Source organism: Narcine bancroftii, chromosome 7, assembly GCF_036971445.1.
Source record: "Narcine bancroftii isolate sNarBan1 chromosome 7, sNarBan1.hap1, whole genome shotgun sequence".
Lineage (NCBI taxonomy): Eukaryota > Metazoa > Chordata > Chondrichthyes > Torpediniformes > Narcinidae > Narcine > Narcine bancroftii.
In genome coordinates this window covers 86,990,333-87,567,048 of record NC_091475.1, presented here as the reverse complement: position 1 = coordinate 87,567,048, position 576,716 = coordinate 86,990,333, and the positions used below count along the sequence as shown (strand labels likewise).

Below are 576,716 nucleotides of genomic sequence, written 5' to 3'. Positions count from 1 at the left end.
TCCACCCTGCACACAGCATCTTTCAGCTGTTGCCATCGGGGAAGAGATACAGGAGGATCAGAGACAACACCACCAGGCTGAGGAATGGCTTCTTCCCATGGAGAGCGAGAATGTTGAACAACCAAAGAAACTGCTCACACTGACGACCTGAGACTCTAATTTGTACAAAACAATGCACGCTTTTAATAGCTACAGTACTTTTCATGCATATGTATTATTTGACCATATGTGTTTTATGTGTGGCTGTGTGTCTGCACGTTTTTGCAGCAAGGACCAAAGAAAGCAGTTTCATCAGGTTGTACTTGTTCAATCAATTGACAATAAAATTGACTTGGCTTGTTGGGTCAACATGAACCTTGCAATAATGTAGCTCAACAAATAACTTTTGCTTGAGGCATTTTTTAAAATTTATTGCACATTTAGAGGATATAAAATGCAAAAGGCGGCAGCTGGCTCCACCATTTAGTTCTCCCATTTTCTGACCAATTGACAAGAGGGCTGCCTTCTCTTTCCATGTTCCTGTATTGATTAGGAATTAAGCCATTTCTCCAAGCCTGTAATGCTGCAATTCCATCATTATTGATACATTTTGTTCATCTTCTCCCTGTGCTGTTAATTACTTTTTGCACAATTTCTGTCTCATTAGATCCCTTGCTTTCTATTTCCAATCCATCCCTCACACTGTTCAAGACAAATTGTTCCACTCTGCTGCAAGTTGGCAGAATACTTACCTGGAAATTTCATCTGGCCAAAGAAACCACATATATCTACCTTGGATCAGTCTTTAATCTGCAGTTGACCCTATCCTATCTCATCCAAACTCTACATCCTTCCTTCTCTAATCTTTATTTCCACCTTCTCTCTTTTCCCACCTCTCCCTTTCTCTGATTTTCTAATTTTGACTACCACTCTCCTTCTCTCTGACACGTCCCTCCCCTCTCCCTCTGTCTCCCACACTAGGCCCTTTCATGCCAATTCTCCGCCTGGAGGCCGGTTATAAGTGCGGAGGGAAAACATGAAGCTTACCTTTCATGGAGCAGCCCTAAAAGGCAGCTCTTGCATCACATTAATGTTAAGCGGCGTCTCATAGTACCCTCCAGAACCGATGGAGGTTGAGTGACTGGTGCCGTAGAGCCACCCATCATAAATATGAAGCAAAGCAATGGCAGTCTTCCCCATATGGGGGGATTATGGGTGGGGAAGACAACCATTGCTCTGTCAATTTTTGAGCTGCTGGCACTGATGAGCAGCCCCAAAAGCTGGAGTGACCGGCAGGGGTGTCACACCCTGCACCGACTGCCCCCTGATGCCCCCCCCACCCTACCGACTGCACCTGTCCTGATGGCCCCCACCTGCCACACCTGTCCTGAGGGCGCCTTGGAGGGAGAGGGGTGATTGGGTGGGAGAGAGAGGGGAAATGGGTTGCAGGGTGACGGCATCATCCCAATGTCATCAGCCCTCCCCTAGCCAGCCGCTCGCAGCAGCAGAGTACAGCATTCTGCAGCTGACTGGGATTGCATTTAGCGCCTTGGAACCAGCCAGGGCCCATTCATGGAGGCAAGTCTCCCGACGCAAGGGCAGAAAATCTCTGACTTTACACTCACTTTTTGACTGCATGCAAGGGCCCACCACCTCCCCACCCCCTCCCCCACCCCCACAAGCCACATTGACATATGTATAAACAAATATGCCACTTTTCTGAAGTACTCTTCTTATTTTAGGTCTTTATTTAAGATGGTTAGCCTCAGGCTGCATGGTTAGTCTGGCGTGGTCAGTGCCATGCTCTTACAGAGCCACCGACCAGTGTTCTAAACGGAGGATATCTGTAACCTGTTTATATGTATTCCCCATGCCTGCATGGGTTTCCTCTGGGTACTCCGATTACCTCCCACCAATCAAAACATATGGGAGTTTGTAGATAAATTGGGATTTTTGGGCAGTGTAGGCTTGTGGGCCAAAAGGGCCTGTTACTGTGCTATATAATACAACATTGTCTTTAAATCAGAAGAAAGAGAACAAAAGAGAGCTAAGCAAAATAAAGTGTTATTTAATTAGCAGCACAGTTCCTTCTCCCACCACAGTTCATACCTATCCCCTTCCAGGAGAAATAGTCAACAGAATAGTGAATGTCAGCATATGTATTGAAGTAGTGGAGTCATGGTGTTACTACCTGAAGCAATGAATTCATATATCCTGCCCGAGATTTGAGCTCAACATTGCAAGCATAAATCTGTTGGATGGCTCACCTACATCAAACCAACCCTGGTCTGGACAGAAATTTACTAGAACATTAAGGTATCAGGAACAACACAAAAGACGATCTGGTTAGCATAGTGGTTAGTGCAATGCTGTTACGGCGCCAATGAGCAGGTTTTGAATCTGGCGCTAACTGTAAAGAGTTTGTACGTTCTCCCAGCATCTGCATGAGTTTCTTCTGGGGGCTCTGGTTTCCTGCCACCCTTCACGATGTACCGGGTTGTAGGTCAATTAGGTGCAATTGGGCAGTGCAGGCTCAAGGGCCAAAAGGCCCCGTTTCTGTACTGTATGTCTAAAGTAAACATTTAAAAATACTAAAACAAAAAATACATATTTTAAACACTGCAAAACAATTTGGAGACATAATTCAATACTGAATCATTCACCTCCTGATTCTCCAAAGCCTTTCCACCACCTTTAACTCAGGTATAATAGAATATTCTCTATGCGCCTGGATGGGTGTGGCTCATAGACACTATCTATGCCAGGGCTGCTTGCTTGATGGGCGCTCCATCCACCAACCTGAACATCCACTGGCTCCATCTCTGGCACAGTAGTCACCATCTGCAAAATGCACTGCAGTTACTACCTGAAGCCAGACCAACAGAGTCTCCCTAAAACGCAACTGCTCTCACTTAAATGGGAAGGACAAGGGCACCACATTCGGTGGAACACCCACAACTCCAGAGACTCCATTCCCATCAAATCACTGATTATCCTCACAAAAAATACATATCACCCTTCTTCATCACTGAAATACCATGCATAGTAGGACCAGGGGCCTACCTTCACCAGAAGCACTACGGACCCCTTGAAGATAGCCATCTTGTCGAGGACAATTAAGAACTGGCAACCATTTCCATTCAATGAATATTTTTTTTTAAATCTATACGAATAAAAATAAATGATCCCTTGATATTATTTTGAATAAAGCACTGCTTTGAATATTGAACAATACTGATCCTTGTACTGATAGGATTATAAACTAGTCATCATCTCCAGATTATTTGTGGCATTTTGCTGTGCTCAACTCGTGCACTCCTTTATTGACATCAGTGGCTATATTTCTGAAACCCTCCATTGGATGCAAGGTACTTTGGATCGCCCAAGGTCCAAAAAAAGCCCAGAGAAAATACAAGTGTCTTTTCTTTACAAAGTATGATTAGAACTATTATCATTACAAACGTATTCATTTTGCCATGCAGTGTCAAGTTAAATGCACAAATTCGACATCAATAGAACAGGAGGAATCAACCCCAGGTCTTTGGAGCTGCGAAGCAAGAGCACCACCATCTGCACCACTGTGCCATACAGGCAATTCATTTGAAATAATTGGAATGCTGAGGTCTCAGCACTCCTACATTGGCCATTAACTGAGGGTGACAGAGTACAGTGTGCAAAGCTCCACTATGCAATCGAGTGATCGTGAGCAGCAAGGACTTGATAATGTGCATCAGCTATTAGTAAAACCCCTGGTATCTGAAATTCAAGCAACTGGCAGCCTCAAGCCATCAGAAAAAGAAAACAAATTAAGAAAAAGAGTAAAATAGATAAAAATACGCAAGTTTAAAATTGTAAATGTCTGAAGTAGCACATAAACCTTTGTACAAGGGTTAAAATGCCTTAAAATAATTTGTGTACTTGCACTTACAGTCTGTGGCAGCCCACAGCTCGTTTTGCATTCCTTAGAGTGTTTACTCTGGTTGCAGTCTGTGATACCAAAGACTCTGTCTGTGGTTTTGAGATAAGACAGAGTTTTGAAATGTTCTGAGAAGATGGCGGGTCTCAAAATAGACCTGAAACTTTATTGAACATTTCAAGTAATGTAATAAGTAACTTGTAAGCATCACGTTAATTGTACATCAAAGTTGATAAGAAATAAACCTTGGGAAAACTCTATTCAACTTGTCATGGATCTTTTTCAATGAATTAGTCTCAAACAAGGACTCTCCAGCTGTCTATACAGGAAGATAGACACTACACGTAGTCAATAAAGTGGGTTGTTAATGACTCAATAGAACACTGATCTTCAAACAAGACTCATAGGTTAAAGAAAATCTGGACTATTGACACGTTAGTCAATAGAAGGACAAATAGAAAGTTGGACACTGAATTTGGAAGAAGACTGGATCGATTGGGCTCTGATCAGAGCAGTTCATTGCTGTTTGAAGCCTGCTATGAACTAATAAAATCAAATTAGTACTAACAAAGGAACAGCAATGGCAAATTCACCAGCCAATGACAAATTCAAAATGAGAATTTTTATTAAATTGTTAATAACATAATATTTCTTACTTAACTCTAACTTAATTCCCACTATGTACAAATGTAGATATGTTTGTGTGTTAAAATTTGAAGCATTATAGTTTGAGCTCGAGTCTGAAAAGTCCATTTTAAACTTCAGTTTTTAAATCACTGTTCAGAAATAATAATTAAGCACTTTTAAACATCCTGTCTTCCAATTTCTTTTCACACAAGTCTTTGAGGAGTTGTCATTCAGAGATTTTTTCAGACAAATGTTTTCACAAGTTTTCCCACATCTTGTTAGGATTACTGATCTGCGATCTTCATAATTTCCTTCTTAATCAAGACCGAAATGGTCTTAATTATTTTAAATCCACTTATTAGTATCTCCAGTGATAAAGATAATACAGCATTTCCCTCTCTCCAGAGATGACTGTTTCAACCCTGTTCCTTTCACTGGATGGTCAATCTCTTCAGTATCCAAAATGTCTCTCTGCCTTCAGTTGTATGTTTCTCTGAAATCATGGGACATGACATCATCATTGTTTCTGTTTAATTTCTTCAAAATGCAGATCATGGCAGATTACCTTTTTCCTTTGTTTCAAATGATCACTACACATCCATAAAAAAAAAACATCTAACCTCATCTCTGTCCAAAAGGTTTAAATGGTTATGACCCTGGAAAATCTGAACATGTTACTCAAGGAAGAAGTTGCTTAATTAAACAGCTGCCTGAAAAATGCTATGTATGCACATCCATATCTTGGAATCAATTAAGACCCATTTCAGTTCCATATGGTCTTGTTCTTTCAGACTTGGCTACTCCAAAATGATTCTCTCTCTCAGTGCAATGGTGTGTCTGTAAATGTGATGTGACCTGTGTGTGAATGTGTCCACCCATAACTAACTTTACAAAGACATGTATCTGTGAAATATAGTTTAACATCAAACTAAAGATTAATCATAGCACATTTGTCACAAGCAGTAAGCCCTCTGTGTTTATTACAGATTGGAAAATGGTTTGGGGCATTGGAGCCACTTGTCCGATTAAGATTGTTTTGGAGAAATTGTTGTGCATGTTTAAAATGTGAGTGTGATGAATGATACAATGAAAAAACAGCAGATGCAGCTGCTAAGGAAGTAGGTGTTGAAAACATGAAAGTAACAGAGTTTATAGTAGAATTACAAAGGCAGAAATTTGACACAAATTGACACTTCAAGAAAGACCGAGGGAGAATATAGATCAGTGGTTCTCAACTTTTTTCTTTCCACTCATATGCCACTTTAAATAATCCCTATACCATTGGTACTCTGTGATTAGTAAGGGATTGCTTAAGGTGGTATGTGGGTGGGAAGGGAAGGTTGAGAACCACTGCTCTTGACCCAATTGTTACTGAAATGAGAAAAATTGTCATTGGCCCATTTCCTTCAGAGTTATGAAACTGTGCACATAATGAATCAATTCAGTACGATTAAAACAGTGGTTTTCAAACTTTTTCTTTCTATCCACATACCACCATAAGCAATCCCATACTAATCACAGAGCATGAAAAGCATTGGGATCACTTTAAGTGGTATGTGAGTGGAAAGAAAAAGATTGAGAACCACTGATATTGATAAAGAAAACAGTTCTGAGGGATACACATATCCCAAAATTACTGCAAAAATAATTAATAGAATTTGACACTGAATTCTCAATAATGACAGCAGCTATGCCACAAGATGGTGGTGTTGAGGATGAACAATCTAAAATGGGGACATGCTCAGAAATTAAAGCATCATCTGACGTACAGGACCTAATAAGATCTCATGGTAGTGTGTCAAATATTTCCAGCAGGAGGAGCTCTAAAGCAGGTTCCAGAGTTTCCAGTGGTGAATCTATACATTTTAAAGATTCAAGCAACAGCTCTTAAAGCAAAAAAATGAAATGTTGTAATTTGAATTGAACATAGAAGATAAGGTGGAGCAAATAGGATGGACATGGGTGCAGCGACGAGGAGGCGGCGTGGTGATGACAAAAGGATGAGCAGCTAAAAATGGAGGAAGTAGAGCTAAAAATAATTAAAGAAGCAACTAGAACTGGATGAAGAATTGATGCTAGTATACAAAGATGGAAAAGGAGATTACAGCTTTGGAAAAGGACCTTCAACGAGTGGGCTCTGAGGATAAACAGATGCTTAATTAATAAAAAGCTCAAGTATAATACAATCTTCTTCTTTGGCTTAGCTTCGCGGACGAAGATTTATGGAGGGGGTAAAATGTCCACGTCAGCTGCAGGCTCGTTTGTGGCTGACAAGTCCGATGTGGGACAGGCAGACATGGTTGCAGCGGTTGCAGGGGAAAATTGGTTGGTTGGGGTTGGGTGTTGGGTTTTTCCTCCTTTGTCTTTTGTCAGTGAGGTGGGCTCTGCGGTCTTCTTCAAAGGAGGTTGCTGCCTGCCGAACTGTGAGGCACCAAGATGCACGGTTTGAGGCGGTATCAGCCCATTGGCGGTAGTCAATGTGGCAGGCACCAAGAGATTTCTTTAGGCAGTCCTTGTACCTTTTCTTTGGTGCACCTCTGTCACGGTGGCCAGTGGAGAGCTCGCCATATAACACGATCTTGGGAAGGCGGTGGTCCTCCATTCTGGAGACGTGACCCACCCAGCACAGCTGGATCTTCAGCAGCGTGGACTCGATGCTGTCGACCTCTGCCATCTCGAGTACTTCGACGTTAGGGATGAAAGCGCTCCAATGAATGTTGAGGATGGAGCGGAGACAACGCTGGTGGAAGCGTTCTAGGAGCCGTAGGTGATGTCGGTAGAGGACCCATGATTCGGAGCCCAACATATAAAATGATAACAATCTAAACAGAAATACTAAGAGCTAGGGAATAGAACCCACAAGGCTGAAAGCAGAACAAGCCTCAAGAACAGTGGTTCTCAACCTTTTTCTTTCCACTCACATTCCACTTTAAGTATTCTCTATGCCATGGGTGCTCTGCAAAAATCCCTTAAGGGATTGCTTAAGGTGGTAAGTGGATGGAAAGAAAAGTCACTGTTATAATTGCACCTAATTGACTCATGAGGTGTACAGTTTCATAACTCCAAAGGAAATGGGTCAATGACAATTCTTCTCATCCAAAATATTTCAGTAACTATTGGGTCTAGAGTAGTGATTCTCAACCTTCCCTTCCCACCCAAATAACTGCAAACTTTTGATACTACCTGTGCAGGTCAAGGTCAAAAAAGAAAATGCAGTAGTACGTACTTATGCCTTTCTTGACCCATTATTTTGCACTGTCAAGCTAATGAATAAGCTCAATCTTCAAGGAAAAATTATGAAGATTCTATTGAAAATGATAGGTCAAGTTAAACACTTTAAAACCAACATGGCTTATGGCCTAGAGATTGCTGCATTGAATAGTCACTATTTTTGTTAACTTTCAAGTGTATATACTCAGGAGAATACACCTGTGCAAAAGGAAAACATCCCACATCAAAATCGAACCATGGACATATTTGAAAAATATACATTTACATAATATCAACTCAAGGCTTGGCTTGCAAATTGGTTCAGATGTACCAAAGGCTCTGGAACTATTTGATTGATAAGGAGTGAGAGTGATGGACCTTGCTCTGTCAAAACTATGCTTGGTTGGATGTATCATGTACCGTTAGGAGAAAAAAAGTTCAAAATGAATCCGCTATAACTGTCAACAAGGTATCAATTGAGAAGCTTGATGGATTATGAAAACAACAGTTCAAGATTGACTTTACTGAATGCATCAGGGATGAGCAAAAACCTTCAAAGGAAGAACAGCAGTTCTTGGAATTGGTATCTAAATCTGGCAAACAGGTCAATAATCACTATTGCATTGAATTACCTTTGAAAAGAAAGGAAATTTGTATGCCTGACAATAGAAGTGTTATTGAGCAATGTACATTGCATTTGAAGAGAAAATCCAAAGAAAATAGTTCCTTTCATTCAAACTGTACTAAATGTGTGTCTAATATGATATCCAAAAGTTATACATAGAAATTACCAGATAATATTTTGGAACATAAGTGAGGGCCAAAAAAAATGCTATTTACCACACCATGGGGTTTTGCATGCACAGAAGGAAAAATTTTGTGTTGCGTTTGATTGTGGAGCAACCGTTCAAGGAGTTTCACTAAATTCTCAACTATTACAGGGTCCTGATAGGAGTCTGAAGTAGATTTCGTAAAGAACTTTTCGTCATCACTGCTGACATTGGAGCAATCATCCACCAGGTGCAAGTAGCAAACAAAAAGCATTCCTTTAGTGGCCTGATGGAGATTACTGTCAGAACATGATAGAATACAGAATGACAGGGCATCTATCTGGAGCAACGTCATCACTAAGTTGTGCAAATTTTGCTCTTAGGAAGTGTGCTGAGGACGAAATGGAACTATATAGTCCTCAGGCTATAAGCACCATCAAGAATAACTTATTTTTGGATGACTGTCCCATTTCTTTAGCTACAATTAAAGGAGAAATAGCTCTTTATCAAGATTTAAAGGCCATCTGTTTCAAAAGAGGTTTTCTACTTACCAAATGGACAAGGAATAGTCACCATACCTGAAAGAGAGAGGGCAAAATAAATGAAGGATATGGTTTAGACAACATTCTTGATGAAAGTGTTTTAGGATTACAATGGGGTGTCAGAGTGATGTTTGAAGGATTGACCTCTCACAAGAAGGGGATTCTGTCAGCAGTTAGTTCTATACATGATGTCTCGGAGTATTGGCACCAGTTGTCCTCATTGCCAAGAAGATCTGAAAAGATGGATGTAAAAAGTTTAATTGGTCATGATAAAATTCCATTACCCATTATCTAAAAATGAACATGTTGGATGCATGATTTTTGGAAACTCAAAGACTTTAAGATCAACAGATGCTTCAAAGTTCAGAACAGTAACATTTGCTTAATATCATCATTTTGCTGGTGCCAATATCATCATTTTGCAGGTAACACTATGGATATGTAATATGGCTCCATCAAAACCAGTAACCATCCCACAAATAGAGTTAACAGCTTCTACTATGGTGGAAAGGGTGGACACAACGTTGAAGAAAGAGTTACAAATTGCAAAAATCATGGAAATAGGAGAAGTAAACAAGGGCGGAATTTAAGACGAGGAGCAGAACAGCTTTTGACAGGTTAAACGTATCAATTACTCCATTAACTAACGAATTAAATTAACAAAGGAGTGGTTATTAACGCAAAAGAAGTGTATAAAAAAAGGTTGTTGAATATCAGTGAGTGCGCCTTCTCTGAAGGACACCTGCTCTTGCAAGAATAAAAGGTTGTATCACTTCACCTACTGACACTGAGAAATAATTCAACCAGTGTTTCTCACACAAATGAAACTAAAAGATACCAAATTTTGGACTGAGAACACCTCTGTGCTCAAGTACATCAACAATAAATCCTCAAGGTTTTGAACTTTTCTATCTTTTATATTGGTTTTTATAGGAAATACAATACAATGAAGAAAAAGGGAACAAAACTGAAAATATAGTATCACAAGATTTTGAATTCTGTGGCTAACTGAATCGTAGAAATCAATACGGCCACATGTCCAATACAGTGAAAATAATATTAACGCAGTTAACTATCCTCCCAATTTGGCTTCCCAAGGTTTGAAAATCTTTTCTGAAGAATGAAATATAGGTGTCAGGGCCTCCATATTTTATGCAGCCTCAAAATGAGAGGCCTCAAAATCCTGACAAATTAAACAAAATTTTACCAGAAGACCATGAAATCAGGATCAAAAGTAAAACTGGCTTTCTAAACAGATCCAATTTCAAAATTCTGACTTTTATAAGAAGCAGAAATATTTAATAATTGACTTTCACTTTCTTTTGGATGTATTATTATATTTGACTTTCTTTGTAGCAGTAATTATTATTTTTTAGATATAATAATTAGGGAGTGATATTGTAAGAGTTAAAATGACTTAAAATCATTTGTGTACTTGCACTGCCAGTCTGTGGCAGCCCTCGGTTTGTTTTGCATTCCTTTGAGTGTTTTCTGTGGTGAAGCCTGTGAGACCAAGGTCTCTCTGTGGTTTTGAGACAGAACAATTCAAAACTGACTGTCTTGAGTTCTAAGAAGATGGAGGCTCTCGAAATAGATCTGAAACTTTATTGACCATTTCAAGTAATGTGTCAAATAACATATTAAGTATCTATTAAGCATCACGTAAATCATACATCAAAGTAGACAAGTAATCAACCTTGGGAAACTCTATTCGACTTGCCATGGATCTTTCAGTAAAAAAGTCATAAACTAGGAATTTCCAGGATCTCCAGGTGACTCTGCAGAAAGATAGTCATTACACTTTGGTAAAAATGGGAACAAACATTCAACTAGTGGAGTGCCTTGCCTATGCTTTTCTCATAGCAGCTGGTTGATTAAAGTTGTGTGAAACAGCAATGGTGTAGCCCAGGATGAAGACCTGGCTGATGCCCTCATTGTTGGGGTGACTCGCTTATCCCTGCTTAGAAGAGTACCCCAGTCTGAGGCTTAATCTGTAAACTTGGAGGAGGGGCATTAATTATCTATAATGTTATTGTTCATCTTTCAGCTGGCTCCTTGGAGGAGTAGAAACCTGACGATTCAGAGATAGTAAAAACATTTTCAAAGAACGTGACTGAAAATAAAGTAAGATTCTTTAAAGTTTATATATTCATGCAGGTGAAGTTTGTTCTGTGTATTTTTGTTCTTTTAAACTGTTTACTCTTAATGCAGGTTGTAGAGCGCATCAAAAGAATTAAAGGCTTGTTGATCCAAACCAAGGCTTTTATTAACTATAAGACTAGAACACATCACATGTAGGTCGACCAGTCCAGAATGACCTGGTCTGGCTCGGACCAACCCTTTAAGACGTGCCAGTAGGCGTGGCTACACTCTCAGCCAATCACAATCATCCTACACTACAATCTATATACACATTGGTGATAGACTCTGTACTATCACACAGGTATATTAGTTAGACATTGTAAAAGCAAGTTTGAAGCAACTGTAAAAGATGCTAATCCAGCATCTATCAATCAAAATAGGTGCTGGACACCAAGAGTTTTACTGTAAATGCAAAATCCTGATAAGGTGCTCCTCTCAGTTTAAGATCCAAAAAGAAAGTTGTGCTGTGCAATTTTACCACTGGTAATGGAAGAGAAAGACCAGTTATGGCCAAAGATCTCGTCATCTGTACAGTGCACAGCTTTGTAACAGATGTTCCTGGAACTTAGAGTCATTCGGAATTCAGAGATTGTACCCCATGGATAATTATATTGCATTCTGAAACTATGAATTAAAAGGGATTGATTTGGACAAACCAATTAGTAATTTTGCAGTCCAGAGAATAATTTAAATGCTCTATAGTCACATGTGGTATGAAGTCACAGATGTGATGTTGTATCCATCATAAGATGGCCAGTTGCTGCCCTTGGTTTCAGGTGGAGTCCGATGCAAGCTTTTGGCCAAGTAGCAGAATGCAATAACCCAGCAGACTCATAGCTTGACAAAACGTGGCCAGAGTGTTGAACTCTCTCAGTGAAAATATCAAATTTAACAATGTGGAGGAGAAGAGAGCAGATGGATGTGATCTGCCTCCAACAACGAGCTTAAATATTTCACAAGGCTATTGGTTCTTTCATGGACTGAATCCAACACAGAAAAGGACTGAGCTTGCCATCTGGACACTTGTGCTGTTGAGACCTGGTGACATTTTTTTGCAAGCACTTTACCATGGAGTGTGACATTTTTGTCTGTTATGTATTATTCATCAGCTTCTTTTTTGCTGAATATGACACAAAGATTCAGCTCAGGCTTCATCCCTCATTTCTTTGAAATGTGTGACATGTGAGAAGTGCAATGAGGATGGAAAATTTCATCTACTTGGCTTATTCTACAGAGCAAATACATAATCCTAATACAAGGTCTTGATCAGAAAGGCCAATTAAACCTCTGCAGATGCTGTCTGACCTGCTGAGTTCCTCCTATAATGTGTTTTTACTCTAGATTCCAGCATTGACAGTCTCATGAAATGCTAATACCTAATGCTGAATTATATTAGACACAGGTCAATCTACTTGGCAGAGAAATTCCACTCTGGTACCTTGTGCTAAATTATCATATGATTATTCTGGTTATATTTGGATCTGAATGTGGGGGGGGGGGGGGGTGAGAGTGGGGGGAAATACATACATTTAGGAGCTTTTGAATTTGTTTGTTCTGGTCCAATGACCGGAAACAAATTTATATTCCTATTTTTATCTCATGGAAGTTAATTCAATAAAACAAAGAGAACAATACTTACTTTCTTCAGTGATGTTTTCTTGATCCATTCAATCACATGAGATGATGATGGAGAACCACAAATGTTGGCCACTTGCTGAACAGTCTGTCCTGCATAGTGCCCAAAGGCAAAAACTCAAGCTAAACTTGGGGGAAGATGTGATTCTCACCCTCAGCTGCAGTTCTCCCAGCAGTTGATCACTGACTTGCAGGAGAACAGCCCTGACCCTCTTCACAGCTTGTCCCAATTAAATACAAAACAACTTGGAATGGAATTGCTATTTAATTCCACAGATAATATACAGGAAGTATCTACGTCTTCATAAGGAATCTAAGACGTGAGCTGAGAAACTGCATTTCATCATCGATTGAGATGTAAAATGCATTTTATTTTGCCATTCAAATTGGCCTCAACAAACAATGTGAAATTAGCATATAGTTTCAGAGTACACACCTTTGAATGCAGCTTCTAACAATTTTTGTTTGCATACTAATCAGAGAATGGCATCACCCTTTAAACAGATCCTCCAATGGCATCCAAACACACAGCATAAGTAAGATACACGAGGGAAACATTTCAAGGTGGGGTGGGGGTGGTCTCAGATTTAGTGAAAGAGACACAGTATACTCAACGGTGAGTTAAATGGAGGAAGGCCAAAGGACCCAGCAGGGCCAATGGAAAAAAAACCTGGTAGGTGGTTCATTTCACATCTTCCCAGAGCACGTCATGGAGAGCAGACTACCACTGACATCTGTGGTAGTGGGCCCTTTCAGTAATTGGATCAAGGATTCTCTGTTGTGATCAGTACAAGAGGTTCCCTGAAGAAGGGTGTGATATTCAGTACTGTCAAGGCCCTCTTTGCTGATTCCAGACGTACAGTGGTAATAATAGGGTTTGCATTTTTGAAAGGCTTGATGATTTTTTTTCCCAGATGAGGCACTATGGTTTTACAGATTGATTCTGAAAGTTGACCATCTGGAAGTTTTTTTTTAATTTTATTTATGTCGTTCAAAAAACAATTAGTAGATAACATATACAACAATTAACCCTAAACATGAACGTTATTTTTTATATATAGAGAAAAAAAAGAAAAGAACCCCCCCCACCCTTCAGCCAACTCTCCTGAGGAGAGACATAAAAAAAAGAAAAAAAAACATATTTAAAAAAATTAACCATACATATTAAGATCTAATCAATTTAAATTGAAATGTAAATATTCTGAATATAACAACCACTTATTAATAAAAAACTATAATTATCACACAAAACATATGTAATTTTTTCCATTATTAAACAATCTTTCATCTCATTATGCTATCTATTAATATCTATCATATTTGTATCTTTCCACGTACTAGCAATACATTTTTTTGCTACAGATAAAGCTAAATATACAAAAGCAAGTTGAAACTTATCTAAGCCCTAACTTTTCAAAGGTTGTAAACTACCCAATAAAAACACTGTCGGATCTAAAGGTATTTTAATCATATACAGGTATTCTAAAAACAATTGAATTTTCTTCCAAAAAGATTGTATATGTATACATGACCAAACAGGATGAAAAAAGGTTCCAACAAATTTACCACATGTAAAACACAAATCTGATTCATGAAAACCATACTTTTTTAAAATTTTTCAGGTGTTAAGTATAATTGATGTAAAAAATTGTAGTTAATCATTGCATAACATGCATTTAATCTAGTTACACTATCATAACAAATATCTAACCAATCATCCTCGGAAAAAATAAAACCAATGTTCACTTCCCATTTACGTTCAGACCTATCCCAACCCTTTTTATCCATACTATCCTGCAATATTTGATACATAGATGAAATATAACCCTTCTCTGGTACCTTCATAAGAAAAATCTCAAATTTAGTCATTTTAGGTAAAATCATATCTCTACCATCCTGCCTTTTCCTCCATTGATTGTAATTCAAAAGATAATTATTTTATGTATCAAAATTGCTACACCTTTAGCCCTGGAATTAAATGAAGAAGAATATACATGCCCAACCCAGTCCCTCTTTAATTTTATACTTTCCTTCAGATTCAAATGTGTTTCTTGTAAAAAAGCAACATCAATTTTCATTTTCTTAATATATGCCAAGACTCGCTTACGCTTGATCGGACTGTTTAAACCTCGAACATTAAAAGTAGCAAACCTCAACTTTGACATATCTACTACTAAATACCAATACTAAATACCAATACTAAATACCAATAATATCTTTATATGAAAACTCAAATCAACGTATATAGGCCCTCCAGTAGGAGAAAAAAAAATCACAAATTAAAAGCTAATTAAAATGAAAATTAAAAAAAAATTAAAAACTCTCCCCCCCAAAAAAAACTACCAAAAGGTAGTAATCCCTAAACAAAAATTGGGTGTGGGTCACCCACAAGTGGCTGATGACTAGTAAAGAACTTAGAGCAAATCTCTTCATCCCCAGCCAAACAATGAATAATATCAAAATATCATAATAACAAAAAAAAGTAGAATAAGAATAAGAAAATTCTTCTATTCATCCAAGAGATTCCAATCTCGAAGATCTCATTTCAGAAAAAGTTGGACTCTTTCCATTCCCATTTTTCCCATTTCTGCCATTTATTCCATTTCCAAAACAAGCAGATTTTTCTTTAGGAGACAATGGTGGACTACGTCTTTGTCCTCTTATATCTGGCAATGAATCAGCAAAAAATCATTGCTTCATGATCATTTTCAAAAAAACTGAAATTGATGATCTCCATAAAACACCTTCAACACTGCCAGGTAGCAAAAAGTAGACTTATAACCTTTATGCCACAAAGCTTCTTTAACTGGGTTAAATTGACGTTGGCGTTGAATTACCTCTTGACTCAAGTCAGGATAAAAAACTCTACTATTCTAAATCAATAACGGAGTTTGTCATTGTCTCGCATTTTGCATTGCGAGTCGAAGTATTGCTTCTCTGTCCACGTAATTCAAACATCAAATTATTATCAATCTTGGTGGTTGACCAGGTAAAGGTGTTCTTCTTAAAGCTCTATGAGCTCTTTCCAATACCAAGCCTCCAGAAAAAAATTCTTGCCCTAATACTTGTGGGATCCAGTCTTTAAAAAAAATGAAGAGGATCTAGTCCTTCTATACCTTCTGGCAAACCAACGGTTTTCACATTATTCCTTCTACTTTGATTCTCCAAGTAGTCTATTTTCCTCTCTAACTCCTTCTCACATTCTCCCAATTCTATAACTGATTTTTCAACCTTCAACACTTTTTCAGTGTTAGAAACCACTTGCTATTTACATTCCAAAAAAGCAGACTGAATTTTTAAAAAATCTTCATGAGATGCTTCCACACGTGCTTTAACTGTATTCAATTCTGAACTTATACTAGCATTCATTTGAGTCATCTCATTCATTAAAGGTTGAATGACAGCATTTATCTGCATGCATTGTAACTCAGAAAAGCTCAGCCCTGCTTTCTCTGACGTAGTGGTAGAACTAGGTAACTGCAGCTCATGCTGCAACTCAACGAAAGGCATTTTAAAAGTTTTACTGCGGATCTGGACTCCCAGCGACGGCACCCCGACTTCCTCAGGGGGTCACCGCTGGTCTCCCCCCGGAGCTCATTGTTTTGTCACAAAATTATGGAGGAAATCGATATCTTCAGGTTGAAATGCTTCCTGATGCATTTCAAACAATGGAGTCGTCTTCCTGCGTGCTCCCTCCATTAAAATCGAAAGGCTTCCACTTCTTGCGAATGCGCACCTTCCTCCAGAGAACGGGTAATTCCAGCACCATCCTTCACTTGGTGAGTAGTAGACATTTTTTTTTCAGCTCCCACAGGCAGTCTTTGTGGTATAGACACTGAAGAAGTTAAACCTGAAGCTGTAACAAGTCGTTTAGGCCCCAAATATTCAGCACTTCGAAAATGTAACTTCTTCTGCACCTGAGGTTTAATCTTTTTACTAGTAATGGCCATAATAGTTTCTCAATACTTTAAACTAAAATTTAAAAAGTTTATACTTGAAAACAAAGGGTTAAAAAACGGGTACTTAAAAGTCTGGCCATAGAGGTCGAGATTACACGTCTAGACTCTACGCCATCTTGCCACACTTCCAACCATCTGGAAGTTGCTTGTAATATGTGCAGTCAATGCATCCCCTGGCCTCTCTCCCTGGTCACATTCCTCAGCTTCAGGCTCTGAATCTCCCTGCTCTCTTGTGTTAAGACAGCTGAATTGTATAATGGACACCAAACCATAATGAAGTCGCTGCCCCTGCTGCATATTTACTGTGGGACTCTCCCAGACCGATACAGGCACTGAAATCCCACCTAGAGAAGACGAGTAACCACATTTCATTGAGCCAGTCCTTAACTGGTCACCTTGATTTAGGAAGGATGTGGAAGCTATGGACAAGGTGCAGAGAAGGTTTACCAGGAAGTTGCCTGGATTAGAAAATAAGTCTTATGATGCAAAGGTTGGCAGAGCTCAGGCTTTTCTCTTTGGAGTGAAGAAGAATGAGATGTGACTTAAGAGAGGTCTACATGAAAGGCAATAGATAGGGTGGACAGCCAGCACTTTTTTTCCACCAAAGGTGGAAGTAAAAATAAACACCAGATGAAATCTGTACAAAGTGAAGGGAGGAAGGTATAAGAGAGAGACATCAGTGGAAAGGTTTTTTTTAAAGTTGAGGGTGCCTAGTACATCGCCAGGGGTGGTGGTGGAGGCTGGAACAATAGATTTATTTAAGAGACTCTTAGACAGGCACATCGATGTAAGAAATATAAAGGTTTATGAGGTAGGGAGTGTTTAATTTTATTTAGGCATATATACGTTGGCACAACATTGTGGGCTGAAGACATGTACTGTGATGTTCTAAGTTATCCATTTACCATTAACTAGTAGTTGACTAGTGGTGTTACAATTAGAAACTAAGGCAGAATTAATCACTGAGGTTGGCAATCAACTCTTGCAGTGTCACAATGCTGAATAGATGGAGGAAAGATTTAGGGAGATATCGGGGTATTTTTTTTCACACCATGAGTTGTGGGTGCCTGGAATGCCTTTCTAGGGGTGATGGTGGAGACTGAAATATTAGGGGCATGAAAGAATCTCTTAGACAGCCACATGGATGAAAGAAAAATAGAGGGTTACAAGGAAGGAAGGAATTTTTTCAATGGTAGGAATATACAAGTCAGCACAACATTGAGGGCCTAAAGGCCTGTACTGTGCTGTAGTGTTCTATATTTGATGTTAACCATTACTCACCTGCTTCAGTACACGAACAGGAAAGGTAGCACTATTTTGTCTGTAAAAGGTTCAAGATAATAACGTCCCAGCTGTAGGATCATAGGAATTTGAATCATGAAAATGGGAATCAAAGCAATTTGTCCAACTCTCCACAGCACTACAATTGCTGTCTGCTGGCTTCTTATTCTACAATTAGTATTCTCTTCCCCCTTTCCCCTACCCCACCCCGCTCCCCACCCCAGTACCACAACAACACAAAGCAAGGTAATTAATATTTGAGATTATTTGTCTGGGCTTTGTTTCAATAACTATCAAGACAATAAGGTTTGCTTCATGCCAAATCTCTGAGCTGTGAAGACACCCAAGACTTTGAGATTTCTCCTCACAACACTCCCCAGACTCCAGTTACTCAGAGAAAACAATAATTTCTTGGAATGTTCACTGTAGCAGTTTATAATAACACCAACTTTTAATTTGCATCTTGCAGATTGATCTTTCCAGATTCAAGATTCCTTTATTGTCATTTAATAATAACATAATATTTCCTTTTGCCTGAACTAAGGCAGTCATTATTATTGTTTGGCATCCTTTACCATAATAGAAAGAGAAGCAAAAGAGAGTTCCCTCAGAGTCACTGAGTGCCCATAGATTCATCTCCAGTGCTTCTACACCCTCTGCAGCCACATAGACTCCTGTTGATCCATTGGCAATCTGAGATCCAAACCACTGATTCGATCAGGAAGCCTTCAGTTCTCAAGACTATTTAAGAGACATTCTTGCCCTTAGCACTCTCTCGAATCCCAGTTCCAATACCTTGTACTCATGAGGCAGTCTCCACTCCAGTCGCCCACAGCCTGTGTGGGTCCATCAGCCACTGAACCACTCGCTGGTTCACTGGCATAGGGTCACCTCTGATGATTCTCCTTCTCAACGGTGGGGGGGGGGGGGGGTTCTTCTCTCCATTACCGATGCCCTTACATTAGTCTGCTGCTCCCTTGGTGTCTGAAACCCCTCATAGCTGCAGCCAAGCACAAGCACCGCCTCCATGGCCACAGAACCCATGGTTTGGGGATTTTAATTAAAACCGCTGTTGGATCTTATTACTGGCCACTTAAAGCCTGTACAGAGCAGGCTTGTGACCAGGTGAATGGATACTGCAGAGCAGCACTGTTCTCAGTTCCTACTCAATGTGAAAATCAACACAGCCAAAGAAATCCTGACAGCTTTCACTGAGGTAGTGTGAGGCAGGTTCTCAGAATTGCTATAACACTAAAATAAGGAAGAACTAATGTTCTTTCCAGAGGCCACATTTTGGCAAGTCGGGTACTGTCAGAGCCTAAAAAGAGAGGCACCAGAGATCAGGATAGCTAGAAGGTGGTCACAGGAGGGTGAAGAATGGTTACAGGGCTTCCTCCAATCAACAGATTGGGCAGTTTTCAAGGACTCAACTAAGAACCTAAACAATTACACCAGGGCTGTCACAGACTTTATCAAAATAGCTGTGGATGAGTGTGTCCCCACCAAATCATTCAGGGTTTTCCCCAACCAGAAGCCCTGGATGAACAATGAAATCCGGAACCTGCTGAGAGCCAGATCACAGGCAGTTAAGTCCAAAGATCCAGATCAATTCAAAAGGAATAGATACAACTCCAGGATCAACTGGAGATTCTAGGTGAAAATGGAAACAACAAGGTAAACTTGACAATTGTGACAGGGGATAAATAACATTAGCTGCTACAAAACCAAATCCGATAAAGTAGCAGATGACAAAGCTTCACTCATGGAGGAACTCAATGCCTTCTATGCCTGATTGATGACCATAACAGAGAAGAACAACCCCTACACATGCCCACATCCCTTGATCCCATCCTGCCCTTATTGGAGGATGACATGCGTGCTGCCTTTAGGAGAGTGAATCAGAGGAAAGAATTCGGCTCAGACGGAATATTGGCCCAGTATTAAAAATCTGTGCTGACCAACTTACCAATGTATTCATGGATATCTTCGATATTTCACTCCTGCAGGATGTGGTACCCACCTGTTTCAAACAGGCGTCAAGAAGAGGGCAGCAACCTGCCTTAATGACTGTCAGCCATTAGGACTTACATCAACAGTGATGAAGTGTTTGAAAGGCTGGCATTGAAGAATATCAGCTCCAGTCTGAGCAGCGACATGGGCTACATTCCAGTTCATCAATTGTAGCAACAGGTTTATAGCAGATGCCATCTCACTGGCTCTACACAAAGCCCTGGAACACCTGGACAGCAAAGATGTATTCATCAGTATGCTCTTTATCATCTACAATTTAGCATTGAACACCATCAACACCTTAAAACTGATCAGCAAACTCCAAGACATGGGACTCTACATTGAATCATGGATTTTTTCACCTCCAGACCACAATTGGTAAGGATTGATAAGAACATCCCCTCCATAATTTCCGTCAGTATCGGAGCACCTCAGGGCTCCATCCTTAGTCCTTCTCTTCTCACTTTAAACTTACAACTGTGTGGCTTGGTATGACAAGAACACCACCAACAAATTTGTCGATGATACCACGGTAGTGGGTTGTATTAAGAAAGGTGATGATTCAGCATACAGGAGGGAGATTGAAAACCTGGCTGAATGATGCACTAACAACAACCTTGCACTCAATGTTACCAAAACTAAGGAGCCGATTGTTGATTTCAGGAAGGAAAAGCCAGAGGTATACAATTCAGTGATCATTGGGGGAATCAGAGGTGGAGACCTTGAGCAAAACTCTTGGGAATCACCACGTCAGAGGATATTTCCTGACCCCAACACACTAATGGTATCATGAAGAAAGCAGGTCAGTGACACCACTACCTCGGGAGTTTGGTATGACAGCAGAACTTTGGCAAATTTCGACAGATGATTGATGGAAATTGTGCTGACTGGCTACATCACGGTCTGGCATGGAGACACCAATACCCCTGAATGTAAAGCCCTCCAAAGGATAATGGACAGAGCCCAGGACATCACAGGCAAAATCCTCTCCACTATCAAGAGCATCTACAGAGAACACTGCCAAGGGATCCACATCACCCAGCACAAGCCCTGTTCTTGCTGCTACCATCAGGAAAGAGGTACAGGTGCCAGAAGACTTGCACCACCAGGTTCAGGAATAGCTGCTACCCCTCCACCATCAGATTCCTCAATGACAAACTCAATCAAGGACTCATTTAAGGACTCTTACTTGTGCACTTTATTGAATTTTTATTCTCTCTGTATTGTACAGTTTGCTTACATTTGTTATCTGTTTACAGTTCTTTATTTGTTTACATGTACCATTTTTTTTGTTGCACTACCAATGTGCCAATTCTGCCTTGCCTGCAGGGTTGTATGTAATGTCATGTATGTACTCTAATAAAAAATCTGGAATCTAACAGAGTACAGAAAGTTTAAGAGTTGAAAATTTGGGGGGTAGGGTGCATCAGGGGCAAAAAGAGAGAAGAGAATTAGGAGTGGATGGGGGAGTTGCAGGATGCAGCATTAGAGATGGTTAGTGGTTGGGAGGTGCAGCAGATGGGGAGTTTACAGAGAGAACATGGTGGTGCAATGATTGGGAAGTGTCCATGAGCTATGGAGAGTGTGGATGATGGACAGAATGTCCATGTGGAGGTTGTTGGGGGGGGGGGGGGAAAGAAATGCATATAATACAATACAAAGCAGGAAGAGCATATTGGGGTTGGTGATGTAGGAAATGGAAAATGCAGAGGGTTTGCCATGTACATGGGGTGAGGAGAGTTCAGGAGCTGAGCAAGTAGGGAGTAGAAGGGTGCAGGTGATACTATGCAGGACCTAGTAAGAGTGCAGGGTACAGTCTTACTGGATTGTTTGTGTGTTGTGGAAAGCAGAATTTGGAGGTTCATGGGCAATGGTTCTGCTGTTTAAGCCAATGGATCTTTGACAATTATTGATGTCAACTTCTCATCATGTCGAGATGTCAAGCCAATCTTTCCAGTGCCACTTCTGGCAGTATGATTTAATGTACAGACAGGCCTTTCTCACTATTTACATTTCCAGTTTTGACCTTGACCTCACATGTGTGACCTTTGATGTTTCAGGACATTGGTCTCTCTGTTGTCCAAATGTTCAACTGAAACCTGCAATCTAAAAAGTTGCATTCTGGTTAAGTGGCTGCATGAACAGCAAGAGTTCTGGCCATTGATCTACATGGACTAGAGATATCAATTCATATTACTAAATTTGAAAAAAGGTGAACTCCTGTAATGGTAATCATGAAATTACAAGATTGCTGTAAAATGGTAATAGGTATACACATGTCCTTAGGGGAAAGAAATCTGCTTCCAAGTCTGGCCTGGCCAATCTGTGACTCCTGTTCAACCCATGCGGTTGGCTGCTGATCATCTCCTCAGTTCAAAGCAAATCAGAGATGGCTAATACAAGCAATCTAGCTGGTTATGCTCGCATGAAAATGGTCACCAGCCAATTCCCAGGTGCTAAATATTAGGCTTCATGAGCGCAAATTGTAGACATTCAGATTCCCTTAAAGCAGAGGTACACTTTTGTTGTAAGTAACCAATATGAACAAGATGGCTGCTGACTGGAACACAAAGCCAATAAATCCTCAATTTTGTTTCTTTTGGCCAGCTTTCCTTCCTTCAGGGACATAGATAAGTACATGAGAGAGCAGGGAAAAAGAGAGATTATGTTTAATGTTAATGGAGGAAGGTTGCTATGTGTCTCAAGTATATTGTGCTCATTGGCCTGCAGGGCTATTTAATTATTTCAGGCTCTAGTTCAAGCCCTATAACATATCAAGTGAAGCAAAAAATACAATGATTATGATTTTTTTTCTCAAAGTTGTCTGTTTCGTTTGTAATCCATCAGAAATGTGAATGAAGCAGATTGTATCACCCACTCTGCTGTGCCTGCATCACATAAAAGCAGCTGTTAAAGGCCAGCAAGTCCATTTGGAGAATTGTTGATCTCATTAAAGGTTAAAAGTTTCTATCTTACTTTGGTTTGAAGTAATATCTTGCAAGTACATCACATGCGAATAAATGACTTGTTTGCTCGATTTCTTAGTCAGGAAAGTTTTACCTTCTGGGATATTGAATTGATGTACTTCCACCAGGAAATGGTTTGTGTCCGCATGACTCTCTAAGTTACTGAATGATGGAAAACAGTGTGGACAAGTGTATTATCAACAAGATAAAATACCAGCTATTCTTTGACTTTCAAAACTGGCAATTTCATCAATTAGAATAATCCATTATGGGTTTTTGTCTATTCAAACACAAAGAGGGAGATGGTATCTGTGAACAGAAAACATTTTTACAGATTGAGGACATAAATGAATTAATTGAATTTAATTGTTTGTTGTCACATGTCCTGAGGGAAAGTGAAAAAGTTTGATTTGCATGTATCAATGTAAGACAATCTCTACATGGTAGAGTAAGAATAAAACATCTTAGTACTGATGGAGTAGTGACCGGTAAGAAAATACCAGCCCTCTCCAGAAAAGTTTTTAAAAAAGCAAAGCCACAAACAGAGAAACCATAACAAATTAAAAATAAAGGTGTGGAGAAAATAGCAGCAAAGAAAGAAAAACCAAAAACAACGAGAAGAAAAGAAAGAAAGATGTTGGAAGAGAAAGGTGAAGGCCTTACCTGTACGAGGAGGCCCTCCGTGGAGAGAGAAGCCCGCTCCCTGAGGTCAGTGGAAACCCCAAATGCAGAACTACAAAGATGGTTCACGGAGCCAAACAGAAATGCGCAACCGCGCATGCGCGAGGATTCGCACATGCGAGTTGCACACAACAAAAACAACACCGACGGGAGGGGGGATCCAGCTGAGGAGTAGATCTCCACAGCTTGAACAGACAAGAATAACCCGACAGCAAGACTCCCAACAGGAAAACGTAGAAAATAACAGGAACAAGAAGGAAGAGAGTTAAAAAAAGGAAATCAGAGAAACAACAGATGACCAACCCAGAGGAAGAAAACCAACACCAAGACACCTTTAATAAAAATAATAAAAAACAAAAATACCCAACAAAATAAAATAAACAACCCAACAAGAAAATCAGAAGGGACAGAGGTAAAGGACACAGATCCTGGAGTGGAGACAGAAGAAGAGGAGGGAGAACATCAAACTCTACACAGAGAAATGGAAGGTGAAGGGAAGGGACAGTACATGGATTTTAAAAAAAAATCAAGAATATATGGGAACGTTAAAAGAATAGCTGACACAAGAATTCAGTGAAATAAAAAGAATAAAAGGTACAGAAGAAAAGCGAATAGATTAGAGATGGTCATGACAGAAATAGGAAAAAGAGTAGACAAGGTGGAAGAACGAGAAACAGCCATAGAAATGGAGGTAGATGACTTAAAAAAGGAATTAGAAGAATCTGATAAAAAAGTTAAAGAAACACAGGAGCTGTTAGCTCAGAAGATAGATATAATGGAAAACTATAATAGGAGAAACAATATAAAGATAGTGGGCCTTAAAGAAGATGAAGAAGGCAAAAATATGAAAGAATTTATAAAAGAATGGATCCCCAGGGTCGTAGGAATGCCAGAATTACAGGAAGAAATGGAAATAGAAAGGGCACACAGAACATTAGCCCCTAAACCACAGCCAAAATAAAAACCAAGATCCATTCTAGTAAAATTCCTAAGATATACAACAAGAGAAAATATATTGGAGAAGGCAATGAAAAAAATAAGAGAAGACAAAAAAATCACTGGAATACAAAGGTCAAAATAAAATTTTATACCCAGACATAAGTTTTGAACTCCCGAAGAAGAGGAAGGAAAAAAGGTTATAAATTTATGTTAAAAAAATCCAGCGGTGCTTAAAATAGTTATCCCGGGGCAGTAAAACAAACTGTTCTTGGATCCGGAAAAAGCACGAGAATTTGCAGAACACCTTTAAAACAGCCAAAGAGATGAAAAGATGTAACAAGAATAAAAATTACAACAAACTATATATAAAGAAGAAGAAAGTATAAGTAAGAACTAAGAAGGGAAAGAAAGGGAAGAAAGGAAGTAAGGAGGGAACTAAGAGAGTGAACTTTGTTATATATAAAGATTAAAATCTTTTCTGGGGGGGCTGGGTGGGGAAGAATAATAGTCACTGTGAAATCAGTTGATGCTTGCGAGTGGGTTCGCAAATCCAAATGGAGAAGGGAGATGTGGTTGCCCGACAGGAGACAAAGGGCAATTCAAAGAAGGGAGGGACTATTGGGGTTAAAGGAATTTTAGATATGGGAATAGTGGAAATATTTTATGTTTTATGTGTTCAAAAAAAGAAAACAGAAATGGATAAGAAGGGAAGGTGGTGATGAGGAAACAGAAAGGAAAGGCCAACAAAGTATGAAATGGCCATGGTGAACTATATGACTATAAATATTAATGGAATACATAACCAAATCAAAAGGAAGAAGTTGTTAAATTTACTGAAGAAAGAAAACATTGATATAGCATTCGTGCAAGAAACACATCTAACTGAAGTGGAACACAAGAAATTAAAGAGAGATTGGATACAGCATGTAACAGCAGCATCATATAATTCAAAAGCCAGAGGAGTTGCTATATTAATCAATAAAAATGTACCAATCAAAATAGAAGAGGAAATAATAGATTCAGCAGGGAGGTATGTAATGATAAAATGTCAGATATATTCAGAATTTTGGAATTTACTCAATGTATACGCATCAAATGAAGAAGATCAAAAATTTATGCAAGATATATTTTTGAAGATCAAAGATATGCAGGGGAATATACTAATAGGAGGGGATTTTAACCTTAATTTAGACTCAAAGATGGATAAAATTAGAAAAAAGACTAACAGAAAGAACAAAATAACCAAATTTTAATTAAATCGATGCAGGAAATGCAAATTTTGGATATATGGAGGAAACAACACTCAAAGGAAAAGGAATATTCATATTATTCGGGTAGACATAAAACATACTCAAGGATAGACCTATTCCTGTTATCAGCTCACATTCAAGGAAGAGTTAGGAAAATGGAATATAAAGCTAGATTGTTATCGGATCACTCACCCCTGCTATTGGCAATAGTGCTGGAGGTCATCCCACCGAGAATGTATAGATGGAGATTAAATTCCAAGCTACTTAAAAGACAAGATTTTAGAGAATTCATTGAGCGATAAATTAAAATGTACTTTGAAATAAATACGGAATCAGTGAAAGATAAGTGTATACTATGGGACGCAATGAAAGCATTCATCAGAGGGCAGATAATAAGTTATGTAACTAAGATGAAGAAAGACTACAATTGGGAAATAGAACAGTTGGAAATGGAAATAACAAATACAGAAAAAGAATTAGCAATAAAGGAAGATACAACTAAAAGAAGAGAATTGGCAGACAAAAACATTAAATATGGAACACTACAAGCATATAAGGTGGAGAAGAACATAATGAAGACAAAACAGAAGTATGATGAGCTAAGAGAAAAAAACGCACAAAATACTAGCGTGGCAGCTTAAGGCAGAACAAACTAAAAGAACGGTATGAACATCAAGGAAAAAGGACAAACATATTACATATAACCCAATGGAGTTCAGGGAAAACGTCAGGGAATTCTACGAGCAACTATATCAAACTGAAAATGAAGGGAAAGAAGACAAAATAGATGAATTTCTAACTAAAATTGAACTACTGAAATTGGAAACAGAGGAGCAAAATAAATTAATAAAACCATTTGAACTAGAATAAATACAGGAGATATTAGAAAAAAAAACACCAAACAATAAAAAACCTGGAGAGGATGGACTCCTAATAGAATTCTATAAAACATTTAAAGACTTATTAATTCCTCCTCTCCTGGAAGTAACGAACCAGACTGAAAAAACACAAAACATACCAGATTCATGCAAAACAGCAATAATCACAGTAATACCAAAGACAGGGAAAGATCCACTAACACCAGCATCGTATAGACCAATATCTCTACTTAATACAGGTTATAAGGTAATAGTTAAACTATTAGCAAACAGATTGGCCAACTGTGTACCAAAAATAGTAAAACTAGATCAAACTGGATTTATTAAAAAAAGATGAACAATGGACAATATCTGTAAGTTCATTAACATAATCCATGCAGTACAAGGAAACAAAACTCCAACAGTGGCAGTTGCTTTAGACGCAGAGAAAGCCTTTGACAGAGTAGAATGGAATTATTTATTCAAAGTTCTACACAAAAATTCAACCTACCAGAGAAATATATTAATTGGATTAAAGCATTATATAAGGGATCATTGGTGGAAGTGACAGTAAATGGATATATATATCAAACCAATTTAAATTAAGCAGATCAACAAGACAAGGATGTCCACTATCTCCCTTACTGTTCGTGTTAGCTATAGAACGACTAGCAGAACTGATAAGAACAGAAAATAAAATAAGAGGGATAAAAATAAAAGAGAAGGAATATAAAATCAGTCTATTTACAGATGATGTCATAATATACTTAACAGAACCAGAAATATCAATAAAAGAATTACATAAGAAATTGAAGGAATATGGAGAAGTATCGGCGTACAAGATCAACACAAATAAAAGTGAAGCAATGCCAATGAATAATGTGGATTTCACAAAGTTTAAGAAAGAATCACCATTTAGATAGCAAACACAAGCAATACGATACCTAGGTATACAACTAGATAATAATCTCGGCCATCTATACAAACTATATTATCAGCCATTAATGAAAAAATTACAAGATGACTTAGAGCACTGGAAAGACTTGCCACTAATACTGATAGGAAGGATAAACTGTATTAAAATGAACATCTTCCCAAGGATACAATACCTATTTCAATCATTACCAATTCACCTAACAGAGAAATTCTTCAAGGAGCTAAAGAAAATAATAAGGAAATTCTTATGGAAAGGGGTAAACCGAGGATAGCACTAGATAAATTAACAGAATGGTACAAACAAGGAGGGCTTACAACTACCAAACTTTAAGAATTATTATAGAGCAGCACAATTAAGATAGCCATCAGATTTTTATCAAACAAGGGAAAAACCAGATTAGACCAGATTAGAACTAGATAAAATAGGGGAGAAGATAGCTGAACATATACTATATAAATGGAATGAAAAGTTGGTGCAACATATTGCACCATCTGCTCAACATTTGGAAGAAGATTCATGTAGAAAGGAATAAAATAAATTATCAACTACCAAAGTTAATATTGACACAAAATCAACTAATCCCTTTCACAATAAATAACCTTTCCTTTAGAGAATGAGAGAGAAAAGGGATCAAAAGAATAGAAAATTGTTTTTCAGGAAATAAATTATTATCTTTTGAACAAATGAAGGACAAATATAACATAACTCACCATACAATGTTTGCATACCACCAACTAAAAACCTACTTGAAGGACAAATTGGGAAACAGTCTGAGGTTACCAGAAGGAAGCAATTTTGAATATGTGATTACAGACACAATGATAATTTAAAAAATTATAACAAACATCTATATCAAACTGCAAGAAAATGAGAACAAGGAAACAAACTGTAAACCTAAACAAAAATGGGAACAAGATCTAAACATAAATATAAAGAATGAAACATGGGAAAAACTATGCTCCGGAACTATGAGAAATACAATAAACACGATATAATATAATTGGTTACACAGGCTATACATGACACCCCAAAAGTTAAATAAACAGGACCCAACAGTATCAGACAGATGTTTTTTGCTGTAAGAAGGAAATGGGAACAACAATACATGCAATTTGGGCATATGAGAAAGTGAAAAAAATTTTGGGAAGATCTAAAGCAGGTATTAAAAAAACCACAAAAAGCAACATACCAAAAAACCCAGAGATCTTTCTTCCAGGTAATATAAGAAATAAAGAACTTGGACTCGATTTTGATGGAGCACAAAAAAGATTTATGATGATAGCCTTAGGTGTAGCAAAAAAATGTATTATGTCAACCTGGAAATTAGAAGACAACCTGAGAATACAGCAATGGTACACCAAAATAAATAAATGTATTCCATTGGAAAAGAATAACATATAATTTAAGAAATAACATCACAACATTCGAACAAATATGGGAACCATATGAAACACAATAGAGAAATCCTACCATGGACCTCTACCACCTAAAATGACAGAAGGAGATGACAATGAAATGAACTGACCCAGTATGTAAAAATAGAAGACACAAATTTCTTGTTTTTTTTTTATTACGTGACGACATTGTTTAACGGGTTTAATGTATCATATAGATTGAAATTTGAATAAATGGGGAGGGGGGTGAGGGAGGGAGGGAAGGGAGGGGGGAAAAGGGGAAAAATGACTGAAAATATTCAAGAAAAAAATGTCTGTATGTATTTTCATCTGTATGGTATTGGTGCCTGCCATATTGACCACCGCCAGTGGTCTGATATTGCCTCCAACCATGCATCTTGGCGCCTCACAGTTCGGCGGGCTGCAACCTCCTTTGAAGAAGACCGCAGAGCCCACCTCACTGACAAAAGACAAAGGAAGAAAAACCCAACACCCAACCCCAACCAACTAATTTTCTCTTGCAACCGCTGCAATCGTGCCTGCCTGTCCCACATCGGACTTGTCAGTCATCAACGAGCCTGCAACAGACGTGGACATACCCCTCCATAAATCTTCGTCCACGAAGCCAAGCCAAAGAAAGATGGCTCAGAGTGTGAAAAATAAAAAAAATTAAAAAAAGTATAAAACATCTTGTAAGTGCAGGGCATAGTGTCACAATTAAAAATTGCAGGTTATAGTGTTAAAGGGAAAAAATACAGTTAAAAAAGGCATCAACTTTTATAAATGTAAATACCTTTAAAGAATCCAAAGCGACAGGAAAGGAGCTGGAAAGGGGCCAAAAGGTGACAGGATATTGATCAATAGGTGGGAGATTCTAGACTCTTCTGCCAAATTCAGCACAATCCCACCATGGGCCCCATCTTTCAATCTGACCCCTTTCTGCTTTTCACAGTGTTCAAAACTGCCTGGGGGACTCTTACCTGCCCACCCACCCTTTGGCCCCTTTATCCACTTCTCACTGTAATCACAGTTAGTGCAAAACCTTCCCCTACATCTCCTCCCACACCTCAATCTGAAGCCACAAACTGATCTTGCAGATCATGCAGATCTTCATAGACACATCATCCGACCTAATCTACTGTGTTCAGTGTTCTTGGAGAATGAGAATAAACATTTATTAGGGGACTCCTTTCCAAATTCCTACATTCAGAGGGTCTCAACTTAAGTTTCTTGTAGACAACCATTTCAATTCCCTTCGCCATTCCAACATTGATATATCTGTTCTCAGCCTCATCCATGGATAGAATGAGGCAACATATACACTTCAGGAACAACACATAGTAATCTAAGATAGCCTTAAGCCAAAGGATGAACATCAATGTGATAGCACAGATTCTATCACCAATGTGTACATGTACAGATTGTAGTGTAGGATGACTGTGATTGGCTGAGAGTGTAGCCACACCTACTGGCAGGTCTTAAAGGATTGCTCCTAGCCAGACCAGGTCATTCTGAACTGGTCGACCCAGTTGTGATATGCTCCAGTCTTTTAGTTAATAAAAGCCTTGGTTTGGATCAACAAGTCTTTGGTTCTTTTGATGCGCTCTACAATCAATTTTTCTAATGTCAGGTAACCCCACAACCCTTCCTCCCCTCAAACTGAATGCACTGCTTTCATCTCTTCTTTATCTACTGCCATTTTTCTTTCTCTCCAATTTCACCGACCCTCTTCCTGTCTCCACTCTTTGCCCAATGCCCTATCACCTATGGCTCCTCCCCAGCTCTTGCCCCTCAACCCAAATATATTCACAGATATCATCATCTCACTCTGGCAGGGTATGGTACCCACTTGTTTCAAACTGCCATCAAATGTACTGGTGCCCAGGAAGGATGTGGTACCTACCTAAATGATTATTGACCAGTGGCACTCATATCAACAGTTATGAAGGGTTTTAAAATGCTGAGATTGAAGCACATCAACTCCTGTCTGAACAGCGACATGAATTTGTTCCAATTCAGCCTACCATAGGAATAGATCTATGGCAGATGCCATCTCACTGATTCTACACAAAGCCCTGGAACACCTGGACAGCAAACATGCATACATCAGGATGACAGTTTGCCATTCAGTGCTATCATCACCTCAGAATTGATCAGCAAACTTCAAGACCTGGAACTCAACATCCCACTGCGTAATTGTATCTGGATTTTTTCACCTCCAGACCACAATCAGTGGGGATTGGTAAAAACATCTCCACAATCTCCATCAATACCGAAGCAGCACAGGGCTGCATTCTTAGCCCACTACTCTTTTGCTTTACACCTGTGACTTTGTGGCTCGGTATGACAGCAAAATCTTCTACAATTTTCTGACAATAATATGGTAGTGGGTTGTATAAAAAGGAGTGATGAGTCAACATACAGGAGGGTGATTGAAAACTTGGATGAATTGTACAACAACCACCACCTCACATTCAATGTCACCAAAATCAAGAAGCTGATTGCAGACTTCAGGAAGGCAACCCCAGAGGTGTACTATCCAGTGATAATTGCGAGATCAGAGGTGGGGAGACTGCACAAATTTCTTGGGAGTCACTATATCAGAGGATCTTTCCTGAACCCAACACACTAATGGCATAATAAAGAAAACACGTCAATGCCTCTACTTCCTCAGGAGTTTACAGAGGTTTGGTGTGACATCAAAAACCATGGCAAATTCGTACATATGTGCGATGGACCGGCTGATCGGGTGCATCATGTTCTGGTTTGGAAACGCTAATACTTCTGAGCATAACACCCTGCAAAAACTTGTTGATGCAGCCCAGGCATCTCTCCTCACCATCTCATAACATCTACAGGGAATGCTGCCGTTGGAGAGCAGCAGTAATTATCAAGGATCCACATCACCCAGCATTCGATCTGTTGTCACTGCTACCATCAGGGAAGAGGTCTAGGTGCCACAAAACTCACATCACCAGGTTCAGGAACACCTGCTACCCCTCGACTATCAGACACCTCAACAACAGACTCAATTAGGGACTCATTTAAGGACACTTACTTTTAGAACCATAAAACATTACAGCACAGAATCAGTCCCTTTGGCTCTTATTGTCTGTGCCAAACCATTTTTCACCCTAGACCCTCTGACATTCACACAGTCCATAGCCTTCCATATCTCTCGCATCCATGTTAATGTCCAAATTCTTCTTAAATGTTAAAATTGAATGTGAATTCACCACTTCAGCTGGCAGTTTGTTCCACAATCCTACTACTCTCTATGTGAAGAAGTTCCCATGTTTACCCTAAACTTTTCCCCTTTCTCCCTTAACCAGTGTCTTCTGGTTTGTATCTCATGTATCCTCAGTGAAAAAAATTCTATCCACATTTACTCTGTCAATAACCCTCAATTTTAAATAACTATCAAATCTCACCTCATTCTTCTATGCTCTATGGCAGTGGGTCTCAATCTTTTTCTTTCCACTCACATACCACTTTAAGTAATCCCAATGCCTTGGGTGCTCTGTGATTAGTAAGGGATTGCTTAAGGTGGTATGTGGGTGGAAAGAAAAGGTTTCAAAACCACTGTTTTAATCATCCCTAATTGACTTGTTATGTGCATGGTTTCATAATGCCAAAGTAAATGACAGTTTTTCTCAAGCAAAATATTTCAGTAACAATTGAGTAATTCTCAACCTTCCCACCCACATACCACCTTAAGCAATCCCTTACTAATCACGGACCACCTTTCTTTTTCTTCTTTGGCTTGGCTTCGCGGACGAAGATTTATGGAGGGGGTAAAAAGTCCACGTCAGCTGCAGGCTCGTTTGTGGCTGACCAGTCCGATGCGGGACAGGCAGACACGATTGCAGCGGTTGCAAGGGAAAATTGGTTGGTTGGGGTTGGGTGTTGGGTTTTTCCTCCTTTGCCTTTTGTCAGTGAGGTGGGCTCTGCGGTCTTCTTCAAAGGAGGCTGCTGCCCGCCAAACTGTGAGGCGCCAAGATGCACGGTTTGAGGCGTTATCAGCCCACTGGCGGTGGTCAATGTGGCAGGCACCAAGAGATTTCTTTAGGCAGTCCTTGTACCTTTTCTTTGGTGCACCTCTGTCACGGTGGCCAGTGGAGAGCTCGCCATATAATACGATCTTGGGAAGGCGATGGTCCTCCATTCTGGAGACGTGACCCATCCAGCGCAGCTGGATCTTCAGCAGCGTGGACTCGATGCTGTCGACCTCTGCCATCTCGAGTACCTCGACGTTAGGGGTGTGAGCGCTCCAATGGATGTTGAGGATGGAGCGGAGACAACGCTGGTGGAAGCGTTCTAGGAGCCGTAGGTGGTGCCGGTAGAGGACCCATGATTCGGAGCCGAACAGGAGTGTGGGTATGACAACGGCTCTGTATACGCTTATCTTTGTGAGGTTTTTCAGTTGGTTGTTTTTCCAGACTCTTTTGTGTAGTCTTCCAAAGGCGCTATTTGCCTTGGCGAGTCTGTTGTCTATCTCATTGTCGATCCTTGCATCTGATGAAATGGTGCAGCCGAGATAGGTAAACTGGTTGACTGAGGTCCTCCATCAGCCAGCTCCCCACCATGACTACCAGCCCCCCCACATCTCCATCGGGCACACAAAACTCAAAACGGTCAACCAGTTTACTCACGGACCACCTATGGCATAAGGATTATTTAAAGTGGAAAGAATAAGGTTGACAACCTCTGCTCTAGGGAATAAAGTCCTAACCCGCTTAACCTTTCTCAAACTCAGTTCCTGAAGTCTGGAAAACATTCTACTAAATCTTCTCTGCTCTCTTTCTATCTTATTGAGAGAAAGTAGTTAGGTGACCAAAACTTCACACAATACACCAAAATTGGCCTCATCAATGTCTTATAAAACTTTAACATAAAACTTCAGTACTCAATATTTTAATTTATGAAGGCCAATATCCCTGAAGTTTTATTTCCAACTCTATTCACCTGTCACACCACTTTCAGGAAATTATTTATCTATATTCCCAGATCCTTCTATTCTTCTGCACTTCTCAGTGCCCTACCACTTACTATGTATGTCCTTTCTTGGTTTGTCCTTACAAAATACAATACCTCACACTTGCTACATTAAATTCCATCTGCTATTTTTCAGCCAATTTTTACAGCAAGTCCAGATCCCTCCTCAAGCTTTGAAAACCTACTTCTCTGTCAATAATGCCTCTAATCTTAATGCATCTGCAAACTTCCTGATCCAATTTACCACATTATCATTCAGATCATTGATATAGAGATGGCAAATAACAATGGTCCCAGCACTGATCCCCAAGGCACACCACTAGTCACAGGCCTCCAGTTTGAAACATAATCATCCACCATTACCCTTTGGTGTCTCCTGTCTAGCCTTTGTCAAATCCAGTTCACTATTTCACCATGAATATCTAGTGTTTGAACCTTCCTGAATAACCTCCCATCTGGGACCTTTTCAAAAGCTTTACTAACACTCACAGCCTTTCCTTTGTCAACTTCCCTGGTAACCTCCTCAAAAAACTCTAAGATTGTTTAAACATGAGTTTGTTCTCTTTGTTAAAGAACAGATTACTTTATTTTTGTCTGAAAATGCTAATTCAGTAAAAAGTCATTTTGTGTTATGGGATGTGTTAAAAGCTTATTTAAGAGGACAGATTATTAGCTATGCCACTTAAGTTAAGAAGCAGTATATGGCAGAAAGTTTAGAATTAGAAAAACAAATTGGTGAATTGGAGAAGGAATTTCAGAAGGAAGTGACAGAAGATTTTTTTAAAAGTGGCTTTGACGAAATTGAAATTGCGTTATAATACATTGCAGACTCATCAATTTGAATGTTTAATTAATTGATCTAAGCAGCATTATTATGAGTTGGGTGAAAGGGCACACAAGGTATTTGCATGACAGTTAAGATGGAACAAGTTTCATGGATTGTTAATGCTGTAAACCTCAGGAAATTAATGACCAGTTTTATTCATTTTATAAAAAAAATATATATTTCTGAGGAGGAAACAGGATAGTGGTTCTATTGATTCTTATGTATCTAAGTTAATGTCACCAGCATTAGAAGAGGAGGATGTTATGGATCTGGAAGCTCCATTTACAGAATTAGAGATTAAGGTGGCTATGACAGGTTTTCGGTGGAATTTTATAAAACTTTTTATCAAGATTTATCTTCAGTGTTTGAGTGATTGAACAGCATGAGTTACCAGAATCTTACTCTAGTGCTTTAATTACTGTAATCCCAAAAAAAGAGAGACCCATTGAAAGTGTCTTCGTATAGACCCATTTCTTTATTGAAAGTTGATTATAAAATTATAGCAAAAGTGTTAGCAAATTGATTTGACAAGTATTTACCTAAATTGATACATGTTGATCAAACAGGTTTTATTAAAAATAGAAATGCTTTAGATAATATTCTTTAATTGATTAGTCTGGTCTATGCATATCGACAGCAGCCCAACCATCCCATGGTGGTTGCACTTGATGCAGAAAAAGCCTTTGATAGGGTTGAATGGGATTTTTTATTTAAAGTATTTGAGAAATTTAAATTTGGCCTTTTTATTGGTTGGGTTAAAGCTTTGTATATAAACCCAACTGCTAGGGTGGTGACAAATGGTCAAGTTTCATCATCATTTAAATTGACGCATTCAACTCGACAAGGTTGTCCATTGTCACCAGCTCTGTTTGCATTGGCTATTGCACCATTAGCTCAAACAATAAGGTAGAATGAACAGATAAGAGAGATGAGAGTTATGGATGAAAAGTATAAGATTAATTTATTTGCAGATGATGTTTTGATATATTTAACAAACCCAGAACAATCATTGCCACATTTATGGGAATGTTTATTACAATATGGAACATTATCTGGATATAAAGTTAACTGGGACAAGAGTGAAATTTTGCCAGATGGAAAAGGAGATTATTCAGAGTATAAAAATATTATAAAACTGAAATGGTGTGATAAAATTAAATATTTAGGAATAATTGTAAATACTGAGTATCAATCTTTTAACAAGTTAAATTATGTTCCTTTATTAAAAAAGATTAAAGCAGATTTAATTAAGTGGAAAAATCTTCTGTTAACTTTAATTGGTCGAGTTAACTGTATTAAGATGAATATATTTCCTCGTATTCAACATTTATTTTAATCAATACCGTGTTCTCTTTCAAAGAGTTTCTTTCAGGATTTAAATAAAGTTATGAGAGAATTTTTATGGAAAGGTAAATTACCGCAGGTAGCATTATATAAACTTACTTGGAAGTATGCATTAGGTGGGCTTCAATTACCTCATTTTCAAAATTATTATGAAGCAGCTCAGTTGAAATTTATTAGTAGACTGATGAATTTGGACCATCCCCCAAGTTGGGCTAAAGTTGAGATGGCCTGTATTTCAGAAGTCGAGGTGTATCAATTTATATTTTGATGGAATGTAAACTTGTTGAGGGAATACAATATGCTGATATTTAAACATCCATTAAAACTATGGACTAAAAAAAGTAAGATTTTAGGATCAATAGGTAAATTGTCAATTGTAACTCCACTATATAATAATCAGCTTATTTTTTTTTCAATGTTTAATAGCCATTTAAAGAGTTGGAATTCTATGGGTATAAAAGCATTACTGGATTGTTTTGTAGAAGAACAGTTTCTTTCTTTTAATCAATTGAAAGAGCATTTTAACATTGCTGAAAATTCTTTATTTGTTTATTATCAACCGAGCTTTGGTGAAAAATATGTATGGTAGAGAGAAGATTTTACCGGTATTGACGGAATTCGAGTCTTTGATTTCATCTATACTAAAAAGGGGTTATATTTCTGTTATGTACCAAGTATTACAAGACAATATGGATAAGCTGGAATGGGAGAAGTCTAAGCTTAAATGGGAAAATTATTTAGCTTTTGTTTTTCCTGAAGATTATTGGGCAGATACGTGTCATGATAGTGTTACTAAATTGAGGAATGTACGGTATGGAATGGTTAATTAGAATTTTTTTTATTTTTTTACATCAGTTGTATTCAACCCCAGAGAAAATGAAAAAAATATGCCTTTAGTAATTTGGATTCTTGTTTTAGATGTGGTGTATGTACTGGAACTTTTTTTTTACATGCTGCTTGGTCTTGTGTGCATGTACAACCATTCTGGGATGAAATTAAGTTAATTTTGGAAACATTATATAATTTTAAGTTATCATTAGATCCATCTATTTTTTTTTTAAATGGGTTATATGATTCCTTTAAAGGGATTAGGGTTGGATAAATTTCAAATTGCATTTATATATTTAGCATTATCTGTAGCTCGAAAATGTGTAGCAAGTACAAGGAAAGATAACAGTGATTAATATAATGCAATGGCATAATGAATTGAAAGCTTGCATTGTTATGGAAAAAATTACATATAATCTGCATGATAATTTTTTTGTTAATAAGTGGTTACCATATTTGGAATATATGCATTTAGATACATTTTGATGAAAGACCCCAACAATGAAGACGCTGTTTACATCCGGTACCGCACGGATGGCAGTCTCTTCAATCTGAGGCGCCTGCAAGCTCACACCAAGACACAAGAGCAACTTGTCCGTGAACTACTCTTTGCAGATGATGCCGCTTTAGTTGCCCATTCAGAGCCAGCTCTTCAGCGCTTGACGTCCTGCTTTGCGGAAACTGCCAAAATGTTTGGCCTGGAAGTCAGCCTGAAGAAAACTGAGGTCCTCCATCAGCCAGCTCCCCACCATGACTACCAGCCCCCCCCACATCTCCATCGGGCACACAAAACTCAAAACGGTCAACCAGTTTACCTATCTCGGCTGCACCATTTCATCAGATGCAAGGATCGACAATGAGATAGACAACAGACTCGCCAAGGCAAATAGCGCCTTTGGAAGATTACACAAAAGAGTCTGGAAAAACAACCAACTGAAAAACCTCACAAAGATAAGCGTATACAGAGCCGTTGTCATACCCACACTCCTGTTCGGCTCCGAATCATGGGTCCTCTACCGGCACCACCTACGGCTCCTAGAACTCTTCCACCAGCGTTGTCTCCGCTCCATCCTCAACATCCATTGGAGTGCTTTCATCCCTAACGTCGAAGTACTCGAGATGGCAGAGGTCAACAGCATCGAGTCCACGCTGCTGAAGATCCAGCTGCGCTGGATGGGTCACGTCTCCAGAATGGAGGACCATCGCCTTCCCAAGATCGTGTTATATGGCGAGCTCTCCACTGGCCACCGTGACAGAGGTGCACCAAAGAAAAGGTACAAGGACTACCTAAAGAAATCTCTTGGTGCCTGCCACATTGACCACCACCAGTGGGCTGACAACGCCTCAAACCGTGCATCTTGGCGCCTCACAGTTTGGCGGGCAGCAACCTCCTTTGAAGAAGACCGCAGAGCACACCTCACTGACAAAAGACAAAGGAGGAAAAACCCAACACCCAACCCCAACCAACCAATTTTCCCCTGCAACCGCTGCAACCGTGTCTGCCTGTCCCGCATCGGACTTGTCAGCCACAAACGAGCCTGCAGCTGACGTGGACTTTTACCCCCTCCATAAATCTTCGTCCGCGAAGCCAAGCCAAAGAGAAGAGTTTTTGTTTAAATATTTTTGGCTCTCCTTAAGAGAGCTGGCTGAGCGAAGTATTGTTGAGAGAAGTACTCCAAAATACTTCTGTCAGTGAGCAGCCCACAGCTATTGCTGCTTTGAATGAAATTGGTGGGCGGGATGGGGATTTGATTTAATTTTTTGTTTTTTTTAATTTTTTTCTCTTTTTGTTTTTTTAATATATCTATTCATGTAAAATTGTCTTTATGGAATGTATTCTGTATTACTACTAATGATTTTTCAAATAAATAATGTTTAGTTAAAAAAATTGGTTAAACATTGCACAAAGCCATGTTGACTATCCCTAATCTGTTCATAGCTATCCAAATAATTGTATATCTGATCTCTTATAACCCCTTTTAACAACTTCTACTGATGTTAGGCTCACTGGTTTATTTTTTGAACTTTTTTAAGAAACAATGGACTCCAATGAAGTCCATTGTTAATTGCTATTCTCCATTCCTCCAGCTCTACACCTGAGGCTAAGGACATTTTAAATATTTCTGCCAAAGCCCTTCAATTTATACACTAGCCTCCCTCAAAGTCCAAGGGAATATCTTGTCAGCCCTGGGGATCTTTGACCTTTATTGATTTTTTTTTCCCTTTCTGTAAAGGACAGTTTGTTTACATTTCATTATTTGTTTTCCTGAGTTCTCTTTTTGTTTTCCTGTGGGCGAGGCAGAAATACCATCTCAGAATAGTATGTGATGTCATGTATGTACTCTAACAATAAATTTGAACTTCGATAAGTTACGCCACCTTTTTACTTTAGTGGGGCCTGAAACATTGAGTATTTTTGCCCACAGGAACACCCTGGCCCATTGAGTTTCTCAAGTAGTTAATTCCAGCCACAATTTGTCTGTGCATCTATTTACCCACCTTGTGCATTTTATTGCCTGTTTTGATGTATTTCAATTAGTTTATTATGATAATTTTTCTAAGTATCTGTTCAGCTGTAGCATGACGTTCAGTGCATTTGTACAATGTACAATTTGTATGACAATAAACTCATTGCTCTACTATGTATCATTTGTCCATGTTGTAACTCGTTGTGTGTTGCACATGTTTTGCAGTGAGGACCAGAAAATGCTGTTTTGTCAGGCAATTGGATGTAAATGAACTTTCACTTAACGGTCAGTTGTGTTTCTAATACTTGACAACACCTAGATATCTTGTAGGATTGAATTTCATTGTAAAATAATATCTGTTCAACATTGTAATCAAGAGTTAATTTCCAACCTCAATGATTAATTCTGCCTTAGTTTCTAATAGTAACACCACTATTCAACTATTACTTAATGGTAAATGGATACCATGGAACATTACAGCATATTTCTTTAATCCAGGTGACTATCTAAGAGTCTGTTAAAGGTCTCTCTTGTACCAACTTCCACCGCCAGCCATGGCAATGCATTCCAGGCACCTACAACTCTCTGTGTAAATGACTTACCATTGATGTCCCCCTTATACCTTCCTCCCCTCTCTTTATACAGGTAGACTCTGGTGTTTGCTACTCCCACCCTGGGAAAAAGATGCTGGCTCTCTACCTTATCTATGCTTCTCATAATCTTGTAGATTCTATTGTCACCTCTCATCCTCCCCAGTTCCAAAGAGAAAAGCCCTTACTCTCCTAACCTTGCTTCATAAGTCATAATTTCCAATCCAGGCAATGTCTTGGTAAATCTCCTTTCCACAGCTTCCACATTATCCCTGTAATGATGTGACCAGAACTGAACACAATATTCAAGTGTGGTGTCACCAGAGATTTATCAAGGTGCAACATAATTTCATGACCCCTGAACTCAATTCTCTGACTAATGAAGTCCAGCAAACCATAGGCCTTTTTTTAACTATCCTATCAACTTGCATGGCAACCTTGAGAGCTCTATGGATTTGGTTCCCAAGATCCCTCTGTTCTTCCACATGATTAAGTAGTCTACCATTAACCACATACTCTGCCTTAATGTTTGACCTTCTAAAAGGTACCAACTCACACTTATCCAGATTGAACTCCAACTGCCACTCTTCCACCCAACTCTTTATCCAGTTCATATCCTGTTATAACCTATGATGACCTTCAACACCATATACAATTCCTCCAACTTTTGTATAATTTGAAAACTTACCAACTCTACCCCTCTACACATTTGTCCAGGTCACTTATAAAAATTACAAAGTGGAGGGGTCCCAGAACAGATCCCTGGCAGAATATTTTCTGCTACCATAATCTCAGCTCCCTACAGACAAGTCAGTTCTGAATCCACTCAGCCAAGGTTCCATGCTGTATAACTTTCTGAATTAGTCTCTCATGGGGAAGATCTCACTGCCTCAGTAGAGTAGCCAAAATCCTGTAAGACCTTTACCACTCTGGTCACCATCAGTTGGACCTGCTGCCCTCTGGTAGACATTTTAGGTCCATTAAATCACAGACAAACAGAGTTAAAGTTAAAAAATGTTTTTTTTTAACCCTAGAGCTATACATGAACTGAATACTGCCAACCATTGAATATTATATTGTTTTGTGTTGTTGACTTTATTAGTTTGATGTATGTGAGCACCGTCAGGTTGTCTACTCAATTTCATTGTACTTGTGCCATGACAATAAATGTTATCTCATTTTACTCAAATCTACAAACCCCTTATCTAACACCCTACCATTGTCAATTTTTTTTTGTTACCTCCTTAAAAAACTCAATTAGGCTCATGAGGCACAACCTTCCCTTAACCAACACATGCTGGTCATCATGAGAAGACTGTACTCCCTAAATACACATAAATCGTGTCTTTTAGAACCTACTCTCACTGGACAACAATTGTTTTCCAAAAGGTTCACTTCCTGAAAGACAATTGGGGATTATGATAGGCAACTTCAAGTTGAACACAACGATAATTCAGTTTTGCTGTGTCACAAAGTTGGAGAAACATTAAATTCACTTTTCTTGAAATTAGCATGTTTAATCTCATAATGATGCTGACACATTGCATTAGTTCAATGGACTTAAAAATGTTTTGCAACTGATTTTCATTTGAATTCAGCATCTAACCCCTCTCGGGTCAGTGTCCAACAATAGCCGGCTGGCATTGATGGATTCCAGTTGCCCTGATACCGGTTTTCCATGGTCACCATGTCCTGGAGAAACCTTTCACCATGTCCGTCATTGACTGCACAATGTTCAGCAGGGAAGAAGTCCAAGTGCAAATGCAAAAAATGAATTTTCAATGACATTTTTACTTCATGGTTTTGTATGCTTGAAGTAGATTTAAAATAGGACAGGAAATCACAAAAATAGGTTATAAAACACCCACAAAGGTATTCATAAAATGAAATATCTGATGTCCAGTGTAGTTTGCCAACACAGATAAACCTGATAAAGTTCAGCCTTGACCACCACAGATGAATCTAATAAAGTTTTGAAGCTCTCAGGAGTTCTGCCTTCACCCCTGTTCAATCAGCAGCTTGCTCTCAGCCACTGCGGATTCAGAGGACTGGCCATGCTAACCTTCTATGCTCTACATGTAGTCTGCTTTCCAATGAAAAGGCTTCAGTGGCAACCAGACCTCAGGGTGGTGTACCACCAAGACTCCACTGCCAGAAAACCTCAACAGAAGGTGAAATCTCTGTACCTATCAAGTCAGGACATTAGATTAATATATGTAAATATAAACTGAAATGTGATAGCAATGTGTACAAATAACTAAGTATAAAATTATAAACAATTAAAATAATTAAGAAAATAATAGTACAAATTTTATGGTACCGACTGAGTCCAAGTGTGATTTGTTAAGATTCTGCCCATAATTTCAAAGTACCTTTAATCATTTGACTGATTATTTTCAACTTATTAGAAAATTTGTCTCAAAATATTGGATGGACGCACTTCTCATTATATTCAATAACCTTTGATGAGTGATCCTTTATAATCCTGATAATACCCACTGATACCAAAAGTGGAGACCCTGCACAAATCACTGTGTTAAATGAAATATAGTCACGCCATATTGCCTTTCAGCACTGTGTGCTTGAAAATTATTGCTTCACAGATTGCACTGTTCAAAAAGGTTTGTCCAATGGATGAATTAATAATGATGCCATTTCCTACAGCAGATGCACACAGTTCAATATAATTCCTCACAAAACACTTGTAGTGTGGAAAATATTAGATCACATTGTGTTGGGACTCATGACTGCAGGGCACTCTCAACCCTGCTGTGGTGCTGCTGAACAATATAAAAGGACCCTCCCAAGTCAGATGACTTGATAACGACAGGACTCTGAACCATCTTTTCTCCACTTCGCCTCTCAAACCTCTCCGAACAAGAACAAGGATAGAATTCACCCTGGTCTTCACCTTCTGGCTGTTGCATTTCATCTGATCATACTGCACATTTTCCGCCATCTCTAACAAATTTCCATGGGCAGAGTCATTATTTCTCCTTCAGCACTGAAGGTAATACAATGGCACATCCCGCAGAGCAACTGCCTTCCAGCATCAGCGACCATGTTCAATTCCGATCTCAGGTGCCACCTAACTGGAGTCTGCACATTCTCTCTGTGACTTTTTCAGTTTTCTCCCAAGTCCCAAATACAGGTGGGATGGCAGGTTAATTACCCACTGTTATTTTCCCCACGGGTTAAGATGAATGATAGAACCCGGGATTGGGGGGGAGGGGGGGGAGCGGATGTTGATAGAAATATAGGATTTGTGTAGACTTGGTGCAATTGGGCTGATAGTCAGTGGACTCAATGAGCTGTGGTGCTTATTTCCATATTGTATGACTCCTTGACTCTATAAATGCCATTTAGAGGGGGACAGTTAAATAAAAAAGTGGGAAAGGAATCAAGAACATGATAACAGAGTGAAATGAGGCAGGATGTTGCTCAGAATAGATGGCCTGAATGTCCTGTTACTGTGCAGTTACTTCTGTGTCTTCTTTTTCTTTTCTTTGGCTTGGCTTCACAGACAAAGATTTATGGAGGGGTAATGTCCACGTCAGCTGCAGGCTCGTTTGTGGCTGACAAGTTCGATGCGGGACAGGCAGACACGGTTGCAGTGATTGCAAGGAAAAATTGGTTGGTTGGGGTTGGTGTTGGGTTTTTCCTCCTTTGTCTTTTGTCAGTGAGGTGGGCTCTGTGGTCTTCTTCGAAGGAGGTTGCTGCCCACCGAGCTGTGAGCCGCCAAGATGCACGGTTTGAGGCGATATCAGCCCACTGGCGGTGGTCAATGTGGCAGGCACCAAGAGATTTCTTTAGGCAGTCCTTGTACCTCTTCTTTAGTGCACCTCTGTCACGGTGGCCAGTGGAGAGCTCGCCATATAACATGATCTTGGGAAGGCGATGGTCCTCCATTCTGGAGACGCGACCTACCCAGCGCAGTTGGATCTTCAGCAGCGTGGATTCGATGCTGTCAGCCTTTGCCATCTCGAGTACTTCGATGTTAGGGATAAAGTTGCTCCAATGTCTCCACCGGGCACACAAAACTCAAAACGGTCAACCAGTTTACCTATCTCGACTGCACCATTTCATTGGATGCAAGGATTGACAACGAGATAGACAACAGACTTGCCAAGGCAAATAGTGCCTTTGGAAGACTACACAAAAGAGTCTGGAAAAACAACCAACTGAAAAACCTCACAAAGATTAGCATATACAGAGCCGTTGTCATACCCACACTCCTGTTCAGCTCCGAATCATGGGTCCTCTACCGGCATCACCTATGGCTTCTAGAACGCTTTCACCAGTGTTGCCTCCGCTCCATCCTCAACATTCATTGGAGCAACTTCATCCCTAACATCGAAGTATAATGGTGTCCTGCAAGTAAGAAATTAATTTTGGATGACCAGCAAAAATTGCTCGATGTGATCGATTATAAAATGCAGCAATTTTGCTGTTAGACAACAGAAAAGATTGAATACAAGCTGTGGTAAAGGTATTTGGTGTCCTAATAGTGATTTTTTTTTGTTGTTATTGTTGTTGCTTTATTCAGCCACAAGATGACAGCAATGGTTCTGTGTTGGCTGCCTCCGACCAGCGAGAGAGGCACATGGACCTGAGGCAAGGTTGTGCAGCAGTAAGTTCGCTGTGCAGAAACAATGCTTCACCTACTATGTACCAACAGAATTCAATTTTCAATAAACTATCTAAAGCAGAAGTTAGGAAGTCAAAACTTTCTAATCACTTTACCAATTTTCATTATTCCTCATCACATTTCACTGAATCACTAAAATTATCATTAAAATTCAATTTATTCAGACTAGATCTCATAACTGGACATGGGGCTATTTCTTTGTCATTTATAATCAGACACTGGGAAGAATGAGATTCTTCTCATCACTCGGAATGAAATATTCCCTTTCTGAATTTCCTGCAGGATGAGGTTTTCGGAACATTACCATTTGCTGTTGAGCAACACTTCAACTTGGGTTCTCCACTTGAAAAGCTGTCAGAGACCTGAATTAACAGACATTTATGGCTCAGAGGGCCATTTGACCCATTGATTACAAGCAGAAAATTCCCCTCCCCAGCCTAACCTCCCTCCCGATCTGTCAATCAATAATTATTAATTCAAGTGCTCAGTAAGGCTTTTGTAAATGCAAATAAAGCCTTAAACTTCAATGAGCAGCAGTTGGTGAATTACATTATCTTCTGAGTGAAAATCATTTCTCCAGTTACTGTAATTATTTAATCTATTTCCTGAAATGTACACCTATTTTACTTCTCAATATTCACAATTCCATTTGGAGAAACAGACTTTTTTCCATCTATTCTGTAATTTTTGGCATTTCAATGAGATCCTCCTGTTTTCTCTGTTCTAAAGAAAGCACAACAACCCAATCAAATTTTAAACCTAATTATCAAATTATTTATTGTCTTGCAAAGAAATATATATTATAAATGGACCCTATACACTCTCACGTTGTTACACACACACACACACCCTATTTACAAATTCTTTCCCACTCAGTCTTACCATGCACACTCACAGAAGATCAAAGACTTACATATTCTTATCCTTTCATCCATTCCCACTCAAGCATTCTCATACAATCCATTTAAATAAATCTTCCAAAATGTAGAAGAATTTCAGTTTTCTTCAATGTAAATAATTTATTCTCAATCTTCAAGAAATCCAGAATATCTCATGGGTACTTTTTGACCTTGCCTTGGAGAAAATGTTGAAAATTCAGCTATTTTTAAGGATATCATCTGATGCATCCAAGGCTACTTGTTAAATACTCCTACACATTATTCTAATTCAAATAAATCAAAGTTAAACCTTTTAGCAATGCCTCATAAATAAAGCATTACTTATGCAATCTGATCAATTAATTTCTATTAAGATTCCAGTTAAAATCTCATCAGCGTATCAGTTCATTTTATCTCTTCAACTCTCTTTATCTCTGCAGCATTCTTTAAATTTGCTGTTAATTAAAAAAAACAGCAAGTTCCAAAGCTATTATTGATAAACAGTCCCACAAAGTAATTTAGAATTCTACACTCTAGGTGAACAATTTGAGCCATTAGGATCACAAATTGAAAATTTATATATCAAACCTAATATGATTTTGCAATCACTTACATTGTAAATTAGACTGAAGATTATCCCTCATGGCAATATTTATGGTCATAGTGAGAGTAGAACAACAGAGCAGGAGTCCAGAAAACAAAAATGTTTCAGATAAATTTTTTAAAAAATCAAAAAAATTGCAGTACATAAAATCAGTGGTTTTCAACCTTTTCTGCCCTAGGCCCCCCTTTAATGTTTCCAAAAAAAATGTACGCCCCACCATTAGCAGAAAAAAAGTGATATATCAAAAGAAGTTTTAATTAAATAATTTACTGTGTGTATTTCAATACAATTAAGGTTGGGAATTCACTGGAACACACATTTCATATTCAACTACTACTTCAATATGTCAACCATCTCAAACACACATTCAACAATTGTCACTACAGTGCCAATGCTGGCTGCAGATTTTTTTTTTATTCGAAGGACTAATTTTGTTAGTTTCAACCTTAAAACTCCATGTTTTGTCATTTCCAGTCATTTCTCTTAGCTTGTAGCAAATACTAAACAAGACGATGGAAAAGATATCAATATTTCCCTTGCTAAAGTAGTTGAGTTTCGCTATTTCTTTTCGATCTCGCTAGACAGCCATATCATGGTTCCTCTCAATTTGAACAGAGTTTTCACAGATTCATCATAGGGAAACTCAGATAACTCCTCTTGGTATTGCTCTGGAACTTCAGATAAATCCACCAGCAAAGGCTGAGTAGGGAGCAACATTTTCAAATGGTCAACAAGGATGTTTGTAGCAGCACTAGACTTATTCAACCAATAGAATTGACTGAAAATTCTTGCAGAAATATTCCTTTGGCATAATTTAACAATTGTCATGAATACAAATGTCTTTGCTTTTGCATCATATTTGCCACTTGGAGTTGCTTGTTAATGTACTTAGTTTCTCAAAAATGTCTGTCAAGTAATTCACATAAGCTTTGCCATCCGTAGTTAACAAGAGCTACATTTCAGGTTTGTTCTTCAAAAACTCACTGAGGAGATCAAACAATTTTGAAGCAGTTTCCTTTTGACAACCACCTTATTTCAGTGTGAGCAATAATTCCACATGTTCTGCATTTTTATCGGCACAAAACTGCTTAAACAGACATTCATATTTGGCATTACCTTTGATGGCATTGATCAGTTGATCACAGAATGCAGTATCTTGTGTAGAACAGGGGGAACTTTCACCAATTGCAAAATTATATCAGGATAGAAAAAGTAGCTCCATGTAACTCCAGTGCACCTTGCTCCTTGTGCTGCTCGTACTAGTATTTTCTCTTTATCTTGATAACAATACATTTTATCAATATAGATCTTGGTTTATGATCTGGTGTTGGTTGAGGTCTCAAAGTTCTATGAGCCCTTTCAATTTCAATAATATTTCCAAATTTATCTGGTCGCAAGACCTCCAGAATCCATCTTCGAAAAATGTTATCAGATCATTACCTTCTTCACCTTCTTTAAGGCCAATGATTTTAATATTATTTCTTCAACAGAAGTTTCCTACCAAGTCTACGTTTCCCTAAAGTTGCTTCTTTTCGATAGCCCATGTGTCTGTCACATCTCCCATTTTTATCATTCTATCCTGTACCTCCTCCATACTAGTCTCCATATTTTTAACTCTTTCATCCACACTATCCAATTTATTTTGCATTTTATGTACAATAGCAAAGTATTTCTTCATCTGTTTATTTGAATTGTTCATGTCTGCTCTCATCTCTCTCACCTCTTCTAATAGTTCAGCATTTGTACAATCTTTTTCCTCTAGCATTTAAAGTTTCCTACCTTTATCTTTCGAAACTTTTACTTGCTTTATTTCTTCATCTTCTTGATCTTCATCGCTGGCCTGTGATTCAGATAAATAAACAACTTCTTGTTCTGAAAGTTGAAATGTTGGAGCCAGCAAAAAACACTTTTGACTCCAGTGACATCTTGGAATTCTTCTGATCTGTGCATGCGTGTTCTTCCTGCACATGCGCATTTCACCGGCATCTTCTTCGATGCCATCACCCCAGAGAAGCAGCTGTTATGGGACTGTGGAGCATCTAACAGCCCCCGTAGCGGCCCGACTCGCCTGGAGAGGAGCTCTTACCCCAACTCACGGATCCATCGAAATGGCGGGCCTTGCTTTTTTCTCTTGTCGATGTTCTTAATGCTTTCCTGATGGGCCAACTGTGGTGATGCAACCACAACACTGGCCATGCTCACACCAGCCTACTGCAGGGGGCACCACTGTACCTGCAGGTAGGCAGAGCCCACCTGGCCAGCTGTCAATCACCGGCCTGTACATAGACTCGAGCCGGCCCCTCCCAGATCAGTCAGACACATGGAGCCGGCAGAGGACACTCGGGCACACATGGAGCCATCAAGATATGACAACTGGTACAGAGTATAAGTTGATTAAAACCTGTAGAGCAGTCTTTTCTCATGTTTTGTGTATTCTTGCTGCACCACAGCGCATACACCAGCGACGTTCTTTCCTTTCTTAGGCAGCATTCTTTGATCATTTTAAAGTAGTTCTTGAGCAGATTTTTTTTTTAAACAGTTTTGATTTACTTTGCTTATTTAGGATTTTTTTAAACTAATTCACAGAGAGTAAGATTTCCACTTCCTGATGTCCTGAATAACAATTAATTAAGACAAATATCTTCCTCAAGACTAATCATAAAATATGTGAGGTACTGTATATGCAAACATTTTGTGTGCAAAGAATCTTCCACCTTTTAATAGGTTTAGTTTCTGTTAGTCACAGAATGATATGGTACGCTAACCAGGCTTACAATTCACCAACAAACTTTCATGCACCCATTGATGCTAAACGTACAGGACTCTTATTATATTCTCTTCACACTCATATTAACTTCTGTCAGTCTACCCACACAATAGGAGTAATATACAGTGGCCAATTACAGTCCTCAAGCTGCCATTTCTCAGGATGTGGGAGGCAACTGGAGCACGCAACGGAAATCTATACAGTCACGGAGACATGCAAACTCCAAACGGGCCACATCTGAGATCAAGATTAAATCCAAGCTACAGTCGCCTTAAGGCAGAGCTCTACTCATTGTGCCACTGTGATATTCAGCTGCACTAATGTGCAACAGCTCTATTCCCTCTACTCTTCTCTCATACAGCTCCCCATTCATCTGCTATACATCTCAACTGGGATCTGGTCATTTTTGATCATTGGGAATAACTGACAGATTTTTTTTGCTCTCTGGGCATGTTTACAGTAGTGTCCACTGCAGAACACTCTAATAGATGAATGAAAACCAAATGTTATAGTTAAGAGTATTCATAGCAATATTACTTTCCAAATACTCAGTAAGCTATTAAGCTGCAAACATTGGTCACGACATGGTTAAAATTCTCAGGGCCTCAATCTCAATTGATATGTTGCACTTTCCTCTTAGACTGCAATTTATGGCTGGAATACACTGTGCAGCTGGGCACATTGATCACCTCACTGTCTGCTGGCTGGCAGCTTCTATTAAAATACCTGTCTGATTAATACCTGCCAACTCTGCTTGAGTTTCAGGGTCTTCTATTCAATACAGCCTTCCTTTGGCAGTACTTCCTTTGGCTTTCAGTTTTTACACTATTAAATTTCTGTCTTGTTATTTTTTTCCAACATTATATTTTTCAGCACCAGCTTTAATATTCACACCTGATTGTCAGCCTTGTTTTATATTTTTAGCATTTTCAGTTGGTCTCTTAAACAGGCAATGATCATTGCCAACAGTCAAAATGCAGTAATTGCTTCTTGTAACCTTACTGTAACAGTCTGGTTTTTAAGACGTACAGGCACCATTATTTAATGAAGCCACATTAGTGATGTTGATATTTGGAAGAGAATGTAATAAAATAATCCTACATTTATGTAGAGAAAGGCATGCATCAATTATACACCCTGTATATCTCATAAATTAATTGGGTTTTTTAAATGAATTTTAAAACATGAGGCTAAACTGTCGATGGGAGCTGAGGAATTTGAATTCAAATAATTAAATGAATCTGATTTTTTTTCTTCAGGAGAACTAGTATAAGTACACATGAAGCTGTAAAAAAAAAGTCAACTGACCCACTGATGTCCTTCTGGAAAGGAAAAGTGCTGACACAATTTATTAACTGTTCATTTATATTAACCCCATTTTATTCTTCCCACTTTGCTCTCAGCTCCCTCCCCCCTCCCAGATTTTACCACCATATTAACAGCCTACAAATTTATCTCCAAATCTGCACATCTTCAGAATGTGGAAGGAAACCTGAGTACCCAGGGGAAAACCATGTGGTCACTGGGGGACCACAGAACCTGCATCTCAGAAACTACGTGGAGCAGCTATGTGGGTGACACACTGTTCCACATGAATTAAAGCATAAAATGTCCACAGGGCTTCTTCCTCTGTCTATCTTAGGCTTCCCAGTGAAACAGCAATGGGAGCCACTGCCTCACAGCTCCCACACACTAGGTTCAATTCAGACCTGGAGCACTGTATATATAAAATTTACACCTCCTCCCATTGGCCATGTGCCCAGTTTCATCCCACATCCGAATAATTGTTGTTTGAGCAATTATTTGGATATTATAAACTATCCATTGTGTAGGAGGGTGGCAGGAGAAATGGGGGAGTTGGCGTACATGAGAGTGAATCGTTAACTGAAAAAAATGAGGAGGTGATTTTCTCTGTGATCCAGCACAAAATTGATGGGCCAAATGGCTTCCTTTTGTGTCATAAGAAAATGCAAGAAATCTCTTACATTTTAATATCACGAACCCAAGATTGGAAGTTGCAGCTTCAGGGCATGAGGCAAAATTGTCCTGACATATATCATACATTCTGATACAAATACGAGCATTTTAAAATTGAAACTGAAGTCAGTACTGGAAATCCATGCGAACACTCCAGAATATTGAAGCCCAGGACCTATTACTGGATTCAGTGTCAAATCTGCTTCCTTCCTGCGTTGGATTCTGTGTGTCTAACAGTCAAACCCTGTTTTGTTGGAAGTCCACAACAGTTACTGGGGAGTTAGATGATGGGCCAGTTCAGACAAGATCTAAGATCCCATTAATTTCAATGGGCAGTTTGCAGCAACAATTTAGGATGTAGAAGTTCTTTAAAAAAAAATGTTCTTTTAGTTTAATGTTTTTAATTATTTGTAAAAATAAGTTTGTGGCTGAGGGAGAAAGATCTTTTGATGTAACTAAGTATGATTCAAAGGTATGATAGTTTCCTGTGGACAACTTTTTAAGTTCCAAGAAGATACTACCAGTGTGAAATTTGATGGCTGTCAGCTAATAATCATGGGTTAGTCCATAATATATTATTAAGCGCAATCTGTAAACAGAATTTTTCTTTGTTCAATACTTTTATCAAGATCAGAAACATCACTGAAATGTGACCACTCACTGAGGCCACAGATTGTTCAAGCAATCACTTAGTTTAATAATTGTGTAACACCCTAGAAGTGAAAAGTTATTGTAGGCCAAAGTCTAAGAAGGTGGTTGATTGTTTTACTTATTAACACATATTCAAAAAGTTATTAAATCTGAATTTGTGAAACATCCCATGTCAATGTAGTGGAATCAAAAGTGTTTAAATTACACAAACCTAGATTAATATTTGTAGTAAATTACAAGTTAAAGCATCACAAAGTCAGTAATTAAAGAATAAAGCCATTTTGAAGATAGAAGAATGACAGAAAATGGATAGAAAGGTATAACATTTACCGTACATTGTCATAAGTATTTGCACACTATAATTTAATATTCCTATAAACATTATCATTTATCCCTTTCTTTACAAATCATAGTCACAAATAATAGCAGAAAAACATACCCTTTGGTCCAGAGTCTGTGTTGTCCATTAAGCACCCATATATACTGATCCTTACATTCATCCCATTTTGTATTCTCTTCGCATTCTCGTCAATTTCCCCCGGAATCTCACACTCACCTCGGGAGGCATGATTAGTGTCATGTTCAGTGCAATGCTTTTACAGAATCAATGCTATCTGTAAGGAGTTTACATGATCTCCCCATAACCAGTGGCTGCTCTGACTTTTTCCACACCCTCCAAAAAAATGTACAGTGTTTGTAGGATAATTGGTATATTTGGACAGCATGGTCTCAAAAGACAGAAAGGCCTGTACCAACTCTAAATTAAAAATAAGATCATCAACTCACTAGGAGTAATCTTCAGTGGCCATTTAACTAATCAACTCACAGATCTTGGGGATGAGGAGAAAATAGGAACACCAGGAGGAAATCCTCACAGTCACACAAAGAATGTGCAAACACCACAGAGTCAGCACAGGAAATCAAATTGATCTACAAATCTTGTTTTTTTTTTAATGAGGCACAGGCTCAACCAGTTGCATCGATATGCCTTCCAATTTCAGATTTTTTGTCAGAGTACATACTGGCATCACATACAATCCTGAGATTCTTTTTTTCCTGTGGGTGAGTCAGAATTACCACTTATTGGTACTGCAAAAAAAATGTACACACCATATACATGTAAACAAATAAAGAACTGTAAACAGATAAAAAATGTAAACAAGCTGACTGTGCAATACAAAGAGAAAACAAAAAATAAAGTGCACAAGTAAGAGTCCTTAAACGAGTCCCTGATTGGGTTTGTCATTGAGGAGTCTGATGGTGGAGGGGGGGCAGCTGCTCTGAACCTGGTGGTGCGAGTCTTGTGGCACCGATACCTCTTTCCTGAAGGTAGGAGCGAGAGCAGAGTGTGTGCTGGATGGTGTGGATCCTTGTTAATTGCTGCTGTTCTCTGAAAGCAGTGTTTACAAACGTGGGGAAGGTTTTGCCTGTGGTGTCCTAGGCTGTGTCCATTACCTTTTGCAGGGATTTATGCTCAGGGGTATACCAGACCGTGATGCAGCCCGTCAGCACACTTTACACCACATATCTGTACAAACATAGAAATTTTGAATGTACACACACATAAAAATAAATAAATATTGTTTCATTTAGAAGAGTCTCAAAGGGTTTGTATGAGTTGTTCATTCTGTCGTTCAGCAGTCTCACTGCCTGTGGGAAGAAGCTGTTTCTCTGGTACCCCTGCCTCTCTTTCCAGTTGTGGGGAGGAAGGGGTCCTCAATGATTTTCAGTGCCCTCTTCAAAACAACGATCCCAGTAGATCACTTGGGGCAAGTGATCCTCCCTGTCGCTCTTATGAACCTGTGGGTTAACCTTCAGTGCAATGTTCCATGGCAACACTACCACACTGTGACACAGCTAGTCAGGTCAGTCTCGATAGAGCTCCTGTAGAAAGTTGACAAGATTGTGGCTAGTAATCTTGCCCACCTCTGTCTTCTGAGGAAGTGCCTTCCTGATGATGTTTCCAGGATAGGTCACTTGTTAAGTAAACTCCAAGGAACTTTGTGCTCTCCACTATGGAGTTATTAGCATGCAATGGAGTGGTGGGGGGCAGGGGTCATTCTTCATCATCCTGAAGTCCACATTCATCTCTTTTGAATTGTCCACATTGAGACTATGGTTGATATTCGCACATGATTTTCCACCTTTTCTCAGTAGTGTGACTTATCGTTGCTGATGAGGCCAACCACTGTTGTTTCATCAACAAACTTGGTGACACTATTGGAGTTGGATCTGGCATGTAGTCATGGGTTAGTACTGTTAACAGGACTGGTCTGAGCACACAGACCTGAGGTGTTCCAGTATTCAGAGTAATGCTGCCAACCCGGATAGACTGTGGTCTTTCCATCAGGAAGTTCAGAATCCAGTGACAAAGAGGAATATTGAGTCCCACAGAGGACAGCTTCTCCACCAGCCCTGGAGAATGATCTTATTAAATGCTGAGCTGAAGTTGATGAACAGCAGCCTGGTGTAAGAAGGGTCGTTCTCCAGGAGGGTCAGGATAGAGTAAAATGACAAGGCTGTAGCATCATTAGTGGAAGGGTGTAATCTATACTTGAATTGAAATAGGTCCAGTGTCTCTGGGAGGTGTGCTTTGATGTGTTACATCACCAGATGTTCAAAGCATTTTCTAATGGTGAAGGTCAGTGCCACAGGGTTGTTGAGGCTTATCACTGTCACCCTATTTGGTACCAGGATGATGGTGGCTGTCTTGAAACCCACGGGGTCAATGGGCTGTTGCAATGATCTGTGTTGAAGATGTTCGGAAGGTCCTCATCATTTGGTTTGTACAGTCCTTCCGTACTGAACTACTTACGTTGACTAGACCCACTGTCTTGTGTGGTTTCACCTTGGATAGGGTTGTCCTCACCTCAGCTGTGGCTATTTCATCAGTGAAATATGGAGCTTGCTTTGGCTTCAGCCTGTCATTCTCATTGGACTGTGCTTAGAAGATATTCACTCTCTCGGGGAGGGGGGGACACCTTAATCCCTTACCACATGTGTCTCGTCACCGGTATCACACAGCTGTCTATGGAGCTTGGTGCATAGCCATGCTTTGTCTTCTTAATTGCATGAGAGAGTTCAGCCCTGTCTGTGTGCTCAGACCACTCCTGTTAACAGTACTAACCCATGACTACATGCCAGATCCAACTCCAATAGTGTCACAAAGTTTGTCGAGGAAACAACAGTGGTTGGCCTCATCAGTAATGATAAGTCGCACTACTGAGAAGAGGTGGAAAATCATGTGCGAATACCAACCATAGTCTCAATGTGGACAAGTCAAAGGAGATGAATGTGGACCAGGATGATGAGGAATGACCCCTGCCCCCCACCACTCCATTGCATGCTAATAACTCCATAGTGGAGAGCACAAAGTTCCTTGGATTTTACTTAACAAGTGCCTTAAGTGTCAGCTCTGAGAAGTGCCTGGACCTCTGCATCCATCCATGGGTTCTAGTTACCCCCAGTTGTGAAGCATTTGATCTTGCTAACATCCTCATTGCATTTGCTTATGTAGCCAGTGTACAAGACCGTTGCATCTGGCTGCCTCCCTGAACCAACTCCAGTCTGTTGTCTTAAAGCAGTCCTGTAGAATTGCTGTGCCCCCATCCCACCCCGGTCATATCCTGATCTCTTTGAGAACAGTCTCCATTTTTTTTCCAGCAGTCTGTATGCCTGAGTTAGCAAGACAGGCATGTGATCCAAGTATCAAAAGTTGGAACGAGGGCCAGCCTTGTACGCATCAAGGAATTTTGTGTACACTCGATCTAGGGAGTTCGCTCCTTTTGGGGAGAAGGTGACATGGTGTTGAAACTGTTGAAAGATTGTTTTCAGGTTGGGGCGCCAGCTGTAAATATGACACCATCATGGTAAAATGTTTGGACTCTGCAGATGACACTGTAAAGCTCTTTCATACCTTCATCCTTATTAACCAAAGATGCAACACAAAATGCGGCAAATAGCATGGCCGAGAATTCCCAGGGCAGGTAGAAGGGTCTATATTTCACCGTCAGGCACTCTATATCTGCTGAGCAGAAGGTATTTACAACAAAGACATTTATGCACCAATTTCACTGATGTAAATGCACAGATCCCCTCCTCGAGTCTTGCAAGAAGCATTAGTGACTCTGACTACCCTGAAGGAAAGAAGGCCATCAAGCTGGATCACTGAGTCTGGAATGGAGGCCATTTAGCTCATTGGGTTCATTCAGGCTCCATGGGGAGCAATACCATTATCCCCATTCATTGCCACATATACACATTCAACTTCCTTTCAATTCATTCATCACCAACATGTGCTAACAAATAATTTACAACAGACAAATAACCAACCAACATGCTACTTCATTTGGACATGGAAGGGAATCTGAACATCTTGTCATAGGGACGATACACACACAGACAGCACCAGAGGTCAAGATTGAATCTGCGTCACTGGACATAAAGGTTGACAGCTTTGCTAACTGCTGCACCATTGTGCCACCCAATTCCTGATGATATGAAGATTTGTATGCTATGGCTATCCAAGCGTTGACTGAAGTATATTTGAAATGCAATGAGATTTTCTGCTTCCACCACCCTTATCATGTAAAGAATCCAGCCTCTCAGACTGAAAAATCTTTCAACATCCCCTGTCTAATATATCTACTGAACATCATGACTTCTATCTCTCTTCCAACAAAATGAGTTTGCACAAAAATGCATGCATATTGATCAGCAAAGATAAAGATACCTAACCAATGTTTCAGGCCAGAGCCCTTCATCAAGATATGATAAACATCCCCTGTCTAATATATCTACTGAACATCATGACTTCTATCTCTCTTCCAACAAAATGAGTTTGCACAAAAATGCATGCATATTGATCAGCAAAGATAAAGATACCTAAGCAATGTTTCAGGACAGAGCCCTTAATCAGGATAAAAATGCAGGCAGGTGTATAATAAAATGGTGGTGGAAGGGGCAGGGGGAGGGCACAATAACAGGCGTGAGGTCATAGGATTATATGAGTGGGAGGGCACAAGAGTGAAAAATCAGCTGAGAAGTGATAAGAGGAGTAGATAGCTTTCTGAATGGGGATGGGAGGGTGGAGAGGTGGAGGAAAGGAAACAGAGAGATGGGGAAGAGAAGGGAGTGGCCCAACAGAACCCAGAGAAGTTGATGTGCCCAGATGGAATATTAGGTGTTGCTTAGGTTTGGCAGTGCATGAGGCCATGGACAAACATCATTGTGTGGCAATGGGTTGTAAAATTGAAATGGTTAGTCATTGGGAGGTCACCATTATTGCAGGAGAGTCTGTGTCCAAACATTTCAATGTCGAGGAGCTGAGAATGGGAGCATCAGATGCAGTAGATGACCCCTGCATATTTTGGGCCCCAAATAGTGGTGAGGGAGGAGATGTGGGTATAAATGGAGTCATAGATGTAGGTACTGAGGGGGTGGCTAAAGGGGAGGGAGTGGTCACTGTAGAAAATGGAGAGGGGAAAGAGGTGTCTGATGTTGCAATCCCATTGAAGCTGATGTAAATGATGAAGAATTGGATGCAGAGACTAGTGGAGTGGAAGGTGAAGACAAAGCATCCTGTCCTTGCGTCTTGGGGAGGATGGAGCCAGGGCAGATGTGTGTGAAGCAAAGGAAATGCAGGTAAGGGCTGAGTTGATGGCAGTAAAGTGAAATACTTTTTTTTGACATCTCAGATGTTCTGGAATGGAAGACCTCAATGTGGGGTCAGATGAATCAGAGACTGAGGAATTGTGAGAAAGGAATAGAAAATTTACAGGGAAATGGGTATCAAGAGGTGTAGTCAATGTAACAGTGGGAATTGGTGGGTCTGTATAAAATATCTACAGAAACTTTGTCTCCAGAGATGGAAACAGAAAGATGGAGAAAGGGAAGAGTGTTGCCAGAGATGGATCAAGAAATTTGATGTTAGGGTGAAATACACAAAAGGACTGAGGACACTTTGTTTGTTCCTTTTGTGCCACAATCTTTTTTTTTTGTCATATGGCACCGAAGCATGAAAACACTTTGCCAACCGTTTAACGGCAAGCAAAAGAAAGCATTTCATTGTATCTTGGTGCATATGACAATCCTAATAAATAATTTTAATATCAATCTGCCACACTCCCTGAGCTGTTACTTGTCTGCTGCTACTGCAGTTCTGTCAAAAATCTCCTTGATCATTGAGTCCATTTGTTATCACATAAAAACAGACAGGTTAGCAAATTTACATTTATTGTCATGTTCATTGTACAGTGAGGTGGTTTGTTTTGTGTGCTAGCCAGCAAGCATATCCACAAGTACAGTGGAATTTTAAAAAACAGTATAGAGAGCCGAGTGATAGTGAGTGATCAGTTTGAATGCAGCAAGGGTAACGTGATTTTATTTTGCTGCATTTTGGCAGTCAAACCAGGGCAAAAATTAAATGGTGAATTGTAGGATCCTGGAAAGCATTGCACAACAAAGAGTCCAAGAAGTATAGGTGCATAGTTCTTTGAAAGTGGCAACTCAAATGCACAAGGCGGTGAAGATGTTTGTTCACTTGCCTTCATTGGGTGGGGTATTCATTATAAAAGTTGGGAACTCATGATTCAATTGTATCTGATGTCGGTGAGACCTTAATAAAGAGTATTATGTGCAGTTCTGGTCACCCAGCTGTTGGAAGGACTTAAATAAATTGGATGGAGTTCACAGGAGAATCACAAGAATATTGACAGAACTGGAGGGTTGATTTAAAGAGTTAATTTTGGATTGGCTAGTTCTTTATTGCTTTGTGAGAAGGAGGCCAAGGGTAATTTTATAGTGGTTTACAAAATCAGGAGGCGATTGAATAAAGTGAATGTTCAGTCTTTTTTTTCCCCAGGGTAGGTTATTCTTGAACAGGAGGGAAATGAGGGAAAACATTCAGGAGGGATCATGAGGAAACAATTTTACTCACAGGGTTGTCTGCATCTGGAATGAGCTGCCAGTGGAGACTGTAGAAGTGGGTACAAATTTAAAATTCATTGGACAGATTTATGGATAAGGGGCTTTAATGGATAAGGACCAAGATCAGGCAAACAGGACTGGCACAAAATACCATATTGTTCAGCATCAACTAGTTGGGCTGAAGAACCCATTCTATGTTGTATGGCTCCATGACTTGCCTTCCAGTGCAGGAAAGAAATAATGATCAGAGCACTTGCTCTGGAATGGATTTGGTAAGATACAGGGATAAAGCCAAACTTTTTTATTATTGTTAAAAAAAAAATCAATATGATAATGGCCTATATACTATTTGATTGGTCATTACCAACAGAGCAAAGCACATTGTACTTATCCTTGGACTTTAAGGTGAAGATGGTCCTGTGGCAACCCACTTAGCAGCAAGTGAATTGGCTCCCAAAGTGGAAAACGCAGGGAAGATTGACTTGCATCCAATACAGGTTTTTGTCTGAGCTGATGACATCAATGATGAGGTTTTTGTACCGAGCACCATTCCAGCATCCATACGAGGGTCCCTTCGAGGCACTAAGATGTAATGGTTCCATCTACATTTTGGACATTGGAGGTAAAGAGGAAGCTTTTGCAATTGACCACCTCAAACCTGCTCATCTGGATCTGGACGAACCAGTCCTGGTTCAGGCATCTTGGCGGAAAGAAAGGTTGCCCTGACAAAAATATAGAGACTTTGGGGGTCCGCAGCGGGATTGCCAGTTCTGGGGGAGGGGGGGGTCATGTGGCAACCCACTTACCAGCAAGCGAACTAGTTCCCAAAATGGCAGACCTGCTGTGTAAAAAGTGGGAAATCGACCTGCATCCAACACAGGTTTTTATCTGAGCTGATGACATCACTTCCTGGCCAGTGACGTACATAACCCCAGCTTGCAAGCCTGGAGGTGTCAGTCTTGCAATAGAGTCCACAGCATGGACATCGACTTCCCCACATATACATCAACTTGAGAATATGTACAGCAGCGTCAGTATCAGTCCAACCAACGGGAATCAAAGGGAAATTCCCTACAATTTTTTCTAAATGTTCACTAAATTATTGTAATTTAAAATTAGATGTTAGACATTTCATCCACTTTTAGAATGAATGGATAATTGCATATGATATTGGTACATCCTGATATTATGAATATAATTTTATTGATCCAGCTCTAATACATGAGCAAAGGAAATAGGAGCAAGAGTTGATGACTCAGTCTCCTGCTTTTGTTCCATCATTCTTTTATTGTGACATCTCTTTCCTCCACTAATCCAATATCCTACTATTATTGTCCAAAACAAAACAATCAATTTTCTTCTAACTATGCTCAGCAACTGAGCCTCCACAGGTCTCTTGGGTAGAGTATAAAATATATGGCCTCTTAATCCTATTGTGACATTCATAATTACTGTTGCTGGATCTGTATTTTTCTTCCCTGTTCAATCTCCATCTCCCCTGAAATTCCTGAAATAGATCCTTCTCAGACGCTGAGTATACAACATTATACAGAAATGGTGTTGTATATAATATAATGCATGTCCAAAGGTGTGGTTTGTTACAACAATGTTTTTCATTCTTCAATTCACAATTGTTTTCTTCACAAGGTTTGATGTTACTATCTTTAATCATTAAATATGCATGACCACAGTATCTCTTTTGTTTCAAGCATTAACCAGACAATTACTCCCTGATACAGTAATCAAGAATTGTGTGCTGAACTTTGGCTGGAATTGCCGAACCTACGGATGTTAATGAACATCAGCTACTTATCATACAGAGACTGATTTCTAGTCCGTACACACAATACAAAAGCTGTCGAAACAATTATTCTGAACATGTCAAACACATTGATCCAGATATTTTGCTCACTCCAGTAATTAAATCCTGCTGATGAGTGTAGTATTTGTGTAGTCCTTGGAGCAAAGTGCAGGAGATTTGATTGGGATACATTACATCACCTACAACCCACCAGCCTCCTCATCCAACAGATCATCCTCTGCCATTTCCACCATCTACTACATGATCCTACCATCAGACACACTTTCCTTCCCTCCCCTCGACACCTTCTACAAGGACCATTCCCCCTGTAACTCCCTCATCTACTCCTCCCTCCCCAGCAAACACCACTTTAGCATCTACCCTTGTGACTACAGGAGATGCTCCACTTGCGCCCACACCTCCTCCCTCACCACCATCCAGGGCCTCAAACAGTCCTTCCAAGTGCAGCAATACTTTACATGAATCTGGATGAGTTATCTACTGCATCCATATTCCAGTTATGGTCTCCTCTACATCGGAGGGACTGGGTACAGACTGGGAGATCAATTAATTGAGCATGTCAGCTTCACCTTCCGCAATAACAGGGATCTCCCAATGGTTACCACTTTCAATTGCCCGCTCCATTCCCTTGCTAGCATGTCTGTCCACGGTCTCATGCACCGTCAGACTGAGATCATCTGCAAATTGGAAGAACAAGACCTCATCTTCTATCTGAGCACCTTCCAAATGATTGGGTGCCCTCCAACCGAATGGCATGAACATCGACTTCTGTTTTCTTTACAATCCCCGTCTTTCCCTATTTCTCCTTTCACCCTCTCTCTCCCCCCACTTTTCCCTCTCTCCTTTCCACAGTGTATAAAATTTGGGTGAGCCCCAGTATGTGTGTGTATTCCCAGGGTAAGGGGAAGCACCCAACTTTGCACTGTTGTACAACAAATGTTCTTTGTTCTCAATTTTTGTCTCAAGCGAAATCTGTGAAGGTCCTTCTGTTTCTCACAAAGGGTTAGGAGCTGTAGTATTGTGTGTTAGTAATCACTGCCCCTAGTTTAGTGAAGAACCGTTCCTGCATTGTAACATGGGGTGGCAGGCATTGCATTTTATGACTCGATTGTATAGCTTTCTTTCCATGGATGGTCATAAGCATCAAGTAGTTGTTGCATGCAATGTGAATGTGTCATTCAATCTGGCATGTGTGTGAAAATAGCCTCCTCCCCATCAAATCTCGCCTTTCCTCATCATATTTAAATAATACCTTTTTGTCTGTTGGTCTGTACTCCTCCCGCTCCCAAACTTCCCCAGCCTTTTAACGCAGATCCTGTCTTTTTTTAAACTCATACACTGAGGAAGGGCTCAGACCCAGAATGTTGGTAAGATATCTTTACCTCCTTTGGACACTCTAAGGCCAGTTGAGTTCTTCGAGCATTTCTGTGTTACCTATCATCACAGTATCTGCACTTTCCTCTCTATAGGGGATTTGCAGATTGTTCAGAGAAAGGGTTTAAAGTTTTGGGCAAAGGATTCAAGGGACAACGTGAGAAAAAGGGTTCCCCCCCCCTCCCCCCCTCCCCCCCACCCAGTGCAGAGAGCATATATGATCTGGAATTCAGTGTCTAAATGGTTGGTGGAAACAGAATGAAGAAATGAATTCAAAGGGGAAGTCGCTAAGCAATCGTGAAGAATATAGTTTTTAATTGCTCTGATGTGAGAGGAGGGAAATGGAGCTTAAGTGATTGATTCTCTAGGAGTTAAAAAGTCTGAGTAGCCCTGATGATTCTACAACTAGAAAGTATCAAGATTTCATATTTTACTGGGATGAACAGGAGAACTTTATGTTTTCACTCCTGCATTGCACAACATTATGAAAGTTTTTTTTTAATTGCTTCAGATTGAAGGGTGTCCTCTTAGAATAGAGATGCGGAGAAATATCTTAAGCCAAAGGGTAGTAAATCTGTAGAAACTGTGGAGGCCAAGGTTCTTGATTACCCAGGGTTACGGGGAGAAGTCCAGGCAGTGGGGCTGAGTGGGAAACGGATCGGCTCGTGAATAAATGGCAGAGCAGACTCGATGGACTGAATCACCTGTTTCTGGTGCTATGCCTTATGGTCTAATAAAAACGTGAAATCCTGGCAGATCAGGAGGCATTCGTGTGGCACGGTTAGTTTAGCAGTTCACACAAAGCAAATATAGCTCCAGTGGAGCAGATTTGAATCCAGCGCTGTCTGCAGAAATTTGTATGTTCTCCCCTGTCCGTGTGCATTTCCTCCAGGTGCTCTGGTTTCCTCCCGCATTCTAAAAACATGTGGGGCTAATAGGTCACATGAGTAGTATTTGAGTTATGCAGGCTTGTGGGCTGTGAGTGCTTGTATTGCTGTCTCCAAACACAAAAGAGAGAAAATATATGAACCAATCTAGGAGGAATGCTAAGACATGAGGAGGTTTTGAGTAGAACAGAAGACTATGGCCAAACGAGAACAAAGAGTACCATGACTGAGAATGTCAGAGACAAAGAAAAAGTATAAACCAATTCAGTAGGAAGGTTAAGGCATAAGGAGGTGTTGAGTAGAACAGAAGGCTATGGCCAGATGAGTACAAAGAAATGATTAGAAATATATGGGGTAAGAATTGATTTCTGATCAAGACAACAGGATGTTCTGGCCTTGAGGATTAAGATGGGAGGTCTACACCCTTGATAACTGCAGAGCAGGAAATTGCTTGAGCTAAATCTTATGCAAGGAATCTAGCAAAGAAAGCCAACTTTTGTTCAGTGTAATAATGTTGATCTATATAAACAAAAGAGACTGGACAGTAGGAGTCAGTTTTGGGGAATAGCTCACTGAGCAGGTGACCTATGAACTAACGACTGAACCTGAGCTCTGTTAAGGTTTATTCTTGTGCTGTGTAATAAACTGATTGTTGAACCGAATACCTTCTCCTATCACTTCATTCAATGAGCACGCTGGACTCAGACGGTATGATCAGATATGGAAAGAGCTGCAGAGTCAGGGGAAGGTGCCACTAGGATTGGAAAAAAAATCAGGCTTGTATGGTATCTAGAAGCCGAGAGGGAGGTGACAAAGGAGGTACAGGAACATGAGAAAAAGGGACCAGGGTCTATCTTGAATAGAAGAAAATTTAAACAACAGAAGGAAGCGAAGGAACAGAGGAGGGCAAATTTACATAATATGACATTGGCTTGCATGGCTGTGGAAACAAACCTTCAACATTCTACTAAAAAGGCATCCCCTGTCCAAAAGGAGGAAAAGGGGAAGGAGGTGACAGGGGAGGTTAAGTCATCAGCCCCGTTCTATCCAAAGTTACCAGAGACGTGGTCACCACCTTATCCAATTCCCCAGATGCCAGTGATGCAGATAAATGAGGGAATAGTGAATGTCACTGAATTAACAGGACAAGAATTCCAGGAGGTAAAAGAGAGACTTAAAGTGGTTGTGCAGGAAAGTGTGGAGACAATAAAGGAATTGACGAAGGGAATAAAGAATGATGTATGTAAAGTAAGGGAAACTAGTATGCAAATGGAAAAAACAAATGAGAGAGAGCAAAAACAGACACTTGAGAATGCCTTCTCGGTAGGAATGTCAGAGGATCACTCCACCCCCACTCCTCACAATAGACAACAGGAAGAAGAGGAAGCAATGAGGGGAGGTGACCCAGTGAGTGTACGATGGCAGCAGGAGAGAGTTCGGGACGAGGAAAGCAAGTAAGTGTGGAGAGCGAGAATGAGGAACAGCCGGTCACTATTAGGGGAAGAATGATCACACACAAAAGACAGGGTCAGGGAAGCGCTCGCTCCCCTTCAGAATATGAGTTGCGAAACCGGGAGGAATTACATCTCCCAGAAAGGTATAGACAGATGCCGCTAATTTATAAGGGACTGCAGTTGGGGAAAGGTATCAACCCTTCTCGTTCACCGATATGAATTGTGTTTTGGATAAAATGCCACCTCCTACTGAAGGAGGCGGAGCGTGGATGGGAAAGTTCTGCCAACATATGATGGGACATAAGATAGCAATGGGAGACTGGAGAGCATTATTAGGCAAACAGCTTGGGCTGTGGGAAATACAGCAGGTAGAAATGGTCGCAGGAACCACTGGGTGCCCTGATGCAGAACCATTTGCAAAACATGCTACGGCACTAGGAGGTGCAATGAGGGATAAGTTTCCCATTCACCCCGGTGTCATGCAGTCCCTGACCTTTTCCATTAAGGAGGATGAGGAGATCTCGACTTTTTTAAGTCAGTGTAAAGAGACTTTGACAGATAAAGCCGGAGTACACCCAGCCACAGGACCCTTGCAAACTACACTATTTAGGTCTGCTGTAACGAACGGGTTGCCAGCTGTAGTCAGAGAGGCATTAGAGAATATCCCTGATATTCCTGGTTGCTCGATTGAGCAATGGGAAAAACATTTGACCCATCACATGAAGCATTATAGGGCTAAGCAAGAGGAGGACAAACAAATTATGGAATCTGCACAAGTGAAACTCCTTAAGCTCCAATTGGAAGAGGCTAGGAAAAAGGCCAATGAGGCAAAAAAGAATCCCTCAAAGTGTGCAAACCAGATGATTCAGCAGCCACCGCAGCCACCACAAGGGAATAATACGAATTGGCACCTGGCCCCAAATTGGGCACCGAGTCCCACCTATGGGGGCAGGACTGGAGGTCCAATGGGGGAATTCCGAGTAAGAGGGAGAGGCCAGGGTGTTCCACGAATGCAGCCAGGCATATGTTTTGGATGTGGTCAGCCAGGACACTGGAAGAGAGACTACCCCCTAGCATGGGGTCCTTAGGGCACTGAGGGAAGGGGATATGGACCACCACAATATGAGCCTTGGGTCCAGCCCCAGAGATCGTCAGTGCCATCCCCGGTACATCAGGCATCCCATGCGGCTCTCGCTCTGACAAGACAATTCCCATTGCTGACGGAGGAGGAGCAATGTTACCAGCAGTGACGGGGCCTGAGCATCCAAAAGCAGGTTAGGTTGGCAGACCCCTTCCTGCAGATTAAAGTGATGGACATGGAAGTATCCTTTTTAGTGGATACGGGTGCCAGATTTTCAACATTTACCGGCGCTGAGTTTCAATCTAAAAAATCTTCCTCTAGCGTCCAGTTGATAGGGTTCTCGGGTACACCAGAAAATCTGCCATTTTCTACACCACTAGTCACTTCTGTGGCAGGACAGACTTTCACACATCAATATATTCTGTCGGCAATGTGCCCTACTAATCTTTTGGGCAGAGATCTGCTGGTCAGGTGTGGAGCATTGATCTTTTGCGGGCCTAGCGGAATAGAGGTCACCTTTCCAAATGGATATTCAATGAACTGTTCATTAACTATGCTTTGTTCCAGTTCTCAGATGTTGTTGTCAGCTGCTGGAGGATCCGCGTCTGAGGGACTATGGGCTGACATTTACAAGGGACTGCTGGAACCGGAGAACCCACAGAAGGGAGGGCTGCTAAAGATTTATAATCAATGGAAGTCGTGGATTCAGACGTTACACCCGTATACCCCTCCCTCGGACCCCCTCCATGTTACTCTCTTTTACGATAGAGTGGGGGATGAAATTTATCAGCATGCCTTTTATGAAGAGGTAGAGGCCATGCAATGGGAGATTAATTCGGACTACATAGTGTTAGGAAAGGAGGGAGTAGCCACTATGGTTGCACTGACATCTTAGCAGCTGGAGTGGTATGTGATGGCCGGTGAGGCCATTCCTCATGTCACTCTTGCAATTGGCACTAATCACCAGGGAAAAGATTTGGGACTGATATGTCGGAACTTGATGTCCTTTAGGGACTGGTCCGATACACAAATACCAACAGTGCAGTTTTCTCCATCTGGTCAGGTGTACAGGATTTTGTACCCTTCAAATGATCGAGTCCTTCTTGAGCATAGACAGATTGAATGCTTTCATGGTAGAGAAAAGATGGATCATCCCGACTCTGCCCCTATGTTAGATTCTCTCCCTGAGGACCTTTGGTCAGTGGGACCAGCGGAGGTGGGTTTTTGCCAGCAGGTTGATCCCATAACCTTTGAACTTTCAGATTATATTCTCATTTGACAGACACAGTATCCCCATAAACCCGAGGCTGAGGTGGGTCTGGCAGATACCATTGATGGCCTAATGTATTCAGGGGTGTTGGAGCATTCGTGTTCGAGTTGGAATACACCCATCTTACCTGTTCCGAAACAGGACACGGGCAAATATTGGATGGCCCATGACTTAAGGCGAATCAATGGTATTGTACGAACACCCATAGTTCCAGTACCGAACCCATATACCGCCATGACTGCTTTAACCCCTGACCACAAGTGGTTCTCTTGTATAGATTTAGCAAATGCTTTCTTTTGTTTGCCGCTGGCAGAACAGTTTAGAGGTGTGTTTTCCTTTACGTATAGAGGTATAAAGTTACATTATACTCCACTCCCGCAGGGCTTTATTTTATCTCCAGGGATTTTCAATCAGGTTTTGAAAGAACAGCTGGAGGGGCTAGTACTGCCAGTGGGGTAGTTCTGATCCAGTACGTAGATGACATCTTATTGGCAGCACCTGATCATGTCTCCTGTTTGGAGGCTACAAGGCTCCTGCTAGTGCAGCTGTTCAAGGCAGGTTTTAAAGTCTCTCGTTTAAAGTTGCAATGTTGCAAACAAGTGGTCTCCTTTTTAGGAAGAATGGTCTCAGCGAAAGGTACAAGGATATCCCCTGTACATCAAACAGCGATACTACATCATCCAAAACCAAAGACAGTTAAGGAAATGCTTTCATTTTTGGGCTTGACGGGCTACAGTAGGCAATTTATCCCATCGTATGGTGAGTTGACACATCCACTGCCAACTTTGGTGAATGAGCAGGGGATGAGGAATCTGGGAGCTACACTTGATTGGACTGCACAGGCTGAGATGAGTTTTATTCTACTGAAGCAAGCTCTTACAACCACTATAGATTTGGCAATTCCAAATTATAGAGACCCTTTCATTTTGGATGTTTCTGAAAAAGCACACACAATTGATGGTGTCCTTTTTCAGAAAAAAGGGATGGAAGATGTGTGCTCATGTATGTGAGTATCACACTGGATCCGACTGAAGACAGACACCCACCATGTACGAGACATGCAGCAGGGATAGCAAAAATTTTACAAAAGGTGGCACACAGAGTGATGGGACATGCCCTGATGGTATTAACAACACATAGTATTGTAGCATTTGTGAGCTCGACAGCGTTTACAATGACATCACTGAGGCAGACGAGACTGGAAAAGATTTTGAATGCTCCAAATATTACATTTACCCATGAAGGCATTAACATGGCAGACAATATGGGAGAGGGAGAACCACACTGTTGTGAAAAGACGGCTAAAAGGGATATTAAAATAAGACCTGATTTACAGGCTACACCCTTGAGAGAACCAGATGAAATCTTATTTACGATGGTTGTTGTTACAGACACCCCATGGACAGATTAAAAGCCGCCTATGCAGTAGTATGGAAAACTACAGAAGAATTTGAAGAAATTATTACAGGAACAGTGAGAGGAAAGGAGTCAGCACAACTGGCCGAACTACAGGGAATGATAGCAGCATTAGAATGGGCAGAAGGAAAGGAGGTAAATATATATACAGATTCGGCATATGTGGTAGGAACAATACAGGTTGAGCTTAGTCAATGGATTAGAAGTGGGTTTTTAACAGCAGCAAGGACCCCAATTAAACACGAGAAGGATATTAGGAAATTGGCTGAGACCCTCCTGAAACCAAGGGCACCAGCAGTTATTAAATGTAAGGGCCATGATAAAACAGATACGATGGTAGCTTGGGGAAATCAGGAAGTGGACATGGACGCAAAATGAGCAGCAGGGTATGGCCCTCAGTTATGATTCAGGCAGATAGAACGGCACATGACTTATTGCCACCTTGTGAGGTAGGAGTAATGATTCAGGAACAAGCTAAGGCATCACCGCAGGAAATGATGATATGGAAAGAAAGGGGGGAAACCGAAGATCAAGGACTGTGGAGGAGGTGCATGGGTTAACCCACTGTGGGAAGAAACAGATGATAAGGTATTTGATACATTGGTGGCACCCCTTCCTGCCAGCGATGGCGGAGAATCATATCAGAGAGTGTAAGGTATGTATAACATATAATGTCAAGGCGACTGAAACCTCATGAAGGACAGTTCCCATTGCCTAAGTTACCAGGGCAGGAAATTGTAATTGATTACACGGACATAATAGAGAGGGCAAGGGGATATCGATACCTCTTAGTAGCAGTAGATGTATACACAGGTTGGCCGGAGGCAATCCCTGCCAAAAGAGAAGATGCAAAGATGGTAATTAAGTTCTTAATCAACCAGTATATTCCTATACACGGATTTCCTAGGAAGATCAGGTCAGATAATGGGACACATTTTAAGAGTAAAGATTTACAGGAGGTAGAAGTGATGTTGGGGTTAAAACATGCCTTTGGAACGATGTATTATCCACAATCCCAAAGAAAAGTGGAGAGAATGAACCAAACAATAAAAGGTATGATCGGGAAAGTGCAGGCATGGACCAAATTAAATTGGGTGGATGCGCTGCCCCTGGCATTGATGTCAATAAGGAGTTCGGTAAGTTATGTGACAGGATTTACTCCGTATGAACTGCAAACGGGTCACCAGTTTCCAGGACCTGGAGCCGGGATTCATACCACAAAGGAAGCGGTTAGTCCAATGAGATGTAAGCTTTATTATGATAAAATAATGGCTCTGGTATCAGCTTTTTCAGAACAGGTTACAAGTACCAAACGGAAAGGTGAAACCCTGATACCACTCGTTGCTGAGTGGGTTCTGCTAAAGGTGATCAAGAGAAAGTGGTCGGAGCCCAGGTGGACAGGGCCCTACAGAGTGTTGGAAAGAACGTCCCACACGGTTCTACTACAGGGAAAAGGAGAGACGTGGTATTATTGGAGTCAGTGAACAGCAACAGATCAACCTACACGGACACTGGAACTGATTCGAACGGAGATGACTGAGACCCTGTGAAGAAACTACGGACTAAGAATTTTTAACGGGTTCCTTTAAAGAGACTATTGGATTACGGTGACTGTATATCAGTATTTGAAGTGATATATCTATATTGAAGTCAACAGAATTTAGGGGGCTGTGATGGACACTATGTGGGGACTATGGGTGATGTTGTTTCTAGCCCTTGAAGCATCTGGAGAGGGAAACAACTGTACAATGTGTTGGCGGTCAGCCTGGGAGGCCCAAAACAAACCGGAACAGTATTTTGCGGATTAGCCTGACTTTCCTGAACACTGTGTTGGGGCCCCCACTGGAGTGAAGTGTGTTCATAATGGCCAGGTTTATGAGGTTAAGTTTAATAAGGGGTCGTGGATGCCAGTCTTTGCCAAAACTTATTTTCATGAGACCAAAAGGGGGACTGTTGGAACCAAGGGGTTAAGTAATCATAGAAAATATGCCAATGTACTATTCATTATGTATTCATTAATCCAGTACTATGTAACAATTTACTATTTACTTCAATTATATCTTTCTTTTTTCTTTGGCTTGGCTTCGTGGACGAAGATTTATGGAGGGGTAAATGTCCACGTCAGCTGCAGGCTCGATTGTGGCTGACAAGTCTGATGCGGGACAGGCAGACACAGTTGCAGCGGTTGCAGGGGAAAATTTGTTGGTTGGGGTTGGGTGTTGGGTTTTTCCTCCTTTGTCTTTTGTCAGTGAGGTGGGCTCTGCAGTCTTCTTCAAAGGAGGTTGCTGCTCGCCGAACTGTGAGGCGCCAAGATGCACGGTTTGAGGCGATATCAGCCCACTGGCGATGGTCAATGTGGTAGGCACCAAGAGATTTCTTTAGACAGTCCTTGTACCTCTTCCTTGGTGCACCTCTGACACGATGGCCAGTGGAGAGCTCGCCATATAACACGATCTTGGGAAGGTGATGGTCCTATATATACTGTTTAAGGGAAATAAGAATGAAATTAAGTAACAGCCACAGTATGTAGCAAAGTTGGCTGAGTATAGTACGTGCAGAATTTGCTGTCTCCAAACACAAAAGAGAGAAAATATATGAACCAATCTAGGAGGAATGCTAAATGAGGAATGAGGAATGAGGAGGTTTTGAGTAGAACAGAAGACTATGGCCAAACGAGAACAAAGAGTACCATGACTGAGAATGTCGGAGACAAAGAAAATGTATAAACCAATTCAGTAGGAACGTTAAGGCATAAGGAGGTGTTGAGTAGAACAGAAGGCTATGGCCAGATGAGTACAAAGAAATAATTAGAAATATATGGGGTAAGAATTGATTTCTGATCAAGACAACAGGATGTTCTGGCCTTGAGGATTAAGATGGGAGGTCTACACCCTTGATATCTGCAGAGCAGGAAATTGCTTGAGCTAAATCTTATGCAAGGAATCTAGCAAAGAAAGCCAACTTTTGTTCAGTGTAATAATGTTGATCTATATAAACAGAAGAGACTGGACAGTAGGAGTCAGTTTTGGGGAATAGCTCACTGAGCAGGTGACCTATGAACTAACGACTGAACCTGAGCTCTGTTAAGCTTTATTCTTGAGCTGTGTAATAAACTGATTGTTGAACCGAATACCTTCTCCTATCACTTCATTCAACGAGCACACTGGACTCAGACGACACATAGACTAAATTGAGGATAGGGTAAAGCCAGAGTCCGACAATCCTTACGAGGAGCTGTGCGAGTCCTAATTAAAGCTAAGGGTAAGCATTTAATCCAGGAGAGGCCAGTTTCCTCATGAAGTCGAGTGAGTTGATTTTTTCAGGGTCTGATTCATCCATTCAACACGGCCTGAACTCTGGGGGAGCCATGGGGTAAGTAACTGCCAATCTTTTTCCCAGAATTCTCCTCTACCCCTGGCTCTGCTCTGGTCTCTACTTCCCCACTCCTGGCGCTCCTCCCAACGTCCAGGAGCTGGCACACAGCTCCTAACATTTCCCTGCTGTCCCTCCACAACTTCCTTGACTGCCTGCATCAAAATCTTAGCCTTTCCTTTCTGTTTATCTTCAGACCTCTGGACGTATGCCCTTTGTGCGATCTGTAAAAGCTGTGTTATTCCCTGTTCATGCCAAATCTCTGCCTTTTGTAATTTCTTCCTGATATCTGGGGCTGACTTAGTAACAAAGCCCGTTAATACCAACTGTTCACCTGCTGGGGATTCTATATCCAACCCCCCATATTGCTGTATGGCCGCACGCAATCTATTCAGAAATGCAGAGGGGGTCTCCTCGGGTCCTTGGGGAACCTCAAATGTTTTCTTAAAGTTCTGTCCTTTTGGAACAGACTCCTTCATTCCTTTTACTAGATTAACCCTGCACTCATTCATTTGCGTGCCACCATCATTAGTAGTCTTATCCCACATCCCTGAGAGTCTTCTATCAGAGAGGTAATTTCCTTCTTAAAATTGCACACCTCCGTACTAGTCAGAGGCACATTTACGAACCCGAGACCCCCCACATCCCCTCCCAAGGCAACCTCTCGTAAAGGTGTCATCCAGTTAATTTCTGGCTTATCCCCTCCTATATGATGTTTAGGTTCCTGCCCTCCGGGAGACAAATCAAAGGGTTCTGCCCTTCCCTCCCAAAGGGTCTCACACTGTTCTGAATGACCCTCATAATCAAAGTCTCCTCCCTCTCATGTCAATTGAGGCAGTAATCTTGTACTCTGTGAGCGGGTCATCATACCACCCCTACTTTCTTCTTCTTTCTCTAAATGTGGAGGAGGAGGGGAAGGTAAAGAAGGGTAAAGCGTAGGTGAGAGGGGGGAGATAGGAGCCGGCACAGGGGGAACATAAGGTGGAGGAAGGGAATGTAACACATCCCATCCTTGTATTTCAGGGGCAGAAGGTTCCTCATCCTTCTTGTTCTTACATTCCTTTTCGCTCAAAATCATTTGATCAAACGATCCACTGGATCAGCAGGCTGCATATTCTCTACTCTCAGTATTACCTCCTTGATTTTGGTAGAGCCAGATGTTCAATGCCTGACACATCCAGTCCTCGTCGGATCCAAACTTTGGTCAATATACCGAATTCCCTTTTATCGGATTCTTAACCCATTCCTGACAGCAATACCTAACCATGGTATTTATCTATTTATCTTTCCCACGGGTTTTCCCCGCACCCCAATCAGATAACATTAATCCTAACGGACTATGTCTAGGTATCTAATCTTCCCGTCCTTCTTCAGGACTGTTTCCCTTGCTACTTACTCCTCCCATACTAGCAGGTAAATAAATTCCTCTTACCAGGATCCAGTAGCTATTCCTAGCGTGCTTCCTTAACATTCTCCTGTCATTTGTTCTCAATGCCTCTTCTCGGATATCACTCACTTAGCCCACTGACCAGTCACCCGTCGTCCGGGAGTCCAGCTGAATCAACTGGGGTGCACCTACCCCCATCGTCGAGCACTCTGTCAGTGGAGGGAGTGGGATCCCGGATGAGCCCCCATTTGTGAGAAACAGAAGTACCTTCACAGATTTCGCTTGAGATAAAAATTGAGAACAAAGAACATTTATTGTACAACAGTGCAAAGTTGCGTGCTTCCCCTTACCCTGGGAATACACACACATACTGGGGCTCACCCAACTTTTATACAGTTCATTTCAGTGTAGAGGTACCCTCCCCCCCTTAATATTCTTCTGCCTCCTGGATTGGTTTGGCATTTGGTAATTCTGTCTGCCTACGTGCAGTTTCTGTAAACTTCAAAGACCATGGGATATCCTGTCTGGGTCCTATCATGTCATTGTCCTTATTCATGAATCTGTTATTGTCCTTATTTACACATCTCAACCCCCAGGACTTAGCAAAACTTGCTAATTCTTTCTATCACTATAAGACCCTTATTCTATTATACTTGCGTAACCCTTCCTCACACTCTTATCGGAATTCATCCCTACTCAGCACTTACTTAACTTCCTCTAGTCTAGTCTTCCTTATTTCATTCATACTAGCTTTACTTCCTATATTCTATTATCACTCACACCTTTGTCAGTGCACACTTTACCAATGAATCTCCAGCATTGCCCATGCTTCACAAACTAAAGTGGAGTTGGGGTTTGTCCCAGGGAAGAAGAAGAGACCAATGGTTCACATGTGGTGGGCTTTATAGTGCGATTGGCTGGAGAGTCCAGCCCAGGTATCGATTAGGTAATTAAAGGACTAGGTGGGGCTTGATGTTGATTGGCAGATGAGGTAACTCGTTCCTGCCAGTTTCATCACATGACACACATGATCTTCCTTATTACATGGACCATTTGCTTCAGCTAAATGATGGCTGATAATTCATCTTGTCCATATTCCTGTTCCATCTAAATATTATTTTTAGTACAGAAATCTTAACCTAACTTGGCCTTGAATGTGCTCCGCAACTGAGAATCCACATCCCTTTGCACGGAGAACTCCAAACATTTACAGTCATATGAAGCCCCTTTCACACTTGCATCCCAGTAAATCAGCTGTTCAGTGTCCCGGGATAGGAATTGGGGTTTGGCCTTTCACACTAGACCACTCCTAACTGGGACATTGAATGTTTTCACACTTGCAAGGGTTTATCCCAGCGTTTGATCTATTCTACCTTTAATAGGAAGTGCCTGCAATGTAATTGCCCATTTCACACTTGCCTGATCTCAATGCCGGCATCTGCAGATGCCGGGAATTGTACTAGGGGTGGAGGCTGGCAATCCCTGGGTGAGATAATGTCATCTGATGCCAGCATTGAGCAGATTTTGCTTTCACACTTGCCACTTTAAAGGCTGATTAGCATTCAGTTCCTGGGATCACTGGCAAGTGTAAAAAGGGCTTGAGTGACAAAGTTTCTTATCTCAGTCCTGTGAGAAGCAAAGGTGCCTTCACAGATTTCACTCGAGACAAAAATTGAGAACAAAGAACATCTATTTTACAACAGTGCAAAGTTGGGTGCTTCCCCTTACCCTGGGAATACACACACGCACTCTGCTGAACTTGGAGGACCACGGGGTATCCTGTCTGTGTCCCATCATGTCATTTTCCTTATTCACCTGCCTTTGTCCTTATTCACACCTTCCCAACCCTCAGGGCTTACTAACTCCTATATGCAGAACTTGCTAATTACATATGTGGAACTTGCTGACTAAGGCTAGAAGACCTTTATCTTATTCAGCCTAACTTTACTTCCTACATTCTATTATCTATCCTTATCCTTTATTCATTACACATATATCCATACTAGCTTTCTTCATCTCTCATATTTTCATATTAGTTTTACTCATCTCTCACAATCCTCACTTTTCTTTTAGCTATGCTTTGTGAATTCTCAAATGGAATGTATTACTTGTAAACTTGGTCTTTTTCCCAGCGAGTCAGTAAATGAACTGCAGTCTCAGCATCATCAGACAGAATTTGGGAAATATACATCCTTTGGGTTATAGTGATCTGACGATGGGTCCGTTGAATTAAATACTGCACACAAGTCTTTAGGCAGGGGAGCACCATAATGGCCAGAATAGCGAGTCCAGCTGTTATAAGGGCTGTGTGTATCAGACTCCAGTTACCAATAAAAAGTCTAGTCCATCCCACACCGGACCAAGGTTGCCAAGTCTGAACCTGGGCATGGCAAGATTTTTGAACTCCTGAAGAAGTGTCTTTATCCGCCTGACCGTTGTGAGCATTGTCATTAACCAGTCTTTCACAAACGCTGCCTTCAGCAGCCAACGAGTAATCAAGAACCATGCGGTTTCATTGAACTTTGGCTCGTATTTGTCATCTTTCTTCAGCCCATAAATTCAGGGCCATCACTGCCTGTTCAGTGATGATCTCCAAGGCTGGAGTCTGATTAAACGATTTAAATGCCAAGCAGCTGTGGTGTTCGGGAGCAGCTTACGTCGTTTACAACTGGAACTCCCCTTACAGTGGTGGTTCTTAACATTCCGAATGTCTGTGTGACCCAAAGGATGATTTACAGGAGACCAAGTTGGGGAGGGGTGTTTCTTGTCACTTAACCTGTGAGTTGCAGCTTGTCTGCGAACATTAGCATAAGTATCACTGAACCTGTGAGTTGCAGCCTTTCTGTGAACATTAGCATATGTACAATCCTGACTAACATTCTGTCTGTCTTTGTCCCACCATCTTCTTTGTGCTATCTCTTTAAAACCTCTTTTTAATCTCTGTAGAGGCCAGAATACAAACCAAGTCTACTCCCCTAGGGCCGTTCTGTTCCCCTGGTCCATGTTGGGATCCTATATTAACCCATACTAAATAAGGTACCCCACTATGACTATACTCTATACCTGTGCCCTGTCTGCATTCTAAAGGTAAATAATTGTCACCTCTGCTTCCCCTATTCCAGGAGGACTTAATACATTGTGAGCAATTTGGTGATTTCCCAAAAATTGGGAACCAACAAGTAAACAAAACAGCAAATGGTAAAACCAACATTACAGCACTTTTTCCCGGTGTAGTGTAACTTTCAGATCAGAAGGATGAAGGACTGCACGCCAGATGGAGGGTAGATTATCAATGTCTTTAGTCCGTGGATCAGCAGCTTGTTTAATTTGTTCTATGTGAGTCCACCCCTTTTCTTTCATTCGCACTGTAGTGTCTGTAATCAAAAGTACACAATAGGGGCCGTTTTAGTTGGTGATCTTGCCATGCTTTTACATATACCCAATTACCAGATTTAATAAAATGAATAGGATGCTCCAGGGGTGGGTTTTGAGCTAATAAACCCTTCTGTTTTAATTTGTATAGAGAGGCAGAAAGTCCCTTTAAAAATTTGGATATGTACTGGTCGTTAGCCTCAGGGGTAGGGGTATTAAAAGGTGACATACAAGGTTCGAGTATACCATCTTTCACCAACTGGTCAATTACTGGCTGCAGCCCCTTTCGGCCAGCCATCAGAATTGGATACTGCTTTCATCTAATTACTTGCTCAGGATCTTTTAAAGTAACTTGCAGGGGAGGAATATCTAACACTCCTCTATTGCTTCTTTTTGCCCATACTCCAGGATTTATTAGTTCCCGATCCTCCTCGGTTAATACATACAATTGAACCCTGATACCTGATTCCTGCGGTCTGGTGCCGATAGCCAATTGGTCCTGTAAATCTCGTCCTAACAAACAAACTCCAGCTTGGGGAACTAGTAGAATGTCCTCCATTACTATCTTCTCTCCCATTTGTATTCTTACATCCCTTAATACAGGGACCGTAAAATCTCTTCCTCCTACTCCCGAAATCATCACTGTCCCCTCTATCTTAACACCCTCGGGTGGTTCTAAAATACTAGACCGGGCTGCCCCAGAATCTACTAAAAAGGTCATCTTGTCACTGTGGGGTCCTATGCCTAAATTTACCAATGTTTCTCCGTGCAGCCCAACAGTGTGTATTGACTGAGAACCGTGACCCCCCCCTATTCATAATCTGCTTCCATCAGTGCGTAAGATCGCATCTCCCTGGCTCGCATTGGGCATTCTCTCTTAAAATGTCCCTCCTTTTTACAATGGTAGCAAACTAATGCTCCTATTTCCCAATTCCGACCAGGATTACCACAAGGTCCCGGGAATGGTCGTCGTCCCCAGAATTCCCCTCTACCCTTGCCCCTGCTCTAGTCTCTACTCTCCCTCTCCTGGAGCTCCTCCCAATGTCCAGGAGCTGGCACACAGCCCCTACCCTTTCCTTGCTGTCCCTCCACGACTTCCTTGACTGTCTGCATCAAAATCTTAGCCTTTCCTTTCTGTTTATTGGACATTCTCTCTATAAATTATGCACCTGTGTACTAGTCAGGGGCACATTTATGAAACCGAGACCCCCTCTCATGGGAACTTCCCGTAAAGGTCTCATCCAGTTAATTTCTGGCTTATCCTCTCCTTTATAATGTCTAGATTCCTGCTCTCCGGGAAATGAATCAAAGGGTTCTGCCCTTCCCTCCCGGAGGGTCTCACACTGTTTTGAACCAAAGTCTCCTCCCTCTCTTGTCAATTGAGGTGGTAATCTAGTACTTTGTGAATGGGTCATCATACCACCCTACTTTCTTCTCCTTTCTTTAGCTGTGGGGGAGGAGGGGAAGGTGAAGAAGGGTAGAGTATAGGAGAGAGGGGAAAGGTAGGAGCCGGCATAGGAGGAGCATAAGGTGGAGGAAGGGAATGTAACACATCCCATCCTTGTGTTTCAGGGACAAAAGGTTCCTCATCCTTCTTGTCCTTACATTCCTTTTCATTCAAAACCAGTTGATCAACTGATCCACTGAGCCAGCAGGCTGCATATTCTCTGCTCTCAATATTATCACTTTGATTTTGATAGAGCCAGATGTTCAATGCCTGACACATCCAGTCCTCATCGAATCCGAACTTTGGCCAATATACCAAATTCCCTTTTATTGGGTTTTTAACCCATTCCAGATAGCAATACCTGACCATGGTCTGTTTGTCTTTCCCGCAGATTCTCCCCGCACCCCAATCAGATAGCATTAATCCTAACAGGCTTTGCTTAGTTATCTGATCGACCCGTCCTTCCTTAGGACTATTTCCTTTGCTACTCACACCTCCCTTACTAACAGGTAAGTAAAATTCCTCTTACCGGGATCCAGTAGCTATTCTTAGCGCGCTTCCTTAACGTCCTCCTGTCATTTGTTCTCAATGCCTCTTCTCGGATATCACTCGCTTCATCCATTGTCCGTGAGTCCAGCTGAATCATCCGGGGTGCACCTACCCCCATCGTCGAGCACTCTGTCAGTGGAGGGAGTGGGATCCTGGATGAGCCCCCATTTGTGAGAAACAGAAGTACCTTCACAGAATTTGCTCAAAACAAAAATTGAGAACAAAGAACATTTATTATACAATAATGCAAAGTTGGGTGCTTCCCCTTATCCTGGAAATACACACACATACTGGGGCTCACCCAACTTTTATACAGTTCATTACAGTGTAGGTACCCTTCCCCCCCCCCCCCACCCCCGAACATTCTTCTGCCTCCTGGATAAGTTTGGCATTAGGCAATCCTGTCTGCCTACGTGCTGTTTCTGTGAACTTGGAAGACCAGGGAGTATCCTGTCTGTGTCCCATCATGTCATTGTCCTTATTCACCTGCCTTTGTCCTTATTCACACCTTCCCAACCCTCAAGGCTTACTAATTCTTATATGCAGAACTTGCTAATTCTTGTCTAAGGCTTACTAATTACATATGCGGAACTTGTTGACTCTGTCTAAGACTAGAAGACCCTTATCTTATTCAGACTAACTTTACTTCCTACATTCTATTATCTACCCTTATCCTATTCATACTGGCTTTATTCATTACACACATATCCATACTAGCTTTCTTCATCTCTCATATTTTCATATTAGTTTTACTCATCTCTCACAGTCCTAAATGGCCAACCTTATAAATTAAGCCTACACTTCCTCCCTCCAACAAGACAAAATATGATCTTAGTAACTGAATTTCAACCCCTCTTGGAAACCTATTGTTCATTCCAACTCTAACGTGTGGAGGCAAATCTTAATTTCTCCCAGTATCCACTCCAAGCTAATTATTATAAGCACAGATTCCCCAGACATGTTATCATCAAACCCTTGGATAACTCCATGAGTTTCTAATTGTTATAATCAAACCTACTTGCAATCAATGTCAATTTTTCTTTAAACTTGGGCCACTGATTTTTCACTCAGCTAATGCACTATACTTGGCAAGTGAATTGATAAAAATGTACAATTGCTGCATCATTTATTAAGGTAGCTTGAAATGCAACAGGCATGTCAAATTCACAGACATGCATACTTAAGCAAAAAATGACACTAAAGTAGTTCCAATGATAGATAAGATTTTTAACAAGCAAAATACTGCATTTTCACTCCAGCACAAGATTAGCTAGCCCAAGTTCATTGCAAATAGAAAGTCCAAATTGTAAAGTTCGCAATATGCGAATGTAACATTTGCAAGTCAGGCAGGATGTACATAAAGGCAGCTGCAACTTTCTGTGAATTTATTAGGATGATTCCTTTATGAAGAGGATTGATGAAGCTTGTAATTAGAGAATTGATTGGAATTTTAAAGAATCCATCTTTTACTATAAAAGTGGCTTGACTGAATTGTTTTAACCAAAGCTATAATTTATACACAGCAATTCAAGTCCTAATTCAACTCAAATAAACCTGCATTCTTCAGTGTCAAAGCCATTCTTCAGTAAGTTATATGAAAATGTTAATTCTTTTAAATTTAAGATCAAATAAATTACATCATGATTTGTATGTCACAGGGCCAAACAGAACAAACCACCAGTATGAATTATTCAAAAGTTCAGTTCAAACGTAAAGCATAGAATACTGAAAATATCATTTAGCAAACATTACCACAGTAAAAGCTTTGCCTTCACTTCTAAATCAAAAGGATTCTTGATTGAACCTGGAAGGTGAAAGCATAGTAGAGTCCAGAGGGTGCACTTTCTGTTCAAGCTCTTTTTGTTTTCACAACAGCAAAATAATGATTTCTGCTGTGCAGCTCTCTTGCAGGTCCCTTACCACCTCTGGAGGAGCTCTTAAGTCAAGCCAAGGTCACAGTCCCTGGTCTTTGCAACAAATCTACCTCAAAACATGTTTTAATTTTCAGTGACACATTTTCTCACTAGCAAACAAGTTTCATATTCATGCAGGTTTTTGTTGCATTTATTACCACGTTTGTGGGGCATGCTAAAATTGTTCTTGATCTTTATTTATAAATGTGCAACTTGGGCTGCATTTAGCTAGATTTGACCGACAACCCAATCTCGCCATCCACTATTGTCACCATTGGGTCTGATGCAGAGAACAGTTCTAAATTTCTTTCTTTCTTTTTCAATCTTTTTATTATTATTATAATTTATAAACACATACAGTTCAAAGAGATATAAAAAATACATAGTAAGTAATGAATTAATACAGAGATATTAAACAATAATATTACAGAATAAAAATATATCATAAAAAAAAATTTAGATCAGTTTAGGGTGTGAACTATCTCTAAAAAAAAGATATAATTAATAACAATATATGAAAAAAGAGAAAAAAAAACCCAAAAAAAGAAGAAAAAACAAATCTGAATTAAAAAAAACTTTTAAAAAAAACTTTAAAAAAACCCTACAGATATAGCTAAACCACGCCGATCACTCCGATCTCATCTTACAGCCCAATTATCATACATAATCATAGAAAGAAAACAGAGCCAGATCAACTCACCACAAATGAAAATATTGAATAAATGGTCGCCAGGTTAACTCAAACTTAGAAGGGGATTCATAGACAGAGTTTCTAATTTTCTCTAAATTTAAACATAGTATAGTTTGGGTAAACCATTGGAAAACAGTGGGAGGATTAACCTCTTTCCAATTCAATAGTATAGATCTTCTAGCCATTAGTGTAAGAAAAGCAATCATACGATCTGCAGGAAGAGATAAATAAGTCAAATCTATCATAGGTAATCCAAAAATTGCAGTAATGGGATGTGGTTGTAAATCAATATTCAAAACAGTAGATATAATGGAAAAAATTTCCTTCCAATAATTCTGTAAAGAGGGACAGGACCAAAACATATGTGTAAGGGAATTGACATTTATCACATATAGGATCAATATGAGAATAAAAGCGATGGAGTTTATCTTTAGACATATGAGCTCTATGAACAACTTTAAACTGTATTAGTGAATGTTTTGCACATAGAAAAGAAGAGTTTACCAGTCGCAGAATTTTATTCCAATTTTCATTAGAAATATGAAAGTTGAGTTCTCTTTCCCAATCATTTTTAAACTTTTCAAAAGTCCCAGAATTTATTTTTGTAATTATATTATATAATTTAGATATCACACCTTTTGGAGGGAATTTTGAATATAGTATATCCTCTAAAACAGTCGTAGTCTCCCGATTGGGAAAAGAGGGTAAAGTCGAAACTAAGAAACTCCTAATCTGCAAACATCGAAAGAAATGAGATCGAGGTAAATCATATTTCATGGATAATTGTTCAAATGACATGAAAGAGTTATCCAAGAATAAATCCGAAAAGCATGTTATACCTTTAACTTTCCAGAGTAAATAAGCTTGATCAATTAGAAAGGGATGAAAAAGGAAATTTAGTACAATAGGAGTTTCCAAGATAAAATGACTTAGGCCAAAAAATCGCCATTGGATTATCAATTTGTTTATATAATTTAGTAAGAGTAAAAGGGAGAGCAGCTCCCAAAATAGAGCTAATTGAAAAATTTTGTATCGGTTTAATTTCTAAATTTACCCAATGGGGATTTAGAGATAATTCTGAATAATTCAACCAATACCTTAAGTAACTAATATTAATTGCCCAGTAATAAATTCTAAAGTTGGGTAATGCCAACCCTCCCTCTAGTTTAGATTTCTATAAATATTTTTTCCCCAATCTAGGATTCTTGTTTTGCCAGATATACGAGGACAATTTAGAATCGACCTTATCAAAAAAAGATTTAGGAACAAAAATAGGTATAGCTTGGAATATATATAAAAATTTAGGTAAGATCATCATCTTAATAGCATTAATTCGGCCTATCATGGATAGGGATAATGGTGACCAATTGGTAAGTAAACTGCCGATCAGGTCCAATAGAGGGAAAAAATTAGTCCTAAACAAATCTTTATGTTTTTTAGTAATCTTAATCCCTAAATATATAAAATGGTCTCTAGCTATTTTAAAAGGTAAACTATCATAAATAGGAACCCATCCATTAAAAGGGAATAATTCTCTTTTATTTAAGTTCAGTTTATATCCCAAAAAATTACTAAATTGGGCTAATAAAGATAAAACTGCAGGAATAGAATTTTCAGGATTGGAAATATATAACAATAAATCATCTGCATATAGTGATACTTTATGAATATCCCTGCAACGAATAATACAAGTAATATTGGGTGCTTCTCTGATAGCAATTGCCAAAGGTTCTAAAGCTAAGTTAAATAATAAAGGGCTAAGGGTGCACCCTTGCCTGGTGCCCCGAAATAATCGAAAATATGGCGATCTTTGGGTATTAGTAAAAACCGAGGCAACTGGGGAATTATAAAGAAGTTTAATCCAAGATATAAATATCAGACTAAAATTAAATTTTTGAACAACTGTAAATAAATAAGGCCATTCTACTCTATCGAAGGCCTTCTCAGCATCTAGTGAAATAACACATTCTGAAGACTTATATGAAGGAGTGTAAATAATATTCATCAATCTTCTAATATTAAAGGAGGAATAACGATTTTTAATGAATCCAGTCTGGTCTTCAGAGATAATATATGGTAATATCTTCTCTAGCTTGTCGCTAGAATTTTAGAGAAGATCTTAGAATCAACATTCAACAAAGAAATAGGTCTATAAGAAGAACATTCGGTCGGGTCTTTATTTTTTTTCAAGATTAGAGAAATCGTAGCTCTGTAAAATGATTGTGGTAGTTTACCCAATGTGATCGATTCATTAAACATCTTAATCAGCCAGGGAGAGAGAGTAGAAGAAAAAGCTTTATAAAATTCCACAGAATATCCATCGGGACCTGGTGCTTTCCCCGAGTCAGTTCTAAATTTCATCCCACAGCCAGGAGCCTTCCAGAGAAGCATCATTGGAAAATAGACCTCGATCAATGAAGCGCAGTCTCTACTCCAGTAAAATAGTAAACTAGCAATTAGAATTCTGGACCATAGAATTTTGAGTTCAAACCCCACCCAGATGCTGGAGAATTAAAATTCATATAATTAATTCAAGATGGACTTAAAATAAAATGTTACTCTCAGTAATAATCGGCATGGATTCTTATATTTAAGCAATTGTCATTCACAGAAGGAAATCTACTGTCTTTATCTAACCTGGGCTATGTATGACGCTGAGCCTATCAGTTTCAGGTGTAATTAGAAATGGACAACCAACAGAGCTTATGATGATGTCTAGATCCTGTAGATATGTCAATGAGGAATTTTTAAAAAATATATCCTGACAGCTTTTGACAAGAAGCAAATATGAAGTCAGATCCCCACTTCCCCAGTGAAGGTTTTGTAGCAGTCTTTGAATTGCTAGTTAGACATTGAACTTGAGTATCCAAGACATTGTTGTTAACTTCAAAAGAACTAAAAATTTTAATGAGTTGAGTACACTGTATATTGTAAGGTAAAACATCATGAGATGGGAATGTGTAAGGAGTTACCCTGTACAGGGCTGTAACAAGATGTGAATGCATCCTTGTACTTACAAGATAAGAGAGACATTGATGGATTGAGAGGCAGGAAGCTAGCAGGGAAAGGATAGCAACAGTTTTAGTCATTGGACAAGTAATGATATGATGATGTTCTAAGCACGTATCCAAGGGTATAAAAAAATCACCATTTTGCTGATAACGGCAGAATGCATTCTCCGACTAACATGGTTAGTTGCAAGTGTTACAATCCGGTAATAAAGAACAAAGAACCCTGATTTCGACTCAGTCTGGTGTTTGTCTCACTCATTCATGAACAAAGCAGACCTAACAATAGCCACCTTAGAATTTCACATTGAGTAGGTAGGTTGTTCCACTATCCTTCCAATTAAAAGACAGTTGCTGAAGAGAAAGAAAAATGAGGATACAAGAGGAGGATTGCTGTACCAGAGGGGCACGAGGACCTGCTGTGTACTCTGCTTTATGGAGATGTGGCTCACCTCCAACTCTCCAGCTGGCTCCAAAGCAATGCATAGGTTTACTGATGATACCACCAATGTTGGCCAAATAGGGAAATTATGAATCAGAAAATAGGATGGAAATTGAGAACATCATCATCCAAAAATTTTATTGTAGATTGTAGCAAAGGCAGGCTGAGGGATCATGCACCTGTCTGCATTGATTGGGGAAGAGATGAAGAGACTTAGAACCTTTAAGTTCTCTGGTGGCCATCTGTTGGAAGACCTCTTCTGCGTCTAGCACATCAAGACAAACTTGAAGAAGGCACACTAATATCTCTATTTTCAAATACATCTCAGGAGATTTAGCATGTTGTTGAATACAATGTCAAGCTTCTGCAGGTGTACTGTGGGAAGTATGCTGAGCAGTTGCAACACAGCCTGGTTTGTTAAATTGAGTTCCAAAGGATGCAGCAAACATAGCCAAGTGCATCACAGACTTTGGCCTCCTATCCACTGAAGACATCTATGTGAGGCAAAAAGGCAGCCAACAATGTAAATTGCTATCACCCTTGATCCCAACTTCCTCACTGTTACGTTTGAGAAGAAGGTAGAGGAGCCTAAAGACCAGCACCTCTAGATTCAAGAACAGTTTCTTTCCAACAGCTATCAGGCTCCTGAACCTCCCATTACTCCCCTAATCATAAACCACAGCTGCATCACTAAAGGGCTGTCTGAACTATTGACTCAATTGAAGGCTTTTGGATTAAATTTTCACCTGAGACTTGTTTGAATCAGAGTTGCTTTGAAATGTTTAACACTGATTGAATTTTCTGGTGACTCTAAATTTATTTCAGCCAAAACAATGTCTTTATTACTTCATTATTTGTAAAGAAATGTCTCTTTTGATTCTAATGCAGAATTCTCTTTATAAATAGAATGTTGCTAATCTCTGGATCACTTCACAAGCAATAGAGAAGAATCAATCTTCAGCTAATTATTTACCCAAAATCTATTTCTCTTTAGAGTTGCTCTGCACATCACAATATTTTAACGTGGTCACTTCGGGCACTTGAGCTGCAAACTAGTGGACACGTGACTTTTACAAATGAACGAGACTGATTGAACACTACATGTGCCCATCATCCTTGAACTATTATTCCAGTCTTGAAATTTTAAAACGTGCACCCTGGTTTCAAATATCCAGCCTCTCGCTCCTATCTTTCTCCCTCTCGTCTTATTAGCAAATTCAAGCAACTTTTTTTTCATAGTAGGGTTATTGAGGGTTATGGAGGAAAGGCCATGGCCAGATAAGCCATGATCTCAATGAATGGCGGAGCAGGCTCGATGAGTCATGTGGCCTACTCCTGCTCCTATTTCTTATGTGTTTGTTTTCCATGCTTTACTGATCTGCTTTGCTCCGTAATCGAGACAATACCTTCAATTCCAGATACTATTAATTCTGGAAAACTTTCCTTAAACTTCAGCAACTTTTCTCCTCCATCAAAGCACTCCTTAAAACCTGTGAATATTGTGTTATCATGTCAAATGCTTACTTCTTACCACAGTATTCACTGGTCAGCATGAATGAACAAATTCAACTTAACCATAGCTTGGTTATTCAACAGTGCTAACCATAAGCAAATTTTAATCCAATTTATCCTTGTTGGCATTTCCTCAATATTTGACTGAATAGGATATCAGTTTTCACAAGTAGAAATTGGTGTCTGTGTTACAGCTCTACCTTGCAACTTGAGTTTTCAATCACTGTGTGTCATTATTGTTCAGCAGTAAAATGTACTGATTTTATAAACCATTATATTAATGATTAAATATTTTACTTTTGGCGAAAGAAAAATGTTATTCACTTACAATGAACAATCTACCTAAATAAAAGGGCTATGCATTACCCTGACAAAGGGCTCAGGCCCAAAATATTGTTACTATCCGTGTTTCCTATAGACTCTGTGTGACCTCCTGAGGTCACTTTTGTGTGTAGCACTCAAACACTGCATCTGAAAATTTCCTGTTTAACTCTATGCGATGCCTTAAATTGAAGACTTGAATGTCTTAACTTTTCTCTGCTTTGTGTGTCTCCATAATCTCTGACAACCAAGCAAGCCTGAGTTGTCTATGCTTTAATTCCAACATCTTTGGTATTTCTGAATGTAAGCAGTAAAGGTGCAAGGTTACAAATTCAAAACCACCCCTCCCATTAAATCAGAAATGAAATCAATCCAAATTTTAAATGGTTAAAAAAAAATTGAAAAAGCTCTGTCTTTGACTCGAAACATTACTGTTTGCCCCTGCACCGATACTCCTGACCTACTAAGAGGTTTGTGCTTTTGCTTCAGGTTGTATATTTGACGAGTCCAATTAAAGAAACAAACTGGGAATATTTAGCAGATCGGGCAGAGTCTGCAGAAAGAGAAACAATAAGGAAAAGGTTTTGGATGCAAAAGAATTGCAGGTAAGAAAGCAGGATGAAGAAGTGGAGATCCATTCAGGAATTCCTAAAATAGTTCACAGAAGGAGAGGCCAAACATTAAAAAGATTAGGGCTGATGCGGAGAAAGAATTAAACCATTTTTGTAAATAACAAAGGGTAGGTTTGAAAGAAAGGTATATGGGAGAAGGTACATACTCAAATCTGCTTTGTATTTTTGTTTTTCAGTCTTTTAGCATTTTAAAAAGTTGATTTGATCAATTGTGAATATTATTTGAGTTTAATGAGATTAATTTCCCAAGCTGATCATTACACAAGGGTAAGCTACCAAATTGTATATTTAGCACATGCAATCATGAATAGATAAGCCTTGTGTGTCTCTCTCATTCTATGTCAACTGGGCTTTTATTCCATGTTTTACTTTTTATTTCAGATATGATTAACTCCAGTAAAGTTAGACATCAACTCCATCCTCAGATTCAGATTTATTGTCAGAGTAATTACATAACATCATATACAACCCTGAGATTATTTTTTCCTGCAGTTGAGGCAGAATTACCATTTATTGGTAAACAAATAAAAAATGTAAACCAACTGACTTGTGCAATACAGAGAGAAAAAAAAAATCAATAAAGTGCAAAAATAAGAGTCCTTAAATGAGTCCTTGATTGAGTTTGTCATTGAGGAGTCTGATGGTGGAGGGGGCACAGCTGCTCTGAACCTGGTGGTGTGAGTCTTGTGGCACCTGGACCTCTTTCCTGATGGCAGCTGCGAGAGCAGAGTGGGTGCTGCTACTCTCTGATGGCAACCTTATTAAAATGCTCTCGATGGTGCGGAGAGTTTTACCCGTGATGCCCTAGGCTATGTCCACTCTCTTTTGGAGGGCTTTTCACTTGAGGGCATTGGTGTCCCCATAATAGACCATGATGCAGGCCAGTCAGCACATTTTGCACCACACATCTGTAGAAATTTACCAGGTCATGCCAAACCTCCATAAATGCCTGAGGAAGTAGAGGCGCTGACCTGCTTTCATTACAATACAATTTCTGTGTCATCTCAAACTACTCAAAAGACAAAGTAGTTTGCTCTCTTTTCATTTTTTTCCTCTCTTCATTTTATTTGGGTTCAGTTCTATATAATAAACCTTACATAAATCTAATTGAATGATGAAGACAATTATTGATATTGACTCGATAATTTTTACTTCAGCCTTGAACTCTTATCACGGAAATGTAGACTAAAGTTGCCAGAGGTTATTTGAATAATCTTAAATGGGCCAACAACTTCACTTTAAAAACAATTGATGAAACTTCATGCAAAGGTATTTTCAGAATAACTTTCCTGGAAAGTTGCCCACCATAAGATTTCTTCACGATGACAGATAACATTCCACCATTTGCATGTCCACTCATCCTACTGCCTTTGAGGGGCTGCAGGGCTAGTGCATTCTGTGGTGCACCACTGGCCTACTTCAGGAGGCAACCTCTATACCTGCAGGAGTGTAAGGGGACACAAGACCTCGCCGACAGTCAATCAGTCGGCCTGAATGGATGAAGCCCCACCCGGTTGGGTGTCAAACACCCTCTGGGATATAAGCTTGTGCTCCAAAGGCCTCACTCAGAGTTGCTGCAGCCACAGCCAACCTGGCTCTGTGGAAGTCTTTGTGGATTAAAGCCTGTTGTACAGTCTTTATCTTTGTGTGTGTCTGATTCTGGCTAACAGTGCACCACAATTTAATCCACAAAATTGTCCCATGGCGGCTATGGAAAAACTCCTGTGCGCAGGGAGCCTCAAGGTCGACGCACGCCACCCAGAAGCCCAGTCACGCTTTGAGATCTGGCAGCACACGGTCGAGGCAATCATGAAGGCACACGAGGGCGATATCCTGGACTCCGATTTGAAGAGGTTGGTCCTACTCCAGTCAAAGCTGGGTCCCCATGCCTTCCAGGTAACCAAAGGCTGCTCCACGTACAAGAGCACAATGGACACTCTCGAGAAATTGTACAAACCCCCCCACCCCATGAATGTGGTCTGTGCAAGGTACCTCCTCAACACCCAAGCCCAGTAATCCAGGGAGATGGCTGAGTCTTACCTGGGACACTTGCAAGAGTTGGCCCGACTATGTCTGGCTGAACCCGGGGTAGGCCGAGAGGCTAATCCTGGATGCCTTTGACAAAGGGCTATGCTAGAGGGCCATCTGGCAGAAGCTGCTGGAAGACAACATCTATCCCCCAACCAGGACTGTGGAAGTGGTCCAAATGCTGGAAGCAGCAGCCCTTCACGTCAAAGCCTTCGATTCCAGATTCCCCAGGCTCTCTCATGGTCCTCTCACACTGCAGCTCCAGACCCAGGACGAGCTGGGGAGGAGAACGTCGCTGCAGCAGGTGGCCGGCGACCCTGTAAGTACTGTGGGTCCTGGTGTGGGTCAGATCGATGATCGCGCCAAAACTGACTAGCTAGGAACCAGTATTGTTCCCATTGCGGCAAGAAAGTCCACTTTGCAAAAGTATGCCTCTTTAAACCTGCTGGCAGCTCAGCGGCCCTCTATGACCTCCCCACCACCCCCGCGGTCCCCCACAAGTGTGCATGCCAGGCAGTGCAATTGTCCCCGTTATGACTTCCCCCTTCCCCGACTTCGACCGCGCAACATCCGGCCCCACCAGCGACCATCACAGCGTGTGCCCCGAGCATCTGCACCAGCCCCCGCCCTCACTGGCGCCGCTCACTGAGAACTACAGCGACATCACTTCCAGCTCACAGTGTGATGCCACTTCTGGCTGACATAACGACGTCATTGCCGCCGGTGTGATGATGTCACTTCCCTCGGCGCAGTGGACACAGCTGGGGAAGGAAGCCAGCCACACAGAGGCCCCCCCACATGCCACCGCCATCTTAGGCCAGGCAGAGCTTGACACAGAGGGCCCCCAACGATGTTGAAAACAACGTGGTCAACATGGGCGATGACCAGGCTATCCTACCAATGCTTCCCACCCCTCCGGGTGCCATCAGCTGCTGCACGCCACACCCAGTGACCGACGGCAATGTGGGCAACATGGGGGATGTCCAGGTTGTCCTATTGACTCTCCCTATCCCTCCTGATAGAGACAACTCTGACTCCGAGACGGTCCTGTCCGCCACCACGCTGACCAGGGACATCCCCCATGATATCGGGTGCTCGATGATGGACGTGCGAGTCAATGGGCAGGTAAAAAAAGTGTCTGTTGGACAATGGCAGCACCAATAGCTTCATTCACCTGAGAGTGGCTCACTCCCTAAGGTTAAAGGTCCACCCCACCACCTGCTCTATCGCCCTCACCACCAAGGATAAGACTGTTGGTACCCTCAGGTGCTGCTCGGTCGATATAACAGTGGGAGGGGAGACTTACAAGATTCAGGCTCCTGGTTATGCCCAAACACTATGCACTACTCCTCCAGGGCCTGGATTTCCAGTGCCACCTGCAGAGTGTCACCCTTACCTTCGGGGGGCCCTAACCTCCACTCACATTGCACAGCACGTCATTCTAACAGCCCCAGCCAAACTGCGGCCTCTCCGCACTGAGCATCACCCCACTGGTGCTCTTTCCACATCTTGCGCTAGGCTGCAAGCTGATTGCCACCAGAAGTAGGCGCTATTGCGCTGCAGACGGGGACTTCATCAAGGCGGAGGTGCGGCGACTCCTGGAGGAAGGTGTTATAGAGCCCAGTAACAGCCCTTGGAGAGCCCAAGTCCTGGTGGTCAAAGTGGGAAGTAAGCCGAGGATGGTCGTGGATTACAGCCAGACCATTAATTGGTACACCCAGCTGGATGCCTACTCCCTGCCGAGGATCGCCGACATGGTCAATGTGATAGCCCGCTACTGGGTTTTCTCCACAACTGACCTGAAGTCGGCATATCACCAAATCCCTATCCACCCAAAGGACAAGCCCCACACTGCCTTTGAGGCAGATAGGTGCCTGTACCAGTTCCGCCGGGTTCCTTTTGGGGTCACAAACATGGTATCCATCTTCCAGCGGGAGATGGATAACATGGTAGACTGGCACAAGCTGAAAGCGACGTTCCCATATCTGGATAACGTCACTAACTGCAGCCGTGACCAGCAGGACCACAATGCTAACCTGTAAAAGTTCCTCCAGACGGCCGCGGAGCTGAACCTCACTTACAACAAGGAGAAGTGTGTGTTCAGCACCACCCGCCTCGCTATCCTGGGGTACATCGTGGCCCATGGAGTCTTCAACCCAGATCCAGAAAGGATGCGCCCATTAATGGAGTTACCCCTTCCCCATGAAAGGCCGTCCGCAGGTGCCTGGGCCTGTTCTTTTATTACTCGCAGTGGGTCCCTCACTTCTCGGATAAGATCCACCCACTGGCCCAAGCCACAACTTTTCCCTTCCCACCTGAGGCGCAGGCAGCCTTCACCCGCATCAGGCAAGACATCGCAGACGCCATGATGCAGGCTGTGGATGAGGACTCCCCCTTCCAGGAGGAGAGCGATGCCTCCGAGGTGGCCCTCGCTGCTACCCTCAACCAGCGGGGGCTCTCCGTTGCCTTCTTCTCCAGGACCCTTCACGACTCCAAGCTAGGGCACTCCGCCATTGAAAAGGAGGCCCAGGCGATTGTGGAAGTGGTCCACCACTGGTGCCACTACTTGGCCAGCAGGAGATTCACGCTCCTCACAGACCACCGGGCCATGACGTTCACATTTAACACTACCCACAAGAGCAAGATCAAGAATGACAAGATCCTGCGCTGGAGAGTCAAGCTGGCAACCTACTGCTACGACATCCAGTACAGCCCCGAGAAGTTTAACGACTCCCCTGATGCCCTCTCTCGTACCTGTGCGTCTATGCATGACGACAGGTTGCAGGCATTGCATGAGTCCCTCTGCCATCCGGGCGTCACCCAATTGTACCATTTTGCTAAGTCCTGAAATCTGCCGTACACCATCAGGGAGGTCAGGGACATGACCGAGGCCTGTCGGGTCTGTGCAGAGTGTAAACCCCACTTCTTCCGTCCCCCCCCAGGACCACGTTGTAAAGGCTACTCAGCCTTTCAAATGTCTCGGCATGGAATCAAAGGGCCCCTGCCTTCCACGAAATGAAACATCTATTTCCTCACAGTAGTGGACGAGTACTCACGCTTCCCTTTTGCCATCCCTTGTCCTGACACCTCCACGGCCACCGTCATCAGAGCCTTGGGGCAGATTTTCACCATGTTTGGCTACCCCGCCTTCATCCACAGTGACTGGGGTCTAGCTTCATGAGCGACGAGCTGCACCAGTACCTGACGGCGAGGGGCATTGCGACCAGTCGGATGACAAGCTATAACCCAAGAGGCAACAAGCAAGTGGAATGCAAGAATGGGGTGGTCTAGAAGGCAGTCCTCCTGGATCTCAGGTCAAAAGGGTGGGCCGTTGAGTACTGGCAGGATGTCCTGCCCGAGGCGCTCCATGCCATTCGGTCACTGCTGTGCACGGCTACCAATGAGACCCCTCATGAGCGACTGTTCTCATTCCCCAGGAGGTCGGCAACTGGAATGTCACTCCAAGCATGGCTCACGTCCCCAGGACCAGTGCTTCTGCATAAGCATGTTCGGACACACAAGGCCGAAGCCCTGGTAGAGCAGGTTTTCCTCCTTCATGCAAACCACAACTACTCTTATGTTAAGTTCGGCAGTGGCAGGGAGGACACCGTCTCAACCGGGGACCTGACACCAGCAGAAACACCCACCACAGCATGCCACCCTCCAACCCAGGATGACACTGACCGGGCATACATCCCCATCCCCAGGCAACTATGGGGCACGCAGGGCCTCCTTGACCACCAGGGGCCCGCTTCAGCCTTAGGAGATGAACCCGCACCCCCACCCATCCATTACGACCCACATACGTCGACTGCCCTGGCCACTCCTCCGCGTGACACCACACACACCCCTGCCATCAGACCCCCCACTTCCCCTCTGATCAGTGACCATGAGTCAGTATTACAACAGTCACAGAGACACCGGCGGCCACTGAGTCGTCTCAATCTGTAAATATTGTATGTACATAGTGAGTGCGATTCCTTGTTACTGGCCCCCCCCCCCCCCCACACCCCGAGACAATTTTAAAGGGGGTGAATGTGGTGGTACACCATCGGCCTACTGCAGGGGGAAACCTCTGTACTTGCAGGAGTGTAAGGGGACAGGGCAACACGTGGCCGGCTGTCAATCAATCGGCTTGAATAGATCAAGCCCCACCCAGTCGGGTGTCAATCACCCTCCAGGATATAAGTTTGCGCTGGCCTCACTCAGAGTTGCTGCAGTCACAGCCAGCCTGGCTCTGTGGAAGTCTTTGTGGATTAAAGCCTGTTGTACAGTCTTTATCTTTGTGTGTGTCTGATTCTGGCAAACAGTGCACCACACATTCCACCTTCATTTCTGGTGACCAGACTCTCACATCCCATTAAAGTTGCTACCCACAGGCAGTTGTTCTCATACTGGGTAATTCATAAGGTATTATTCTGTTGCTCTGTTAGAGCAGTGTTAAATAGTGATGTATTGCTTTGGAGGTTTGACTTCCTCTGGCACAAACCTCAGATCAATTAGAATTGACTTAATGTATATACTCCGCTGGTATTAGCTTTGACCAGCATCTAATCAATCCACACATTCTTTCAGTAGTTGAATTAAAAATGTAAATATCAGTAATAAATGTAGAAACATTGTTAACATTTTGTTGACATTGGGATTTGATATCCCCTTCATTGTGCAAACATGGGACTATAAATTGTATTGTTTTAAAATTAATGAAAAAAATATTGTAAGAGCCATTTATTTCATTTATGGCACTTTCTGTATCAAGTCAGGTTAGTTAATTCAATGTTACAAAGCTTCTTTCTCCAATATTGTCACAACACACATTGATCAATAGGCACATAAAGAATTTATGGCATCAAGCAGAAAGCAGTATTTCATTCTTATTGTCATACTCAAATACAAGATGCAAGCTGATGCCAAAGGGAATAATTTATGGTTTAAGCGAGGCAATGCCCCAAAGTATTACAAAAGGCTAGTTTGTAGGCTGAAGTGAGTTTGCTAATATATCTTCAGCCTGTCTACCAATGGAGCTGTCTACCACTATAATTCAGGATGCTGACCAAAATATTATAAGACTGAAAAGTGGTTAAAAACTCCACCAACCATAAAAGACAGAGAACAAAATCATTTTCAGGGGCATAACTTGCATAACATTGGTATTTGTACAAAGGATTCATGTTATAAAATAGTTCTCTTAAACCTCTTCCTATGCTCCAAGAAGTTCCATAACAACCAAACACTTTACATAAACTTTTGGTTATTTCTCAATGAAATCTTCACTTGGACTTCAGATTTTGTCATCACCTTCTACCAGAAGCCTATTGATTCAAGTACAATTTATGTGTGTAAGAGCAAGAAAAAGATAATGTATATGTACATAGTAATGACCTAGTCTGATATATAGTATAGTTAATAATAATTTTATACATTACTTATATTTAACACCTGAAAAGTTGAAGAAATATGGTTTTACTTCATCTGACCTGTGTTTTAGATGTGGGGAAGCATTCTGTTTGGGTATGGGGAAAAGTTAACCCTTTTTTGGAAAAGGTTATAACATTTTTGAGATATTTATTTAAGGTGGATTTACAATTGGATCCGATGATGTGTTTATTGGATTATATGAATATATTAATATCAGAGTTCTGTGTTGTGTATTGGCCTTTGTGTTGTGTGGTTTTGTGTTGAAAAGTGACAGTTTGCCTTAGAGAGTCAAGGTGGACTACTGAGAGAGTGGGAGACAGACTGAGCATGTGCAGAAAATGATCTAAAAACTTGGACGATAAACCACCACTCGGTGGTGCTGTGGAGTGGAAAAAGGCCCAAAACATGAGTCATTGTCTGGAAGACAGTTTAGAATGTTGGGATTTCAAAAAAAAGGATGAACATTCTGAAGGCAGCCAGAAGAATCCGGATCAAGTCAGTTGTTCTCCCCTCTCTCCCTCTCTCCCTCTCTCCCTCTCTCCCTCTCTCCCTCTCTCCCTCTCTCCCTCTCTCCCTCTCTCCCTCTCTCCCTCTCTCCCTCTCTCCCTCTCTCCCTCTCTCCCTCTCTCCCTCTCTCCCTCTCTCTCGTTGAGTCTTGTGTCTAAGGTTTTCTGTGGGCTGGTTGGAGATACAACAGACTTTAATTACATATGTTATATTTAGGCTGGGGAAGTTATTACTTTTGCACTGTTATAGAAATGTTCATAGTAACCAGTGGGCATTGTTGTAAAAGGGGGGATTTTTGATTTAAAGTTTTAAGGTGAATTTTTGTTAAAAAGTAATTGTTCATCTTTACCCCTGTGTGATATTCCTTCTTTGTGGTTGCTGGTATGTTCTTGTAACAATATGATTAGGGTTAGCCATAGCAAGAAATCTATTACATTGAAAAATAATGCAGAGCTGAATATACAAAGATGGCATAGTGAATTACAATTGTGTTTATAACCATATAACCATTTACGGAGCGGAAACAGGCCATGTCGGCCTTTCGAGTCCACACCGGTTTACTAGAACATCTTACCCATAAATGGTTAAAGATCCAGTTTTATATCTAGAAAAACTAACTTATAACTTAATTGGACTTTGTAATTCATAATTTTTTTTTGTTAAGATGTGGAGTTTATATTTAGAACATATGGCTATAGATGTTAAGTAAATGATATGTAGAATTGGCATACCAAAGAGTTAATATTGAATTCCCGGAAATAATCTTTTTTTTTATATATAAACAGCTCCGAGAGGAGTAGGGTGGGATGGGATAGTTTAGATGGGAAATGGGAGGGGGAGGGGGGGTAAAGGTTTTTTTTTATTTTTTGATTTTTTTTGTTTTATAAAAAAATTTAAATAAAATTTTCAAAACAAGTAATTACCTCGAATAAAAATGAACATTGCAACTAAAGATAAACAGACAGAATTCATTATAATCTCTTCTTTCTGCAGAGAAAAGGAAAAAGACTTTTTTTTTTAAACTTTATTCATTTGGAAAATCATTAATAATAATACAGGTTACAGTCAATAACAACATTTTTGTATAAATGTATATATTAAAACAATCAAAAGAAAAAAAATAAAATTAAATTAAAATTAAATCCCCACCCACCCTTCCACCCCATCAGCCTGCTCTCTTAAGGAGAGCCAAAAATATATAAACAGAAACTAAAAAATGTAATAGATCAAAATACATCTAAATGCATATATTCCAAATAAAGTAACCATTTAACAAAAAAAATTATCATGCAGATTATATTAATTTTTTCCATAACAATACAAGCTTTCAATTCATGATGCCATCGCATTATATTAATCACTGTATTATCTTTCCATGTACTTGCTACACATTTTTGAGCTATGGATAAAAAGACTTTTTTGAAAACAAATTAAGTTTGATATAAAGTGGCTCACTTTTATGAAATATTTTAATGAATAATACAGTGGTTTACTGTTTTGTATATAAAATATGGAACACCTATAATCTCTTCCTGAACTTACTTATTTACAATTAAGCAAGGTACTGTTACTGTCATCCCTTTGTTAGTTTAAGGTGTCCCAACGGCTTTTTCTTTTTAGTTTCGGGGTTATAGATTTAGGACAAATTAGTTATGGTCTTTTATCTATTTTGCCAAAATTTAAGCACCATTATTTTGTTCAACTCAAGAACTAAATTTCAATAGGATTAAACAGGAAAGTCTACAGGATGCCTAATGATCATCATGTGCTAGAGAATCTTAGATTTCAATAATCAAGTTTTAAGAAAGTTCTTCATAATCCCTTCATATCTTGGGGGTAGATAGAAGCATCTGCACTTAATCAAGATTTGCTTAAGGCAGCAGAGCAGGAGGTTGACCTAAATCCAAGAGGTTGACCTAAATCCAATGACCATGTATTAACAAAAAAATTATACCTCGCCCCCCTCTCCCTTTTCCAGGATACGAGTTCTGATCCAGTCTATGGATGGTGAAATCAGATAGCAGAGTCCAGTGCGTTTTCTGTTAGCCAGGGCTCAGAGCAGCAAACAATTAAGATTTGTCTACCTTGCTCTGATAAAGCAGCCTTGCCCTCAGGTCATTATTTTGTTCTCTAGCGACTGGACAGTAATATGGATGGTACGGGAGATTTCAGTACCTTATATTTCAGTGGTTATGATACAAAAATGCCTGTATTTCAGTTCAATCCACTTTATGAAAGAATTGCTAAGTTTCAGGAATTTTCAACTTCATGTGAAAAAACATGTACTCTGTGATAACGTCCAGTCGTTATGATTGTGAAAAAAACTTTAATAACTTGCTCCCGCAGCTTTGGGATCTGTAGTATTTGGCTCTCCTTGTGCATTCAGTATGAAACTTCAATATCTTCTCTTCGAGATGTTACCATTATATATGAAAAAATATTTAAGATATAGGAGCAGGAATTGGCCATCAAGTCTGCTCTGCCATTCAATAAGGTGGTGGCTGATCTGGCCATGGACTCAGCTCGCCTAATATGCAAAAATATTTCCAAATGTATCTTAAATATATTTAATGAGGTAGCCTCAACTACTTCCTTGCATATAGAATTCTACATATTCATTAGACTCTGGGAAAAGCAGTTCATCAAGACCAAAAGATATAGGAGCAGAAGAAGCCCATTCACCACATTGCATCTAGTCTGCTATTGCAACATGAATGGATCCATTTGCCCATTTTTCTGCATCTCTGTTTTAAATGGACTCCTTTCAATCCTGAAGTTGTTCCCCATTGTCCTAGACTCTCCTACCATGGGAAACAACATTGCCACATCCACTCTGTCCTGGCCTTTCATCATTCAAAATGATTCCATAAGGCTCCCCTCATTCTTCTAAACACCAAGGGGTACTGTCCTCCCTTTATTCCAGGAATCATTCTTGTGCATTTTCTCTGAACCCTCTCTAATGCCAGCACATCCTTTCTTTAATAAGGATCCGAAAACTGTTCCTCCTCATCTCGGTCCTAAATTTAGTTCCCAGAATCTTAAGGCAAAGTCCCTTGGCTCTAGTCTCACTTGCCAGTTGAATCAACTCTTGTCTGAACCTTTCATAATTTTGTATATTTTCAAAAGATCACCTCCTATTCTTCTCAATTCCAGCAAAACTAGACCCAGGCAACTCAATTTCTCCTCATAGGCTAACCAGATAACCTTTGAAATCAATCTGATGAACCTTCTCTGCAATGCCAGTATATCTTTTTACAAGTAAGGAGGGCTGAACTACACACAGTACTCCAGGTATGGCCTCAACAATACCCTGTCGCTTGCAGCAGAGCCTCTCGGCTTTTAAATTTAGATCCTTTAGCAATGAAGGCCAATATCCCATTTGGCTTCTTGATTACTTGTAGCTGCAAACCATCATTTTACAATTCATGCATAAGCTCTGGCAAGTCCCTCTGCACAACAGCATGAGGCAATCATTCTGCATTTATATAATAATTTGATCTTCTATTTTTCCTTCCAAAGTGGATGACTTCACATTTACCAGCATTCTACTTCATTTACCAGACACTTGCTCACTCATTTAACCCATCTGTATCTCTCCGCAGACTCTTCATGTCTTCTGCATAATTTGCTTTTCCATTCACTCAATTTATTTTCATCAGTCATCTTGGATAGGCCATAACTGAACCATTTCTCAAACAATTCATATATTTTGAACAGTTGTGGGGCCAGGCACCAATTCTGTGGCATCCCACAGAATTCTCTGCCAATCAGAGAAACACCACACTTTGTCAAGTGTGATCACCTGTCTGTATTTCTACTCCCGCCATACAAAACCGAGGACCACAGGACCAGTAGTGAAGAAGGCAAAAGTCCGGTTGAGGAAGACAGAGGAGGGTCTCCAGGACTACTTTGAATTAGTCCTTAGTCTTGAATCAATACACAACATGAGTAACTGACTTCATCAAATCCTAGGTGGACAAGTGTGTGCCCATTCGCACATACTGGATGTTCCCCAACCAGAAGCCTTGGAAGTATCAGAAGATTCGCAACTTGCAGAGAGCGTGATCATGGGCATTTAAGGGTGGGGATCCAGATCTCCACAAGAACTCCAGGTATAACCTGCAGAAAGCGATCTCTGAAACAAAGTGGCAAATCTAGAGGATGCTAGGGACAGAAATAGATACATGCTAGCTTTGGAAGGGAGTGCAGGCCATTACAGCCTACAAAGTGAGGGTGAACACCATAGATGGCTGTGATGCTTGATTACCCATTGAACTGAACACATTCTATGCCTGCTTTGAGAAGAACCCAACAGTGCCTACAAAAATCGCTGTAAAGTCTGAAAACCCTGTCAATGTCTGTTGCTCTGGCTGATGCTAGACCATCATTCATGAGGGTGAACCCTTACAAGGCGTCAGACTAGATGGCATACTTGATAGGGTACTGAAAATCTGTGCCAACCAACTAGCCAGAGTTTTCACGGACATTTTCAACTTCTCATTCCTGCAGTCATAGGTTCCCCCCCCCCTCCCGTTTCAAAATCCAAGTACACAACATTCTCCTCTGAAAATATAAAGAGCACATTGAACAAAGAACTTTCAGGTCTTATTTTGTACACTGATAATATATTCTCCATTCTTTCAAGTTTCTTCATAGAAACTTTTCAATACTCACTCTTCAAACATGGGCAGTAGATATATTTAACATAGATCACATTTTCACCTCTCATATCCAAATTCTCACATGGTCCCCACAAACCATGGTTTGTTGCCTTGAAATTTTCTACTCATATAGTCATACTGCAATAGAAAGGGGATCTATTTTTGCATCTTACTTATTTGGGACCTGACATCACTAGTCATCCATTATGATCTGTTATTAATAAAGGATCTATCCAATTTCATGCAAGTTCTCCTTTTTTGATCTGTAAGATATTTTACTCAGAATAGGTGATGTGAGAAGTGAAAACAATCGCTTTCTCGTGCCCTTGAGACTCACATGGCTCATTATTCCAATATCGCTTAAACTTTCGCATATCTGTTCAACTTAGTGATATTAGAATAAACAAGATGTGTCACTTTTAAATATTTTTGTCTTTTTCCCACATTTATCATTTACACTTTGTGGTTCCTTGTTCCCTTCCAATTCCACCACCCAATGAAATCATTTATGCATTACTGTGAATTTGGGAAGAAACTGTATGTATTTCTGTTGTCCACAGGAGAGAGCTTAGCTCTGCTAGATTTTCTGACCAGGTGCTGATCTCTCTTTCCAGAAGATGGTGAAAAGATTCTTATATCAACTTTCAAACCAGGGTACTCAATTTCTTACTTCAAAAAAAAAAAACCATTGTACTTGGAAACTCTTTTCTTCAAGATGTGGAGACTGGGCCTACAGAAATTAAAAGGTAATCATCCTCTCTTTACAAGATATTATTCATGGTGGACTAATTATTCTTGAACCATTTCTTAACTCGGCCTAGTGCATGAGCAAAGCCCTTTGAGTGTGTTGATGGTTTTCACTGCTGATTACCCTTACTAAAGTTTAATTGAGCCGACAGGGAAAAGATCTTCTTGCTGATCCTACTAAATCTCCACTGGGATCCTACCAGGTAACGTCCATTGCCTGCAGCCAGACAAACTTTTATCCACCTCAGGCACAATCATTCAACCTGCCTGGATTGTTCAACACACCATTTTGTTTGGTCTATCCAGTCCTTCTCAAAACATAATGGACTGATTTATGTGTGTGATGGGCAAGCTTTGAATCAGATGAGAATATGTGCATTATAGCCTGTTTTACCAATTTTGATTTCTTCAGACATACATTCATAGCTTTTTGATACAGGCTAAGATCAAACTTTTAAGTAGATCAATGCAGAAATACCTCTGATCTAAATTGAGGTGGCTTAGTCAATCTTTTCCTATTGAAATTGACCAGTTTTAATAATTTGTTCAGTGGGTAAGGTAGTATCCATGGATAGAAATTTAGTCAGCACTTTGGGTTAGGACCTTTTTAATCAAAATAGGGGGAGGTGGTATCATGTATATTAATTTTAAAAAGTGGGTAATGAAACTGGGGAAGGGCTAAAAGACAATTGGGTACTGAATGGAAGGTGGGATGGGGGAGAGAGAGAGAGAGAGAGAGAGAGAGAGAGAGAGAGAGAGAGAGAGAGAGAGAGAGAGAGAGAACATGTATTGATAAAGAAACATACCGGGGTGTAGGCTAATGTGGTGTAAATTTAGCGGCACGGACTCATAGGGTCAAATTGACTTGTTACAGTGCTGTATGTCTACATTAAAAAAAAAGAATAAATAGAAACTGTAGAACTATACAGAAATTGGGGTTGCCTAAAAATGGGGGGGGGGGGGTGGAGAAAGAAGAAGAAAAAAAAATAAAATAAAAAAATCGATATTCATAGTAGTCATGTGATGATCTGAAGGGAAATCTGTTTCCTGTTTTTAACTGATAATGGCACAGAAACTGTTTAAATTAATACTTTGCTTGAATGGAACAGCAAACAATGGACTCCACATTTCTGCTGTTTTTTTTTCCAAATTGTTTCTGAAATTGCTTTTGTTGCTCATCTTGATCTTGGATCTGCAGGTTATTAAATGCAAACTGTCTTGGTAGCTGCAACATTTGGCTGTTCTAACCTGAGAAGATTGTTGTAACTGTTGGCCATTGTAATGATACCAGCTGATGGAATAGTCTCATTCATTCTCTTGGGATGCGAGAGGAAATTAAAGCACCTGGAGGAAATGTACACAAGTACAAACTCAACACACAGAGCACTGGAGGTCAAGATTGCACAAGTCTTTGGGACTAAGACAGTAGCTCCACTGCCTTGTTCTGCCTCAATTTTTTTTTTAATCAAGAAAACTAAACTCACCACTTTTTTTTCCTGTGCTGATCCCATTGTCTTAATTCCTAGACTTTTGCAGAGGTGAGATTAATAGATATATATTTTTTACCCCCTCCATAAATCTTCGTCCGCGAAGCCAAGCCAAAGAAAAAAAAAGATGGTAGATAAATTTTTGTAAAATCAGGGATATATAGATGATGGTAATATGCCACAGAGGAGGATATGAGGCCAGCACAGATTGTCCAGGATCATATTGAATGGTGGGAAAAGCTGGAGAGGTCAGATGGTCCACTCCTGCTCCTATCTTCTAGTGATACAGTACTTCAAAATTTCAAAGGTGTTTATAATTGGAAGGAAGGCAGTTTTTGCCGCTGAATTTCAAGATGTGGATAACTATGCTGTTGTTATGAAATTACATGTGCATTTTAAAACACTGGCTAAAAATTTGGAGACATTTACTGTTAGCCATGTTATTACACAAGGGTTATTTTGGGAATGCTCAATATCACCAACAATAGTTTCTGATCTAGTTGGTAACCATTGGGAAATTTTGGAACAATTCTGATCATGATTTTTCTTGCCATGGTGGCAATGGCATCTGCTGGAATAAATCACAAGTTCATGTTTTGTATTTTTCCTCCACTCTCTGCTGGGTTTGAAGGCTTTTGGGAAAAAATACATCCATCACTGAGGGTTTGCAGAGCACATTGCACAGGAATCATGTGAATTATATGGCAATTATAATAGATAAAGCATCATTTTCATGTCTTACACACATCTACCAGCCTCAGTTGTTAGTGCTTAAGGTAAAGAGGATGTGAGCCCTTTCATACAGAAGGCTGGGATTCCTGAGTTGAATGCTCCCATCAGTCCTTCAATAGCATTGATTTCCCTCTTCATCCTCAGTCCCAGATTGAGGATTATCCTTTTCAGGTTTTGTCATTTTCATTTTTTTTTAAGTAAACAAAAATATTTTACTAATCATGAAACTTTTGGGTGGATTGAAGATTCTTATGATCAACAGAAGCAAGTTATGTCTTTTTTTTTTTTTTTAATTTTTTTTACACTATAAACTATACTGACCAAAATACATAGACATTTTTGTCTTGAATATATAGTGTCATTTTCTCCCCTTTTTCCCCCCTCCCTTCCCTCCCTCCCTCTCCCCCTTCCCATTTATTCAAAGTTCAATCTATAAGATACATTAAATCCATTAAACAATGTTGTCACTTAAAATAAACAAGAATTTTTTTATTTTTTACTTTTATATACTGAGTCAGTTCATTTTGTTGTCTTCTCCTTCTGTCATTTTAGATGGTGAAGCAATTTATGTCTTTTGAGGGACAAAAATAAATGCAATTCACCCAACATTCTTCTGCTATTTCCAATTGTGTTTTCTTTAGGGAATGTGGGGACCATTAATGGTCCTACCAATGTGCTCAGATATGGAAATTCTAATATACATGCTTTGATCCAAGATCAAAGCCCAAAATCTGATCTACATAGATTGAGGGAGAGATGGGAATCATATTTGGGCATTGTAATCAATCCACAATGCTGGTCAGATCTATGTGTAGATAATATGACTACCTTAATTATTTCTAGAAAAGACTGATTCATCATAATTTTCTGCATCAATTATATCTCACACCTCAAAAGATACAATAAAATAAACCACAATTTTCTGATAGGTGTTTTAGGTGTGGTATAGATGTTGATATCTTTTTACATTCCACTTGCTTATTCACAAAATGAAGACCCTTTTGGATAGAATTGGGGGAAGTGTTGACAAAAATTGTGGAGGTGAACTTCCTTCTAGACCTGGAATTGTTTCTTCTGGAGAATTTGGCAGTTATAAAAGTTAACTTCTCCAGAAGTAAATCTAAATTGATTAAAATTGTCAATAGCCTGGAAATGTATAGTGGTAACATGGAAATTTAATTCCGTATTTCATAATGATCGTTGGAACATGGAAGTGCAAAGTTCTATTCCTCTTGGGAAGATTACCTGTAGACTTAGGAATAGATATAGTATGTTCATTGAAATTTGGCAACCTTATTTAGATTTCTTAAATGCACAGATCATATAATTTGTTTTGACATTTGTTGATAAGTGTACTCCTTATTAGAAATTTAGTACTTTTAAAATTATGTGTTCTGAGATGTTGGACTTTACTCTTGATGCTTTTTCTTTTCTATTATTTCTTTTTTTTAAATCTCCCTCTATCTTGGGTTTCTATCCCCTTTTCTATTGAATCTGGGGAGGAGGCATTGGGAGACGAGGGACTCTTTTTTGGACCTGAATGTTTTTCTATGATTTTATATTCAATGTATTATTGATATTATATTAATTGAGTCCTATATTCTATATTTTCATTCAAAGAAATCATGAAACTTTTGTCCTTGCATAAGTTCAGACACGTCCTATGGCTGCTGGATTAGTTGACCTGCTTCAAAAATCCTTACTTCAAACTTTTTCTGGTATAATTTACACACTTTGCATGTTACTTCACAGGACATAGCAACATCTAAGAGAAGTGACCAAGAAGATTGACAAGGGCATGGTATTAAATGTTTCTACATTTTAACAAAGCCTTTGACAAAGAGTCACATGGCAGGTTATTCCAGAAGTTCAGAACACATAGCATCCAGGGTTAGTTGGCTAATTGGATACAGAACTGGCTTGATGTTTGGAGTCAGATGATGGCAGTGGAAGGTTGTTATTCAGATACCAAATTGACGAGCCTCAGGGATTAGTGTTGCTTGTTATTTACAATAATGACTTGGAAGACAATGTGGTTAGAATTTGATTTATTACATTTGTGACAGTATTTAGAGATGTTTTGGAAAGGATTATTAGAGCAGGTTGCACACAAACATTTTAAAACACAGAATATTTGCAGGTCTTTGGCAGAGTGCTTTTTGCAAAAAGAACAACAAAGTTGCAGCATACAGCTTGCCTGGGAGAGCATGTGATTTTTGCAGGCAGACAGAACAGTTTTGCTCTCAGAGAGGGAGTGTGTGAAACAGAGAGAAAGGAGACAGAAATCAGTTCCAATGCTGGCAAACATTTGGAAGACTGCCTGGTCAAAGGAGATGATTGGCTGTCTGAAAGGTGACCTGAAAGAAGGAGGATCATCTGGAGAATTCTGAAGGGGGCAAATTTCATCAGTAAGACTGATTAAACAGAATCAGGTGCAGATGTCCTGGAACAAAAAGAATCTCTCTCTGAAGACCAACAAGAACCCTCCTGAGTCATAGCCAATTGCTTGGTAAGCACCAAAAGCTGATAAACTTTGTTAATGCTAACTTCTGTGCATAGTACAAGAATTGCCTGCCACCAGTGAGATTGGACATGATCCAAAGAACTTTTCTAAGCTTATATACACATTACACATATCTGTTCTTAGTATTAGAGGGGGAATTAAGTACGTTAAATAAGTTGATAGTAATAAGTTAAAGTTTAATTCTGTTTTCTTGTTCAAATATAATTTGCTGTAATTGTTATGTTATGTTAAAAACTACTTTTGTTTAAGTAACCCTGTGTTGTGGTGCATATCTATTGCTGCTGGATTTTGGATTCTTCTGAACTCCGTAACACATTTATAAATGACACCAACATTGATTATATAGTGGATAGTGAAGAAGAAACCAGATTAAACCAAGATCAAGATGAAGTAAAAAAAATTGGTAAAGGAAAGATAAATGAACTTAAATTGGTCAAGTACAAATGGTTGCACTTTGATAAGTTAAACCAGGACAGGACTTGCAAAGTGAATGGTAGGGCCCTGGGGACAGCTTCACTCTCATTAATGAACCCACAATGGGAACAGCCACAATCACATTATAGTACATGATCATGTCTAAAAAACAGAGCTTCATGTAATAGACTTTTTCCCAACTTCATTCAATCATGAGATTGAATTGGACATCAACAATATAAGCAGCACTGGGCTAAATACTTCAAAGGATGGATGGCAAACCCGATTTCTTGATACCGAGAGGTCAGATACAAGGAGAGTGCAAGATGTTATTTCCAGTTACTCTAGACCATGTTAATTTTTAACTACATTATTTTATTACTTAGCTGCCTATAAAGCTATCATTTCTAATTTTACTTCAAAGTAATTACCTTGGTGTAATAGGATCAGTTGTAATATAGATTTAATACAGACATTTGATTTCACACTCCCGAGCAAAATTAATTTTTCCCTTGTCCTTGACATTCTTTCCACTGAAATCCTATCATTTTTTTCAATGCATTAAATGTAGTAAACTCACTGTAATATTTACAGTTGTTGTTAATCTATAACTTGTGATTGTCAATTATTTCTTACCTCCAACTTTAAAGCAATATTTATTCATGAATAACCTTTGCTTTCTGTTGAATAAAGTGAACCTTGAGAAGTAATTCCCACACAGAATGAATCATATTATGAAGGAGACCAGTTCTGACAAAATTGTATCTGTGACTCCCTTAGTTTTGAACTGCAGACAATCAGGCTGAAGCATTCTTTATAAATGATCATTTTTATACTCTCAATCTTATAAATACTGACATATATTACCTTCACTCTTGCATGTTCTGATGCCAAATATGCATAGAATGGAACTTGAAATTGTAGTATTAGAATTGAGAATACTAATAATAATAGTTTAGATTTAATAATGTTAATTGATATAAATGAAATGTGTAATATAGTGATTGTTTAGGCTTGCTGCATCATACATGAGATTTGTATAATATCTTACTGACTTAATTTCAGAAAATTCAGCTGAAAATGACTATCCAGTTATTAAAACACACTTTTGAGTGTGCATATATCCAAGTGTGGATGAGCACACAAAGGCATAGAGCAAGGATACAGGCCCTTCAGCCAATCTTTTGGGCTGGCCATAAATTATCTATGATAATCCCATATAGCAACAGAATCCAGTACCTCTCTAAACCACAGGACTTCCAAATTCTCATTTAAATACATCTTAAGTGTAGCGAGAACATGCCTGAAGCAACACCTCAGGCAGCATGAAATCTATTATTTCTTTCTAAGTTTTCCTACCCCTAGCTAAAACAAATGCTCTCTGATCATAGATGTATTAGTGAAAGGGAAACATTATGCACCTTATTTATATGTCTCAGCATTTTGTTCACAGTTTCTTTTCAGATTTCTCCATTCCAAGAAGAATATATCTAATATTACCTCTCTCCACATAACCAAACATCTTTCTGACAGGAAAGATAAAAATGAATATGCTCCACAATCACATCCTTGACCAGTGTATTCCTTTGGAACCAGCTAATTAACAGTCGCCACCTTTCTCCACCGCTTCCCTCTGTGGCTGACATCCATCTTTGACTGCCTACAGCAGCAAAAAGATTAAGTTACTGGATAAGTCCAAAAGCCTAGAGCATTGTATAAGAAACAAAAAAAAAATCATAACTTACCCATAGTAGCCAGAAAATTTAAGTAAACCTAGAATGAAAAATAAATGATGATAACCAAAAAATTTCCAAATGGTTGTAACTTAATGAACATTCACAAGATACATCTGCCTTCTATACCTGGTCCAGTTCGTACAGCTCCAATTTTATTAATGGAGTTGATACAACATCCAGGGGTCATAAACACTAATATGGATGAGAAATGTTGCATAAAATAACACCCATAGTCAATTCATTGTAGTATAAAGCAGCAAAGGATTGGCTTAAACATTTAGCCAGTATGCAGCAATCAGCTGCTTTTCATCCTCTCGTTCTTCACAATTGGCTTCAATTGACTGCACTTCATTTATATTCTTAGTTAATTGATTATAGCTCAGAGTATAAGACACCAGTACAGCTTCAATTGATGGCTTGTCATGTGATCCATGTGATGAGGGCAGAATAATTTAAGGTAATTTAAACTAATTTTCAACTAAAAGAGGAGAATAACTTGGGCCAGGTTTTAACTTGCACTTTTATCTCATTGGCAGTGTCGTCGCCATGACTGCCGTGACTCGGGAGACCCAATAATGGCTTGCCCTCTCACCAAGGTGACTCCAGGACGACATCCGAGACGTCTCCAGACAATCACCAATTCGCCTGGAAGTCACGGGGGTGTCTCCGAGATGTCTTCTCAGTTGCGGTGACATCTCCGCGTCATCTCTGGCAGTTGCTGCGACGTCTCCGCGACATCTCCGGCAGTTGCTGCGACGTCGCGGAGACTAACTTTGTCCACTACTGGGGAGACGTCTCCGCGACATCGCTGCAATGTCACCGCAACGTCGCCGCAACATCTCCTTGGTCTCCAGCAGGTCTTGGAGACATCTCTGCGACGTCGCCGCAACTGATGGAGATGTCGTGGAGACATCTCCGAGACCTGTTGGAGACTGGAAAAAATCTAAAAAAAAATCGAGCATGTTTGAATTTCCTGCGACTCCCTGGAGACCCAGCTAGTCTCCAGGAGACGTCGCAGAGACGTCCCTGCAACCAGCGGAGACTCGAATCTCCACCAGGTCACCACCTATTCTCCAGGCCAATGAATAGGCCCTTTAGTGGTGGACACAACAGGCTAGTTATTTAATTCTGGATTCAACCAGAATTCTTAGAAATGAATTGCAAATTAACAAACACTTCCTAAGATGCTTACAGTTGTCTATAACTGCACTATAGCGGGTCTGTTGCATTGATTGAATTATTTATTGTCATGTATACACCAAAACAAAATCTTTGATCTGCTTGCTATCCAGGAAAGTTCCCCTCTATGTAGTATAACAGTTAGTTCACAAATAGAAACATATAGTTAGAGTAAAGCAAAAGTGTTAAAGAAAATGTACAGTTGAACAAGCATAATCTTATACAAATAAGAGGGTTGTTCAAGGGTCTGATAATGGTTAATAAAAAAGAAACTTCTTGAATCTGGAGGTTTGTGGTCTTAAACTCATATTTTCGGATAGAAGAGATGATGACGAGAGTTTACTGTCATTACGTAAAGGAGATATCTATCGATGGATTGAAATTCTTGCTTGCTGAAGTCTAAACAGGTACAGAAGATATATTAACTACAACAGAACAATTTACCTCAATATGCTGTAAAATGTAGATAAATAAATACAATTGCAGAAACACATGTGATGTTTCAAAAGTGCAAGCAGATCTTTTAATAGTTATTGGTCAGGGTAGTATGGAAAGATTCAATACCTATTGATAGAGGTCCTGGACTTCCAGCTTTTGTACCTTCTCCCTGAAAGTAGCAGTGAACAGAGATTACAACCAGGGTGATGGAGATCCTTTATGATGTTGGTTACCTTCTTGATGCACACCTTGCAAGGAGGTTTTAGAGCCTGCAATTCCACTTTATGCAGCCTTTTGCATTCCTGGGGACTTGAGTTCCAAACAAGGCTGTGATACAATCAGTCAATTCTTTCCACGTTACATCTTTAGATGTTCAATAGAGTATTGATGACATGCCAAATCTCCTTATACGTTTTAGAAAGTAGAGAGGTATCAGTCTGTCTCCATATTTGCGTCAATGTGCAGGTTCCAGGAGAGCTCCTCTAATATTGAACTTCAGCATCTTGAAGGTTTTAATCTTCTCCACTGCTGTTCCATTAATGATGTCAGGTGTATAAGAAAAGAGAGTTTCATGAAGGAGGGCTTAGAAGAAATTGCTATGCCAATCTAATATGTAGACATTTTATTACAATTTCACTTATTTTTATTTCATTTTTTGGGATTTGGCTGTCAATGGGAAAGCGAACATTTGTGCCCATTCGTATTAATGGACGTGCTGACAGTGAACTACCTCCTTCAGGGGTGCACACATCCCTGCATATATCAATGGTGCTGAGGTAGAGATATCACCAACAATCTGCCTTAGTCCAACTACATTAAGAAAGCCCACCATCGACTATTTAATCAGAAGCCACAGGAAATTTAGCATGTCCTTGTAGTCTCCAATCATTTTTTTACAGATGCCCCATCAAAAATATCCTGTCTAAATGCATCATTGTTTGTCCAGGAGAACTACTTTGCTTCAGACCACAAAAAAAACCTGAGCTGTGTATCCATTTCAAGTGTGCCTTTGCTCCATTGACCCTGTCTATACCTCTTGCTGTCTTGACAAAGCTCCCAACATATTAAAGGATCTATCCATTATGAACAGAATAGGTTCAAGGAGAATCAACGCTGAACATGTGTTAGTATTCAACTGTATCTTTATTTTAAATGCACAGCAATAATACACAAATAATACAGATCAGGGGCAAGTAAATCACTGCTAAACAATCTCAACTTCTGATTGTGAAACATAGATTAAACCAACAGTACCCACCACTTACAGGCATGGCATACCAATGAACTAAATGAGGGTTAAAACCTGCCCTTCAGCCACCATCCCCACTGAGGTTCACTGGTTGGTGATCATTCCCTCCAGACCTCCCCACATCAAATCCCATGGAGCTGACAGTTTCCCCCACCCCCCCACACCAAGTTTCTGTTTTCAGTGTCTGCAGGGATCAGTATTCGTTGCAGTCCTTTGTCGATGTTCAAGGATTTCGAGTCTGTTAGCATATTTGTCAGCCATGTGTAGTCTCTTCCAACCACCGTTCTGTGCTGCCATCACCATTTACAGCACCCGCAGATGTGTCATCCTGTGAATAAGGAAACCTCACTCTCTCCAGATTAGTCTGTGTGTGCTCAGCACCAGTGTCTTCAAGTGTCAGCCATCGCTGGGTGTTCCCCTTTCCCTAGTGTGCAGCCATCGGGATATAGGGCATCATGTCTTCCTAGCTGGGAAAGTGCAACCAAACAAACCTGCTGGTAAACCATCACCTATCCAACAGCACTGGAGCACAGGATCACATCCACTGGTCAATCCCTGATCTGACTGTAGCTTTGCCTTTGTGTCTTTCTAGCCCCTTGAGCAAGTGCATTGTCTCCCTCACCAGCTTTTTCCAGTGAACTATTCTGGGAATGGCCCTTCATTTTAGTCCTATTCACAAGGGCACATAGAAGGGCACACACAAACAACAGGTGATCCACACACATGCTGGTTAGTATCGTTAAAAAGCATCACAGCCATGTGTGTCCAGTCAAGACCCCCTGAACCCTGGTTACAGTGCCATTTGTTATGAATAGAATAAGTTTAATAGGTTCAAAGAGAATCAAGGCTGGACATGGGTAGCATTCAACTACAGTCTTTATTTAAACATAGGAGAATTCACAACAGGACACTCGCACAGTAATAATACACAAATAACTACCCCTCAGATAAATAAATCACTGCTAAACAATCTAAACTCCTGATTGTGAAACAAGGGTTAAACTAACAGTACCCATCACCCACAGGCATGGAAGACTGAGTAACTAAATGGGGGTTAAACCGACTTGGCACACCACCCACATGCACAGTATACCAAGTAAATAAATGAGGGTTAAATTGACTGTGTCCATCACCATTAGGCACAAGATATTGAGTCACTAAATGCGTATATACAGATGAAATTGTTCTCTAATGTCATCCATGGCTCAGGATCCAGGGCAGGCCCATCGCAAATGGCCCATGGTCTGGAGCTCAGCAATGATCTTGAGGGAGCAGCAAAGAGAGAGCTGTTCTACATGGTGGCTTTTTGCAATGCAGGGCACGTCCATGTGATCTGCAAGGATCAATCACACATCAGTCTCTCCTGTGGGCAGACCTAGCCATTGATTGGCACCAGGATGCCTAATCACGTATCAAATGCGAGGACCAATCACACATCAACCTGACAAGTGGGCGTATCTAACCCTTGATTGGCAAGTGAGGTCACTTCTGAACTCTTGCCTACTGAACAGGCCACATTAGAGCATCCTACCCCAGTCACACCTTCTTCCCTTCCCTTCGTCAGGCATGAAATTGAAAACATAAACCTTCAAGTTCAAGGGCAGTTTCTTTTCTGTTGTTATCAGTCTTATATGGACCTTCAGTGGTAACATTTAATACCTTGTGCAATACTTTTCTCTGTATTCTGCATTTTGTCTCTATAACACTTTTGTGTTGCTACTGTATCCCTGCTTAACTTGTGTGGATTGACAAGTCTTTTCGCTGTAACTTGGTACATTTAACAATAAACAATTAATTTCAATTAAATTCACTGGTAATAATTTTCCATCCGAGATGCAACTGTTTTATATATGCTAGTCATCCAGAATCTCCACAATCCTTGCATTCCGTCATGTAGGTGGTTTCACTGATGCCAATTTTAAAGATGGTGAACCATGTAAACAAGCAAGACACAAGACAAAGAGACACCGTTTCATATGTTTAATTCATGCTGTATTCCACAAATTTCTCATACTATTTCTTGCATGTGACAAAGCTGAAAAACTTGCAACATTTTTTCAGACCAATGTAAAAGCTATGACAGCGTGTTCTAAATGATGTTGCAGCTAGATCGCTGCACAATTCCTTTATTTCAATTCCTGTTCTTTTCATATCTATGACAGACTTAACTCCTTTTGGCAAACTTGATACTTAATTGGTTCATGTGTAGTTTTTATATTGTCTTTTAATACAATGTCACATAATTGGGTGGCAAGATTAGCGTAGCCATTAGCACAACGTTGTTACCGCACCAGCGATAAATCCCACACTGTCTGTAAGTGTGTAAGTGTACCTGCTCTCTTTGCATGGATTTTCCCCAGGTGATCTGGTTCCCTCCCACAATTCAAAATGTACAGGAGTTGTAGGTCAATTGGGTGTGATTGGGCAGCACGAGCTCGTTGGCAAAAAGGGCCTGTTACTGCGCTGTGTGTATAAAATTAAAATTATATTTTAAAATACTTGTGCTCTTGTAGGTAATGTGTCTGTCTAATTAATATTTTCCAAGGTTTATATAAACATCCGCCATGCACCAACTTACCGCACTTGAAACACGGCAAAAATGAATGTGCATTATGTCAGTGCGCAAATAGATTTTTTTTTTGCACAGTCTCAACTTTTCAATTTTCTCTCAAATCAAATTAAAAAGGCAAATAATTGGGGAACTATCACCAAACATATAAAGTGTTGTAAACATTACCATCAAGAGATAATTCTGTGTTCAGATTTACCATCTGACAAATGGGTGGAAAAAAAGCAACAATAAAATGAGGGAAAATTATTTGTAACTCCCTTCATGATCCAGAGGTAAATTCCCTTGGAAATTCCTGATCTGTGCTTTCCTCTGTTTGCACATGAGGGGCTGAAACTGATGACAACATGTCTGACTGGAGCTATGACAAAAACGTCAGCTGGCATTTCGCTTTCTTATATTTATCCAGAAGGTTGTTAGTACTTTGCGTTTACTGAGTAAATAAGGAATAACTGCTCCATTGGTGTGTAAGACAACGAGTGACAGAAGACAGATTTAGGATGAATAAGAACAAAAGATGTTGAAACACAACACATCAGCGATCCTCGGTGGAAAGGGAAAAATTTAACAGTTCAGAACAAAGGCCCCCATCAGACTGAACATTTCTGACTTGGAGCATGAACTCTCTTTCCACAGATGCTGTGTAACCTGCTGAATGTTTCCAGCAAATGGCATTTTTATTTTATGATTCATGTATTTACAGGATTTTCTTTTCTTCTTTTATTTGCACAGATTTGAAGCGATTGGCAAAGGTACCAGAAATTAGAATGAGCCTTTTCCTTTCCAAAGTGAGGTATCATACTGTGGACTTCACTGGCCGTCTGCAGGGAGCAAAATTAACTGAGAAAGAATTGGAAATTTTGCAGAGATGGATTGGAGGAAAGGAACTAATTGGATTACTCTTTAAAATTACTAATACCAGGTGAAAGGGAGTCTATTGAAGTGGTTCAAGGGATTTACTCTCCTATTTTTATCCAGCAATGCACATTAGCAAAAAATGCCAATTCCTTCCAATGTATGACAGCAATCAATGGATACAGATACAGACCTGTGATGAGAGAATATTTAAAATAAGTACAAGGGGATTTTGGGAGAGAATAAAGGAAGAAATAGACAAACATAAGAAACATTCTATAAAGTTGAAGAAACAATATCTGGTACATTGATTTTTTTTTTCAATCCTGTGCATGGCATTTTATAATTGGTAAATAATTAGGTTCCACTATCTCTTTTATCTGCCATTAGGCAGAAATAAAATAGATTAATTTAAAGTTTAAATATATAAATAAATGCTTCCATTCAGACAAAATAAATAAAAGTAAGAATGATTTAGACTTGATACTTCAATTACTGTGAGATCCTCCTTACTTTCTGTATCATTTTGCTGGCTCTGCAAAGACTGGTGATTATAGTTCTCAGATTTTATATGATTTCTGAAATACATTTTGATAGTAAAATATTCTGAATGCTGAGAATGGGACTAATATAGTAAGAAGACCATAGGGAACAATATTTGAGAGATTTCTTCCCCAGTTTTGAAGTGTCAGCAATTCATCTTATTATGGTCCAAGTGACACGGAGAAACTTCAACATAATGAGTGAAGTGATTTGCAAAGTGCATTACAAGAATGAACACATGCTGGTCTTCCTTGTTCACAAATAATGATTTTGATTCTTTTGAGTGAGTTACTCAAATAAAGTTTAAAATATATGATCACTTCTTCATCTCTGAAATCTTCTCATTATATACAAATATTGCGTCCTCCAATATTCATCTGAGAGATGTTCATTGATCCTTTGAGTCACTTACTGATATCAATAACGAGCAGTCAACTTTACTCTATCAACGGACTTATGAGTCTACATCCTGTGTATATTTAAGCTTTGCTGGAGATGCTATTTTGATACAAGAGACTATCTGCCTCTGCTTTTAAAACTCACAGAATTTGGTCATTTATCTCATCTCCATTTTTTATGCATTTATACATCAATGTTCACAATCTCAAACTGCACTAAAATGCTAGAGCCAATTAAGTGCTTTGGAATCTTAAGTCACTGTCATAATTTGGGAAAACTGTAACCAAATTACAACAATGGTAGCTAGCATGGTACAATTAAAACAAATGCTGAGAGAATTCCTTTGGCCCTTGAAATTGAATTATCAAATTCTAGCTGCAAAGTGAAATATTTGAAGATATTATAAAAATGACAGTAGCTCTAATGTTGCTGCTCTCCCGAAAACAAACTCAGATTTTTGTGCTTGAAGTCTCTTGATTAACTTAAATCTACATCTAATTCAGAGGCAAGAGTGTTGCAAACTAAACTGCAGCCTTGTCTCACATAAATAACAATGGAGCTTTGGAGACAAGTGGAAAATGATTGATGCCTTGCCAGCACCATACATGAGGGCCATAATAATAACAATGAACAAAAAAGAGGATTTCAACAATAATCCACAATTTTAGCAACAATCTCCAGTGTTTGTTCATTGTTATTACCAAAAGACGTACAGAAATTTGTCATTGCTTGACTTTTTTGGTGATGCAAGTTTCATTGGAATGTTTTCTGGACAATTCTCTACAAAAAGTTCATTTTTATGAGAAGATGTGATCTTTTCCCTTCCCAATTTGATATGTAGCAATTTCTCCATGGTTGACTCAATCTATTAAATTATGAATAATGAATTTTTTCAAAGTTGTTTTTTGACTTAAGTGCTTCAGGTGATCTACAGGTGTATTGGCAATCCTAAAGACTTAGCTTCAATACAGTTGAACATTTTAATGTAATATTTCTTGAAAGCATTCTCTGTTTGGTTTTGCATTTGGCCACGCTGATTGTTACACAGGATTTAAGTTGATCCACAGATGTTTCAGATTTTTAAAAAATCCAGCACTCTCAAATTATTTCTATCACGCTGATGCTTCTTGGTGGTCCACATATGAACCTTGAAACCTGCAGTGAGGTTCCATGGATTGCTGGGAGAATGTTGAATGCAGATGTAAGTTACAAATACCAGTTCAGAGCAATCAAAGAGAAAGCTTCAAGAAATTACTGCAGCATCACATCTTGACAACCACCACACAGGCTCCAGCTCGTCCAATGTTCAGGGATGCTGCCTATTGGAAAAGAACCAAAGGTCAGTGCATTTTCAGGACCTCATCAATACTAGAAATTCTGTTCATGCCTGGTTGATTTTTGAGCATGAATTACTATATCAGAAATTAGCTTTAGATCTGAGAAAATCGATCCATTGGGTCACTCTTTGTTTATTTGCAGATGGCAACTTAACTTAGGTTAGGGTACGATAGCTGCCATTTCCAAATGAAAGTGCACCCAACAGACAATCCACTTTTCCCCATGTAACTTTCTTCTGGTACTTATTGTTCAGGTCATGAGTTGCACTGCATATGTTTTCTCCCTCTCTGACTATATGGGTGACGTTGGGTGCAAGCTTTTGCATTCATTACACTGGCACAGAATTACTAGGAGTATGTTGTGCCATTGCAGTTGTCCATTTAAAAGGAGATCCTGCTGAGAGGGCAGTTTCTGGACTGACCACAAGCTGCTCAGATACCTTGCAGTGACTACAGTGTGTACAACTAATAAATTAATTTACTGTTGAAATAGTCACCTCATTGATAGGTCTGCCAGTACTCCATTACCACGATATTGTTATTGTCTTGACTGAACCCTCACTTGGATTTGCAGCTATAGAGGAGGAGGCAAAGATTTGCTCATTTGCAAACAACTTCTGAGCAATTTCTTCAGAAATGCTACATCCTTCCTGGACCTCGCTGTTAAGATGGGTATTTTCAGGCTTAGATTTTTCAAGGGTGTCCGCAAGAATGTGTGAATTGTTGTGGAAGGACTTTCCAGTGTTTTGCTGCCCGGCTTGCTCCGACTGTGAATGTCAGGGTCACCTTCACTCTCAACCTCTTTAGCACGGGGTATTTTTCCCCCAGCGCCACAGCTAATTTCTGCAATCTTGCCAAAATTTATCACAGCATCAGGTGGGATTCTCCCCCAGGCACTGTGCTTGTACAGTGACGAGTTCATGTTCTTAGCTGGCATTGGCAGCTTTCCACAATAAGCATGTGCTCAGTCAGTCTCCCATTAATGGTACAGACCACATGCACAACATAAAAATGTTTCTGCTCACTGATTAGGGTAGTGATTGTGGATCAGAAGTACTTTCTGACTGAGAATGCCCTGATTCCAGGGATCACTGCCAGGGGAGTCCAAAGTGTTTGGAGCTTTCTTGAAACACAGCACAGTTTTCACTGCTGGCCAGCTCTTTTTGACATACCTCGAGAAAAATATTTCTGACTGCTGAAATTCGTTGGGTGTTTCACACCAAGTGATACCCCAGTTCACAGGGAATAATGTTAACCTATTAAAACTTTCTATATTTCTCTGCAGCTGTTGCCTATATGTTTTCACAATTTTCTATTTTTATTTAATTTGTTTAATATTAATAGTAAACAACCCAACCAGACCAGGTCAAGTTTCAATATGGATAGAGGAGCAAGCTTGGATTGGTCACCAGATAATTTGGGAAAATGGCACAGGGCCCAGAGAACTTGAGGGCCCTTTGGGCTGCACTTTGTGAAAAAAAAATGAAGCATCAAATGCAATTAATGTCAAATGCTCAACACTCTAGTGCTTCTTATCTTACTTTTATTAAACACATATTTCCACTACCCACCCCACAGCGAATACATTCCATTTCGATCCCACTCAACATGGGGCAACACAACCCCCTATCAAGACCTGTAATGAAAACAAATCACAATGACATCATCATTCAAAGAAAACACTAAAAAGAAAAGAATGAAACTCAAAAAGAAAACTAAGGACCTGAAAAGAAAAGGGTAGGTGTGTCATCTACGCCAAGTCATATTTCCGTAATCACTCATCTGGCTGTACTGGGCTACTGAGATTCTTACTTGCTACAGCCAGACAGGTAATTCACAAAACAAACTACTGTACATAGACCTCAAATTGAATTAAAAAGTGAGAGTATTGGATAGAACAACTTTATTCTTCTTTAAAACCCTAAATCCATGGAAGAATGTACACAGGCCCTTAATTTACTGCCTCATCCAGCAGATGGCACTTTCTGTGCTTTAAATAAAACACTTCGGTAGTAATGGCAGATGAGACTAAAGAGTTATGGCTTTCTGCTCCAGATCGAAACAGGTCTCCATTATGGACAGCATTCTATCAAAGGCTCTCCATTCATTTTGAAGTAGACATATTTCATCTAAAAGACAGTTAGTCATCAAGATTTTGGAAAAATACCATGAAGATGGAAATGGCACAGAAAATATTCACAACATGGTTTCCAGGAATAGTCATCTGGAATTATAAGGAGAGGTTGGGATTTCATTCCCTGAAGTGAAGGAGACAAGGAGGGGAACCTCATGGATGTTTATAAAATCATAAAGTAATCCACAGAGATTATTACAATTAAATACAGAAAAAAATAACTTGGCAAGAGCTCATAGCTTGAATACTGGATCTTTAGTCTCATCTGCCATTACTAATGAAGTGTTTTATTTAAAGCACAGAAAGTGCCATCTGCTGGATGAGGCAGTAAATTAAGGGCCTGTGTACATTCTTCCATGGATTTAGGGTTTTAAAGAAGAATAAAGTTGTTCTATCCAATACTCTCTCTTTTTAATTCAATTTGAGCTCTATGTACAGTAGTTTGTTTTGTGAATTACCTGTCTGGCTGTAGCAAGTAAGAATCTCAGTAGCCCAGTACAGCCAGATGTGTGATTACGGAAATATGACTTGACGTAGATGACACCCCTACCCTTTTCTTTTCAGGTCCTTAGTTTTCTTTTTGAGTTTCATTCTTTTCTTTTTAGTGTTTTCTTTGAATGATGATGTCATTGTGATTTGTTTTCATTACAGGTCTTGATAGGGGGTTGTGTTGCCCAATGTTGAGTGGGATCGAGATGGAATGTATTCGCTGTGGCGGGTGGGGAAACATATGGACTTTGAGTATGCATATTTACATGAATGGCTTTGTTTATTGGAGTTTGTAAGTCTGTGGAAATGAAAATAAAATATTTAAAAAAAGAATGTCAGTGCATATGTGCATTGGACAATGCATTTGAAATATTATTATTATCACTCTCAATGTTAATATCATTACTGAATTCATCTGCTATCATCACACGCTGTTTGTGGGGTCTTCCTGTTTGAAAATTGACCTGGTCTGACAATAAAAGAAAAGCAATTTATTTCCAGGTCAAGACAATGTGCGACTTGGAAGCGAATTATGGCTTTCTGCTCCAGATCGAAACAGGTCTCCATTATGGACAAAGGCTCTCCATTCATTTTGAAGTTGACATATTTTATCTAAAAGACGGTTAGTCATCAAGATTTTGGAAAGATATCATGAAGATGGAAATGGCGCAGAAAATATTCACAACATGGTTTCCAGGAATAGTCATCTGGAATTATAAGGAGAGGTTGGGATTTTATTCCCTGAAGTGAAGGAGACAAGGAGGGGAACCTCATGGATGTTTATAAAATCATAAAGTAGATTGTGCTAGGAAAGGGTAATCTAAACTAGAGGGTACACATTTAAGGAGACAGGGAAAGATTTAGAAGTGACTTGAAAGGCATCCCTTCACTCAGAGGGTGGTCGGCATATGGAATGAGTGGCAAGGGGGTTTGATTGCTGGGACAACTATAACATCCAAAAAACATTTTTAAAAGTATATGGTTAGGAAAGGTTGAGTAAGATTTGGACCAAATGGGACTGGTTTGTTTGGTAGAGCCAAGTTGGCCCGCAGGTTCTCTTTTCCTGCTGCAGAACTTAATAATTCTATGACATGGTTCTTTCATTCTAAAATTACCAAATTACACAAAACACTTGCTCTCTATTCATCAATTCCCATAATAAATATGGCAATTCTCTACTTAATATTCGACATTCTAGGGAATTCAACTCAGTTTTTGTCATCTCTTCTTCAAACTTAATGATTGAAATTCAGCAATCGCCCAGCTGAAGTGACACATTATTCCCTCTGAGGCTAATATATTATTCCTAAGGTGTGATTATTTCCTGAAATCTGTTGCTATTAAGGGTTTCAAATCGAATGGTCTTTCCGGTAATAAATTAGTGAATAGAGAGCTAGTGAAATTTTATTTATCACTTCCTAGAATTTTCCCACACTCCTTAATTTTTTCCCAATTCAACGTCATGTATTTTAACTTTTTTTTGTGGATTGGTGGGATGGGAACTTGGGTTTTATCAAGCTACCATTGCCTTGCAATATATTTTGAATGCCCCGTTACCTTTTCCTGTAACGACCGCAGAGCCCACCTCACTGACAAAAGGCAAAGGAGGAAAAACCCAACACCCAACCCCAACCAACCAATTTTCCCCTGCAGCCGCTGCAACCGTGTCTGCCTGTCCCGCATCGGACTTGACAGCCACAAAGGAGCCTGCAGCTGACGTGGACTTTTACCCCCTCCATAAATCTTTGTCCGCGAAGCCAAGCCGAAGAAGGAAGAATCTCATGCTTACAATACATTGTACCTCTGCCATTTTGAGAATTATCAGTATATTTCAGCTACATTAAATTATATTTTTCTTCCATTCATATAAATAAGCAATCATTTTTTTCATTCTCCAGTATAATTGTCAATATCTATTTGACCCATCACTGATCCTTGAGTTCAATACATTGAATAATCAAACCCCTATTCCTCCCAGTATCCTGCATCTCTTTCCCAAATCACCTCATTTACTCCCCCCCCCCACCATAAAACAAAACCAGTAGGTGACCAATAGAAAACAGCAGCAACTAATTTTTTTTTGCCTTGAGAATCTAGTCATTTTCTTTGATTATTGTTTTATCTTTTATATTTGGAAATTATAAGGTGAGATTTTTAAATAGTATTTGTAGCTCAGCTAATAAATCTGCAGGTTTTGGGGAAAAAATGTAGGATTAAAGAAACATTGTAAGAAATGTTACTACATTTTGCACTTACAGTCTTTGAACATTATAAAGGTTGGTAGGTTTAAAGGAAGTACAAAGATTTCCATTCAATAAAGCACTTTTTACATGCTTAACTGGACATCCAATGTCTCTAAGCAGCCAATAGTGTTTGTTTATGTTTGGCCAACATTGTTTTGTTGCATCCCTATTCTGGACATCAAGCTCCTAAAGCATCAATGTGCAGATGATGTCGAGAGCAGATTATGTACATAAGTACAATGTACACATGCACTGAAATTCTTGACTGCTGCAGCTATACAGGTAGATCAAACAATAAGTATAAATTAAATTCACATCATGTGCTATGAGAGAGAAAAAGGTATATATGAAAAAGGAATAATAAATAGGCCCAATTGCACTGGTCCAATAAATGTGTTGTTCAATGATGAAGATAAAACTTTGGTGGCCTTGGAGGAGTAATAATTTGCCATAATAATCTAGTAATTTTCTTTGGTTTCAGCATTCATATCTTAAATTATTGGGCAAATTTCTTTTAAAGTGAAGTGTTCTTTCTTTGGCTTGGCTTCGCGGACGAAGATTTATGGAGGGGGTAAAAGTCCACGTCAGCTGCAGGCTCGTTTGTGGCTGACAAGTCCGATGCGGGACAGGCAGACACGGTTGCAGCGGCTGCAGGGGAAAATTGGTTGGTTGGGGTTGGGTGTTGGGTTTTTCCTCCTTTGCCTTTTGTCAGTGAGGTGGGCTCTACGGTCTTCTTCAAAGGAGGTTGCTGCCCGCCAAACTGTGAGGCGCCAAGATGCACGGTTTGAGGCGATATCAGCCCACTGGCGGTGGTCAATGTGGCAGGCACCAAGAGATTTCTTTAGGCAGTCCTTGTATCTTTTCTTTGGTGCACCTCTGTCACGGTGGCCAGTGGAGAGCTCGCCATATAACACGATCTTGGGAAGGCGATGGTCCTCCATTCTGGAGACGTGACCCACCCAGCGCAGCTGGATCTTCAGCAGCGTGGACTCGATGCTGTTGACCTCTGCCATCTCGAGTACTTCGACGTTAGGGATGAAAGCGCTCCAATGGATGTTGAGGATGGAGCGGAGACAACGCTGGTGGAAGCGTTCTAGGAGCTGTAGGTGATGCCGGTAGAGGACCCATGATTCGGAGCCGAACAGGAGTGTGGGTATGACAATGGCTCTGTATACGCTTATCTTTGTGAGGTTTTTCAGTTGGTTGTTTTTCCAGACTCTTTTGTGTAGTCTTCCAAAGGCGCTATTTGCCTTGGCGAGTCTGTTGTCTATCTCATTGTCGATCCTTGCATCTGATGAAATGGTGCAGCCGAGATAGGTAAACTGGTTGACTGTTTTGAGTTTTGTGTGCCCGATGGAGATGTGGGGTGGCTGGTAGTCATGGTGGGGAGCTGGCTGATGGAGGACCTCAGTTTTCTTCAGGCTGACTTCCAGGCCAAACATTTTGGCAGTTTCCGCAAAGCAGGACGTCAAGCGCTGAAGAGCTGGCTCTGAATGGGCAATTAAAGCGGCATCGTCTGCAAAGAGTAGTTCACGGACAAGTTGCTCTTGTGTCTTGGTGTGAGCTTGCAGGCGCCTCAGATTGAAGAGACTGCCATCCGTGCGGTACCGGATGTAAACAGCGTCTTCATTGTTGTGGTCTTTCCTGTTTCACTGTAAAAGTTTGATGTGACCAGATAGTTTTGTTTAGTGCTATGGATTGAATCTTGAATATTGTCCTTGAAATAGCTGATTACAACACTACTCTTCTGAGAAATAATACTTTGCCACCTTTTATGAACCTGAGGGCACAGGCTGTCTCCTGAATTAGAGTCCCTCTAACGAGACAATAGTGTATTCCCTCAATACCAAAGTGAGATTGTTATCCAAATAAACTGGTGCAAGAAGACACAAATTGTTATCGATTATAAGACCTTTATAAAAGTAATTAAATCACAAACATATTTTAAAAATAATTCTTGGGTACAAAGACATTTCAGTATTAATCCATCTAATTTTCCTCAAATCATAATAAATAGAAAACCTAATAAACTACTGAGGTCAAGAACAAAAAAAAATAATTGACTGGATTGTGTGTAAATAATGTAATTTATGCTGGAAGTACTCTGATGGAGTTTGCATCCATAAAACTGGAGATAACTTTCCATCCCACAGATGCTTAAAGTTTTAGTAATAAGAAATATTTTACCTGTGTCCATTCATTGGTCTGTGGGTCATAAGATTCCATAGTATTTAGATAGGTTTGTCCATCATATCCACCAACTGCATACAGCCTGTCTCCAAGGAGACAGACTCCAACGGCATCACGAGGAACACTCACTGATGCTATCATTGTCCAGGTGTCCGTTTTAGGATCATATCTAACATGTGAAAATGCAGAAATATGGAATAAGCATAAAGGATCCACTGCTAGTTAAATGTTGTGACTAAATCGGTTTATTTATTGATAAACAAGACACTGTAACTATAAGTGATGTTTCATTCCAATGCTTTAAATCAAACGAGCTTTAGATAATTTGTCTACCTTGCATATACCATATTACCATCAAGCAAATTTCAACATGGATACCTAAAGATAGAGACAATACTTGTAGTCATAGCTAATAACTTCAAACTAAGCCACTTGGTTTATTTATCATGACATAGGTTGAGTTAAGGTTTGATAAGAATAATTTGGCCATGTTGGCAGGACATTGGAGATGATTATATTTCAAATTTGCTATCATTTAACAAATAATGCAACCCTTAAAGATGAATTTATGAGAATATTACAATGTATTGGAATGCTTTATATGGCTTGAAAAAAGATTAATCAATATTCACTCTGGGTTGATTAAATCATAGATGTGAATTGCAGCAAAGCTCCTCAAGATAATTCCATCTCTTTGAAAATGGTATTCTGGAGGGTGGAGACATCAACAGTTTGCTTCAGGAAGTAGCATTTTCGTACTGACCCTTACTGATACTGAACGCTTTGCCATTCAGCAGAGATATAATATCCATATCTCAAAGACCATGTTTCACGATCCATTAGGGGCGATTTCTACAGTAACTTTGTCTATTTTCTTGTTTATCGTTGAATATTCTTACCCCCACCAAAAAAACTTTCTATTAAATTTTAAATTTATACATACAACATGGTAACTGGCACTTTCGGCCCTCGAGCCCATACTCTCCAATTACATCCAATTGACCTACAACCTCCAGTACATTTTGAATTGTGGGAGAAAACCGGAGCATCTGGAGGAAGCCCATGCAAATATGGAAAAACATACAAATGCCTTACAGACAGCGCGGGATTCAAACCCTGGTCCTGATAGCTGGCACTGTAACAGCAATGTCCTAACCGCTACACCAAGCATGCCATCTGACTTGAAAATGATAGTCATATAGTGATACACCGTGGATAGACCCCCTTTGGCACACTGAGGTAATGTTTATGCTATATCATTTTCTTCACAGAGCCAGAGAATTGGAGAGAGATACAGCAGAGAAAATGCCTTTTGGTCCACAGACTCTGTGTTGACCATCAGGCACCTATTGGCACTAATCCTATCGTCTTTTTTTTCATTTGAATCCCAGCATGCATAAAAATCTTGATGATGAGGATAGCTCTCCTGTAATTTTTTCTTACGTTAGTCTTATTTGTGATAGATGTAAATGAGAAGTAGCTTCTCTAACTCATAAGTTTTGATCATGCCCTATGTTGAGAGGTATTGGATGGTTATTTTATCTATAAAAATATATTGGATATTAGTTTGCAATCTAACTCATTGACTGTTCTTTTTGGAATTATAGTTCCAGAAGTGGGACAAGTTCTCACTTCCACATATCGGGTTGTACCCTTTTCTACATTGTTGGCTAGAACAGCTATTTTATATAAATGGAAAGGTCCAAATTCACCTACTTTAACTCAAAGGTTCTCTCAAATTATGTCACATTTAAGTTTAGAGAAAGTTAGGAGTCATACATTTGATATTTCTGATGAATATGAAAAGACTTGGTGAATTTTATAATTATTTCCACATGACTTAGTAGAATTATTTCCATTCCTGACTATATTTAATTTTATTTCTTTTCTCTTTGTTGGTAAAGACCAGACAATTTTTTTTTTATTAATAAATTCTCTGGATAGGCTGCCCAGTTTTTTCTTTTTCTTAGATTAGGTAGGGTTTTATATAATTTTTTAGATTTTCTTTGAAGATTTGAGGAGATGACTGTGGTGGAAGCAGAGTCACTGAGAATATTTGAAGTGTCTGGACGAGCACTTAAATTGCTAAGGCATAGAAGGCTAAGGTCAAATGCTGGAAGAAAGGATTCATGTTGATGGATGCTCAGTGGTCGGCATGGATGTGATGGGACAAATAGCCTGCATCCATGCTGTCTGACTCTCTGACTTTGTCCAAGTTCTGATCTTGTTCTCTTCTGAATACCATGTTTGAATCCACTGCCTTTGCAGTGCACTCCAGATCTTAACCATTCGATGCTCACAATCAACATCTCTGCCTCCTGACTCTTTGTTGTCTCTTTTGTCTTTCATTATCTTCCTTTTGCTCTTGAGCCCCGCTGCCGAAGGAAACGGTTTTGTGCTCGCTATCTAAGACACAAGAGACTGCAGATGTTGGGATCTGGTGCACAAACAAACTGCCGGAGGAACTGAGCGAGTTGAGCAACACCTTGGGAGAAAAAATATATATAATGTCGACATTTCAGGTCAGAACCCTTCATCTGACCCAGAACATCAGCAATTCTCTTTACACCCACTTGATGCTGCTGAACATGCTACATTCCTCCAGCAGTTTGTTTTTTTATTTGCTGAGGATTCGAGCATTTTCAGTCTCATGTGACTCCAATTTACATGTGGTGTCTTCTTCTCAGCACTGTAACCTTGCCACGTTCAATTTCCATTAATAGTTAGAGTAAAAACGATGATAATGTGTGCTGCCTTATGAAACCCAAACAAAATCTACCTATTTTGAAGATGTATGTCATTTAAATTGCAACTACATAACAATTTTTTTTTTCCCAGAACACTTGTTGGGCTTCTGATGGTTTTGTACATTCTGATTATATCACACGGTATATTAATTGTTTATATAAAACAAATCAAAGTTATTCCCATTGAAAGATGGGGTGGAGCATGTTTACCACAGAAGCTGCAATATGAAGTGCCCACCAATTATGACATCTGGATCACACTCTCCACGATTTAGTAACTGAACTAAGGACAATTGCACTTCAAACCAAAGACTCATATGGACTACTTACAAGGAAGATTGGTGATTCTAATTCCCAAAATATTTTAATATATGAATATTGTGACAATGTTTTTAAGGGTTCCAGCTTGTGAAAACTGAAGTCAGGCAAAATCAGATTTTCATTCATCACATTTTTTTTTGTACAATATTTTAAATTATGCCACAATTTGATTTCCATCTTTCACCTCTCTACGCAGTCCGAAAGCCGAGAGCAGTGGTTTGAAGCAGGAGCGTCGTGGCCTCCAACTGCATAAAGGAAACCATCGCATGTGGCCACCCCCACACCTCCTCTTCTTTTGGACATGGGTGTGCACACGCGCCACTTATTGGTGTGTGGATCATAGCACTCTATAGATTTGAGGCAAGCACTTCCATCTCTACCGCCTACAGCATACAACCTGTTGACAAAGTAAGAGATGCTTAGTAAATCTACATTAAGGCATCAACAATGTTGAATCTAAAGTCACAGTATGTGGAGTCAAAAGGATTCAACTTGGTCCATTGGCTCTATCAGCTCTTTTGGGAATAATATCATATTAGGCTCACTCCCTGTAACTTTGCAATTCTACCTTCAATACGTTTCAGTTTATCTTGAAAATTACTTTTGAATCAGGATATTAAATCTGATCAGGCTCTGAATCTGTTCCATTGTGAAATTAGAACAGAGCTGAGCTGAACTGAACTTTAACCTCAATTCCATTTTAGTGCCAGATCTCTACAATCTTCTGATCAAAGTATCTACATATCTCAGTCCTTTGATATACTCACACTTTTTTGTTTTGAGAATTCCAAAGATTCACAACAATCTGCAAAAAACATTTCTCATTGTCAATAACGGAAATGGGTCTCCTTTTATCTGAAAACTCTGCATCCTAGCTCTGGATTTCTTATACAAAGGTAACAACATTTCACCACCTATTTTGCCAAGCTCCTCAGATACCTGTTTTAGCAAAACTACTTAAATCTTCCTCCATAAGACAATAATTTTATCACAAAAATGGATCCCAAGAATCAATCTGGCTTCAAATAATGGATTTCAGGAAATGACAATCAAAGCATGATAAAGATATTCCAAAGAATAGTTTGTTATAATCTTTGCCCTCCAATTACTGACCCATCTGCCAGCAAGCACACTTCACTCTCAGAATTTTGAGCACCCAATTAAATTACATTCTCCTCATGAAAAAATTAATTCACCTCTGTTTTCTGAAGAGGCTGCAGAGAAATTCACCTGGAATTTGCCTGAGATGGAGCAGTTCAGCAAAGAGGAGAGACCGGACAAGCTTGTTAATATTCTACTGAGTGATAAAGGGTAATTGGGTACTGTTAAGGTACACAACATTACAAAGGGCACAGATAGGGTGCACATTGAGAAAACTTTTACCCTTAGCAGAAGTGCCAATGACAAGAAGCTGTAGGTTTAAGGTAATGTCTAAATAGTTGATAAGGAAATTGGGAAAAAAATTCTTCATTGAGGTTGGTTAAAATGAAGAACATATTGCCAAAGGAAACAATGAAATTGAGTACCCTCACATTTCAACATGAGCAATTAAAACACCATACTGTTGAAGAGCAGTAAAAAGGAATTGATATTGAAATCTTGATAGCTAATGCAGACATGGTGAGTCAAATGATCTATTTCCCTTCTATATTTATTTGCATTTATTCAAGGGACGTGGGCTTTGCAGGCTGACCCAACATTTAATTGTCCGCCATAATTGCCATTGATTGATGGTACGTTGACTTCATTGTCTCTAAATATGTTTTAAATATGGTGATCCAATTTGTCCAAAGATGAATGTAGTACCAGAGACCATTTGGTTTCAAGGATGCTGCTTTACACCAAAACCAGAGGAACTTAATGCCTTCTACACTCCATTTGACCAGAGTATCGGGGAATAACCATCCCTCTGCACCCTCACATCACCTGAACACTTGCATCTACAGTGATAAAGTGTTTTGAAAGGCTTGTTTTGAAGCATATCAAGTCCCGTCTGCGCAGTAACATGGATCCATTCCATTTTGCCTATCATAGCAGGAGGTCTACAGCAGATGCCATCTCACTGGCTCTACACAAGCCCTGGAACAGCTGGACAGAAAAGATGTATTCATATTTTTTATCATAGACACTTCAGCATTTAACACCAATATCCCCCCAAAACTGATCAGCAAACTCCAAGATCTGGGACTCCACATCCCACTGTGTAATAGGACCATGGATTTCCTCATTTCCAGACCAAAATTAGTGAGGATTGGTAAGAACATCTCCTCCACAATCTCCATCAGTACCGGAGCATCACAAGGATACTTTCTTAGCCCGCTGCTCTACTCACTTTACACCTGTATGGCTCGGTACGACAACAACACCATCTACAAATTTGCTGATGATCCCACAGTGGTGGGTCGTAGAAAAAGGAGGCGATGAGTCTACATACAGGAATCAAATTGAAAAATTTGGCTGAATGGTGCACCAACAACAATCTTGCACTCAATGTCACCTAAACCAAGGAGCTGATTGTTGACTTCTGGAAGGAAAACCAGAGGTATGCAATCAAGTGATCGTTGTGGGATCAGAGGTGGAGAGGGTTAGCAAATGCAAGTTCTTGGGAGTCACTATCTTGGAGGATTTTTTCTGGACCCAACAAATGAATGGCATTCTGAAGAAAGCACGTCAGAGCATCAACATCCACAGGAGTTTGTGGATGATTGGTATGACATCAGAAACCATGGCTGCATTATGGCCTGATATGAGGACACCAATACCCCTAAGTGTAAAGCCCTCCAAAAAGTAGAAGACACAGTCTAGGATACAACAGACAAAACTATCCCCACCATTTAGAACATCAACAAGGAAAGCTGCTGTAGGAGAGCAACAGATTCATACCACCCAGTATATGCTCTGTTCTTATTGGTACCATCAGGAAAGAGGAGGAAGTGCCACTAAACTTGCACCACCAGGTTCAGGAACAGCTGCTGCCCCTCCACCATCAGACTCAACAAAAATATCAATCAGGAACTCATTTAAGGACTCTTACATTTGCACTTTATGGATTTTTTTTTCAAATTCTCTTTGTGTTGCACAGTCAGTTTGCTTTCATTTCTTTATATATATATATACATATATATGTATATACACACACACACATATATATGTGTATATATATGTACATTATGTACAGTTTTTTTGCATTACCAATAAGTGGTAATTCTGCCTCACTCACAGAAAAAAAGTATCGCAGGTTGTATATAATGTCATGTATGTAATCTGACTATAAATCTGAAATCTGAATGATGCCATTTAGAATGGCGAAATGGCATAATTGCCTCACATGTCAGAACTTCAGGTTCAATCCTAATCTCTGGCTGATGTCCAGGTGGTGATATCATATGTCTCCATGGGATTCACTTGTTTCCTCCCACATCCCGAGGACAGAGGGGATGGTTGGTTAATTGGTCTATGAAAAGACCAATTATGACCAATGATGCTTGACAGGACTTATCTCTCCATGACTGTTTTAATAATTGTTTACTTTCCTTTTTTCATCCAATATCATGTATTTGGGATGTGGATGTCACTGGAAATGGGAACACATATTTCACATCCGTAAGTGCCCCTGGTGATGGCGAGCTGTCCTCTTAACACACTTTAGTCCTTTGGTGGTGGTCAGTCACAGTGATGATGAAGGGGAACAATATATTTGCAAGTTGTGTGTCATGGATGAACCAACAGATAGTGTCCTTATCCTTCCGAGGGGTAGAATTTGTTGGATTGAGTTTGAGTCTAATTCTTGTGTACGTTCCTCTATACTTGTTGATTTCTGACAGTTATATTGAGCAGATCCTAAATCAGCATCCAGTAAACTTAACTTCTTTTTAAATTTAATTGTTTGTCAGCTGTGAATATAATTTAGTTTGACTCTGAACCAGTGACTCACTTAAAATCAACTACATTGATGGGTTCGAAGTCACATATGGATCAGACCCAGACAAGGATGCAAACTTGACCAACACGTGGAACAGATGGATTTCTATAACAATCCAGTGGTTATTGCAGCTAGAATTTTCTTTTAAAGTTCCGGATTTACTTAATGAGCTGAATCTAAATTAACTCACTTTGTTTCGCTAAATCAAAGTTGCCAAATTCGAGTGCTGATCAAACAATTTCACCATGCATCCATCACACCTCAGTCTTGTTTTCTATGTTCACAATATTTGGACTGATTCAGTATGTCTATCGATCAGAGAGTGAGTGCATTAGAGATGTGTTCAAATTGGAATATAGTCATGAGGGTCTATTCCTTACTCACTTGCCATTTAATGCTGCTACTCCCACTGTGCTTCTAGCAATGGACATACTGGCCACAAAGGTCCACTGGCAGGCTTGTGGATCCCATCTCTCTACTGTATTTAGGTAACTCCAGCCATCATGGCCACCAACTGCATACATTGGTCCTTCAAGCACGGCAACACCTGAAAAAGATGGATTTCCACCAATGGAGTGAGTAAGAGACAGAATTTGCCAACAGTGTAATGCTCTTTCCTTGTCCAACAGTGTTTAGCTGTTGAAAATAATGCTCCATGTAACTTATATTTCAGCTTGAAGCACCGTTCCAAGTTGATACAAAGTTCTCCCCATAGAGAGAAGCAGAAAATGTTGCAAGTGCTCAACAGGTCAGAGATCAAATCAAATCCAAAACATTTTTCATCTCTCACTGCTGCAGTCTTAACTTCCCACCTGATTCAAAGGGGATCAATCATCCTGGTTCCCAAGAAGAGTAGGGTGAGCTGCCTCAGTGACTATCACCCAATAGTACTCACATCTACTGTAAGCTTTGAGAGTTAGTCATGGCCGGAATCAACTCGTACCTGAGAAAAGACCTGGACCCACTGCAATTTGTTTAACACCACAATCGTTCCACAGCATGTGCAATCTCACTGGTTCTCCATTTAGTCCTACATCACCGGCACAACAGCAACACTGACAACAGGCTGCTTTTCATTGACTGCAGCTCAGCTTCCAACACCATCTATTCTATTCTTTTGACAGAATGGATTAGCACAAAAAAATAAAACAAACCATTGAAGGTTAAGCTTGCTTTGTGCAATGGGAAATCACAGGACTTAATCTATACCGTATATGACCTGACATCAGATTTTGAATACCTTTGTAATTTAATTTTTATGCCCCAGTTTCTCTTTCCTCTTTTATCCTTCTTTTATTTCAGGGAAATTTTCATTTATTTTTCACTTCTAACAACATCTTGTCCCTTAACATAGATTTCCCCACTGAGTTACAGCATTCATAACTGCTAACTGAATCTCCAGCTCTTCACTCATCTGACCTTTGGTTGCTGCATTAGAGCAAGGATAATCAATGACCCACATTACTCAGCTCATCTACCAACGCACATACAAATAGACACAGTTCCAGGCTACGAAAATAGGAGGTCATAAAGTTTTGGTTAATTGCTCTCTTGAGATCAACCAACTTGATTAAGATTAATCAAAATACAGTGTTATTATAGCATCAAGATTCATAAATTTTGTGCAGTGCAAGATAATTATAAATTAAATAGCATCAATAGCGTAAACTGTTCCAATATAGCATCACAGCAACCATTGATATTGTTAGGCTGTAAAAATATAATCCAGATTAATATGATTTGTTTTCCTAAAACAAAATCATACAGAGTTGCCATCAATATTGCATTTGATAGATGAAATAAAGTACAGAAGAGTGATAGATGGACTTCTAGCTTGGTGCCAGGACTACAACCTCTCCCTCAATGTCAACAAGTCCAAACAGGTGGTTATAAACTTCTGGAGAAGGGGTGATGTTCACTCCCTGGTCAACATCAACAGTGCTGAGGTAAAAAATAAGAGACACCTTTAACAACTTTAGGGTAAATATCTCGAGTGACCTGCCATGAGCTGTCAATACAATGGCCAAGAAAGCTGATCAACACCTCCACTTCTTCAGAAGTCTGAGGAAATTTAACACATCACCAGTTTCTGAACAACTTCAACTGGTGCACCATTGGAAGCATCTTTTCAAGGTTCAAGGTTCATGCAATAATACACTGAAAATGTAATATACATGATATACTTCAACTTTTGTCTGTAGTAAGAAAAGCAAAGAGATGCCATGAGATTCCCTGGCACCCATAACAATGAGAGAAAGAGAAGCAAAAGAGAGCATCTTCAGTGATACTGAGTGTCTATGGATTTGCCTCCAGGGATCCCACTGCATCTAAGGCTGCATAGACAACTCTTCAAACCATTGGCAGCCCAAGCTCCAGAACCAAAACTTCTGATATTATCAAGAAGCCTTCAGCATGCAAGGCCCTTCAGGAGCCTTCTTCCCTGAGCACTCTCATGGTGCGAGAGAGAGAGAGAGAGAGAGAGAGAGAGAGAGAGAGAGAGAGAGAGAGAGAGAGAGAGAGAGAGTGCTAGAGTAAAGGAGACATGGGAAACATGGTGGGGTGGATTTCTAATGGAAAGTGGTGAAGTCAACATTAATGCCATCCAGTTGGAGAGTGGCCAGACAGAAGATGAGGTGTAGTTCCTCCAATTTGCAGGTGGTCTCAGTCTGGCAGTGCATGAGACCATGGACAGACATGTTGGCAAGGGAACAGAATATGGAATTGAAATAGGTGGCCATTAGGAGATCCATGATATTGTTGCAAAAAGAGCTGAGGAGCTCAGCCAACCTATGTCCCAATCTGCATCCAGTGCTCATTCAGATTGTGCCAGCTCCTGGCAGTTCCCCAGAATACTGTTGGCTATCTTCTCTTTCCTGTTGAATTAATCTCTGAGTTACATGTTCATGATTTAAAGTATAGAAGCTGGAGATCAGATGCTGGTACATTGGACTTCCAACTCGTTATTAAATCTAGAAGTAGATCTCAACTATTAGGATGGAGGGGAAAAAAATATTTGCCTCCTTGGTTTCATACCAGAGACAGATGTGGTTGCCCAAATCTGAAATTGCTGTAAAAATCCAAGTACTTGGGGTTTAATATTTTTCTTTATTTTACTTTATTCAATCTTAACAAAATAGGACTTTATGTTGTAGTTAACAAATTTTGTAAACAATTATCAGTTTTCAAATTATTTAACTCAATTTGAAATGTTGATAAAGTATTTCTGAACATTCAAAAGCCTCTATTCTTCGTCTGAGTATGTGAGATTGTCTTTCTCTAGATGGGGACCCTTATCATTATCTTTAATAGGTCATATTAATGGAGTTAAAATGATAATATTACCTAAGTTTTTATATTTATTTCAAGTGATTCCAGTTTTCATTCCAAAATGTTTTTTTTAATAATATTGAGTTAAAAGTTTCTTCATTCATTTGGAAGAACATAAACCCTAGAACTAGTAAATTTCATTTGCAAAAAAAGATGGAGGTATGGCCCTACCTAATTTTAGATTTTATTATTGGGCTGCTAATATTTGTTATTTAACTTTTTGGATTTTTTTTATTCTGATAAATTGGATCATCCACTATGGACAGATTTAGAATTGGGATCTTTGCAGTAGTATTCAGAGACCTCTTTATTGGGGGCCTCTCTTCCATTTATCTTTTCAAAGATCAATAGGAATATATCTAATCCAATATTTAAACATACAGTACAACTTTGAATATCCAAAATTGGATTTTCTGAAATCCTCATTTATCTAATTTTGTTAAATTAAATTTTGGATAAATAAGCATATCCAAATCAGAACTCCTCATTTATCCAAATTTTTTTCAGAGAAGAACTGACCTTACAGGTTGAAAAAAAATTCACTCGACATGAAACTAGAACGACGATTGTTCACGTTTCAAGTAACTTCCTTTGCTCTCTCTTTCCATTTCTTCTTTACCTTCCCCTATTATTGACTTTTCTCTCCAACTCTCCCTCTCAAGCTGTGTGCCACTGGCTCTGAGCCGTGAGTGATAGGAAGAATCCCTTGTCTCGGCGTCATCAAGGTAAGCAGCTTCTGGGCGGAATCGGGAGATTGGGTTCCCAAGCGGGAGTGGTGATGTCGGGCTCCCAGGCATGAGAGGGACCTTGAGGTTAGTGGCATTCCCTTCCCTTCCCTCTCTCCCTCCTTGGCACAGGTGAGCTCCCAATGCTGACTGTGAACCATCCCCTTGGCCTACTACCACAAACACACACTGGAGTCCCAGTATGCATGTGCAGTAGGCCTAGCAGGGGAGGATTTAGAGTCAGGACTCGGGCATTGGGGCCGGGAACTCCAGTGACTGGGGAGACAGGAGCCCACTGACTCACCATTGACTGTTCCACAGGCCCAGGAAGGCTTCCCAGGAATCAATGGCAGTGGTACATCTGTGGTTGGGAGGTTTCAGTGATCGGCAGCAGCCAGCTTTATTTTAGTGAAAATTAGATGTTATTTTAATCCTTAAAAAGCCTTCCCTTGTGGTTTGCTGTTGATTAAACATTGATACAAATGATTTGCATTTGCTACTGGGCTGATTTTATAAAATGACCAGTTCTCTAAAAAAAATGTTTATCTGACAGAGGCCCAGTTCCAACCAATTTGGATAATTGGAGTTGTAATGTACGTTGCAAATCTGGTTCCAATTTAGGAATTTTTAAAATTAAAACTTTATCTTATCTAGTACTATCTCTCATAACTATTTTTTCAACCATCAATAATTGATCAATCTTTCTCTAAATGGAAAATCAAATATATTGTTTCTTTCAAAATTTATTTGAGGAAGGTGGCTTAATGTCTCTTGAATAGCTTACATGTAAATATGACATACCAAATTCTCTTTTGTTTAGTTATTTATAGATCTTAAATACCATATTACTGGATATCCCTTTGTATATCCACCAGATTTAGTTGATAATATTTTTCAATTGAATCCCTCTCAGAAAGGATTATTTTGAATTATATATGTTAGATTATTGAAATTGCATCCAGTACTTCATGATAAGATTAAAAAGGATTGAATATTGAAGCTTGCAAGACCCTTACCTGAGGATCTATGGAACTTTTAAATTGGTAAATACCTCTTCTATATGTGCCCAATATTGATTAGTCCAATTCAAAATGGTGCATCATTTTCACATATCCAAAAGTAAATTGACTTGTATTTTTTCGAATATTAATCCTACTTGTGACAGATGCAAATCTGAAATTGCTACATTGACACATAAATTTTGGTCTTGTTCATCCTTAGAATACTATGGGAATTAAATTTTAATACCTTTTCAACTCTATTTCAGGTGGAGCTATAACCCAATCCAATAACTGCTTTTTTGGGGTTATTGACCCAGACATAGGGAAATTTTCTGTTCCTATTCAATGAGTTGAGGCATCCTCTACATTGTTGGCTGGAAGAGCCATCCTATTCAAATGAAAAGACTCTAGACCTCCAGCAGTGTTTCAATGGCTTTATCATATTACTTCCTGTTTGAGTTTAGAAAAAAAATAGATGATATATATTTGATTCATCGGTGAAATTTGAAGATACATGGTGACCTTTCATGTCTTATTTTCATTTGATGTAAAAGTTCCTAATGTAGTTAGATCTATTTACTCTTCCAGATGACATAGAGTCTTACTTTTTTTTGATTTACGGTAGGAACCAAAAACTACAAAATACATGTAACCCTCAGGATAAGCTGTTCAGCTGTTTTTATATTAGAGTAGGTTAGATGTGGTTTTTTATATACAATAGCTTTGATTTTTTTTTTCATTTTCACCCATTGTTCTGGCAGGGAGATCGTTTATATTGGTTGAAGTTTTATATTAATATATATATATACATAAATGATACTGCATTTTTAGTTTTCTTCCCTTTTCGTCATTGTATTGTATTTCCTATAAAAACCAATAAAAATATTGAAAAAGAAGAGAAAGTACTTCTTAACTGTTCAAAAGCCTGAAGAGCAATGAGCTCTCAAATAGTTTTTGTTCCGGAATGGAGACTCAGCATCTGCCACCTCAAGTCTAATTGCCACTCATTACCTGCTCTTTCTCACAGGTAGATTCTCAGGTACAAAAGATCAGTTCAACCAGATCAAGTCAGTATGAGGGGGAGGATTTGGACAGTGATCTAAGTCGACCTACCCCATTGTTCCAAAATAAACCAGTGCTATATTGGACCACAAGACAAAGCCAAATATCTATGATAACTTTAATCATACCAAAAACTCCATTACTACAGTATCACATGAATTATCTTTCCACAGATTACTTGATGTATTAATAAGATACAAAGCTCATATAATTATCGAGTGTTACAACACTGTCCCATAATGCAGTATCTCAAAATAATTGCTTCAGATGATGCAGAGTGGGGAAACTGGGAAATAACTTTCAAAATGAACAAGCTCTGCAGTGGAACATAAAAGACAAATTAAATTGAGTTGTATCTGCTAATCCAATGACAATGCTTTCTAAATTTATAAGAAAATGTCAAAATGAATGCCCTTATTGTGGACTTTAAATCAAGCCATTACAGCAATGATAAATGAAGTTATTTCCAAAAGAAAGGGCTGCAAGGAAATCATGTCCCAAGAAAGCTTTTCTTTCCTTGTAATTATCATGTTGCCTTTGAGGAACCATTCCCCCAACTTCTTTTCCTCTTTATATATCCAATATTATCCCTGTCTCTGTAGTCTTGATAAAGGGACCAGTTTTTGAATGTTGACTGGCCCTTAGATGCTGCCTTTCCTGCTGAGTTCTTAAAGACCTGACTTCAGAACCATGAATAAATTTTACTTCATCTTTCAGTGATTACTTTTACACCATTAACTTTTCATGTGGTTTGTTAACTGAGGAAATAAATTGCTTAATTGCTATTTCACAACAGAAATGTCTATTGAGTTTTTAAGAGGCCACAATGGCTTATACATCCAGATGTATTTGCAAAGCAATGGGAAACAAAACAAAACAATCATGTATCTGTTAGGATGACTAGTTATTATTGTAGGCCAAAGAAAAGAGAATGATGGAAAAATATCGGCAGGTCTGCATCTGTGGGTAGGAAAACAAAGTTAACATTTCAGGTATAAGACTTTTCTTGGTTCCGATATTGTATCCTTTTCTAAGGATGCTGAGTTTTTCCAGCATTTCATGTGTTTTTTTTTATTTCAGATTTCCGACATTTTTGATTTCCATTTACAATTGCGGGTCACAAGTTGTGACACACTTTGATTATCAGTATATCAAGTGATTATCTATTGAACCACTCTCAAAATCCTGAGAAATTAGCAGCAATTCTATGAAGGATAACTAATATTTCCCTTTGCCAACATCTTTTATTAAAATATGTTATTTAAGTTTTCCATATATGTATTTATGTCAAAATACAAAGTGTAATGGTCATATAACCATATCAAATCCATTATACTGATGGTTTATATACCCCCCAAAAAAAGCCCACCAACCCCCACCCCCCAAAGAATAACCCCAAAAAGACATAAAAAAGAAAGAAAAATAAAAGAAAGTAAGGAAAGAAAGAAGCAAACCTGGCTACAAAGATATCGCCACCATACACTCAATTCTAGCCTGGACAGTTTTATTTATTTATTTATTCCAATGTGTTAACGACATTTCACTAGGATTAGGGAAAAACCATTCATAAATTTAGACATGCAATATGTAAATATGGGCACCAAATTTTCAAAAAAGTGTCATATTAATTTGTTAAATTAAATGTAATATTCGCAAGAGGCATACAACTATGTATTTCAGTGTGCCGTCTTTCCAAACTTAAATGCGAATCTGATTTCCACAGCACTGCTAATCATTTTATTGCAACTGCTAATGCAATTTTCACAAATTATTTTTAATATAAATTCAATGTCAATTTTCTCCCTTCAATCTCAATCCATGGCTTCTTCTTTGAATCTCCCCCACTCTCAATGGAAAAAAGTCTATCCACATTTACTCTATCTATTCCCCTCATAATTTTAAATACCTCTATCAAATCACCCATCAATCGTTGACACTCCAGGGAATAAAGTCCCAGCCTGTTTAACCTTTTTCCAGGCAATATTTTAGTAAATCTTCTCTGCACTCTCTCTATTTTGTTGATATCCTTCCTATAATTCAGCAACCAAAATTGTGCATAATATTCCAAATTTGGCCTTACCAATGCCCTATACAACTTCAACATGATATCCCAACTCCTGTACTCAGTACTCAGATTTATGAGACCAACAAACCAAAAGCTTTCTTCACCGCTATGTCATTTGCTGATTGTTTCTACCAAAATGTAGCACCTCACACTTCTCAGTATTAAACTGCCATCTTTCAGCCCACTCTTCTAACTGGCCAATATCCCACTGCAAGCTTTGAAAACTTTCTTCGCTGTCCACACCACCATCAACCTCAGTATCATCTGCATACTAACTAATCCAATTTACCACCCTATCATCCAGATCATTAATATATATGACAAACAACAATGGACGCAGTACTAATCACTAAAGCACTCCACCAGTGACTGGTCTCTAATTTGACAAATAATTTTCCACCATTACTATCTGGCATCTGCCATCCAACCATTTCACTACTTCAATATTAATATCTTGTAGTGGCTACTATGGTAGAGCTACTAAAGTAACACAAACACACACACCAGATTAGTCAACTCAAGACTGACTTTATTCAGGTTTTACAATCTTCCATGGGACAAGGCGGGTCATTGCCACTGGAGTGCTCCCAAACCGCGGGACCGGCAGGTTTAAATTGATCCGTGTGAGTGTCCCGCACCTTCTGGCAGGATACTCAGGAGGACAACACGCCATTCACCAGCACGCTGTACTGCTCCGTAGGTGAGTATTCACCTGTTCATATAGTTGTTCCACAGCCCACAGAACTATGCCAATGACAATTCGCGACACCGCGCTGTGTGCTCGCTCGGCCCGCTACACAGCCGCTACTTAAATCCTGCAGAACCGTTGCCCAAAACTAAAACATGAGTTAGGTGGACGCCCACGTTGTCTGGGCTGGGGTCATTGAATGGGTGAAGTGGGATCCACATGGGCAGCTTGAGTCTGTCTACATTAAACAGCTGCGAATGCTCCCCAATGTCCAAAGTATACACAACCCATTCCTCTTAATTCTAATTGTGATCTGTCGCGTGCCAAAGCTGGGATTGATAGTCCCATTTACCACTTGAAGAGCCAGGTGTTGTTGTTTATGCATTTTTTCAAAATAGGTTGGCGGGAGCAAACTGACCTCAGCACTCGTGTCTACAAGAAAACTGCATTTACCAGAATCATCTTGAAGATAAGTCGTTACTTGCGCCAGCTGCCGAGGCCACTACTGGCAGCCGGATTTTTCGTTTCCCGCCTTTTTCCTGTAATAGGTACATGGCTGGACACATTTATGGGCATTTTTTCCCTAATAGCGATGGTAAAAACACCATTCTTGTTGCCCATCAGCACGTTCCTCCTTCTTTGATTGAACTGCAGATATAGGAGTCTCGTAGAATGCAGGAGATGTATCTGCTGCTAAAACAGGCTGTATTTGAGCAGTCTCTTGTGTTGGAGTACTATAGAGTCTGTCAGCCTCCTGTGCCATGTCATGGGGACAGTGGAAATCTTACTATCGATGGGTATGGTGAACACGAGCTGGGAGCTTGGATAGGAATAGAGTTTCAAAGAGGAGGCAATGTGAATGATCATCCGCTAATGCGAGTATCTCATTCATTAGGTCAGATGGATTCCTGTCACCCAGGCCTTCCATATTCAAAAGCCATATGCTGTGCTCATTTCTTGTCAATTCCAGCGTATCCACGAGAAATTGGCGGAACCTGGTGTACTGGTTCTCCACCAGGGGATTGGCAATAAATTCACTTACTCAAGTTGCGGTAGCGATGTCCAACGCACCTATGATGTGCCAGAATTTCGTGTCCTCCGCAGTTATGCCACAAAGACGAAACTGGGTTTCAGTCTGAATAAGACATACCCAAGGTTGATGGGTCCAGAAAGGAGCCAAGTGAAGTCTGCTGTAGCTGTGTCCATTATAACTGTAGACTCAGGCTTCGGCTGAATCTTGCAGTCAGGGTCACCAATTGTACCGGCTACTACAGTTGAGCTACCAAAGTAATACAAAAAACACACACCAGATTAGTCAACTCAATACTGACTTTATTCAGGTTTTACAATCTTCTTTTATACCCCGCATGTCCCGGGCTCCACAGGACAAGGTGGGTCATTGCCACTGGAGTGCTCCCAATCCACGGGACTGGCAGGTTTAAATTGATCCTTGTGAGTGTCCTACACCTTCAGGCAGAATACTCAGCAGGACAACGCGCTGTTCTCCCGCATGCAGTACCGCCCTGTTAGGTGAGTATTCACCTGTTCATATAGTTGTTCCACGGCCCACAGAACTATGCCGGTGACAGTTCGTGACACCATGCCGTGCAATCGCTCAGTCCGCTACACGGCCGCTACCACCTAATGTTTGAACCTTCCTAACTAACCTCTTATGCGGAACTTTGTCAAAGGTCTTACTCAAAGTCCACATAGACACCATCCACTGCCATCCCCCCCCCATCAACCTTCTTAGTAACTGCCTCGAAAAATTCTATGATTTGTTAAACATGATCTACCATGCACAAAACTACGTTAACTAGTCCTAATCAGTCCCTGTCTATCCAAATGATTGTATATTCCATCCCTTAGAACACTGACATTAGACTCACAGGCCTATAATTACCTGGTTTACTTTTAGAGCCTTTTTTAAACAGTGGAACAACATGAGCCACCCTCCAATCCTCCGGCACCTTCCCCGTGGCTAATGACATTTTAAATATTTCTGTCAGAGCCCCAGCTATTTCTAAACTAATCTCCCTCAAGATCCAAGGGAATTTCTTGTAAAGACCTGGAGATTTATCCACCTTGATTCTCTTTAAAATAGCAAGTACTACCTCCTCATTAATCTGTATATTTTTATGACCTCACTGCTAGTAGCCTACCCCTCTGATCCTTAAAGGGCCCACTTTTATCCCTCACTATTTTTTTCCTTTTAATGTACCTGTGGGACAAGCTGGCAAGCTTGTGGAAAACCCATTTTGGAAGATGGGTTGTGAGTGCTGAGTTCAACCTGGTCAAAGCCCTTGTGGTTCATGCAAGAAGAGAAGACTGGCTGTTTAATGTTTCACTTGAAATAGGAGAAAAAAAAAGGCTCTCTGTGGTGACCTGAAAGAAAGAGGTTATCATATGGAGAACCCTGAAGGGGCAAGTTTAATCAGCAAGACACTGAAGTGGCTGATGGAAGTAAATCAGTTTTGGGTGTCCTGGAACAACAAATCTCTCTCTGAAAACTGACAAGAACCTTCCTGAGTGGTAACCATTTACCTTTCAAACACCAAAGCCTGGTGAACTTTATAAATGTTAAATTCTGTGCACAGTATAAGAATTGCCTGCAACCTGTGAACTGAGAAGTGAGGTTGGACTGTGAATCAAAGAACGTTTCTCAACTTACACACACATTACATACATGTGCGCTTAGAATTAGAAGGGGGTTAAGTTAGGTTAGTTAAGTCAATAGTGCTAAATTAAAGTTTGATTCTGTTTTCATGTTTAAAGATAATTAAAAGCAACTTTTGTTTAAGTAACCATTTGTCTTGGTGAATATCTATTGCTGCTGGGTTTTGGGGTCCTCTGGTCTCATAACAACACAAACTCAGTCTATCATAACTTGGGCTACGACATAGCCTCACCAACATGAACACAGGAATTATAAACCATTCTGTGATATTGTGCAATTTTTCCACAAATATGCCAATTCTGCCTCAGGATATTTCAAACTTCTAGCTTTGTCATGCAAAAACAAGGAAATTATGTGATGTTTTGTTCAAAGGTCAAACAATATGTCTCCATCATCAATGAAAAAAAAATACATCTGTCAAAATCCAGGCAAAATCAGTGAGGGTTTTATTCCTGTCAGAGAATAGAGTTGCAGGCAGATATTTTGGTAATTTCAAATTCAGCTCCTGAGTTTTAAAACCAAGTTCAGAGAGATTAGGAGCAACAAAAAATCTCGGAGAAATTCAATGGATTGAGCAGGAACAGTTTCAGGTCATGATGAAGGGTTCTGACTCAAAATATGCACAATTCTTTTTCTCCCACTTATCCTGTTCTGCACATTGACATCCTCCGGAAGATTTGCTCCAGATTCCAGCAAAAACATTAACATTAACGTTGATGCACAGTGACCTGGTGAGTCCAATGAGTACCTGAACCCCTCTTTCACTTTAACATCCATTTGAAGGAGTTACTATTTTTTTTAAAGCAAAAATAGGCTATATCCATGCATTTCCAAATCTGTACATCATAACATTCAGGGTCACCATGTACAAGTCGCACACAATGGGACCTTATACTCAATATGACCCTCATTCCAATTACAACCTGTATGTGGTACCAAAGTGAGGCTACCTGTCCCAGGTGTTTCAAAGTATGGGTCTAGCCCTTTTGCTGCGCAATATCTCAGTCAGCTGAAATTTGCCACATCACCTAGCATTAATGGAAAAGTTTTATGACCACAAGGCCATCAGGCAGTGGTCAGCACAGAATGTCCTGCACACTGAGAGAAGAAGCCTCAATGAACATTGTGGGATGGTTTCCAGAACAGACTATACAGGTCATCTGTTGGAATGACTCATTGCCAGTGCTCAAAAACAAGCAACAGGACTTGACCTGGGTGGCAGTGAGAGAAGCCCTCCTTGTCGGATCTTTCCTGTATAATCAGAACATCTCCCTTGACTCACATTGGCACTGAGTTGACTGCGGTGGAGTGGAATCAGTCACCCTCCTCTTTACAGAATGCAGATTCTCTAAGAGTGCATGGAAATGGATGCAAGAGAACTTCTTATGATTCATTCATTGGAGCAGCGTGACAGTGTACTCTCTGATTTATAGGTTGTTCCTCAGGATGCACACAGAGTCAGACATCCAGAACTGCTGGAAGACCAGCAAATCAGTGAAAGATTTACTTTGGTCTGCTGGAAACCTGTTGGCATTTCAGCACACAGAGATGCTGGTGTGGAAATGTTGCCGAGGGTCACATTCCAGGCTGCTCAAGCTGGTGCTGAGGGTCACACTGAAGCTTAATGCAGCTATCACAAAGGCACAGTGGGGAAGGACCATAGTCTATAGAGTCCTTCCATTACCGGATATTGAGGAGCTATACTGAAGGGAAGCTCCTTGAAAAACAGTAACGACAAGATACCACAGTGGGAGTAATGATGTAAATAAAAATGAATGCCCTATATATCAATGAAGAGTGATAGAAGTGTAAGTATACAAAACTAAGAGTGGGAAGAGGCTTTGAATGATTTTCCTTTTGTAAATAATTGAATAAATGAATGAAGTCCATTTTGGTTAAAAAAAATCTTTACATCCAATGGTCTCTGGTTTCTCCAGCAATTTGTGTCTTAATACAGCATCTATGTATTTTCTTGTTTCATTATATAAATAGAATTTTTTTGAGATATTGGCTGAAATCAGAAGCATGAAGCTTATTTAAAGGCTGCATCATCAGTGCCGTCAGTATCCTTTTATAATATTATTTTGACAAGATTAATTTCAGTTCGTTAAGAGGACTCTAGTTTAGTGAAGATTTTCATTTAATCTACACCCTGAGGGGTTAGAGGTAATGCTTTGGCATGGATAGATGATTAGCAAACTGCAAGACAATTGGAATAAATGGGTATTTTTGGATTGGCAATTAGTAATTAATAGTGTGCCACAGGGATCACTGTAAGGCTTGAAATATTTGAAATATGAGCAACCAGATGTCGTGGTCCACATGGGGACTAATTACTTAGATAGGGGTAGGCATAAGATCCTGAAGAAGGAATAAGGCAGTTAGGAAAGAAGTTAAAAGCAGGACATGATGGGAGGTAATCTCAGGATTGCTGCCTATGTCGCACGCCAGTGAGGGTAGGAACATGAAAATGAGGCAGATGAATGCGTGGCTGAAGAGTGGTGCAGGTGGCAGGGGTTCAGATTTCTGGATCATTGGGATCTCTTCTAGAGAGGTCTGATATGTACAAAATGGGCTGCACCTGAACTGGAAAGGCACCAATATCTTGGCAGGCAAGTTTGCTAGAGCTATTGGGGAGGGTTTAAACCAGTTCAGTAGGTGGCGGGAATCAGAATGTGAGTGCGGAAATTAGGGTAGAAGGTGAAAAGCACAATGCCATGTGTTCTGAGTTGGTGAGCAAGGACAGGAAGGGGACAAAACATAAATGTAGCCAGTTAGAGGGGTTGAAATGTGTCTATTTAAATGCTAAGAGTATTGGGAATAAAGGGGATGAACTTAAAGCATGGAGTAAATCACAAACATTTGCATACCCTGTGGCTGAAGTAAAAACACAAAATGCTGGATAAGCTCAGCTGGTTAAACAGTGCCCTTTATGTAGCAAAGGTAAAAAGTACATAACCAACATTTCAGGCTTGGAAAGAATTCTTAAGGATAGGATCTATGCGCACTTGGAGGGGAAGTCTACTCAAGGATAGTCAGCAGGTTGGAGTCAGAAGATGGGTGAGTGACTGGTGGCTGATCAGTGAGTACAGTGTTTGACTGTTTAAAAAGGAATACAGTGTGACTCAGGCCTTCTCATTCATTCCCAGTGAGTCGCAGTGGGAGTCAGAGAAGGCAAGTGGCTGATTGATTGATTGGTGAGTATGAGTGTTTTCTGTTTAAAAATGGCATGTAAGGCAAAGAGTTAATCTGAGTTAATTGGGTAATGGAGTTCATTGGCAGGGATCAATAAAAGGAGGGGTAGCTGAAGGAGTGGCCCAGTGAGTGAGTAGCCTAGTGAAGGAATAGAGTTTGAGGCTTTGGCTTGAGAGGCTGAGAAACAGTGAGCTAGTTTGCTACCAGAGAGGTAAACCCAGGTGAGGTTGATTCAATCCTTCAATTAAATTTGGATAATGGAATTGGCTTGGGCAGTAGATTGCTCTGGTGGCAGGATGTTGGAAATCTGGGACAGCGTATTTGTCCCTGTTGACTACACTTGCAGAAGGTGCATTCAGCTGGAGCTCCTTACAACCCGAGTTAGGGAACTGGAGTTGGATGAACTGCGGATCTTTATGGAGACAGAGGTATTTGCAGACAGGAGTGTCAGGGAAGTGGTCATCCCAAATATTTAGGAGGCAGGTAGTTGGATGACTGTCAGGAGAGGGAAGGGGATGATGCAGACAGTACAGAGTACCTCGGTGGCCATCCCCATCAACAACAGGTGTGCTGTTTTGGATACTGTTGGTGGAGACGACCAACCAGGGAGAAGTCGAGGTGGACATGTCTCTGGCGCAGAGGCTGGTCCCCCAGCCCAGAAGAGAAAGGGCGGGAGAAGAGGAGAGTGATGGCGATTGGGACTTGTTGGTTAGACGAGTGGATGGGGTGGGTTCTGTGAATGAGATTGAGGCTCCTGGGTGGTATGTGTCTCCCAGGTGGCAGGGTCAGGTATGTCTCTGGTTGAGTTCCTAGCATTCTGAAGGGGGAAGGTGTCAGAGCCATGTGCCAGAGAGGGTAGGATCAGGAAGATTAATGAGTGGCTAAAGAGTTGGTACAGGGGCAGGGATTCAGATGTCTGGATCATTGGGGGTCTCTTCTGGAGATGCTCTGACCTCTACAAAAAGGATGGGCTGAACCTGAACTGGAGAGGGACCAATATTACAACATATTACAGTGGGATTTAATTCTGTTAATTAACAACTGGCTAATGTCAGAGATTATATCTCAAATGTTAAAGCAGCAATGGTGAAACATGAAAAAGTTGTGGATAAAGTGAAAGAATGAATTGAGTGGGATTACAAAATTAGCAAGAAAGGATGTAAAAGAAAAGATTCAAGAAAATATTTGTGTCAATGGAGGGCCCGAGTGTTTTTTTTTCCTCCTGTAGTATTGGAGGCTGACATTATAAGCCGCGTGTGCATAAGATTCAAAAGCAGCAACTTTTAGAGATAAAGAATGGTGCATATTTTGAACAAGCTGTCGGAGGAAGCTGCACAGGTAGATACAATTATGATATTTAACAGACATTTGAACAGGCACCTGAAGTGGGAATAAGGGACAAATGCAGGTCAATGGGGAAAACTTAAGTAGACTACTTGGTTGGTGTGAGCAAGTTGGACTGAAGGGTCTGTTTTCATGTGATAGGATTCTGTGAAAATCTTTGAGTATATAAGAGCATAAAATCAAGGGCTAATTTGAAGTAACACAGGGTTCTGAAATAACATTTGAGACTTTTCACACAATCCTCAAACAGCTGTCCAGTATTAGTTGAAAAACGATACAGACATACGATCTTAAATACACCCACCTATGCATTCAAGGAAGGTTTCTTTCCTGCTGTTATCAGGCTCCTGGATGGACCTCATTAGTAAATGACGAGGCCTTGTACTATTTGATTGTACTGTAACAACCTACACTGCATTTTTTGTTTTATTGTAGCACTATGTATTATTCTTGCAGTACCTGCAGGACTACGTAAATGTCAAACATAAGAAATAGGGGCAGGAGTAGGCCATCCAGGAGTAGGTCATCCAGTGCGTTACGCCTTCTCCGCCATTCAATGTGATCATGGCAGCTCTGATGATAGCTTCATCTCCACCGATATCTACTTTCCCCATATCCCTTAATACTTTTACCATGCAGAAATCTATCTAACCTTATTTTAAATAGATTTACAGATTCTGTAAATATCTTGAGGCTATGTCGCCTAGTCTTAGTCTTCCCCTACACATAGAAACAACCTACATACCCCTATATTATCTATGCCTTTCATAATTGTATGTTTCTATAAGATCGGCTCTCATTCTTCTAAAATCCAGTGAGTACAGTCCCAGACAACTCAATCTCTCCTGACAGGCCAACCCCTTCATCCCTGGAATCAACCTGGTGATTCTCCTCTGCATCGCCTCCAAAGCCAGTACATCATTCCTCAAGTAAGGAGACCAGAACTGCGCGCAGTTCTCCAGATGCAGTCTCACCAGTACTTTGTACAGTTGCAGCATAACCTCCCTGCTGTTAAATTCAATCCCTTTATCAATGAAGGCCAAAATTCCAATACAAATTCTTGATAACCTAACCTTTGTGATTCATGCACAAGCACTCCCAGGTCCATCAGCATGCTGCAATCACTTTCCATTTAAATAATATTTTGATCTTCTATTCTCCCTTCCAAATTGTTTATATTTACATGTGCCAACATTGTATTCCATCTGCCAGACCCTAGCCCTCTATCACTCCTGCAGATTCTCTGTATCCTCTGCACCATTTGCTTTTCCACTCATTTAGTGTCATCAGCCAACTTAGAAAACACTACACTCTGCCCCCTCTTCCAGATTGTTTGTATACCGTGAACAGTTGGGTTCCCATCACTGACCCTTGCGGAACCCTGATCCTCACCGATTGCCATCCGGAAAAACATCCTTGCACCCCTGTTTTCTATAGGAAAATGGTTAACTAATCCTTTATCTTTGCTAATACATCACCCCTGATTCTTTGATTGTCCATTTTTATATTCTGTGTTAATCTTTTCTCATAATCTATCTTCCCACCCTTTATTGCTTGCTTCATGGTTCTTTGTTGCTTCTTAAAGGTTTCCTAAACTTCTGGTTTCCTGCTGCCCTTGGCAACTTTGAATGGATGAGCCTTTAGTTTGATGCCTTCCTTGATCTCCCTAGGTATCCAGGCTGGCTATTCTCATCCTTACTGTCCTTGCTTTTAACTAGAATGTACTTTTGCTGAACACAATGAAAAATCTTTTTGAAAGTCCTCCACTCTTCCTCAACTGTCCCTCCATATAGCCTGTGATCCCAGACTAACCTAACATAATCCTCCCCAATTCCCTTGTCATTCCCTTTGTTTTGGCATAACACACTTGTTAGAGATCGAAATATTATATACTTCATTTGTATGATAAATTCCACCATATCGTGATCACTCTTTCCAAGAGAGTCCATAACTACAAGATCAATAATTTTGTGTCTCATGGCACAGGATCAGATCCAAGATAGCATGTTCCCTTGTAGGTTCAATAACATGCTTTTAAAGAAAACCATCCCATATGCATTTTATGAAGTGCTCCTCAAGATTGCCTCAACCAATCTGATTCACCCAATCTATATCTATGTTAAAGTCCCTCATGATAACTGCTGTTCCAACCTTACACACCTCCATTTAAAAAAAATAGACATACAGCATGGTAACAGGCCATTTGCGCCCATTAATTTGTGCTGCCCAATTTACAGCCAACTAACCTACACCCCGATACATTTTGAATGGTGGAAGGAAATCAGAGCCCCTGGGGAAAACCCATGCAGCCATAGAGAGAAGGGTACATACTACTTATAGACAGCGCAGGATTCAAACCCAGCCCCGAGAGCTGGCACTGTAAAGGTATTGCGCTAACCGTTTCGCCAAATATACCTTATTTTATTGCTTGTACCACAGTAATATTATTATTGGGTGACCTAAAGACAACTTCGACTAGTGATCTTTTTTCTGTTAAGTGTTCCTAATATCTACGCAAATGGACTCAACATTTTGCTCCTTAGACCTGACATCATCTCTCACTATTGCCCTGATCTCATCCTTAATTAAGAGCGCTACCCCTCCTCCTTTACCTTCATGCCTGTCCTTCCTTATTACCTGATATCCTTGGACAATTAATTCCCAATCTTATCCCTGCAGCCACGTTTCTTTAACAGCCACTAAATCATACCCCCTTCTACTGATTGGTGCCACAAGTTCACTAACCTTGTTTTGAATACTGTCTGCCTGGAGCGCATAGAAAACAAAGTTTTTCAACTCTATTTTAGTGCACGTTACAAGAAATTATTCAGTTCAATTCATGAATTATGAGGACTAGCAGAATGGCAGGCCATGGCATGACATAATGCCATCATGTGAGTGAGCCAGAACAAAAAACACCTATTAAATAAAGGAAAAAAAAACACACACATTAATATCTGTCAAATCCTTGCCCACAAGCTATGTCAGTTATCAGTGCTGTCCAATTACTTCTCATATTTCCAGATGTCCCTGAGATTTTTAAATTGGGCACGTCAATTTCTGAGAAATCCATTGGACAAGAGTTGTCACAAGATCAGTTTTTAGGACTTTGCCACAATTTGATTTCCTGTCGTATAATTGGATCTTGATGAGAGCATTCACTCCTCTGACCTTGGCCCCATTTTTCTATGTGTTTCGGTGAGAATTAATCAGAAATGCTGACAGTAATTTAATAAAGATTGATTAACTGTCTGATGTTGTGCTTAATACGGTGTCTTCAGGAATAACTGAATTGCTGAACCAGATTCATTGTTTTAAATTATACTCTTGAGAAGTTAAAGATGTGTTTTAAAAGATTTATAGATTGAATTAAACAATTCCAGTGCTATCAGCTATTAGCAATGTTGTGTTTTGGATGACAGAGCACCTTAAAGAAATAAAAACAAGCTCAAGGTGCTTTTCAGGATTGTTCTCAGACAAAACCGAATACTGCAAAAATCAAGAACAACTGGCCACAGTACTTAGTAAGAAGAACAGATTTAAGTCAAAACAGTCAGATTGAGGGTCCTGACAACTCCAAACATAGCTACTGGTGTTGAGGGCATTAAGATATGAAAACTGTAGGATTTGGAATATGAAAAACTTGGAGATAAACAATAACATTTGCAGATGTGAATGTGGTGCAAAATGCCAAAGTGCTGGCAAAGCTCAGCAGATCAAGAAGCATCTAAAGGAAGAAAAGGTTAACCAATGTTTTGGGCCTGAATTAAAAACATAAAGGTTGGGGCAGGAGAGGAGAGAGGAAGGGGCACGGTCAGGAGTACAGGCAAGAAATCATAGGTATGAATAAGTGGGAGAGTAGAAGAGAAATAAGCTGAGAAGTGACAGGAGATGGGTTATCTCTGAATGGAGAGGGAAGGGTAGGGAGCTGCAGGAAAGGAGTCAGAGGGATAGGGAAATAGAGGGGTTTGGATGAGGGGGTTAACAGAAATTGGTGAAGATGCTGTTAATGCTGTCTGGTTAGAAACAGTCTAGATGGAATATTAGGTGTTGTTCCTCTAATTTGTAGTCTCAGTTTGGCAATGGTCGAGGCCATGGATAGATGTCATGGTGTAGGAATGGTGTGTGGAATTAAAATGGTTGGCTATTTGGAGGACCCTGTAATTGCAGTAGACAGAGTATAGGTGCTCAATGAAGCAATCTCCCAGTCTGTGTCCAGTCTCTCCAAAGTAGAGGAGGCCGGAAAGGAAGCAGCAGATGTATAACTGACCCCAAAAGATTTACAGGTGTTGTTTCACTTGGAAGGACTATTTGGGTCACTGAATGATATAGTGAGGGAGGAGGCGTGGCACGTTTAGCATTTCTTACTGTCACAGGGGTAGGTACAGAGGGGCGATTAGTGGGAGTGGGAAGGGATGAAAGGAGAGTTTGGTCCTTGTGGAAAGCGGAAAGGAGTAGAGGTGGGACTATTCGGCTGGTGGTGGGATCACGTTTTAGATGGTGGAAATTACGGAGAATAATATGTTGGATGCAGAGACTGTTGAGTTGTTAGGTGATGACAAGGGGAATCCTGTCCTTGTTGCACCTCGAAGCAGAGTGTGCCAGGGCAGGTGTGCGAGAAATGGAACGGATGCCCATAAGAGCTGAGTTGATGGCAGTTGAGGAGAAGCCATATGTTTTGAAGAGGATTCTTCATTCTGGGAGAAAATGTAACAGAGACAGAGAAATTGAGAGAAAGAAATAGAATCCTTACAGGGGACACAAAGCAGTTGAGATAACTGTGGGAGTTGGTCTGTTGAGAGAAAATATCTATAGAGAGTTTGTCTCCTGAGATAAAGGCAGAGTGATTCAGAATGAAGGGAGTGTTACAATAGATGGACCAAGTGAATTTGAGGTTGGGTTGAAAAATCTGGGAGAATTGTGATACTGGAGTGGTGACAGAAATAGAGAGGCAGAAGGTCACAGGAGGCATAGTGGCACCTCCAGTGTATTTTCTCTGCCACACCACAAGGAACTTGGGTTCAGCCTTGGTTTTGGATACTATAAAGGTGGAGGTAGCAAATTAGCCCTGTGACTGCAGTGGATTTCTCGGTGCTCTTGTTTGGCAAGTTGGTAGTGAATCACTTAAGAATTCTACCTTGATTGGTGCTTTTCTGGAAGACAATAGGCAAGTAAAAGCTCAAAATTTGTGATGATTTTATTATGTGTTTCCTATTATACAAAAATGATTGCATTTTAAAGATACTCAAATAATTTTTATATCCTATAAAAGGTCCTAAATAATTGCCACTCCTTCTGACCTGTTTGGATTTCACTTGTAAAACTGTCCTGATAATGTCCTTGGATAGTTTATGCAAGGATTATAGTTGATAGGATTGAATGTGAATTTGATATTCAGTAAAGAAAGAATACACCTTGGAATTCTGTGGCCATCTTGGACAAGCCTTGGATGCTTGAACGTATGGAATGTGGAAATGCAATAGTTACATTAATAGACAAACAGCTGGAGTTCTGTACATTAAACCCAAATCTAACTCTGGTCACTGAGGAAATGGTCTAATAATTAATTAGAGAAATAGGTTATCATGAATTGATATCAATAACCATGAAGACATCAGATTGGTGTAAAAAACCTATCTGGTTTGCTCATTTCCTTTGAGGAATGCTATTTGCCATCCTTATTCTGTTCAGCCCATCCATATCCAACAATGTATTTAAACCACCTGTTTACGCACTGTAGCTCATGGGCAGATAGAGATGGGTAATACATGGTAGCAATGTCCAAATCCTGTAAACAAACAATTGAAAACAACAACAAAAACATAAAATCTGCAGATGCTGGAATCTTGGGTAAACAATAAACTGCTGGTAGAAATAGTCAATCGCTGTTAATATCTTTTTCAATATTTTTATTAACGTTGAAATTTCACATCCAAAAACACAGAGTGCATATGGATATATGTTAAAAGTCAAGAAGGTACATTACACAAATCAATGAACTCACCAGCATTTTCTCATATTTTGATGAAAGGCTCAAGCCTGAAACATCAGTTATGTAGCTCACCAGCATTTTCTCATACTCCGATGAAGGGGTCAAGGCCAAAATGTTAGTTCTGTGTCTCGACCTTTGCTACATAAAGGACACTGTTTGACCTGCTGAGTCTCTCCAGCATTGTGTGTTCTTACTTCAGCCAGTGTGCCCACAGAATTCTGTGTTTTATCCCTTACACTTAAATCATATAATTTCATCTAAAATATCCCACATTTAAATCAAACCGATTATATTGTATCAATAGTTAATTATAAAAAAGGAAACTCTAAACCCACTACCAAGAAAGAAATTGTTTGGCAAAAAAAAAGACAACATTCTTATCAGAGTGATAAATTACCTCATTAGTCAACAGCTCTATCTTCATTTCAAATCAAAGATTATAAAAGTAATTCAAAAAGTATCCCCATAGTGTTTGACAATTAAATTCAAATCAGAAATTGAGCATAATGTTGCTTAGCCACTGAGCATGATTAAGCGGGGTTACGTCCCTCCATCTGAGGATACTTTATCAAGACTATCACAGGTTTAGCATGGTTTCACGGGGCAGACATTCATTATGTCATAGGATTGGAGGCAGGTGAGCTTATGGTCTTTGGTAGATTTAAGTAACTGGAAGAATTGTTGATTGAAGAAGTGGGTCTGATGGGTGCATAAAGTAGGATTCAGGCCTATAGCACATGTTTAAAAAGTGAGGTCTGGAGCTCAGGCAGATATAGAGTCTGAAGATTGCAAGGAAAGGTGGAGAAACTAAAGCATTGGACCCAGGGGGAGAATTATTGCGAACATACTAAAGAACCTGATTGGAAATTAAGTGAAATGTCTGGAAGTGGAGCCGAAAATGATATGGAACAATAATGAAGCAAACACAGATCTAGAGGAATAAAGCATAGTGATGGAAGTGAGACTTAATGGGGATATGGTGACAGAGCCAGGGGAAGGTGAAAGTGATGTAGATGAGCAGTGTGAGATATCTTCACAGATCTTCAGAAAGGGGAAGAAAACTTATTCAATATAGGTGTACTTTAAGAATTGGCAGTGGAGAAGAACAACAGGAAAACACAAAAACATAATAGCTGTAGAAACTGGAAGCTCGTGCAAATCATGAGAAACTGGAGGATGTCAGTAAGTCAGGCAGCATAGAAATTGTCAGTCAACATTTTGGATTGGGACCATTTATTGAGACAGTCTCAATAAATGGTCACAATATGAAACATTAACTGACCATTTCTGCCAATGGATACTGGCTGACCTGCTGAATTTCTCTGTTTTATCATTGCTTGCCGAATTTTTAAAAAAATCTTTGGTTGAAAGATATAATTTTGCTTAGGATACTTAAGGTGCAAGGTCCTTGGAAATTAAGTTACTGCCTTAGCTTCCAAAAAGTTTTCATCTTAAGATACAATTTTGAATCCCACCAATCATCTAATGAATTTACATAATTAAATGAATATTAAAGACAACAACTTAACCCTGATATTATTGGCAGCCATTGTTATAACTTCTTACTTTGCTCATCAATGGATTTTCAGAAAGGAAATCTTCAAATTGCACCTGATTCAACCAAAGTTGGACTCCAAACCCAATGTAATATTGTCAGTTTCCATCTGCCCTTCAAAGTGACCTATTCAATTAGATTTGGGCAATACAAATTAGTGAAACTTGTCACCTTTTTCTTCATTCCCCAGACCTTCCTTCAATTTTTATCACTGTGTTCAGTGGCCTGACTCCATTTGAATTAATGAAGAACAAAGACATTGCATATTGCAAAATGAAATCTCCACAACTCAGAAAACTTTGATAATTTACAAAAAAGTTGGAGAGTTGTCTTCTGTGCATATTTATTGTTTGGTTACTTAACTAATATAAAATATTGATGAATGATGATGTGGCTTCATCGTATGAACAAATATGAAAGATGTGCAATTACAGAGAGATCAATTTGATACAAGTGTATTAAACATTCTTGTGGTAGCACCACAAATAGAAATTTCTAAGCAAAGGACCAAAATCTGCAAACCTCAGAATATTTCCCTCCTGTATTATCTGACGCATTGAACTTGCAGTAAAATAACTCAACAACTGAAAGCATTGAAATAAAATAATGAATTGCTCAGTCAAACTGTAATCTTGAATGCATGCCAGACTACACTACTTGCATATTCATTTGGCAAAACGGTGGAATATTTTTATTCTATCCTGTTGTCATAAAATCCAGAATTCATGATGGATATTGGGAGTTGATCTTAAAACACTTCATTTTGTACATCTCCCACTCTACATAAATCAAGATTGATGGGAAGTGAAATTATTCTGTGACTGCCATAGAAATTATAATGGCCCTTGGGGAATTTTGTATTTACCTCAGTATAGTTCTTCAGCATTTTCAGGCTGGAACAAATAACTCTGTCAATTTTATTCAAATTAAGGAAAGGGTCATTCAAAGGAGTATCTGCTCAGTTAGAACTTGACACTGGTGATATGTCATGTTCCTTCATTCTGCTAGCAATACCCAGAAATAGGATAATGAAAGATTTTCTTTCGTAATTGAACACATTTTGAATGAAGTATAAATGACCATTTGGTAATTGGAAGCATTTTTTCAGAGATTTTAACCTTTAATTCAAATAATAAATATTCTTGGATATTGTATCAGCAACCAATATAAATAATTATTTCTGTTAGGTATGGAGCAACACCTGCGATATGCATTTAGCACCATGAACTTGTCCTGGTTTTCACTGAGATCTTGGTTTATCTGTGGTGCCATTCAATAAACCTGACTTTTCAACATAGCCCTGAATAATTTTAATTAATAATAGTTTCTCAGTCTTAAAATTAACAATTGACAAGGCATAAATTGCTCTTTGTGACATTCCAATCCTTGACTGCTTTCTTGAAAACCTAGCTCCAATGTTTAGACTAATACCCATTGTCCCAGCAAAAATGATTTATTTCTCTGTGTGCAGTCCTGTTTAATATCATAATGTCACCCCACCACCTTCCAAATTTAAAGCAACACAAATCTCATTTGCTTGAGCTTAATGTCTGATATTACTTTTGACAGAGCTGAGTGGTTATACAAGGTGGGGGGGTAAAGATTGGTGGGAACTTTTCCTGGAAAACACAACATTAATGAAACAAAGGGGATTGTCCATTATAATATTCATTGATCATCCTTATTTATAAATCTGAAATCACAAAAATGACTTACCAAGACCATGTCTGTGAGTTGACATTGAAGGCAAGACAGTCCACGTCTTTGTTTTTGGGTTGTAACATTCCACAGTGTTTAAAGTCTTCAGGCCATCTCTGCCTCCAACCACATAAAGTTTATCATCAATAACAGCTACTCCAAATTGCAGTCTCCTGCCATTCATCACTCCTGCTTGGGTCCAAGTATTTGTTCGCAGGTCATATTTTTCAATTGTAGTAGCACCTAATGAGACAATTAGCGTGACAAGATCGAGACGTGAAAGAGCATATTGGAATCCTGAATGCATACCTCCCATGTAACCTAATAATATCCCCATCACAAATAGAGAGGAAGGATAGCTCATTTAAAATCCATCAAGATATTTTCATGAGCAGATTTTGTCATTTCACCAAGTGCTTACATTTCTCTGCAGCTTTTACAAACTAATGCATTTGATTTTTCTTTTCAATTAACCGTGGGGAAAAAAGCTAGGATTTTTTTTAGTTGTAGCCTGTATGGTGGATAAAATATGTCAGAAAATAGCATGAAGCGAATGGGCTCATTTCGGGATCGTCCTCACACATTTGGGCATGTGCAGTTTTCATTGTCGCAATGTCTGTGTTTGACACTCTCAACTCGAGAAATTCCCTCACTAAGTTTTCATTCCATTCCTTTTGACTTTAAGAAGCTTCATAAAACTACATTTTTACCCAGTTTATGGTCATCTGCCCTCTCAGTGTTTTGAGTGAGACAATACATTACGGGATTAACTGCATTGATCCAGCATCACAACTAGGGAATTTAAATTCTAGTAACTACATAAATTAGGAAATTAATAAAAAGTTAGAATTGCTGTCCAAATAAATCTAGCTCACCATTGTACTTCAGGGAGGGATATTTGCCAACCTTACCTCGCTTAATCCATATATGTCTCCATACATAACAGTGTGATTTATTAATAACTCCACTTAGTGTGGATAAATAAGGTAAAATCTTCATTGATAACATTCCTGTTAATTATATTCATGTTTTAAAAGTTATCATAATTTTTGTAGGCAAATACAGTTCAAAATCAGTGAGTTAGATTCTTTAATGACAAGTTTAATTTTGGGGTTATATATTGTTAAAATATATAATGAATGATTTTTTTAAATTCCTTCCATGTAAACAGAGCCTACTCCTATAAAAAGTAAATGAACATATTTTACAGTAATATGGTAAACCAACACCAAGGATATTATTGTCATAATTTTTAGTTGGGATTTTTATTGTAATCAGTTTTACTTTGTTGACTTGAGATTGAATCTTGAATTAAAAATTTAAACATACACCATGGTTACAGGCCATTTTGGCCCACAAGTCCATGTCGCCCAATTGACACCAAATTAACCTACATCCCCCTCCCCCTTATGTTTTGACAAGTGGGAGGAAACCTGAGCCCCTGGGGGAACACCCATGTAGACACAGGGAGAATGTACAAACTCCTTACAGACAGCATGGGATTTGAACTCCAGTCCGGATCGCTGATGCTGTAAAAGTATGGCACTGACTGCTACACCAACCATGGTGCCCTTGCTGAGGGGCTCCAGCCCAAAATATTGATCATTCTTATTCCTTCACCAATGCTGCTTGACTTGCTGGTTTCTTCAGCAAATTATTTGTTGCTCCAGTTTCCAGCATTTGTAGTCTGTTGTATGTCTCCACTTTACACTGAATTTAGAATAACCACATAACAATTTACAGTACGGAAACAGGCCATATCGGCCCTTCTAGTCTGCACCGATTTACGTGAAACTCCATTAGTTCCACCTACCCACTCCCATGCCCATAATTCTCCAACCCCCTCTCAGCCTTAATTTAGTCATTTAAATTATGCCATTGAATCAGAAAGTTCTGGAACTAGTGCCACTTCAGAAATGTGAGCTCGTCAACCAGCCTCATATTCAGAACAGGAGAAGCGTCAGAGGCCTCTTAGATACACTCATTTTGTAGATTTGTTCTTCAGCTAGAAATGCATGCTGATGACATGAACAATGCACTGATCTTTTCATCAACCTGCAAACATTGCTCTGATCCCAACTGGTGAAGCTCTGTGTAGCAACAAGGCGTTCCATAACTCAGTCTCAGAATATAAAACCTCTGAAAAGATTTTGACTTCTTGCTGCACACCTCCAGCTCATTGCCAACTTTGAATAGCCCTGTCATTCATAAATATTCAAAACTATTATGAAATAAATTGAACATTTTAAAAAGTAAAACTTCTAATCAGAATTTCAAAGATGCAGTTCACTTAAAAGCACATAAAATACTTTTAAACAACTAAAATATTAAAAATAATACTTAATTAGTTGAATAAAATGAATATAATGTAATGCCTCGTATTCTTCCTTGCAGTGAATGTATTTTATTCTTAACAAATGATGTCAATGTCACTGCAGCAAACTTTATCCACCAAAGATTCAGCACACATATTGCCCATTGTAAAAAGTGACATGAGAGAACAGGTTCATGCTTCATGCTGGACTCCATCAGTACAAGAAGACAGCCAAGATGATGAACTGTCAACATCTGTCAGCAAGGTCCTCACCCACGTAAACTAACACCATATCCATCGTCTTGTGCAGAGAGTAAAAGTGGTCCAGGAAACTGAAAGATGAACATTGATCTGTCCAAAATCAGTTGGTCGTCCTGCACAATGAGATGCCCACAAGCGAATGTTTTTGACTGGAACATTTTATGCTGCTGGACTACATGTTGTGATATGGACTTAAAGATTGGTGCAGCAATTATGAAGGATTTGTGGGGAAGGACTGCAGTCTAAAGTCTTCCCGCTACCAGACACTGAAAAACTAACCCCTATATGACAGTTTCTCAGACACTTGTATTGTCAAAGAGGGCACATGAGTGGGCAATGGTGCCTTATACATAAAAGGCACTAACGCAATAGATCAGGTAACCTTACAAATGACTGTGCTTGCGACACTCTGGATGTAATTGAATCCATGCATTGTTTCAATATTCCTTGTACGTATTTTATATTTATACATTTTATTTTTGAAAAATAATATGAAACTGTGGGCAATAAATGAACCTTACAAGTTGCCACGTCAAGAAAGCCAGGGCACTCCAAATTCCAGTTCAAAACTTACTCCTCCTTCAACATCACACAAAACGTAAAATCAGTTTGTCACATTGTTGTTTGATGGAAACTGTGCTCAAAATGACAAAAGTAACTACACCGCCTAATAATTAATTGCCTCATAATCCACACAAGAGAGTGGATGTGGCCTTGGTGTAAAGTGAACAAGGATCTGCTGAGAGAAGCTGATAGTTCAGGTTCCAGCTTTAATATTGTCCTTTCTACAAAACTTGTTTACTTTTGTCTGCCTTTAAAGGCACATAAAAAGACACTACTAGTCCAGACACTCCAACCAATAAGAGACATAGAAGCTAAAGAGAGTCCATTCAGAGACCAAGTGTCCATGCTTCCCACCACCTCTCCTGATGCCATTGCCTGTTCCAGTGATGAACCTGAGCTCCAGCATCCATGTCATTCTCTTCATACTCTGGTTCAGAACAAACACTGTTAACGCCTGAGAGCCTTCAGAAGCCCTGCTTGACGTGGGCACCTTTGCAAATCCTGATCTCGGTTCCCACGAGCCAGTCTCCAGCAGCCTGCAAGCAGCCCATAGCCTAATGTGAGTGTTTCAACTGCCAAGCTTCTCGCTGGTCTTCTGCTGTGGTTTCCTTGCCCATTGGGTACTCTCTCAGGCTTCTCATTGTCAGCGGGATGGTGTTCTCCTTTTCAGGTGCCCTTCACTAGTCCACTGCTCCTCAGGAGACTGAAAACTGCATGATCTGAGCTGCCAAGCATGGGCATCACCATCTTTCGCCAGATCTCCGTGTGTTCATCGATATGAAAACAAAACACTGCCTGCTTCATTCTACAGAATGTTTAAACTTTGATGGGGCCTTCTGCATATCAACTGGGCTATAGGAGCCCATGGAGGGATCTCTCTATTCCCCACTCCTCCTGGATTTGCCCCTTGACAATACTGCATTACAACAGCTGCAACCAGCACCACCATTTTACACCATGAAACAGCCACTCATGGCTTTAAGGGGTAGGAAATCCTAAGGCAACTGTAAAAAAAATGGTGATTCTGATGAAGCTGCTCCAACAGCAGCTTTGCCACTAGTGCAGACCTGCAAAAAGCGGGGAGAGGGGACACAACACTTCTCCGCAGGGTTTTACTGTCCACTCCAACCAATGACTGCTTTGTTCAGACTTTAAAAGGCCTGTTAAAGGAGCTGGCTGTGGTTTATTTTGAAATCCTGCGACTGGGCTCAAGATGACAAAAGGCCTTGAGGGGTTGCGGACTCTGGGGAAGCAGGGGCTGGTGCAGAAGAAGCAGAGGAGATGACCCTACAGGGCGGTGACCACAGTGGAGGACCAGTGAGGATTTCTGCAGCTGAAGAACCCACAGGCAATGGGATGTTGGTGACTTGAGCCAAGGAACCCATGCAGTCTATGTATTCTGATGACTTGTTCAAATAATTCACACCAGACTGTGGACTGCAGTCATCAGAAGACAGCCTGCATGGAGGCTAGAGACTGACTCAAGACTGGCTGAAGGGGTACTGTAACAATATTAGTATTTGGGGAGAATTTATAAGATTTAGAGTAGGTCACATACGTACACATATTTTAAAATATCTGATTTGATGAAGAATTCATATTGCAGGATCTCTGGAATGGTAAGCAAAGCACCTTACAAGTAGGTGTTAATTGAACTGATGTCATAAATGCTTGACCATTGTCTTGCTGGAGTCATGCTGTCTATCAGTCTGAGTCTGCAAAGTGCTCAGTAAAGAAAGGTCACACCTGGATTTTGTTTATCTAACAACAGATGGGAGCAGAAGAAAGAACTCCTGTTGTTTTGCTCAGGAAGTGGGGTTTTGCAAGACCCGAGTCACATGTTCTCTTTGGAATTTCATTTGGAAGAGAGAGAGAGAGAGAGTTGAGTTTACAACTCAGTCATTCAGTGTGTGGGACACTGAAAAGTGCAATCCAGGGAAAACTGTTTTGAAACTGATGAAAGCAAGTTCCAGAGTAGTAGATGGCTGGAAGTGCTATCTGTCTGATGTTTCTCTTGAAATAGAGGAAGGAATGGAACTCTGTGGTAGCTTGAAGAAAGCTAGTTTCATCAGCGAGACCCTGAGGTGTCAAGTGGTGGTACCTCAGTTGTGGAAATCCTGGAGCAACAAATATCTCTCTCTACAATCCCTACAAAAACCTTCCTGAGTGGTAAACATTTACCTTTCAGGCACTAAGCCTGGTGAACTTTATACATGTTAAATTCTGTGCACAGTAAGGTGATTGCCTGCAAACAGAGAACTTGGAATAAGGAGAAGTGAGATTGAAATGTGAACCAAAGAGTATTTCTTAAATCCACACACATACATTACATACACATGCGCTTAGAATTAGAAGGGGGTTAATTTGGGTTAGTTAAGAATAGAGTTAAGTTAAAGTTTGATTCTATTTTTGTGATAGTACAGATCTATCACCAATGTATATAGTGTATATAGTTACTGTATCTAGACTGTGCTTACAGCGATTGGCTGAGAGCTAAGCCACGCCTATTGTCTGGGCCTTAAAGGGTTGTGTCCCTAGCCAGGTCGGATCATTCCGGACTGGTCGGCCACCTGTGAAGAGCTCCTGTCTTTTGCTAATAAAAGCCTTGGTTTGGATCAACAAGTCTTTGGTTCTTTCGACGAGCTCTACAATTTTCATGTTTGAAGTTGATTAAAAGTAACTTTTGTTTTGAAAGCCACTTGTCTTGGTGAATGTCTAAAGCTGCCTGGGTTTTGGGGTCCTTTGGGCTTGTAACAGTACCAGGTATCAGAACTGGGATGCGTGAGGGTGCCAGGGGTGTTGAAGGCTTCCTGATCATATTGTAAGTTTGGATCTAGAGGGCAGTTGCCGATGATTTGGACTGAAGTCTATGTGGCTGCGGAGACTGCAGGAGGAGAATCCATGCACACTCTGTCAGTGACTGTGAGGTGATTCTCTTTTGCTTCTCTTTCTCTGACTGTAAGAAGTGTCGTACATTTTCTGCTGATGGTTTATCTTTGTCCATCTGTGAAAATCTAAAGTCAATAAAGGAATCTTGAATCTTGAAAATGCATATTTAAATTATTTTGTATCTTGGTTCAGTTTATTCCTTAATGTATAAAGGATTTGCTCTATCTTTTCCAAGCAAATGAAATCTTGATAATAAAAAGAAGCTGACATTGAATGTCCATTGCTATGCATATCCTAAATTTTATTCTCCCCATATTCTCATCAGCTGTCACCACTTTCTGTCACTCGACTACACAGGAGAGGCAATTTACAGCAGTCAATTAACCTGCCAACCCTCTCAACTTGGATTATGCGAGAAAACCGAGAACCCAGAAGTAACCTATGAGGTCACATGCAAATTCTACAGGCAAGCACCAGATGTTAGGATTGAACCTGGGTCACTGGTGTTTTGAGGGAGAAGGTTTACTAGCTGTGCCTTTGTGCTACCTCTTTGAAATTGATCATTTAAATTCACACTGTCATTCATGTATGATAACATGCTGTATTATATTCTACCTTGAAAAATCTATTATCTGACCAAGAACTCAGAGACAGCACAGGCAAAGTTGCATTCACTACTATGTCTTCCAAGTTTCGATTCACTGCTGTGCAAGAACACTGGTAACAAATGTAAAGGGTTATTGAAGCTTGCTGAATGCAAAGTGTTCCTAAGTGTTTTTTTCCCCATTGCATGTTCATACATCACACTTGAATCAATAGACTAATAACATATAGACCAATAACTATAACCAATAACCAATAGACCAATAACCAATAACAATAGACCAATAACAAATGTAAAGGGTTATTGAAGCTTGCTGAATGCAAAGTGTTCCTAAGTGTTTTTTTCCCCATTGCATGTTCATACATCACACTTGAATCAATAGACTAATAACATATAGACCAATAACTATAACCAATAACCAATAGACCAATAATCAATAACAATAGACCAATAACAAGTGTAAAGGGTTATTGAAACTTGCTGAATGCAAAGTATTCCTAAGGTTTCTAAGTGTTTTCCCCATTGCATGTTTATACATCACACTTGAATCAATAGACCAATAACATATAGACCAATAACAATAACAATAGACCAATAACCAATCTTTGGCTTGGCTTCGCGGACGAAGATTTATGGAGAGGGTAAAAAGTCCACGTCAGCTGCAGGCTCGTTTGTGGCTGACAAGTCCGATGCGGGACAGGCAGACACGATTGCAGCGGTTGCAGGGGAAAATTGGTTGGTTGGGGTTGGGTGTTGGGTTTTTCCTCCTTTGCCTTTTGTCAGTGAGGTGGGCTCTGCGGTCTTTTTCAAAGGAGGTTGCTGCCCGCCAAACTGTGAGGCGCCAAGATGCACGGTTTGAGGCGTTATCAGCCCACTGGCGGTGGTCAATGTGGCAGGCACCAAGAGATTTCTTTAGGCAGTCCTTGTACCTTTTCTTTGGTGCATCTCTGTCACGGTGGCCAGTGGAGAGCTCGCCATATAACACGATCTTGGGAAGGCGATGGTCCTCCATTCTGGAGACGTGACCCATCCAGCGCAGCTGGATCTTCAGCAGCGTGGACTCGATGCTGTCGACCTCTGCCATCTCGAGTACTTCGACGTTAGGGATGTAAGCGCTCCAATGGATGTTGAGGATGGAGCGGAGACAACGCTGGTGGAAGCGTTCTAGGAGCCGTAGGTGGTGCCGGTAGAGGACCCATGATTCGGAGCCGAACAGGAGTGTGGGTATGACAATGGCTCTGTATACGCTTATCTTTGTGAGGTTTTTCAGTTGGTTGTTTTTCCAGACTCTTTTGTGTAGTCTTCCAAAGGCGCTATTTGCCTTGGCGGGTCTGTTGTCTATCTCATTGTCGATCCTTGCATCTGATGAAATGGTGCAGCCGAGATAGGTAAACTGGTTGACCGTTTTGAGTTTTGTGTGCCCGATGGAGATGTGGGGGGGCTGGTAATCATGGTGGGGAGCTGGCTGATGGAGGACCTCAGTTTTCTTCAGGCTGACTTCCAGGCCAAACATTTTGGCAGTTTCTGCAAAGCAGGACGTCAAGCGCTGAAGAGCTGGCTCTGAATGGGCAACTAAAGCGGCATCGTCTGCAAAGAGTAGTTCACGGACAAGTTTCTCTTGTGTCTTGGTGTGAGCTTGCAGGCGCCTCAGATTGAAGAGACTGCCATCCGTGCGGTACCGGATGTAAACAGCGTCTTCATTGTTGGGGTCTTTCATGGCTTGGTTCAGCATCATGCTGAAGAAGATTGAAAAGAGGGTTGGTGCGAGAACACAGCCTTGCTTCACGCCATTGTTAATGGAGAAGGGTTCAGAGAGCTCATTGCTGTATCTGACCCGACCTTGTTTGTTTTCGTGCAGTTGGATAATCATGTTGAGGAACTTTGGGGGACATCCGATGCGCTCTAGTATTTGCCAAAGCCCTTTCCTGCTCACGGTGTCGAAGGCTTTGGTGAGGTCAACAAAGGTGATGTAGAGTCCTTTGTTTTGTTCTCTGCACTTTTCTTGGAGCTGTCTGAGGGCAAAGACCATGTCAGTAGTTCCTCTGTTTGCGCGAAAGCCGCACTGTGATTCTGGGAGAATATTCTCGGCGACACTAGGTATTATTCTATTTAGTAGAATCCTAGCGAAGATTTTGCCTGCAATGGAGAGCAACGTGATTCCCCTGTAGTTTGAGCAGTCTGATTTCTCGCCTTTGTTTTTGTACAGGGTGATGATGGTGGCATCACGAAGATCCTGAGGCAGTTTACCTTGGTCCCAACAAAGCTTGAAAAACTCATGCAGTTTGGCATGCAGAGTTTTTCCGCCAGCCTTCCAGACTTCTGGGGGGATTCCATCCATACCTGCTGCTTTGCCACTTTTCAGTTGTTCGATTGCCTTATATGTCTCATCCAGGGTGGGAACCTCATCCAGCTCTAGCCTTAGGGGCTGTTGAGGGAGCTGGAGCAGGGCGGAATCTTGGACTGAGCGGTTGGCACTGACCAATAACCAATAGACCAATAACAATAGACCAATAACCAAATACAATAGACCAATTAACAATAGACCAATAACAATAGACCAATAACAATAGACCAATAACCAAATACAATAGACCAATTAACAATAGACCAATAACAATAGACCAATAACAATAGACCAATAACAATAGACCAATAACAATAACCAATAACAATAGACCAATTCACATTATACCAATAACAATAACCAATAACAATAGACCAATAACTAATAACAATAGGCCAATAACAATAGACCAATAACCAATAACAATAGACCAATAATCAATAACAATAGACCAATAATAATAGACCAATAACATATCCAACAAGCTTTCCTGAAAAGACTCTTGTAATGATCTTCGATGAATAGAACGCTGAGCAAATAAATAATCCTGTTATTGATGAGTGAAACAACAGAACTACTGTTGATAATGTGCAAATAGTGGACTATTAAATCACTTCAAAAATTATTTCAATGGAACAGGTTGTGTCAAGCCTAAACATGCTACTTCATTAAATTACACATTTAATTTATTCGCGTGATACTGAGTGGGTGGAAGGTTACAAAATAAATTACGTAATATGCCCAACCTCAGTTGAACTGTGTACAACAATTATCCATTGCAATGTTATTTTCCTGGTCTTGTTCCAGATGCAGATAATGATGGTGAGCTTGTCCTCCTGCTTTTTGTGAGGTCAAATGTAAACCAGAAGAACAATACCTCATCATGGCCATCCCAGGAAGTAAATGGGTTCCATTTCTACGGCCAGCAATTTTATCAGTAAATTGGATAATACATAAAAATTACTCAATTTAGTACCATACTTCCACAGTCTTGCAATGAACATGGCGCACAAGGCTGATTAAGAAAGAACAATTACTCGAAGTAGAGAGAGAGAGAGAGAGAGAGGAATCTACTTCTGTGATTCATTGGAAAAACGTGCATTGAAGGTTTGAATCTATCGATATTATGATCGCATGTAGGAATATCCATAAGTTGAGTGCACATAACCACAGGTGGCCTATATTCTGCTTGGGCAGCAGGCAACCCATTGAACTTCCTAATTTCATGTAACCAACACCCTGTGTCCCTTTTCCACTCTCACCTGTCCACACAGCTCTCTCTCCCTCTAGAAAAACAGCAGGGTCTTTCAGCATCCATGGATAGAACTGGTCAGTCAAAGTTTAAGGAGAAGACCCTTTATTGAGGGTCCCTCTTTGTGGTTTTTACATACCTCCACCAATCACTGTGCTACCCCTTCCATTGCTGAGACTCTTCTCTTTCCTCCATCTGCCATCACCCACATTCATATCTACCAGTGTGTTTCCTTTCTTCTCGATTCATCTTTCTTATTCCCTCGCTCCACCTGCCCATCATCTCTCCCTTACCTGTTTCCACCTATCACCCACTACCCTCTATCTCTACCTTCACTCTCCCCTCCCTCAATCAATAGATGGGGTTAAGATGTTCCAACGTTGGTCCTCACTATAACCATAACATATTGGACAAAGATGGGTAGACCATACAAAGGTTCGCATCAAGCAAATTGTTCTGTACTACTTCTCACTTTCACTTTCATTCCAACTGACATGAAGTCCAAAATGGAGTTGAAATTTGGAGTGCATATTTTCGGTAAAATATTCAGAATGACAGGTTATGTACATCTGGCCACCAAGATGCATTTGTTAAATTAGCCTTGGATTCTGATTTTCAATTTCTATTCCGATCCTCTCATCCTTTTTCTCCACTTCTCGGATTTAAAATTCCTCTCCAGGTTTCTCTGTAGCAGGTATGCATCAGGATTGGGGTTGCTTTAAAAAGATGAATTTAACATGCCATCCTCGTTATCCTTATTTCATTAATATCAAGCATTTAATTTCTAAGGAAGATCTTCACAAATGAAACATGAAGTTAAATGTTCCAAATTACAAAACAGATTAACCTTCGCCACCAGATAGTGAAAGCCATGCAGTCAGGAGGAATACAAAATTAATGAAGGTATTAATTGGTTCATTGCATTTGGTGGATTTAGTTAATTAATTGTGTTTTATATTGATTCAGAAACAATGTGAAATACAAGGATGAACATGTCATGAGGGCTTCTAAGCCTGCTTGCCAGGTGATATCATGGCTGATGTCTATTTGGCCTCATCTCTATTTTTTTTATCCCATGAATATCTGAACCTGTAGGCTGCAATTTATCTCATATAAACCCAGCTTGCATAACCCTCTTAGGTAGAGAATTACAAATATCCTCAAAAAAAATCTCAAGCAGTTGAGCCCTGATGCTGTGACTTTGTCCCCTGATCTCATGATGGGAATTAATCTTATAATACCTCACAAGCTGCTAAAGGAGTCCGTCAGGAGTGTGTATGTTCTCTCCGTGTCTGTGTGGGTCTTCCCCGGCGGCTCCGGTTTCCTCCCACTGTTCGAAATGCACTGTTGGTGGGGGGGGGGGGGGGGGGGGGCCTGTGGGTTCATTTAGGAACTCAGTGGGTCAAGACATATCTATGGAGGAACAGGTTTAATCAATATTTTGGGTTGAGACTTTGCACCAGATGCAACCAGTTGTGGGTATTCACGCAGTTAGGAAGGCAAAATGGTACATTAGCCTACATCACAGGAAAATTAGATCACCAGTGTAGGAGTTGCTTGCTGAAACACTGAAAGGCTTTGGTGGGGCCCATTCAGAATCTGATGCCAAGTTTTGCTTTTCTTCTTAATGACAATTATTGTCATGGAAATAATGCAAGTTAATTTTATTGGAATGATTCTTGCGGTAGCAGGGTGGACATTAAATTCACCAGAGTTTCAAAGGAATAGAGGGGATCTGGTAGAAATCTGTAAAATTCCAATCTATTAGATAGAGGGAGGATTTTCATGATGGATGGGAAGGCCAGCACAAAGGGTCAGAGCCTTTGATCCAAAGATAGTGAGAAACATTGTTCTGCAAACCATGGTGAACCTGTGCATCCTCCACTACAGAAGGCAGAGGCGACATATATTATCAATACTCAGAAGGAAATATTTATATGCTTTAATATTATAAGCAAGCAAGAAAGGTAACTAAAGTAGATGATCAACTGTGGTCATGTTGAATGGTCGAGCATATTGAAAGGAATGGGTCCTATTTTGCTTTTGCTGCACTGTACCAGCCAAAAATAAACAAGAACTCTGTCTGCCAGTCCAACAACTTAATCACCATTACACTATCCTATTGTATCCTATCGACTTGTAGAACCTGGTGCCTTTATTGGGGTGATAACGATGGGAAACTGGTATCTCGATGTATGGTAACAACAAGCAACAATCTTACTGCCTCAGGCTTTTAGAGCACTTAATTTTTCAACTATAATTGTTTAAATTTGTTTTAACATTCTGAACTTAATATAGTCATCTATAATTTGCTTATCTAGGTTATAGTATGTAAGTGTATGTACAAAGCAGATAAACTATAATACTATCCAGAGTTGAATGAACAGCTCTCAGAACTCCTATATCATGTGAAACCAATTACATACACCTCACTTTCCCTGGTTTGTGAAATTATTTCTTTGTGCACACAGGGCTGTAACTGTACAACAACAGGTTTAAAACCAGACACCAGTTTTTTCTTTATTATTCATGCTTTTGTTTTATTGTGACACGAAGTGATGTAATTGGCTTCCTCCAGCGAAATCAAAAATGAAATTTCCTTTCCAAGTTTTGATAAAGGTTGGCTTGGAACCTGACCACATGCAGCATGGGTAAAAATAGAATTGAGGTTTTATGCAATTGCATCTTTTAATTGCTTTCTGCCTTTCTTCCAATCTTCTCTCTGCGGAGTCCAATTGTCTGAGCCTGCGACTTTGAACTTTGTAAATCAAATAACTCTAAATCTTCCTTTCCTTTCCCTCACTCACATCATCTCTTAAACAATTATATCAAACTATTCCTAACTGTTAGGTTTTTTTGCTTTGATTATTTTCCACAAATCATGATAATGTTTGTGATGTAATGATATAAATGATTAGTGGCTTAAAGAAGTTGTTGAGACTATCAAAATGAGGCACTAAAGGGGAGTTATGGACTTGGAATTGCATTCATTCACCATGGTTGGAGCCCTGGAAGGCAGGAACCCATCAAAGCCTCAATGTTGCCACAAGCAATCAATTGTCCAATCAAAAAAGCCAAAGGTATAAATTGGAAAGTCTAGAAACATTATTTATAGTGTCATTTCTTGCATTTAGAGCCAGAGATTTACAGAATGGAAACAGGTCCATTCTGATCAAGTTGACTACCTGAGCTAGAGCCAGTCCCCTGCAATTCATGTGGATGCTTAAATATCTCTTAATTGTTTCAATTGCATCTGCCTCTACCAGATCATCTGACAGCTCATTCCACATACCAATTACCCTCTGCAGGAAAAAAAAGAGTCGTTTCAATCTTCCATGGTCACTTTAAATTTATGCTTTTTAGTTTTGGACTCCTTTTTCCTGGGGCGGGGGGTGGGGGAAAAAAATGAGACTATTAACCTCATCAATGCACCTCATGATTTTATAAACCTCTATCAGTTCCCCCCTCACCCTCCTAAGCCCCAGAAAAAAAGTCTCAGCCCCACGTACCCGCCAATTCTGATAAATTTGTTCTTTCAACAGGTATAGTAAGTCATGTGATAGATATTTTGATTGATTTCTCAATCAAGACAGGCTAATTGGTAATAACTGTAGCATATTTATTACAGAACTAGTCACATGCAGTTGGTGAGAGAGGAGCGAAAATCCTCAGACTTACTTTGAATAAAACAATTATCTTTGCTTACAGCTGATCATGTAAATCACAATGTAACATACTATAATGTCAGTTTAGTATACTCTAACCAAGAAGGCCACTATAAATGATAGAAGATGGCAGTGCTGCCAGAGCTGCAGTAGCTTTGAATGGCCCTTTGTGGGAGCCGATGATCGTTTTAGTTGAAATCCCGCGACCGCAGGTCTGCTCCCAAGATGGTGGCAGCTATTCATCAACAGCAGCCACAAGGGGCTGCAGATTCCGGGTAAGTTGAAGACTGGAGCAGGGAACCAGAGGAAGGGAAGATCATGCATTATCTGAGAAGGAGAAGCAGAGGAGATGACCACAGGGGCGGTGACCACGGACACCGACCAGTGAGGGCGATCTGCAGATGAGGGGCCAGTGCTTCTCTCTCTCTGACTGTAAGTCTGTAAGAGAAACTTAGGCAATTTCTACTGGTGGTGAATCTGTCTGCCTTGCAGTAGGCAAAAAAAATCATGTAATATGATACTGTTTTACCAGCGTTGTTTCCGCTCCATCCTCAACATTCATTGGAGCGACTTCATCACCAACATCGAAGTACTCGAGATGGCAGAGGCCGACAGCATCGAATCCATGCTGCTGAAGATCCAACTGCGCTGGGTAGGTCACGTCTCCAGAATGGAGGACCATCGCCTTCCCAAGATCGTGTTCTATGGCGAGCTCTCCTCTGGCCACTGAGACAGAGGTGCACCAAAGAAGAGGTACAAGGACTGCTTAAAGAAATCTCTTTGTGCCTTCTACATTGACCACCACCAGTGGGCTGATATCGCCTCCAACCGTGCATCTTGGCACCTCACAGTTCGGTGGTCAGCAACCTCCTTTGAAGAAGACCACAGAGCCAACCTCACTGACAAAAGACAAAGCAGGAAAAAACCAACACCCAACCCCAACCAACCAATTTTCCCTTGCAACCGCTGCAACCGTGTCTGCCTGTCCCGTATTGGACTTGTCAGCTTCAAACGAGCCTGCAGCTGACGTGGACATTACCCTTCCATAAATCTTCATCCGCGAAGCCAAGCCAAAGAAGATTACTATTACAATAAATTCAATCTTGAATGTTAAAAAATAATATTTCTTTCAAGTGAAACAAGAAAAAACTCAGCAGGCCTCTTAACATCCATAGAAGGAAACCAATTGCATGCATGCACTCTCCCTGGTGTGTGAAATTATTTCTCTTGCACACACAGTGCTGTAAATGTACAACAGTCTGAAAACCAGACACCAGTTTTTCTTTGTGATTCATACTTTTGTTTTGGTGCAACATGAAGTGATGCAATTGCCTGAGCCCGTCGTCAACGTCAAGGCAAAAAACAGCCAGTCTTCTGAATAAAATAGTGAGGGGAGAAGGGGGGAGGAGCACAGGCAAGAGGTCATAGATGAACATACATAAGAGTGATAAGCTGAGATTTGATTGAGGGAGGGGGTGGCTTTGTGAATACAGAGCTGAAGAAAAAGAGGCAGAGGGATAGGGAAAGAGAGAGAGACGGAGTGGGCGGGGATGCCTAATGGAACCCAGAGAAGTTGATGTTAATTCAATCTGGATGGAGAGTGCCAAAACAGAACATCATGTGCTGTTCCTTCAAATTTGCAGGTAGTCTCAATTTGGCAGTGCATAAGTCCATGGAAAAGAACGTTGGCATGGTAATGGGGATAGGGAATTGAAATGGTGTTACCACAGGGAGATTCCAACTATGACAGTGGACAGAGTAAAGATGTTCAATGAAGTGATCTTCCAGTCTGCACCCAGTGTCTCCAATGTAGAGGAGGCCACAATAGGAGCACCATACACAGCCACCTACCAATAAACGAGTAAAGTTATGCTTCACTTGGAAAGGCTGTTTGGGGTCCCGAACTGTGGAAAGGGAAGAGGTGTGGGCATAATTATACAATTTCTTCTGGTCACAGGGGTAGTTACCAAGGGGGCGATTGGTGGGAACGAATTAATAGATGAATGAGTTATGGAGGGAGCAGTCCCTGTTGAAAGTGGAGGAGGAGGATGTGCTTGGTGGTGAGATCATGTTCTTGGTGGCAGAAATTGCGGAGGATGATATGTTGGCTATGGAGGCAGGTGGGACGGTAGGTAAAGACAGGGAGAATCCTGTCCGGGTTGCATCTGTAGCAGAGGGGACCAGGTCAGATGTCCGGGAAATGGAGGATATGTGGATGAGTGCCAAGTTAGTGGCAGTGGAATGGACGACATGTTATTTGATGAGGAGGACATCTCAGGTGATCAGGTATGGAAGACCTCAACCTGGCAGCAGCTGTGACAGAGGTGGACGAATTGCGAGAAAAGAATAAAATCTTCATGGGACAAAGTTTAAAGTCAAGTGTTCACAGTAACTGTGGGAGTTGGTGGGTTTGTAGAAAATGTTTATCAAGACTTTGTCTCTGAGGTAGAGACATAGAGATCAAGAAAGTGGAATAGTACCAAGTGAATTTCAAATCAAGTCATCACCTTTATTTGTCATTCATACTATGCTCGGACAGTAAAGATGAGATAGCATTTCTCCAGGACCATGGAGCATATATATAAATATAGGTTAGAATACAAGTTAAACACATTAAAATATTAAGACATATATTAACAGTTTAATTAATATATAGTTGGGTACAGTCCACAGTACCCAATCCCCAATGTTCTGAGAGTTCAGGAGTCTGTTGGCTTGGGGAAAAAGTTGTTGCCCAATCTGGACATAAGGGCCTGAGTGTTCAAGTACCTCCCACCAGATGGCAGAAGGGAGAACAGTTTACTTGAGTGGTGTGTTGAGTCCTTCACAATGTTTATTGCCTTTCGCCTGTATTGAGTGTTCTATATGTCCTTCATGGTAGGAAAAGAGCCCCCAATTATCTTTTTCCGCTGATTTCACTGACATCTGCAGGGATTGCGATCCGAGGAGGTATAGCTTCCAAACCAGGCAGGGATACAGTTGCACAAGATGCTCTCGATATATACTCTGTAGAATGTAGTGAGGATGGAGGGTGGGAGATGGACTTTCCTCAGCCTTTGCAGGAAGTCGAGGCACTGCTGGACTTACTTAGTTATGGAGCTTAGTTAAGGGACCAGGTGAGGTTCTCTGCCAAATGCATCCCAAGGAACTTGAAATTTTTGACATTTTGAACTGTGGAGCTGTCAGTGGAAGTTGGGTGCAAAGTGTATAAAGTTGATGAGTTCATCATGGATGCATGAGGCACCACCAATGTATTCATCAATGTAGCGGAGGAAGAGTTGAGGAGTCTTGCCTATGTAGGTTTGTAGTAGGGATTGCTCCATGTATCCAACAAAAGGGCAGGCATAGCTGGGGCCCATGCTGGTACCCATAACTATCCTGTTGATGGAGAAAGTGGGACGAGTCAAAGCATAAATGATTGAACAGACATGCCAAAATGTCTGTCTGTGGTCTCATGCATTGCCAAATTGAGACCATCTGCAAATTGGAGGAATAACGCATCATAATCTGTCTGGGCACTCTCCAACTAGATGGCATTAACACTGACTTTTTCCGGTTTCCGTTAGATGTCCCACCCCCATCTCTCTCATTCCCTATCCTTATATCTCCTTTCTTGCAGCTCCCCACCCCTCGTCTCTTGGAGTTTGAGTTTCTCCAGCACTGGTGATTCTATTTAAGTCTTGCTTTATTTATTTTTAATGAGGATCCTTTACATAATGTGATTTACTTCTTTACATAAAGAGGTACTGAGATCAAATTTGCTCTTTTCAACACATTGTTAAAAGGTTTGTTATTTTCTAGTTGTTTCTGCTTTCATTTCTTATTTCAATAACAAAGAGAACCAACCTACTTGTCATTTTAAATGTTCTGCTGTCCCTTAAGGAGTCGGGTTAACAATGACGAATGTTAGAAGCAGAACTGCTTTCACCTGAGATTTTTATCCATGCATTTCCATTCTGTCACTTGATAATAGGGAATGAGAATCCTTGTTAATTTTATTTCTCATGGTACTGGTAACAGTGCCCAAATATACAGGTATCAGCACAACTCCCAAATACATCAGCACAAATAAGGCTTCAAAATTAGGAATTGCTTATTCTGTATGGTGCAGTCTCCGTGTGCTTTATCTATTTTGTCATTGAGGATGTAGCCTAGAGGGCTGCTTCAACCTGCTGACTATGAAAGATAACTATATTTGTTTTCATGTTTCGCTTTTCATTTATGTAATTGAAGTCAACTAGCTCTCAGTAGACACGTGCCTCATGGATGAGTGAAATTAAAGAAATATCAGTAACAAAATGTAAGTCACTTCAATGCTTGCAAATATTTGGTTCAGGAAAGGAAATTGACCATCCTGAATTCGCTGAAAATGCTTTTATGATGTTGCAAGTGGACTTTCCACATTCAGACAATAGCCATTTCTATCTCCCTCACCTCTGCTCCACAGCACTTCTGAGCATGTGTTTCATGGACTGAACTCTGGCCCTCTCTTTTGTCTTACGAGTCCTCTAGAGATCTCACAACACTATTTAGAGTGAGGGTAGGATTGCTATCCCTGTTTTAATTGGATCTTTAAAAATTCAAAGGTTTAAGAATTTTCACTGTCTTGAAATATATGTGAAAAGCTTTATTTATCTCTACCAATCTTTTTTTTCTTGCGCAACAGCTCACTGTTCTTTTTTCAGCAGCTGATTCTCCAATATCAACGCAAGTGAATTTAGCCAAAGTCAATTGTGTGTTCCTTTTCTCCATTTTTACTGCAGCTTATTTTAAAATTTCCTTTATGTTGGTGCACAAACAGAAAGGCACCTCATGAGTACTCTCAATGTGCTCGGGCCTTTACCTCCCAAACACTTGCAAGAGTGAATGGTGACTGTTCTACACAGAGCCATTAACATTTCTGAGGTAGATTCTGGACTATGGAGTTCAAAGCTATTTCATTGTTAGTCTGCATCACAAACCACTCGACTGAGAAGATGGTGATGGTTGATGAGCAGTTGTTCTGCCACCTTTATCATCTGTCAATGACTGAAAGCATAATTAGCCTTGGAGACGATGATGGAGGATCAAATGTCCACTCTCACAATATGACAACTAAATATGTTTAAGTATATGCAATTCTACCATTAAACTTGGGATGTCAATGGGGCCTGGTAATTTCCAAAAATGTTATCTCAAAAATGTGCTCTATCATCTGTAAGACATCCTTTTTAATCCTATAAACTTGAGGACCAAAATTTTAACAACATAAGATGATGATAAATAAATAAAGGTTCAAACTATATCATCCTTCAAGCCTGTTTTTCCATTTAAATAGATCACAGCTGTTCGGTCTTATCTGTTTAACATAACTCCCGAACCTTAAATCTATTTACGTCACTTCAAGGTACATTTAATGATTCCACTTCTTCAACTCTCTTGGGAACAGAATTCTATTGACGTCTTCCCCTCTGAGAAAGATGCCTCCTTATTCTGAATGTATGCCCTTTGGTTCTGGATCCCTTCACAAGCAACAACTGCCTGGTGTTTTAATGGGATCATCTTGAAGACTTCCCATTTTCAATGAAAGTAGTTTCAACCTACGCAAGTTCACAGGATTCCCTTCATTCCAGGAAGAAATCTTGAGAATCAACTGTGTTAGGCCTTCTCCAAATAGCTTCCGCTGCAGCACATTGCAACTCTCCTTTAAATAAGACCAAAACTGAAAATAATCTGATCAACATTCTGCGCAGTTGTAGAAAGACTTTGCACTTTTTATACTAACTTTGCTTTGCAATGAAGGCTTACAATCCATTAGAACATAAGAATTAGAAAACATAAGAAATAGGAGCAGGAGTAGGCCATCCGGCCCTTTGAGCTGACAATATTATTTCCTCTGCTTGCATGCTGATTTTCTGACTTACCTATGAAGTCAAGCAGATCTATTTGTCCTGCAACAATATATCACCAATATATCTGTCAATGCTAATTCCGTTTACCTGCCTTAGACCAATATCCCTTCATATCTGTCCAAAGGTCTTTCAAATATTTTAATTATATCATAATTTCATACACCTCTTTTAGCTCACTCCTCAGCCTCCTGTATTGGAATGACAATAAACCCAGCCTATCCAATCTCTCCCTGTATTTTCAGCCCTCCATACTCGGCAACATGTTAGTGAATCTAATCTGTACTCTCTCCATTCTAACTGCATCCTTCGGCAATGTGTCAATCAGAACTGTACACAGCACTCTTATTGTCCTTTGTATTAGCTTTACAAAATAAAACTGATGGCCGGTGGGGGGGACAGGGGAGACTTACAGATATTTCCCCTGAGAGTGTGAAGCGCCACTTATCACGTCATTGCGAGGCTGTTAGCCCCTTTAAATCGCCGGGTTGGGAATTTAATGGGTTGATCCCCCTGCAGCTTGAAAGGTGCTGGAAGCACCTTTTCCCCAGTAATCACATCTGGGTCCCAGGTTCTGCAGTTTAAGAGTGCCTAAGGTTTCTGGTTTCATGAGACCGCACCGGAACCGGAGTCACGCCGTTGAGGAGAGCCTGGATCGGCGGCCTGTCCGCGCGGGTTAGTACTCGAGTCGGCGTCATTGGTCCCGTCCTGCCCACCGAGTTTGCGATGGTGGCCAGGAGGTGGCTTCGGCGTTGCTAGGCCACTCCTCTGCGGAAAGGCTTTTAACCATCTCCATATAGGCTGGCGGCCTGAGCAAGATGGCCTCATCCGCGAACGTGGCCCCAGGATCAATCAGCTCATCCGTGAAGTGCCTCTTTCACCGTGCAGATTCTACCCGCCCTGGATTTCACCCCCATCTGGCAGGCGAGTGCCCCCTGACTGGTTTCCCCATTCCTGAAGGGTAGTCGTTCCCATCCCCAACGTTTTCATGGTGAACACCCTTCTGACAGTCTCTCTCTTTTGTTCTCCCATTCAGTCCCCGTGTTCCCTTCTTTCTACATCCCTGTGGACAGCGGTCATATATCTCCAGATATGGTTCGACCTAAAATGGGAGGCAGGCCTCTTCAGCCCGGTTAAGCAACCTGCATAGGAGAAGGACACTCCGATATAAAACCAACGACCCTAGGACCTCGCTGCCACATCCCAGCTTGCTTGGCCACAGCACACGAACCATGGGTGTAAAGGGTGGGGCCAGTACTGTGCACACTGCACTCCACCTAAAAAGCTCCTTTGCGCAGGCCCAAGGACATGTCCACGTCCTCCACCTCAAAAGATGCACACAAACTCAAGCTAGGATGCTGGAACATCACAACCATGCTAGACAAGGCTGACAGCCACCGACCTGATCGTCGGTCTGCCCTCATCACACATGAACTCCTCAGACTCGACGTCGACATAGCTGCTCTCAGCGAAGTCCGCCTTGCAGATGTAGGCAGCCTCCAAGAACACGGCGCGGGCTACACACTCTACTGGTCTGGCAAGCCTCAGGCTGAATGACGCCTATCTGGTGTTGGCTTCATGGTCAAGAACTCCTTTGCTTCCAAACTCGAAAACCTCCCAAAAGGCCACTCGGACCGGATCATGTCCATGTGACTCCCCCTTCAAAATAAGTGTCGCATCACCCTCATCAGTTTCTATGCTCCAACCCTTCAAGCAGAACCAGCAGAAAAGGACAAGTTCTACACTGATCTGCGCAACCTCATTCAACGCACCCCTACAGCCGACAAGGTTGTCATCCTTGGCGACTTCAACGCTCGCGTCGGCAAAGACTCAGAAACCTGGCCAGGAATCCTTGGCAAGCATGGTGTCGGCAAGTGCAATGACAACGGGCGCCTCCTGTTGGAGCTCTGCGCAGAACAGTGGCTTGTCATTACTAACACCATTTTCCAGCAGAGAGACAGCTTGAAGACTACCTGGATGCATCCCCGATCCAAACACTGGCACCTCCTGGACTACGTTCTGGTGTGAGGAAGAGACAAATGAGATGTGCTCCACACCAAGGTCACGCCCAGCGCAGAATGCCACACTGAACACCGGCTTGTTCGCTGCAAGCTCAACCTTCACTTCAAGCCAAAGTTCAAGAACAGTAGAGCCCCCAGAAAGAGGTTCAATGTTGGAAACTTGCAGTCAGAAGAAATGAGAGGAAACTTCCAGACAAACCTCTAAGCAAAGCTCGAGGATGCAAACTGCCTCACGGACACGTCTTCTGAAACCCTCTGGGATCAGCTGAAAATGGCCATACTGCAATCCACTGAAGAGGTACTGGGCTTCTCCTCAAGGAAAAACAAGGACTGGTTTGACAAAAGCAACTCTGCATACGAAACTGCATGAGTTTTTCATGCTCTGCTGGGACCAAGGAAAGCTGCCTCAGGACCTTCGTGATGCCATCATCATCACCCTGTACAAAAACAAAGGCGAGAAATCAGACTGCTCAAACTACAGGGGAATCACGCTGCTCTCCATTGCAGGTAAAATCTTCGCTAGGATTCACCTTAATTGACTAATACCTAGTGTCGCCGAAAATGTCCTCCCAGAATCACAGTGTGGCTTTTGTGCAAACAGAGGAACTACTGACATGGTCTTTGCCGTCAGACAGCTCCAAGAAAAGTGCAGAGAACAAAACAAAGGACTCTACATCACCTTTGTTCACCTCACCAAAGCCTTCGACACCGTGAACAGGAAAGGGCTTTGGCAAATACTAGAGCACCTCGGATGCCCCCCAAAGTTCCTCAACATGGTTATCCAACTGCACGAAAACCAACAAGGTCGGGTCAGATACACCAATGAGCTCTCCAAACCCTTCTCCATTGACAACGGCGTGAAGCAAAGCTGCGTCCTCGCACCAACCCTCTTTACTATCTTCTTCAGCATGATGCTGAAACAAGCCATGAAAGACCTCAACAATGAAGACGCTGTTTACATCCGGTACCGCACGGATTTCAGTCTCTTCAATCTGAAGCGCCTGCAAGCTCACACCAAGACACAAGAGCAACTTGTCCGTGAACTACTCTTTGCAGACGATGCCGCTTTAGTTGCCCATTCAGAGCCAGCTCTTCAGCGCTTGACGTCCTGCTTTGCGGAAACTGCCAAAATGTTTGGCCTGGAAGTCAGCCTGAAGAAAACTGAGGTCTTCCATCAGCCAGCTCCCCACCATGACTACCAGACCCCCACATCTCCATCAGGCACACGGAACTCAAAACGGTCAACCAGTTTACCTTCCTTGGCTGCACCATTTCATTTGATGCAAAGATTGACAACGAGATAGACAACAGACTCGCCAAGGCAAATAGCGCCTTTGGAAGACTACACAAAAGATGCCGGAAAAACAACCACCTGAAGAAACACACAAAGATCAGTTTGTACAGAGTCATTGTTATACCCACGCTCCTGTTCGGCTCCGAATCATGGGTCCTCTACCGGCATCACCTACGGCTCCTAGAATGCTTCCACCAGCGTTGTCTCCGCTCCAACCTCATCATCCATTGGAGTGACTTCATCACCAACATCAAAGTACTCGAGCTGGCAGAGTCCACAAGCATCGAATCACGCTGCTGAAGACCCAACTGCGCTGGGTGGGTCACGTCTCCAGAATGGAGAACAATCGCCTTCCAAAGATCGTGTTATATGGCAAGCTCTCCACTGGCCACTGAGACAGAGGTGCACCAAAGAAAAGGTACAAGGAATGTTTAAAGAAATCTCTTGTTGCCTTCCACATTGACCACCGCCAGTGGGCTGATATCGCCTCCAACCGTGCATCTTTGGACAGTTCGGCGGGCAGCAACCTCCTTTGAAGAAGACCGCAGAGCCCACCTCACTGACAAAAGACAAAGGAGGAAAAACCCAACACCCAACCCCAACCAACCAATTTCCCCTTGCAACCGCTGCAACCGTGCCTGGCTGTTCTGCATCGGACTTGTCAGTCACCAACGAGCCTGCAGCAGACATTGACATTCCCCTCCATAAATCTTTGTCTGCGAAGCCAAGCCAAAGAAAGAAAAAAACAAAAGTTCAAGGCTTGTCATTCAGTTCTGTAACTAAAATAAAGCACCTGACAGAGGAATTCCCATATATCTTCTGAATTTCTCCCCATATTAATGAATTATGTCAGAAGTTATCCTCAGCATTTCACTTTCATGTTGCTAAACAGCACTGAGAATCATTTCTCAACTTTGTTGAGATTGATTTTGTAATGTTAACCCAGTGGACCAAATATAAAGGAGATTCAACTTTTACTTAATCAAACCAGTTTTGAGAAACAAGTGGAAGTTGGTGAGGGTTCAAGGAGACAGAATATATTTCTCAATATTAGCAAATTTTTCCCACCATCCAACACCACCCTAATGCCCTATCTAATTAATAGGCACAGAATAAATATTGCTGTGTGTTGAAGCAAACACTCCATTCAAATAGTACTTTTCACAGCCATAGCAGATACCATGGTGTTCTTACTGTAAAGGTAAAACCTTGTGATTTTGATTTGTAGTTAATTTTATGACTATACTTTTAAGGAAAATTGTTCTTTGTAGTGTTACCATAGTTGCTATTGTAATGAAGGATTGAGACCAGCTTATACAAGAATGTATACATGTGAATCAGATGACATATTCTAAATTCCACCATGGAGCCCAGGGATACAGTTGAATCAGAAGACATAATCTAATTTACACCATGAGGCCCAGAGATGCAGTTGTCTTTTGTTGGTCGCAGACTGTCAGGAGACTTTGAAGATAAATAAACCATTTATTCAGGGTGATGGGCTATGAGTAAACAAATTTTGGGTAATATAAGCCATGGACCCGCTGCTGAAGTTTGAGACTCTCCGAGAGTTGGCAACATCTCTCAGCAAGAAGAAGAACTTCTAGACTCCAACCAACGTCCCGGTCGGGAGAGGTGGAGAAGCTGCTACCGGCGCCCAGACAACCTACTACAAGTGTGCGGTCGTTGCCTCACTTCAGCAGTTGGGACCAGTCTAGGCATTGATAAGTGTAATTGGGAAGGGCTTGCATATTGTAGTTTGAAATCAGCTTTCGATTTAGTAATAAAGATTTGTATAAACTGAAGCACTCTCGGTGTGTCTCTCTGTTTTCTTTCGGTAGATCAAACACTGCGACCAATCTAAAATGAACAAAGTGAGAGGTACAAGTTTACTCAGGACAATTTGCGTAGTCAGCAGGATTGGTCTCAAATGTTTCGCTGAAAGAAAGAGGTGAGCCCTGAGCAGTTCTTGATTCTGGGATGGACTTCCAAAGATGATGGGTTTGGCATGTTGTCCAATACACTGTCTTTATTGGGACCACCCATTAGTTGGGATGAGAGGTTAGATCCATAAAGTGCGCCTCTGGGAAAGCGGGTTGCCACTCTCCTTTGAGAAAGTAAATTTCCTGTTAAGAAGGGGAAGCTGATGGACGGTTTTTGGCTGCTGGCCACAGCCTTACGCCGTGCCATTCAGCATGAAGCAGAATCTATTCAGCGAGAAGTAGAATCCCAGCACAAGAGAGAGCAACTAGAGGAGGAGATAGAAGCCATGCAACAATGCTGTTCCATGATGAGCGAGATTGTTCGCACCAGTCAGGACTGAGCCAGAGAATCGGAGGATAAGCATGTCCAAATGATCTGCCGTAATATTAAACTCCGGCAGCAGCTCTGTGCAGATAAGGAAAAGCAAGGGGTAGAACCTGATACACATCGTATTCGTGCCATGATAAGGAATGGCGATGATCCTAATGTAATTGATGATTGGGATGGAAATATATAGAATGATGACAATGGTAATAATGCAGATACCCCTCGGCATGTGCCTGACGTACTCCCCTCTCCATCCACTGTTCACGCCTGCCCCATAAGGCAGTGGACTTTCCAAACAAACCAAGACGGACGGGGGATGATGTAAATAAAGAGACTGAAGGGATAGATGATGTCCCGGCCTCCCAAGCGGACTCAGGGGAAGTTACCCGAACTCCTGCTTGTTCTCAATGCCCCCCCCCCCCATCTACGGGATGGCTTGGGCATCCTCCCATCCACTGGGCAGAGGGCCCTGTGGGCCAAAATGGGAACAGGGTCGGGAGCAGTCAACGATACGTGACTACTCCATAAAATTGCTGGCCACCATTGGAGACTGATTTAGGCAAAAGACGGGAGAAACTCCAGCGGCCTGGCCCCTGCGTGTTTGGGAACAAGGAGGGGGTAATGTATATTTAACCCCTGAGGAATTGTTGGGATTAGGAATATTGACTACTGATATCCAAGTCACTACTGAGCTATGTGGTAGAAGGAGAGGAGTGGATTACTTACTTGCCACTCTAGGGAATGCCTTGTTGCGAGTATACCCGTCACCAGTAGATTGAGATTTATATTTGCAGAATAATTGGGCACCCCAGAGGAGGGTAGAGCAGTAATTCGTCAATAAGCCCTGGCCTCTGCCTTGTATGCAGGACGTTTGAGGATGTGGGTACGTGGGGGGTGCCCTGACGAAGAGATGTTCACTGCTGGAATGCATACCTGATTGGTTCGTTCTGCCCAACCCACTGTATGGGGACTGGTTCTGTCCGTAACTAGTCCGCTAATTGGGCACCCTGTGTCTGAGGCAGTGCACGCCTTATCTGGGCTTAGAGAATTAGAGTTGGGAGGTAAAATTCACTCACGTACAACCCAGGTTAAATCAAACAAGGAGGATGAAAAGAGAGAGGCTGCTGCTAATAACGGACCGACAAGAAAGGACCTTTTTCTAACCTTGTTAAAGTTAGGCGTACCTAAAAGTGATATTGATGGGAAACCTACTGCAGTCCTTTATGCCCTTTATAAGAGGAAGGCAGGGGAACATCCCCAGCTGTTGAGTCCTCCTGGCCCAGCTGTGCTTTCTGCTCCCACTGCTGCTCCTATCGACCCAGTTTCTCTTGCTCCAGTTACCAGTGATGAGATACAACAATTGGTTAAAAGGCTCTTATGGATAATAGTAGCATGTGGTCCTGGAAGCCCCCAAACCCTACTAAGGCATGAGGGTGCGGGCAGGATTCCTGTGTCTACTACATTGAGATACAGCGGATACGCGGGGACTCGCGGCCCTGCGTACCATTATCAATCCATTGGGGTGGGGGTAATGACCACCAATATTTGGCCTTGGTTGATACCGGTGCGGAGCACTCGGTGATTTCTGGTAACCCCAACCTCTGCACTGGACCGACATTTTGAATAGAGGGGATGGAAGGAGCGATCACCCTGGCGAAGGAAATATACATCTGCGTCACGGTGGGTGATGGCCCTTCCCCTGTATGGTTACATGCCCTGGTAGCTATCACTGATGAGCGTATCCTGGGTATCAATATGTTGCCCGGTACAGCCCTTAATACTAGCCAAGGGGGTTTTGCATTTGGAATTTGGACTATTACAAAAAGATTAGACAGCTGATTATCTTTTTTTGAACAAACATGCCCCACCACTTGCTTCGGCAGTTCTGGACGTTGTCACCCTTATTGAAAACATTGCTACTGGGAACTTGGGAACATGGTATGCTGTCATTGATCTCGCTAATGCCTTCTTCAGTATTCTTATAGCTGAGGTCTCACAGGATCAATTCGCCTTTACCTGGAAGGGGCGCCAGTATACCTTCACCCGACTCCCTCAGGGCTATGTACACACTCCCACTATTTGCCACAGCCTAATTGCCCGTGATTTGGAGGCAGAGCCAGTATCGCCTTTCCTCTCACCATTATATTGATGATGTGATGATCCAAGGGGCCACGGAAGAGATGGTACTGGAAGGTATGGAGAATGTCCGAGATGCCCTGATGCAAAGAGGATGAGCCATTAACCCTGCCAAGGTGCAGGGCCCCTCCCAGACGGTTGTTTTCCCTGGAATTCAGTGGCATGCTGGAGAACAGGTTGCCGTGCCAGAATGTATGGGTAAATATTATGTCCTAGTAATGGTTGACACCTTTTCGGGCCTGGTTTTCGCTTTTCCCACCAAGACGGCTGACCAAGCTAGCACTATCCAAGGACTAAACCATTTAATTTCTCGTTATGATATATCAGAGAAAATTCAGTCTGATAATGGCTCGCACTTCTCCGGGAAGGCAATCTGTGATTGGGCAACTGACAACAGTATCTTATGGGTTCACCATATTCCTTATTACCCGCAGGCTGCCGGGTTAGTTGAACGAATAAACGGCTTACTGAAGGAACAAATTCGTTTATTGACACCATTGGGGACCCTGAAGGGGTGGTGCCATGTGCTGCAGCAGGTAGTCGACAATCTGAATCATCACCCTTTAAAAGGAGGTACACCTTTCCACCAACTTCTTCACGCATCTGAACTACAGCCTATTCCAGAGGTAAAACAGTCATTGCCCCCCCATTCCCAAGCTAGAGAATGCTGGACAAAAGGTATGGGTGGCACCACCAGGTAGTGGCCCTCCTGTAAAAGGGGAAATAGTGACACCTGCCCAGGGTAACACTCAGTGGGTAGCTATTGAGGCACAGGATGATTTAGTTTGTTTACGGCATCATGAGTGACATATGTCAGGCTTCTTTGTTCCATCTTGCACTCCTGCTGATCAGGCTTAACAGCAGTTTTGATGCCAGCAATTGGATTTGTAATGTCGAGGACGTTCCGAGGGAGTTGCCCATGGGGGACACGCCCGATGTATCCACCAATATATCTGATATGATTCAGCATGTTTCAAAATCTGTTTGTGAGCTTAGCGTCTGGGTATTGTGGCCCACAAGGATAGTTTGAACCTTGGTTGGAATCCTTTTTCATGGTTAACTGGTACATTTGGGGGATGGGCCACAATATTCTCCGTTGGTTGCTCGCATTATTGCTTATTTTCGTGATTATTGTAGTTTTGGTTTCTCTTTTTCGCTCCTTCTGTACTTGAATACTTGTTAGGTCTCATAAGTGACAGGCTGCGACCAATGGGTGGAATATAATAGAGGATTTAGACCAGCTTATGCAAGAATGTATACGTGTGAATCAGATGACATAATCTAATTCACACCATGAGGCCCAGAGATGCTTTTGTTGGTCGCAGACTGTCAGGAGACCATGAAGATAAGTAAACCATTTATTCAGGGTGATGGGCTATGAGTAAACAAATTTTGGGTAATATAAGCCATGGACCCGCTGCTGAAGTTTGAGACTCTCCGAGAGGTGGCAACATCTCTCAGCAAGAACAAGAACTTCTAGACTACAACCAACGTCCCAGTCGGGGGAGGTGGAGAAGCTGCTACCGGCGCCCAGACAACCTACTACAAGTGTGTGGTCGTTGCCTCACTTCGGCAGTTGGGACAAGTCCAGGCATTGATAAGTGTAATTCGGAAGGGCTTGCATATTGTAGTTTGAAATCAGCTTTAGATTTAGTAATAAAGATTTGTATAAATTGAAATGCTCTCGATGTGTGTCTCTGTTTTCTTTCGATAGCTCAAACACTGTGACCAATCTAAAACGAACAAAGTAAGAGGTACAAGTTTACCAGAACAACTATGATGTCATATGTCATAATATCTGTGCAAATCAGGAGTTTGTATATCATTGTTGGGAATAAAACAGATCACTTCATCTGCGTACCATCCTGAAACTCCGGGAACTTTGGAAAGATTTCATTCTACTCTTGAAAACATAATAAGAATTTATTGTTTGGAACATGGGAAAGATTGGGACGAAGGTATTCATTTATTGTTATTTGCAGGAAGGGAGGCTGTGCAGGAGTCATTAGGATTCAGCCCTTTTGAAATTGTGTTTGGACATCAGGTTAAAGGACCTTTAATGTTGATAAAAGAACAGTGGGTTAATGACGATGCGCAATTGGACTTGCTGGATTATGTTTCTAAATTTAAGGACAGGCTACAAAAAGTGGACTTTAGCTCAAGAGAATTTAGAAATGGCTCAGGGTAAAATGAAGCATTTATTTGACAGGAAAGCTCACAGTTAAATCAAAATTTAATGATGTCAACTGTGTTGTTAGGTCCAGATAGAAGGAATAAAACTCAGGTTTGTCACATAAATAAGTTGAAACCTTATTATGAGGATAATGGTAGTGGAGAACAATCTGTATCAGAGGTGTTGGCTGTTGACATGGTTGAGGAAGTGGTGGATCATAGGATGATGGAAACAAAATTTTGTGAGGGTAACCTGTGTGCCTGCCTAATTCAGCAATTCTGGAAGATTTGAAGGAAAGGTTAGGTCATCTTAATTCACAAGAACAGATGCAGTTGAAAGAATTAATTTTAAAATGCACAAATCTGTTTCCTGAAATTCCAAAAAGGACATCAGTGATTTATCATGATGTGGATGTCGGAGAAGCAAGTCCCATTAAACAACACCCATACAGAATAAACATTCAGAAAAGTAAAATCATGGATCAGGAGGTGGAATATATGTTAAGAAATGATATTATTAGACCTTCAAACTCAGATTGGAGTTCTCCTTGTATTCTGGTACCGAAACCAGACAGAAGTGTTAGTTTTTGTACAGACTACAGGAAGGTTAATTCAGTAACTAAAACAGATGCTTATCCTATTCTAAGAATAGATGATTGTATTGGAAATACTAGATTTCTTACTAAGTTGGATTTGTTGAAGGGTTACTGGCGTGTGCCTTTAACTGAGAAAGGAAGGAATATTTCAGCATTTGTTACTCCATCCAGTTTCTATGTATAATGTGTTACCTTTTGGCATGAAAAATGCCCTGCAACATTTCAAAGGATGATTAATTTGGTAATCCAGGGGTTAACACATACAGATGCTTATATTGATGACTTGGTCACAAAAGGTGACACATGGGAAGTACATTTGAAGGAATTGGTCAAATTATTTGCAAATTTATCCAAAGCAAACTTAACTGTTAACATAATGAAGAGTGAATTTGCAAATCCCACTGTGACATACTTACGTCATGTAGTTGTTCATGGCAATGTTGCACCTATTCAAGCAAAAGTGAATACAGTTTCTGAGTTTCTTATTCCCAATGACAAGAAAGCAGTGAGAAGGTTTTTAGGAATGGTAGGATATTATAGGAAGTTTTGCAGAAATTTTGCTGAGGTTGCTCTTCCTTTAACCAACCTTTTAAAGAAAGGGGAAAATTTGTCATGGATTAAAGAGTGTAAGAGAGCTTTAGAAAATTTAAAGGATATACTATGCCATTATCCTGTGTTAAAATCTCCTGATTTTGATAAACCTTTTTTCTGTAGCAGTGGCCACGAGTGAGGGAGCAGAAGGTTCAGTTTTATTACAAAAACATAATGAAATTGACCATCCAGTTGCCTACTTTTCAAAAAAATTCAATGTTCATCAAAGGAACTATTCCACTATTGTAAAAGAACTGTTGTCTATCATGTTTGCTCTGCAGAATTTTGAAGTATATCTCAATACCTCTCAGGAACCAATTGTGGTTTTTACTGACCACAATCTTCTGGTGTTTTTGAATAAAATTAAGTACAAGAACAGAAAATTGTTAAACTGGAGTTTGATATTACAAGAATATAATCTGAAAATTATTCATATCAGAGGTTCAAATAATATTATAGCAGATTGTTTGTCAAGATGTTAAAATTGATCATGTATGAAATGCTCTCAACCTTGTTACTTTATTATAACATATATATGTTGTGAATTGTTATATCTTTAGTGATTTTAAAGACAGTTTAGTTATTACTGAATTTTAACTCAAGAGTTAAAATTCCATTAAAGGAGAGGAGGTGTAATGGAATATTTTGGAGATATTTGGTAAAATTAGAGTAGTGTGGCAGCGCACATACTTGTGGCGAACCGGCCCCGCTTGTACCACCACGTGGCAGGGCAGCCACGAGAAGAAGGTGCCGTTGGGGAAGCTCCATGCCTCGTGGCTTTTGTCAGCGTGCACCTCAGGCAGACATTATGATGTCACCCGACCAATGCGGGTGTGGAGCTCACGCTCTCCTTAAAGGAGCGCGAGCGGGATTTAAAATAAATGGTTGTTGTGAACCTCCAACGTGGTAGCTGTGAGTGTCTTTCATCGTAGCTGCCACTACATTGGTGACCCCAATGAGCCCAGACATTTTTCTGGTCTCCCAGCATGGATCCCACAGAGATCAACACTGTTGCTGTGAAACTGCCCTGCTACTGGACCCATCGCCCACATATGTGGTTCGGGCAGGCAGAGGCACAGTTTCGCCTCAGGAACATTTCTTCAGTGCCACGATGTTTTTACCACGAGCTCGACGAGGAGATGGCGGCCAGGGTGGATGACCTCATTCACAACCCGCCGACTGCGGGTAAATACCCTGCCCTCAAAAACCTCCTTCTGGGCACATTCGGCCTCTCCCCACAACAGCGCGGCTCCAGACTCCTGCATCTAGGCGGGCTAGGAGACAGAACACCGTCGGCCCTGATGGACGAGATGCTGGCGCTGGCGGAGGATCACAGCCCTGCTTCTTGTTTCGCCAGATCTTCTTGGAACAGATGCCCAAAGACATTCAGCTCCTCTGGCGGACGAGGATTTCACTGACCCATGGTGAGATGCGGCCCGAGCAGACACCCTCTTGCGAACCAAAAGGGAAAACGAGGCTGCTCTCAGCCAGGTCATCTGCCTAGGAACCAGCTGGTCACAGCCCTCTCCAAGCACATGCCGGAGGAGCACCACCCCACCTGGTGCTTCTACCACCAATGCTGGGGGGCCCAAGCTCGTAAGTGCAGGCAATCCTGTACCTTTCAGAGAAACGACTCAGCCAGTCACCGTTCATGGCTGCAGCAGCTGGCCACGCGAACAGCCTCCTGCCTGTGACCGATAGGTCCACCAGCCGGCGTTTTCTGTTGGACACCGGAGTGGGACTGAGCATCTTACTCCCGACCACCCTCGAGTCCCGCACCTGAGCCTGGGGTCCCTCCCTGCGGGCAGCCAATGTTTGTGCCATCAAAACCTTCAGCATCTGCAGGGCGCAGATCCAGATTGGGAAAGACAAGTTCTGCTGAGGTTCATGCTGGCCTCAGTGGGTATTGCACTACTGGGGGCGACTTCCTCAGAGCACATGGCCTGCTGGTGGATGTGAAGGGCAAACGACTAGTCAACGCTCGCATTTTCCACTCAGTCCACCTTGATGCCATGGAAGACTACAAGCTGGAGATAGCAGCCATCACCGCTCACAGGGATGAGTATTCCAGCATACTCATCGAGTTTCCCACCATCCTACAGCTGCAGTTCACTGCCACCATGGCCCAGCACGGGGTCTATCACCATATCTTCACACAAGGCCAGGACACTACTGCCCGAGAAACTACAGCTGGCCAAGGAGGAGTTCTCCCGCCTGCAGAAGTTGGGAATACTTCTCCGGTCCAACAGTTCCTGGGCTTCCCCTCTCCACATTATCCCCAAGTCTTCTGGGGGCTGGTGACCCTGTGGGGATTATCAGTGCCTGAACAATGTGACTACGCCGGACAGGTATCCCATCCCGCACATCCAGGACTTCACAGCAAACCTCCACGGTGCCCAGGTCTTCTCGAAAGTTGACCTGGTACGGGGCTACCATCAGATCCCAGTCCACCCTAAAGACATCGGTAAGACCGCGATCATCACCTCATTCGGGCTCTTTGAATTCTTGCCCTTCAGAATTAAAAACGCGGCCCAGACATTCCACCACCTGATGGATGCAGTGGGCAGGGACCTGGAATTTGTGTTTATATACCTCGATGACATTCTTATTGCCAGCCGTGGCCACGAGGAGTACAAGGTCCACCTCCGCACCCCGTTTGCCTGTTTGGCAGAGTTTGGCCTCATGGTCAACGTGGCCAAGTGCAAGTTCGGCAAAATTGCGCTCCAGTTCCTGAGGCTCACCATCTCGGCAGCCGGAGCTGCCCCGGCACCAGAAAAAGTCGCGGCCATGCGTTACTTTCTCAAACCCACCACCCTTAAGGGCCTGCAAGAGTTTGTCGGTATGGTGAACTTTTATCATCGCTTCATCCCCGGTGTGGCCTGCATCATGCGACCGTTATTCTCGATATTCACTGCAAAAGACAAGGCCCTGGTTTGGTCGGAAGAGGCGGAGGGCGCCTTCGCAACCACAAAGGATGCACTGGCGAGCGCCACACTATTGGTCCACCTGCATCCAGAGGCCCACACCATGCTCTCGATAGATGCCTCAGCCACGGTCATTGGGGTCATGCTAGAACAGTGGGTCGATGGCCAATGGCACCCACTGGCTTTCTTTAGCAGGCACCTTTGACCTCAGGAACTCAAGTACAGTACCTTCGACCAGGAGATCCTGGCCATCCAACACTTCCTGAAGGGCAGGCTGTTCACCGCATGCACTGATCACAAACCACTCACACAGGCCCTCGTTATGGCAAATGATCCATGGTCTGCTCGGCAGCAGCGCCACCTCTCCTACATGTTGGCGTTCACCACCGACATCCTGTGGAGGGCAGGTAGAGACAACATTGTGGCAGTCCCGCTCTCTTGACACGCAATCCACAGCCTCGCACCCAGCCTAAACCCCCCAGCTGGCACAGAAGGAAGATGCAGAAATGCAGGCCCTCCGTACCACCTTTACAGGGCTCTGCCTCCAGGATATTCATTTGCCGGGCAGCCAAGACACGCTGCTCTGCGACGTTTCCACTGGTTCGCTGCACCCGGTAGTCCCACTGCAGTTGAGGTCGCGGGCCTTAGTCCATGATCAAACACACCCCTTGGTCAAGACATCAGTGCAGATGGTGGCAGAGCAGTTTGTGTGGCACGACCTTAAGAAGGAAGTAGCCCAAATGATGAGGAGCTGCACACAGTGCCAGGCCACCAAGGCCCCAATTCAACAGTTCGACCCGGTGGTCGAAAGGATCCAGCACATACATGTTGATATCGTGGGGCCCCAGAGAGGTGCACTACCTGCTGACAGTGGTCGGCCGGACTACGAGATGGCCGGAAGCCATCTCCATCAAGGACACTTTTGCTGAGACGTGTGCCAGGAACTTGATTGCTCAGTGGATCACCAGGTTCGGAGTCCCAACGCACATCACCAGTGAGAGGATCGCTCAGTTCACCTCTGCCCTCTGGACCCAGTTGGCAAGCCTACTGGGGGCTTAAGCTTCACCATACCACAGTGTATCACCTGCAAGCCAATGGCCTGGTGGAGCGATTTCACCGTCACATGAAGTTGGCACTCATGGACTACCTCACCGGTCCTGGCTGGGCAGACGACTTGCCCTGGGTCCTGCTTGGCATCAGAACACCCCCGAAGGAGAATCTGCAGGTGTCATCCGCAGAGTTGGTGTACGATGCACCACTGTCACTGTCCGGTGAGTTCTTTGGCCTGGAAACAGACTCCACGACCAATCACACAACCCTGTTGGCAGATCTCCGCAGCAGACTCGCCTCACTGGCCACCCCCCTACCTCTTACGCACCACAGCACCTGATCAGCCCAATGAGCTGGATGTGGCCAAATTCGTCTTCGTTTGACATGGCCCGCACATTGCACCCTTGCAGTGCCCTTATGAAGGCCTGTTCAGATTCCTCCAGTGTTCCGGCAAGACCTTCACATTGGACATTGGGGGTAAAAGTGAACTATTTATGGTAGACCGCTTGAAAGTGGCACACCTAGACCTCTCGCAACCGATTCAAATGGCTCAGACCAAGTGCCGAGGACATCTGCCCAAGTGGCAGGATGCATAAGCTGGTTCTGGGGTGGCGTTGTGTAGCAGTACACATACTCATGGCAAACTGGCCCCGCTTGTACCGCCACATGGTGCGGCAGCCACGAGAAGATGGCATCGCCCTTGCCTCGTGGCTTTTGTCAGTGCATGCCTCAGGCAGATATTATGACATCACCACCCACAAGGGGGTGCAGCTCAGGCTGTCCTTAAAGTGGCGCGCCTGGGATTTGAAATTAATGGTCATTGAGAACCTCCAACGTGGTGGCTGTGAGTCTCTTTCATTGTTGCTGCCACTACAGTAGGTTACATCCATACACACGTTTTAAAACAGATCTTATTTGAAATACTGAAGAATTCATATTCAGTGAACTTTACAGAAACTATGAAGAATGTTATGCACATTTCACAAGTAGGTGCTAATTGAAATGATATTAAATGAATTGACTGGTGACACTCTGGCTGTTTGCAAGTATCTACAAAGTGCTCATTATGCTTGTTATTCATCGTGAAAATCTCAATGCGAAGTTATGCAAAATGTTTTATCAATGAATTAAAGCTACTTACAGCTGCAACTACAAAGTTTGATTTATTGAATTAATAAAATGGTAAATCGAAATATCATCGCTTATGTTTCTATGAAGATGACGTTTCGAAATTGGGAAAAACTAGAACTTGGAAATGTCAACAATATTCTTATTCAAAGAAAAGTTATGATGTGAATTTTGTTTGGAAGAAAGGCTAGTAATATATCTGGAAAAACTCAATTAGTCAAAAACATTTAATCTTTAAAGAAGTTTAGTTGCCTGTGAGAAGATTTCAGAAGCCTCTGAGAGATTGTCTGTCTGACTGCAGACACCTGTAACCTTGGAGAAAGATAAGAGCTACCAGCCAGAATCTGGCAGGAAACCCAGAAGAATGCTTTAGAAAGCTATTGTAAACACCTGATAATGAAGCCCATTTGTGAAGTAACACAGAGACAAGCTGCAATCATCTTAAAGTGACAACACAAGATACGAATTGTTTACAGTTCCCTGGAACCAGGAAGCTAGAAGAAAACAGGCTGCAGTGTGAAGAACCCAAGATGGATAAGAATAAATCTCAATGGGCTAAAGATGTCGATCGAACAGCTTCTCTCAAAAAACTGTTTGATCATGAATTGAGCCAGCAAAGTGGACCGAAAACATTTGGCAGCGACCCTTGAAGAAACGGCTTCAACTATGAAGCAAGAAGACAACGCCATTAAGGCACTGCAGGCCTCATTAGCTAACTTAAAGGTTAGTGGATATGAAATAGATGAAAGTACATTGCAAAACCCCACTGGTGCGGAACCGAGCTAAATGCTGAAGATAGAGTCAATCTGAAAGTTCTGATGTGAATCCTGATGATAGTATTTCCATGGTTATGAGTGTAGGAAAATCTTCAAAGGCATGTACAGCAAGTACAGCTTCACGTGCTTCAAGCATATGAGCTATGCATGCGAAGGCACAAATGCCATCAGTGACAACTCAAGGTCCTACACCCTATGGCACCGATAGGGATCCTTGGTATGTAAGTGGTGGCATTGGTTGAGATCCTTGACTTGTCACTGGTACTTCAACAACATGAAGAGACATCATCTATTGAGTATCATCACTATGGCACTGGATCACGTTCCATATGCTCCATTCACAACAAGAAAACCAATCACAAGCTATGGTGGACAAGATAATATAATATCACTCATAACAAAACAAAATGAAATTTTTGCTATGTTAGTTCAGCAACAAAGTTCATATGGTTTATCAAAGAAGGAAATTCCAGTTTTTAATGAAGATCCATTCATCCATTCATCCATTCATGAAATCCTTTGAACATTATATTGAACTAATACTAAAAATCCCAAAGGTCATCTGTATTACTTAGAGCAGTATACTGGAGGACAGGTGAAGGAGTTAGTCAAAACTTGAAAATATATGGAGCCAGACCAAGGTTTTAAAAGGGTAAAAGAATTATTGAACCTTCATTATGGCGATGAACATAAAATCACAAGGGCCCACATGGACTTGGTTCTTTCTTGGCCAGCAATTAGATCAGAGGATGCAAAGGCTTTACAAGCATATGCACTCTTTCTGAGAGGATGATGTAACACAATAGGAAGTAGTGTACATTTTCAAGAGCTGAATTTACCTGTTAATTTGTCGATTATTGTCAATAAATTGCCTTATAAACTGAAGGACTTATGGAGAACAAAAGTTGCAGAGCTTAAGATTCTTCCTGAAAGGGATGCCACTTTTGAGGATGTTGTACAATTCATGAAATGGCATGTGTATGTTTACACCATAAGAGTATTTGGAAATATTAAGGTTACTTCAATAATTCCTAAAGGTATAAAGAAGTCTAAATCATAGTTTCAACAGAAACCAAAGGGAAGTAACGTTGTTACTGCTGTGTCAGATACAAGCACAAGAAAGAACAAAGATCAAAGGAAAAAGAAGATCAGACTCTACAGGAAAGAGGTTTGTATTGCAAACATGCACATGTTTTAGAAAGACGTTCACGATTGGAGAAAAAGTTACACGATGAGAAATTAACCATTTTAAAGAAGAATGGAATATGTTTTGGCTGCTTGTGTAAAGGACACATCAGCAAAGCTTGTATAAGAGAATAGGTTGTGATATATGCAGTTTAAAGCATCTCAAGTTACTGCATACTCAATGTGGAAAAATTGAGCAGGAAGTCAAACAATCTGATTCCAAGACTAAAGACAAAGTCAAAGTGAATGCCTTAGCTTTGGTTCAGACAAACAGTCTTATGGGGGCCGGTTAGAAAGCTCTCTCAATAGTTCTTATGTAGGTTAAAGCTAAAAAATAAAGCTTAATACTGAAGACTGCATAATTTTGTACTCTTGAATTGATGAATAAACTTAATCTTCATGGTAAAAGATCACAAATCTTGTTGAAGACAATAAATGATGAAAAGAACATTGAAACTAATATATTTTCAGGTATTAAAATTGCTGGATTGAATAGCAATGAATGTTGCGATCTTCCAAGTGAATATACTCAGAGGACTATGCCTGTGAATAAAGAGAATAATCCATATCAGATGATATCAAACAGTGGGATCATCTAAAAGATGTTTGCTTACCCAAGATTGATGCTAAGATTGAGATGTTAATTGGATTTAATGTACCAAAGGGTTTCAAACCTTTAGAAGTAATAAGGAGTCAAAATGGCGGACCTTATGCCATGAGAACGTTGCTTGGATGGACCATTAGGAGGAGAATCCTCAACAATGAAGAAACTGTTTACATCCGGTACCGCATGGATGGCAGTCTCTTCAATCTGAGGCACCTGCAAGCTCACACCAAGACACAAGAGCAACTCGTCCATGAACTACTCTTTGCAGACGATGCCAATTTAGTTGCCCATTCAGAGCCAGCTCTTCAGCGCTTGACGTCCTGTTTCGCGGAAACTGCCAAAATGTTTGGCCTGGAAGACAGCCTGAAGGAAACTGAGGTCCTCCATCAGCCAGCTCCCCACCATGACTACCAGCCCCCTCACATCTCCATCGGGCACACAAAACTCAAAACGGTCAACCAGTTTACCTATCTCAGCTGCACCATTTCATCGGATGTAAGGATCGACAACGAGATAAACAACAGACTCGCCAAGGCAAATAGCGCCTTTGGAAGACTACACAAAAGAGTCTGGAAAAACAACCAACTGAAAAACCTCACAAAGATTAGCGTATACAGAGCCGTGTCATACCCATACTCCTGTTCGGCTCCGAATCATGGGTCCGCTACCGGCATCACCTACGGCTCCTAGAACGCTTCCACCAGAGTTGTCTCCACTCCATCCTCAACATTCATTGGAGCGACTTCATCACCAACATCGAAGTACTCGAGATGGCAGAGGCCGACAGCATTGAATCCACGCTGCTGAAGATCAAACTGCGCTGGGTAGATCACGTCTCCAGAATGGAGGACCATCGCCTTCCCAAGATCGTGTTATATGGCGAGCTCTCCACTGGCCACCGAGACAAAGATGCACCAAAGAAGAGGTACAAGGACTGCCTAAAGAAATCTCTTGGTGCCTGCCACATTGACCACCGCCAGTGGGCTGATATCACCTCCAACCGTGCATCTTGGTGCCTCACAGTTCGGCAGGCAGCAACCTCCTCGAAGAAGACCACAGAGCCCACCTCACTGACAAAAGACAAAGGAGGAAAAACCCAACACCCAACCAATTTTCCCTTGCAACCGCTGCAACCGTGTCTGCCTGTCCCGCATCGGACTTGTCAGCCACAAATGAGCCTGCAGCTGATGTGGACATTACCCCTCCATAAATCTTCGTCCACGAAGCCAAGCCAAAGAAAGAAAAGAAAAAGGAGGAGAAATTAATAAAGATCAGGAGTTGTCAAATGTAAATGTCAACAGGATTTCAGTTATGAAGCTTAATGATCTGTGGGAACAACAGCTTAAAATTGATTTCCCTGATTGTCGCAAAGATAGTCAAGAATCTTCGAAGGAGGACAAACAATTTCTGGATTAAGTTTCAAATTCTGTTAAACATGTTGATGGTCATTACTGCATAGCATTACCTTTGAAGAAAATGGAAATTTTAGGCCAGATACTAAAAGAATTGCAGAACAGCGTATGTTGAATTTGAATAGAAAATTCAAGAGAAATTCTTCCTTTCATTTGGAATTTACCAATGTCATTTCAGATATGATAAGCAAAGGTTATATGGAAAAGGTAGGAGAAGAATCTTGGAATGCAAACACGGTAGAAAATTGTATTTACCTCATCATAGAGTTATACATCCAGAAAAGGAGAAACTACGTGTAGTATTTGATTGTGGAGCATCATTTCAAGGAGTCTCTTTGAATTCTCAGATTCTACAAGGTCCCGACTTAACCAGTACTTTAATATGTGTTCTGATAATATTTTGTAAAGAGCCTATTGTAATTGCTGCAGATATTGAAGTGATGTTTCATCAAGTGAAAGTACCATCAGAAGATCATGATTTTCTGCGATTGTTATGGTGGCCTAATGGCGATTACAGAAAAGACATGATTGAATGCAGAATGACAGTTCATCTATTTGGAGCAACTTCATCACCAAGATGTGCACATTTTGGTCTCAAGAAATGTGCTGAAGATAATGAAAAGCAATTTAGTTCTCAAGCTATAAGCATCATCAGAAATAATTTCCACGTTGATGATTTTCTTACTTCAGTGGTTTCAGAAAAAGAAGCAATATATCTTCATCATGAGTTAAAAGAGATCTGTAATAAAGGAGGTTTCTTCCTTAGGGAATGGATAGCAACAATTGAGATGCATTGGCTATAATTCCCAAGGGAAAAAAGGCATTGGAGATAAAACAACTAGACTTGGATTGTCACGTTCTACCTATTGAACGAATTTTACAAGTACAATGGTGTATTAAAACTGATGTTTACAAAATTAAAATTGTTTTGAAGGAATGGCCTTTAACAAGAAGAGGTATTCTTTCGATCGTTAGGTCAATATATAATCCTTTATGGATATTGGTACAAATACTATTAATATCCAAGAAAATTCTGCAAGAATTGTACAGAAGAAAATTTAGATGGGATGAAGCTATAACAGATTCCATCGCATAAGATTGGATGAATTGTATTGAGAGTTTTGAAATGTTAGAGAGTTTGAAGTCATCAGATGTTTTAAACTTCAGACTTTGGAATTGCCACATTTGCTCAGTTACACCATTTTGCTGATGCAAGTGAAGGTGGTTTTGGTACTGTCAGTTATTTAGTACTGCAAAGTATCCAAGAGTAAGTATATTGTGGATTTGTAATGGGAAAAGCCAGAGTGGCTCCATTAAAATCAGTCACCATACCTCATATGGAATTGACTGCCACTACCATGGTGAGCAAGATGGACACTGTTAATTGTCGACATGAAAATGCTCAACCTGGAAAACAACAAATGGCAGATTTGCCACAAGACAGAGTTTTACCTGATGGGCTACCATTTACATACCTGGGAGTTAATTATTTTGGTCTTTTACAAGTAAATTGAAGAAGTGTTGAAAAATGATACAGAGCTATTTTTACTTGTTTGATTATGAGAGCAATTCATACTGAAGTAGTGTCATCGCTTGATACAGACTCTTTTATCAATGTTCTTCGACGTTTTATCACCAGATGTGGTCAAGTAAAAGAATTACGTTCTAATAATGGATCTAACTTCACAGAAGCTTAATTAGAGTTACGAAAAGCCATTCAAAATTGGAATCAACATCAAATTCATGATGCATTACTTCAAAAGAAAATTAATTCGATATTTAACCCACCCACAGGATCACATCATGGAGGTGTGTGGGAAAGAATGATTAGATCAATCAGGAAAATTCTTAATTCCATTTTGAATGGTCAAATATTGAATGATGACAATCTTCAGACAGTAATGTGTGAGATTGAAGCTGTTTTAAATAGTCGTTCAGTAACGAAAATTTCTGTCGATTTAAATGACATTGAGGCAGTGACACTGAATCATCTCTTACTTCTTAAATCTAAACCTTTAATGCCTCTGGGTCAATTTCAGAAAGAAGATATTTATGCAAGATGGATATGGAGACAAGTGTAGTCTATTGTCAATTTATTTTGGAAAAGATGGGTTAAAGAATATCTTACATTATTACAAAAAAAAGTCAAAATTATCCTAAAGCTGAATGCAATTTTGTTTGCGGAGACATTGGAATTATCATGGATTATTCTGCACCGAGAAATTCATGGTTGCTGAGAAAAATCATGGATACAATTCCAGACATAAAAGGTTTTGTTCAGAAAGTGCAGATTAAAACCAAGACTGGTTACTTAAACAGACCTATTACTAAAATCTGTCTTTTACAAGAAGCGGAGAGCTTTGATTTCAAATCTTATATTTACCATATTTACTTTTGTATCTGTAAAAGTAATTATTACAGAGTAGTCATTAATATCTACTATAATAACAAGGGGTCAGAATGTAAAGGTTAAAACTTTGTTTTCTTTTGATTTATAGTTAATTTTCTGACTATCCTTTTAAGGAAAATTATTGTTTGTAGTGTTACCATAGTTACTATGATGTCATATGTCATAATATCTGAGCAAACGGAGAGTTTGTATCTAATTCTTTGAAGAATCGTATCAGAGATGTAAGCTCTCGAGATATTCTTTGAATTCATCTTAATATTTGTTTATTTCTTTTATATTTGTTTGAAGTTGAATATCGTTATCATTATACACTACATTTCGTTAGTCATCATTATGAAAATCTCAAAGTGAACTTATGCAAAATGTTTTATCAATGAATTAAAGCTACTTACAGTGACAACTACGAAGTTTGATTTATTGAATTAATAAGATAGGAATTCGGAATATCGTCGCTTATGTTTCTGTGAAGATGACATGATTTGAAATTGGGAAAAACTAGAACTTGGAAAGTGTCATCCATACTTACTGCCAATGAAGTACCAATCTAATTTAATAAATGCAGAGGAAAATTGTTGATGCTAATCGAGGGACTTTTATCAAAGTCAACCAAAATATGGAAGAATACTCTTTGACCTTTCAAGTATTTTTGAGGGATTTTTACATCTTTTCCATCCACGTAAAACCACATCAACTTGAATTCCCAGTAGCCTATCTTTTCACATCATGCAGCATTTCCACACAGACATGTCTCGTCCTCAGCTTATTCCATTGTCAGGGTGAGGCCAAATGTAAACTTGAGGAAAAAAATATATTATAATCCTTGTGAACAGCTTTAAACTCAATGATGTACACAATGAGTTCTCTAATTTTAAGTTCCACTGTTTATTTCTCTCCTTTACCTATTTCTAGTCTTACTTTTCTCTCTATCTCTTCCCTTCCCCACCCCACTCCAAGAGGACCATCTCATTACCTGTCACTTTACCTCTTCCACCTTTTGCCCTATTACCTCAATTGTTCTCTCACCCTCCTCCACTCAAAATGGGATATAGCCCCATTATAGATTGAATGGGTCCAGAATAGGATTTTGATAGACTTGATTTCATCCTTTCCCACTCAGTTAAATGATGATTGGCCCTCTCCACCATGGATGCTGACTGGATCCACCCCCTCCACCCCTTCAGGTTCCTCCAACAACTCAGGATTCTAGCTGTTAGAGTTCTTGTGTTTCTCACATAAAAGAGCTGCCTTGTCAACATTTCTGAATTTTAAGCCTAAACACACAAATAACTTTTAGTATTATATTTCTGATCAGCATTTTAACACAAATATTAAATTGATGTATCAAAAAATCCTATTCTGGACCCATTCAATCTATAATGGGGCTATATCCCATATTGACTTTATCTAGTTGCCAACAACCTCCATAGAATGCAGTGCAACAGCAGAATGATTTTTGCATTGGCGCATGTTATTCTGACCTCAGTTCCTCACCATCTCGCACTGTCCTTGGTAAACATTTTTGAGCATTTTTTTTTGTCAGCATTTTCATTTATATTCATTAAATTCAGTTGGGAAGTGAATCTAATGCATTATTCATTTTTCTATAAACCATTGAGCAGCTGAACAGTACATTTATAATCAACTTTATGAATACGCATCTGACTGCTTGCATAAATCCAGTCAAATAGGAATAGTTTACAGAAGAGAAGCAGCAATGAAATTTGATTCCATAATTATAATATTCTCTTTCGGCTCCAATCTGAAATTGGCAACAGGAGTGAGAACCATTTTGTTTACTTATTTTTCCTTGCAGATCCACTCTGTTAATTAACCTTGAACCATGACTCCAGATGTGTGATGAAGTGCAAGAAGCACGTGAGTTTTAAAAGTAGCAATTATAGTCACAGATACATTTGCCAAATCTATAACCTGCTGCTCTCTTTTATTCTCTGAGCATCTTTCCCCATGAAATTAAATCAGACCAATTTTTTTTTTTGTGGTTTGTTTAGATCTATTGTCAAATATTGCCAGCAAACAATAACCCATGAAATTGGCCAAAATACAGGATGAAGCAGCATTCAGATGTCTCATAACCAAATGCAAGTGACAGTGTGGGTCATCAATGAGACAGCATTCAATTCAGTGCAGTGGCTAATACCTTGTCCATTCGAGAAGGGCATCAGCTTTTAAAGGTATCCACAATTAGCACTGTATACAATGGATGCAATGGAAAAAAAAGGCTGAAGAGGAGAGGGATTCTGCTTTCACATTCAAGACCATAAAATAGTGATCTGTTTAATAAAATGCATGGTAGAAGTTTTATCTTGTACACCACTGTAAAGTATGTGATGGGGTGGGTGGGAGGGTGACCTGTTGTCTGGTTCAAGTGTGCAATGCACAGGGAGTAATGCTCTGAGATTCCATGATCTCACCAGACATGTCATGATGATCAGTAAAAATGCGATTCTCATAAGAAAGTAAACATTGTCCAAATTTCAGTTTTTAAAGCAGTGTTTTACTCTTTAACAAATATAGAGATCTTGCAGAATGCCAGGGATTCACTCATTTTTTATTTTTTTTTTATTTTTCACACTATGAACCATATTGACCAAAATATACACAAACATTTCCCTCTTGAATATACACAGTGTCATTTTCTCCCCATTTCCCCCCTCCCTTCCCTCCCTCCTTCACCCCCCCTCCCCACCCACTCATTCATGCAATGTATTCAGTTGTGATGGGCCTGCAGAGCATGATGTCAGAGATTAGCAAACATCATCGAAGAGTATTTTCTCCTTTCCTCAGATGGAAGAGAGTCTATGATTCTGAGCAAGGGACTTCCCTCCTGATTGCATTCTTTCCTCCTGCTCTTGCTACTCTTCCTCCTCCTTCTACTTCAGACTCCCCCCCCCACCCCCCACCTCAGAGCCGTCAGGCTCTGGTACTTCTTCCTGCATTTCCTTTCACATTGCTACTTCTCGACCATGCATCATTAGAACCACACAGAGAAGTCCCCAACCTTGCTTGGGGTTCCCCAGAGGTCATATACTGCAAGGTGTGACAACTCTTGAAAACATACCATGGTATAGATAGCTTTATTGTCTGTTTCATTGCTATAAAGGGTTCACGCATGATGTAAGAGATATGGTATTCATCTGATGTTCCTCAACCACCCATCTCCAGGAATTCAAAACCCTTTATTGATAAGAAGGTTTGGCTTAATAATGGGTGCCCATATTGCCACACAAGCCTGGTCAATTACTTTCAGCATTCACTGGGGCCTGATATCCTCCCCGTGAAGTATCATTTATCTCAGTGATGACAACTTTGCAAAACCTGAGCCGGTATACAAATTACCCATGGCAGATGTCCAGGCAAGATAAGTCTCTTCTGAAGACTCTGGGAGATGGCTTTGCACAGATGTGCTCATCTTTGTCGCTTTTCCTGACCCTTCCGAGGTGATCTAGCATGCCAGTAGTATCACAGTTTGAAGCATCATTAAATAAGCTTGTCAAATAAATGATGAAATACCAGGTCCTGTTAGTTTGAGCAGACTTTCTGAACTTATGGAAATTCCTGAACGGTCATCAGAAAATCCAAAAGCTGTCCAATCATGTTTAAGAACATTAGCAGACTGCCCCTTTATGAACGATCAAAGCAATATCTTTGTTTGATATGCTCCAAGTGCAAGTGAACTCTAGTTTATATGGTGAGGCAGAAGCATGTGCTACCTGAATAGTGGTGCCACTTGGTGCCTGCCTAAAGCTTGGAAAACCTTAGTGACATCAATGTGAATGTTTCACAGAACTTTCATTCTAAATTCAGATTCAATGCAATTTCACTCAGATATCATTGCTAACTCAATTAACCCTGGATACAATTGAAAGTGAGTGATATACTTTATATACTTCATGATCCAAACTTTAGACATTTGAGTTCAAATAATGATTTGAGTTCAAAAAGCAATGTAGAAGAATAGTACTGAAATGTGATTGTGAAAGCAAAATACTGACAATTCTGATGAGCTGAAGTAAAAACATAGCAGGTCAGAAATATGGTGGTTGAAGAAGAATTAATATTTTGTGATGTTAACCTTTTCAGTATTGAACCTGCCATTCAATTTAATCTTTTTCTGGACCTCTTTTTGCATTTTTACTTGTCTCATTACCACCCCTATCCCATTACATTGAACATCAATCACTGTGTAATTTAATGCCTTCTGCCTTCCACCTATTAGAACTTCCCTTGTGTTCCATGTCCCTTTCTGTCTGTTCTCTGAACTTTAACTTACTCCCCTTCTGATGAAAGGTCATCAGCATGAAATATTAACAATGTTTTTTTTCTCTCCATCGATCTGCCTGACCTCCTGAATATTTCTACCATTTTTATTACTGTCTAAATATGGTGAATCCTTCAAAGTACGACAACAACCATGATGGATCAAGCATCTTCCTCTGTGCTTAATGAATCAATAGGCACTTTCAGGTGGCCAAATGCCCCACATGTTTAGGCAATATGTGGCTGTTTTGAGGCCACCTGAATGTGCAGGAGGTGCTGTCGAAGCAAGCTACGTAACCCTCCTCCAAGACGGATAATCAGCTCAGCTCAGTGGCTCCCCGGCCACCTGAATGCAGCTGGCTGAAAGCAAATGTTAAAGGGTCAGGCTGCTGATCACAGTTGACACTGGGCAGGAGCCGGAGTGTGCTCAGAGCCGCATCCTGTGCAGCTATGTCCTTCAGGTGGCCAGCGTTGTGCTTTAAATGCTGCCACCTGAATGGCAATTTAAAGGGCCGCTTCTGCTTCTTCAGGCGCATTCTTAGCATAGAATGCACCTGAAAAAGCCTAATGTTAACATTCATTGACTAATCATTACTGACAACAGTTTCTGTTTAAGTCGAAATTTGGCCATTATTTGACATGCTGAGCCTGTGGTGGCTTAATATATTTCTGAAATTCAGTTCCATGACATCAATAAGATATATCTAGCACAATAAAGGAGCAATTTCCATTGCTTTGACTTCCAAAATTGCACGAGATGCCTACCTTTGTTTGCATCCATCCCTCCAACTGCATACAGAGCTCCAACTGTGGACTTTCGAGGCCTTGTTCTTGGACTTTGCATTAAAGGTCGTCTCTCTGGCAACAGATGGTACTTCATGGCTTCTAAAATAAGCTTTTGGCACTCAAGGTCATCTTTGAAAAGAATGTTGTTCTCAAGATCAGCCAGAAGCTGAAAAACAGAAGTAAATACTAGGAACTTATTTTGTATGTGTCAGGATCTGATTGTAAAGTATAGACAGGTTAGTGGACTCTGTGGAAGGAGCTACAAGCAATTCCAATGTAACTATAAATGAAAGCAGAGTTCACGTGGTTTATCAATCACAGCAGCACTTCAAGGATAAAGGTTAGTTTCTTTGTTTCATTTTCTTTCAAAATAAATTAATGACCTTGCAGAAGATTGGAAAATTTGATGGGTCTGTCACTAAATTGAATTTTATATTCAATAACATGCATCTAATTTCTGGATACAGAAGATTAACTAGCATCACATATCATTACAATGTGTTGTTGAGCCACAAGCAGATTGATAATGAATGCTGAGAGAAAATATGAGAGAATCATTATGGTTCTAAATCGGTAGAGGCTCATTCTCAGTTTACAGATTGCCAGTTTGCTCCCCATGTGTGAGCAGTTTAATTTTATTATATTTGATTCATGTTGCCATGTACATAATTGCGTGATGGCACAATAGGAGATGCAACAGTGGCAACGTCTTACTTCTGATTCCTCTCCCCCTGAAGCTATTTTGTAAATGACAAGAGTTGAGACATTCAGTAATCAACATATTGGAGGAAGAGACCCAAGGAATGTTAAAGACTTCCAATTTTTAGCATAAATCCAGCTCAGTCACTCCTGCCTTGTGTCATGAAGATCTACTTTGGTATACCATCTGCAGGCTTTGCATGCATTGTATGTCATTGGACACCAACCCAGGGGTCAGGGTCTATTTTGTGTATAAGCATCAGAAAGAAGCAGGTCGAATTTTGGAAGCACAGTATAAGGTGCGTATCATGGCCAGTTTGTGCTGCACAATGCACATCAACATTGCATGATGAAAAAGATTTCTAAGCTATACCTTTCTAGCCATATTCCTGGATCACCATCAGAAAATTGTGAAGTTGCTTGATCAGTCATCTGCTTGAAACATTGCCAGTCTAATGAACTAACTTATGTTCACTCGCAAGGTTAGAATGAGCCATGAATTTAAAGGCCTTGCGGAGGGAGCCGAGAAAGCTGACCTGTGGTCGGCTTGAGAACATTCACTATAGCTTACAGCTGTTGATTAAAAAGGCAGATTGTACCCTTTAATAGATGCAATAGGTATGTTAATCTTATCTACTGCAAAATAGCATTTGGAAACAAATTTTCTGATTGATTTTCTTACATCAGCGTGCATAGCAACAAGCTTAAGTGTCTTCCCCGTAGCTATCAGACTTCTGAGTGAATCCCAAAATGGTGTTCTCATGATCCCCTTGTTTTGTATTCATTGATGCTTTACATTAGCAACTCAAGTGGACACAATGGTAAAGAATGCATTTGACACACCAGCCTGAATTTTGCAGTATATATAATGAGTACAAAAGTTGGGATTTCAGGATACAAGTCTAGAAAGTATCAATGAGACCGTGCCATGAGCACTGTGTACAATCCTAGTCACCAAGCCATAGGAAGGATATCAATGTTAGAAATGGTGCAGAGGAGATTTATTAGAATGTTGCTGGGACTGGAGGGCTTGAGTTATATGGAAATGTTCGATAAACAGGGTTTTCATTCCCAACTGTGGAGGGATGATCCTGTAGAGGTTTATTAAATCCTGAGAGGCATGCACACAATTTTTTTTAAAAACCAGGTTAGAAATTCTAGAGCTATAGTGCTTAAAGAGAGCGGGGAGAGATTTAAGAAGGACCTGAAAGATATCTTTCTTTTTCACTCAGGGGATGGTTCATATCTGGAATAAACTGTCAAATGAAACTGTGAAAGTGGGCTAACTTCAATGTTCAAAAGATATTTGGACAGATATATGATTAAAAAAGGTCTTAGAAAGATATGGATCAAATACTGGCATAGCGGACTAGCCTAGAACATCAATTTTGTTGGTATGAAAGAGACGAGCTAACAGCCTATCCTAGGCCACATGGTTCTCTGTTATTCAACTCTGTTTTGTCTTTGTGTTACTTAGGAGGTTTATTAAATAACTTAGAGAAGCAAGATTCAAATAATAGAAGAGACTTTACTTACTGATGTCTTCCACCATCTCAGGAAACTGTTCACACACTCATTTACATATACATAACACCCCCCAGTGGTGCACTACAGTTGCTACAGTGAGAAGGGTGCATTCTTATGTGGTTACAAAATAGTTCACTTTATCCTGACTACATAACAAACCCTCCTTCTCAAGATAAAGAAAAATGTAGTGTTCTTTATCACTTAGTGCAACTTAAGTAACAATTTGTACTCTATTTACACAACTATTTTTAAATAGTTCTTATCGATATCACACTGGCGGTAGTATGTTGCTTCGCCATCTTATGGATTGGGCTCTGTACTGCTGGTACACGTGTAGGTGATGGAGCTTGTTGTGCTTCACCTGACAACTGTTGTGTTGATGTTTTGGTATTAGTGGTTGTGGTCTCTTCACCTGATACCTTACTTGATATTGGTGTTGCAGGCTTTGCTGGTATTAAAGCTTTTTGCTGCATCACATTTTGTGTCAGCCAGATGTGAATTCTGTTACTCCTCAGCTGATTGCCAGAGTCTATCTCGACAATGTATAATCTCGGTGTCTCACCTTCACTGTCCTATCCTTGTGTTCTCTTCTCCTTTCCCACACTTTTAATAGAATCAGAATTTGTTGTTATGAATGCGTCACAAAATATACTGTTTTGTGACAGCTTCATAGTGCAAACATTTATATAAAGCACCCTGCAGAATAAATAAAAAGAGTGCAAGAAAATTCAAAGTAAGTCAGTGTTTGTGGTTCCTTGGTCATTCAGGAACCTGATGGCAGAGGTGACGAACCTTTATCATTTCCAAGTTTTGATGAGAGATTGTTATACAGCATTGTCAACTTCTTTTCATTCTTCACAGACACTGCCTAAGTCGATACAGTATTTTTGTTTTACGTTAGTTTCCCCACATCTGCAGCATTTTATTTTCATGTATTTGTATTCACTGCTGTCAGTACTCTAAATTCTTTTCATGCCTATACCAAGATCCATGCCAGAAGTCAGAAATCTCTGTCTATATATTTTTAATGCATCTGGTTTTTTTTAATGATCCTCTCATCATAGATCTGCCAAATGACTGAAGACTCTCAAACACACAAAACATTGACAGGGTTTGGAGGGAAGGTTATTTTGTCATAAGCCTGAAGCAAACTCATCAGCTTCCACCTGAATGTGACTACAATGATGAAAGGCTTTCCAGGGCCCAATGCTTCTGATTCACACTTTGAAACCAACCTCTGTGGTGCTATGTGCCTCATTTCTAATCTCATGCAAATGCTTGGTTTGTTAAATTTTCAAATAAAAAGAGAAACGTCGGACTTAATTTGAGCAGCTTATGCCTTTTTATCTTCAATTCAAACTTCTGTACTTGACTGCTATTTTTTTTTGTTGAGGACTCCACTTTTTATACGAGTTGCTGGATTCATGGACATCACAGATGTGCCATTTAAGCCCAAGGCACTATCTTGAAAAGCCATTTTAGATACACATCCAAGGTCCAGCACTTTGACTCACTTGGAAAATAAAGAAATATTTTAACTTGTAGCAGCATCTATTATTTCTCCATAGTGACTGACTTCTAACAGCCAACAGAAATCTATTTCCCCATAGAGTCTGGGAGGCAATTATTCTGTACTAATCCTGTGCAGAGGTGCCTGTAATATGCTTGTGGTTCACTGATGTCCACCACAGGCAGACTCCTGTGGCTCAGAACACCATCAGCACCAACCTGTCCAAGAATTGACCTTTGTGAGACTGAAATTCAATGACACTTGGTTTAAGGCTGTCTTTGTCCATTGGGCATAGCTGGCACTTGTCAGCATGATAAATGCATTTGGATGCTGACTGGCATGCCTAGCATTTGCAACATTTTGTGTTTACATTTCAAATTTCTAGCATCTGGATTTAAAAAAATATATATCTTTTTTGACCCATTATGCATGAAAACAGAAAAAAATAAGAGTGGTCATTTCAGTTCTTTGAGCCTTCTCTTCTATTCAAGAGAACCAGAGCTAATCTGCTACTTTCAAAGCATATCCCACTTTTTCTCCTCGTCCCCTGATACCCTTTGTTCCTGGAAATCTATCTGCTTCGATCATGTGTGGTGTTATTTGGCATCCACTACTTTTTGCAGAAGTGAATTCCACACCTTCTGAATGCAGAAAATAGTAATCTCTGCATGAAATGTTTTACACCACTTTGTGAGACACTAAAATGACCACAAATTATGCAGTGCTTTTTGAAATCATTGTGTAATTTCATCATAAAGCAAGGAAACAGGCTCATTCGGCCATCTCATCACTGCTGATCACCAAGCACCCATTAAGCTAAATCCAATCTTTTATTCTTCCCACATTACAAACAACACTATTCAGATTTTATCACTCGCCTACAAGCCCGGGATATTTTTAGACAGCCAATTAACACACCAATCCTCACATTTTTAGGACATGGGAAGTAACTGGAACCCCTGGAGGAGTTACAGAAGAAGCCATCTGTGGGCTGCTGCATCTTGCGGTTGAAGGGCCCACATAGGCTGCGGCTGCTGGAGATTAGCTCGTGTGAACCAAGTATTGGAACTGGATTTCGAAAAGGTGCTGAGGGTGAGAAGAGCTCCTAAAGGACCACGGACACTAAAGGCTTCCTAATTGTATCAGAGGTTTGGAGCTAGAGCTCAGGTTGCCGATGGAGTCTGTTCAGACTCTTTGAAATGATTCACTTTTGCTTCTGTTTCTGTTATTGTTAGGGTCACTCATGGCGATTCTTGGCCTTATGTCATTCAAAAGTTGAAGTATCATGTGACAATAAAAGGATCCTTTGAACTTTTGATTGAGGTACAAATCCCACACATACAATAGAGCACAGGATGTCAGGATTGAACTCAGGATTCTGGTTGTGGGGTAACATCTTTTCTCCTGTGGATATGATGAAATATGGAAAGCTCAATTTATACACAGTGGGATCTTATGGGTAGCACATGATTATAACCAAATAACCATTTTTCAAAATGTTAAGTGAGCATTCAGTCTTGGCCAGAATGCAAGTAAGTGCTGAATTCCCTGGTCACTCATAGCTACTGTAACTTCAAATTAATGTCAATTAAATATACCCTATTCTGTTTAGGATTTGTGCCCTAAACCTCCACAATGCTTGATGAAGGCTTTCAGCCAAATCACCATAGTGCTGGGACATAAATTCTTCCCAAAATCTTGCTTTGTAAGGTATGGCAGGGACGATCCTGATTAGACCAGCAAGATCAACAAGCCTGAGGTTGTCGTCAGGGGAGGATGAAGGGAGACTGAGGTGTTTAAAATTCAGAATGATTGAATGGAGATGAACAGGGAGTTAATTGGTCAGCAACTGGATGGAAGTTGGGGGAAGTGATTGATGGGCGTTAGGGATCACCGTCTGTCAGAGTGGTAGCTCTTGCAGAGCTATAACCTATGTGGCAGGAGACATGGAGCTGCAAGATGGGTTTAGTCTTGAAGCCCTTTCTGAACCAGCACTGCCATGATGAACCTCCTTCTTTTGGTTTCATAATTTTCTATGATTTTACATCCCTTTAGATTGTCATACCAATTCCATTATGTTTCTGTGGCAGTTCATTGCTCTTCCTTTTTCCTTCAGCTTGAATGCTTTCTCACTCTTTTTTTTTAAGGTTGTGAATCATGTCAATTGAATTTTTGAGCTCAGATGCATTCTCCACTGAATATTGGCCAGTGTGTGCTAAACTCAAGCAATGAAGGATTAAAATGTCAGGCTGACAAGCATATTTAATTCTGCTAAGGAAAGCTTTGACAGTACTCAGTTTACCATTTCGTACAGTGTCAATAATAATTCCTGGACTTTCCAAGGGTACAATTGTTTATAGACAAAGCAGTTTCATCCAATCAATAATCAGGTCACCTGCTTAATTCTTCACATTTTATACTTTATCTGGTTTGGAATTTAGACAACTCATATAGTACATATGGTTGCTCTTCATAGACTACGGTTCAGCCTTCATTATTCCCTCAGATGTGGTCAAGAAGCTCCAAACCCTGGGTCTCTGCACCCCCACTGCAACTGAATTTTTGAATCCCTCATTGGAAGACCACAGTCAGTATGAATGGAAAAAAGGTCTCCTCATTGACGATCAACACAGGCGCACCTCAAGGATGTGTGCTTAGCCCACTGCTCTACTCACTCTATACCCATGACACTGTGGCTAGGCACAATACAAATGAGATTGACAAATTTGCCGATGACACCACAGTTGTGGGCAGAATCTCAGACGGCAATGAGGAAATGTACAGTAGAGAGATAAATTAGCTAGTTAAGAGGTGTTACAATATCAATCTTGCACTCACCATTAGAAAAACCAGGGAGATGACTGTGGACTTCAGGAGGAAACCAGAAGAAAACAAAACAGTCCTTATCAAGGGATCAGCAGTGGAGAGGGTCAAGAAGTTCAGATTCCTGTGTGTCAATATCTCTGAGGATCTATTTGGAATTTCCATGCTGATGAAATCATGAAGAAGCCTCACAAATGGTCATATTTTGTAAGGAGTTTGAGAAGATTCAGCTTATCACTGAAGACTCTCAAAAACTTCTACAGGTGTACCGTGGAGAGCATTCTGCATTACTATCTGGTTTGGAGTTGCCAACGTTCAGGACAAGAAAAATCTCCAGTGGGTTGTTAATGCAGCCTATGATATCACAAGCACCTGACTTCACTCCATCAAGGACATTTACAAGAGGGGGTGTCTTAAGAAAGAAGCCTCTATTCTCATTTTGTAAGGTGGTTTCTATAAATGTTTGCACATAAATTCTAATTTTGATATGGTACCACAGAATAAAATCAAACAAGTCAATAAGATAAAACAATACAGTCAGCCTAACTCAGAACAATGCACAATTACTCAACTTTCACTTTCAACCTAAAGTATTGGAGTTGCAAATTATTCCCAAACTGTAACTGACAATACACCTCAAAAGGGTTCAACAACGATTTTGTAATCTGGTCCAGAAACTGCTGATGTCAAGAGTTCATTACAGTTTAAAAAAAAAATAATTGACAAGAAACAATTTTCCAAAATAAAGCTCAATTAAATGGTCTCTTTCTGAGTTAGCTAAATTATCATGAATTTCTCATTTCTCCTTTGTACTCATTTTCAGGATTTGGCAACACTGACAAGTCAGCATTTATTGGTTATCGCTAGATTGGATATTATTAGCAGACCAAGGGACGTTATTATCTCATAAATAATAAGTGCACCTTCATAGTTTCCTTTATGTGACTCTTCACTAACATTTGTAAAATCCGTTACAAAGGATGCAAAACTTTCCAATATGTGGCTGGTTCAACTATGTATCAAAATCAATTCACAAGGTACATAAACATACTGACATAGACCATACAACTTTAGCTACCTGCATATATTAAATTATTCAGTAGTTGATTGTATACATTTATGAAATTATGCAATTAACACTGTTTATAGAGTAATACTGTCCATGTTAAAATAATTAAATGTAAGTGTGCTCATTTTAGTTTTCTCAGTTTAAAACATTGCTTCAATAGCAATTTGATATCTATTCTAGAAACCATTTATTCAAATAAGTTCGACATTCTGTACTGTATATTAATCCATAAATAACTTGTACAAAATATTTCTATATATTTAATTGAAATGCCAAACTTAGTGTGGCTAATATTTATTAACCACAACAGCAGTTAAAATTATACATTGATATTAGATTTTAACCAAATGCCAAAGAGTACCAATATTATTTTCTACTCAAGTCACCTCAGAATTGTGCCTCTGTATTCATAGCTTGACTGAGCCTGGTTCCTTTCCTACTGCTATGACTGAAGTCAGGAAGTTGTTGACTCTGCATTGTTTCTGATCTGTGCAGTTAGGTGTTGACAGTTGGAGGGAGGAGAGGATTGGAAATTAAATATCCAAAGATATTAGGTAATACGGAAGGACAGGCAGGAAGGCAAGGGAGGTGGAGCAGTGCTCTTAGTTAAGGATGAGATCATGGCAATAATAAGAGATGATCTAAGAAGCAAAATGTTGAATCCATTAGGAAGAATAAAAGATAAAAATAATCACTGGTGGGAGTTGTCTATAAGCCACCCAATAATAACATTACGGTGGCACAGGCAATAAACCAAGAAATATCAGAGACATGCAGTTATTGTGGGGACTTGAACATGCATATAGATTTGGTGAATCAGGTTGGTCAAGGCAAACCTGAGGAGGACTTCATAGAATATATCTGTAATACCTTTCTTGAACAGCAGGTTTCTGAACCTAGAGATGCATTAAATTAGTGATCTTGTAGTTGGGGATCCTCTTGGACAGACTGAGGGTACAATAGTTTGGTCTAAAATTAATGTATTTATGACTAAATAAAAGAAACTACAAGGGGATAAGAGAGGAGTTGGCCAGGATAGACTGGAAACACATGTTATATGGAGGTGGTTGAGGAACAGTGGAAGACTCTCAGAGATTTTTCAAGGTGCTCAACAAAAGTATATTCCAGTTAAAAGCAAGGACAGTAAGGTTGGGGGCAGCCAGCCTTGGATAACAAAGGAGATCAAGGAAGGCATCAAACTAAAAACTTGTGTACAAAGTCGCCACGAGCAGTGGGAAGCTAGAAGACTGGGAAAATTTTATAAAGTAGCAATGAATCATAAAGTAAGCAATAAAGAGAGGAAAGGTAGATTATGAACAATGATTAGCACAAAATATAAAAAAATTACAGTAATTTTTTAAAATCATTATATAAAGTTGAGGAATGTGGCTAAAGTGAAGGTTGGTCCCTTGGAGGATGGGAAGAGGGAATTGACATTGGGTAATGAGGAATTGAATGACTATTTTGTGTCAGTCTTTACAGTGGAGGACACGTCCACCATGCCAAGACTGACATTATGGATATGATGGGAGGTGAGGACAGATGCAATAGCTATCACTAAAGAGATAGTACTGGGAAAACTTGTGGGTCCAAAGATAGATAAATCCCCTGGTCCTGATAGAATTCTGAAAGAAATTTCAGAAGTTATAGAGGAGATTTTGGTGATTATTTACCAAAATTGACTGGACTCTGGGCAGATTCTGGCAGATTGGAAGATGGCAAATGTCACACCATTATTTAAATAAAAAGATGTAGGCAAAAGGCAGGGAACTATAGACCAGTCAATTTAATATCTGTCATTGGGAAACTGCTTTAAGCTATCATTAAACAATAAATATTGAGGCATATGGAACAAAATGGATCCATCAGGCAGATGCAGCATTGATTCAGCAAAGGTAGGTCCTGTTTGACAAACTTACTGGAGTTCTTTGAGGATATAACAGAGAATGGTAGATAGAGGGGAGAGATGGGCGTCGTTAACTTGGATTTCCAGAAATTGTTCGATAAGGTGCCATGTAAAAAATTGATACATTAGATAAGGATGCATAGAGTTGGAGGTAATGCATTAGCATAGATAGAGAATTGGTTACCCAATAGAAAACAGAGATTTGCCATGTTGGGTGGTTTTCAGGTTGGCAATCAACGTTAAGTGAGGTGCTGCAGGGGCCATCAACTGTTTATGATATACATTAATGATCTGGAAGAGGGGACAAAGTGAAGTGCATTAAGTTTGCTGATGACATGAAATTGAGTGAAAAAGTAAATTTTATAGAGGATACAGAGAGTCTGCAAAGATATATAGATAGGTTAAATGATTGGGGAAAAGTCTGGGAGATGGAGTAGAATGTTGGTAAACTTTGAAAGGGAAAATGGAAAAGCAGAATATTATTTAAATGGAAATGCCACACAGAAGGACTTGGGAGTGCTTGTGCAAGGATCACAAAAGGTTAGTTTGCAGGTTCAGACGGGTATCAAAAAGACAAATGGAATGTTGGTCTGCATTGCTAGAGGGATTGAATTTAGGAGCAGGGAGGTTAAGCTGCACCTTTACAAAGCACTGGTGAGGCCACATCTGGAATACTATGTGCTGTTGTTATCTCCTTACTTGAGGAAGGATGTTCTGACTTTGGAGGTGGTACAGAGGAGGTTCCAGAGATGAGGGGGTTAGCCTATAAGGAGAGATTGAGTTGACTGGGCTATACTCTCTTGAATTTAGAAGAATAAGATGGCATCTTATAGAAATGTATAAAATTATGAAAGACATAGATAAAATAGAGTTTAGTAAGTTCTTCCCATTGGTGGGGGAGAATAGAATTGGGGACATAGCTTCAAGATCCACGATAGTAGATTTAGGATAGAAATTAGAAGAAACTGCTTTTCCCAGAGGATGATGAATCTATGGAATTTGTTGCCCATTGAAGCAGTGGAGTCTACCTCAGTGAATATATTTAAGACAAGGTTGGATATATTTTTACAAGTAGGGGAATTAAGCGATATATGGAAAAGGCAGGTGGGTGGAGATGAGCTGATCATCAGATCAACCATGATCTCATTTATTGGCAAAGCAGGCTTGACCAGCCAGATGGCCTACTCCTGCTTCTATTTCTTATAGAGCAGCTGCTCTAATATTACTTTGGCCACTACATTGAGCAAGGTACAGCAAGTCCAGAATGAGACTAACATTAATCAGGGAATCACTGGAATTCTGATTATATCCACAGTGCAATATGTTCTTTTCCCATGCCAAAACTAGAGGGCTATGTTAGGGTGAGCTGTAAGACATTTAAAAGAGATATTCAAAAGGATACTTTCACCCAGAGGGTAAATGGAAACAGAAACTTACTGTCTGATTGGAGGTAAAGGTTTGTATTTTCACAGCATTTAAGGAAAAGGGAAGCATGGTTGGCGAAGAGTGCGGCACAGATGGCATAGCAGTTAGCGCAATGCCTTTACAGCGCCAGCGATCGGGACCAGGGCTCTAATCCCATGCTGTCTGTAAGGCATTTGTACGTTCTCTCCATGTCAGGGTGGGTTTTCCCCAGGGTGCTCCGGTTTCCTCCCACTGTTTGAAACGTGCCAGGGTATAGGTCAATTGGGTGTAAATTGGGCGGCACAGACTTGTGGCCAAAATGGCCTGTTACTGTGCTTTATGTCTGATTTTTTTTTTAAGTACCAAAATAAGCACATTAATCTCCAAGGAACAAAGGGCTATAGTTCTGTAAATGAGATTGGTATTAATGGAAATGAATATCATGGGCCAAAGTCTTCTTGTTGAATAGAGACTTTGTTTCAATTCAGTGGCTGAATTCTGTCATTGTTGACCCCTTCATTAGAAAAATGGGCTTTACACTCAACATCTGCAATCTGTCTTCCAGCAACCTGCCCTGTCTCTACAGCATTGTCCTCCCACAATGAAGGTTCGTGTTCACATCCCTAATCTTGGATGCTACCTGTCTGTGAAGGAAGTTATCAACGAGGAAATTTCTCATCGTCTTTAATGTGCCACCACTGTCTTTGTCTAACCAGGAAAAGGGGCTTGAAATTCAAGGTCTTAAACTGGGCACAAAATTCATGGTCCATTTAGTTCTTAGGAATAATTATCTCCAATTATCTGACCTAGGCCAAGCATGATTACATGATGGTTAATAAAGCACACCAACGGCCTTACTTTCCACTAGATTAAGATGAAGGCATGTCCTTCTTGTCCCTCAACATCTTCCACAGGTGTATCTTTGTTCAAGATCAGATGAAGCTGCAGAAGGTGGTGAATGCAGCTCAGAATGTTATCCTCCCTTCATGGACACGATTTATGTCTCCTGCTGCCCAGGAAAGGTGCACAATATATGCAAGTACCCATCACAACCCATACGAACCTTCTCCCAACAGGGAAAAGGCTCAAAAGTGTGAGAGCACAACCCAACAGGATTGAAGACGCTTTCTTCTCCACAGCCACCAGGTTGCTAAATAAATCCCACAACAGCATTTCTCCTGTATGGTATGAATTGATTTTTTTTTTCCCTCACAGTAACTCTGTAAATTGTGGGCTTCTACATTTTATGGCTGCTTGAATTTTAGAAATAACTTGTCAGATTCCTTGCAAAAGAACCCATCTTACTGTTCTGGCTACAATGCAACAAATAAACAAACAAATCTGCATGCTTCTGAGTCTTGAATGACTGACATCAGGCACCTTAAAGGATATCAATTAGTGTTGTTTCTGCAAAGCCAACCCACTGAGAGAATAAGCAAGTCAATGTGAAAGTCCCGAGCATTGCATTCATCTTGCACTCAGTGTGCTGAGAAAACCGTGTCACTCGCATACGCAATACAATAGTCCCAATAGAGACACTTAGTTCCGAGCTCTACCACAGGAGAACATTACTAGGCAGACAACAAAGGCTCTTCAAGGGAAATTATTCTTTTCTTCCTTCCCCAGTTCTGACAAAGAGTCTTTAACTGAAACATTTACACTCTTTCTCTTTATACAAATGTTGCATGATATGCTCATTATTTCCAGCATTTTCTGTTTTTATTGCAGACTTCAAACATTTGGAATTTTTTTATTATATATATTTTAATTTCCTCACCTCTGTCCATTTCTCTGAGTAATAATTAGTCCAGAGGAGATCTGGGATGGTAAAAGCATAAGAGATTTTTAAATGGAATTCGACTTTTTATAAAAAAAAAACAATTGACTTTTTTTTAGACCTACAGCACGGTAACAGGCCATTCAGCCCATGAGTCTGTGCCACCCAATTTACACTCAACTAACCTACACCACCGATATGTTTTGAAAGGTGGGAGGAAACTAGAGCCGCCAGGAAAAACCAACGCAGACATGGGGAGAACGTACAAAGTCCTTATACACACCACGGGATTTGAACCTCAGTCCCGAGTGCTGGCGCTGCAAAGGCATTACGATAACCACTATGCTAATTGTGCCATATCCTCTTGAAAGAGTACCCTGGCAGAAATGAAATGGCAATTTTACTCTCAAATCATAGAGCTCTAGTTGATATTGAAGATCTTCAGTAGAAGGAAGGGCAGGAGTCATAGGGGAGTGACGTGCGAGGGTGGAAAGAGAGGGGAAATTTAAAAATGGTGCCAGGAGAAACAACAGAATAAATATGTGTTGTGTAGTTATACAAATAATTCAGCAATAAAATCTTTTAGGGAAAAGAAAATAGCACTGTAGCACAATCAATAACCACACGCAGACACAAAGAAAGTGATTAAAGGCTTTGATATTCTGAATCATCCAGCACATAACTGCATACTTCTGGCCCAGATCCAAGGCTGGTATTGAGGGAGGAGACTAGGGCTCTCAGCCTAGTCTATTAGGAAAGTATGGGGAGGAGTTATCACATCAGAGATGGGTCAGCCTGAGCAGTCCGGTGAGGTCCTCACCTGCATTACCATGTTCCATCACAAACATATTTTAATATTGGAGATTAAACAAAGAGGGAAGAAGCAGCAATAAAAAGAACAGAGCTGTTAACTTACCTGAGGTGGGAGCAGTGGTAACCTGATGTATGCAAGAAGTGTGCCGAGGTCATGACATCTCCTTTGCGCATCGTATTTCACCCACATCATAAGGGCATGAAATATTGTCTCTTCATCTGGAACATTCACATCATCACTTACTAGAAGTTTCAGGATGTCATCTGTAGGCAGTAGCAGAAACTCCTGATTTTTGATCACCTCCATAATGTGTTCCTGAGAAATTAAGAGAAACATCTTTGCTTCAGAAATAATCACAGAATCTTCTGCAGGTGCACCATTGAAAATGTCCTATTGGTTTTCATCACTCTGTGGTATGCAAAGTGCTCCACCCAAAACCACAAGAAACTGCAGCGGGTTGTTAATGTGGGTCACACCATCAATAATCCCCACCCCCACACCATCGACTCCATCTATAATTCATACTGCTTTGGAAAGACAGTCAACATGTAGAAAGACATCCTAATTACATGCTCTGCAGTCTCTTTCCCACTAGGAAGAAGAATCACATTTGTGAGATCATGTCCTACAAGATTTAATAACAATTTCTTTGCTGATATTATCAGACTCCCAAATGAATGCCAAAAATTGTAAAATTACATTGCCTTTGTTCCGTACCAACTGTTCTCTCTCAGTAATGCTACACTTCTGCATTTTTGTACCATGCCTTATTTATTGTATGAAATATGTGATATCTACTGGTTTGCTCACAAAACAACCTCTATCGCTGGATCTTGGAATATGTGACATTAAATGAACTTGAGCCTTTACAAACATAAATAGTCCCAAATTTATAAGGGTCAGTCTTATCCCCAATATTGCAACCACTGCTGGTGATGTAATTTTGGTATTCTACTATCCATATAATACCTGGAAATCCATATTGTATCTTTGGTTTTCAAATTCAAAGACAAGCTTGCTAATCGATCCTTTGTCAGTCATGGAAACCAGCCCTTTGGCTCCTCTAGCTTCCCTTTAAACATCCATCATCTGGTCATTTCTTTATCTGTTCAGCAGTCAAACTTACTGCAGATATCACAAATGTACTGATTACCACAATTTTTAGAAAGTTCTGAGTCGACCATGTATAAAACCGTATTGTTGGGCTTTGTTTAGGAGACGATGTGATGAAAATGCTACTAGGCGTATTTTGTATCGTTGTTAAAGCTCTGGTGCATTAGCCAAGAAACCGTCTACCATAAAACATGATTAATAAATGACATTTCATATTCAGGTGCAATACTCATAAGGTCTATGAAGTTAATATATACAAGACATAAGACAATCAGATTGAAAGTCTTCATTCATGATTATATATTTGTCTAAATTAGGTGAATTAAAATTCAAGTACAATCATTTGATGGTTTAAGTAATGAAATAAATTAACACTTTCCATCTAATGTATTGACCATTTGCTTTGAACATATGCCCTCCTAACCTTTGTCTTTGACAATCAGAGAATAAGTGAGAAAATAATCTATCTGATCCAAAACATAAGCATAGTAATACTCCTTGTGTGAAAAGATGCAGTAAAGTTTCAATGCATAGATATTTTCAGCATTACAATCAGGTTAAACAATGAATGTGTTGATACCTTTAGCCAAGTCAATAAGCCCTTTCAAGCTGCTGTGTAAAATGGGGTTAACTGGGCAATTTGTCCAGTTAGTGCCCCACTCATGTGGCAGCTTGAAAGGGTCTGCATGGTCCAAATACAACTTGGTCCTTGACCTACCTACCTCAGAGGTAGTCAGGGAACCCAGTTAAACTTACCTAGGTCATGTCCACGGTGGCTTGCAAATGAAAATGGCCAACCTGTTGTTCTGGTGATGTCGGTGCTTGCATGCGTGTATCACCGGGTTGCTTGTACTGAAATGCGCAGTGCTTACATCTTGCTGCTCCTCCAATGACTGCAGCATTCGCCTGACAGCGGCAGTCCCAACAGTTGCCTGCTGTACTGCAGCACAGCAGAGTTGATTAGCCAGCAACTGAAGATCGTTCCCATTCCCGATTAGGACTTTGATTTGTCACTTTCGGTAGTATTTCTGGTAAGTGCGTGGCACATTATTCAACTCGTCTTCATGGGGGCAGGATCCCCCTTAAATTGCCGGGTTGGCAATTTAATGGGTCGATCCACCTGCAGCTTAAAAGGGGCTGGAAGCACCTTTTCCCCACTAATAGCACCTGGGTCCCAGGAAGGCTAACCAGGTGCTGCAGCTTAAAAGTGCCTTATGCTCCTGCATCTTCAAGCAACTAATTGATAACTCGAGTTACACTAGTCCACCTATCATCTTGCACTTGTTGAATGACCATGGACCTTTGGTCCTGCAACAATATAAAATGATCATCCCTGTTTTTAAAAAAAAATCTTATTTTCCTCCCCATTTCTACCTCCATAACTACCCCATCCTCAGCATCCAAAAATACTAACAATTAACTAAAGCAGATGTATATGGCAATAGAAAAAAATGTACTCAATTGTACTTGCCTTATTCGACAAAGGAAATGACAAAATTGAGATGATTGACATCATTCCTACTACTGTCCAGAGAATAAGTGAGAAAATAATCCATCTGATCCAAAGCATAAGTATAGTAATTGCTGGACACAAAGTAGACCATAACCTACCATAGGGTCTAACACCATTTTCAATGCACCAGACAGATGTGCTGACATCTCACCTTCACTATCCAGCTATAAATCTGCATAATATGGATCATTGCTTCATCTTCAATAAAGAACAAGTTAAATCCTCATTTTTGGTGAATAATAATTTATCTCACAGCCTGTCACTCTGTTGAGGAGCTGAATTCATCAAAAACCCAAAGAAATAAATACTCTAGCATGCTTATCTTTGATCACTGCATGTGATGCTTCAGGGCTGACATTCCGCCTGAACAAATTAAAATACTTATCAAGAACAGTTCAAATAAATATTAAATTAATATTGAACCTGCATTGATTTCACATGAAATTTAAAGGGAGCAGATATTTACATTGTTCTTTGAATGACAGTGAGAGATCACAGACCTCAAGGCAGATTTCTTTTGATTGATCAATCGATATGAAAAAAATGGAAATAAATATGACCTTTCAGGGACAACTTAACATTGAGCAAATGGGTTCTGACTGCTGGTCAATTATCAAGTCACAGTGTGGACATCTAATAATAACAGAATGTTTTTTTTTCAAACAATGCATGAAGGTCATTATTGGAAACAGCATACTGTTTGAACAGTGGTGTTAATGTGAGACACAAATTTACACAGCACACTGCATTGATTTTTTTTGAACCACTGAGCTATATAACTAACCTGCACCAACAATTAGCTATACAATTAAATTATTCCATGAAAGATCTGATCTTACATTAATGGAAGCCCTTGTGATCACAAATATACATGATCATAAGGTTTGATTTTTTTCATCTCACTGTTCTGATCTTTATACTTTGTGATGGATACCTCAGTGGTACGACCCAAAAAATATTTATTAATTTTGAAATACCTTTCCTTTAAGAAATAGGTTCACAAAGTGAGTTATTTTATCTGAAAATATTGCCATTATTTTCAAAATATTAATGCTTAAACTTAGATTTTATGCCCAAGTCACAGAATCAAACAACATGGAAGCAGGAGACACAAAAGATATGGCAGATGTTGGAAAGTGAAGCTAAACATAATCTACCAGTAGTAGCATCAACAAGAGGAAAAAAAATGGTTGTGTAAACATGACAATGTCTGACTCCTCCCACCTTCCCTGTTTACAATAGCTTCTCTATCCAGTCTTGATAAAGGGCTCTGACTTGAATCATGGAATTTATTTCTCACCAACCAACTGAGTTCCTCCAGCAGATTGTGATTAGCTTCAGTATGGAAACAGGCATTTTGAAACACCAGGTCTGTACTAATCATCAAACACCCATCTACACTATTTCTAACTTATTCTCTCCACATTCCCACCATTTCCTCCCAGAATCTTCCACTCACCTACCCACTTGGTGGCAATTTATAGGCACCAATTTAACTCCCAACCTACATCCCTTTGGAATGAGTGAGGAAGCAGGAGCATCCAGAATAAGCTCTGTAGTCAAAGGAAGAACATACAGATTCCACATAGAGTTTGTGATGTTTCATTTATTGTGATAAAGAAACTTGGGTTCTATATTTTAGTAACAACTCATGACCTCATAGGGCATCCATTTTGCATCTAATCTGAGGTGCAACATTTTGCCTCTGACACCCTTTAGTGGTAGGAGGATCACCAACTTCCAGTCATCATATCCTGTTTTTTTCAAGATGTTCAATCTAGCAACATTACATGCTAATATAGTATTCATTTCAATTTAAAGTTATACACAAACATAAGCACAAATATCAACTTTTTAAGTGTGCAGTTTTTAAAATCTTTTTAGAGATTCAGCCTGTCAGGAGCTTTGATAATGCATGGGGATCTTCTCAACATAGGTGCATGAGACAGCTCCACTGGTCCACTACTGTATAGCACTAGCGGTGTTTACTCTGTTGTGGTACCGGCTGGATCCTTTGCATTTGTTTGTTCTTGTAGCATTACTTACATTTTCATCAGACTCTTTGGATTCCTCCTCAGTATTTGACCATCCTCTGTTCTGACAGAGTAGGATCTGGGATTTATATCCTACAAAACAGTGGCTTTCTTGTCCCAGGTGTTGGAATCCCCAAGTCTCACTGTGTCATGTTATGCCAGTGCCCCTAAGCTTCTTGCTTACTTGTCATAGTTTGCTTTTTTGTCTCCTTCGCAGATGTTTTTGTTTATTTTACACATCTGTTCTTTTTTGGGTCTGCAGAGTAGGAAAGTGGGGTGTGTAGTCTATGTCCCATCAGGAGATAAAGCTCAGTAACTCAACAAAGCTAGATAAGGATCTGAATCACTGTCTAGTGCTTTCTTGAGCAGCTGTTTTAACTATGTGAACTCCTTTCTCTGCTTTACCATTTGACTGGGGATGCAGAGGACTTGAAGTTACATGCCAAAAATCATACTCTTCTGCAAACTCCTGGAATTCTCTACAACTGTAGCATGGTCCATTGTCATGATTTACAAAGATCAATTTCATATATTTGATCATGCAGGCTACAGATATGCTGGAAAGCAGCGGCATCTCAGGATAGATCAATAAATAGTCAATAACTAGCAACTAATTATTTCCAAGCAGGTGGAACACATCAGTCCCACTTTCTGCCATGGCTCCTCTGGTAAGTCAGTGATGGTCATGGGTTCCTTTGGCTGCTTTGTGTGATGTTTCAGACAGGGCTCACAGCTTGAGATTTTTCTGTTTATGTCAGCATTTATCCCTGGCCAATAAACAGCACTTCTGGATCTCCTCTTGCATTTTTCCATTCCGAAGTGCCTGTCATGCAGCCTCTTCACCTTCTCTTGTCACAGTGATTGAGGAATGATAATTTTTCTCTGACTGAGTAGAAGCTCATTGACAACACTCAGCTCAGCTCTGATGTTGTAGTATGGCTGACATTCACTTCCAGGCCAATCTTCAATCAGATTCTTGATGACCTACCGTAGAACTGTGTCCTTTTCTGTTTCAGCTGTGTTCTGCTTGGATTTCATGTCAGATATGGGAAGAGATTCAGTGATCAGGTTCACATGGAAATTCACATCTGTCTCCATGGAACTCTGTGTGCTTCACTCTGCATTGTTGCCTTGGACAACACATCAGTCAGCACAATATGTTTCCCTGGTGTGTACACCAATTCAAGGTCATAATGTGGTAGCTTTATGATTTGTCTTTGGATTCGTGGCAACATCTCACTGAGATTTTTCTTGATTATCGCTATTAATGGCTTGTGGTCTGTCTCTGCCATGAATGTTGGTATATCATACATATAACTGTAGATTTCTTGAGTCCATAGGCCAGACCTAGACACTCTTTCTCAGTCTGTACATGTCGGCATTCAGATGTAGTCATCATCCTTGACGCGTATGCAACTGCCCTCCAATTTCCCCCCACAACCTGAAGTAGTGTGGACCCTTTTTCCATCTTTTGAAGGATTCATAGATATTTTTGTCCTCTGGATTAGTCAAAGAATGTCAAAAGGTCTGGTTCTGTAGTTAGAATAATCTTCAGTCATCCCTATTTTTCCTCTTGGTTGGCAGTCCACTTAAATTCACATTTGTCCTGTAACAACTTCCTCAGTATGATGTTTTGGAAGACAGGTTTGGTATGAATTTACCAATGAAATTGATCATTCCCAGCATTCTTAATATACTTTTTTTTGGTCAGTGGGTCTGGGCATCTCTAAAATTGCTTTCACCTTGCTCTTCTCTGGCTCCACACCTGCCTCTGACAGTTTATCTCCCAGAAAGGTGACATTTTGATTTTTTTTTTCCTCTGTTTAGCTTTAATCCATACTTCTGGATTTCTTGTAGAACTGTGATGAGTCTCTCATTGTGTTGTTCTTGTGTGGACCCCCATAGGATTATGTCATCCATGTACCCACGTACCACATTTATTTCTTCTATGTGCTCCATTGTCCTGTGGAACACTTAAGGAGCTGATAAATTTCGAGAAGGTATCCTTAAACAGGAATATCAGCCAACACAGTGTATTGAATGCACAGTATTTTGTGCAGTTTTATTTATTGGAAGCCTTGTAATGCATCCAATTTGCTGAAAAAAACTTTGCACCGAACATCTCACTTGTAATTTCATCCTTGATTAGAATTTGTTAATGTTCCTTCTTCATATTGGCGTTTAGGTCTTTTGGGTCCCTGCACATGAGTAGGTCACCGTTCTTTTATTTGATGCACACCACTGAATTCACCCATTCTATAGCCTCCTCTACTTTCTTTTTGACCCCTAGAGATGCTATTCAGTCGAATTTCTTCTTGAGCTTGTCTTTTAGTGGCACTGGAACCTGCCTCAGGGCATACACTATTGGCTGTGCATTCTCCATTAACTTTATCTTATAGGTGAATTACTGAATACCTGTTACATACTCAGTCAGCGGCAATAGAAATTAGCCAAGTGTTATATTTAAAATAATGATATTTAAAACACTATGTAACTTATCTAAACTTAAACCCCAACCATGCGCAAAACATCAGTTCAAAGTCCAGTCTCAGAAATCCAGTGTTGACACATCGACTCTTAAATTGATGCGAAGAAGTGTTTACGAATGATATACGAGAGTCCGGGGTGACCCACTGTCCATAAAATCACAAAATACTTGTCGAGTGTTTCCAAGGAAATGTCATTTATAGACGAGTGGCAATCCAAACACTTGTTTTCTTTGTGTGGGGGACACGAAGCGAGGGATTCTCACAAAGCTTTCAGAACCCTTTTGTGTATCAGCTGAATCGCAATATTTCTTCTGTTTCCAGAACCTTTTCATTGGCCAGCCATTCCAAGAGACCTTCACAATGGCCACAATCCAACTGCAGAATTCCTCTGCTTCTAGAACCCTTCCATGGGTCAGCCATTCAAAATGTCTTTCCCTTTTGGTCACGGTGTGACAGACTCATTCCCATATTACACAGAGAAATCAGACAAATTGTTTATTGCCACATGAGAGCGCTTTAGCACAATATCACCTCAAGAAGCTCCTCACTCCTGTGCTGTCTCCTTAAAAAATGTCCCCTGAGCAAACAGTGTGCTGTTGCTTTAACATGTTTGTCACATGATCTCTGCACCTGCTCCTCCAGGCACTTCCTTTCTCCTCAAAAGTATCAAATTTGGGTACACACTGTCAACCCGCATTCAATCTCCAGGGTCTGCAGGGCTTGCATCCTGATCTGTACTCTTAAAGTGACAGTCCCACTCAAATGAAAATGAACTGAAAGTACGTTATACACTAAACCCCTTGAAGATGTCTGGAAACTGAACCAGTATTTCCTCTATGCTGTTCTGTGCATTGGTGCTGTTAATGCAGTACACCTCTTGACTAGGACTAAGTTTTCACATGCTTTGTCACCAAGCAGTGCGTCATGTCCACCTGGGACTAATGCAAACATGAGGTGGTGCTCTTCACCCTTAACTTTCACCTTCAGTCTACATGTGCCTTTTATGTCAATGCCCCGTCCATTATAGACCTCAAACTGAACAGAATTTGAATGGATGTATGGGCTTTTCCTTTATTGCTCTGATGTCACGCTCACAGATCAAATTGGGCTTTTCCCCGTGTTCAGCTTGAAAGGAATACCTGCTCCATTTGCATGCAATAGCACCGTCTGCTTGTCCTGTTCACGCTTGACTGTTTAGTGACTGTTGGTTTGAAACCTTCCCGCGGTATCATGCCCACAAACAATACATGACTGAGGGCAGTTTCTTCTATAGTGTGCACAATTTCACCTGTTTTGTTTCACTTTGGAAAAAAACATTGCTTTGCATTGTGATTCTGTCCTTTCCACTTGATAAAGAATTTTCCATAGGTTGGGCATTGTTTTGGTGCATGTTGAGTGTCACAACATTTATAATTGAATGTCTCTCCGTCTTTTTATTGTTTCCTATGTCTTGTTCTCTTTTATGTGTGCATCCAGACACTGTGGCTATGGCAATGCCTTTGATTTCATTGGTCCTTGCACTCTCACCAAAACTTTTTTGCATGCTGCAGAGCTAATTCACTGGCATTTCTTGTCAATAATTCTGAAAACAATTTGATCATGAATCATTGAATCTTGCAGCATTCTAAAATTGCACGTTCTTACTTTCAAGTCATAAAAAAAGTTTCAAAGCTCTCTGCCTGCAGCTGTGTGCATGAGTGAAACATGTACCTCTCAAATATTTCATTTTTCCTTGGTGAACTGTGTTCATAAAACATCTCGATAACCTTGTCAAACTTGCCTTGATCATTTGGCTCGGCAAAGACAAACATGTTGAAAACCTTTAACGCTTGAGGTCCCACCAACATAACTAGCAGTGCAATCTTCCATGCATCTGGTTTGCTATCCAGTCTAATAGCTTGCAGATACAACATAAATCATTGTTTGAATAACCACCACTTGTGGTCAACATTCCCAGTTCAATTCGCAGTGTCAGCAGGCTTCACACTTGTCATGTCTCCTGCTGATATTGAATCCTGGTATCATATGATGTTTCTTTTGTTGTAATAAAGAAACTTGGCTTCTTTTACATTAAATCTATTTTATTAATACCTCATGACTTCAGGGAACATCCATTTTTCATCTAAGCTGAGATTAAACATTTCATCTCCAATGCCCTCCAGTGGTCAAGAGGATCACTACAGAGTTCAGAGTTGAACCTGGATCTCTGGAGCTGCAAGGCAATGGCTCTAGTAGTTGTATCAGAGGACTGCTTTAAGTGTCTGGATAAGAACTTGAATCCAGAATGTCTTGAATAAGGAATAAAACACTAAAGTCGGCAGATACCGTGATTAAAGTAAAAACACAATGGCAGAGGAACTCAGCAAGTCAAACTGAGTACTTTATGTAGCAAAGAAAAAAATACATAACTAACATTTCAGGCTTGATCACTTCATCAAGGTATTGTCTTGAATAATGAATGCAGTGCAAATCAATGAGCCACAACTGAATCCAGCTGAGATGTTGCTCAATGAATGCAGGTACAGTTCTTAGAACCTTGCATTCAGAATTGGTACATTGCTTGTTAGCTCAGAATAGAAGGTGTTATCTATCGCCCACCAAAGAACAATAGTTTAGTGGCACAGGAAATAAATAGAGAGATAAGTGAGGCATGTAATAATGATACGGCAGTAGTCATGGGGGACTTTAACTTCCACATAGATTGGGAAAATCAAGTTGGTCGTGGGAGTTTGGAAGAGGACTTCATAGAATGCATCCGCAATAGCTTTCTTGAGCAGCATGTTAAGGAACCAATAAGAGAAAATGCTCTCCTGGATCTAGTGTTGTGCAATGAGATAGGTAGAGTAAATGATGTAATAGTCAGAGACCATCTGGGAAATAGCGATCATAGTATGATTGAATTTCTCATTCAGATGGAAGGGGAAATAGTTAGATCTAAAACTAATATATTATGCTCAAACAGGGGTGACTACCATAGGATGAGGGAGGAATTGGGCAGAGTGGACTGGGAGCACAGGCTAATTGATGAAACAGTTGAGGAACAGTAGAAGATTTTCAAAGAAATATTTTGTAATGCTCAACAAAAATATATTCCGGTCAGGAAAAAGGGCAGCAAGGGAGGGAAAAATCAACCGTGGTTAACAAAGGAAATAAAGGAGAGTATAAAATTGAAGGCGCAGGTGTACAAAGCTGCAAAGAGCAGTGGGAAACTGGAAGATTGGGATAACTTTAAGAGATGACAAGGGGTTATTACAAAGCGGGTAATAAGAAATGGGGAAAAGGATTATGAAAGTAAATTGGCACAAAATATAAAAACAGAAAGCAAAAAATTTTATAAATATATAAAACGGAAGAGGGTAACCAGAGTTAACATAGGACCCTTGGAGGATGAGAAAGGAAAACTGGTAGCAATAAATGAGGAAATGGCCGAGGCATTGAACAAATATTTTGTGTCAGTCTTCACGGTAGAAGACACGTCCAGAATGCTCAAGTGCGGAGTTAAGGATGCGAATGTTGGGGAGGGCTTTGATAAAATAGTTGTTACAAAGGAAGTAGTGATGGAGAAACTAATGGGACTAAAACCAGACAAATCACCTGGTCCTGATGATATGCATCCAAGGGTTCTGAAGGAAATGGCAGAAGTTATAGTTGATGCATTGGTGGACATATACCAAAATTCCTTGGATTCTGGGCAGATCCCGGCAGACTGGAAGACAGCAAATGTCACAACACTTTTTAAGAAGGGATGTAGGCAGAAGACTGGAAATTATCAGCCAATTAGCTTGACGTCTGTAGTTAGAAAAATGTTTGAAGCCATCATTAAAGATTAAATAGTGAAACTTTTGGAATGTAAGGGTTCAATCAGGCAGACGCAGCATGGTCTTAGAAAGGGAAGATCTTGTTTGACAAACTTGTTAGGATTCTTTGAGGATATAATGGGTGCGGTGGATAGAGGGGAACAGGTTGATGTTGTATATTTGGATTTCTAGAAAGTGTTTGATAAGGTGCCGCACAAGAGACTTATCAGTAAGTTACAGGAAAGTGGAGTCCATGGAAGTATATTGGCATGGATTGAAAATTGGTTGTCTGATAGGAGGCAGAGTCGGGATAAGTGGGAGTTTTTCAGGTTGGCAGAGAGTGGTAAGTGGGGTGCCGCACGGGTCAGTGCTAGACCCACAACTGTTCATTATTTACATTGATGACTTGGAGGAGGGGACAAAATGTGGTGTAGCCAAGTTTGTGGATGACACCAAATTGAGTGGAAGAGCAAATTGTAATGAGGATGTGGAGAGTCTGCAGAGGGATATAGTTAAGCTGGATGAGTGGGCAAAGGTCTGGCAGATGGAGTACAATGTTAGTAAGTGTGAGGTTATCCACTTTGGCAAGAAAAATAAAAGGGCTGAATATTATTTAAAGGGTGAAAAACTACAGCATGCTGTTGTGCAGAGGGACTTGGGAGTGCTTGTGCATGAATCGCAAAAAGTTAGGTTGCAGGCGCAGCAGGTTATTAAGAAGGCAAATGGAATGTTGGCCTTCATCACTAGAGGAATTGAATTCAGGAGTATGGAGGTAATGTTGCAAATGTATAAGGTATGGTGAGACCGCACCTGGAATACTGTGTCCAGTTCTGGTCTCCCTGTTTGAGGAAGGATATACTGGCTTTGGAGATGGTCCAGAGGAGGTTTACTAGGTTGATCCCTGGGATGAAGGGTTTGACATGATGAAAGATTAAATCATCTAGGATTGTATTCGCTCGAGTTCAGAAGAATGAGAGGAGATCTTATAGAAACATATCGGATTATGAAGGGTATGGATAGGATAGATGTAGGAAGGTTTTTTGAGCTGGCCGGGGAAACTAAAACGAGAGGACACAATCTCAAGATTTGGGGGAGTAGATTTAGGACAGAGATGAGGAAAAATAGTTTTTCCCAGAGAGTAGTGAATGTTTGGAATTCTCTAACCAGGGAAGTGGTTGAGGCTGCTTCATTAAACATATTTAAAATTCAGTTAGATAAATTTTTACATGTTAGAGGAATTAGGGGATATGGGGAGAAGGCAGGTAGGTGGAGTTAGGTCATAAATTAGATCAGCCATGATCTTATTGAATGGCGGAGCAGGCTCGATGGGCCATTTTTGGCCTACTCCTGTTCCTACTTCCTATGTTCCTAAACACATTGATTGCAACTATACATAAAATGTCAATCAATGGCAGAGCGCAACATGAGGAAAGCAATTCTGAAGGTATTAGAAAAACCTCAAAAATGGGCTCTTTTCCAAATTAGAAAATCAGAACTACAATGTGAGTTACCACATCAAAAAGGCATCTCACCTACTCCTGGACATTTCAGGATTGTCATTTTATGGTGAACTTGTCAGCAATTCCCATAGTATGAGGGGACAAAAAAAAATATTTTAACATTGTTGAAGCTACATTTTAACTTTCTCTGCAAGGAAACATTTGACAGACTCTTTAAAATATTGATAATAAATAATGCTTTCTTCTTGCTTTTCATATTTTTGAAGAAGTGATTCACAGAAGTCTTGCGATGTCACAACAGTTGGTGTTTGATGTACTGTACTGTACCAGAGATTCATACAATATTCATGAAAATTTGCTCACAGTGGGACAAGAACATTAGTCATCACTAAATAAAACAAACAGAAGTTCTGTCACTTCTCCATTTGTGTAGATTTTTGAGTTATGCCAGAACTCCCAGTCATTCTTCTGCTTAGCTCATTGTGTTGGGTATGAGGTGAGAGATTGCTATGCAAGGAGAATTAGGATAAGAGATAAGATCGGGACACTCCATGATGCTTTATTACACTCCAGAGAAAGTGATGTAAAGAAGCAAGGAAGCATTGCAATGAGGCCCTGTGCTGACCTAGCAGGAAAATGTAATAATTCTGAGAGAAAGGAAGGGGCACCAATTCCCCAGAGTGATAAGAGGGCTAAAAGCATTAGGTTTCAAAGTCTGACGTTGACTTGTATTCCTTTGAATACAGAAGATTAAGCAATGATCCAAGTGAGGGGTTTAAGATGAATAAAGGCATTGAGAGGGCAGATATATTTTTCTAATGGGAAGTTCAGAGCAATACAAGCTGAAAATTAGAACCGCAGCTTCCTGAGGTGACATAAGGAAGTACTTCTCACCGTGGGCTATACAAATTCTCACAGAAAGTCAAAGAAGGGATCAATTGAATCAGGTACATCTGAGGTTGGTTGGTGAGTTCTCTGCCAGTGAATGGCACAAAATTTGGGAACTCTCATAAGGAGTCTTGCAAGTGGGGGAGTTAGGTGCTTTTTGCAAACTCTCTATTGGGAATCCAGCCTTTCCTGTATTCCAAGAGGTTTAGCATTGGAGCTTTCTTAGAGATGGATAGAAATTGAATGACTGGATAATCAATCAGCTATAGCAGTAGAGGTCAGTAGCTCAATGGGGTATATTCAGGGGGATAACGGAGCCAGTTATTGAGGCCATAGTTACTGTGACCACAGAGTACCGGAACTACAACTGATGGCACAAAGCAACTGTTTGTTCCACCTGCCAGTGACCAAGCAGCAGGAAGCTGCAGTGAATGATTCAGACTCGCCTGTAAGATTAAGATGGTAGAATCCCAGTTTGACCCTTGTCAAGTTCCATCCATCACCTTGGTTTGACCATGTTTTCTGTCAATATTTAAATCCAAAATCCCATTGCAAAAAGACAACTTTCCTTTTTAATAATGCCTGGGTAACATGCAAATTTCATCCTTTCCTCTCAGTGCATTTGGCAATAAACTTAGCTAAACTAAACCAATTGTCTTGACAACTGATTCAATTTGTCATTTTGAAAAAGCAATGGGCGAGATCAACTCTCTTAGCCAAGATGATGGAAGACTGGATGTGGAGGCATCGAGCTGTGCCGACAACTATTAAAGAATGTGCACAGTTTTTGAATCTTCCCTGCTGCTCATGGCCAACCCAAATCCACACCCATATAAGCCACTATTCGTGAAATTCAAAAATAACAACCAAAAGCAGAAAATTTTTGGCAACTCTCAACAGGTCAGACAGCTTCTGCAGAGAAAGACAGAGAATGAATGTCCTGGCTAGTCCCTGAGTTTCAGACCTGAAATGTTAACATCTTTCTTTATCCTACCATTGTGGTCTGATGGACTGAAATCTACGGCAGAGGTGAATATTTGTTACAAAAGGAAAAATTTATGGAGCATGAAAGGTGCATCAATCATTGCTCTAAGATGGCCTTCAAAATATCAAGGCATAATATAAGGTGAAAGAAGAATTCATTGACTCAGCATAATGCTGGAAGCCTTACACAACCCTTCCAAAATGAGGCAAATGAACATACTTGTAAACACTCCCGGCACCAATAGTCATCCAGAATTGACAATGGGACAAAAAATAACTCTGTGCCAAGTCCAAACAACATGAAGGAAAAGTCAATGATCCCTCTGTCATGCTCATTGCTGCAATTGTAAAATTAGACTTGTGTTCAAGATCATCTTCACAAAAGAAGGTGATTGTCAATTAATAGCTTAAATGTCAGGGCCAAGTAAACACAAAAGAAATTAAGTTAGATATAATCAGTAACCAAATTTGCATTGAGTTTGTCCAGCATCTAATGTCAAACTCACTGATTTTTGTTGCTCTTAACCTTGTTTGTCTTTTACTGCTTCATCTCCTTTCCAGTCTCAGGTTCATCCCATCCTGCATTTCTTACCATTCGTCCTCTCCAGGGTCTCATTAGTTCTGTTACTAAAATCATTCTTGCTCATTTATCAGTTGGAACATCAGCACTTCTTTTAGAGTTTTTGCATGAATAATTAATAGATCTCAACCAAATGCTGCCTGGGGCTTTTGCAAAGGGCAGAGCCATGCCAGAAGTGATGTCTTGTTGTGAAAAACACAAGAGCTAGGGAGTTTACAATCTTGAATATGCAATGAGAGGCTGGAGGAACTCAGCATTCATGGGTGGGAATGATCAGTCAACGGAATCCTTTAGTGAGACTAAATTAGGAAGGGGTGATATCATGTATCAACATGGAGAAAAAAGAAGGGGGGAGGGCTAAAAGGTAATATGGTATGCAAAAGGTGGAAGAAATGAAGTGACAGGTAAAGGAACAAACCACTGGAGTGGATGGAGGTTTAGAGAGAAAAGTAAGTAGATAAAAAAAAGAGCTGGATATAGAAGAAACAGATAGAGGTGGGGTTTACCTAAAATTAGACAAATTAATGTTCTTGAAATTGGGTTTAAGGTTATCGAAGGGAGATGATAATCCACTGATAACGTGTTGTGTCCATTCACCCATTCACAGTTTTATCAAGGAAGATTGATACTCAGAGGCTAGATATTATACCCGTATATAACTGGATAACAGTTCAAACGCACCAAAATGCTGGATGAACTCAGGCCGTCTTTTCAGCATCTATAAGAGACAAAGATACATTGCTGACATTTCTGGCCTGAGCCCTTGTACAAGGAAATAACAGAGTAAGCCAGAAGCAAGAAATCTCAGAAAGCCTCAGAATTCAAACAATGGGGGAGGAATCCAGACCAACAAAAGGTGTTAATTGGATATGTTAAGGGACAAAGTAAGAATTTATCATGCCTGTGTGAAAGGAAACAGAAAGGAGAGACAGGGATTGGAAAAGATAAGTGGGGGTGGTGGGGTTTACAAAAACTAGAGGAGTCAACATTAATGCTATTCCGGTTGGAGGGTCCCCAGTTGGAAGTTGAAATGTTGTTCCTCCAATTTAAGGGTGATCTCAGGCAGGCACTGGTCACATGGGTGTATTTGGACAGCAAGGGGTCGTGGGCTAAAAGGGCCTGTAACCGTGCTGTATCTCTAAAGAATTAAAATATTTAAAATCAAAATTCTCACAAAATTGATTCGTTGACATTGTTACAAAAAGTTATGGGGAGAGAGAAACTTGCTCTGAATCATTAGTATTAAGTGGATACACATTGCATCACTTCCAAAACTCAGGTGCATTCATGTCATAGAATTTAATACATTGCACATTTATGAATGAAGACACATTTCCAATATTTTAGAAACAACCAATATCTAGCAGGATTGATTAAATGTATTCCTCTCAATTTACATCATGTTTTTTTTAAAGATTTTTCTTCTGTGATTAAATTATATTTTATATTGTATATAGATATTTTTTTAAAGAGATAAATTGTGGCAGGTTGTTTTTAGGGTCAAAGCTCTGCTCAAGCCAGACAGTCCAGGCTCCAAGTGCCTTTGCAAAAACTTTGAAGAATGCCTATAGACTTCACAAGTAGGTGTTAATTGGACATGCTGTGGAGTAATGGATTATTATTTTGGAAATCAACAGATGAACAGACTTGGAAGATTGAGTCCAGAGCCATAGTCTTTCTGAATGCAGTTGGCTGTTCTAAGAGGGTCATGTGGTTTTCTCTGAGAGAGAGAGAGAGGGAATTCAGTTCTACAGTTCAACAGAAGCAGCTTGGACTAGAACACAACAAGCTGGCAAGCTTGTGGAAAAACCCCATTTTGAAGATGGGTTGTGAGTTCTTAGTTCAGCAAGTTCAAAGCCCTTGTGGTCCATAGAAGAGGAGATAGTAGGCTGTATAATGTTTCACTTGAGATAAGGGAAATAGAAAAAGAAATCTGTGGTGACCCGAAAAAAAGAGGTTATCATCTGGAAAACCCCGATGGGGCAAGTTTCTTCAGCCAGACACTGAAGTAGCTTTTTGGAAGGAATCAGTTGTGTGTGTCCAACGAGCAACAAATCTCTCTCTGAAAACCAACAAGAACCTTCCTGAGTGGTAACCATTTAACGTTCAGGCACCAAAGCCTGATGAAGATTCATAAATTTTAAATTCTGCGCACAGTAGAAGAATTGCCTGCAACCAGTGAACTTGGAGGAGTGAGAAGTGAGATTGGGCTGTGAATTAAAGAACTTTTCTGAACTTATATATACATTACATACATATGTGCTTAGAATTAGAAGGGGGTTAAGTTAGCTGAAGTTAATAATAATAAGTTAGAGTTTGATCCTGTTTTCATGTTTAAAGAAAATTAAAAGTAACTTTTGCTGAAGTAACCATTTGTTTTGGTGAATTTTTATTGCTGCTAGGTTTTGAGGTCTTCTGGGCCGATCACTCTTCACATTTCAAAAGATTCTGCTTGCTCCTGACAGACATTGTGTCTAATGAACATGCAATGAGTTTGTGCAGAAACTTGAGAAAATATTTTTGTCAATTCCACCCAAATGAATAAATTAATTTTGCTAATATGGCAGTGAAAAGCACTTCTGATAAATGCATTTGAGTCACTGCTCGGACATGTTCACAGCATTCTTCTCAATCAACATTAAACAACATTTTAAAAACTGGAAAACTCAACACGTAAGGTTGAATTTAGGACAACAAAACATAACAGAATGCAGTGTAAGATTTTGGTGATTATATGCAGAAGGTTCAGCCCTAAAACTTTGAAAAACAGTATGGTTGTGTAGCTAAAGTATTTTCGCCCAACAAGAGCTTGTATCTGACAACATTGGACAAAAATGTTTAAAAAAACTTAGCAGTCAAGCAACTTCTGTGAAAAGAGAAATTGTTAATGTTTCAGGTCCATGTCTCTTTGGAATTGTTCTTATGTAGGGTTTCAGACCTTAAACCTAACTCTTTCTCCATAAATACTGCCTGACGTGTTGAATATTATCAGCTTCTTCTGTTTTCACTTTAGATTCCCAACATCTACATATTTTATATTTTGAATTTAGAAAATTTTTGGATGACCCTCTATGAGATAATTAAACTGATAATTTTTCTATACAATAGGGAATCGGTGTCAAGACACAGTATCAAAATATATAATTCACCAAGAATAACTGAATATTATCCAGGTGACAAGGGAAATTAATACTCCCTCCAATCTGCTGATCGATTTGGGTTGACTATTTAGGGCTTCTGATTTCACAGAGATGACCCAATTTACATTGAGGCCAGTTTCATGTTGCTGGCAGCAATTGACAAAGAGTGGGACAAAAAATACAGCAAGAAGGGACAGATTGTATCAATTAGAAAGGATGAAAATTGAGAGGGAGTAAAGTAAGAAAGCTGAACTCCTGGAGAGACGTTTTTGCCTAGTTAAGAGTTAAATCTAGTGCCTCCTTTTGATGACAGAGATATAGATACCTATTTTCAGCTTTTTGAAAAGGTTGCTGAGAGCTCAAAATGGCCAAAATAAAAATGGTCTTTAATGCTCCAAAGTGTATTGAAGAGAAAAGCACAAATTGCATACTCTAGTTTGACTGCACAGCAAGTGGCAAATTTTGATACTGCTTAACAAGCAGTATTGAAAGCTTATGAGTTGGTTCCAGAAGTGTATTGACAAAAATTTAGAAGTTTGATAAAAACTTGGAATCAATCTTTTATGGATTTTGCTCTGAAGAAATCTGTATGGTTTGACCGTTGGTGGGCCTCAAAAGAAATAAATGATGATTTTGACAGATTGAGAGAATTGATGTTAATTGAGGAAATTAAAAGATGTGTCCCAAAGGAAATTAAATTATACCTGAATGAGAGAGACGTGGCTACGTGGCATCAAACAGCTAGATTAGCAGATGAATTTCCGTTGATTCATAAAGGTACATCTCAGAATGGGAGGCATTTTCAGAAAGTTGATGTGGAACAGAGTAATAATAAGACTGTTCAGAGGATTAATATGGACCAAGATAGCAAGCCTGAAATTAAGTCTGGAGAAAAAGTTGGAAAGGACAGAACTTCTAGATTTGTATGTCATTTTTGTAAGAAACCTGGTCATGTTATTGTGAATTATCTAGTATTGAGAAACAAAAGAGAAAAGAAGTTTTTTTTTTAACCAGAAGCATGTATTCAAACAGTTGAACTTAGGCAGAGCAAAGGTTCTAAATTGGATAAGGGTGTCATGGATGTTTTCAAACCTTTTGTTTCAGATGGTTTTGTTTCAGTAAAGGAGGGAGAATCATAGGTTCCAGTTAAAATTCTTAGGGAAGGGATACTGATTCTGCACAATCATTGTTAGTACAAGGAATTTTATCTCTTGATCAAAGAACTGACACAGGGGAGACAACTTTGATTAAAAGTGTTGGACATGAGGTGGAATCAATATCTCTTCACAAAAGATATTGTGAAATTCAAAGTTTGTTAAAGGATCTGTTGTGGTAGGAGTAATTTCAAAGTTATCCATGCAGGGGGTCTCAATTTTATTAGTGAATGATTTGGCAGAGGATAAAGTTGGGTCAGTTTTGAGATTAACAAGTAGGCCTAGGAAAGATGAGGTGGAAGAGAATTGGGAGATGTATCCTGCCTGTGCGGTAACAAGGTTGATTATTGAGAGATGAAGAAGATCCAGTTGACAGAGATTTGCCAGGTGCTTCTGAAATAGTTTTGAAAGAGCAGGGTAATTGTGATAATAAGGATTTCTCTTTGTCAAGGAAAGAGTTAATTCAGCAGCAGAGAGCAGATACAAGTCTCGTTGACTTAGCAGACAAAGCAGTAACTGAACAGGAGATTAAAGAAATGGCTTGTGGTAATTATTTAAATGGTGAATTGTTGATGCAAAAATGGCGACCTCTTGATATTCCTGCTAATGAAGAGTGGGGGATGATTCATCAGGAGTTGTTCCTAGAAATTATCGGAATGAAAATTTAAATTTAGCTCAGAGTACAGAGTACAGTGTAAAGAAAACCATGAATAAGATATTGAAACATTTTTTTTCTGGCCTGGTTTGAGGAAGGATGTTGTAAATTGGTGCCAGACATGTCATTTTTGTCAGGTGGTGGGGAAACTTAACCAGAGTCCTCCAGTGGCTCTATTACTACATATTCCTTTTGTTGGGAAACTGTTCACCAGGGTTATTGTGGATTGTGTAGGTCCCCTGCTGAAAACTAAGTCTGGATATCAGTACTTGTTAATAATTATGTGTATAGCATCAAGATTTCCAGAAGCTATACCATTAAGGATTCCCTAAACAAATTCAGAGTGATCAAGGATCTAATTTTATGTCTGGGCTGTTTCAACAGTTAGTTTATGAGTTGGGAATAAAACAGATCACTTCATCTGTGCACCATCTTGAAACGTAGGGAGCTTTGGAAAGATTTCATTCTACTCTTAAAAAAATGATAAGAATTTATTGTTTGGACCATGGGAAAGATTGGGACGAAGGTATTCATTTATTGTTATTTGCAGCAAGGGAGGCAGTGCAGGAGTCATTAGGTTTCAGCCCTTTTGAAATTCTGTTTGGACATCAGGTTAGAGGACCTTAATGTTGATAAAAGAACAGTGGGTTAATGAGGATGTGCAGTTGGACTTGCTGGATTATGTTTCTAAATTTAAGGACAGGCTACAAAAAGTGTGGACTTTGACTCAAGAAAATTTAGAAATGGCTCAAGGTAAAATGAAGTGTTTGACAGGAAAGCTCAAGTGAGGAATTTTAAGGTAGGAAGTAAAATTTTGATTTTGTTTCCAACACATGACAATCCATTGAAAGTAAGAATTTCTGGACCGTACACAGTTAAATCAAAATTGAATGATGTTGACTATGTTGTTAACACTCCAGATAAAAGAAATAAAACTCAGGTTTGTCACGTAAATAAATTGAAACTTTATTATGAGGATAATGGTAATGCAGAACAATCTCTATCAGAGTTGTTAGATGTTGACAGAGTGGAGGAAGTGGTGGATCGTAAGATTATGGAAAAAAAAATCTTGTGAAGGTAACCTTAAAGAAATCATGGTTCCTGTGCACCTGTCTAATTCAGTAATTCTGGAAGATTTGAAGGAAAGGTTAGGTCATCTTAAGTCACAAGAACAGATGCAGTTAAAGGAATTAATTTTAAAATGCACATATCTGTTTCCTGACGTTCCAAAAAGGACATCAGTGATTTATCATGATGTGGATGTCGGAGAAGCAAATCCCATTAAACAACACCCATACAGAACAAACATTCAGAAAAGTAAAATCATGGATCAGGAGGTGGAATATATGTTGAGAAATTATAGTATTAGACCTTCAAACTCAGATTGGAGTTCTCCTTGTACTCTGGTACCGAAACCAGGCGGAAGTGTTAGTTTTTGTACAGACTACAGGAAGGTTAATTCAGTAACTATAACAGGTGCTTATCCTATTCTAAGAATAGATGATTGTATTGAAAAAGCTAAATTTCTTACTAAGTTGGATTTGTTGAAGGGTTACTGGCATGTGCCTTTAACTGAGAGAGGAAGGAATATTTCAGTATTTGTTACTCCATCCAGTTTATATGAGTATAATGTGTTACCTTTTGGCACGAAAAATGCCCTGCAACATTTCAAAGGATGATTATTTCGATAATCCAGAGGTTAACACATATAGATGCTTATATTGATGACTTGGTCACAAAAAGTGACACATGGGAAGAACATTTGAAGGAAATGGACAAATTGTATGCAAGATTATCCAAAGCAAACTTAACTGTTAACATAGCGAAGAGTGAATTTGCAAATGCCACTGTGACAGACTTACGTCACGTAGTTGTTCATGGCAATGTTGCACCTATTCAAGCAAAAGTGAATGCAATTTCTGAGTTTCTTATTCCCAATGCCAAGTAGGCAGTGAGAAGGTTTTTAGGAATGGTAGGATATTATAGGAAGTTTTGCAGAAATTTTGCTGAGGTTGCTCTTCCTTTAACCAACCTTTTGAAGAAAGGCGAGAAATTTGTGTGGACTAAAGAGTGTCAGACAGCTTTAGAAAATTTAAAGGTCCTGTGTTAAAATCTCCTGATTTTGATAAATCTTTTTTCTGTAGCAGTGGCCATGAGTGAGGGAGCAGCAGGTTCAGTTATATTGCAAAAACATAATTAAATTGACCATCCAGTTGCCTACTTTTCAAAAAAATTCAATGTTCATCAAAGGAACTATTCCACTATTGTAAAAGAACTGTTGTCTATCATGTTTGCTCTGCAGAATTTTGAAGTATATCTCAATACCTCTCAGGAACCAATTGTGGTTTTTACTGACCACAATCTTCTGGTGTTTTTGAATAAAATGAAGAACAAGAACAGAAAATTGTTAAACTGGAGTTTGATATTACAAGAATATAATCTGCAAATTATTCATAACAGAGGTTCAAATAATATTATCGCCGATTGTTTGCCAAGATGTTAAAATTGATCATGTATAAAATGTTTTCAACATTGTTACTTTATTATAACATATATATGTTGTGAATTGTTATATCTTTAGTGATTTTAAAGACAGTTTAGCTATTACTGAATTTTAACTCAAGTGTTAAAATTCCTTTAAATGAGAGGTGTAATGGAATATCTCTTTGGCTTGGCTTCGCGGACGAAGATTTATGGAGGGGGTAAAAGTCCACGTCAGCTGCAGGCTCGTTTGTGGCTGACAAGTCCGATGCGGGACAGGCAGACACGGTTGCAACGGCTGCAGGGGAAAATTGGTTGGTTGGGGTTGGGTGTTGGGTTTTTCCTCCTTTGCCTTTTGTCAGTGAGGTGGGCTCTGCGGTCTTTTTCAAAGGAGGTTGCTGCCCGCCAAACTGTGAGGCGCCAAGATGCACGGTTTGAGGCGATATCAGCCCACTGGCGGTGGTCAATGTGGCAGGCACCAAGAGATTTCTTTAGGCAGTCCTTGTACCTTTTCTTTGGTGCACCTCTGTCACGGTGGCCAGTGGAGAGCTCGCCATATAACACGATCTTGGGAAGGCGATGGTCCTCCATTCTGGAGATGTGACCCATCCAGCGCAGCTGGATCTTCAGCAGCGTGGACTCGATGCTGTCGACCTCTGCCATCTCGAGTACTTCGACGTTAGGGATGAAAGCGCTCCAATGGATGTTGAGGATGGAGCGGAGACAACGCTGGTGGAAGCGTTCTAGGAGCCGTAGGTGGTGCCGGTAGAGGACCCATGATTCGGAGCCGAACAGGAGTGTGGGTATGACAACGGCTCTGTATACGCTTATCTTTGTGAGGTTTTTCAGTTGGTTGTTTTTCCAGACTCTTTTGTGTAGTCTTCCAAAGGCGCTATTTGCCTTGGCGAGTCTGTTGTCTATCTCATTGTCGATTCTTGCATCTGATGAAATGGTGCAGCCGAGATAGGTAAACTGGTTGACCGTTTTGAGTTTTGTGTGCCCGATGGAGATGTGGGGGGGCTGGTAGTCATGGTGGGGAGCTGGCTGATGGAGGACCTCAGTTTTCTTCAGGCTGACTTCCAGGCCAAACATTTTGGCAGTTTCCGCAAAGCAGGATGTCAAGCGCTGAAGAGCTGGCTCTGAATGGGCAACTAAAGTGGCATCGTCTGCAAAGAGTAGTTCACGGACAAGTTTCTCTTGTGTCTTGGTGTGAGCTTGCAGGCGCCTCAGATTGAAGAGACTGCCATCCGTGCGGTACCGGATGTAAACAGCGTCTTAGGCAATCGAACAACTGAAAAGTGGCAAAGCAGCAGGTATGGATGGAATCCCCCCAGAGGTCTGGAAGGCTGGTGGCAAAACTCTGCATGCCAAACTGCATGAGTTTTTCAAGCTTTGTTGGGACCAAGGAAAACTGCCTCAGGATCTTCGTGATGCCACCATCATCACCCTGTACAAAAACAAAGGCGAGAAATCAGACTGCTCAAACTACAGGGGAATCACGTTGCTCTCCATTGCAGGCAAAATCTTCGCTAGGATTCTACTAAATAGAATAATACCTAGTGTCGCCGAGAATATTCTCCCAGAATCACAGTGCGGCTTTCGCGCAAACAGAGGAACTACTGACATGGTCTTTGCCCTCAGACAGCTCCAAGAAAAGTGCAGAGAACAAAACAAAGGACTCTACATCACCTTTGTTGACCTCACCAAAGCCTTCGACACCGTGAGCAGGAAAGGGCTTTGGCAAATACTAGAGCGCATCGGATGTCCCCCAAAGTTCCTCAACATGATTATCCAACTGCACGAAAACCAACAAGATTGGGTCAGATACAGCAATGAGCTCTCTGAACCCTTCTCCATTAACAATGGTGTGAAGCAAGGTTGTGTTCTCGCACCAACCCTCTTTTCAATCTTCTTCAGCATGATGCTGAACCAAGCCATGAAAGACCCCAACAATGAAGTAATGGAATATATATTTGGGAGAATTGGTAAAATTGGAGTAGGTTACATACATACACACATTTTAAAACAGATCTTATTTGAAAAACTGAAGAATTCATATTCAGTAAACATTATAGAAACTATGCAGAATGCTATGCTCATTGCATCTTCTAATTGAAATGATGTCATCAAATGAATTGACTGGAGATAGGTCGTCTGTGTTGAACATTTTTAGACAATAGACAATAGACGATAGGAGCTGGAGTAGGCCATTTGGCCCGTCGGGCCCTTTCCAGCCTTATCCCCATAACCCTTAACTCCGTTACCCACAAGAGTCTTATCTAACTCTCTTTTGAACATAGTCAGCAAATCCGCCTCTACCACCCTCTGTGGCAGAGCATTCCACAGATTCACACTTCTCTGGGTAAAAAAATGCTTTGTCATCTCCGTCCTAAAGGGCCTACCCTGTATTCTTAAACTATGCCCTCTAGTCCTCGTCTCCCCCATCATTGGGAACAAGTAATCAGACTTCACCTTGTCTATCCCCCTGATGATTTTATATACCTCAATCATGTCCCCCCTCATCCTTCTAAACTCCAATGGATACAAGTCCAGTTTTTCTAGCCTTGCTGCATATGACAACCCTGCCATCCCTGGAACTAACCTTGTAAATCTGCGCTGCACACCCTCTATAGCTAGTATGTCCTTCCTCAAGTTTGGAGACCAGAACTGGACGCAATACTCCAGGTGGGGTCTCACCAGGGCCCTGTCTAACTGCAGAAGGGCGTCTCTGTTCCTATACTCCGATCCCCTCTTTATGAAAGCCAACATTCCATTTGCCTTCTTCACAGCTTTCTGAACCTGCATGCTAGCCTTCAGTGACTGGTGAACAAGTACACCCAGATCCATTTGCACTTCCCCACTCCCTAGCTTGTCTCCATTTAAATAATACTCAGCTTTCCTATTACTTCCCCCAAAATGAATAACCTCACATTTGTTCACATTGAAATTCATCTTCCATTTAGCCGCCCACTCCTCCAGCCTGTCCAAGTCCCTCTGCATTTTCCTTACATCCTCCTCACACCCCACACCGCCACCCAGTTTAGTGTCATCTGCAAATTTGCTCATGTTATTCACAATCCCCTCATCCAAATCATCAACATAAACTACAAACAACTGAGGACTCAACACCGATCCCTGAGGCACTCCACTCATCACATCCTGCCATTCTGAAAAAAGACCCATTCACTCCAACCCTTTGTTTCCTATCTCTTAACCAATTTCCTATCCATGTCAGCACCTTACCTCCAATACCATGCTCCCTGATCTTGCCCACTAGAGTCCCGTGCGGTACCTTATCAAAGGCCTTCTGGAAGTCCAAATACACCACATCCACTGGCTCTCCCGAGTCCACCCTCTTTGTCACATCCTCAAAAAATTCCAGAAGGTTAGTCAAGCATGACTTACCCTTAAGGAATCCATGCTGACTAAGTGTTCTGCTATTTCTCCTTTTATGATGGACTCCAATATCTTCCCCACCACTGATGTCAGGCTAACCGGTCTATAATTTCCCGTTTTCTCCCTCCCTCCTTTCTGCAAAGTACACAAAAGGGTCACTCCTGAGAAGTTTGTTTATCTAAAACAACAGATGGGAGCAGAAGGCGAACTCCTTTTGTTTGCTGGAGAAGGTGGGAGTTTTGGTTTTGCAAGTGAGTGAGTCACATGGGCTTTCTAGCAGTTGGAGAGAGAGAGAGAGAGAGAGAAGGGTGAAACAAGTTCTCTCAGCCAGTGTGTGTGCGACTCTGAAAGGAGACTGAACAGTCACAGGTGAAGCAAGCAGAAAGGTTTTTGGAACTGAAACAGAAAGCTCCAGAGTGGTGGGTGGCTGGAAGTGCTATCTGTCTGATGTTTCTCTTAGAATAAGTGGAACAGAAAGGAACTCTGTGGTAGCCTGAAAGAAAGAGGTTATCATCAAGAGAACCCTGATGGGGCAAGTTTCATCAGCAAGACATTGAGGTGACTAATTGTGGTACCTCAGCTGTGTAAAACCTGGAACAACACATCTCTCTCTGCAAACCCTATGAGAACCTTCTAAAGTGGTAAACAATTACCTTTCAAGCACGAAAGGCTGGTGAACTTTATGCATGTTGAATTTTGTGCATGGGATAGGAATTCTCTGCAACCAGTGATCTTAGAAGAATGAGACGTGAGATTGAACTGTGAACCAAAGAACTTTTCTTAAATTTACACACACATCATACACATGTGCTTAGAATTAGAAGGGGGTAAATTTGGGTTAGTTAGGATAATAGAGATAAGTTAAAGTTTGAATCGGATTTCAGGTTTAAAGATAATTAAAAACAAGTTTTGTTTAAGTAACTACTTGTCTTGGTGAATATCTATTGCTTCTGGGTTTTTGGGGTCCTTTGGGCTCATAACAGAAGATATTGCCTTTGAAAGAATAAATAAAACAGAACTGTGGGAAGAACTGTCTGACACTCTTATGTTCCAGTGGATTGATCTCTAATCTATTTCTCAGCAGTAACTGCACCACCCTGTGATGCAGCCGGCCAGGACATTCTCAATAGAGCTCCTGTAAAGCTGACATAATGGTGGCCAGTAGCCTTGCCCTTTTCAGTGTTCTCAGGAAGTGCAGCGACTGTCGTGTCTTCCTGCCTAGTGAGGAAATGTTTTGTGTTCAAGTTAGGTCACGAGTTAAGTGAATTCCAAGGAAATTGGTGCTCTTCACTCTCTCCACTACAGAGTTGTTGATGTGTAGTGGAGGGGTGTCTTTCCTGGTCCTCCTCAAGTTCATGATCATTTCCTTTGTTTTGTCCACAGTGTGACTCAGGTTGATACTCTTGCACTATTTCACAAGATTTTTCATTTCATCTCTGTGGTGCAACTAATCATGATGAGGCAACTAGTGATGTGTTATCTGAAAACTTGATGACACTGTTGGAGCTGGATTGAGTCATGCAGTCGTGGGTCAGTAGCATGAACAGGAGAAGGCTGAGCACACGGCCCTGAGGTGCATCAGTGCTCAGTGTGATGGTGCTTGATGTTCTGCTACCAACCCAGACAGACTGTCATCTTTTCCTTAGGAAGTCCAGAATCCAGCTACTGAGAGGTGTACTGAGTCCCAGTGAGGACAGCTTCTCCCCCAGCCTCTGGGGAATGATCGTATTGAATGCTGAGCTGAAGTCAATGAACATCAGCCTGGTGTATGAGGCATCATTGCCCATGTGGGTCAGGACAAAGTGAAGTGATAAAACATCATCTGTGAAAATGTTTCCTCTATAGCTGAATTGAAATGGGTCCAGTATCCACTTTGATATGTTCCATCACCAGATGCTCAAACCATTTCATAATAGTAGAGGTCAGTGTCATAGGGCAGTAGTCATTGAGGCCTGTTATTGTTGCCCTTTTGGGTACTAGGATGATGGTGGTTGCCTTGAACCTTGGGGGAATGATGCAGTGCTGCGGTGAGTTGTTGAAGATGTCCATGAAGACCTCCATCCATTGGTCTACACAGTCCTTCATTATCCAACCAGGAAGGTTGCCTGGACTCACTGCCTTCTGTGGGTTCACCTTGGATAGAATTCTCCTCACCTCAGCTGCAGCTATGCAGGGGGCCCATTCATTAGGGGGACACGGAGCTTTCTTTGGCATCATCCTGTACATCACATCAAAAGGTGCTTAGAAGATGTTCAGTCATTGTCCTCAACTCGCAAGTTTGACTTGTGATCTGTTATAGTCTTGATCGCTTGCCACATGTGCCTTCTGTTGCCAGTGTCGCTCAGCTGTCCATGGATCTTCTGTGCATACCCCTGTTTTACCTTCCTGATTGCATGGGTATGTTCAGCTCTATCTGATCTTAGAGCCATCGTAACCCTTGTCCTAATGGTGGCATCACGGGTTTTAAGAAAGGTCTAGACCTCTGTATCCAACCATGATTCCTGGTTAACTCTGGTTGTGAAGCATTTGATCTCGAGTGACATCCTCAATGCACTGGCTAATGTAGCCAGTCACTGAGCTTGTGTACTCTTCTATGTTCACATAAGTGTTGTAGGTGGCTGCCTTCTTGAAACAGCTCCAGTCTGTGGTCTGAAAGCAGTCTGATAGCACTGCTTTGCTTCCACTCCCACACATCCCCTGGCCATGTCCTAATCTCCCTACGAACTGACCTAGTTTGCTTCTTCCTGCATCCTGTGACGAATATCAGTGGTTCTCAATCTTTTTCTTTCCATTCACATGCCACTTTAAGTAATCCCTATGCCATCGGTGCTCTGTGATTAGTAAGGCATTGTTTAACGTGGAATGTGAGTGGAAAGGGAAGGTTGAGAATCACTGCTCTAGACCAAATTGTTACTGAAATATTTTGCTTGAGAAAAATTGTCATTGGCCCATTTCCTTTGAAGTGATGAAACCCCGCACATAACGAATCAATTAGGTACGATTAAAACAGTGGTTTTCAAACTTTTTCTTTCCACCTACGTACCACCTTAAGCAATCTCTTACTAATCACAGAGCACTGATAGCATAGGGAATACTTAAAGTGGTATGTAAGTGGAAAGAAAAAGGTTGAGAACCACTTACTTATATGTCACCTCTCAATCTTCTAAATGGCAATATGAAGAACCTTAGTTTGTCTAGTCTTTCTTCATCTGTCAGCCCTGCCATCCCTGTGATCTGTACATTTTCACTCCACTCCCTCAATAGCCCTTCGTTGAGTATTTTCTGTACATTATGCTCGACATATGACTTTGCCAAGGCCCTATGCCACTGCAGTAATTCCTCCCTGCTTCTACATTCAAGACTTCTCACAATAAAAGACAGCATGCTATTTGCTTTCTTCTCTTCCTGTTGTATTTACATTCCAACCTTTAATGATACCCAGGTCTTGTGGGACCTCCTCTTTTCCTCATCTTTCCATATACAGATAATTAACTGCCTGCTTTTTATTGCCACTGAAAATGGATAACCTCACATTTATGGACACATAATGCATCTGCAGTAGGTGGAACAGAAGTCTGTGAGCTTCAGAGGCAAATCCACACATACTTAATGATTCTGAACAGACTTTCTATGCTTCTCCTTCTCTCTTATTGTAAGGGGTGCCGGGCGACAAAAGTGGTAACTCTTATGGTAGCCAAGAGGTAATGTTGTGTAATATTACATGTTCTGTACTATTATTTATGACAATAAAGGAATCTCAAATCATGGTCTGGACACCACTTCTACTAATGATTTTTTAAACGCCAAATCTTGACACATACAGATTTCACATGATCTAAACTGATGTATTTTCTTACAATGTGAGCAGTGCTCACCTAAACTTTTCCATCAGTCAATTCTTCCTCATTGTGCAGTATTCATGAATATTAAGTTCCCAATCCTAGTCACCCTAGAACCACATCTCAGTAAACCCAATGTATCATAACTGTTAATACTTACCTCTGCTGTTAATTTATCTGCCTTATTTCAAATGCTCCTTGCATGGAGACAAAGAACCTTCAGGCCTGATTTTTAACACCCATTGTCTTCTAAAAATTCAAGTGTGAAATTGCCATTTTTATCCTTTGATTTGGATTTTACAGCCTTCCTCTTACGTTTTTTTCAAAAAACTTTTTCTATTGCCCCAATTCTCCTTTCCTCTGTGCCCTAGCATAGATTAACAAACCCCTGAAAAATTAATGTAAATGCTCCCCAATAGTACCAGCTAACAAAATCCCTAGAATATTGATTTCGGTGTTGGCCAGATGCAGTCCATCTGGTTGATAGTGGACCCACTTGCCCTGCATCCAATAATCCAAGAACCTAAATCCCCTCTCCATGCACCAGTGTTCAAGCCACATATTCATTTTTGCTAGTAGTAAAACACAGAAGTCTGCAGATAGAGTGGTTGAAGTAAAATTACAAAGCTGGAGAAATTCAGCAGATTGTGCTTTAGAAAGCAAAGATAAAGGTACATAGCCAATATTTCAGGCTTGAGCCCTTCATCAAGGTATGGATAAATTGTGGGCAAGTGCCTGAACGTAGAAGCACAGTCCCATAGCAAGGAGGTAATAGGTGGGTAAGGGATAGATGGCACAGCAGCCAACAGGAGAGGGTAGATGACTTGCAAATGTAGAGGGAAAGGGATAAAGAAGACAGAAGGAAGAAGAGAGAGGAAGAATGGGGGGTAGATCAATGTTCATGCCATCCACTGGACTGTGTTCCTCCCCTTGCCCCTCCCCATATCCCCCCACATTTTGTCCATACTTTGATATAGGGCTCAAGTCTGAAATGTTGGTTATGTACCTTCACCCAATAAAGTGTTTAGCCTGCCAGATTTTTTTTCAGTTTTGTGTTTTTAATTCATTCTAGCTATCCTGCTGTGACTTATACATGGCACCAGTAGCAATCCTGAGATTTCTACCTTTGAAAGTCCTATCTTGTTTTTAATTTGCCTTCGTATAAATTGACCCAATAAATATCAGAATTAATACTCAAAATATTGGAATCTAGAGGTTAAAACATTATGAAAGAAATTATTAATTAATAATTTTATATTTACTGCATGGTTCAGGGAAAAAGAGGAATGTGATTAAGTGGCAATCACAGCATGGAGCAAAGTTGGCTGAGCAAAATGGTCTGCTCCCAAATACAGGGAGAGGAAATGCATAAAACGATTTAGGAGGAATGCTCAAACTGAGGAGGTGTTAAAGAGAACAGCAGAAATTGGCCAGACAGGGACAGAATGGTGATTAGAAATATCTGGGGATGAATTAATTTCTGATCCAATCAACAGGATAGTCTGGCTTGGAGGATTAAGATGGGAGTGCTACACCCCAGATATCTGCAAAACAGGAGATGACTTGTGATAACCCTTATGCAAAAAGATCTAGCAAAGGAAGACAACTTTTGTTCTGTATGATAACGAAATCTAGCAAAGGAAGCCAACTTTTGTTCTGTATGATAAGGTTGATCTATATAAACTGAGCCATCTGGACAATAGGGGTCAGTCTTGGGGAATAGCTCACTGTGCAGGTGACCTATGAACTAACGACTGACCCAGAGCTCTGTTAAGTTTTATTCTTGTGCTGTGTAATAAATTGACTGTTGAACCGAATACCTTCTCCTATCACTTCATTCAAAGAACACGCTGGACTCAGACCACACATAGACTAAACTAAGAGTAAGGTAAAGCCAGAGGCTGACAAAAATAATAAATACTTCAAGGTTTCAGAATTTCCAAAGGAGTGGGAACTATTTCCAGTGGCTGGAGGTTGGGTGTCAGAGGAGATTGATTTGAGATCATTGGCAAAAGAATGAGAGGGGACATGAGCCGATTATTATTCTATGCAGTGAGATGTTGTGATCAATAATTTACTGTTTAAAGGTTGGTGGAAGATGAAACAGCGATTTTCAAAAGAAAATCCAATATTTGAATTGTTTTTGTTCAATGGTTCTAAATTCCAGAGTAAAATATATGACCGCAACAATACTGCAGCTTCTGTCTAGCTGACCAAGGACAATCGGATGCCTTCCCATATTGGCCATTCAGAGGTAACCAGTCAGCAAAAGAGATATCTGGCCATGGGAATAAGTGATGATAGTTTTACATTGATCTTGCCCATGCATTCATTTCCTTGATCCTATGCTTTTTGCTTTCATGCACCCAGACCCACGTTGTACGAGAGAGTTCAGCTCACTATCTTTTTGTTTTAAATATGTCATTGAATGAATAGTTATACTCAGTAATTTGGGAGACTGAGTTTGGAGGCTGGGGTTAATTATGGACAGAATGATGACTTTAACTTATTTTGTCATCTGTCCCTATCTGTCCAAATTACATCTTGTGTTCTGGGGATTGGCTATTAAGGGCATGTTAAGGAGATTTGGGGACCCAGGGTAAAGGGACTTTAGCTGTGATCTTATAGGGTGCAACTGGGAGCTTGAGTCCACTGATTTGAGGGACACTGAAGATTTTTCCAGAATTATGAATAAGGAGAAACAAAAACATGCAAAATTTTGGAGTTTTCCTTTAAGCAAAACTGCAGATGCTTGGTCTGAAATAAGAACAGAAATTGCTGAAAATATCCAGCACAAGAGGTAGCTTCTTTGGAAAGATTTCCACTCCATTGTAATGGTTCTGCATTTAGCGTTCACAAAGGTGACTTGGAGAAAACAAACACAAATTAAATACTGTAATACCTTGATGATGGGCTAAGGCATGAAATGTGATCTTTGCCACATAAATAACTCTGTGTGACTTGCTGAGTTTCTCCAGCATTTTGAATAAAGATTAAATAATAAATTGTTTTGCAGAGAACCTGTGTTTTGTTTGCAGAAGTAAACCTGAGCTTCCTGCTGCCTGCTGATTTAATTTGCTTATCTTCTGATCTACTGTCTATCACCTCCTGCAAGCTTTGGAAGGGGGAGGGGTGTAAGATATATTTTTCACTATTGGAATAAGTAAAGAGATTAATTTGTGTTTTAATTAATACCAGTTCCTTTCTTTAAAAAAAGCAGGTCCAATTTTAATAGATTTTTATTCATGCTTTAAAACAAACAATTTACTGCAGTGCTGTATGAAACTCCAGTAATTAATAGATCAACATATTGTGTTGCATTTCAATTCATGGTGTAGATTAATAGAGAGGAAGCTTTTTAATCACAACTTTTGTAAGATTATACATTTAAAAAAAGAATCACGCTGGAGATGTAGATTGGCTATGCTTGCACGTTGAATTATGCAAGGTGTGCACTTACAGTAATAAAGAGAGAGAAAAAATGATTGATTTGTTCTCACTGCCAACTGGAAGAAATGGTTCTCACTCTCTAGAAAGTGGGTAGAGACCATAATAGGTACAAGAAGCTGATTGTTGGCTTCAGGAAAGGAAAGCCAGAGGTATACAATCCAGTGATCATTGGGGGATCAGAGGTGGAGAGGGTGAGCAAATTTAAGTTCTTGAAAATCACTATCTCAGACGATCTTTCCTGGGCCCAACACACTAATGGCATCGTGAAGAAAGCACGCCTTTACTTCTGAAGGAGTATGAGGAGGATTGGTTTGACATTGGAAACCCTGGCAAATTTCTGCAGATGAGTGGTAGAAAGTGTGCTGAACGGCTGCATCATGGTCTGGCATGGAGACACCAATACCCTTGAGAGTAAAGACATGCAAAATGTGGTGGACACAGCCCAGGACTCGCAGGCAAAACCCTCCCCACCATCAAGAACATCTACAGGGAATGCTGAAGTCGGACAGCATCAGCAATCATGAAGTATCCACACCACCCAGTACACGGTCAGTTCTTGGTGCTACCATCAGGAAAGATGTACAGGTGCCACAAGAATCACATCACCAGGTTCGGGAACAGCTGCTACCCCTCTGCATCAGACTCCTCAACAAGATACTCAGTCAGGATCTCATTTAAGGACTCTTATTTTTGCACTTAATTATTTTTTTATTCTCTCTGTATTGCACAATTTGTTTACATTTTGTTACCTGCTTTAAATTTCTTTCTTTGTTTGCATGTGTACATTTTGTACAGTTATTTTTGGACTACAAGGGTAATTCTGCCTTGCCTGTGAGAAGCAGAATCTCAGGGTTGCATGTGATGTCATGTATGTACTCTGACAATAAATCAGAATCTGAAGTAGCAAACATGATCTAATATAGCTATAATGGCATTGCTGCTGGCCAAAGGTCTGATTACTTCTCAAAGCACTTTTGTAGAATTCAGAATATATTTTCCTTTTGATTAGTGTTTATGTATTGTTGGATTTCATTATGTGATAATGAAGAGAAAAAAAAAACTTCCAACAATCATTAATGCTTCAATGTAAACAAGATCTGTGGGGATACAGGCATGAAGTTGGATTTCAGCAAAACTAGACAACTGTGGCTCCATCCTCAATATTAGCTTTATTTTGTTTTAAGAAGCATTATCTTTGAGTGGGCTGCAATATTTATACGGTGTTGCGGTCACATACTTACCTGCATTGTACCTGAAGCAATGAGTGGGTTAGTTTTGAAGCCTGCATAGTGGGATGGATCTCAGATGCAGGAGGAGGAGAGTGAGAGTGTCAAGATCATCCATGTGGGGGGAGCCAAAGAAAAGGTCAGAGGGGTTTGACTGGGCCGTGTTTGGGGAGATGAAGGGAATAAAGGCAGCCGACTTCATTTTGTGTTGAAAGAAACGAGTGAGCGTATTCTTTAATTGTATGTAAAAAGGGTAAATTACTGTTGCTACAATGGAAGGGCATGTTTCAGCAGGAAAAAGGTTCCTCGAGGTCACATAGTATGGCCAGAACCATTTAACAGGTCATATGTGAATCCTCCAAAATGCCACACAATTCAGAGAAAATGTATTTACAAAATGGAAACATATTCCATATAAAAGTAATTTTCAGAATTGCATTTTATATTTTATATTACAAAAAAAAGTTATTTGAATGCAGCTGAAATGTTTGGCTCTTGTAGACAAAGAATGAGTGACTTTTTGTTAATTTTACCATACACCAGATTTCCAGCAGTCATTTCCCTTGACTGCTGAAGGATTCATACTCCACCCCATTCAAATAAGAGAGAGAATATTTTTACAGGTAATCCTCAAGTATGGTGAATATTTTTAAAAATAATTTTAATTTACAAAACACCTAATATAGATCTATTAAATATTCAGATTCATAAAGCCCTGGGAATATCATATTAGTTCCATGGAAGGTTCTTTGACTTGGCTTCGCGGACGAAGATTTATGGAGGTGTATGTCCACGTCTGCTGCAGGCTCGTTGGTGACTGACAAGTCCGATGCGGGACAGGCGGGCACGGTTGTAGTGGTTGCAAGGGAAAATTGGTTGGTTGGGGTTGGGTGTTGGGTTTTTCCTCCTTTGTCTTTTGTCAATGAGGTGGGCTCTGCGGTCTTCTTCAAAGGAGGTTGCTGCCCGCCGAACTGTGAGGCGTCAAGATGCACGGTTGGAGGCGATATCAGCCCACTGGCGGTGGTCAATATGGTAGGCAGCAAGAAATTTATTTAAGCAGTCCTTGTACCTCTTCTTTGGTGCACCTCTGTCTCGGTGGCCAGTGGAGAGCTCGCCATAGAACACGATCTTGGGAAGGTGATGGTCTTCCATTCCGGAGACGTGACCCACCCAGCACATTTGGGTCTTCAACAGCATTGATTCAATGCTTGCGGACTCTGCCAGCTCGAGTACTTTGATGTTGGTGATTAAGTCATTCCAATGAATGTTGAGGATGGAGCGGAGACAGCGCTGATGGAAGCGTTCATGGAAGGTAGTTTAAAACTAAAGGGAATAAATTTAAGGTCAGATGGGAAAGATTTAAAATGGAACACTGAAGCTTATTTTTCACACAGAGGGTGAATGTGGTGGTACACCACTGGCTTACTGCAGGGGGAAACTTCTGTACCTGCAGGAGTGTAAGGGGATAGGACAACACCTAGCCGGCAGTCAATCAGTTGGCCTGAATGGATCAAGCCCCACCCGGTCGGGTGTCAATCACCCTCTGGGATATAAGCCTGCGCCGGCCTCCCGAGGCCTCACACAGAGTTTCTGCAGCCACAACCAGCCTTGCTCTGTGGAAGTCTTTGTGGATTAAAGCCTGTTGTACAGTCTTTATCTTTGTGTGTGTTTGATTCTGGCTAACAGTGCACCTCAATGATGGGTATGTGATATGAGCTGCCAGAGGAGGTATCAACAGCGAGTATAATAACCACATTTCAGGGACGTTAAGACCAATTCATGGAGACAGATCAAACACAGGAAAATAGGACTAGCTCAGGTAGAAAACTTGGTCGGCATGGACAAGTTGAACTGAATAGTGCTGTAAAACTTTGAGAGTCTTATGATCTGTGAAGAAAGAAGCAGAGTTAAAATTACTTGTCAAAGATTCTTCATCAGTGGTGGAAAAGTAAGAAAACAAGTTGCAGAGAGGGTGTGGGAGATTTGAGCCAGACAAAGGAAATACCTGTGACAGATCATTTTCAACAAAGGGAGCTTTAACTGAGTGTTGTTGATATTCAGCTGCCTTCCCATTGGGGGCTGCTTTTGTGAGCTGATGCTCTTTGCAAATTGGTGTGCAGTGAAGAGAAGCAACTCCTTTTTGTGGGTGAGCGCATGTTTCATTCAAAAATTTGCCAGATTTCTCAGAAGTGGTCTGTGTAAAAGGAGGCAATGAGTCAGCATACAAGGGGGAGACTGAAGACTTGGTGGAATGCTATTCTAACATCAACCTCACGTTCTATGTCTTCAAAATCATGGAGCTGATTGTAGACTAGGAAGGGAAATCAGAGGTGTATAATCCAGTGATCATTTGGGGATCAGAGGGGGAGAGGATGAACAAATGTAAATTCCTGGGAGTCACTATTTTTCATAGGACCTTTCTTGGACCCAACATACTAATGTAATCGTGAAAAAAAGTATGTCAGTGCATCTACTTCGTCAGGAGTTTGGGGGGGTTCATAATGTGAGAGATGAGTAAAACTAATATGAAAATATGAGAGATGAAGAAAGCTAGTATGGATATATGTGTAACAAATAAAGCCGGTATGGATAGGATAAGGGTAGATAATAGAATGTAAGTAAAGTTAGTCTGAATAAAATAAGGGTCTTCTAGCCTTAGAGAGAGTCAGCAGGTTCCGCATATGTAATTAGTAAGCCTTAGACAGAATTAGCATGTTCTGCATATAGTAAGCCCTGAGGATTGGGAAGGTGTGAATAAGGACAATGACATGATGGGACACAGACAGGATACCCCCTGGTCCTCCAAGTTCACAGAAACAGCAGGTAGGCAGACAGGATTGCCTAATGCCAAACTTATCCAGGAGGCAGAAGAATGTTAGGGGGGGGGAGGGTACCTCTACACTGAAATGAACTGTCTAAAAGTTGGGTGAGCCCCAGTATGTGTGTGTATTCCCAGGGTAAGGGGAAGCACCAACTTTGCATTGTTGTATAATAAATGTTCTTTGTTCTCAATTTTTGTCTCGAGCAAATTCTGTGAAGGTACTTCTGTTTCTCACAATAATGGCATCAGAAATCTTGGCAAACGTTTACAGATGTGTGATGGAAAGTGTGTTGACCGGCTGCATCATGGCCTGGTATGGGGGTACACATGCCTCTGAATGGAAAGTTCTGTAAAAGGTAGTGGACACATCCCAGTAAATCACAGTCAAAACTCTTCCAACCACTGAGAAATCTACGTGGAACAATGTTGCTGGAGAGCAACAGCAATCATCAAAGATCCACACCACCCAGAACATGCTAATTTCTCACTGCTGCCATCAGGAAAGAGGTAGAGGTCCCACAAGGATTGTACCACCAAATTCAAGAGCAATTGGTACCATTCCATCATCAGACTCCAAAACAACACTCAAACAGAGACTAATTTAAGGACTCTTTTTTTTTTTGGATTTAGAGTCAGTTTGTTTACATTTCTTTCTTTGTTTACATTTCTCTCTTTGTATACATATCTTTTCATGAGTACAGTTAACTCTACCATAGCTCCGATAGCCCAGTAGTTAAGAGTACTGGACTTGTAAACCAGATGTTGTGAGTTTATTCCTTGCTGGGGCCTCATTTCTGTAAGGGGCACTGGACAAAGTGGCAACTCTGTCTTCTTTACTGTAGACAAAGTTAAAGAATTTCATGCATGTTACATTCTAAATGTAGTATTACATGGCAATAATGGAACCTTTACCTATAGAATAAATGGAAATTCTGCCTGGCTTGCAGGAAAAAGAATCTCAGGGTTGTAATGTACACAAACAATAAATTTGGATTTGAACTTGATGCTTCAGCTCACCCAGCAGCATGGAGAATGTTCTTTCTGTGAAAGAATTCCTGAAGAAAGGTTTTATAAAAAAAAATCAAGGATAGATAGTGTGACTGTTATTTAGTTAGGATAATGTGAACTATTTTGTAATTGTGTAAGAATACACCCTTCTCATTGTAGTGCCTCATTGTAGCGCATATGTATGAGTGTGTGGGAATAGTTTTCCTGAGATGGTGGAAGGCATCAGTAAGTCTCTTCTGTTATTTGAATCTAAGTTATTTAAGAAGCCTCCTCTAAGTAACCCTGAGACATAACAGGGTAAGAGAACAAAATTAAAGCCATACATTTGATTGTTAGTCATTGAAAGTAAGTCATTGAAAAACAAAGGGAAGAAGAGAAAAAAATAGTGAGAAAAAAAGGCTGGAGCAACAGCAGATCACCCAGTGACGGAAAGGGAGGGTGAAGACATTGTTGAATAATTAAAAAAATTTCAGCAGAAGTGCAATTTAGAAATCAAAAGCCATTTAAAAAATACCACAGCAGAGGAGAATGTCAGTTATATACTTCTCTGGACAGGGGAGTGAGGCCTTGACTTATTTAATAGCTGGGAGCTTACAGAGGTGGAGAAAAATGATCCAGAGCAGATATTTGCAAAGTTTGCTTCTCACCTTGAACCCAGGTCTAATCATAAAATTAAACACTATGAATTTCAAGGCTTAATGCAAGAAACTGATGAAACTGTCGATAACTTCCTCACTAAACTAGAAATTATTGCTGCAAAATGCAGATTTAAGGATATAGAGGAAAGATTATTTGATCAACTAATATGGGGGAGTTCCCATCTTGAAGTGCAAAAGTTTCTTATAGGGAAGGATAGCTTGAAGCTGGATGAAGCTATAGACACAGCCAGAGCCTTCGAAGCCATGATGATCCAAATGAATTCCCTATCTATGCAGACCCACCTACAGTAATTAGTAGGAAGGGTTGATGCTATAAAGAACACAATCAGAAAAGTCCTGCAGGAAGAGCAGCAGACACATCCCTTCAATGACCAAAACAAATGCCCACCATAGAGTTCTGAATGTAGAGCCTATGGTAAAGCAAATCACTGGGCGAAGGTGTGCAAATCTGGTATGAAGAAAACAGTAATATCAGTGAAGAAAAAAGACAAGAAGATCCACCACATAAAAGGAAACAACAATGAGGACTCCGACACCCAGATATTGGACATGGAATCCATACACCTTCATGAGATTTGTCGAATGAGATGAGAGAAGGAAGCGCGTTGCACACAAGGATCAAAATACAGAGGTCAATCCAGAACAAGCCTATGATATTTAACCTAAAGGTGAAGCTGGATACTGGATCACAATGCAATGTCCTTCCACTCAGACTCTACTGCCAGATGTTCCCAGAGAACATAATAAAAGGGGATCCGAAAGATGGTGTAATGGAAACAGCAAATGTCATATTGATGGTCTATGGTGGACCTATGATCAAGCAGCTAGGGGAAACTAAAATCAGTGGCTGCCATAAAGGAAAGAATATCCTCTGCACATTCTATGTGGTAGACACAGATGGACCAGCAGCTCTAGGTCTGGATAGATGCCGGGATTTGCAATTGATCTCTGACAATGATGAGATCCAGATGAAGAAGATATCCCAAAAGGATCAACAGAGACACTCCACTGGAGTACCAACCTCCAGTCACAAACAAGGCTGAACTCATGAGCAAGTTCCTGGAATACTTTGATGAGTCAGTTGGATGTTTTGGAGACTTTGAACATCACAATGGATCCAAACTGCAAGCCAGTTGTCCAGGCCCCAAGGAAAGTCCCACTAGAGATTAAGAAGAAGCTGGAGCAAGAACTAAAGTACATGGAAAGGATCCAAGTCAGAGCCAAAGTGACTGAGCCGACTAATGGGTAAATTCCATAGTGGTCAAAGAAAAACCAAATGCCCGCTTGAGAATATGTCTGGACCCTAAAGACTTAAATCAAGCAATAAAAAGGGGTCACCACTTGTAAAGATTAAAACCTTGTGTTTTTTTGATTCTTAGTTAATTTTGGAAGATGATACATTAAAATTAGAATATTACAACTATTACAAAATAGTTGTCTATATTTTGATTCAAAGAAAAAAATAATTGTGAACTTTGTTTGGAAGGAAAACTCATAAAATTCGTCTAAAAGAACTAACAACTTGATTTAAAGCCAACAGTCATCCACACTGTAATAATAGAATTTTCCAGAAGTCTGTGAGAACCTGTCTGCGAATTGCACAGTTCGAAATTAAGCCAAGGTCTGGCCAGACACCTGCATCCTTGATAAACCAGAGCTCTGGCAGCAGAATTGCCAAGAAGCCCAGAAAATGTTATAGTAAACAGATAAGAAAGCTTGTGTGTAGATCATCAGATACAATTCAGCCAGTAGAAACTCTCTTAAAGGGACAAAGAAAGATACAAATTGTTTACAGTTCACAGGAACCAGGAGAAGCAAGGTGGCAGTGTGAAGAACCCAAGAAGGATAAGAAGAATTCTTGTCGGGCTAAAGACCTCAAGAAAACAGCTCCTCTCAAAGAACTGTTTGGTTGTGAGTTGAGCCAGCAAGGTGAACCGACAATGCTTGGCAGGAGATTTGAGCCTGTAGTCAAGGAAGAAGCAGCTTAAACTAATCAGCAAGAAAATTCTGTCAGGGCACCGCAGGCTTCATTAACTGGCTTAAAAGTTAGTGGAAGTGGAACAGATGTTCCAAAGCCCCACTGGTGCTGTACCAAGCAAATGCAGAAGATAGAGACTCAATCAGCAGTATCTGAAAGTTCAGATGTAAATCCTGTTGATAGTATTTCCAAGGTTATGAGCTCAAGAAGATCTTCAAAGGCATCTAGAGTAATTACAGCTTCATGTGCTTCAAGCATATTAGCTAAGCATGCTAAGGCACAAGCAAACTTGGTTACTGTCTGTGCACAACAACAGTGGTTGGAGAAAATATATGCTTTAGATAATAGGGAAATTAAAATCAGGAATCAGCAACTGAGGCAAGAAGCTGAAATAATGAAACAACAATTGAAGGAAGAAGAGGCTGGTGAAGAACAAAATAGATTATTGAATAGACAAAAGATTAGAGCTTGAGGAACAAAGTGCTACGAAAATGGCCAAAGTGAAAGCATTGGCTCAGGCTTCTGCAAGATCGCCACTCAAATTGACACCCAAAGGGCTAGCACCTAACCTTTCAGCAGACCTGTGGGTAACACAGCCACAATAAACAAATATACTCAAGCAAGGAGCCACGGGTGTTGCTGCTAGTCTTCAAATGACAATGACCAATCCTATGGGAAGAACTAGAGACATTCAGTCTCTCCAGAGTGCACAACGTATGGATCTTCCCGAAAGGATGGTATTTAAAAAAAATTCAACCACACAAGATGATCATATTCAACCACTGATGTATCTTCATGTTGCTGGAGAACTAGCTACAAGTCAAGGATCTCCAGCAATGTAATGCCTTACAAGTCTAGTTCCTATACCTATGGCACCAATACAAGTTTTGTCTTCTCCACTCACCTCAAGACAACCAGTCAAAAGCCATGGTGGGCAAGACAATATATCACTCATAGCAAAACAAAATGAAGCCTCTGCTATGTTAGCTCAGCAACAAGGCTCATACAGTTTACCCAAGAAGTAAATTCCAGCCTTTTTTTTTAAATGGAGATCCATAACAATATCTGATGTTTATGAAATCTTTTGAACATCACATTGAAAGACTAAAAACATTAAAGATCATCTTTATTACTTGGAACAGTATACTGGAGGACAGGTGCAGTGAACTGGGATTCACCTGTAGGGTTTTGTGCTGATGGCTGGCTCCACCTCCATCTGCTCACTTCTAACCCTAGTTTCCCGCGTAAACCCAGAACCCTTCTGAAGACTACCGTGAGACCCTACCCACAGAGGCATTTTGTGAGAGTTTTTATTCACACTACAATTTTATTAGCTTATTCCCTAACGATGGAACCGCTATTCAAGCCAGGGATGCAGCTGATAGACCCTCTGTCCCCTGATGCGGCTGAGGAGTTCATGTATTGGCTAGATTGCTTCCAGGCCTACCTGAACGCGACCAGAGACGTCTTACACACCGATGAACTCAGGAGGACCGCACTTGTTTCAAGGGTGGGAACAAAAGGGCATGAAGTCATCAGGGACTGCACTACATATGATTCTGCCATCAAGGCGTTGAAGTCTGAAGTCACAAAATACAATCCTAGCGAGGTATTGACTTGCTCTACATTGCCAACAGCCAGGAGAGACCATCGATGACTACCTGCTGGATCTGTGGATGCTTGACAAGAAGTGCAGGTACAAAGCAGCTACAGGCCACATTCGTGAAGAACAGATCAAAGTCACTCTAGTCACGGAGGGCTGCTTGAGGTACGAGGCAGCGACTGCTCGAGTCAGGAAAGAAGGACCTGGCTAGCCACATTGAACAGGCTAAAACATTGGAAAAGGCCAAGCTTTAGAACAACAACCTCGAATCCAGCAAGCTCGCTCACCAATGTGATCCCTTCCAAGGACAGGCTCTCCCACTACCCCAGCCCGAAGAGCTGCCGCTTCCCATGCTAGGGAGGGCTTTTTCTGTGGCAAGAGCCAGCACCCCCGATCTTGTTGCCCGGCTAAAGACTCAGTGTGTTCCAGCTGTGGCAGGAAAGGACATTGAAGTGCCAGTTGATGAAGGAGACAAAGACGATATGGTCAAACAATGATCATGGCTTTCACCAGCAGAAACTCATGGTACAATAATGAAAGACGATAGATGCATATACAGTTATATCCAAGGGGAGTGTCCTTAACAGTAGAGATAATGCACAGCCAATGTTAGTAAAGCAAGGCTCACCAGTGGGGGGAGACAGGCAGCTTGGCAGACATTCACCACAATCTCCCCCCGGCAGAAGAAGGGTTAAAATCAAAAGGACAGCTGCTAGGAAAGACTGAAGCAAGCGATACATGGATAGCATGTTTGGCCTTGAGATACTCTAACAGCCAAAATACGCCAGTATCTAGCAAGCAATTGAAATATAATGAGATGTTTTATGAATATGTCAGCCTATCAGGTTGTTTACGAATTCTGGTGCTTCGTCTCAAAACAGGTGGCTCCTTTGCAACCTTGAGAACTGGTACAGGTGCTGGGTCTGAAGTGTGGGAAGGAATGACTGACTTCTGGAGCTGCTCCAGAATCGCCAAAGTGAGGCAGTGGAGCCTCAGCATGTCAATCTGAAAGCTGACTAGGGGTCACAAGTGGGGGGGGGGGGTGGGGGGGGGTGAGTTCAACCTTTCAGGCTCACTCTGAGTAGGGGTGCGAGGAAGGGGTGAACCAGGCAAGGCCAGATCTCTTAGGGGTACAGTGTCAGTAATCCCATCTGGGAATCTAACATGTGCGTAGTTGGGGTTAGTATGCAGTAGCTGAACTGGTTGGGCAAGGGGGTCTGTTTTACATGCCCGAGCATGGCTCTTCAGCAGCACGGTTCCAGGCTCAGATAAACAGGCTGGCCAGTCCATCACAGTTCCTGATTTCCTAGGAAAGGCAAACATACGTTCATGAGGTGTTTGATTTGTTGCAGTACACAATAAAGACTTAATAGAATGTAGCGCCTCAGGCAGCACCTCCTGCCACCGGGTTACAGGGTAACCATGTGTTTTTAAAGCAAGATTAACAGTCTTCCAGACTGTAGCATTAGCCCTTTCAACCTGCCCATTGCCCTGCGGGTTGTAGCTCATGGTACGGCTGGTGGCAATTCCTTTTCGTAGCAGGGCTCACCACAGTTTAGCGCTCATGAATGCTGAGCCTCTATCGGTATGAATGTAATTGGGAAAACCAAAAATGCTGAAAATTCCGTCAAATGATTTAATGACAGACGCTGACGAGATGTCAGGGCAGGGTATCGCAAAGGGAAACCTGGAATATTCATCAATTACAGTAAGGAAATATACATTTTTGTTGTTGGAAGGTAACGGCCCTTTAAAATCTAAGCTAATCCTCTCAAAAAGTCAGGTTGCCTTGATGAGAGTGGCCTCTGGAGCTTTGAAGTATTGCAGTTTGCACTTTGCGCAAACAGGACAGCTTTTAGACAGACTTCTTCTAGAGAGTAAGGAAGGTTTCTAGCCCTTATGTAGTGGAAGAATCTCGTGACTCCTGGGTGGCACAGTCTGCTATGAATTTCTTTTAGCCCCTCCAGCTGAGCACCAGCAGCAGATCGTGACAATGCGTCAAAGGGATCATTTAACCTGCCCGGTCTGTAGTGGATCTCATAATTATGAGTTGAGAGTTCTATTCGCCAGTGTGTCATCTTATCATCCTTGATTTTACTTTTGTGTTTAGTACTAAACATGTAGCTACAGATTTCTGATCAGTGGCAAGAGTAAATTTTTTGCCGGCTAGAAATTGTCTCCAGTGGCAAACAACTTCAATAATAGCCTGGGCTTCTTTTTCAATGGCAGGATGTTTAAGTTCAGGTCCACGTAACATACGGGAGAAGAATGCCACAGGGCTGCCCTTTTGATTAAGGGTTCCTGCCAAGGCACAATCTGAGGCATCAGTTTCCACTTTGAATGGGACATCCTCGTCAATGGACGAGAGTGCAGCTTTGGCAATATCAGCTTTAATTCTCTCGAAAGCCTTCAAGGCCATTGGAGAGAGAGAGGAAAAGATTTAGTGGCAAACAGAGGGCGTGCCTTTGTTGTGTAGTCCTGAACCCATTTGCATTAGTAGGAAAAGAATCCCATACACCTTTTAAGGGCTTTTGTTGAGTTTGGGGGTGGTAATTTCTTAAGGGGAGCCATTCTTTCGAGGTCGGGGCAGATTTCGCCCTTGCGGACAATGTAGCCCAGAATGGGTAGCTCTGTTGCATTGAACACACATTTGCCCTCGTTAAATATAAGGTTGAGTTCTTTAGCTGTGGCTAAATATTTCTTTAAGTTGTTGTCGTGCTTAGCCTGTGTTTTCCCACAGATAGTGACATTATCCAGATAGGGAAACGTACCCTGTAACTCATATGTCCTAACAATCTTATCCATTTCCCTCTGAAACACTGACACACCATTAGTGACTCCAAAAGCTACCCTTTTAATCTGGTATAACCCCCCCCCCCCCTCATCAGCCTCAAAGTCTGAATAGGGTCATTCCTTTTTTTTAATGGGGATTTGGTGATAAGCTGCTTTGAGGTCGATAGTGGAATACACTTTGAAATGTGGTATCTGATTAGCCATTTCATTGATGCGTGGCAGGGGGTAGGCATCCAGGTTAGTGTAATGGTTGATTGTCTGTCGAAAGAACCAAAGACTTGTTGATCCAAACCAAGGTATTTATTAACTAAAAGACTGGAACATATCACAAGTAGGTTGTCCAGTCCAGAATGACCTCGTCTGGCTAGGAGCAATCCTTTAAGACCTGCCAGTAGGTGTGGTGGACTCTAAGCCAATCACAGTCATCCTTCACTACCATCTGTACATATGTACATATACACATTGGTGATAGAATCTGTACTATCACAAATAGCCAGTCATTTCTTAGTGTGATTTTTCACATCTACCACCTGGGCTCACCATGGACTCTTACTGGGTTCAATTACTCCCTCTTTAAGCAATCTCTGGGTCTCAGCTTTGATAAACTCACGATCCTTTTTGCTGTAAGAACGACTCTTAGTGGCAATCGGCCGACAATCGGGGGATAAATCACTGAAAAGGGAGGGAGCTTTGATCTTTAATATGGACAGACAACAGTAACTAACACTGGGGATGGTAAATGTAGGTAGTGGCCCACCAAAATTTAACTCTACACTGTTCATCTGAGATTGAATATCTAACCCCAGTACCACAGGGGCGCAGAGCTCTGGCATAATAAAGAGCCACACATCAGCCAGGCAATGTCCCTGCAAATTTAAAGTAATTTTACACTTGTCCCGTAAAGTTTTTGTAAGTTCACTACAAGCCATCGATATCTTTCGATTCACTGGATATCTCCGCAAATTTAAGGCTCTGCAACTCTCTTGTGGATGTAGCTAACAGCACTCCCTGAGTCTATTAGACAATCAAGACTCTCACCATTCACCTCCCCCTTCATAGTCGACCGTTCCAGTCCATAACATCCCCCAAGCTTTGGAGTCAATTGAACTATCACAGGGGATCTCACCTCGCTGTCACTTGAAGTCGATTCAGCCTGCTCATCTGAAGATTCCCCCTTTTCACAGTTGTCTTCCATTCCTGCAGCTCCAGGATGCATTTTCTTGGTGCTTCTCTTCTTCTTCTTATCAGTGTGAGTACTTTTCGTCTTACAGGCTTTAGTGAAGTGGCCGAGTTTCCCACAATAGCTGCAGGTAGCAAACTGAGCCGGGCACTTCTGTCTGGAGTGCCAGCTATTATCACAGAAGTAGCATTTTTCAGGAGTTTGCCTTTTTCTTTCCTTCGGGGTTCCAGCACTCCTGGATGTTTCCTTTTAGGTTTCTAGCATTTCACTGGAACGCATGGCACTTCTCAGTGTTTTGGCTAGAGTAACTGCCCAGTCGTAGGTTAAGGGCTCTGTCTCCAGCAGCCTCTGTCGGATGTAACTGGAGTCAATCCCGTTGACAAAAGCATCCAGCCTTAAGGCATTGTGATGTTGTTGCACATTGACTACCCTGACATCACATTCATTTGCCAGTGAGACGAGGGCCAGTGCATAGGCAGCATCACTTTCCCCGGGTTTCTGGTGTCGAGCCAGCAACTGGTGTCGAGCAAGCACCACATTCCGTGGCCCTGCATAGTAAGCAGTCAGACGTTCCCGGGCTATAGCCAGAGTGGTAGCTCCTTGCATTACGGCGAAAGGGACCTCACCCAGCAGAGAGTTCACATGGCCCCACTGTATCGCCTCATCGACCACATTGTTTCGAGCCATGTAGTAATCGAAACGAGCAATCCAGTGGTTGAAAATTTCTCTGGCCCTCGGGGCAGACTGGTCGATTATCAGCCGCTCTGCCCTGAGTGCTGCATCCATTTCTGCTAATAAAATTGAAGTGCCAGTTGATGAAGTAGACAAAGACGATGTAGTCAAACAATAATCATGGCTTTTATTACCAGAAACTCATCGTACAATAATGAAAGACAATAGATGCCTATACAGTTGTATCCAAGGGGAGTGTCCTTAACAGTAGAGATAATGCATAGCCAATGTTAGTACAGCAAGGCTCGCAAGAGGGGCAGCTTGGCAGACAATCACCACAGGCATTGGGCAAGGGTTTGCCATGAGGAAGTCCATGGCCTGCACCACTTCCAGATCCAATTCCAGCCCCAAGCCATCTTCCCCGAATTCACCCGAAACCACTTGCTGCGCTACACACCGATGGAGGGTGGCAGTGAGGAAATGTCACAAAAGGCTCGGTGGCCATCTTGCTGTGACCCAAATTCAAACAGCGCCATCATTGTCAGAGGAGGAAGGAGGGTGGCCATGTTTCTGCTTCATGAGGTTGATGCCATCTTACCCACGCAGGGCAACCCAGGACAGTGGGGGCCACTCGAGTGAGGATTATGGAGTCTCCAGGGTCATAGCCTCAATGGTTCTAGATCAGGACAGACCTCACCAGCTCAACATCTTTATAGTGACTATGAAGAAAAACAGACATTCCACTAAAGGTCTGATTGACACATGCTCTACTGAAAGCTTCATAGGCTCATGGACTGTGTAAGAGGACAACCTAAAGATGTATCCTTCCAATTATCGCATATTCCTTGCGTCTCGTTTGTTCGCATTCTACGTGTACTTAACATTGTATAGTGGAAGGGGATGTATTTTGTAAAATATGCTTGTATATACTTGATGAATTATGTTCTCTGGTCCTGTTGGGTCTGGACCTCCTGTGTCACTTTAAAAGCATGACCTTGCAGTATTCTGATCCCCTCCCCCATTTAACTATTTGGAACTGAAGGCCTCTAAATTTTAATCAGAACCCACATACAGACTCTCCACACTGAATATTGACCCACCCCCCCCCACCTCTCTTACTGAATCTGTCCCTAGACTGTAAACCTATTGCTACCAAGAGCAGGAGGGACAGCACACCAGAATTAGATTTAATATAATCTGAGACACAAATCTACTTGATGACAGTATCATCAAACCTAGCACCAGCCCGTGGAGAGCGCAATTGGTGGTGATAAAAGGGGAAAACAAGTCCTGGATGCATACCCCCTCCCTCAAATTTCAGACGTGGTGAATGAGGCCACACAGTATCGGGTCTATTCGACCATTGATCTGAAAGCTGCTTATCACCAGCTGCCAATCCATTCCGAGGCATTTGAGGCTAATGGCCATCTCTATCAATTCTGGAGGGTCCCTTTCGGTATTTCTAACAGGGTTTCTATCTTCCAGAGGCAGATGGACACAATGGTGGATGAGTACAAGTTGAAGGTTACCTTTCCCTACCTTGATGATGTGGCCATACATTGGAAGACCGTGACACCAACCTCCAGAGCTCCAGAGACCCTCTGTGGGAAAGGAGGCTTAAGTCATTGTAGAAGTTGTGAGGCACTGTGGACACTACCTGGCTGATCAAGTCATCCAGGCCCTTCAAATGGCTAAGGGACATCTCCATTCCATGAACAGGAACACTTTCTTCCTCTCTATTATTGATGAGTACTCCCACTTCTTGTTCCATGTCTAGACACATCCACTTCGTCAGTCATAAAGGTCCTAGATTCCATTTTCGCCATGTTCGGGTATCCCAGTGACTGGATAAAGGATAAGTCTTTATGAGTGATGATCTACGTCAGTACTTTCTGGCGAGGGGTATTACATCCAGCAGGACAACTAGCTACAACCCCCGGAGGAACACGCAGGTTGAAAAGGAGAATGCCATGCTGGAAGGCTGTCAAATTGGCCCAGAAGTCAAAAGGCCTTCCAGACTCATGTTGGCAGGAAGTCCTTCCTATGGCACTCCATTCCATCTGGTCGCTGCAGGAAGGGGTGAATGCAGTGAACTGGGATTCACTGGTAGTGTGTTGGTGCTGATGGCTGCCTCCACCCCCTTCTGCTTACATATAAACCTGGTTTCCCACCTAAACCCAGAACTCTTCTGAGACCCTACCCTTAGTTAAAAGCTAATAAAAGCGCTTGTTCTCCCTCCCGTTGTGAGAACATTCATTCGTGCTACAATAGATGAAGGAGTTAGTCAAAAGTTGCCAATATATGAATTCAGAACAAGGTTTTAAACAGGAAAAAAAAAATATTACATCATCATTACAGGGATGAACATAAAATCACGATTGGAATAAATGTCGCATGACAAGAAAATAACCTTTTTAAAGAAGAATGGATTATGTTTTGGTTGCTTGTGTAAAGGACACACCAGCAAAACTTGTAATAAGCGACTCAGTTGTGATATATGCAGTTTAAAACATCCTAAGGTATTGCATACTCAACAAAGTAAAGTTGATAAGAAAGTCAATCAGAATAACGCTTCAGATGTAGCCCTGGTGCTACCCTCAACCAGGCGGGCAGGCCAGTTTAATTCTTCTCTTGGACATTGCAAGGCCACAAGCTCCAGAGACCCTCTGTGGCAAAGGAGGCTCAAGCCATTGTAAAAGTCGTGAGGCACTGGGGACACTACCTGGCTGATCAAGTCACCCAGGCCATTTGAGCAGCTCAGTGTCGATCTTAAGGGACCTCTCCCTTCCAAGATTAACGCAACAGTTAGAGAGGATACTTCAGCTTCAGTTCAGACAAACAGTCTTATTGGAACCAGTGACAAAACCTTCTCAATAATTTCTGTGCAGGTTAAGGCTAAAAAGGGGAGCTTCATATTGAAGGCCCACACATTTCTTGATCCAGGAAGTACCACATCATATTTAACTGTTGAATTCATGAATAACCTTAATTTTCATGGAAAAAATATCACAGATCTTATTGAAGACAGCAAACAATGAAAGGAACATTGAAATTAATTTAGTTTCCAGTTTAGAGATTGCTGCATTGAAATTTGCAATCTTCCAAGTGTATATACTCAGAAGATTAAGGAGAATCTTAATCCTGTGATTAAGGAGAATATTCCATATCAGGATGATATCAAACAATGAGCTCATCTAAAAGATGTTTGTTTGCCTAAGATTGATGCCAAGATCGAGATGTTAATTATATTAGATATAACAAAATCTCGTGAACCTCTACAAGTAATAAGGAGTCAAAATGACAGACCTTGTGTCGTGAGAACATTGTTTGGATGGACAATTAACAGACCATTCGGAGGAAAAATGAACAGTGATCAGGAAACTTTGAATGTGAATTTCAACAGAATTTCAGTTGTGAAATTTAATGATCTGTGGGAACAACAGTTTTAAATTGATTTTCCTGAATGTTTCATTCAAGAACTTTCAAAGGAGGACGAGCAGTTTCTGGATTTAGTTTCAAATTCTGTTAAACATTCTGATGGTCATTACTGTATAGCATTATCTTTGAATAAAAGGGAAATGTGTATGCCAGATAATAAAATAATTGCAGAACAATGTTTGCTGAATGTAAAGAGAAAATTCAAGAGAAATTATTCTTTTCATTTGGAATATGCAAATGTAATTTTGGACATGATAGCCAAGGGTTATGTAGAAAAGGTATCAAAAGATATCTTGGAACGTAAAGATGGTAGAAAAAAAATGGTATTTACCTCATCATGGAATTATATGTACACAAAAGGAGAAACTACATGTGGTATTTGATTGTGGAGCCTCATTTCAAGGAGTTTCATTGAATTCTCAACTTCTATAAGGTCCAGTCTTAACCAGTACTTTATTAGGCGTTCTGATAAGATTTTGTAAAGAATCTATTGTAATTGCTGTAGATATTGAGTGTTGTTTCGTCAAGTAAAATTACCAACAGAAGATCGTGATATTTTATGATTGTTATGGTGGCCAAAAGGCGATTACAGTAAAAAACATGATTGAATATAGAATGACAGTTCATCTATTTGGAGCAACTTCATTACCAAGATGTGCAAATTTTGGTCTTAAGAAATGTTCTGAAGATAATGAAAAGCAATTTAGTTCTCAAGCTATAAGCATCATCAGAAATAAGTTCCATGTTGATGATTTTTTTACTTCAGTGGTTTCAGAAAAAGAAACAATAGATCTTTATCATGAGTTAAAAGAGATCTTTCATGATCTCAAGAAGATTGGCATCAAAATCTGGAAGAGTTAAAATAAATTTCAATGGAAGATCCTGAAATCCAAAACACTAATGTAAATACCATTCAAATATCTAATGACAATGATCTGATCACTCAATTAATTTGCTATCACTCTTCATGGTTTAGTTTGTAAAAGGCAGTAGCATGGATTCTTAGGTTAAAAACTATGTTTTTAAATCACATCAAAAAAGAGAGTCTGAAGACTCGAAAGAGCAGTTACCTAACAGTTGAGGAGTTGGTGAATGCTGAATTGAAAATAATTAATTTTTTTCAGAAAAAAGACTTTTGATAACGAGATATCAAAATTGGAAAAAAAAGCAGAATATTACAAAAACAAGTCATGTTTACAAGCTAAATCCTATTTTTGTAAATGATGTTTTGAGAGTAGGAGGAAGATTGGAAAAAGCAATAATGCCAGAAGAAATGTAACATCCAATTATATTAGCTAAAGAATTTCATATTTCTGATTTGATTGTTCAAAATATACATGAGAAAACAGGTCATGGTGGTTATAATCATGTGTTATCAGAACTGTACCAGAAATATTGGATACTTGGTGCTTCAACATTGATCAAAAGAATTATATCAAAATATGTTTATTGTCAACGTGCAAATGCTAAATCTGGTCAACAAATGGCAGATTTGACAAAGGACAGGGTTTCACCTGATGAAACTTCATTTGTAGATTCATTTTAGAAAAGGTGTATTAAAGGATATCTTTTGTTACTACAAGAATGATCAAAATGATCTAAAGCTAAATGTAATTTTGTATGTGGAGATATTTTAATTATCATCGACGATTCTTCACCAAGAAATTCTAGGTTGCTGTGGAAAATTGTGGATACAGTTCCAGACAAGAAAGGTTTTGTTTGGCAAGTGCAGATTAAAACCAAGTCTGGTTACTTACATAGACCTTTTACTAAAATCTGCCTTTTACAGGAAGCTGAAAGCTTTGATTTCTAATCTTATACTTCATTTATTTACTTTGTGTATCTATAATAGTAATTATTACATAGCATCCATTAATATCTATTATAATCATTAGGGGCAGTAATATAAATGTTAAAACCTTGTGTTTTTTTTTGATTCTTAGATAATTTTGTGCCTGTTTCTTTAAGAGAACTATTGTTTGTAGTGTTACCATAGTGAATATGGTGTAATATATTGTAATATGCACTCAGTAACTAAACGCTTGCATTCTACAAGATGTGAAGGAAGCATGAGCACAAGAAATCTTTCTTTGAATTTGTCTATCTTTAAAGTCTTGTATCTCTATCATACAGTAAATACTTTGTTATTCATTGTTATGAAAGTTTTAATGTGAACCTATGCAAAATGTTTATCTGTTTTATCAACAAATTAAAGTAACAGTTTGATTTTTTTTGGATTAAAGTGATCTAAATTTGGGATATCGCAGCTCATGCTGTGGAAGATGAAATTTCAAAAATAGAATATTAGGATAAGTGTCATCTATACCACCCAACATCAACACTAGAAAACATCACAGCAGAACTTACAGGTTCAAAAATCTTTAGCAAACTAGATGCTAAGAATGGATACTGGAATGTGAAACTAGATGAGGAATCCAAATTTCTACAATGTTCAATAAGCCATTTTGTCATTACAAGTTCCTGCAACTAGCTTTTGGCCTAAAGGTGAGGCAGGATAAGTTCCAACAGAAGATTGATGAGACCTACAAAGAGTGTAAATGGGCTGTTGGCATCGCGGATGACATGCAGGTTTTTGGCAGACTTGGAAAAGCTCAGGATCTTCATCTACATGAGGCCATGGAGAGAACAAGAGCAGCTGGAATTAAACTTAATGCAGGCAAATGCATTATAAAAGAGAAGGAATGCCAATTCTTTGGAATATAGTCCACTCCTGATGGGTTAAAGCCAAGCCTAGAGAAGATTAAACCCATTGCTGAGATGAAGGACCCAAAGGACAAAAGGGAACTCAGAAATTTCCTTGGGTTGGTCCAATCAACAAGTTCCTTCATATCACATATATCAGACTACACAGCAAATATCAGAGAGTTGCAGAAGGAAAACGTGGAATTTCAGTGGTCACCATCACATCAGAGAAGTTTTGACTAGCTCAAAGAAATAATATCCAGAGAAGTAGAGTTGAGATGCTATAATAGAGAAAAAGCCAACACTCTGCAAGTAGATCCATCTAACAGAGGCCTCGGTGCATCATTAGTACAAGAAGGAAAACCAGTAGCTTTTGCCTCAAAAGCACTAACAACAGCGGAGACCAGATATGCCAATATTGAGAGAGAGCTGTTTGTGGTCGTATACAGATGCGAAAATTTTCACAAGTTTCTGTACAGTGGAAAGTGATCATCGCGCACTGGAACACATCCAGAGAAAGAACCTAAACAGGGAACCAGCTGCACTGCAGAGATTACTTCTATGACTACAATGCTATGACTTTGACTTAAAATACATAGCAGGCAAAGAGATAGTGCCTCCTGATACCTTGTCATGACTTTCCCCAAATGAAAAATTTGAAATTGAAGACATGGGGATCAAGATACATAATCTTGTCAGTGTGACCAGTAATAAATTGAGCCAGATCAAAGAAGAACCAGTTGTAAATGCTTTCTCAACAAGTAATACAAGGGTAGCCAGAGAGGATAAAGCAGATAAATATTGGTCTATCAGAGATGACATATTATTGAAGAATGGTGTTCTGCTGGCTGGATCAAGACTGATTATACCTGAAACAATGCAGAAAGAGATTCTCCAGAAAATACATGAAGGTCACATGAGAATGAAGAAATCCAAACTCAGACCGAAGTCGGCCGTGTACTGGACTGGTATAAATAAAGACATCAAAATTATGGTGGCAACATGTCAAATATGCCAAAAATACGGAAACGCACAACAAAGAGGAAATTATTTCCACAGAAGTACCTGCACATAATTGGAGCAGACTTATTCAACAAGAATGAAGAGTGGTATTTAATAGTAGCCTGTTACTACTCTGTTTCCATTCGTCAAAAGGGTGAAAGACCTGAGAGCATCAACTATCACCTCAGAAATGAGAGCACTCCTTGCTGGACAAGGAATACCTGAGCAAGAAATATGTGACAATGGAACACAGTTCACATCACAAGAATTCAGAAAGCTGGCTGCAGAGTATGGGTTTGTTATCACTACATCATCCCCATATACCACAAAGGTCATGGGTTCATTAAAAGATGAGTGGAAACTGTGAAGGGCACACTAGTTAAGTGTCGCAAAACAAAAGACCCAGACCTAGCTCTTCTATCATTACGAGCAACACCTTTAAGGGCTGACATGAAGTCCCCAGCAGAACTTCTAAATGGCAGGAGATACAAAACAACTCTGCCAAGCAAAATACACTCTCCAGAAGACCAGGAGGAAACCAGAAGAAGACTGGCTGACACGCAAGAAGGATAACACCAGCATTATAGTAAATATGCCCAAACATTGCCAGAACTTTTCAGAGGGCAGCAGGTGCATATTCAAGAGCCGATGTTCAAAACATGGACCCCAGCAAAGATCATCAGAGAAGCTGAGACACCAAGATCATACATTGTCAAGACAGACTCTGGCAATCAGCTGAGGAGGAACAGAATTCACATCCGGCCGAAACAAGATGCGATGAAGCAGAAAACTTTAAAACCAGCAAAGCCTGTAACACAATATCAAGTGAAGAGACCACAACCACTAATACTGAAACACAACAAGCTAGATCACCTACATGTGTACCAGTAACACAGAGCCCAACGATCACAGCCAAATTCACAAAATGGCGAAGCAACATACTGTCGCCAGTGCGATATCGATAAGAACTATTTAAAAATAGTTGTGTAAATAAACTAGTGTACAAGTTTAGTAAATTAAGTTGCACTGGGAAGAAAGTGATAAAGAACACTAAATTTTTCTTTATCTTGAGAAGGAGGGATGTTATATAGTCAGGATAAGGTGAATCTTCTCACTATAGTATCTGTAGTATCCTCAACCGATGGTCAGAACACTTCCAATCTCTTTCCAGTGCCAACCGCTCAGTCCAAGAATCCGCCCTGCTCCAGCTCCCTCAACAGCCCCTAAGGCTAGAGCTGGATGAGGTCCTCACCCGGGAAGAGACATATAAGGCAATTGAACAACTGAAAAGTGGCAAAGAAGAAGGTATGGATGGAATCCCCCCAGAGGTCTGGAAGGCTGGCGGCAAAACTCTGCATGCCAAACTGCATGAGGTTTTTCAAGCTCTGCTGGGACAAAGGAAAGCTGCCTCAGGACCTTCGTGATGCCATCATCATCACCCTGTACAAAAACAAAGGCGAGAAATCAGACTGCTCAAACTACAGGGGAATCATGCTGCTCTCCATTGCAGGCAAAATCTTCACTAGGATTCTCCTAAATAGAATAATACCTAATGTCGCTGAGAATGTTCTCCCAGAATCACAGTGCGGCTTTCGTGCAAACAGAGGAACTACTGACATGGTCTTTGCCCTCAGACAGCTCCAAGAAAAGTGCAGAGAACAAAACAAAGGACTCTACATCACCTTTGTTGACCTCAATAAAGCCTTCGACACCGTGAGCAGGAAAGGGCTTTGGCAAATACTAGATCACCTCGGATGCCCCCCAAAGTTCCTCAACATGGTTATCCAACTGCACGAAAACCAACAAGGTCGGGTCAGATACAGCAATGAGCTCTCTGAACCCTTCTCCATTAACAATGGCGTGAAGCAAAGCTGCGTTCTCGCACCAACCCTCTTTTCAATCTTCTTCAGCATGATGCTGAAACAAGCCATGAAAGACCTCAACAATGAAGACGCTGTTTACATCTGGTACCGCACGGATGGCAGTCTCTTCAATCTGAGGCACCTGCATGCTCACACCAAGACAGAAGAGCAACTTCTCCGTGAACTACTCTTTGCAGACGATGCTGCTTTAGTTGCCCATTCAGAGCCAGCTCTTCAGCGCTTGACATCCTGTTTTGCGGAAACTGCCAAAATGTTTAGCCTGGAAGTCAGCCTGAAGAAAACTGAGGTCCTCCATCAGCCAGCTCCCCACCATGACTACCAGCCCCCCCACATCTCCATCAGGCACACAAAACTCAAAACGGTCAACCAGCTTACCTATCTCGGCTGCACCATTTCATCGGATGCAAGGATCAACAACGAGATAGACAACAGACTCGCCAAGGCAAATAGCGCCTTTGGAAGACTACACAAAAGAGTCTGGAAAAACAACCAACTGAAAAACCTCACAAAGATTAGCGTATACAGAGCCGTGTCATACCCACACTCCTGTTCGGCTCTGAATCATGGGCCCTCTACCGGCATCACCTACGGCTCCTAGAACGCTTCCACCAGCGTTGTCTCCGCTCCATCCTCAACATTCATTGGAGCGACTTCATCCTTAACATCGAAGAACTCGAGATGGCAGAGGCCGACAGCATCGAATCCACGCTGCTGAATATCCAACTGCGCTGGTTAGGTCACGTCTCCAGAATGGAGGACCATCGCCTTCTCAAGATCATGTTATATGGCGAGCTCTCCACTGGCCACTGTGACAGACGTGCACTAAAGAAGAGGTACAAGGACTGCTTAAAGAAATCTCTTGGTGCCTGCCACATTGACCACTGCCAGTGGGCTGATATCGCCTCAAATTGTGCATCTTGGCGCCTCACAGTTCGACGGGCAGCAACCTCCTTTGAAGAAGACCGCAGAGCCCACCTCAATGACAAAAGACAAAGGAGGAAAAACCCAACACCCAACCCCAACCAACCAATTTTCCCTTGCAACCGCTACAACCGTGTCTGCCTGTCCCGCATCGGACTTGTCAGCCACAAACGAGCCTGCAGCTGACGTGGACATTACCCTTCCATAAATCTTCGTCCGCGAAGCCAAGTCAAAGAGAGTATCTGTAGTGCACCACTGTGGGCCGTACGTATATGTATAGGTGTGTGAACCATTACCTAATGTGGAAGCCATCAGTAAATAAAGTCTCTTCTGTTTTTTGAATCTTGCATCTCTAAGTTATTTAAGAAGCCTCTCAAGGTAACTCAGACATAACAGTGACCATTTACCGGGTGGTATGTGAAACTGCCAACATACAGTGCACTTCTGGTAAAACTTTATTTATAATATTCAAACAAGCTCTGCATAATAATAGTAATAATGGTTTTCAGAATTGCACTTGATATTTTATATAAAAGAAACTCAGATGTTCTTTGAAAGCCAACTTAAATATTTAGTTTACATTGTCAAATGGTGAGTGAATTTCTGCTCATTTTATTTGTCTCCAGCCCCCTTTGAGTGGATGCAAGAGGTCTGTGGAAGTGTATGTTACAGCTCATGTAACAGCAAATCTTGTTCAGAGTTGCTCAAGACTTCCTATTTCTGTGTGTAGACCACTTTAATTCTGTTTAATTCCAGAGAAGGAGAATTGGCTTCTTATACATGTGGCACTCCTCCATGCACCAAGAAAGGATGATATTCAGCTTCTACATAGAAATGCTTTGGAAGAATAGCTGCCAAGTAATTTTGAAAATGAGGTGGCCATTTTGTGCACAGCAAACCCCCAAAAGGAGCATTTTGTTGTGGCAGATAGAAAGCAGAATTTTGGCCTAGCTGCCAGTCACGTCTCCACAGCCCCTCTTCAGCACTCACAAAAGCCATTTGTTCAATTTTGCCTCTTACAGTTCATACAGTCATGGAATTCCACCTCACGGAAACAGTTGCTTTGTCCACGCTAATTAAGCTATTCCAATTTGGCTGATTTCAGCCCACATCCCTATAAATATTTCCTATCTGTGTACCTGTCTACATTGTTTGAATGTTATAGCTGTCCTCATTTCTATCATTCCCTCTGCCAGCCCCCTTACATATACCTACCATCCTCTGTGTGAGAAAGATTACCCTTAAGTCCCTTTTAAATCTTTCCCCAATCACCATAAATCTATGCTCTCTCATTTTATATTCCCCTATTCTTGGAAAAGGCTGTAATTATTTACCTTATCTACACCCCGCATAAATGTAGAAACCTCTTTCATGCCCCCCGCCCCCCCCACCTTAGCCTATTTTTCAAAGAGAAATACCCAACCTATCCAGTCTCTCCATATATTTCAAGATCCCCTTTTGATAATCCTGACAACATTGGCATGCATCATGGTTTTCGATATCATAGCAAATCTCTGCAAACTCCTAAGAAAACAGAGCCTCTTCACGATGGGTTCAGGAAGCTGGGTCTATAAAAGCAGGGCTGGGGAGATCAATAAATCCTCCAAGATATCATCTCCCAAGAACTTAAATTTCCTCACGATTCCCACAATGATCTCTGGATCATACACATCCAGTTTTCCCTTCCTGAAGTCAACAATCAGTTCCTGGGTTTGGGTGACATTGTGTGCGAGGTTGTGGTTGATTCAGCCAAGTTTTCAATCTCCAACCTATATGCTGACTCAATACATTTTTTTTTAAAACAAAGTGCTACCACAGTTTCATCAGTGAATTTGTAGATGGTGTTATTGTCATACCAAGCCACACAGTAATAGGTAAAAACTGAATAGAGCAGGGGGTTAAGAATGCAGCCCTGTGGTGCACTGGTACTGATGGAGATTGTAGAGGAAATATTCTTACCAATTTTCAAAGATTGTAGTCTATAGGTGAGGAAATCATGGATCCAATTACATAGTGGGATGTTGAGTCTCATATCTTGGAGTTTGCCGATTAGTTTTGAGTGTTAAGTGCCAAAAGAGACTCCTAATGTATGCATCTATGCTGTCCAGGTGTTCCAGGGCTTTGTGAGATGGCATCCGCTATAGACCTATTGCTATAACAGGTGATTTGGAACAGATCCATGTCTCTGCTCAGACTGGAGCTGAGATGCTTGAACAACAGCCTTTCAAAACGTTTCATCACTGATAATGTGAGTGCCATTGGGTGATAGTTATTTAGGCAGTTACCACACCCTTCTTGAACGTCTCTTTGAAACAGGTGGGTACCACACCCTGCCAGTATGAGATGTTGAAGATATCCATAAATATGTTGGTAAAGCCTTGATGAAAGGCTCAAGCCCAAAACGTTGGAGATGTATCTTCATCTTTGATACATAAAGGCACTGTTTGACCTGCTGTGTTTCTCCAGCATTTGTGTGTTTTTCCATAAATATGTTGGTCAATTGTTCAGTGCAGACTTTTAACACTCTGTTCGGACCATCACAAGCTCTGACTTCCTATCCATTGAAGACTTCTATGTGAGGCACTGAATCAAGAAAGGAGCCAACATTATAATGAACCCCCGTCACCCTGGATACAACCTCTTTTCAATGCAACCTTCGGCAGTAGATATAAAAGTCTCTCAAAGTTCAAGAACAATTTCCTCCCCCCCTCCCCCCTAAGAAAAGCTGTTAGGGTCTTGAACCTCCCCTTTTTAACCTGATCATAATTTACTCCAGCACGACAAAAAGGCCTGACTGCAGGATTGAAATATCACTTTTTTTTCTTGAACTTTTTATTTATTTATTATCTTTTCTCTTTCCATACAGTAAATTAATGTATACCATTTGAGTAGTTCTGTTTAACTTGACTGCAGCAAATAAGAAATTCAGTGAATATGTACCTTGTATGTTGTTGCATGACAAAAAACTCACGATGATTATTATCATTATCAGTACCTATCGAAGTGCAACACCCCAGATTTGTGTGAGCTAAATTTAGTTTCTGTCAGCTCAACAATGGAGTGTGTGGGTTGCTCAACATGAAGCATACAGTATACCTCTTCCTTTCTGTTCCTTAAAGATTATATTCTTGGTATGATAGAGTTATGGAGGGCTGTGCACTGGGTGCAAGTCAGAGGAACTAGGCCAAAAAAAATGGGTTGGCACAGACTAGAAGGCCCAAAGGGGTCTGTTTCTGTGCTGTAGTGTTCTAATGATGATGATCTTGCTGATAAAAGGACTGCAATTGATTACATTTGCACATTCTGGATTGTATTTGTTTTTAATTTAGACCAGTGGTTTTCAAACTTTTTTCTTTCCACTCATACAACTTTAAATAGTCACATAGGTGCTCTGTGATGAGTGAGGGACTACTTGAGGTAGTCTGTGAGTGGGAAGGGAAGGTTGAGAACCACTGCTATGGACCCAATTATTATTGAATTATTTTGCTTGAGAAAAATTGTCATTGGTCCATTTCCGATGGAGTTATGAAACTGTGCACACACTGAGTCAATTAGGTATGATTAAAACAGAGGTTTTCAAACTTTTTCTCCCCACTCACATACCACTGGAAGTAATCCCTTACTAGTCACAGAGCACCTATGGCATAGGGATTACTTCTGGTGGTAACTGAGTGGAAAGAAAAAGTTTGAAAACCATTGATTTAGACCTACTGCACCGTAACAGGCCTTTCAGGCCCACAAATCCGTGCCCCCCCCCGCCCCCCCAATACACCAATTAACACTCAACTCCAATACGTTTTGGTGGGTGGGAAGAAACCAGAGCACCTGGGGGAAACCCACGCAGACACTAGGAAAACATGCAAACTCCTTAGAGACAGCATTGGATTCAATCCTGGATTGCTAGCACTGAAATAGTATGCTATGCTAACCATGCCACCCATTATTATACCAGAAATGTAGTTTTGGAGAATTAAAAATGCTACCTTTTCAGAAAGCTGAATTATTTTATATATGTCATAGCAAGGGTGTAAGTGAAGTCAAGTCTGATTTATTGATCTCCCCAGCCCTGCTTTTATAGACCCAGCTTCCCGCCACTGGGTGCGCTATTCCCACCGCTGTGGAGGGATGTGTCATCACCAGCGAGCTGGCCTTTGATTGGCCATGGTTCCTGCCTCGCAAGCTCCTGTCAGTGAAGGCCATTAGTGTGCCTGGGCTTTCCGCACTTGTGTTAATCTGCTATTTTGAGTGCCTTTTGCTTGCCAGGTAGCGGGCCGCTACACGACTCCCCCGCCCCCAAAACCGGCAATGTAGATGCTGTCATCTTCGGCTGTTGTCTGCCTTTGCTTGGGCAGCCTGCCCCTGCATGGTGGTGGCTGTGTGTCAACTGGTTGGTTTGCGTCCAGGTGTGTTAGTTTGAGGCGGTCAACAGTGAATGTCTCTTCATTCCCACCTATGTCCATCATGCACATTGACCTATTGTGCCTGATCAACAGTCCTGCATATGGCTGTTATAATGGTGCCTGGTATGCTTTACTGTGGACAAAGATGTACTTGCAGGTTCTTAAGTCCTTGAGGATGAAAGTTTTTGTTTGTCCATGGTGTGTGGGTGGCACTGGGGCCGGAGTACCCAGCCTTACACTGAGCTTCTCCAGGGTTTCTGAGGGTAGCATCTCCAGGTCTTCAGAGGCAGGCACAAATTCCCCAGGAATGACCATAAGTGCATCGTACACTAGCTCTACTGCTGAGGCATTTGGGTCTTCTTTGGATCCCCACCAGGATGGATCCTCAGCAGGTCTCACAGAAGCTCCTCTATCCAGGTGGGTCCCTTGAGCCAACCCATCAGTGCTCCTTTTAGGCATCTGTGGAACCATTCCACCACCTCATTTATCCTGGGGGTGGTATGCTGTGGTATGGTGGGGCTGTGTCCCCAGTAGGTTTGTCAGTGCTGTCCACAGGCTTGAGGTGAACTGTGAGCTTTTGTCTGAAGTCATGTGTTCTGGGACTTCAAACCTTGCCACCCAAGAGTTAATTAGAGCTCTGGCACAGGCCTCTGTTTTGTTTCTGTCAGTAGGACTGCTTCATTTTCAGTAGGTATTGTGCCCCCCAGGAAACTAGCTGTGGTCCCACAATGTCTATGTATCTGTGGCTGAACCTGCTTCACGCTGGGTCAAATGACTCGGGTGGGGGGGAGAAGGGGATACCCTGGTCTGCTGTTGGAATTTTGACATCTGGCACATTGTGCATATTCTGGCCCACTGGCTGACCTGCTTCTGGTCCGTGCCCACACGAAACTGTGGACTACCATGTAAACGGTTGTCCTGATGCCCAGGTGTGCCAAGTTGTGTACCACATGCAAGACTTGTCACCTCCTGTCCATGGGTACTAAGGGGTGGGAGTAACAGTGGATATGTTGCAGAGGAGCACTATGTTACCTGGTCCTACCAGGATGTCTTCCAGATGGAGTCTTGACACCGTGGTCTTGTATGCTGGTGTCTCTGGGTTCGTCTGCTGTGTTTTTGGCAGGGCTGTATAGACTATCCCCAGGGACAGGTCTGTATGCTTTGCAGCGTTGGTTGTGGTAAAACATCAGCCACCACGTTGGTTTTCCCAGATATGTGCTCTATGTCAGTGGTAAATTCTAACATGTATGACAGGTGTCTCTGCTGCCAAGCCGACTAGGGGGTCCAACATTTATTAAATGCAAATGTCAGTGGTTTATGATCCGTAAAGACTTTGAATTGTCTTCCTTTCTTTTTATTTTTTATTTTTTTATTTTTCACACCATAAATCACATTAGCCATGATATACACTATTTCTTTTTCACACATATACAGTGACTTTTTCTCCCCCCCCCCCTTTCCTCCCAAACCACCCCCCCACCCCCCCCCCCCCCCTCTCATCCATTTTAGGTATACAATCTAGGTTGCATTAAGCCAGTCAGACAATGTTGTCATTCAACAAAATTACACCAGAAATTCTACTGAGTCCATTCTTTTCTTTCCTTCTCCTTCCATCAACTTAGGTAATGTTTGTCCCCGGTAGGTTTTCGGTATTGTATTTAATGTAAGGCTCCTATACTTGTTCGAATATTTCAATATTATTTCTTAACCTATATGTTATTTTTTCTAATGGAATACATTTATTCATTTAAATTTAGTAGTTTCTTCCTTTTAATTTGGTTATGTATTCCATTAATATTTAAAGTCATATAGTTCAGCGTAGCCCTTTTATATTTTGTTTATCTTCTCTTTCCGTTTTTCCATCATTACCTTTCCTCCTTTTCCATTTCTGTTTTCTTATTTTCAACTCTTTATAAGACAACATTCCTACAACATCCAACATTTTCCTTATTCTCCTATTTCTATCTTATTTATCCCCAATCTCCCCTTCCCCTCCTGAGTTGTCCTTTATCCCTTGTCGGACAACCACATCTCCCCTCTCCATTTGGATTTGCGAATCCACTCGCAAGCGTCAACTGATTTTGCAGTGACCGCTATTTCCCCTCACCCCGCCCCCCCCAGAAAAGATTTCACTTTTCATATGTCACAAAGGTCACTCTTTTAATTCCCTCCTTATTCTCTCTATTCCATTACCTTCCCTTATTAATTCTTGTCTATACTATCTATATTTTCCTCTAAGTACAGATACATTCACGTATGCACATTGTCTCTATTCACTCTTATACCTCTTTACCCGCTTACATATCAATCGTGATCATTTTTACTCTCATTACCCGTCCTCATCCCTCAGTCTATTTTTGTCTTTACCCACATACATATCAATCGTGATCATTTTTACTCTCATTACCCGTCTTCATCCCTCAGTCTATTTTTGTAATTGTTCTGCAAATTTTCGTGCTTCTTCTGGATCCGAGAATAGTCTGTTTTGTTGTCCTGGAATAAATATTTTCAATACCGCTGGATGCTTTAGTATAAATTTATACCCTTTCTTCCATAAAATCGCCTTTGCTGTATTGAACTCTTTTCTCTTCTTTAGGAGTTCAAAACTTATATCTGGATAAATGAAGATTTTTTGCCCTTTATACTCCAGTGGTTTGTTGCCCTCTCTTACATTTTCCATTGTCTTCTCCAGTCCCTTTTCTCTTGTAGTATATCTTAGGAATTTTACTACAATAGATCTTGGTTTTTGTTGTGGTTGAGAGGCCAATACTCTATGTGCCCTTTCTATTTCCATTTCTTGCTGTAGTTCTGGACATCCTAGGGTCTTAGGGATCCACTCTTTTATAAACTCCCTCATATTCTTGCCTTCTTCATCTTCCTTAAGGCCCACTATCTTTATGTTATTTCTTCTGTTATAATTTTCCATTGTATCTATTTTTTGAGCTAGTAGTTCTTGTGTCTCTTTAGTTTTTTTATTAGATTCCTCCAATTTCTTTTTTAAGTCTTCTACCTCCATTTCTGCTGCTACTGCCCGCTCTTCCATCTTGTCCATTTTCTTTCCCATTTCTGTTAAGGTCATCTCTATTTTATTCATTTTCTCTTCTGTGTTGTTTATTCTTTTTCTTAAATCCTTAAATTCCTGTGTTTGCCATTCTTTAAATGACTCCATGTATCCTTTAATAAGAGAAAGTATATCCTTTATCTTGCCTTTCTTTTCTTCTTCTATTTCACTGTACTCTTCCTCTTCCTCCCCAGCTGGTCCCCCCTCCCGTCGGTGTGTTTTTTTTCATGCGCGGTTGCGCACTTTTACTCGGCTCAGCGAGCCATTTTTGTAGTCCATTATTTACCGACCTGAGGGAGCGGGTTTCTCTCTCCGCAGCGGGCCTCTTCGGACAGGTAAGGCCTTCACCTTTTTCCTCCTTTGTCTTCTCTTCCTCTCTTTTTACCGTTGCTTTCGATTTTTCTTTTTTTGTCGCCATCTTCTTTCCACCTTTATACTCACTTTTCTGTAACTTTTATTTCTGTGCCTTTGTGTTTTCCTTTGTTTTTCCCGACTTTTCTGGAGAGGGCTGGAGTTCACCGTCCGGCCACTACTCCATCACGTGACTCCTCCTGAATTGTCTTCCTTTCTTCACGGAAATTTCAGACCATGAGATGTAATGCCAAGAGCTCTCGGTCAAAGGCACTATATTTCAGATTGGGTGGTTGAAAGTGCCTGCTGAAGAAAGCCAGAGGCTGCCATTGTCCCTCGACCAAATGGTCTAGCACTCCTTGACTGCCATGCTGGATGCATCCACCGTGAGAGCTGTCGGAGCATCTGTCCTGGGATGCACCAGCAATGTGGCATAGTCCAGTCCCTCCTTTGGCTTCTCAAAGGCCATTGATGATTCCTTGTCCCAGCTTTCTTCTTCCCTGCCATTAATGTGAACAGCACATGCATGATGTAGGCCACTGCTGGTATGAAACGGTGGTAGAAGTTGATCATACCGGCACATTTTTGGAAGACCTTCACCATGTGAGGTTTGGTGAAGTGCCTCGCAGCATCTACCTTCTCCGACAGTGGTGGTACCTGTTAATCTTGTGGCCCAGGAAGTCAATGGTTTCAAGCTAGAACTGGCATTTGGCCGGGTTGAATATTAGGCCAAAGTCGCTCAGGTGGGTGCATTGCTGTTGCAGGTGATCTATGTGCTCCTTGCAGTCGCGGCTGGTGACTAAGATGTCATACAGATAGATGAATGCGAATTTGAGATCCCATCTCACCATGTCCATCAGCGTCTGGAACATCTGGGTTGCATTTTTGAGTCCAAAGGGCATTCTCAGAAACTTGAACTGGCCAAATGGTGTGATGAGGGCAGCCTTTGGGATGTTGTCTGTGTGGACTGGTGATATCCACAGACGTGGTCAACTTTGGAGAATATGTGGGCCCCCCTGTAGAATTGCTGTGAAATACTGGATGTGTGGTACAGGATATCTGTCTGGCATGGTAGACTCGTTCAGGCGCCAGTCGTCTCCACATGGCCTCCAAACTCCTGCTGCTTTGGGCACCATGTGCAGTGGGGAGGCCCAAGGGCTGTCAGAGTACCACACAATCCCCATCTCCTTGAACTCTTCCTTAGCGAGGTTGAGATTTTCTGGAGGGAGGCGTGGATCCTCTGTGATCCACCCTGTGCTTGGAGTCAGTTGAGGTGAACTGTTGCACCACTATGGGTGGGAATTCTGCTAGGATATGGGTGAACTCCTTGCCTGAGAGGGTGATTGAGTCAAGGTGGGGACCTGTTATTTTTGCCTCATCCACCATGTCTTGGTGTGTACCACCCACTGCCCTGTCAGGTATACAAGAAGACAGTGTGCCCAGAGAAAGTCTGTGCCCAGGAGAGGTTGTGCCACTGCCGCCAGCGTAAAGGTCCACGTGAAGCGGCTGTCGCCGAAACAGGATGGTTCAAGTCCAGATGCTGCTGTTGTTCACTGCCCTCAGGGCCAGGTCCAGCTTCCCACTCCAGGTGTTGTAGGCTGAAGGGGAGGGGGGGGGGAATACACTGACCTCTGCACCTTTATCCACCAGCTACTGCTGACCTGCGAGTTTGTCCCAAATGTATAAGAGGCTATCTCACTGGGCAGCCACCATGGCCATGAGTGATTGCTGGCCAGGGTGTTTCCATGAAATGCGTGGGGGGGGGGCATCAGAGGGCCTCTGTACCCCATTGTTGGAGGTAGAAACAATATTGTGCATCAGGAGAGTCCACTTGCCTTTCCATTGTCAGATACAACTTCATTGGTCAATGCCTGCGGAGCCAAGCGACTTGCTCTACCTATGGATAGTTGTCCCACTTTGCTCTCCAGAGCACGACTGCCGGGGCTGTGACTTTCCGGGAGTCATTGAAGTTCTCATTGGCCAGCAGCAGTCAGATGTCCTTAGGCAGATGTTCCAGAAAAATCTGCTCAAAGAGCAGGCAAGACGTCCCCCTCGGCAAAAGCCAGCATTTCACTCATGAGGGCGAATGGGGCCCTATCCCCCAGGCCATCCATGTGCAGCAAACGTGCTGCACACTTACACCTTGAGAGCCTGAATTTGCAGGTCAATAGCTCTTTTAGGGCCTCATGTCTGCCATGTTCTGGAGGTTCCTTTAGGAAATCAATGACCCTTGGCTTCAGTGTCCTGGGCTAGTGAGCTCACCACATAGTAGTACTTTGTAGAATCGGTGATCGGCTGCAATTGAAATGAACTTCCGTCTGTTCAAACCACACCAGTGGCTTCAATGTCCAGAACGTTGGCAGTTTTAGCACAGCTGTGTGGAGTGAAGATGGGTCGATCATCTTCGGGTTCAAATTCCGTTTGGACCAATCAGAGTCACCAATGTTACCAGGCGCTACTGCAGAGCAAGAGCAGAACAACACACACACATGGGTGAAAGTGAAGTCAAGTCTGATTTATTGATCTCACCAGCCCTGTTTTTATAGACCCAGTTTTTATAGACCCAACTTCCCGCCACTGCAGACAGATGGTAAATCACTGCGAGCCAGCCTTTCATTGGCTCTGATTCTCGCCATGTAAGCTCCTGGCCAGAGAAGGCTATTAGTGTCTGTGGGCTTTCAGCGCTCGCCACATTGATCCGCCATTTTGAGTGCTGGTTCATATGCCAGGTAGCGGGCTGCTACAATGTATTTGTTTCCATTTATTGCCCATCAGGAATTTCTCTTACAGTCTGTAAGGCAATTAAGTATCAAAGGACAATTTAAAGATTTTGATTGGGTGGTGCATAGTATACAAGACCAGTGTGGTCTTGGTATAATTTTATAAAGCATTGGTTAGATCACAACTGAAATTACTGTACAGTCCTGGTCCTTCTTGCAGAAAGGATGTGATTGTTCTGGAAATGGTGCAGAGGAGATTTACCATGATGTTGCCTGGGATAGATCTTTACAGTTACAAGGAGATAAGTTTGTTTTCCATGGAGAAGAGGAGGCTGATGGGGTTCCTGATAGAGATTCACAAAATTATAGGTGGTAGAGTTCAAGTTTATTATAATTTGACTGAACAAGTTCAAGCCTATAAAACAACATTTTCTGGACATCAGTCCATAAACATACAAAGAATTGACAAGGCACAACAAAAGTACAAGCAGTACAAATATAGACATACATAAATATTGGTTAATAAACAGTAGAGCCTCAGAGTTAGTATGAGCAGTTTATTCAGTCGTTCAGCAATCTCACTGCCCATGGGAAGAAGCTGTTTCTCAGTCTAGTGGTTATGGGTCTCTCTGTAGCTCTTCCCCGATGGGCGTAGCTAAATAATACTGTGTTGGGTGCTAGGGGTCCTCAACAATTTTGTTTGCCCTCTTCCAACATTGACCCTGGACTATCAACCATTTTAATCACCAAGGCACTGTAGACTTTAGGGATTTTTATACATAATGAAAGCAATTACGAAGGGCTGAATGGCCTACTTCTGCTCTATTAGTGTGTGCACATGGTGTCCGGGGTGCAAGTGTGCAGGGTTTGTGTAGGTGAGGTTGATGTAGGTGTGCAGGGTGTGCATGTGGGATATGCAAGGGATGTGGGGCTGTAGGAGGGTGCGCATGGGGGATGGGGTGCATGCGGGGCTTGGGTGTGTGTGCATATGTGCATGGTGCATGTGGAGCGTGTGGTATGTGGTGTGGGTGTATTTTATCTCTGCATTAAAAAATATGACTCATATCTGAAGAAAGCTTATTACCTGCAAGGAAGTTAGTAAACTTGGGCAGACGTCTCTCACATGCAATTTCATCTTGTTTTTATTTTTGTGTTCATGCATTATTAATCAGATCACTGGAGAAAACAATGAGGTGCTCCAGGGCAACATCTGTATCTTGACATTTTTTCCACTCATAACAGAGACCTTGCAAATGATTAAAGTGCAGAGCTCTGACCATGTGTCCATAGTGTTAGCTTTTTTATTGCAAATGATTTATCTCACTGGCTTGGTCATCTTGAGATTGCAAGTCCACCTTAACATAAATCACTGTGTTTTTCCTTGCTATCCCATGCAACTGACTCCTGGACATTGTGGATCCCATATATCTCCTGCCAATGGCTACCATTCACATATACTCATACTTTTAATTTTAATGATACAGCACGATAGAAGGTTGTTCCGGTCCACGAAATGTGTGCAGCCCAATTACACCCAATTAACCTTCCAAACCTATACATTTTTGGAAGGTGGGAGGAAACCAGAGCACCCGAGGAAAACCCGCAAAGATCATGGGGAGAATACACCAACTCCTTACAGAGCGAGCTTGATTTGAATCGGAGTCACTGGCTCTTTCAAAGCATTACACTAATGACTAAGGTAAGCATGCTGCCCAACTTTCAAATGCTTAGTATCATTAACTAATATTGTATTTCAACAGTCATCTTCCAGTTATTTAGATCTAGCTAATTTAATAATTTGTTTCAGTTCCATGAGCTATGAAATGATTAACGAGGCTGATGTGCAATCTGTAGACCTTGACATTGCAGGTGGTGCGGACGTGTTTATTGGCAGGTGGGAGATGGTGTGGTCCTTCTGCCATTTAGGTTTCTGTGTGGTTCTTATCAACAGACAGGATCCTCAATCCTATGTATTCTTTTTGAATGACCAAGGTGCTTAGAGACTTGCAGAACATCCTTGAAAAATTTCCATTGGTATACCTCACTGCGGTATAGGTTAAAGCCAAGTCTCTGCTTCAGGAATCCAGAGATGTGAATGCCAACAGGGTGCCTTGTCTCTCTAAAAACTCAGAGTACAGTCATGGTTTCAAGAATGGAGATTACGATCAGAGAATGGATGCTCATATTTGTCCAGAGCCTGCCAGTGGATTTGGAAAGCACTATAGGGCAGGTTTGAAGGTACTTCTCTAGTTTTTAAGATGCCCACTGCAGTTGTAAACAGGAGGGAAGGGATCTGTACTGCTTGGTTGATCACAAGCTTTGTGCAAGGATTAATGTCATGAAACACAAATACAGGAGTTACTGCTTCCATGCAGGAAATTTCTGCAGATACTATTAAATGTTATCAGGATGTTGCTGATCCCCAGACATCTCTCCTTCACAGGCACAGTCTGTTATTACCTATCCATACATGCCAACACATTTATTCTCCAATCCTATTTATTAACATGTACATGGAGATCCACCAATATTTATGAAGCCGTACCATATTTTATACTGTAGTATGAATAAATTCGGCAATATTGCAACTTGGCAGCTGGGACATTTTCAATTTCTATTTCATTATATTTTATGGATTGCACAGGCATTTCTATCTCAAATATTTTTACTCAATGCAAAGCTATTCCAAATATATGCAGTGCACTAAAATTCTATCATTACATTTTTCAGTATTCTTGAACTTTGGATCAATATCTGTGATGTACGAATGTCCAGATAGAATAAAATTTGAGATCACATGGATCTCTGCAGGTTGATAGTGCCTCCTGAACAAGATAACGTATTCCTTGGCCATTCTCCAGTTGACACAATATTAACTGTCCTAATTGACCTAATGGCAAGTCTGGCTGCAAAATGCCAGCATTGCTCCACATCTTGCGCACATCCTACCAAATCTGCTTGTTTATCTATTAAGTTGTGCCTCATTTTTTTTTCTCTCTTGTTAGGAGCTGTGAGAGTGGAAATTTTAAAAGCACCAGGAACTGAAGGAGCTTGTTTAAATATCTCCATTAGCAAATTACCAATAGCCCAATGAAGGGAAACTGTGCGGAGGCGGTGCAGGGCTTGAGGCGAAGTAAGGACACCCTCAAGGAACAGAAGGATTTAGCATCAAGGCATGGGTAAGGGGAGGTTTTTTCTTAATTTGTATCTATTTCTTTGACAGTGAAAAAACATATAGGGCAAGGACATGCTACTCCTGCAGAATGCAGATAGTCAGGGAGACCAACAGTAGCCCTGATCACTTCATCTCTGAGAATTGCATCAAGTTTCAGTTCCTTACAAACTGTAAAGAAATTGGAGTTGGAGTTGGATGAACTCTAGATCATTAGGGAGACACAAGTTACAGGAATGCAATTGCACCTAGGAGGCTGGAAGAGGGTGGATAGGTGACAGTCAGGAGAGGGAAAGGCAACAAGACAGGTCAGTGCAGTACTCCTACCGGCTATTCCACTCAATAACACGCATCCCATTTTGGATACAGTTGAGTGGGACAACCTGCCAAGGACAAGCCACGGTGGTCAGGTCTCTGTGGCTAAGAAAGGAAGGGAGGAGAAGAGGTGAGCTGTAGTGATAGGAGATTTAATAAGAAGGGAAGAGATAAGATGTTGTGTGGAAGAGATAGTATGTTGCCTCCCAGGTGACAGTGTCCAGGATATCTCACATTGAGATCACAGCATTGTGAAAAGGGAGGTTGAGCAGCCAGAAGTCTTGGTCCATGATGTGGGTAGGAAGTTACGTGTGAAGTTGAAAGACAGAACCTCCAGGGTTGTGATCTCAGGAATTCCTTGTGCTTGTGAGGTTTGAAATACGAGGACTATGCAGCTTAATATGTAACTAGAGATGGTGCAGGAGGGAGGGCTTCAGATTTCTGGATCATTGGGCTTTCTTCCAGGGAAGGTAGGACCTGCACTGGTGGAACATGAGCTGAGTATCATGGGATGATGCCAAAGTGATATTAGACCAGCATGAGCTCCAATCTATAAAACAAGTTGGGTCAAATATAAGCTCAGATTTGTGAGTTGGTTAAAGTGATATTGTCCACAAGCAGAACTTTTGATCAGGAACTGAGTATCTGCACAAGTATTATCTCTGGGAGAGAGGAACAATATAGACTGAACAGAGCCTTGGTTTCCTGTTCACCTTTTGCTTGAAGGATTGCCTTCAAGTTTTCACCTAAACACAGTATTTTTTGAAATGAATAGCAGTGGCCCTTCCACCTTGCTTGCAATTGATCAAGCCGAGGGTGACAGAGTATTTAGAGGTGTTTTGGGAAGGATTATTAGAGCAAGTTACACACAAACATTTTAAAACGCAGAATATTTGCAGGACTTTTGCAGAATTCTTTTTGCAAAAAGAACCACAATGTATCAGGATACAGCTTGCCTAGGAGAGCAGGCAGACAGAAGAGTTTTGCTCTCAGAGAGGGAGGGTGTGAAAACAGAGAGAGAGGAGACAAAAATCAGTTCCAGATGGACAAAGCTGACAAACCTTTGGAAGACTGGTCAAAGGAGAAGGCTGTCTGTCTGAAAGGTGACCTGAAAGGAGGAAGATCATCTGGAGAACCCTGAACGGGGCAAGTTTCACCAGCAAGAGTGATTGAGAAGGAATCAGTTGCAGATGTCCTCAAAGAGGAATCTCTCTCTGAAGACCAGCAAGAACCCTCCTGAGTGGTAACCATTTGCCCGTTAAGCACCAAAGACGGGTGAAATTTGTTAATGCTAACTTCTGTGCACAATGCAAGAATTGCCTGCAACCAGTGAGATTGGACTGTGATCCAAAGAACTTTTCTAATCTTAAATACACATTGCACACACCTGCACTTAGTATTAGAGGGGAGATTAAGTAAGTTAGGTAGGTTAAGTAATAAGTTAAAGTTTAATTCTGTTTTCTAGTTCAAATATAATTAAAAACTACTTTTGTTTAAGTACCCCTTTGTGTTGCGGTCCATATCTGGTGCTGCTGGTTTTTGGGGTCCTCTGGACTCCATAACACAAGATAAATTTCCAGATGGCCACAGTATAAGTGACCCACTATCCCCAAGCCAAGGAGGGTGACAACTCTGCCCTAGCCTTCAGTGGAAAAGTCAGCAAGGATCAGAGTCAATCTACTCTGAGAGCTACAACCAAGGAAATGAAAACAGGACTAACCCCTGGTGAAACTGTAGATGTACATTTGTGACGAGTGGAGTACCTAGGACTCCTGGATCCCAATCCAGACACCTGTAGCCAGATGGACAGAGCCTAAGGGGCTGTGGATTAGTTTGCACCCTGATTTGACCTGTGTACTTTTGTCTCAAAAACATGGATACAAGGCATATGCAGAAATATTGATCAAGGTACTCAGTAAGAGTTGGAGCAGCATAATCAAAATGTCAATATGATCGTTCAAACACTTTAAGCCCAATTGAGCATCACTGATTGTGATTCTGCCATGGCTTAGATCCCGGGAACAATAATTACTAATTAACCCAGAGCAGTTGAAAGCAACATTTACTTCAATCCATCTCTGCCAGAAATTACATCCAAAATCACCTTCACTTGAAAAGAATCGGATATTTGTTTAAACATTTGAATGTGAGATGACAAGCAATCCCACAGCACAATGGAGAAAGTAATGAGCACATTCCTTTCTCAGATTTCAAGCCATTTAAATGAAAATGATTGATACAGGGTCAAATTAGATTTTCATGTCACAAGTTAAATCATTCAATTTGCAAAACAAAATACATAGTTACCAACTTTTTTTTCCATTAAGTGATCCCCTTCCCTTCTCTGCCAAAGATATTGAGTTTTTAATGAATAAATTAAGAAATAGATGTAGGAATAGGTCATCTGGCCTATACAAAGCCTGCTTTGTCATTCATCAAGATTATGGCTAATCATCTCCCTCAGAGACCATTTTCCAGCACAATCCCAATATCCCTCGATTCCCTTCAGTCTTTTGGAAATTTCAGTCAACAGAACCTCAGAGAGTAGTAACATTGGGAATGTGATTCCTCCAGAACCATTCAGGAACTGAAACCTCTTCTAAGCCAATTCCACTCACCCCAAGTGTCCTTCCCTGACTACTGACATCACCATGACTGAAACTCAGCTTTGATTGAAAGGTACTTGTAGCATTCATGTTTTAACAGTACCATGCATTAATCTGCAGAAATATTTGGGAACTATTATCATACTTATTTAATTTGGTTTCACTAAGAGAACAAACACATTTTAAATTCTGAATCATAATGGATGAAATAAAAAAAAGATGCTTACGAGGTTGGGAGGGTTTCGTTGTTTTTTGGTAGGATTATATAGGTTGGCGCCACAGAGGGCTGAAAGGTCTGTACTGTGCTGTAAAGCTCTAAGTTCCATAATGTCAAACCAAAAATAGGTTGGGTAATAAATACCATCAATACAAATTTAAGTATTACTATTTATAAACAATTTAGAAGAGACTGAACTTTGCATAATGAGGATCAAACATAAATAAGGATGGTTGTTATAAGGTCATTTAGTGGTTTCAAACACATAAAATTAGTAATATTTGTTCCTGAAATTTGCCTTTGCTTTCAGGAATGCATGCCATTGAAATGTGCAAATTCAGAGATGGCTATATCATCTGGTGCCCAGTCCTTAATCTTTGTGAACTTGCTAATTTATTCCACTCCCCGCTCTGCATAATTGCTCCTAACACAGTGATTCACAAGTTTTCTTTTCATCGCCAGGCCACCTCAACCATTCCTTTACTTACTGGGACCCACCTGTAACAAACCCCCTACCACCAGTGGTCCGCAGACAGCAGATTGAAAAATAAATGTCTGTAGAGGTCCAGCTAAAATGCCTAGTCCATGCTGCAATCTCCACCAACATTTCCATGTAGAAATGCACTGGCTGGTCTCAGCCCTCTCAGCCACCTGAAATGTCTGTCTGTTTATGCAAAGCAAGCAAATGAAGCAGCAAAGTGATTTAAAATAAGATATCCCTTGTCACCTTACCATCGTGTAGTCGTGTGCCACCATCATTAATTCTGTGCAACCTTGAGCATCAGCAAAAGCACGGATACCCAAGCAGTTTGACGGATGTAGCAACTTCATCAGAAAATGGCAGCATACTTCTACCACCTGGGAGAGCTGGAGTAGGCAGGCAGCTGCTAGGAGATTCTCAATAGTCTCCTCCTTTAACTCCAGGCATCCTGAAAGCAGATAAGTTTCACAGACACATGGTGACAATTATGTTCTCAAGAGGGATAAGGTAAGCAAGGATGTCATTTACTGAAAGATTATTTTCATGTAATGTTCACAGTGACACATTCTGTTCTCTGCTCATCAATAATAAATGAAACCATTAAAAGGTAGGTTTGGAGACTTTGCTTGCAGATTCCATGCAAATGACAAGTTGTCGTACAGTACCACTGAGATGTGATACAAATCACCACATTGTGGAACTGCCAGGTTGTATCATGTAATTCGTACACTCAAAATGCTCAACTATTCTTGCTTACGCCTTCAAGATTTAGTGCTCAGTGTGATTTGAATAATATAGTTTATTCAGTTCAAATGCCATTACGTTAAAATGACTTTGCTTGGTAAAACAAAACAAATTTGATTTAATTGTGCGTTTCTAAAAAGTAAACCAGTACATAATCACAGGAGAAAAAGTCAGTCTTTGATCATTAGCCATGATCATATGAATGAATATCAGCTGTTGCTTGCTTTCGGTGAAGCATCTCATAGTTACAATCTATCAGATTGTACTGAGACAGAGCGTATGTGTCAGTAAAACAGTCTAGTCTATGTGTCTCTGGACCAACCATTGAACCTATCAGTGGAGAACAGGCATGCAGAGGAGAGTGTCAAATGCACTTCACATGCAGCCCCTTTTCTTTTTGCCTGGGAAGACTGCCTGTGGAACAACAACCTCACTCTTTTCATTGGAGTTACCAAACCTGTTGAAAATATAGGTGTAGGTTAGTGTTTGAATTATTCCACTCAATTTAAAAAAAAAAATCAGATTTCAGATTTATTGTCAGAGAACTTGCATGGCATCAAAAAGAACCCTGAGATTTCTTTTTCCTATGGGCACAACAGGATTACCCCTAATTGGCAGGGCAAAAAAAAACTGTACACAGTGTAATCATGCAAATGAAGAACTGTAATCAGATAATGAATGTAAACAAACTGATTGTGCAATACAGAGAGAACACAAAGAAAATCAATAAAGTTCACAAGTTACACTCCTTAAATGAATCTCTGATTGAGATTGCTGTTGAGTCTGATGGTAGAGGAGTAGCAGCTATTCCTAAACCTGGTGGTGTGAGTCTTGTGGCACCTATTCGTCTTTAACGATGGCAGCAGCGAGAACAGAGTGTGCGCTGGGTGCTAAGGGTCTTTGATGATTGCTGCTGCTCTCTGATGGCAGTGTTTCCTCTAGATGTACTCAATAGTGGGGAGTGTTTTGCCTGTGATGTCCTGGGCTGTGTCCACTACCATTTGGAGGGCTTTGCGCTAAGGGGCATTGGCGTTCCTATTCCACACCAAGATGCAGCTGGTCAGCACACTTTCCACCACAACTCTGAAGAAATTTGCCAGGATTTCTGGTGTCATATCAAACTTTTGTAAACTCTTGAAGAATTCGAGGCACCAATGTGCTTTCTTCATGATGCCATTAGTGCGTTGGGTACAGGAAAGATCCTTTGAGAACGTGGCTCCCAAGAAATCCCCTAATTATCGCTGGATTGTATACCTCTGGCTTTCATTTCCTGAAGTCAACATCAGCCCCTTAGTTTTGGTGACATTGAGTGCAAGGTTGTTGTTGGTGCACCATTCAGCCAAGTTTTCAATCTCCCTCCTCTTTACTGACTCATCCCCTTCCTTTTTCAAATCATTGACCTGTTTATATTTACTTTCACAAATTCTTCTCTTATTTTTGCACTATTTATATCTGTTTGAATAGTTTGTCAAACACTTTAGAAAAATGCTCAAAAGCCTTTGACAGCCAGCAAACCCTTTGAGCAGATCCTCAAGACAACATTGTCTAACATTGTGAAGGTCATACCATTTCTGCGCTGCAGGCAGTCAGTGTGCTGACCCCACAGAATCCACTCTGATGGAACAATACATGCAAGTAGGTGGAGGTGGAACTTTTTCTCAGGCAATGCCAAACGGGAACAGAAACCATTAAAGATCCACAAAAGACATTCTAAAGATCACAAATAAACAAATCAGCATGTCTGAGATACTTGATGACTCACTTTATGCTGATAATCAAGTTTTAAACAATTAAAATCCTCACAAGAATTATCCAAATATTGAACCCTGCAATAAATTTAACTTCTGTGCATTGCACTGAAATCATAATTCATCTTTATACAATGTTTTCCAAAATGACAAAGGTTTTTTCAGTAAGATTCAGTCTTCTGCTCCCACAAAGATGTGATCGCTGGGGAGAGGGTGGAAGGAAGATTCATCAGGATATTGTCTCAGATGAAACATTTCAGTTATGTGGAGGGCTTGGTGCTGTGAGGTCTATTTTTCCCTGGAGAAAAGGAGTTTAAAAGGGGTCATGATTAGGGTTTACACAATTTAGAGGTATCGAAAGTGTATATTGCAGGAAATCTTTCCCAATTTCAGAGCTAGTGAAGGTCAGCTAACATAGATTTAGGAGATGGGAGAGAAGATTTCAAGGTTATCTGAGGGAGACTTTTTTTCACCCAGAGAGCAGCGAGTACCTTGAAAAATTCCCTGAGAGAGTAGTGGAATGAAAGTTGCTGAGGGCATTTAAGAAAAGTCTGGATGAGCACTTGGATCACTTACAGTAGGTCATAGAAGACTATGGGACAAATGTTGAAATATGGGATTAATACAGAATGGGGCTAATGATCCATGCAGATATGATGGCCCAAATGGCCTATTTTCAAGTCAAGTTTATTGCCATTGGATTGCACAAGTACAACCCGATGAAACAAAATTTTCTGGTCCTCAGTGCAAAACACATATAGACAAACAATACTTAAGCAAGACAAGTATCCATAATTAATAAATAAATGTTTCATGAATATGCGAGCCTCAGACAGTTCATGTCAGCACTTTCTTTGGTCATTCAGCATTCTCACTAGCCATGGCAAGAAGTTGTTCCTCAGCCTGATGGTGCTGGCACTGATATCCCTGTATCTCTTTCCTGATGGGAGCAGCTGAAAGATGCTGTGTATAGGGTGGAAGGGGTCTTAAATGATTTTGTGTGCCCTCTTCATACAACAACCCCAGTAGATCATGTCAATGAGAGGGAGGGAGACTCCAGTGACCCTCTCTACCACTCTTATGGCCCTGTGGATTGACCATTTTTCTGCAATGACCATATCACACTGTGAAGCAGCAGGCGAGGACACTCTTGAAAGAGCTTCTGTAAAAAAGTTGACATAATGGTAGCCTTATTCAGTCTTCTCAGGAAGTGCAGTCACCAACAAGTGAGGAGATGTTGAATGTCCATGATAGGTCACTAGTTAAGTGAACTCCAATGAACTTGGTGCTCTCCAATCTCTACTACAGAGTTGCTGATGTACAGTGGAGGGTGGTTGTTTCTGGTCCTCCTTCTTCTTGTTGCCCACTTTGAGACTGAGATTATTATGCTCATACCATATCGTGAGATTTTCTACTTCTCTGCAGTGTGACTCATTATTATTGCTGATGAGGCCTCTATTGTTGTGTCACCTGCAAATTTGAACCTGGATCTGGCGATGCAGTCATCGTTCAATAGCATGGACAGGAGCAGACATTTGATGGTGTTTGATACCTTGAGCATGAAGAAGATTGAATTGGAAGTCCAGCAGCTCACCACCATTGAAATGAAACGTTACTTCAAACTTTATAATACCCAGGCTGGGACTCGCATCAAATGTTAGTGACAGCCTTGATTGACAGCAGAAAAAGTAGCCAAAAGTGAACTCATAACGATTATTAATTATCTTTTTAATGGACAACATGTGGTCTGTAATTTCATGCATATAGTTTGCCAAGACTATATTACAAAGGTTCAACAGATCTGTTGTAATAAAAAACATCCACATTATGGTTCAGTGTTTCCAATTAACCCTGTTACAGAACACAATTCTATATAATGGCACTACCATAAATTAGGGATATATATCTATATATATAGATATATCTATATATATCTATATATATCGATATATCGATATATATCGATATATATCTATATATATCTATATATATCTATATATAGATATATATCTATATATATCTATATATAGATATATATCTATATATATCTATATATATCTATATATATCTATATCTAGATATATATCTATATATATCTATATCTAGATATATATATCTATATATATTTATATATAGATATATATATCTAGATATATATATCTAGATATATATATATATATCTAGATATATATATCTAGATATAGATATATATAGATATATATATATATATATATATAATGACCTTCAGGTGTCCTCAGAGCTGTGATTATAATGAGAACAATTCCATTAATTTAGATCAGCAAAAGGAAGTTACAAGAAAAACCATTCATGGAAAAAAATTAAAAGGTATTCTTCAGCACCGCCATGTAAGGAAATGGTTATACAACTGTTCAATGTCAAACAAGAAATACTATTCACTCCATTTAACACAGATCAGCAATCATAAAATTCTAATTTTGATTAGTTTATTTCATTGTCCTTTGGATTTGAGTGGATACCTTGCAAATGGCAAGTTTAAAAGCATTTGCTAAATTTGCTGGGACAGTTCAGAAGGTGTGCTGTACTGATTGTGGGACAATGCTCAGAAATTGCTGAATTGTCAGAGCACTGATAATGCGGGAATGCTGTTCTGTCTGGGATAGAACTGAGAGAATGTTTGACTGTCAGGGGCCATCAATGAGAAAGGGCCTCACTCTTTTTTTTTTTAATTTTTTTATTTTTCACTCCATAAATCACATTAGCCATGATATACACTTTTTCTTTTTCACACATATACAGTGACTTTTTCTCCCCCCCCCCTCCCTCCTCCCAAGCCACCCCCCCCCCCACCCCTCTCATCCATTTTAGGTATACAATCTAGGTTGCATTAAATCAGTCAGACAATGTTGTCATTCAACAAAAATACACCAGAAATTCTACTGAGTCCATTCTTTTCTTTCCTTCTCCTTCCATCAACTTAGGTAATGTTTGTCCCCGGTAGGTTTTCGCTATTGTTCACTCTTGAGGAGTGATAGTGAGTGAAAACTGTTCTGCACAGTTTGAAGAGTGCCATACTTTCAGTTTAGTACTAAGAACACCTAATACTGAATGCTCCTTGGAGAACATATAACAGATGACCTATTCTGAATCCAGACACCTCCTCATTAGTCAAGACATCCAAAGAAGGTTGAGGAGGGCAAGGTTACTGGCCCTCATCTTCACAACTTTTTACAGGTATATAATTGAGAGTGTCCTGTCTGGTTGCATCATGGCTAGGAATCGTAGCTGCAAAACATCTGATAGGAAGTCAGCACAAGGAATCAGTAAAATAACTGAGAAGATCACTGGGATCTCCCTTTCCTGTATTGATGATATTCAGCAGGAGCTTTTCTTAAATCAGGCTCAAAGAATAATTGAGGAACTTTTCCATCTATCGCACAGTATCCTTTTCCGACCATCCTCAGGAAGGAGGAACAGGGAGCATCAAAATCAGCACTGACAGGTTAGGAAATAACTTCTTCCCGCAGGCTGTGAGATTGACGAACAATATTTTGTAAAGATGGGTCACCTAAAAATGAAATTGAATAAATTATTCCAGAACATTTAGAAATATTTATTTTATATTATATATTTATGGAACTGTGTTTGTGATTATTATGCACTTAGTATTAAATGTGCACGTGTGTGTGCAGCGTGGTCTAGAGAAACGCTGTTTCATCTGGTTGACCAAAGAAGAGGTACGAGGACTGTTTAAAGAAATCTCTTGGTGCCACATTGACCACTGCCAGTGGGCTGATATCGCCTCCAACCGTGCATCTTGGCGCCTCACTGTTCGGCGGGCAGAAACCTCCTTTGAAGAAGACCGCAGAGCCCACCTCACTGACAAAAGACAAAGGAGGAAAAACCCAACACCCAACCCCAACCAACCAATTTTCCCTTGCAACCGCTGCACCCGTGCCTGCCTGTCCCACATCGGACTTGTCAGTCACCAACGAGCCTGCAGCAGACGTGAACATACCCCTCTATAAATCTTCGTCCGCGAAGCCAAGCCAAAGAAGAAGAAAGAAGAAGAAAAAGATATGTATTTGATAAGTGTTGTGAATAAACGTGCCCTTAAAAGAGATAGATTGTTAGTGTAGGTCATGTCACAAATGGTCACACTTCACAAAAGACCTCATTTAAAATGCCAGAGCTTTGCTGAAATGAGATATTCAGGCTCTGCTGATTTTACAGAGACAATGGAACTTCTTTGGAAAGAACTTCAAAAGGAGGTGCAAATGGAAGAGTCCAGGCTCAAGTACTGATGAGATCTTTCAAAGATTGGGTTTGGATCCCTGTATAAGAAATCATTTGGTTTTTACAAGCAGAGACAGGGAAAAAAAACAAACAGGATTCTTCTCAGAGAGGGAGAGAGGGGGATGGGGAGAGAGAGAGGGGGGGAGGGCCGAGCGAGGAATCAGTTCTACAGTAGCAGTTGAGGCTGCAAAATGGCAGGCTTGTTGAGAGACCCCATTTTGAAGAATGGTTGTGAGTTCAACCTTTTCAAAACCCTTGTAGTTCTTATAAGAGGAAATGGCTGGCTAGAGTGTTTATTCTGAAATCAAGGAGACAAGAGGAATTCTGTGGTGACCTGGAAGAAGAGGATATCATTTAGAAAACCTATGATGGGGCAAGTTCCTTCAGCAAGATATTGAGGTGACTGATAAGAGGAAATCAATTTGTCTGGTTTCTCTGAAACCAACAAGAACCTTCCTGAGCGGCGACCTTAAGCTTTAAGCACCAGAGTCTGGTAAAGATTCAGAAATGTTAAATTCTGTGCACAGTTTAAGAATTGCCTGATACTGGTGAACTTGGAGAAGTGAGAAGTCAATGACTGGACAGTGAAACAAAGGACTTTCCTGAACATATACAAATTACATACACGTGCACTTTGAATTATAAGGGGGTTTAGTTAGGGTAATTTAATTTACAAGTAATAAGTTAAAGTTTGATCCTGTTTTTACGATTAAAGAAAATTAAAAGCAATTTTTGTTTAAGTAACTATTGTAATGGTGAATTTCTATTGCTGTTGGTTTTTGCGGATCTCTGGGCTCATAACATAAGAAACTTGAACTTGCACCTGCATTGGCAGAGAGAGTACTGAAAGAGTTCAACACTGTCAAAGGAGTAGTTTTAAAGCACAGCTACTTGGTTTGTGAAGAGTACAGAAGGAACACTGCTCTATTGGAGTTGCAACACTGAGGGCAAGCCATTCAGAACTGAGGGTTGGAGGGGCAATGCTTTCAAAGGAACGGCGCGGCGGGAGAAAGGAACGGCGCGGCGGGAGAAAGGAACGGCGCGGCGGGAGAAAGGAACGGCGCGGCGGGAGAAAGGAACGGCGCGAGAAAGGAACGGCGCGGCGGGAGAAAGGAACGGCGCGGCGGGAGAAAGGAACGGCGCGGCGGGAGAAAGGAACGGCGCGGCGGGAGAAAGGAACGGCGCGGCGGGAGAAAGGAACGGCGCGGCGGGAGAAAGGAACGGCGCGGCGGGAGAAAGGAACGGCGCGGCGGGAGAAAGGAACGGCGCGGCGGGAGAAAGGAACGGCGCGGCGGGAGAAAGGAACGGCGCGGCGGGAGAAAGGAACGGCGCGGCGGGAGAAAGGAACGGCGCGGCGGGAGAACGGAACGGCGCGGCGGGAGAACGGAACGGCGCGGCGGGAGAACGGAACGGCGCGGCGGGAGAACGGAACGGCGCGGCGGGAGAAAGGAACGGCGCGGCGGGAGAAAGGAACGGCGCGGCGGGAGAAAGGAACGGCGCGGCGGGAGAAAGGAACGGCGCGGCGGGAGAAAGGAACGGCGCGGCGGGAGAAAGGAACGGCGCGGCGGGAGAAAGGAACAGCGCGGCGGGAGAAAGGAACAGCGCGGCGGGAGAAAGGAACAGCGCGGTGGGAGAAAGGAACAGTATGACCTGTGGGGAACACAGAATTTTGGGAAGGGTGGTTGGCATGATTAGAAGATTACACTGAATGAGCAGGACACCTCCTCGGAGAGTTGTCCTCTCTCCCCAAAGTCATGTCAGCTTTCTCACTTGTTAGAGGTTCAAAGCTATTTATTGTTTGATGAAGGAATTAATAGAAATCCTCCAACCAAACCCCCAATACTGTAGGCCACTACTCATTCCTCAACAAACATCCTGATTATTATTATTGTCTTCTCTGGGGCCTTGCTTGGTGTCGGTAGGCATTTTTGCCCCGACATTACAATAATGCTACATTTCAGAATGACATTTCCTCAGCCATCAATTTTAATTCCTGATGTCATAAAAATCAATGCAGAATGTCTTCTTCTCTTACTATATCCCTTTCTCCTTCTCTCTGCAGTTATCAGAGGCTCTTTTTGTGTTAATATTGAAAATAATCAAGTAACGATGGTCGAATTATTTAACACGGATCTTTGTGAACGCATTCAACATTCAACTTATGGCAGTACAATAATGTATCATAATACATGCTGGATATAATTCAAAGGAACACACACACTAGACATATCATTCTTTTCCATTCTTCTCAAGAGGCTGTGGCCTACGCCTGATATTAATTTGCACGCCTCTTCTCCCATCCAGTTTTACTTATAATGCAAATGAGTGACTTTAGCATCTTTGTGTGTTAAGGTGAAATGATCTGCAAACTCTCTTCATCTCCTGCTTTGGTATTTGGATACCACAATGGACATTGGTTATTGTAAATGAAGTGGCTCAGGAACAGGTGTGCGACATAAACTATTCTCGAGATGAAAGAATAGCTTGCATTTATATTACATTTTTCATCATTTCAGAACATCCCAAAGAGCAAAGACAAATTGTATTGTGAAGATTTTGAAAGTGATTTCTGAATCCATCAGCAATCATTTTAAATTTAGATACACTGGACAGTAACAGGCCCTTTCGGCCCATGAGCCCGTGCCGCCTAATTACATCCAATAGACCTTCAACCCCCATACATTTCTGAAGGGTGGTGGAAACCAGAGCACCCGGAGAAAATCCAAACAGGCACAATCCGGTCAATGGTGCTGCAACAGCACTGCACTAACCGTTATGCCAAATGTGCCACCCTCTACACAAACTGTGCTACCATTTAGAGGAGCTCTTGGATTTGTTTAAAACACAGAGCAGCAGATTTGTGTCCATTTTGGTGTGCTAGGAAATTCCAGCTCCCTTCTTATTTTGTCTGTGGCGGAGCACCTATCATTGCCCTTAGTCCCAAATGCATCATTAAAGATTAAATGGATTGGGACCTTGTTATGACCACAGAGAAATCTCAGTTTCAATTTTTTTCCCCCCAACAGATCACTGACCCTCTTTACTACTGAGCAGTTTTGATCATTGCTTGTTACAGTGAAGACAGGAACTCACAAGCTGAAAATGTTACCCTTACTTTTTGGAAACGTGACCTGACATACTTTTCTTAACTGAATGAATCTGCTTTGGAATCCATCATGTTACCTCTACCCTGAATGGTACTCGTTATAGATTTTACAACTATAGACCAGAAACACACCGAGCTTCGATGGAAGTATCTTTGATTTGTCAATGCACAACGATATGTTAAAAAGCTACCTGGTCAGAATTTCTCAATTCCACTTTCCACATAGCAGGTGCAGTTTTAAGGCAATTTATCAGTTGCCAATGGATGCTTTCATCAGACAAGTCAGGTATACGAAACCTGAGGTGGGTTGAACTCCACCTCGTGTGAGATCACGTGCCGTGAATTTCAAATTTCACGTGGTAAATGTTATATTTTAAGCCTTTATAAGCGTGTGAGTAAATAAATCACAAAGGGAATTGAACACAACACCACTTGCTCACCACAGGTGCTGGAAGAACTCTGGAATATCAGACAATCTCCATGGGTAGAAGTGGTCAGTCAATGTTTTGTCTCTGAACCCTTTATTAAGACTAAGACAGAAGAGGAAAGATTAAATCTAGAAAGAGAGAATAATGCTTGGAGAAAGGCCCAGAGGTGAAAGGCTGTGGGCAATGGAGAGATAGGTAGAAGGGAAAAACAATAAGAGGCTGGTGAAAGACATGAGAAAGAGGCAGGGGAGGGAGAGGCGGGGAAGGGAACAGAGGCAGTATGTAGGAGTATACAAAGTGATAGAAACAGTGGAATTAAATTGGGTTGGTGTTACCCAAATTCTAAAAAAAAAAATCAGTATTTATGCCATTAGGTTTAAGGCTGTCTAGGAGGAATGTGTTGTTCCTCAAATTTACATTTGGCCTCATCCCAGCAATGGATGCTGCCTAGGACAGATATGACATTGTAGTAATAGTTATTAGAGTTAAAACGGTTGGCATGTTCCTTCAACAATTCTTTGTCTAGTCAGATCCCAGCATCTGAAGCTTTTGTGTTTCTCTATTCCTCTAAATTAGCTGTGTGGGGATTCCCCATAAAATAATTTCATTAAAGAACATGCACAATATCATTCACCATGTCCGAAATTTGAAGGAGGGGTATGCGTCCCGGCGTGTGAACCAATTAATAGTTTTGCGATAATCAATTACTAGCCTGTACTTTTTTTATTGAAACAAATGGAGTGATGATCTATTTTCTCTGAAATTTTAGCAGTTCGATATTCATTGAGTAGATCTCATTGCAAATCAGTGAAGTTTGGTCCAGATCAAATCTTACATTCTTGGGGGGAGAAAAAAAGGACTTGCCTGGTATCGCCGCGATGTCCTCTTCTGTAGCATCCCAATTACTGAAATCGTCTTTCTTTAGACAGCTGTCGGCACCCACTGTACTCGCTACGATGCTATTGTGCATGTGTGGGACCTCACGAAGCGCACTGGTTGAAAAAGGAGATGGAGCTTGGCTGTTGGCAAATGCCATTTCCACGGGCTCCTCTTATACATTGTATTGTTGAATTTAACAGAAAAACATTCATCCGAGGATGCCATGTTGAGTTGTCCGGTTATTCAATGCATCAACAAACATGCTGTCAGGAGTCTAAACGTGAAGCCTTCAAATGAAAAGTGAGGAACCACTTTTGCCAAGTCTGCAACGCATTTATGACTGCACCATAATGGCAGATGGATGCAGAAGGCCGTGACCCACTCGTGTTTGAAGGCAATGTGGCTGAGAATTGGTGCGTATTTGAACAAGAATATGACATTTTCATCGCAGCAGTGCATGGTGACAAGTCTGCCCAAGTCAAAGTGCACATTTTACTAAATTTAGCAGTCTTTGAGGCCATCAAAAAGGAAAGGTCATTCATGACCTTGATGTATGCAACAAGGTGCATAAAGGGGGTATCGTTATCAGCCCGGCTGAGTCAAGAGACGAGCCCGAGTGTTTTAAAAGAAAATTTTGAGAAATGTGCAATCCACAAAAGAACAATGATGGGAAAGGCACAGATTTAATACCAGAAACGAGAGGCCTGGTGAGTCGATTCAATCGTATGTCAGCAACCTAAAAATCAGGGCAAGGACCTGTGACTGCGGAGCGCTCTGCGATGAGTTAATTAAAGACAGGATTGTCTGCGGCATCTGCAACAAAGGCATGAGAAAGGCACTGCTGCGTGTCAATGAACTAACATATGCAAAGGCCATCTCTAGAATAGATTCGGCACAATTGCAGGGCCAAATGTCTGGCTTACAAAACCACGGAAGAGAACAGCAAAAAGCTGCAAGAGCAAGGCATGAGTATAGATGCAGTCCACGCAGGACCTGCAAACAGGCAGTGGCCGGAAGCCAGAAGAAGACGAAGCCAACCAAGCCCTGTTACACTCTACCCAGGATAGAGTCAGCAACTGCGGTGGTGACCATATAGCAAGATGAGAGATGTGCTCGGCATTCAGCCAGCAGTGCAGAGCATACCAGAAATGGAATAATTTCAGCAGATGCTGCAGAGCGAGGCAACAACTCACCTTGAGACCCAAATAAAGAAGGGTGATTAACTAGTTGGAACCTGAGCAAGGACAAACCAACTCGGATGCAGAGTATTACAAAGCATTTGTAACAATGAAGATCAATGGTAAAGCAACAGATATGAAAGTTGACGCTGGAACCAAGTGCAAAGTCATGTCATGAAGAACGTTCAACCTACTGAAGAAGTCAGAACAGGTCATACCGTGCTCCAAGTCCACAAGTCTAGTGGTATACTGGGGCAGCAAAATTAGAACCGATGGCACAGTGGAACTGTGGTGCTACGTACAAGGACAGCTCCACATACTAACTATTCATAGTCCAAAAAAAAACATCCTGCCTCTGCTGGGCCTGAGTGCAAGCACAGACATAGGTCTTGTTTCATTCAGCAGAGAGGTACACCAGAAAGGTCTGGCCAAAGATGATCTGATGCACAGATTCTTTTCCGAGTCCAGTGATCTTTTTACAAAAGAACTGAGAAAACTGCCCGTGACGTACTCCATGCGGCTCGACCCAGAAGTGAGGCCCATGGTTTGTGGTTCGTCTGGCACGTCGTATATCAATAGCAATGAAGGACAGAGTTAAGGCTGAGCTGCACAGGATATAGGTCATGGGCATGATTACCCCAGTCTTTGAGCCCACTGAATGGGTGTCCTCCATGGTGGCTGCTCAGAAAAAAGACAGACAGGAGATCCAGATCTGCATCGACCCAAGAGACCTCAATACAGCTTTAAAATTACCACACCATCTGATGCGTACCATGGAGGATGTTGTTGTGCTGATGGCCGACGCAGCCATTTATTTGGTTTTGGACGCAAAGAATTCCTTCTGGCAAATGAAACTTGACTACAAGTCATCACTGCTGACCACATTCACCACAAGTTTCGGCCAATACAGATTTCTGCAAATGCTATTTGGAATCAATTCAGCCAGCGAAGTATTTCAAAGATCAAAAGAACAAATCTTTGCAGGGTATCCCTGGGCCATCATTGTTGATGATCTACTTGTAGGTGGCAAAGACTTGGAAGAACATGGCGCAAATTTAAAAAAGGTACTTGACAAAGCCCGGAAGGTTATTCTTCAGATTAACCCCCGTAAGTGCAGGTTTCGGCTGATTCAGGTTGATTATGTAGACCATGTTTTCACAGAAGAAGGCCTGAAGGCGAACCCTTCAAAGACTAAAGCAATCAGTGAAATGCCGGTACTGACAGACGTGGCAGCTCTACAACGTTCCCTGGGCAGGGTCAACTACCTGAGCAAGTTCATTTCGAACACCAGTGACCTTACTGGCCCGCTAAGGCAGTTGACACATAAAGACATGGTTTGGTCCTGGCAGGAGTAACAACAAAACACATTTCACGCATTAAAAAGATATATGTCATTCCCACCTGTTCTATCATATAATGACATGCACAGATCAGTCATGCTATCCTGTGATGCATTACGTACAGTCTGGCTGCAGCTTGCCTGCAAGATGGAAAACTAGTGGCCTATGCATCCAGGTCACTCACCACCACGGACACCAGATATGCCCAAATAGAGGAGTTGTTGGCAGTAGTTTTCGCCTGATGAATATTCAACAACCTCATTTATGGTAGACCAGTGACCATAGAGACAGACCAGTAACCTCTGGTCACAATTCTGAAAAAGACAAACCATGCGGCCCCTGCACGATGACAGAGAATGATCCTCAGGCTTCAGAAATAAAACGTGACTTTAATTTTCAAGTGGAGAAAAGAAATGCACTTAGCTGATGCGCTCTCTTGTGCTCCCAGGAAATGCATGATCCAGCAAGCTGAGGAAGAGGACATGTTTGATATAATGACAGTAATGCACATCTCCTCCTCCCGGTTGGATGAACTGAAACAGCACACGGCTGAAGATACAACTTTGAGGTCCCTGAGCACTTTTATCAAGGGCGGCTGGCCTGACAAGCAGCGCAGCCTCCCACCTGAAATGCAACCCTACTTCCCATTCTGGGACAAATTACTCATCGATCATGGAATCATAGTGAAAGGCCTGAGAGAAGTAGTTCTGAGTTCACCGCGAAACATTTATGTCAATGCACAGAGGGCACCTCGGGGCAGAAGCAACCAAATGCAGGGCTAGAGATAGTTTTTTGGCCAGGGATGACCAAAGACAAGACCAGGAGGTACAAGCTTGCTTGCTGTGCAACAGCACCAGACTGCACCAACAGAAAGAGCCACTGCAGCTTCACACAGTGCCAGACCTCCCCTGGTCAACTGTGGCAACAGACATCTTCGAATGTCACGGTCAACGGTATTTGGTTCTTGTCGATTCATACTCTGGATGGTTTGAGATAGACCTTTTACCCAACGTCGCTTCTTCTGCAGTCATTATCAAGTTAAAAAGACACTTTTCACTGCATGGGCCCTCTCACACTCTGCTGTTGAACCATGGCACCCAATTCACCAGTGAGAAATTCAGACACTTTACAACAACATGAGATTTCAACCACATCACTAGCAGCCCAGAGTACCCATAGTCAAACGGGATGGATGAAAGAGTCGTGAGGAGCGTGAAGCAACTGATGGAGAAGTCCCACAGGGAAAATATGGATGTGTTCCTAAACTTGCTGAACCTAAGGAACATCCTCAGCAATGCCATATTGGGCTCTCCAGCACAATGACTCATATCCAGGAAGACACGGACGACTCTACATGTGGCAAGGAGATTCTTGGAGCCTCAGCTAAAGAACCTGCAAGAAATTAAATCCCAACTGCTGAACAGGAGGTTAACACAGAAAAGGTGCTATGACAGAAACAGTTGGCCACTCGTGCCATTAGAAGAAGGGCAAGTCGTAAGGATGCAGACTCCACAGGACTACGACCATGTGGGCATAGTCAAAAGGAACTGCCAGGAGCCCAGGTCATACCTGGTTTAAACAGAAGGAAAAGTGTATTGGAGAAACTGTCGACACATTCTACCCATAAGGGAGCTTCCCCATCCCAAACCAATTTTTAATTAAAAAAAAATTATAATAAATAATAAAGCATTAAAAATATGATACATATTTTATCCCATATAACCCCCAACCCTATCCCTCCAACCCCACCCAACCCACTTCTAAACTACCCCGAAAAAAGAATGAAAAAAAAAACAGAGAAAGTGGATGAGAACAACTAAAACAATACATTCATTTATGTGTCATAGTTTGGGACCACACCTCCAATGTCTGGGAAAAAAGAAATTTAATAATTTAATCACATCCAATCCATGTACTAAGTTTTAACTGTAAGTTTTAACAAAAAAAAGGATAATTATTTCATAAATTATATGTTATCTTCTCTAAAGGAATACATGATCTCATCTCCACGTCATCATTGAATATTCAATTTAGTCTCATTTTTCCCATGTACTGCAAAGCATTTCCTAGCCATTGCTAAGGCGAACCTTATAAAAGCAATTTGGAATTAATTTAATTTTAACTCCAAACTCAATGGTTTAATGTAACTCAATAAGAATATAATCGGATCAAATGGAATTTTAAATTTAAACATAACTTCCAAAAATTCTTTAATTTTATTCCAAAAAGGTTTAATGATCTAACATAATCAAACTGAATGTAAAAAGTTCCCACTTCTTTATGATATCTAAAACATGAATCTGAAGTGACATATTTAAATTTCTTTAATTTTTCCAGAGTCAAGCATAATTGGTGAATAAAGTTATAAAGAACTAATCTATATCTTACATTCACAATTTTAGTCACATCATCCTCACATATTGACATCCAATCATCTGGGGAAATAGATATTTCCAAAACTTTTTTCCCATTTCACTCTAGTTCTATCAACATCTGGTTTGAGCTTTTTAGCCTTAATAAAGTATACATATCCGATATAAAACCTTTCTTACCACCATCGGTAAGCAAATTCTCAAATGCAGATCTTCTAGAAAGTCTCAAATTATGTACAAAACTCTAACGTATATATTTCTCTCTCATTCTTTGAAAGGAGAAAAAAAATAACCTGCCTCATAACAATCTTCTACCAATTTAATTCATTTTTGTTCCCATAGCTTCAAAAGTTGATTATTAATCATAAAAGGAAAAAGCTTATTTTGAAACAAAGGTCTTTTATCCAAAATTTTACCTTCAGTACCTACAATTTCATTCTTATTAGTCTACAACTCAATCAAGTGTTTCAACTTGATTATAACTACTTAATAACTGAGGATTCCATCGGTAAATAAATTAATCCATCCTCCTTTCTTTAATCTGGGATAATTCAATATTAGCCCATAATAGGGGACTATCCACTTTAAACATCCTATTAATAAATTTTAACTGAGCTGATTCATAATAATTTTGAAAATTAGAAAGTTGTAATCCTCCTAATGCACATTTCCAAATTAGTTTCTGTAATGAAACTCTCGCCATTTTGTCTTTCCACAAAAATTCTCTCACCAAAGTATTCAAATTTTTAAAAAATTTATGAGGAATCTTATATGGAATAGATCAAAACAAATATTGAATTGAGGGAAAGATATTAATTTTAATACAATTCACTCGTCCCATTATGTTATAGGTAAATCCTTCCACCTATTCAAATCATATTTAATTTTAGTCAATAGGGGTAAATAATTCAATGCAAATAAATTATAGTTACTATCAATAATAATACCCAAATATTTAATATGGTCACATCATTTAAACTTCACAACTTGTCTACATGATGAATAATCCATTTATCAGCTAAAGGCATGATTTCATTCTTTTCCCAATTTACTTTACAACCAGACAACATTCCATACTGTTCCAAACATTTATGTAAAATCTCCAAAGATTTTAAGGGATGTGTTAAATATATCAAAACATCATCCACAAACAAGTTTATCTTATATTCATCAGAACTTACCTTAATACCTTTAATAGCACCATCCTGCCTAATCATCTGCACCAAAGTCTTAATAACCAATGCAAGTAGAGCTGGTGACAAAGGGCAGCCCTATCTGGTCGACCTAGATAATATAAAGGGTAACGACATCTGTCTATTTGTCACCACACTCACAGTAGGATTTTTATACAAAGCCTTAATCCAACCAATAAAAAGAGGCCCAAAGTTAAACTTTTCTAAGACCTTAAACAAAAAACTCCATTCAACTCTATCAAAGGCCTTTTCAGCATCCAAAGAAATCACCATCAGTTGGTTAGATTGCTGCTGACAAATATTAATTAAAGAAATCAATTTTATCACATTATCTGCTGAATAACGGTTCTTAAAAAAACCTGCCTGATCTACATGAAGAAAATTGGGTAAACATTTAGCCAATCTATTAGCTAGAACCTTGGATACTATCTTGTAATCCACATTTAACAAAGAAATAGGTCTCAAAGACCCCGCCTTCAAAGGATCTCTATCCTTCTTAAGAATAACAGTAATAATTGCTTTAAAAAAGGAATCCAGAAAGGAACCAGTTTTTTCCTGTCTGATCTAGAATCTCCATCAACAAAGGGACTCATAAATCTTGAAATTCCTTATAAAATTCAGAAGTAAACCCATCATAACCTGAAGATTTACCACAGTAAAACAAACATTCAATTCATTAACATCCATATCATTTAAAGAGGTCAAGATTAAACCAGATAAAAAAAGTTCTTCAATATTAACCACATCTTGCACTGCATCAGATGTATACAATTTCACATAAAACATATGAAACTCATCATTAATCTCGAGGTTTATAGGTCACCCTCAAATGATGCCAAATAGCATTTATTGTTATAGATGCTGGCTTTTAACTGCCACGCTAACACTTTATAGGCTCTCTCCCCTAACTCATAATACCAATGCCTAGTTCTTTGTTAAAGCTTTTCAAATTTATACGTTTGTAATGAATTGTACTATAATTTCAAATTGATTAATTATACATTTTTTGTCTTCCATTCTCCAAAATCTGTATCTCCTTCTCCAACTTATCAACCACAACTATCTGTCATTTCTTAACTTTAACCATATAACCATATAACTAAAGGTTTCAAAGCATCCCACAAAACAAATTTAGAGTCAACTGAACCTACATTTATGTACAAAAAACTCTGAATTTGGGTCTCATATAAATTTCCAAAATTCCAATCTTTCAGTAAAAAAGAATCGAAACACCAATGCTAAACATTCTTCACCCTCTCTGAAGCACCACAAGTAATCGACAACAAGGAATGATCAGACAAATTATTAGGTTTGGATACAGCTTCAGAAATTTGGCCCTGCAATTATGCCGAATCTATTCTGGAGAAGGAAATATGACAAAATGAATAAAATGAAAAATCTTTTTTCCTTATGGTTCAACTTCCTCCATGTATCTACTAGCTTCATTACTTCTATCAACTGCTTAGATATCTTAATTTTAATTAGCGTTTTTGGACATTTATCCAGTAATGGATCTAAAGAACATTTAAAGTAACCTCCTGCAATGATTTCATGATAAAAGCCTGATTCAGATTAAGAAAATAATCCACCATAAGTTGTTCATCATCAGTATTCAGTGGTAACATTGATTAAAGTCCAAAATTCAGAAATAAATTATACAATCAACAATCAAAAGTCTAACAGCCGCTTCATAAATTGACTCCAATTTAAAAGGTAATTTCTTATTAATCAAAATAGCAATTCCCCTTTTCTTTTGAATTAAAAGAAGATGATATAACCTACCCTACCCAATCTCCTCTTAATTTTTGATGGTCTTTATCAGTCAAATGAGTTTCCTGCAAAACAGCTACATAAACCTTCATTTTTTTAAAAATATAAGCTAATACTCTTTTTTCTTAAATCGGGTTATTCAGCCCATTAACATTAAGAGTAACAAAATTTAAATTAGCCATTTAGTAACTCGTAATTATCCCACGATAAATGGTGAAGTACATCCCCATGACAACAGTACCCAAAGAAATTAAAAGTTTCTTCCTAAAGAGAAAAAAAAAACTTTAAAATAACCCCAATACAAAAAAAAACACTGGATGGTATTAACTTCCCTCCCTCAATTACGGGGAAGTGACAGATGCCACAAAGTGGCCAACGACTTCGGAAGGATATGCAGTTGAACAAACCACCCCCCCCCCTCCCCAACATAACAATCAAAAATAATGCAGGCATTAATCTCAAGTATGAAACATTTCTTCCAAATCATATACTAATATCAATCAACTGCTGAGATTCCATCTCTCATTCACCATTCTTCTCCTTTGGAATAACAAGCTGCTGAGGGAATTTATCTGAAATTTTTTGGATATTCTTTTATTGTTAAACAGAATGCATACAACCAAAGATAAAATACAAATATACATAATATTTTCTCCCCACCCACCCCAAAAGAAGGAAAAAAAGAGAGGAGTTCAACACATATAACAATCAACCGGTCACCATGTTTGGTGCAGCCCCAATAAGGGGGAAAAAAATGACTACATATTTAAGTCCATGTTTCATATACGGGCTCCATACCTTGACAAAAAAAGAATAATTATTACGTATATTATATGTTATCTTTTCCAGTGAAATTCAGGACCTCATTTCCATGTGTCATCTTTGAATACTTAGTTCAGTTTTATTTTTTCAAGTAATAGCTAAACTTTTTCTCACCACCACCAAAGCTAATCTTATAAATGCAATTTGAAATGTATCTAATTTTAATTCCAAATTCATTTAAAAAAAATATAACCTAATAGAAGTACCACAGGATCAAATGGAAGTGTAAATGTAAATAAACCTTCCAAAAAAATCCATAATTCTTCTCCAAAAAGGTTTTACTATCTCACACAACCTTACTGAGTGTAAAAAGGAACCAACTTGTTTACCACATCGAAAACAGAAGAGATAAATTAATATTTCTTTAACTTCTCAGGAGTTTAATTAAAGCTGATGAATGAAATGATAATGAACTAATCAGCATCTTACATTCACTAATTTAGTCATACGATCTTCACATATAGTCACCCAGTCATCCTAAGAAATTGAAATACACAAGTCCTTCTCCCACTTAATTTTTGCTTTATGAACATCCAGCTTAGATATCTTATACTGCAATAAGGCGTACATCTCTGAAGTAAACCCCTTTTTACCTCTTTCAATAAGTAAACTTACAAATCTAGATCATCTAGGTAACTTTAAGGTACATTCAAAATTATCGAACAACAAAGCTCAAATCTGATAATAAGTAAATAACATAATCGAAGAAATTCCATATTTTCTCTTCATTCTTTGAAATGAAATAAAATTCCTAGCTTCATAACAATCCTCCACCAGTCTAATGGTGGAAATAAAATTCCTAGCTTCATAACAAACCTCCACCAGTCTAATGGTGGAAATAAAATTCCTAGCTTCATAACAATCCTCCACCAGTCTAATGCCTCTCTGTTCTCAAAGTTTCAAAAGTTGATTATTCATCGATAAAGAAAAAAAAAAGCTTATTGTGATTCAAAGGAGTTTTGGACAAAATGTTATCTTCAGTCCCTATAATATTATTATTCTTATACCATAATTCCATTAAATGTATCAATACTGGTGAATTACAACTCTGCAGAAACTAAGGATTCCAGCTCAATTCTTTGTTCATGGATCTGAGCCATCTCAATTTTAAGCCAAACCAAAGAATTATCCACTTCAAACATTCTATTAATGAATTTTAGTTGTGCCGCTTCATAATAATGTTGAAAATGAAGAAGTTGCAGTCCTCCTAAAGCCAATTTTTGTAACATTTTACATTGCCATTTTACCCTTTAATTAAAAAAAAGTCCTCACTAAAGCATTCAAATCTTTAAAAAATGTTTTCGGAATTCTGCACGGAATCGATTGAAAAACATATTCTATACAGGTAAAGATGTTAATTTTTACATAATGTACTCATTCTACCAAAGTTATTGCCAAATCTTTCCACCAACTTAAATCATATTTCATTTTAGTCAATAATGGCAAATAGTTCAAATCATATAAATTATTATAATTATCATCTACAATTATTCCCAGGTATTTAATTTTATCAGACCATATAAATTTTGCAATCTTCCTTCAAGCTGAATAATCTACAGCCTCTAAAGGCATAATTTCATTCTTATCCCAATTATCCTTATAACCTGACAATGCACCATATTGTTCCAATCTCGTATGGAGACACTCCAATGCTTGCATAGGTTGTGTTAAATATATTAAAACATCATCTGCAAATAAATTTGTTTTATATTCATCAGCATTCCTTAAATATTACCATCATGTCTAATCATTTGAGCTAACGGTTCAATAACCAACTCAAATAAAGCTGTTGACAGAGGATATCTCTGTCTTGTCGATCTAGATAATGCAAGCGAAGAAGATACTTTCCCATTTGTCACCACCCTATCTGATGGATTGTTATATAAAGTTTTCATCCATCCAATAAAAAATTGGCCTAATTTAAATTTTTCCAGAACTTTAAACAATAAAAACCCATTCCACTCTATCAAAAGTTTTTTCAGCATCTAAAGCAACTATAATAGGTTGGCTGGGTTGCCCCTGAGAAGTGTTAATTAAAGAAATCAACTTTACAATATTATCCACAGAATATCGATTTTTTAATAAAACCAACTTGGTCTAAATGGATCAAATCCAGTAAATACTTGGCCAATCTATTAGCTAGAACCTTGGCAATGACCTTATAGTCCATGTTCAATAAAGAAATTGGTCTACAAGACCATACTTTTTAACGGATCTCTATCCTTCTTTGGGATAACCATAATCAATAATTTAGAAAAATAATCTGGAAAAGAACTGCTCTCAGTGGCCTGTTTCAAAACCTCCAATAAAGGAAGCAACAAGTCCTGAAATTCTTTATAAAAATCTGAAGTAATTTCCCACCAGGCATTGCTTGAAATGCCTCTTTAACATCCACAACTGTAAAAAATGAGTGTAAATCATTAACCTCTGCATTCTTTAAAGACGGTAAAGCTAAATCAGACAAATTTGCATAGATTTTAACATAGTATTCCAAAACTTCATAAGTGTTCAACATCACATAAAATAAATGAAATTCATCATTAATTTCTTGAGGTTTATAAGTAATTATCCTATACCATCTAATAGCATTTATTGTCCTAGAAACCTGTTCAGTCTTCAACTGCCATGCTTACACTTTATGGGCACATTCACCCAGCTCATAATAATGTTGTTTAGTTTTCTATAATAAATTTTCAAATTTATAAATTTGCAAAGTATTTTATCATAACTTCAACTTGGTTAAATGAACTTTTTAAACTTGCGTTGCATCTCGCTGTAGCCTCTTTTCCCAACCTATCTCTTTCTCCAAGTCATTACTCTCAACCAAATGCTGTTTTTTCAATTCTAGCTAAACAAGAAATAATTTGTCCCCTCAGATAGGCTTTCAATGCATCCCATAAAATGAATTTACTACTAACAAAACCCTTCTTTATTTTCAGGATGGACTACACATGATCTCTCATAAATTTAATAAACTTTGGATTTTTCAACAATAACGTATTAAATCTCCACTGGTATACATTCTCCAGCCTCTCCAAACCAATACAAGTGATTAATAATAAGGAGTGATCAGACAAAATCCTACTTTTATATTCAGCCTGAACAAATCTTCCTTGCAAATTGCCCTGATACTAAAAATAAATCTATTCTAGAATAACAATCATGCCTAGCTGAATAAAAGGAAAAGTCATTTTCTGTCGGGTTCAACTTTCTGCAAATCTTTACCAAGTTCAAATCCTTCATTACAGTCATCAACTGTTTAGCCATCTTTGTTTTACCTATCGATTTTGGAGATTTATCCAATAAAGGATCCAAACAACAATTAAAGTCACTACCAAACAACACATTATCATAAGCCTGCTTTAAATTTAAAAAGGCTTTTGCCATAAAGCCATCATCATCTATACGAGGAGTAGAAACATTCATCAAAGTCCAAGCTTCTGAGAAAATCCTACAATTAACAATAAACAACCTACCAACAACTTCAAAAAGATAACTTTTTATAAGTTAAAATAGCGATACCCTGTTGCTTTAGAATTAAAGAATTATGCTATAACATGCCCAACCCAATCTCTATTCAACTTTTGATGTTCTTTTTTTAGTTAAACGAGTCTCCTGTAAAAATTTAATATCAATTTTTTAATGTACACTAATACCCATTTTCTTTTAATTGTGTTATTAAGCCCATTAACATTGATAGTAGCAAAATTTAAATTAGCCATGATAAATTATATATCTTCCCCATGATGGCACATCACCCCACATGGCTCATAACAAATACAATGCTCATCAAAAATAAAAGGAACAGAAAAATCCCCATAATAAAAAGAAAAAAAAATAAGTGTAGTACCCCCCTCAATGACATGGAAGTGACCAACGTCACAAGTGGCCGATGACTTTGGAAGAATTGGCAGTTGAACCACCTCACCCTGAACAGAACAAACAGCAAAAAAGAAACATTCAAATCAGGTATGGTAAGCTGCTTCTAATACATGATTAATGGTTGTCATCATCAATATCAATCAACTGTTGCATCCCCATCTCTAATTTCCCATTCTTCCCTTTGAAACCACCACAGATTGTTGTGGAAACTGGTCTTGACTGGTAAAGAATTAGCAAAGGTAAGAGCATAAGTATCATTATTAAAAAACTGGAGACTGATAATTCCCATAAAAAACTTCAACACTGCAGGATAATAGATGGCAAACTTATAACCTTTCTTCCACAAAACAGCTTTAGCTGAATTAAATTCTTTATGACATTTAATAATAGCTTGACTTAGATCAGCATTTAAAAAATACTCTATTATTCTTAACAATCAAAGGACCTTGATTACATCTGGCATTCTGCACTGCAAGTCTCAAAATTGTCTCTCGATCTTGATAACATAGGCACCGACTGAATCAGGACAGACTGTGGAACTTGACCTGGAAGTAGTTTTCTTCTAATCGCCTGATGTGCTCTGTCCAGTTCCAACCCATCTGGAAAGGAGCTCACTGTCAATACCTCAGGAATCCATTAAAAAGAAAATTGAACTGGATCTGAACCTTTAAAATCTTCTGGAAGACCCACAATCTTAACATTATTTCCCTGACTCTGATTCACCAAAACATCAATCTTCTTCAACAAATCTATCTTCTGAATCTCCCAACCAGTGAACGAATCTTCCATCTTGTCCATTCTTTCTTTATATTGTTCCACTTCATCTTTACAATCAAGAAATGCCTCTTCAATTAAAAAAAAATATCTTGGACCTTGTCCACAGCTCTCAAGCACTTGGTAACATCCATTTTAATAGTAGATATTTCACCCCTCATATCTGACATTACACCCTTCATCTCATTAAATTGCTCCTTGACCATTGCAAATCCCAGACTCATTTGCTTTGCCAGATTCTCCATTTGTTTAGCTATGTCAGACAAAGCAAGATTAGAAAATACATGATCTGATTTAAAATTATAAGTCTTTCTGGCCTACCCTCAGCCAAACTTTCTGCCTCCTCCAGCAGTTGTTCCCCTTCTTCAACTAATCCAGCAATCTCCTCTGCTTCCTCCTCCTCCATTGTCATGGAAATTGGGGACATCCGACTGTGGGTGTGAACTACCGCCCTCCCCCCAGCCTAGAGTCACTAGGCTGGTGTATGTCGGGTCCCCTCCCCCCACAGCTTGGTCCTGTTTGAATGATGCGTGGTATGTCCCCTTGCTCCGGGGAGGATCACTGTTGGTCGCCGGCGCATCTTGCACAGTGGTACGCAAGGTCGGTGTCGGCATTGCGAGAATCTTACCCACAGATGATCACTGGGGCTGGGGTGGAGCTGAAATCGATGCTGGAGGCTCCATTTGTGTGGTAGGTCAAGTTTCTTCCATAATTCCAGGCTGTTTAACTGTTTTTTCTTTCACCATTTGTGCTTTTATCTTCCTCATATCTGTAGAGTAAAAATCTTCACCAATACTTTAAACAGTCTCAGAATTTTTTTTTAAAGTTGTAAATTAGGTTTTAAATAGTTCTGCCAGGGGGAGGTGTTTTTTTTCATGTCTTCTTCCTACACCATCATGCCACACCCCCCAATTTATCTGAATTTTGACCCTGCTTATTATCAGGTAAAGAATTAGCAAAATCCAAAGCTTCACCATCATCAGAAAAAAAATTGAGACTGATAATCTCCATTAAATACTTTTAACACAGCAGGGTAATGGAAAGCAAATTTATAACCCTACATCCAAAGAACTGCTTTAGCCAAATTAAATTCTTTATGACATTAATCACAGCTTGGCTCAAATCAGCATAAAAAAACACTTATTTTTAACAAGCAAAGGTCCCTGAATATTTCTCGCATTCTGCACCGCAAGTCTCAAAATTGGTTCTCTATCTTGATAACGCAGGCAACTGTTCATAATAGACCATGGTGCTTGACCGGGAAATGGCTTCCTTCCTATTGCCCAATGAGTTGATGTCTGGGTTGAGAGGAAATCGAGTCCGCAGGCTGCGTTGTTAAGGTAGGCCAAGATTCCTCCGATGTTGTAGCTGATTTAATAGTTTTTAAAAAAAATTAATTTGAGTTTTAGTTTTCCTCATTATTGCTAATTAAATATTTCAACAATACAATCTGCAATTTTTAAAATAATTTTAACACTTTTATACAGCTTTTTAAAAAGTTCTGCCAGGAGGGGGTGTTTTCCATCACGCCACGCTACCCCCCCCCCCCCCCCCCAAACCATTCATGATGAAACTACAAACCAGGATCAAGAACATGAACCCAGGTAGGAAAAGCTCCCTCAGTAACAACCCATGAAACAAATGGTCGCAACCCCGAGACCATGGATGGCACATGCTTTCAAGCTGAAGCATCCCAAGCATCCACTTCCACCAATGGCCATTATATAACACGCTTCGGGTACACTTGTAACCCGAAACCAAAATATCGGGATTAAACTGGGCTGACTGTTCACTGCTGAACTATAATTAACTACATGGATTATGGTATGTGAAAGGGGTTGCCCAAGAAAGGGGATGTTGTCAGCCACTTCTATTGGCTGTCTGCACCTGCTGCAGCCACTATATTGCTACAATGCTACTATGCACAAGTCGCCACGAAGCACGCTAGTTGAAAAAGGAGACGGAGCTTGGTTGATGGTGGATGCCATTTCTAGGGGCTCCTGTTATACATTGTATGGTTGAATTTAACAGCAAAGCATTCATCAGAGGTTGCCGTTTTGTGTTGTCTGGTTATTCGATGCATCAACAGATAGCCTTTCTAATAAAAATTGAAAGCAAGACTATTGTCAGCACTGTTTGCCCTAGGGTTTTTCCTCTCAACAATTAATATTTTCCTTCAAATTCACAGGGACCATATCATTCATTAGTGCATTTAAATTGATGGACTGCAGGTAAATTCTGAGGGCTGACAGGACGGAGAGCACAGAAAAAACAAAGGAAGAACAAAATGTGCAAAGGAAAAATAATGAATCCATAGACGAAAGAGGCATGAAATTCACTCTTTGGTATTTCTGGTGCATTTGGTGTTTCCTCTGAACATGGAAATGCTTTTAACTTAAGCTGCAGAGCAACCCACAGTGTCTGGTTTGGTGGTAGGGATTCATGGGAATCAAAGGCACATTTTATCACAGTAAATGTGACATAATGTGTGTGTTTGTGTGTGTGTGCTGTATATTCTAACCTCAGGATGTATTCTGCCAAAAGGCATGGACCCAATGTTAACTAGTGCAATTATAAGTTTGCCTTCACAGTAGATATTTCCTTCTTTCTATCTAATAATGTATTTTTAATGTTTGAAATGATTAAGCTTAAAATATAACTCTGCTAGTTCAAAGAGATTGCAAGTGAGCAAAAGCCAGCATTATATTAGATGGAATTGTTAAAAGACCAACCAATTTAAAACTCAGTCAATGTTCCATCATACCTGAATTAAGAGGTTGAAATTTTATCTGGATTATTCAATTTAAATGTTATTCAAAACAGTTGGATACAATAATAACAATTTCAGATCAATAATAGATCAAACAGCTTGTTTACATGGAAGGGAATAACTTCTACTTGATGACATTTTTCTGACCATGAAATTAATGGCATCACATTATTCCTGAATATAGCTTTCAAGATTTAATTAAAGTTATTCAGAAGTAATGCTCCCACAAAGAACCCCAACTTGACCCTTTGTCAGGAAGAGCAGTAGTTTGCCAGATTCATTTCCAAATCATCTCTCTGATTCTTTCTAGCGAGTGCCACATTTCCAGCCCTGCTTTTTATCAAGCTCGTACAGATTTTTGACCTTTGATATTGAGCAAATATTTCCTTTCTCAACTGTTCTCACAGCTCTATTTAACTTTAATTCATTGAACACAAGACAGATTTGCAGTATCTTGCAAAATCAGAAAATATCTCTATAAAAAAATCAAAAACAGAAAGTAATTGTTTGTAAGACTAAAGACTGGTAAATGCAAGGATAATTTTGGCTGTGCACACTTTATAGTGCTTAAGCAAATTTGAATAAATGAGACTAAACTTTTTACAATTGTTGAATACTGCACCTTTTGGTTTGTTGATAAGCAAATATCAATCCAGGATAAATTTCTTACTGTCATTGAGCTTCTTGTATATTATGGTACCTCCAATTACAGGAATATAATTCCTGCTCCTTCAAGTACCATTAATGAATTATGCACTTTGTGATCAAATTTCCAAAATTTGCAACTCCTTCAGAAGTCCTTTATTTTGTGAATTGTCACAGAGAAATAAACATACACCTAATCATTTTTCAAAATATCATGGTTAAAGAAGGGAATCAGTATTGAAATGAAAAAATGAAGATTAGAAAATCCATTAAGATTCCTGATGCTTTTTTCAGTATAATTAACGACATCTCCTATGCCAACAATCCTGTTAAATGTTACAAAAAGAGATCATTCAAAAATAAAAAATAAAGCAGTTTCCTTTTATAGAGCACCTTACAATCCACTGAATGCTTCTCTTTCTCCCTGGAATCTGTTTTTTTTCTAAAAAAGACTTCCATTTTTATAGTACTTTTAATACCTTGCACTGAACAGCCCAAAAGACCTCAGAGAGCCCATGATGTAACTCATGCATTAATATATTGCTACATTTCCTACATGGCCAATGTGATACAGGAATGGAACAGCCATTTTACACAGAGCAAGATCCCACAAATAGTAATCTGATATGAACTAGATTGTTGACATTTGGAGCTCTTCATTGATTGGTAAATGTTAGAAAGGGCAACAGTGAAAAAAGCAAGGGCATTTTCTCAAATTAATGGTACAATTTTTAAAATAACTTTTATACAAGAGAGCTCTTGGTGCCTCAGTTCAGCAAAGGTAGTTTCTTCAGGAATGCAATATTCTACTGCACTGCACTAATCAGTAGCAGTGTAGAATTTTAACCTCAAAACCCTGGAGTGCATCTCCAAACCAGATCTAGATATTTGAGCCTTACCAAATTACCATTCAGTTCCTTGATTTTGTTGAACCATTTTAAAAAAAGTAACTATTATATGTCCCAAGTCCTATTAACCTGAATTTCAATTTTTTTTTGTTCATTTCAGCATCAAAAATTGACCAATGAGCATCCATAGGCCTCTGTGGTAAATAATACCAAAGATTCACAATCCTCAAAGTGAAGAATTTTCAACTCAGCTCAGTCTTATCTGAAACTATACTGCCTCTTTCCAACTCTTCAATGAAAGTGACAAGCATGTCAAAAAGATTTTTCTATCAACAGATGCTTCCCTGAGTTACTGATCATTTCCATCACTTTCTGCTTCTATTTCTGTGTGTGGCAGCAGCCCTTACCTGTGTAAGCAAACTGGACAAGATCCCAGAGTGCACCGGGGTCTATGCCCTCCATTTTAATTTCCTCTTGTTTAGCTTCACAAACGTCACTTGTGAACATGGCAGCAAAATAATCTGACACAGCACTAAGTACGAGTCTGCAAAAACAAGAACAAAGAGGGCCACATGAAATTAATTCATTTTAATTAGTTGTGTAATGTTGATAGAATCCACTGCTTCAACACAAAAATTAGAGGCACAATTCTTGGAACACAATGTTTTTTATTAAGGTCAGTAAAATTTTATCAAGAAATAAATTTAACGGTTATTAAGTTAGTACAGTAAATGTTAATTTTAATAATATCAAATCATATTTGCTTCAATTATTCAAATTTCTGTTCGGAAATTAAACTGTATTGAGTTGTTACACAATTAAAACTTTGACTTAATCCAAAATAAATATGTTAAAATACATTTTTGAGTTAAGTTATATCAATCATAAAATTAGACCAGTCAGTTTCTGTGGTGACTCAGCAGGTCATACACCATCCATAGAAAGCAAAAAGCAGTCAACATTACAGGCCTGATCCTCCATAAGGTGTCACCTAAAGAAGAGTTCAGGCCCAAAGCAACAATTGCCGTTTGCTTTCCATGGATGATGCATGTGTTCAAGATCAAACCAGCAACCACAAAGAAGGCATATCACACAGGGGGTAAAGATGAACAATTACTTGAACAAAAATTCACCTTCAAACTTTAATTCAAACCCCCCCCCCCCTTTTATAACAATGCCCACTGGTTACTATGCAAATTTCAATAACAGTGTAAAACTAATAAATTCCCCAGCCTAAATATAACATATGCATATCCACATATTTCCAACCAGCCCACAGAAAAACTTAGACACAAAACAAACACAAAACACACAAGACTCACAAAACTTCAATCTCAACCAAAGCAAAGATCATAAACAAAATTCAGTTTGTTTGGTAATTCAGTTTTGTTTTGGGAGAGAAAGAGCTCAAAATTTGAAGTTGTCTTTTTGTGTTGCTTGCAGAGAGAGGAACAATGGTTTGGTCCGGATCCTTCTGGCTGCCTTCAGAATGTTCATCCCTTTTAAAATGCCCAACATTCTAAACTGTCTTCCAGACAATGACTCATGTTTTGGGCCTTCTTCTTCTCCACAGCACCACCAAGTGGTGCTTTGTCTTCCAAGTCCAGAAATTTCTAGATCAGCTTCTACACAAGCCCAGTCCGTCTCCCACTTTCTCAGCAGTCCACCTTCACCTTGGCTCTCTAAGGCAAATTGTCACTTTCCAACACAAAACCACACAACACATTGGCCAATACAAAACACAGAACTCTGTAACACATGACCTGCTGAGTTTCTCCAGTGCTGTACTTTTGTATACATCACCAGAACCCAGCAGCTTCAGACTTCTTGTTTACCACCTTTAATTCTTGCTTTGAGCTACCTTAAAGATTCTAACATAATTTTCACATCAGAGACACACTAGAAGAAAAGTCAGACCTTAGGTGTTTTCTGTGTGAAGTTTTCTTGTTCTCCCTGCTAATGTGTGCATTTCCTCCAAATCTATTTGGTTTCTTCCTACATCCTAAATATAACCAAGTTGGCAGGTTTGGTGGCCATGGACCCTGCTGTGCAGCTGAGCTATAGAATTTGCAGTATGTGTATGGTTGTTGATGGAACTATAAGGAGACTAAAATGGTTCAGGGCAGAATTAGTGTTTGATGGTTGGCATGGACTGATTTGAGTCAAAGGGTAAGTCATACTGTATCACAATGACATCACTTCCCCATTCAAAAATCACATAGCAATATTGAGGAGATCTTGGAGCAAGCTGCCATGTTAGTGAGCACTCCTGGGATGAATGGCTGATTAGCCCTCATTGGACAACCTCCTGGCAGCTCCATTCAAACCGTTGCTCTTCTTGTCATTGCTGACCCTTCACCCCATCCTGATTGACCTGGAGAATGACACCTCATACACTAAGATGCTATTCATTGACCAGGTTGACATTTAATACCATCATTCCCCAGAGGTTGGTGGAAATGCTCCCCTTGCTGGGACTCAGCACCATGTTTTGTAACTGGATTCTGGACTTCCTAACAGAAAACTCAGTCTGTCCAGATTGGTAGTAGAATATCGAGCATTGTTATGCTGAGTGCTGGCGCACCTCAGGAATGCACGCTCAGCCCGCTCCTGTTCATATTACTAATGTACGCCGGCATCACCAGATCCAGCTCCAAAAGTGTCATCAAGTTTGCAAATGACACCACAGTCGTTGGCATCAGCAGCAGCAAATGATGAGTTGCACCTCAGAGAAGAGGTTGAAGATCTCATGAGATAGTGTGAGATTCTCAATGTGGACAGGATGAAGACAACCGTGGACTTCAGGAGGAGCAGGAATGATCACTCTCCACTAAATATCAACAGCTATGTAGTGGAGATAACTAAGTTCCTTTGAGTTCACTTAACTAGTGACCTATAGTGGACATACAACATCTCCTCAGATGTCAGGATGGTCCAACAGCACTTCCTGAGGAAACTGAAATGGGCAAGGCCACTGGCCACCATTATTTCAGCCTTCAAGAGGAGCTCTATCGAGAGCATGCTGGCCGGCTGCATCACACAGTTGAATAGTTGCTACAGATAAATGGATTGGAGGTCAATCCACAGGACCATAAAAGTGCCAGAGAAGATCAGTGGAGTCTCCCTCCCACCCATCAACATGATCTACCGGGATCACTGTCTGAAGAGGTTGCCCAAAATAAATGAGGACCCCTTCCACACTGCACACATCATCTGTGTGTCTGCACAGTTTGCACTCAGGACCAGAAAACCCTGTTTTGACAGGATGAACTTGTGTAATCTGATGATAACAAACTTGACTTTACTGATCTCCGAATTTCCCACCTCTCAAGAAGCTATGTTGACCCCTTTGTAATTCAGAGGTGCTGCCCTGTTAGAGAATTAAACTGCATTGGGCGCAAGAGGGGCCATTTTTCTCTCACAAATATGCAGCACATCTTTGGTCAAGTCTAGTACCTCAGCCAGATCCCAGAGTGGCAACAGAAAGTGTATGAGGTTGCTTGGGCAGCACATTGACACTATTGGGCTGAGCATGGGGAAAAAGATGACAAAGTTCAAAAGGGATCTGATGATGAATTTTCTCCACCAAGAGGGTGGTTGAAATCTATTCCACAGAATGGGTGATGGAAGCAGAGACTCTCATCTCACATCATAAAAGAAATACCTAGACAAGAATAGGGGAATCTGAAAATAGAGGTGGGAAAGATTTAAAGTGTAAGAAAAAAAACTAGTTAGTTGTAAATTTCCTACTCACTGCTGCATGTACTCTGTGGAACTTCAATCAATAATACAATTACTCTAAACCACTGAGATTAAGAGAATTAATGCCAGCCTGTGTCACATGTTCCTTGGATCACCTGATCTCAATTACCCAATCAGCTTCCTGCTGATCTGAGCTTTTTCAATTATTACTGCCTGAATCACCTGATTCCAATTGCCAGGTGCAGCTTTCAGATAAAATCAGTGTTGAAATCTACTAGCAAAGATATCTGATGATCTGCCTCCTTCTATAGAGGCTTGTATGTACCTGGAATGATCTGCTAAAGGGAAGCTGCAGAGGTAGGTACAATTATGACATTTAAAAGACTTTTGGACATGCAAATAGAATAAAAACAAAGCTTTAGAGGGAAATGGACTAAGTATAAGGCTAGCTCAAGCAGTTAAACTTTGTTGGTATGGAAGATCTGGGCTTGTTTCTGTCCTACACATCTTATGACTCTCTGGGTCCTTTAATTGCTAAAGGACAGACAGCTGTAGACCAAGAACTTGTGAATGGGCTTAGTTTTAAGAGGAACATTGTGGTTGACAAAGACTTATTGTAGTAAAGATCAGAATCGTACATTTTATAATTACCTAGCATTATAATGGAGGTTACCTGAGAAACTATACACTTCTAAAAATGTGCTGAACTAAAATGAATAAAAATAAAATATTTAAACAATGGGGCTTTTGCATGTGATCTGTTTGAAAGGGGTGACCTGCATCATAAACATTCTTGAATTTTGTTTCACTCAATATCAAATTTTAGTCTATTTTTACCCATTATCTAAGAGTTAAAATTTATTGCCAATATTTAAAAAGAACTTGCATTTTTTGTGTAGTTGACTGAATGCTTCAACATTTAAATGTAGAATATTTAAACACTGCATATGCAATTAGTTTTTTTTTTCAAAAGCATGAATCTAATGCAGCAGCTGGAAATTTGAAATAATATTTCCATTTCAAAGATATGGACACAAAATCCTGGCAAGACTCAACTGGTCAGCAACATGTATGGAAGGAGTTAATATTTGAAATATTCTGAACAATTCTACTCAACATGCTGCAGGAATTACGTGGTAGCATTAGATAGAATGCAAAAGAGATTCAACAGGATGAATCCTGCAATTGAGGCCTTTAGCTTGAATGAATGATTAAACAGGCTGGATGTATTTTCCCTGGAACTTAGAAGGTACATTCTCAGTGCTTCTCACTGGAAGGTATCCTTCAAAGAGGATTATAAATTGATGATGGGCATGGATAAGGTAAATTGTAATAGTCTTTCTCAAGAAAGGAGAGTTGAAAACTAAGGTCACTGGTTTAAGATGAGAGGGAACATGCTTTCAGAGGATGGAGAAGTGGGTACAATTACAGCACTTAAAAGAAATTTTGAAAGGCTCTTGGATGGGAAGGATATGGGGCCCAAGGCCCTTCAACCAAACTTGTCCAAATCAACCAAGTTGTTTATCAGAGCTAATCCAAATTTCCTCCATTTGCTTCATATCCAGGATCATGGTTCCTTTATTATATACATAAACAACATGTGTTCACACTTTTTTACCTGTAAAAAGCATACACAGAGCTGCCATTAGTCCAGTCCCCCTATCAAGAAGAGAAAGAGCAGTAAGAAAGTGTCCCTTCAGAGACATTGTGTCCATTGGACCCCCACTTCTCCTGATACCATTGCCTTTTGCACTCCTGAAGCTTCCATATCTCGGTTCTGACTGAGTTAGTGCTGGTTGATAGTGTCATGCTTCCACTCTATTCAAATTCCTGAAATGATTTCTGCTAATTTAAAATAAATATTTTAAAATAAATTTTAAATATTTTTAGTTGCTTCAATTTATCACAAATATAAATTCTTTTGATCTCCACTGTGTCTTTCATGGATGCATTTCTGGTGCACAGAATGTTTAAATTATGGGACTTTTTGCTAACAGCTACATGAGTAATGCTATGTTTTGATACAAGTGCTCTGCTGTGCTTTTCCAATTGGTCACTAACTGAAAGAATTTTATGTAATTACTAATCACTCTCAATAGTTGGAAATAAGTCATCCCAATCAACATCCCTCCACTTTACATCAGAACCCTGGAGAACGAGCCACCAAATAAATGCACTGCAGTAACTCTTGCAGATTGCTTTGGATTCTGCTTCAATGCATTGATAGCCAAATGTTTCATTTTTAACTTTGTGTAAATAAATAGAAAACCTGAACATGAAGGACAAAATCAAGTCCAAAAAGACAATCTTTTTGAACTTTTTTTTAAAAACCTAATTCAAAAGAAAATGATGTTTCACTAAATGGGGGAAGGAATAAAGAAATAAACTGCCCTGATTCAAGACAGGACAATGTGTTGTCCACTACAGTAAACATAGACATCTTACTCAAGATCACCAAAAGGCAAAACTTGACAATGGAATTCTTTGGTGTGTTGAAGTTCAAAGATGACGAGGTGCTAAACTGGCAATAAATGTACTCTGAATTTGAACCTACCTGAGCCACATTGCTGGGTCAAATAATGGAAAAGATGTTGTAAGAAGAGGCTAAAAGGGTGACAATATCCTTGAACACAAGGAAAATGTGGCTGTTTGCTCTTGCTCATGTTGGAGGGGCATTTTGATTGACAGGTAAAGATGAAGCATTTACCATAAAGGTAAATCACTTTTAAAATGACTTTTTTTTTAAAAAAGTCCCAGAAGATGATTTAGCACAAAGGTCAGTAGTAGATCATTATCACAGCTGATGCACAAAAATAAGTCACACCTTACTTAATGAATGGGCATACAAAAGGAGATTGTGAAAAGGAGGAGCTAACTTAAATTCCTGGCAATGGTTTAATGGAAGTCCTCCAAGAAGCATGTACTTTAACCAGTGGGGAATTTGAAGTGAAGCAATCCGCTGACTAAATTATCCAACCAGGATCTGTAATAAGAGCTCAGACAATGCCTGAAAGAGTTTTAGTCACTTTTAACAGATCAAGAAAAAGCAACTTTGATTTCTTCTTGCATAATGCCAAAGTGCTCAAATTATTTGTTGTCAAGATAGAATTGTACTTTTAACACTCCCATCAAAAAATTGACTTAATTGACCACTAAATCTCCCACAACTAACACTTGTCAACATATTCACTGTACTATGTAGTGATGACTCAGAGCCCCTTGCTATGCAAGTAAGTGGATGTTGCTGCAATGAATGAGACATCAGCAGTAACCAAGCAGCTCATTGAAATTCTGGGATTTATTGAAGGTCTCAAAAGGAAAAGAGCAGCAGGAGTTTGAGGATGAAATTTTTGAATGGTATTAAATATCCAACAAAATAGGTCAATGGCTGCTTCACTGCTGCAGTGTGCAGATCTTGTAGGCAGCAATTATCAAGCACTCTTGAGTGGGTAGTATTTCCAAGCATGAAGAGGCTGAAGTGTTTCTCCTGATTGAGAGATGACACTGGATCTGAAAAGTATAGAAAATCATTTATTGCATCAATCCAGATCTTTTGTTTTAGTTGTCAGTAGGATTTAACATAAGGCCTGTGTTCATCTGTCCTCCTCTTAAAGATTCTAGTGAGCCAGTTTCTGGAACATCTACCAGCTGTGTGAAGAAATTGCTCCTTGAATATTACTAAACCAGTGAAAATTGGGGAATAGCCAATGTCAGGATGGTATACAGTTTGCAGGAAAGCTCTGACACAATGTTAGAAACCTGTCCTTGTCACTTTTTTGAAATTTTTATCAAATTATTTATCCATGTATGTAATCATAGCCAAATATAAAATACAATAATCAAGTATTAGTGTCAACTACCTCCCCTTAACATTTCCACAAGAAATAAAAAAGAAAGATGAAAAAACATAAAAGAAAAGAAAATCAAGCAAGAAACTGAATTGCCAGAAGTCACCACATTGTTCTAACCATTTACATCTTTTAATTCTTCCAAACAGGTTAATGAGCTTCTGAATTTGGGAAAAACATCTATAAATTCATGAAATTTGTAAATATGGGCATCAAATTGTCAAAAATGCATCCTATTTATTTCTCAGGTTACGTAATCTTTTCAAGATGGGTGTCCTTGTCCCTATCGATGCTTCAGATAGGAAGTGCTTCTGAAGACCCCTAAGTAAGGTTAGGGTTTTGACTTTGTAGAAGTGCACACTGGTCTTGGTGCACTGCCTTAATGTTCAATTGCTAAAATATACAGCATTTAGATCTTTGGTGTCAAATATTCCTTTCCCAGTTTCCTACATTTTATGTGGGAGAGATTAAGCTCTCCTCAGAGAAACTTTGAAAGCTTATGATCCTTCAGGGTAAACTTCTGCGTCACCTGTTCTGATCCAACCTCATGGACATGATGGCCAAAAAAATGCCCCTGTCCCTATACTTTATCAAAAACCTGGCATGTCATGTGCACCCTTCAAACACTTCCACAGATGCACCACTATAAGTATCCTGTCAGTGTGCATCACTGTCTGATGCAGGATCTGCTCCTCCAAGACCTCTAGAAACTGCAGAGTCGTGAATGCAGTACACCATATAACCCTTGCCCTCCTATTTCCATTGACTTCATCTATAATTCCTCCTGTTTCTGAAAATTGGATAACATCTGTAAAGACTAATCCCATCATAAACACATTCTCCACACCATTCCCCATCAGGAAGAAGATTCATGAGTGTCACCAGACTCGTGGACATTTTATTTCCACTATTAGACCAATGAGATTTGCTCTGTTCCAATAGATCTTTCTGTATTCTGTACTGTTGCAAATGATGTACTATGTAGGGGTTAACTTGTTGGATTACGTTCAAAACAAGTTTCATTGTACTTTGGTACATGTGACAATGAACTTGAACTTTGCTTGCTGGCAGCTGTATTGTTCAATAGAAGGAAGGATGCTTTGCAGGTTTATCAAATGTTGGCTTGCACCAAAAATCAACATTCTTTTCTTTGGCTTGGCTTTGCGGATGAAGATTTATGGAGGGATAATAGCCACGTCAGCTGCAGGCTCGTTTGTGGCTGACAAGTCCGTTGTGGGACAGGCAGACACGGTTACAAGGGAAAATTGGTTGGTTGGGGTTGGGTGTTGGGTTTTTCCTCCTTTGTCTTTTGTCAGTGAGGTGGGCTCTGCGGTCTTCTTCAAAGGAAGGCCTGCCGAACTGTGAGGTGCCAAGATGCACGGTTTGAGGTGATATCAGCCCACTGGCGATGGTCGATGTGGCAGGCACCAAGAGCTGTCTTTAGGCAGTCCTTGTACCTCTTCTTTGGTGCACCTCTGTCTCGGTGGCCAGTGGAGAGCTCGCCATATAACACGATCTTGGGAAGGCAATGGTCCTCCATTCTGGAGACGTGACCTACCCAGTGCAGTTTGATCTTCAGCAGCATGGATTCGATGCTGTTGGCCTCTGCCATCTCGAGTACTTTGATGTTGGAGATGAAGTCGCTCCAATGAATGTTGAGGACGGAGCGGAGACAACGCTGGTGGAAGCGTTCTAGGAGCCGAAGGTGATGCCAGTAAAGGACCCGTGATTCTGAGCCGAACAGGAGTGTGGGTATGACAATGGCTCTGTATATGCTAATCTTTGTGGTTTTTCAGTTGGTTGTTTTTTCCAGACTCTTTTGTGTAGTCTTCCAAAGGTGCTATTTGCCTTGGCGAGTCTGTTGTCTATCTCGTTGTCGATCCTTGCATCTGATGAAATGGTGCAGCCGAGATGGGTAAACTGGTTGACCGTTTTGAGTTTTGTGTGCCCGATGGAGATGTGGGGGGCTGGTTGTCATGGTGGGGAGCTGGCTGATGGAGGACCTCAGTTTTCTTCAGGCTGACTTCCAGGCCAAACATTTTGGCAGTTTCTGCAAAACAGGACGTCAAGCGCTGAAGATCTGGCTCTGAATGGGCAACTAAAGTGGCATTGTCTGCAAAGAGTAGTTAACGGAAAAGTTGCTCTTGTGTCTTGATGTTAGCTTGCAGGCGCCTCAGCTTGAAGAGACTGCCATCCGTATGGTACCGGATGTAAACAGCGTCTTCGTTGTTGAGGTCTCATGGCTTGTTTTAGCATCATGCTGAAGAAGATTGAAAAGAGGGTTGGTGCGAGAACGCAGCCTTGCTTCACGCCATTAATTCTGAAATAAAATGGGAGTGATTAAAAATCCAAGGTAATGATGACTTTCAAAGTCTGATCATTGTCAATCCTCTGGTGGAAGTTGGCTATCAATTTCCTCTGCTGCCTTTTGCTCATTCTCAGCTATGAACAAGTTAGGCCAGCATTGTCTCCTTTCATTACAGCCTCAAATCTTGGTGTGATTAAAAATGACTTCTATCAATTTGGTTCATGTGACTGATCAACTTTTAATGACTGGAGATCATAAATTCATTTCCACTCACCATGTGGACCATTTGGAAGCAAAGTACAAACAAGTACTGAAGCAAATCAATAGCATTTTCTTTGACAGAACCACCCAAACCCATCGGAATCAAATTGTCCTGACTTGTGTTGCTGTACTCTCCTCCATGTGAAGGGAGGAGTAATGCAGGCTTGCTGAATGCCTGTATGGAACCAATATCAACATTACATCTGAAAGGAGAGTAGGGGAGAGGGGACACCAAATGTTAAGGGTGATGTTGAATTTGAGCATCAACACACTCATCCTCCTGGTGAACATTATTGATTCATCTGCCTTCTAGAAGGGAGAAGAACAGCAGGAGCTTCAGAATTCCAGTTTCTGCTTGTTCTGCCAAAATACCCTGATTATACATTGCCATTCTGCTACTATTCCATGGTCAAAAAACTATAAACGCTTCACTCATTGGCTAAGTTGGGAGATACAAAAGGCATCATTTCCACTTTCATATGGATGGTTCAGGACTAGCAATTAATTCTGGCAGCAGTACAACTAAAACTCTGCATAATTTGAAAAGAATTATTCCTGGCAACCCTTTATACATACCACATGAGTCTATCACTACGGGGAAGCCCTTGCCTATATCTGGTCTCTTTAGGCTTAAAATTCCATTTGCCAAGTTCACTTCCGGAAGTGGTCACCAGCATGCAGTGACTGTAGTGCAGCAGAGACAAATCAATTTCTTAGCATACTGAGTATTTGAAGAAAATTGACAAGTTTAAAACAATAGAACTGAGAAATACAAAAATGAGTTTAAAAAAAAAAAAAAAAAAAAATTTAGACCGATCTTTAATTCCAGAGAATATTGAGCTTCTGTGATATTCTGAGTAAATCTATAAATTAAAAAAACATGAAGAGAAGAGCATGTCTTTTTTTAAGTTGGATGAAGAGCAACTGAAGGAAGGGATAATAGGGCAAAATGAGCATTCCTGGTTCTGAGAAAGGCCACTTCGTACATTGTTTGTGATTTGTTGCAGCACAGCACTGACTTCCGCAAAGAATTTAGCAACCACTGGAAAATCAAAACATGATTGGCAGTGTGGCTATTTGCTGACAACATTAGCATGATTTTTTTATTTTAATTAAAGTTCAAGAACAACCAAAGCAATTCTCGGTCAACATTAAATATTTTGCCTGTTAAGCATATTCTATGGTGAGCCTAGGAATGTACCACCAATAGAAAGTGATGTTGCCTGACTCCCAGTGCTAACACACTCCTACAGGTCTCTCAGTGCTTTAATCATGGTGTCACACAGCCCTTCGGCTTGGTGAATCAATGCCTGCTAAGTGCCCATTTATAGGAATCCTCTTCTATTCTTCCTACATTCCTATTAACTCCCTCAGATTACACCACTCATCTACATGATTGGGGCAATTTAGAGTGGTCAATTAACTGGCCAACCTCCACATCTTTGGGAAGTGGGTGGAAATTGAAGCACTTTTTTTTTTTAAAGTACAAACTCACCATGTTTGGGAGGCACTGTCACAATGTGCCAGAGAGCAGTGGTAAATACTGACCTCAGGCGCTAGCTGTGTGGTGTTTGCACATTTTCCTGGTGACCACATGGATTTCCTTACAGTCCTGCAGTTTCCTTCCACGTTCCAAAGATGTGCAAATTGGTAGATTAATTAGTTGTTTTGAATTGCTCCAGTTTGTATTGGTCTAATCTGGAGATGGTGGATGGATGGAGTAGGTAGTGAGTCAGAATATGGAGAAAATAAGATGGAATTAATGAAAAAGGGTAGATGGTCACCAAGGACTGATGGGCTGAAGGGCCTGTTTTCATGTTCCATCTCTCTCTGATCCTGCACAGATAGCAGTGGAAGTCAGAATTGAACCTGATTGCTGGAGCTAGGAGGCAGTGGCTCTATTCAATGCAAGAAGCTGATAGTTTGACCTCTCAGAACACTACTTGGCACAATAAAGATAGAAATTCACTTGACCGTTATCAGTGATGGAATGTAGAAAAATCCATCTGATCTTTCCATATTTGGACACTAACTTCATTGCAAACAGCAAAAAAGTATTTAACATTCACAATTGGAATTTAGGAGAATGAATGAGGATCTCATTGAAACATTTCAAATGTTAAAAGGCAAGGACAGTAGATATAGAAAGATTATTTCCCACAATGAGTGAGATGAGGAAAAAACAGATGCAGGGTAATTTCTTTAGCCAAGAGCTTGGTGAATCTGTGGAATTTTTTGCCACGTTTGTTGTGGAGTCCAAGTCATTATGCAGAGATTGATAGGCTCTTGATTAACCAGGGCATCAAATTCCTGGCGAGAAAGCCGGGCAGTGGAGCTGAATGGGAAATTAGATCAGCTCATGACTGAATGGTGGGGCAGACGCGATGACTCGACAGCCTATTTCTGATCCTCTGTCTAAAACTATGTATCATGTGATATGAATTTTGAATCATTACTGTATCAGCCACTTTTGCAAGTGGAGAAAAAATATTAGAAATAGTTGGTGTTCATGAGATTTTACATTTCCCTTGTTTGGGTCACCTTAATTGTTCTCAAGGTTTCTTCTGCCCTTGCAAGGACAATATTTTGTTTTATTCCCCCCCCTCCAGTTCATAAAACTGTTGTCTAAATCTTAAAATTAGTTTTTCCATCTTGTATGTTTGTAATGTGTTGTATTTGAGTTTCTTGTTCATCAGATTTTTATATTTCTCTTCCATACCGTTTGGTAATCTTTTTCTAATTGAGCTCTCACCTGTTCTAAAGCACTAACTTCTTTCATGTATCCTTTTTTATATTTCGTATATCCAATTATTTGGACCCTTAAATAATCTTTAAAAGCAACCTAAATTAAGTTGTCCTCAGTAGACTGGCAGTTCATCTCACAAAACAGCTCAATTTGAAATCTAACAAAATTCAAGTTTTTTCCCCAACAGTAATTTATTTAAGCACCATCATTACCTCACTATTTGTTTGTCCAACATTATAATGGATAACATCAAGAGTGCGTCATCTGATAGTAGCTGAGCTGTATATTCAGTTTTCACTATCCTATTCTCCAATTGAGCTGATGCCAAAAATAAATCTATTTAAGTGTAGGAATTGCGTTGTCTAGAATAAAAAGTATAATCTTCTTTCAGTCTTTGCCAGATGTCAATAAGATTTAGATCTCTCATAAAGGCCAGGGTAGACTTAGCTGCCCTGGTTACTTTGCAGACTTGTGCATGACTGGATCCAGAAAAAAATCCTCCAATCAAAAAATGTTTGCACCCATCACTTTTTAAAAATATATCCTGTATAAATATTGGATTAGCATAATTTGAGGCATAAATATTCATGTGTCCAGGATTCTGAGTATAGCTGGCAATGCATCATCACAAACCCCCCGTTTAGATCGTAACCACACCTTGGACCACAATTGGAACATTTTGTTCTATCAAAATAGCTACTCCTCTTGCTGTAAAACCAAAGGAGGACAAAACCACTTGACTCACCAATCCTCTTTAGTCTTGTTGGGTGAAGTTGGACTCCTAGTTAACCATCTCACAATGGAACATGGAAATGCAGATTTACATTCCCCAGAGATCACTTACAATATAAAAAAAATTACAACACATTTGTTAAAATGTGGAAATCTTATTTGAGTTGTATTGGTACTCAGTTCGATGAATTCCCCCTACTTGCAGAGATAAGGCAGACTTTGTGTTTGTTTTTACGGGGAAGGGGTAGTTGATTGATTCTGTATTAATACGCTTATTGATTGCTTCATCAATGTATGAGGGAGAGAAGAAAGGGGATGGGATTAGCACACACTCTATCTCAAGTTGATTTGTTTATGGTTTGTTGAGTGATTGTTTTTGATTTAAAAAAAAATGTTTAAAATATGAAAACAAAATAGCATTCAGGCAATATTTTTCTATCTCTACAGATGTTGCCTGACTTGATGAGTATCTTCAGCATTTTTTAGTTTTCATTCAGACTTCCAGCATCTTTAGTATTTTTTTTAATTTAGTTGTGTACATGTTTAATAAGGCAGTTTGGAGAGAGCTTGATCCTGCTCCTTTGGGGAACCCACAAATCACTGCGCAATGAGGTGAGTGCAGCCAGCATCTAAGATTTTTTTGCTCTTGAGACCAAAGGTCAATTTTTCTGCATTGTCTTTCCTCGGATGAACATATCAGAGTAAAACTTCATTAATCTGGCATGCTGAGGTATTTTGGTGGTGTAGAATGAACAGCTTTTTATTTTAATTGATATTCCAATGCAAATTTTGTACATTATTTCATAGAATCTGATGAATTTAAAGGAAGCTCTGAAAACAAAGCCCTGTTATATTTGAAGGGAGCAGGCAATAAAATTAGGTGAGTTTCAGTGGGGAATGAGATCCAAGGACTGTGCAAATGAAGGGGAAAAGGAAACAGAATGAGAATTAGGGGCCCAGTGGGTGAAATGGAGCACAGAAACCAGCATCCTAATGAATGGAACGGAGCTAGTGAATCATGATCAAGTGAGCAAGATGCTAAACTATAAGGAGTTATGGATAATTTGATTAATAGGGTTACTGTACATTGTCTCAAGTATCAGGAGACCTACATTCAACTGGTCATGTTCACATTCCAAAGAAACCTTTTCTTATGATGAGTAGACTCGTGGAGATGTGCTCGCAGCAAGGTGGCAGGGTGCCCTACCTATGAGCAGGAATTTTGCGATTTCCAGCAATCAGTATGACATCACAGAGCTGATGTTGCTTGAGATAGAGCTCCATCTTGCGGAAGGTCTGGTCTGCATGATTGACAGCTTGGAAGAGCTCCTCGGAGCTGCCCGCTTCCATATCACAATGCGGCATCAGCGAATGGCTTGGCCCTGACAACCTGTGGAACACAAAATGGAGATATTTGTTCCTGATGAAATGCCCCAGATTTTTATTGCCTTCATCACACATTTTCTTGATTGCAGGCTTCAAGAAACCAGTTTAAAAAAAAAAAAAAAAATCAATAGATGCCTACGGCCTTCCTGCACACAGTGGAATGAAATGAGAGCGATGCGTTTCTTAGATACTTGTCCTCCTTTGACAGATACTTTTTCCTCTTATTGAGTCTTTATCTGCACATCACAAATTTTCTTTAGTAGCGCAGTCGGAGTCTTTGGGGATAAAATAGCTTCCTGCGTTAGCACACTTTATTGCACAGTAAGCAATATAAATAATATGCATCCCTTAAGGGCAATAAGCAAACATTATTTGTTTTAGCAAATAAAATTACATAAACTAAGGTTATTGAAGTTTCTAGGTTTATTATAATCTTATTCAAGTGAGAAAATAACCCACTTATATAAATAATCAATAGAGCAGGACAAACTGCATCCAAATGCATTATCTGAGGCACAGCCTGGATTTTCATGTTTCGTCATCCTCATTCAGCTAAAGTGGAATGTGGATGAACAGTGAAATCTTGGGGATCCAACACCATGGGTCACTAAAAGTGGCAGCACAGGTTCAAGACCTAGAAAAACGTGTTGCAAATTTAAAATACCCTATTTGGAGTATTGTGTGCATATCTGATTGCTGTGGTAATAGAAGGACTCAGTTGCCCTGGAGAGGGTGCATAGGAGATTCACCAGGATGTTGCCTGGGTTATGAGTGATGGAGAAAGATTTGATAGGCTGGGCTCATTTTCACTCAAGCAAAGGAGGCTTGAAGGTGACCTGAGTATGTAGATGAGGAGAGGCAAAGCATGGGTAGATAGTCAAAATATTTTTCTTATGATGGAGGTATCAAAAGTAAGAGGTCATAACTTTAAGGTGAAAGGAAAGAATTTTAAAGGAGAGCTGAGGGGTAAGATTTATTTTCACAAACATGGTACCAAGATGAGCCGCTGGAATCTGATTCAATTATGTTTAGGAGGCATTTAGATAGACAATTAAATGGGCAGGGCATAAAAGGATCCAATTCTAATGTGGATAAATGTGATGGGTTTAGAATAGATGGATAGCAAGATTGGCATGGACATGATGTGCCAAAGGGGCTGTTTGTGTGCTGTACAATGCCAGCATGTAGGATTTTCAAGTTTGCTGTATTCTGTACCTCAGTTCCAGAAATGTTCTGTCATGTCTGTTCTACCTCTATTTTGATTTAATTTTCATAAGTTATCAATTATTTTAAGCAATACATCATAGTAGAATGCCCATGTAGCCCTTGAAACCCACCCAACCTACAAACCCTTTTGGTTTTGAAGGATAGGAAGAACCCAGAGAAACTCCACATGGACATGGGTAAAACATACATACTCATCATAGATAGTGCTGGATTCGAACCTGGGTCAGTGCTGCTGTAATAATTGTGCTCTAACCACTATGCCACCTGCAGTTTCCACCTCTTCCAGAGCTTTGAAGATATTCATGTTGAATAGTGAAGCATACTTGAAAGGTTTAATGCCCAACAACAGCCCTCATTTTCTATGATTCACCATCCTCTTTCAGCTGACATCACTTTGTGCCATCCATTTCCTGAGTCTTTGCCTGCTCACAGAAATTTAGCTTGTAATATTCGTCCCTTCGGGTTCTCTGCAACTTAAAACATGTACATTTTCTATTTTGCTTTAGCTCTGAGCAAAGCCCACTGGCCTGAAACATTATCTGTATTTTGTCCTGCTGTTTTTTCCAGCAGTTTCTGGCTTCATTTCAACAAGTATCCTTTGAGCCTCCACACTTATGGATAACTTTTCTGCAGTAGCCGACACGACTCATCACTTCAAATAACGAGTACTAAAATTTATCTGAATCTGTTGAAGCCAATGGGACTTAATTACAGAAGCAGAGAAGAACACAATGTTATTATTCTGTTACCCTAATGTCTCCTTAATTTGCCTAGCTGTTATTTTACTTTTGATCTAATAAAATGCAGACCAATCCCACGGATGGAATGGTTGACTCTTATCCACAGGAATCCAATCCATCATATGTTGATTTCTTGCTCTAATGTTCTTTTGAATCACCATGCAAATGTACTTTAGGAAATTAATATCATCCATTTCAGTCATGGGCCTCAGTCATTCTAGATGAACTGTGTCAAATTTATTACCCTTGTACTTGAAAACTTCCAGGACCTTGCCTTCCTCGATGTCATCCTGCAGCCCCACTAGCCTTTAGATCTCCATGCTATCTCATTGCTTAACTGAGTCACTGTACAACACTTCAAGCATTTATTAACAAACTCAAGGTCAGGGAAGGGAAAATGTTTGGGAAGTCATAAAGTTCTACAGGAAAGAAACGGGCCCTTTGACAATGCCAACTGTTTCTCATTTGCCTGCATTTGGCCCTCATCCTTCTGAATCTTTCCTGCATCCCTTTCAGCTTAGCACTGTTTTTACAAATGAGTGACCAAAATTGAGCACAGTACTCCATTTAGTCTCACCAGCATCCAATAGAGCTGTAGTATATGTAACAGATTTGTGCTAATGTTTAGTTTAAGGTTAAACTATACAAATTATGGGTAGGGTCACATGTAGGTCACATCACATTTACAGAGACAGCAGTGCACTCTGAGAGTCATTTCAGAGTCTTTGAGACTAGAAGAACCAGACCATAATTGAAGTTGGTCTTGATTGATACCAGGACAATGGGTGTGTACCCAGCATTTTGCTGGCAGTTGGTCAATTAAGCAAGTTCTTCCTTGAGTGACATGTGCTCAGATTTTCTGGTGTCATAATATACATTTTTGTGGATGTAAAATGATCATTTGAAGGAAGGCAAAAAGTCATCATGCATGATTTGTTTTGGAGAAATGAGAGGTGATGTCATGTCACATGATTTCAGAAATCTATAACTGAAGGCAGAAACACTTATATAAAAAAAAATAAAACAATAAAAAAAACCAGAGTGAAGAAATGAACCATCCTGTGAAAGATACAGGGATAAAACAGTAGTCTCTGCAAAGAGAGATGATGTTCTGTATTGTATTATCCTTATAGAAGATATTCAAAATAAGTGGGTTTAAAGTAAGACCACTTTTCTCTTCATTAAGAAAGAAATCATCATGAAGATCAGTTTTGTAACCCTGACAAAATGGTGGGAAAACTCATGAAAAGACTCCTGAAGAAATATCTTCCTGAAAGGCAACGTCAAAAAAAAAACATGCTCCAGGGAAATGGGAAAAGAACTTGAGTTTAGTTTAAATTGGTTTAAAGAAATTGGAAGACATAATATTTTAAAATGCTTCATAATTACTTCTGAACTGCAATTTAAACATCGTGTTGCTTGATTTTTTTTTTTAATGTTTAAGTTTTTAAAAAATAAAATTGCAGACAAGCTCAAACTGTAATGGTTTGGATTTGGCACACACATATCTACATTTATGCATAGTGGGAATCAAGTTAGAATTAAGTTTAGAGATGTCTAAGAAATTTTATTAATTGTTTAATAAAAACTATTATTTTGAATTTGCTGTTGCTGTTCCTTTGTTTGTTCATAACAAAAATTGTTAGTTTGTAACACACATCTCTAGTCCTGCCCTTAATTCTGAAACTAAGTTTTGTAGACACTTAGAGCTATAGAATAAAAGTTCTATAATTCTATCACAAAGGATCTTGTCTTCCATTTCTTTCTTTAATTTCTTCATTAAAACTTTGTTGCTTAAACTTTTTAATAATCCATATAAATATTTCATGCTATGATTAAGTGTGAATGTTTCTCTGATAATGGCCCTATGAAGCTCGATAGGATATTTTTTACACATTTATGGTCATTGTGCTTTTTTTCCCCCTCATCATTATTGGAAGCATTTGACTCCACTTTTCCATATTAATTGCATATTGGTGACATTTTCAGTTCCTTTCCCATTTCCCTGGAGCATGTGTTTGAATTTATATGCAATAAATTTTCGAGTTACCTCACACATACCATGCACACAAATCCAAGTGTGGCAGTGCTACAAGGAATCTTGCTGCACAGGTCCAGTGGTTTCTGACCTAGCCCGATCCTGGGAGTTATCTGTGTGGAATTAGCATGTTCCCCCCCCCCCCCTTACATGAGCTTCCCCAGAGTGATCCAGTTTCCTTAAATTCACAATACATCTGGGGAGCAGGAGAATCTGGGAGAGAATTGGTTACACAGAAAAAAGTTTGAGGAATGAGGCCAATGGAAAGGCACCAAGACTCAAAATAGATTCAATTGGCTTAATGGCCTCTGTTAGTAAGGAATAATATGAAATGGCCTTTAACATTTTACTGATTTCACTGGTCAACAATTTTTTTCAATATGATTGTTCCTGAAAAACAATTGGAGACGATGATAGACAACATCAAGATGAATGCAAAGATTATTTCAGGATTTTCCCAAAGGCAAAATGTAATAGGGGAAGGGAAGGAGGGCACAGCAGCAAGCAGGTGGAGGAGGGCTAGCTAGGTGGATAGAGAGGGAAGGGGTGGGGAGCTATGGCAAAGAAGGGAGAGGTAAAGGAGAGCAGGTTAGCAGAAGTCAATATTGATGCCATTTGGCTGGAAAGTGTCCAGACAGAAAAATCAGGTGTTGTTCCTCCAATTTATGGGTGGTCTTTGTGGAATAGTACATGAGGCCATGGACAGACATTCCAGTATCAGAACTGAAATGGTTGACCACTAGAAATTGCCTGTCATTAATGCAGACAGAGCAAAGACATTCAGCAAGATGATCTGCAAGTCTGCACAGTCTCTCCATCAAACAAATCTTGCGGATACACAAATGAAGTGTTGGTTCTCTTGAAATGTGTGTTTGGAGCCCCAGACTGCGATGAGGGAAGAGGTATGGACAAAATCAGTTGAAAGTTTAGGTGAATGACAACATGCACAATTTAAAGATTTAGGTCCCTTTGAGGCAAACCTGGTGATTTGGACGGATCATCAAACAAACCAATTCAATGAGGGTTAACCCCTCAATCTTTCTCTGCTAGCTTGTTCCAGAAGCAAAATACTCCCCAAGTGAAAAGGTTGCCTTTTGAATCCCTTTTTAAATCGCTTCACTTTGAACCCCATGTGCTCTAGTTTGAGAATGATCTATCTTGGGAAAATACTGTGTGCATTCATTTTATCAAAGCACCTCACGATTTTGTAAGGTTAACCCCCATCCTGGCACCTCACGATTTTGTAAGATTAACCCCCATCCTGGCACCTCACGATTTTGTAAGGTTAACCCCCATCCTGGCACCTCACGATTTTGTAAGGTTAACCCCCATCCTGGCACCTCACGATTTTGTAAGGTTAACCCCCATCCTGGCACCTCACGATTTTGTAAGGTTAACCCCCATCCTGGCACCTCACGATTTTGTAAGGTTAACCCCCATCCTGGCACCTCACGATTTTGTAAGGTTAACCCCCATCCTGGCACCTCACGATTTTGTAAACCTCCAGGAACTTAGCCAGCCTCTCCAACTCGTGCCTTCCAGTCCAAGAAACTTATTGATGAATCTTTTCTTCACTCCTTCCATTGATTGCTATCCTTGTCAGTGCTTGTGGTCCTAATGAATATTCTCCAACCAAATCATTTTGAGCATTGCCCTCTATTCCTGTCTTCGTTATCAATCTTCACCTTTTCAATTCTATTTGATTGAAGCAAATGGCATTTTACCCTAGAAATGAGTTTGTAATGAGAAATATTTGTTCAATAAATCACAGGAACCGGGAGTAAGGCTTTGGGACATGAAACAGAAGTAGAAGAAATTCAGACATACTTTTCAAATGCTACAGATTGATATGCTAAATAAATCACAGCAGGTAACTAATTTATTGACTGCATGTTGTCAACACAATTTGGGATCTGTTATGCATGTGACAAACTGATTCAAAAATTGGACATGTGACAGTAACAATAGTTTTAAAAAAATCTGCTGGCAGCACACATTGGTTGCACAGCACTGGGGGGGTGGGGGGGAGAAGGGGAGAGAGAAAACAATTCATGGATGTTCAAGTTCAAACCCTTCATCAATGGCTAATGTAAAGGCTGCCACTTAAATCCAATAAAAGAACAGAATGATCCACAGTGAACCTTGTCAGAAGGAAGTAGGCCACATTACGCACAGAAAACAGTGTTCTCTGGCACTTCCCCACCAGATTTATCACAGGCCATCCACAATCTTCATTCACTACTAAAGAGTGTCATCTATGAAGCTGCACGTTATTTTCTAAACCATCTGTATGGAAGTTACGAGTCAGTACGGCAGTTAGCATAACGCTATTAACAGTGCCAGTGACCCAGAATTGAATTCAGCGCTGTCTGTAAAGTGTTTGTACATTTTCCCTGTGTCTCTGAGTTTCTTCTGGGTGCTCCAGTTACCTCCCATACTTCAAAATGTATAGGAATTGTGTTAATTGGTCTGTTTGGGTGGCATGTGGTCTTGGGCTGGAAGGACCTGTTACTGTCCTGTATGTTAAATTTAAACATGTGCAACCAGACATTGCTTAATGACGTGCACATGCAACTTCAAAGATCAAACAAAAAATCACAGATCCTCCACCTTCAGACATATTTCCTTTTTCAATCTTTTTTAATTATATTATAGATAAACAATAGATGAGGAGAATAGGTGTACAATCAAGAAGTGGAAATAAATCAGACATCATATGATGTAACATGTTGCATTAAATCACAATTAACGAATATGTTCTCATCTCAAACTGAAATCTTCAAAAATAAAGAAAAAAAAATTATATAAAACCCCACCTAATCTAAGGGGGTGGGGGGAATAAAAGCAAAATAAAAGAAAAAGACTGGGAAGCCGATCCTGAGAATTTATTAATAAAAATTAATCACCTGTTCTTCAACAAAAAGAAAGGAAGTAAAATTAAATATAGTCTAGAATGGAAAATAATTCTACCAAGTCATGTGGAAATCATTTTATAAAAGGTTGACAAGTCTTCAAAATTTAACATAAGTATCCAAAGTATGACTCTTAATTTTCTCTAAAGTTAAAATGACATACTTTGAGAGAAGCATTGAGTCTATGTAGGTGGATGAGAATCCTTCCATGTAAATAAGATTGCTCTTCTAGCCAACAATATAGAAAAGGCTACAACCTGATATGTGGAAGTGGGAACTCATCCCACTTCAGGAACCATAATTCCAAAAAGAGAAGTAAATGGGTTAGGTTGAAAATTGATAATCTGTATAGCTGATAAAGTCTTTAAAATATCTATCCAAATAACTCTCCAACATAGGGCATAATCAAAACATAGGAGTTAGAGGGGCCACTTCTGATTTACATCTATCACATATAGGACTAATGTTAGAAAAAATATGGGCCAATTTGTCTTTTGTCGTAAGCCTTGTGTACCACTATCAACTGAACTAAAGAATATTGAGGCCATGTTGACTAGCTATTAATCAATCCAAAATTTTTCCCATGATTCCTCTGGAAGATGTAACTGAAGTTCTCATCCAAGGCCCTTTTTTAATTTTATCATAAAAATTTGATTGCAATCTTAATTTATTTTAAATGTTACCTATTAAGTGGTTCTCAACCTTTTTCTACTCACATGCCACTTTAAGTATTCCCTCTGCCATAGGTGCTCTGTGATTAGTAAGGGATTGCTTAAGGTGATATGTGGTGGAAAGAAAAAGTTTGAAAACCACTGTTTTAATCGTACCTAATTGACTCGTTATGTGCATGGTTTCATAACTCCAAAGGACTCAAAATTATGGATTCAACTGAGGTTAATGTTGTGGCAGTCAAGCTCCCCCCTTCTGGACCCATCGCCTGCAGAAGTGGTTTGGGCAGGCGGAAGTACAATTCCACCTTAGAAACATCACAGTGGACGTCACTATGTTCTACCACGTCGTGAACGCGTTGGATCAGGACACAGCACCCAGGGTCGACAACCTCATCCATCATCCTCCAGCTGGGGGCAAATATGTCACCCTCAAGAACTTGCTCCTGGATACATTTGGTCTCACCCCCCAGCAGCGGGTTTCCAGGCTCTTGCATCTGGACCGGCTTTGGGAACTACAGCCCGTCGGCATTAATGGATAAAATGCTGGTCCTGGCGGAGGATCATAAGCCTTGCTTCCTCTTCCACCAGAAGATATACAGCTGCTCCTGGCAGATGAGGATTTTGTGGACCCATGCAATGTTGCATCCCGAGCGGATGCCCTCTGGCACACGAAAAGGGAGAACGAGGCCTCCCTCAACCAGGTTTCAAGACCAGGAACCAGTCAAGCTGCCCCCAAACATAAGCCAGAAGAGAGCCATCCAACCTGATGCTTCTACCATCATTGCTGGGGAGCCCAAGCCCATAAGTGCTGCCAACCCTGCAGCCTCCAAGGAAATGACCAGGCCAGCCACCGTTGATGGCTGCGACGGGTGGCCACACAAACAGCCTCCTTCATGTCACTGACAAGTCCACCAGCTGGCATTTTCTGGTGGACACAGGGTGAGCTGAGCGTCCTACCCCCTACGGTGCTAGAGACTCTCATCCGATCACCCGGTTCAACCCGTGAGTGCCCAATGGTTCCACCATCAAGACCTTCGGCACCTGTAGGGTGCAGATCCAGATCGGCAAAGAGAAATTCCATTGCAAGTTTGTGCTGGCCTTGGTGGGCACTGCGCTGTTGGGGGCCGACTTCCTGAGGGCTCATGGCTTGCTGGTCGACGTTAAGGGCAAGAGACTGATCAAGCCCACACCTTCCACTCCATGCATTTGGATATTGCGGATTCCTGCAGACCCAAAATCACGGCCTTGGCTGCCACCAGGGATGAGTACACCGAAATACTCCACAAATTCCCCACCGTCCAGGAGCTTCAATACCGCCTTCCCCAGACATGGAGTTTTCCACCACATCACCATGCAAGACCCCCTGTTGTACGCCAAGTCCAGACTGCTGCCCTCCCCGAAAAACTACAGCAGGTCAAGGAGGAATTCTCAAGGCCCCAAGAGTTTGGGATCGTCTGTCGTTCAGACAGCACCTGGGCCTCACCACTCCATATGGTCCCGAAGTCTTCAGGAGGCTGGAGACCTTGTGGAGGCTACCGATGGGTAAATGATGCCACAACTCCTGACAGGTACCCAGTCCCTCACATACAGGATTTCTCGGCCAACCTCCACGGTGCACAGCTCTTTTCCAAAGTTGACCTGGTGCAGGGATATCACCAGATCCCAGTGCACCCCGATGACGCTGGAAAGACTGTGATCATCACCACGTTTGGCCTTTTTGAATTCATCTATATGCTGTTTGGGCTAAAGAACTCCGCCCAGATGCTACAGCACCTCAAGGATACAGTGGTAAGGGACTTGACTTTGTGTTCATCTACTTAGATGATATCCTGATCGCCAGTCGCAATCACCAAGAACACAAGGCCCATTTCCGCACCCTGTTTGCCCGGGTGGTGGAGTACGGCCTCACGGTCAATGTGGCCAAATGCTAGTTTGGCAAGCAGTCGTTGCAGTTCCTGGGGCACATCACCTGCTCAAACGGTGGGACGCATGGCCAGTTCTCGGGGGTGGGGGGGGGGGGTGTTGTGTGGCAATGTACTCTCTCATGGCAAACCGGCCCCACGTGTAACACTACGTGGTGGGGCAGGCATGGGAAGATGACGCCATCAGGGTTCTTCCTGATTCAAACCTCCCTCTCAGCGCGTGCCTCAGGCAGTAATTATGACATCATCACACACATGATGACTGAGCCTGTGTTGACCTTAAAAGGGCTCACACTTAATTCAAATAAACAGTCGTTAACGACCCTCAACGTGGTGGCTGTACTTTCTTCAACTGTGTAGAGCGCCAAGCAACACCACCACCATCTTTATTTCCTGCAGATGGAATTTATTCAATCTGACATATTTTTAATTCCAAATACAAGATGATTTTTTGAGTAGATTTTATCAAAAAATGATTTTGGTATTTAAAAACTGGGACTGCTTGAAATAAATACAAAAATATAGGTAAGGTTATCATCTAAATAGCATTAATGCTACCTATTAAAGATAAAACCAATGGAGACCATTTAGGAAGAGATGGTTTCACATAATCTATCAAAGGAAGAAAGTTAAATTTATGAAGATATTTAAATGTTTTGGTAATTTTAACTCCAAGATTGGTAAAATGATCTTTAACCATGTGTGATTATAATCAGGTAAATGCATGTTTATTTGGAATAATTTGTTCTTAAAAAGATTCAATTTATATCCAGAGAAACTACCAAATTGGAAAAGCAAAGACAACATTGGATGAATAGATTTCTCAGGATCTGAAATGTATACTAAAAGATGATACTTCGTGAAATTCCATCTTGGACATATTTCCAAGCAAGCTTTTAGATCTAGTTCACAATTGTGAATGTAGCAAAAATTTATCAAATGATACAAGACAAATTGAAGAGTATGTCATGCAAAGGTTCCAGGCTTTCAATTCATGAACTAAATTAAACCAAAAAGTAGAACAAGGAAAAAAATAATGTAAAGAATGGCATCTCTAAATAATTGGACAGCTTTAAAAGGACATTGCACTTATTTATGCAGTTAAAACTGTATTTAAATAGATTTACAAATTGATATTGTTATAGATAGAGAATTTAGGTTAAAAAGGGCTTAAGTTAAAATGTGATGATTAATCATAAAAGGGGAAGCCAGAATAGACAGGGAGCTTACCATAAAAGTTCAGCTGGACATTGTTATAACAAACATTGATCTTTCATGGTCACAAAGAGACATGTAGGAGCCAAAGATTGATAAAAGAGTGAAAAACAGAATTTAGTGTGTGCAGAGTTCGTAGTGTACGTAACTAACATGATAATTACAAATGCAAGTGTACTTGCATTTGCAAAAACTAACCAATTAAAACAGTGTTAAAGAGGAGGGGAAGGACAAGCAAAAAAGGTATAAAAATCAATGCACTGTATGTATCGGGGCTTGACTTGGCGAGAAGCCAGTTGAGTCCAACTCTGCAGACTTGTAAATAAAGCTTGTCGTGTCACCAACTTTAAAGAGACTCATGTGTGAGAATTTGTACTTCTGACAACTATGAAATTTAATAAGCATTTTCTTAAAATTTTTATTAATTTGATAGAGAAATATTACATGTACATATTGTTTAGATATTAATTATATAGTTTTATATAATGTAATACAGAATATGAGTCACATATCAACTTTACATTGTCTTACATAATTCTCAGAAAAGTGAAATATCCTTATGAAAATTTACCTCATATTCTAATATTGAGTTATACATTGTGATTACCTAAATAGATTAATCTCTTCGAGTTATATAAAAAAAAACAAAAGGAAAAAAAACATATTAATCTAACCCCTCCCACTAAACCCAGTCACTGGCAAATAAATTGTAAATAATTGAGTATGGGCTCATGGACATTGGATGGAAACCCTCCATGAATGGGCTCCATATCTTGTCAAACTCAACCTTGATCTCTTTAATGTTGTATCTAATTTTCTCCACACTAAAGCAAAACGTAACATCCTGTAACCATTGCATACGAGCTGGTCCTACGCTGTATTTCCATCTTAGCAAAATTGCTCATCTGGCCATCAATGAAGTAAAAGCTACTATTTTTTTTAAGAGAGGATTTCCTTGAATTCAACTAGACAATAACCAAACAAAGCAAGGTAAGGCCATGGTTATAATTTAATCCAAAGAATTTGTGATAGAGTTTTAAAGAATTGTAGTTCTGAACACTTCCAGAACGTATGAATTAGAATGGCTTCAAACATTTTAAGTTTGACACGTAGTAGATCAACATCAAGATAAAAATTAGATAACCTTGTGATGATGTAATGGAGATGCTTTCCCACTGGCCAGTTTAGAGGTGGCTCGAGTCTGTTATAAAATTGATATACCATAGACATGGACCAGTCCAGTATTATACCAATACAGGGGTTTTATTAACAGACTTGAGCCACCCCTGAACTGGCCAATGGGAAAGCACCTCCATCTGTTATACCAGTAGGGTGGAGTATTTCTACAGCCATAGCCAATAGCAAGCAGTCAGTATAATACGCCCCCATTACATCATCACAAACCTAACTTTAGAAATGTGTATTCTAGTATAACAGAAGTATTATTAATCAGATCAAGTGTGTTATCCCAATTTTCATCTGAAATTGATGTATTTAAGTCTCGTTCCCATTCATTCTTAATTCCTGTCCCTGAACATATTCTTAGATAAAGGAATATCTTGAATTGGTTATAAAATAAAAACAGAAAATATGGAAAAAAAAATATTTTCCTTTTTATTTATCCATATGGTGTTTCTACTGACTCAGAGGAGCTACATTTTAAAGTATGACCTGTGGGAATTACAGAAACAGCTTTCAGTGCCAGATATTGAGCAGATTTGAGCAGGATGGATATGCTTTAACAATTAGGCTGATCTAGAAAACACCAGGCCTGCTTTTTTAATCAAACTTTTAAAAAACATTAAGCTATGTCACCTTTCTATATGGGTGTCAATTTGTGAAATGCTGCTATCTTATTAGAAAAAAGATTCATAATTTTTTTACTGTAGAAAACTTATTCAAAAAATGGTGTGGGACACAACTGTTTAACAGTGATGTAATCTTAGTTTATATCATTTGCAGTTCTGTAAATTTGGAAGTGCTTGATTGTAATAATTTGTGGTCCATTTTTTCCAAAGGCTCTCTGAGCAGTTTTGCACAAATAAAATCCTCAATCTCTTAAAAGGTGACAATAATGTTTTATTTCTGAGAAGCTTATCTCCTGACTGAGATATACAATGTTTGACAAAAGTGTAATGTGAATAATTATTATAATTATCTTTCCCTGTTTCTTCTTTTTGCCATTATTTATTTTATACTGATCAAGATCACATCTCATGTGCACTGGAATATCTTTAAATGTAAATACTTTCACTTAGAACCGAACTGATCAGTGGAATATAGGTTATTAAACTTCTTGTGAGCCAAGCTCTAAGAATGATGGTGACCTATTTGCACTCCAGTTCTACTGGATCTAAAGGGTCTGAGAGAATCTTTTGTCAGATCATCAAACTCTTGATGAACTGGGCAGGTGAGTAGTTTGGTGTGTATGTATATTCCTTTTAGTGTGACTTATTTTAACCAATGCTTTCCTGAGCATCACCAGCATTCACCGGCACAGGATTTGGTAAGAATAGAACCATAGAATGCTACAGAATGGAAAATAGGCAATTTGGCCCTTCTTCCATGTGTCAACCATTATTCCACTAGTCCAATGGACTTTCTCCCATTCCATAACCCTCCAAATCTCTCCCATCAATGTATCTATTCAATTTATTTTTAAAACTTAAAATCAAGCCCACATTCACCACATCAGATGGAAGCTCATTCCACACTCCCACCTCTGAGTGAAGAACTTTCCCCTAATGTTCCCCCTAAACCTTTCCCCTTTCAGCTTAAAACTATGACCTATCTTATTTATCTCCCCCAATCTGTGGGGAAAAAGCCTACTTGCATCCATTCTGTTTATACCTCTCATAATCTTATAAACCTCTATCAAATTGCCCCTCATTTTTCTTTGATTCAAGGAATAAAGACCTAACCTGTTTAATCTTTCACTGTAACTTGACCCCTGAAGACCCATCAACATCCTTGTCAATCGTCTCTGCACTCTTTCAATCTTACTGATATCCTTCCTGTATTCAGGTGACCAGAACTGCACACAATATTCCAAACTTAACCTCACCAACATCTTAACAACTTCAATATAACATCCCAACTCCTTTACTCAATACTTTGATTTATAAAGGCTAAGATGCCAAAAGCTTTTTCAATCCTGTCCACCTGAGATGCTACCTTCAGGGAACAATGTATCTGTATTTCCAGATCTCTTTGCTCCTCCGCACTCCTTAATGCCCTAATATTACGAGCCCAGAGGACCCCAAAACCCAGCAGCAATAGAAATTCACCAAGACAAATGGTTATTTAAACAAAAAATGTTTTTAATTATCTTTAAACTAGAAAACCAGATCAAACTCGAACTTATTACTATTAACCTAACTTAACCTGCTTCTAATTCTAAGCACACATGTATGTAATGTATGTATCAGTTCAGAAAAGTTATTTGATTCATAATCCAATCTCACTTTTCATTCCTCCAAGTTCACTGGTATCAGACAATTCTTATAATGTGCATAGAATTTAAGATTTATGAATCTTCTCCAGACTTTGGTGCTTGAAAGGTAAATGGTTACTGATAGCTTGTCCTGTTCCAGTCCCTGTTGCTGAACTGTAGAACTGAATTCTCTATCATTCTCTCTCTCGCTATCATTCTCTCTCTCTCTCTCTCTCTCCCCCCCCCCCACCCCCCAATTTACCACATTATTATCTAGATCATTTATATAGGAAAAATAAACAACCATGGTCCCAGCACCGATTCTCTGAGGCACACCACTAGTCACAGGCCTCCAGTCTGGGAAGCAATCATCCATTAGTACTCTGTTTTTACCCACACAGCAAATTTCAAATCCACTTTACAACCTCTCCATGGATACCTAGTGTCTTAAACTTCTGAACTAACCTCCCATGTGGGACATTGTGAAAAACAATACTAAAGTCCATGTAGACAACATCCACAACCTGTCCTTCATCTACCTTCTTGGTAACCTTGAAAAACTCTACAAGATTCATTAAACACAACCGTCCACAAATAAAGCCATGCTGACTGTCCTTAATCACCTCCTGGCTGTCCAAATACCTATGTATCCTATCTCTCATATCTCCTTCCAATAATTTAACTTTGCTAACTGACGTCAGGCTCACCGGCCTATAATTACCTGGTTTATTTTTGGAGCCTTTTTTTTTAAAAAAAACAGGAAAACATGAGCTTTAAATCCTCTGGCACCTTACTCAGAATGTTTTATTTCTTTACCAGTGAATTTTGGACGAAACTTGTGGAAAATTTTCTTCTGTTCTCCTGGACATCTCTTGCTACGACAGAGATTGGAACAGAGTGGTTGCTTTGAGTTTTATATCAAGCAAATGGACTTCATGGACAGCTCACTGGAACAGGATGGCTACAAAACAAGAAATATTAACCTGGGAGTAGATGCTGCTATTGGTTCACCTATCACGTATAACATGTTGGACTTGGTTACATAGATTTTTCCCATTGTTTTGATATGTGTATTCATCCAAAGCAGACAGGAAAATCACAACTGTTGGATTGAGGATCTTGACCTTTGAAGACTCTTTGATTCTGGCCATGAATGATTTTGCTGGTGGGCAGTCAGTTAAGTGGATTTTAACATCCTCATGCACCTTTTCCAAGATTGGATGTCCTTAGTTGATAAATATATAAAAAATCAAGTGACTCAAAGAAAATGGCATTCCCAGGCTCGATATTGTGAGTTATACTTCTGAATTTCATAAAATGTGGCTGCTTACAACCAAAGAATCCTAGAATCAAGAAACAGCACTGAACTTGTGTGGTGAAAAACATTTGCATAGATGTCTGGACTGGCCAGTCTGAACCTCCCTGACCTTCGCTAACTCCTCCCTTGGCTCCTCCCTGGATTTCCCAAAAAAGGCTGGCATATCCGGACCTGCCCCCTCTTGCTCCTATGCCTGGAACCTGGCCAAGAAGCGTATCAGTAATGCTCAGGTTTTTGGTAATTAAAGCTATTTAATTATTCCATGTCGATGTGATTACCAAAACAAAAGCCTTGGAAGCTCAGCATACAGGACAAAGCAGCAGTGATAGAGAAGATGCCTGGTATTCCAGCCCACAGACGGTGGAGTCGAGCCAACCATGTGGTGCAGTAGCAGATGCACTCCTGAGGTCTGCATCAACTCTGCAGCGGGTAATTAGAGAAGTTTGCCTGCCAATTATGCTCACGATTGAACCCAGGGAGAGATGTGTGAGTACTGTCGGGTAGACTTAAGGGTGCGGGACAGGGAGTACAGGGATTTTAAAATCATGGTAATGCCCAAACTCTGCACACCAGTTATCCTGGGATTAGACTTCCAGTGTCAGCTGGAAAGTGTAACGATGCAGTTTGACAGTCCACATCCTTCGATCATGATGCAGAACGAGGAATTTGGCCCAGCCAATGAGAGTAAGCTGGGCAGTGTGTGTGGGCTGTACACACTTTGGGTCCCTCTGTTTCCACTATTTGAGCATATATCAGAGAATTGCAGACCAATAGCTGCATAAAGCAGGAGATATAGCCCGGAGGACAGACATTTCATTGAGCCCAGCAACAGCCTCTGGAAAGTCCAGGTGCTGGTGGTAAAAAGAGGTGGGGGGGGGGGGGTAAGAGAAGAACCGGATAGTAATAGACTACAGCGAGACTGAATTGATTTACGTTACTGGATGCCTATCCCGAATCGTCGATATGGTGAATGAAATAGCCTAATATAGGGTCTTGTCCACCATAGACCTTAAGTTGGCATACCGTCAGATCCCAACCCACCGAGCTCTACACAGCTTTTGAAGCCAATGGCCATCTGTATCAGTTCCGTAAGGTGCCATTCGGCCTGATGAATGGGGTATCAGTATTCCAAAGGGAGATGGACCACATGGTGGGCAATCACATGATAAAGGCAACATTCCCGTATTTGAATAATGTCACCATATGCAGCCATGATGTGGAGGAACATGACTTGAATCTAAGGGAATTCCTCGTCTCAGCAAAAGCCCTAATCCTGACATATAGTCAGAAGTGCATGTTTCGCACTTGATGGTGGGTGATACTAGAGTATGTGGTGGAGGGAGGGATCGTGTTCTTGGACCCCAAGAGAATGCACCCAGAACCTGATGCTAGTCAAGACAACAGAATTTCTTATGCTAGTCAAGACAACAGAATTTTCCCCATCAGCGGAGGCTTGTAAAGCCTTCGAGGGCATCAAGGCTGAGATTGCCAAGGCGGTGATGCATACCATTAATTAATCCATCCCATTCCAAGTAATGCCTCTGATGTTGCCCTAGCAGCTATGCTGTATCAGACAGGCAGAACACTCTAGAACACTCCAGGGCCTGGAACTCACGCACTTGGTTATTGAGAGAGGCCCAGGCTATAGTGGAAGCAGTGTGCCGCTGGAGGCATTATTTTGCTGATAGACCATTTACCCTACTGATGGACCAGAGGGCCATTGCATTTATATTTAACAACAAACAGCAGGGTAAAATAAAAAATGATAAGATCATGCAATGGAGAATCAAACTCTCCACGTACAATTGAGTTCTTAAACCGTCCCGGGAAGCTTAATGAGCCACCTGATGCTCTGTCCTGGGGAATGTGCCAACGCACAAACAGATTCTTGCATGACAAGCTCTGCCAACCTGGAGGTCACAAGGCTGTATCACTTTGTGAGGGCTAGTAATTTACCCTACTCAGTTGAGGAGATTCGGGAACTGTCCTGTAACTGCTCAGTCTGTGCTGAATGCAAGCCACATTTTTACAGACCAGATAGAGCCCAACTGATTAAGGCAACCTGTCTCTTTGAACGTCTTAGTATGGACTTCAAGGGTCCCCTCCCATCCAATAACAGGAATCTCTACTTCCTGAATGTAGAAGATGAGTACTCCCGGTTCCCATTTGTTATCCTTTGTCCGGGTATGACCATTGCCACGGTCATCAAAGCACTCTGGATCATATTCACTATGTTTGGATACCCCAGCTACATACACAGTGACAGAGGTTCCTTCTTCATGAGTCAGGAGGTGCAACAGAATCTACAAGTGGCAGGGATAGCCATGAGCAGAACTACTAGCAACAACCCCCACGAGAATGGGCAAGTGGAGAGGGAGAAATGTACAATCTGGAGAAATCCTGTTGGCCCTCACATCAAATGGATGCCCCTCTCCCAGTGGCAAGAGGTACTACCTGATATGCTGCACACTAGCAGATTGCAGCTATGCACGACTACTAATGTCACCCCCCCACGAGAGACTCTTCTTTTCACAGGAGGTAGGCATCTGGAACCACTATGCCAGTCTGGCTGACATCACCTGGGCTGATACTTCTTCACAGACATATTATACCCTACAAGACAAACCTGGTGGAAAAAGTGCATCTGGTACATGCAAACCTACAATACACATTTGTGTGGTACCAGGACAGGAGGGAGGACACGGGGTCAGTACGAGACTTGGCCTGGGCAGGGTACACTAACACTGATCAGGTGACTCCAGAAGAACACAGCGCCCGTCCACGTCCCAGGGTCTTGATGTACTCCCACTCCATCAGATAACCGTAGAACTTCCCCTGCCAGCATCAGACATCAATCAAGCACCTGTCCCACAGAGATCTTGCCAGCAAGGAGCCTACCTCAACATGCAGTGAAGGGCTCAGTAACCAAAATTTCACCACACAGGTACACAGTCCTGTGAACTCGAAGCTGGAACAACAGGGGCCTTGTCCAGAGCCTTGGAAGTCAAAGAGGATCATGAGACCACCAGATAGGCTGAACCTGTGATGGATTTTTCATCTTGTATTCGTATGGGTGAGTTCATAGGCAATACATGGATGAAATTAAATGTTCTTTACTTTAAAGTTGATATAAACAGCACAAAGCATGCCATGAGGCTGCAAGCCTCCATTACAGGTCTAACATACTGTGAGTCAGCCCTCTGCTGCCAACCAAGTCTAATCAAACAGTAACTAAATCAAGACCTTGATAGTGGTTATGCAAACATGATCACTATCATTACATCTCCCTTTTCTAAAACAAAAGTAGCTTACTTTTAGCTAACACATTTTCTTTGTATAACTTTGCAATTTTAACCTTAATACCAGGAACTTACATTTTCATTATGATCAACATTGTTAACATTTTTTAAGCTTGCTTTGCGTGTTCACATTACATACACTAAAACTTGAAGAGTGAATAAGATAGCACTACTTCATTCTAAAACAGGAGTCTCAATGAGTCTCTTAGAAGGATTCATGAATCTTGATGATCTCCTGATTGATTGTCCTTGAATCTGAGTTGTTGGCTCAGATGATGCTTTCTCAGATGTACATTCAGGTTGTTGAACTGTATCCGTCTTTCCATCCACTGTGGTTGGTCCCATTTGAAGATCTCGAAGATTTCTTTGCAGAACAGCACCTTCATTTGTCTGAATGGTGTATGATTTTGGTTAGACTTCACGAAGAACAGTTCCCTTCTAAGTCCATAAGTTTGTTTTGTCTTTTAGCCTTACTTGGTCACCAGTGTTGAGTTCCAGTACGTTTTTTGTTCCTCTGTCAAAGTAATACTTTTGTTTTTCTTTCTATTGTTCTTTGAACTTTCTCATTTTATCCCCCTCTGTTTTTTGGGAAGTTCTCCTGAATGGGTAGGTTTCATATTAGCCTACATCCTATAAGGAGTTGTGCTGGTGACAAACCACACTTGAGTGGCGTTATGAGGTATACTAGCATGCTCTGGTAGAAGTCTGTTCCACTGTCTTTTACCTTGTTCATCAGTCTTTTCACTGTCTGTAATGATTTTTTCTATTAGACCTTTGGACTGTGGAAAATGAGGACTTGACGTGGTGAGTACAAAGTCCCACTCTTTGGCAAACAATCAGAACTTTAAATTGCAAAACTGGGGTCCATTGTCTGTGAAGACCTCGCTTGCCATGCCATATCTGAGAATATGGCTTTCATACCTGTTATTACAGCATCTGTAGGATGGTGTTCAGTTCGCACACCTCTGGATACAGGGAGTATTAGTCTGTGAATACAAGATAGTCCTTCCCTTGACATTCAAATAGGTCAGCGCCCACCTTCTGGTAAGATCTGTATGGTGCTGGGTGTGGCTTTCGTGGTTCTGCAGGTTTGCTTGCTTGATATTTCTGGCATATTGAACACTTTGACACTTCATTTGTCATATCATTGTTGATATCATTCTTGACTAGTACATCACCTCTCATGCTCTTTTCTTACACTTTTTGATTCCAAGATGTCCTCCATGGATCCTTTTTAGCATCTCTTTTATCAGACTCTTTGAGATAAAGATTCTACTTCCTTTGAAGATGTCTTCAACCACTGATAGTTCTGCTCTGTAGTTCCAGTTCTCTGAAACGTCAGGTGAGTAGTCCTGCTTCATGTTGCGCCATCCATCCTAGATATTTTTACTCAGTTGTCTCAGAGTTTCATCTTTGTTTGTCTCTGACTTTATGAGCTCCATTTTTGCATCTGATATGGGCAGTGCACTTGTGATCATGTCCACGAAGGCATTCACATCTTCATCAATTTTGGTGTTTGCGGGCTCTCTCATGTTAACAGCTCTAGACAACATGTCTGCTGTGTACATTAGCTTACCCGGAGTCTACGCCACATTTCAGTATATAGCGTTGCAGCCTAATAATCATTCCTTGTAGTGGGCATTCATTTAATGGCTTCTGGAACAATGCAACCAAGGGCTTATGGTCAGTCTCTACACTGATTGCTTGACCTGACACAAATTGATGAAATTTTTCACAGGTATATGTGATGCTGAGCAGCTCCTTTTCAATTTGAGTGTATCGCATCTCCGCATCTGTCATTGAGCGTGATGCATAAGCAATGCCAATTATCATTTTTGCAGAAGAACTGCACTGAGCCCACTATGTGATGCATCTGATGGTATCTTGATGGGTCTCACTGGGTCGTAAAACCTCAGAACTGGTTCCTCTTTGAGCAGTTTCTTTAGTTCCCTCCATGACTTTTCATGCTCATGATTCCACTCCCATTCAGTGTTCTTTTCTGTTCGTCTTCTCAATGGAGCCATCTTTTCTGAGAGGTTGGATATGAATTTACCCATAGAGTTGACCATGCTATTAAACCTCTGTATGTCATTTTCACATTGTGGCCTTGACATGTTCCCAATGGTGGACACTTTCTGGGATCTGGTCTGATGCCTTCATTGTCAATAATATCTCCTACAATTTTTAGTTCTGTTATCCTGAGCTGGCATTTCTATTAAGCTTTAGGTTTGCTTTCCTTGTTGCTTCCAGCATTTTCCTTAGTCTCTCATCATGCTCCATTTTCATGGTTCCCCATACTATGATGTCATCCATTGAGGTATCAACTCCATTCATATGGATAGTTTTGTGATACACTTCAGGAGCTGAGGCAATCCCAAATTGTAACCTTAGGAATCTGTATCTGCCAAATGGACTATTGAATGTGCACAGTCTTGAACTTGCTTCATCCAGATGATGCATCTAACTTCCTGAAAAACTTTGCATTTGCAAACTGTGACATGATTTCTTCATGTGTCAGAAGCTTAAAGTGTTTTCTCTTTATTGCTCTGTTTAGGTCTCTTGGATCCACACAAATTCTATCCTTTCCATTCTTTTTGTCCACAACAAGAAGTGAACTCATCCACTTTATTGGCTCATCTATCTTCTGAGTCATGTTCACGCTTTCCATCCTGTCTAACTCTGCTTTTGAAGTGCAAATTGAACTTTTCTGCATGGATGTATTTTCGGTGGCACATATTTATCCACTCTGATCGTGTGTTCTCCTGGAAGGCAGCCTAGATCCTGAAATAGGTCATTGTACTATTTCATGAGTTCATCATAGACTGTTTCTCCTTCACTTTCCACAATGGGGACTCTTTTTACCAGGTTCAGTTTCTCACAGGCTGTTAACCCTAGTATGGCCTGTACATCCTTTGGTACCACGATGAATGCTAGCATCTGTTTGTCCTTGTGTTTCACTTTGACCATGTATTCTCCTTGCACTGATATATACCTGAATATCCTGTCACCTTCACTTTTGTTCCATACATCTTTGGTCTCAGTCTAATCTCTTAAAATCAGTCTCTGATATTATATTAATTTGTGGTCCTATATCCAATTTAACTGAAATGTATATATCATTCACTTTTTATCTCAGCATTCATTCTCTGTTTTATTTCTTGTTTTCAGTCATTTTCAACTACTGCATGAACCTTGCTTTGATGCACTTGGTTCCTACAGCAAAGGACATAATGGTTGCTTTTGTGGCACATATAGCATGTTTAACCATATGCTGGAGGCATTTTTGGTAGGTGTTGTGTACATCAATGACATGGCTTTCGATTGTCCCTTTCATTTTTTTTTCACTGGCCATGCCTCTCTTTCCACTTTGGCACACTTTTTGTTAAACGGTTTATGTCTGTCTTTGCTCACTGCATCCACGTTGCAGCTACTTTCACTGAACAGCTCTTTTGCCTGCAACTTTACAGTTTCTGTAGCCCTACAGAGTTCTATGGGTTTTTTAAAGATTTTGCTCACCTAGCAGTCTTTCCCTTAGACGTGTCTGGTATTCCAGATAATAGTCTAGCTTTTATTAGCGGGTCAGACAGTCCACTAAATTCACATGTTTTGCTTCTGTTTCTCAATTCAGCCACATACTGATCAATATTTTCTTCCATTTTCTGAAAAATCTGTGCCTCTCAAATGTCACATTACATTTAGGTATGTAGCATGCCTCAAACTGTTCCATTAATTTTTCCAGTTTCATTTTGTCTCCTTCAGCAGCAAATGTGAAGTTATACACTTCCAGGGCTTGATCACTGCAAAATGACACTATCACTTTTCTTGTCAGCTCTGACTGCCTCTAAATACAATCCAAAATGCTGTTTAAATCTGTTCCAATTTTCAGTCACATTGCCTGTCATCTGAATTTTCGCTTGTGGATGTAATACCTCAATTTTTCAATTTGTTCGCTTCTCTTCACTATCAGTTGCCTCCATTAAAAGTCTAACATACTGTGAATCATTCCCCTGCTGGCAGCCAAGTCTAATCAAACAGTAACTATAATCAAGGCCTTGCTAGTGGCCATGCAAACATGACCACTATCATTATAATGGACACTATGAACTATGTATATATGTAATAAAGTACAGTATGTGCTCTGTGTCACCACATAACCCTATCTGGCTTTATCTCAAAGAAGGGGTGAATGTGATGAAATGCATTTGCATGGATGTATGGACTGGCCAGTCCGAACCTACCTGACCTATCCTCCCCAGATTTTCCAATAAAGGCTGGCGTGCCCGGACTTGCCTCCTCTTGCTCCTGTACCTGGAACGTGGCCATGTAGTGTATCAGTAATGCTCATATTTTTGGTAATTAAAGCCATTTAATCACTCCATCGTGTCGATGTGATTATTGTGTGGACCACGCTTGTTAGCTAAGCTTGCTCTTTCAAAGAGCCATTTAATAAATGACACATCCTTGTGCTCTCAGCTAATCAAATATACTCAATTCTCCAAGTCTCTGTGTCCCTAAATCACTTTAAAATACTTTCATCTCATTATGACTGCACCTTTTGTTTCTTATAAACCGAATGACTTTGGGTTTTCTGCAATCAAGGTATGGCTTTGCATTTCACCATGGAATCATTCCTTCTGTGTATGGTAAATGATGATTCTAACACCAAAGGGTAAGCCTTCAAAACCTGTACTCTGCAAAAGAAAAAGCATTCTGATGTGCATCTTGCCATTCCATTAAAGCCTCTGTGGCTTTAATCCATTGAGCCATATGTCATGGAATAATTCATGATAATAAACATTGAACTGATCATACTTCTGGTAAAATGGAGTTTATGACTTGGTGTTAAGTCAGCACATAAACAGTAGGGCCCTCAGATCCTTTGAGCCTGCTCCATTGTTCCTGCTTCTTTGCTGATCTTCTACCTCATTTACTTGAATATCCCTTAATATACAGAAATGTATCTTACTCTGTTTGGAATTAACAATGACCACCAAGCCTCTCAGATCTTCAGACTGGAAAATATCAAAGATTTACCCCTTTGAGTGAAGAAATGCCTTCTCTGATTAATTGTAAACAGCCTTGCCCAAATCTGAAACTGAGGCCAGAGGCCTTAAAACATCCTATCTGCATCCAACCTGTCATGTTCCATAAGATTTCTGTACCACTCAACGATATTACTTCTCATTCTTTTAAACTTGAGAGAAAATGTACTTCATCCAGTTGGTCTCACTAAATAGCAGATCCATCATCCTGAGAACCTGAATCTCCACTGCATTCCCTCTGCAAAATGCAAAAGATTCTTTCAGCTCAGGAAACAAAACTGTTTGCAATCCTCCAGGTGTATACCTTGGTTCAAAATATTGAAATTAAATTTAGTGTGATACTATGAAACTCCAGCTCTTTTTACCATTTTAGAAGTACCTTTCATTGAAAGTCAATGCCAACTATAGAAGAGATTTGAGTCCAAAGTTCCCAACACCATGTTTTCCACTGCCTTCCTTAGGAAAAATAAGCTTCCTAATTGGGACAAAAGCATATATCCCAAATAGAATCCATAGGATCTCATTACAACAAGCAAGTTCAGTAAAATCCCCGTTATCTGGAATTTAAGTAACCAGCAGCATCGAGCAACCAGCAAACTAAAAAAAATTGCATCACAGTAAATAAAGGTAGGTAAAAAATACAATCGTTTAAAATTGTTGCCCCCAGCTATCCATTCGCCACTCACGCAATACATAATCTCAAAAAAAAATGTTAAATTCACTCATCCGGCAACTACCAGTCAATCCCCAGAGGCAGTGGAAACCAGGGTTTTACTTTATTTAGTTGTAACATATCCTTTACAGGGAATTGGTAAAAAAAATCTTCCTGTCAATTCAGCAAAAGAGATGAAAATGTAAGGCATGTTCAGAGGAAATTACTTTATCACTAAGTTGCATTAAGGTGGAAGTATTTAATTCTCCAAGTTGAAATTCTGAGTATCACAAATACTCTAGCAATAAATCTAGCAACTAATTTAAATGGCGCCTTAGAGTGACGACTCTTTGTGACCAGCTCTGACAGGAATAATCAAACAAAAAAAAAAGAAACAAAATCAAACTTGCACGACAGCATGGAGGTCCTAAGATTGCTTGGAATTGGCAGATCCAGTAGAATTGGCAATCTCTGTCAGGCCAAGGGACCTTTAAACAGCTCATACAAGTACAACAAAAACTCTGTGGGAGTCTTCAAGCAGGTACAACAACAAATCCGCAGTTTACAGCAACACCAAACAGCTCAAACAGGAACAACAACAACACCTCGAGCAGAGCCACGTGCCAAGTAAAGAAGACCCGACCACGTGGACGCAGAGAGGGGGATACAGGTCAAGTTGAGATGCCGGGACCTGAGGCTTCCACTCCCTACCATCGTCCTTATATAATCCTTGGAGAACATGCTTGATGAATTCCAAGCCAGACTTCAACATCAGAGAGACGTCTGGGAGTACTGCGTGATGTGCTTTATGGAAATATGGCTAAATGCAGACATTCCAGACACAATGCTTCAGCCCAAAGGCCTATACACTCCATCACGCTGACCGAACACCAGTATATGGAAAAACCAGGGGAAGCGGTGTTGGTGTCATCATCAATTCATCGTGGTGCACAGATGTGGCAGTCAAGAGTTGTCCATTTTACCTGCTGAGGGAGTTCACTGCTACCATCCTGGTCACAGTATACATTCTGCCCCATAATATCATAACGTCAGGCTGGCTCTGGAGGGACTGAGCACTGTGATTATCAGCCATGAGACAGCAGATCTGGATGCCTTGCCAATCATTGTGGGAGACTTCAATCAGGCCAACCCGAAGAAGTCTCTGACAAACTACCAGAGGAACCAATACACGCAACCACTGCTACACCACCAAGAAAAACGCATACCAACACATACCATGACTGCACTTCAGTAAGTCTGATCGCCTTTCTGTACTTTTACTCCTGGCATACAAGCAGAGACTGAGGACCACAGCACCAGTAAAGAAGATGGCAAAGGTGTGGTCGAGGGAGGCGGAGGAGTGTCTGCAGGAATGCTTTGAATCAGTGGACTGGATCATATTCAAGAACTCATCCATAGATTTGAATGAATATGCAACATGTGTCACCGACTTCATCAAGACCTGCATGGATGAGTGTGTGCCCACGCGCAAATACTGGGCGTTCCCCAAGCAGAACCCCTGGGTGAATCAGAGAATCCGCAGCATATTGAGGGTGAGGACAGGGGTGTTTAAGGCTGGGGATGGAGATCTGTACAAAAAGTCCAGGTCCGACCTGCCGAAGCAAAGTGGCAATTCGGAGGGAAGCTGGAGACAGGGGAAGCGGTGGCAGGGAGTGCAAGCCATTACAACCTACAAAGTGAAGGTGAATGCAATAGATGGCTGTGATGCTTCATTACCCAAAGAGATGAACATCTTCTATGCCCCCTTTGAGAAGAGCCAATCAGTGCCGACTAGAATCCCTGAAAAGGCTGAGAAACCTGTGATATCTGTTTCTGAGGGCGTCGTCAGTACATCATTCAAGAGGGTGAACCCTTGCAAAATACCAACAGTGTACCTGGCAGGGTAGTGAAAATCTGCACCAGCCAACTATCCAGAGTGCTCACGAACATTTTCAACCACTCATTGTGGCAGTCAGAGCTTCCCACCATCAATCAGAGCCTAAGAAGAATAGCCTGGGTTATCTCAACTTCTACTGTGATGAAATGCTTTGAGAGGCTGGACATGGCCAGAATTAACACATACCTAAGTAAAAATCTGGAAGCACTGCAATTCACCTATCATCATAATCGCTCCATGGCAGATGCAATATTGTTGGCTCTCCACTCAGCTCTGGATCACTTCCAAAAGAGCAATTCATACCTAAGGCTGCTCTTCATAGATGATAGCTCAGCCAGCAAAACCATTATTCCTTCAGTGCTGGTCGAGAAGCTACAAACTCTAGGCCTCTCTACCCCACTCTGCAACTGGATCCTTGACTTGGAAGACCACAGTCGGTACGAATTGGAAACACCGTCTCCTCCTCACTGATCATCAACACCCCTAGGATGCGTGTTGCTCTACTCATTTTACACCTATGACTGTGTGGCCAGGCACAGTTCAATGCCATCTACAAGTTTGCTGATGACACCACAGTTATTGGCAGAATCACACACACCAATAAGGGAGATAGATTGGCTTATTTGAATGGTGCAACAACAGCAACCTTGCACTCAACGTCAGCAAAACCAAGGGGGTGATTGTGAACTTCAGGAGGAAGTCAGGGGAACACAACGTAATCCTCATTGAGGGCTCAGTAGAGGAGAGAGTCAAAAACTTCAAATTCCTGGATGTCAACATCTCTGAGGATCTGTCCTGGAGCCTCTACATTGATGCAATCACCAAGAAGGCTCGCCAGCAGCAATACTTTGTGAAGTGTCTGAGGCTGTTCAGAATGTCACCGAAGACTCTCGTTAACTTCTTCAGGTGTACCGTGGAGAGCATTCTGGTTGGTTGCATCACTGCCTGGTATGGAAGTGCCAACTCTCAGGACAAGAATAAATTTTAGAGGGTTGTTAACTCAGCCTGCACATCACACATCACAGGCACCAAACCTTCACTCCATCGAAGACATCTACATGAGGCGGTGTCTTTAAAAAGCAGTCTCTATCCTTAAAGACCCCCACTGCCATCTTCACTCTGCTATCATTGGGGAAAAAGTACAGGAGCCTAAAGATGAGCACTCAGTGGCACAAGGACAGCTTCTTCCCCACTGCCCTCAGATTCCTGAATAATCAATGAACCAAAGACACTGCCTTACTTTTCATGCTCTATTATTCTTATTATTTTTTATAGTAATGTCACAAGGTGGTTATAATATGAATGTTTGCACCATGATGCTGCCACAAAACACTAAATTTCATGACTTGTTCATGACAATAAATCCTGATTCTGATCAAGTTAATGTCACATGAAGAATGGTTCTGTTACATTAATTTCAAACCTCTATAAGTAAAGCAACAGAACTTCAAGAAAAGCTATTTATTCCCCAAATTATAATTCTGAAGTAATCACAAATACTATAGCAATAAAGTTACTTTAATATGAAGGTTCTGTTACATTAATCTCAAACCTCCATAACTAAAGCAATGAACCTTCAATGTCTCAATCTCTCTTCTATAAATCCCAGTCTTATGAACTATCCTTGAGATAAGTTGAAAGGAAATGATCTTTGTCTAAAATATTATATGTATCAAAATATCAATATATTGTTCATTTAAAAGCTATTAAAATGAAGTAAAATGGTAATAAGTAAAAATGCAGAATAGAGCTAAATAATCTAATTTTAAAGGTCTTAAATAAAATAATACTGAGCCTGATGCCCTATATACCTCATTGAAAACAATCAGTGCCTAATTCTATAGCTCATCTACTGCAAGACTGGGCACCAGGTTCAGAATCCTCACTTCAATGTTAGAGAGATGCGGCATCTGTTATCCAGTGAGTTCAGAACCTCTTTTTCACAGCTCTTGAGCAGAAATCCCAGATCAACTCCCATCCAAATGGCAAAATGCCAGCAGTTTTGTTCAGAATCTTCACCAGTTGCTGAAAATTTTGACCCATTCAGTTTTACCACAAATGCAAAGATAAATGACATTGAATACAGTGTAGATGAATAATTAAAGAGATATTAATAAATCTGAACAAAGAAACACAAATTAGACCAAAAAGGCATCCCACAGGACCAAGCTGCATCATTGACTCTCACTATGGCCCTAATGGCCCATAGGATCAAACCACAGTCACAAATTCTCCCTCTCTCACTTCTCCAACCTCCCCCTTCCTCCTTGGATCCTTTTGACTCTCTACTTCCTGATCACCTCATCCTCCACCCCCTGTCATGATCAACCCCACTGATCCCTCCCAAACCCCTGCCTGGTCTTCACCACCTCCTCAAACCTTCAACGCTCAGAGGTGGAATGTTCTTTACTCAGTAGAGGTCTCACCGTCACACCCCTTCACTGACTCCTAATCAGGTACTACGCATGCCATGTTACCGAACTCTTCTTCCGTTGGTTCCATTTCCATGCTGAATTCTTCCAATAATATTCTCCACCCCCCACTACAAACCTCTTCTTCTGCTTTAAAATTTCTTCCTTTTCCTGGACTGTTCCTTCTAGCCTTCTGCCCATTCTGGATCTTGATATTTTCAACTGCTACTGTGACATTAACCATCTCAACTTCACCACTTTCCTCAGTTATCTAATTGCTAATACACCTCCGTCCCACACACTGAGTGCTTCAAAGTCCTTCATTTCTTCCTCAACAACAGACCCAACCAGTCCACCACCACTACCGCCACCCACTTCAGGCTGGCAGAACTCGTCGTTGGCCTCAATAATTTCTACTTTGACTTGTCCCACTTCATGCAAGTCAAGGGGCAGCTATGGATATTCTTATGGGCCCCAGATATCCCTGCCTTTTTGTTAGTAATGTGGAGCAATCCATGATACAAGCCTACAGAGGCAAGACTCCTCAACTCATTGATGACCACATTGGTGCTGCATCATTCACCCATGTTGAGCTTGTCAACTTTGCTGCTAACTTACACCCCGAGCTCATATTCATTTGGTCCATCTCTCCCATTTCTCAATCTTTCTGTCTCCATTTCGGGAGATATTTTCTCAAAACCCACCAACTCCCACAACTACACCACTTCATACTCTGTCCCCGTAAAGAATCCATTATTTTTCTCATAATTCCTCCATCTCTGTTGCATCTGCTCCCAGGATGAGTTATTCCATGCAAGATCATCCGAGATGCCCTCCCTCTTCAAAAAGTGTGGCTTCCCCTCAACTACCATCAACTCCATTTCCATGGTCCTGGCCTCACCTACCACCCCACCAGCCTCTGAATCCAATGTACCATCCTCTGCCATTTCCCTGACCTACTACATCATTCTATCATAAGACACATCTTTGCTCTACACTCCATCTCCTGCACAAATCACTTTCTGCATTACTCCATTATCCACTCCTTCCTTACCAATAATGTCCCCCTTTGCAACAACCCCTGTGTCCATAGGAAATGCTATACTTGCACCCAAACCTCCACCTTCATCACCATTTGAAGCCCCAAACAGTCCTTTCTAGTGAAGCAACACTTCACTTGAGAATCAGGTGTCGTCTATTGCATTTGGTTCTCCCATTGTGACCTTCACCTACATCAGAGAGACTGGAAGCAAACTGGAAGATCGCTTCATTGAGCCCCTTTACTCCGTCTGCTGCAGCAACAGGTATCTCGCAGTAGCCAAAGTAGCCAACCAATTGATATCCCCACCTCATTCCCATGCTGGCATGTCTGTCCATGGTTTCATGCACTGCATATTCATTTGGGCACCCTCTAACCAGACAGCATTAACATTGATTTCTCCAGTTTCCATCAGCCAGCCTCCTCCTGTCTCTCTCTTTCCATATCCTCATATCTCCTTTGCTCTGGCTCTGTCTCTCACTCTCTCTCCTTTTCCCTTTGTCTTCTTTCATCCAGCTCTGCATTCAGAAAGCCACACTCCTCCCTCAATCAATTCTCACCTTTCCTCTCCTGTCTTCCCCAATTATCTCCTTTACCTGTTGGCCTGTGCTGCTCCTCCTCCTCCTCCATCCTTTTTATTCAGGGACCTACCTGTATTTGCTCATACCTTAATGAAGGGCTCAAACCTTAAACATTGGCCTTATATCTTTACCTCTGTGGATGCAGTGAGTGATGCTGAGCACCTCCAGCAATGGTGTTTTTACTACACTCACAGTGTTTGTAAACTTTAGAAATTCGCAGGGTTCTAATGCAAATAAGTATGACTTCAGGCTAATAAAATAATCAGCCTACTTTCCAAACAGCAGAGTTCTAAAGCAATTCAGACATCCATCTATACTAGTGTCATCGAGAAGAGCGAACATATTTAAAAAGCTTTATATCGAGAAAAGTAGAGGAAATTATGCTACTGTTGAACCCCAAGTTAGACCACATCTGGAATATCCTGTTTACATCTGTCACCACAGCTTTTGGAGGTGTTTATTTGCAAGCGATGCAATGCTGACCTTTGGTGCGGTCTATAGAGTGTATTCTCCCACAGATGATCCGGCTTCCTCCTGCATCCCTAGATTATGCAGATTGATAGGTTAATAGGCAAACCCAAATTGTACAAATGTGTAGATCAGTGATTCTGAATCTTTTATTTCCATTGACATACCACCTAATAGCCTGAATATCCCTGGGATTGTCTGATCTCGGAAGCTAAGCAGGCATAGGACTGGCAGGTACTTGGAGTGGAGTCCACCTGGGAACACCAGGTATTGTAGGTTTCTGTGAGGGGTGCTGGACAAAGTGGAGACTCTCTGTCTGCCTTACAGTAGACAAAAATTAAAGAATTTCATGTGTGTTACATTCTAAAGGTTGCATTAAGTGGCAATAATGGAACCTTTTCCTTTACCTTAAGTAATCCCTAATGAACTACAGAGCACCTATGGGATCCTTAGTGGGAAGTGGGAAGAATTAAAAATAAATAGGATTAGAGTTGATTAGTGTAAATTAGGGTTTGATTATTAGTGGAGTGAATCATGGAAGTCTGCAGAGACTGTAGTGAAAACACAGAAATGCTGGGGGAGCTCAGCAGGCCTCGCAGCATTCATAGGAGGAAAAAATATATATAACATGTCTCAGGTCTGAACCCTTCTTCAGGGTATGAATGGAGTGAACCCCATGAATGTCTGGTGATGCTGTGATGTGAAAACACAGAAATGTTGATGGAACTCAGCAGGTCTCGAGCTTCCATTAGAGGTAAGGATATAACTGATGTTTTGAGCCTATGTCTGTCTGTGTTTAATTATTTGTACTGAATAAATGGGGCCAAGGGCTATGCTGTTTGAAACTGTCATGTACATTTTTGCAGTAATATCTGGAATTTAATAGTTACACAAAAATAATAAAGAAGCATTGTTGCATTTCCTGCATTATCGAAAGTTAAGGATATAATTGGGCCTGTTTCTCTTGTGATCCTGACAACTGAGTGAAATGGCAAATACACTTTTCAACTATGTAGCAATTTCTTGCACGTCTGAAATGTCCCAGAACACCGTACTCCATAAAGGGAAACCAACATTTCAGACCTGACGAGGAGCCCAGGCTTTACTTCCTATAGATGCTGATTGATTTGCTGAGTTCCTCCAGCACATTGAGTATTGCACTTGACCCCAGCGTCTGCAGACTTCCTTGTTTAACTTGTGTCTTATGGATAATTTGATTGAAGAATTTGCCTGGACAAATCAAGATATTCCATTTTCACTAGTTATAGAAATTAAAATTAGAGGAAATAGTGTAAAAAGTTTATCATCATCTCTGTCCAAAATCTACTCCCTAGAATCTTAAGGTTGTTCATCATTCTAGTCTTGCCTACTTGCATGTCTATAATCCTTCAATCTTCTCAATTCCAGTGAATATTGGCGCACATGTTAACAGCCCAGAGGACCCCAAAATCTAAGGATACACACCTAAGGAGCAATAGATATTCACCAAGGCAAATGGTTACTTAAACAAAAGTTGGTTTTAATTATCTTTAAATGTGAAAACAGAATCACACTTTGACTTATCACGATTAACTTAACTAACCTAACTTAATGCCCTTCTAATTCTCAGCGCACATGGATGAAATGTGTGTGCCAATTTAGAAAAGTTATTTGATTCACAATTCAACTCTCCTCCAAGTTTATTGGTTGTAGGCAATTCTTATACTGTGCACAAAATTTAACATTTATGAAGTTCACCAGGCTTTGGAGCTTGAAAGGTAAATGGTTACCACTCAGAAAGGTTCTTGTCAGTTTTCAGAGAGAGATTTGTTGTTCCTGGACACAAACTGATGCCTTTTAATCAGCCACGTCTGTGTCTTGCTGAAGAAACTTGCCCCATAAGAGTTTGCCAGATAATAACCTCTTTCTTTCAGGTCACCACAAAATTCTTTTTGTTTTTATTATATCAAGTGAATCATTAGGCAGCCAGTCTTCTCCTCTTGCATGAACCATAAGGGCTTTGACCAGGCTGAACTAAGCACTCACAACCCGTCTTTCAAATGGGTTTTTTCCATAAGCTTGCCAGCTTATCCTGTTCCAGTCCCAGCTGCTACTGCTGACTGTAAAACTGCAGAACTCATCTCTCTCAGAGATAAAAAAACTGTTCAACTCTCTCTGCTTACAAAAGCCACATGACCCTCTTAGAACAGTAAGCTGCACACCCAGACAGCCTGCAGCTCCGAACTACTCCTCTGGTCTCTTTCATCTGTTGCTTTTCAAAACAACAATCCATTAGTGCAGTCTCTTAGTCACTCCCCAATGATTTTGCAAAGGCCCCCAGGAGCTGCCCTATCTGGCTTGAGCAGAGCTCCAGTATTTTAAATGAGATCTGTTTTGAAGTGTTTGTATGTGATCTACACTAAAAAACCTGCCCCAATTTATTTCTCAAAATTATATCCTCCTATACAATACAAACACAACATAATCTGTCACACGGTGACTCAATTTCCCCTCTGGGTTCACCTCCTCATCTCTGGAATTAACATGGTGAACTTCGTATGTTCTGGTCTTTAAGGAGACCAGATCAGCACACAGTATTCCAGATATCAAAACCCTGTACAATTGTAGCAGAACCTTACTCTTCTTTGGCTTGGCTTCGCAGACAAAGATTTATGGAGGGGTATGTCCACGTCTGCTGCAGGCTCGTTGGTGACTGACAAGTCCGATGCGGGACAGGCAGACACGGTTGCAGCGGTTGCAAGGGAAAATTGGTTGGTTGGGGTTGGGTGTTGCGCTTCTCCTCCTTTGTCTTTTGACAGTGAGGTGGGCTCTGCGGTCTTCTTCAAAGGAAGTTGTTGTCCGCTGAACTGTGAGGCGCCAAGATGCATGGTTGGAGGCGAGATCAGCCCACTGGTAGCAGAACCTCACTACTATTAAATTAAATGCTGCCAGCAAAAATTCCATTTGCCATCTTGATTACCTGTTGCACATAAAAACTGATCTTGTGCGATTCATGCACAAAGACTCCCATTTCTCTGTATGCTTCAATCTTTTACCATTTAAATCATAATTTAATATTCTATTTTTCCTTTTCAAGTGTCTGACCTCACATTTACTAACATTGCACTCCATCTACCAGACCCTTACTCACTCTCTAAACCTCTCTCTCTCTCTACAAACTCTCTATGTCCTCCTTTCAGCTCAATTTGGAATCATTAGCGAACTTAGATATGCTACTCAGTCCACAATTCCAAATCATTAATGCACCTCATCAGTCGTTGCCAGCCTAGTCTCGAGGCCTGTGGCACTCCACGCACATTTGGAACGACATCAGAAACCCTGGCAATTTCCTACAGAAATGTGGTGGAAAGTGTGCTGATGGGCTGCATCGTGGTCTGGTATGGGGACATCAATACCCCTGAGCAGAAAGCAGAGGGAAAGGTAATGGATGCAGTCCAGGACCTCTCAGGAAAAGCCTCAAAATTATATCAAACCGGAAAAACTCCCATTTATCCCAAATTGGTTAACTAATTCTCTATCCTTGTAATTACATTACTCATACTCCACGCTTCCCTATATTATGGCACACAATCAAATGCCTTCTGGAAATCCAAATATACAACATGCACTTATTCCCCTCTATCCACTGTGCTCAGTGTATCCTTAAAGAACAGTGATTTTTTTTTCAAACAGGAACTGCATCTGCTTGATGGAACAATTACTATCTAGGTGTGTCATTATTTCTTCTTCAATTATCGCTTCAACCAATTTCCCAACTACAGATCAGATTTCAGATTTATTGTCAGAATACATAGATGACATCACATGCAACCCTGAGATTCTTCTTTCCTGCCATTGAGCCAGAATGAGCCTTTACTGGTAGAGCATAAAAATCTGACTCAACGTACACAGGTAAATAAATAAAGAAATGTAAAAAACACTAACTGTACAATACAGAGAGAAAAAAATCAATAAAGTGCAAAAGCACTTAACTAAGTCCCTGATTGAGTTTGTCATTGAGGAGTCTGAAGGTGGAGGGGCAACAGCTGTTCCTGAACCTGGTGGTGCAAGTCTTCTGGCAACAATGCCTCTTCCCTGATGGAAGCAATAAGAACAGAGCGTGTGCTGGGTCATTGTTGATTGCTGGTGCTCTCTGATGGCAGCATTCCCTGTTGATGTTCTTGATGGTGGGAAGGGCTTTTCCTGAGAGGTCCTGGGCTGCATCCATTACCTTTCCCTCTGCTTTCTGCTCAGGGGTATTGATGTCCCCATATCAGACCACGATGCAGCCCATCAGCACACTTTCCACCACATATCTGTAGGGAATTGCCAGGGTTTCTGATGTCGTACCAAACGTCTGCAAACTCCTAAAGAACTTGAAGCGCTGACATGCTTTCTTTACAATGCCATTTGTGTGTTGGGTCCAGGAAAGATCCTTTGAGACAGGGACTCCCAAGAGTTTAAATTTGCTCGCCCTCTCCACTTCTGATCCACCAATGATCACTGGATCGTGCACCTCTGGTTTTCCCTTCCTGAAGTCAACAATCAGCTCCTTGATTTTGGTGTCATTGAATGCAAGGTTGTTGTTGGTGCACCATTCAGCCAAGTTTTTAATTCCCTCCTGTGTGCTAACTCATCACTCCTTTTTATATAACCCACTACCATGGTATCATCAGCGAATTCACAGATGGTGTTTTTGTTGTACCAAGCCATAGATTCATAGGTGTAAAATGAGTAAAGCAGGAGGCTAATAGCGTGGCTCTTTGGTGCTCTGGTGCTGATGGAGATTGTGGAGAAGATGTTATCAGATATTAAGCTCACTTCATTTTTCCCTATATGCTTTACAAAACAGTTGCATAAATTATTTCCAAAAAGTGCTCAAATCTTGTTTGGCTTTATACCTGTTGCCATTTATTAATTTCAGAATTTGTTTTCCAAGCAATGTAATCCATTAAACATTCTGATGCAGGCCAAACATTGCCAGAGAAATCATTTACATTTGAGACATCTGTAATATGATTAAATCAACCTTTATTAAAAAAGGTTCAAATGAATTTTGACAGGCTTATTGCTCTACTTGACCCAAGCTGTCTATTGGGCAGTCAGTGCTTTTTGAAACTTCTTCTGCACCTGAACACCTTGTTCCTGCATTCAATGGATAAATCAATGTCTCCCAATCAGTACTGGTGTTATAAAATGAATGTCAAATCGAATGTATAATTCTCCATCTATGGTATCACAAAGTTAAAAAAAAGATTAAAGATGTCATGCATCCTGAGTACATGGATGAACTCTCACAGATTATACAGTACAATACCAGACATTAGAGCAGCATATAAATAAATTTATACCTCATTCATGTATAAAAGCCCCAGTGCACCATTTCTGAATGCTCATTAAAAAGACCTATGTCAATTACAATATCTTAAAGCAAACTAATCAAAACCACCAGGTTTATTAAAAAGTTGAAACACAGTGGAAATAATCCTATTTTAACACAATAAATTAGTTAGGATCAAATAAAGAGCTATTAATCCAGGGGTCTCCAAACATTTTTTGACCGTTGACACTTTCAGGGACTCCATGGTCCCTCATTGATTTCCCCAGGCATGGAATATCGGTGTTGGATGGGGGAATGGACAAGGGAATGCACTGGGTAGGCTGGCCAGATGTCTGATTTTAGGCTGGATAGTTTTGCTCTTGACCCCTCTGTCCTCTGCCCGGCATCACCTAGAGCTGGACGTTAATTTGTCCTCCATTTGGGGTGTAGGCCCTACACCTTAAAATAGAGGACAAATTAAGGGGACAAAAGGGCACTTGCGTATTACCGGAGTCAGCAGGCCATGCGTGATTAGGAAGAAATGTGATGGCGATGTTTGAAGTTCCGGCCGGGGAATCATGACGGCGGTGCATGAATGTTCATGGCAGGTAAGCCTTTCACACCCCCCCCCCCACCCCATCCAGCAATGGATGGGGAGTGGGGGAATATTGTGGAGGCGCTATATTAAATCATCCTCCACCATGGTGCACTGGGGCTTTTATACATGAATTAGGTATAAATTTATTCATATGCCAAAGCTCTTTTTACAACCCAATCCACACATGATGACACTTTGAGGAAGTATGTATCTCTTTTCCCAGATCCCTCTGTTCTACTGCACTCAGGGCCCAACCATTCCCCATGTATGTCCTATTTTGGTTTGTCCTTGCAAAATGCAACACCTCACACCTGTCTTCATTAAATTCCACCTGCCATTTTTCTAGCTGGTCTAGATCCCGCTGCAAGATTTGAAAACCTTCTTTGCTGTCCATAATGCCTCCAATCCTAGTGTCATCTGCAAACTTGCTGATCGAATTTACCACTTTATAATCCAGATCATTGATAGAGATGACAAACAACAATGGTCCCAGCACAGATCCCTGAGGCAAACCACAGGTCACAGGCTTCATCCACCACTACTCTCTGGATTCTCTCATCCAGCCATTGTTGAATTAAGTGCGCTACTTCACCATGAATACCTAGCATTTGAATCTTCCTGACTAACCTCCCATGTGGGACCTTGTCAAAGACCTTACTAAAGTCCATGTAGACAACATCCACACCCTTTTGTTTGTCAACATTCCTGGTAACCTTCTCAAACAAAAACTCCACAAAATTAGTTAAACATGACCTAACATGCACATAGCCATTTTGAATATACCTAATCAGTTTCTGGCATTCCAAATAATTGTATCTCCAATCTTTTAGAACACCTTCTAATAATTTATCTAATACTGACATCGGTCTATAATTTCCAGGGTTACTTTTGGAGCCTTTTTTAAACAATGGAATAATGTAATCTACCCCTCCACCCCAACAATCCTCAGGCACCACACCCATATTTAAGGGCATTTTAATTATTTCTGACAGTCCCTCTGCAATTTCCACACTAGCCTTCCTCAAGGCCTGAGGGAAAATCTTGTCAGGCCCAGTGGATTTATCCACACTTATTAGCTTTAGGACAGCATTTCCTCCTCTTTAATGTGTATAGGTTCCATGACCTCGCTGATTTTTTATCCCTTACATCCCATGACTCTGTGCCCTGTTTCCTGGGTGAACACAAAGGAAAAAAAAATATTTAATATCTCCTCCATCTCTTTTTTGCTCCATACAAAGCCGATCACTCTGACCTTCAAGAGGATCAATTTTGTCCCTTGCTATCCTTTTGCTCTAAATATACCTGTAGAAACCCTCAGGATTTTCCTTCTCCTTGTCTGCCAAAGCAACCTCATGTCTTCTCTTAGCCTTCCTGATTTCTTTCTTTTCTTGCTTTTTGCTTAGAAGTACCTTCTACAGAGGAAGTATTGAGAGCATCATGAGCAACTGCATTACCGCCTGGTTTGGAAGCTGTACCACCTTGGACTGCAAGACACTGCAGAGGATAGTGAAGGCAGGAGAAAAGATCATTGGGGGCTCTCTTCTTACCATGAATGAATCTACAACACTCAATGCAGGCAAAAGGCATAAACATTGTGAAGGACTCCACACACCCCTCATGTAAACTGTTCTCCCTTCTGCCATCTGGTTGGAGGTACCTTAGCACTCGGGCCCTTACGTCCAGATTGAACAATAGTTTTATCGCCCAAGCCATCAGGCTCCAGAATTCCTAGAACATACGTGGATAGTATACCGTGGACTTTTACTGTATTTGTCTTAATATTTTGATGTGTTTAACTTCTATTCTAACTTATATTGATGTAAATATGCTCTGTGGTCCTGGAGAAACACTATCTCATCTTTACCATGTGAGCATGTTATGAACGATAAATAAAGGTGATTTGACTTCACTTGAATTTCCTCTGTTTCACATCCAATCTACTGATATCCTTCCTCTAACTGGGCAATGAGAACTGCACACATTACTCTAAGTGTGATTTCACCAATGCCTTGCACAGCTGCATCATATGTCCCAACTTCTGAATTACGAACTTTTGTGCACACATTTTCATTAAAATTGATTCTTTGGGTTATGTGTCTTTGATTTATGAATCTGCCTTCCACTATAATGAATTTCTGCCCACAAGAACACATCATGTTGAAATGCCAACAAAGCATTTCAGAGCCTTTTCAATTTTTTTTGAAATATTGCTCAAGGAAACACATCTGTTATGGGGAGATGGTTACATCAAAGGAAGTAGAGCGATGCTTGACCACTCAATGTCTCTACTTTTTTCCTTCTTCTTTTCTCCAAAATGGCATTGAAATGTTACAGCTCTTTTCGACCTTTGAACGGTGCACAAAAGAAAACTTTTGATATTGATAATGCTTATTGTCACGTACATTGTGCAATGTATATTTTCACCAAAATTCTTACTTGTTGCAGCCAAACAGGTATGTGGTAAATAAAACTTCAATAGTGTGCATTAAATGAAACTAAAAAGAGATAATAAATGTAGAAAATTGAATGTAAATTTTCACAGTGCAAAAAAAAGTGTCGTAAGCGCAGACAGACTTTTCAGTGCATCTCTGCACATGTGACAATAATTAATACATCTTGCAAAGGAGAAATTAATGTACTTTAGATTTCTTTTCTTGATGGGATGAGGAAGAATTTTCCAAGTGACTTTGTTTTTCTCCCCTAACTTAAGAATAATGTGGGTTGGTCCTGGCTGGTTCCTGCCTGATGACCTAAATATTACCTCAGGTCTCCACATGCCCATAAAAATCAATCTAGTTAAAGAGACCTGAGACCCCTTAACCCTTATATCCTCAAAAGCAATAGCAAGGACCAAGAAGAAACAAAACGTTGGGTCGCAAAGTCCAGAGACCCCCATCGAGGAGAATTATGACAGCAGCTGAACCCTTGGGTTAAATATTGTTAAAAATGCAGTGTGGGTTTTTAAACACAATAAAACTAACAATATACAAATAATTAAAGCAATGGTGGAAATATTAAGTTTAGGGAAGATCTTCCAAACAAAGCTGAAATGTTACAGACCAATAGAAGGATCTGGGCCTACAACCCTGCTTCGTTTTCTGATTTGGCATCTGGCCAAAGACTGAATCCAGGGAATTGTATTTTTCTTTACCATGATTTTGCCATGCTACAGTGCACTCAGTTTCTAAGTTTAGATGCAATTCATTATTTTTATTTAATTTACACAACTTTCTATACACTACTTATTTCTCAAATAATTTTCAAATATAGAAAAGAAACAGAAAAAAGTTATCTTATTTTAATCAAAAATGAGTTTCCCAAATGGGAAAAAAAGTTAATTATTTTTACTGTGAGTGAATTAAGTAAACATCAGATAATGAATTACTGGAGAAATATTAATTTTTTAGCTTATGGATTTTTCTCCTGGAGCCAGCACATCCAAGCAACCATGATGAAGACACAACAATACCTCCTTTTTTGAAGAAGTATGAGGAGATTTAGCAAGTCATAGAATACTCTATAAACTTTCACAGTATGTTATGTTGTATGTTAAGTATGGAAAATATGTTAAGTGATGACCTCACAGCATGATTTTGAAATTTTAAGTGCTCAAGAATGCACAAAGAGTCAGAAAAAAAGATAAAAGTTCCATTATTGTCATGTAATACCACATTTAGAATGTAACATATATGAAATTAGTAACTTTTGTCTACCGGAAGGAAAACAGAGAATCGACATTTTGTACACCACCAGGTGCTGCTAGGTGGTTAGCTTCTGTGCCTGCTTAGCTTCTAAGATCCCAGGCATATTCAGGCTATTAGGTGCCAGGTAAGAAAGGTAGGAAACATGGCCAAGTCCTTCATAAGCTCCGACCTTCCAACAATTGAAGGCATTGATGTGAGGTGCTGCTTCAAGAAGATAGCCAACATCATAAAGAACCATCATAATTCTGATCACAACATCTTTTTACTGCTACCCTCGGGAAGAAGAAACCTGAAGCTCAGCTCCTCCAGGTTCAAAAACGGAATTGTTTTCCAATGGCTAGCAGGCTTTTGAAGCTCTCCTTACTACCCTAGCCATAAAATACTTTGGCACCACAAAAATACCTCCCTGCACGATTTAAACACCACTTTTTTTCTTATATTATTGTAACTGAATATTTCTTGCCTAATTCTATTATTATCTCTTTCTGTATGAGGTTAATTTAATATAGATTGTTGCATATTTTTAACTAAAATTATCTGTTTGGCTGCTGCAAGTAAAAATTTTAATGCTTATCTACATTTTATTTATGTATATAGCAATAAAAATATCATATTTAAACCTAAGCTATACCCAGTTTTAAACAACAGTAAATAAACTGTATTTGGCCCATCGGACCTGCTCCTCCATTCTATCATGAGCTGATCCATTCTCCTGCTCAGCCCCACTCCCTGGCCTTCTCCACATAACCTTTGATACCCTAACTGTTCGAACACCTATCAGTTTCTGTCTTAATTACACCCAATGACTAGGCATCCTCAGCCACCCATTATAACACATTCCTGAGATTTACTGTTATCTGGCTAAAGAAATTCCGTCAAATCTCTGTTTTAAACGGCTGCCTGCCCTTCAATACTGATATTGTGCTCACTTCTCTGAGACTCTTCTATTATGGGAAACAACTTGGTGATTACCTACTCTATCCAGGCCTTTCAACTTTCCAAATTATTCTTTTTAATCATGCAGCATGGTAACTGGCAATTTCATCCCACGAGCCCACACCACTAAATTACAACTGATTGACTACACTCCTGGTGCGCTTTCAACAGGAGGTGGAAACAGGGACCCCCCCCCCCCCCAGGGGAAACCCATGTAGACACATGGAGAATGTACAATCTCCTTACACGCAGCGCAGGATTTGAACCCCAGTGCCGATTACTGGGGCTGTTGCACTAACCATGCTGTCCAACTGTTAACCATGAGGTCCTAACTCTTTCTTCTGAAATCCAAGCAGTCCAGTCCAAGAGCCATCAAACGTTCTTCATTTGCTAATCCCTTCATTCCAACAATCATTCTTGCAAAACCTCTCTGAACTCTCTCCAATGCCAGTGCATCCTTTCTTAAATAAGGAGCCTGAAAATGTTCCCCATGGTTCTTGTGAGGCCTCATGTGCTTTAAAAAGCCTCAACTTCACATTGCTGGTCTGATATCCTACTCCTTCTTCACCTTCTTCACCACTGACTCAACCACGAGGTTAATCTTTAGGGTATTCTGCATGAGAACTCCCAAGTCCTTTTGGAATTCCAAATTTTCTCTCCATCCAAATAATAGTCTTCCCTTTTATTCCTTCTGCTAAAGTGTACAACCATACATTTTCCAACATTGGATTTCATTTGACACTTCTTTGCCTATCATCCTCATCTATCTAAGTCTCTCTGCAGCATTTCCATTTCCTCCTCATTACCTGCCCCAGAGCCACTTATTCTGCGATGCAAATTATTAACATGCAACATAAAAAGAAGTGGCCCCAACACTGTCTTAGGTAGAACACCACTTGTAACCAGTAGCCAACTAGAATAGGATCCCTTTATTCGCATTCTCTGTATCCTGCAGATCAGCCATTGCTTCATCTATAATTCCATGGGCTCTCATCTTGTTAAGCAGGCTCATGTGCAGTACAATAGCAATTATAATAGGCTCTTCAAAAGGTTGTAAAACTTAAAACAGAGAACCACTGATTTATTTATTATCCATGAGCCCATCCCCCACATCCCCCCCCACCACCACCATCACTGTGCCCCCTCCCTGACCCCCCAGTTTATAAAATAATAGCTGTTCTTATATGTTATTGGGAGTATCTTTTGATTATGCTCCGACCAACAATGTGGGTGTGAAGGTGGAATTTGAAAAATAGCCTCTCCATTGATTCAACTTGAATAACCATTCCATGGATTACAGGAGGGAAAAGTGAGGGAAAAGAGTGACATAATGCAAATGCAAATGATGTGCTTAAAAGCATACCCAGTATCTGATTGCAATGTGTTCATTTGAACTGATTGGTTGATTAATTATCATTTTGGCAACAATGTGTTGTGAAATTATATACATATTTTACATCTTTCAAGTCCATTCTCTCAACCCAGTTTTATTCAGTGTAACACAAGGCTTTTTTACACTGAAAACCCACTTAATTGGCATGTGAACTGTCTTTAATGGCAGCTGAAGTTGTTCACACTGAACCAAGAAATGCTGGGTCAGTGTGACATTTTTACATAAGAAAGCTGGCAAAAGGAGGTGGGACCTGTAGCATGACAGCATCATCATATGTGCCAGGCAGAGACATTTCTCTACACACAATAATGGCGGGCGAACTTGAGGAGCTTATGCTAGACATGAACATTTATGGCACTCTTTAAATGCAAGCAAATTTTCTGCGCATCATATTCAACTATTTCATGTGTACACTGTTGGATCTGTACGAAGTTTGAATCTCCCGCTGGTAAGTTGCACACATTCAACGTCATCAATGCGTCACAGCCTTCGACCATCCTGGACCCGTCAAGTCCCAAGTCTTTTAGAACGGCAAAATGCATTGGGATGAAAATGACCCCCCCCCCCCACCCCATCCCACCTTCATTAGATTTATACATGTAGCTGAAGCAGTTAAAAGGCAGTTAATTCCTGTCTTTTAATGGCTGTGTAAAAGGGGCTTCGGACACAGATATTCCTCTCAAAAGATTGGATTTGTGTGGCTTGGAGCCAAATTGTAAAATAATAATTTTTTGTATTATGTTATTTCTTCAATTATTTGTACATGAGCAGAATTTTTTTTACCCTCGAGGCAACAGGAACTGGTTTTCTAATTGTCTTTTGAATTGCAATGCCTATCAAACACAGGACTGAATATTTCAGTTGTCATGAACTCATCCAGTGAACACAAGTTCTAAAAACTTGAGAACTTCACCAGACTTTGAGCGTTTCTTCAAAATCTTTCTCTCAACCACAAAACAAATTTAAAAGATCGATATAAATGCAACTTGCTGATGTAGCTTTGAGTTGAGTGACATTAACTGAAGAATTAATGGAAATGTGAAAGGGTGACCATATGACCACTTTAACTAATAAATTTGCCCCAGCCTTTTCCCTTTTTATAATCAGTGTAAGAACTGAAGTAATTATATCCCAACAGAAGTTTCTATATTCATGATCATAAAGCCTGCTGTATTTATTACATCGCAGAAGCAACATTATTAAGCTTGCAATATCCAAGTTACCCCAAGGTCTCATAATTCTTTGATAACATAACTCAATGTTTCTCATTTTGCCTCATGCCAAGACTTTATATGAATTGTGACTAAGAGTCACTAAACATTTTAACAATCTGGTATGTTTCATTGGAGAACAATTTCAGACTATTTCAGTGCTAGGCTGACTGCCATCCTGACCAATTACATGTAATAAGGAAGCCCTGTGAATGTTGGAGGTTTGGATCAAGAGTTCAGGTTGATGATGGATTGAACAGGGGTCTGTGAGTCTGCAGAGGCTATGGGAGTCTGGAGACAAATCCAAGGACATTCAGAGACTCTGAAGGGATTCTCTTTTGCTTATCTTTCTCTCTAATGTAAGGGGTGCTGGGTGACTAATGGTGACTCTTAGTCTGCTTTACATCAAGCAGAAGGCAATTTTACGTACTGTATAGTTACATGACATTAAAGGAATCTTGAATCTTGAATTATCAGTAAGTATCACAGTACACAACCCAATGGTGAGACTATAAACTGACAGCAATTTATCAACTGAATGATCTGTTTGCCTGGAGTTGTTTCATAGATAGACAAATTGAGCATTCTGTAGACATTTTAATCCAGTGCTACAATTAACTAACTGATTTTGTTGAACTTTATTGTGTTCTTCATGTATATCTAAGCAACATTTATGACAAAATAATCCAGATTTTGTTCACAATGAATAATATGGTTTCAACATGGATCAACACCATGTTAATGTTAAACAAACAATTCATTGATATCCTGCTGACATAAAAAATTAAATCAACTCACAAAATAACAAGTAAATATTCAGGTGAGCACCAAGTAACATTACCCTCATACATTTCCCATTTTATATGTATATTCTGTCACCCTGAATGGTTATTTTTCTTTTAGTCACATGCATCAACAGGAAGGAACAGTGTGCTGTCAGAGACATTCATTTTATCATAAGCAGTTCAGACTTTGAGGATCTAGACACAACAGATAATTCAAGTCACAGCCTGAAGACAGGGAGTGCACTTGGAAATTAGCATTTGATAGATATCTTCCTAAATCACATTGTTGGGAGTCAGCAACTGAATATGGTGGAAAATACTTTGAAGTGACACAATGTATGTTTCAGGTTATTCAGGAGGATGGGTTGGAATACAAAAAAAATGCTATAGAAACTCAGCAGGCCACATCTATATGAACAAATGGGTAACTAACATTTTGGACCAGAAACATTTTGGACCAGAAGCCTTCATCAAGGGACGAGCAAAAAGCAAACAAGCACCTGAATAAAAAGGTGGGAGGAGAAGAAAGGAGGGAGGAAGGAGTAGGGGAGGATCACAGGCTAAAAAGCAAGGCATCCTAGGTGGATTTAGGTGGGAGGGTAAAAGAGAGAAAAATCTGAGATGTTGGAGAAGAAAGGGAAGGGGATGGGGAACTGGAGTGTAGGAGACAGATAGGGACAGGGAAAGATAGAGACTTTGAGAAGAGGTGTTCAATGGAAGCTGGAGAATGTTCAGACAGAATGTGGTGTTGAACCTTCAATTTGCAGATTGCCTCTGTTTGGGAGTGCATGAGGCCATGGATATATATATATATATATATATATATCAGTGTGGGAATAGTGTGTTTGTGTGGGGAATTAAAATGGTCGACCCCTGGGAAATTCCTGTTTTTTTTTGTAGCGAACAGAGCAAAGGTGCTTAACAAAACAGCTTCACAGTCTGCGTCCAGTCTATCCGATGTAGAGAAGGCCACAATGGAATTCGGTGAGAAAGAAACAAAGGCCTTGAGACCTTCATATTAGGGATAGAAGTAAAAAGAGATTGGTTCACTAGATTGTATAACTGAAGAACAGGTGCCACACACGAGAGTGCATCACAGAATGTGGCAGTTCGGCCTACCATATTTGTACTGAACATTTCAAATTATACTAATCCCATCTTCCTGCACGGGATCCATAAGACCATAAGGTATAGAAGCTAATCCCACTCTCCTGCCTTCTCCCAGAAACCTTTGATACCCTGACTATTCAGATAGCCATAAATCTTTGCCTTAAATACACTCAATGACCTGGCCTCCACAGCCACTCGTGGCGGCACCTCCCAGAAGTTCACCACTCTCTGACTAAAGAAATTCCTTCGCATCTCTTCTTTTAAACAAGCGCCCTTCAATCCTGAAGTTGTGCCCTTTTGTCCTCGACTCCCCTACCCATGAGCTTGCCCCTCATTCTTCTGAACTCCAAGCAGTCCAATACAAGAGCCGGTAAAGTTCCTCGTATGTCAATCCTTTCCTTCCAGGGAAAAAAATGTTAATCTCTGAACTTTCTCCTTGCACATCCTTTCTAAAATAAGGAGCCCAAAACTGAATCTCCCAATCTATCTGTCTCGCTACAGCCTCTCCATTTCCTCCTTATCAGCACCTCCTCCACCTATCTTTGTATCATCTACAAATTTCACCATAAAGCCATTTATTCTGCAATCTAAAACATTGATGTATAGTGTAAAAAGAAGGGTCCACAACACTGCCTTCTGTGGAATAACACTGCTAACAGTTAGCCAAACAGAATATTCCCACGTGTTGTTACCTGCTGCTCAGCAAAAGCTATACCCGTGCTTGTGTCATGTATATATATATATATATATATATATTTATATATTTATATATATATATATATATGTGTGTGTGTGTGTGTGTGTAATAGTGGAGAACATGTAAAAATTGATTCCCACCCATCCCCCCTGATTTTGGCCCCAAAATCTGGTATTTTCATTACCTATTGCATGTAAAAGTCAACCCCCATATTTTTGGCTCCCCCCCACCCATCTTCTGGAACTTCCGACACCCTGACCACGGACTCTCACCTAGCCCCCATTTGCCCACCCACCGGAGCTACCAACACCTTGACCAAGGACTCTCACCTAGGCCCAGTCCACCCACCCATCGGAGCCCCAGATGTCCCGACGGTGGACTCTTGCCAAGAGCCCAGCAGCCTGCCCATCCGAGCTCCCAGTGCCCTGAACGTGGACTTAGCACCTGGCCCCGGCTACCCACCCATCTCTCCGAGCACCCACCCCGGACGCACAGTTACCACATGGACCCAGCTGTGCACCCAACCATTTAAGCTCTCGATGCCTTGAATGATGCCGACATTTACTGCAGGTAAAAGTAGTAGGTGTGTAATAGTAACCCCCCTAAGTTTTACCTAAAAGATTAGCCCACAGACTATAACTACTAAGATGTATATATAACAATATCTTTCCATGGGTTCTCATTTTGTTAAGCAGCTGCATGTGTGGCAGCTTTTAAAAAGCCTTTTGAAAGTCCATATGTACAACATACATTGTATCTGTTTTGTCCACCCTACTTATGATTTCCTCAAAAAATTGCAGAAGGTTAGTCAGGCAAGATCATTCTGACTTTGGCATGTTTTGTCATGCACCTCCAGGTACTCTGTAAGCTTATCCCTGACAACTTCCCAACTACCGATGTTAGACTAACAAGTCTATAATTTCTTTTTTGCTGAATCCCTCCTTTTTTCCATAGCAGAATGACTTTTGCAATTTTTCCAGTTCTTCAGAATCATGCCACATTCTTTTGATTTTTGGAAAATTACTACTAGTACCTCCACGAACTACAGAATATAATTACTTCTTTCAGAACCCCATGGTCCATTCCATCTGGTGCCGGAGACTTATCTACCCTAAAACCTTTAGCTTTCCAAGCACCTTCTCAGGGTGATCATGGCTGCACTCACCTCTCTTCCCTTATAGCCTTGGAAATCTGGTAAACAGCTAATGACTTCCACAGTGAAGACTGATGCAAAATTCTCACTTAGTTCCTCTGCCATCACCTTATCTCCCATTATAATTTCTTCAGCATCATTTTTGATTGGTCCTATATCTACTCACGAAGAAAACTGAGGTCCTCTATCAGCCAGCTCTCCACCATGACTACCAGCCCCCCCCCACATCTCCATCGTGCACACAAAACTCAAAACTGTCAACCAGTTTACCTATCTCGGCTGCACCATTTCATTGGATGCAAGGATCGACAATGAGATAGACAACAGACTCGCCAATGCAAATAGCGCCTTTGGAAGACTACACAAAAGAGTCTGGAAAAACAACCAACTGAAAAACCTCACAAAGATAAGCGTATACAGAGCCGTTGTCATACCCACACTCCTGTTCGGCTCCGAATCTTGGATCCTCTACCGGCGTCACCTACGGCTCCTAGAATGCTTCCACTAGCGTTGTCTCCGCTCCATCCTCAACATTCATTGGAGCGACTTCATCACCAACGTCGAAGTACTCGAGATGGCAGAGGCTGACAGCATCGAATCCATGCTGCTGAAGATCCAACTGCGCTGGGTAGGTCACGTCTCCAGAATGGAGGACCATCGTCTTCCCAAGATCGTGTATTATGCTGAGCTCTCCACTGGCCACCAAGACAGAGGTGCACCAAAGAACAGGTACAAGGACTGCCTAAAGAAATCTTTTGGTGCCTGCCACATTGACTACCGCCAGTGGGCTGATATCACCTCAAACCGTGCATCTTGGCGCCTCACAGTTCGGCGGGCAGCAACCTCCTTTGAAGAAGACCACAGAGCCCACCTCACTGACAAAAGACAAAGGAAGAAAATTCCAACACCCAACCCCAACCAACCAATTTTCCCTTGCAACTGCTGCAACCGTGCCTGCCTGTCCCACATCGGACTTGTCAGCCACAAACAAGCCTGCAGCTGACGTGGACATTACCCCTCCATTAATCTTCGTCCGCGAAGCCAAGCCAAAGAATTCTTTAAAAAAAAAGGTTTTAGTGACCTTTTGATATAATTTGGTAGCTTTTTTACAAAGTTCATCTTATCTTTCCTAATGACCTCTTAGTTGCCTAAAGTGTGCTTTAAAAAGTGTCCTTGTCCTCTGTCTTCCCAAAAAATTTGCTTCCCTTTCTTTTCCATTTACTTTGGCTTTGACTTCTCTTGTCAGCCATAGTTGTGTAATTTTTCTATTCAAATATTTCTCAGTTTTTGGAAAATACCTCTCGTGCACTTTCCTTATTTCATTGCTGGTCTGCCGTCCTCTCTACTGGTGTTGCCTTTCCAATTAACTTCTGCCATTTCTTCTCTCATACCTCTGTAGTCCCCTTTATTCCACTATTATACTGACACGTGTGATTTCAGTTTCTCTCTCTCAAACTGCAGGGCAAATTCTCTCATATTATGATCACTGCTTTGGAATGGTTCCCTTTACTTCAGCTCTCTTATCAACTCTGGTTCATCACACAATACCCAATCTAGAATTGCCATATTTCCCTGGTCAGCTCAGCCACAACCTGTTCTATGAAGCCAACTCAAAGGCATTTGACACATTCTCTTTCTTGGAATCTACTCACAACCTGATTTTCCCAATCAAAATGGGAATTGCTTTTTAAAATCACCAATGACCACCATAACATTGCCATTCTGACACCCCTTTTCTATTTGCTGTTGTAATTTGTTGTCCATTTCCTGGCTACTGCTTAGAGAATTCTATATAACTGCCAACAGTGTCTTTGTAACCTTGCCATTTCTGAACATAACTCACAATGATTCTATAACTTCCGATCCTAAGTCACCTCTTTCTAATGTTATTCCTTACCAACAGAGCCACGCCATCCCCTCTGCTTACCTGCCTATCCTTTCAATGCACTGTGCATCCTTGGACATTCAGCTCCCACTGACATTCATCTTTTAGCTACAACACCTCGATGGCCACAACATCCTACTTGCCACTCCATAGCTGTACTACAAGGTCATCCACTTTATTTTTTTTATGCTGCACGCATTTAAATACAAAACCTTTAGACCTGTATGTGTTTATTTTTAAACTGTGTTCCTGTTGCATTGTAACTCCACCCCATGGATGCAATTTTGCCCAATCTGCCTGTCTTTCCACATATACTCTCTACCAGTTGTCTCTACTTGTGCGCCAACCACCTTTTCTTCTGTCTCCTCAATTTGGTTCCCACACACACTTCTGCCAATCTAGTTTAAACTCCCCCAACAGCATTAGCAATCCTCCCTGCTAGGATTTTGGTTCCCCTCCAGTTGAGGTGCAACTCATCCCACTTGCACAGGTCATCCCCTTCCCAAGAAAAGGTTTCAATGATCCAAGAACTTGAAACCTTGCTCCCTTCACCATCTTATTTGTACTATCTTCCTTGTCTGACCTTCCCTAGCTCGTGGAACCAGAAATAATCCAGAGATTTACGACTTTATGAGTTCTGCTTTTCAACCTCTTTCCTAACTCCCCAAATCTACTTTGCAGGACCTCTACCCCACTCCCATCTATGCATTGGTTCCAGTATGTACCATGACCTCTGGCTGCTCCCTCTCCCCCTTAAGTGCATTCTGCATCCGCTTAGAGACATCTTGGATCTGAGCATCTTGGAGGCAACAGCATTTTCTGGAGTTTATTTTGCAGCCACAGATTCTCCTATCTGTTTCCTGACTATCCTTAGTCCCCCATTCTCTGTTTGTTCTTTTGCCTGTCTAAATGACTCTTAAGCATCTACTTCCCCTGCATTCTCACCCTGGCAACTCATTTCAGGTACCACCTTTTATTGTTAAAAAAAAACTTTCCTCGCACACCTCCTTCAATCAATTCCCCTCTCAACTTAATGCTATGCTTTCAATAGCTTTTGACATTTGCATTGGGAACATGTTTTTATCTACCCTGAATCTGCTTTTTAAAATTTATAAACTTCCATCAGGTCTTTGCTCAGCCTCAGGCACAGCTAAGAAAACAACCCTAATTTGTCCAACCTCTTCATATAGCCAATACTCACTAACCCCGGCAACATCCTGCTGAATCTCTTCTGCACCCTCTCTAAAGCCACTGCCTGTTTTCAGTGATGTGATGATCAGAACTACACAAAAGTTTGCTTCATTTGGAGAAATCAAGTAGGAATAACTCAAACATGTTGGGGTTTGAAGAATGAAAAGTAATTAAATTGAGATAATTTGATAAGGACAGATAATTAGAGGGTGTTTTCTTTAGCTGTGAAATTAAGAACTAGTGGGCAATCTGCTAAACAGAATGATAAGTTATCCCTTTTAAATAAACAAGTGAAAGTTTGTAATTCTGAGAAAGAAAGTAATTTCTCTTTTGTTTAGTGTGGTCAAGGTTGAATTAACTAGATTGTTGATCCCACGTGGAACCAAAGATGGATTTCAGAACAGTTTCTTTAGTTAAGATTAAGTGTGATTGAGAGCATGATTAGGATTTGTCACTTCCAGATGAGGACTGGGATATTGTTCTAAATTTGATTAATGATTCCTCACTTTGTGCGCAACATTGTTTGTTGCAATTCAAGGTGGTGCACAGATCACATATTTCAAAAGTTCTATTCTGATATTGATCCATTATGTGATAAATGTAAAATTTTTGAGGCTTAATTGATACATTTGTTTTGGTCTTGTCCCAGTTTAGAAAAAATTTGGAAAAATTACTTTCAAACTTTATCAGTCATCTTTAGGGTCAAATTCAATCCTTGGCCCTTAATTGCTCTATTTCTTTTTTTCTCAAGAGGAAATACTACTGACTTCATCCCAGAACCAATTTTTTAGTTTTTACCTCTTTGATGATATAGAAAGACAACACTTCACATACTCATTGGTTACAGGAGGTCATGTCCTTCCTAAGTTTATTTTTTAAAAATCAGACATAATAGCAAAGATGTAAAGGTGAACTTTTATAAGACGTAGGCCCATTTATGGAGTATTACCAATAATTTAAAGAATTAGGGTGTTTGGATGCTCCTGAACAGCGTTGTCTCATCTCCCATTTATATTAGATATGCAAGTTAACCTTGTTTAGAGGGAGTGGTTCAATTAATCGGATATCTGATAAAATGGGTTTGATTGAGAAGGGTACACACAATCCATACTATGTATGATTAAGGCATTATTTGAAATGTACTTTTCCTATATTCCAGAATATGTGTCTATAGGTCTGTATTTTTTATAATTAAACTCAATAAAGATATTTTAAAAAGAAAAGTTCCATGTTGCCACTCAGACAGGAGCTAATATGCTTGAACACCAGCCACTCAAGGCACTTCATTGCTGTGGATGTGAGCGCCACTGGTCTTGAGTCATGTAGACATTTACCATGCTCTTCTCAGGAAATAGAACAATTGAAGCCTGTTTGAAACAGGTGAGTACCATGTCCTGTCATAGTGAGAGGTTGTTATATATGTCGAGCTCGTCGAAAGAACCAAAGACTTGTTGATCCAAACCAGGGCTTTTATTAGCAAAAGACAGGAGCTCTTCACAGGTGGCCGACCAGTCCGGAATGATCCGACCTGGCTAGGGAAACAACCCTTTAAGGCCCAGGCAGTAGGCGTGGCTTAGCTCTCAGCCAATCGCTGTAAGCACAGTCTAGATACTGTAACTATATACACTATATACATTGGTGATAGATCTGTACTATCACAATATGTGAATACACTAGCACATGTTTTCAACACTCGGTCAGGTGCTCTGTCAGGACCAGGTGCTTTCCTTGAATTCACTCTCCTGGCCATTCATTTTTTGATACTGACAATAGAGGATCATCACGAAATGTCAGAATACACAATGGTTCCTCCTTGTTCTGATGGTCAAATCGTCATGATCGGGTTTCAAGATTCAATTTATTGTCATTGTAATAAAACAGTGTCATATTATATGAAATTGCTCTTGCCGGCTGTAAAGCCTACAGGTTCACCTCAGCAGAAATTGCCTGAAGTGTATCTTACAGTCAGAGAAAGAGAAACAAGGAAGATATCCCCCCAGAGTCACTGATTGTTCGTGGATTCTCATCCAGTGCTTCTGCAACCTCTGCAGCCAGACAGAGTCCAGTCCATTGGCAACCCAAGCTCCAGATCTGAACCTTCAACATGGTTAGGAACCCCTCAGCACCTCCGGCACCTCCTCAAATCCTGGTTTGGATATCTCCCAGTTTTCTAGTGCCCTGCGCCAGTCCTTCACTCCCATGAAGTCTTTAACACCTTGTGGATGCTGCTGATCATAGGCATCACCATCTTGGGCACAGACCCTGCTGTCGTGGGACTTTAAATGGTCCACTGTCGGCTCCTTTAACCTGTGCAAAGCTGATAGTAGTTGACTGGACAGTTGGACCCTGCAGCAGCACTGTATCTTTGCTCCTCGCTTCACATGGGTCCACAGCAGTGGCAGCTCCGGCAGCTCTGCCATTTTTACATTTTACTTACATAGAACGCATTGAGCTCATTGGGGAGTGAAGTGTTGCTGTCCCTATTGCACCTGTTTAGTTTTGTAGCACTTTAGGTCATTTGGACACTACAACAGCTGTTGGGTACCCTTTGCTGTTTCCATTCTCGTCTGGAATTTCCACTTCACCTGGAGATGGATTTCTGTAGGTCATACCTGCACCTTTTATAGTTTTCCTGATCTCTAGACTTAAATGCTGGTGTTGGATGAACTCCAGATCATTTGGGAAGCAGAGGGGGTGACAAACAGGAGTTACATGGACACTATCACACCTAGAAGTCAGGAAGAAGGTAGGTGGGTGACAATTAGGAGAGGTAAAAGGAACATGTAGGCAGTATAGAGCACCCCTGTGGCCATTCCCCTCAATAATAACATTTTGGATACTGTTGGGGGGGGGGGGGGACAGCGACCAAACAGGAACAAGCCGCGGCGCTCAGCTCTCTGGCACCGAGTCTAGTCCTGTGGCTAAGAAAGGAATGGAGGAGAAGAGGTGAGCTGTAGTGATAGGGGATTCCAAAGTTAGTGGGGCAGTTAAGAGGTTCTGTGGAAGAGATCGAGTATCCCAGATGGTATGTTGTCTCCCTGGTGCCAAGCTCCAAGTTATCTCAGATTGAGTTCACAGCATTCTAAGGAGGGAGGGTGAGCAGCCAGATGGTGTGGTCCATGTAGGGACCAATGAAGTGGATAGGAAGGGTGAGGAAGTCCTGCAAGGAACGTTCAGGGGGTTAAGCACTAGGTTGAAGGACAGGATCTCCAAGGTTGTGATCTCAGGATTGCTACCCATGCCAAGTGCTAGTGAGGTTAGAAATAGGAGGCTAATGCAGCTTAACACATGGTTAAAGACATGGAGCAGGAGGGAGGGCTTCAGGTTTCTGGATCATTGGGCTCTCTTCCAGGGAAAGTGAAGCCTGTTCCGATGGGAGGATTTACATCTGACCTGGAGTGGGACTAATATCCTAGGGTGTGCTAGTGCTGCTCCAGTGGGTTTGAACTAGATTTGCAGGGGGATGGGAACCAGAGTGTCAGAGCAGATAGAGGAGTGGAGGAAAAAATGATGCAAACATTACCTGCATTGCTCATCGGAGAAAATATCACAGCTGTGCTCAGGCAGGACAGACCAGAGGACTCGTCTACTGAGGCTGTATGGGTGGAGCTGAGGATCAGAAAAGGCATGATCACACTCGTAGGGTTGTATTATAGACATTAGTTAACAAGATTTGGAGGAGCAAATCTGTGGAGAGATAGCAGACAGCTACACGAAACATAAGGATGTGACTGTAGAAGATTTTAAATTTCCACATATTGACTGGGACTCCCAAACTGTAAAAGGGCTGGATGGCTTGGAGTTTATCCAACATGTACCAACTACAGAGAGTGTAATACTGGAGCTCCTATTAGGGAATGAGACAGGTGTCAGAATTGTGTGTAGGCGAACATTTCCAGTCCAGTGATCATAATGCCATTAATTATGAAGAAGCATAACTTTGAGCCTCAAATTAAAATTAAAATTTAGAGAAAGGCCAATTGTGTGGAAATGAGAAAGGATCTAGAATGTGTAGATTGGGATATATTATTTTCAGGCAAAGATGTGCAAGGTAAGTGGAGGACATTCAAAGGTGTAATTTTGAGAGTAGAGAGTTTATATTCCTGTCAAGGCAAAGACAACCTTGGATTTTAAGGGATATTGGAAATCTGGTTCAGAGGATGTATAGTAGGTATATGCAACATAGAGCAAATGAGGTGCTTGAGAAGTATACAAAAACTCAAGAAAGAAATCAGGAAGGGTAAAAGAAGACACAAGGTTGCTTTGGCAGACAATGTAAAGGAAAGTCCTAAGAGTTTCTATGGGTATATAAGAGCAAAAGGATAGTAAGGGACAAAGTTGGTCCCCTTGAAGATCAGATTGGTCAGATTGAGGAGATAGGCAATGGGGGAGAATTTTCTTTTTCATCAGTATTCACTCAGAAAACAGGCAAGGGAAGTAAGGAAAATAAGCAGTGAGGTCATAGAGGAGGGAATGTTGTCCTAAAGCTAATAAAAAGGAGATAAATCCCCAGGCCTGACAGGATATTCCATCGGACCTTGATGGAGACTAATGTAGAAATAGCAAGGGTTCTGGCAGAAATGTAGTCATGGGTGTGGTGTCTGAGGATTGGAAGGTAGCTCACGACATATTGTGATTTACAAAAGTCTCCAAAAGAAACTGTGGAAATTATAGGCTGGTGAGTCTGAAGTCAGTTGTAGGTAAATTATTGGACAGTATTCTAAGAGATCGGATATACAATTATTTGGATAGCCAGGAATTGATTACAGATAGCCAACATGGCTTTGTGCATGGTAGGTCACGTTTAACCAATCTTATGGAGTTTTTCGATAGGTTACCAGGAAAGTTGATGAAGCAAATATGTAGATGTTGTCTACATGATCTTTAGTAAGGCCATTGACAAGGTCCCACGTGGGAGGGTAGTCAGGAAAGTTCAGATTCTAGGTATTCATGGTGAAGTATTCAACAACAGGAGTAGCCAGATAGTAGTGGTGGATGATTGCTTCTCAGACTGGAGGCCTGTGACTAGATGTGTGCCTCAGGGATAGGTATTGGGAGCATTGTTGTTTGTCATCTGTATCAATGATCTGGTTAATAATGTGATAAATTGCATCAGCAAATTTGCAGGTGACACTAAAATTGGAGGTATTGTGGACAGTGAAGAAGAGGGATCTGGACCAGCTGGAAAAATAGGCTGAAAAATGTCAGCTGGAACTTAATGCAGACAAGTATGAGTGTTGCATTTTGAGCTAGGAGAAAAAAATGCACAAAATACTAGCCTGGCAGCTTAAGACAGAACAAACTAAAAGAACAGTATTGGCATCAAGGAAAAAGAACAAACAAATTACATATAACCCAACGGAGATCAACAAAAACTTCAGGGAATTCTACGAACAACTATATCAAACTGAAAACGAAGGGAAAGAAGACAAAATAGATGAATTTCTAACTAAAATTGAACTACCGAAATTACAAACAGAGGAGCAAAATAAATTAATAAAACCATTTGAAATAGAAGAAATACAGGAGATATTTAAAAAAACTTCTTTTTTTTCTTTGGCTTGGCTTCGCGGACGAAGATTTATGGAGGGGGTAAAAAGTCCACGTCAGCTGCAGGCTCGTTTGTGGCTGACCAGTCCGATGCGGGACAGGCAGACACGATTGCAGCGGTTGCAAGGGAAAATTGGTTGGTTGGGGTTGGGTGTTGGGTTTTTCCTCCTTTGCCTTTTGTCAGTGAGGTGGGCTCTGCGGTCTTCTTCAAAGGAGGCTGCTGCCCGCCAAACTGTGAGGCGCCAAGATGCACGGTTTGAGGCGTTATCAGCCCACTGGCGGTGGTCAATGTGGCAGGCACCAAGAGATTTCTTTAGGCAGTCCTTGTACCTTTTCTTTGGTGCACCTCTGTCACGGTGGCCAGTGCAGAGCTCGCCATATAATACGATCTTGGGAAGGCGATGGTCCTCCATTCTGGAGACGTGACCCATCCAGCGCAGCTGGATCTTCAGCAGCGTGGACTCGATGCTGTCGACCTCTGCCATCTCGAGTACCTCGACGTTAGGGGTGTGAGCGCTCCAATGGATGTTGAGGATGGAGCGGAGACAACGCTGGTGGAAGCGTTCTAGGAGCCGTAGGTGGTGCCGGTAGAGGACCCATGATTCGGAGCCGAACAGGAGTGTGGGTATGACAACGGCTCTGTATACGCTTATCTTTGTGAGGTTTTTCAGTTGGTTGTTTCTCCAGACTCTCCTGCGTAGTCTTCCAAAGGCGCTATTTGCCTTGGCGAGTCTGTTGTCTATCTCATTGTCGATCCTTGCATCTGATGAAATGGTGCAGCCGAGATAGGTAAACTGGTTGACCGTTTTGAGTTTTGTGTGCCCGATGGAGATGTGGGGGGGCTGGTAGTCATGGTGGGGAGCTGGCTGATGGAGGACCTCAGTTTTCTTCAGGCTGACTTCCAGGCCAAACATTTTGGCAGTTTCCGCAAAGCAGGACGTCAAGCGCTGAAGAGCTGGCTCTGAATGGGCAACTAAAGCGGCATCATCTGCAAAGAGTAGTTCACGGACAAGTTTCTCTTGTGTCTTGGTGTGAGCTTGCAGGCGCCTCAGATTGAAGAGACTGCCATCCGTGTGGTACCGGATGTAAACAGCGTCTTCATTGTTGGGGTCTTTCATGGCTTGGTTCAGCATCATGCTGAAGAAGATTGAAAAGAGGGTTGGTGCGAGAACACAGCCTTGCTTCACGCCATTGTTAATGGAGAAGGGTTCAGAGAGCTCATTGCTGTATCTGACCCGACCTTGTTGGTTTTCGTGCAGTTGGATAATCATGTTGAGGAACTTTGGGGGACATCCGATGCGCTCTAGTATTTGCCAAAGCCCTTTCCTGCTCACGGTGTCGAAGGCTTTGGTGAGGTCAACAAAGGTGATGTAGAGTCCTTTGTTTTGTTCTCTGCACTTTTCTTGGAGCTGTCTGAGGGCAAAGACCATGTCAGTGGTTCCTCTGTTTGCGCGAAAGCCGCACTGTGATTCTGGGAGAATATTCTCAGCGACACTAGGTATTATTCTATTTAGTAGAATCCTAGCGAATCTCTTTTCAGTACCAACCGCTCAGTCCAAGATTCCGCCCTGCTCCAGCTCCCTCAACAGCCCCTAAGGCTAGAGCTGGATGAGGTTCCCACCCTGGATGAGACATATAAGGCAATCGAACAACTGAAAAGTGGCAAAGCAGCAGGTATGGATGGAATCCCCCCAGAAGTCTGGAAGGCTGGCGGCAAAACTCTGCATGCCAAACTGCATGAGTTTTTCAAGCTTTGTTGGGACCAAGGTAAACTGCCTCAGGATCTTCGTGATGCCACCATCATCACCCTGTACAAAAACAAAGGCGAGAAATCAGACTGCTCAAACTACAGGGGAATCACGTTGCTCTCCATTGCAGGCATTTAAAAAAACTACCGAACAATAAAACAGCGGGAGAGGATGGACTCCCAATAGTATTCTATAAAATATTTAAAGAGTTATTAATTCCTCCTCTCCTGGAAGTAATGAACCAGATTGAAAAAACACAAAACATACCAGATTCATGCAAAACAGCAATAATTGCAGTAATACCAAAGACGGGGAAAGATCCACTAACACCAACATCGTATAGACCAATATCTCTTCTTAACACAGATTATAAGATAATAGCTAAAATATTAGCAAACAGATTGGCCAACTCTGTACCAAAAATAGTAAAAACTAGACCAAACTGGATTTATTAAAAAAAGATGAACAACGGACAATATCTGTAAATTCATTAACTTAATCCATGCAGTACAAGAAAACAAAACACCAACAGTAGCAGTTGCTTTAGACACAGAGAAAGCCTTTGACAGAATAGAATGGAATTATTTATTCAAAGTACTACAAAAATTCAACCTATCAGCGAAATATATTAATTGAATTAAAGCATTATATAAGGGACCATTGGCTAAAGTGACAGTAAATAGATATATATCAAACCAATTTAAATTAAGCAGATCAACAAGGCAGGGATGTCCACTATCTCCCTCACTGTTCGCACTAGCTATAGAACCACTATCAGAACTGATAAGAACAGAAAATAAAATAAGAGGGATAAAAATAAAAGAGAAGGAATATAAAATCAGTCTATTTGCAGATGATGTTATAATATACTTAACAGAACCAGAAATATCAATAAAGGAATTACATAAGAAATTGAAGGAATATGGAGAAGTATCAGGGTGCAAGATCAACACAAATAAAAGTGAAGAAATGCCAATTAATAATGCGGATTTCACAAAGTTTAAGAAAGAATCACCATTTAGATGGCAAACACAAGCAATTCGATACCTAGGTATACAACTAAATAATATTCTCGGCCATCTATATAAACTAAATTATCAGCCATTAATGAAAAAATTACAAGACGACAGAGCATTGAAAAGACTTACCACTAACACTGATAGGAAGGATAAACTGTATTAAAATGAACATCTTCCCAAGGATACAATACCTATTTCAATCATTACCAATTCACCTAACAGAGAAATTCTTTAAGGAGCTAAAGAAAATAATAAAGAAATTCTTATGGAAAGGGGGGAAACCGAGGATAGCAATTGATAAATTAACAGAATGGTACGAACAAGGAGGCTTACAACTACCAAACTTTAAGAATTATTATAGAGCAGCATAATTAAGATACCTATCAGATTTTTATAAAACAAGGGAAAAATCAGATTGGACCAGATTAGAGCTAGATAAAATAGGGGAGAAGATACCTTAACATATACTATATAAGTGGGATGAAAAATTGGTACAACATAGGAATTCACTAGTATTGCACCATCTGCTCAATATGGAAGAAGATTCACATAGAAAGGAATAAAATAAATTATCAACTACCAAAATTAATATTGACACAAAATCAACTAGTCCCTTTCACAATAAATAACCTTTCCTTCAGAGAATGGGAGAGAAAAGGGATCAAAAGAATAGAAAATATTTTTTCGGGAAATAAATTATTATCTTTTGAACAAATGAGGGACAAATATAATATAACTCACGATACAATGTTTGCATACCACCAACTGAAAACCTACTTGAAGGTCAAATTGAGAAACAGTCTGAGGTTACCAGAAGGAAGCAATTTTGAATATGTGCTTACAGACACAATGATAATTTAAAAAAATTATAACAAACATGTACATCAAACTGCAAGAAAAGGAGAATGAGGAAACAAACTGTAAACCTAAACAAAAATGGGAACAAGATCTAAACATAAAGATAAAGAATGAAACATGGGAAAAGCTATGCTCCGGAACTATGAGAAATACAATAAACACGAGGTTACGCATGATACAATATAATTGGTTACACAGGCTATACACCATGCCCAAAAAGTTAAATAAGTTGGACCCAACAGTATCAGACAGATGTTTTTGCTGTAAGGAGGAAACGGGAACAACAGTACATGCAATTTGGGCATGTGAGAAAGTGAACAAATTTTGGGAAGATCTAAACCAGATATTAAATAAAATCACAAAAAGCAATGTTCCAAAAAAACCAGAGAGATCTTCTTTCTAAGTAATATAAAAAATAAAGAATTTGGACTCGATTTGGATGGAGCACAAAAAAGATTTATTATGATAGCCCTAGCTGTTGCAAAAAAATGTATTATGTCAACCTGGAAATTAGAAGATAACTTGAGAATACAACAATGGTATATAGAAATAAATAAATGTATTCCATTAGAAAAAATAACATATAATTTAAGAAATAACATTACAATATTCAAACAAATATGGGAAGCATACATGAAATACAATAGAGAAATCCTACCATGGACCTCCACCACCTAAAATGACAGAAGGAGAAGACAACAAAATGAACTGACTCAGTATATAAAAGTAAAAGACAAAAATTTCTTGTTTATTTTTATTAAGTGACGATATTGTTTAACGGGTTTAATATATCTTATAGATTAAACTTTGAATAAATGGGAAGGGGGTGAGGAAGGGAGTGAAGGGGGGAAGGGGAGAAAATGATACTGTATATTTTCAAGAGAAAAAATGTCTATGTATTTTGGTCAGTATGGTTTATAGTGTGAAAAATTTTAAAAATAATTAAAAAAAGAAAGCTTTTGGTATATTGGCCGTCATAAATCAAAATATTAGGTATAAGAGTTGGGATGTTAGAGTAAAGTTGTATATGACATTGGTGAGGCCAAATTTGGAGTATTGTGTGCAGTTCTGCTCACCTATCTACAGGAAAGATATCAATAAGATAGAAAAAAGTGCAGAGATTTACTAGTATGTTGATCAGACTTCAGGAACTGAGTTAATGGGAAAGGTTGACAGGTTAAGATTTTATTCCCTGGACCGTAGAAGAATGAGGGGAGATTTATAAATAGGAGGATGATAGACAAGAGTAAATATAGATAGGCTTGTTCCACTGAGGGTAGATGAGATACAAACTTGAGAATATGGGTTAAGGGTGAAAGGGAACATGTTTAGGGGGAGCATGTGAGGGTACTTCTTGACACAGAGAGTGCTGGGTGGATGGAACAAGCTGCCAGCTGAGGTGGTGTATGCAGGCTCAGTTTTAACATTTAAGAAGAATTTGGACAGGTGCAAGGATGGGAGAGTTAAGGAGGGCTATGGATGCAGGTCAGTGGGATAAAGCAAAAAAAAAGTTTTGGCACCATCAAGAAGGGTTGAAGTGGCCTGTTTCTGTACTGTAATGATCTATGGTTCTATGATCTCATTCTCAGTTGGTTCCAGATTTCATTGCTCATCTAGGAATTTTGCTTGGGGACATCCCTGAATAATTTAGTAGGGACACACCTGTCCACAGTTGTTTAAATAAAGTCCTTAATGGCCCTGGTGAAATCATTCAGGTTCTCAATACTCAATGTCATTGCAATTTTTGTGTTTGCACTATTGGTCTTGCATGATAATTTTCCTTTCCAATTGCTTCTTACACCTGCATGTTAATAATTTGTGTATTAATAAATGCAGATCCCTTTGAACACCATTATCTTTCAGCTTTTCCGAACTGCTTAAATTTAGTAATGATTTAGATCCATCAAAAGCAATTGGTTTATATCATTGTATTTCATTCCCATTGCCTGGAGAGGGGGAGGGGGTGGGGAAGGTGTATAGAAGGGATGGACATAGGGGTGTTCTTTCTCAAGATCAAGAAAAAAAATTCAGGAATCGCTATCTTTAAAATATTAAACTGAAATGTTTACTTCTCTTCAAACCAGGCCTTTCTACATTTGTGCAATTTGACCATTACCCTGAAGCTTAATCTGATTAATCCGTCCCTCGAAGGAGCTAGTAATGCTCAATGAGGTAATTGCCTTTTCAAAACCACAAGTATTAATCAATGTGCAGAGGCTATCTCAAGCTCTGAACAACTTTTAATGAGCTTCTCTTATTTTATGTGGAATTCTTGGTGAAATTGGAAGCAATAAGATCTCACACCTCAAGCTTTCCATCAATTACAAGTTTCAAGAGAGAGCATCAGAGAAAGTAAAACAATCAATGTTAATGAATTCAGAGACCCCTGAAGCTTCTTAACCAATAGCTCAAAAACTTGAGAATTTCAATTCAAACAAAAGTTGGAGTTTGAAGATTACCTTACTACAGTATTACTCAGTCACATATCCATTAATTGCCTGAAATAATATGACACTGAATAAGATCAGATAATACTTGCATAGAAAACACTCCAAAATTAACAGATTTTTTTTTTCTCTCCATTTTGTGACATTACATTTGCGGGAAGACTATCATTTATTTTCTAACCCTAACTGATCTTCAAAGGTTATCATGACCATTTTCTTTAACTACTGATAGCTCCTTAATAGAATCAAGGTGCCTGCTAGTTAAGAATCGAGCAAGTCAGGAATTGGACACCGTGAGTATCTGACCAGCTAATCGCAGTAGATTACTATTCACAGTAATTTTTATCCATGACAAATTTCTGTCTCTTGGGCTGGATCCTGCTGCCCAAGGCTGGTGGTTTTAACAAAAAGTAATGGAACAATGCCGGTAATGTCAAATGTCAAAGGCAATCAGATGCTCAATAAACACATTGTGGAAAAAGGGCTCAATGGAATTCAATTTTGCAAGATGTACCCCACAGAGTTTACGGACCAGGCCAATTATAATTAACAAGTGAAAATCTAAAAATTGGATTTGCTGGAAATTTGAAATAAAAATTATGGAAACATACAGCTACTCCAACCCCATCTATAGAAGAGAACAGATTCAGAGCAAGTAATTTAAAATGATGAGTCATTTTGAGTATTGTTTGCAGACTTTATAAATAATATTCAACCAGCCACATTTCCCTCCCATCCTCATCTGTATCCCACCTCCCTCCTGACACTTCCTGTGACAACTGCAGGAGGATTAAGACTTGTTACTGCACCTAGTCTATTAACTGTTTACACAGACCTTCAAGGTGAGGCAGATTTTCATTGGCAATATTCCAAACTAATCTACTGGATTCAATGCTCTCGAGGTAACCTTCTCTACAATGGTAAGACCAGGCACAAATCAAGCCACCAACTTATCAACCATCTGCACTTTGTTCTCATATGCCAGCTGGAATTTCATTGCCAGCCATAGACTCTTCCATTTCCACACAGATCTATCTGCCTCCAGCCTCATCCATTATGAAGATAGCCTCCAACCAAATGGCATTGTGACAGATTATGTTGTATTTCATATTGTATATAGATATGTTTTAAAGGAGATAAAGTATGGCAGGTTTTTCTTTAGTGTAGGTCACATACAAACACTTCAAAACAGATCTCATTTAAAATACTGGAGCACTGCTCAAGCCAGGTAGGCTGGCTCCGAGTGCCTTTGCAAAACATTTGAAGGCTGCCTATAGGGACTTCACAAATGGATTGTTGGTTTGGAAAGCCACAGATGAAAGAACTCAGAGGATTAGGTCTGGAGCTGCAGTTTGTCTAAGTGCAGGTGGCTGTTCTAAGAGGGTCATGTGGTTTTCAAGCAGAGAGACTCAAACAGGCTTTTCTCTGGGACTCTGTGTGTGTGTGTGTGTGTGTGTGTGTGTGAGAGAGAGAGAGAGAGAAAATTCAGTTCTACAGTTCAGCAGCAGCAGCTGGGACTAGAACATGGCAAACTGGGAAGCTTCTGGAAAAAAAAACATTTTGAAGAGGGGTTGTGAGTTCTTAGTTCAGCCTATTCAAAGCCCTTGTGGTCTGTACAAGAGTAGATGGCTGGCTGTATAATGATAAGGGCAACAGAAAAGGAACTCTGTGGTGACCTGAAAAAAAGAGGTTATCATCTAGAAAACCCTGATGGGGCAAGTTTCTTCTGCAAGACACTGAAGTAGCTGATTGGAAGGAATCAGTTGTGTGTGTCCAACGAGCAACAAATCTCTCTCTGAAAACCAACATGAACTTTCCTGAGCAGTATTTACCTTTCAAGCACCAAAGCCTGGTGAAGATTCATAAATGTTAAATTCTGTGCACAGTATAAGAATTGCCTGCAAGCAGTAAACTTGGAGGATTGAGAAGTGAGATTGGACTGTGAATCAATGAACTTTTCTAAACTTACACACGCATTACATACATGTGTGCTTAGAATTAGAAGGGGGTCGTTAGGATAAGTTAATAGTAATAAGTTAAAGTTTGATCCTGTTTTTATGTTTAAAGATAACTAAAAGCAACTTTTGTTTAAGTAACCATTTGTCTTGGTGAATTTCTGTTGCTGCTGGGTTTTGGATTTTCCAATTTCAGGTAAGAACTCATCCTGATCCAGTCCGCTGTTGACATCTGTCCTTTACATCATTTCTATTTCCTTGTCTCTTACTTACTTTTCACTTTAGCCCTTCCTCATTGCCTCCTTCTCTACATGTATCACCACTTCTCTCATCATTTATCTGACTGGCCTCTCCCTAGCCCTTATCTTCCTCTTTTAAATGCTTGCTCTCTCTCTTTCCCACGTCTCAAAAAAGTGTCCCAAGCCACAATATGGACTGGGCCATTTCCCTCCATTGATGTTGCCTCAGCCACTGGATCCTGCCAGATGTTTATTCAAGATTCCAGCATCTGGAGTTTCTTGTGTCTCAGCCAACAGTTTTCACTTTCAAAAGGCTCATGTTGAAATGAAAGAAACTGCTGGAAATATTCTACCGGACAGGCAGATGCAAAGGAACCTGGGAGTCTTCATGCAGGATAGCCTAAAGGTAAACTTGCATGCAGGAAGGTGATGTTGAATCTTTTTTTAGGCACTGGTGAAACCTCACGTGAAGTATTGTGGACAGTTTGGGGCTCCTCGTTTAAGAAATGAATGTCCTGATTTTGAAAAGGGATCAGGGGGAGTTCATAAGAATGATTTGGAATGAAATGGTTATCGTATATGTGTTTGTTCTTGGCCTGTACTCAAATTTAGAAGAATGAGGGAGGATCTCATTGAAACATTTTGAATGTTGAAAGGCATGGACAGAGCAGATGTAGAAAGGTTGTCTTCCATGGTAGAAGACTCTAGAACAAGAGGGATATGTCTGCTTAGAGCAAAGATACACAGGAGCTTCTTTACCCAGAGGGTAGTAAATCTGTGGAATTTATTGCCAAAGGCAGTTGTGGAGGTCAGGTCATTGAGTGTATTTAGGGCAGAGACTGATAGGTTCTTGATGAGTCAGGGCATCAAAAGTTATGGGGAGAAGGCTGGGCAGTGTGACTAAGTCAGGAAATGGATCATCTGAGCATTGAATATCGGGGAAGACTGGATGGGCTGAATGGCCTATTTCAGCACGTATACCTTATTATGGTCTTAAATGAAAAGTTAATGCATCAGGACAGGATTTATCATATCCATTGTTCTTCTCCTTTTCTTCTCTGTCTGATAATGTTGTCTCTAACCTGGAACTTAATTCGGTTTCCCTTGCTGTCAATGTTCAATCTGCTGAGTTTTTCAAGCATATTCTGTTTTTATTTAAAATTTCAGGAGTTGTATGAATAATTTAAGAGACTGGAATACTAGTTCAAGAATATAAACATCATAATTATGCCTGATAAAGCCTTGTTGAGAGCAGTTTGCCCTCTTGAAACGTAATACTGACATAACTATTGCTAAAAATTATCTGACTCTTTTTACACACACACACATACACACACATATATATATATATATATATATATATATATATAATATATATATATATATATATATATATATAATATATATATATATATATATATATATGAGCCCAGAGGACTCCAAAATGCAACAATAGAAATTCACCAATGCAATGATTATTTTTTAAAAATTGCTTTTAATTTTCTTTAAACATAATAACAAGATCAATCTTAAACTTATTACTATTAACTTAACATAACTTAACCACCTTATAATTCTATGCACATGTGTATGTAATGTGTATATGTTCAGGAAAGTTCTTTGTTTCACAGTCCAATCATTCACTTCTCCAAGTTGATCGGTATCAGGCAATTCTAATACTGTGCACAGAATTCAATATTTATGAATCTTCACCAGGTTCTAGTGGTTAAAGTTAAATGGTTATTGCTTAGGAAAGTTCTTGTTGGATTAAGAGAGATATTTGTAGCTCGTTGGACTCACAAAACCTGATTTCCTACAATCAGCCACTTCAGTGTCTTGCCAAAGAAACTTTCCCCATCATGGGTTTTCCAAATGATAACCTCTTCTTCCAAGTCACCACAGAGTTCCTCATTTCCATTATTTCAGGAGAAACCTTCTATCCGGCCATTTCCTCTTGTAAGGACTACAAGGGTGTTTGAACTGGCTGAACTCAGAACTCACAATCTGTCTTCAAAATGGGCTTTTCAACAAGCCTGCCATCTTGCTATTTTTCTGCCTCTACTGCTACTGTAGAACTCACTATGCTCTTTTTCTCTCTCTCAGAGAAGAACCCTGTTTGTTTTTTTCCTCTCTCTGCTTGTAAAAACCAAAAACATCTCTAAAGGCTCCAAACCTAATCGTTGAAAGATCTTATCAGAACTTCTGAACCTGGACTTTACTGCCATACACAATAGATCAGCATTCTTCACTGCTTGTGCAAAGTCACTGGAGCCTCAATGCCTAGCTTCAGCAAAGCTCTTGCATTTTAAATGAGATATCTTTTGTGAAGTGTTACTCTGTTTGTGAAGTGACCTATACCAAACCCCCCAAAATCTATCTCTTTTAAAGACCATTCTAATATCACCCATAACAATATACACACACACAAATGAAGCTCTCATGATTGGAAAAATTTTTACGGCTGGGGTCAGAGAAAAGAAGGAGGGGAGTAAATGTGAAATACTTAATTATTGAACAACATTAGTACTGAAAAGGTTCCAAAGAGTCATGACTGGATGGGCTAAAATTGTACATTGCTCAATGAAATATTATCATAAGTCCACAGTTCACTTACTCTGCCATTGTAGTTAGAGAAATTCATAGAATTATTGGATCAGAGACCACAGACACTGGCCCATAATCAATTATTAACAAACACAAATAATATATTAATTTTTTTTGTACTCCCTGCATTGTCATCTACTCCACTGTCTCCCAGATTCTACCATCCACTTACACATGACAAACAATTTACCTATTAGCATGCACACCTTTGGGCTGTCAGAGAAAACCATAGTACCCAGAGGAAACTTATGTGGTCACAGGGAAAACATGAAAAATCCACCCTCACATCGCCCACGATCAGGATTGAACGAAAGTCTTTATGCGGCAACAGCTCTGCAAGTCGTGCCCTTGTGCCCTTATTCTATGAACAATATACTTGACATGCACCTATAATTGCTTAACACATCCTTGGATATGACCCAATTAAGATTCTTTGCTTAGCCCATGAATGATGCAAGCAAGTCCTGTAAAATTCTCGAGTAACAACCCTAATTGTGGGAATCTTGGTTCTCAGTCTTTGAAAGGTTTTGGACTATCCATCTGAATTACTTTGTCGCAACAAAGGTGTTTGAACACTCAGACATGTCAGAGCATGCTTCCATTGCCTATATGTAATTCAATGGAACAATTTTTCAGACACATTGAAGTCTTATTATTGCTATTGAAATTGTACTGAATCACCTGCTGTTATCTTTGTTCTAAACAGTATTAAACATTTAATGTTGTTAGAGTTGGGGGAGATTCTACAGAGAGGGTCTCCATAAGAATGTTTGCTAATTGTATTGAATAAAAATGTTTTGCATCTCTCAATTTCTTGTCTCCAGTGACTCAGTATTTGATCACAACAACCTGGACTCTCTTGCAGCTGAACTCCTTTCAAGTAATTGATGGAAGATTCTTATTTTCATAGTGCACTGGTGGTATTGAAGCAGGAACCCTACATGCAAAACAAATGTTAGTCCGCTCTACTTTGCTGGTTCAATGCATTATTACTGCTTCATTGGAATTAGGTCAATTGTTTCCTTGCAATTGTTTCAATTGATAATTGTTTTATTTTAGTATCAAACCAGCATGACGTGGAGATATTCTGTACAATAATCAAGTTTTTGATTGCCAGCAAATAACCAGAAATTAATAAATGTGATTTCCAACTGGAATGATACTGCAAAATAACACAATTACTTTAAGGCAACACTATGATCTAGGAAAAGATGTTAAAAATGAAATTATTAATAGAGAATTTATTTGAAAAATAATGAAATTAAAGTAAATATTAACTATCCATGTAAAACCAGATTTTGATGAATTCATGCATCAAATTTAACTGATTGAAGTTACAAAGTAAATGCAAACCAAACATTTCACACAATGATTCATATCACACTTTTAAATAGTTTGATACTTTCACTGAAAAGGACTTCACACTAACACAAAAGATTGTGAAGCTGTCTGGAATACTACTCCTGCGGAATACAGATATAAATGGTTCCACCTTTCGGTGGACAGGTCATCTTTGGGCTTTATTGAAGGCCGTTGTATTGAACACAAAGCTCAGCAGCAGGTCTGTTGTTAGCTGACTGGCCTTTGAACTGAAGAAATGTGCAACCGAGAAATATTTTCAGGCAGATGTATCCATGGAAACGTGAGAATGAAATTTGTTTTATGATTGGATTATACATGAGGAACACTGGACTCTTGATTTTCTATTTGCAATGTACAACTCTAGCATGCTCAACCTGTGAACTGAAAATATAATACATGCATCTATATATGAGGCATGCACTGGAAATAAGGAGACTAGCCAAGCAAAATATGAGTTATATTCTTGCATCAGGTCGTGATAAAAGTTGGAATTGAATATCCGTGTGCAAGAAAGCAATTGGCAGCTCATAACTATTATGCAAATAGCTGATCAACTCAAAAGAAGAAACCAATAACCCTTAATGGATCTTGACATGTTCAAGTAATTCTCACTATTTTTCTTCTCAATTATTGCTCAAGTTATACGCAGTCATCTTTGACGTGCAATTGAAGCAGATAGAAATATAGCAACTTACATTATAAACTGCGTCATATAGTTATTAAGCAGTCTGTGCGCATGACTCAAAGCACAGCAGGATCAACTTAATGGATACATCAATGTCTAGATTCTAGTCGAAGGTTTGCAGATACTCAAAATAGTTTCATGGTTAAAGACGGATCATTTAAATAATTCCAATACTTCTTTCATATACTTACCATAGAACACATTACACAGCACTGTAACAGACTCATCTAGTCCATACTTAACTATTTATTCTCCCTTGTCCAGGGGTCAGCAACCTTCAGCATTAAAAGAGCCATTTGGGCCTGTTTCCCATCAAATAAAACCCATCTGGAGCCACAAAACCAGTTTGATCCCTAAAATAAAGAAAACACCGCATATATAGTTTCATTTCACTTATGCCATCCATATAAGGATTATAATTTGTTGCATTTATGAAATAAAGGAACTGCAAACAGAAAATGACTGACATTTTATTTCTCTTTGTAACAAAGCAAAACAACAAATTCTTTTGAACTCTTAAAAGAAAAGACACTGACACGTATAAGTTTTAAATAAAATACAAAATGCGGGCCTGTTTATATCCATCCCTATCTGTGAAATTTTAAAAAAAGAAATATTTGCTTTAATTAAAAAGAGCAAAAAAAAAATGTCAGTATGTATTTTATTCTGAAGGTTGCCATCATCCGTTGATTTCCTCAGTCACATAGCAACAGCAGTCAACCGCCAACCTAAATATAAAACACAACGACATCAGTTCAGGGTCCAATATAAAAATATATATTTGCAAAATAATATCTCATTAAATGATTTATTTCACCTGGTTAATGTGTCTTCTGCTCCTGAACCTCACTGCACAGATGATCAGAGCTGTAAGACGTCACTTTGATATTCACGCAGGATTGCATGCTGTCATCCGTGAGGTGCGAGCGATGTTTGCTTTTTATGTAGTTCATGCTGGAAAAAATCTGCTCGCATAAGTATATGGATCCAAAGAGTGACAGGACTCCGAAAGCATATTTTTTCATGTTCATGTAAGTGTCGGGAATTGAATTCCACATTTCGAACATAAGTTTGTCCAGTTTGGGGAGGTTTTCAATTTCACTTCATTTGTGCTTCTGAGCAAGAATGGCCTTTTGACTAGCAAAATCTTCAAGATCACCTGTCAAGCTTCTGAACTTAGACACCCATAAGTCTTTGTCAGCTATAATCGGCCAGTTCGATCTCAAGATCAGGTTGACTTACATCTGTAAATGCAGTCATATTCAACAGGAATAAATAGATGTTTAAGGGAGTGACAGGGAAGGAAAAAATACTTTTTTCCTCTCTGAACTCACAGAATCTTTCCCCAAACGCAGTTTACATTGCAATGACCACACGCTGTAAATGCTCGTAATTGATCTGATTGTGTGCTTCTTTGAACTCTCTCAAAGAGGGGAAGTGAGACAGCATACCTCTCTGTACATCTCGAGCAAACACTGTCATGTTGCGCTCAAACACCAAAACCTCCTCCAGCATCTGCAGGGCTGAGCCTCCTTTCACCGAAGACTTTTGTTCAGCATGTTAAGGTGCACTGTCATATCGACCACGAAGTGCGGCTTTTCCAGCCAATCTGGCTATTTTCGCTCCGGAAAGGTGAGCCCTTTGCTTTCCAGGAAAGTTTTTACAAGCTCCAGGCATGCAGCAAACTGCTTCAGCACCTCCCCTTTGGACAGCCACTGGACTTGGCTGTGAAGTGGGAGATCAGAGTATGTACTATCAACTTCTTCCAATAATGAACGGAACTGTCGGTGGTTTAATCCTTTTGCTATTATTTTGTTCACTATCTGTATGACAAGATTCATCACTTCTGTGCATTCTATGGGAAACGTTTGAGCACACAATGCCTCTTGATGCAGAATGCAGTGAAACGTCAGTGGTTTTCTATCTAGTGACTTCTGAAGTAAAGTCACAAACCCCCCTCTGTGCTCCTTTGATACTTGGTGCCCCATTGGTAGCCACTGACACCAAGTGGGTGGTTTATTTCTTTGGTCTTTAAAAAATCTAACACAGTCACACAGATGTCCTCCCCCGTGTACGGCCTTTAAGTGGTATCAACTCAATGATTTCTTCCTGTGGCCCAACAGAGTTCACATATCTGCATAATAGCGCTATTTGTTGAATATTGCATATATCTTTTGATTCGTCACAGGCGATTGAGTACACTGGAGCCAATTTAATTTCCCTAATTAGTTGACTGGTGATATTTGCTCCCATTTTTATGGTCCTGTTCTTGACAATCTTTGCAGAGAGTGGCATATCTCTGATTTTCTTAACAATTTCACTCTTGTTTTTGAAGTCCAAGAATAGATGTTCAGATATCTTGAAAAATGATTCTTTTATATATTCCCCATCTGTGAACGGCTTCCCGTGCCTGGCTATCTCCCGAGCTGCCACAAAACTAGCAGAAATTCTTGAATTTGTAGATTTCATCCACTTCTTCAAAGTATTTTTACTCTGATCAGCTTTCCGCAGCAGGTCCGGAACCGCTCTTTTTCTTTCATCTTCAGATGGATATTTTTCTGAAAAAGCTGTGTGTTTATTCTGGAAATGTCTTTCAACATTTGATTTTTTTGTTGTTTGCTAATTTCTCGCCACATATTAAGCATATAGATAAACCAACTTTGTCAGCAGTGAAAGCAAATGAATTTGTCCATGAAGCATTAAATGTTCTATTTTCATCAGAAACTTTTCTTTTTTTGGATTTATCCATGGTTAGCTTACCGGGGGTTGGAAGTTCAAAGCAAGTCACTTGCTGGGTGGCAACAGGTGATGCATACTGTAAGGTAAAACATCATGAGATGGGAATGTGTAGGGAGTTACCCTGTACAGGGCAGTAACAAGAAGGGGAGGTGTCCTTGTACTCCTGTTAGGTAAAACATCATGAGATGGGAATGTACAGGGCTGTAACAAGATGTGAATGCATCCTTGTACTTACAAGATAAGAGAGACATTGATGGATTGAGAGGCAGGAAGCTAGCAGGGAAAGGATAGCAACAGTTTTAGTCATTGGACAAGTAATGATATGATGATGTTCTAAGCACATATCCAAGGGTATAAAAAATCACCATTTTGCTGATAACGGCAGAATGCATTCTCCGACTAACATGTTTAGTCGCAAGTGTTACAATCCGGTAATAAAGAACAAAGAACCCTGATTTCGACTCAGCCTGGTGTTTGTCTCACTCATTCATGAACAAAGCAGACCTAACAATACATAGTATCAACCACTACAGTGCTGTGACGCAAATTTTGATCAACAAAATATTACAACACATTTTATTTTAATATTACATGATCACCTTAATCTCCAAATAATAATTATTACATTGATAAAACTAACTAAATTTTTTAAAAAAATAAATAAAATAGCCATTTACTGTATTCACTTTTTTTTTCAAAGCCACAGGGAGCCACAGCAGAGGGATGAAAGATCCCTGGCCTAGTCCTGTCAACGTGTACCTGGACTAGAGTGTTCCATGCCCCTTGCATCTTACTATCCACTCAACACTCAAGTGTAGATATTGACCCGGCATCCACCACCTCCACAGGCAGCGCATTCCACCCTCTTACCATTCTCTGAGTGAATAAGATCACTCTAATATTCCCCTTAAACATTTCACCTTTCACCCTTAACTCATTTCCACTAGTTCCAATCACAGTGTAAAAAGCCTTGTTTGTATTTACTCTAGCAATAGCATGGATCTCCCAGTGGCCACCCATTTTATTTCCTTGCTGACATGTCTGTTCATGGTCTCATGCACTGCTGGACTGAGACCATCTGCAAATTGGAGGAACAGCAATTCATCTTCCATTTTGGCAACCTCCAACCAGATGGCATTAATATCAACTTCTCTGGTTTCTGTCAAACACCCCCGCCCCCTTTTTTGTCCCCTTGTATATTTTCCTCTAGTTTTGTCTCTCTCACACTCTCTCCTCTATCTCTTTTCACAGAGTCAAAATCATTTCTCAACTTTCCTCTTATCATATCTGTTTGTCTGGACCCCTTCCCCTCCCATTCTTCCCCTTTTCTCTCTCCAGTCTTTATTCAGATGCCTGTCTGCTTTTTGCTTATACCTTGAAGAAGACCTCAGCCCAAAATGTCGGTAATACACCTTTACCTCCTATGGATGCTGCAAGACTGGCTGAGTTGGTCAAGCATTTTTGTGTGTGTTTTACTACAATCACAACATCTACAGACTTCTGTATTTCACAACCTCTAATGCAGGAACTTCTCACAGCCTTGCACTGCCTTTCCTTCATCAACTTTCCTGGTAACCTCCTCAAATAAAATCTAAAATTGATTAAACATGACCTTCCATGTTTACCATCCCCAATCAGACCCCATTTATCCAAGAAAATATACAAACTCTTAGAATACCCTCCAACAACTTTGATGTCAGGCTCACTGACCTGAATTTCCAGGATTATTTTTAGACCCCTCTTAAACATCAAAACAACATTAAGCTATCATCCAATCCTTCAGCACCTCACTCATGGCTATGGACATTTTAACTATCTTGGCTACAGCTCTTACAATTTCTGCACATCTCCATAAAGGTTCGAAGGGAATATCTTGTCAGGCCTTGGGGATTTATCCAACCTTATTTGCCTCAGACAGCAAGCAGCTCCTGAACCATAATTTGTATAGGGTCCATGACCTGACTGCTGTTTTCCCTCACTTTCATAGTCTCTGTATTCATCTTGGTGCAAATACAGATGATGCAAAAAAATGAAGAATTCTCCCCACCCCCTTGGCTCTATACACAGATGATCAGAATCAGAATTTATTGTAGGTCATGAAATTTGCTGTTTTGCGGAAGCATTACAGGTTGCTAGAAACTATATTTTAAAATATTAAATAAATCAGTACAAAAGAAGATAAAATGAAGTAGTGTCTGTGGTTCATAATCAAATCAGAATTATGATGGCAGAATGGAAGAAGCTGTGTTTAGAAGATTGGGCATTTGTCTTCAGGCTCCTGGACCTCCTTCCTGATGGTAGCAGTGAGAAGAGGGCATGGCCTGGGTGGTGAGGGTCCTTGATGATAGCGGTTGCCTTGTTGAAATACTGCTTCTAGTGGATTAATGCTTATGATTGGTGCTGATGAAGTTCGCAATACTTTGTAGCCTTTCCCTGTCTCGAGCATTGGCACCTTAATACCAGTCAGTGATGTTCCTCCACAGAACATTCTTCAGTATTTTAAGCAGAGATATTCTTTGAATTTCTGAACTCAATATTACAACAGAGTATTGCTCAAATTTATCAATATTTTCCTCTCAAAAATGGAAAAACAAGTTTGACAAAAGGAATAGAATGATTCTTCCAATGGAAATATCTACAATTCATGCAAATCAGTGATGCCATCACAAGCTGTAACCAGAAAACATTAAGAGGTTGATTTAAATGACAGTGAAAGGAACAACTTTGAACTGGAAATTCTTTAAAGCATTAAGAGTTTAAGTTGTCACAATTGAAGTGCTTAAAATAATAAATGGATCTGATGGCCCTTGTACCAAACTAATTCTTTGTTCTTTCTTTGGCTTGGCTTCGCGGACGAAGATTTATGGAGGGGGTAAAAAGTCCACGTCAGCTGCAGGCTCGTTTGTGGCTGACCAGTCCGATGCGGGACAGGCAGACACGGTTGCAGCGGTTGCAAGGGAAAATTGGTTGGTTGGGGTTGGGTGTTGGGTTTTTCCTCCTTTGCCTTTTGTCAGTGAGGTGGGCTCTGCGGTCTTCTTCAAAGGAGGCTGCTGCCCGCCAAACTGTGAGGCGCCAAGATGCACGGTTTGAGGCGTTATCAGCCCACTGGCGGTGGTCAATGTGGCAGGCACCAAGAGATTTCTTTAGGCAGTCCTTGTACCTTTTCTTTGGTGCACCTCTGTCACGGTGGCCAGTGGAGAGCTCGCCATATAATACGATCTTGGGAAGGCGATGGTCCTCCATTCTGGAGACGTGACCCATCCAGCGCAGCTGGATCTTCAGCAGCGTGGACTCGATGCTGTCGACCTCTGCCATCTCGAGTACCTCGACGTTAGGGGTGTGAGCGCTCCAATGGATGTTGAGGATGGAGCGGAGACAACGCTGGTGGAAGCGTTATCTTAGGATTAAATCTGCAGATGAGCTCTGATCATTACAGATGCTTCTAAGTCATTGTCAGTAAAGTTTTATTATGAAAAGATGATCCAACTAATAGATGTTAATTGAGTGATCATGTCAATCATCCAATGATCTGCATTTAAGACTGTAAGTTAAATACTTGCACGCAGATTACCGAAAACTTTGACCAACTTAAGTTGATTAAACTCTATTTAGTCACTTCGTTATGCCAATGTTTTTATAACTATGTACCCATATTTCAATAAATCTAAATGTCAATAAGATCAACTAAAAAAAGTGGCAAAATTCATCAATGCTAAATAATGTGATAAAATTAGGATATGGGGGTAGAACAGCAGTTCCCAACCTTTACGTTTCCACTCACATCCCACTTTAAGTATTCCCTGTGCCATAAGTGTTCTGTGATTAATAAGGGATTGCTTATTAAGGGGTGGAAAGAAAAAGTTTGAAAACCACTGCTTTAATCATACTTAAATTAACTCGTAATGTGCACAGTTTCACAATTCCAAAGGAAATGGGCCGATGACAATTTCTCTCAGGCAAAGTATTTCAGTAACAATTGGGTCTAGAGCAGAGATTCTCAACCTTCTGTTCCCACTCACAGACCACCTTAAGCAATCCCTTACTAATCACAGAGCACTGATGGCATAAGGATTAGTTAAAGTAGATTGTGAGTGGAAAGAAAAAGGTTGAGAACCATTGGGATAGAGTGTCTGAGTTTGAAGAACCACCACGATTTTATGTTAGCACAGTGTACGTGGGCCCAATCCTGTTACAATGGCTGATATTTAGTCACATATATGGAAATTATTCCAATGAACTGACTGTGCAAAATACAATCAAGATGTTTTGGTCTCATGCAAGTTGACGCTTTTCATGGTGTAACACCATAACCCATGTGCAAGGTCTGATAACATCATGCTACCTTAGCAACAACGAAAGCTGACAGGCTTGTGAAATGGCTTTCTAATGGAAATTGATTTAGCCATTAAAGCTGCACAGCTCATATGCTGCAATAACACAAATTACTTCCTAACAATTTCCAAGTTACGCTGAGATGTTTACTCCAAGTGTGTAATGAGTTTCGCTCCAATGCTGTTTGCTACATATTGTCTGATTGTAAAACAGACTTGTTAGGGATTGCCATCATAAATGCTGATCAATGGAAAACCTTTCTGATTTTCCAGCTGCTAACTTTCTAAGTGTTATCAGGGTTTTGACTACTGGAGCTTCAGCATTTCAAAACTGGTTTGCAAAACAGTGTGCAATGTTGCAATGGTGGTAATGATATGTTTTCTTTCCTGATTCATTTTGCCTACCATATTAGGCAGTAACTAATCAATTATCAGTGTTGTTCACTTCCGTACAATGTCAAGTGAGCCAGTATATCATTCCCTCCATTGTCTCAAATGATATCCCACACAGACCAGCACTGTGGCACAGCTAGTAAACCCCTTGCATCACAGCACCAAAGACCCAGATTCAATCCCAATCTCAGGTGTTGTTTGCATGGAGTTTTGCACGATCACCCTGTGATTGTATGGATTTCCTCCAGTATTCTGGCTTCTCCCACTTCCCAATGGCATGCAAGTTGGTTGATTAAATTAACACTGTAAAATACCCTCACTGTCTCAGTGAATGGTAGAATCTAGGCAGAGTTCATGAGAATATGAATAAATGCAGGGAGTCAGGCGCTAGGTTGAAGAAGAGGACCTCCAGGGTAATGATCTCTTTTGTGAATTGTGTGGTGATCATTGCTTTTCATGCCACGTGCTGGAGAGATTAGGAATATAAAGCATCGTAAGATGTGGCTGGAGGCATGGTGTAAGAAGGAGGGCTTCAAGTTTCTAGATCACTGGGAAGGTGAGATCTGTATCGACAGGATGAATTGCATCTGAACTGAAAGGGGATTAATATCCTTGCAGATAGGTTTGTTAGCCTTGTCCCAATGAATCTAAATTAGATTTGCAGGGGGAGTGGAACCAGTATCTTAGAATAGGTAGTGAGAAAGAGGAAGATAAAAGCCATGTGAGGACTGCATGTATAGGCAAAAATCATAGGCTTTTAGGTGATAGAATTTTTCTCAGGTGTATTTATTTTAACACAAGTAGTATTGTTTGAAAGGCTGATGAGTTTAGGTCATGGCTTGACATGTGGCATTCTGATATGGTTGCTATTAGTGAGACTTGGTTGCAGGAGGGGCTGGAATGCATCTCAATGTTCTGGGGTTCTGTTGCTTCAGACATGATAGAGGGGGAAGGATGAAAGGGGGAGGGGTGGCATTGCTAGTCATGGAAAATATCTCAGTTGTGCAAAGTAGGACAGCCCAGAAGTCTACAGAGGCCATATGGGTGGAGTTGAGGAATGGGAAAGGTGTGACCACTCTAATAGGATTGTATCATAGACTGTCCAATAGTCAGAGAGAATTGGAGGAGAAAATCTGTAGAGAGATAGCAGACTGATGTCAGAAGCAGAAAGTTGTGATAGTAGGAGATTTTAATTTCCAAAATATTGACTGGGACGTCCATAATGTAAAAGGGCTGGATAGTTTGGAATTTGTGAAATGTGTTCAGGAAAGTTTTCTAAATCAATATATAGAGCTACCAATGAGAGAGGATGCAATACTTGATCCCCTATTAGGGAACAAGACCGGTCAGGTGACAGATGTATGTGTAGGTGAACACTTTAGGTCCAGTGACCATAATGTCATTAGCTTCAAGTTAATTATGGAAAATGATAAGTCTGGTCCTCATGTTGGGATTCTAAATTGGAGGAAGGCAAATTTTGTGGAAATGAGAAAGGATCTAGGAAAAATGGATTGAGGTATGTTGTTTTATGGCAAGGGTGTGATAGGCAGCAATCTTGAGAGTGCAAAGTTTGTATGTTCCTGCTAGGATTAAAGGCAAAGTTACCAGGCCTAGGGAACCCTGGTTTTCAAGGGATGCTAGCAATGTGGTTAACAAAGAGGGTCAGGTATAGCAAGTATAGGCAACAAGGGGCTAATGAGGTACTCGAAGAGTAAAAAAAATGCAAGAAAATACTCATGAAAAATCAGGAAGGAAAAAAGAAGACATGAAGTTGCTGTGGCAGGTAATATGAAGGTAAACCTGAAGGATTTAACCATATAAACTGTTTCTACAAGTATATTAAGAATAAAAGGATTGTAAGGGACAAAATTGAATCCCTTTAGGATCAGAGTGGTCAAGTATGTGTGGAGCCTCATGCAATGGGGGAGATTTGAATGTATTTTTAGCATCAGTATTTACTCAGGAAACAGACATAGTGCATAAGGAAGGGAAAAAAAAACAAGTCATGGAACAGATGGATATTAATGAGGAAGAGGTGCTTGCTGCCTTAAAGTGAATAAGGGTAGATAAATCACCTGGGCCAGATATGATATTCCTTTGGACCTTGATGGAGACAAGTGTAGAAATTTCAGGGGCCCTGGCTGATATATTCAAAATGTCCTTGGCAACAGATGAGGTACTAGAGGACTGGAGGGTGGCTCATGTTGTTTAAAAAAGGCTCAAAAAATAAACCAGGTAATTATAGGCCTGTGAGCCTGATGTCAATGATACACAGATAGGAGAGGCCTGGAGGGTTATTGGAATGGGAGCAGGCCAGTGGGTCTAGCGAGATGATGGTTGGCACAGACTAGAGGGACTGAATGATCTGTTTTCTGTGCTGTAGCCTTATGTGGTTCTATGCAAATGTGGTAACCACGAACCTGGTGAGTCAAAGGGCCTGCCTCCATGCTGTATGACATTTTCAGACCAGAGTGGAAGGGTAAGAGGAGATCAAGGTGGCAGCTCACTACCACACTACTACTTTCATTTTTTTTTAATTTTTTTTTTATTTTTCGCACTATAAATCATACTGACCAAATTACATACAGACATTTTTCTCTTGAATATATAGAATCATTTTCTCCCTTTCCCCCCTCCCTTCCCTCCCTCCCTCTCCCCCTTCCCATTTATTCAAAGTTCAATCTATATGGTACATTAAACCCACTAAACAATGTCGTCACTTAATAAAAATAAACAAGAAATTTTTGTCTTTTACTTTTATAAACTGAGTCAGTTCATTTTGTTGTCTTCTCCTTCTGTCATTTTAGGTGGTGGAGGTCCGTGGTAGGATTTCTCTATTGTGTTTCATGTATGGTTCCCATATTTGTTCGAATATTGTGATGTTATTTCTTAAATTATATGTTATTTTTTTCTAATGGAATACATTTGTTTATTTCTATGTACCATTGTTGTATTCTCAAGTTGTCTTCTAATTTCCAGGTTGACATGATACATTTTTTTGCTACAGCTAGGGCTATCATAATAAATCCTTTTTGTGCTCCATCCAAATCGAGTTCAAATTCTTTATTTCTTATATTACTTAGAAGGAAGATCTCTGGGTTTTTTGGTATATTGCTTTTTGTGATTTTATTTAATATCTGATTTAGATCTTCCCAAAATTTGTTCACTTTCTCACATGCCCAAATTGCATGTACTGTTGTTCCCGTTTCCTTTTAACAGCAAAAACATCTGTCTGATACTGTTGGATCCCATTTATTTAACTTTTGGGGTGTGATGTACAGCCTGTGTAACCAATTATATTGTATCATGTGTAACCTCGTGTTTATTGTATTTCTCATAGTTCCAGAGCATAGCTTTTCCCATGTTTCATTCTTTATCTTTATGCTTAGATCTTGTTCCCATTTTTGTTTAGGTTTACAGTTTGTTTCCTTGTTCTCCTTTTCTTGCAGTTTGATGTACATGTGTGTTATAAATCTTTTAATTATCATTGTGTCTGATATCACATATTCAAAATTGCTTCCTTCTGGTAACCTCAGACTGTTTCCCAATTTGTCCTTCAAGTAGGTTTTCAGTTGGTGGTATGCAAACATTGTATCATGAGTTATATTATATTTGTCCCTCATTTGTTCAAAAGATAATAATTTATTTCCCAAAAAACAATTTTCTATTCTTTTGATCCCTTTTCTCTCCCATTCTCTGAAGGAAAGATTATCTATTGTGAAAGGGATTAGTTGATTTTGTGTCAATATTAATTTTGGTAGTTGATAATTTATTTTATTCCTTTCTACATGAATCTTCTTCCAAATGTTGAGCAGATGGTGTAATACTGGTGAATTCCTTTGTTGCACCAATTTTTCATCCCACTTATATAGTATATGTTCAGGTATCTTCTCCCCTATTTTATCTAGCTCTAATCTGGTCCAATCTGGTATCTTAATTGTGCTGCTCTATAATAATTCTAATATAATAACTACTACCTTCTCAAGGTCATTTGTGGGTGAGCAATTAATGCTGGTGATGCCTGGATCCCAAACAATGAATGAAAGGAAGATGCAAAGTGATGGGAGCCACAATCTCAGCGGATCTTTCCTGGACCCAGCACACTAATGGCATCATGAAGAAAGCACATTAGTGTGTCTACTTCTTCAGGAGTTTACAAAATTTGGTATGACACCGGAAACCCTGGCAAATTTCTACAGATGTATGGTAAGAGTGTGCTGACCGGCTGCATCACAGTCTGATAATGGGGAGACCATTACCCCTGTGTGTAAAGCCCTCCAAAAGATAAGGGACACAACTCAGGACATCAAAGGCAAAACCCTCCCTACTCACGAGAACACCTAGAGGCAATGCTGCTGTCGGAGAGCAGCAGCAATTATCAAGAATCCACATCACCCAACATATGCTCTGTTCTCTCTGCTGCCATCAGGAAAGAGTTCTAGTTGCCATAAGACTCGCACCACCAGGTTCAGGAACAGCTGCTCCCCTCCACCCTCAGACTCCTCAACGTCAAACTCAATCAGGGAATTATTTAAGGACTCTTGTACACTTTTTGGATTTTTTTTATTCCTGCTGCTTTGCACAGTTTGTTTACATTCATTATCCATTTACAGTTCTTTATTTGTTTACATATGTACATTCTGTTCAGTTTATTTTTTTTGCACTACCAAGAAGTGGTAATTCTGCCTGGCCCGCAGGAAAAGGAATCTTAGGGTTGTATGTGATGTATGTCTACGTTCGGACAATAAATCTGAAATCTGAATAATTGTTTGTGTTGATTTTTAAATAAGAGAGTGTAGTTGATCCTGAACAACTTGTTTTTTGGAAAGTGGTAAAGTTACTCACAACAATTGTCTTTTTGACAAAGACACTGAAATAACCTCACTTCAAAGCCTATTCCAGGTATGACAGGCTCAATATCACCTTCCAAATGCAATTCGGGGTGTGCAATAAAATGTCAGTCGATCTTTGCATACAGATGCCAAACTTCACCTATGCCACTCAATGAGAATAGGAATGGCCTTTGTTAGGAGTGGTATCTTCTGTCCTATCACATTGGCTGCTAGCTACCACTCTATTAAGTCAGTGGGTTCCTCATGGAGTCCTCAAGACAAAATCCCGACTCACAGGCATGGAATTGGAGATCTCATTGAAAGAGAAAATTTCTCAAGAGTGGCTGTGAGAGGCTAGGCATGAGAGTGAATGTGAACTGAAAATCATTTCATAATTTTAATTTTAAGTTTTATTCTTGACAAGACCCGTATGATTAAAATTGAAAACTCAAAGATTACAGATGCTGAAAATCCAAAATAAAAATAAAGCACTTGGGGAGCTCTGCGGAGACGATAAACTGAATTAATGTTATTGAGAAATGGTTTTGACCCAAATGTTAACTTTTTATTCTTTCTGCCAATGTTCCCCAACCTGCTGAGTGTTTCCAGCATTGTCTTGCCTTTTTATTTATGAAGGTGAGGTGCTCGCCATCTGCTAAAACTGTTTTATGATTTCAGCTAGCTGAAATATTTATTTGCACTCCACATAGCATGAAACAGAGAGAAATATATCAGCTCGGAGTACTTAGCTCTTCCAACCTACTCTACCATTCAATACAATCTGGATGTTGAGGTGTGTGTGTGTGTGTGTGTGTGTGTGTGTGTGTGTGTGTGTGTGTGTGTGTGTGTGTGTGTGTGTGTGTGTGTGTGTGTGTGTGTGTGTGTGTGTGTGTGTGTGTGTGTGTGTGTGTGTGTGTGGATAGAGAAATAGATACTCTTTTTAAGCTGAGGCTGCATTATAGACGGCTCAAGTCAAAAAGAGGCCAATTTACCTTTTATGATGATGACTATAATATGGATTCAAGATCCGGCTTCCAGAGCTGATGGAGGTGAGGCGAGTGGTGCAATAGCGCCACCCGCCACCATGACGTCAAACATACGCACCAAGAAGGGAAAGCAGCCTATACTCGAAAATGGCGACCAAAGTGCAGGTAAGAGCACAAGTGGAGATCTGTGCAAACAAGCTTAGGACACAGGCAGATCTCCTGTGCAACGTAATAGCCTCTAATAACCATATGATTTTTTAAAAATCCGTGCTCCTGTGTCAGGGGCTGACAGCATCATTGGGATGTCATCAGCCCTCCCCTTTGGAGCCACATTCAGTGGCAATCCTTTTACAGAGGAGGTGGAGTGATTTTCCTCCACTTCTGACACTACCCCACTAGGTGGATGGAAGATGGAGCAAGTTCGACAAGTCAATCCTTTGGATCTTTTATGGAAGTAAGTGAAGCAATTTAAAGACACAGAATATCTGTCTTTCCAATTTTTTTTTCCACTATAAAAGAACTGATAGATAGATAGGTAGACAGACAGATACTATATAGGTATATACACAGATTATAGTGAGAGATTGGTCCTTCATCCAGTGGAAAATTATGTGTGCATATATGGTGTGTGTGTGTGTGTGTGTGTGTGTGTGTGTGTATATATGCGCATATGTATGTGTGTGCATGTGCATATACATGTGATTATCCTTGCGCATGTGTGTGCATGCAAATACGTACGTGTGTGCGCTCATCTGCATGTGTATATATGTATGTTTGTGTGTATACATGTGTGTGCCCAAGTGTGTTGTGCACACACTTGCATAGACGCATGTGTATGCGTGCGTTCATGCACATGTATATATAAATGTGTGCGCGTTTGTATAGTGAGAAATTAGTCCTTCACCTTTTGGAAGATTTTACTCACGCTGGAAATTGCAGCGAGGCCTAAAAACATAGCAATCACAAAGCATTAATTGTTCCAATCACCACTTCCGAAGAATGCTAAACTTTTTGAAATTGGACCAAATCTTGATGAGTCACAAAAAACATCCACCTTGTGTCTCAAATGGAACCTTCTAAGAGCTCATGAATATCTTTAAGATTTAGGACAGGAATAAGGAGGAAAAAAAAAAATGTACAACATAGACCTAATTTTGAACCGTTTGGGGCTGGATGATTAAAATTTTTGATATCCTCTTTTATGTAATACTTACTTTGAATAGCTGAACTTAAAATGAGATCATCTCTTTTCCTCAACTGGAGAAGCCAATAAAGCCTTCTTAAAAAAAATATCAGTTTGAAAATTAGTCAAAATAATGCGGCATTGTCTGAAGGGGAATGTCTTCTTTTTTTTTCTTTGGCTTGGCTTCGCGGACGAAGATTTATGGAGGGGGTAAAAAAGTCCACGTCAGCTGCAGGCTCGTTTGTGGCTGACAAGTCCGATGCGGGACAGGCAGACACGATTGCAGCGGTTGCAAGGGAAAATTGGTTGGTTGGGGTTGGGTGTTGGGTTTTTCCTCCTTTGCCTTTTGTCAGTGAGGTGGGCTCTGCGATCTTCTTCAAAGGAGGTTGCTGCCCGCCAAACTGTGAGGCGCCAAGATGCACGGTTTGAGGCGTTATCAGCCCACTGGCGGTGGTCAATGTGGCAGGCACCAAGAGATTTCTTTAGGCAGTCCTTGTACCTTTTCTTTGGTGCACCTCTGTCACGGTGGCCAGTGGAGAGCTCGCCATATAATACGATCTTGGGAAGGCGATGGTCCTCCATTCTGGAGACGTGACCCATCCAGCGCAGCTGGATCTTCAGCAGCGTGGACTCGATGCTGTCGACCTCTGCCATCTCGAGTACTTCGACGTTAGGGGTGTAAGCGCTCCAATGGATGTTGAGGATGGAGCGGAGACAACGCTGGTGGAAGCGTTCTAGGAGCCGTAGGTGGTGCCGGTAGAGGACCCATGATTCGGAGCCGAACAGAGTGTGGGTATGACAACGGCTCTGTATACGCTTATCTTTGTGAGGTTTTTCAGTTGGTTGTTTTTCCAGACTCTTTTGTGTAGTCTTCCAAAGGCGCTATTTGCCTTGGCGAGTCTGTTGTCTATCTCATTGTCGATCCTTGCATCTGATGAAATGGTGCAGCCTATCTCGGCTGCACCAAGGGGAATGTATACTGCTGGTATTAACAGTACTTAGAACACGTGTTTATTATTACTGTATCTAAATGTCTCAAATGGAATAATGCTCTTTTATCTGGAATGCTTAGTGACTCCATTATCAAATGGTCTTGATGACAAATTTAATATTCTACTGTCTTAAATTATAATAGAAGATGGAATTATGAATGCAAATTGATGATTAATCAGTTTTCTCTCCACATCCTGTTCATCATTATTTTGGTGAGAAATGATCTAATTTTTTTTTTTAAATAGACTTTCACAATGAGGCATCCATAATTGGTTAATTCATTAACATTTATCTTTCATTCAGTTTCTTGTCATGCTGCTGCTTCAACATGCAAAGAAAAATTAAAATAATATTCAGTGTGTATGAAACAGGTTCATCTGACCAATGCATCATTTTCCAGAAGCCACAGGTACTGTGTTGGGGATTCCAGATATTTTTGAGAGAAGACGATGATTAAAATATATGCTAATTGTTAACCTGGATGAGTTGGACATTACTTGAAGAGTGATGAACTTTTGAGTGTGGTTCTTGGCATCTTAGTGCCAGTAGCTTCACTCACAGATTATTTTTGATGCTGATTCTTCCATATTAAACTAGCTCAAGTATCATCAACTGTAGTGCAACACCCAGGATCAGATATCAGCAAGGTTTCAACCTCATTGGTTTGAAAAATGATAATTACTCTTTGTGCAGAGAAGAAACACTTTCTAACACTGGTGAAGATCCATGTATATTATTCAAAGGGGCCATATGCAATAAAAATTCATTCGCAGGCAAACAGCTTCACACTGACATTTGCAATTCACATTGAAGCCAGTCTTATACCTTCACTCCTCTCATTCGTTGAACACCATTTTTGGATGATGAGGCATGAGTACTTAGGACCTTCAGAGGAAGGAACCAGCTGAGAGGTCAACATCCTATACCTTACCATTCAGGTTTCATGGACAGCCACACTGTTACCTGAGGTTTACAAAGGAGCAATAGCTATGGTTCCACTCATACTCATACCCATTCAGGTGCCCACATAGTGCTTATGATGGGAGTAGAAGTCACGTTTGCTTTTTGGTCCAATGCTTCTGGATTATCCCTGCCAATGGAGTCACATTGGCACCATGCACAAAATCACGACTGCATTAGTAAGGTTATTCAAACTCTTTGCTCTGCACACAACATCCTCTCCGACTTCATCTGTCCACAAGGGCAGGTAGGCAGACCATCCTCAGAGCTTTGTAACCTCTGCTGCCTCCCCAAAATGGAATGACTTGCATTCTTATCAAGACTTCCCAGTTCCTTCCTGTCAGTGGGATTGGTTTGTGGTATCTGAGAGTCTCTGTGCTCACTGGAAGAGTGCACTCTCCTCCTATGGGCATCTTCACCCGCCAGTCTTCTGAATTCCTGTCAATGAACCCTCCAAAATCTGCTTCCATCCACAAGGAAGTCACACTTACTAGTAACAGGAAGAGTGCTGTTGATGTCATTCACAAGCCTTTAAAGGTCTTGACTGATGAGCAATATCACAACTGGATAAGTCGGAAGGCAAGTGTGTCAAGTGGCAAACCGATGGAATGTGGAGGAGTCCAAAGTCTTAAAAGAAACACACTCGGAACAAAAAATAAATAAATATCAGAGTGGCCTCTAATTTATGATCTCCTGACTAAACATTAATACTCTGCCTACCACCCCCTCCCCTGATTATTCTAAGTTCCTCCAGTGATGACTAAAGAACAACATCTTGTCCACCTTTGTCCATGAGGTCCCCTTGAAGATCAGAATAGTTGGCTTTGTATGGGCACAAAAGAGATGGGAGAGATCTGAAATGTTTTTTTATTCATCAGTATTCACCCAGGAAACAAGCACAGGGTCATGGGAAGTAAGGAAAACATGCAGTGAGGTCATAGAACCTATAGAGATTAAAGAGGAGGAAGTGGTTGCTGTTTTAAAGCAAACAAGGGTGGATAAATATCCAGGGCCTGACATGATGTTCTTTGCCATGGGTGTGGTGCCGGAGGATTGCAGTGTAGCTCACATTGTTCCATTGTTTAAAAAAGGCTCCAAAAGTGACCCTGGAGATTATAGGCCATTGAGCCTGACATCAGTAGTAGGTAAATTATTGGAAGGCATTCTATGACATCGGATGTACAATCATTTAGATAGCCATGGACTGATTAGGCATAATCAATATGACTGGGCCTGGTAGGTTGTATTTAACGAATCTCTTGGTTTATCTCAGAGGTTACCAGGAAAATTGACAAAAGGCTGTGGATGTTGTCTACATGGAATTTGACAAGGTCCCACATGGGAGGTTAGTCAGGATGATTCAGATACTAGGTATTCATGGTGAAGTAGTGAACTGGATTCAGCAATGGCTGGTTGGGAGAAGTCAGAGTGCAGTGGTGGATGATGCTTCTCAGACTGGAGGCCTATGACTAGTGATGTGCCTCAAGGATTGGTGCTAGGACCATTGTTGTTTGTCATCTATATCAATGATCTGGATTATGAAGTGGATAACTGGATCAGCAAGTTTGCAGATGACAGCAAGATTGTGTTGTGGACAGTGAAGAAGTTTTTCAAAACTTGTAGAGGAATCTGGACCAGCTAGAAAAATGGGCTTGAAAATGGCAGGAAAGATATCAATCAGACGGAAAGAATACAGAGAATATTTAGTAGGATGTTGCCCCGACTTCAGGAACTGAGTTACAGGGAAAGGTTAAACAGATGATGATTTGTTCCTTGGAGGATAGAAGAATGAAAGGAGATTTGATAGAGGTATTTAAAATTATGAGGTGATAGACAGAGTAAATGTAGGTATGCTTTTTTCCTTTGAGGGTAGGTGAGATACAAACTAGAGGACATGAGTTAAGAGTGAAAGGGGAAATGTTTAGGATGAACATGATGAGGAAGTTTTACACACAGAGAGTGGTGGTTGTATGGATGAGTTGCAGCTGAGGTGGTGAATGTGGGCCCAATTTTAACATTTAGGAAGAATTTGGATGGGTACATGGCTGGGAGAGATATTATTCCATGTTAAAAATGTAATATAAACTTCTATTTTTGCTGGACTGGTTTTTGTTTTTACAAGGGTATTTTGCTAGCATTGCCCTCTGATTCCTAATGGCCCTCTACAGAGTGATAAATCTTCACAAATGACGTCACGGATTCTGTGAAGAACCACTGTAGGCTAAGTGGAGAGGGAGCTTTTACAATGCTTTTTATGAGATGTATTACTATTAAATTTTTTTAAAATCTTCTTCCATGAAAAAAAGAAACATTTGTTTGCTTAAAAAATGACATTCATTCTTTAATGGCTATATCCAATACATGATATCACAAGCCTACTTCTTAGCAAGGCTCATATTTATAGTAGTCACAGCCAATTAATTCAAATTCACATACATCCATTTTCCATTATTCCATTCATGTATTTATCCCCACTATAAGGTAAATGACCGAGGTCATGAGAAGATCTCCCCACTTTTAAAAGTGTGCAATATCCATTTTATATATTCTAAGGCTGACGGGTCCCTTCTTTCTGTGTTCCCTTGTATTTGTTGGCATACTAGCAAGGCCTTAATTTAATGGACATGCCCTAATTAAGCAGCATGGTTGGCATGGAAGTTAGCACAACTCTATTACAGCACCAGAGACCCAGTTTAAATCCAGAACTGTCTGGAAGGAGTTTGATCGTTCTCCCTATATTTACATGGGTTTCCTCCTACCATCCAAAACACACAGGGTTACTGGTTAATTTTGGTATAATTGAGTGGCATGGGTTTAAATGCCAGAAATGGCTTCTACCATGCTGAAAATAAAATTTAAATTCAACTGCCCTTTTATGGTGATCACCTCTTTGATAGAAGACTGGCCTTCCGAAGTGATGTTGGAGGGTAGTTGTGTGCTTAGAGATACAAAGTGGTCTGATTTCCTTCTCTGAAGACTATGAATAAAGTGGATGTGTTGAAACACTGGCATCTGTGGGATCCCTTCCAACTCGCACAGAACTGTGTCTTGAAGCAACAGCAAATGAACCTTACTATGAGCAACTCACTACTCAACAGCATTGAGACCAACTTCACCAGAAGGACTCCAGCAGTACTGTACAAGGTGTCAGCTCAACACTTCCCAATTGTGGGCTATTGAAAATGGGAATAAATCATCACTTGCCAACACCTAAAACACAAAAATGAAAAAAAAAATCTTGATTAGAACTGGGTAGGCCCAAGCAATTACTTCTGACAGATGACATTATATTTTACATTATTATGGCTTGTATCAGTTTGATTCTCTTTTTCTAACATCTCTAGTTCCCACAACAAAGATATATGCAGCCTTTCATTGTCTTGGGCCTATCATTCTTAACGTGAAATGTCCTCTTTACATCAAAATTGTGTCCACAAATCATGGTTACTCCTGTTGACCAATGAAATAATAGTATCCAATTATTGATTGCTGTGTGGCGGTTCTCAACCAGGTCCGGGCTGGGAGTATAAGTCCAGCCCAGCAGCCTGCAATAAATCAGTTCTGTTCACTGAGCTCAACCCATCTGGTTGTGTGTTCCTTCAGTAGCAATGTAGCTGCCACTACAATTAGTGACCCCGAATGGTTCAAACATCTTTGAACCCAACATGAATGAACCTGGGATCAGTGCTATAGCCATCAAGCTGCCTGACTTCTGGGTTCAGGAGCCGGAGACCTGATTCGGCCATGCGGAGCGTCAGTTTCACCTCCGCCAGATTTTGTCCAACACGTCCAAATTCTACCATGTGGTCACCGCCCTGGACCAGGCCACTGCCAAACATGTGCTGGACCTCGTTCAGCACCCGCCCGCCGAAGACAAATACGGGACCATCAAATGAGTGCTCACCGGATTCCTCAGACTATCCAGGCATCAGTGTGCCGCTCGGATGCTACACCTCGATGCCTTGGGGGACAGGTCCCCCGTGGAGATGATGGACGAGATACTCGTGCTCATGGGTGATCACACCAATTGCCCACTCTTTGAGCAAATTTTCCTCAACCATCTGCCCGACGACATCCGGCCGTTACTGGCCCAAGAGAGCTTTACCGACCTGAGGAAGGTTGCTCAGAAGGCCCAATTGCTATGGCTCGAGCAATTCCCGGAGGTCTCGGCAGTCCAGAAGGTTACTAGGCACGGACATGACCTCGCCAAGCCTGCCCCAAGCACTGCGGCAGAACACCCGGCCCCTGCAGGGCACACCAAGAGCATAACCAGGGGCATGGCATCCGTTCCAGGCCTCTGCTTCTACCACCAGTGCTGGGGAGCCAAGGCTCGGAAGTGTCGTCAGCCCTGCTCATTCCAGGGAAATGAGCAGGCTGGCCACTGTTAATGGCTGGTCAAGGACACAGCCTCCTCTACCTGCGGGATTCAGTCAGCGGCCGGCGCTTCCTCATCGACACTGGGGCCCATATCAGTGTCATCCCAGCCACGGCCATTGAGTCCAGGAACCAACCTCGAGGACCTCCCCTCTGTGTGGCCAACACAACAGAGATCTGGACGTATGGGAACAAGAGAGTCCACTTCCAGATAAGCCGGCGAAAGTTCTCGTGGAAGTTCACCATCTCGTCCTTTCCAACCGTCATCCTGAGTGCCGAATTCCTCCTCACCCACGGCCTTCTGGTGGACATTCGAGGTAGGCGCCTGGTAGATGCCCGGACTTTCCAGGCCGTTCGCCTCGACACCGCCCGCACAGAGCAGCCGCAGATGGCCATGATCAGCACGCTCAGAGACGACTTCCAGCGAATCTTGGTCGAGTTCCAGGCCCTCCTCAGGCCACAGTTCTCCGCTGCCTCACTGCGCCACGGGGTGTTCCACCACATACCCACCCAGGGTCCATCGGTTCACACCAAAGCAAGCCGGCTCTTGCCTGACAAGCTCCAGGTGGCAAAGGAAGAGTTTTCGCATCTGCTGGAGCTGGGGATCATTCAGCGCTCCAACAGCCTGTGGGCCTCGTCGCTCCACCTGGTCCCGAAAGCCTCTGGTGGCTGGCGCCCCTGCGGAGACTATCGACGGCTCAACGAGGCGACAGTTCCTGATCGTTACCCCATCCCTCACATCCAGGACTTAACGGCCAACCTGCATGGTGCAAGGGTTTTCTCCAAGGTTGACCTGGTGTGCAGGTATCACCAAATCCCAGTGCACCCCAAGGACATACCCAAGATGGTCATCATCACCTCCTTCAGCTTGTTCGAATTCCTTTGCATGCCGTTCAGGCTAAGGAATGCCAGTCAGACCTTCCAGCACTTCAAGGACTCAGTGGGCAGCGACTTAGATTTCGTCTTCATTTACTCGGATGACATCCTCATTGTCAGCAGGGATCAGGCGCAACACAAGGGTCACCTACATGCCCTCTTCTCCCGGCTGGCCGACTTTGGCTTCACCATCAACCCAGCCAAGTGCCATTTCGGGAAAGAGTCCATGCAGTTCCTGGGCCATACCATCACGGCCGAAGAAGCCACGCCCACCGCTAGAAAGGTTGCCGCTATCAAGGAGTTCCCACACCTGGACAACTCAAGGGACTGCAGGAGTTCGCAGGTACGGTCAACTTCTATAACCAATTCATCCCAGGAGCCGCATGCATCATGCAGCCATTATTCGCCCTCATCACAGCCAAGCACAAAACGTTCTCCTGGACCCCAGATGCCTGCAGTGCTTTTGATGCCACCAAGCATGTACTTGCGAAGGCTACCATGCTCGCCCACCCACACACCGACCTTCATATGGCACTCTCCGTCGATGCATCTGCCACAGCCATTGGCGCTATCCTGGAGCAGCAGGTGAATGGACAATGGAAGCCACTGGCATTCTGCAGCTGGCTTCTCTGCCCACCAGAGCGTTAAGTATAGAGCCTTCGACCGTGAGTTTCTGGGCATGTACCTGGCGGTGCGACATTTCCGCTATTTCTTGGAGGGGAGGACTTTTACCATCTTTACTGACCATAAACCCCTCACTCAGGCGCTTGCGATGGCAAAGGATGCCTGGTCGGCCAACCAGCAGCGTCACCTCTCTGGGTTTGAGTTTACCACCGACATTCAGCACAAGGCGGGGAAGGACAACATGGTCGCCGATGCACTTTCACGACTAGCCATCTACGCGCTGACACCCGGCCTTGACTTCGACCAGCTTGCCCGGGACCAGAAGTCCAATGAGGAGATGCGAGCCTTCAGGACTGTCATCCTGGGCCTGCGGTTCCGAGACCCCCCCCCCCGACTCCTAGCGGCGAAGGCACCTTCCTGTGCGATGTCTCCATGGGCACCCCACACCCAGTGGTTCCCCAGCAGTGGCGCAGGCAAGTCTTCCATCATATCCATGACCTTCACACCCGTTCATCAGGTCCACGGTCCGGATGGTGGCAGAGCAGTTTGTTTGGCGGAAGCAGATCGCAGGCGTGGCCAAAACATGCACCCATTGCAAGATGTCCAAGGTGCACAGGCACACCAGGGCACCCGTGCAAGAGTTTGAGCACGTCCGGGAACGGTTCAGCCATATTCACATGGACATAGTTTGGCCCTTACTAGTTTCCCGCGGCAACCGTTACCTGTTAGCGGTGGTAAACCACACCACTTGTTGACCCGAGCCGATCCCGATGTCGGAAACCTCCACGTACTCCATGGACTCCTGCTCCCGAGTGCTGTTGCACGGTTGGGTTGCCCGGTTTGGCGTTCCAAATCACCTCACCAGCGATCGGAGCACCCAGTTCTCCTCTGCGCTCTGGGCACAGCTCGCCAACAGGTTGGGGATAGAGCTACACCACATTATGGCCTATCACCCACAGGCCAATGGGCTGGTCGAGCGTCTGCACCGCCACCTTAAGTCGGCACTTATGGCCCGACTCACTGGTCCCGACTGGGTGGACAAACTGCCTTGGTTTCTGCTTGGCGTCCGCTCCACGCCTAAGGAGGATCTGCAGGCATCATCAGCTGAGCTGGTCTACGGTGACCTCATCGGGCAGTGCCAGAGGTGCATCAACATGCCTCACAACCCCCAGAGGTTGCTGCACAAGCTACTTCCCCACTTTTGGGCCCACTTGGACTCCTTTGCAGCCCCACCGCCGCCCAGACATAACACACGGCCATCTTATGTCCCTAGTGAACTGCACTCCGCAGAGAACGTTTTTATTCGGCGGGGCCCTCCCGCGGCACCTCTGCAGAGACCTTATGAGGGGCTGTACAGGGTTGTCCAGCATTCAGGATCTACATTCACGCTGGACATCGGTGGCAGGCGGGAGCTGTTTACTGTGGACAGGCTTAAGCCAGCTCACCTCGACCCCACCAAACCAGTGATTGTGGCCCAGCCCAAGAAGTGAGGCCGCCCAACTAAGAAGGACATTGGCGCCGGTTCTGGGGAGGGGGGGCTGTGTGGCGGCACACCACTAGGCAGGCAAACCAGCCCCGCTTGTAATCCATGTGGCAGGGCAGCCGGCGAAAATGGCGCCATCAGGGGTCCCCTTCTTCTCAGCACTGGGCTCAGAAGCCCATGCTGGCAGACCACGTGATGCCCAAGTGACGTCAGCGCCCCCCAGCTCAGTTCTCAGCCAGGTCCATGCTGGGAGTATAAGTCCAGCCCGGCAGCCAGCAATAAACCAGTTTTCTGCTCACTGAGCTCAACCTGTCTGGTTGTGTGTTCTTTCAGTAGAAGTGTAGCTGCTGCTACACTTGTTTGAAATGGGTTTGTGTTTAAGGATCTCTATTCATTGATTCCACTGCAAATGTGAACAACTTGCAAATTATTTCTTCAGTCTTGCTTTCAAATATTAATATTATTTTACTCACACTGTAATTATTTTGAGATATCCAAGCTTTTGTTGGGCCCACATATGAATAGTCTATAGATTATGGTTATAAATCCAGTTGTAAGGTTGCAGCATGAGCGGATGTCCTCTACTGCTGCAAGCGTGAACCCATAGACACAATCAACCACATTACAGGGCCATCGCCCAGGCCAACGCCCAAGGCCAAACCAAGTGAGCAGGAATCACAGCCACCCCCCCCCCCCCCCCAATCGCCCATGAACTGAAAGGTCCAAGCCAAAATGGTGCTTCTACCATCAGTGGCAGGGCGCAGGAGCACACAGGTGCTTCCAAGCTGTGCTCAGTCTCCAGGAAACAACAGGGTCAGCCACCATTAATGGCCATGGCGACTGACCAACCGAAAAGCCTACTCCATGTCTGCGACAGGATCTAGGGCCGCAGGTTCCTCATGGATACGGGTGCAGAAATAAGTGTCATTCCCCTGACATCATTCGACGCATACACAAGACCTCACGGTCCCACCCTGCACGCAGCCAACAACAATGTCATTAAAACTTTTGGCAAGAGGCGCATTCCTGGGCATTTCAGTGAGACCACTTTCAATTGGTCATTCACCCTTGGATCCATGGACAAGTCTCTTCTAGTAGACTGGTAGACCTCCAGGGCAAATGACTGGTTCACTCAGAGACCTTCTAGACAGTACTCCTCAGCATGACCAATCAGCTCACCTCCGTGGAAACTTCGCACGGCCAATGCAGCCGCCTCCTTGCCAGCTATCCCTCCATCCTGCATCCCCAGTTCACTGTTGCCATGCCAAAGCACGGTGCCCAGCACCACATTGTGACCACATGCCCACCATAAATTTATAAATTTTCCCCCCAAAATAAAAAAAGATTACAACCAAAATGAAAAAAAGTATACAGTAAAAATAAACAATACTTATACTTACATAATGTGTTCATCTCTCCTTTCCCATTAACGGCAAGAATAAAAATTCACTAATGCATTAATTCATCAAAATCTCAAGATAATAAGCATTCAAAATAATATCATGGTATTTCTAGTGAGAAAAAAATCCCCAAAAATATTATAAAGATCCATTTAATACTTTTCAAACTCAAAAAAGAACAGGTATCCAGAATCTATGTATGGTTAATATAAAATTTGCCACACTTGAATAGCACATATACACAATGATTTAATGTTAACCCTATTTTGCCAAGGCTATATAATCAATGCACAACTCTATTTCCAATGGTCTAAAATCAACCAAACACTCTAAATTATTACGTTATTAATAAATGAGTTAGCAAAGTGGATAATTACTGTCAACATTAATTATTAAGTAACATTAATTAAATACTTTACAAAAAAAAAAAATATCCCCACAGTTTTACTCTGGAATCAGTACTGATATGTGCTGGGGAGAGGTCCAGAGAGGGTTTGGAACAATGACTGTCCTATGTCCACAACAATTTCCACCTGCATTGAATTTGTCCATCATTATTGAATGAAGATCTACCGGGACCAATGCCTGAAGAGGGCGCACAAAATCAGTGAACCGGTGCGGACTCGAAAGGCCAACATGGCCTGTTTCCGCTCCGTAAATGGTTATATGGTTATATATGGTTAATTACATAAGAAAAACACAGACAAGCTTCACCCACCCAAAATAAAACAAAGAAAAAAAAATTCTCAACCAGAGAAAAACTTAAGGCAGCAACAAGAACTCAAATTGTTATCAAACTTGAAGTTAAAGTATCATTCATTCAAATCTCTTTGTGCCTCTGCCATCGATTGCACAAATTCCTTATGACCATCCTCACAGGTTATCCTCAGACGTGCTAAATATAATAGAACTGGCTTAAAGCCTTTCTTCTATAGCTCAGCATTCTTTGCGCATCTTCAAAATTTCAGGCCAGAGATCTTCAACGTCTAATTTGTTTCATGACAAGCCTCATGAATTACACTGTCTTTAACTTGATAATGATGAAATCACAGGGTTACCAATCATGGTCTTTTTTAAAGAAGCTGGCTTGGGACCCAAGGGTCGATGAGCTCTGTCAAGCTCGGGCTTGGAAGAAAATAACTCCCTTCTGCAAACCTCCAAAAGTAAATCGGAAAAGAAGATGGTCGCTGGTTGGTCTCCGTTCCTTCTTTTAAGCCCAGGATCCGTATGTTTTGATGCCTGCTTCTATTCTCCAAGTCGACCACTTTTGAAGCTAACTTGGAGTTGATTGTAGACATTTCAGAGGATAGAGCCTCTAGGTTATCCACATGATCATTCACCGACTCCAAAACAGCCTCCACAACTCCCAAATGGGGATCAATTGCTGGACCTTTTCAATTGCAAGTGTGATTTGCCATCAAATCTCTTTAAGTGCTGCAGTTATTTCCTGTGTATGATTATTCATCAAGTCAGTAATGAAGTCTGCAGTTAAATGGTTGTATCTTCGTCCATTTTGCCTTCTCTTCCTTCTTTGGTGTTTTTAAGCTACTTCTTACGGATGCCACATCAAAAGTAAACAGCAATATTAATTATTAAAGGGGCAAACTAAAACACTTTGGTTGAATTTAAAGATGCATAAATAGGAGAAGTTTTAAAAAAAGCGCAGGACTACCTAATTACTGCTGTTACTCCATGAAATAGCCAATTTATCGAATGGTGACTGTTCCAGATTAGTTTTTATTTATTCATGCTCTATTGCAATTCCTTTTACTTCTGTAAGGGCTTCACTATTTTTAAATTATTGCTCTCACATTACAATCATCAAGCAATGGCTTGTTCTACACAACATTCACATTAAATTCTTCATTTTAATTATTGCTTTTTCATTTCTTGAAAGGCCCTCCATTCCATTACTGTTTTTGATATTAATGCTGCCTTTTTAATTAATTGTGTCTTGTATTCATTTAGTCTACTCTATCTTCAAGGTTCATTTGTTCCTTTTATTATTGTGTAAATAATTTAACTTTTGCTTGCTTTAAGAGAGAAAAAGAAGCAAAAGAGAGTCCCTTCAGAGTCAGAGTGCCTGTGGAGTTGCCTCCAGTGCTCCTGCAGCCTCACAGACCCTAATTCTCGGCCTTTTGGCCAAGAATAAATGTTGATAATCCTCTGTGAACTGATCAACTGGATCTGTGTAAAGCTGTAGCATCAAGAAGAGGAAGACAGTTGAGAGGGCTGTTGGAGCAGAAGAGATTGTGTGGCGTGAGCTGGCATGCTGACACAAAGGGGTGGATTCACACTGATTGGAAGGGTCAATCTAACCCCCTTTCCAGCAGTAAGCCCATCTTCACAAGGATGTCTGCAGCAGCAAACTCCTTGGAGCACAAAGAATCCAGAACACCGTGAAGGGGCTGAGTGAAGGATTCCTGTTTTCCCAGGACTTCTTCACCTGGATGGAATCCTGCAAATCTGAGGTGAAGGCCTCCAAGTCATCGTGGGAGAAGGAGAAGAGGAATGTAGCTCCTCGCTCGCGATTTAAAGTGCAGCCACTCTTCACCCTTCCAACACAAAAAGAAAGTGATAATGGTGTACATATTCAGCTCACGTGTCAGTGTGGATGTGTTCACCTTCTGGGGCTGTCATGTTGAAGGGAGAGGGGCCTGTGTGGACATTAAGATTGTGTTTAGAATCTGGATCAGCGAACATCAAGTGAAGGCGAAGCTGCGAGAGGACAGCATTAGCTACCCTGTTCGGAGTTTGCCATTGGAGGGAATTCTGCGTATCTGCTCTACGCTGAATAGCCCAGGATGTGCAGCAACTCCAACAAACCTGGACCTGTGGGAGATGAATGGAATGCAGTCATCCTGTAAGAACTGCAACCATGAAAGCCACCAAACCTAGGACTGTGCAGAGACCAAGTGCTTCAACTTGCTGCGGGAGACCAGGACCAGTGCAGAGAACATCACCCGCCAGCTCTGGGAGAAGAATACAAGCCAGCCAGCAGATGGAGGAGGAGCAGGAGCACCGATGGATCCCTCCATAGGGACACCACAAGCTTTGCCCGAGGAGACCCAATTCTCAAGATCATTCCCAGCTACTGAGCCCAAAATCATTGTGGAGGTCCACCCAAGCAGAGGGCTCAGGTTGATTGATAATGGATTGTAAAGATTGCAAACTGGAAACTCCTATGAACAACATTGGAGATTAAAATAGCAACCCCACGAGATGCACAGTGTCAAATGCATGATTACGTGATGTACTCCTTGCAATACTTTGCCAAAGTCAAGGCTGATGTGACTTTCATATGGGACTGTGGACTGTAACACCTCAGAAACTATTAGAGCTGGTGGCAATGGTGGGCCCATGGACTGTCAGTATGATTAGATTGTTGTGCATCCAGTCTGGGTATCTTGCTGTGGGGAGTCAACTTTATAATCACTGATGTTGTTTGGCAAGTGTCTCTTCATAATGGACATAAAGTACTGCAACACCCCATTCTGCCTGATCAACATGTACCCTCACCTATGCAGAGTGAGAGGCTGGCTGTCTTCCAGCAGCTTGCACTATTGTTGGTGACATCCAGGCTAGTTGTTCTGGCCAGAGACTTCAATTGTATCATCGATGAGGCTGGATGATCCAGCAGTGCCGACAGCAGACTGAACAGCTCCTCCAAACTCCTGATGGACATGGTGAAGGATGCATACCTGTGTGATGCCTTCATCATTCTGCAGGTGCAGCAGGGTCACAGCCAACATGGTCAAGATTGGACAGCTCAACCAGGTTTCGGATGGACTTCTTTCTTGTCAAAGGCCATATGGTCAGAACCACCGATGATACACTGGTGTTCTTATCTGACCACCGTCTCCTTCATGTCTGCTATCACCTAAAGGAGGACCAGAAGGTAGACACGGGAATGTGGAAGCTGAACATGATGAAGCTGACCCCAGAGAATATAGAGGAACAAAAGAAGGAGTATGCTGGTTGGCAAAACATGAAACCCTTGCTTAATTCCCCAGTGAGCAGGTGGGAAGTGTTCGAGAAGATCATCAATTCCTTCTGAATTTGAGAGGGGTGGTTGTGAGGGAGATGAAGTGCCATCAAGCTGCATTATTAATCACCTCAGAGTCCTGCAAGATCATCTTCTAATTCTGAGTCCACACAGTAGAGGTGGATGAGACATGCTCCATGCTCACCTTCTGAAAAGTTCACAGAGGGAACTCTGTGATCCACAGCCTTAATAAGAGGATGGCTCAGTAACAGCCTCGCAGATGGTCCAGGATTTTTTTTAAAAGATATACATTTCAGCCTAAACGTCCGTATCGCCCAATTTGAACAAATTAACCCACACTGCTGCTACGTTTCGAATGGTGGAGGGAAACTGGAGCCCCCATGGAAAACCCATGCAGACACAGAGAGAATTTATCAACTCCTTACAGACAGCATGGGATTTGAACCCCAGTCCCAAACAATGGAGCTGTAAAGTTGTTGTGCTAACCATTATGCCAACCACGTGATTAGATCCTTTTATGCTAATTTGTATGACATGCAGACTTTAGACAGAATAGGTCTTCAAGGACCACAAGCAGGAAAGTTTGGACCAGCCAATTACCCTGGGAAAGATGACAGACTTCATGAATTCCTTTGGGTCAGGTAAAAGTCCAAACTGTGGTTCGCGAGCCACAGGCAATGTGCAGCTCGCAGAACTCCTGACTCCCCGACCGTGGATTCTGGCCACCTGCTCATCAGAGCTCCTGATGCCCTGACTGCTAACTCTCGTCTAGGTCCCAGTTACCTGCCCATCCAAGCTCCCGATGTCTCGGCCCCCTGCCCAACCAAACTCCTGACGCTATGACCATGGATTCTCGCCTAGTTCCCCTCTGCTGCCTATCCAAGCTCCCGGCACTCCATACATGGACTTACCACACAGTCCCAGCCGGCTGCCCATCTGAGCTCCCAATGCCCTGAACCACACAGGTACTTAACATTGTCAAAATATGTAAGCATTGTTATAATCAACCACCTAAATTTTACCCTAAAAATTGGTCCACAAAATATGACCTATTACACATAAGTATGCAGTATGTGTATCTTTTGATTATTGAAATTAAAACAAATTAGCAGTTTAAAATGACATATATGAATACATATTATTCCATACATTTACCTTAATATTTATTTATTTTTTGTAACAAAATGTGAATGTAAGAGTAAAATCATTCATATATTTCTTCAAGTTTTATGGCTCTCAAATATCTGAAGTTTATCATATGTGACCACCCCTCTACTTTATGATCCCACTACCAAACACATCTTACCCTCTCTATCTGTTGCTTCCTCCATGCCTCCCTCGACTACTCCTCCTTTCGCACCAATTGCCCTATTAGCACTTAACCCTGTGAGCACAAGAAGTGCTGCTTTTATGCCCAAATGTTCTCCCTCACCACCATTCGGGACCCCAAGCCACATCCAGTTGTGGCCTCCTCTACATTGGAGAGCCTGGGAAATCACTTTGTTCCGTCCACTATAATAGAAGGCGCTGTATCTCCCAGTGCCAATCCATTTCAATTCTCCACCCATTTCCATTAGCCATTAGCCACCCTCCCACCCTGTGTCTCTCCCCTTCCACTATACCAATGTCTCCTTTCTTCTAGCCCGCTCTTTCTTTCCCTCAATTTCCTTTCCTTCATCTCTGCATTCACAGAGCCACTGCCCTCCCACAATCAATTCTCACCTTCCTTTCTCCTCCTGTCCTATCCATATCCAATTATGCATTTTGTCTTTTAGTCTGTGCTCCTCCACCCTGCCATTTGTTCCCACCTCCCTGTTTTTTTTTCCATTCGGGTGCCTGGCTGCTTTTCACTCATACCTTGAAGGGCTGAGGTCCAAAACATCAGTTATCGATCTTTACTTCCAATGGATGCAGACTGAGTTCTTCAAGCATTTTTGTGTTTTTACTGCAATCATAGAGACTGCAGACTTTCGATTTTCACACCTGTGTGTTTCATATCTATTTGTCCTGCATATTCAGTGATACTTCCTTAGAGATGTTTAAAATATCTATTAAGCCTTTTAAATGTGTTCTATATTTATTATTTTTAATATGCTAAAACCACTGAAACAAAAAAAATTAGTACACAGTTTTGCACAAAATGCTTAATTCACTTCTGAAGAAACCAATAAATTTAAAATACTACTTTCAGACCCCAAACAAATTCTTAAAGTTGTCTAGTAGGGGCATGGTTATCTTAATGGTTAGTTCATTGCAATTTCAGTGCGAGTGACCTGAATTCTTATCATGTGCTGTCTGTAAGAAGTATGTCCGTTCTCCCCATGCCTGAATGGGTTTTCTCCCACCCTTCAAAATGTATGGAGAGTTGTAGTTTAATTGGGGTATTTGGGTGACACAGGCTTATGGGCCAGAAGGGCCTGTTACTGTGCTGTATGTCTAAACTAAAAATTAGAATTTCACATCAAAATATTCATTTATCCCAGATCAGTTGAGGTTTGATAATTTTACTGGTCTCAAGGTGAGTTGACTTCAATACTGAGTTTTCTACCTTGGCCCTAAGGCACTGGCAAGGGCAAAAGTCGGCTGTCACTCACTAGACTCGTTGAATTATGTTTAGAGACACAAGAAATTACAGGTGCTGGACTCTGAGCAAGAAATTTCTCCGTATCTCTGTTTTAAATGGATGTCCTTTAATACTGAAGTTGCGTCCTCTTGTCCTTGATTCCTGCAACAAGGGAAACAAATTTGCCATTTCTACTCTGTCCAGGCCTTTCTATATTTGAAATGCTTCTATGAGACCCCCTTCCCATTCCTCCAAGGAGCATAGTCCAAATGCCATCAAATGTTCCTCATATGCTAAACCTTTATTCTAGAAATCATTCTTGTGAATCTTCTCTGAACCCCCTCCACTGTCTTAAATAAGGAGCCAAAAACTGAACCACACAGTCCAAGTGAGGCCTCACCAGTGATTTAAAAAGCCTTAACAGGTGCTGGACTCTGAGCAAAACCCCAAGTCTGCTGGTGGAACTTAGCAGGTTGAGCATCATCAGTGGAGGGTAAAAGTATAATTAATATTTTACATTGTTACAAGATCAAACCAGCAACCACAAAGAAGGCATATCACACAGGGGTAAAGATGAACAATTACTTTGTTAACAAAAATTCACCTTCAAACTTTAATTAAAAATCCCCCCTTTTATAACAATTCCCACTGGTTACTATGCAAATTTCTATAACAGTGTAAAACTAATAAATTCCACAGCCTAAATATAACATATGTAATTAAAGTCTAAGTTATATTTCCAACCAGCCCACAGAAAAACTTAGACAGAAAACAAACACAAAACACACAAAACTTACATTCGCAATGTTCATCCTTTTTTGAAATCCCAACATTCTAAACTGTCCTCCAGACCACGACTCCTGCTCTGGGCCTCCTTCCACTCCACAGCACCACCGAGTGGTGGTTTATCGTCCAAGTCCAGAAATTTCTAGATCATTTTCTGCACATGCTTAGCCTGTCTCCCACTCTCTCAGCAGTCCACCTTCACCGTGGATCTCTAAGGCAAACTGTCACTTTTTAAATATAAAACCACACAACACATAGGCCAATACACAACACAGAACTCTGTAACAACATCAAAACCCTTCACGTTATTGTGATTTATATTTTCTTACTTTCAAGATCACAGTCATTAATAAATAAGGTATAACATTTTGGCATGTTAACCCTCAATTCTCATTGTCAGAAATGAAATACATTGTCAATACAGCAACATTTATGACTTGGATCTGGCACTTCAATAAATCTTCTGACTGGTTGAAAGTGTGAGCAGGCTTTGTTATACCTGTGAGCAAAGCTGAAAAGCAAATGCACAGAAGCTGAGCTTGAAAGGACTCTGCATTTGTGGAGAATTCAGACTTCATGGGAGAGAACAACAGAAAATAAATTCAAAATGTGTGTGGTCAATAATAGCTCTCTAGACTTCTGGGGTATTGATTTTGCTGGTTGGAAAATCCTCAAATCAAATATATTGACCTTTGAATGTAGTTTTCTGTCTATTGAGAGGCACTTCGCACTGACTGTGCATTATTGTCAGCCTGCTATGCTTCTAAGATTTCACAATTTCTTTCATTGGATTTGTGTAAGCTGTGTATTTTTTCCACCCTAAAATCCTTGATGGGCCAGACATCTACTTACTGGGTTATTGTTGATCACCAAGCTTGATTTCCGCAGCCTTTTCAACTGAAATAAGTCCATGTTATATTAGATAGAAGTAGGCCATTCGAGTCCACTGTGCCATTCCATCATGAGCTGATCCATTCTCCCACCCATCCCCATTCCTGCATTCTCCTCATAACCATTGATACCCTGACTATTTAGTTACCAATCAATTATTGCCTTAAGACAGCTGCCTGTGGTAGCAAATTTCAGAGGTTTACCACTCACAGGCTAAAGAAATTTCTCCGTATCTCTGTTTTAAATGGATGTTCTTTAATACTGAAGTTGCTTCCTCTTGTCCTTGATTCCTGCAACAAGGGAAACAAATTTGCCATTTCTACTCTGTCCAGGCCTTTCTATATTTGAAATGCTTCTATGAGACCCCCTTCCCATTCCTCCAAGGAGATAGTCCAAATGCCGTCAAATGTTCCTCATCTGCTAAACCTTTATTCTAGAAATCATTCTTGTGAATCTTCTCTGAACCCCCTCCACTGTCTTAAATAAGGAGTCAAAAACTGAACCATACAGTCCAAGTGAGGCCTCACCAGTGATTTAAAAAGCCTTAACATCTCATCCCTGCTCTTACATCCCATTCCTCTAGATATGAATGTCAACATTGCATCTTATTTTCCTCACAATCACAAAGATGCATAATTTTAATTATAAATCAGAGAAAGGGAGTAATCTGCAAAGAGAAAAGAGACAAAGAAAGAGAAATAGGTGCAGATGATAGAGTGTGCAAACGTATGCATGTGTAAATATGTAGTGGAAATCGATGAATAAATGAGCAAGTTGCACATGCTTCCATGGTTGTCTATACATTTTCACCTTCTTGAACAATCTCAACATTGTCCATTGTTAATATAGCAATGCACAAGTACATCACTGACAATGGGGGTTAAAAAAATAAACTGGTAAAGACAAACTCAGTTTCACTGACAGAATGGCTGCAGGAGGCTTTGATGATGAAGTGAGCATAGAGGAGGACACAGGAAATGTCACAATAATTGTGGGTGAATGGGGAGAGAAATATGGCATGGTGAGACTCCAAGAGCAAGAGCTGTGGGAGGCAACCAACATAGAGCCAGAGAAGAGCAGGAAGTGAGGATTGGTAACAATATCTCCTCTACAATCTTCTTTTGTACGGGTGCTGTGTTCTTATCCACCTGCTCTACTCACATTACACGTATGACTGTGTGGCCTGGTACAACCACAACACCATCTACAAAACTGATGACAATAACACAGGGGGCAAAAGGGGGCGTAAAAGGGGGCAATAAATCAGCATACAGGAGGGAAAATGAAAACTTGGCTGAATGGTATACAAGCAACTTTGCACTCAATGTACCCAAAACTAAGGAGCTTTAGGAAAGGAAAATCAGAGATGTATGATCTAGTGATCATTGAGGAATCAGAGGTAGAGAGGGTAAATTCCTGGGAGTCTCCATCTTGGAAACCTTTTCTGGACCCAACACATTAATGGCATCATGAAGAAATCAAGTCAGTGCATCTACATTATCAGGAATTTACAGAGGTTTGATATAACAAGAAAACCTTCTACAGATGTGTTGTGGAAAGTATGCTGACTGGCTGCATCATGGCATGGTTTGGGAGGGGAGGGAAACTGGGAGGATGTTATGTCTAATGCATTACTTGGGAGGCTTCTTAAATAACTTGGATGCAATATTCAAATAATGAAAGAGACTTTACTTACTGATGCCTTCCACCATCTCAGGAAACTGTTCACACACTCTTTTTACATATACATACACCCCACAGTGGTACACTACAGTTATCACAGTGAGAAGGGTGTATTCTTACATGGTTAAAAAATAGTTCACATTATCCTGACTCTATAACATCCCTCCTTCTCAAGATAAAGAAAACGTTAGTGTTCTTTATAATTTTCTTTCCAGTGCAACTTAAGTAACAGAACTTGTACATTAGCTTATTTACACAACTATTTCTAAATAGTTCTTAACGATATCACACAGCAGTACAAGAAAATGAGAAAAAGCAATACAATTGATTGTAAGTCACTGAAATATGAAGGGGAAAAAGAGAAATACTGAAAATAAAATTGACTGGTGCAACAGCAGTTCATCCAGTGATGGACGGGGAGGTTGAAGACATTGCAAAATCATTTAAAAAGTTTCAGCAGAAGTGAAATTTTGCATTCAAAAGCTATTTTAAAAATTCAACAGCAGAGAATGTCAGTGATATACATCTCTGGACAGGGGAGTGAGGCCTTGACTTATTTAATAGATGGGAGCTTACCGAGGTGGAGAAAAATGATCCAGAGCAGATATTTGAAAAGTTTGCTTCTCACCTTGAACCCAGGTCTAATCATAAAATTAAACACTATGAATTTCAAGGCTTAATGCAAGAAACTGATGAAACTGATGATATCTTCCTCACTAGACTAAAAATTGTTGCTGCAAAATGCAGATTTAAGGATATAGAGGAAAGATTATTTGATCAACTAATATGGGGGAGTGCCCATCCCGAAGTGCAAAAGTCTCTTATAGGGAAGGATAGCATGAAGCCGCATAAAGCTGTAGACACAGCCAGAGCCTTTGAAGCCACAAGGATCCAAATGAAATCTCTATCTATGCAGACCCACCTACAGCAATGATTGAAAGGGTTGATGCTATAAAGAACACAATCAGAAAAGTGCAAACCCCCAAGTCCTGCAGGAAGAGCAGCAGACAATAGCCCTTTGATGACCAAAACAAATGCCCTGCATATAGTTCTGAATGTAGAGCCTGTGGTCAAGCAAACCACTGGGCGAAGATGTGCAAGTCTGGTATGAAGAAAACAGTCATACCAGTGAAGGGAAAAGACAAGAAGAAGATCCACCACATAAAAGGAAACAACAATGGGGTCTCCAACACCCAGATACTGAACATGGAATCCATACACCTTCACGAAATGTCGGGCGAGATGAAAAAGGAAGTGAGTTGCACACAAGGATCCAAATACAAAGGTTAATCCAGAACAAGGCTTCAATATTTAACTTAAAGGTGAAACTAGATACTGGATCACAAAGCAATGTCCTTCCACTCAGACTCTACCGCCAGATGTTCCCAGAGAACATAATAAAAGGGTATCCAAAAGACGGTGCTTTGGAAACAGCAAATGTCACATTAATAACCTATGGCAGACCCATGATCAAGCAGCAAGGGAGAGCTAAGACCAATGGCTGCCATAAGGAAAAGTACATCCACTGTACGTTCTAAGCGGTAGATGCAGTTGGATCAGCAATTCTAGGCCTGGATTGCAATTGATCTCTATCAATTACCAGGGTGGCTGGGGGGGGGGGGGGGGGGTGGGGGGGGTTAAGTCACCAATACCTGTGAGCAGAAAGCCCTGCAAAAGGAAATGTTCATAGTCCAGTACATCACAGGCATAACTCACCCCCATCAAGAAAATCTATGTGGAGTGCTGCTGCTGTCAGAGAGTAGCAGCAATCATCAAGTGGCACAAGATTCGTACTACCAAGTTCAGGAACAGTTTCAACCCTTCCACCATCAGAATCTGAAACAAAAACAATCTAACTTTGAAGTTTTTGTATTTGTTTGTTTACATTTCTCTTTCGTATAAGTGTCCTTGCAGTTCTTTGCACTACAAATAAGTAGAAATTCTACCTCTTCTGCAGAAAACAAAATCTCAGGGTTGTATGTAATGTCATGTATGTTCTCTGACAACAAATCTGAACTTTGAAACACACGGCACAATAAGGTGACTTCAACTGCAGGACTTCTGGCAATTTGATCAGAAGGTGTGGTCATTTATAATGTTTTTTAGACTGCAATGTCAGGAAAAAGAAAATTGCTGAAAAAATTAACATAATTACTACCCATGTGGTCATTCATACTGGACACCTTTTTAGACTGCAAGTACCTGAGAGCAGCAGTCCCAGTGGTTGGATGAGCAGTAGAGGGAATGACTGACAACAAATCTTTCTGGTGCGATTTACACTGCAGGCTTCCTCCAAAAAGTTGTTGGGGTCCTGCAGGATAAATCGCGGTGCAGGAATGAGCTCAAAACTCCTGCACATTCCTTTTTAGACTTCCTGTGCTGTCCTTTATAAGCCACAGTCTAAAAAACCCTAATGAAGCAGTATTTCTCCTTCCAAATAAAAGCAGAAAATTAAACAACTATTCAAGTAGCATCTACAGAAAGTAAAACAGTCAACATTACAGTTCTGCACTTGGAAATTAGAAAGATAGAAACAAGTTACCTGAGGAATCAAAGAAGGGAAAGCATGTTGTGACAGAGTTTGGGATGATTGTTAGAGCAGGATGCACACAAATATTTTAAAACACAGAATTTTTGCAGGAATTTTGCAGAGTGCTATTTTGCAAAAGGCAATAAAGTAGCAACATATGACAGCAGCTTGTCTGGAAGAGCATGTGATCTTTGTAGGCAGAGGCTGAACAGCTTTGCTCTCAGAGAGGGAGGGAGTGAGAGAGCGGAGAGACAGAAACTTTGGTTCCAGAGGGACAACCTGGCAAACTTTGGAAGACTGCCTGGTCAAAGGAGAAGACTTGCTGTCTGAAAGGAACTCTGCGATGACCTGAAAGAAAGAGGATCATCTGGACAACCCTGAAAGGGCCAGGTTTCGTCAGCAAGAATGATTAAGAAGGAATCGGGTGTGGACATCCTGGAACAAAAGGAATCTCTCTCTGAAAACCAACAAGAACCCTCCTAAGTGGCAACCATTGGCCTGTTAAGCACCAAAGCCTGGTGAACTTTATTAATACTAACTTCTGTGCACAGTACGAGAATTACCTGCAACCAGTGACATTGGACTGTGAACCAAAGAACTTTTCTACACTTATATACACATTACACACCTGTGTGCTTAGAATTAGAGGGGAGTTTAGTAGGTTAAGTAAGTTGATAATAATAAGTTAAAAGTTTGATTCTGTTTACAAGTGGAAAGATAGTTAAAAGCAACTTTTGTTTAAGTAACCCTTTGTCGTGGAGCATATCTATTGCTGCTGGGTTTTGGGATCCTCTCGACTGCGTAATAGTGTATAGGTGAATTTCTCTGATAGAGCTAAGGATTCTAGTTATTAAGGGACAGTTTCCCCCCTTTGACTGTGTAATGATGTTTTGCTAATTATAAATTCTGAGTAATGTTGTATTATTTGCTTTACTGGAACATGTCTAGACTACACAACTGAAAGATAAAGGACTGAAAAGGGAAGACACACAAAAATGGGCTCTTAGTATAGGCAGTTTTTTTTTTAAAAAAGCAAATTATTTCAAGTTGGAGAATTTAATCTGCAAATGAGAAGCTGGAGAGACTCAACTGGTCAGGCAGTATCTATAGAAGAAATTGTAGGTCAGCATTTCTGATTAGGATCCTTTATTGAGATTGAGGACGGGTCCTGATCTGAATCCTTAAATAGCCATTTCTCTCACTGGATATCATCATGAAAGAGGTATAGTTGCCACAAGTTCAGGAACAGTTGCTACTCCTTCACCGTCAGATTCCTAACCAAAAATCAGAGACTCTTTTAAGAACTTTTACTTGGCATGTAATGTATTTGTTCAAGATTTATTTTGTGCATTTCAGTCAACTTGTTTGCACTTCATTCTTCATTTACCTTTCTCTCTCTTGTATGTGCATATTTTCTTGAGTACATTTTTTTTTTGCACTTCCATCGTGTAGAAATCCTGCCTGGCCTTCAGGCTAAAGAACCTCAAGTTGGTATGTGATGTCATGTATGTACTCTGACATTAAATTTGAGTTTTGTATTTTTGAACTTTGAAATCACCTTGAGTCCCTCCTGCTTCTTGTTGTTTGCTCAAGATTTGAGTATCTGTGGTTTTTGTGGTTTTCCCTGGAGAATTAAACAAGGTTCTACAGGGAGCATCATGCCCAAATTAATGTTCTTGCATTAGTGTGATATAATTGAGTGAGAATGAGAGATAAAAAGTAGTGTGAACCATCCTGTCTACATTGAAACGTTATGGACATTACCATTTCTGTGTACTCCACAGAGACAAAATGATGCTTCATTCAGTAAAGTAATCCAGAAGTTGGGAAAATTATCATTCCATTTAATGGCATCAGATTTTGCAGGTTTATTAATTTTTAACAAGGATTCAAATGTTAGAAGAAGCTCATCAAGGTAAGATGGTGTTCAAGAACATCATATTGGTGAAGGATTGTATTGATGGTGCAATTTTGATGCTTCTCCAGATTGTGTGCTATATGCTAAACTTGTTTGTGGTTTAATCAATTAGTAAATGTAATCAAAGCTACTGAACACAAGATTTCACACTTAGTTTTATTTGCAGAGGTAGCATTGAGATATGCTAAAGAATCTCTTCCAAAGCAATTGTAATTGGCTGTAACTCTAAAGTAGAATTCACAGTTTATGGGTGACACAGACATCAATCATTGATGAAAATTCTTTCTTTCTTTTTCTTTGGCTTGGCTTCGCAGACGAAGATTTATGGAGGGGGTAAATGTCCACGTCAGCTGCAGGCTCGTTTGTGGCTGACAAGTCCGATGCGGGACAGGCAGACACGGTTGCAGCGGTTGCAGGGGAAAATTGGTTGGTTGGGGTTGGGTGTTGGGTTTTTCCTCCTTTGCCTTTTGTCAGTGAGGTGGGCTCTGCGGTCTTCTTCAAAGGAGGTTGCTGCCCGCCAAACTGTGAGGCGCCAAGATGCACGGTTTGAGGCAATATCAGCCCACTGGCGGTGGTCAATGTGGCAGGCACCAAGAGATTTCTTTAGGCAGTCCTTGTACCTTTTCTTTGGTGCACCTCTGTCACAGTGGCCAGTGGAGAGCTCGCCATATAACACGATCTTGGGAAGGCGATGGTCCTCCATTCTGGAGATGTGACCCACCCAGCGCAGCTGGATCTTCAGCAGCATGGACTCGATGCTGTTGACCTCTGCCATCTCAAGTACTTCGACATTAGGGATGAAAGCGCTCCAATGAATGTTGAGGATGGAGCGGAGACAACGCTGGTGGAAGCGTTCTAGGAGCCATAGGTGATGCCGGTAGAGGACCCATGATTCGGAGCCGAACAGGAGTGTGGGTATGACAACGGCTCTGTATACGCTTATCTTTGTGAGGTTTTTCAGTTGGTTGTTTTTCCAGACTCTTTTGTGTAGTCTTCCAAAGGCGCTATTTGCCTTGGCGAGTCTGTTGTCTATCTCGTTGTCGATCTTTGCATCTGATGAAATGGTGCAGCCGAGATAGGTAAACTGGTTGACCGTTTTGAGTTTTGTGTACCTGATGGAGATGTTGGGGGGCTGGTAGTCATGGTGGGGAGCTGGCTGATGGAGGACCTCAGTTTTCTTCAGGCTGACTTCCAGGCCAAACATTTTGGCAGTTTCCGCAAAACAGGACATCAAGTTAACTACCACATCTATATCATAAGCCCCTTTAATATTTGCAAATGATCCCAGGAATTAACTGCCAATCAGCCTTTAAAGTGGCAAGTGTGAAAGCAAAATCACCTCAATGCCGGTATCATCTTCAGATGATGTCATTTCATGCTGGGGATTGACGGCCTTGACCCCTAGTACAATCCCCGGCATCTGCAGACACCGGTGTTGCAATCAGGCAAGTGTGAAACAGGTAATTACATTGTGGGATTGAAATGACCCAAGGTTTTTTTTTTATGAGTGCAGAAACGTGAAAGAAGAAAAGATTAAAATGATAATATAAAATTTGCCATGGGAATGTCACAGCAGGGGAGAGAGAGAGATAGAAAATAAATAACAACAGAGGACAACTTTTAAACAGCATGGAAAAGTTGGTAGCACTATAGCGCACAATTTATAAAAACCGTGGGGGAAAAAAATGCCAGACCTCACTCCCCAGAATGCCATACAGCAGAGAAATCCCTCCATAAACGTTCCATTGCTGCAGCTGGTCATACAGCCTTTTCTCTGCCACATGGAATTCTGGGAGGTCAGGTCCACCATCGCTTTTTCCCCATGGTATTTATAAATTGTATGCGACAGCGCTACCAACTTTCCCACACTATACAAGTTGTTCACTATAGCGCTACCACTATCCCACACTGTTTAAAAATTGTCTGCTATTGCTAATTATTGCTTGCACTTTCCCATGGAGCCTTAATAAAGGTTTATATAGGTCAGTACAACAACAGGAGCAGAAGGGCTCATATTTTGCTGTACATAAAGCTTAATTATGTTATAATTCTGCATGATTAATTTTGTTCAAATATAAGATAATAATACATTTATCAGGATTTAGGGCAGGTTCACCATCACTCAATGCATCATGATGTCACCGGTAGGAAGTAGAACAGTCCTAACCCCAGGGATGGCTCCTTGCAAGCATGTTCAGTGTCCCAGTTAGTAGTGAAAAGCCAAGCCCCCATTTCTATCGCAAGACAATGAATGGCCAATTTAGTGGGATGCAAGTGTGAAAGGGGCTACAGCTTCAAATGACCAGATGTTTCAACTGCTAAAAGAACAGGCACATTGCCTTAGAATGCACATCTGAAGCTAAGGTAGTTAACCAAAGAACAACTCTTTCCTCTTCTTGCTTCATTAATTTTCTTCCCGGTAAATTAACAATCCCTCTACTCTCCATCAACCAAAATTATGATAATTGTGCCTTTCACTCTCTCTCAATCTCGTCTACATCACAGGCATTTGTTCTTTATACCTCTCCTGCAACATGTTTGATTTCAAACATTTGGTCGATCCAATGAAAGGCCATTGACCTGAAATATTCGCATTCATTCATTGTTCAAAGTGATTCAGCCAGACCTGCTGAATATTTTCACAGCAGGAATTCAGTTTTACAGGGAATGGAAGTTAGTGTAAACAATGAAGAATTGGACAAACAGCAGTTACATGACCAACAGCATTGATAGAAAACAGAATTACGTTGAGACAAATGCCACAGCTGAGTGCAACACACGTATAAGCATGGCAGTAAATTGCTCCATCTTGGTAACTATGGACTGATATGGCAAGAAATAGGTACTTGTCAATCAATCAATATGTTGCACAGAAGATGAGAATCTTTTAATACAGTATGTCTCAATGAATGCAGCATAAAAATCCTCCTGAGGATTCACACAAAAAATAATTTGTAATCATCAGACTGAGAGTATGAACAGAGCAAGAAATCCTGAACACATGAAATTTAGATCCGGCACTGGTATAGCATTACGCTGGATTTCTGCCAGATCATTTAACATTACTGACTCCAGCATACAGGTTATTGAAAGAAAAAGATTTTCAAAACCAAAAGAAACACGACTTGTTTAAAGAAGAGTCCAGAAAAAAAAGTTACTGTTCGTGAACAATGAAAAAATGTTGAATGTAAACTTCCATGTGATTCTTTATGTAATGGACTTCACTCAATCACAAAACACATAATGGTTAAAAAAAGCCAATTGGCTTTTCTCCACAGACATTGATTATATTTGAGAATTGTCAAGGAATCAACAAATAAACAAGAAGTATTGGGAGCTTAAGTTCAGGGAATTAGAGATTGATCATCAAGTGTTTTTTTTAAACAAAAAATAGCATTGTATTCCACAATAGTTTACACTCCCAATATTTTTGAGAATTAACATACCATTATGCTTAGTTCAATCAAATCTTTAGGACCACAAAAGGACACAAGAAAATGTAAGCAAAAGTAGGCCACAGTACCTCAGTCCTGCTCCACTGTTCAATCATGGCTTGTCTGTCTCAGACCATTTTTTTGTGCACAAGCTCTTAATAGCCTTTAATTCCGTGCTCTATCAAGAATGCACCTCTCTATTTCAATTCCTCAATGATGTTGTCTCTGCAATCCTCCAATATAGAGAATTGCAGAGATTCATTCACTGCATTTCTGAAAACTTCCTGTGCATATCAGTTTTATTGTAATTATAAAGACAATGGGTGGGGACATTTGAGGCAGACACAAATCATGACTCAAGCTTGGGGAGTAATAGTTCAAATAACATGATACAATGTGGACATGAACACCATTAATTACTAGGAAATGTGGCATTTTGAAAGGACATATTTGATGCACCATCAATAACCACAAAAGCCTGGAGTTTTGAAACTATCAGGATTTTATTTACTGAAGACAGGAACTACCTGAAACCTTACCAACTGATCAAAGCAAAGAGGAAGGGGAACAAGCAAGAGACTATGTGTCCAGCTGGCAACAGCCAATCATAGCACAACAGTGGTTTACCACATCCACCCCTCCTTTTTAAGAAGAGTACAGCGGGGAGAGGTGAAACAACTATACATATATATATTTTACAGGTTAAGTCTGCCAGGGGGTCTCCTCTGCTGCAGTGAGTGATGTGGCAATGGTTGGGGTGCTGTTGTAGTGCCTTGAGCAGCCTGTGAGGTTGTTCTGTTAACCATTTATCGTAGGGTGGGGAGAGGTGGGATGGTGGGGAAGTGTAGAGCTGGTACATCGTTGGTGACAACAGTGGCCTGGGGTAGGGGTTGGTCAGCTTCAGGCTCTGGGACCCCCAAGATTGAAGTGGTGTGGGGGGGGGGGGGGGGGTTGTCTATAGAATGTCAACAGTGGTCGGGGAGCCCCGCCTCAATGGAGCAAGGCCCTGGATCAAGACTATCTTTGCGCCCGTCAGTAAAACAATGTAGGCATATTGGGGGCTTGTGTGGAGAAGGAGGCCTATCTCGATCAGCAGATCAGTCTTAAATTGCCTGAAGTGTTTCTGAACAGGCCCGGTCCTAGGGAGGTAAACCAGGCAGGCAGTATAGTCATTGATGCAGACTTCGTAGGGAAAGAAAATATCCATTTGTGAGAAATGTTGTTGGTGGCCGTACATAGAAGTGGCTGGATGGAGTAGAGTGCATCAGGGAGGATTTCCTACCACTGGGAGATAAGTAGACCCTGTGACTTCAGTGCCAGGAGGACGATCTTCTATACACTGATGTTTTCTCTTTCTACTTGCCTGTTACTCCTAGCTGGTTGCCCTGCTCATGGCGATGCCTCTGGCCGGTAGACACTGCTGCAACTCATCACTCATGAATGGTGCACTATGGTCACTGTGGACGAATCCAGGGTACCCAAAGAGCATGAAGATATTGTGGAGGGCCTTGATAACTGTGGCCATATCTGGGCATGGGATGGTGAAGGGGAAATGGGAGCATTCATCGATGATGGTAAAGAACTAGACATTCTGGTTAGAGGAGGGGAGGGGTCCCTTGAAACCAATGCTGAGGCACTCGAAGGGGCAGGTACCCTTGATCAGATACACTTTGTCCTGCCAGTAGAACTGGGGTTTGCATTTGGCACAGATCTGACAGATTTTAGTCATAGTCTGGACTTCCTCAATGGTGTATGGTAAATTCTGAGATAAAATATAAAAATGAGTAACTCCGAGGTGGCAAAGGTCATTGTGGAGAACCTGCAGTCTGTCCAATTGAACAGTAGCACAGGTTCCTCGGAAAAGAGCGTCCGGCGGCTTGTTAAGTTTTCCGTGCCAGTAGAGAATGTTATAGTTGTAAGTGAACAGCTCGATTCTCTACCCGAGGATCTTATCATTCTTGATTTTGCCCCTTTGTCTATTATTAAACATAAATGCTACTGCTCACTGATCTGTGAGGAGGATGAACCATTTCATGGCGAGATAGTGCCTCCAGTGGAATACTGCCTCCATGATGGCCTGGGCCTCCTTCTCGACAGAGAAGTAGAATATTTCAGGGCCTTGGAGAGTTCATGAGAAGAAGGTGACAGGTCTGCCCTCTTAATTGAATGTGGCAGCCAAAGCAAAGTCAGACGCATCACTCTCCACTTGGAATGATGTGGACTCGTCTGTGGCATTCATGGTTGCCTTGGCAATGTCATCTTTGATGCAGTTGAAGGCTTCTGCTGGCGGAGGAATATGGTAGCTTTGACCAATGGGCGAATGAATCTTATTGACATAGTTTGGGACCCATTGACTGTAGTATGAGAAAAACCCAAGGCATTTCTTCAGTGCTTTGAGGGTATGCGGGAAGGATAGCTCCATCAGCTGAAGCATGCAGTCCGTGCCGGGACCATGACGCCAATTATGGCTAGCCATGCTACCTGAAGCACACACTTATCCTGCCCAGAGGAACTTGCCGTAGGTTTGCATCACGATCCTGGCTGCAGTTATTAATATCTAAATTGGGGAGGTGGTCTATAGGACATAGCAGTCCACTATGCAGTCCATCTCCCTTTGGAAAACAGAGACCCTGTTTATGATGCCAAAAGGGAACCAAAGAAAGTAGTAGAGGCAGCCATCCACCTCGAATGCCGTATACTGGCCATCCTCTGGGTGGATCGGGAGCTGGATACACTGACCAGGTGAATTGTGGAGAATACCATATCAGATATGCGGGGAATGGGTAAGCATCGAGCTGTGTACCGGTTGATGGTTTGGCTGTAGTCTATGACTATCCTGTTCTTATCTCCATTCTTTGCCATGACCACCTGGGCCTTCCAAGGGATATTACTTGCCCAATAAGCACTGAACCTCCTCCTTAATGAACGCCCTGTCAACCGCACAGTACCGTCTATTCTGGCGGCCACCGGCTTGCAGTTGGGGGTGAGGTTGGCACACAGCAGAGGAAGGTTGACCTTGAGGATTGAGAGACCACATATTGCCTGCAAGAGGCCATCTGTGAACTGTTTGTTGCAGCCGATGGTTGGGGGGGGGAGGGCCCATCAAATTGCAGTGACTTTCTGAAGTTGGTATTGGAAATCAAGCCCCAGTAGCAAGGGGGCATAGAGTTGTAGCATAACAAGCAGTCTGAAGTGGTTGAACACTATGCCTTCAACAGTGAGGGTCTCTATGCAGGACCCCAGAGTGTCTGCTGTGTATGATTTGGATGCGTGATATCCTGTTCTTGGTGCGTCATGCTTTAAGGGACAATCATTTAGTGGTATCAGGGTGGATAAAGCTGTCAGCACTCCCGCTATTGAATAAACAGTTGTTTATAACCCAGATATCCATCATGGACCTGGCGAGTTCATGCGGGGGTCCCTGGTTCAGGGTAATGGAGACCAGTACGGATTCATTGTCCGAGTCTGATGGCTACCCTCCACCCCAGGATGGCCGGCCTTGGCCCCTCAAAGTATCGTATGCCTGGGAAGATGGTGTTTGGCGACCAAAACAAAATGGTGGTCCGCACGATTCGCACATGCCGTCACTGGAGTGCAGGGAAGATGGTGCCGGTCATGCTGCTCAAAGCCCACAAGAGGTGTTGCTTGACCTCGCAGGTGGTTTGGGTGGGAAAACTTTGGCAGAATGCCACTTTTTCCAGCATCTGGAGCAGTTCCTCGGATATTGACCTTGCCTACAAAAGTAGCACTTCAAGATATCTTCCACAGTAGCAGCCGAGGTCAGATCATTAGAATAGTGGGTCGGTGTAGGAGACCAGTAACTCATGGAATGGGATGATGTCCTGTCCAAGGATAACGGCACCCGTGGTGCCCAAGCAGCTGAGTAATCAATCTGAGTTTTGGAGGGCCACCTCTAGTGTTTCTGTAAGTTCAACTTTCCTTTCCAAATCAAGAATGTTTTACTCCATTAGCCATTGCCATATGTACCCAGAGTGGATATTGGCCACATATGCATGTCTGATGAGATCCTCTGCATTCTGGGCAGCCAAGATGGCCTTACAGTCACTGCCCTACACAGGATCCAGAGGGCCCACAGGTACTCGGCAGTTGACTCACCAGGTTGTTGTTTACTGGTGGTCAGGAGATGCCTGGCATAGACTTTATTAACCTTCCTATGTTATTGCGTCTTGAGGTTCTCCATAGCTGCTTGGTATGAGCTGGGAGCACTTGAGGCCCAACATGCAAGAGGAGTATTCTCAGAGAGATAGTGTCCATGGCGATAGCATCCACGGCCGCCGCCAAAAAAATTTTGAAGATCACTACCCACAGTTCGAACATGTTCGGGGCAACCAGTGACCAGGGGTTGAAGTCGAGTTTCTCAGGTTTCAGGTACCGTTTTGTTTTGAAAATTTTAGTCAATTAAATTGATGTACCATCAAAAATCACAAAAGGCTGATATTGTGAAACTATCATGCTTTTATTACTTAATTACCTAACTTCATCAACTGATCGAAGCAAAGAGAAAGGGGGACAAGCAAAGGACTTTGGGTAGGATCAGCCATGGGAGGCATGCCAGTCAACAGCAGCCAATCATGGCACAACAGTGGTTTACCCCATGAAGTGGACAACACACTTGGCTAGACAGAATTCGAAGTGCATCAGCAAAAACAAAACCAGCAAATTCCCACTAGACCACACATGTCAAACTCTGGCCCGCGGGCCAAATTTGGCCCGCGATATAATTATATTTGGCCTGCAAGATCATATTAAATATATATTAGAGTTGGCCCGCTGGCCGCCACGCCTGTATAGCGCATGCAGACTGAAGGTGAAAATGAAGATGCCGGAGGTGTGGAGGGATCTCAGAGTCCCGAATCCCGGGGATTGGAGCGCCGCACTCAGCCCGCCCGGCTCCCGGACACACAGACGCGGCTGGAGTTAGGGACAATCCTCGCTGGGTGTGTGCTTCAGCAGCGACGCCGGACCGAACGTCTCGTTGGCGATGCCTTCCCCCTCGCTCCGTGCGCGGCGGACCCTGCCTCCCGCTCCTTTTGTTGGAGACGAGCCCGGCGCCGTGAGATCGCAGTTTAATCCCTCTCCAACCATGGGAGGGGGGTGGGAGCAACGCGCTCTTCTCAGCCAATTCCTCCACTGACCCGGATGCCGGCGTTTCAACGGGGGGTTCGGATGGCTTCGTCAGGCGACCGACCTGTTGGTCCAAGACAAGGGGAGAGTGTACAAACTCCACACAGACAGCACCTGAACTCGGGTGAACGTGCAGCTGCGACCCCACATTCCACATCAGGACTGTGTGTAAGATTGGGAGCAGTGAGACGGAAGCTTATTTTGTTCCTGTGATTTAAGCCTTTCTTGGGGTGGGGGGGTCCTTCTCTGACCACTTGCCTAACAATTAACCTAATCACATGTGGAGTTACCACAATACAACAGTTCTCAACCTTTTTCTTTCCACTCGCGTCCCTGTGCCATTGGTGCTCTGTGATTAGTAAGGGATTGCTTAAGGTGGTCTGTGGGTGGTAAGAAAAAGTTTGAAGACCACTGCTTTAATCATCCCTCATTGACTCGTCATGTGCATGGTTTCAGAACACTAAAGGAAATGGGCCAATGACAATTTTTCTCAAGCAAAATATTTCAGTAACAATTGGGTCTAGAGCAGTGATTCTCACCCTTTCCTTCCCACTCACATCCCACCTTAAGCAATCCCTTACCAATTACAGAGTTCCGATGGCATAGGGCACACATGTCAAACTCTGGCCCGCGGGCCAAATTTGGCTCGCGATATAATTATATTTGGCCCGCAAGATCATTTCAAAAATGTATTAGAGGTAGCCCGCTGGCCGCCGCGCCAGTATAGCGCATGCACAGTAATACAACAAATCCCAGAATGCATTGGCGTCAGCCCGCTATTCGCCCCCACCTCCTCTGTTTACGTTGCAGGGTCTTACCTTGGACTCTGGTTTTGGGGCCTGGCCGGTGTCAGGGGAAGCCAAGGCCGCTTCCCAGCGCCCGGAACCGGAGGTCTCGGGCCTGACCTCGCCAGGACCGTTGCCCACTCCCCCTCCCTGCCGCAGGCCGACCCGTGACTCACGGTGACGCGGCTGCTGATCTGCCGAGATGCCGCCCTGCAGCGAGAGCCGATGCCCCCGCACTGTCGTGTACCCCCGCCCGCCCCCCCACCGCAGCGCGGCCTGGCCGGTGTCAGGGGAAGCCAAGGCCGCTTCCCAGCACCCGGAACCGGAGGTCTCGGGCCTGACCTCGCCAGGACCGTTGCCCACTCCCCCTCCCTGCCGCAGGCCAACCTGCGACTCATGGTGACGCGGCTGCTGATCCGCCGAGATGCCGCCCTGCAGCGAGAGCCGATGCCCCCACACTGTCGTTGTCCAAACCGATTGCCCGCAAACCCCGCCCTCCCGTACACAGGCCTGAGTAAGTATTATGAACTTTAATCTCAGGATAAAACGATCTTCCAATAGTTTCATGTCACAGTGATAAATATATTCCTGGTTAAAAATCGTCCTGCTCATTAGGCATAAAACTTGAAAAGTGTGTAAATCAAAGGATATCTGTACCAATGGAAAAAAGGCATGGCAAATAACATTTGACAAATCCTCTATAGAGAAATATTATTTATTGAATATTTTATTTCTCATTTGTTAATGCTTCTGGAAAGAGTTTATCCAAAACTATTATTAAACATTTATTTTAATAAGAAAAAGTTTAACATTACATATGTTGAAAGAAGAGAAAACATGCAGATGTTGTTGAAAATTTTCAATAAATATTTAGTTCGGCCCTTGACTTAGTCCAAGTTTTTAATTTTGGCCCTCCGTGAATTTGAGTTTGACACCCCTGCACTAGACGATACAAAGGAATAGCAAGGAGTTGTGTTAACATAAGGATAATAAATTGATAATAAAGTGCATCTAGAAGTGACACCTTCTTCAAAGTCAATACATCAACATTTGGGATAAAATGAAAGTAACCCAGAGAGCCCATTGAGAGGTTAGATCAGTAAATAATGTGAAAATATGAATTTCTCTCAAAGAGGTAGGCACAATAGAGTGTATAATAAATGAGTATATTATGTAGATGAAGAAATGTACAAGGGCATGAGTAAACACAGGTAGTGAATAAATAAATGAGCATGTGATTTGATAACTGTGAACCTTCATGCTCCTCAATGCTCCCAAAGTCACAGTGGAGTAACCCCCATGCTTGCATCTGTAACTGTGGTTTGGAATATATTTTAGGCAATGAGCCAAGGCTTGCAAACATACTTTACGAGATGTTTTAGCCTCTTCCATCGATTTGGCTGACTTTCAAACCTATGATGTCATCATAATCACACTTTAATTGGACTATCAAGAACATTAAAGTTGGGCTTTTCACCAGTGCAACAGCTTTGATTTCCCTGGCAATCTTTTCTTGGATGCAAGGCCTCCCAAATGCCAATTTCCAAAGATCAACAACAAAAAGGAACACCTATTTTTTGGATGCGCTTCCAAACAGCTCTTGAATCCATTTGAAGATCATTGCAGATATAGCACATATTCCACACAACTTAGTGCTCTTCAACATATTTTTATATCTGTTAAACTATGTAATCTGAAGGTATCATCAGGATCTTCACTATGAAGAAAAAAAAAATGTCAAAGTGCCAATGTAAGTAGAAGGTCATAGGGTTGCATTGACTGCCAAATTACCTGAGTGGGCCAAACAATATCAGCACTCCCTTGTTTTAATTTCACCACAGTTGTGGGTATTACTGGCTTTTTTTCTGTTTTGCACATTTAGTCAAAGAGAGAGAGTATTAGAGCTTCCCAAAACTTTTCCACTTTCTCACATGCCCAAATTGCATGTACTGTTGTTCCTGTTTCCTTCTTACAACGAAAACATCTATCTGATACTGTTGGGTCCCATTTATTTAACTTTTGGGGCGTGGTGTAACCAATTATATTGTATCATGCATAACCTCGTGTTTATTGTATTTCTCATAGTTCCGGAGCATAGCTTTTCCCATGTTTCATTCTTTATCTTTATATTTATGTCTTGTTCCCATTATTAAATAAAATCACAAAAAGCACATACCAAAAAATCCAGAGATCTTTCTTCTAAGTAATACAAGAAGTAAAGAACTTGGACTCGATTTGGATGGAGCACAAAAAAGATTTATTATGATAGCCTTAGCTGTAGCAAAAAAATGTATTATGTCAACCTGGAAATCAGAAGATAGCCTGAGAATACAGCAATGGTACATAGAAATGAATAAATGTATTCCATTGGAAAAAAAAACATATAATTTAAGAAATAACATCACAGTATTCGAACAAATTTGGGAACCATACATGGAACACAACAGAGAAGTCCAACCGCGGGCCTCCACCACCTAAAATGACAGAAGGAGAAGAAGACGAAATGAACTGACCCAGTGTGTAAAAGTAGATGACACAAATTTCTTGTTTATTTTTATTGTGTGATGACATTGTTTAATGGGTTTAATGTATCATATAGGTTGAACGTTGAGTGGGTGGGGAGGGGGAGGTGAAGGAGGCAGTAAAGGGAGGGGGGAAAAGGGGTGAAAATGACACCGTATATTCAAGAGGGATATGTTTGTGTGTAATTTGGTTAGTATGGTTCATAGTGTGAAAAATAAAAAAGTTTTTTTTTAAAAAGAGAGAGTATTAATGTTTTAGAGAAGGACCAAACACACGTTCTGCTAATTGCTGACATATGTGATGGAATTAATAAATATAGAGGAAGATTAGACTATAAATCCACATCATGGGTTCTGGGAACTGCTTGGTTAAGTAATTGGACTAGTGGTCAGATACCTCTACTATTGACTGAAAGACCAAAGATCAAATCCCTTCATGACAACAGGCAATTCAAGTTCAAGTAATTCAAGAAATCTGGCAGTAAAACATTGGTGCCACGAAAACACCAGGTTTCATAAAGAACCTATTCTGGTTCTCTAACATCCTTCAGGAAAGGACATTCGTCATCCCTGCCCAGTCTGCACAATAGGTTATCCTAACCCAAAAAAAGATCATTTTACTTCTGAATGCTCTCGATGCTATTCGGGATAAGCAACATCACTGACGAACACATTGAAATTGATGAATGAGCAATGCTTGTGATAAAATGGAGAACACATATTAAATGGAATTGGATAACATGAATTCAGCAATTTCAACCAAAGAGCAAGAGATTATTCAGGAATCTTTAGATAATGACAAGAAACATACAACTGAGGTCATGCCAACTGGGATTATGAATGTAGACTAAATTAATACAATGGAATATCAAAAGAAAAAAGAATAAAAAGAAAGATCAAGCACAATATTCAAGGGGCAGGGTGAAAAAGGAAGAAGGAAATGGTTCCAATATATAGGAAATAAACTGAAGGCCAACGTCGAACCGGAGGGTGGCATTGCTCTGAAAAAAAAATCAGAGTGCAAAAAAAGTGGCTCAGAGATGTGACAGTGGCAGATTATAGAAGAAAAATTGAGTCCTGAAGGATGCAAAACATCTTGCAATGGGGAAAAAAAATGATTACCTGAAGACAGTTACTGACAAGGATATTTGGCATATGATACTTTTTGTGAATTTTTAATTTTACCTTGTTCATGTGCATGTTTGACACAAGATCAGTCTCAAAATTATTGCAGTCCTACAGAGAAAGGGTATTAAGATTCAAGAGAGATAGTGTAAGTTGGAAAACAAAGAGATGCTTTTTAAAAATTCTTTATCCATTTTCCACCATTTTGGTGGACCTTTCACAAAAACATCATCAGAAAGAAAATACATCAGCACCTCTGCTTTCCCAGGAGTTTGCGGAGGTTTGGTACAACATTGAGAACTTTCGACTGAGGTGTAGTGGAAAGTGCGCTGACTGACTGCATCATGGCCTAGTATGGGTCCACCAATACTTCGGAGAGGAAAGCCATCAAAAAGACAGTGGACACAGCCCACTGCATCACACGCAAAACTCTCCCCACTATTGAGAAAAACTATATGGAACACTGCCATGGGAGAGCAGCAGCAATCATGAAGGATCCACACCACCCAGGACATGCTCCGTTTTCACTGCTGTCATCAGGAATGAGGTATAGGTGCCACAAGGCTCAAACCACCAGGTTCTGGAATATTTGATACCCCTCCTCCATCAGACTCCTCAACAATAAAGTCAATCAGAGATTCATAAGTACTTTTACTTTGGCAGGTTATTTATTATTATATTTATTTTCTGTATTGAACAGATTGTTTACACTTTCTTCTTTACATTTCTCTCTTTTGTATTTTCTTGAGTACAATTTTTTTGTTTATGTAGAAATTCTTCCTGGAGAGCAGAAAAAAGAATTTTAGGGTTGTGTGTGATGTCCTGTATGTTCTATGACAATAAATCTAACTTTGACTTTGGCAAGGACATCATTTATTGTTAATGAATTAAATGCATTACTGAACAAACAATGAGCTGCTGAAGGAGTTCAGTGGGTCAGGCAGAAGTCATGGGTAGACATGGTCAGTCAATATTTCAAGAGGAGGGAAGGGGCCAAGAGTTGACAAGATATTGGACAAAAGGTGGGAGAGGTGGAGAGACAGGAAAAGGGAGATGTAATTCAGGTGGATGGGAGGGACAAACAAACAAAAAGTAAGACCAGGAGGTAAAGAGATAGCAGTAGAGGAACCAGGTGAGGGTGGTGATTACCAAAATTAGTAAAATCAATGTTCATGTCAATAATTTTAAGGCTGTTCAGATGGAATATAATGTATTCCTCAAGTTTCCTTAAGGACAGATGTATCTTCGTAGAAATGGATGGTGGAGTTGAAATGGAAACTTGACAAAGTTTAGATCTTCAGTTACATCTACATTTGACCTCACTGATGTAAAGGAGGCCACATCAAGAACTCCAAATGCAGTAGATTATGTTAGATGATGTGGATAAAATGCTCTATCTCACCTGGAAGGTCTGTTTCACTAGACCATTTCAGAGGATGTTCAAGAGTCGACAGCATTGATGATTCTGGATTCTGGATATTACATCTGGGTCAGATCAGGCAATGTCAGCAGATAGTGTCTAAAGGACACTAATGATCCAGACAGGTCATCGCAACAATCCTATCATTTTGAGGCTAACTTCAAAATAAATCCCAGAATACTTAACCAAATTTAATTCATAATAAAACTCAAATCTATAGAAGCTAAACCATGGGAAAACCACTTTAAAATCAGTAGCTGATGCACTAATGGAATCAAACATTAGGAACTGGCATGACTAAATGTACGTAAATAATGCAAAATTATTGGGCTGACTGAATGGTGCAGCTAGTAGATCAATCCTAACATTTCCCAATAAACATGGTTTTCCTCACATATGCAAAAGTTGTGTGAGCATGAAAGTTAATTTGCAACTGTAAATTCCTCCTTATCAGTATGTGTGTGGCAAAATCTGAAGAGAGTTGATGGGGATGTGGGGAGAATAAAAAAGAGATTCATTCAGAATTCATGCCGATTGATGAGTTAGACATGCACACCAAGGAAAGAGGTCCATTTCCCCAACTCATCCATGGTGACTAAGATGCATATTAAAAGCAGGTTCCATTCTCCTGCGCTTGACCCTAACCTTATCAATGTACTTGTCTGAATATCTTTAAACATTGTAATTGTACATGGTTTGATCTTCTTTGATAGCTTGTTCCATAGAACCACTACTGTCAGATCCCCTATAAACCGTCATCCTCCAGTTTGAGATTCCCCTGCTTTGTGGAAAAAATACTGAATATTTACCCAACTGCATTCATAATTTTAGAATGCTTTACAAGGTCACATTCAATCTCCTTTGCATCAGCAACAATTTTCGCAACCTATCCAGTCTGCCTTCCTGTTTTATCAATATCCTTGTGAATCTTTTCTGTACTGGTACCATCTCCAGCTTAATCACATCCTTCCTGCAGTAATGGCAACCAGAACTGCATGTAATATTCCAGGTTTGGTCAAACCAACATTTTGTACAACTATAACATGACGACCTAACTCTTGTACAGTAAAATCCCTGTTATCTGGAATTCAAGCAACTGGTAAAAAAAAATGCAGAAAATAAATAGGTAAAGAATACAAAATTTTTAAATTGGCACCCCTCGCAGTTAGTTTGCCAATCACTCAACATGCAATCTTAAGCAACTGACAAATACATTTATCAGGCATCTTCCAATCCCCATAGATACACGATACTGGGAATATTACTGTTCTCAATAACCTGGCTGATAAAGGCAAACATTATCGAATAAACTGGCTGATAAAGGGAAGCATTCCATGCATCTTCTTGACCACCTCTCTACCTGTATTTCCACTTTCAGGGAATGATCTATTTGTACTCCTTCAACTCTCTGTTCCACACCACTCTCTGGGGCCCTACCATTTACTGTGCATGCCCTGCTCTGGTTTAACCTGTTAAAAAGAATAATATCACACTTGTCCAAGTTAAATTCCTTAGCTCACATTCACAATAGATCAATATCCTATTGTGACCGAAGACAATCTTCCTCACTATGCATCACACAGTCAATTTGTGTCATCTGTAAACTTACTAAACATGCAAACCACATTCTTAGCCAGGTCGGTAATATGCATGACAAACAACAGTGGACCCAGCACTGATCACTACAGGACTCCACTGGTCACAGTTCTCAAATCTGAAAATCAATTCTCCACTACTACATTCTACCTCCGATCACCAAGCCAATTTTACATCCATTTTGATAAGCCCACCTGGACCAGCACAGTCTCATTGGATCAAAGGCCTGATTCCACAGTGGTTCTCTAATTATTTCACCAAACAGAATTATACCAGGCCAAACTACATTCTTTTCTTAAAAAAAATTCAGCCACCTTCTCAAAATCCCAATACTTGTGGTAAAGAAACTGTCACAGCTATTAGGTCATGGATTCCATAGTTCCGGCTCAATAACAAATAGATAAAGCAAATAAAACATTTGTAATACTCCAACTCAATAATAAATCGAGTCTTCATTTAAATTGCCCCTGCTCTCTAATGCCCTGTGTCACAGGATTTTCCCATTATATTTCAGCCCCAAAATCTTCTCTTGCTCACTGTAGACAACACTATTGTCTGTGCATTATGATCTCATGCTGATTAATTAAGTTCCCCAAATTATCTTGTTGGGATTTAACCTTGTTTCATTGGACCTCTACATGCTAGCCAGTGACTTCACCACTCTTCTACCATATTCAGGGTTCAGGTGTCAATCTCTATCTTATTGATCTTGAGTTAAAGGCAAGGCTAGATATTCCACTTCAACTGCTTTTGGTCGGGGGGGTGGGGGGTGGGATGTAATGTGATGTCGTAGGATCAACACGCAGGCTCCTGACTCCCTTGGGAAACTAATGTTATAAGTTTTGAATGAGCACGGTTTAAAGTTTAAAAATATTCCTAAAGTGTATTTAAACCCTCCTACCCTCCAAAAGAAAAAACACAGTACCTACAACTTCTGGAACCCGATGAGAAGAAAAAAAAGAAATGAGGCATACATTGACAATGAAGCAGGATACAGGACTCCGTTCTGCCACCTGATCTGGTGAGCTCTCTGAGTGGTCTCCTGCCAGTGCCTCTCAGCCATCAACACAGAGAGATGGCATCGTTGGAGAACCCGCAAGTGAACCGCGCATGCAAGAAGTCACGTATGTGCGGTACATCCAAGCTCAAAGCACTACTGGGAGAGCAACAACTTCCTACAGAAAAGTTGGGGACATTGACTTCAACATCAGAGGAGGAGGAGGAATCAAGCTCTGGAGGAGGCTCATCAGCTAAAGATGAGGAAGAGAAGGAAGAAGAGTAAGAAGAGATTCAAGAAGAGATAATGGAAGAAATTAAATTTTATCCTCAGACCAAGGCAGAGGACTTATCTGTAATGATAATGAAACAGATTAATGGAATGAAAGAGGAAATGAGAGAAGATTTAAAGGAGGTCAAGGATGAAATTAAAGAGATTAAAGAAAAAACTGATAAAGTTTTGGAAGTTGTAAATAAAATGAAGAAGAAAATAGAAAATGGGAGACAATTACTTCTTTGGCTTGTCTTCGTGGACGAAGATTTATGGAGGGGTAATGTCCACGTCAGCTGCAGGCTCGTTTGTGGCTGACAAGTCCGATGCGGGACAGGCAGACATGGTTGCAGCGGTTGCAAGGGAAAATTGGAGTATAAGATAATGTACAGCATGTTGAAGACAGAGTCTAATTTGGAAAATACAACAATTGGTTTAATTACAGTAAATGAAAAGCTTTCAGATAAAGTAGAAAATGTTAGAAGAAAAAATAATATAAAAGTAGCAGGTTTCTCAGAAGGGAAGGCAATTCACTTCTTTCAAGTTTGGATCCCTAAAGTATTGGGAGAAGACATCTTTGAAAAAAAGATTGAAATTGAAAGAACCCATAGGGCTTTGAGACCCAAGCCTCTTCCTAATCAAAACCCACAATTTATATTAATAAAATTTCTGCATTATCAAGGTAGAGAAGGTGTTAAGCCTTGCTGTGGAAGGAGCGAAGGAACAACAAGGTCTTTTGTTATGGGAAGGGGATCAGATCTTGTTTTATCCTGATTTGACTGAAAACCCGTTGAGAAGTAGGAAAGAATTTAATTCAGCTAAGAAAATTTTATATGACAAAGGTTATAAGTTTGTTCTTTGATACCCTGCAACTTTGAAGATTTTCGGTCCGGGACAACAGAACAAGTTCTTCACAAATTACGCTCAAACGGAAAAATATGTTCAGAATCTTCCTGAAGCTCAACCTTGAGTGATCATGATGGACTTGATGCAATTAAATATCTCTTTTTTTTTCCCTTTTACCTTAAGTTCATAACTGAGGTGAAAGAATTTAGTGATCTATTTCTTATTACTATGTCATTTTCTTTTGATTTTGAATTGTTATTTTAATCATGATTAATTAATTAGTTGATTAATTTTAAAGCTTACATATTGAATATACCAAGGGAGTTGGGAGGAGTGGGAAGTGTGGGTTTCTGCAAGATTATATGTATATTTGTGACTTTGGTCACAACCATAAAATGGAGGGAATTAGCGTTGTTTTAGACATCATGTATTGGGAGGGGTTTTTGTTCTATTTTTGTTATAGGTATCAATTGCCTTTTCTCTTTTCCTTCTATTGGATTGCTAGTGGAGGTGCGTGGAGATACATAGGTATTTGTTGGATCTGGAGGAGACCTGAAGGGACAGGGATTGACAAATATTTGCTCTAGATGAGTAAGGTAATTAAGTTTGTAAATTTTACTGTTAACGAGCTAAACAGACAAATAAAAAGAAACAAAACTGCATTTGGTTGTTATTTTAATGCATGTGTGAATTGCATGTGCAATGCAGTTAGCTTTTGAAATAGAAATAAATAGAATCAAATACCAGAACTGGAGTGTAGTAACAAGCTCAAAGAAGATAAATGTTGTACTTGCTGCCAAACTGGTTTGATAGATAGCAAGCTATTAGCTGTCTGGTCAGCAGCAGATCCAAAACCGATCCTTCTCAGGTGGTATTAACGAGTTATTAAGCATCCTTCAGCTTCTAAGCTCATTGGAGATAGTAACCCACTGAAAGACATAGCTTCATGTAAGTAGGACATAGATTGTCTCAATTTTAAAATTATTCTAAACATCACTGCTGTGCCCTTAAATTAGCTCCCCAAACAAAGTAAAATTCCAGCAGTTATAAACAGTGCATGTGGCACATTGTATACTCTTGAGTGTAATAGCTTCCAAAAATATTTCAAAACCAACCGTCAGTTACAATCAATTAAATCAAAACCTCCTCATGCCAGTCCTCACCCTGGAATTGAGAGACATAACTAATAGCTAATGTATCCTGGAGGGACAAAGTATAATTTATCAGCTTATTTCAAGTGCAATGCCCTACTGAGGTTAATTGTACGTCTGCATGAAGACATTACAGTTTATTCCTTTCTACGTGAATCTTCTTCCAAATGTTGAACAGATGGTGCAGTACTGGTGAATTCCTATATTGCACCAGCTTTTCATCCCACTTGTATAGTATATGTTCAGGTACCTTCTCCCCTATTTTATCTAGCTCTAATCTGGTCCAATCTGGTTTTTCCCTTGTTTGATAAACAAGCTGTAAATCCAAACAAAAATGGGAACAAGATCTAAACATAAAGATAAAGAATGAAATATGGGAAAAGCTATGCTCCGGAACTATGAGAAATACAATAAACACGAGGTTACGCATGATACAATATAATTGGTTACACAGGCTATACACCATGCCCCAAAAGTTAAATAAATGGGACCCAACAGTATCAGACAGATGTTTTCGCTGTAAGAAGGAAACGGGAATAACAGTACATGTAATTTAAGCATGTGAGAAAGTGGAAAAGTTTTGGGAAGATCTAAACAAGGTATTAAATAAAATCACAAAAAGCAACATACCAAAAAATCCAGAGATCTTGCTTCTAAGTAATATAAGAAGTAAAGAACTTGGACTCGATTTGGATGGAGCACAAAAAAGATTTATTATGATAGCCTTAGCTGTAGCAAAAAAATGTATTATGTCAACCTGGAAATCAGAAGATAGCCTGAGAATACAGCAATGGTACATAGAAATGAATAAATGTATTCCATTGGAAAAAATAACATATAATTTAAGAAATAACATCACAGTATTCGAACAAATTTGGGAACCATACATGGAACACAACAGAGAAGTCCTACCGCGGACCTCCACTGCCTAAAATGACAGGAGAAGATAACGAAATGAATTAACCCAGTATGTAAAAGTAGAAGACACAAATTTTTTGTTTATTTTCATTGTGTGATGACATTGTTTAATGGGTTTAATGTATCATATATGTTGATCGTTGAGTGAGTGGGGAGGGGGGTGAAGGAGGGAGGGAAGGGAGGGGGAAAAAAGGGAGAAAATGACACTGTATATTCAAGAGGGAAATGTTTGTGTGTATTTTGGTCAGTATGGTTCATAGTGTGAAAAATAAAAAAAAATTCAAAAAAAAAGACATTACAGTTTAGAATTTTGCATAAAGCAACATTCTCTGTGCATGGTGCAAGGAAAGTAAACAGAAACCTTATCACTGAAAACAAGCATGAATGAGACTCTTTGGCAGAGATTATGCAGTTTATAAAATTATTTCTGGATTTTTGTGCACAAGGCACAAATTATCTGCAACAGATATCACCCAAGAGTTGAGAGTTACTTTTGTGTGAATTAAAGGGGCCAGTCTTTCTTGATCTGCTGCAGCTACAATGATCTTCTCTATCCCTTGGCCTTCATTAAGTATTTTTAATTTATTTTTTCTTCTTTTCCATCACCACAATGTCATTGTAGTACAGGCCTCCTGATTGCAAACCCAATCGCCTCTCTATTCTCAACTCTTCCCAACCCCTTACAGATCCCAACCCACAATGGATTTTGGCCAATTACATTACCATCCTAATGCTCAACTCTGGCTCTACCGAACACCCAGCCACATAAACAAGCTCAAAGCGATATCTCCTGATTCTACCTCTCCCAACTTTTCCTCACCCAGAACACCCTTCAGTCAGCAATTTCCTGACGAATGGGTCAAACTCTCATGAGGAAGCCAGTTCTCTCACAGTCTGACTGCCATCCCACAGCCCTCTTGCAACCAGTAACCAAACAAGTGCCCTCTGCAAGTTCCATAATCGTAGAGCTCAACAAGTTCAGACATTGGCAAAGATGGCGAATTCTACTGCACACAATGCTTTGCATCTTGTGCATGATAGTTTGGGCAAAGGCTCACATAAAACTGCAGGTGGCATCTGTGTCCAGAGCACAGGATTCCCTAGTCCTATTGCTTTCCAGAACTTTTCAATTTTTATGTTGAGAATGATAAATTGATCCTTTGGTCATATTGTGACAATCTCCCTCAACATTGTAGCTTCATATTCACAATATTGATCAATCCCCCACCTTTCTCTATCTATATATCTATATCTATCTATATATGCTCCAATATACCTCTGTATCTATCTGCACTTTCCATCTTGTTTTACACCATTTTTTTTCTTTTCCATTGTTTGCAGTTGATGCTCCATCAATAACTTCAATGACTCAAAGTTGTAGAGAAACTGACAGGCTTTTATTCATAACAGAATGGATGTCTGTCCATGCTGGTCAACTGTCCTGGACTGAGGAGGGGCCTGTGCCACAGTCACCTTTATTCAGGGGTCAGTGGGAGGAGCCTCAGGCTCAGTCAGCAAGGGGCAAGTGCTAACACATCCAAACATATATACAGTGATACAGTGGTTTGCCATATTCACCCAGTGTTGTTTTTTTTTAAAAAGAGTCCGGCGGGGTGAAGTGAATTAAAAGTCCTTACAGATTAAGTCTTTTGGGTGGTCTGGTCTGCCGCTGTGACCGTCGTAGTGCCGGCTGCGGTGCAGATGTTGAGACTTGGTTGGTCTGGGACACCTGTAGGTTGCCATTGGTGATGGCTTGGTGTATGTGTGGCGCCGGATCTGGCATGTCACTCATTGGAGCAGGAGACTGGGTGGATAGTGGTAGATGAAGGGGGTCCGGGGTAGTTGGAAATAGTCTCGGGGACACTTGAGATCACCAGATCCCGAAAGGAGACCATGACCTTACACCCATTGGGGTATGTCACTTAGGTGTATTGGGGATTGGCATGGAGGAAATGGGCCCTTTCAACCAGTGGTCAGAATTATGGGTCCTCACGTGCTTCTAGAGTAGGACTGGCCCGAGGAACATCAACCAGGATGGCAGCGTGGTCCCTGAAGTGAACTTCCTGGGGGAAAAAAAACATCCTTTCATGTGGAGTGGCAGTGGTGGCAGTACACAGGAGTGATATGATTAAGTGGAGTGCAGAGAGGACATTTGCCAGCAGGAGACTGGAAGGTCGCTAGACTTCAGGGCTAGGAGGAAAGCCTTCCAGATGATAGCATTCTCCCTTTCCACTTGCCCATTCCCTCGGGGTTGTAGCTGGTTGTCCTGCTGGTGGTAATGCTTCTGGCCAGCAGGTACTGACACAACTCATAATCCAGAAAAGATGCCCCACCCTCCCCCCAGTCGCTATGTATATAGCAGGGGTACACATACACGGTGAAGAGATTGTAGAGGGCCTTGATAACTATGGCAGTAGTCATGTCCAGGCAGGGGATGGTGAATGGGAAACATGAGTTCTTGTCAATGATGTTGAGGAAGTACACATTGTGTTCAGAGGAGAGGAGGGGCCCCTTGAAATTGACACTCAGGTGTTCAAAGGGGCAGGTGGCCTTTATCAGGTGCACTCTGTCTGGTCAATAAAAGTGTGGTTTGCACTCCACACAGACCTGGTAATTTCTGGTCATGGTCCTGATCTCCTCAATGGAGTAAGTTACAGGCTTTGATAAAGTAGAAGAACCTGGTGACCCTAGGGTGGCAGAGGTCATTGTGGAGGGGCTGTAACTGGTCTACTTGTGTGGTGGTACGTGTTCTGTGGGATAGGGTTCATTAATATTCCCAGGCTGGAACAAGATATCATAATTGTAGATGAAAAGTTCAATTCTCCACCTCAATATCTTGTAGTTTTTGATTTTTCCTCACTGTTGATTATTGAACATAATGACAATGTTCGCCTTGATGCTGCTGAAGGCTGTACGGGCCTCTGATGTCAGGGAAAATAGGTAGATTTGACGAGGGGAGCGGGTCTTGTCCACATAATTGGGGACTCACTGGGCCTAGTTAGAGAAAAAAAGGTACTTTTTCAGACTTGAGGCTATGGGGAAGGGGAGCTCCAAAAGAGGGCGCACGTGGTTGGGATCAGGGCCAATGTTTACGTTCTCTATGATCTAGCCAAGGATGAAAAGGGAAGTTGAGTGAAACACACACACTTAGCCTTATTGTATGCGAGGTTAAGGAATTTGGCAACCTGGAGACAGTTTTGGAGATTGGTGTTGTCGTCCTGTACGTCATGGCTGCAAATGGTGATGCTGTCCAGATAGGGGATTGTGGCATGTAGCCCGTACTAGTCTATCATGCGGTTCATCTCCCACTGGAAGACTGAGACCCCCATTGGTGACTTCAAAGGAAACCTTCAGGAAATGGTAGAGGAGGCCATCTGCCTCTAAAGTAGTGTACTGGCAGTCCTCCAGGCAGATAGGGAGGTGGTGACATGTCGACTTTAAATTGATAGTGGAGAATACCTGATATTAAGCAATTTATTACCATGTGGGATATGAGGTGAAGACAATATGTGTATACCTGTAATACTCTGACTGCAGTCAATGACCATTCTGTATTTCAACCCATTCTTAACTACCATTACTTGTGCTCGCCAGGGACTAGGGTAGGCCTCAATGATCCCCTCATTCAGTAGCCGCTGTACCTCTAACCTCAAAGGCTCTGTCCCCAGCACTGTATCGTCTACTTTTGGTGGCAATGAGTTTAAAGTCAGGAGTGAAGTTAATGAACAGCAGTGGACGGGTGATCTTGAGGGTTGAAAGGCCTCAAGTCACGCATGGAGGGCAATCAGCCGGTTTCTGGCTGGAAATGATGGGAGGAGAGGCTGGGGGGGCTTCCATGGGTTTAGCTCAGTGGCCAGTTTAAAAACTACTGATTATAGTCAGTGGTTGGGGGGGGTGGGGAATGGGGTCCATTGTACTCCATCAACACACTCTTAAGGTGGCATTGAAAATCCAGCTCCAGCAGCATAAAGCTGCAGCATCACGAGGAGTTTAAAGTATTTATAGTCTAGGCCCCGTATAGTCAGAGTCACCACCCTGTAGCTGTGGGCATCTGCTGTTTGGAACCCTGAAGCCAAAGAGACTTTGTGATTTACTGGCCTTACCACAAGAGAACAATGCTCCACTGTGTCAGGGTGAATAAAGTGTCTGTGCTCCCACTGTCTAACAGACAGCTCATCACATGACCGTTTACCCCAATGTCCATCATCTATCTGAGTGTTCCCCTATTCTAGCATAATGGAGGCTAATGTTGAGTCACTGTCAGGCTCCATAGATATGGTGGAATGTTCGGGCATTTCATCCCAAGATGGCGCCCCCCTCCTCCCCCCTCACCCATGACCCGCATCTGGCTGCATCCAAAATGGCAGCCCTCACGGCCCACACCCGGTGCTGTTGGGTTTAGAGAGTGACCCGGATTTACACACTTTAGTGCAGTGTCCTTTCTTCCCACAATTAGTCCAAACCATATCTCTCACCAGGCAGCATTTTCTCGGGTGTTTTAGCAGGTCGCAGAAGTAATACTTCAGGTGTTTGCGGAGTTCAGTGGTCATGGTCAAGAATGTTGGTTGGACACGGCAGTGTGCCGCAGGCTTGGGGCCCTCCCACTTCCCAAGATGGTGGCACCGGCAGTAACCACGAGGCGGCTGCCTTTTCAGCTAAATATCCATTCATGTTTTGGAGGGCCACCTCTAGCGTGCCCACTAGATTGACAACCTTCTGCAGATTGGGCTCACCTTACTCCAAAAGTCATTGCCGGATGTTGCTGGATCTTCTCTCCGTGATATCGGTGTCTCTGATCAGGTCTTCCGTGTTCACTGTGGCTGCCACAGCCTTGTAGTCGTAGGCCTGTCTGAGAGCTCACAGGGCCCAAAGGTACTCAATTCCCTGGGTCATTGCTTATGAGTATCTAGGAGGTGCCTAGCGTAGAACTCGTTTACTTTACTCCGGTACTGAATTTTCAGTATGTCCATTGCTGCTGGGTATGACTGATCATCAAGTATACCAGGGGCCCTGCCTGGGAATACAGTACTTGCAGCCTGTTGTCCCCTGATCAGATGATAGTGAAGTAGGCCTGCAGGAATGCTTTGAAGCAATGCAGCCAGAGTTCTAAGCTGTTGGAAATGTCAGGTGATTGTGCATCGAGGTCCAGCTTTTCTGGTTTCATGATCTGCTCCATTATATAAAAAAAATGTTGTGAATAAAAATGATGCACCATCAATAACTTCAAAGACTAGAAGTTGTAGAAAGATTGATTGGCTTTTATTCACAACAGAATGGAGGTCTGTCCATGCTGGTTGACAGTCCTGGACCTGAGGAAGGGGTTTTGACACAGTCGCCTTTATTCGGGGGTCAGTGGGAGGATCCTTAGACACAGTGAGCAAGGGGAATGTCCGAGCACATCCAAACATATATACAGTGGTTTCCCACAGCATTGTAGTATCTTTCCTTACACTGCCTCACTCCTCATTCTTTTGGTTGTTAATACTTCTCACACTAGATATCATGGAGACCATTGAATATAATCTTCAACATATATTTGTTGAAAACTTGTAACAGCATGCATTATTCAAGTTTTGTTTTCCCATTCCTATGTTAGATGCAGAATAGTTAAATGTAATCTCATTTGACCATTCAAATGTTTTAAATATACGGATGAAGGGCCCAGATCTGAAATGTTGTTTACCTTTTACTTCCTACTGTGGTGATATGTAATTACACCACTACGTCACCAGGGGTCATCCCAGTGACCTTGTACATAAAGGAGTCCAGAGCTACAGTCGACCCTTCCAGGTTTGTCTTCCAGAGAGACAAAACCTCTTAGTATACATATTAGTTTATTAAAGCTGTCTTATACTCGCACTGCTGGCGTGGTTATTGTCAGTACACCTACAAATGTGGTATGACTTGCTGAGTTGTATGACCTGCATTTCACTCAATCCCACCATCAGCAGGCTCTCTTTTTTTAAAAAAAACTTCTGAAAATCCTTACTTTTTTTTAAGAACAGGACCATCAAGTTTTCAGCTCGTTTACAATTCAAATGAACTCAATGCAGGAAGTCACCGGAATCAGTTGTTAAATTATTCTTGGAACAATTTAATCTAATTTGGTGAAGATCATTGAGAAAGGCCTGTCTTTCTAATCATGTTCATTCACATGATTAGACGTTGCTGGCAACACCAGCAGTTATTGTAAATCCTCTGTTACTTCTAAACTGAGGAAAAGGAACAAAATAATTGCAGAGTTTGCAATCAATTTTAGGTCAGATCAGGAAAGGAAGGAGGCTTTTGTGCTCTGGAAAGCATCGGTAAACCAGATGGAGTGTCTTTTATTGACAATCTGGTCATTTGATGGCTATCATTACTGAGATATGATTTTATTTGTCTTAATTCCAATTTAAATACTCATTTAAATTTTCCAGCTGTCATGATGGGATTCAAACTCATTTCAAATCCAATACTGTACTTTAAAACTCTGGTCTTCGGTCAAATTTCATAATTATCCTGTTACTGGACTGTATGGTATTGTCACTTATGGAAAACTTTCTAAAACCTGATGGTTAAAAATCTAATATGAACTTCAAATGTATTTGATGTGTATTTAGTGAGAAAATAGAAAGAAAATAAATTAACAGTATATAAGAATGACCTCAAAAATATGAACAGAGCACAATTGGATTTTTGCAGGCATGAGGGAGAGGGGGAGTGGAAGGTAGAAAATCTTGTCCAATCAAATTAATATTATTCACTATTTGTCCAGATTTTTCTGAAAAACATATAGAATGAAGAATAAACTCTAACCTATTATCATCTGTATCAGACTTTGAAGATTGTTACCGCTCCGCATTAGGGATTGCTTCACAGATGAAAGAAAATAATTGGATGGGTTATCCAATCTGTGGATTGGCAAATATGGAGGGACTGCCAACATTTAGTCAGAAAGTGATAAGATCAGAGGAAGGACTTTCCAGTTATGCAGCCAGCCACAGGGTCCAGGCAGGAGGGAGGTGGAATCCATTGGTCACTATACTGGTATTAAGCACGAGAAAATGGAGCTCTGCTAGGAATGTCTGGTACAATTTTTGAAAGTCGGGGGCATCTAATGGAGACAGAGCTTTTACCTGATTTCGGGACAAGGTGGGACACCTGGACTAGGTTGGGTGTTGGAATAGGATTAGATGTACTCAGTGGAAGGGAATATGAACATTATCCATAAAACTGATTTTCAAAATTATTACCCAAAAAGTTGGAGGTACTTTGGGCAGTTAAGTGAAGGCAAGAATCTGGGATTTCTAATTTTCCTGAATTCCCACTTTTTCCCCCCCACAGGAGATTGACATGGTCATCTGAGTGACATTCCTCAGCTGCCCTAATGAAATGTTCTGGCTGAAAACATTGACCGTCTTTTTTTTCCTCTTACCAAGATGCTGCTCAACTCATTGAGTTCCTTCAGCAGCTTATTTGTTGCTCCAGATACCAACATCTGCAATCACCTGTGTATCTCCAGTTCCTCAGCTGTGTCCCTTTGGAAGCAGAGGATTTGTGGACACGAGGCCACACACTAAAGGAAGACACATCTGAACAGTATGACCAAGGTTTTCCATGTCAATTTCCTGTTGTATCATCAGAGAATGGTGGGCTCATGATCTCCCCCATGCATTTATAGTTTTCTTGCTGCAGGATCCACTCTGATAGGGCTCCTGAATATATTGTTGAACATCTACCACTCACTAAAGACAAAACTCACAGAGAATTACTAGCAAATATCTAATTAGATGTTCTATCCCCAAAACATGTAGTATGTTATTTATGCCTCAAAAGCTGTCAGTAATAAACATCAAGCAACACTGCAGTTAAATTTATATTAGTTTTCTTTTATTCCTTGGAAATCAGAATCCTTCGTATTATCACCAGCAAAAACTTGGTGGCTTTAACCTAAGGTATTCAACTCCCACAATCAGGGTTATGTGGAAATAGTTCCTGTTCAGTTCTGAAAAATCAAGAGATCCTTATTGGCACGGTAATCACAGTTTGAGTGGTTTCATCATGGAGTATTGTGACATGCCCATCTCATCCAAATGCTCTTTTACTTCAGGTAAATAAATTTACTTGCTAATGCATCAGCACAAATGGAGCTTGATTTAAGGTAGTTTATTTACAGAGCAGACAACCATTTTACAGAGAGTTTGCTTTCTGGTCTTGTATGCCAGCTAGAACTCCCAGTTGCTGATCATTTTATTTCCCTTCCCCATCCCCACTTAGATGTGTCTGTTGTCAGGCTCCCTTGTTGCTAGAATGAGGCCAAACATGAAAGTGAAAACAGCACCTCATATTCTGATGGAGTACTCTACAACCCCAGGTTCAATCCTGACCTCTACTGTTGCCAGTATGGAGTTTTCTGGACTGTACAGGTTTTCCTCAGGTTCTCTGCTTTCCTTCCCTATCTCAATGACACGGTGCTTAGTGTGTCAATTGGCCAGTGTCAATCTTTTCTGATGCGAGTGAGTGAAAGGAAAAGGCAAAGGGAGTTAATGGGGCAGAGGTCGCTGAAAAACGGGGCACATGAAATAGAATAAGTTGGAGGGAAATTAACTGAGAGGAGAATATTAAGGTTGCTTTAAGAACTAATGATGGGATTCCTACATCTTGAGAATATCTGAGAGTTTAAGCATGAATAATGTGAGAGCTTTGGCCTGCAATACAATTGACACAATAATTCTTCACCATGTACACTGTAATGAATTTTTTTTCTAAAAGGATACAATTAATGTTGACAAATTCAAATAAGGAGCTTTACTCAACGGGTCCTGTCCCTTTCAATTTCCTCCCTTTGTTTTTCAGCTACCTCTGGCTCATACATCCTCCATTTTTCAGCCTCCTGTCTCATTTTGTTGCTTCTGCAACTCAAAGTTCCATTTCTCTTTCTTCCAACATGCTTGGTTTCTTTCTTCTTCCACCAGATCCATCCTCCAAAAAATTTTCTGTCTTTATCAATAAATTTTCCCTCACCTATATATTTCACTATAATCCTCTGTATTTGTATTTTCCTCATCCAATGCTTGACCTTCAGTCAACTTTAATGCCTTAGAAATTACAATCAGTTTCTCTTTTCTCTTGCTCTTCAGCTCTCCAGGTGATGGTTGTGACAAAAATGTACTAACATCCATCGCTGCTGTTTTTCCCCACACACACAAGCTTTAAATTAGCTTGGAAAAAACAATTAACTAATAAATCACAAAAATTTCAAAAGTTTAAATCCAAAAACTCCAATTTTCAATCTGAAAAGATGATCCCCCAAATATTGTGAGCCCAGAGGACCCCATAAACCCAACAGAAAGATATTCACAAAGACAAATGGCCACTTAAACAAAAGTAGGTTTTAATTATCTTGAAACATAAAACAGGATTAAACTTTAACTTATTACTATTAACTTAACCTAACAATCCCCTTCCAATTCGAGGAGGACGTTTATGTAATGTGCGTGTAAGTTCAGAAAAGTTCTTTGATTCACAGTCCAATCTCACTTCTCATTCCTCCAAGTTCACTGGTTGCAGGCAATTCTTATAATGTGCACAGAATTTAACATTTATGAATTTCACCAGGCTTTGGTGCTTGAAAGGTAAATGGTAACTGCTCAGGAAGTTTCTTGTTGGTTTTCAGAGATATTGGTTGCTCATTGGACACACACACAAACTGATTCCTTTTGATCAGCCACATCAATGTCTTGCCAAAGAAACTTGCCCCATCAGGGTTTTCCAGATGATCACCTCTTTCTTTCAGGTCACCACAGAGTTCCTTTTATTTCCATTATGCAGCCAACCATCTCTTATATGGACCACAAGGGCTTTAACCAGGCTGAACGAAGCACTCACAACCCATCTTCAAAATGGGGTTTTTCCACAAGCTTGTTAGCTTGTCCTGTGCTGCTGCTAAACTGTAGAACAGATTCTCTCTCTCTCTCTCTCTCTCTCTCTCTCTCTCTCTCTCTCTCTCTCTCTCTCTATGAGAGAATACCACATGATCCTCTTAGAACAGCCAATTGCAATCAAACTGCAGCTCCTGACCTAATCTTCTGAGTTCGTTCATCTGTTGCTTTCCAAATTAATCCATTACTCCACAGCATGTCCAATTAACACTACTTGTGTAGTCCTTATAGTCTTCCTTCAAAGTTTTGCAAAGGCACCCGGACTCTGGACTGTCTGGCTTGAGCAGAGCTCTGGCATTTTAAATGAGATCTGTTTTTAAGTGTTTGTTTATGACCTGCACTAAAAAACCTGCCGCAATTTATCTCCTTTAAAACATATCTATATACAATATAAAATTTAACAATCTGTCACAATAGATCAAATATAATTATTCATTAAGCTAAGGAATAACAATGTAAAAGACAAGAAAACCTTTATTATGTGTCAAGTTATTAGCATTTTCACAATAAACAATATCTAAATATCGCCAACTGCTGCAGGAGGCTGTTATGAAGTGTCAATAGTTTCAAGCTGTTATTGCTTATTAAATGTTGTCATTAGGCAGAGACCAAGCAGAGCCAGGGGGAAAAAAACATGTGCATTTTAAACTGTGCAAGTAGACGTACACTGAAATAGTATCACTGATAATAATTTTGTTTTTCAATGCAAATCTCCTGCCCTTGTAATTTATTTTTTTTTTAAATGCCGGACCTTGCTATTAGTGTCAGTAGTCTAACACTTCTCACACAAATGTTCATGAGCTGGGAACATGAATAGGCTATTCAGCCCCTCAAACCTTGTTCTATCATTCAGTAAGAACATGGCCGTTCTGATTGTAACCACAACTCTGCCTACCTACACTGAGCTTTCATCCCATGGGTTATCTATCTCTGCCTAAGAGCATTTAGTCTCTACATTCATCATACTTTGAGGAACAGTTCCAATGATTCACAACCTTCAGAGATATGCTATTAGTCTATCAAACTATGCCTCCCATTTGTCAGTAACATCAAAAAATATAGAAAAGGCTGATTATTGAAAGGAATGATTCATCTTGCTATCAAAAAGATATGTTCATTCTAGATGGCACTTTTCTCCATAGAAGAAAAGTTTTATGTGATGTGGTCACATGAGCAACATATTTAGACCCTCTTGGGATCTTGAAATTTACGAAAGTAGTACAAGGAATATTATTTGACAAATTGCATCTATGCCAGCTCTTTGAAAGAGCTCACAATTTAATTATATCATGCATATAGAAATGGACTTGAGACCCAACGAGTCCTTGCTAGCGATCATTCACCAGACACACACAGGAGACAGCAGATGTCAAAAATCTAAATTTAAACAGTCTGCTGGGAGAAACTCAGAGGGTCGAGCAATATCAGTGGGAGAGAAAGAATGGCCAAATTGATTTCCACTAATCCTGTACTGATCTAATTTTATACTGCAGACATTTCCATTAACAGCCATGGATTTAATTCCTTAGCAACACACTAGGGGCAATTTATAATGCTAATTAACTCCAACCTGCATATCTTTGGGAGGTGGAAGAGAACTGGACCACCCAGAGGAAACTCATGCAGACACAGGAGGCACATGCAGACTCCTCGCAGACAGTGCAAAAGATTAAGACTGAACCCAGGTCATTCGAGTTCTTTAACTGTGCCACCCAATTCTCTTCACTCTGTCTTAAATGGGCAAACCCTTCTATCTACACCATGGCACATAATTCTCTATTCTTACTCAAGAGGAAATATCTTCTTTGCAAACAACCTTGCCAAGACCTCAAGGAGGCAGCAAACACCATAAAGATCTCCATCATCCTGATCACAGACCATTCTTACTGCTACCTTCAGGCAAAAGGTACAGAAGCCCAAAATCCAGTATCTCTAATTTCATCTTTTTTTAAAAAAAACATCACCTGTCAGTTTCTCAAACTAACCATAAACTTATGGAACCACCAAAAGATCTGCCTCACTATTGAAACATCACTTTATTTTCACTAACTTCAAATGTGAATATTCATCTATTTGTTTATATTTATTGTCTCTTTTTCTGTTAATCATTGTAATTTATAGTATCATTATTGATATATATTACATATCTATGGCTACAACAAGTATGAATTTCAGTGCAGCTCTACATTGAGAGAGAGAGAGAGAGAGAGAGAGAGAGAGAGAGAGAGAGAGAGAGAGAACACATACATACATTATATATATATATATATATATATATATATATATATCTTTCTTTCTTTCTTTGGCTTGGCTTCGCGGACGAAGATTTATGGAGGGGTAAATGTCCACGTCAGCTGCAGGCTGATGTGTGTGTATATATATATATATATATATATATATATATATATATATATACACATACCCACAGATATACACACAAGCTTAGTAACAGAATAAGTTAATACAGTTATGTATGGAATAAAATATATCTTAAGGGGCAAGACTGTGGTGGGGGCGGAGTGGGGGGGGGGGTTAGGTATTAGTTTACATTGTACAAGAGACATTAACATTTCACAAAAGACATCTATTTAAAATGCAAGAGCTATGCCTAAGTGTAGACTCCATGTCTGCCATTGACTTTACAGAAACCAAGAAGAGTGCCTGTGAAGACTTCACAACTAGATGTTAATTGGACTGATGTTGCAGCATTAAAATGGGCTATTGTCTCTAAAGGAACAAGATTTTAGAACAGATGTCCAGGCTCAGAAGCTAATTAATCTTTTATTGATAAACTGGTGACAGAGATAAAAATTTCTGGTTGAAGTCTGCTGTTCTAAGAGGAATTATATGTTTTGCAAACAGAGAGAGAAAAAACATTCTTTGGAGAGAGACGTGGGGGGGGGCCGGAGAGACGGGGGGGCCGGAGAGACGGGGGGGCCGGAGAGACGGGGGGGCCGGAGAGACGGGGGGGCCGGAGAGACGGGGGGGCCGGAGAGACGGGGGGGCCGGAGAGACGGGGGGGCCGGAGAGACGGGGGGCCGGAGAGACGGGGGGGCCGGAGAGACGGGGGGGCCGGAGAGACGGGGGGGCCGGAGAGACGGGGGGGCCGGAGAGATTTTACTGTAGCAATTGCTGTTGAAGACTGCAAGTTTGCAGATCTGCTGCAATACCCCATTTCAAGATGGGGTTTGAGTTCAGAGTTCAGCCTATTATAAATCTCTGTAGTCAATTACAGAGATTCTGGCTGGTTATTGTGTTTCTCCTGAAGTAGGGGAAAAAGAAGTACTCTTTGTGGGAACCTGTAGTTTCTCTTTTGGAAAAACCTACAAGGGGAAAGTCTCTTTGGCAAGACACTGAAGTGGCTGATTGAAGGGGAACAGTTTGTTTATGTCCAATGAACAACAAAAATCTCTCTGAAACCAACAAAGACCTTTCATTGCGGTAACAATTTAAGTTAAATCTCCAGAGCCTGGTGAAGATCATAAACATTAAATTCAGTGCAAGTATGAAAATTGCCTGATACCAGTGAACTTGGAGAAGTGAAAAATGAATAATTGGACAGTGAAACAAAGAACTTTCTTCAACACATACACATGTGCTTAGAATTGGAAAGGGGTTAAGTTAATAGTAATACATTTAATATTGATATTACTTTGTATGAAGAAAATTAACAATGTTTTTGTTTAAGTAACCATAGTCTTGGTGAATTTCTATTGCTGATAGTTTTTGGAGTCCTCTGAGATCGTAACAGATTACATACAAATGTTGGAATGCTCACAAGGCTCCAGACCTGGAACAATTCCCATTCCCCAATAGTTGTACCCGAAGGATGTATCCACTAAACTTATATCAGATTAGATATATGGGTGAGGAAGATAAATATATATTAAGAATTTTAAAAATTATTATAAAATGTTATGTAATTTTATAATTTAAATCAATATGAAATAATTCCTAATCACGTTTATTTTACTTCTGAATATTTTTGAACTTTTTAAAATCAAATTGATTGATAACAAAGTGTAAGCCACACCGATTACTGAGAGCTGTGCCATTTGGGATTAGGATAACCAAGAAAATCAATTGCCTGTAGCAAATCCAATCCATCAGTAACATAAAAACATATGAAAATCAGTTGGCAAGTTAACAGAAGCTTGAAGAGAAAAAGATGGGATTTCAGAAAATATTCGTCAATTAGCCTAATGATGCTGCTGAGTCACACTAAATATATACAGAACAGGAGCTCATGCTTTAAATTTCTAAATACACAGTAATCTGATGTATCCAGTAGATCAGTGGTTTTCAAACTTTTTTTCTTTCCACTCACACACCACTTTAGGTAATCCCTATGCCATCAGTGCTCTGTGATGAGTAAGGAATTGTTTAAGGTAGTCAGTGAGTGGGAAGGTTGAGAATTACTGCTCTTGACCCAATTGTTACTGAAATATTTTGCTTGAGAAAAATGGTTTTTGGCCCATTTCCTTTGGAGTTATGAAATCATACACACAACGAGTCAATTAAGTACAATTAAAAGAGGAGTTTTCAAACTTTTTCTTTCTACCCACATATCACCAAGAGCAATCCCTTACTAATCACAGAGCACCTATGGCATAGGGATTTCTTAAAGTGGTATGTGAGTGGAAAGAAAAAAGTTTCAAAATCACCGCAGTAGATGATGCAGTACCTTAAATTTTTACCGTGAACATTGTTGGCAAGGCCAGCATTTATTGCCCAGCCCGAATGGTTTCTCAAGAAGGTGATCTTCTTGAATCCCTGCAGTCCTCTGGAAAAGGTGCACTAGCTCACTGTTAGGTCGGATGTTTTACATTTTCAACCCAGTGATGTTGAAGAACGGTAATCTAATTCTGCGTCAGGATATTGGGTGAATTGAAATATAAAAATTGGGTTTCCTTCGAGATCCTAGATGTTGAGGATATATGGGAAATGGGTGAGTGAAAGGGATGCTGTTTCTCTCCTTAACATTACCCAGTTTTTAAAAAAAATGTCTTAATGTTTTTCAATGTTGCTGTGAATTCAAGATACAAAAATACAGATGCTGGAAACTGTAGAAGGAAAAAAAATGAACTCAGCAGGTCAGGAGGAAAACAGACAGGTGATGATTTGGGTCAAGATCCTTTATCTAGACTGAAAGCTGAAGGAAAAAGGCAGTATGAAGATGCAAGGGAACACTGGAAGCTAGCAAATGATGGATGGATCCAGGTAGAGAAGAAGGGAAAGGTGCAAATTGTGACAGAAGCTGGGAGGTGATAAGTGGAGGTAACACAGGGCCACAGAATCTGTTGAGCATAACCAAATGATGGATGGTGGGCAGTTGTAATCAGAGAGGGAAGGGGATGGAGGAATCAATGGGAGCAATGTGAGAACATTGGGCAGATGGTGCAGGAATGATCTGGGTAACAAGACTGAGTAGGAGTGGGTTTGTAAAGAATGTATGCAAAAGTAACTGTGTGGGTCTGAAGAAAAGAGAAAGGGACAGCAGGGAGGGGGGTTGGGGAGGGAGGCATAGGTTACTTGAATATGATTTCAACATTTGTGCCATTGTTTAAATGAGGCTGACTTTAGTCATTTATGTTCTGATGGAAATTTGATGTAAAATTAAATTACTTTCCCCCCCCCCCCAGAAATAGGCAATTATTTAATTACATAAAAGACAAATTCTTCCTCAAGTAGTGCTTTGGTAGGAGAGTCACATGATGGAGTAGGGTAATACCAGCCCTCTCCAGAAAAGAAGAAAAAAAAGTGAAGAAAAAACAAAGTACAATAAATACAAAATACAAGAAATAAAAGATAAAGTTGTAGAGAAAAGAAAGAAAATGGTACCCAAGAAGGAGAAAGTAAAAACAACGGGGAAAAAAAAAGAAAAGATGCCGGAAAAGAAAGGAGAAGTCCTTACCTGCACGAAGAAATAGGGAGCTGTGGTGGAGAAGAGCGGCCGATCTCCGAGATTGGTGATGGCCCCGTGGAGTCGCGACCCCCCGACCGCTGGACTGCAAAAATGGCTCTGAGCCAAACAAAAGTGTGAAGGTTCGCATATGCGCAGTGTGCAAACTAAGGAGAAGGAGAACACCGACGGGAGGGGGGGCTCAGCCAAGGAGCGGGCAACCACAGCACAACCAGCTGAGGGATGTCCGACACTAGGGCTCTCAGCTGGAAGAAGAGGAAAGCGGCAGGAGAGGGAGTGAAAGGAAAGAAGAGCAGCAGCAGGAGGCTCAGATGAGCAGCTCAGAAGAAGAGGAGCAACAGCAAGAGGCCAAGCAAGAAGAAGCCCAACAAAGTGAGGCAAGCAAGTCAGAAGAGACACAGATACAAAGAAGAGAAGAAGAAGACACAAACACAGGTACAGACACAGAAGAAGAGGAAGAAGAAGACTAAGATCTTCACAGAGAAATAGAAGGTAAAACAGATGGACAGAATATAGATAAAGCTTTTTTTCAAGAACAAATGAGAGTATTAAAAGAATGGTTGTTATTAGAATTTAGTGCAATTAAAAGTAAAATGAAAAGAACAGAAGATAAAGTGCAAAGATTAGAGCTGATCATGACAGAAATAGGCAAAAGAGTAGAAAATGTGGAAGAATGAGAAACGGCCGTAGAAATTGAAGTAAATTACTTAAGAAAATTGGAAGGAAGTGATAAAAAAACTAAAGAGTCACAAGAGTTGTTAGCTCAGAAAATTGATACGTTGGAAAATTAGAGTAGGCAAAACAATATAAAGATACTGGGCCTAAAGGAAGATGAAGGCAGCACAGATATTAAGGAATTTATAAAAGAATGGATCCCAAAGGTCCTGGGAATGACAGAAATGCAGGAAGGAATGGAAATAGGAAGGGCACACAGAACACTTCCTCCAAAACCACAGACACCTCAAAAACCAAGATCCGTTTTAGTAAAATTTTCGAGATATACGACAAGAGAAAATATACTGGAGTGGGCAAGGAATAAAATTAGAGAAGACAATAAACCATTGGAATACAAGGGTCAAAAAATATTTTTTTACCCAGACATAAGTTTTGAACTCTTAAAGAAGAGGAAAGAGTTTAATACAGCAAAATCGATCCTATGGAAAAAAGGTTATAAATTTATGTGAAGACATCCAGCTGTGCTTAAAATATTTATCCATGGAGAGCAAAACAGACAGACTGTTCTCTGATCTGGAGGAAGCACAAGAATTTACAGAACACTTGCAGGACAGAAGGAGAGATGAAGAGATGTAACAAGAATGAAGAACAGCGATAAAATATGTAAAAACAATGTATAAGAACTAAAGAAGGGAAAAAGGGAAGAAAGGAAAAAAGGAGAAAAAAGGGTGAACTTTGTTATATGTGTGTAAAATAAAGTGTTTTCTGGGAGGGTTGGCGGGGAGAGAATAACCGTCACTGAGAAATCAGTTGACGCTTGCGAGCAGGTTTGCAATCCAAATGGAAAGGGGAGTTGTGGTTGCCCAGCAAGGGATAAGGAGCAACTCAGAGAGGGGAGGGATATTTGGGGTTAAGGGAATATTGGATGTGGGAGTTGTTAGAGTATTTTATGTTTTAAAAGTGTTGTCATACATTGAGTTTAAAAAGGGAAAACAGAGATGAAAATGAGAAAAAGAGGGATGGTGGTGGTGAGGAAGCAGAAATGAGATGGCCATGTTGAACTATATGACTATAAATATTAATGGAATACATAACCAAGTTAAAAGGAAGAGTCTATTAAATTTACAGAAAAAAGAAAAATAGATATAGCATTTGTGCAGGAAACACATCTAACTGAAGTGGAACACGACAAATTAAAGAGAGACTCCGGAGGACACATAGCAGCAGCATGATATAATTCAAAACCTAGAGGTGTAGCTAAATTAATAAAAATGTACCAATCAAAATAGAGGAGGAAATAATAGATCCAGCAGGGAGGCATGTAATGATAAAGTGTCAGATATATTCAGAATTTTGGAATTTGGTCAATATATATGCACCTAATGGAGAGGATCAAAAGTTTATGCAAGATATTTTTTTGAAGATTGTAGATACACAAGGAAATATATTGATAGGAGGAGATTTTAACCTTAATTTGGATCCAATGTTGGATAAAACTGGACAAAAGACTAGCAAAAAGAATAAAGTAGCCAAATTTATGGTTAAATCAATGCAGGAAATAAAACTTATGGATATATGGAGGAGGCAGCACCCAAGGGAGAAGGAATACTCATATTATTCGAGTAGGCATAAAACATACTCAAGGATTGATATGTTTATGTAGTAGGCCCATATTCAAGGGAGAGTTAGGAAAACTGAATATAAAGCTAGATTGCTATCTGATCATTCACCCCTGTTATTAGCAATAGAACTGGAGGACATCCCATCAAGAACATATAGATGGAGGTTAAACTCCATGTTACTTAAAAGGCAGGAATTTAGAGAGTTTATTGAATGCCAAATTAAAACATATTTTGAAATAAATACGGAATCAGTGAAAGACATATTTATATTATGGGACGCAATGAAAGTCTTCATTAGAGGGCAGATAATAAGTTATGTAACTAAAATGAAAAAAGACTACAATCAAGAAATAGAGCAGTTGGAAAGGGAGATAGTAAGTACAGAAAAGGAACTTGTAAAAAGCGATGATATAACAAAAATGAGAGAATTGGCAGACAAAAAAATAAAATATGAAACATTACAAACGTATAAGGTGGCGAAGAACATAATGAAAAGAAAGCAAAAGTATTACTAACTAGGAGAAAAAACGCATAAAATATTAGCCTGGCAACTTAAAACAGAACAAGCCAAAAGAACTTTATTGGCATCAAGGTAAAAGGACAAACAAAATACATATAATCCAATCGAGATTAATGAGAACTTTAAGGAATTTTATGAACAATTATACCAAACTGAGAATGAGGGGTAAGATGATAAAATAGATGAGTTTTTAGCTAAAATTTAACTGTCAAAATTGCAAGAAGAGGAACAAAACAAACTGATAAAACTATTTGAAATAGAGGAAGTACAGGATATATTAAAAAAGCTGCTGAACAATAAAACGCCTGGAGAGGATGGATTCCCAATAGAATTCTATAAAACATTTAAAGAGTTATTAATTCCTCCTCCCCTGGAAGTTATGAACCAGATATGAAGAAACACAAAACTTGCCTGATTCATGTAAGACAGCAATAATTACAGTAATACCAAAGACGGGGAAGGATCCACTAACACCAGCATCATATAGGCCAATATCTCTACTTAATTCAGATTATAAGATAATAGCAAAATTATTAGTGAACAGATTGGCCAATTATGTACCAAAAATAGTAAAACAAGATAAAAATGGATTTATTAAGAAAAGATGAACAGCGGATAATGTCTGTAAATTTATTAATCTAATTCATGCAGTTCAAGGAAATAAGAAGCCAACAGTGGCTGTTGCTTTAGATGCAGAAAAAGCCTTTGACAAAGTAGAATGGAATTATTTATTCAAAGTATTACAGAGGTTCAATCTACCAGAAAAATATATTCATTGGATTAAAGCATTATATAATGGACTATAGGTGAAGGTGACATTAAATGGATATGTATCGAACCAATTTAAATTAAGTAGGTCAACTAGGCAGGGATGTCCATTATCCCCCTAACTGTTCACTTTAGCAATAGAACCATTGGCAGAACTGATAAGAACACAAAATTTTAAAAAAGGATAAAAATAAAGGAGGAGTATAAAATCAGTTTATTTGCAGATGACATCATAGTATACTTTAAATAACCAGAAATATCAATAAAAGAATTACATAAGAAATTGAAGGCATATGGAGAAATATCAGGGTACAAGATCAACGCAAATAAAAATGAAGCGATGCCAATGAGTAATGCGGATTATACAGAATTTTAAAAAGAATCATCATTTAAATGACAAACACAAGCAATCCAATACCTAGGTATTAGGTTAGATAATAACTTAAGCCACCTATACAAATTAAATTATCAGCCACTAATAAATAAATTGCAGGAAGACTTAGAACATTGGAAAGAATTACTGCTAACGTTGATAGGGAGGGTAAATTGCATTAAAATGAATGTCTTCCCAAGGATACAATACTTATTTCAATCATTACCAATTCCCCAAGGATACAATACTTATTTCAATCATTACCAATTCCCTTAACAGAGAAATTCTTTAATGAACTAAAGAGAATAATAAGGAAATTCTTGTGGAAAGGGGGGAAACAGAGGATAGCGTTAGATAAATTAACAGAGAGGTACAACCAAGGTTGTTTGCAGTTACCAAACTTTAAAAATTATTATAGAGCAGCACAATTAAGGTATTTATCAGATTTTTACCAGACAAGGGAAAAACCAGACTGGACTAAGATAGAACTAGATAAAATAGGGGAGAAGGTACCGGAACATATACTTTATAAGTGCGATGAAAAGCTGGTACAACATAAAAGCTCACCAGTACTGCACCATTTACTTAACATATGGAAGAAGATTCACTGAGAAAGGAAAAAAAAATTACCAAATACCAAAATTACTATTGATGCAAAATCCACTAATCCCTTTTACAATGGATAACCTTTCTTTTAGAGAATGGGAGATCAAAGGAATTAAAAGAATAGAAAATTGTTTTTTTAGGAAATTTATTAACATTTGAACAGTTGAAATACAAATATGGAATAGCTCATTGTACAATGTTTGCATATCATCAACTGAAAGCTTATTTAAAGGATAAATTGGGAAACAGACTGAGACTACCAGAAGGAAGCAGCTTTGAATATGTGATTACAGACACAATGATCATTAAAAGATTTATAATGAACATGTACATTAAGATGGAAGATAAGGAAAATGATGAAATAAGCTATAAACCCAAACAAAAATGGGAAAAGGATTTAAACATAAAGATAAAAAATGAAACATGGGAAAAGTTATGCTCTGGAACTATGAAGAATATAATAAACACAACATTATGCATGATACAATATAATTGGTTACACAGGTTATATATCACTTCCCAACAGTTAAAATAATGGGATCCAACATTATCAGATGGATGTTTTCACTGTAAGAAGGAAATGGGATCAACAATACATGCAATTTGGGCATGAATGTTTTGGGAAGATCTAAATCAGATATTAAATCTTTCTTCTTTGGCTTGGCTTCGCGGACGAAGATTTATGGAGGGGGTAAAAAGTCCACAAAAAATAACATACCAAAAAATCCAGAGATCTTTCTTCTAAGAATATAAGAAGTAAGGAATTAGGCCTCAAATTGAATAAAGCGCAAAAAAGATTTATTATTATAGCCTTAGCCGTAGCAAAAAAATGTACAATGTCAACTTGGAAATCAGAAGAGAGCCTGAGAGTACAGCAATGGTACATGGAAATGAATAAATGTATTCCATTGGGAAAAAAAAACATATAATTTAAAAAATAAAGTCACATTATTTGAACAAATTTGGGAACCGTACATTGAACATAACAGAGAGGGCTTGCCTCGGACCTCCACCCCCTGAAATGATAAGAAGACAGAACGTCTTGATCCAGTGTGTTAAAGTAGATTACACATTTTTCTTGTTTATTTTTCATTGTGCAATGACATTGTTTAATGGTTTTATTGTACTGTCTATGTTTAATATTTATTGGTTTTGGAGGGGGGTGGGAAGGGGTGAGGAAAGATAGGAGGGATAAAAGGGAGAAAATGCCACTGTGTATATTTAATGAGAAACGTTTGTATGTATTTTGGTTGATCTGGTTCATAGTATAAAAAATAAAAAATTATTTAAAGAAAGTAGTGGTTTGGTGAACATTTGGCATACCAATCAAGAGGTTTGTTCACCCTAACTGTGCTCCACAGTCGGAACATTATTGGAGGTGCCCATATTTTCAGAAACGTATGCAATGCTCCTCAAGAAAATCAAAGAGAAACATAGTTGCTCGAAAAAAAAATAAACAAAAATGTTGGAATAGTCAGCATTAGTGAAATGTGTAAGGGTTGAAGATCATGGACCTGAAACATTAACTATTCCTCTGAGAATTTCTAGAATGTTCTGGTTTTACAATATTTTAAGCTCTATTGTGTTGAATTAGTGCTGGAAACAGTTCGATGTGTTGCCAATTATAAGATAGTTATCCTCTGGCCTGTTCTTGTGGGAACAATATTAATGTGCCTGGCAAACCCCCATACACTGAGAGAGTTCACAATTATTTATTTGTATAGCATTGGTTAATTTGCCCAATCTACACAAAGTAATTAATATTGATTGTTAAAAATGCTTAAATTTGCTCCTCTTGTCTGAGTCCAGCTAAGGAACTTTCTGGTAATACAGTACATTGAAAAATAGAGACTTAATGATTAATTCTGAAGATGGACTGTAGATAAACCTTCTGCCTAATCTCTATAACAATTTGACATGCAGAAAACAAATTAGTTTTCATTAATCATTATTAATATTTCAGCACAAGGAGCTCTGTGGACAGTAACTCAAAATGATTGGTTTACCAAATATTTTTTGTTCTAGAAATTAAAAAAAAAAGGAACAGTCGACTTGTGCCATCATATGTATGAATCTATTGAAAAATAATTCTCAACAACCTAACTGATGGCCATTCATCATAACAAGGATAATTATACAGGATGTGCAATTCCCCAGGGTTATGGGCAATGAAAGAGCAAGACAAGATACCTAGGTCATGTGTGGAGATTGATTTTTTTTTTAATTTTAGACTTGTATTTTTGCCTGGGGTGAAGGAGAAGAATTAACAATGATTTCATTAAGATGATGTCCTGACATATTTTGATTTGTCCACTCATTGAGCAAGTTGAACATTTCTTTTCCAAAACATTCAATCCATATTTTTGGGAAAACAAATCTCTCCTAAGTAAACATTTGAACTGGTGATCATCTGTTTCATACCTAGCTATGTATACAATAAGTGCATTATAGTTAGCCATGTGTATCAGTATTAAACATGATAAAATTAACCAGATAATTACTGAGGCCCTTCCAAATACAAACTACAACTTGCCATTTCTATTATTGGAGGATCATGGCAGTCAGGGCCAGAGCTACTATTAGGCTAACTAGGCAGCCTCCAGGGCCCAGACCTCAGAGGGGTGCTCTAAGGGTGGCAAAGCATCTGGTGTAGGGACCAAATGTGCAAAAGTGTACTCATCTTATTAGTTGGCATCCTGGGTTTGTAGCCTGGCATGGCCATCTTTAATCTTGTGCGCATGCATGAGTGCTGACTGACGAAAGTATGGTAAGTTGCCATTCTGGGGTCGATTGGCACAAGTGCGGTGGGTTCGCATATGATAGTTTGGTTGGCATACGTGCAAAATTGGATTGTTAGAGAATTGTACAACGTGGCGGAATAGAGGAGTGAAGATGAGTGAAGCTCACATATTTTTTTGTTGACTGTTTACACAGACGTCGACACGAATGTTTACATGGAATGTTAACACTGATGTTTGTTATTATGGATCATTATCATAGAACATTTATTTATAGACATTTCATGGAACTTTAAAGAAGGTGGTTACAAGTTTTATGTGTTAAAATAAAGGACTTGTATTGGAAATAATTGAAATGCATCACAAATACAGAGCCTCACTCAGCCTCCAAGCGGGTTTTGTGGATAATAGTTGCTACATCTGATTTTAGGCCAGGAAGTCTTGCTTTAGAGGCACTCTGTCCAGTGTCACCTCGAGCTGGTCATTAATTGGGGAAGTAGGAACAGAAAGGGAAAGGTAAGGAGCACTTACCTTGTTAAATGAGGCATCTTAGTGTCTGTAGGCCATGCACAACCATGTTTCTTTTTGTGCGCAATTATTGTACATTTTGTTGATGTAATCAAACAATCAGATAATGAGATGACTGAGCCTACAGTCATGATAAGAGAACATTTCTTGGAATTTTTTTTTCCCCCACTAATGATGACTATGGGCGCCTTTAGGACAAAAATTCTTCTTGGACTGCTTGAGCAAATGGGATTACCAATTGAGAATCTGCGTGGTCAAGCTTATTATAAAGGGTGTACCATGAAAGGCAAAGAAAATGGCGTACAAAAGAGAGTCCTGGATATAAACTCGAGCCTTTTTTGTGCCCTGCAATGCTATTGCTGCAAGGTGTTGTCTGGAAATAACTGATTTCTTCAGTTTGGCTCAACAGATCAATAATTATTTTTCTGCATCGACTCAGCGTTAGCAAATTCTAACAAGCCACATATCAGACTTAGGCATAACTGTTAAGCCATTGAGTGAAACAAGATAGGAGCGTCATAGTGATGCTTTGAGACCAAGTTATTATCTTCTTCTCACTCCCTCTCACTCCTCTCTCTCCCTCTCTCTCACTAAGATCTTTCATGACTAAAAGGTTCACCTGGAAATCCTTCCTGAATTGAAGTTAAACCCCTGGCTGATGCAATTTGTAAATTCAAGTTTGTGGGTGCACTGTACAACATCCTTTTTGAAGTTAATCTTACAAGCAAGCTACTACAAAATAAGAAAGCTGATTTAAATTCAGCTGCAAGACAAGGAGAGACATGGCCATACAATCTGTTGTAGAGAGATTCCAACAGCTACAATAACACAATTCCCTATTTGACTTCCTATATGATATTTATAGTATAAAGAAAAAATCTACTGAAGATCTACTTTGGGGCTGCAAGGATTTGGAAAAATAATTGATGCATAATGGAAATAAAGATATTGATGCTAAAGGTCTGTGTGGCAAACTTATGGCAATAGCTCAAAGACTTCCAATGTCTATGCAACCACAAGGAGTACTTCACTTCATACTCCAACAAAAACTCCTTGATAATGTGCCCAATGTTTCTCTAAGGATCTTTTTCACATTTCCAGTATCAGTGGCAAGTAGTGAACGTAGCTTCTCAGAGCTTAAACTTGTAAAAACTTACATATGCTCAACAATGTTGCAACAGAGACTAGATGCTTGGCAACAATGTCAATTGAACATCAATTGAAAAAAATTGCAAAGGAAAAAGGCTCGCAAAGTGAGATTTTGATGTACCTGAAACTGAAACTTTTGAGACTTAAATTTAAACAAAACAATTCACAAGATTATTACCTCCACAAGGAGGTTACATTTTTAACCCCTTTTGTCTTTTTTTTTTCCTGTTTGACTGTAAGCAAAAGATTGTCCTAACATGATGGATTGGCTATGCCAAGTAACCTTAAAAGGTATATAGATTTAAAGGTGTGTGAAGTAAAAGGTTTTAATGTTGTGTTGCCCTTGGTGGAGGTATGTATTATACCGAGTCTCCTTTGGTTCAAAATCATTTGTATGCCAAAATATTTTCTATTGTATTTGAGAAAGATAATCAAAGATTGATGCATTACTTATTCTTGCAATTTAAAATAAACGTAGCAGTTTCAAGTTTTGTGCTTTTCAATTCATCTACAAAACACCTCTTCTTGAAAACTGAAGTTGGCAATTTTTTTTATTGGTGGGAGGTGGCTTTGCCTAGGGCTCAAAATAGTCTTTAACTAGTCCTGGTGCCTGTCATATGACATCACCACCCAGTACCTGGTCAGATCAAGGTTTGGCTCCATCCCACCATCAGTACACACCTGAACATTCAACCCTTTAATACCCTCCAGCCCTCCTGTACTTAGCCTTGGGCCATTCTAATCAATAAGAGCTTGCTGGCACCCAGCTATTGCCTCCCTATAAATTACCTGGGCTGGACCTCCCAGCCCTCCAGTACTATAAAGGGTGTCATGTGTGCTCGGCTCTTCCTCTTTTACCATCTTTGAGGGACCAACCTGCTTTATTCCAGGCCGAGTACCATGGAATGGCGCTGGATAATCGTTTGCTGAGGTGTGCACTGTTAAAGTGTTGGGTGCATCCTAGTGTCCCAAATAGCATAGAGCTCTACCTGCACTGAGTTAAGAGGTGGCAGATGTCATTTTTTTCCTTGATTGTATGCAACTAGTTTGTTGCAATCTTCCCACATGCATCTTCTATAAATAAAGTCTGTGCCTGTTACTGCCAGACTGTGTTCAGAGTCCTTGCTTTTGAGGCCCATCAAATTTGTTCTCTCACTCGCAACAGAATTACAGAAAGAATAGACCATCAGTGTGAACTACTAGTTGGAGACCATGAGGAATTTGGAGAGAAGGGATAGTTGGATGGGGGTTAGGTAAAGTGTTGGCTCCTTCAGTGATTCTTTTTTTTAATCCAGGAAGATCACCAGCAATGTCTGAATTATTGATCATCTTTAATTAACTCTGAACTCATAGCAAATAACTCTATTGGTGGATCCAGAGTCACAAATTAGTCAGACCAAATAAGATGGCAGATTTCCTCGTCTTAAAAAAATATCAGTGAAGCTGATGCTTTGCTTCAACAATATCAAAATTTCATAGTCACCCTGACGGTTACTTGGATTTAATCTCCAAACTTACTGTGGCCAAGTTTGAACTTGGATCTCAACATCTACCCCAGAGTTTTAACCACTTACTGAACTGCACTTAGCCTGTCTGGTCTAACTGCCTATCTTTAAAGAAAGTTTAATTCATACATTAGCATCGAGAGGAAAGCATTGCACGTGTCTTGTTGGCAGAGATGTCAAACAATTAACGACATACAGGGGATGGGAGAAAAGTGGAAAATATGGTAGTATTCTCAATGCTCTTCACCATTTCAGATCCCTATACTTGAAACATTTAGTTGCGGAAAATTGGGCAAAAACAGGGCAAAAGTCAGTATGAAGCTCCCAACAATGAAAGCTCCATATTCTGAAACTGTCATCCTGGTTTTAAACACCCTGTAAAGCTCTGGAAAAAGTGTGTTTCTTCTCCCATTATTCCAAACTTGGAAGATCATAGAACTACCCTGCTTGACCTCTCTCTGTTTGAACTTAATTTGAAATCATGGGCCAAGAAATTAGAATTTACCTGCTTTTGTAAAACATATGCTGTATGTAATCATTACACCTGGTTTGGTCCCCTGAAAAACAACCATTGAATTGATCAAAAATTCATTGAAAACAGTACAATGGAAATGTTAAAAATGGGACCCCTTTTACAAAAAAACCCTCATAACTGTAGAGTCTTTGACATACTGATCATTTGCAACTTACTGGAACTCTTTCTCCTTTCTCCCCCCCTACCCCCCATCCCCAACTCCATAGTAATCTGAAGTTGCAGAAAATAAGCAAGAAAGATGCACATGTGGGCAGATGTCCCTGATTGAATCGTGCCCATCTTAATGCAAGATGTGGGATGATCAACGATGATAGATTCCATTGAGGAAATCCACATGGTCACAAGAATGGCAAAGTGCTCTGTTTTCCTCCCACATCCCAAAGACATACTAGCTGGTAGTTTAAATGGCAACTGCAAATTACCCCCAGTGTACCAATGTGTAGTAAAATCTTGGCAGAGTTGATGGATGTAGGAGAATGAGTGAGGAGTTTAATTCGGGGGATAGACACGAGTGGGTGGAATATGATCAGTATGGACTGAAGTGCCCATTTCTATGCTGTATCTCGCTGAGTCACAGATCGGCATTGAGCTCGAAACACCGTTGAAAGAGAAACTGAATTAATGCATCAAATCAAAACTGTTTAATTGGATGGAGCATCTTTGACTTGACACATTAAATCTTTTTCTCTGACTAGACATTTCCCAACTGTTTTATTTATTTATTTTAGATTGTGAATCTGCCTTTTGTCCTTCTTTTCCCTTTTATTTTTACATGCAACTTGCACCAGAAACCTAAAGCTAACAGATCCAATTTCTAGGCTGTGGAATTCTAACCCTAAACTAAATAAACAATTTTAAAAAATCAACTTCAAGGAGTTATTGCACCAATACTTCTCACTCGTGAGCATTTCTACTAAATTTCAACACTTTAATGCACATGCGGAGAAAAATGGAATGACTAAGCTCAGCTTGTATTTGAATCGATATAGATTTCACTCTACAAAAAATAAAATATTAATGACAAAAGTAGATTATGCATTCATTCCTATTATTTTTTTGTGTGAGGCAGGTGAAGCCTGGGCCTGTTGTCCCATGGGTAATAAATTGCCTCTCTTTTCTGTCTGGCTTGTTCAGCAGGAGGTCACTGCAAATGGCCTCTCCTACATTACTGCACCCGTAGCAACACCTTCTCATCCATGTCTCTGATTTTCACTGAGTTTACTATGTCATGGCGCATCCAAGTGTCCGACAGTATAACTGGATGGCTAGGCTGGACCTGTTAGCCTTGGTTGGGAGCCTGTCTAAGAGAAGGACGATTCTAATTTCACACCGTGCAAATGGGGCTTGTTATCCTTGTCAGGCCATCCATCTAGAAGAAGGACACAAGGAACTGGCTGTCACCATCCTAGCCTGCTATGCCATGGCAGATAAACTCCAGGTGTAAAGGGTTGGGCCAGTACTGTACACATAGCACTCCACCTATAAAAATCCATTGTGCAGGCTCAAGGACATGCCCATGTTTTTGACCATCCTCTCCGATCCAGAACAAAATTTCCCTTGCAGCCGCTGTGACTGGGCACGACTATCCAGCATTGGCCTCGTTCACCACCAGTGAGTATTCAGCGGACGTGGATAGCCCCTTCCTAAATCTTCATTCGTAAAGCCATGTTATGATGATTCTTTTTTAAAAATGTGATATTCTTATTGAGTTAATCAATAGGCTAAAGCTGACAAAAATTGTAGTTTCTGCTACTGTGTCAGCCAGTATGATGAAGTGGCTTTATTCTCATCTATCCATGACAGCACTTTTTCTGGTCCAATGATTGGCCCCACTGAAAATGATGTCCTGTCTCTATAATGGCTGATTTCATTGTGCTCTGCAGTGTGATGGAAAACTCTCCACTTGCCAAGGTGAAATGGAATTACAACACCAACAATGAAGTTTAATAACATCCATAACCAAGGAGATGCCTTAATTGGCACCCCATCCATCCGTTTAGACATCCACTCTCTCCGCTACTCCATGGAAGGCTTTGTTTTAGTGAAACAATATATTTGCTTCATGATTTCATATTTGAAAATAAAGATAGGGTCGGGGTACTTAAATTTAGAAAAATTAACATTAGGTTTATGACTGTTTGGGATTCATGATGTTTGGAATTCATCTTGTTAGGCTTAGGTCTATCCAGGATCCATCCAGTAAGGTTTACAGCTGTCCAGGATTAACACCATCTCATTAAAGGCTGTCCAGGATTCAAAGTGTTAGGTTAAGACAGTCTAGGATTCATGTCATTAGGTTTATAGCTTTCTGGGATTTATGCCTTTAGTTTAAAAACAGTCTTGGATTCAAGTAGTTGGGTTAAGGCTGCCCAGACTCCCCAAGCTTTCCTTCAATGGCATGTCTGAACTCCTCATTGTAATTGTCAGGTTGAGGCCAAATGCAAACTTTAAGAGCATCAAATCATGTTCCTTTTGAATAGCCTTACACCTAATGGCATTTACAATGATTTTTCTCAATTTAATTAACCACGAGCCCCATCAGTTTCTACAGTTTTATCTCTTCTTTTCCTACTCCTGAATTTATTTTTTTTACTTTCTCTAACTTTACTGCACCAAATTTCCTAGTGGTTATTTTCTATACCCATCTCCAACTTTCACGACCTTGTGTCCAATATTGTCACCTCTGGGCTTCCCTAGCTTTCCCCCCCCTTTTATATGTAATTTCTCCTTATCAATGGACTTGATAAATAGCTCTGACACAAAACATTGACTCTCCATTTATACCCATGGATGTGTCCTCTTGCAATTATTTGATTCATTTTTTGACATTATATATCACAAACATAGTTAGCTGTAAGTTTTAATAAAGATCCTTCCTTTGTTCAGCCTGTGTCCCGACTCATCACTCTTTGAACCCATTGAACTCTTATCCTTTCCCACACAACATTCATCTTCACGAAAATTTAAAGGGTCAAGTAGCTTTACATTTTACCTCTATGCCTCATCGGCATTCACAATTAGAAAATGTTAAATCAATGCAGAATTTAAAAAACAACATGAAATTGCAATATTACTCATTAAACACTTAAATTTCAATAAATTAATTGCATAAATTATTTCTGGAACCACCTGTGACTTGTTAGAGTATTACATGTTAAGACCTACTCGTGCGCAGATAAGGCAAGTTCAAAGAAATCTTAAGAATAGCAAATGTTCCCACATTTTCGAACCAAGAGACAGAATAATGTATTTGCCAAGCTGTAATGGAGGATTTAGACCAGCTTATGCAAGAAGGGATGCAGTTGAATCAGAAGACATTATCTAAATTTACACTATGGGGCCCAGGGATGCATATGAATCAGTAGACTATCTAATTTCCGTGAGGCCCAGAGATGCAGTTGTCTTTTGTTGGTCGCAGACTGTCAGAAGACCTTGAAGATAATAAAATCATTGTTCAAAGAGATAAGATCTGAAGTAAACAATTTTTGGGTAATATAAGCCATGGTCCCACTGCTGAAGTTTGAGACTCTCCAAGAGGTGGCAACATCTCTCAGCAAGAAGAAGAACTTCAAGAGTCCAGCTAACGTCCCAGTCGAGGGAGGTAGAGAAGCTGCTACCGGCACCCCGACGACCTATACAAGTGTGCAGTCGTTCCCTCGCTTCGGCAGTTGGGACCAGTCCAGGCATTGATAAGTATAATTGGGAAGGGCTTGCATATTGTAGTGTGAATTCAGCTTTAGATTTAGTAATAAAGCCTTGTATAAACTGAACTGCTCTCGGTGTGTGTGTCTATTTTCTTTCGGTAGCTCAAACACTGTGACCAATCTAAAACGAACAAAATGAGAGGTATAAGTTTACCCAAAACACAAGCTCTGGTTGAATTCGTCAATCTTTGTAGCACTATGTATATAGTTGAAAAAGGTTACACAATGAGGTCATAGATTGTTCCATTTTTTAAAAATAACCCCATACATCCAAATTCACAGAGTAACATGAACAAGATAGCAATTTTGTTCAGTTAGTTGCTTAGAATAAAACCCCAGGTTACTGTAATATAATTGAAACACATTCGGCAGCATCTGTGAACAGGCAGAGAATTAATACTTCACATCAAAAGTCTTTAATCAAGTGAAGCATCTTCAGTCAGAAATGTTAACACTGCTTCAAGGTCCACAGATGCTGCCTGATCTGCTGAGTGTTTCAAGCATTTTCTGGTTTTATTATTGTAATACAAAGATGTAGTTGCAAAAACAGCTACTGTAAAGATTTAAAACATCATAAAGCTACCATTTCAAAAAATTCAAGGCAAATTCTTCAATGTCTTCTAATCATAGTCAAAGGATTTGAACAAGTTTAGTAAGGATCTCTTAGCTTGAGTGCCTTACTTCTTCAGCACAATTTATTGCATCTCCCAGTAGTGTAGGATGCTAAGATCTTCTTATAGATTCTTTCTCTTTCACCCTCCTCCTTGACATTCCTCCACAGAAAGATAATCAGCAAGACTTTTCACATCTAAACAAAGCACATCCCCAGTTTTGAAAAATATTAATTAATCTAAATCTAGAGGCTGCATATATGAGCTACAAAGGCAAATAAATTTGGTGATGCCAACAAGTTTGAATGGAAAGCTACAACCAGTTGAAAATCCATTGTTTGATTCTGTGATATGGATTAAGGATAGTCTATTACAAGGGCTGCATTTATGGTCCCTACTTACTGCAAAACTAAACAGCTTGTTGATCAAATTCAGGGGTTTAATCAGTGAATCACGATGGTGGGTCTCGAGTCACAAATGGGCCAGACCAGGTAAAGGTGGTTGATTTCTTTGAAGATAAATAGTGAAAAATCCAGAGTGTCAAGTTCCAAACAAAAGAAGTTATCACCTGGAAAACCCTGATGGGGCAAGTTTCTTCAGCAAGGCACACTGATGTGGCTGATTAAAATGGATCAGTTTGTGTCAAGGAGCGACAAATCTCTCTCTGAATCCCTCCCTAATTTTATTAGTTCCTCAATGCCATGATTAATTTGGAGTCCATGTCTTGAAACAAAATAGTTCACTCTTGAATTGTGCACTGAAAACTTACCATGAATAAGCATTTGGAGTCAGCTGTGTCATATTGATTTTATGATCTGGACAACTTTCAAATAGAAACTGGCAGATGTGAATAGCTGAGATATTCTGCCAACCCGCTAATGAATCACACATAAAAGATAAAAAATTGGACATGATATTTGGGAGCACCTAAACAAAACCTCAAGGCCTCACTTTCATGAGTAAATAATACAATTAAATGGTCAAATGTTCAATGCCTTGTGTACAGTGTAAAGATAATCTTCAACATGACAACAGGATGTACTTAAAATGCCTTTGATTCAAAATCCTCATCTTTTTCAAAGGATAATCAATTTCTGAATATTTGGTATTGTCTTTGGCTTGGCTTCGCGGACGAAGATTTATGGAGGGGGTAAAAGTCCACGTCAGCTGCAGGCTCGTTTGTGGCTGACAAGTCCGATGCGGGACAGGCAGACACGGTTGCAGCGGCTGCAGGGGAAAATTGGTTGGTTGGGGTTGGGTGTTGGGTTTTTCCTCCTTTGCCTTTTGTCAGTGAGGTGGGCTCTGCGGTCTTCTTCAAAGGAGGTTGCTGCCCGCCAAACTGTGAGGCGCCAAGATGCACGGTTTGAGGCATTATCAGCCCACTGGCGGTGGTCAATGTGGCAGGCACCAAGAGATTTCTTTAGGCAGTCCTTGTACCTTTTCTTTGGTGCACCTCTGTCACGGTGGCCAGTGGAGAGCTCGCCATATAACACGATCTTGGGAAGGCGATGGTCCTTCATTCTGGAGACGTGACCCATCCAGCGCAGCTGGATCTTCAGCAGCGTGGACTCGATGCTGTCGACCTCTGCCATCTCTCTTTTTTAAATATCATAGTCTTCATTAGTTACCATTACTGCTGATTTAGTTTGTAACACCCAGGCTTTGTAGTAACTATCATAATTATCAAGTTTCAAATGATCACAACATTGAAAAAGATGAAACTCAACATCGCCCTGGCTTCCAGTACCACATCCAATGCCAAATTCAGTACCACAGTGCCACACCCAATACCATATTCAGTACCCCAGTACCACACCCAATGCCGTATTCAGTACCAGTGCCACACCCAGTACCACAGTGCCACACCCAATGCCATATTCAGTGCCACACCCAATGCCACGACGACCATCTGAAGTTATTATAGTTCAGAAGTTTAAACAGATTGAAACAGGACAAAGAGATGGAAATTTTCACAACTCCCAATCAACTCCACAATGCACAGGATATTTGCTGACTCCAGAATGTGCTATTCAATATCCACCACTCTTAAATACTACTGCAGTGAATCAGTGAACCAAGGTTCATTTCAACAGTACCTCCTTCTCTCCCCCTTCCCCAAGATCAGAACTTTTGACAAGGTTAAATGCTTCAATTCTCTTCCAAGTTGTGCACTGTCCTGATTCAGACATCTGCAGCTGTTCCAACTTTTTGGTTTTCTGCCATTGTACAATGCAATCAAAATTCAAAAGGAAAAGCCTCTAAAAAGTTGGCTTGACTTTTTTAAAAAACCCATGAGATCATCAGGTTATATTAGTCACCTCGTTGTTGCAAAAAGATAATACAAGAATTATGAAGACAGTTAACCATAGCATTCTTGAAAATTATTGCAAAGAGAACGGTGAGCAGTTTGGTCTCCTTAATCGAGGAGTTGGAGGAAGATTCAGAGATTGACACTGATGACTGGTCAGAACTTTATTCAGGTCAGAATAATTTTCTTAGTATTACTACACATGATCTCGGTTTTTGAGCAATAGTTGTGTGTTATCTTTCAAAGGATCATTAGTACGTCTGAGATTATTTATATAGCAGATGAGCTCTGATAGGTTAAAAAAAAATCACTTACAAATCTAGGGCTTACATTGCCTATGTCTGGGTTGAATTTTCTACCTGACTGTACTAATTTTCTACCAGAAGCTACTTAAAATCATTAGAATGGGTTCCAAACCATCTCAATGGTTAATATCCAGACCCAAGAGACAAGTGTTTCATATAATTCAGTCCTCGATCTAACTTGCAACTTGTAGTTTGTAGATATGCATCAACAGAACATCTGTCATTAAATGTAGTGTTAGACAGCTCCAAGAAAAGTGCAGAGAACAAAACAAAGGACTCTACATCACCTTTGTTGACCTCACCAAAGCCTTCGACACCGTGAGCAGGAAAGGGCTTTGGCAAATACTAGAGCGCATCGGATGTCCCCCAAAGTTCCTCAACATGATTATCCAACTGCACGAAAACCAACAAGGTCGGGTCAGATACAGCAATGAGCTCTCTGAACCCTTCTCCATTAACAATGGCGTGAAGCAAGGCTGTGTTCTCGTACCAACCCTCTTTTCAATCTTCTTCAGCATGATGCTGAACCAAGCCATGAAAGACCCCAACAATGAAGACGCTGTTTACATCCGGTACCGCACGGATGGCAGTCTCTTCAATCTGAGGCGCCTGCAAGCTCACACCAAGACACAAGAGAAACTTGTCCGTGAACTACTCTTTGCAGACAATACCGCTTTAGTTGCCCATTCAGAGCCAGCTCTTCAGCGCTTGACGTCCTGCTTTGCGGAAACTGCCAAAGTGTTTGGCCTGGAAGTCAGCCTGAAGAAAACTGAGGTCCTCCGTCAGCCAGCTCCCCACCATGACTACCAGCACCCCCACATCTCCATCGGGCACACAAAACTCAAAACGGTCAACCAGTTTACCTATCTCGGCTGCACCATTTCATCAGATGCAAGGATCGACAATGAGATAGACAACAGACTCGCCTTTGGAAGACTACACAAAAGAGTCTGGAAAAACAACCAACTGAAAAACCTCACAAAGATAAGCGTATACAGAGCCGTTGTCATACCCACACTCCTGTTCGGCTCCGAATCTACCGGCATCACCTATGGCTCCTAGAACGCTTCCACCAGCGTTGTCTCCGCTCCATCCTCAACATTCATTGGAGCGCTTTCATCCCTAATGTCAAAGTACTCGAGATGGCAGAGGTCGACAGCATCGAGTCCACGCTGCTGAAGATCCTGCTGCGCTGGGTGGGTCACGTCTCCAGAATGGAGGACCATCGCCTTCCCAAGATCGTGTTATATGGCGAGCTCTCCACTGGCCACCGTGACAGAGGTGAACAAAAGAAAAGGAACAAGGACTGCCTAAAGAAATCTCTTGGTGCCTGCCACATTGACCACCGCCAGTGGGCTGATATCGCCTCAAACCGTGCATCTTGGCGCCTCACAGTTTGGCGGGCAGCAACCTCCTTTGAAGAAGACCGCAGAGCCCACCTCACTGACAAAAGGCAAAGGAGGAAAAACCCAACACCCAACCCCAACCCACCAATTTTCCCCTGCAGCTGCTGCAACCGTGTCTGCCTGTCCCGCATCGGACTTGTCAGCCACAAACGAGCCTGCAGCTGACGTGGACTTTTACCCCCTCCATAAATCTTCGTCCACGAAGCCAAGCCAAAGATACTAGGAGAATGCATCTGCAAATATCATGTTTTTTTTTTGCTCTCTGATCCCTCCTTGAAACATCTGTGCATACACAGTGATTGAAGAGACGAAGTCACCTCTTCTCTGGATGGGCAGAATGAGTGTAAGCAGTTCTCCCCTCTACCTGAAAAGGGATCATGTCGAATTCATTATTTCCATCCTGATGTTCCCATAATCCTTAATTCCTCTAATATTCAACATTTTCAGTCTTGAATAGTCTTAATAGCTAATAGAGACCACCAAATAATCTCAACACTGAATAAAGAAATTTATTTTCATCTCTGACCCTATAACAGCTAACCACATTATTTTTTTTTGGCTCTGTTCCTATATTCTCATTTCCCTTAGCAATGGAAATACTTTCTCTTCACTGGCACTATTTTATGTGGTTCAATGAGATATCTCTTATTCGCTCTAAACTCTTAAAATAATCTCTCCTCAGAAGTCAACCTCCTTGTCCTTGTGACAAGTTCAAACTTCATACTCTGCATGAAAACCTCTATGACAAATGATTGGCATACAAGAATAAAGAGCAACGTGCCAATTATAAATGGTGTATGCTCTTGTAATAATCATGACATGCCAAATGTATAATGGTCATTATGTGCAAGATTTTTTTTTCCCCCCAAAATGCTTGATAAAGCTAGTTTAATCTGAAACATACCAGACCATGATCAAACTGTAGTGTCCTTTTCATTTTCAAGGTGGACGAAATGAAGCATATTTCAAAATAGGTGCACTTTCACACATAAGTTCAATTCTTGCATTGTTTGTTTGAACACTCTTTTGCATTGTTCAACATCAAGTTCCATTATCAAAGATTTTCATAAGAGAGGATTACAGATAATTGCTATAACCCCCGGGCTAATACCTTCAGCCCTATGTAGTTTTCCCATCTTGTACATTTATCAGCCAAAATAAATAAGGTATTGACAATAGGCTAGATAGATAAAACAAAAATGCAAACTAGCCCATCAACAAATAAAACCAGAAGATGTTTACAAGCAGCTTGGAAAAATAATTTTAAAAGTTGAAAGAAATTAGATTTGAACAATGGTGCCAGAGATATTTTCTTTTGCTGCAGTGCACATTGCAATGATAATAATATGATTTGGAACATGGCTATCACTTTTCTGACATGCAGAAATAAAGCACAATGTATCATGAAGCAGTATCGCCAACCAGAGTTTTCATAATTAAGAAATAAAGTATTTACCAATCAGTTTTAACTCATTAAAAATATCACAGCTGAAAAGGCAAGTCATTGTAATCTTACATAAAACCATAGAACAGGCTCTGGGCCTGTACTTACAACAGAAAACAGGCCATTTGGACCTTCTCATCTGTGCCGAAATATTATTCCATTATTCCTATTGACCTGCATCTAGTCCATAATTCTCCAGACCTCTCCCATCATGCAAACTGGAAAAGAACAATAATATTCACATGTACATTTTTGAAAGTTATCAGTCTAGCATTAAATCTGCAATGTAGTTGCAGTTGTGCATTGTCTCCAACTTCTTCAAGTTAGTTCAACTGAGAACAAGCGTGTGATGATGCACTTCAATCCTGTTGTATTATTTTGGAGGTATTCTACCTGATAAGGTACCAGGGGAAAAAAAAATTGGATTCAGAAGTTGGAGACATGCAAGACTCAGACACAGGAATTTGGAGCAAAACAGAACATTTGCTAGAGGGTCTCAGTGGATTGAATAGCAACAGCATAAGAATGGTCAACATTTGGATAAGAATCCTTCATCAAGACTGACCAGTAATATCACTGATACTGTTTGAATCATGTTATAAGAGCAGAATGAGGCCACTCAGCTCATTGAAACTGCTCCAAAATTCAAATGTATTCTTCCTTTCAACACTATTTTCCTGTTTTCTCCCAACAAGCCTTGATGCCTTTATTAATCAAGAATGTATTTTAAAGCTACCCTATGACAGGCTCCAAATTCACCCTCTTGCCGTAGAAATGTATTCTCATCTCGATTCTGAAGTTCAAGATTGTGACCTGTGGTCCTGGACTCTCCCACTACTGAAAACATCTTCTCCATGTCCACTCTATTCAGCCATTTCAATATTCTGCATGTTTCACTGAGATCCTCTCCACCCCCCTCCCACCTCCACTCATCCTTCTAAAGTGTTGTAAGTACAGGACCAGAGCCATCACACTCTCTACATATATTCTCTCATCCACAAGATCATTGTAAGAAACCTCCCCTGGATCCTTTCCAATGCCAGCACATTCTTTCTTAGATACGAGGCCCAAAACTACCAATAAAATTCCAAATGTAGTCAAACATATTGTAAAGCCTCAGCATTACATCTTTCCTTTTATATTCTAGTCCTCTTGAAATGAATGCTAACATTGCATTTGCCTTCCTTACTACTGACTTACCCTGCAAGTTAAGCTTTAGAGTATCCTCCACTAGGACCCCTAAGATGCTTTTGACTTCCACTTTCTGAATTTTATCCCCATTTACAGAATAGTCAAATCGTTTATTCCTTCTACAATCGCATGGCTAGACACTTCCCAAAGCTATATTCCATCTGCCATTTCTTTGCCTATTTTCCCAAACCGTCCAATTCCCACTGAAGACTCCCTAGTTCCTCAATACTATCCACCCATCCACCTATCATTTTATCATCTACAAACTTGGACACAAAAGCCATTAATTCTGTCATTAAATAATTTCCGTACAGCGTGAAAAGTAGCTGACCTAACACCATCCCCTGCTGAACACCACTGGTCACCAGCAGCCAACCAAAAAAATACCCCCTTTATTCCCACACTTTACCTTCTGCCAGTCAGTCGATTAATTTTCCATCGATGCCCTCACCTTTCCCATAATACCATAGGCTCCTATCTTGTTTAGCAGCCTTATGTGCAGCATCTTGTCAAAAAGGCCTTCTGAAAATCCAAAGAAACATCATACACTCACATTTCTTTGGCTATCCTGCTTAATGTTTCCTCAAAGAAATCCAACAGATTTGTCAGGCTAGATTTTTCAGGCACCACAGTTAGCATTGCAGTTAAAAATTCTATTACGGCATCAGAGACCTGCGTTTGAATCAGACACTGTGAGAAGTTTGTGCTTTCCCTCCTTGACCTGCATGGGTTTTCTCCAATTTCTCCCCTCCTCCAAAATATACACTGATTGGTAGGTTAATTAGGAATAATTGGGCAGCATGGGTTCATGGGCCAGAATGGACATCAACAATTTTTAAATTTAAGATCTATCCTGAATAAACCATGCTAACTGGCATATTATATTGTGTGCTTTCAGATATTCCAAGTGTCTTTACCCTTACAGTTTCTCAACTCTACCCACAAGAATTCTGAGTCCTCTGATCCTATTTATATCCTTTCTTGCTAAGGTTTTGATTTAATATTTTTACTCACAAAGCCACACCACATACTCTGCTCACCTGTCTGTCTTTTTGATAGCATGTTATGCTCCCAGCCATAATTCTCCTTCAGCCACACCTCCGTTATGCCCACCATGTCATACCTGCCAATTTCTAACTCTATTTCAAGCTCTTCTACCTTGTTGTGTGCATTAAAATACAACAACTTCATCCATGTGTTTAGCACGTGGTTCAAACCATTTTTTTTTTGGAAAATTTTATTTGTAGTTTTACAGACTCAAACTTTAGAAACATCACAGGGGTTTACTCTTCCCCTTTTACGGATTGGGTTATATCGGAAAAAAAAAACACTAGTTATTTGTAAATTTCCAACTCACTGCTGCATGTACTGTGTGGAACACAGGTCAAAAAGTACCATCTCTCTGGAGCAGTAAGTGCTCTGTGATTAGTAAGGGATTACCCAAGGTGATATGTGAGTGGGAAGGGAAGGTTGAGAGTCACTACTCATACCCAATTGTTAATGAAATATTTTGCTTGAGAAAAATTGTCATTGGTCCATTTCTTTTAGAGTTATAAAACTGTGCACATAATGAGTCAATTAAGTACAAGTAAAACAGTGGTTTTCAAGCTTTTTCTTTCTACCCACATACAACCTTATGTAATCCCTTACTAATTACAGAGCACCTATGGCATAGGGAATACTTAAAGTGGTATGTGAGTGGAAAAAAGGTTTAGAATCACTGCTCTAAACTGCTAAATTGAAGTGAGTTAATCCCACCGTCACAAATTCCCTGGATCAATTGATCTCTATTGCCCAATAAGCTTCCTGCTGATCTGAGCTTTTCAATAGTCAGAAGGTTGTGGATCTGCGGAACTCACTGCTGCACAAACCAGCGGAGGCCAGATAACTAGGAGTACTTAAACAGGAAATGGACAAGTATCACATTAGTAAGGGTATCAAGGGATTATCGGGAAAAGGCTGGAAATTGGAACTAGGTGTGAGCATAGTTCAGTTTAGTGGAGAGTCACAGAACAGACTCTATGGGCCTAGAGGCCTGCTTCTGTTCCTTTATCTTGTGATCTTGTGAACTGCCTGAGTCACCTGACTCTAATTACCAGGTGCAACCTTCAGATAAAATCCTTGAAGTCTGCTACATCCTTATATCTTCCCTTCCTTTCCTCCCCCGCCACTCTAACATTAACAAAGACAAACATATCAATTACTAAAAATAACAATGAAAACACACTTTAAAAAAAAAGGGTGGGTGGGTACCAGCCAGGTCTTTAAATTATCTCCTCAATCTCGACATTTCTGGGACTTGTACGAGCCTATTGTGTGGAGCTATTGTCCACCATTTTCTTTTGAGAGAAGCATTGGGAATCACACGTGCCTTAATCTTATTGGTGCCACACCTTAAACATGTCATGTCTCCCTCTCAAGTTAGAAGTAATTTTCTGCAAAGGGAACACAGCTCTGCATCTCAGTGTTGTGTTGCGCTTAGCTGAGAGTCATATTTCCAGGTAAACCATTATGTATTTCCTGGCCACGGCCAAGGCAACTTTTACAAAATAAATTTGGTGTTTGGACCAAATTGTATTTCATCAGCCTATATCTGGCAATGAATAACTGCTGTCAGGCTGTGCCAACAGAATCTGGACCAGCATCGCTCAGTAATTGTCGTTCTTAAGTCTGACTCCCATCTTTGCCTCGATTTACAGAGACTCTGTTTCGGGCACTCTCTTTGGAATAGCAGATATATAGCAGAGATTAATTTACATGCAACCCTCTTTCAAATTATAGCCTCAATGTCACTACACAATGGCAGGGCCATAGATGGGCCTAATTTGTCCCTCAAAAAGGATTGAATATAGCAGAATAAAATCTTATTTGATCAAATTTGTTTTTTTTTTATAAATTGCTTGAATGACATGAGCTTTCCCTTCTCATAACAGTCCTTGATACACCTGATCCCTTTCTGGCACCAGGTGTCCAGGATCTTATTACCCATGGTCATAGGAATGAATTTATTCTGTGTTAGGTACATTTGGGGGGTAACACTACTTTTCATCCAATAATCTGGTTTATCTTTTGCCACATTTGAATTATGTGCTTTAATGTAGAGCTGTCATTTTTTTTTGGATTATTAATTTAGTATCCTATTTATATACAAATTCTCCTCCACCATATGCCTATGAGGGTATACCATCCACCTCAAAGAATAATGTGATAAACCTCGACTGGGCCACACAGTAGTATTTTTTGTACTCTTTATACTTTTCTCCAAAGTGGCCCAAGCTTAAATTCTTATCCTTTACCAAACTTTGCCCTTTGTTAATATTCTGGAGACTTCAATAACCTGTTCTGTGTTCTCGTTCCCTTTTGCTTCATCCATTACTTTCCAGTTGTTTTTACCCATCCCCTACTAATTAGTATAAAGCCCTATCTGCAGCCCTAGTTAAGCAATTCACTAGAGTCCTGGTCCCAGCATTATTCAGAAGGAGTCCATCTCCATGGGGGGGGAAAAAACTACCTCCTTCCCCAATATTGGTGTCAGTGTTCCGCAAATTCAAACCCACTTTCTCCTTCGCTATTCGTTGAGTCACACGCTTAACGCAATAACTTATCCACCCTTCAACTATCCAGAAGTTCTGAAATTACATTTTCAGCTCTACGGTTAAAAATAATCTTGATACGAGGCCCACCAGCGGTTATTTTTTGTGAGGTGTTTGAGGAGATTTGGTACACCACCGAAGACTCTCGAAAACCTACAGATGCACTGTGGAGAGCATTCTGGCTGTTGCATCACAGTCTGATATGGAGGAGCCAACTTTCAGGACAAGAATTAATTCTTGAGGCAGTGTCTTAAGAAAGCAGCATCTATCCTCAAAGACCCTCACCATCTGGGTCATGCTGTCTTTACTCTGCTTCCATCAGGAAAAAGGTACAGGAGCCTAAAGACGAGCACTCAGTGGCACCAAGACAGCTTCTTACCTGCTGTCATCAGATTCCTGAATAATCAATGAACCAAAGACACTGCCATACTTTTTTGTGCATTTCTATTTTTTTTATATATATTATTGCAAGATAGTTGATAATAAGTGTTTGCAACTGTGATGCTACTGCAAAACACTATATTTCGAGTCTTGTTCATGACAATACATTCTGATACTACATTAAAGCTCAGATTAGTGAAAGGCAATGCAGCCTTGAGCTGCTACACCATTAAATAACATTTTAACTGATTTGATCTGCAGCCCCCTGATTTAATCTCTAATTAAGCTTAAGGCAACAACCACACAAAAAAAAACAAATGAACCACTCTCTTTCCACCAAGTAGTGACAGAAGCACTTTCACTCCCAAGAAATGGCTCCTGCACATACATCAGGATTTGCAATGAGTGGACATCTACGCAGCCAAGTATTATTTCGTTCACTGCTTGGCTGGCTGACTTACTGCTTTAAAACTTCTGAGCTCATCCTAAACGTGCTGCTCATGTCCACAAATAGCACACCAACCATCCCCATTATCACTCACTTCTACTGACTCGCAGATGAGCAGTGCCTGGAAGTTAAAATAGTTCACAAATCTCCTACAGCAATCTCTAATTTTAAATCTGTCATCTCAGTATTCCTCTATTCTAGCTTCACAAATATCTCCTGTTTATTTTAACCAGACACCACAAGCAGCCAGGCATCAGCCAGAGAAATGTCAAACTGTGGAAATCCCACACTAACCCGCTCTGCCTCTTTTAGTTCGTTCAAGGACATTCCTTGAAACTCAACAAAAAAATTCTGAGCTCCAGTTTCTCATGGTATTTTGTGACTTTCCTATGAAGCACATTGGTCCACTTACCCATGTTATATCAGTGCAAGTTGTGGAAATACAATTCACCTCTCCATAGATGCTGCTTGAGCAGTTGTGTCTCCTCAGATGTGTTTTCATTTCATATTTCTGGCATTTTCAGGATTTATTTTATTTTATTGGAAAGGGAACACATCAACTTGGTCAATGTAATTTACACATTAAAAAATGAACAGTTGCCGGGTCATTTACAAATTTATTTTTTCTCTTATAGGTGGCTGCACTGATTCACAGGCAGACAGAGTTATGAAGGTGCAGGCTCGCCCTAGGATGACATCACAATTGTCCTGGTTGGGGCAGGGGGGGGGGGGGGGGGGGGCGAGTGCAAAAAATCATGGGGGTCTTGCTGATAAACTCTTGGAGAGTACCAGTAAAGTTAGTTGATTGGTTCGGCTTACTCACAGCTTCTGTGTGGTTTGTCTTTTGCTCTCTCCACAGCCCACCGACCACACTCTGGCAATATTGGTCTCCTGGTACTTAAGCAGAATAGAATGGTGCCAGGAAAAAGGCTGCCAGCATTTCTCTCAATTAGTGTTGATGGTGGTCATTTTTTTAAAAAAATGATCTTTAATGTCACGATTATTTGTAGCCTTGTTGTGGAAAGTTTAGGAAGAATAAGGTTCAGGTAATATATTTATTTCCATCACACAAGATCACATCTTTTTGTAGTTAACTGAATGATTATTAAGTCATTAATTCAGCACAAACCACAGGCAGACCTACCCTTTCACTAAATTAAGTTCCAAATTTTGATTTAGCTTTTTGCCTGACAATAAATCCCAGTGTTAGAGCTATTGGCTGTATCATGAAATCATAATTGAAGCTTTGCTACATGTTCTTTTTTATTTCTGATTTAACTAAAATCTACGATGTTTAATCAAGAGGTGGATACCATGGTCATGATAGCAGGATGACCAGACCAGAGGAGGAGATGTTGGGATCAAATGGAAAGTTACTACCAAGCAATGATTACATGTCCTCTAATGAGGGGCCAGCAAGATTAAAATTTGTCTTGGAATTCCTCAAGGCAGCAACTGATAAAGGCATCATTCACAAGAGCTGTATTTATTGAAAGGGCATGGCTTAAAAACCAACAGAAATGTAATCTGTAAAAGACAATTTATCAAAGAGTTTAAAATAATAAGATTCTCTCTTCAAACAACTAGGAACCAATGAAGATCTGTGCAAGTACCATGGGACCTTGGAACAATAGGAAGTCAAAGGTTGAAAACTTTCTGCATTATCTTATGATTTCAACAAAGATGCCTAACAATTCAAAACTTCCATAATATTGAACAGTGCCACACACATCCCAGGAGAGGTACAAAAGGCAATTTGAGGCTGATGCCTAATTTTTTTTTTTGGTGAGCTGAAAGAGGCAAAGAGATTTAAAGTGAGGTTTCTAGGGTATGGGTTCTACAAGCTGAATCCTAGCTAAGGAAGCCATAATTATAATGATAGAATGCAAGTGATCCTCCTGGTCACTAGATGGAGTCAGACTAGTTTGTGGCAGCTTCAGTTGGATTCAAGATGGATGTCTCCACACAGTTCTGAGTGAGTTCTTTAGCTAATAAAGTATAGTTGTTCTAAACTAACCCAAATTTCTTTATTACAATTAAAAAAAATCACATTTTACCAGAAGTATAGACAACAGTTCCCTTATTCTAATATATCCTAATTTCAAAGCATCATCTTCCAAAAGCACGAGTTATGATATTCTGAATGTTGATCTCTTTAATCCAATACATCCAACGCTGAGACTGCTGCTTTATGTAGCTTTAATTTGTTGATAAAAATCAATAAACATTTTGCATAGCCTCGCATTAAGACTTCCATAACGATGAATAATGAAGTATTTACTGTATAATGATAGAGATACAAAATGTATATAATGGTCAAACTTTAAAGAGATACACAGAAAAATTCAAAGAATTTCTTGTGCTCATGCTTCCTCTACGTTGTTGAATAATTTAAAAAAATCATTAGCCTGTGTGGATATTATGACATATTACATCATAGTAATATGGTAAAACTACAAACAATAGTCTCTTAAAGAGAGAGCACAAAATTAACTAAGAGTTTAAAAATGCAAGGTTTTTACCTTAACATTCTGGTCATTGTGGTATGAGCAATGGGTGCCACCGCTGGTGAAAAGAACTAGCAACATTCAATCTCTCTAGAGCACACAATATATGGATCTAACTTTATAGGAGCTCAACTAGAGTTACGAAAAGCAATTCAAACTTGGATATTTAACCCAGCCACAGGATCACATCATGGAGGTGTGTGGGAAAGAATGATTAGATCAATCAGAAATATGAAACCATGCTGCAGCCTTTTTCTAAATAAAACCAAGAAGAGTGATAGCAAATTAATTGAGTATCAGATCATTTTCATTAGATATATGAATTGCATTTACATTTTTGGATTTCAGGATCCTCCACTGAAAATTCTTTTAACTCTTTCAGATTTCGAGGCCAACCTTCTTGAGATCGTGTATGAAATTGATGGCTCGTTTCAGAAGAAAATTGAACTTTTGATCCTCGTGAAGCCATATCTCCATGATTGAGGTAAATACCATTTTCTAACCATATTTATATTCCAAGATATCTTCTGATACTTTTTCTACATAACCCTTGGCATTTTCATATTTCAAAAGAAGAATTTCTCTTGAATTTTCTCTTCAAATTTAGCATACGCTGTTCTGCAAGTATTCTATTATCTGGCATACAAATTTATCTTTACTTCAAAGGTAATGTTGTACTGTAATCACCATCAACATGTTTAACAGAATTCGAAACTAAATCCATAAACTGCTCGTCCTCCTTTGAAGTTCTTGAATAACTGGAGACATTCAGGAAAATCAATTTTAAATTGTTGTTCCCACAGATCATCAAGTGTCACAACTGAAACTCTGTTGACATTCACATTCAACGTCTCCTGATAAATATTCATTTTTCCTCCTAATGCTCCGTTAATCCTCTATCCAAGAAACACTCTCACAGCACAAGCTCCATCATTTTGCCTCCTTATAACTTCTAGAGGTTTGAGATCCTTTGGTACATCTAATCCAATCAACATCTCGATCTTCGAATCAGTCTTGGATAAGCAAACATCTTTTAGATGAGCCCACTGGCTGATATCATCCTGATTATGGTATATTCTCCTTATTCACAGGCATAGTCTTCTGAGTGTATACAATCCAGCAATCTCTAAACCTGAAATTATATTAGTTTCAATGTTCAATGTCTTTTTTTTTAAACTTTATTTAAAATTTTATGACATGAATAAAATAAAAATTACATTTAAAGAAATAATAAAAAATAAGATAATAAAAATTAGAATACTACATCATTAAACTACACAAATTAACCCCCCCCAATAATTATAACACAACATTAATCATCTAATTTAAAATTAGTCCAACCCTCCCCCCCAAAATAAAGAGTGAAGAATTAATTAACAATATTGTAAATAAAATAGAAAAAACCCCACTTACAAAAAAAAGGATAAAACTTAACAACAAAAAAATATCAATACTAAAATAATACCCTTAAACATATATTTAAATCAAACATAATACATGTATTTAACAAATGAAATCCACTTTAAAACTAAGTTCAAATATTAAAATCATATATCAACCACATATCTGTTATACAAAAAATCATAATTAATAATACATAAATACAGAATTTCCATTAATACCGTTTCCTTTATAATTCATCGAGAGAACAAAAAAATGTTCAATGTCTTCAATAAGATCTGTGATCTTTTTCCATGAAGTTTAAGTTTATTCATCAATTCAACAGTACAAAATAATGCGGTACTTTCTGGATCAAGAAATGCGTAGGTCTTCAGTTTGAAGCTCCCTTTTTCAGCTTTAACCTGCGCAGGAACTATTGAGAGGGCTGTCACCTTGACTCACTAAGACTGTCTGAACCGAAGCATCCTAACTGTCTCATTAATCTTGGATTCAGATTGTTTGACTTCCTTCTCAACTTTACTTTGTTGAATATGCAGAAATTTGGGATGTTTTAAATTGCATATATCACAAATGAGTCGCTTAATACGTTTTGCTGATGTGTCCTTTAAACAAGCAGCTAAAACATATTCCATTCTTCTTTAAAAAGGTTAATTTCTTGTCATGCAACTTTTTCTCCTTGTGTCCAACTTGGGTCTCGAGTATATTTGTTTCTTCTGGCTGCATTACCCATTGCTCTGCTGGAAGGTTAGGTGCTAGCCTTTTGGCATGTCATTTTGAGTGACAAATCTTGCAGAAGCCTGAACTAATGCTTTCACTTTGGCCATATTCATAGTATGTTGCTTCTAAAGCTCCAGTCTTTTTTTTTCAATATTCAATAATCTCTTTTGTTCTTCTTGCTGTTTCTTAATTTCAGCTGCTTTCCTCAGTTGCTGATCTTCATTTCAGCTTCTTGCCTGAGTTTCTGATTCTTCATTTGAACCTCTCCATCCTCTAACACACATCTTTTCTCTAGCCACTGTTGTTGTGCACAGACAGTAGCCAAGTCTGCATGTGCCCTAGCATGCATAGCTGATATGCTTGAAGCACATGAAGCTGTACTTGCTCTAGATTCTTTTGAAGACTTTGAAAATCTTCCTTTGATCATAACCTTGGAAATACTATCATCAGGATTCACATCTGAACTTACAGACACTGCTGATTGAGTTTCTATCTTCTGCATTTTGCCTGGTACAGCACCAGTGGGGCTTATATATTCATCTGTACCAGTTACACTAACCTTTAAGCCAGCTAATGAGACCTGCAGTGTCTTGACTGTGTCCTCTTCTTGCTTGGTAGTTGAAACAGTTTCTTCTTTGGCTACTAGTTCCAACCTCCTGCCAAGCACCGTCAGTCTGTCTTGCTGGCTCAATTCAATACAAAAGCTCTTTGAGGGGAGCTGTTTGCTTGAGGACTCCTGATGAGATGACTTCTTATCCATCTTTGGTTCTTCACACTACAACCTGCTTCTTGAGAACTGTAAACACATAGTCCCTTTAAGAAAGTTTCGGCTTGCTGAATTTTCTCTCAATATGTGCACAAACTTTCTTTTCTGTATTGATTTTGTTTATAATAACACACTTCTGTTTTCCAGCCAAAATCTAAAACAAAGCTCTGGCTTATTTTTTCCAAGGTTGCAGTGTCTGGCCAGCTTTTGGCTCAATTTCATTCTAAGCACTTCACAGACAGGTTCTGGTAGTTTCTGAAACATTCTATTAGTACAGCATAGATGCCTATTGCTTAAATCTGGCTGTTATGGTTCTGTTAGAGCCTTTCTTCCGTACAAAGTTCACAATTAAACATTTCTTTGCACAAAATATGGACAACACTTTCCTTATTCTAATATATCCTAATTTCAAAGTATCATCTTCCAAAAGCATGAGCTATGATATTTCAAATTTAGATCTCTTTAATACAATAAATCCAACTCTGTAACTGCTGCTTTATGTAACTTTAATTTGTTGATAAAATGAATAAATATTTTGCATTACTTCACATTAGGATTTCCATAATGATGAATAACAGTATTTACTGTATAATTATAGAGTTATAAAATCTATATAAAGCTCAAGCTTTAAAGGGATATACAGAAAAATTCAAAGAAAAATTTCTCATGCTCACTCTGTCAAAAAATAAGCCTGGGCAGATATTATGACATATTACATCATAGTGACTATGGTAACACTACAAGCAATAATCTCTTGAAGAGATTAACAAAGAGTTAAAAAATGCAGGGATCTAACCTTTACAAGGAGCAAGAATCAATCAATGTAGCAGCAGAAAAATGGAAAGTGTGAAAATCCTGATGCTACAAATTGGACTGGAAATTAGCACCAAAAGTGGAGGCTGTTCAAACAAAAAATCATGCTGTATCTGCAAGCCATTGCACTCTATAGCAAACCAGATGCATGGAAGATTGCTCTGCTATTTACCATGATGGGACCTCAAGGACTAGAGGTTTTCAATATATTTGTTTTTGCTGAGGCAGAATACCAGGTCAAATTTGACAAGGTTATTAAGATGTGTGATGACCACTGTTCACCAAAGAAAAATGAAACATTTGAGAGTGGTGTGTTTCACTCATGCACACAACTGCAGGGAGAGAGCTTTGATACTTTTTTAATGGACATGAAATTAAAAGCAAGAGCATGCAATTTTGGATCACTGCAAGGTTCAATGATCAGTGATCAAAGTGTGTTCAGGATTATTGATAAGAAAGTGAGAGAGATATGGTTGCGAGAGACAGAGCTTACCTTAGCTAGAGCTGTGAAGATATGCCACACCAGTGATTTTGCTCTGCAGCACGTGAAAAAGTTCAGTGACAGTACAAAGGCCAGTGAAAATGAAGGCATAGCCGTAGACACAGTGTCTGTCCAAGCACAAACAATAAAATGAGACATAGGAAACAACAAAATGGATAGACATTAATTTATAAATGATTTGGCACTCAACATGCGCCAAAACAATGCCCTACCCATGGAAAATAATTGCAAAAGGTAGAATTACTATGCAAAGCAATGTTTTTCAAAAGGGAAACAAAACAGGTGAAAGTGTGCACACAATACACACTGGAGAAGAAACTGCTCTCAGCGACACATGGCGGTCATGGTAATGCACAAAGACTATAAGCCATGAGGCACTTAACAGGCAAGCACGAACAGTGTTGAGCAAGATAACTAGGTCGTGTCCTTGCATGAAAATGGAACAAATATTCCTTTTAATCTGGACACAGGAGCAATGGTCAATTTGACCTGTGAGCACGAAATCTGGGCAATGAAGATAAAGCCATATATCCATGCAAATCCTCTACAGCTCAAAGCCTACAATAGGCAGAACATCAACACAAAAGGAACACAAAAATTCACGGTGAAAGTTAAAGATAAAGAGCACTACTTCAGGTTCAGTGTAGCCCCAGATGGACATGAATCAATGCTTGGTGACAAAGCATGTGAAAACTTAAATCTAAGTCAAGAGTGCATACGCACCAGGGAAACTTAATGTGTTAGCTGATGCATTATCCAGGGCAAAGATACAGAGTGAAGCACACAATGAGTGTTCCACAGAGACATGTGAATCTCCATTTGAATCTGATCACTGAATCTCTTTCAAACTCTGACATGAAATCCAAGCAGATCACAGCTGAAACAGAAAAGGACACAGTTCTACAGTAGGTCATCAAGAATCTGAATGAAGATGAATGTCAGCAATACTACCTCAGAGCTGTAATGGACTTCTAATCAGACAGAGCAGGATTGACATTCCTCAATCACTGCGACAAATGATGGTGAAAACAGTGCCAGAGGGATACCTTGGAATGGATGAATGCAAGAGAAGGGCCAGAAATGCTGTTTATTGGCCAGGGATAAACAGTGACAGTTTTTGCAGAATAGTATTAGGCTGTGAGAACTGTTTAAAACATCATGCAAAGGAGACAAAGGAACCCATGATAATAACTGACATACCAGCAGAACCATGGTAGCAAGTTGGGACTGGTCTGTTCCACATGGATCGAAAGAATTATTTGCTGGTTATTGACGATCAACCTATCAGAAGAATACACTGCTTCTTAATATATCTGCTGCTTGTATGATCAAATATAAGAAATCGATCTTTCCAAGATATGTAATTCCTCAAATTGTTTAAGTGACAATGCACCATGCTACAGTTTTTAGAGAATTCCAGAACTTTACAAAAGAGTATGGTTTTCAACATCAGACTTCAAGTCCTCTGCATCCACAGTCAAACAGTAAAGCAGAGAAAAGAGTTCATATAATTAAACAGTTGCTCAAGAAAACACTAGACAGTGGCTCAGATTCTTATCTGGCTCTATTGAGTTACAAAGCTTCACCACTTGAACATAGCATGTCACCCGCTGAACTTCTGATGGGACATAGACTATACACCATACTTCCCTACTCTGCAGGCCCAAACAAGAACAGAGAAGTTAAAGATATTGAACACAAACAAAAGTGTCTGCAAAGGAGACAAAAAGTAAACTATAATGTCAGCAAGAAGCTTAGGGCCATTGGCACAACATGACACAGAAAAACTCAGAGATTCCAACACTTGGGACAGAAGGCTACAGTTCTGGAGGAAGTAAATCCAACATCCTACACTGTCAGAACAGAGGATGGTAAAATCTGAGGAGGAATCGAAATAGCCTGCTGAAAAGGTAAGAGACATTGCAGGAACAGACAAATACAGAAGATCCAGTCTGCACTGCACACCAGTGCTAGACAGTAGTGGACCAGCAAAGCTGACACAAGCACCCATGTTAAGAATATCCATACGTTAGCAAGGCACCTGACAGACTGAATCTTCAAAGGAAAAGAATGGCACACTTAAAAAGTTTGTGCTGGGATGTTTGTTTTTATGTTTTAATTTAAATTGAAATGAATACTGTATTAGTATGTCATGTTGTTAAACATCTCAAGGAAAGGGGATGTAGTGATAGAGTGTTAGTGTTCCTCCTGATGATTAGAGGGAGTCAGAGACTAGTTTGTGGCAGTTTCAGTTGGATTCAAGAAGGTGAGTTCTTTAGCTAATAAAGTATGGTTGCTTTAAAAGAATCCAAGTTTCTTTATTATCATATAAGAAACATCGCAACACTTTGCTCAGAGAACTTTTACTGCTTTCAAGCAAAATGTTGACATTCACCCCAACATTTTTTTTCTCTACAAGATTTTCACCACAAACATTTGATTACAGTATTTTAAATGAAAGGGACTCCCATGGATTTTTCCTTTCACATCTTCAACTACTGCAGTGGAAGAAAAACCAATTCATATGTAGCTGGTTAGCAGTTATATCATTGAGATAATTAAGCAGTTGAAATGTAGAAAGAAATGATCATTTCTGGGAAATCAATCCAGAAATGTGACCATGCTTAAGATTTCCCATTCAGCTCTCCAAATCTGGACAATATTCCCCACAATGTAACTGATGTGGTAATTGGTTGGGGAAGAAGCCAGGCAATTCAAAATGAGATTGCTTCTTGAATAAACATTTATTATTTTAAGCAATGCCTTTCTTACATGGCACATGAAATTAAGATTCATATCAGCTATTATCTCAATGAATAGTGAAAGAGGCTTTGAGGTACTAAAGGACTTGATCTCTACACAGCTATGTTTTATCTTGAACATAAAACAGGCATAGTTCTCACATGCTCATTTGCAGAAAGAGTTAAAGATTTCACGCTGTATTTAAGATGTTTAGATCTCTCTACTCTTGAATATTATAAATTATTTATTTCCATTCAATCAAGAACATTTATTTGGCTCACAAGAATAAACTGTTTGCTACAGTACAACTTATTTTAGAGAGATCGGTCAATTAAATCACCCTGCTGTCAGTCAAGACAAGCCTCTTTATTCCAGATGGATTAACTAGACACAAGACTCTTCTCATGATGAATTTCCTTCTCAGGCATTGAGAAGCCGGTGAATACAGGTCAAAGATCTATTACTAATGAGGAAAGAGAAAAGTTGTCTGTGATGAATAATTCTACAGCAGAATCCTTGCAAATCACCACAGTGCGATTATTTTGAAGTTGACTTCAATTTCCTCCTTCTCTCTCCTGAAGGCATCAACCTAATAATTTCACATCCCCAAAATTTATAGTTTTACTTAAAACTGCACTGCCAACTCACTCCATCCTCACTTTTCATTAGGAAGCAGACATCCTTAAGCTGCATTTTTCTAAATAGAAAGTTTTTAAAAAACTAATCATACTGTTCAGAGACTTCAGATGTGTGTTAGTGGATTTATAATGTTTCCCCATACACCCCCCACTTGAATTTGAGAATACCAGAGTTTTTTTTCTAATGATTTAAAATCAAACAAACAACACAAATTTTTATGTATGTGTAAAGGAATCAGCACCACAAAAAATTTGTCCAAATAATTATTTTTATTTTCCACACTGAGCCAGAATAAATAGCTTTTGTATTTAATTTATTTACTGATTTGGTGCATTGACAGCCAGATCAACACTGCCTGCACACCATTAATTGTCCCGGAGATGATCAGCCATTTTAGAGGTGCAAAAGAACCTTGCGACTGCAAGTTTCTCATTACATTTTGGGCAAGTAAAAATCTTCTCCAAAGGGCACAGGTCATTTTTTGTTGTAATCTAATAACTCTATGGTCATAAAACTGACACTATATTTTAGTTGCAGATTCATTTAATGAATTACATGAATTTAAATACATAGCTCTGGGCCATTAGTCTAAATATCTGGATTTCAATTAGCATAACCAGTTTGCTAGTGCACCTCGATACTTAAATCTGTTCTGTGAAGCCGGATTGAACTGGACCTACATTGATTCTGTGGTGACTTTTGGGCAGTGCACAAAATAAGGCAAGTGGATCAAGGACGCACATAAAGGGAGCATACAAGGGATTGCTAAATCTGCAGTCTGGAACACCTGCAGCAGAAACTCAGCAAATTAAGCAGTATCTGTGAAGGGAAATAAATTATTGATTTTGGGATTTAGGGTCTCAACCTGAATTGGAGACAATTTCTTTCCTTCTTTAGATGCTGCCTGACCTTCTAATTTCCACAGCAATTTTTGTTTTGCCATGTGAAAAAAACAGCAGCCTCCTGTGGGGAAAAAATATGGCCCTTGTGTATCAGTTGGTGGTCTCAGCTCCAATGGACACGCATTGTGATTTTTCTCTGGCATTAAGAGACCAGCAAATACTGGTCGAAGCCCTGTTGCTAATGAGGAAGGAATAAAGGTTGCTCATGGTCCCATGCTGAATAATATAACCAAAGAGGACAACAAGGCATGTACAGCCAGGCTCAACCTTGACAGCCAATTAAAATCAAGCTAATCCATATTTGACTAGTGTAGAGCCCAGAAGATTCTTCTGTCTTCCTCAGGTCCATGAGATGACACACAATATAATTTGGGGTTTTTTAACCTTACTTTGACTGCTAGGGACAATCACAATAAAATCCCAATTGGCTAATCCTGTTAATTATATTAAAATCAGCCATTAATCCATAGGGTTATAAAGCATGAAAATTACAGAGGTACTCAAAAAAAAAAATCAGAACAGCCTTAGATTTAATCAAACCTACATTTCTATGGACTTTGAGCAAGCAATGAGATGTTGGAGGATCTCAACCGGTCAGGCAGCATTAAACATGGAAAAAGGTCCCAACACAAATCGCTGACTGATCATTTCTACCCATAGCTGCTGCCTGACCCACTGAGTACCTCAGAAGTTCATTATTTGCTCAAGATTACAGTGTCTGCAGTTTTTTTTTTAAACAACTCTAATACCTGAAAATTTAAAAAAAATATTCTCATCTCTAAATCTATTTCTTGTAAAGTGTGGAGATAATCAGAACAAGTAATTAATTTTTACTTTGTTATTTAATGGCAGTGAAATTGACCCAATTTATTATCTCTCTCAGCTCATTATCTGGATAGTCTGAGAAGGCAGGTGATGGGCGACTTTATCCGAGGAGCAGAGTTGAGAACAAGGGGCACCTAAGCTTGAAATGAGGTGGAATTTCTTCTCTTACTCATTGAGGCTTTAGAAAAGGTTCAGAAGAGATTTGTTAGAGTAGAGTGCATGAGCCATAAGGAGAAGCTAAACAAACTTGGGTTGGTTTGTTTTTCCTAAGGTCTGATAGAAGTTTATAAAATGAGAGGGATAGATGGGGTAGACAGTCAGAATATTTTTCCTTGAGGGTAAATGCCAAATACTACAGGACTCTATTTAACATATGGGAGAGGGGAGAAATTCAGAGGTATTAACAGTGGCAGATAGAATAGTAATGTTAGTAGGTTTCTAGATAGACACACAAATATGCAGGAAATAGAAGGATTTGGATCACGTGCAGGTAGCAGTGATTTGGTTTAATTTAGCATCTGTTTGACACATGCATAGTAAGTCAAGGCCCATGCATTTGATTGTTTTATAAGAACTGATAGACATGAGAGAAAGTTGCAGGGCTAAACAAAAACTGATAGGGAGTGAACAAGGATCCAATAGAGTCAACAGCCACCTATGTAGTAGTACACAAGATGAGAGGCCAATAAAGTCTTGCAATTCTGCTTTTTCTAAGTAATATCTGTCAAAAGGTACTTCAACAAAGAACTGAACATGAGAATGATTATTTTTTAAGTGTCAAACACACAATCTTTTAATCTTTGTTCTCTTATTTCCCCAATTGTCAAATTGTGATGCATCTTTTGCAACTGATCGAATAATGAATGGTGTTTAAAACACATCTACTGGAAAAAAAATCTTTAACTAAAATCTGTGGGCTATCTTCCAAGAAATTCAAATCGACAGAGCACCGAGAGACCATTCTCTCCATTATGACTCTGTTCTTCTTCAATCAGTCTTCTCCTTTTAAGTATTTACACAGTTTTCATCTGAATGGTAATATTCAATGATAATACAAATACAAAGCAAAAAATCAGGAGGGCATTTGGCCCTATTACCTGTACCACTCTCACTTTTTTTAATCCTCAAACTTCAGTATCACAATCACATTTTCTTCAATGTCGCTAAAATAAACTGCATGTTTCTGCCTTGAACAAGCTCGACAGATTAAGCCTCTGCAGTCTTCCTGGGTAAAGAATTTCAAAGATTCAGATTGTCCTAAATGAAAAAGTGTCACCTTACAGTCCTGAAAGGACGCCTTATTTTGAGACCATATCCAAGTCTGTAAGCAATATTCCAGGCATAGTCTCACTAAGTCATTATTTCATTGGATTAAGGAATCTTTAACCATGCCCTCAAATTCTCTTGCAATGAAAGGCAATATATCATTTGCCTCCAAATTGCTAGCTGTTAACTTTTACTGATGTGTACAAGGATTCTCAGAATAGCCACACGTTTCAAAGTTGACCTATTTTTTTTCACTAGAGGGAGAGTTCACATTATTTTCAGTCATATCCTCACCCACTTATTTCACCATTTTCTATTCTTGTGAATCCTGTGTATCCTATTCAGAACACACATCCCACCATCATTACCAAACATATATTTGTTCCTTCATCAATACTATTGATATTGATTGTGAACAGCTAGATCTGGCTATGCCCACTAATCACAGCATCACAGACCCAAAATGGCCCAATTCTATTCAGTGTTTTTGGTCCATTGCACAATCCTCAGTCCCTCAGTGAGGTGTTGCACCCATTCTGACAAGCTCCAATTTTGTTTCATTAACTGTTTGGGTGGAACCCAGAAATCTTCATAAAAATCCACTAGTTTTCCCTTTACTTTTCTGATCGTTGCAACCTCAATAAACTAATGTCAAAGTAACTTCTCTTTAATCTTTTCTGACTTTGCCCAGTACCATTGTCATCTTAAGCCCACTTGTTGATGCTTGTTTCATAATAAATTCATGCATAATAAAAAATTACCCATCACTGATGTCAGACTAAATAATCTATGCATTTTATTTTTTCAAAACCATGGGGATCTACTGCTGTTCTGCTAGCGGATTCCAGATTTGAACAAATAAATCTTAGCTTGGCTTTTTTTCTGCAACTTAAATCTGCACCACTGTTTACCAACTCAGCTGCCCATTGGTTAAATGAAATACAAGGACAACGACATTCATGGATCATGCAAATCTAAAGGAAGAAAATGCAAATTTAATGCAAATTCTCTATTGGATTTTGATTAATGTCACTCAGAATTTACAAGAACAAAAAGAAGAAAATATCCAGTCATGTTTTTGAGCTACATTTGACCAATTCCTGTTGGATAGCATATAGAAATATTCCACCATCTGACAGTCTAATGCAAACTCTATTCACCATTTATGATCTACACCACTCTCTCTGCCATCAGTCTCAGAATGAAGTCATTAGCTCAAATCCTGATGTTTTTCTCACTGCAGATAAATTTTGCTTACCATACAGGCATGACCATCAATCTCTACATCTGTTACATGATCCAGCCATATTCCTTCCTTAACATCACCCATGACTATTAACCCCAGCTTTAACGTTTTCAATGCACTCCCATCTAGTCTGTGTGTTGTCTTCTCAGTAAACAAGGTTCTTAAAAATTCTGCTGTGTTTCTCAAAACCAGCAATTCTATCAAAAAAAGCCAAGAATAACTTACCCATTATTCCTGTTCACTGACCTAAACTGGTTCCTAATTAAATACAATGTCTCATAATCTTCGACATTTTAAAACTATAACTTCATTATTTCCCATCCCTCAAAACTAGTCAAGACTTTAATTCCTGCCTTGTAATAATCCCCAAATATAACTTTACGCCAGCTACCAAGACAAATCACAGTATTGCCCCTTAAAACCTGCCTTGATGAATCTTTGTTTGTATAATTCAGTGTTCCCTTGTGTTGCTCTTTGTCACTTTTTGTATAATGACACTCCTCTGAAGTTTATGATATCTTGTTATGTTTAACAAGATACATGAAGACAAATGATTGTGTCATTTTCTTTGAATTACTTTACATTGTTGAACAGAAGAGTAATGATGTTTTATTTTTGACAGAGAAAATGATAAGTGCAAGGGATAAAGGGATAGAGGAATACAATTCATGCAGAAAATGATGCTCATGTGGAGCAGATGTCGGAGGAGTGCCATTGGCCAACAACCTATCACTATGCCACTATGTGTGTTCCAGTGCTCTAGAACATTCTGAATTGCAACAAATTATTTAGCTTTACATGCGCCTCCCCTCCTCCATCCTGCCTTAAATCTCCATCCACTGGTTACCAACTCAACTGCTCATTGGTTACTACAGGCTCTTAGAACAATTACATTCATATTACACAATCTTGCACTAAAGGAAGATGACACAAAGGTAATATCAGTCAGAGATTGAATCTTGATTAATGCCATTGTTTGCTCACAATTTGCAAGGAAAATCAGAATGGCATGACAAAACAAGACAGCCAATCATGAGAAAAATGAACACAATTCAGAGAAAGATTTCTGATTTATTGTCAGAGTACATACAAGACATCACATACAACTCTGAGATTCAATTTTCCTGTGGGCACAGCAGAATTACCCCTAATTGGTAGTGGAAAAAATAAACTGCACACAGTGTGAACATGTAAACAATCAAAAGAACTGTAAACAGATAATGAATGTAAATAAACTGACTATGCAATACTGGGAGAGCAAAAAAAAGCAATCAATAAACTGGAAAACTAAGAGTCCTTAAATAAGTCCCCGACTGAATTTGTTGTTGAGGAGTCTGATGGTAGAGGGGTAGCATCCGTTCCTGAACCTAGTGATGCAAGTTTTATGGCACTTTTACCTCTTTCCTGATGGCAGCAGCAAGAACAGAGCATGGGTGGTGTGGGTCTTTGATGATTGCTGCTGCCCTCCAACGGCAATGTTTGCTTTCGACGTACTCAATAGTGAAGAGGGTTTTACCCTGATGTCCTGGGGTGTGTCCACTACCTTTTGGAGGGCTTTACACTCAAGGGCATTGGTGTTCCCATACTAGACCGCAATGCAGCCGGTCAGCAAACTTTCCACCACACATCTATAGAAATTTGCCAGGGTTTCTGATATCATACCAAACCTCCGCAAACTTCTGAGGAGGAGGGAGGTGAGGGGGAATATAGAAGAGAGAAGAAAACAGTCACATCCCAAAATCTAATGGGATAATTTTTTAGTGGAGAGGGACAACAAACCCAATCTCGTGAATACTTGCAAGTGAGTTTGGTCAATGTCACTCCATTTCTGAGAGCAACATCAAGTGGTGATCATTATAGAGGATGGAATTAATGAAAATCATATGAAAATATAGCCCAAAGCATTTTTATTATACGAGGAGAAATTATTATTCTATGCCTGATTCAATACCAAAACACAATGGAACACAATTCTACCCTTTCCTCCACTTAAACATTCATTGATGAATGAACAAGTACTTTTATTAATGTCCATATGACTATTAATAAAAGTCATCTTTTAGCTTCTAGAGTTTTTTTAATTTGTTATATTTAATACAAGTTTGGAAAAATAATAAAATGTCTTCATGAAGAAATTAAAGGCAAGTTGACAATTTCAATTGCAATGAAAAGTTAAGAGTTAAACTTTTTCTTTGATCAATTCCACATGTGGCAGGAATCCTTTTATTAAAATGCCACTAAAATGGAACCTGAAGACTAAAGATTAAGACAACTGGTTTAAATTTAAATTCCAGATGATACCTAACCTGTTGATTTTTTTCTAGTACTGTGTTTCACATAAAAGGTGTTGCAGGTACACGATCCTTTATCCAGAAAGCTCCAAAATCTGGCAAGTGGGGACCTGCAGTTGGGGGAGGCAGCCGAGGGACCGGCGGTTGGGGGAGATACGGAAGCAGAATTTGGGTGGGCTTTCCAAAATCCAGAAAAATCAGAAATTTCAGAACACACTGTCCCCCAAGGTTTCCAGATAAAGGATTGTGTACCTGTATATGCATCCACCTTACTGAAAATCTCCTTTTATTATTTCTGTAGGATTGTACTAACTTTACTGACCCTATAACTTTACAGGTATTTACTTTGGCTCCTCTTTACTCACTGGCTTCAAATTAATCTCTGATTATATGATGTACATGAAATGGCAGCAAACAGTACAGGCTGGAAGGTTATATTTGTTATTTTTAAGTACTGAGATAAATGGACAAACCACGTCTGGATAGTAATAGATAATCAAACCAAGTTCATATTTTGCACCTTCACATGTTGAGTATTCCACAATATTAGACAGTCAAAATTAGTCATAAATGATAATTACAAAGTTAAATGACCTATCCAGGTTCACCATGTAGAAGCACAGGAGACACAAACCATACCGTGCAGAACACAAAGTAGTGAATGGAAACAGGGAGGTGATTCCACTGTTTAATACAAGTTGCAGACAATAGAGCAAACAATGAACAGGTGGAGGGACTCAGAGATTAAATAGACAGTCACAGGTTTGAGTCAAGATCCGTTATCCATTATGTGGAAGGGGGATGTTTCGCAGCCAACTTCCTTTCCTGCTTTAGTCTTGATAAAGGAGACCAACCCAAAACATTAACTGAGATTGATCATTTATACCCATGGAAGCCACCTGAGCTGTTAAATCCCTTGGCTTCTCATTGTTTGCTCAAGTTTACTGTATCATCAGTTTCTTATATACCTGAGGGTAAACCTCTTCTATTTAAGTGTAATTACTCTGAAGATATCAGCACTGGGTATCAACATATACATCTCTCATTGAGGCATTTTAAAATAATGTCTGGACAGGTGAGAGAAAATCCTCTGCCCCAGAGTACACATTGTCCGCTTGAGAATGCAGCATCTACATCTCTGTTGACTTGAGTTTGACACTTATCAGAAGCTTTGGGAACAGAGTTTACATAATATTCAGAATAAGTGAGCAGACGTTTGGCTTTCAATTATGCCTCTTTGCGAGATGCAGGAGTCGACCCAGAAAGTTTTGGCATGGCCAATAGAAGCTGTAAACGCGTTTACAGGTTAATTTGTGATGGTCCTTCCACTGCTGTGGATAGAGCCCCAGGTCCAGCATATTACCCAAAGTACTGCAAGGCCAAATACGAGCACCAAACAACTAATTTAATCCATAGGGACCTTTAAAGTTAGTTCTGTTGAGTTGAAATCTGAAGTTTTACCTGTGCACACATCGGTCCTCGGCTCCCTTGCAACAATCGATGGTGGCCAATTCTTCCCTCATTTCTTCCAGCGAGGGCTTGCTCTCCCTGGTGAACTCCAGACTGGGCACCTCTTCCAACGTCTCCATGTAAAAGACGGCTCGCTGCTGTGCGTGGCTTTCCACGGTACCGGCAGCCCTGCAAGGTGCCGGCAACAGAATGCCATTGCTTTTCTTCCAGAAACTCGCTTTGTCCTGGCTGTGGTTCTTCAGTCGGCACTGGCTGTTGCCCCAGTGCTCGCACCCTTCCTGAGCTTGCAGGTAGCCGCTGTTGGCCGGGTTGGGCGACGGGTGGCTGAACAACTTCCAGCGGAGACGCAGCATGTGCTTCACGTCGAACTCTTTCCTCCCGGAGCCCGACATCCTTCCCTCGGTCGCTCAACTCTTGCAACTTCCAAAGGATGTCCCGGAGGCGGGCAAGTGTGATCAGCAAAGTTCGGCTCAAGACTATATTCGCGCTGCCTGCTTCAACGTGAAGCCTCTCATCCCTCCCACCCACCCTCTCAAAGCCGCAATCGATACAAATCTCGAGGTTTACCCAACCAGGCACAAATCACTTTTATTAGCTGCTCCACAGCTGGAGAGCGGGAGGATTTGCACCCTTGCAAACGCGCAGAAAGATGAGCTGGTGACCGATATCATCTCTGGAGCTCTCACCACACTCGTACGTCTCCTACAGGTGCTGAAGGCAGTAGAATGAGTAGATAAAGCCTGCACATAACTGTGGCCAGGGATCTCGGAACCAGTTTTCTCTCTCTCTCTCTTTCTCTCTATCTCTCCCACCCCCCTCCCCTTTCCTTTCCTCTCCCCTCCCCTCCCCTCTGTCTGAACCCTTCAAACGAGTCCCATTTGGTTCATTCTGTCCTCCTATTGCATCAGCTTTAATAGCCCCCTGGGTTGGTTTGACAAAGTCAGGTCTGCCAGATACATCAAATCAGTAATCCGGGTTTATAAGACCACTTCACTGGTCGAAGGAGGTCACAGCTTGCGCAGCGAGCGTTTTAAAACGGAGCCAGCGAGCTCAGCCCCAAGGAGGATGAAGCTCTCCTCTTGAAACAAAACAAAAACAACACCCTGCCATAGGGCGAATAGACCTTTTTGCAGAAGTCGGTGGATTTCTCAACGCTTCGCCGCAGTCTCACTGCAAGCTGCATGCCTCTGAACAGTGGGAAGATTCATTACAGGGCGATCAGGTCGCTCACTAACGAGGGAGGGAGGGACTGGGAGTTGGGACATCGCCGGATCGTCTCTGCCGCAAAGGTCATTTGCCGCTCAGATGAGCATCTCGTTCATTTCACTATTCCCGAACCCTGACGAAATAGCACAACGGGGAAAGCGGTGCAAGTGGCAGAAAGCAGAGAGTAAGTTCGCTGCCTGACGGAGCTAGACGGCAGTTTGAGGCAGCATGGGGAGGGAAGATGACCAGCTCCCCTGGACGAGTGGGCTCGACTCATCGAAAGGCATTTAAATCACCTTTCAGGAAGTCTGTCGCCGAGATAATGAACCAGTTCACATTCATTCTGTGGGAGTCTTTTCAGTATCAACAAGCAATGTCATGTTACCACCGTGAGAGATGTCATTAGAATAGTTGTTTTGGCTATTTTGCGAGTGATTCCTCCTTCCTTTATTAAGTTAATTCTTCCATAAATCAATTCAGAATTAAAGTTTTTTTTCCTCTCTCGCACGCATTTTACCCATTATCAGCATTTTAAAGGCGAACGACATTGTATTGGGGATTTCAATCTCCAATCGGGATTTTAGGTGATTTGTATATCTCGATATTAAAAATCTCATAAGGATATTTCACTCTTTTTGAGAATGTATAATTGACATGATTCATTCTGTTTTGCATTACACAAAAAGATAATTAATTATTGTATATCGTTTAGATATCTCCATCAAATTGATAAAATGTTTTAAAAGAAAACTGAAAAATGTCCAAAGTTCAGATTTATTGTTGGAGTATATACATGACATCACATACAACCCTGTGATTCTTTTTCCTATAGGCCAGACAAAATTTCTACTTGCTGCACACTGTACTCAAGAAAAAATATCATTTTAGTGGATACACGAGAGAAATGTAAACATACTGTGCAATAGAGAAAGTAATAAATGTTCAGTAATAAATAATGTGCCAAGTACAAGTCTTAAATGAGTCTCTGCATTTGTTGTTTAGAAATCTGATGGTGGAAGGGGAGCTACTGTTCCTGAACCTGGTATGTGTCCTATAGCTCCAATGTCTCTTTCCTGATGTCATAATGAACTTCCGCAACTCCTGAGGAAGTGAAGGTGCTGACGGGCTTTCTTCATGATTGCATTACTATGTTGGGTCCAGGAAAAGTCCTCCAAGATAGTGTCACCCAGAAATTTAAATTTGCTCACCCTTTCCATCTCTGATCCCCTAATAAGCACTGAATCATTTGTACACCTGTTTATTTTTGCTTCCTAAAGTCCACAATTGGCTCCTTGATTTTGGTGACATTGTGTGAATTTTTTGTTTATACACCATTCAGCCAAGTTTTCAATCTCACTCCTGTATGCTAACTCATCACCTCTTTTTATAGAGCCCACTACTGTGGTATTGTCAGGAAATTTTCTGATTCAGTTATCATACCAAGCCACAGTCATAGGTGTGAGAGCAGGGAGCTAAGTATGTAGAGGAGATATTCATGTCAATCTGGATTAATTGGGATCTAGATGTGAGAAAATCCAGGTCCAGTTACACGGTAGTGTATTGAGGCCCATGTCTTTGAGCTTTGAGGGATGATTGTGTTGAATACTGAACTGTCGTCGATAAAACGCATCCTGATATATGTATCTCTGCTGTCTAGGTGTTCCAGGGAGCCAGTGAGATGGCATTGGACATAGTCCTAGTAAGCAAGACCATATTGCCACTCAGATAGGCATTAAAGTGCTTCAACACCAAACTCTTAATTATTCTGATCATTTGTATTTTTGTCTTTGCTCCTCTAATTATCCAAATGAGATCATAGTTGCCATAACAATTTGGTTGATTCAAGTTGCACCTGAAGGACTTATTTTGTGCTTCTGGAAAGAGAGTTTCAGGGTAAAGAAGGTGTAGTGACAAAGTATGTTACTGGGTGAACCAGAACAAACCTTTTCTTAAAAACACATCTCCAGCAAGATAGTAGAGATTCTAAAGAACAAATTGTACCCAAAGCTTCAAATGAAGAGAGAAGGATAACCCCTGAGCCATCTATAATAGTAGTAATAAGCTTACTAATTAAAAAAAAACTGCCTAGAGCCTTTGAAGCAAGATCTTAGGATAAAAGTATAAACCTCTCTGAAAGTGGCAATATAGGTAGACAGAGGGGTGAAGGTGAATGGTACGGTTCCCTTTATTGGCTGAGGCAGTGAGCAAAGGAATAGAGTCGTCATTGTTACAGCCATACAGGTTATTGGTTAGGCCACACCAGGAGAGTTGTGTGCATTTTTGCTTGCCTAGAAGGATGTGATTAATCTTGAGGGGGTGCAACAAAAATGTGGCAGGGGCATTGGCTTGGATGGGAAGACTTGAACGAAAAGGAGAGATGAGATTATTTTCTCTAGAATAAGGGAGGTTGAGGTATACCTTTAATAAAGGTTTATTAAAGTATGGGAAGCATAGATCACGTAAATGGTCACAGTATTTTTTTCTCTCAGAATAGAGTCCAAAACTAGAAAAAAATAATAACAAGGTGAGAGGTGTCATTAAGGGATAATGAGGCAAGTATCCAGAGCAAGCTGTCAGAGGGGGTGTCAGAGGTAGGGTCATTTATAACATTTAGAAGCTATTTAGATAGGTAGACACAGAACAATTTAGAGGGATATGGGCCAAATGCAACTCAGATCAACATCTTAGTTAGCATTCACACTTTGAGCTGAACGTCTTATTTCCATACTGCATAACTCTTTGTATTTATGAATTTTATCAAAAGTTCATTTTCTCAAGTTGCCACTGGACCACCTTGCCATGAAATCCCAATTTACTCAACAATGTTTTGAGAAGTCCTTTAATTTTTTTTTTCCCCCCGCATGCTTTTGGGCAACAAATATTTCAGAGAAAAATGGAGTTGCTATCTGGTATAAAACAGGGTGAACCATAACAAATCAGACATTCGATCCCACATTATCAAAGTACAATCAACTGACCTACCGACAGAGCATTCTCTAAGGTGTGGTCATTATTTATATACTGGTACTGAAAAACACATACATTGCTAAAATGTAACAGAGAAACTGTGATTATGGAAGGTATACTTGATTATCACAAAGCAAACTGACTATAGACAGATCTTACAATGTCAAGATGGATGATGAACCAACACACTAAACTTAAAATAAAGGGCAAATGTGAATACAAATTGGAAGGGTGGATTGACACAGAATAATATTATTTCTAAGTGAAGCTTTTGAAACCTCCATTCTGTAATGAGACTTTGAGAACAATAATTGCTTGTGAGATAAGTGTGTTCTGCCCTTTTCAAAATTAATATTAATGTTGAAAAATACCATAGGCTCATCTAAATTTACTTTAAAATATTTATCAGAAATTTATGTTTCTGAATTCTTAATATCAAAGTGCTTGCTCCCCTTGTCTAACTGCATTTTGCTTTCTTGAAATAACAATGAGGTGAGTTCCAAGCTCTTCAAATATTGACAGTGAAAGACCTTCAGATTGGATTTATTCTGCTATTTTCTTAAGTCACACTTTACACCCTAGCTGAGAATTTATATTTGCACTTCAGAGTTTTTTTTTAGCTATGGAGTCATTTTAATATTCTACAATATTTCACCTTCCACCACTAAGGGAACTATTTTGAAATAACAAAAAACAACAAATGCCAGTGCTGTTAGCAGTATTTACATTTTGAATGTATTAAACTTCAAATTTACAGCCATAAATTTTGGGATGAAATAAGATGAAATGGGAGATCCATTTTTAATTCAGATGGAGTTGGGCATATTTCCTGACTGGTTTGCATTTTTATTCATTGTTTGTTTCCAGTTATTTTTTTTATCAGGCATTTATCTAAACCCACACAGATGGCTCCCTGAAGATTGGCTGGTTAAGCAGAGGTTCCAGGTTTGGTTTTTGGTTTGAATATCCAACTGAACCCTTCTGGGGAGCAGTCACTGGTTTATAATTGGCCTCAATTCTCCAGGGCAAGGGAGGAAAAAAAATCAATTGACCTGAGCCCTTCAATTGTTATTACAACGATAAATGCATACACAGGCACACATATACGTATGTGTGTATTTATGTATGAGAGATAAGAATCACAGGCAAGTTTAAATTTAATGGCACATCCTTGATTATCCTTGAACTGTATGGCTCATGTCATAGTCAAGAATAAACATCATTGCTGTAACCTTGGAGTCTCATTTCAAGAAAGATATCTTGGAGGCAGATCACCTTTGTGAAACCACATTAGTTTTTTTTTTAAACTTTATTTAAAATTTTATGACATGAATAAAATAAAAATTACATTTAAAGAAATAATAAAAAATAAGATAATAAAAATTAGAATACTACATCATTAAACTACACAAATTAACCCCCCCAATAATTATAACACAACATTAATCATCTAATTTAAAATTAGTCCAACCCTCCCCCAAAATAAAGAGCGAAGAATAAATTAACAATGTTGTAAATAAAATAGAAAAAAACCCACTTACAAAAAAAAGGATAAAACTTAACAACAAAAAAATTACTAACAAAAAAATATCAATACTAAAATAATACCCTTAAACATATATTTAAATCAAACATAATACATGTATTTAACAAATGAAATCCACTTTAAAACTAAGTTCAAATATTAAAATCATATATCCACCACATATCTGTTATACAAAAAATCATAATTAATAATACATAAATACAGAATTTCCATTAATACCATTTCCTTTATAATTCATCGAGAGAACAAAAACATCCCTTAGAAAAACAATCAGGTAAACTTTTTATTCCCTTCCCCTCCCCTTATATAAAAAAGAAAAAAAAAGAAAAAAGTTCAAACTCTTATAAAATTCTCCATATTCTTCATTTATAACATCTTCAAAATTCTCTATCAAAATTAACTTAATTTTATTAAACTCTTCTCCCTCAATGTATTTGTACATAGTTTTCTTCTCTTTCTTCTTATCACCTTTCCCCTCATCTTCCTCTTCATCTAATTCAAAATCTTCAATTTTTGACTTATTATCTTCTGTGACATCATCCTCTTAAAAAAGAAAGAAAAAAGAACCCCCCTCAAAAAAAGAGAGAGAAAAAAAGGAGAGAATAAAACCCTCCTAATTCCCTCTCAATTACAATCAGAAAACAAAAAGAGTTAAAAAAAATATTTATTTAAAAAATAATAATAAAAAAAAACCTTCACTTCTTAACCCGAAAATTAAAAAGAAAAAAAACAGGTCGGAGGTCACGACTACCTCCTCCTGATTAAACCACCCAAAGCGGTAACTCCCCCAAAATATTGGGTGTGAGATAACTCACAGGTAGCTGATGACTTCTGGAAACTAGTGCCTACCCAATTCCCTCTCCCAACTCCCATTTCATTAAACTATCATCATTATTTAAACTGTTTAAACTCTTCTCAAAAAAAAATAAAAGATTTATTTTTTTAAATCAACGTTACCACTTCGGTCACCATTGCTTCCATTTCTTTTAAAAATCTGGATCCCACCTTACATCTCTACTCTCTTTAGAGACCTTGAAGGACTACATCGTTCCTAAAACTGCATGATTAGTAAAGACTGAGCAAAGTCCATAGCCTCTTTAGGATTGTCAAAGAACTTTGGCTGATTTCCATCCTGAAAAATCTTCAGTACTGCAGAATACCTGAATGTTGCCTTATGTGTTTTTTTCCACAACCGTTCTTTCACAGAATTAAATTTGCGTCATTGAAACATAATTTCTTGACTCAAATCTTGATAGAAGAAAACAGGATTATTCTGAACCATCAAAGGAGATCTATTTTGCTGGGCATTTCTAATAGCCGTATGTAAAATTGTCTCTCTGTCACAATAGTTTAAACAACGGATCAGAACAGATCTTGGATTCTGTCCTGAAAAAGATTTTCTTCTTAAAACTCTATGAGCACATTCCAGTATTAAACCTTCAGGGAATTTATCCTGTCCTAACATTCGTGGAATCCATTCAGTAAAAATTTTTCTTGGATCTGGTCCTTCTATGCCTTCTGGCAAACCAACAATTTTCACATTGTTCTGTCTAGATTGATTCTCCAAATAATCAACCTTTTTTGCTAAATTTTTATTTTGGATCTGCAATGTTTCAATTATTCTATTTTCATCTTGCAGTTGATCCTGTGCATCGACTAAACCTTGATCACACATTTCAAATCTTTCAATGGTTTCAAGCTTAAAACCTCCATTAATGGCTTCCTCCATCGCATTAATCTTGGAAATAAACAGGTTCACAAAATTAGCTAAGTGACTCGATACAGAATATATCTTATCTTCAAGATCCTTAACAGACATTTCAACAGAAGTAGATTCAGGCATAATGGGGTCTTGCTGTTCCTTAAAGACCACGGGATCTTCTGTCCCTTCCCTTAATTTAGTATCTTTTCTAGCAGTTTGACTTCGTATAAAAATCCCTCTCAAAGTCCCCCCAGCAATGCCAGGAGACTGAAGATCAGGGTTATCTTTAAGCCAAATCTCTTTAATCATCTTCACTGAATCGATGTCTGGAAAAACCATTGTAATTGAAGATGCATTTTGCAGCGCCACCACTGTAGCAATCGAATGACAGCTCTTTAACTCTCCAGCTGGTGGCGCCCCAGCTGATTCAACTGTCAAAGTCTCAGTAACAGCACTCACAGTGGCCATTGTGTGAAATACTGGCACCCGTCCAGCTCTTTGGTCTGAAAGCTGTTGAATGCCACCTTCAGAGAGCCTCACCGGCTTAAAACGGAGTTTCAATGCCGAACTCTGCACGTCTTCCTCTGGATCCATTCTACGCTGAGTCCTGGCTTCTTGTAAACAAGTAGGCTCAGGTAATTTCGGAAAATGTAGTTTTTTAACAGTCTGTTGATGTTTTCTTTTACCTTTTTTTTTTGCATATAAACCATTAGGTATTAATCCAGCACCTCTTATTATTTATAAACTTTTAAAAGAACTTTAACAGGCACTTAAAGACAAAACAATAAATCAGAGTCAGGAGAGGTCTGGAAGGCACGTCTGTTCCCTACGCCCCCGTGAAACCACATTAGTGTACAAAATGAACTTTTATAATATAACTGATAATTGCTTTAATCAAACTTCCCTTTTATTTTGAGATCATGAACTGAATTAATATTCCTGTGTGGCTGCAGCAGGTAAGCATTTCAGTGCATCTGTACGTTGTACCTGCATATGTAACAATAAACTCTCATGTCATACTCAGTATCATGTCGGATTAATATGATTCAAGTCAGATGTGATGGTACTTCAATCATTGTTTTGTTGTGTTATGTAAAATGGAAAGTGTTTGAATGTTTATGACAGATGTGTGGATTGGTAGGTTAATTAGAGACAATAAATTAACCTTCGTTTATTTGAGTGGATGAGGAGGGTGAGATAACTGATGGGCATGCACGAGGAAATCAGTTATAGACGAAACAGGCCCTTCATCCCAACTCATCTATTCCATCCTATTGCGTTTGGTCCATATCCCTCCAAATCCTCCCTATCCTTGACCCAGTCTAAATGCCATTTAAACATTGTAATTGTATTCACCTCTACAGTTTCCTCTGGCAGATTGTTCCATTTACCCACTGACCTTCTGCATGGAAAAAAGTTGCCCCTCCAGTCCCTTTTAGATTTTTCCCCTTTCACCTTAATCCTATGCCCTCTAATGTTAAATTTTCTAACCCTGGGAAAATGATGATGATTATTTACCTCATCTGTGACCCTCATGACTTTATATATCTCTCTTTCAGGACACCTCTCAGCTTCCTATGCTCCAGGGAAGAGACCCTGGTTATTCAGTTTCTCCTTTGAACTCGTCATTTAGTCCCATTAACTTCCTTGTAATTTAAAAAAAAAGTTTTTCTACATTAACGACAGCCTTCAGTACATCCTGAACTGTACACTTTGTTTTTTTTTGTTTCTTTCTGCAAATGCTACCTGATCTGCTGACTGTTTAGTATTTTCTGTTTTAATTTCTGATGTAGGTTTTAAAAAGAATAGGATGGGAGGTAGAAAAGGGGGAGGGCAGTAGCATTACTGGTCAGGGATAATATCACGGTTATAGAAAGGGAGGATGCTGCAGAGGGAGTGTCCACTGAGTCAGTGTGAGTGGAAGTCAGAAATAGGAAGGGAGCTATCTCTGTCCTGGAAGTAGTCTAAAAGCCCCCAAATAGCCCTCAGAATACCAAGGATAAGCTCGAATATTTTGGAATGGTGTGGGAAATACAGAGTTGTAGTTATGGGTGAGTTCAACTTCCCTAATTTTGACTGGCACCTACTGACTGCATGAGGGATAGATGGGGCTGAATTTGTCACGTGTGTTCAAGAAGGATTCCTGATATAGTATGTGGACCGGCCGATGAGAGGCCAGACTGCATCTGGTTCTGGGGAATGAACCTGGTCAGGTGGCGGACCCCTCAATGGGGAGCATTTTGGTGAGAGAGATTGCAACTCCCTTAGCTTCAACATAGCTATGAAAAAGGATAAAAACAGTGAAAATAGTAAAGTGCTTAACTGAAGAAGGGATAATTATGAAGGGATGAGACAGGAACAAGCGAGAGTAAATTTGAAACATATGTTTAAGGGTGAAAGCACAGAAGTAACCTGGAGGAGGTTTAGGGACCACTTGTGCAGGGTACAAAATAGGTTTGTTCCACTGGGACAAAGATGATATGTAAAGGGAACCATGGACGATGAAACAGGTCAGGCAACTAGACAAGAGGAAGAAGGAAGCATACATTACATATAGGAAGCAGGAAACAGGAAGGGCTCATGAGAATTATATAGTAGCCAGGAAGGAACTTAAGAAACCTTCAAGGAGGAACGAGGAGGCCTTGGCATGTAGAATTAAAGAGAATCCCAAGGTATTCTAAGCATATGTGAAGAATAGAAGGACAAAGAGAATGAATGTGGGGCCACTAAAGGATAATGGAGGCAACATGTACCTGGAGGTAGCAGTTTGGGGAGGTCCTAAATAAATCCATTGCATCAGTATCCGCAGAGAAAAAAGACCTTGGTCACGGTAAGGTCCAAATTGAACAGGCCTGTGGGCTGGACAATGTGGAGAATAAAGAAGTGCAGTGTTGGATCTTGTTAAAAACATCAAGATTGATACATCACCAGGGCTGGATAGGATATACTCCGGGTGGCTGTGGGAAATGAGAGAAGAGATAGCTGGGACAATAGCCATGATCTTTGAATCGTCTTTGGCCACAGGGAAGGTGCCGGAGGATTGGAGAATGGCAAATGTAGTTATCTTGCTTAAAAAAAGGTAATAGGGAGAATCCTGGGAATTATAGACCAGTGAGTGTTATGCCATTGGTGTGCAAATAATGGAGAGGATTCTCAAGGATGGGATCTATGAGAATTTGGAGAAGTACATTCTACTCAAGGATAGTCAGCATGGCTTTGAGAAGGGAGGTTCATGCCTCACCAGTCTAATTACATTTTTTGAGGAGGTAACAAAATAAATTGATGAGGGCAGGGTGGTAGGTGTGGTCTGTGGATTTTAGCAAGGCATTTGACAAGGTCCCCCACGAGAGACTCATTCAGAAAGTTCTGAAGCACGGTATCAGTGGAACCTTGGCTGTGAAGATTAAAAAAAACATTGGCTTGTAGGAAGAAAGTATAAAGGGGTAGTGGAAGGAAAGTATTCTGCCTGGAGGTCAGTGACTAGTGGGGTGCCGCAAGGATTGGCGCTTGAACCCCTGCAGATGACATGATGGTTGGAAGAGTTGTGGATGGAGCTGAAGGTTGTCAAAGTTTACAATAGCCATGATGCAGAGATGGGTGGAAAAATGGCAGGTGGAGTTCAATCTAAATAATTGTGAGGTGATGTGTTTTGGAAGGACAAACCAGAACACTGAGTGCAGGATTAATGGTTGGTTACTTAAGAGTGTGGATCAACAAAGAGATCTTGGGGTTCAAATTCATACATCCCTTAAGATCACGACATAGGTTGATAGGATATTTAAGAAGGCCTATAGGATGCTGGGCTCATTAATAGGGGGATTGAATACAGGAGTAGAGAGGTCATGTTGCAACTCTACAAAGTACTCTACAGAGTATTGTGTTCAGTTCTGGTAACCTCTTTATAGAAAGGATGTGGGAGCTATGGAGAGAGTGAAGATTTACCAGGATGTTGCTTAGGTTTGGAAACGAGACTTATGAGACAAGGTTAGCAGAGCTGGGTCTTTTCTCTTTGGCATGTAGAAGGATGAAAGGAGTCTTGATAGAGGTCTACAAGATTACAAGAGGCATAGATGCGGTGGAAAGCCAGCATTGTTTCCCAGGGCAGGATCAGCAAACACCAGAGGACATGTGTACAAAGTTAAGGGAGCGAAGTTTAGCAGAGACATCAGGAATAAGTTTTTCTTTTAAAAAAAAACAGAGTTGTGGATGCCTGAAATGCCTTGCCGGGGATGGTGGTGGAGGTTGAAACTTTGGGAGAATTTAAGAAACTCTTAGACAGACACATGGATGAAATAAAAATTGAGGGTTATATGATAGGGAGGGTTTAGTATTTAAGGAAGGAATATATGGGTCAACACAACATCGAGGGCCAAAGGGCCTGTACTGTGCTGTATTGTTCTATGTTCTGCAGTATTTAAACGTGATTATTTGACAGCACTTCCAAAATCTGCAACTTCCACCAGAAGTAACATGGAAATGGGGGAGTGGGGGGAAATGTTACTAATGGGACTGCTCTGAGATGGAATTGATGGGTCATTAGGAAATAAGAAAGAATTATAAATGTCTTGGTCTTTTTAAAAAATAACTAAGAAGATGTTGGCATACAAGTATGACGACATTATCTCAGATGTCACTATATTTTGCTATGGGAGAGACATTCCTTTATTCAAGTTCATAAGATGATATTCCAAACAGGAATTCCTTCAGTAAGAACAAAAAAAATTAAATGGAGAAATTAGTAGGTAATTTGTCTCATTAAACATGGACCATGTGCTTGATATTCTACCTCAACATCATCTTCCTACTCTGTCCCCATATTTTTTTTTGGATTCCTGGAATATTCAACAATTTATAGATCTCTGTCTTGATCATATATTGTGGATCATTAAGCAATGTCTCTTATATCCCTAGAATTTCTTTAAAGTTTAAGATTAAATATTTTTACTGAAATAAATTACTTTCAAACATGTTATGATCACTCTTTCCCTGAGATTCCTAGATGATTCCAAATTAAGCAAATAAAACTGACTAATGTTAGTTATATAATTTGTTCATTTTTCATCCATAATCAGTAATTCAAATTTGATTTAGCCTGTTCATGTGAGGATTGATCCTCTAATAATTACACGAATATCATGATGTTTTATAATGCTATATGTTTTTGTACCAAACTGCAAAAAATTGCCAAAGGCTCTTTAATCCACTCCAGACAGTATTCTCTGGCCTTTTTCATAGCTTGACTCAAATTAAATCCAGCCCTGGTTTTGTCAGCTTTGAGACTTGTTTATCCTAACTTTCATTATTCAGACTGAACAATCATCCCATTCCCAATCTGCTCATTTTTTGTAAAAAAATGTCAAGTATCCTCATATTAGATCTAATCCATTTAGTTCTTATCTTTTATAATGATTCATCAGTTTTTCATGATAAATACTGTTTTTCATTTCTGCTTATGTTACTTCAGTCACTAATGTCTTGTTTGTTCGACTTTCAATTTGATTTTTTTAGCAAAGTTACTACTTTGTTCGACTTCCTGAATCTTCCTCTTACTTTGAATTTACCATTTCCTGAACCCTATCTGGAGATTTAATAATTTAGGTGATCCCCATGTTATCGCAGCTGGGGTGGCAGAAATTCACCTTACAAATTCACAAATCACCATAAAAAATTGGTCTCAAGTTAATTGTGTGGAAAAATACGACAGAGTAAAAATGATTTGTTTTTCTTAATACTGGCCTCCTCCCCTCCCCTCCCCTCACACTTGGAACGCATGGGTTGTCTGTATTCTGTTGGGTCATGGAAAGTGTTGGTGTACCATTATGATTTTATGCTTGGTGGGATCTTGTTTTGTATAATTTGGCTACCACATTTTTGATATCGGATCATTGATAATTTCATCAACTAATTTACATCAGGAAGGGTGTGAAAGTTGCTATTTAAATTAAATTTGTGTTAATCAATATGATATGGAAGGCCTCAAGCACTGGGATGGAAATAAAAGAAAAAAATGGTCAGGTAAACGGAGGAAAAATATATCTGATGGTCTCTAAAATAGTAATCCTGATTATATTGAGTTATTTAATGTCTATGCACTGAAATGTTTATATATATAATCTCCAAGTCGGTGAACCTCAAACACATTACATGATTTAGGATTAAATGTTTATATGGATGGTAACTACATTGAATAGTGTTTAATATACAAGAGTTATTGCTGATTATATCTCCAATTAATAAAAAGATTGCAAATGTTCTTTTAAGGACAGGTTTGGAAATTATAGGGATAACATTAAGCACAATGTATTCATGAATGGGATATCTCCTCAACTTCAGGGATCATGGAAATAATATTTGTGCCTTTAATGTAGTCATGATTGTAATGTTAGGGCAGCTAATCTCAATGGGGACCATACGTCACTCCCCCAGGCCACAGCACATTTATTGGTGGGGGAGGGGGGGTTCACAGACAAAGATCATAAAATAATTTAATTTTTTTAACATAGTCCATTGGAGAGAAGTACGGAGGAAGTCAATTAAACTATTGCTTCACAGGGAAGGGTGGCCCCATAAACTTTGAGCAGAGTCCTAAGGAGGACATAGCCAAAAAATAGGTTGAGAATTGCGATGTTAGCATGACATTCCAGAGTTCAGTAGATGGCCTTTTGCAAGAAGAGATTTCAGAGTTATCTTGTAAGTTAATCATCTTGCTCAGGAAATCAAATAGGGCAATGTCCAAATGTGAATGTAAATATGAATATTATCAGCCCTCAAACTGTTCCGTTATGGTGATTTGCCACTTTGTGTGTCTCTTTGGTGAAGGGATGTTGCCATTAATGGGAGGGATTGACATGGTCCTTCTATGGACATTAGTTTTCACAAGATGTTGTAAGAAACCCACAGAGGACTTCTGATTTTAGTGAAGTATTCTTTAAACCAGAACTCAGGCAGAAATTATGGAAGATTGGAACCAATCTGATTTGTTTAAAACATTGTTGAATATATGCTCACCACATAGTTACATTGAAACAACAGAAGGGCCAAAACATGATGCTATTGCAAGCTAGAGAGTTGGCTAATTACTTGTTACATGAAGTGTGGGGTTATCCTCTTACATTTGTGCTTAATGGGTCCTTGTATTTGGAAATCATTACCTAGATATTATAAATGTAAATACTGGACTATATTGAATTGCATTTGTAGAAGATATGGAAGATTGTTTATTCATTGAATAAAAATTATATTGGGCTGGCTGAAATGCATTAGTCCTGACATACAATGATAGGTCCTAAAGAGGTAAATCAGAGATTAGAAACTTTTATTTTTAAAATATTTTTTTATTAATTTGATAGACTTACATGTATATATTGACTGATTAGAATCCGTCCGATATCGTCAATATATAGTTTTAAAGTATAGTTGCTGCAATTGCAAATTAGATAATTGTGCCAAGACAATTTTAAACAGAGCCCAATCAAGGAAATGTTCAAGGCTTCTCATTTGATTAAAGAATCGGAGATCAGACATACAAAAAAGTAGAAGCAGGAGTAGGCCCCTTGATTCCCCAAATCTGGTTCACCATTTAAAAGGACAAAAAAAAGATTGTTCACTAAAATCATTGCCTGGGTATAAATGCCAGACCAAAGTCTAGAGCATACATAAAGGTTACCATTGATAAATACTATACAGGTAAACCCCACTTTACAAATACTTGAATGACAAAAATTCACTTATATGAAGAAACTTTTGTTGGCTTTTCTGAAGAAATTATAATAGATTTTCACTTTTATGAAAATTGCCTCCAATAGGTCTTTGCTTGACGAATTTTTGGTTTACAAACGGATTCTCAGGACAGCTCTACCTTCATAAAGCAGGGTATATCTTTATTTTCAGAACTGTGTTTGTTCAGACGGAACATTAAATGAGGCACCCTTTTGTGAGTGAGCTGGACATAAAGATTCTCTGGCACATTCTTTTGAAGAACAATATTTCTCCTGGATGTATCTTCATTCTTTGCCAATATTTGTCCATCATTCAACATCACTAAAATACAGATCATATTATATCACATTTCTGTTTATGAAATCTTCCTAATCGATAAAGAAAAGTTTTTGGAGAAATTCAGCAGGTCCTGCAATGTCCATAGAACCAATGTTTTGGGCCAGAGCCCATCATCAAGACACGAGCAAAAAGCAGGCAGATGCCTGAATAAAAAAGGTGCGGGGAGTAGGTAAGAATGGTCAGGGGAGGAACATAGGCCAAAAAGGTAAGAGGCTATATGTGAATATATGGGAGAACAGGAGAGACAAGCTGAGTTAGATTGAGGGAGAGGGGGTGGGTGGCTCTGGGAATACAGAGCTGGAGGAAGGGAGACAGAGGGATAGGGAAAGAAATAGAGATTAACAGGGGATTAACAGAATCTATCTAGTTAAAAGGTGCCCAGATAGAACATGAGGTGCTGTTCCTCCAATTTGTGGGTGGTCTCTGGCAGTGCACGAGATAATGGGCAGACATGTTGGCATGTGAATGGGGTGAGGAATTGAAATGTGTTGCCATTGGTGGATTCCCCACTAGTACAGAAGACAGAGCAAGGGGGCTCAATTAAAGTGATCTCTGCATCCAGTCTCTCTGATGTGGGGGAGACCACAAAAGGATCCCCGGATGCAGTAGATGACACCTGCAGACTCACGTGAAGTTTTGCTTCACTTGAAAGGGCAGTTTGGGGCCCTGAAGAGTGGTAAGGGGTGTGGGTGCATGAAACATTTCCTGCTGTCACAGGTGTAGGTACCAAGGGGCTGATTGGTGGGAAGGGATGAGTGGACAAGGGAGTGAGCATCTCTGCGGCTGGTGGAGAGGGGACAGTGTGTCTGGTGGTGAGACCTTGCTGTAGATGGCAGAAATTGTGGAGGATGATAGGGTGGATGCAGAGGCTTGTGGGGCGAGGACAAGGAGAACATTGTCCTTTCATCACATGGTGGAGGGGACCAGGGCAGATGTGTAGGAAAAGTAGGATATGTAGCTGAGGGCTGACTTGATGGTTGTAGAGAGGAAGCTATGTTTTTTGAAGGAGGACATCTCAGATTATCATGCTTAGAAGACCTTGTCTTGGGAGCAGACACAACAGAGACAGGAATTGCATTTTGAAGAAGGAGGACATCCTGGATGATCATATTTTTTAAGGAGAAGGAGGACATGCTGCTTGCAGATGATATGCAAGCCTCTATCCTTTGCATATCCTTGTGTCTATCAAGAAGTCTCTTAAACACGGCCATCTTACCCTTTTCCAATACTACTTTTAGCAGCCTGTTCCAGGCATTCACCTCTCTCCTTTAAACCCCTCCCACCTTAAATACACATCTTAAGGTGTTTGATATTTTACCCTAGGGTAAAGATTCTGTCTACCCTATAGATATCTCTCATTACTTTATAAACTTCTATCAGGACTTCTCTCAGCCTCAGGCGTAAACCAAAGTCTATTAATTCTCTCCTAATAATAGCTCATACCCTCTAATCCAGGCAGTTCCCTGGTAAATTTCTTCTGTACATCCTCCATCATGGTGCGACCAGAATTGCACACTATTCTCCAGGTGAGGCCTAACCAAAGTTTTATATAACTGCGACATCTTCCTTCTCTTATATTCAATGTGTCAATGACCATATGGTTTGCTGGGAATTTTTAAATTCAAAACAGCACTAGATTGTGGTACCTTTTTGTGAGCTGCCTGGAGAGCATGCAGAGCTAAATTTTTCTACTGTACCTTGGTATAGATGACCAGAAATATAAACAACATCAATTGGCCAGCCTAAATCATTTCTCAAACTAAATAAATTTCCAGACCATTTCAGAGCACACACTTGAGTCAAACACTTTAGTGGGTGTGGGAATTACATGTAATTAAGACCAGATAAAGATTGCAAATTTATTCCTTGAAGGACATTGCTTCAAACAAATGGATTTGTTTGAAGCAGTAGAATTACTGATACCTTAAAATTCCAAATTTATTTTGCTACTTCAATTTAAATTCCCTGATCAGGTTTGAACTCATGTCTCTGAACTACAACTCCCAAATATTTATAAACTAGTTCATTAACTGAAGTACTAAGCAACATTATTCCCAAATTAATATTGCTTTTGTTGTTCCTCAATCTCTTGTCATAAACTCCTTTGATCTTCCTTTCATTGTTGTTTTGGACATTAGGAGATGAAATATAGAAGACAAATGGGAACAGGAAGTGAGGTCATGTGAATGACTGATATTCCTGGTTTTAATAAACTTTATTGGCACTTAAAACACCAATATTATTACAAAATGTTATGTAGATATCGTTACATTGGTGCTAAGAGACCTTATTGTGCATTAATTGGGTGCTGTGCTTGCTATATTCCAAAAGTAGCTGTACATTAAAAAAATATTTAATTGATGGTAAAGTGCATTGGGATGTTTTGAAATCATAAAACATGATACAGAAAAAACAAGTTCTTGTTTTTTCAGCATTTTTAAGAATTCTAGTATTCCCCATTATTGCCCTTAAAATACTGTCGAATGCTATTGCGCAGCACCATCCAACTACTTATTGTATATGAATCAAAGATCTCTCAAAACAATAATAAAGCTGTTGATAGTCTAATGGATGTCTACAAATAGCTTGCCACTTCTCAACACTACATGCAGATTTTGGTCCTTGGCATCCAAAGAGAAAATTAACATTCACCTCTAAATGACAAAATCATAGTAAACATTTAAATTCCTGCTTATTTGCATTTACAAATAAACACAGATGCCAGCTTCTGATGTTTTGAAAACAAATTACTGTAGAAACTTGGCATTTGGTTTAGACAATGAACTTACAACAAAAATTTTAATCCTTTAAATGTTAATATAGGAGAGTTCACTCTGCATATTGCACTGCATTCACTGCTGTGCATATGTTTTCCAAATTTCAACAATGACTTTATTGTAAAAGTAAGTCATTGCCGCCACAATGTTTTGGCACGTCATGAAGATCTGAAAGAAATTGTTGTGTGGGAAGGGAAAATTTCGGTGGGTTCAACGACTTTGGACACAGGCTGAAAACAGGAAGGATCTTTATTAATATACACACACACTCACTCTCACACACACACACACACACACACACACACACACACACACACACACACACACACACACACACACACACACACACACACACACACACACACACACACACACAGCACATTAGTATTCTTAGTCACAAAGCGCAGAATTTTAAGTCACATCGGACTTAACATGACCGATACTAGCAAATGTGTACAGACTTACAACAACCAAGGATTACAATATGCTACCTACCATTCCTTGTCTAACATGGGCATGGTTCCAGTGCTATCTACAACACTAATGTACCACAGCCCGATCCTTATCTAGTTCAAACCATAACAATGATTCCTCCAGTGTGTTCTACAGTTCGGTGTGGAGTAGAGTTTGTCTCAGGACTGAAGAGTGAAAGAGAAAGAGCTTCTGCAAGTGGTGGACTATAGTCCAGCAAGATGGCAGTCCAACCCAGGTAATCACTAGGTGATTAAAGGGGAAATTGATTAGATGTACACTAATGGGTGGGCAGAATCCAACTTGATTGGCAGGTGATGCAACTTCCAACAAGTTTCCAGATGGAAAGGTCACATGACCTTCCACAATCCACACAAGAATAATTCTACACATTTTTAAAAATATGAATGATAGGCATGTGTAAAATGGCCTATTTTTATCTTCAATAGGAAAGCAAGCTCTTTAACTGCCTGCTACCTGGATAAATTTTGGATTAGCAAGGTAAATTAGATTTGAAAATACAACATCTTTGGAGGTAAATAGGGTTTAACTAACCCCGATGACTTGAGAAAGAATGACAAAAGGATAGATGTCAATTAGCCTGAAATTCAGAAGCCGAGTGGAAACTCAATTTGCTATATTATGTGGCTTGTTTATGAGACAGGTTGCACATCTGCCATTCTAACTTTTATCTGGACTGTGTGGATGGAAAATTGATTTAAAGTTTCTCCCCAAGAATTGTTTCATAGTCGTCAAAACAGAAAATAATGCAGAAGCTGAAAATCTGTCACAAAACTAAAACTGTTGGAGATACACATCAGGTAATGCAGCATCAATTGACAAAGAGATCTTGAAAGACCAGTCCAAGTATGGCCATTGCACAAATGTGCAGGACAATCAGGAGTTTAAAGTTATTGTACTCGGTGCCCCATACAATCAGAGTCACGGTGCAACCGCCGGTGATCTCGGGCAAGTGGGATTGGGAGGTCAAGGAGACTACATTGTGTCAGGGTCACCACAAAAGTGTATTCCTGTATAGTATCTGGGCGGATGAAGCATTCGGTACTTCCGCTGTCAGATAAAAAGTTCATAGGGTGGTCGTTGATGTTCATCATGGCTTTGGCCAGTTGGTGCAGGTTGTTTTGAGAGATGATGATGGAGGCAAGCATCTAGTTGCTATCTGAGTCGCTACTGTGTTGGTTCAAGGGTGCTCACCAAGATGGCTGCCCCCCCAGGGCCTCATCAATCCATCCCTGGCCATCAGAAGTGACATCTGAGGTGAAGCCAGAAATAGGGTGTCCAAGATAGTGACAGCTGTCAGCCGCACGCGGCGCTGCTGAGGGAGGGTTGGGACCTACACACTTTCATCTAGTACCCTTTCATCCTGCAAGCAGAGCAAGTGGCTCTTTGATCTGGGCAGCTCTTAATGGGGTGTTTCATATTCCCACAGAAGGAACACCTCTGACACTTGATAGCGGCTGCAGCAGTGACGTGGGACACCACGTTCAAAGATGATGGCGCCCGTGTCCTCCATGCAGCAGCCACTTTACCTAAAGAGAATGTTTCAGCACTTTGTTGCACTGTCTCTAGCGATTTAGCCAAGTCCACTACTTCCTGCAGGCTTCACTCACCCTTTTCTAGTAGCCTCTGTCTGATGCAGTCAGAGCTGAACCCAGCCACGTACGTGCCCCATATTAGGCCTTCGAGATTGGCAGCCACAGAGAGTTCTCAGTAGTCACAGGCTCGCCCCAGCCGCCACAGTTCTCACATATATTCATTAGTCAACTCACCTGGTGCTTGTTTTCGGCTGCTCAGGAAGAATTGTGTGTGTGTGATGTTCTTCGGGGTCCGATACTGCTTCTGCAGGAACTCCATCACTTCAGAGCAGCAAAGTCTCTTATTGCTTGAAAACTGGGTGGCCAACTTGAGCAAAGTGCACTTCCCTCTTGTCTTCTTCACTCTGCACATCATTGCGCTTCATGAATGCATTGAGGCTGTGCACCTACTGGTTGAATTTATTTGAGACCTCTGGATCCTTGGAGTTGGTGTCTAATCTGTCTGCTGTACTACCTTGTCTATGGTCTAAAATTAAGGAGATTAAGTTTTACTACCATCAACCACAATCAGACACAGAATCGTGATTAATAGGCTTTAATCTCCTTAAAGGGTCAGCACAGCTGGCATGTTGCTGGCACGGTTCCAAGGCAGGTACTGAGGGTGGGATTTTAATGTAACAGCCTTTATGGGGATATTTGGGAAGGAGGAGTCACAGGTTCAGCAGGCGGACCAGCACATATATATATCTATAAACATAGTGGTAGCACCACTCTGTGGAGCTTGTTTTTTTTCCAAACCTTTCTCTCACTTGGTTAAGCTTTACAGGTTCAATGATTTTTTTTCAATATACTATACACAAACTTACTAATTAAAACTCCTCAAATCATCATATAAACAAACTGGTCTTTCTTCCCTTGTTCTTGCCACTTATTACCCAACAATTTTTGAAATCTCATTTTCAGTTAATTTCTTCTATATTTTACAAGATCAAATCTTGATCTCATCTATATGACCTGCGCCTAAATATCTCTGATCACTTTTAAGAGACGGAGTTGATCTCGTCCACACACCACTCCTGAGATCTCATCAGTTCCTCTTCTGTATGCCTTGATAGCCATTGCTTTATCATCATTACCTTTTGTACTGGGATCTGGAATTGTCTCTCAGCCTCTCTCTCCCTCCCCCGTCCCTCCCCCCTCCCTCCCCTCTCCCTCCCCATCTCCTTGTAAGCCCCTCCTTCTTTGGTCACTTGACCCATTGTCTTCCTTCATGGATTTTCCCTAATAGCTGGACATTAGTCCTGTGAAATGATTAATTCTCTTTGTCCACACATATATTAAACATAAAATCATTAGTGTGAATAGAGCAATGTATGAGCAAGAAATGAATTTAACATTTACTGCTTAAAGCATTAATCTTCAGCCTGCTGAGAGATGTTTGTGTCCCATGTATTGACATTTGGAAACCAATATCCAATGATCATTTAAAATAATTTGATGTTATTTATCTCTCTGGGAATACGTTCATCCACTCTAGTAATTCCTGTGACATACATCTTCCTGTTATTCCCATAGAGAGCAGTTCTGCTCTGTGACATTATTATGTTAATTAGGTAAATTTAAGTGTAATGTTTGTCACGTAAATTTAGTTGCATGAGAGGAAAGTAGGAAGAAAGTATTCTTATATTAAAATATTAAAGTAGGAAGAAAATATTCTTCAGGTGAATAGATATAGATATACTGATCCAAGGTTCTGAGGAGTACAGATTCAAAATAGTGGTGGATTGAAGAAGACAGGTTTCTGATTTAGCAGAAATGTGATCTTGATCATCAGTATTTCAGAGACAATTTCCTATGGATACAGCTGTTGGGCGGGCAGTTGATTGAACCTATATAAATCCACATTAAATGTCAAATCTTGATGTCTTTACCCTGGCCTCTGTGGACTTGCCCGTGTGCCACACATGATGTGTACCTATCTTTTTGTTCCAATAGTGACAGAAAAGATGGATAATATACAATATAATAAAACGTGTTGAATTTTCCATTTCCTGTAAGGATTCCCAATGGTTTATTTTAATTTCTTTTCATTTTTCATTGTTTTCTCTGTTTCAGGCAATACTGACCAAAATGCCGCAAGAGAATTATATTGCATGTAATCTCTTTTGTACACATTACAGACTACAAGTTGTTCTGGAGGTTAATATATTAAGTTAACTTATTCTGATAAATCTGTTCTAGAATTGCCCCAGTAATTAATGAATCAGTAATTCTACGAGTGCAGCAGAATACTTGGAATACATATAGCTCTTCAACAATAACTGATGAATTTGATTGCCTTTTATAAGGACCACAACTTCAATAACATAATAGTGTTACATCAGTTTTTTTGAACTGATTCAACAATAGATCTATGGCATTTTGAGCTTGTGATTAACAGCCAGATGTTGTCTGTGTGTGGGCTGAAATAAGCACAAAGAACAACTTCCTCTTATTAACAGGAATAAATAAGTCATACCCAGTGTTTGTTCATTCTATTCAATATCCCTGGTGCCAGGATGAACAGCCTCAGCTTGGGAGTACTGTAGGTTAAGAGGAGATTTTCTGGAGGGGTCCAAGATCGTGACGGGTTTAAATAGAGGGAAGTAAAAACACAAAATGCTGGAGAAACTCAGCTTGTCAAAAACTGTCCTTTCTGTAGCAAAGGTAAAAAATACATAACTGACATTTCATGTTTGAGTCCTGCATCAAGGTATGAAAGAGTGTTGGCAGCCGTCCAAAAAAAAAAGGATGGGGGGGGAAAGGTGGGGTGGCAAAGGCAGGAGGTGATAGGTGAAGAAGGGAGGGAGGGGACAGCAGTGATCAGGGGAGGTGGGATGGCTGGATGGATGGAGGGGGAAGGAAAGGGAAAGAAAAGGTGAGCAAGTTAGGAGAAAACAGAGAAATTGATGTCTGGTTGGAAAGTGCCCAAATGGAAAATAAAGTGTTCCTCCAATCTGCGGGTGGTAAGGGTGGGAGAGTACATAGGCCATGGACTGAGGAGAGGATAGGAGTGTGACTCAATATTGAAATGGTTGGCCAATGGAAGGAAGCAGAGGTGCTCAGTGAAGCGATCTCCCAATCTGCAGCCGGTCTTTCCGATGTAGAGCTCATTTATATTGTTAATCATTGTGTTGTTGAGGCGCAAAAAGCTACCAACTAAATGCAGTGATTGCTCAACACCAGGTATTCAGTCATACTGCATGGAACACATGTGCCTTCATATTTATATATGCTTCCTCTAAGAAAAATAAACAGAAAACCAACTATCCACTTGTATTAAATTAATCAATCAAACCAATTTGTATAAAGTTAACAATGAATAGAACATTTTACAATTAACTACAGGGCTATACAATTCGTAAATCTATTCAAACAAAACTTATTAATGCTGTTCATATATAAGAAAAAAAATCTATGCTACAAGCTAAGTGTAATACCATCCCTGCAGCCAATTCAGGTACAGATAATTGTCAGAAATCACCTTTCTTCATAAACCAAATACAAATTCCACTCACATCCTGTATGAAGTTGACAACCCCCAGGTCTGGGTAATAGACTCTCACTGTGACAAAATTTACAAAATCATGACTCAAATATTGAAGAATCAGAATAAAATCCATTCTCATTTATGTGGAAAAACTAAATTAAAATTTAAATAAATAAATATGACGGTTATTTTATTTTCAACATGCATTTTCTGCCACATATTCAAATGGTGTGACCTCTCATTACTGAAAACTATGCTACGGATTTTTTTTAAAAAAACATAACCCTTTGGCTCCATAATGCAGTTGTTAGCTCTGCATAACACATCATGACATTTTGTAGGAATCAAGTTTACCACAAGCCAATAATGCTCGTTAACTACTGCATGAGTATTTTCAATACTTCCTCCAAAATGTTATGTATTCACAAGTAACATTTCTGAATTCAAATCATGTTTAATGTCCCCAATCCACTTGCCACTAATATTCACTAATTCACATCTTTGGCTTCCTATGGACACAAATACATATTTATTTCCTGCTATCCTACCTGATTTTGGAAAGGCATTGTTTACAATGCATGACAACTATTATATTCAGTCCCCCTTCCCTTGTAATTAATTACACGGCATTAAGCAGCATTAAGTAAGTCCATGCCAAATCCAAAATCACATGTGTTCTTTGAAATTCTTGAAAAACCTCCAAAGTAGAATACACATCTCCCTCAACTCACCTTGAACAATCATAGTTGTTTTAAATTCAGTAATTCTTTGATCAAAGGGAACATGGTAGACACCATTTCTTTCTCAGGACAATCTCTTCCAGCAGCATCTGACTTGATGGAAATGTCCTCGCTGCAGTATCTTCCATCAGGCTTCTCATCTTCCAAGTAATCAGTGGATTCTGGCCATTATACAGCCATCATCCTATTTGTCCAATGAACAGTGCCTTGTAATATTCCAAAAAAAATCAGAATGTTCTTCCAAATTGTGAATATGCCAACTGCTCCAGAGAAGCAAAATCTCTGACTCCAAAGGACCCTTGTCTGAAATTGCTCATCAAGAACCATATGTTGAGCCAGGATATATTCTCCTGAGCTGTACTTCTGACTTGCTTAATGCTATGACCTGCAGCGTCTCTTTTCTCTCTTATGATGATATCTGCAGATTGCTTCACAGCAATGCCTTCTGCCCAAGTATCAGTGATGAGGAGAATAGGTTCGAAGAGTAACATGCCCTGTACGTGTATTCACAGAAAACAGTGATGTTATTTTCACATGGGGGAAGTTGCAATGTGGAACACATTCACACAGCAACATCACACAAATCATAATTATCGGATGCAGATAAATCACCAATAGTCACAGTTTCCAACAAATCGCCGATAATAACCAAGCCCAAATGAAACAAACAGTACCTGCCACCCTCTCCCTAGCAGGCACAAAACACTGACAACTTTTAGTCTAATAATAATTAATGAGTGCATGCTACAATATACTATGTGGTCAGTCCTCCAGCACCAACTGTGACTACAGTCTGGATTGGCAGGTGAGTTAACTTCCAATCTATTTCTCGAGTGAAGGTCAGGTGACCTCCCATCCTATATTCCACTCCTCAGAAGTCACAACACCGTGCCAATCTGTTTAGAAGCTGGTACTGCGCAGACATATTTACATTGCACACACCCACTATTGGCCTGCAACTTCCCCCTAGCACCACAAAAGCACTAGCTTCCCTGTGAAGTGTTGTGTTCAATGAAATGGTCCCTGGCTTGTTTAATTTGTTCTGCGATACTTGTGCATCGAGTGAGTGATATTCCCTGAATGGTCTGGAATGTAAGTGCAGCACTCTACTGATAACAGCACAAGGGCTATGCAATTTCTCCTTGTGCAGTGCCACAGCCATCTCATTGGCCAGCGTCTTCATTAGTCTGGGTGCTCTCTCAGATTTTTAAAGTATCTGGTAGCATGCATCACAAAGAGCAGCAGGTGTGCCATCCCATGGAGTGCCAGGGGCCAGCCCAGCAGCCACATATCCAGGGTGTACCATTTAGTGCCCAGGCAGTGTTTACCTTTGCTGGGCCATCGTCTGCTCTCCTAACCTGTTGGGGACTCACTCTGAGAATCGTAACTTTGTATGGGCCAAATTGTGCACAAGCTCTTGAGCCACCTTCCCCACTGATGGTGGATATATGGTTGTTACTGGAGTGGGGCGAAGTTGGTGGGTGTCCCTTACCTCCAGACCTCCTCCAACACAGGATCAAAGCCTGCAGAGCTGGACACTTTACCCCCATAGACTCTGTCTTGAGTGCTGGTGGGGATCTGTGGTTGTAGCAGTCCTTCGCCAGTATTTGCTTTGTTAGCTCTTTTGGTGCATTTGTCAGCCACTCGGAGTCTTTCCCGATCAGTGCCTCCGTAACTGTTTCCAGTGTCTTCAGGTATGTCATCCCGTGAATGAGGGAAACTCACTCTCTCCAGGTTAGTCTGTGTGTATGAAGACAGTCCATTCCCGGTTTCCCCGGTAACACAAACCACCACATGCTCCCCAGACCCCAGGTGCGATACTACCTCCTCCTTCCTCAGTGGCCCATAAGACTGCTGTACCCAGTGGGTTGGTCCAACACTCTTAGGTACCTTGACAATGGGGACCATCACTATCTGGTTGGTCAGGGGATCAGGTGGCCAACTGCCTATTACAGTATGCTCAACCACTTCTGTAACGTGCAGGTGGAATTGAAAATCAGATCTGCTGCTTCAACATTCCATTCATTCTTTCAATCAGTCCTACTGCCTGTGGGTGATATGGGATGTGAAATAGCCAGGAGATGCCAATCTCCACTACCCTATTCTAGATTTAGGTCCTAATGAAGTGGGAGCCATGGTCTGAATTGGCCTTCCATGAAGGACAGGTGTTGCAGCCCCTTGATGGCTCTCTCCTGCTGGGTTCGGGTTAGGGTTACCACCACTACCAGGACTCCAAAGTAAGCGTCCACCATGGTTAGAGCAAACAGCTTTTTATTTTAGTGGGGAAGGGCCAAATATAGTTGATCTACCATATCTGGCTCACCCCCATGTATCTCCATATGTACCCTGGGGAGCCTACCAACCAACCTCATGGCTTGACCTACTTGCAAGTCAGGCGGCTGGCGACAATCATCATGGCTTCATCATAGGTCAGGCTCACACTCCTCTGTCCATTGAATGGTTCCATCCACCCCCAGGTTCCCGCACTTGCGGTGTTCCCAGGCTGCCAGGCAGCTGATGTCCACCTGCTCAGGAGACACCACTGTTTTGCATATCTAGGTAGCTTTGTCAACCACCGCATTGTTGACAGACTCCTTGGTATTGCAGGATATCCACATAGTGGATGGTGATCGCCTGCCTCCAAATGAATTTCCATTTGGAATATCCCCATGTGGTTGGTTGTAGATCTCCCACTGCAGCTCATGTCACTGTGTCATCCACACCACCATGCCATTTGCCGTGACCAAGAAGTATGTGTTTATGTGATGGGACCAGTGATTTCTCTGAGAGTCAGGGCCATGGCTGCAAACTCGGCCATCTTGGTGCATCTCCGTGCTCCTGATTGTGATAGGGTCTTGACCGTGGCAGGGTGGAGAGCAGAAGCCTTTCGCGATTGCTTGCTGCTCTTCCAGCCACTGGACCCATCAGTGAACCAGGCCTGTGACTTCCCCCCCAGGGCCAGGTTGTCAAAGGACTTGACACAATGTACTCGAGAAGGGTTAATAATTGGGACCACACCCTTGGCTGTCGCCATCACCCCGATTTAACGCCCCAAACTCCAAATGGCAGCCTTTATGGGAGGGAGGAATCAATACACATAGTGGTAGCACCACATTCACCCCTCCTTTTTAACAAAGTCCAGCAGGGTGGTATGGTTTAGTGTTCATTTCAGTTCCAAAGACCCTTACAGATTCACCCTGTCCGGTGGCTTTGTCTGTCGCTGCAACCGTTGCAGGGTCTGCTGTTGCACAGCTGTTGGTTCCTGGGCAATGTTTTGTGCAACAGTCAGTGCTTCCAGTGGCTGAGGGGTGCTGTTCGGGTCACTTGACCTGCTGTGATGAGGGTTATAATTCTGAAGGTTGGAGAAGGAATAAGCCTGAACACAATTCGATCACAACAAAGATGTTTATGCATGGGGAATCCGTCTCTCTCTCTCTCTCTCTCACACACACACACACACACACACAGACACACACACACACACACCCCACACACACACACACACACACACACACACACACACACACACACACACACACGCACGCACGCACGCACGCACGCACGCACGCACGCACGCACGCACGCACGCACGCGCACGCACGCACACACACACACACACACACACACACACACACACACACACACACTACTCACAATATACTCACATCGGATGCAACTAACAACTGGCATTCGTTATTAATCACTACAGTTAAAAACAGTGAAAAGACACAACAGACATTACCAGCCATCCCCCGATCTGGGGCAGACACACCACCCTGATTATTTAGGAAAAGTATTTACAATGCTTCTTGCAAAACAGGCACAGCAGTGATTCTAAGCATGCAGAAGCCCCAACTCTTTACTTCACAAATGACACCTTGCAATTAACTCTCCAGAGTTGCCTGCGGCTCGCAACCTGGAGTGGAGCTCGAGTATGTTCCCAGGTTAAAAGAGAGTGAGCTGCTCCACTTGTTGGATTTCATCCAGCAGCCGGCTGAAGGGACCAGCTCAGGTATGCCCAAATTAGGGAAGGTGATGAAGGGAGAGGGTGGCAAGGTTTGCATATATTCAAAGGAGCCAATAGCAAGGTGTGCACTTGCCTTTGTGTGATTGATTGACATGGGAAAATAACTTTCAACCTGCCTTGTCAGATGACCCTCTAGGATCAAGCACATGGATTATCCTTTGTTCCGAGCAGTTTCCTATCTGATCTGTTGGATAATCCTCTGGAAAACATCTGCTCATAGAGGCAACTTTCCCCATCAAGGCCTGCCTCAGTGCAGTTCGCAATGCACCACTTTTACTTGAAAATGCAGGACTGTTTGGCATAGCCATCCTTGTGAGTGGCATCTGCGACTTAATGCACATGATGGGGAGGTGCGGCTGGGGTATAATGGGTTCAGTGGTGGTCTGGTGCTCAGTGACAAGGAGCGTCCAGAAGTAGGCTAGCAGCTGCCTTTTAAAGTGGATGTAGCAGGTGGCTGTTTTGGTGAGGGTCTTGGTCCAGAACCCAAATGGGATCCACAGACCTGTGACATCTGCCACAGACTCCACTCGGCTACTGTGTTAGTGCTTAAAACCTACAGTTTGAAAGGAATCCCACTCTGTTTGGGGGCCAGTGGGAGAACTTGGTCTACTGCCTACTTGGCTGCTTTGAATGCAGCCTGCTGATTGGGATTCCAGTGAAACACAGGCAATTTGTCGAGGAATACACCATGCAAGTGCCATAGGATCATTGTCAAGTTTTGCCACCAGTATCCCAGCAGTACTACAAACCACTATGCCTCTTCGTTAGAGGTAGGAGGTACAGAGCTGAATATTTTATTCTTTGCTGTAAAGGAGATCTCCCTTTGGCTTGTACCATTGTATCCTCAAGAACAGGACAGTTTGGCTGGGGCCTTGTATCGTGGCAGTTAATGAGCCATACCCACGCCCAGAGGGAAGTGATGACTTTATTTAGGGTCTGATTCACTACTTACTCTGAGGGTCCTTGAAGCAGCACGTCAGTAGTACGACAGGAGGACTCTCAGGTCAGGCTGCAAAACCTGTAAGTCTGCCAGTCCGTGGCACGGCGTGAGGCTGTGGATGTACTCCTGGGGATGTGGCAAAATGCGTGAATGCAATCTGGTCCTGTGATTTTGGGGTCAGTAGGTCGGAGAAGAAGGCATTAGCCAAGTCCACGACAGCATACCAATTCTTCCCCTCCTGGCTTCCTATGTCCTCGACCAGGGTCAACATGTCTGAGACTGCTGCGGGGGCAGGCACATATTTTTCAGTTTCCAATCACCAATGGTCAAGCGCATGTGCCATCCTTCTTCCACCGCACAGGCCATACTAGCAGGTGTATGGGGAGTTGGCAGGGCAGATGACCTCTTCCTGCAGCAGGGCAGCCACTGTCTCCCCGATCTCCTTCGTGCCCCAGAGCACCTGATATTGCCAGGTGCTGACCTTCCTCATTGGTGGTGGGATGTCTCTTGGCTCTAATCTGGCAGACCTGACCAGTGTATGTGCACAGGCCACCCCATAGGTGAATCTCCTCTTTTAGGAACACACCATTGAGCACCTTCATCTCCACAATGCACTCCAGGGATGCAGCAACCAGGACAGGCAGTGGCTTCAGTGGCTTGGCACTGATGACAACCTGTAGGATGAATTCCATGGCAGAAATTGTGAAACCAACTCCCCCCTACCCCCACCAGATCCTTGACGGTATCCTGGAGTTCTCGCCACATATTGGGGTTGCCGGGAATGATGGTGTACTCAGCCCCGGTGTCCAGTAGTGCCATCCACTGAAGGACGTTACCCTTTCCATAGTTTACAGCCACAGGAATGTAGAGCCCCAGGTCTCCTGGTTGGGAAAGGGCAGCCAAATCTATCTGCCGGGAGCTCGGGCCACACTCCTATGGCAGTGGCGCAGAGGATCACCACCCAGCAGTCAACCCTTGCTGCCGCAGTTTTGCCACTTACTGGGGGAGGTGCTGAAGGAAAACGTGTGTCCTTGGGGGATGAAAACTTGTGTCCTTTTCTGGGTTTCCCCACAATGCTCCTTCCAGAGCAGGTAGAGGGCAGGGGTGGATGTCCCATTGATGCAATTTTTCTCCAGCCTACCACAACATCACCATCTTTGTGTGTCAAGCAGGCTCCCCTGGTCCTCAGCCCTCATGTTCACTTTTTGGATTTGAGTATGTGCTCTCCTCTTTGCATACTCTAACCCCTCTAGAAAGTGGATTGTCTCCCCCATAGATTTTATGATCATCAGCCCAAGCAAGGTCAAAAGCACCCACTTCAGGTCAGTACAGGTAATGCTGACCAGATGTCCCATGAGCACAGGTGTAACCCTGGAGCTGTCAGATGATTCACATTCGTGGAAACCCTCATAGAGCCCAGTATTCAGGGCCCTTTCCCTAATGGTCCTTGTCCCCTCCTCCACCATATCTCACACCAACCAGTGATGTCAATCCCACTCCAGCAGGGAGGGGTACTTTACCTGGACTGCAGCGACCACCCAATCCCACAGGGATGCATTGTCCTCAAAGACCTCCGGTGGCATATGTAGGTTGCATGACAGGCCACCAGGATGCCTGCTTCTCGATGAGATGGGCTCATGCCAGTATAATGCTCGTCTCTGATTCCCATGTCCCGGTGATTGCGCAGGGGTGTGGGACTTGATGATATATGCCTCCCTGGCCCTCCACCACATCACCATCAAGAAGGGCCAACAGAGAGCCTCCATGTTCAAAATGGGACTGTGTGGTCACTGGCGTGGCCTGCAGTGGTTCGGGTGCGTAGGGGATAAGATGTTCACAGTACTGGTTGTAGAGCGCGTTGAAAGATTCAAAGGCTTGTTGATTCAAACCAAGGCTTTTATTAACTAGAAGACTGGAGCATATCACATGTAGGTCAACCAGTCCAGAATGACCTGGTCTGGCTAGGAGCAACTCTTTAAGACCAAGTAGTAGGTGTGGCTACACACTCAGCCAATCACAGTCATCCTACACTACAATCTATACATATACACATTGGTGATAGAATCTGTACTATCACATTAACCCCTTCTTTGAGAATTGACTCCGGGGTGGATGGAGGGCTGTAAAAAAAAAGAAAAAATGGACCTGGTGGAGGTTAAGGGCTGTACCAGTCAGGGAGGCAGATCATCCAGCAAGACCACAGTGGTGCTGGGATTGGGGTAGCTGGAGTCTTGTCGCTGGCAGGCTCATTGGGTGTGGCCACTGCTTTGCTCAATTCCCCAACAGCATTGTCGACAGTCTGGCCTGAGCTGGTGGGGTGGTGCTGGTCCCTCTGTTCGAGCACATGATGTGGGGCAGAAGGATTTGGGGGATTGGGTTGGAAGTACTGCTGGGCCTGATGCGGCTTGGGCTAGGTCCCTTACCGAGACTGTGTCCTCCGGGCCGTCCAGGTACTCAATGTAGGCATAATGCGGGTTTGCATGGAGCAGAGTCATTTGGTCAACCGAGGGGTCGTTCTTTGAGTACCGGACGTGGCGTCGCAGGAGGACCGGCCCGGGAACCGTGAGCCACGTCGGTATGGTTGTTCCCGATTTGGATTTCCTCACGAAAAAGAAAATTATTTTATGGGGGGTGGCATTGGTCGTTGTGCATAGGAGGGAGCGGATGGAGTGTAGGGCAATTGTGAGCACATCCTGCCAGTGAGAGGTGGGGAGATCTTTGGACCGGAGGGCAAGCGTAACCGCTTTCCAGACAATTGTCTCTTTCGACCTGCCCATTACCACGTGGGTTATAGCTGGTGGTCCTGCTCGAAGCAATACCACGCTCCAGAAGGCACAGCCGCAGATCCGCGCTCATAAACGAGGACCCCCAGTCACTGTGGATGTAACTAGAGTAACCAAAAATGGCAAAGATGCTGTGCAGGGCCTCTATGACTGAGGAGGCAGTCATGTCTGAGCAGGGCACAGTGAACAGGAAGCTGGAGTACTTGTCGCTGGTCGTAAGGATGTAGGTATTACGGTTGGTCAACGGTAGGGGCCCCTTGAAGTCCATGCTGAGACGCTCAAAGGGCGGGTGGCTTTGATGACTTGGGTGTTCTCCATATGGAAGAAGTGGGGCTTGCACTCAGTGCACACCAGGCAGGCTTGGATCATGGAGTGAATCTCCTCGACTGTGTAGGGCAGCTTGCGAACTTTGACAAAGTGCACGAACCTAGTTACCCCTGAATGACAGAGCTCCTCGTGGAGTCTCTGCATCCTGTCCAGTTGTATGTTGACACAAGTCCCCTGGAGAGCGCATCTGGCAGGTCGTTGAGTTTACCAGGCCCATACAGTATGTCATAATTAAAGGTGAAGAGCTTGATTCTCCAACTGGCGATTTTGTCATTCTTGATCTTACCTCGCTGGGTATTGCTAAACATGAAGGAGACCACGCGTTGGTTGGTCAGCAGTGTAAAGGGCCTGCCAGTGAGGTACTGCCAGTGACGTACTGCTTTGACTATGGTCTGGGGCTCCTTCACGACAGAGGAGTGTCGACTCTCAGGACCATGGAGGGTTCTGGAGAAGAAGGCTACCGGCCAGCCGGCCTGGTTTAAAGTGGCTGCCAGTGCAAAGTCGGACGCATCGCTCTCATCTTGGAATGGGATGGACTCGTTGATGGCATGCAGCGTTGCAGAGGCGATGTCCGATTTGATGCAGTCGAAGGCCGCTCTGGCTTCGGTTAACAAGTGGAAGGAGGTGGTCTTGATGAATGGCTGTGCCTTGTTGGTATAGCGTGGAACCCATTGGGCATAGTGGGAGAAGAAGCCCAGGCAGTGTCTGAGTGCCTTCTGGGTCTGGTTGGGGGGCAAGTCCATGAGGGGACACATGCGGTCAGGGTCTGGCATTATCATCCCGTTCTCCACCACACAACCTAGAATTGAGAGCCAAGTGGTCCGGAAGACTCACTTGTCAAAATTGTAGGTCAAGTTCAGCTGAATTGCAGTCTGAAAAAATTTCTCAAGGTTGGCACCATGATCCTTTGTGTCATTGCCGCAGATGGTGACATTGTCCAGATACGGGAAAGAAACTGTTAGCCCATTATGGTCCACCATCTGGTCCATTTCCCGGTACAAGACCGTGACACCATTCGTGACCCCAAAGGGTACCCTGAGGAATTGATACAGCCACCCATTTGCTTCGAAGGCTGTGAAAGGTCAGTCTTCACAGTGGATCGGGAGCTGGTGAGAGGCCGAACGTAAGTCAATGGTGGAGAACACGTGGTATTAGGTGATCTGATTCACCACATCCGTGATCCATGGGAGGGGTTATGCATCCAGAAGCGTGAAGCGGTTGAATGTCTGGCTGTAGTCAACCACCATCTGTGACTTCTCCCCATTTTTAACAACCACCACCTGGGCCCTCCATGGACTCGAGCTAGGTTCGATAATGCCCTCATCCAGCAGTCTGCACACCTCATTTGTGATACATTTCCTGTCTTCATAACTATATTGCCAGTTTTTGGTGGCCACAGGCTTCCAGCCAGGGGTGAGTTTTGTGAAGAGCGCTGGTGGAGCAACTCGGAGGATGGAGAGGCTACAGGTGAGGCCCCGGGGCGCGGGGGCGGGTGGCTCGGGCTGCTGCTGGGAGTAGGTTCCCGGGGTGGAGTGGTTACAGACAGAGAGTGGAGTGTGAGGCCCCCCAAAGTGCAGGGAAACAGTTTGAAACTGGCACTGAAAGTCCAGTCCCAGCAGTACTGGGGTGCACAGTTGGGAAAGGACTAATAGTTTGAAGTCTGTGAACGTGATGCCTTGGACTTTCAGGGTCACCACACAATACCCCTTTACCCCGGTTGAGTGCGATCTGGTCACCAATGAAATCCTCTGGGTAGTGGGGAGAATAGCCAGTCCGCAACGGTGGGCCAGGTCTGGGCGGATAAAACTGTCAGTTGACCCTGAATCAAATAAGTAATTGGTACGGTGTCCATGCGCTTTAATCAGTTCCATTGCTTTTGTGAGGGGATGGGGTCAGTCCTGGTCTAGGGTTACTGATGCAGTGACTTATAATGGGGACAGTGGAGTCCTACGTGATGATATCACGCAACGTGTGCGTGGTGACATCACAGAAAAAGTCAGGCCGGAGCAGTCAGCGTCGAGGAGTTGGTGCTATTGCCTGCAGCCTACTGGGAGTGTCGGCCAGCCAACAGTAAGTGCTGAGTGTCGCTGCTTGCTGTCGGTGGTGGGGCGGTCAGTCGGGCGGTCGTTGGCGGTCGCAGTGGTGGGTACCGGGTCGATAGCATCGGTAGTGGCAGTGGGTACTGGGTCGGTAGCGTCAGTCATGACGGTGTGTCCCTGGTCAGCAGCATCAGTAGCGGCAATGGGTACCGGGTCGGTAGCGTTGGTCGCGGCGGCGGGTACCTGGTCGGCTGCCTCGGTGGTGGCGGGTCCCCGGTCGGCAGCGTTGGTGGTTGTGGCGTGTCCTTGGTTGACAGTGGCAATAGGTCCCTGGTCAGTAGCATCGGCAGCATCGGTACCAGCGGTGGCGGGCTCAGTGGTGATGGTGGCAGTGGGCTCAGTGGTGATGGCGGAGGTGGGTCCCTGGTTAGCAGTGGCGGCGGCCATTGAAGTTGGGGCTGGGGCCTGGTCAGACATTGCTTCGTGAGGGAAGGTGCAGCAGGCCAACGTCATTGCGGTGAGGGTGGGTTGTACCTTTGGCGCTCGGCGTCTGCCCCATGATGTCAGGCGCTGCTGCGCGATGGAGCCCTCGCTCTCATTGGACGAGAGCTCTGAGGAAGAAATGTTTGAATGGGAGGGTGGCGGTTGGGCTTCACACAAGGCACTATGTTTGACGGTGGCCATTTTGGAGTAACAGACTACAGCAAAGTGGCCATTTTTAAGGCACTTCTGGCACCTGGTTTTTCTCGCCAGGCACTGGGACCTGCTGTGCTTGTCCCTCCCGCAGAAATAACACTTCAGGGTCACATCGGGCAGTGTAGCGGCAGCTGACAAGCTGTCGGTGTGCTGGGGGTCTCTGCAGCAGTTCTGTCTGTGCAGGCACAGTCACTGCCCATTGCCCTTAGTGCTTGAATATAAGCTCTACAGGGCTTCCCGGGCTGTTGCCTCCTTGTCGCTAGTTTGTACCGAGCGTAGACCCTGTTGACCGGTCGCTCGTAGAGCCTTTTCAGCACCTTCATGGCTGCGGCGTAAGTGGTCGCATCCTGGATGATCTGGTAGACTTTCGGGGACACCATAGTCATCAGTATTAGTAGTCGATGGCTGTCCTCTATCATGGCAGGGTCAGAGAGTTGTAAGTATGTTTCAAAGCACCTCACCCAGTGCTTAAAGTAATTTGAGGCTGTAGCTAACTGTGGGTCGATGTCAAGGCGTTCCAGCCATAGCATACGCTCCATCCCTTTAAAAGTTTCTAGTTTATAAAATTGTAGAGTGCGTCGAAAGAATCAAAGGCTTGTTGATCCAAACCAAATCTTTTATTAACTAGAAGACTGGAGTGTATCACATGTAGGTCAACCAGTCCAGAATGACCTTGTCTGGCTCGGAGCAACCCTTTAAGACCTGCCAGTAGGCGTGGCTACACTCTCAGCCAATCACAATAATCCTACACTACAATCTATACATATACACATTGGTGATAGAATCTGTGCTATCACACTGGTCTGCTTCCTCACTATACACACTGTCAATCCACATGTCCACATCTCTCAAGCACATGTTAGCACCATTCCCCCCGCAGCATCATAACTCGGGCCTTGATGGGGTCTGACTGTCATCTGGCCTGGTGAGCCATTCCCAGACTGCATTTTCACTAGCCTGCACACCAGTTTTCTGCCCTTACATGCAAGCTCTCGGGCCCAGGTCTGCGTGACCAGGATTGCTTCTTCCAAGGTGGAGCAACGCTGCAACAGTGTCTCCACCCAACCCTTTACTGGTCAGTCACCTGTTTCTCCTTCCCTAGAGGATTATGATGATGTTTCAGTGTCACTGATAGTAGTAATAAGGCATCTTTCTGGCTCACCCTAGTATGTGGGAACCCCAATCCTTTGAAGAGGGACACAATATAGTCTCCCATTCCTTCCCTTTGTGATTCTAGGCTATCCAACCTAGCCTGCCATAATCTGGCAGCAGGCTGGCCAGGTGGCAGAACCAAGCACTATCTTCTAACCACCCCGGGATTTTATCTTGTCTACATATGGATGTCTTCCTGTTAGTCCTGTTTGCAAGAATGCACAATAGGACACACACACAAAATAGGAGACGAACACACAGGCTGATTAGTAATGTGAAAAGTATTGCGACCCATGTGTGTCCAGCTGAGACTCCTTGAACCCTGCTCGCAGCAACAATTGTGATGAGGAGAATGAGTTTAATGGGTTCAAAGAGTAACAAAGACCTTCCATTCTACAGTAACTCAATCCAGTAATGTTTCACTTGTTATCCACTCTCCATCCCTTGTGACCCCAAGTTTAAGTAGACAGATGAGAAGCTTTTGCTGGCAGACACTAAGGCAGTCAACAGTCTAAACTTCAGGATATCAGAAGGTTGATATCACAATTCACTTGTGGGAATATCACTTTTCTATTCAACACCATACCATTTCACAGCAGCTCGAGACTCGATCTCACTTGATCCTTTTGTGACCATATCTGTCCATATTCATTGCAGATTTTGGCCAAGTGGCTTAATTTATCAGGAAGGTCTCATATTTAGCTGCCTCGCTCACCATGGATGGGCTATCATTAAATCACAAGCTCTCTGTATGATCATCTTGAAGAGAACTGTCTATGATTGTTATACTCTCCTCCCGAATTATAACTGCTTTCACTTACTGAGGCAGTGGAACATTAGGGATCAATCATTTCTTCGTCATAGTCCCAGACTTAACCTAACCAGCAGCTCTGGGGATGAGTTGCTCCTGGAACATCTCACTGCTCAATGCTCAGTTTTCAACGCTCAGTCCATTTTGTATCATGATGGCTGATGCATAACTGGGCACAAAAGGTTATCCCTCCCAGAACATAGAGAGTTGCTCCTGTATTGGTACCCAATTCCATCTAAACTTAAAGCATTTGCGCAAAGTTTAGCATTCATCCTATAATTACTTTTGTTAGAGGTTGTCAATTGAGAAGGTGGCTAATAATATGCTGTCTTTGTGGTCCTTTATGGACGTACAGTAAATTCTATTCCTCACGCCTGATTCCAGCAGATGACTACATTGAGAAATACAAACATTGCAGACGCTGGTACATGGAGCAAGCATTGAGAAGTTGGAAGAACTTAATAGGACAAGGAATGAGTAGAGATTTTGATAAAGGCTACCAACCCCAAAACATTGACTGATCATTTTATCCAAAAATACTGCATGATCCATTGAGTTCCTCCAGCTTCTTATTATTAGCTCATGTTTGTAGTTTTCATCCTTGTGCATGAGACAGCTGGGGACCACAAATTTTACTGCAAGTATCTATTTTAACAAGGCCAGACAGTTCTCTCATCACCCTCACCCACACGACTGCTGTCGTTGGCACTCCCAAGATCTATGGGCTTCCCATCAAGCAGTTTTCCTGAATTCTCTCATTGAAATATTTGCTTAATCTAGGAGTATCCAATCTGAAAAGCTCTGAGCATTGCCTCTTTTAACTAAGTGTCTTTACCCCAACTACACGCTTTGACAATTGCTTTCTTTGGCCCTTGGTTTAAATTACGATAAAGAAGTCTCGTAAATTGGGCTTTGAACTGAAGTATTAACTACATGGAGTACATCCCCCCCACACAGATGCTGCCTGATTTGTTAATCAGCATTTCCTGTTTCGCAGTGCTGGTGTCCAGCATCTGCAATAGTTTTCTTTTTTAATTGTTAACCAAGATCTATTGAATGATGAAGTATGTTTAAGGGGCCATATGATCTTTCCCTGCTCCTTCAAATACTTTCCAAGTCATAGCTTGTGGCAAGTTATTTAGCCACTGCTAAATAATCAGAGACTTCCTTTGTTATCCCATTAAAAATGTATATTCTATTTGTCTCATTTTGACATAAAATGAGGCCCCTGAGTTTATGCCTGCTCCCAGAGCATTCCTCCACATTTGTCCAGTTTCTCTCAATGCACATAAACTCTCAGCAATTTGCCTGCCACCCACTACACTGGGCCAAATTGTCAAAGCTGCATCACAGCTGGTGCTTTTCCTCGTTTTCTGCCTGTGTAATAGATATCTTCATCTTTCCTACCCTGCTTTCACAGAGTTCAAGCTGAACCAGGTTTCCCAGGGAAGGTCAAAACTTAAAAAGTATATCTTCTCTTTAAGGTCCTACACTGCAGCCTGGCATATAACCTTGGCTTTTAGCCAAGTATTGTGTCATCTCATGTGGGAAAGAGACAGGACCTATGTTGCGACAGGAACTTTGACTGTTCTCCAATCAGCTCCATAAGGTTTGAGGTGCACCCATTCATTTTTGAAGTTCTTTCTTTAAAGAGTGTCCTTTTTCTGCCGGCTGATTGTTGTCTTCCATTAGCACATAGAGGGCTCAAAATGAGAATACGCAGAAAAGCAGTACAGGTTCCTGATTTTGTTTTCTTGATCACCCATATTTGACTTTTAATAGGTTTCAGTCAGATCAAGCAGCAGAATTGCATATTGAGTGCAAGAAAGACTGCGCATAGTCAGGTTGTCTATTAGAGTGTAGAGAATATTTGTGACCCAGTGAGCACAATTAGCTGCAATGGACCTTTGTATCTTTGATCCTCATTGATCATCCATAACACCACCCAACAAATTATGTCAGCACATCCACTCAGTGAAAACAAAATGTCTGAATTCTTGTCCACTGGTGCAGCAAGAAGGTCAAAAGTCTAACTAGCATCAAGAACATTTACAGATTCAATTGAGCATACAGAGTGTATAGAGGAATGGTTGGTCATGTCCTGAAACTTTCATTTGCTATTAAGTTTTGCAGTAAATTTAAAAGTGCAGTTCCTGAGGCACTATTAAGTATTCACTGCAAACACTAAAAGGGCAAAATCTCTCCCCAAAGAGGATACAATCATCATTAAACGCGAAGTTATATTGCTGAAATGTGGGTTGAATAGCTCATTTTACTCGTTTGATATATTGAGGAAACTCTAAATCATTCCACATTTAATTGCTATTTGCCATTATTATGCAGGCAATGCTAAAGTCAATAAATACAAAGTTAAATTCCTTATTCAGCAGTGATATGAATAAATACTATTCTGATATCAGTGTTTTTAAAATAAATATGAACACAGTTTGTTTTAATATACAATTGAGAAATAAAAATAGGGACAATTAAAAATGTCATGAACTTTTTGCATCACAAACTTATAAGCTTCTAACTCAAAGTAATGAGTTCCACCTGTGTTGTTTATTTTATTGTAATAAATAGTTCTTTCAAAACAATCATTCTTTATAAGCTATACTGTAGAACTCATGACTGTGGAGGCATCCATCTTGAATCCACTGAGTGGCCTCAAACCAGTCTCCGACTCGCTCTAGTGGTCAGGAATGTCACGAGCTCTCGAAAATTATACTCCTCTGCAAAGTTCTGGAATTCTTTAGAACTGTAGCATGGTCCATTGTCACTGTAGATAATTTGAGGAATTCTATATCTTGCAAAAATCGATTTCATATATTTGATCACACAAGCAACAGACATATTAGGGAACAGTGGAATCTCCAGATAATTCAATAGATAGTCAATAACCAAGAAGTAATTCCTTCCCTCCAAGTGGAACATATCAGTCCCAACTTTCTGCCATGGTTCTGCTGGTATGTCAGTTATTATCATGGGTTCCTTTGTTTGCTTTGTGTGATGTTTCAAACAGGTATAACAGCTTGAAACCATCTTGTCAATGACAGCATTTATCCCTGGCCAATGAATAGCAGTTCTGACCTCCTCTTACATTTTTCCATTCCAAGGTGCACCCTTTTCAGCATGCCTTGTTGCAGTAATTGAGGAATGGTAATTCTGCTCTGCCCATTGACAACACTCAGCTCAGCTCTGATTTTGCAGTCTTGCTGACATTCACCTCTAGGCCATTTTTCATTCAGATTCTTGTTGTCCTTCTGCAGAACTGTGTCCTTTCCTGTTTCAGCTGCTATCTGTTTAAATTTCATGTCAGATGAGGGAAGAGATCAACGATCAGGTTCACATGAAGATTTACTTCCGTCTCTGTGGAACTCTCATTGTGTGCTTCACTCTGCATTGTTGCCCTGGATAATGCATCAGCTAACATATTAGGTTTCCCTGCTGTGTATACCAATTCAAAGTCATAACGTTGTAGCTTCATCATCAGTCTTGGATACTTGGTGACGTTTCACGGAGATTTTTCTTGATTATTTCTATTAATAACTTGTGGTCTGTCTCTGCTTCGGTCATTGGAAAAACATATGCAAAACTGTGGAATTTCTCAAGTCCATAGACCAGACCAGACCTAGACACTCTTTCTTGATCTGTGCATATCAACATTCAGGTGTTGTAATCTCCTTGATTAGTAGCCTATGCTACTTGCTGCCAATCTTCTCCCACAGCTTGAGGTAGTACAGCACCTATTCCATCTTTTGAAGCATCCATAGATATTTCTGTCCTTCTGGATGCATCAAAGAACATCAAAAGTACTGGCTCTGCAGTTAGAATGGTCTTCATTCATCCCATTCTTCTTCATGGTTGTCTGTCCTCTTGAATTCTCATTTGTCCTGTAACAACTTTCATAGGTATGAATTTACCAATTAAATTGATCATTCCCAGCACTCTCAATATGCCTTTTTTGTCATTGGGTCTGGGCCTCTCTAGAATTCCTTTCACCTTTCTCTTGTTTGGCTCCACATCTGGCTCTGAGAGGTTATCTCCCAGGAAGGTGATTTTCTTCACACCAAACTGACATTTTTCTCTGTTTAACTTTAATCCATACTTCTGGAATTGTTGTAGCACTTTGATGAGCATCTTGTTGTGTTGATTCCATAGGATCATGTCATCCATGTACACACGTACTCCATTTATTCCTTCTATGATGTGCTCCATGGTCCTGTGGAACACTTCCGGAGCTGAGGAAATTCCAAAAAGCATCCTCAGTCAGGAGTATTGGCTATAGAGTGTTGTGCTATCATAATGCAGTTTTAATTGCCATAAGCCCTTGGATGCATCCAATTTGGAGAAAAACTTTGCACCTGCCATCTCACTTGTAATTTCATCCCTGGCTGGAATCTGATAATGTTCCCTCTTTATATTGGCATTTAAGTCCTTTGGGTCTATGCACACGTTCCCCTTTTTGAACACACACCATTGAATTCACCCATTCTGTGGGCTCCTCCACTTTTTTTATGTCACCTAGTGCTGTCATTCCTGCTTGAGTTTGTCTTTTAGTGGCACCGGAACCTGCCTTGGTGCATGGACTACTGGCTGTGCATTGTCCTTTAACTGTATCTTATAGGTAAATGATAAAACTCCAAACCCTTTAAAAATGTCTAGAAATTGATCCAGTATTTCCTCTATGCTGTTCTATGCACTGGTGCTGTTAATCTGGTACATCTCTTGACTAGGCTTAAGTAATCACATGCTTTGTCACCAAGCAGTGATTTGTGTCCATCTGGGACTACTGGAAATCTGAGGTGGTGCTCTTTATCTTTACCTTTCTCCTTGAATTTACATGTACCTTTCATGTCAATGCTCTTGTCCATTGTAGGCTTTGAGCTGCACAGGATTTGCATGGGTGTATGGCTTTATCTTCATTGCCCTGATGTTGCGCTCACAGATCAAATTGACCTTTGCCATTGTGTCCAGCTTGAAAGGAATATTTGCTCCAGTTGTATGCAATGACTCAGTCAACTTATCCTCAACTCTGTTCATGCTTGGCTGTTCATTGTTAGTTTATAACCTTCCTGCACTACCTAACCAACAAAAAGTGCATCACTGAGGGTGGTTTCTTCTATAGTGTGTACAGTGGTCATGCTTTCACTTTTGTTTTCTTTCATTTTGGAAAAATATTGCTGTACAGAGTAATTAATTCTGCCTTCTGCACTTAATACAGATTTTTCCATAGGTGAGCTATTGTTTTGTACATGTTGAGTGCCACATTGTTTATAATTGTTGTTTCCTATGTCACCTTATTTTGTTCATGTGTGTGGACACACACTGTAGCTATTCCTATGCCTTCATTTTCACTGGATTTTGCACTCTCTGAACTTTTTCACGTGCTGCAGAGCTAATTCACTGGTGTGGCATATCTTCACAGCTCTAGCTATGATAAGACAGTGAGAGAGAGGTTGCTGTGAGAGACAGAGCTTATCAATAACCCTAAACACAATTTGATCACGGATCATTGAACCTTGCAGTGATCCAAAATTGTATGGTTTGCTTTAAATTTCAAGTCTCACTGCAGCTATGTACATGAGTGAAACATGCACCTCGCAAATGTTTCATTTTTTTTCTCTGTGGTGAACAGTGTGCATCAAACATCTTGATATCCTTGTTGACCTTTCCCTGGTCAGCTGCCTCGGCAAAAACAAATGTATTTAAAACCTCTAGTGCTTGAGGTTCCACCACAGTAAGTAGTAATGCAATCTTTCATGCATCAGTTTTGCTATTAACCCCAATGGCTTGCAGGTACAACATGAAACTTTGAACAACCTCCACTCATGGTCAACATTCCCAGCCCAATTTACAACACCAGGAGTCTTCACACTTTCCATTCCTCTACAGATAGGGACTGATACACACTCTGAACACTCCACATGTTTCTTCCACTCCTGGTACCATGTGATGTTTCTTTGTAATAAAGAAACTATACTTTATTAGCTATACTGTAGAACTCATGACTCTGTGGAGGCATCCTCTTAAATCCCCTGAGCTGCCACATACTAGTCTCTGAATCCCTCTAGTGGTCCAGAGTGTCACTAACACTCTATCACTACATCACCCATTGAATCAGTTTGGCTATAATATCAAGTAATCACCACAGTTTCATAAAATCAAAGATTCATAATATTGTGACAGAGCAGAATGATGTATATGTTACTTTTAAAAACTGTGTATACCAGTAGTATGATTTTAGATACAGTGATGCACCCGGTCATAGGTGTTGCTGGAACTTATGAAATTTTCCTGCATTTTTTGCCTTATTAAAAATTTTTGAGCATTTCGTATAAATGACCTCAAAGACTCAAATGTCCATTAGGTCCAATAATTCTCACTTGAGACATATATGCCCTTTGGACTCCAAGAAGACAATCTCTCAGCACACAGCTTTTCTTGCTACATTTTTACCTTGTCCTCAACCTTCTATACAGTGGTTCTCCACATTTTTCTTTTCACTCACATCCCACTTTAAATATTCCCTATGCCTAGGTCCTCTGTGATTAGTAAGGGGTTGCTTAAGGTGGTATGTGGGTGGAAAGAAAAAGTTTGTAAACCATTGTTTTAATCGTTCCGAATTGACTCGTTATGTACAAGGTTTCATAACTCCAAAGGAAATGGGCCAATGACAATTTTTCTCAAGCCAAATATTTCAGTAACAATTGGGTCTAGAGCAGTGATTCGCAACCTTCCCTTCCCACCCACATACCACCTTAAGCAATCCCTTACCAATCACGGAGCTCCAATGGTATAGGGATTACTTAAAGTGGTATGTGAGTGGAAAGAAAAAAGTTGAGAACCATTGATCTATATTCTCCCTCAGTCTTCCTTTGTATCTAATTGCCACCTTGGTAAAGGGTCTAAACCCTTTATAGACTCAACGTTTCTTCTCATGAGTGTGGTCTAACCCAGTGAGAGATTTTCATTGTTTACTCAAAAGTTCAGAACCTCCAGTATTTTTGTTAATCTGGTAGGATGTTAAATTGTTTACTGACATATTTGAAATGGAAATCAGCAAAACCTCTATAATTGCCATTCATTGTGACCTTGACATTATGCTCCAAACTATTAAAGTTTTTTTTGTACAATACACAAACATGCTGGAGAAACCCAGCAGGCCACGCAGTGTCCATAGGAAGTAAACGACAAACAATGTTTCAGGCTTTAATGTGCCTGGTTTTTGCTTACACCTTGACCAAGGGCTCAAGCCCGAAACATTGGTTACCCTTTACTTCCTATGGGTGCTGCGTGACCCATTGAGTTTCTCAAGCACCTTTGTGCATTGCACTCGACTCAGCATCTGCAGACTTTCTTGTTTCTCTCTGAAAGTTTTCTGTGTCGGTGCAACTGGGTAAATGTCTCCTGATCACACCTACTTTGTAGTGTTTTTCTTAATAAACAATTTAATCTTTTTTTATTAAACATGAAAGAAATTTGTCGTGAATGAATGTCTGCGTGCTGTTGAGAGCCTGTCCACCCTACATGATCAACAATGGTTCTCAACTTTTTTTCTTTCCACTCACATACCACTTTAAGTAATCCCTATACCATTGGTGCTCCGTGATTGGTAAGGGATTGCTTAAGTGGTATGTGGGTGGGAAGGGAAGGTTGAGAATCACTGCTCTAGACCCAATTGTTACTGAAATATTTTGCTTGAGAAAGACTGTCATTGGCCCATTTCCTTTGGAGTTATGAAACCTTGCACATAACGAGTTAATTCGGAACGATTAAAACAATGGTTTAGAAACGTTTCAGATATTACTGTATTCTCCGGAAGTTCTCACCTTACATTTTCATATATTCCTAGCAATTCAAAGCAGCAGTGTAACAAGACTTATTTACTCTTTTCTCGGTCTCCTGTATAATTTTATAATTCATCTTCCTACAAGTGAGCTGAATTTCCTTGTCCATCTCAACCTACTCTTACATGACCATTTAACGAAAAATAATTATTAAATTAATATTATATAACACAGTGTTTTTTTTAATATAGAGTGTGTACAATATTCCAACTAGTACACTATAGTGGTACTGTTTAGTAGGAACCTTTGGGTTGAATAAGCAAATGTGTTGTATGTATGGAATGCTACATGGATTGTACATATTTGGTCTGCATTTTTGTCATTCTTATGAGTTGTCTCCCATATTAAAGTCAAATTATGAGTTTATTTTGGTGTATATTCTACTTTACTGAGACTATTAATGGACTTCTCAGTAGCCATCAAAGAGATAGGAGATCTTCGCCTTAAACATCTGACCTGAAGATAATCATTATCCAGATTCAGATTTATTACCCTAACGTCGAAGTACTCGAGATGGTAGAGGTCGACAGCATCGAGTCCACGCTGCTGAAGATCCAGCTGCGCTGGGTGGGTCACGTCTCCAGAATGGAGGACCATCGCCTTCCCAAGATCGTGTTATATGGCGAGCTCTCCACTGGCCACCGAGACAGAGGTGCACCAAAGAAGAGGTACAAGGACTGCCTAAAGAAAGCTCTTGGTGCCTGCCACATTGACCATCGCCAGTGGGCTGATATTGCCTCAAACCGTGCATCTTGGCGCCTCACAGTTTGGCGGGCAGCAACCTCCTTTGAAGAAGACCGCAGAGCCCACCTCACTGACAAAAGGCAAAGGAGGAAAAGCCCAACACCCAACCCCAACCAACCAATTTTCCCCTGCAACCGCTGCAACCGTGTCTTCCTGTCCCGCATCGGACTTGTCAGCCACCAACGAGCCTGCAGCTGACGTGGACATTACCCCTCAATAAATCTTCGTCCGCGAAGCCAAGCCAAAGAAAGAAGACATACATCACATCACATACGACCCTGAGATTCTTTTTTTTTCTCCCTGTGAGGCCGGCAAAATTACCACTAATTGATACTGGAAAAAAAACTCTACACAGTGTAAACATGTAAAGAACTGTAAACAAACGTAAACAAACTGACTGTGAAATACAGAGAGAGCAAAAAGAAAATCAATAAAGTGTCCAAATAAGAGTCCTTAAATGAGTCTCAGGTTGAGTTTGTCGTTGAGGAGTCCGATGATGGAGGGTTAGCAACTGCTCCTGAACCTGGTTGGGCGAGTCTTGAGCCACCTGTACCTCTTTCCTGATGCCAGCAGTGAGAACAGAGCATGTGCTGTGTGGTGTGGGTGCTCGATGATTACTGCTGCTCTCCGACAGCAGTGTTCCCTGATGATGTCCTCTATGGCATGCTCGGTTTTGCCTGTGATGTCCTGGGCTTTGTCCACTACATTTTGGAGGGTTTGACACTCAAGGATATTGGCATCCCCATACCAAACTATGATGCAGCCAGTCAGCACACATTCCACCACATCGCTGTAGAAATTTGCCAGGGTTTCTGGTGTAATACCAAACCTCCTGAGGAAGTAAAGGTGCTGATGTACTTTCTTCATGATGCCATTGGAGTGTTAGGTCCAGGAAAAATTCTCCAACCTTGTGACTCCTAAAAACTTAAATTTGCTCACCCTCTCCATCTCTGATCCCCCATTGATCATTGGATTATATCAAAGAGGATAATAAATAATATTATGACACGTTCTCCTTCTTAGTATTCACATAGGATTAGTGTTGATCATTGATGTCTGCATTTGTCAAGAACATACACCTGACAACTCTTTATGCCCTTATCTACCTTGTCTAGAATCAGACAGCCAATCTCATATAACAAAACATTCTGGTCTGCTACAGTATAATCCAAGCAACAACATGTCCTGATATTGAAATATAATTTGACCACCAGTTTGTTAATGTAATGCTGTGTGGGATTTTTACAGGATCTTTTAAAAAATCTCTGACATTATAAATAGCTAATAATATAAAAATGATGCAAGATATGTTGTTTTAAAGAGTGATGTAAGGTGGCATAACTGACGAAGTGGTTAGTGCAATGCCTTTACAGCATCAGCTGTTGTCATACCCACAATCCTGTTTGGCTCCGAATCATGGGTCCTTTACCAGCATCCTAGAACGCTTCCACCAGCATTGTCTCCGCTCCATCCTCAACATTCATTGGAGCGACTTCATCTTCAACATCGAAGTACTTGAGATGGCAGAGGCCGACATTATCGAATCCACGCTGCTGAAGATCAAACTGCGCTGGGTAGGTCACGTCTCCAGAATGGAGGACCATTGCCTTCCCAAGATCATGTTATATGGCGAGCTCTCCACTGGCCACCGAGACAGTGGTGCACCAAAGAAGAGGTACAAGGACTGCCTAAAGAAATCTCTTGGTGCCTGCCACATTGACCATCGCCAGTGGGCTGATATTACCTCAAACTGTGCATCTTGGCACCTCACAGTTTGGCGGGCAGCAACCTCCTTTGAAGAAGACCGCAGAGCCCACCTCACTGTCAAAAGATAAAGGAGGAAAAACCCAACACCCAACCCCAACCAACCAATTTTCCCTTGCCACCGTTGCAACCGTGTCTGCCTGTCCCGCATCGGACTTGTCAGCCACAAACGAGCCTGCAGCTGACGTGGACATTTACCCCTCCATAAATCTTCATCTGCGAAGCTAAGCCAAAGAAGAAAAGAAAGAAAGATCTGGACCAATGTTTGAATCCCGTGCTGTCTGTGAGGAATTTGAACATTTCCCCCCATGGGGTCTGGTTTCCTCTCACTCTTTGAAACGTACCAGGGTTGTTGGTTAATTGGGTGTAAACCAGGTGGCATGGACTCACGGGCTGAAATGGCCTGTCTAAAGTTTTTAAAAATTAAAAATTCTGCTGGCCTGCAGGTTGTATGCAATGTCACGTATGTAATTGGACAATCAACTTGAACTTGGACAAGTAGCTCCTTCCAATCTTCCCAGTTCATAGCTCAAAAACACAATGATAGACACTGAGTCTTTTGGTCCTCAACTAGGTCAGATTTGTTACAACAATTTCTCATTAAAAATCAGGGGAATCTTAGCAAGATGGTCTCTCCAGATGCACTCATGGTGGGTCTGTCTCTGGAAGGAAATAAAAGATTGGAACTCTTGGATCTGTCTGTAAGTCTCTGACTTCTGTGTAAGACACCATTCATAGCTGGTGGGATTGTGAAAACTCAAGCATCCAGTTTAAGTTGCAAGCTTGCACAACCTATCTGATAACATATTGATGAGCTTCAGTTGTGTTACTATTAATTGAGGGACAGAAATTGGCTAGAAGACAGAGAATAAAGGGGAAGCCAAAACCCAGGTTCAATCTGACCTCTGGTGCTAGCTGAGTGCAGTTTTAACATTCTTCGTGTGACCTCATGGGATTTCCCTGGGTGCTTAGGATCCCTCCCACATCCCAGCATATATGAATTAATATGAAATTGGCCAAGGTATATTGTTCTTATTGTATCTATATGTGGTTGAATCTTGGGAGAGAATTGGTGAGAATATGGGGAGAATAAGTTGGGTTAAGGAAGAATTAGTGTCCTCAATATCTTTTGTTGGAATATATGTTCTTCACTAAAATATTTGTTGGTGAAGAACAACAATTTTGTTTTCTCTCTGAGAAACATAATCTCCAACAGAGGAGCATCTCACCTACCACAGGGGATTCACAACTCAGATCTTTATGCTCATCTCTCGAGAAAATTAGTTGAACACACAACCTTCTGACTCTAAAATAAGACCGCTACCAATTAAGCCAATGTGATACCATCGGTAACCACACATTTATTACGATAATAGGTGATGTTTCTAATACATTTCACATATTCAGATCAGAAAAGATCAGGAAAGCAAAAGAAAAAGAAAAAACAGCACCTTCCTTCAGTGTCAGGGTCATGACTGAAAGAAAAAAAGAAAGAATCATAAACTGACATCTTTTGTGACCTAAACTCTGTGCAACCAAGGCAACCATTACACTGACAGAACACCAGATCATCAACCTATTCTAACTGTGGAACAGAATATAAAATGTTAGTTTCCTGCTGTTGTAAATGCATTCATTTTAAATAAATTAAATCTTAATTTAGAAAATGAAAATATTAAACTATCAGCTATCTCCCTAATGAAAAAATATAATTAGTTATCGTATTTTGTGACAGTTACATCTATGAAAATATAAGTGTCTAAATATCCTTTGTCTAACTGGTTGACAGCTTCAAGTAAGTTATGACAGACAAAAGATGAGACCTTCAACAGAAATATTAAGATTCATTGCAAAGTAGTGTCAAAATGTCAGTCTTGTTTCTGAATCTATTTTATGTTTTTGACGTCTCAAGGAACTATGCCGTAATATCACAGAATAAATTGTAGATAAAGAGCTACTAATAGATTTTGGCCTGGAGTTTACTCAAGCATCATCAAATTCAGAATTTCTGCTCATATGTAGACAAATCTAGAAGTTTTGAAAACACTAAACTATCAATAACCTAAGTCAAATAAAATCAAGTCAAGTTTATTGTCATCTGTGTTACAGCATTCTCTGGTCCTCAGTGCAATACACACAGATAAATAGCCAGACATAACACACATGCAGACAAACAATACATATGCAGGACAAGAATTCATATATTCAAATAAATAACTAAATAAATATTGTTTCATAAATATGAGTTTGAACTGGTTAGTGCGAGCAGTTTCTTTGGTCGTTCAGTATTCTCACTGTCTGTAGGAAGAAGCTGTTTCACAGCCTGGTGCTGGCTCTGATATTCTTGTATCTCCATCTGATGAGAACAGGTGAAAGATGCTGTGTGCAAGATGGAAGAGGTCCTCAATAATTTTGTGCACCCTCTTCAGACAACAGTCCTGACAGATCACGTCGATGGGAGGAAGGGAGACTCTAGTGATCCTCTCTGCCACTCTTATTATTTTATGGATTGACCTCTGATCCATTTCTCTGCAGCAACTGTACCACACTGTGGTGCAGCTGGCCAAGACGATCTCAATAGAGCTCCTGTAGAAGGCTGACATACTTTTGGTCTGTAGTCTTACCTGCTTCAGTCTTCTCAGGAAATGTGGTCGCTGTTGTGCCTTCTTGATGAGTGAGGAGACATTGTGTGTCCATGATAGATCACTGGTTAAAAGAACTCCAAGGAACTTGGTGCTCTCCACTTTCTCTGCTGTTGTTGATGTGCAGTGGAGGGTGGTCATTCCTTGTCCTCTTGAAGTCCACGATCATCTCCTTCATTTTGTCCACAATGTGTGTTATACATTACACTAAAATGAAAACTTGTTGAAGTTCCCTAGCACTTACAACAGAATTGGTTTTCAGAATATGCACCAATTTTAATCCTACTGATTTCAACCATTATTTTAGAAATAGATTTTTTTTATTTTAAAGTATTTGTTTAATCTTCAATATCTTTTAAATGCTTCTGATGTTCAGAAATGTAAAACATTGACACTTTTGACAGCCAGAAAAGGATAGATTTGATGGTTTTCAAAGGTTTTCAGGGAGTTTCCAGGTGAGCCTTCCCTATTGAATATCCTAAGGTCCTGCCTTGAGAGATTAAGTCATTTTCATCCATAAAAAGTAACCACATAAGTAATTATGGGCGAGATTCCCATTTCAGTAAAATCTTTTCTACTATCCACAAAGAAAACCTAAAATATAATGTACAAAATAAATAATGGAATATAGTTCATTTCTCGAGTCATTAAAAGAAAAATATATCTCCGTTCAGTGCAAAGGTATGGAGAACAATTAAGATCTTGAAAATCAGGTTATGTTCTTAACTGTGTCTACCTGATCTGTTTTGTATTGAATCTTCCACTCAAATATTTAAGTCAGATGAACATGTTAAGCAGTTAAATTTAATAGAATATTTAAAAAAAATAAATGTAAGTGTCCCCAGATAGAACCATAATAATCAAACAAAATCTGACATCAATACTCGTATGATCTCAGAAGAATTTTCAAGAAGCCTGAACAATGAGTTAAGTTTTTAAGGATGCAATAGGCTTAGGAAGGAAATTCTGGATTTCAGAGTTTTGGGAATTACCAATAGAATACGATGGGAGAGTGCTTAAAGTTACTGATGCATGGAGTTCACCAAACCCATGGGAATGATGGGTGAATTGGACGATACAGGATAATGGACTGATTTTTACATGTTTAAATAGAGTGAAAGTTGAGAGGTCAGACAAGATCATGTCATCAATTATCGAGATAATAATAGGGCCAAACTGTTTCAGCTGACAAAATGATCCAGAGGTATAGTTGGATGATTGTTAAAGATATCAACTTTCATTTTTAGGCAGACAGCAACAGTAGATAGTGGTCCTGAACTGTGATGCTCTCCGTGTGGAGTTTGCATGTACTCTAGGTGACTTAACGGAATCCCTCTGGGTGCTCCAATTTTTATTCATATAGAAAGACATGACAGCGGTAGGTTAATTACTTACTGTAAATTACCTCGAATGTTGAATGGTAACAGGAAAATAAAGGGGACATTAATGGAAGGGGCAGAATAGGTCACTTAAACAGAAATGATGGAAAGTGATTGATGGGATCCTCTGAGAGCTAGCATTGACTTGTTGAGTCAAATGGGCTCCTTCAACGTTGTATTGCAATATGGAATAAAAATACACACCTTTAATGTAAATTAGAAATGTTCTTGGCAAAGATTTGGATATACGAGTTTCCATGAGGATGCAAGATCATGACCTGAAATGTTGATCATCCCTTTACATCTGTGGATGGTGTTTGAGACACTAAGTTCATCCAGCAGTTTGTTTTTTGGTCCAAATACAATGCAAAATTGTGCACAATCCAGATCAGTGTTGAATATTTGCAGTGTGAGAGATAGATTGAGTATCTTGGGATGTGAGACAATGATATGGGAAAAGATCAAGGGTTCTGTTTTCCTGTTGCACAGCTGGAATGCATTTCTTTGCATCCATAGGGTTCTACAGGATAAAAATATTAAGGCCTTTCAGCCCAACACATCCATACTGGCCAAGTTGTCCACCTGCTTTCATCTCATTTGCTTGTGTGGGCCAGCATTTCTAAACCAAGACAGACTGTCTGATAGACAGTGGATAGGGATAATACGATAACAAACAACATTTCATTGGAAATCAGCATGAATGACTCACTGGTGGCTGAAAGTCTATGTTTTATCTTAGTGCTTTGTGGGTTTGTGGAGGTAGGAGTTAACGGTCACTTTTGACAGCAAATAATTTACTTCCCCAATTAAGCAGACACAGGAAGCCTGACACTTCAGCATTGCTTGCTTGTGTTTTCAGAAGTGGAAGAAAGTAAATGAACACTTGTCTTTGCTATCTTTCAGGACATCCCAAAGCACTCTATGAATGTAAAATAATTTTGATAGAGCAATCAAAATAGTGCAATGAAAAAATCAGTAATTCACTCTCCACCACTCCCTGCCCCCCTCACCACAGCCCCATCATTTAAAAAAAATGATAACTGAGTTTTAGCTCAGTATCAATTTCCTGGACTAACCTCATTTCCCTTTATTCCCTCAATCTCTCTCTCTTGAATATACTCAATCACTGTCCCTCCATTGTCCTTTGGGAGAGAAAATTGCAAGAATATCTAATCTTGGGGGATGATGTTTCTTGACTTCAATTTCAAATGGCTGGCCATCGACGTTCTCCCTGCTCCAGCAATTTGAGAAAACATCAGCTCTGCACCTGCTATATTCAGCAATGAAAGAATTTTATATAGTTCAATGAGATTATGTTTCATTCTTCTATACTTTGGAGAGTACCAGTCCAGTTTACTGAATCTCTTCTCATTGAACAATTCCCCCAATTCACAAATTCATAGGAGAAAACTTCATTGTAGTCTTTACATCTCAATCATTACTTTCATAGACCATAGAGCAGCAGACCATAGGAGCAGGCCCTGCAACTGACGAAATTAATCTAAATCTATGCATTTGTGCAATACCTAGCCTTGTGTTTCCTGCAGATTCAATGCTATATCTTGAACCCTCTTAAATGTGACTACTGCATTTGCTTCCACTACTATTCCTGATGGCCTGTTCTGGGCACCTATCAGTCTAGGTAAAAAAAAAACTCGCTCTGCATATCTTCTTTAAACTCATAAACCCTTAACCCACTCCCTCATCCCACCTTAAATGCATGCTCTCTATTTTGTGACTTTTAACCCTGGGGAAAAAAAAAAAAGATTTATGACTATCTACCCTCTCAATAACTCTCATAATGTTATAAATTCTACCAGGTCTCCTCTCAGTCTCTGAAACTCCAGAATAAAGAATCCACACCAGATTAAACTCTCCCTATAGCTCATGCAGCATCCTGGTAAATCTTTTCTGTACCCATTCCAAAGCCTTCATATCCTTC

At 40.5% G+C, this 576,716-nt stretch overlaps 2 protein-coding genes and 2 long non-coding RNA genes across 10 annotated transcripts; 2 read left to right on the top strand and 2 right to left on the bottom strand.

Moving 5' to 3' along the window:
* Window positions 1-111,633: 111,633 nt before the first annotated feature.
* Window positions 111,634-505,656, bottom strand: LOC138739103 (kelch-like protein 1). Of its 5 annotated transcripts, XM_069890588.1 has the most exons (13): window positions 505,394-505,656; window positions 500,969-501,081; window positions 499,477-499,586; window positions 333,493-333,675; window positions 319,096-319,232; window positions 290,166-290,362; window positions 215,835-216,047; window positions 202,183-202,369; window positions 154,765-154,989; window positions 129,802-129,964; window positions 125,680-125,892; window positions 122,425-122,596; window positions 111,634-115,353 (listed from the first exon to the last, which is right to left on the bottom strand). In XM_069890588.1, the coding sequence occupies exons 3-13, from the start codon at window positions 499,491-499,493 to the stop codon at window positions 115,297-115,299; spliced, it is 1,764 nt and encodes a 587-aa protein (XP_069746689.1). In that variant the 5' UTR covers window positions 499,494-499,586; window positions 500,969-501,081; window positions 505,394-505,656; the 3' UTR covers window positions 111,634-115,296. The 5 variants fall into 5 exon arrangements, 4 of the variants coding, with proteins under 4 accessions (XP_069746689.1, XP_069746688.1, XP_069746690.1 ...); XM_069890587.1 differs by lacking the exon at window positions 500,969-501,081; XM_069890589.1 differs by lacking the exons at window positions 499,477-499,586; window positions 500,969-501,081; window positions 505,394-505,656 and adding an exon at window positions 344,412-344,568.
* Window positions 167,559-199,442, top strand: LOC138739105 (uncharacterized). The gene is made up of 3 exons (XR_011342002.1): window positions 167,559-167,625; window positions 198,953-199,014; window positions 199,149-199,442. It is a non-coding gene; the product is annotated as an uncharacterized lncRNA (long non-coding RNA).
* Window positions 505,657-505,743: 87 nt separating the features above from the next.
* On the top strand, window positions 505,744-525,995 carry LOC138739104 (uncharacterized). 3 transcript variants are annotated; one of them, XR_011342001.1, is made up of 5 exons: window positions 505,744-506,027; window positions 506,569-506,723; window positions 507,871-507,972; window positions 525,277-525,316; window positions 525,932-525,995. It is a non-coding gene; the product is annotated as an uncharacterized lncRNA (long non-coding RNA). The 3 variants fall into 3 exon arrangements; XR_011342000.1 differs by lacking the exon at window positions 525,932-525,995 and having other exon boundaries at window positions 506,569-506,625; window positions 525,277-525,549; XR_011341999.1 differs by lacking the exon at window positions 525,932-525,995 and having other exon boundaries at window positions 525,277-525,549.
* Window positions 525,996-557,727: 31,732 nt separating this feature from the next.
* On the bottom strand, window positions 557,728-558,249 carry LOC138740023 (salivary glue protein Sgs-3-like). The gene has a single exon (XM_069892470.1). It carries the CDS (start codon window positions 558,247-558,249, stop codon window positions 557,728-557,730), a length of 522 nt encoding a protein of 173 aa, XP_069748571.1.
* Between the last annotated feature and the right edge of the window lie 18,467 nt (window positions 558,250-576,716).

Coding starts and splice junctions, on each gene's coding strand:
- LOC138739103 (XM_069890588.1), bottom strand. Junction 129,965..154,764: donor AACTCACAGACATGGTCTTG/GTAAGTCATTTT, acceptor CATCTTTTTCAG/GTGTTGCCGTGCTTGAAGGA. Junction 115,354..122,424: donor AGACCAATGAATGGACACAG/GTAAAATATTTC, acceptor CTTTTCCAATAG/GCAGCATCCCTGAACATTGG.
- LOC138740023 (XM_069892470.1), bottom strand. CDS start 558,249: ATGACGTTGGCCTGCTGCACCTTCCCTCACGAAGCAATGTCTGACCAG.